The following is a 427864-nucleotide window of genomic DNA, read 5'->3' as shown; positions in this document are numbered from 1 at the left end:
AGCCATTGTAACCAGTGGGCACTCAGCGAGTGTGAGTTGCATGCTTATACTGAAAGGTTCTAGGAAATCAGGTTTGGAGGCTCTTTCTGCAGAAAGGCAGTGCTGCTTGCCCAGCATTGAGACTTGATATTTCTCCCAAGTAACTCGGATTCCCACAGCTTGGGGAGAACCAAGCCAGTTGAGAGTGGTGGGCTGGAGGAGCAGCTGAGGTGGGAGGGGGTGGGGGAGGAGAAGCTTGTTCACATGCTTGTTAACATTTGAGGGTCTTTGACAAAGGAAGTCTAATGCCTTGCCCCGGTCAGCCGGCGATTGCCCCCCGGGAGGCCCCGTTGTGCACAGGAAGTCAGACACTAATGATGTTAGCAAGGGGACAAAGGCGCCTGGCCCGGGAAGGGTCTAATTGCTGTGTCCGGCTCCCAGGCGGCCGGCCTCAAGCTGGAGGGGGCTGGGCAGGATGCGCTAAGTGTTAACACCTGGAGCCGGCACTGCTGACTTCCTGGTGCTTTTTTGTTGTTGTTGTTGGCTGTGTGGCTGGGCACAAATACTGACAACACACACACTCAAAGGCACTCAGAAACCCTGGCTGCATCTCAGCGGGATGTTTCAGGACCTGCTGTCTAAGAGACTAGATGGAAATGGTTTGATCAGGAGGACACACCGTGAGTGTCACCCCTGGGCTGGGCAGGGCCGTGAAACAGGAGGCCTTACCCTCTCCTCCCATCTGCCTGTCAAAGCTTGGTGACTGTGGCTTCACCTCTGGGCTGATTTCTTCCCTCTCCCCTGGAAAGCTTCTGGGAAAGGCCAGACCTTGCAGAGAGAGGCAGATACTCATTAGAAGAGTCATTCTGGCTTTAGCTTGGAATATTCTAGTCAGAATGAATGAGAGAATATTCACTCCTGGGGGACAGAACCAGCTGGGGTCACCCAAGGGTGGTTATGGTATATGTGTGGATATTTCATATGTTGCTATCTGAATCCACACCTGGAGAGGTAAGTTGGAGGGTCTGCATCCCAGGGAACTGGCAAAGCCAAGATGCACTCTCTGATTTCTAAGTGGGGTCTCGGGATTTTTTGCATCTAAATGTGGCTTTGGACCTGGGGGCCTGTGAACCTCTCAGAGGCCCTTGGGTGGCCTTCCTGAGCTCTGGGAGCCTCCCAAAATTGTGTATGAAAAGTCTCTGGGGGAAATTGGGGAAGGATTATTTTTCACAGGATTCTCCAAAGGTTCTAGTAACCTTTTCCTCTTAACAAAAACAGGGTCATCAGTAATTAAAAGCAAATACATGCTGCATTGGCCAGTAGCCCTGCAGGGTGGCATGAGAGGTTCAGTTCAGCAAGGGCAAGGCTACTTGGAGCCTGAGATGGGCTACCAATGGCTGGCAGTTTTGAGCATAGGTTGACTCACTTGGATTTTTGCAGCTAGAGAACAGGAGAGTTTAAAAGGATGCTTGAAGCCTGTCTCCTTCCTAGAGAAAGTCGGGGAAAGCCACAAATTTTGAAAAAGGGCCTAATGCTGACTTACTGCTTCCCACTGTTATTTTAAGGAGGTTTTTCTGTCTGAGACCACCATGTGGACAGACTTAATCGACTGACAGAAGGGGTTGCCTTGCTTTCTAGCATGTCCTATAATGTTTCCATTAACACTGAAACCTAAAAGGACGGCCTTCCATAATTTCCAAATACGCAAAATCCACCTTGAAGGAAGCATGTGTGTGGGGCTTGCCGGGGACCTGTTGGGGTGGAGGAGGCTGGGTCCCCATGGCAACGTCACAATCCCCCATTTCTACAGGCATTTGTGCTGTAAAAGCAGAATTCCAGATGTGACATAGTATTTGGAGACTCAGTCCCCGGGCCTCGGAAACAGTGGTATTTGAAGTCGGCACAATTCGGTGCACCTCTCTGTGTGGTCCTAAGGCTTTTCATTAGTAGTTGTGTTTTGATCTGAACATTTCCTCTCAGCTTAGGCATAACAATCATGTTTATAGCTTTAAGTTTTCCTCTATTGTCTAATCACTATTTTGCCCTCATAGGAAGAGACTTTTTGGGCTTCTGGAGTGAAGCCTTTGTAACTGTTCTTTCACAGCTAAGTGAGAGTGAGTCAGTAGCCAATTTGCTGGGTGGGTATTTGGGTGGTTGGTTGTTTGCTTCTTCTTTGTACCCAGTATTTATGGAAAAAGCATACACAGACACAGTTAATCTGAGTCTGTGTATGCTTTTTAAACTACAGATGGGTTGACTGTTACCTTAAAGATGCCAGTTCTCTAACATGCGGTTCTCATTTGAGTGGATGGGAGTGGTGCACGAAGCAGAGGGAAAGGTCTGGCTCTCCGTCCAGAGGCATGTTTTATAGCTTGTCTCTAACGTTTTCGGAATTGGAAAAATGGAACAATCCTGTCTATTTGTGAGTATCAGCCATGGGAGAACACACGGCCCAGATCCTTAACAGACTAATTGGAAAAAGTACTTGAGTTTTTGCTTTGTGAAAACTAAGGAGACTGCACAACTTTGTTTTGCCTTGTTTTTAAACCCAGGGAGAAAGTTTGCTTGTGTGCATTGCGTGTGTATGCGTCTGTGTTGATATCTCTGGGCTTTAGCTGCATGGCTGGTTCCAGTGGCAAAGCAATAAGAAAATCATAAAGTCAGGCGTGGGGAAGGACATTTAAAAATATATGCAGTTCCAGGCTGGGCGCGGTGGCTCAAGCCTGTAATCCCAGCACTTTGGGAGGCCGAGACAGGTGGATCACGAAGTCAGGAGATCGAGACCATCCTGGCTAACACGGTGAAACCCCGTCTCTACTAAAAAATACAAAAAACTAGCCGGGCGTGGTGGCAGGCGCCTGTAGTCCCAGCTACTCGGGAGGCTGAGGCAGGAGAATGGTGTGAACCCCGGAGGCGGAGCTTGCAGTGAGCTGAGATCGCGCCACTGCACTCCAGCCTGGGCGACAGAGCGAGACTCCGTCTCAAAAAAAAAAAAAAAAAAAAAAAAAAAAAAATATATATATATATATATATATATATATGCAGTTCCATTCGGGCCACCGTCATTTAGAGAAGTTGCTGTCAGAGAAACAACTCACGCCACTGTCCTAACAAATCTTCATCTTTAGTGAATGGATTTCGGGGGGCAGAGTGAGTGGAGGGGTGGGACAGTGAAAAGAAATTCGGATGAAAACTAGAGCTCTCAGTTTGATAAGCAGGACACATGGTCACTTGGCATGGGTCGGCTTCATGTTAAAGCTCAGAAACAATTGTCCCTTCAGCTTTCCTTTGGAGAGCGTGAAATTAGGAACATGTGTGTGCTGATTAGCAACATGTCAGAGATGAATCATGATTACGGCTTTGGTCTGGTGCACAGGCCATGCTCTGGAGTAGTGATTTCCTACTCCCCCAAGCAAATCTCTTTAATTAGCTTAAGATCTCCGGGTCTTTTTGGGCCAATGTGGTAATTGCTGGTGGGAACCCAGCAGCACTCCCCCAGAGCTTGTGTGTTCCTTGCTATGCATCCAAGACCTCACCTCCAAATCAGACTGCTGGCATCCTTCATTTCTGAAGTTGGTTGCATCTCAATTTGAGAGAGAGAGAGAGAGAACAGCTCCTGGGAATGTGGAGGGAATATCTTGAATAGATCCAGGCCGGCTTTTGATTTATTTTCCCTGTGTTTAGGGTTCACCAGCATTCTCTTCAGCTTACATCACCTGGGGCTTCTCTGCCTTTGCCGACTTTTTGTTGTTGTTGTTAAAGGTTTGAACTGAAGTAAGTGGGGTCTGTCTTTGTTTATGAAACCATCTGAACTGGCATGGAGTCAAATGGCCCCATATTCTGCTTCGTCTCACCCTTCTCATATCCATTGGTCAGAGACAAAGATGTTAGTCCCGTTGTACATTTTAAGCCTCACAGCACTGTCTGCTATGTTACACACTGGAAGCCCAAGATAGAGAATATGTTATAGAAAAACAGAAAGTATGGCCGGGCCTGGTGGCTCACGCCTGTAATCCCAGCACTTTGGGAGGTCAAGGTGGGCGGATCTCTTGAGATCAGGAGTTCGAGACCAGGCTGACCAACATGGGGAAACACCCCTCTCTACTAAAAATACAAAAATTAGCCAGACATGGTGGTGGGCACCTGTAATCCCAGCCTCGGGAAGCTGAGGCAAAAGAATCTCTTGAACCCAGGAGGTGGAGACTGCAGTGAGCCAAGATCACACTATTGCATTCCAGCCTGGGCGACAAAGCAAGACTATCTCAAAAAACAACAACAACAACAACAACAAATATATATATATATATATGAGTTGGCCTTAGTTTTAAGTAGTTACTAGGTGTACCTTTAAAAAACCATCTTCTGGCCGGGCACAGTGAGTGGCTCATGCCTGTAATATCAGCACTTTGGGAGGCCAAGGCAAGTGGATCACCTTAGGTCAGGAGTTTGAGACCAGCCTGGCCAACATGGCAAAACCCGTCTCTACTACAGATACAAAAATTAGCCGGGCATGGTGGTGGGCACCTGTAATCCCAGCTACTCGGGAGGCTGAGGGGATGGGATCACTTGAACCTGGGAGGCGGAGGTTGCAGTGAGCCAAGATCGCACCACTGCACTCCAGCCTAGGCAACAAAGCAAGACTCTGTCTCAAAAAAAAAAAAAAAAAAAAAGTCTCAGTTCTTTGTGCGAATGCTCTTATTTAAATTTTTACTCTGACTCTGTTCACTAAAACATTACTGGCTTTCTGAACGTTCCTTACTTGATTCGAAAGTTTGGCCTGCCTTCCACTGGAAGAGGGGTGCTATATTTAGCACAGTTCTTCTTGAAATGCATTTTTCCAAAATGGCAGTTAAGCTGTGCTGGAGGTGAATTGGAAATGTTGCTCTGGGAAGTTAGTGTCTTCAAATGGCTTAGAATGCCCGAAGGCCCGTCAGGAAGTTGGCTGTCTGATCACCTTCATGGCTGCCCCTGGCTGCTGCCTGTGGATCCTGCTCCGCTGCTGGCCTCTCTGTATCCAGGCCTTTGCTTCTTTGCCATATGGCTGGAGCGTGGTGTGGGATTTTAGCTTTTGAATTTTATTCTTTTAGAGCCCTTAAGGGTTATCCTCCCCTCCCTTCCTGAGTTAAAGATGTTTTCTCCATTATGTTCTGATTTGCTGCTTCCGTCCCTACTGACCATAGAGCACCAACCAAAGGAATTTCTTTCTTTCTTTTTTTTTTTTTTTTTTTGAGACAGATTCTCCCTCTGTTGCCCAGGCTGGAATGCAATGGCGTGATCTCGGCTCACTGCCACCTCCGCCTCCCAGGTTCAAGTGATTCTCCTGCCTCAGCCTCATGAGTAGCTGGGATTACAGGCATGTGCCACCACACCCGGCTAATTTTTTGTATTTTTAGTAGAGACGGGGTTTCTCCATGTTGGTCAGGCTGGTCTCGAACTCCCAACCTTAGGTGATCCTCCTGCCTCGGCCTCCCAAAGTGCTGGGATTGCAGGCGTGTGCCACTGCGCCTGGCCTAACCAAAGGAATTTCATAGCAGCGCTCCAGGCAGCCAGGGCTTGCTGCTTAGCTCCCTTTGGAACAAATTAAAAGCTACCCGTTAGTGCAGCAAATGGGGGTGCTTAATTAACTAAGAATGTGGCACCCCGAGGCCACTGCATTGGCATTTATAGTTTTTAAGTAACAGGCAACAGACAAGTATTTTTAATCATCAGCTCATTAAATATCAAAAACGGTATAGTAGCTATAAGCTTGGAATTGTTTCCTGAAGAACAGTTTGCAAAGCTGGTCAGCAGCCTTGTAAGTTGCCTTATCTGTTTTCTCTTAGTGTGGGCCCTCATTCTAAGCCCATAAATCAGTGTAACACCAAGCTAGGTTCTTAGGGTATATTACTTGGCTTAATAATGCATTCATTTATTCAGGCAGAAAACTTATACTTATCAAGGACTATGTGTCAGGTCCAGGACTATAGGCAGGGGTTTTGAGGGCTGTCCTCCTGGGCTCTGTCTTCAGCCTCTCCTCTTCCAATCCAACCTATGCCCTTAATAGAACTGGACTTACTGGGCCTCCATGACCATCTGTTGAATGCATTTTAGTCTGGTGATCAGTGCCTACCAGTACCTTGCCCTGACCTGTCTGTCTTATCTTCCACAATCCTCCAAGGTTCTGGATGCAGAAGGCAGTTCATACCTAGGAAATACACCACCTGTGACCTTTCTCCAGTCTTCCTCATGTATCTCTTTGTAACTTGTCCTGCAGTACAACTCTCACCTGCTTATTAAGGCCGTGACCTTCTTGGGAAGGATAATGTAAAACATTTCTGAGTTTATTGTGTGTCAGATGCTATGCTGAGCACTTGATATATGTCATGTCACACAGTGCTTTCCACAAAGTTTTATTCAAACACTTTTTTTTTTCTTTTGAGATGGAGCCTCACTCTTTTTGCCCAGGCTGGAGTGAAATGGTACGTGCGATCTTGGCTCACTGCAACCTCCACCTCCCGGATTCAAGCAATTCTCCTGCCTCAGCCTCCCAAGTAGCTGGAATTACAGACACCCACCACCACGCCTGGCTAATCTTTGTATTTTTAGTAGAGACGGGGTTTTATCATGTTGGCCAGGCTAGTCTGGAACTCCTGACCTAAGGTGATGCGCCCACCTTGGCCTCCCAAAGTGCTGGGATTACAAGTGTAAGCCACTGCACCCAGCCTATTCAAACACTTTATAGCTCAGGGAGGTTCAGAAATTTACCCAGAGTAACACAGCTGGAAATGTGGTGGTTTAAACACACATCTGCGTAACTCCAAAACCTATTGTCTTAACCACTTCTCTGCTTCTGGGGTCAGCCCCAGGTCAGCCCACAGAAGCCCGCATCTAGGACAGCAGAATCTCAAGCAGCAGCTCTGATGGGTCCATGTTGTATGCCTGCCTGAAGCTTGGGTTGGGGAGAACACAAGTACAGGGATCAGCTCCAGGTGCTGGGGGGCAGGGTGGAGGAATGACAGCACGTGCCATGTGTGTGTGACATAGAGATCTATTTTATCCATATTGCAGCTGAAATTATATGAGTGTATATTAGCTTTCAGTTGCTGCTATAATAAATAACCAAAACCTTAGTGGCTTAAAATGACCTACCTTATTGTCTTATAGTTCTGGAGGTCAGAATTCTAAAATGGATCTTAATGTGGCCAAAATCAAAGTGTTGGCTGCGCTGGCTCCTTCTGGAGGCTGTAGGGGAGGATCCATTCCTTGCCTTTTTCAGTCTCCAGAGGTGGCCTGCATTCTGTGGCTCCTTAGCCCCTCCTTCCTCTGACCTCAGAACCAGTACTTCAAATTGATCTCTCTTTCTATCTCTCCTCATTCCATTGTCACATGTCTTTCTCTGATTCTGAGCCTTCTGTCTCCCTCTTATAAAGACCTTGTGGTTATTGGGCCCACTTGGAGAACCCGGAATACTCTTCCCATCTCAGGATACTTGAACTTTACATCTCCATAGTCTCTTTTGCTCTGTAAAATAGCATAGTCACAGGTTCTGGGGACTAGAATATGGACATGTTTAAGGGGCTATCATTCTATCTATCATGAGGTGTAAAGAAAATAGAAGTGCACCATGGGCTAGCCTGGGATACCATTGCTAAGGTGGTTTCTGAGGGCTCTAGAGCAGCTGAAGCATTATTTGGGTGTTGAGCTAAGGACAGCCTGATAGAGCATCTGTGATGCATGTGCTGAGAAGCTGTGCACTTGAGGAATTCCAGGAGTGAAAGGTTTTTTGTTGTTGTTGTTTTGTGTGTTTTTTTGAGATGGAGTTTTGCTCTTGTCATCCAGGATAGAGTGCAATGGCGCGATCTTGGCTTGCTGCAACCTCTGCCTCCCAGGTTCAAACAATTCTCCTGCCTCAGCCTCTCAAGCTGGGATTACAGGCACCTGCCACCACACCTAGTTAATTTTTTGTATTTTTAGTAGAGACGGGGTTTCACTATGTTGGCCAGGCTGGTCTCGGACTCCTGACTTCAGGTGATCCACCTGCCTCGGCCTCCCAAAGTGCTGGGATTACAGGTGTGAGCCACTGCGCTCTGCCAAAAGGTCTTTAAAATGCATGTAAGAACTGATACCTGGGATGTTTTCTCCTGCTTCTGAGCTCCATGACCAGGCTTAGATGGCCACGGGGTCTTATGATCTCTGATTTTCTGTGGAATTGGAACTACCATTTTGCATCTACATCCCTAAAAGTGCCATGCTACTCCAATTGTGGGAATGAATTACCATGTTCCCCTCAAGTGAGTAGCGGGCAGACTGATGTGTCAGGAACACAGTGTGATGTGGCAAGCAGCTGACCTGGGTGATAGGAAGAGAAGAGGAGGGGATTCTGAGAATGCAGGCATGCCTGAGGACATTTTCCAAGCAGAACTGTAGTGTCCAAAGGGTTTATAAGGTGTAAGAGGGAGTGACTGGGAAGGCAGGCAGGTGTCACGTCAGGAATGATCTGGAGGGGCAGGGAGCCAGTGAAGGGCTCAAAGCAGGGGAGCGAGGGCAGTTATGCACGTGGCCAGAGCCCCTTGAGGTCAAGACCTGGGTCTCGTTCATAGCTGAGTGCCCAGCCTTGTGAGTCTTAGGCCAAGGTGGAATGCTCAGCAGAGAGTGAATGGATGCCACAGGTAAGCTTCACCTTCCTTCCAGGCCAGCCTCACTGGGCCCCCCTCTGAACAGCTCCACACATATCACAGAGACTTTATTTGGAGGGATTTAGGTTCTTGAATGCATGGCATAGCACACCTCACTGTCTTGGGCTCCTTTCCACAATGCATTGGCCATTGCCCAGTAAATACCTGTGAATAGTGTGTTGCAATAGGAATATAGAGGAAACAAACAAAAGACATATAAGGAAACTGGAACAACAAAAAAAGCTACGTCTGACAAGTAAGGTGATTGGTCGCTAGGATCCCTATGCACCAGGAAGCATGGTGTTAGATGGAATGTGTTTCCTTTTAGAAGTCCCTCCTGTACCTGGCTTCATTTGATCTTCCTCAAAACCACCTCCTAGAGGAAAGCCATGTAAATTCTTAAAAAAAAAAAAAAAAAAGACCGTTGAGGAGACCCAGACCCAGTGGTGTAGAGCAGCGGTCCCCACCTTTTTTTTAGCACCAGGGACTAGTTTTGTGGAAGACAATTTTTCCATGCACTGGGGGGTCAGTAGGGAATGGTTTCGGGATCAAACTGTTCCACCTCAGATCATCAGGCATTAGATTCTCATAAGGAGCCTAGATCCCTCGCATGCACAATTCACAGTAGGGTTTGTGCTCCTATGAGAATCCAATGCCACTGCTAATGTGACAGGAGTCAGAGCTCAGGTGGTAATGCTCGCCCGCTGACTGCCTCCTGCTGTGTGGCCTGGTTCCTAACAGGCCATGGACCAGGACCAGTCCAGGGCCCGGGGGTTGGGAACCCCTAGAGTAGAGTGGTTTGCCATCGGGCATCCAGTGGAGGATAGGAGGATTGAGGTACTAATCTTGGCTTCTAGATTACAGTTTTCTTTTCCTCCCATGATGCTACCCTGCTTTCCTCTTCATTCTAGCCCAGTTATCCTTCCCCCTGTTAAGCTTCTGGAACCTGTTGTCTTACCCATCCTTCATTCATCCTTACTCAAGGGCTGTCTTGTGGTATTTCATACACTGTACTTCCCTAACACCGGGCTCTTTCACCCTTGCTATATATACCTTGTTTTGCCATCTAAACGGCATTCTTGGAGGGCCACGGTGTGATGTGAAATTTATCTGCATGCCTAGGATATAATCTACCTACCCAGTTACTCTTCTTTGAAATAATGAACCCCATGTTAATTCATTTCACGAGGTGGGGGACAGTGGCTGTTTTGTTTGCCAGCGTAGCTGGCATAACGTCTGGCTCCTAATAGATGGGGATTGAGTTTATGTCTTGGGGGCTTATAAGAGCACAGAAGAGTGTGATTTGGGGATCTTGGGCTTTGGTCTTGGGGGATTGGATTGTCTCGTTCCTGGTCTCCTACCTGGTTGTGTTACTCTGGAGTCTGCCATCTGCAGGTTGAGCAGCCTTTAGTTGTACAAACTGTGGTCTTGTCCCTAAGCAGTTATAGACACTCTTAGGATTTTAATAAGTTCACAACACTTTCCAAAGTGTTTTAGTTCAGGTGAGGAATTCTGGAATCTTGTATATGTGGGGAGAGAGGCAGAAGGAGGAAAGCTGGAGAAGGAAGGTGAGCTATGAAGAAGGGGAGCTTCAGTAGATTGTGAGCTGGTGTGCCATGTGGATTTAGGTTTTCTGTTACTTATTCCTCACCTTAGAGTAGGGATTGGGTGGGTGTGTCCATGTGCCCCTCTCTGCCCAGTTGTGCTTTCCTAAGGCCCATGTATATCTGAATTCAGGGATACACTTTCAGTGGGTGTGCCTGGCTTCAGGATAAGCAGCGTGAACATGCCTGTGGCTTATGGATGTCATGTGGTTGTGGCCAGAAACCCTGGGCTCCATCAGAAGTGTTCTCCACATTTTGTTTTGGTGTAACAATTGCCCATTAAATGCCAGGCTGCCAGCATATGGTTCCCTCCAACATCCTTCTTGTTCAGTGGAAACTTTAGCTGTGTGGCTGGAATATTTTCCCATCATTTAGCATTTCAGAATTAACATATTTTGGAGAATTCTGTGATTAATGCTGAATGGCACATTTGCAGAGTATTACAGAAACAGGTAAATTGGAGTTGGTAGATCTGTAGCTGCTCTTTCTCATGATGGGTAAGTGGTGGAAAAGGTGGAGTCAACAGGAGGATTCCGGGGCTCACTCTGTGGATGCTATAATTAAAGTGGGAAGTCTGGCACAGTTGTTAGCCCTGGTATTAAGAGTGCAGATGGCTAATGACCACATCACCAAGAATAAGAGGCCTTTTAAAGTCTTTTTTTCTTTTCTTTTCTTTTCTTTTTTTTTTTATGACCCACACTATGTATTCCAAGCATAGGTATGGATGCAGTGAAGAATTTTCTCATTAAAAGTAACAACTTATTCCCACACTCATTCCCAGTCTTGAAATGAGAAACCAGTTTCCTTAGACTTGAGGAATTGCCTATCTGTTGTGGCTTAATAGAGCTTGCGGATGAGGGCGTCTGGAGTAGGCGAATTTTATGACCAATCAGTGCTCAAAGTGGATCTAACTGGAAGGGCTCCAGCTGGCAGCTCTTGGTCTCTCTCCCAATTTTACTGTTAATGAATTATTATTTAACCCCTAAACGTAGAACAGCTTGCCCCTATTGTTTTACAGAAGTGAGTGCTCATGATCCCTATGGCCTGGCACTTAGGAATCTCCTGGGCTGGCCGGAGTTTGACAGCTATGGGGGGCCATGAAGTGGGCAGAAAGAGTGGTGGACGATGTCCGGGGACTGGCATGACCCTGGGTCTCAGCAGTGCTGCCTGCATTTGGACTCCATGGGGATTTGTGTTGGAAGAGCAAATTGGCTTCACTCTGCATCGTGTTCTCTTGTTTTCCCACAGGGAGTGGGGCCGGCCAGCAGAAACAGTGGGCTGTACAACATCACCTTCAAATATGACAGTAAGTAACTGCCTTTATTGCCAAAGAATAGAGCCCTTTGAGTCATCTAAAGATTACATAGCCATGCTTAATCAAGGACGCTGCAGTCTTGGGGTTGAGGAATTTTCTGAACCTGTTCAGGTTTGTCAACAGCTAAAGCAGCTCAGTCTCAATTAAGCCACTCAAGTATTTGGGAGCTTGACCAGGTCAAGTGTCTTCCATAGTGTTCAGAAAAGTTGGGTAAGGAGACTTTCCCTGTGTTCCTTGGGGTTTATCTGTATGTGTTGTTAAGGACATAACTGCCAGTATGGCCCAGCAAGGAACACATAAACAAAGTTGCCCCAGTGCAGGGTGCTAGGGAATGGTGGAGAGTATGGCAAACTGAATAGCTCATGTCTAGTCTGAGGGGAGTCTTGACTCCTTAATTCCAAATATTGTGGCCATGAGAAATTCCCACTGAATGTAGCAAATTGATTTCTAAGAATAGTGGGAAATTCGTGCTTTTTGTATAAACATTTTTTAATAATGGCAGTTATTTTTAAAATTTCACACAGAATGAATCTGTGTGAATCTGGGTCCCAGATTGGCCAGAGGTCTACAGTCTGCAGTTGGTTGGCCATCGCTGACCAGGCCTGGGCTCCAACCCCAGTTCCCCATCTATCAGTTATTTTATCTTTTCTTCTTCTTTTTCTTTTTTTTTGTGATAGAGTCTCACTCTGTCACCCAGGCTGGAGTGTAGTGGCGTGATCTCTGCTCACTGCAACCTCCACCTCCCAGGTTCAAGTGATTCTCATGCCTCAGCCTCCTGAGCAGCTGGGATTATAAGTGCCTGCCACCACACCCAGTTAATTTTTTTTTTTTTTGAGACAGAGTCTCGCTCTGTCACCCAGGCTGGAGTGCAGTGGCATGATCTCCGCTCACTGCAAGCTCCGCCTCCCAGGTTCACGCCATTCTCCTGCCTCAGCCTCCCGAATAGCTGGGACTACAGGTGCCCGCTACCACGCCCGGCTAATTTTTTGTATTTTTAGTAGAGATGGGGTTTCACCATGTTAGCCAGGATGGTCTCGATCTCCTGACCTTGTGATCTGCCTGCCTCGGCCTCCCAAAGTGCTGGGATTACAGGCGTGAGCCACCGCGCCCAGCCACACACCCAGTTAGTTTTTGTATTTTTAGTAGAGACTGGGTTTTGCCATGTTAGCCAGGCTGGTCTTGAACTCCTGGCCTCAAGTGATCTGCCCACCTCTGCCTCCCAAAGTGCTGGGATTACAGGTGTGAGCCACTGTGCCTTGCCCTACCTACCAGTTTTATGAGCTGTGGCTGGTGATTTGACTTCTCCAGGCTTCAGTTTTCTTTTTTAAAATAAAACTTAGTTTCCTTCTTCTAGCATCATTTTGAGTTTTAAATGAGGTGATGCTTATAACTGCTCAAGTTGGGATCTGACTGCAATGCATATTCATTAATTAATATCTATTAATATAGAAATCAGTCCAACTGGAGTTGGAATGCAACACCATTTTTTGCCCTTTCTCTCAAGAAAGGGTGACTCTGGCTGAATTGTTTTCTTTTCCTTTTTTTTTTTTTTTGAGACGGAGTCTTGCTAGGCCGGAGTGCAGTGGCGCAATCTCGGCTCACTGCAACCTCCGCCTCGTGGATTCAAGCAATTCTCCTGCCTCAGCCTCCCGAGTAGCTGGGACTACAGGTGTGTGCCACCACGCCTGGCTAATTTTTGTATTTTCAGTAGAGACAAGGTTTCACCATGTTGGCCAGGATGGTCTTGATCTCTTGACCTCGTGATCTGCCCGCCTCAGCCTCCCAAAGTGCTGGAATTACAGGGGTGAGCCACCGCGCCCGGCCTCTGGCTGAATTGTTTTCTGAGGGCATGGGGGGTGCTTTTTCTAAGCAGCTCCTTTCATTCATAAGAAGATAGTTGTATAGAATTGTGATCCTTTTAGCTTTATGAGCCATAATTTAAGTAAAAATGACAAGAAGGAACTTGACTCATATTTAGTAACTTCTGGCATCTGATTCATCTCTTGGACAGGGTTATGAATCAATGTAAGTAAAGGGCTTAGGTTGCATTGAGGCCTCTAGAATAATCACTGCTAAAGCAGGATTGTAAAAGTTGTGGTTACAATCTAACAATTTTAAGATACAAATATGTGTGTCAGATTCACACCCACAGTTGCTGGAATGGCTATTTTAGGCTAACCAGTGAGGACTTACATGTGCAACTCAGGCAGCTCACATTGGTGGTGTATATATGTTCTGGGTAAATGTTGGGTAGATGCTAATGAAAGATTTGCACATCCATGATACTTGATTCAGCTAAGTAAAGAGGTGTAAGGGATCTTTCTTTGAGTTACAAAGTGAATTTCTAATATGTGCTCTTGGTCCTAGCAGATCTTGTATTACATTCAAGCGTTCAGAATTTTCCTGTCAGCTGCAAACAAGCATTTGTATCTCTAATTTAATATGACATTTGTGAAGGAGGATCTCTCCGTGTAAAACTTTAAAGTATGTTGCTGTTTTCTTCATAATACCAAATATTTGGCCCACATACCTATGCCTGTCTCTTAGTCATTACTTTCTTTTTAATTCTTCAACATTTAATTAAAATTTAATTCACAGCTTGTATTGACTCCTGAGACATATGAAGCTCAGTTGCATTTTGGGAAAATGTCATTTGAGCATGAAGTTTTTGTAATCAGAATCCAAAATTTTGGACTTGCTAATAATTGGATCCAGGCTGTGTAGAAAAACCTATTCCATATTTTCCATTGAAAAAGATACTTCTGTCTTCCACAAGGAAGTTCCTGTTACTGCTCAGTTGACTGGTTACTGAAATAACTTGTTTGAAATAACTAAGAACCAATTACTGGGTTTTCAACAAAACTACTAAAAACCATATTTTTCTATTCGTTTGTCATTTAATGTTATACAGGAAGAAAATGTCTTGCCGTTAAGTCAAAATTAAATTTTACAAGTCTCTCTGCCTCTTTTGGCCTTGAATTCCATGTTTTTTCCTTTACATTCTTGGTATGCCCAAGTAGGTTATATTAAAATTTCTTATTCTTAGACTTTATATTGGCTGGGCGCAGTGGCTCATGCCTGTAATCCCAGCACTTTGGGAGGCCAAAGCGGGTGGATCACCTGAGGTCAGGAGTTCAAAACCAACCTAACCAATAAGGTGAAACTCTGTCTCTACTAAAAATACAAAAATTAGCTGGGCATGGTGGCATGTACCTGTAGCCCCAGCTACTTAGGAGGCTGAGACAGGAGAATTGCTCAAACCCAGGAGGCGGAGGTTGCAGTGAGCTGAGATTGTGCCACTGTACTCCCGCCTGGGTGACAGAGTGAGACCGTGTCTCAAAAAAAAAAAAAAAATTCTTAGACTTCATATTGCATAACTACATTTACAGAAACCCAAACAGTATTAATTTTGGCATTAGGAATGAACAAAGAAAACAATGACAACTACTATTATTTGCTCTTGTTCATGCATCTTTTCAGAGCCATTTGATTCTCTTTCATTATGGACCACAATAAATCAAAATATTTGAACTTTACAAGTATGACAGGAACTTGCTTTTTTTTTTTTTTTTTTTTAATATTTTGGGAACCTGGTCTCAGCCAGGGTTTTTGCAGGCTGAACACCTCTGATTCGAACTCATATTGGTGGCAATAAGCTGTGTGCTGTGATAGAAGTGGTAAGAGCTGATCTCTCATAGCTCCTCATTTGTGTAGTGAGGGTGTTAAACCAGATGTTATAAATTTTTTCCTATTCTAAAATCTCTTCTTTACCCAGAGAACATAGGTTGATTGCTTTGAGAGTGAATTTTCACTAGAAGTAGAATTTGGCATTATTAACATCCTTTGAAAGAAGTAATACTGAAATGTAAATATAGGCCAGGCATGGTGGCTCACGCCTGTAATCTCAGCATTTTGGGAGGCTGAGGTGGGCGGATCACCTGAGGTTGGCAGTTCGAGACCAACCTGACCAACATGGAGAAACCCCGTCTCTACTAAAAATACAAAAATTAGCCGGGTGTAGTGGCGCATACCTGTAATCCCAGCTACTCGGGAGGCTGAGGCAGGAGAATCGCTTGAACCCAGGAGGCAGAGGTTGCCATGAGCCGAGATTGCGCCGTTGCACTCTAGCCTGGGCAACAAGAGTGAAACTCCATCTCAAAAAAGAAAAAAGGAAATATAAATATGACTGTTTTTGAAACTGATGGAGTTGAGTGGAGGAAGGAGTGTGCCTAATGTAGTCAGGCAATAACACAGAATACAGGCAGCATGAAGGATGGAGTTTTACAAGTGTGGGGGTGCGTTTTTGTGTATGATGCTGTGCTTTAATACATTTAAAAGGAGGAATATTATGTGCATGTTAAAACAAGGCTTGGAAGGGTATTCATTAGAATGTTCATTGCACCTCTGTGGTAAGAGGTTATGAATGCCTTTTATATTTTTCTTACAGTCTTTTGTGGTTTGAAAATGTCTGCAATGAACATTTTTAGTCATCAAAATGAGAAATGTGCAGTAACATCTACAGGGAGAAAAAGGGAGACTCACAGAGCTTCTTACAAAGTCCCCTGGAATGCTTTACCCCAAAGAGAAACACCCTGGCTTCAGAGGGGTAATGGACAGGTTTGGATGTTTGATGGAACTGATGATCTTTTGCAGGAGATATAAGAGAGGGTGTTCAAGTTTGATCATTGAGAAAGAAATGGGGATGAAGCAGCATAAGAATTATGAGTGGTGTCTGCTGGGGATGGTGAACGGTTCTCCCTGCAAGAGTGGTCAGAACAGCTCATGGCTCTTCTCTGAAGTTACAGCCTGATTCTGGCCGGAAGCTTTTGGCAGCTTTTTAGGAAACTTGCAGATTTTGAAGGTGTATTTAGTAAGACCAGGTGGTACAGCTGCTATGGCTACATTGACAGGTGGCAGTGAGTAAACTCCTCAGGCAAAATCAAAGATGGGTGTGGTTTCTGTTTTTTGAGCAATGTGAGGCTCCTTGGATTTTCTGGGGGTTGCTGGTGTCTTTGATGACACATGGTGTCTAAGAACAAAAATTTTACCTTTGACCAATGCTGGTTAACATCCTTATCACTTCGTCACTGAGTTAGTACCCTGTGCTAACTGAGTTAACAGTCTTGTTGAGAATCACTCCCATATGAATTCACATCTGAGTGTTAGTTCCTTTCCCCCAATCATCTGGCCCTCTAGGTTTTTTCTAAAAACAAACAATGCCCAAGTTATTTAGCGATTGTTTTGTTTCATATCACTCCTTAATGCTGAAAATTGGTTGAATTGATGTAAATAATTACTGATTTAGGTTTAAAAAAAGTTAATGCCAGATACACACACAGACTCCATACTGTATAAGATCCTCCCAACACCGCCCTGGAATTTAACATGGCATGAGTGGGTGGTGGTGGTGGTGCTACAAATCATCCCTCTGTAGCATCTTACAGTTCTCCAAGCAGTAGTCAACCTCTGATGTCTTATTTGGGCTTTTGAGGCACACATCTTTAACAGAATGGATTTGGCCACCTTCAGACATGCCCTGTTTATTTTGATAAGATGAACCTGAAAATAAAAATGAAATTTTAAATGTAACTGTTCTCATTCTCCCCACTCTCTAGATTGTACCACCTACTTGAATCCAGTGGGGAAGCATGTGATTGCTGACGCCCAGAATATCACCATCAGCCAATATGCTTGCCATGACCAAGTGGCAGTCACCATTCTTTGGTCCCCAGGGGCCCTTGGTGAGTGGTCAAAACTCGAGTGTATGGTGGTAACCTGGGTGCATACGGCCCAGTGCAAAGGTCCCACGTGATGGTCTCCAGGAACCAGGCAGGTCTGGATGTGAGTGAGGCTTACGTTGGATTGGGCACAGATACACTTTGTACTTTGTTGCATGTATTTGCTGGGCATACACATGGCTTGAGACTGTGCCCTATGGTCTTTTGTTTCTTCTACTGTTATTGTTATTCACACGCGCTTGAAAAGTAATATTGTGTGAGTAATAAATGGCACTGACGTCTTGGCCTCTGTCTCAGTCCTAGTCAGGGGTGGGAGGGCAGCAGTGCCAAGAAAACCCATGGCCCATCCAGGGGCATAATGGCCATCCAGCATTAGCAGTTTCTGTGAACACAGAGACATGCCAGCTCAGCATTGGCACATATTGTGATTTTTCAGGAAAATCCCAGTGTTCATGAAAAACAATGAAATCAATGAATTTTTAAATGTTGGCAACAAATTTAATTTCTTTTTTTTTTCAGAGACGGAGTTTCGCTCTTTCACCTAGGCTGGAGTTCAACGGCGCGATCTCGGTTCACTGCAACTTCCGTTTCCCGGTTTCAAGCAATTCTCCTGCCTCAGCCACCCAAGTAGCTGGGATTATAGGTGCCCGCCACCACACCCAGCTAATTTTTGTATTTTTAGTAGAGATGGGGTTTTACCATGTTGGCCAGGCTGGTCTCAAACTCCTGACCTCATGATCCGCCCACCCCGGCCTCCCAAAGTGCTGGGATTACAGGCGTAAGCCACCGTGCCCAGCTTGAATTTTTATTTAAACTGTGTGAGACAAAAAAACAAAATGGAAAAGAACAACAAAAAACAGACCAAGCATGGTGACTCACACCTGTAATCTCATCACTTTGGGAGGCCGAGACGGTAGCATCATTTGAGGCCAGGAGTTCGAGACTAGCCTGGGCAACAAAGTGAAACCCCCATTTCTACTGGAAGATTAAAAATTTATCCGGGCATGGTGGCACAAGTGTGTAGTCTTAGCTACTTGGAAGGCTGAGGCAAGAAGACCACTTGAGCCCAGGGTTTGATGCTACAGTTAGCTATCATTGTCGTGCCACTGCGCTCCAGCCTGAGCTACAGAAAGAGACCTGGTCTCTTTATAAAACAAAACAGGTTGGGTGTGGTGTCTCATGCCTGTAATTCCAGCACTTAGGGAGGCGGAGGCAGATGGATCACCTGAGGTCAGGAGTTTGAGACCAGCCTGACCAACATGGTGAAACCCCGTCTCCTCTAAAAATACAAAATCAGCTGGGCGTAGTGTCACATGCCTGTAATCCCAGCTACTTGGGGGGCTGAGGCAGGAGAATTGCTTGAACCCACAAGGCAGAGGTTGCAGTGAGCCGAGATTGCACCATTGCGCTCCAGCCTGGGCAACAAGAGTGAAACTCTGTCTCAAAAATAAATAAATAAATAAAAAACAAAAGAAAAAACTAAAAGAAAAAAGCAAACCGGTATTATATGGCTAGATTCGGGTTGGGGCTAAATCTGCTTGTCCTCTTGAATGAATTGAAGATACATAGGAAAGAAGGGGTTAGCCAAGTGTGAGATGTAGGAAGGGGACCATTTGTTCAGATGGGCCTGGGTTTGAACCTCCAGAATTGATCTTTCACATGAGGCATTGAACCTCACTGAGCCCCAGCTTCCCCATCTGTAGAAGGGAGATGAGAACTGCCTCATGGTTAGAGACACACATGGTACATTTTCAGAGAGTTCTCAAAGAATAGTGGCTGCTATTACCATGATCAGAACCTGGTTCTTGGGACTGCCGCTTTGACACTGCTACCTGATCTTACAAGTTTGTGAAAACCTGGCCAAGGGAGAAGTAAAATAAAGTCTGAATTTCTTAATCTGAACAGGAAAAATCTCAGAAGAACCAGATTGCAGGAGAGGGAGGATTAAGCAGACCCATGGGCCGAACCACTTCTCCACATCAGTACTTCTGGGATTTAACCCACTGGGGTTTCCAAAAATAATATTATCTTAACATTTAAAGATTAAAAACATTTTCTGTAGATAAAAAGGAAGTAGTCATTCCATGTAAGGCTTAAATGGTTAAGGAGTTAGACTGATGAATTGCAGGCCCCCTCGTTAGAATGAAAGTAAGAGATGTGAGCTGGTGGCAGGAAAACTGACATGGACCAGTGGGGGCAGAAGTCTGTGCTTTTCCTGGATGCTGATTTATGGGTGGGGGTGGCTGGAGAGTTTCTGTTAGGTTCTATCAAAGACACTTCTTGGAAGGTAGAAAAGCATGTGAGTTAAGAGCACTAGCTGAGAGCCAGACACTTCCTGGGTTCAAATCTCACCTCTGCCATTTTATTCCTATGTGACCCTGGGCAAGCCAGTTAGCTACTATAAACCTGTTTCCTCATCTGTAAAATGGGGATAATAACACCTTCCTCCTATGGTTGTTGGGAGGATTTGATGAGTTTAAATGATGGAAGAGAGAGCAAATAAGTTCTTTCTTGGGAAGCTCCTCTATAAAATTGCTAATCATTACATAACTACAAGGTGTTAATAGTACGGTAATGTGTCACAGTGATAAAGGAATTACGTTCACTGCCTCTTCCCTCAGCCTTGGAACCTTGGCATAGTGGTTTTTAGGCCAATATTTTAAAAATAAGAACAAGAACCACCCCTTGCCACCCTAACTGATGAATTTTTTTTTTTTTTTCTTCGAGATGGAGTCTTGCTCTGTCACCCAGGTTGGAGTGCTGTGGCGCGATCTTGGCTCACTGCAAGCTCTGGGTTCATGCCATTCTCCTGCCTCAGCCTCCTGAGTAGCTGGGACTACAGGTGCCCACCACTGTGCCTGGCTAATTTTTTTTTTGTATTTTTAGTAGAGACAGGGTTTCACTGTGGTCTCGATCTCCTGACCTCGTGATCCGCCCGCCTTGGCCTCCCAAAGTACTGGGATTACAGGCGTGAGCCACTGCGCCTGGCCCCAGCTGATGAATTTTTATGTAATTGTGAGATGTATGGCTGTTAATAGTATTAATCACCTGGATTTTGCTAAATAGTCATTCTGGTAATGTTGTGTAAATTAAATCTTAGTATTAATACTGAAGATTTGTTTTACAAAGTTTTTTTGGATCTCAAAAGGCAAGTCCTGTGAGATCTAAAATAGTCGTTGATCTAATGACCTTGTCGTCACCTTATCTGAATCTCTGGTGGTTGCTCAGCTGGCTTTCACCCCCACAGGAAGCTTTGTAATTGAGATACAACATGGCAGAGTCCATACCTGTGCACAGTAATGCTCTGAAACCCTAAAGTGTGAAGCTCTAATTGTTGCTCCTGCTCCTCTGCCCTACTCACCAAGAAATATGTATTCTTCATCAAATAATTATAGGATTGGAGAACCTATTTGAAAAAGATTTTCCTGACCTTTGTCATCAATAAATTTCCCACTTGGTTAATTGCATCCTGTGTAATTACTTTTGTCCTGGGAGGGGAAGGGTTGAAAATGTTCAGAAAGAATGTGAAATCGATATCTCGCCATTGCGGCAGGCTTTGGGGCTCTCCAGCTGCAGTTGGACCACTTCAGTCTCCGTGGGATACACAGCCCTGGTGCTGGCGCTTGTGGCCATCAGAGCTTAATCCTTTTGAAAGCATCTAGTCGGACGTGCAGTGGGGGGAGCTCAGGTGGCAGGAGGCTGGGCTGGTGCCTTTCAGCGGCGCTGTGGGTGTCTCGGGGCCTCAGAGGCTGTATGAAGAGCACACACTGGGCAACCCTTGGGTGTCTGCCTTTCAGGCATGATTAGAGCAAGAACCGCTTTGTAAATCACACAGGCATTCCCCTAAGCTATTTAATCTCAAGCCTCAGAACCCCTTGGGTGCAGACACAATTTGTTGGGAATTTTGTATGTTGCTCAGTGAGATGTGCCAAAAAATATAGAGCTAAAACTTAAAGTGGAAACATGATTTGGAGGGATTCCCTAGTCAACACTGGGAATTATCATCAGTCGAATGTATTCTGTGTAATGACCTAGAAATCATATATTCCACTTCAGACTTTTTATGACCAATTGTAACTGGAGTCTAAATATTTGAACCCTAATGCCATAGAGGCAATGAGTATTTATGAAATAGCTGGCTGGATTAGGGATTAATTAGTAATGGTGGGATGGAGAAAATCACCTGGTCTTTACCAGAGGAATGCAGGGGGTATGTTTTTTCCATTCTATAGACTCAGATACCCTGGCCAGAGTTAGGATTCCTTTAACTCTGGTGTGTAGGTAGAGAAGATGGTAATCTTGGAGGAAGAAGAGTGTATTCAGAAGTAATTAGGTTTACTATTAATACAAGCATTCTGCTTTGCTTAGGCATCGAATTCCTGAAAGGATTTCGGGTAATACTGGAGGAGCTGAAGTCAGAGGGAAGACAGTGCCAACAACTGATTCTAAAGGATCCGAAGCAGCTCAACAGTAGCTTCAAAAGAACTGTAAGTCATGCTGGGGAATGTGCTCCTGAAGACATGCCATTGTTCCAGGGTCCTGAATAGCGTATTCAAAGTCTGAAATTGGAGAAGGAGGGGCTATGGGGTCCACCCCACCCGCCAAGGTGGGCAAGAATGGTACAGCAGCACCTTGAGCCTGCTCCACGCTCCCAGGGAAACTTCAGCACCTCCCTGTGTAAACACGTCTCTCGGGTTACTGCTGGAGCAGCGATCCTGGAAGGTGTCTTTGTGCCCCAAAGAGTGTATGTGGGCTCACCCTGCCCCCCAACTCTGAGGTTCAGTATTAACAAGCCATGGGTTCTTTGCCAAAAAACAGACTGCATTGTCCATCTTCATGGTTAAGTGATCCAAACCTCAAGTTGGTCCAGAAACTAGACCTGACTTCCTGCCTCCCTGGAACATGTCCTGCAGATCTGGAGTTGTGTCTGGGTGGCAGTTGGGGTAGGAGCGAAGACCTTGTGTAGGTGGAGGGGTGGGTAATTTCTCCATGATGTCACTGTGTTTTTGTTCCCTTTTAGGGAATGGAATCTCAACCTTTCCTGAATATGAAATTTGAAACGGATTATTTCGTAAAGGTTGTCCCTTTTCCTTCCATTAAAAACGAAAGCAATTACCACCCTTTCTTCTTCAGAACCCGAGGTGAGTATGGCCTTTCCTGCCTGGTTCCCATGAGAAGACTTTTCTCCTGCTTTTGATGATTTGTCTATAGAAATGTGTTCAAGAACATGCCAAGGGCCAGGCGCGGTGGCTCACACCTGTAATCCCAGCACTTTGGGAGGCCGAGGCAGGCGGATCACAAGGTCAGGAGTTCGAGACCAGCCTGGCCAACATGGTGAAACCCTGTCTCTACTAAAAATACAAAAATTAGCCAGGTATGGTGGCGGGCACCTGTAATCCTAGCTACTCGGGAGGCTGAGGCAGGAGCATTGCTTGAACCCGGGAGGCAGAGGTTTCAGTGGGCCAAGATTGGGCCACTGCACTCCAGCCTGAGTGACAGAGTGAGATTCTGTCTTGGGGGGAAACAAACAAACAAACAAAAAACATGCCAAATACTAGTATGAAGCAAGCATGGCAGGGAGAAAAGCATCCAGAAAAGTACTTTTTAGAATTAAGGTTAGGTACAGACACTGTTCATCTAACCAGATATACCCACTCCTGGCTTGTTGTAGAACAGACCTGACAGTTGATATTTTTGAGGATGTTGTGACCATCACTAAGACAGTCTGCATTACCTATGCTCTCAGCTATTTGGGAGGCTGAGGCAGGAGGACTGCTTGAGCCCATGAGTTTGAGGCCAGCCTAGGCAACATAGCAAGACCCCATTTCTAATTAAAAAAGACAGCCGGCCAGGCGCAGTGGCTCATGCCTGTAATCCCAACACTTTAGGAGGCCGAGGTGGGTGAATCACCTGAGGTCAGTAGTTCCAGACTAGCCTGAAAAATATGGTGAAACCCCGTCTTTACTAAAAATACAAAAATTAGCTGGGTGTCATGGTGTGCACCTGTAGTCCCGGCTACTCGAGAGGCTGAGACAGGAGAATTGCTTGAACCCGGGAAGTGGAGGTTGCATTGAGCTGAGATCAAGCCACTGCACTCCAGCCTGAGCGAAAGAGCAAAACTCCGTCTTAAAAAAAAAAAAAAAAAAAAAAAGCCAGACATGTATCAAAACGATTGGATTAAAGAAGAAAAATAGGCCTGGCTCAGTGGTTCATGCCTATAATCCTGAGGCAGGAGGATTGCTTGAGCCTAGGAGTTTGAGGCCAGCCTGGGCAACATAGCAAGACCCCATTTCTAGTTAAAAAAGACAGCTGGCCTGGCACAGTGACTCACACCTGTAATCCCTGCACTTTGGGAGGCCGAGGCAGGCACATCACAAAGTCAGGAGTTCGAGACCAACCTGGTCAACGTGGTCCCCATCTCTCCTAAAAATACCAAAATTAGCCGGGTATGGTGGCATGTGCCTGTAATCCCAGCTACTCAGGAGGCTGAGGCAGGAGAATCGCTTGAACCGGGGAGGCAGAGGTTGCAGTGAGCTGAGATCATGCTACTGCACTCCAGCCTGGGCCACAGAGCAAGACTCCATCTCAAAAAAAAAAAAAAAAAAAAAAAACCAGAAATAAAAAGCGTAAGTTGATTTTGTGGTAAAGGGTAGGAGCATGAAATGATTCCATTTTTTACCTGTTATCAGGAGGGAGGCCTGTCATTTTCAGGACTAGATTAAGAAAATTATTTTCTAGAAAGTTCTGTTTATTTAATATCTATGTGCCAGGCCCTGTTCTAAATGCATTCCAAATGTAAACTCCAAATACCCTCTGTGACAACCCTACAAAGAATTTAATCGTACCATCTCCACTTATTAGATGTCGAATCCCACACAGAGAAGGTGAAGGGCTTGCCGGGAGTTGGATTTGAACCCCAGAAGTCTGACTCTGGAATCCATGCTCTGAACTCAACCACCCACTGTGCTGGGTCTGCTCACCTTTTGTTCTGTACAGGTTATCTCTTTAATCTTCCTGAGTTGCTGCTTTCAAACTTTGGTGACTGGTCACCCTGCAACAGGCAGCAGCTCCTTCTTGCCTTCCTGATCAGTCTTTGTCATTCAAGCCTTGGATGGTCAGTCCTGTCCAACATCCCCTCCTGTGAGGTCTGGTTGCAGCCCTCATCCATTGTGATGTTTCTGTTCACAACTCCAGCCTACATCAGTGTTTCCCTCTGCAGAATTCTTATTATGGTTGTTTTCTATGCAGCAAAATTATTTTAACAATTGGTCTCATAATTCTTAAAATGAAATTCCATAGGGCAAAGACCATGTGTATGTCACATAATCTCTGGATGACTTGCACATAATAACCAGATAGAAGATTCAAAGAATGTGTTTATGAAAGCCTCACCTAAATCAAAATTAGTATAATTTAAGATGAATTTTTCCCATTGGCATAGAATCAATATGTCTATTTGGGGGTAAGGTGGGTGCAGGGGGTATGTTCCTGGAATGCAAACATTTGTCACCATTTCAGTGCACTGTGGTCTTTGATGCTGCCTTTGGTTTTATTGGCATTATACGGAGACTCTCCCTGCGTTAGCAAGCAGCATGGCATAGTGGACTAGCTGTTTGGCCCCTCTCCTTGTGTTTTGATTGCGTTTAGATTCTGTTTCAAAGCTATTGGCTTTGGTACCTGGTTTTCAGTGCTGACACTACTACTTATATGCCTGCATGTCATTTCAGGAAACCATCAAGAGCATCTTAAATAGAATACTAGTGAAGGTTAAAATAATCCTGCAGCAGTTACCAAGACCACTCCAAAGTTCTCTTGTGTCTAAACATCTCCACAGTGGGGTAGGGGCCGGCATCATTTCTGTTTACAGCTGAAACAGAGCCTCCATGTGACTGTGGCATGAACATAGCTCTGCTGCCCTTGGCCACCATCCTTGAAATTATGTAATGCCCAACAAGCTTTTAAAATCTGGGTGACTTTACACTGTTAACATTTATGTGGCATAAAGTGAACTGCATTAATATGTTTATATTGTACCATTTAAATGTTTGTAAGATACAACTGCACAGTAGTGAAAATCCTCATTGAATTGATATATTTTATACCTTTTCTAGCATTACCTGGCACAGTATCTTTATATTTCACTGGGTTGTTGGGAGAGGAAAATGTCAAACTGTCCTAAAACTAAAAACATGTATCTTTATTCTCTTAATAGCCTGTGACCTGTTGTTACAGCCGGACAACTTGGCTTGTAAACCCTGTAAGTAACAGTGTTCTTATCTATCAAGTCTCAAAGTGTTGCCACTATGATGGTGTTGGGGTAGCCTCTGGTTGCTCACTCTGGGTCCTACCTCCTCCCAGTCTGGAAGCCTCGGAACCTGAACATCAGCCAGCATGGCTCGGACATGCAGGTGTCCTTCGACCACGCACCGCACAACTTCGGCTTCCGTTTCTTCTATCTTCACTACAAGCTCAAGCATGAAGGACCTTTCAAGCGAAAGACCTGTAAGCAGGTGAGCTGCTGGGTGTACATAAAGTAACACTGCGAGTTTCAAAGCGACTCCTGGGCCACTGGAATTTGGGTTGCTCAATGTGAGCATTAGGCTTTGTTGGCTCTCAGTGGTTGGTAGATACTTGGGAATGTAATCACTGGGCATGTCTCAGGGCCATCTTGCCACTGTCCTTCACTCCCTAGTTATCTGTAACCCAGCTGTCCTGGTTGTGATACAGCAGCCTGGTAACAGTATTGCCAAGGAATAAACAAGAAGTATTTCTCATTTGTCCATATATATATGTGTGTGTGTGTGTGTGTGTATATATATACATATATATATATTTATATATATAAAAATATATATATAAAAATAAAAATAAAAAAAAATATATATATATATATATTTTTTTTTTTTGAGATGAAGTCTTGCTCTGTCACCCAGGCTGGAGTGCAGTGGTGTGATCTCGGTTCACTGCAACCTCTGCCTCCTGGGTTCAAATGATTCTCCTGCCTCATCCTCTGGAGTAGCTGGGATTATAGGCACATGCTACCATGCCCAGCTAATTTTTTTATTTTTAGTAGAGACAGGGTTTCACCATGTTGCCCAGGCTGGTCTTAGACTCCTGACCTCAAGTGATCTACCCACCTTGGCCTCAAAAGTGCTGAGATTGCGGGCCCGAGCCACCACGCCTGGCCTGTCCTTTTATGTTTTAAACATTCATCATGTGCTCTCTGTGTGGCAGGCCCTGAGCTTTATGCTCCTTGAATCCATACCGCTCTATGAAACAGAGGCTACTGTCATCCCCATTTTACAGATGGGAAAGCTGAGGCTCAGGGAAGTCACCTGGCTTGCTCAAGGCCGCATAGCTAGTAAATGGAAAAACCAGATCTAGGAGCCAAGCCACTGATAACTCAGTGGGTACTGATTTTACAAACAGGCCAAGGTTAAATAGAAACTGAGTAACCCAGCCCTTAAACTGGGAGTGGTCAGAAGAGTGGAAACCGTTTCGGATGTTCACAGGACTGTCTGATCGCCCACTGTGGATACCAAGAAAGTTTTTGGTTGTGGTGGCAAAGCCCAGTACCTCCTTAGACATGCTCCTGTATATGTCAGGTTCTGTCATAGTTTGCTCTCCTTGCTGGCTCTCATCTCTATCAAGGTCTTTGACCTCCTGCCCATGTTAAAATTATGGCAAATAAAATATGTATAAACACAAACTGGTAATTTATTTCCTCACCCTTTTGTTAAGTAAAGGTTGTTCAAACTAGTTTCTTTGTCTTCAAATCAAATATTCCTGCTCAGGGTGCCACCAGCTAAGCATAGACTATGGCAAGGGTCCTGGGCTGTCCTGGGCCTTTTATCAAAGGGAAGTTCAGATAACATGTGGCAGATAAACACAGTTACTTTTTGATCTAATCACATTTTCTGAAAACTGTGGTTGAGACTGATGGACTGATGGCAAGTCTTCTTCAACTCTGGGCTAGAAGAGGTGTCCTGATGACCTTTGTCCAAAAAGTGAGTTTTTAAAGTGTTCTTTGGTCTGTTGCAGGAGCAAAATACAGAGACGACCAGCTGCCTCCTTCAAAATGTTTCTCCAGGGGATTATATAATTGAGGTATGCATAACACAAGATAGCCCTATTAATGCTATAGAATGAACCCAGTTCATATAGAATTCCAACTGTTTACAACACTAAAATTTCAAGCCATTGAAGGTGTGCACAGTTATATTTTTATATGGTTCTTAACATGCTTTTAGAAAAAGTTTATATATAATTGATCTTTGATCTCTTCATTAAATATTTCAAATAAATATTTTTATGTAATCATATGGTCCATATATAACCATGGTTTAAAATCTCTAGTATTCCTTAATACTACAAAGATATATTTTCAAGATTTTAGCTTAAAGTTTTTTTTAGTATGAAAATAGCAAAATAAGTTATGCCCATTACTTTTGCCTACACTTCTCTTAAGTTTCTGTTGCTATTCTTCTATGTAAGTATAAATGAATTCTAAACACCACTTCAAAGAACATGTAAATGTAATGTTTCGGGGAAACCCCATCTCTTGTAAAAATATAAAAATTAGCTGGGCGTGGTGGCGGGCGCCTGTAATCCCAGCTACTCGGGAGGCTGAGGCAGGAGAATCACTTGAAACTAGAAGGTGGAGGTTGCAGTGAGCTCAGATCGCGCCACTGCACTCCAGCCTGGGTGAAAGAGCGAAACTCCGTCTCAAAAAAAAAAAAAAGTAATGTTTCATTTCCTTTTTAAGATTACCTTTCCTGTATCAAATTGGTACTACAAATAATAAGAGTATGAGGAAAATAGAAAAGGAAATTAACAATTTGTCCATAGTGCCACCATTCAAAGACAACCAACATGTCTTAACATTTTGGTAGAAACACCTAGTTCTTGCATTCCTTGGAATCAGTGTGTGGTTTTAGACTGACACACCTTCTTAAAGCATTAATGGAGGCCCAGTAAAATCAGTGGAAGGATGCCAGCTTAACTGAACATTATTAGAATGTGGGACTCACCAGCTGACTTCTTCAATTAATACACAGCCTTTTGATTAATAAAAGAAAACATGATGAAGCTTAGAGTTTCGAGTTGGTAAAGCAGAGATGAACCTGAGTACCATGATGCCTAGTCTCAGCCTGGCAGATGATTACAGGCTCCAGAAGCTCTCTTTTCCAAAACTCAGCCATTCTCCACTACTTGCTTCCCACCCCTTCCCGCACTGCCCACTGATGGAAAAAATGAATGAAATTACCATTTTTTTCCACTTACCTGGTATATATCACTTAAAAAAAAATAATGCAGCATCCCCTGTTTTGCAGCTGATGGATGACACTAACACAACAAGAAAAGTGATGCATTATGCCTTAAAGCCAGGTAGGTGTTTTTTCGTTTGAAATTTCCGCCCTAGACTAATATAGACCAAGGTATTTGATATTCTCTCTACTTCATGATTTACAGAAACAAAACAAAATTCGGCTCCTCTCTCTTAAATGATGTTCCATCAAATCTGACTTTCCTTCCACTCTAATGTGGGTACCTGGGAGATTAAAGCCAATTTGGTGTGTATAGCTGGGACTAGATAAATAGTCAATTGTCCTCTGAAGAAAAGTGGTAGGAGGGGAGGTTTCCTTAGGCAAAATTCTCACTCAAAGGTATTTTATGTCCCAGCCTGACTCTTAACTGTTGAATTGTTCTTTGCAACTCTTTAAAAATGAACCTTTGAATCCTTTTATAATCACCAAACCACACTAGAGAAAGGTGGTTGCATGGTCCTAGAACCTGTTATGTGGCTTATGTTTAAAAAGAAAGAATGTTGTTTCTCTTTGAACCTTTACACTGCTTAAGTTTAAAAACTTTCCCTTTGAAATTTCCCAGTGCACTCCCCGTGGGCTGGGCCCATCAGAGCTGTGGCTATCACAGTGCCACTGGTGGTCATATCAGCATTCGCGACGCTCTTCACTGTGATGTGCCGCAAGAAGCAACAAGGTATCTCTTCGTGTTCTGTGTCTCCCCACAACAAGGGGCAGACCAGGGGTTGCTGCCAACAGAAAGGGAGACTGGGAGTACCTGGGTCCTCCAGGATGGCTCCTGGGAAGCCTCATAGCTCCTATTCAGTTCCCAGAATTAAAATATTTGGCTTTTAACCTCAGGAGCCACTAAAAAAACAGGTGTCATTATATATCTATTTCTTGAGACAGGGTCTCGCTCTGTTGCCCAGGCTAGAGTGCAGTGACACAGTCATAGCTCACTGCAGGCTCGACTTCCCAGGCTTAAGCCATCCTCCCACTTCAGCCCCCTGAGGTAGCTGGGGACTACAGGCATGCACCACCATGCCTGGCTAATTAAAAAAACATTTTTTTTTTTTGTAGTCATGGGGTCTCACTATGTTGCCTAGGTTGGTCTAACTCCTAAGCTCAAGCATTCCTCCTGCCTCAGCCTCCCAAAGTGCTGGGATTACAGGCATGAGCCACGGCCTCTGGCCCATAATTCTATTTTCAACCATAGGATAGTAAATTCAGGGACATAAAGGAAGCTTGAAGTATAAGTAAGGATATAGGTAGGGCTTGCTCATTTACAAAAGTCACCATGAGACAACCTTCTGAGGTGTTGTAAATGATCCATAGCTTGGTCTAGGTGAGGGTTACACAGTTGTATACTTCCATAAAAATTCACTGAGATGTACACTTAAGATTTAGGTACTTTACTTTTGTAAATTATACCTCAATAAAAACTCTTTTAAGAAAATATAAGCTCTGCCCGTGCTTAATTGGTCTAATAGGTGCACTTGGCTGTAAGAGCCAGTTCTGGGCACTCTGCTAACTAGGGTGGCGCTCTGCTAACCAGGATGACCCCTGCAACATTTCTTAGTTTATCCAAGGTCAGTTTCAGGTGAAGAACAATTTTTGACCATTCGCTGCTCCACTGCGGAAATCAACTGTCCCATTCCAAGTGATGACCTGAGGGGGCTGATGGAGTTGGGGACTGGGACTACTCTAGGTAGACGTGTCAATTGTTCTTTCTTGAAGATAGCACTGGGTTTCAATTCTTAGGGAATAGAACAAAGCATTGCTTGCAGGTATCAACCCTATCTTCTTTTCCAATTTAGAAAACATATATTCACATTTAGATGAAGAGAGCTCTGAGTCTTCCACATACACTGCAGCACTCCCGAGAGAGAGGCTCCGGCCGCGGCCAAAGGTCTTTCTCTGCTATTCCAGTAAAGATGGCCAGAATCACATGAATGTCGTCCAGTGTTTCGCCTACTTCCTCCAGGACTTCTGTGGCTGTGAGGTGTGGAATCTAAAGTTCCTTCTCCTACCCTGGCCAGGACACTTGCCCCGTACTCTCTCCCCACTGCCTTCTCCTCTCCTCTGGGCCTCCTGTGGTGACACTTGCCCTTGAGTAGTGCCACAGCTTTCAAACTGGGGATAGTCTTGCATTCTTTCTTCAGTCTGTCTTACCCATCACCAGCACTAAATATTTCATAATACTTAGTTCTAATTCTGACAAACTTATGCTCTAGAGCTTTGAGTGGCACTCACCTGGCAGGAAGTTTTGTAAGCATTAAGAAGACCAGTAGCTTCCATGGAAACATGCAATTGGAGTTGAAGGGTGTCACTCATCCTAGTGAGCATGTTCAGGACAGCAGCCCCACTCGGAGGATCAAAGAGAGAGTGGCAAGTAAAGCAGTGAGTTCGCACAGTTGTTTGGAGTTCTGCTGAGAAGGGGAATGAGGGATGAGGCTGCCATTAGAGGGGATCTTGAGGTCCAGGGAGAAGTGATAAACAAATGGCTCTGTGAAGCTGTTTGACCATTGACTGGTGGAATCATAGACGGGGAGAAACTGGTGATGCAGGAGAGGGCACTGGCCAGAGAGAACAGGGAGGTAGGAAGGGAGCACTCCCAGAAAGCAATATTGTGTCAAGTACTGAAATGATCTGCTCTGGTTTCTTAGCTGTTCTCTTGAGTTATTAATATGTTATTAATATCCTTTTCTATAATGTCAGAATGTACATTTTTAGAGTGAAGTCTGAAACTCTCATGGAAGGCATACCCTGTTTCTTGCAAATGCAAGAACTGTACAATAATTGTGTGATTGGAAGTTGTTTTTGCTTTGAAACTGCCCATTGGCATGTTTTTCAGAATCTCTCCATGTGGTGAGGCTGCCCCCTAGTGTCAGCATAACATACTACGCTAGCCTAGTTTCCCTCTGCATGGAAGCGGTGAGGTTGGTGGATCAGCACGTGCTGAAAATAACTGCACTCTAGCCAATGGCACAGTTTTCAGATACCACAGGCAACCAAGTTTGCTCTACTTCACAAGTATTTAGCCTCTGGGGAAAACGCTCTTCCAGTTATTAGTGTAATAGTTACTGTAGAAAATTTGGAACAAGAAAAGGATGATAAATAAAACATTGTCTGGTATCCCAACCTGATTAAAGAAAATCTGAGAAAGAGAAACTCACATTTCATGTGTGGTTTATTTCCTTCCAGTCTTTTTCCATATAGGTGAACTCACGCATAGTTTTGCCTTTGGGGCTGATTAAAATGATTTTTTTGCAGTCTCTTAATAATTTTTTACACTATTAGTAGTTATATATAAACTGCAATTTTAAATAGCTACATGACCCTCCATACTGATGTGCCGTAACTGAATTAGTACAAATATTAAACATCTCAATGGTTCAATATTGTCCCATTTGTGATGATTTCCCAAGAAAGATGCCTGGAAATGGAATTGCTGGGTCAAAGATAGGAACATTTAAAAAATGCTTGGTGTATACTCCCACTGAGCTTTTAGCATGTGTAATGTTATCAAGAATTAAGGAAAGTAGAAGATAATTCAGGGTTATTTTCAGCAAGTGGATGGATGTTGGAGTTTTTTCCCCATTGGTAACATCTTAGAGCAGAAGAGGAGAACAAAGTCATTTCAGAATGCCCTTCCCTGTAAGATAGTGTGGCTGCTGTATTTGGTCATAGCCATTGGGAATTAATATCTGAACTACAGAAGGAAAGACATCAACACAATCGCCAAGAGATGTTTTCAGCAGAATTAGGTGAAAGTGGTCTGAGAAGGTGAAGTCCTCTGAGGGGCCACACATGTCTGATTTTCTCTGTTTTGTCAGCCACCCCCACAATCTCCCTACTAGACCCCCTTGGGGGTAAAGCCTTGCCAATTACCAGCCTTGTAGAGATGTAGCTTTGTAGACCTGTGTGAAGTCATGGAGGAAGGTGCTAGTCAGTCCTGAGTGAGTTATTCAGAATGACCATGTTAATGCAGTTCACTAACCTCCTCTCCAGCCATGGACAAACTAGTAAACAGCATGCGTACGCCTGAGGCTATGAGAGTGTCGAGATAGGTCCCTTTGTCAGTCACTGTCTGGATGTGAGTCACCTATAATTGGGGGTGACTGGCATCCAGGCCTGAGCCCCATCTCCCAGTTCACTTTGGAGCCACTCATCCACATCTTCCTCTCAGAGCCTGCCAGCCTTCTCTCCAGGATCTGCCCCTCCAATCCAGGTACCTCACTCACCAGATAACCAACCTCAGTTTCTCTGTCCTGTGCTCTTTACCACCTGTTTCTTCCTTGAGGATGCCCTATGTAGGGTGTGACTTCAGCAAGGTGCCAAAAGCGCTGTGCTTCTGTCCCCTCACTTGTAGGGCAGGAGTGGTAATGACGCCGTGTGATACGAAAATGGATGGATGGCAAGTTTTTGCAGAGGGACTAGCATATGACCATCACCCATGGAACTTTAGCTATTCCTTGGTATGGTGTAACCTGGAGCCTGCACATAGCTGTGCTCATAAGGGTTAAGGGGCAGATGAGATGGCCTCCTTCTGACGTTTCCCTTCCTGTAACTCACTTCCCGAGCCTCTTCCAGAGCCTTCTGTATGGGTGACACGGTGCCTTGTTCTCTTTCCAGGTGTCTCTGGACCTGTGGGAAGACTTCAGCCTCTGTAGAGAAGGGCAGAGAGAATGGGTCATCCAGAAGATCCACGAATCCCAGTTCATCATTGTAGTTTGTTCCAAAGGTATGAAGTACTTTGTGGACAAGAAGAACTACAAACACAAAGGAGGTGGCCGAGGCTCGGGGAAAGGAGAACTCTTCCTGGTGGCGGTGTCAGCCATTGCCGAAAAGCTCCGCCAGGCCAAGCAGAGTTCGTCCGCGGCGCTCAGCAAGTTCATCGCCGTCTACTTTGATTATTCCTGCGAGGGAGACGTCCCCGGTGTCCTAGACCTGAGTACCAAGTATAAACTCATGGACAATCTTCCCCAGCTCTGTTCCCACCTGCACTCCCGAGACCACGGCCTCCAGGAGCCGGGGCAGCACGCGCGACAGGGCAGCAGAAGGAACTACTTCCGGAGCAAGTCAGGCAGGTCCCTGTACGTCGCCATTTGCAACATGCACCAGTTTATCGACGAGGAGCCCGACTGGTTCGAAAAGCAGTGCGTTCCCTTCCATGCTCCTCCACTGCGCTACCGGGAGCCAGTCTTGGAGAAATTTGATTCGGGCTTGGTTTTAAATGATGTCATGTGCAAACCAGGGCCTGAGAGCGATTTCTGCCTAAAGGTAGAGGCGGCCGTTCTTGGGGCAACTGGACCAGCCGACTCCCAGCACGAGAGTCAGCACGGGGGCCTGGACCAAGACGCGGAGGCCCGGCCTGCCCTTGATGGTAGTGCCGCTCTGCAGCCCCTGCTGCACACGGTGAAAGCCGGCAGCCCCTCGGACATGCCGCGGGACTCAGGCATCTATGACTCGTCTGTGCCCTCATCTGAGCTGTCTCTGCCACTGATGGAAGGACTCTCGACAGACCAGACAGAAACATCTTCCCTGACGGAGAGCGTGTCCTCCTCTTCAGGCCTGGGTAAGGTGACTTTGGGGCCGGGTTCTAACAGCACACAGCCTTTGGCCATGCTTCTGAAATAGTCAAAGCGTTTTTCCAACTTTGGTGCCAACTTATTGGGCAGTGAAACCTGATGAGAACACAGCTCGTTTGGTAGTCTTGATTTATACCAGGTGATGGGAATACTCACATGTTTGAGTTGCAGAAATACTAATGCTAAATTATGGTGAGTTGCCCAGACCCTGCAAGGGGTGTTGTGCCACATATAGTATATGCACCGTATCACTTTTCTAAACTTCAAAAACATCAGACATGAAAACACATTGGGCCCCGAGGGTCTTGGATAACAGTTTGTGGACGCGTGTCTTTTTTAGACCTATAGTGTTCACCGCCCCCCATTGTCTTTAAAGCTACATTCATTGAGTCTGGGATTCATGGGTACAGTATTATTTCTATCTTAGCTCAGCACAGGGTCCCAGGTATGAGGGCTGTCTAGGAAGGCCTACTTCCCCAGGGAGCATCAGCTAGATGCCATCTCAGGCTGTGCCTTACTATGTCTGTAACTAGTTGGGGTCATGCATACAAACCCTTGACTTTTTTTTTTTTGAGATGGGGTCTCACCCTGTTGCCCAGTCTGCAATGGCACGATCTCAGCTCACTGCAACGTCTGCCTCCCGGGTTCAAGCAATTCTTCTGCCCAGCCTCCCAAGTAGCTGGGATTTCAGGTACACCACCATGCCCAGCTAATTTTTTGTATCTTTAGTAGAGATGGGGTTTCACCATGTTGGCCAGGCTGGTCTCGAACTCCTGACCTCAAGTGATCCCTCAACCTCGGCCTTCCAAAGTGCTGGGATTACAGGCGTGAGCCACTGCGCTCAGCCCAAACCCTTTACTTTTACGAAATATCTCTTCCTTCCTCAGCTAAGGGAACTAGAACCTGTTAGGAGGACTAGCCCCATCTTGAGCTGGTTGGGATTCTTACCTCATTAATACAGAGCCATAGTCCAAACCCAGATCCAGCCATATTCTGGCATGAGCACCCGCCCAGCCCAGTGAAATGTGATGATAGTGTGACTCTGTACTCTCTTCTCTACTTAGGTGAAGAGGAACCTCCTGCCCTTCCTTCCAAGCTCCTCTCTTCTGGAGCGTGCAAAGCAGATCTTGGTTGCCGCAGCTACATTGATGAACTCCACGCAGTCGCCCCTTTGTAACAAAATGAAAGAGTCTAAGCATTGCCACTTTAGCTGCTGCCTCCCTCTGATTCCCCCGCTTATCTCCCTGGTTGCATGGCCCACTTGGAGCTGAGGTCTCATACAAGGATATTTGGAGTGAAATGCTGGCCAGTTCTCCCTTGCTCCAACCCTTCACCAGATATCTTGGCAAACTCTCCAATTTTCTAAAATGATATGGAGCTCTGAAAGGCATGTCCATAAGGTCTGACAACAGCTTGCCATATTTGGTTAGTCCTTGGATCAGAGCCTGTTGTGGGAGGTAGGGAAGAAATATGTAAAGAAAAAAAAGGAAGATACCTTCACTGGTCATTTAGACTTCACTGAGCTCTGCAAACTTTGCCTGTTTGCTATTGGCTACCTTGATTTGAAATGTTTTGTGAAAAAAGGCACTTTTAGCATCATAGCCACAGAAATCAAGTGCCAGTCTATCTGGAATCCATGTTGTATTGCAGATAATGTTCTCATTTATTTTTGATGTAGAATTTACATTGCCATGGGTGTTAAATATAAGCTTTGAGTCAAAAGTCAAGAAAGTGACTGAATATACGGTCACCTTTTATGAAATGAGTCTCTGTGTTACTGGGAAGCATGACTGATTGAGGTGAAGCTCACAGGGCCAGGCTGACCTTCTTGACCATTCCATCTGAGATAGGTTGGTCAATGTGCAGAAGGCCCCAGGACCTCAGCACACACAGCCTCCTCTTGGTCTGAGTAGACATCATGTGGAGGCCAGATCTGCCTGCTGTTTCCATGGGTTACATTTACTGTGCTGTATCTCAGATGTTGGTATCTGGAAGTTTATTCTTAAGAGACTGCTACCCAGCTGGTCTGTATTATTGGAAGTTGCAGTTCGTGCTTTGGTTGGCCTTCTGGTCTAAAGCTGTGTCCTGAATATTAGGGATCAGAATTCACTGAAATACAGCAGTGTGTGGAGGTGATGGCCAGTTAATCTGCTGAACTGGTTTTGACTAATGACAAACCTCTTTTTAAGAAGGTAGAATGGAGGGGATAGTCACAAAAGTAAATGTTCCATTTTTATGAATGACTTTGTTCTACAGAGTTCTGTTTCTAAAGAAAAAACAATTGTTCACATTCCATCTGATGATTAGCACGTGTGTAATGAATGCTGTCTTGGTCTTCCCTGTGGAAACCCTTCTCCCCGTGCCTTTGAGCAGGTGTGGACATCTCTCACTGCCTTTCACACGGGTGCTGTTAGATTTTGGCACCCCGTTTTCTCAGCATTCAGCCCAGGGACTGTGGTTTTAAGTCCGTCATCAGATAAGACCAGCATGAAGGGGTATGTTGAGAAATATCCTGAGGCAGAGTGGGAGGTGGGATGGGGCAGGACTTTCCCTTCTAAGCACATGCATGGCAGGTGGGGAAAGGGGGACTTGCACCCCTGCTGGAAAGAAAACGTTTGTGTATATTTCTGATGCAAATGTCATACTCACTGCTCTGTAAAGGCAGCTGGCAGCTTTTTGGGAGAAGAACGTGCTAGTCTGTTCTCTGGCATCAAGTTTCCTGCAGCTGCTCCAAGGGAGAGACAGGGAGCTGCAAGACTGTCTCCCCATAAAAACAGGCAACTCAGAGAAGAGTCATTTCATGTTGTTCCTATGGAATCTGGAATGAGTGCAGAGCTCCTACCACACATGACTGCCCCGCCATTTCATCCTAGGCATACATTCTGTGAAGGAGATTGGTTAGTCCAAACTTGCTAACATATGAAAATTCACTTGGAACATTATGAGAGATTTCTTATTGAGGTCAAGAGATGTTTCCTGTCCCAGAGGAACCATTAGGAGTCGCTTTTAGGATATTCAGCTTTGCTCATGAAATAAGGCATCTCTGGGAAAGTGGCCCCAGGGAGAGAATGGAGGATTGGGAGGAGAAGCATTAACTGGGCTCCAAGGGTGTGTGGGCAGAGAGCTAGCCACGTGAACTCACTCCTTACGGAAATGGAAGGGAAAAAGAGAGTGCTAGTCGAAAAATCAGGGGATGTTTTAGTTTGGATTTAGGGTTTTGATACTTATGTTGAAATACTAATGTTTCTGATCAACAAAATCAAACTCTTAATATACCAAGTAATGAAACGACAGTGTGATTGCCTCAGAATAAATTGAGAAGTCCAACTTCCTAGTTTTGTTTCATTAGTTTCACTTTTTCTACTCTCCCCATTGTGCTAGAAATGGGAATCCTTGCCCTGCAGATTAAGGCAAAACATCTGTTTTAAGCAAAGCTGCATTTTTTGACTCAGAAATTGTCCCAGATGGTGGATATAAGATGAAATTCAGAAAAACGTTCTGCCAAGTCACAGGCTTTTAGATATTGTGGAAACAAGAAATGGAAAAAGGGATGATCTCCATGAGAGGCCTTGATCCTGAGAGTAAAAGGCTTTTGTGGGTAGGTTAGGCAGTGTCCTTTAGAAAAGAGATCAGGGGTAAGTCCAGGGTTCCAGGAAAACCAAGAAGCCTGCAGGTAGCTGAAGGTAGAGTGCTAGTTGTTCATCTTAACTTACCAATGCACTATAGAAAGGACTTAGCATCTGATGTCGTCAGCTTTGCCAGGAGAGTGATCAAGGAGGTTAAAGCTCAGGTAAAGGTGTGCCTTCTCAGAGACTGGTTACAAGCAGCAGAGACCACCTCAGCAGAGACCACCTCAACAGACTCAGCCCAGCCATACAGGGTGCAGAAGCTCCTCCAGAGGGCTGTCTTGGGCCTTTGAGGCAATCGATCTCCAGAAAGAATCAGAAGTCATTCCATTCCAGGCCCAGGTATTCAAATGGTGACCCAGCCAGATAATAGTATCTTGAGCCAAAAATGAGATCAGGCCATAAAGTTAGAAGACAGAGTTTTTGATTGACATGTTAGGAATAACTGAAGACAGTCTCAGATCAGAAGTTCAATAAAATGTCTTTAGCAGTGGTGACATCATTGGAATCAGTGTGTAGTAAGTCATGGATATTTAAGTTCGTATTTGTTTGTCAGCGTTCAGTCTTATAACTTCATAGCCACGAGTATCTTTTTTAAAATACCAACTGTTAGTCTCAGGTCTCCTGACTTAAGTGCAAATAAACAGGAGACTATCCTTCAAAAAATGTGGGGTTACATGATTTTCAGAGCCTTTTTTTCAGAGTTGAGCATCTTTTCTTTTAAAAGAAATAAAGGGCGAGAGGACCAATTTTATTCCTGGAGGAAAAATGACACACCCTCCTCCCAAAAGAAAACTCTCTGGCCCCCCAACTTCAACACTAATTTGGCTCCCTGAAGAATAGAGAAAAAATTCTTTCTGTCTTTATTGAAGAGAAGTGGACAATGCCAATGTGAAGGTTACTAGTCTTTTATTTTCTGTTGGTGAAGACTACTACTGCTCTTATTTAGCAGATCTTATACCTTCAGTGGTCACCAGTATAGCATGTGAGGTATAAGGAAAACAGCGGTGTGATGATAAATGGTAATTAATATACTTTGTCTGTGTCAGAGAGCAATAGGGAATGGTGGGGACTGAGGCAAAACTGAAGCGCCCCTGTTCCACCCACAGGGGGCAATTTTCCAGTCGACTGTGGCCATGAAGTATTTCCTGATCTTCCCATTTTTCAAGAAAAGCTGACAGTCTGGATTTTTATATGAAAAATTCTGATTTTAAAAAATATTGACAACTAAGTTAAAATTCAAGTGAATTTAGACCCAGCAGAAGACATGGATGGACCTGATTTGGTCCACTGAATACCAGTTTGTTAACCTCTGCTTTATAAGATTTGAAGGAAAGGCATTCATGGTAATTACAGATGGTGTCACCAGAAAATGCTCTTGCTAAATGCAGCCAGTAGTTAGATTGCTTCTTTCTCCAGCCTCTCCCACAAAGAAATTTGATGTGATTCTGAATGCACTGGACATGTCTTGATTGCATCTTTGCATTTCATGGTGTCTTAAAAGAAAGGCAAGCCAGTTGTTAATTTCAAAATCAGATTTATGCTCTCTCAATTTAAAAAATGCTGGGAACAATTTCATTTAAACTTCACAACCTAAAGGGCTTTGTTTATAGTTTTAGCTCTTGGCATAATAATTTTTTTTAGATGGTGTGCAGTTCTGAGCATAGGCCAAGACATGATTAGGAAAGCAGGCAATTTTAGAAAGTAAGGCAAGGAACCTCCTAGCATCCATTAGAGCCAGGTATTTGGATTATCTTCCATTTTGAGTGATCTGTGAATTGACTCTGTTTTGGAGGTGTGAAACAGTATACAGAGAAAAGCTTTTCCTGATATTGAGATACCAGTTAGGAGTCCAAATGGAGTGTTGGGTCATCCTTGCCATATCACCTCCTTTCCAGGATCAGGGTGAAAATAGACAAAAGGAAATCTGACTGCAAGCCAGTGGCTTTGATTCTAGTTTCAGGGTTTAGGGACTAGGAGAAAGTTTGGATTATCTAGCATGTTCTTCCCCTGGTGTCAGACAGGGCTGTGCCTGAATTATTCCAGACATACGGCTGTAGATGGTATTCTTTATTTTACAAGAAGGAGATTCTGTAACCTACCCTGCTGATCAGATAGTTCTTTGTATGTCTTATAGAAATTCAAGCCGGCTTCCTTTTGTTCGGCATGTAGTGGAGAAAGAACAGCTGGTCACCTTCCATGTATTCGAAAACCACAGTGAAGTCATCCCCCTGGTGTTTTTATTTCAGTGATAAATAATTCCACCCACTTAAACCATTCTTCATGGCTCTTGTTTTCCAGGGGCCTAATAATTTTCACTGCTATAATGTTTCTCAGCTTCACACTTAGTTTAGTTGCCCAAACAGAATGTTGGTGCCTTATTCACATTGGTGCCTTGTGAAGACCAGGCTCAGGGTGGGGATTATAGGGGAAATTCTTGCACACCCAGCTCCTCTTACCACTTAAAAATATAATGGCACTTTTACAAAATGATATATTGCCTATATTCATGGAGAATTATTTGACTACCACATTTTTTCCCTTGATGATAGTCATCTATCATAACTTGTGTTTGTTTTCCTCCTGAGATCAAACACTTGGTGCTTATTTCTGATGTATACTATGTTGAGACCAGCTCTTACCTTCTGAGTGGCAGCTACCCCTCCCTCCCAATTTTAGATCCTATTTTTACACATCTCTGTAGACATCACCTTTATTTCATGACTCACAATATTAAATAGTGCAGACTTCCGTTTAACCACTGGTGAGGTAACAGCAGTAGTTGCTAAGCACCACCTTCCCATTGCTGTTTGAGGGCTAATTTGCAAAGACATTTGAGTCCCCCAGTGAAGATGTCTGGGGAAGTTTGGCCAGTTGTCTTCCCTCTTGCCCTTTCGTTCTTCTTTAAAATTCAGCTCAGACCACAGACACCTCCAGAATCTTGTTTATGTTCTGCTCTCAACTGACCAAGCACTGCGTTTTGCACAATCAGAAGTCTCACGAAAGCAAACAGTTATGACTGCGTATCTGATATTTATATCCTATAAAATTTCAGGAAGATTCAGGGGCAATCTTCTATTTGTACATGATGTAGACAAAATTAGCTGTTCCAATTGTTAGACAAAAACTTGCCATTGGATTACACTAATGTGCTCATCTGTTGTTTTAAAAGTTTCGTATCAGGCGGGGCACGGTGGCTCACGCCTGTAATCCCAGCACTTTGGGAGACCAAAGTGGGCTGATCACCTGAGGGCCAGAGTTCAAGACCAGCCTGACCAACATGGTGAAACCCCGTCTCTACCAAAAATACAAAATTAGTCAGGCGTGGTTGTGGGCGCCTGTAATCCCAGCTACTCGGGAGGCTGAGGCAGGAGAATCGCTTGCATCTGGGAGGCAGAGGTTGCGGTGAGCTGAGATCGCGCCATTGCACTCCAGCCTGGGCAGCAAGAGCAAAACTCTATCTCAACAACAACAACAAAAAGTTTGGTATGTTTCTCTCAACAAAAAAGCATGGTGAATCCAGACCGCAGCAAAAGCTTTTGTGAAAACCAAATGTGTTCATCTAGATAGTAAGTAACTCCTATTTTTACTGTTAGTTTTTTAAAAGATAATTTTTCCCTGTGGAAACTCCCTGTTACTACATCCTAGGGGAGAAAGCCTGTGGAATATGGTGGTTATTGATGACGTTGCCTTTGTTTCATCTTTGAGTTTGTCGTTTGTGGGATCTAGTGGGATAATGAGCACTGACAGAACTCTTAACAGCGTGCTGTATTTTTTACATTGAAAATGTTAATGACTTATTTGATTTGTACATAACTCTGTAAATAGGTGATAGTAGATCACAGCTGACATTTACAAAATGTTTTTGTACCTTAGAATTTCTGCATTAAATAAAATGTTTTGTTTTAAGGTTGTAGTGGTTCATTTTTCATCTTTCTTGTTTCCTGACTGGCTGGGGTTCCCAGCCCAGTTTTCGGAGGGCTCTGCCTCACGACGAGGAGGCCAGGGGTGGCCGGTCTTCCTTGCCCTTTAGAGAACAGGACCGTGCTGCCCTAGACCTTCAGCTCGGCTCCCCAGGCAATCAGTCGCCCATTACCCCATGTGGCAACAGGCCTCCCTGCTGCAACAGGGTTACTTATATCAGAAAGAAATTTGACTTCTCAGAACAAATGGACTTTCTTTTCAGAAATTTGAAAAAAGGCACTGAGATTTGGGGGCTGCACACAAACGTTTCTTGTCACTCAGAAAAAAAGATGCCTGCTCAGTCTTCCATGGACATTCTCCCCTCCTGTGACCCCCATGCTCTGTGAGTTAACCTCTTGGTATCCATCACCTTCAGGGTCAGGTCCCAGCTCTGCTGACTGTTTTTTCTTTCTTTCTTTCTTTCTTTTTAAGAGGTAGGGTCTCCCCACGTTGCCCAGGCTGCTCTCGAACTGCTGAGCTCAGGCAATCCTTCTGCCTCTGCCTCCAAAAGTGCTGGGATTACAGGTGTGAGCCACCGCGCCTGGCCTCTGCTACTGTTGCTGTGCCCCAGTGACTGTCAGACTCTGCCCCTCAGCCTCTCGTCCATAGAGAGGCCCTACTTTACAGGGCGATGAATTAAACTGCACGGCGAATGTAAAGTGCCACCTGTGCATTCCTGGCTCGTAGTACATGTTCAGTAAATGACAGCATCCACAGGAGGACAGTGAGGGTTAACAAATAGCAAGGACATAGAATACAAGCTTTTGGCCATTGCCCGAGCGGGATGTAGTCTAAATTTGGGGTCTTGGGACCATAATAGATTTTAAACATTGGATCTTCCTTATTTACTTATTCCTTCTCATACTTCACTGGGATGTTAATGTGCTCAGGGCCTACAACCTACCCTGTTTGAGGAGCTCAAGGAAAACAGAAGGAGTGGTAAAAAACAAAACCCCCCCAAAGAAAACAGCTCTGAGGGAAGCATTGTTGTTTCTGAGAGGAGGAAATTCTCACACATTCTTGCCTCCTGACCTTCGCATATCCTTCATTTCTCCTGGTTAGAGTCACCCAGGAGGCTCCTTATCATTTCTCCCATTGATTTCCTTTTCCCCCACACTCTGTCCATTCTTTTTATTTCCAGGAGTGCTAAGTGCTTTACACACATCATCTCATTCATCTTCACAGCTGCTCTGTGAGGTGGCCAATTCTACTGTTTCCATTTTACACATGAGGAAACTGAGGCTCAGAGAGTCTATAGCTGACTTGTGATCCCACAGTTGGCTAGTGGCAAAGCCAGGATATGAGCTGAGGCAAACCCTACCTAGACGGCTCAGGTATGCCCTTGGTAAAGGTCAAGCCAGCCAGGTAGGGATGGACTGAAAAATGTGTGGTCAAAGGCAATAGAGAGCTTTCCCATAAAGTAAATGTCAGAGAGGAAGTGATGATTGCCATCCTCTGAGTGTCGACAGGGCTGGTTCCTGCTCTTAGTGCTCTTCATGTTTTTTCTTACCATGACCCCCTGTGGAGGGTACTATCAGCAGCCTCAATTTTGAGATTCTGAGGTCTAGAAATTGTATAGCTTTGCCAAGGGCACAAACAAGGAATTGGCAGCACTGGAGTTGAAGTCTCTGAAGCATCACCACTCCTGATCAATAGGCTGCTCTGTCCCTCAGTAATAGTTTAAGCAGAAGGAAGAATCTTGAGTGACTTGGTTCCTTTCTCATTGAAAATACTGAGTGTAAATCTGGTTCAGAGTTGAAGCAAATGGATCTCGTGAGGCAGATACTGCAATACATGAATTTCTCTTTCCTTTTCTTTCATTAAAACAAAAGTTGCAGCTGGGCTTGGCAGTGCGCACCTATAGACTCACCTACTCGGCAGGCTGAGGCTTCAAAAAATACAAATAGTTCAGGCATGGTAACTTACACCTGTAATCTCAGCGCTTTGGGAGGTCAAGACAGGAGAATCACTTCAGGCCAGAAGTCTAAGACCAGCCTGGGCAACATAACAAGACTCCGTTTTTACAAAAAAATTTTAAAATTAGCTGGGCATGGTGGTGTGTGCTAGTAGTCCTAGCTCCTCAGGAGGCTGAGGTGAAAGGATTACTTGAGCCCAGGAGTTTAAGGCTGCAGTGAATTATATGATCACACCACTTCACTGCAGCCTGGGTGACAGAGCAAGATCCTGTCTCAAAAAATTTTAAGTTAAAATTAAAAAGTTAAAAAAAAAAAGAAAAAGAAATGTTGCAGCTAGTACTTTCTATTAGTGTTCTCTTGGGACAGCATGAGAAGCTCTCATTTTTACCATGATATTAGAAAGCTGTCTGGTTTTACAGCAGCCTAGGGTTCTTGCAGTCCCCAACATATGTGGGGCCCTGCCACTGGCTTTGCTTTGTTTTAGAAATACCAGCATTAGAGGAGCAAAGACTAGTTTCCTCTTGGAGGCTCTAATTGGAAAAAAAATGTCGTTGCTTTAGTTGAATAAGAACTACAGATGATAAGCTAAGCAGGTAGAGGAGAGAGGAGACATAAAATCTTTCTTTGCAGTCCTGGGCACAGTGGGTCCCCAAAAAAAGTGTTTCCCACTCCTCCCTCAGCATATCCTGTCCTTGCTGTCCACAAGGAATGAAATCGTAAGAGGCCCAAGAATAAGATAAGTTAGAGGATGCAATGAAGGGGAGAGATGGACACAAACATGGCATAAGAACTTTTGCAATGAGAAAATTCAAATGGGGTCTTTGGGATTAAGGAAAAGAAATGCAAGATCAGTGAGCTTGGCTTCCTGGGCTCTTTCGGGAAGGGACCTTGCACCATCTTTTGCATTTATAGATGATACAACTGCCTTAACAGGGTTAATTCCAAAGTGTGTGCTGGGACATAGACATAGTGATGGACATGGTACACACAGGACCCCTGCCCTCCTGACTTCCTATATATATAGAGTTGAGGGCAAGTCATCTAAATGTTCTGAAACTCAGTTTCTTCATCTGTAAGATGGGACTAATAGCCACCACAAAGGGTTATTGTGAGGATTAAATGAGATGGAGTATATAAAGTACCCAAGGCTGTGCTCAGCAAGTGCTAGGTACTTGGTGAATAGTAGCTATTAATTATTCCACGGAAGAGCAGGTCTTGGGCTCTTTGGGGGCCATATCGGGATGGGTGGGAGACAGTTCCATGCCCACAAGGAGCTTTAGGCCAAGTATTTTGTCAGGTGATAAGTTATATCATTTCTATCCCCTGAAAGAAAATGGTGGGTCCATGCCTGGCTGTTGCAGAGGTGAGGGCTGAAGAGGAACTTAATTTGGCAAAATTAAGACGTTAGCTCTGGGGTTCCCAATAGCTGACCACACATAGCCTGTGACAGTTGACTGTGCACCTTGAAATCTGCCAATGTTCCATTCCCCAGACTCCTTTTTTCCTGGTTGCCATTTAATCCTGATAGAGATACATTTTTCTGGACTTGCTGCTGTAAGGTCTCTGTGCTAGGCAGATGACCACTCTCCATTCTGAATGTGAACAAAGGCAGGGGTTGTTTCTCAAACCATCAGTGCAAGGTCAGGGCAATTTCCCAAGTTTTAGAAGTTAGTGGAGGGAGATGGGAAGAGATCAAATAACAGTCTTCCAGAATGAGATGGCTCTGCCTGGTCTTTTCCACTCTTGCTGGTCAGAGACATCCTGGGGAGTGGGCAGACATCAGCCTCAAAACAAACCATAGACTTTTCCTACCAGGTTGGGCAAGGCCAGGCCATAGGGAACTTGTAGAAAAGAAAGGCAAGAGCATGCCTGGCAGCTGAATGCAAATACAGTCAGGTCCTACCTTTGGTTCTGTATCTCTGGAGGTAGATGTGCTTCAGTATCCTGCACACCTGTGTATAATTGTGTATTATTATTCATGAGATGACGATAATTAGCATTGTGATTAAAGCTGAGGCAGGCTTTGGTCTGAGGCATCTTGAACTTAGATCTCAGTTTGCCATCTTCCGTGTTTCCCTGGGCAGGCGGCTTGCCCTGTTTAGGACTTATTTTCTAAATCTAGAAAACAGTTAATAATAGGGCCAGGCACAGTGGCTCACACCTGTAACCCTAGCACTTTGGGAGGCAGAGGTGGGCGAATCACCTGAGGTCAGAAGTTCGAGACCAGCCTGGCTAACATGTTGAAACCCCGTCTCTACTAAAAATACAAAAATCAGCTGGGCATGGTGGCATGCGCCTGTAGTCTCAGCTACTCAGGAGGCTGAGGTGGGAGGATCACTTGAGCCTGGGAAGTGGAGGTTGCAGTGAGCAGAGATCATACCACTGCACTCCAACCTGGGCGACAGAGCAAAACTCTGTCTCAAAACAGCAAAACAAAACAAAAAAAAGCAGTTAATAATTCAGTACCTAATGGGGCTGCTGTGAGGCTTGAATGTGAGGCTGGGTGAAATTCTAGGCACAAAGCATGGCACATGGAAAGCCCCTGTTCCTATAGGGATGAGTCATGGGGGCAGGTTAGGAGGTATAAGTTATGAAATGGGATTTCCCCTGAATGTCTTCTTTGGCCCTCGCCTGGGTAGCTGATGGCATAGCTAACTGAAATGGAATTCCTGCTTCCTGGAGGTCTCAGTTCCGCAGGGCAGCTAGGAATAGCCTTCAAGGGAGATGGGTACTTGATCAGATGTCACTTTCTGCTTAAACCACCAGTGGCCCTGGAAGTGAATACCGAAGCTCTTATGTGATGCCTTGCTGACTTCTTCTCTCTGTGTCCCTTCTTTTCTGACCATACCAGACTGTTGAAATTCCTCACTCCTATGTTCCTGCCCCGGGTTCTTTGCATGTGCCGTTTCTTCTACCTGAATCACCCTCTCTCAGTCTCCATCCCTCCTTTGCAATGAGACCTTCCCTGACCACTGTCCACCTCCAGTCTAGGTCCTGACATGTGTCTTCAGGAGCCTCTTGCCCACTAGAGTGCTGCTTCATGAAGCGAGACCGTATCCCTTGCAGAGGCCTTCCATCTGGACTGGACTCAGGTTCTACTGCTTTAACCAGCTTGTACCCACCCTATCATTAAGCAGTCACTGGGGCAAGTCACCTCATCTCCCTGGTTCTCAGTTTCCTCATCAGTCAGATGGGGGTGAAAAAATGTACCTGCCGCATGGGGTTGTTGTGAGGATAAAGCAGGGGAGGGGAGGGGATAGCCCACTCAGTGCCTGGCACATGACAAGTGCTCAAAAACATTATTATCTGTTTTAGCTGTCATCAAGATAGGCAATAATAGTGTTTTTCCTTTTCTTTTCTTTTGTATTATTTATTTAACAGGGTCTCACTGTGTCACCCAGGCTGCAAATCCACTCACTACAGCCTCAACCTCCCAGGCTGAAGCGATCCTCCCACTTTAGCCTCCCGAGTAACTGGGACTACAGGCGTGTGCCACCATCCTCAGCTGATTTTTGTATTTTTTGTAGAGATGGGATTTCACCATGTTGCCCAGGCTGGTCTTGAACTCCTAGGCTTAAGCAATCTACCCGCCTTGGCCTCTCAAAGCGCTAGGATTACAGGCATGAGCCACTGTGCCTGGCTAAGAAATAACAGTTATTAGTAAATTTAAAAGATTTAAATTTAATTTAAATTAGTAAATTTAAAAAACACTATTATTGCCTATCTTGATGACAGTTAAAATGTTCCCTAGAAGAGAAAACTGCATCTGTGCCTCACTTTGCAAATTAGAACATGGCTCCCATCCATTTACTGTGATCCCAGAGTGGAGAACGACTGAGCTGTTTTACGTATTTCCCCCACAAGGCTGTTATCTTAAGGTTTTACACCCTGTGGTTCCTGTCTCCAGACTGGATAACAGCTTGCTATAGACGCGGGTTTGGTTAGCAGAACGAGCTGTATCAGAATCACCAATGTGTATTGGATGTCTGCTACTATGCCATGCATTGCGTAGTGCCTGAGCTCCCCTCACCCTCCCAAAAGGACTTAGGAGTTTAGTTCATATCCTGCCTCAGGACAGGGCTCAAGCTGTATTTGAACTCAGGTATTTCCTACTCCACAGCCTCTCTCTGCCTTTGCACTCCCCAGCTCAGCCTTGCTCCTCAGGTTTTCTAACCCAGATTATGAAAGCAGAAAGGACTTGCTTCGAAAGAAGCCTTTTAGTAGCACTTGAAGAGCATTGCTTAGGCCTGAACAATAAGACTGACGCCCACGCCTGTAATCCCAGCACTTTGGCAGGCTGAGGTGGGCGGATCACGATGTCAAGAGTTCGAGATGAGCCTGACCAACATGGTGAAACCCTGTCTGTAGTGAAAATACAAAAATCAGCCGGCTGTGGTGGCAGGCGCCTGTAATCCCAGCTACTCAGTAGGCTGAGGCAGGAGAATCACTTGAGCCCAGGAGGCAGAGGTTGCAGTGAGCTGAGATCGTACCATTGCACTCCAGCCTGGGTGACACAGTGAGACTCCGTCCCAAAAAAAAAAAAAAAAAAAAGACTGATGCCCAGACATCACCATTCCCTGGGTGAAGACGACAACCAGACACTCCACACCTTTCAAATGCCAAAAAATGGTGGAGGGGGAGCATCTGTACAGTGCGTTGCTATAGGCAGAGAGTTAAATGTCTCTTCCAGTAATTCCACTTCTGGGGTTTTATCTTTAGTAAGTAACTAAAAATGCATATTTACATTTGTTGTGTAAAGATTTTCGAGGCTGGATATGGTGGCTCATGCCTATAATCCCAGCACTTTGGGAGGCTGAGGCGGGTGGATTGCTTGAGTTTAGGAGTTCACAACCAGCTTGGGCAACATAGCAAGAACCTGTCTCTACAAAAAAAAAGACAGAAAAATTAGCCAGATATGGTGGCACATGCCTGTAGTCCCAGCTACTTGGGAGGCTGAGGTAAGAGGATCACTTGAGCCTGGGAGGTCGAGGTTATACTGAGCTGAGACTGTGCCACTGCACTGCAGCCTGGGCAACCCTGCCTTGAAAAAAAAAAAAAAAAAAAAAAGATTTTCAGGCCAGAACTGGTGGCTCACGTCTGTAATCCCCGCTTTGGGACGCCAGGGTGGGTGGATTACTTGAGGTCAGGCGTTTGAGACCAGCCTGGCCAACATGGCAAAACCCCATTTCTAATAAAAAAAAAAAAAAAAAAAATACAAAAATTAGCTGAGCATGGTGGCGGGTGCCTGTGATCCCAGCTACTCAGGATGCTGAGGCACGAGAATCACTTGAAACTGGGAGGTGAAGGTTGCAGTGCAACTGCATTGCAGCCTGCGTGAGAGTGAAGTTCTCTCTCAAAAAACAAACAAAAAATTCATTAGTAAGCATTATCCTGATAACGAGAAATGAGGAATAAACCAAGTACCAGTCGGGATTGATTATAAGAGGGCACATGCATACAATGGACCAAATGACCTTTAGCAATCATGTTGTGGAAGAATATTTCATGACAAAGGAAAGGGTTCACAATATGTTAAATGAAAAATGAAGGACACAGATTAACAGTGGTTACCACTGGATGGTGTGATTGTGGGTGGGTTTTCTTATTCTTTGTATCTCTGGTATTTTCTATATTGCTTTACAATGAGTAGTGTTACATAAGCAGAGGGTTTTAAATGTAAGGTTACACACAACAGACACTCAGCAAGTGTTCAAGGTACCCAGTGGTTACTAGGTGGCTGGGGCCACTGGTCTCAGAATCCCACCTTTGACCCTGGTTGTGCCTTCTCCTGTGGCTGCTTTCCCTGAAGGTGCTACCCAACCCCTTGTCCCAGCCCCTCTCCATTGCTTTTCTGCCTGGTGTCAGACATAGCTCATCCTCTGCCCATCCAGGTGGGGGTCTCTTGCAGAAACCCTGGCTTCCCCAGTTGATGATTCTGTGAAATAACTGCCCTGATCCCACACTAGCCTGTTCTTTTTGTTGTTGTTGTTGTTGTTTGAGATACGTTTCTCTCTGTTAGCCCAGATTGGAGTGCAGTGGTGTGAACATGGCTTACTGCAACCCCAAACTGGGTTCAAGCAATCCTCCTGCCTTAGCCTCCCGAGTAGCTGGGACTACAGGAACATACCACCATGCTGAGCTAATTTTTAAATTTTTGGTAAAGACAGGGATCTCACTTTGTTGCCCAGGCTGGTCTTAAACTCCTGGCTTCAAGTGGTCCTCCCACCTTGGCCTCCCAAAGTGCTGGGATTACAGGTGTGAGCCACCGCACATGGCCTTCTCATCCTGTCTTGTAGTTCGGGGAGAGGCAACTGAACTTAAGAATGGGCCCTTATGAATAAACTGACTATTTCAAGGAGAAAAGATGACTGACCATCAGAGGCTTCTGGAGTCTTCACCAGTTTCCAAACTCTGTGGATAGACACCCACATTTCCTGCCTATCCTCTCACTCCATAAAGGACTGTCTTTGGGTGTATCATCTCTCCTCCCGACAGACTCTCAGTCTGAGTCTAGGAACAAAGTCCTCCCCAACCCTAAGCCCACGTTAGGGCCAAGCACAGCATGGATGGGAGAGGGTGGGAGAGCTGCACATAGAAACCTTGTGGGTTAAATTGCTGTGTTGCTAATCTAAATATCCTACTTGCAGATGTGTCCTGCTTTCCAGAAACCCTGAATTATAAAACAGAGGAAGTCAAGGCAGTTGCCTTTAGTAATAATAAAAAGGCACATTGCCTTTAGCTGTGTACAGGAGACTCACTTGCCGCATCATCTCTCACTCAGCAGCCAGTGTGATGTCTTCAAACTGTGGCTCACATCCCATCATGCCTCTGTCTGAACCTTTAGGTGGACAAGGTCTAATGTCTCACTTTGGCCATCAAGGTTCCTCCAGCCTCTTTCTCCCCTTACCTCCCCTGTCCATGGTCCATGGACTTCCAGCAGTGTGACCTGTGTTCTGCCTGGGCCAGTGCTTCTTCCAGGTGTCTGTCACCACATCCTGCTCTCTTGCTGCCCGGTGAGGGGTCAGTTGACTGTCTCCTTCATCAGCTCATAAGCTCCATGAGGTCAGGGACTGTCTGTCTCGGTATCTGGGGACAGTCACTACTGTCCCCAGAGCCTAGCACAGTGTGTGGCATGTAGTAGATGCTCAAATAATTGTTAAATTGAATCTAATGCAAAGAAAACTTTTCTCTGACAAACCTGCCTGAGTAGAACACCAGGTGTTGGCTGGTGGATCTGAAGCCACTGCTGAGCTCAGATGAGGGAGCAGGCACTTCAGAGACAGGAGAAGCCCTTTGCTTAATAAATGTAATTACTTGATAAACACGGCTGGTTGTCGTAGGGATCTTCTGCATTAGGGAGTAAGGAGAATGACAAAAGGTTCTTGGGGAAAAGACTGAGGACTAGGGGTCTGGACACAGGAGTTGTCCTTGGAAATGGAGTACTGGGGAGAGTGTGTTCCCTGAACAGGAAACTGGTGGGTCACAATGCATTGGGTCTGGGGTCAAGCTGTAGTGGAATGAAGTTGCAGCTGTTGGAATAGAAGTTGGTTTGCTCAAGATGCCCAGTTTCTGGCCCAAAAGGTGGGCTGTAGGCCAGGAAGAGGCCACCCAGCACTGCGGGGCTGAGCACTGGCAACAGAAGGCAGAGGTTGCTATGAAGTAAATCTGGAAGATCTGCATCCCAGCTGCTGCTGTCACGACAGGTGGCCTCCCAGGGAGCTCTCAACCCTCACCCCCTTCCTGCACCTGGGCAAGAGCCTTAGTACCTTGGGCTGATGCTCTTTCCTCTGTAAACAGGGGGCCAGACTGTGATCCTCTGGCTCTGGGGGCTGGCTTCACCTCGCTAAGCTTCGATTTCTTCATTTGAGAAGCGGGCCCGCACAGGCTGTCGTGAATGTTAATTTCGATCAAGCACCTAAAATGCACTGCCGGCACATGGGGGCAACTGATGAATTTTTCATTTTTAGCATCGGGGTTTACATTTTCTTAAGAGCCCAGTAACGACAGTCTAGGGCATTCTTTATTTCTGATTTTAAGAGGTGATGAGGACCGTAGGCGTTCATCTGTTGAATGAATGAATGCCTGCAGAAACTCGTTTTATTTAGAGTCCCATGTTGATTTCCGCATGCACGACCCAGGCTCCTCACTTTCAGGCTCGGCGTCCACCTACAAGCCGGCGATTCCTGAGAGCCTACAGTGCGCCCGGATTCACGCAGCTCGTTCTCATTCTCACCTCCACCATCGAGGAAAGTGAGGCTTGGGCAAGATCTGACACGCCCAAGATCTGCCCAGCGGTGGGGGTGGGAGCTCCGCGTGCAGGCTCTGGCCCTGGACCGCTAGGGCAGCCCCTACCACCCCCGCACGAGAGTCCCCTCCCACTAGGGTACCCGGCCCTCGACCCACCCTCGGGGTTTCCGCGGCGCGTTCTCTGGCGGGACAGCTGGAGCCAGAGGCAGGGCTGTTTACTCCTCCGACTCGGTTAATTCTCTCAGCCTCAGTCTGATTTAGGTGGCGGCGGGGGAGGGATGTCCTGGGGTCTCCGCTCTCCTCTTTCTAGCCTTCCCGTAGACCTAGGCCGTGCATGGGGAGCTGGAGTGTCGAGCGGTGGCCGGGCGTGGCCACGTCCTAGTCCTGCGTCGCCCGGCTTCGGCGCCCGCGGGGGTCCCCGGCCCGCCTCCCGCCCACGTGGCCGGCCCGGCCTCCCCGCCCCCGGCCCCGCCCCGCCCAGGGGATCCGCCGCCGCCTCCGCGGTGAGTTCTCCAGCCTGGAGAGGCCGAACTAGCGCGGGGGCCGAGGTGAGTGCGGGCAGCAGCCGGGAACCCCGCTCCCCGGCTAGACCCTTCCCGGCTGGACACCCCCTTGGTGGGACACCCCCGCTAGATCTCCCGGAGTGAGACCCTCTTCCGGGCTGGTTCCTCCTTTGCCCCGGTCCCGGAGCTGGACCCCCGCCACTCCCACCTCCGAGTTACCCCGCCAGGTCTCGGCGCCCCCGGCGGGACCTGAGCGCTCCCTGGTCTAGGGTACGTCCAGCGCACGGGGGCGCACTGGGCGCAGTGCAAGTGGGCAGTGCCACCGCCAACCTCGACCAGTCGTCGCTCCTGCTGGGGACCCTGACTCTGGTCCCCGGGTAGCCCCTTGAGCGAAAATTCCCGGAGCCACTTCCTGGGAGGGAGGCGCCACCTGTCCTGGGACGCGCCCCTTTCGCCCAACTTTCTTCTCCAGCCTGGCGGGGCACTCGCAGGTCAGCGTCGCGTTGCGCGCTGCTGGTGGCGGCTCACAGGGCTGCGGGTCACTTCGCGGCGGGCGAGCCGGACTCAGGGCGCTCCGGGCGGCGGGCACCGTCCCAGCCTGCCTGAGGCCCTTGTCCCGGCGGCTGCATCTTTTAAACCGAGCGGCCAGAAGATCCAGAGATAGGACGCCAGGGTGGCGGACGCCAAGGGGTTAAGGTCAGCGTGGGTGCCTCGCAGCCAGAGACGGGTGAGCGTTTTCTGAGGCCGACTGAGCCGAGTGGAAACGGGTTCCCATGGGCTTTGCGGTGGTGGAGAGCTGCTTTTGCACTATCAGCGGCCCCATCACGCGCTTGAATGTTGCGGAAACAGAGCGCCTTGTTCCTAGAGGACTCGGGTTGCTGGATTTACTGCCTGTCCCAGGCTTGCTTCCCGCACTGGGCGAGGACGTGGGAATTGCCAGACGGTAGTTGACCTGAATGTACCGGTAGAAACTTATTTTTAAGCGTTTCATGCACTACCCAGGTATAACCACTTTCTTCCCTGGGGTGTGGAGGAGGAGAGCTTCGCTGGATCTTTGTCTTAGCTGTGTAGTCCTGGGCAAGTTACTTCACTTACCTATGCCTCAGTTTTCTCATCTGTAAGGTGGGGATGAAAATAGTACAAACCTTAAAGACTTGTATAGGGATAAAGTGCTTAAAATACTGACTGGGGCAGGATAAATCCTCTGTGTTAGCTGCTCTTGTGATTATTATCACTGACATCTAACAGCGCGTACACAGCCCTAGCTTCTCAATGAGGTGGGTCTGCAGGCTGTTGCTCCTTCCCCTTCTTCTGGTAAGGAGCTGGTGGTGTTTACACAGGAGCCATGGTGTTCTCTTCCGCCCTGGGAAATTTGAGCTTTGCTGTAATACTTCCTGTGGCTAACCAGCCTTGTGCAAAGTATATCTCAGAATGTGGAATTAGAGATGAACTTTGTCAAGGACTCTGTTGGGAAGTGGGGTCTTGGATCTTCTTTGGAAGCTCTGGGGTGCGATTGGATGTTTGCCTCTTGTTGGCGGGGGGAGGGTGGGTAGATTTCACTTGATTCTTTTAGGCCTTGGGTCCCCTGACAGGCTGATATTGTCTAGTCTCTGTGAGTGCGGGAGTCTCTTTCAGGGTCCGGGGACCTGATCTTGTCTTCTTCTCCCGCATTCATTCATCTCTAGCAGATTGCTCCCTCCATCTGTAGAGTTCTCCTGGGCTGCACCCGTTTAGTATCTTCTTGGAAATTTAGTTTCTGTCTTCTGAACTCCACAGATAAGAGCTCTGTACCTGGAGCCCCAGGGAATGTCCTGAAATATACATGAGGCACAGTTATTTTTCCAGAAGTTTCCCCTTACATTGTATTCTCCATGAGGCCTGTAAGTGGACTCTGAACTTCTGGTAGGAAAGTGAAGGTTCTTGCCCCCGTTACATCTCAATTCCCTGCAAATTGGGGGCTGCCCTTGTTCACCCTCCCAGAACGCACTTTTCAGTAGGCAATACAGGTCAGCCTTGACTTGGTCAATTAGGGGAAAGAGACGCAGGCTGTGAGATTAGGCACTGTTGGCCTGTGGTGAGACCTTTAGGCTGGGATGCAATTCATGAACGTTTGAGTTCAAGTTTTCAGAAGACTTCTGAGGGCCTTTGCACTTGCTGTTCCCTCAACCTAGCATGCTTTTCCATCACTTCTTCCATGCTGGGCTCTTTCTTGCCCTTTTGCCCAGATGTCTCCCCTGTACAGATGGTTCTTCTGACTACTCTATCCAAAGCAGCCCCTCCCCCATTAGTTTCTATCACATTCTTTCTTGTATTTTATTCATAGAGCTTGCCTGGGATGATCTTATTCATGCATTGATTTATGGGTTTATTGTGTGCATCCACCCAGGAGAACATAGGATTCAAGAGGGCAGAGGTGTGTTGTCCTGTTCACTACTGACTCCTGGCCCATGGCATATAGCTGGTGCACAATAACTGTCCTGAGTGAATGAACACCCATTGACTGAAGTGAGGCGAGTTTGGAGAGTAGTGAAATGCAAAGGAACTAGTTGCTGGTCGGGAGCTCAGGGTTGAAAGTGACCATGAATGTGGCATACTTTCACCTCCAGATTAAATCACCTCTGCAACATCTCTTCCTAGTTACTGTTTAACCTAAGCTTGAATCCTCTAGGCACAGGGAACTTGTCGCCTCCTGCAATAGCCTGTTCCATTGGAGGAGAGGGAACAGAGAACTATTGAAGGAGAGGGAACAGAGAACCAGATGCAGTCCCTGTACCACTGTGATGAGGACGAGCTGTGGCCTCCTGCATGCTACCGTTCTAGTCCCTCTGGTCTGCTTCGTGTCCTGACCATCCTGCATCCATCAATATCCATCTCTAAAGTTCTCTGCCATAACTAAGGTCCCTGAGCTCCTGACCAGAACTTAGTATGCTGCCCAGTCATGTGTCACCAGAGGGGGTCTGAGGCAAAGAAGCATGAAGCAGAAAGGCCATTGCCATAGTTTAGTAACCCTTCAAGGCCAAGTTCTGTATTGTTCAGGCTCCTGAACTGCACTGGGTTGGAGGTAGGGGTGGGTAGGGGCTTTCTCTCTCTTTTGTTCTTTTCCTGGATTTTTCTGTATCATTCCTTAATTTATTAATGTGACCCTAGCTATATTTAAAAGAAAATTAATCCTTGGACCCATTTTCTTAATGGTTTGTACAAATATTCTTTAATTCATATCACTTCACTTTCACAAGTTGAAACTCAAGTTAAAATGAGATTTTTAATATATAATTCTAATTTATTGAGTCAGTTTCTTCATGGGATATTACTAGCATAATGGGTGGAGTGAGGTCTGCTGTGAAGAGGTTTGGTGACAAGCTTTGCTTTCTTTTTTACTTTGATGAAAATTGTTTATTCAGTTATGAAAATGGGTACACATTTCTTTTTCTTTTTTCTTTTTTAGAGATAGGGTCTTGCTTTCTTAAGAGCCCAGGCTGGCATGCAGTGGCGTGATCTTGACTCACTGCAACATCTGCCTCTCAGGCTCAAGCGATCCTTCCACCTCAGCCTCCCGAGTAACTGGGACTATGGGCATGCACCACCACGCCTAGCTAATTTTTGTAGTTTTTGTAGAGATGGGATTTCACCATGTTGCCCAGGTTGGTCTCGAACACCTGGGCTCAAGTGATCACCTGCCTTGGCCTCCCAAAGTGCTGGGATTACAGGCATGAGTCACTGTGCTGGGCCCATTTTTTTTTTCTTAAAAAAAGAAAAAGAGGACTGGCAAGACTGTTCCTAATTGAGGTCATATTTACACCTATCTTAGCCACTTAGCTCATTTTTTTCATTTATTCAAAAACATTTAGGGAGAGAGGGCTACTCTGTGCCAGGCATTGCCCTGGTACTGACCACACAGCAGTCAAGGAAACTGACAGCATTCCTCCCTTGTGGAGTTTACATCCCAGTGGTGGAGATGGACAGCAGACAACTAGATCAGCAATAAGATGTGAGGGAGAGTGGCCAGTGTAATGGAGATGAAGCCGGGGAAGGAGATCCAGAGTGATGGGATGGAGGCAGAGCTGGCTTTGGTCAGAGAAGGTCTCTGAGGAGATAGCACTGGAGCATAAACCCAGACAAATGAGGGAGCAGCCTCATGGACAATTGCAGGCAACCTCATTCCATGCATATGGAGCCCAAGGTTGTGGTCAAACTCCCCAGTGTGGCCAGTCAACTCTTGAGCACTGGACATGGTCTATCTCACTGCAGAAGGGGAGGGAAAATGAGACAATGTAGGGAGAACTCTCCTCCTGCCCCCCAGGTCCTGGCAGGTGGCTGGAGTAAGATCTTGGCATTGTGTGTTCTGATGGCTTACTAGAAGGTTGGTACCTACCTTTACAGGGTGAGACCTGAGCAATGTGTTCTGAAACTGCCACCTGGGGAATGAGCATGAGCCTAGGGGTCATTGCTGGAGTTATAATCCTGCACATTGTAAGACTTGCTCCACTGCACCTACCCTGGTGGTGGACTCCTTCCTCTTTTGTGTCATTTGATTACCTCACCTCATCACCTAGTGGCACTCACCTAGAGGAAAAGTAGTTACTTAGCAGGCTTTGATAGAAACAACAAAGAGATGAAAATGTATAGGATCGGGGATCAGGAGATGCATGCGTCCCACTCTTTCCATTAATTGATCAATTGATGTCATTTAATACAGTGTAAGGTTCCTAGGGGGCTAAGAGTATGAGATCTGGATTGTGTGACCTTGTGCCAGTAACTTAACCTTTCTGAGTCTTTTTTCCTTCATCTGTGATATTGGGGAAATGGTGCGACAGGGAGGCTTCTTGGAAAAAGTGATATCTGACGAGATGCAGAAAGGGATGGCTATGAGTCACCCCCGGTGGGGGATGGAAGGGAGGGCATAGCATGTGCAAAGGCCCAGACAAAAGCTGCCAGACTCTCAGATGTTGCAGGATTCTCACTGATTACAGCTGTGTGTGTTTGTGTGTGTTGGAGTATACTGTAGAGAGGGACCTGACAAAGCAGCCCTCAATAAATGTCAGTTGGTTTGAACGGCTGTACCCTGTGCCACTGGGCTCAGCACCTATATCCTCATACAGTCTCCACAACCATCCTGTGGCACAGGTCCTCTCATTATCCCCATCTTCCATACCAGGAAATTGAGGTATAGAGTTATAAATAACTTGTTCACAACTGTCTTGCTGTATCAGGAGAGCTGGAGGTGAAGAGGGTCTTCCCAGAAGATTTATTTGGGGTGCAGCGATGTCAAGAGAGATGGCTGTTTGTAAATATCTCTGACAGGTCTCGCTTTGGCGCACATCTCCCTGAAATGTCAGCTCTGGGAGGGCAGAGGCTGCTCCTGGCAGAACATCTGGCCCCTGGCATGAGGCCAGTGCACAGTTGGGTTTTTTGGGATGTTGGGTAGATGACCCAAGGCCTCTGGGTGGCCATGGAACGAGTCTGGAAGAGTCTAGTGCCTTCATTTCCCAGGTGTCTCCTGACTTTTCCAAGGTGGACCCACAAGTCAGGGCAGAACTGGACATGGGGCCCAAGTCAAAACCAAAATGCTCCAGGAAAGGAGGCCAGGGCACTTGGCCGGAGCCAATTCCTAAGGGGCATGCAGCACTCTTGCAGCCTGGTTGCTGAATGCACTGTTCCCATTCACCTTCAGCCACACACCACCAGCAGTCATCCCCGGGTGCTCAAACAGAGCCAAACTCCACAGTCACCCAGATACTGTGGAGGTTTTCCCATGTTCATATCTTTGCTCCTGCTGTTTCTACTCCTTGGAAGCTCTTTATGCTTGTCCACTTTCACAGCTTCCCACGCTACCCAACTCCAGTGGCTTTCTCTCTCTTTCCTTCCCTTTTGGCTAGAAACATAAATAAGAAATCCTGATTATATTCTTATTGAACACAAATGTAAACATATCAGAAGTTGTAGAGTTAAAAGTAATTATAGGTATAATATGCTGAGATTAAAAAAAGAAGTAAAAAATCAAATTCTGCCTTCCCCATCCCAGGCTTGCTTCCAGAGAGTATATTTGTGATCAACTGGGCATAGATTTCTCTTGCTTTTGTTTACTCACACAAGCATGGGTGCCTGTGAGTATCTTTGAAAACCAACACAATGGGCTCATTTTGTATGTATTACTTACCAATGGATTTTGTTTCTTTGTATTTATTTACTTATTTATTTATTTATTTATTTAGAGACGGAGTCTCACTCTGTCACCCTGGCTGGAGTGCACTGGCATGACCTTGGCTCACTGCAACCTCTGCTACCCAGGTTCAAATGATTCTTCTGCTTCAGCCTCCTGAGTAGCTGGGATTATAGGCACCTGTCACTGTGCCTGGCTAATTCTTGTACTTTTTAGTAGAGATGGGGTTTCACCATCTTGGCCAGGCTGGTCTTGAACTCCTGACCTCGTGGTCCACCCACTTTGGCCTCCCAAAGTGCTGGGATTACAGGAGTGAGCCACCATGCCTGGCCTGTTTTTATTTATTTTTATTATTACTATTATTTTTAAGACAGAGTTTTGCTCTGTTGCCCAGGGTGGCATCTCAGCTCACTGCATCCTCTGCCTCCCGGGTTCAAGTGATTCTCGTGCCTCAGCCTCCCTAGTAGCTGGGACTACAGGCATGTGCCATCACACCTGGCGAATTTTTTGTATTTTTAGTAGAGACAGGGTTTTGCCATGTTGCCCAGGCTGGTCTTGAATCCCTGAGCTCAAGCAATTCTCCCGCCTTGGCCTCTTGAAGTGCTGGGATTAGAGACATGAGCCACTGTACCTGGCCTATTTTTTTTTTTTTTAATTCTTTATTTGGCCGGGACAGTGCTAACAACTAATGTTTTCCCATTTAATTATGTCCAAGAGTGTTTTCTTTGTCCATTTGCATTTCTCTTCTCTTTTACCTGCCCTGGCTCTTCCCTTCCCTAGGGAAGAATATACAAACTTCTATGGACATATGGTTTTATTTTTCTTGAATATATATCTAGCAGTGGAATTGCTGGGTATATGGTAACTGTAACATTTTGAGGAACTGCCAAACTGTTTCCAAAGTGGCTGCACCGTTTTACAATCCCATCAGCAGTGCATGAGGTTTCCAGTTTCTCCACATCCTCATCAACACTTGTTATTATCCATCTTTTGATTATTGCCATCCTAAGTGGGTATGAAGTGGCATCTCATTGTGACTTTGATTTGCATTTCCCTGATGGCTAATGATGTTGTGCATTCTTTCATGTGCTTATTGGCCATTTGTGTATCTTCTTTGGAGAAATGTATATTTGGTCTTTTATCCATTTTAAAATTGGATTATATGTCTCTTTATTATTGAGTTGTAAGTGTTCTTTGTGTATTCTGAATTCGGTTCCTTATCAGCTATGATTTTAAAATACTTTTTGACCATTCTGTGGGTTATTTTTTCACTTTCTTGATGGTGTTCTTTGAAGTGCCAGGTTTTAATTTTGGTGAAGTTCAATTTATCTATTTTTCTTGGGTTGCCTATGCTTTTGGTATCATACCTAAGAAACCTTTGCCTAATGCAAGGTCATGAAGACTTATGCCTATATATTCTTTTTTTTTTTTTTTTTTTTTTTTTTGAGATGGAGTTTTGCTCTTTCACCCAGGCTGGAGTACAGTGGCATGATCTCAGCTCACTGCAACCTCCACCTTCCAGTTTCAAATGATTCTCCTGCCTCAGCCTCTTGAGTCGCTGGGACTACAGGTGTGTACCATCACACCCGGCAGATTTTTGTATTTTTAGTAGAGGCAGGGTTTCACCATGTTGGTCAGGTTGGTCTCAAATGCTTGACCTCGTGATCTGCCTGCCTTGACCTCCCAAAGTGCTGGGATTACAAGCATGAGCCACTGCAACTGGCCATATGCCTATATATTCTTATAAGAGTTTTATAGTTTTAGCTCTTAGATTTAGAACTTTGATCGGTTTTGAATTGATGTTTGTATATGGTGTGAGGTAGGGGCCTAGCTTCATTTTTTGCATATGGAAATCCTGTTGTCCCAGAACCATGTGTTGAAAAGACTCTTCTTCCCCATTAAATTGTTTTTTTTTTTTTTTTTTTTTTTTTTTTTGAGACGGAGTCTCGCTCTGTCGCCCAGGCTGGAGTGCAGTGGCGCGATCTCGGCTCACTGCAAGCTCTGCCTCCTGGGTTTACGCCATTCTCCTGCCTCAGCCTCCTGAGTAGCTGGGACTACAGGCGCCCGCCACCGCGCCCGGCTAATTTTTTGTATTTTTAGTAGAGACGGGGTTTCACCGTGGTCTCGATCTCCTGACCTTGTGATCCGCCCACCTCGGCCTCCCGAAGTGCTGGGATTACAGGCGTGAGCCACCACGCCCGGCCCCCATTAAATTGTTTTGATACTCTTGTCAAAAATCAGTTTATTATAAATGTAAGCATTTATTTCTGCATTCTCAATTATAGTCCATTCATCTATATGTCTATCCTTATGCCAGTATGGCTGTCTATACTGTCTTGGCTACTATAGCTTTGTAGTAAGTTTTGAAATCAGGAATTATGAGTCCTCCAACTTTGTCCTTCTTTTTCTTTTTTCTTTTTTTCTTTTTTTGTGAGACAGAGTCTTGCTCTGTCACCCAGGCTGAAGTGCAGTGGTACAATCACTGCTCACTGTGGCCTTGACCTCCTGGGCTCAAGCAATCCTCCCACCTCAACCTCCCAAGTAGCTGAGACTACAGATGTGTGCAACCACACCCAGCTAATTCTTAATTTTTATTTATTTATTTTTTGTAGAGACTGGGTCTGGCTATGTTACCCAGGCTGGTCTCAAACTCCTGGGCTCAAGTAATCCTCCCACCTTGGCCTGCCAAAGTGCTGGGATTGTAGGTGTGAGCCACTGTGCCCAGCCTGTCCTGCTTTTTCTAGATTATTTTGGCCATTCTGGATCTCCCTATGAATTTTAGGATCAGCTTGTTAGTTTCTGCAAAAAGGGACCTGAGATTTTGATAGGGGTTGCATTGACTCTGTAGATCACTTGGGGAGTTTTGCCATCTTAACAATATTAAGTGTGGAACCTGAATTCCTTTTTGCTGGTGGCACTGCTCACTCAGCTTCCCTAGTCATTGAGTCTGCTGAGTAGGCAAATTGCACAGACATCAAACTGCACTGACAAAACTCCAGGGACATAATGTCTCTTTTCCTTTTTGAAGAAAGTAACACAGTATACTATAGTGTCTAATTTAAGGTTTGGATAAGACACTTAACTCCTGAATTTGTGAAATGGGAGTGCATCTGGCACCTGGTCACAGATATGACAGATCTGGCTTTCCTTCATGCTAAGGATGGGATGGAGATCTCTAAGATACTCCCATGACCCCTTGCTTCATGCCTTGAGAAGTGTGGTGAGAACTGGGAGACCCCACAGCCCTGGAGGCACCAGGTGGTGGTAGAAGAATTGAAGCCAGGCTCCATTTTATATTGTTTTATCTGTTGGGCAAAGGGGTATGATTTCATTTGAGGAAAGAGTTCTGCTACTAAAACAATCTTGGCCCCTTCCCACCAATTCACTCCCATCATAGATTGAAGAATGGAATAAAAATAAAAAGGGAGTAATATCACATATTAAAAGTTTAGTTTAGGCTAGATGCAGTGGCTCATGCCTGTAATCCCAGAACATTGGGAGGTTGAAGTGGGAGCATTGCCTCAGGCCAGGAGTTTGAGACCAGCCTGGGCCCCAAAGCGAGACTCTATTTCTATAAAAAAATTTAAAAATTAGTTGGGTGTTGCGGCACACGTCTGTAGTCCCACATACTTGGGAGGCTAAGGTGGGAGGATAGCTTGAGCCCAGTCGTTTGAGGCTGCAATGAGCCGTGCTCACACTAATGCACTCCAGCTTGGCGACAGAGCAAGACTGTCTCAAAAGAAAAAAACAAGCTTAGTTTATACCCCAGCATGTACTTATGTGTTCCAGATGTAATGCTTTGGCACAGCACAAATACATGATTTTATTTTCAAGAAAGAAGAAATAAAGAATGCAGCATTTACATTTGTATCACTTGGAATCTTGTTTTCCCATTTGGAATCTTGTTTTCCAAACTTAAAGAACACGTGGGAAACTACATTTGAAACTTCAAATCCATTCATACCTCAACTCAGCTGGGGGGAGGAGCTCTCATTTTAAAAAACAATACTTGTGTGTGTGTGTGTGTGTGTGTGTTTGAGAGACAGAGATTAGAGTTATTTATTACAGTTGTTTCAAAGAGGCAATTTTTAAAAAAGCATTAATTTGGACTGAGTTTTTAGTTTGTTTCTGGGAGGAGAGAAAGTTATATGCAATAGAAAATGTTTTGAGGTCTTCAAAATCTCAGATCTAGGCTGGGCATGGTGGCTGATGCCTGTAATCCCAGCACTTTGGGAGGCTGAGGCGAGTGGATCACAAGGTCAGGAGTTCAAGACCAACCTGGCCAAGACGGTGAAACCCCGTCTCAACTAAAAATACAAAAATTAGCTGGGCGTGGTGGCGGGTGCCTGTAATCTCAGCTACTAGAGAGGCTGAGGCAGAGAATTGCCTGAACCCGGGAGGCAGAGGTTACAGTCAGCCAAGATCGTGTCACAGCACTCCAGCCTGGGTGATAGAGCGAGACTCGGTCTCAGGAAAAAAAAAAAAAAAAAAAAAAAAAAAAAATCAGATCTTTTGCCTTAGCAGATTCCCTTTACTTACGTTGTTGGAACCGGCAGTTCATAGGGATTTTGTTTCCATCCTTTAGTGATGGGGGTGTGTGCGTGTGTGTGCACATGGAAAGTTAGGGGAAAAACACAATGATATAACCTAACCCCAAAACAAGGAAGCACGTTACACACTTGAGGTTTGGCGCTTCAGTTCCTGCCCAGTCTCAGAAGGTGCATGCAGCTTGGCTGACCTTGTGTGACCTTTCTGTATGACACATCTCCCAAGGGGGTGGGGAGGACTGTTTCTCTCCAGCATGGCTTTAGTTTTATAAAAGCCCTGTGCAGTCTTGCAAACTCAAATGGTTTTCTTAACAAATCACTCACATTTCATGTGTTCTGGGCTGGGCAGGGCCTCGCTAATCCTTGGCCAGCATTGTGAGTCAGAAATTATTTAAATGACCGCCTGAGTCCTTTTGAGGAGAGAGAGTTGGCAAGTTTATTTAGGGAGGTGCAGTGATTCTTAAACAGCACTGCAGTAAGTGAGTGGCAGCACTGATAAATGTGTTAGAAGCTCTATTTTATTGTGATAATAAATGCTAATGAAGAACATGAAAGTATTACCTTTTAGAGTGAGCTAAGAATGATGATGCTACCAAATTTTATTAAGTATTTATTATGTGGTGGAGTATGGTGGCTTCTCCCTTGTTTTTGACTGTGACCTATTGTAAAAAGTAGACTGCAACCTGGTGACCCGGTTGTGTGTGTGTGTGTGTGTGTGTGCGCGCGCGTGCACGCACGCGCACACACACACATATCTGAATTATTTGGTGAAACAATAGTTGCCCTATGCATGTCTAGTGTCCTCTGGGCTCAAGTGATCCTCTTGCCTTGGCCTCCAGAGTAACTGGGACTACAGGTGCATGCCACCACACCTGCTAATTTTGTTTGTTTGTTTGCTTTTTTTTTTTTTTTGAGACGGAGTCTTGCTCTGCTGCCCAGGCTTGAGTGCAATGGCCGGATCTCAGCTCACTGCAAGCTCTGCCTCCCAGGTTCACGCCATTCTCCTGCCTCAGCCTCCCGAGTAACTGGGACCACAGGAGCCTGCCACTGTGCCCGACTAATTTTTTTGTGTTTTTTTAAAGTAGAGATGGGGTTTTGCCATGTTAACCAGGATGGTCTTGATCTCCTGACCTCGTGATCCACCCACCTTGGCCTCCCAAAGTGCTGGGATTACAGGCATGAGCCACCGCACCTGGCTTTACACTGGCTAATTTTTAAAATTTTTTGTAGAGACTGGGTCTCACTGTATTACCCAGGCTGGTCTCAAACTCCTGGGCTCAAGTAATTCTCTGGCCTCAGCCTTCCAGTGTGCTGGGATTACAGGTGTAAGCCACCACACCCACACTAAAGTTGCATTTGGAAACAAATATATCTCCTATGATGGCTTTGATCAATATATAAACAAATATTATTATTATTATTATTATTTTGAGATGGAGTCTCGCTGTCGCCCAGGCTGGAGTGCAGTGGCACGATCTTGGCTCACTGTAAGCTCTGCCTCCCTGGTTCACGCCATTCTCCCGCCTCAGCCTCCCGAGTAGTTGGGACTACAGGCACCCGCCACCACGCCCGGCTAATTTTGTATCTGTATTTTTAGTAGAGATGGGATTTCACTGTGTTAGCCAGGATGGTCTCCATCTCCTGACCTCGTGATCCTCCTGCCTTGGCTTCTCAAAGTGCTGGGATTACAGGCATGAGCCACTGTGCCTGGCCAACAAATGTTATTCTGTCTGGGTTGCCATATTTTGTGGTTTTTTTAAAAAATATTTTTATTCAGGCCGGGCGCGGTGGCTCAAGCCTGTAATCCCAGCACTTTGGGAGGCCGAGGCGGGCGGATCACAAGGTCAGGAGATCGAGACCACAGTGAAACCCCGTCTCTACTAAAAATACAAAAAATTAGACGGGCGCGGTGGCGGGCGCCGGTAGTCCCAGCTACTCAGGAGGCTGAGGCAGGAGAATGGCGAGAACCCGGGAGGCGGAGCTTGCAGTGAGCCGAGATGGCGCCACTGCACTCCAGCCTGGGCAACAGCGTGAGACTCCGTCTCAAAAAAAAAAAAAAAAAAAAAAAAAAAAAAAAAATTTATTCATCTCTCTGGTGACTTGAAATTTCATGCAAGTACAGGTCCTTACAGACCATTTCTATTGGAAAATCACTTATTTTGGGTGTGTATTAGGGTTTGGAGAGAAACAGAACCAACAGGATATATGTCAATCAATCGCTCATCTATCTATTGAGAGGCTGATTTTTAGGAATTGACTCATATGATTGTGGAGGCCGAGTGAGTCCAAAATCGGTAAGGTAGGCTGGCAGGCCGGAGACCCAGGGAAGAGTTGCAGTGAGCCCAAAGGCAGTCTGGGCAGAATTCTTCCTGCTCTGGGAGGTCAGTCTTTTTCTACTAAGGCTCATAGCTGATTGGCTAAAGCCCACCACATCATGGAGAATAATCTGCTTTACTCTAAGTCCACTGATTTAAATGTTAATCTCATCTAAAAAATACCTTCACAGAAATGTCTAGAATGTTTGACCAAATAGCTGGTTACCATGGTCTAGCCAAGTTGACACGTAAAATTAATTATCACAGTGGGTAAGATACTGTTTGAGGTTGTTCAGAAGAAAGGAAAAAGGCAAAAGGCTGGGCGTGGTGGCTCATGCCTGTAGTCCCAGCACTTTGGGAGGCCGAGGTGGGCGGATCACTTGAGGTCAGGAGTTCGAGACCAGCCTGGCCAACATGGTGAAACCCTGTCTCTACTAAAAATACAAAAAATTAGCCAGGCATGGTGGCGGGTGCCTGCAATCCCAGCTACTGGGAGGCTGAGGCAGGCGAATCGCTTGAACCTGGGAGGCGGAGGTCGTGGTGAGCCAAGATCGTGCCACTGTACCTGGGTGACAGAGTGAGACTCCGTTTCAGGAAAAAAAGAAAGGAAAAAGGCAATGGTTGGAAGTGGAAGTGTGCTGTTGGTACAGATAGGAGAACATTTCGGAAAGAACTCCGTCCCCTTTGATTGACTGCAAAATAAGTCCCTCCCTTGTTGTCTTGCAATTACAGGTGGACCAGATGGGTTGGCAGATTGGCAGTGGAAGTGCAGAGTTTCTTGTTCTGATTGAAATGATTTTTTTCTTACATTTTAGGGTTTTTGCTTTTTTTTTTGAGACAGAGTCTCAGTATGTTGCCCTCCTGGTCTTAAGTGATCCTCCTGCCTCAGCCTCCTGAGTAGCTGGGATTACAGGTGTGAGCTACCGTGCCCAGTTCTTAGATTTCCTTTTAAGACTGAAGATCTGAGAGTTCATGGGCCTAACTAAGTAAAAGGTGCCATCTATCTGCAGCAAATTGGTACATGCTCCGTAGACCTAGCTGTAGGGGGTTGTGTGTGCTAATGCAGCATTTGTGACTCAGCCATAATGAGGCTGACCTTGCCTCACCTGTTCCGCAGGCTACCACGTAGCTGTAGTGGGTCACTGGCCACAGAAACTATTGGTGTCTGGGGCTGCCTGGGTGGGAACTCAGCCTGTATGAGAACATGGTATTCAGAAGACATTAAATATTTATTATCGCTTTTGTTTTATTTTATTTTTATTGAGGTATAATTAACATACCACAAAATTGACCCTTTTGAAGTACCCAATCTGTTTTTTAGCACATGCATAAGGTAGTGCAAATATTGCCACTAGTTCCAGAATATTCATCATCCTAAAATACAGTTTTTCTTTTGCAAGTAATTTTTTTTTTGTTTTGAAATGGAGTCTCACTCTGTTACCCAGGCTGGAGTGCGGTGGCACAATCTCGACTCACTGCAACCTCTGCCTCCCAGGCTCAAGTGATTCTCCTGCCTCATCCTCCCTAGTAGCTGGGACTACAGGTGTGCACCATCACACCCGGCTAATTTTTGTATTTTTCATAGAAATGGGGCTTCACCATGTTGGCCAGGCTGGTCTCGAACTCCTGACTTCGAGTGATCTGCCCATCTCAGCCTCCCGAAGTGCTGGGATTACAGGCGTGAGCCACTGCGCCTGGCCTTTTGCAAGTAATTTCAACATTTAAGAGCATGGCCTACTGGATCAGTCCCATCAGCAAATAAACACGCAGTTATTTCTCCCAACTTAAAAACAATAGAACCCTCTCTCCACCCTACTTCTCCCTACAGTTGTACACCCATTTCTCTTCAGTTTAGAGCAAAACTTTTTGAAAGAATTGTCTGGACTTGCTGACTAATTTTTGGCCTTCCATTGTCTTAAAAAAATTGTGATAAAACACACGTAACGTAAAATTTACTGTGTTGACTATTTTTAAGTGTTCAGGTCAGTAGTGTTGTGTATAGTGATATTGTTGTGCAACCAATCTGCAGAGTTTTTCATCTTGTGACACTGAAACGCTGTATCCATTAAACAGTAACCCCCATTCCCTCCTGCCCCCAGCCCCTGGCGACCAGCATTCTACTTTCTGTCTCTGAATTTGACTGCTCTAGATACCTCATATAAGTGGAATCATGCCATATTTGTCCTTTTGTGATTGGCTTATCTCACTCGGCAAAATGTGCTCAAGGTTCACCCATGTTGTAACATGTGTCAGAATTTCCTTCCTTTGGGCTGGGCATGGTGGCTCATGCCTGTAATCCCAGCACCGAGGAGGCGGGCGGTGAGCCCAGGGGTTCAAAACCAGCCTTGGCAACATGGTGATACCCTGTCTACAAAAAAATACAACAATTTGCTGGGTGTGGTGGCATGCACCTGTAATCTCAGCTACTTGGGGGCTGAGGTGAGAGGATCGCTTGAGCCAGGGAAGTTGAGGCTGCAGTGAGCCGTGATCTTGCCGCTGCACCCCAGCCTGGATAACAGAAGGAAACCCTGTCTCCAAAAAAAGAAAAAAAAAAAAAAGAAAAAAGAAATAATTTCCATCTTGGCTTTTGGTTTTCTGTTTTGTTTTTTGAGATGGGGCTTCACTGTCACTGATTGCTGCAGTGGCACAATCTCAGCTCACTGCAACCTCTACCCCCCAGGCTCAAGCAATCCTCTGACCTCAGCTTCCCGGGTAGCTGGGACCACAGGCATGCACCACTGTGCCCGATTAATTTTTTATATTTTTGGTAGAGACAGGGTTTTGCCACATCGCCCAGGATGGTCTCGAGCCCCTGAGCTCAGGCAATCCCCCTGCCTGGGCCTCCCAAAGTGCTGGGATTACAGGCGTGAGCCAGCACAGCTGGCATGGACTTTCCCTCCTTTTTAAGGCAGAATATTATTCAATTCTATGCATTTGCCACATTTTGTTCAACCATTCGTCTGTCGTGAATACAGAGTTGCTTCCACCTTTTGGCTATTGTGAATAATGCTGCTATCCCATTCTCTTTTGAGCCCCTCATTTCAGGCAGGCTTGGCTTCCACTCCCCTCTCCCCAGACATCTCTTCCGAGGTCTCCGATGAGTGCCTGGTTGCTCATCCCAATGGCCTGTTCTCTGTTGCCATCCTTCCTGGCTACCAGCAGTGTTTCATGGAGTTGGTCACCTTCTCTTCCTCGAAGCCTTGCCTCACCTGGCTTCCAGGATGCCCCACTCTCCTGATCCTCTTCCCACATCTCTGTTAAGGAGCACCCCAACCTCCTGGTTGCTCAGGTCCGAAGGCTGGGGCATCGTTTTTGACTTTTTTTTTTTTGAGACGGAGTCTTGCTCTGTCACCCGGGCTGGAGTGCAGTGGCCGGATCTCAGCTCACTGCAAGCTCCGCCTCCGGGGTTTACGCCATTCTGGGCAGCCTGGGCAGCCTTACGCTCAGCCTGGGCAGCATGGCGAAACCCTATCTCTACAAAAAATACAAAAAAAAAAAAAAAAAAAAGTCACGCATGGTGGTGCATGCCTGTGGTCCCAGCGACTCGGGAGGCTGAGGTGGGAGGATTGCTTGAGCCCAGCACGGTGGGGTGGAGGTTGAAGTGAGGCAAGATCACACCACTGCACTCCAGCCTGGGTGCCAGAGTAAGACTCCATCTCAACATTTTTTTTTTTTTTTTTTTTGAGACGGAGTCTCACTCTGTCACCAGGCTGGAGTGCAGTAGTGCCGTGGTGCGATCTCAGCTCACTGCAAACCCTGACTCCCTGGTTCAAGGATTCTCCTGCCTCAGCCTCCCGAGTCGCTGGGATTACAGGCACACGCCACCATGCCTGGCTAATTTTTGTATTTTTAGTAGAGACGGGCTTTCACCATGTTGGCCAGGCTGGTCTTGAACTCCTGGGCTCAAGCGATCTGCCCACCTTGGCCTCCCAGAATGCTGGGATTACAGGTGTGAGCCACTGTACACACCTGACAACCCAAGTTTAAAAGGATAAAAGACTTGAGCAAGCATATCATCAAAATGAATATCCAAATTACCACAGAAACATTTGGAAAGATGCTTAACCTCAGGAGTCACCAGAGAAATGAAAATTTAAGTACAAGAAGATACTACTATATATCCACCAGAATGACTAAAATTAGAAAGACTCAAAGTGTTGGTGAAGATATGGTGCAACTGGAACTCACAGACACTGCTAGTGGGAGTATGAATTGGCACGACCATTTTGGAAAATCGTTTTGATAACATCTACCCAAACTTAACAGATGCCTACCTATGCTGCAGCAATTCCACTCTTAGATATATACCCAAGAGAAGTGAATGCATCTGAGCACCAAAAGACTTGTGCACAAATGTTCATAGCCGCTTTATCCATAATTACCAAAAAGTGGAAACAATTCAAATGCCCATCAGTAGCCATATGGATAAGTAGATTTGGTATATCCGTACAATGAGAACCACTGCTGCATGCCACAATGTGGATAAAACTCCTAACACCGTGATGAGTGGAAGAAGCCAGGGACAGTCCATACTGTGTGATTCCATTTATGTACATTTCAGATGCAGAAGTCAAGATAGTAGTTACCTTTGGGTAGGCAATTACCTGGGAAGGAACATAAGGAAGCCTTCTTTCTGGGAGACAGGAACTGTTTTACATGTTTTGATTTGGTTGCTGATCACATTGGGGTATACCTATCTAAAAATGTTATTGAGTTGTACACTTAAGATTGATGCGCTTTATGGATGTTGCAAACTACTTTGTTAGTGTGTATATTGGGGAAAAAAAGAACACATGGAAACTTTCTAGAGCCTTTGGAAGAAGGGTGGGGACATGAAAGAAAGCCAGAGGCAGGGCAGGCTGGAGGGGAAGGCGAGGTGGAGGGCTGGGAAGAGGTGGGTGATTTTCCTGCCATGGAGCTCCTCCCTGCCCCAGGTGTGGGCCGCGGTGATTGCTCCTGTGTGTTCCTCCCTGCCCTCTCCTACCCATGTATCCTTTGGCAGTGAGCACTCGCTAACCATCAGCCGTCCCTGGCACGATCCTTATCCTGAAGAGAGGAGGTGCTTGAGAGGGAGGGTGGCCTTTCTTAATTCTGGTGCTATTTAAGGAAGGGGTGCATTTACCTGGTGCTTCCAGAATTTGCACTCCTTGGATTTTCCCATATGGGAACCTGCCTGGCAGGCAGCTTTGCATGAAGCCAGGGATTAAATGGTGGTGGTGGATAGGGTGGAGGGGACCCAATGAGGAGGGCAAATCTGCTTCTGTTTGCCCGGGCACATCACCTGCACCCACACCCTGGGCTGCTCCTCATTCATTTAAAGCCCATTTCTCTCGATGGCCTGGGGCGGCCCTGTCAGTCTGCTGGGGCAGATCTCCAAGCAGGATGGGCCATGGTGCCCTGGGGGGTGGTTTGTGCTCTAGATGGTCTCTGGCTTTCTGCTTGGGTACTCCTGCTGGGTGTCCTTCTGACAGGAGAAGGACGCACTTCAATTCCAGGCCTGTGTTCTGGCTGCCTTGGGACAGCCCGAGGGCTGTGGCTTTGGATCTAAATGCAAGCATATTGTGAATTTTATTATTTATGTCTTTATGTCCTGCTGTGTTCCCTAAAAGCTTTAAGCCACTTTATCTAGAGAAGACGAGGAAAGTGTAGGGGTTAAGAGTGTAGGCTCTGGCTGAGTGGGGTGGCTCACGCCTGTAATCCCAGCACTTTGGGAGGCTGAAGTGGGCTGAGCTTTTGAGGTCAGGAGTTCAAGACCACCCTGGCCAACTTGGTGAAACGCCGTCTCTACTAAAAATACAAAAATTAGCCGGGCGTGGTGATGGCTGCCTGTAATCCCAGCTATTCAGGAGGCTGAGGCAGGAGAATCGCTTGAACCGGGGAGGTGGAGGTTGCAGTGAGCCAAGATCGCACCACTGTACTCCAGTCTGGGTGACAGAATGAGACTCTGTCTTAAGAAGAAAAGAATGTAGACTCTGGAGCCAGAATGCGTGAGTTTTCAGGCATGACATTGGACCAGCTAATATACAGGCACTGCAGGATGTGAGGGTGAGAGGCACAAGAACAACGAGCAGCACACTGGCTGGCGGCCTTGGGCAAGGTGTGCCTCTGTTTCTTTATTGGATGATCAAGAATAAATTAGGGATCAATCTGGACAACACGAGAATAGTAACTTTGGGTTGTTGTGTGGCTTTAGTGTGGTAATTACCATAAAGCACTTAGAAGAGTGCCTGGCATACAGTTGATACTCAGTAGATGGTGGTAGTGGTGATGGTGAAGGGTATTTTTTTTTTTTTTTTTTTTTTTTGCAGACTCTTACTCTGTCACCCAGGCTGGAGTGCAGTCCCGCGATCTTGGCTTACTGCAACCTCACCTCCCCGGTTCAAGCAATTCTCCTGTCCCAGCCTCCCAAGTAGCTGGGATTACAGGCTCCTGCCACCACACCTGGCTAATTTTTGTATTTTTAGTAGAGATGGGGTTTCACCATGTCGGCCAGGCTGGTCTTGAACTCCTGACCTCAGGTGATCCACCTGCCTCGGCCTCCCAAAATGCTGGGATTACAGGCGTGAGCCACCGTGCCTGGTCTGGTGAAGGGTGTTTAGATGTACTAGAAAAATGAAATGTATCAGTGCCTGTGGTGGGCCAGTGAGCCAGTTTGTAGAAAGCACCAAGAGCAGTACCTGCACATGTGAGGGCTCAGTAAATGTTCACTGTTATTATTTTTATTATTCCATCATCCAACCCTTATCTGTAATTACAAAATCAAGAAAACCACTCTTTTTTTTTTTTGAGATGGAGTTTCACTCTTGTTGCCCAGGCTGGAGTACAGTGGTGCAATTTTGGCTCACCGCAAATTCCACCTCGCGGGTTCAAGCCATTCTCCTGCTTCAGCCTTGCAAGTAGCTTACAGGGGTGCGCCACCACATCCAGCTAATTTTGTGTTTTTAGTAGAGACGGGGTTTCTCCATGTTGGTCAGGCTGGTCTCGAACTCCCAACCTCAGGTGATCTGCCTGCCTCAGAAAATCACACTTTTTTAAATAAAAAAAGTTTGATGCAAACTCATTTAATGACCAAACCTGGCTTGAGTTAATGGGAGATTACTCATAGTATGTAACAGAAGTAGTTACACATTCAGCTGTAGAAATATTTATGTACTGGCTTTTGGGGTGCTGTGCCTGGCCCTGCTGGGGTTTGGCATAGCATCCTGTACATACTCCATACTACCTTTCTCAAATGCAAACAGATTATGAATTCCAAAATATGTCCGGCACCAAGGGTTGGAAAAGGGACTGTGGACTTGTCTGCCATAATTCATTCTCTGGATGGGCATTGAGGCCGCTTCTTGCTTTTGCTACTAGGGAAGGATGCTGCAGTGAGTATCCTTGGTAGACTTGGAATTGCTGGGTTTACAGACATGCAAATTTAAAATTTTGGTGGTTATCGATAGATCGCCTTTCAAACAGATGAGCACAGCTCCATAAATACTGTATGGATGTGAAGTTGATCGTGTTACTCCCCAGCTTTCGAGAGTCTCCACAGCTGACTACAGTTGTCCATAATTGTCCACAGCTATTCATGGCCTGGGGGCTTATATCCTTGCTCCCTTCTGTGGTGTTCACAGCCTTTCCTTCCCAGTCTGGCCCCAGCGTGTCTGCCCAGCCTCTAACCATGGTGGCTTTCCCCCCACCATTATACTTGGACCTCAGACCACCTGTAGTGTCCCTCAGTCGGTCAACAACCGACCCCCCAATTCCTCCCCCCAGTACTCTCTCTTTCTCTCTTTCTCTCTCTCCCCACTACCCCCGTACTGTGTGCCCTGGGACTCAGCCATAGGCAGCATAGAGCTGTCCCTGCTCTGTGTCCTTGGCCTTCCAGGGTGGAAGCAGGAAACCCAACTTAGTTTTGATCGTCCTGAGAATAGAGAGTGAGAGGGAACAGCATTTAGGGGAGGGAACAATGTGTGGGAAGGCCTTGAGGCAAACTTGGGAGGAAGATTTATATTTTTAGGGTTGTGGGAAACCCTTGCAGAGGTTTAAGCCAGGGAATGACTTGGCCGATTGGGCTTGTATTTTCAATACTGCAGGTGGTAATGGTGAAGGTGTTAACAGCAGGGGCTGAGAGAAGGGAGTGGAGGGAGAAGGGTCAGGCCTTAGTTGCTGACTGAACCTACAGGGTAAGATGAGAGAAGGGTGGAGGACACCTTGCAGGTCTCTAGATTCAAAATCTGGGTGATAAGGGTGTTCTGAGCCTGGGCCTCAGAGGAGAGGGGCTGAGAGTGGAAAGAGCAAGTCCTCTGGCTGCCAGGGTTCACATCCCAGCCCCTGCAGTTGTTGCTGTCAATCCCTGACCCTCACTGTCCTCATCTGTAAGATGGGGATTAATGCAGCGCCCTTGCAGGGTCCTGTGAATGTGGACGATGCTGACAGCAGTCAGGGGGCTGCACATAGTGGGTGCTGGGCAGGGACACATCTTCCCCTTCTTGTGCCAAGAAGCCACCCCCAGAACTGGCTTCTCTGTTAGAACTGCCTTCCCAGCCACCATAGTTTCTGATTTCTCCTCTTTTCAGGCTTTGCTTTTGTTTCCCTACTGGATTCTGAGCCCCTTGGAACTCCAATCCTAGGTAGTAGAGCTTAGACATCTGCATTTCTGAGCAATTCCCCAGGTGAACTCAGCTGCTTAGAACATTCTGCATCCCTGTAGGGCCGGAGCTGTGTCTTCTTAGAGCCAGACACATACGCAACCCTGGAATGAAGGAACCACTAACAACCGTATGGCCTCGCATCTCCCACAGATAAACCCAGCAGGCTGGACTGCTCCAGTTTCGAGAGCAGCCCAGTCACCTGAGAGGGATTTTTGTTTTATTATATTTTATTCTTATTTATTTATTTATTGGAGTGAGGGTCTCACTCTGTCGCCCAGGCTGGAGTGCAGTGGCACAATCATAGCCTACTGCAACCTCGGACTCCTGGGTTCAAGCAGTCCTCCCACCTTAGCCTCCTGAGTAGCTGAGACTACAGGGATGCATCACCATACCTGGCTAATTTTTTAGTTTTTGTGGAGATGGGGTCGCTCTGTGTTGCCCAGGCTGGTCTTGAACTTCTGTCCTGAAGTGATCCTCCTGCCTCAGCTTCCCAAAGTGCTGGGATTACAGACATGAGCCACCATGCTCAGCTCCTGGGAGGGATCTTTAAAGTTCAGATTCCCAGACCCAGCCTTGGCAAGTCTGTTTCAGAAGGTCTGAGCTGAGCAGAGCGTGATTCTCTGCTTGGATGATTCTACCCAGCCATGTCAGGACACCTGTAGGCTCTTAACGCTGGGTGTCCTCCTGGCTCTGACATCCTCGTCCTCAGCCACAGGCCCTGACATGTCCTGCTATGCTGGGTGAAGTTGGTTTTCTTGGTGCCAGGTCACCAGGTGGGGTTTCTGGGTAGTGGCAATGGCTGCTCCCCTCCTGCAATTAGCAGGAGTTAAAATGTCTGGGTTCTGAACTTGTGTGTCTTTGTGTGTGCCACCAGTAATTACACAAGGTCAAGTATGTTTATCATAGCTGAAATTCTAACAGTTTGGGGGCCTGTGTCCCCAATTTGTTTAGTTTGTGGTCTCATTCTCCCAGCCAGCCTTAAGGATAGGGGGCCATGGGGCACAGCTGCTCCTACCCCGAGAGCACGCAGAGCTGAAGTGCCAGACTATGCCTCCGGACACATCTGCCCATTTCCATTGTCTGCCTCTCCTCGGACACAGAGGAATGATTATAACCAAATGAAGGGGTCCTCCTTCACCAGATCTCCCTGCATATTTCCGGCTGGCTTTTGCAGAAGGTGTGGTCTTGCTCTTGATGTACAAATCTATTGGGTGATAGAGGTCTCATTGTGCTGGAAGATGTGCCTCCCCAGTTAATTCTCCTCCACCCAACCAGTCAGTGAAGGTTCGCAGAATGGAAATTGATGGTGGACATGTGACTTGACTGGCTGAGCTCCATAATGCTCATTCCTCATTGTCATTTCTCATGTGTACTGTGGGCATGTGTCTCTTGGGCAAGAGGATTGGGGTCTGGAATCCTGGAGGGATCTTGCAAAGCAGATCCAGATCTTGGTGTCTGGAGTTAGGGCGGGGTGGTGGTGGTGCTGGATGGAGTGGGAGGGAAGACCTGGATCCTCTGAAGGCCTGCGCATGTCTGGACCAGCAGGACGGGGCTAAAGTGCACGAAGGCTCATCCAAGGGTTACTATCAGTCAGGTCACTTTCTTTGTGACTGTGGCTGAGCTTTACTGCCTCTGGAGATCCACATGCCTGTACCGTCTTGCCTTCTGGGTGGGTCTGTAATTGTTCCTCATGGGTATTTTAGTAATCTCTGGATGTATCTTTCCCCTACTTCTCACCCTTCTGTTTGCTCAGTATCCCAACTCCAGAAGGCTTCAGATTTCTATCTCCTGTTCCTTTAACGCAGCTGCCTTGGATTCACTTCATTCCAACAGAGGTCTCCTCTCTTACATCCAGCTCCCCAAATCGACAGCATTGAATACAACACTGACTCTGAAACTTGCTCATTGGGGGATCTCCAACAGGCTTTTTAACTTCTCCAAGAGACCCTCTGCTTTCCCATCTTTTTTGGTTTGTTTTTATAAAGGGGGAAAGGACACTGACCTTTGCATGGCACTGTGCTGGGCTCTTTGCTTACACTGCTTCATTGGGTCTCCATAGTAGTTCCATGAGGTAGACACCATTACGACCCCTGCTTTCTAGTTGGGGAAACTGAGGCATAGAGAAGTCCTTTCCAAGATTTTATCGCTGCTAAGTAGCAAGGGTCAAATGAATTTAAGTCCCAATAGTTTCACTATGTTGTTGTTGTTGTTGTTGTTTTTTTTTTTTTGAGACGGAGTCTTGCTCTGTCGCCCGGGTTGGAGTGCAGTGGCCGGATCTCAGCTCACTGCAAGCTCCGCCTCCGGGGTTTACGCCATTCTCCTACCTCAGCCTCCCAAGTAGCTGGGACTACAGGCGCCCGCCACCTCGCCCGGCTAATTTTTTGTATTTTTTAGTAGAGACGGGGTTTCACCGTGTTAGCCAGGATGGTCTCGATCTCCTGACCTCGTGATCCGCCCGTCTCGGCCTCCCAAAGTGCTGGGATTACAGGCTTGAGCCACGCACCCGGCCTGTCTTTGACTTTTGTATCTCTCTTCTCCACACTTGTCAAAAGACCCCACTGTATTTTTTCAAAATATACTTGGAGAGTGGCCACTGCTCCCCTCCTTCTCCTACCACCCTCCAGGTCATTCTCCCCTCTCACCTGAATGACTGTGTCCTCCAAGCCTCTGCCCTTACCTCCTTTCAGCTTGTTCTCAACTCAGAGTCAGAGGGAACCTTCTAAAGGGTTGGCTACTTCTCTGCTCAAAGCCCTCAAATAGCTCTCATTTCACTGCAACAAAAGCCAAAGCCCTTAGGGTGGCTGCAAGGCCCCATGTGATCTGGCCACATTTCTTCTCTGACTCCTCTCTTAGTTTGCCCTTCCCCCTCATAACCCCACCTCAGCCACATCACCTCCATGCTGTTCCCTGCGTGGGCACCTCAGGGCCTTTGCACCTGCTATTCCCACTGCCCAAAATGCACCTCTTCCAATGTCTGCAGAGCTTGGTCCCTCATTTCCTCCAGCCTTTCCTGGTCATCGTATCTAAACTGTTACCACTACATCCCAACTTCCCCTCTGCCTTCATTGCTTTTTCTCCTAACACTATTGTTATCCAATATAAGGTATATTTTGCTTATTTATCTTGTCATCTGCCTCCCCCACTAGAACGTCAGTTCCATGAGAGCAGGAATTTTTCTTCTATTGTGTTCCCTGTCATGTCCCCAGCACCTTGCCTGGTACAGACAATAATTTGTTGAACCTGTAAAGAAAAGTTTGGTAAATAGATTAAAAACCATTTGATTCTTCTATTATGATATAATTCTTGCCTATATTTTTCTTACCTGTGAATTATTACATATGTGTATGTATGCGTGTGTGTATGTTTGTTGTGTGTGTGTGCATGTGTGTGGACAGAGAAAGAGCGAGTCCTGTTGTTCACACCCAGATATTCCTGCTTGTTAAACAGCTACATAGTGTTTTGCTGAGTGGCTAGAGCAACTTTATTTAACCTTGTTTTGTTCAGTACTACTGGGCAGCTTCCAATCTTTTGCTATTGTAGATTACGCATCATCTGTGCTGGGCACTTGCCCTGCTTCCTTCCCTCTTCTCTGAAAGGCTCCCCCGTGCTCCTGAGCCCCCCCATGCTCCTGAGCCCAGCCGGAGCCGGAGTGGGGGCTGTGGTCCTGGCTGGGCCTATCATGGTTCCTCTCCCCCTGGCTATGGTAGCCGGTTCGGAGCTAGACACAAGCCAGCCATGCCAGGCCGTGGGCTTCCTCGCCGTCATCCTAACCCACTCAGAAGTGGCAGGGAAGGTGCTTGAAGGCACTCACCCAGCGTTAGAGCAGTTAGGACAGGCCCATAGTGTGGAGTGGTGACAGCGCGTGGGGAGGGTTGGGCACATTGTCTTTGGATCTAGTCACATGACTGTTCGAGCTGCTCCAGGGACCTTCCTACAATCCCCTTTCTCACCCATCTAGATGGAGTTGGATTTCTCACTGCTAGCAGTGAGTCTGGACAGATCCAATCCAGTGGAGCATCCCTGCCTCACTCTCTTTTTTTAGTTGATCCTTAGTCTAGAGCAAGGAAAGATGTGGAAACCCTCCCAAAGGCATTATTCAGGGCAGAAAATGCTGGTAGGCAGAGCAGCACCTTGTTTTTGTCACAACCAGAGAAACAATTTAAATCTGAACTGTGAGGGCTCAGATGCTGACGCTGCCATCTGAGAAGGAGGACCTCTCTCACCTCAGGTTCTTTGTCTATAAAATGGGGATGCAAATAATTATACCACACCTCAGGGAGTTGTTTTCAGGACTGAATGAGTTAATAAAAATTCTTAGAGTGGTGAGTAACGTAAGATGAGAGTGCTCATTGAGTTAGCTATGGTGACTGCCAGAATCCTAAAAGTGTAACAGGGGTTAAACATAGAGGTACCATATAGTCCAGCAATTCCACATCCGGGTATATACCCAAAGAAATGAAAGCAGAGACCCAAACAGATACTTGCATTCCCATGTTCACAGCGGTGTTATTCACAATAGCCAAAAGGTAGAAATAACCCAAATGTCTATTGACAGATTAGTGGCTAAACAAAATGTGGTATGTACATACAATGGAATATTATTTAGTCTTAAAAAGGAAGGAATTTCTGGTTGAGTGAGGTGGCTCACACCTGTAATCCTGGCACTTTGGGAGGCCAAGATGGGAGGACCTCTTGAGCCCAGGAGTTCGAGGCTGCAGTGAGTTATGGTTGTGCCACTGTACTCCAGCCTGGATGACAGAGCCAGACCACATTACAAAAAAAAAAAAAAAAATTTTGACACATGCTACAACATGACTGAACCATGAAAGTATTATGCTACCTGAGAAAAGCCAGTCACAGAAGGACACTTACAGGGGGTACCTGGAATAGCAAGTTTAGAGAGAGAAGTATTAATACAGCAGGGGCTGGGAGAGGGGCAGGTGCAGGAGGAGTTACCGCTGAATGGATACACAGTTTCTGTTTAGAATGACAACAAAGTTCTGGAAATGGATAATGGTGAGAGTTGTACAACAAGGTGAATGTGCTAGATGCCACTGAACTGTACACTTAAAAATAGTTAAAGTGGTATGTTTGATATTATATTTTACCACAATAAGAAAAAAGTGTAAGAGGAGTTGGAGTGTACTACAGTGGCTCTTCTGGACTTTTTCTTTATAGATTGAAGTTACGTCAAAATGTAGCACAGTGAAAAAACAGGCACAGGCCAAAAAAGTGGTGGTGTGTCCGTGTGTGTGTGTGTGTGTGTGTGTGTGTGTGTGTGTGGTGGGGGCTGGTAAACTACCCACAAGACACCAGAGGCTCCCTGTGAGGTCTGATACTGCAGGCTGGGATCTGATGCTGCAGGAGCAGGAAGAGCAGGGGAGATGAGGGAAAGGTGAGCCTGCACAAAGAATTTTCTCAGTGACTGTGGGCAGGGAGTCAGGACCCTGGGTCACATGTGCCCAGCCCAGGACCAGAGCTCATGTGAGTCATAGCTCAACTCCCAGCAAACAAAGGGATATGCCAGGGAGGGGCTGAGCTGTGACTCAGAGGCTGCTGGTGCTGTGAGCTTCCTCCAGGAACCCCATCCTGTCCAGTCCCTGATTCTGACTCCTACTGTGGGGGTGGGGACAGGTGTACCCACTTCCTGGGCAGGTTCTTGAGAGGGCTTTTCTGCAGGACCTAGAGTTTTTTGCAGCTCTTTTTTGAAAACCCGAGTGGCAGCAGCTATACCGTTTAAGTGCTTGCTGCATACAGGCCCTGGGCTAAGTTCTTTTTTTTTTTGAGACAGAATCTCAGCTCTGTTGCCCAGGCTGGAGTGCTGTGGCATAATCACGGCTCACTGCAGCCTTGACCTCCCAGGCTCAAGAGATCCTCCCACAGGGACTGTAGGTGCATGTCACACACCCAGCTAATTTTTAAATTTTTTGTAGAGATGGGGTCTCGCTCTGTTGCCCAGTCAGGTCTTGAACTCCTAGGCTCAATTGATTCTCCTGCCTCAGCCTCCTGAAGTGCTGGGATTACAGGCATGAGCCACCATGCCTGGTCCCTCACTTCATCTTTTTATTTTTATTTTTATTTTTGAAATAGAGTTTTGCTGTTGTTGCCCAGACTGGAGTTCCATGGCACGATCTTGGCTCATGGCAACCTCTACTTCCCAGGTTCAAGCGATTCTCCTGCCTCAGCCTCCCAAGTAGCTGGGATTACAGGCATGTGCCACCACGGGCATGGCTACTTTTGTATTTTTGGTAGAGATGGGGTTTCTCCATGTTGGTCAGACTGGTCTCAAACTCCCGACCTCAGGTAATCTCCCCGCCTCGGCCTCCCAAAGTGCTGTGATTACAGGCGTGAGCCACTGTGCCCGGCCCCACTTCATGTTTTTAAAGCCTTGCTGTCACCCCATCAGGCAGTCATTTCAGTCCCGCTTTACAGAAGAGGAAATGGGCTTATGGAGGGAAGCATCTTGCCTGAGGCTATGTGGGTGGCAGATAGCAGAGCCAGATTGGAATCTATCACTGATTCAGGAGCCTGAACTTGTAATCATGCTGCTCACCACCCTCCCTCCCCCCACCCCCAACTCATACACACATGGGGAAGAATAGACTCCAAAATGTGACTTATCTTTAGGCCAAGCTTGTCTAACATGTGGCCCAACACAAATTCATAAACTTTTTTTTTTTCTTGAGACATAGTCTTGCTCTTTCGTCCAGGCTGGAGTACAGTGGTGCAATCTCGGCTCACTGCAAGCTCCACCTCCTGGGTTCATGCCATTCTCCTGCCTCAGCCTCCCGTGTAGCTGGGACTACAGGCATCCGCCACCACATCCGGCTAATTTTTTGTATTGTTGGTAGAGATGGGGTTTCACCGTGTTAGCCAGGATAGTCTCGATCTCCTGACCTCGTGATCTGCCCGTCTCGGCCTCCCAAAGTGCTGGGATTACAGGTGTGAGCCACCGCGCCTAGCCTTCATAAACTTTTAAAAAACATTATTATGAGTTTTTTTGCATTTTGTTTTTAGTTGGTCAGCTATCGTTAGTGTTAGTGTATTTTATGTGTGGCCCAAGACAATTCTTCCAATGCGTCCCAGAGAAGCCAAAAAATTGGACACCCTTGTACTAGGCTTAAAGACAAGGCTTAAAACTTTTTCCTTGTGCTTATAAAAAATTTAGAAAATGTAAGTAATGAATATATTTTACAGTAAAAAAGACATAGTTAAGTATGATTGCATGTCAGCATTTCAAATTGTTATTTTTATGCACACTTTTGGGACCTTGAAGGCAGGTGACATCAAACAAACCCATTGGGTACGAGTATCACTCCTTGTGCTGGACGCCAAGAGCATCACAGTCTATGACAGTTTTGTCCAATGTATGTACAACTGTAATGGCATTTCAAAAAGACCAGACTGATTTGGAACAAGTTCTCATAAATGTGAAAATAGAGAAAATAGGTGTAATGTAGATTGGCCCTTGAGGGAGCACGTGGTAATACTAATTTCCAAGGCATTCCTTATTTTTCTGTGTAAAAGGCCACATGTCTTATTTTATGGAAAGAAACTTGTTCTTTCAAGATTTTTATTTGAAAGAGATTGTGGGAAATATGTAACCCTCCCTTCCTTTATAGTCAGCTCTTGGTGAATGTGGCCATGGCAAGGACAGGACTGAAGGGTTAAAGCCCAATCAATATGAGGAAAAGGAAATTCACTTTAGACAATAGTTTTAGTTTCATCTGAAATTTTATCGGAGTTGCTAACTTGGTGGCAAAACTGACTGACTCATTTAGGTGGCCCCTCCTCAACTCTCCCTGTCTGTGTAGTATGGACAGTAAAATCAGTGAGAGCAAGAATTAAGCCCCTAGTTTGTCTGTTATAGTAGGAGGCAGTCATTCATTCACTTACTCTGTATCACTCGAGTATGTATCAAGTGATAGGATGGCTGGAGTTTGCTTCACTGGGTTGAGTGTAGAAGAAATAATATTAGGAATGAGTTGACCACTCAAATTGTATGATGTGTGGCACAGAGAGTACATTATATTCTTTCTACGTTTGTATGTATTTAAACTTTTACATTTAAATAGCTTGTGTGGGGGTGTGGGTATGGGTGTGACTTACCCTGGGCCAGGCCCTGTGCTCAGTGCTGGGGAAGACTTGGTGGCTAAGACTGGCTCAGACTCTACCCTACCAGAGTCAGCAGACAAGACACATTCAGGAAACAGATACTAATCAAATAGTCACATGAATGCTAGTAAAATTATAGTTGGGATAAGTGCTGAGAAATCATAAACAGAAATGCAGAAACCTGGACGGGTGCAGTGGCCCACACCTATAATCCCAGCATTTTGGGAGGCCAAGGTGGGTGGATCACTTGAGGTCAGGAGTTCAAGACCAGCCTGGCTAACATGGTGAAACCCCTCTCTACTAAAAATATAAAAATTAGCCAAGTGAGGTGGCACGCATCTGTAATCCCAGCTACTCGGGGGGCTGAGGCAAGAGAATCACTTGAACTCAGGAGGCAGAGGTTGCAGTGAGCTGATATCATGCCACTGCACTCCAGCCTGGGCGACAGAGTGAAACTCCATCTCAAAAAATAATAATAATAAAAATTTAAAAATGCAGAAACCTGCAGTGTAGACCCCATTTTACCCAGGATCATAACGGGACTAAGAGTCCTCAGCTGGAGGTACTACCAAGGGGGCAGGTGGAGTGACAGCCTGCTTGTGTTGAGACCTAAAGGAAAAGATGGAAGGGGGCAGGGGTGTGAGGTGTGTGTGTGTGTGTGTGTGTGTATATAGGCCTGCATGGTCAAGGCCAACAGGAGCCTTTGTGTTTTGTTGCCTGCTTGAACCATGGTGGGATAGAAGGATTTCAAGGTGCACCAGTTGACTGAGTGCCCTTCAATCCCATAGTCTTTTGTGGTGCATCAACCTCATATAGGACCTTGTGGTATATGTTCAAGATAATGGAGACTGGGAGTTTGAGACCATGCCCAACATGAGGCAACATAGCTACAAAAAACTTAAAAAAAAGAAAAAGAAATGATAACTGATTCTACTTAGAAAAAAATCCACATCTCTTTTTGCCTTAACTAACATGCCCTTTCCACTCCTTGTCATGCCTTCTGGTCTCATGGATGTTCCAGCTATGTCCCAATCCCTTTGCTTGCTCAGCCTCTGAGTCTGCTGGTCCTCCTGTCAAGAACACTTTTGCCCCTTCACTTAGGGCCAGCTCTCTCTCATATCTAGGTTTTGGCTCAAATATTGCAGGGAAGCTCCCCATAATCACTTTTCCCTGCATACTTTCTCTGCTTTTTTTTTTTTTTTTAAAGATGGAGTCTCACTCTGTTGCCCAGGCTAGAGTGAGGTGGCACAATCTTGGCTCACTGCAACCTCCACCTCCCAGGTTCAAGAGATTCTCCTGCTTCAGCCTTCCAAGTAGCTGGGATTACAGGTGCGCACCACCATGCCCGGCTAATTTTTTGTATTTTTAATAGACTGGGTTTTCATCATGTTAGCCAGGATGGTCTCCATCTCCTGATCTTGTGATCCGCCCACCTTAGCCTCCCAAAGTTCTGGGATTACAGGTGTGAGCTACTGCACCCAGCCTCTGCTGCCATTTTTTATTGGTCTCTTCTCCAGACTGTGAGCATGGTGACAGTAGGGGCTATGTCTGCTCATATTCTGTGGCCTCCTTAATTCCCAGCCCATAGAGGCGCACAGTGCCCAGCAGATCTGACAGCCAGATGCTGTCTTACCTTGTCCCTATTCACATTCCTACTTAATCATTTTGCATTTTAGAAGTATTTTGACTCATGTACAGTTGTCAAAATGGACCTATAGAAAGTTGTGGAAGCTTTATATAAGGTGGGAGTTTGTGTCCTAAAATTCTCTCAAACAGTAGGGGTGTGGTTTGGAATTCTGTTGGACTTCAGGGGCGAGGTGGAATCAGAGGCTTCTGGAGGATATAGATAAAGGATTGGGTGTCAGGGAAGCTGCACCTTCCTCTAGAGGTAACAGAGATTGTAATTTTTGTGTGCCTGGTTTATGGTCACAGCTGACAGGACTTTACCCTAAAAGTACATCCTACCTCACTCCTACCTCACACCGTACACAAAAATAATTCAAGATGGATTGAGAATCTAAATGTGCAGGGAAAATCAATGGAGTTTTCAGGAGATAATAAAGAAGAATATCTACATGAGATGAGGCTAGGCACAGGTTTCTTAAATAAGTCACGAAAAGCATCATAAAGGGGCCAGGCGGGGTGGCTCAGGCCTGTAATCTTAGCACTCTGGGAGGCCAAGGCGGGTGGGTCACCTGAGGTCAGGAGTTTGAGACCAGTCTGGCCAACATAGTGAAACCCTGTCTCTTCTAAAAATACAAAAATTAGCCAGGCTTGGTGGCGTGCGCCTGTAGTCCCAGCTACTCAGGAGGCTGAGAGAGGAGAATTGCTTGAACCTGGGAGGCTGAGGTTGCTGTGAGCTGAGATCACGCCACTGCTCTGCAGTCTGGGCAACAGAGTGAAACTTCGTCTCAAAAAAAAAAAAAAAAAAAAAAAAAGAAAAGAAAAGAAAAGAAAAGCATAAAGAGAAAAGCTTATAAATCAGATTTCATTAAAATTAAGAACTCTTCATCAAAAGACACCATTAAGAGAGGGAAAAGGCAAGCTGCAGTCTGGGAAAATATGTTTAAAATACTTATGTTCAACAAAGGATTTATATCCAGAATATATAAAGAACTTCTACAAACCAATAGGAAATAGACAACACAATTTTATTTACAAAAAAAAATTTTTGGCTGGGCGCGGAGGCTCACGCCTGTAATCCCAGCACTTTGGGAGGCCAAAGTGGGTGGACCACGAGGTCAGGAGTTCAAGACCAGCCTGGCCAAGATGGTGAAACCCCATTCTCCTGCCTCAGCCTCCCGAATAGCTGGGACTACAGGCGCCCGCCACCTCGCCCGGCTAGTTTTTTGTATTTTTTTTAGTAGAGACGGGGTTTCACCGTGTTAGCCAGGATGGTCTCGATCTCCTGACCTCGTGATCCGCCCGCCTCGGCCTCCCAGAGTGCTGGGAGGCTTGAGCCACCGCGCCCGGCCTGTTGTTGTTGTTTTTGAGACGAAGTTTTGTTTTTTTTCTTTTTGAGACGGAGTCTTACTCTGTCACCCAGGCTGAAGTGCAGTGGCAAAATCTCGGCTCACTGCAACCTTCACCTCCCGGTTCAAATGATTGCCCTGCCTCAGCCTCCTGAGTAGCTGGGATTCCAGGCTCATGCCACCATGCCCAGCTAATTTTTGTAGTTTTAGTGGAGATGGGGTTTCACCATGTTGGCCAGCCTGGTGTCGAACTTCTGACCTCAGGTGATCTGCCCACCTTGGCTTCCCAAAGTGCTGTGATAACAGGCGTGAGCCACCACGCCCGGCCCCAATCGTCTAATTTTGGAACCCCAGGCCTCCATTGGCTTTCTCTGTTGTAAATGTTTTTGCAATATAGATGTTTTAATAGCTTATGTAAAATCTTGTCATTGTGTAATTATGGTATTATGGAATCACATTTCTCTTGCATTTAGTTTATGCAAACAAAACTAGAATTTCTTAGAAAAAAAAAAGAGAAAAACAGCAGTTTAATCTCACTGTTCCACTTAATGAGTGTACATTCTGAAGGATACAGGAGATCAGGGGTGGTGAATCTGCTGGTCTCCCTATACAGGCCCCACAGTCTGAGCGCTTCAACCAGGGCAGCTCTGTGTGTGAGTCTGGGGGTTAGAGGTCTGTGTTTTCCTTTGGTTCTGACCACCGACTTTACCTGTAGTGCAGCTGAACACACAGTCAGCTGCTCTAGCACTGTGGGAGAACCAAGTTGGGTTCCTCCAGAGAGGGTGAGCAGCTCACTAAGATGCATCTTCCTGAGGGGTTTTCCAGGGGAACTTTGAATTCTGCAGGATTTTCCTACTGAATTTAGAATTTGCCCTCCAGTGTCAGAAGGCTGAGTTTGGTCCTCCCTTTTGCAGGGTCTTTCTCAGCTGACATTTGGGTCAGAGCACAGAGATGGAGCTAAGATTGAGCCAGAGAGTTTTGTTTTGTAGGGGAGTTGGGCTGCATATTTACTCAGGTGCCAGAACCTATGAGATATTGGCAGTTTGGGAGGTCTGGACCTGGGAGTCAGTCAGACAGACCCAGCTGTTCAACCCCTATTGTCCAGTTCCAGCTGCCGGACCTTGGCCAGGTTGCCTAAAGCTGTAGTTTATTTCGTTCTCGAAAATGTGGATAACAATGTGCACATCTCAGGGATCTTGTGTGAATTTGCAGTTAGAGAACAGGTCCTTGATATATCTTGGTCATCTGTGCCCCTTAACTACAGCCCCATAGATTTCAGTGAATTGTAAATTGTCTGTAAGTGGCTAGCCAGGTATAATTTCATAAAGCATTATTTAGAATTGGGCTTCTAAGAGAGCTCACCTTATTTTTTCTGCACTTTGAAGCACTCTGGGCATGAGGTATGCTGTACTTAAGCATTTGTCCTTGCAAGTAATGAATGATAACGAGACAAACCAGACTTTGAGCTGAGTTAGTGAGTGTGATGTGTGTTGATTCTATGAAGCTCATTTAAACAAATGCTGGTTGGTGAAGGATCAGGTCAGAAAATCTTTCCCTGCCCAAAAGATCCAGTTTTAACCTCAACTAGAAAAACTGGCACAAGACCATTTCTAGGGCCATTTTGCGTGTCTGCCACTTCCCTTTGGGACCTCTGTTTGGGGGAGAATGTTCTTGGTTTTTGTGCTTCTGCCCTGGTTCTTCCAGTCACTAGCTCTGTGGGCAAATCTGTGCTCTCTGTGCCTAGGTTTCCTCTGCTGTGAGGAGATAAGAGTTCCTGACAACACTGCTGAGTGGGTTGAGCATTTGAAGCCCTCAGCAGGGTGTCTGGCATATGAAAAGGCCTCCATTGCCGTTGCTTGTGGTGAGGAGGAGGAGGACAATGATGACAGGGTGACATAGATGACCCGTTGCTAGGTCCATGTCTGTCATACAGCAGGCAGCACAGAATGGGGGACCCCAGTCCTGCTCTGACCACTGTGTCTTTTTCCCTTCTACCTTTGGGTCCTCCGTGAATCCGTAAGCATGCTGTCTGTCCATCAACAAAAACATACTGAGTGTCCATGAAAGGCATTCCTGAAGGGACCCAGAGAGACACAGGCTGACGGTAGTAGTGGTTTTTTTTTTTTTTTTTTTTTTTCTGAGCCAGGGTTTTGTTCTTATCGCCCAGGCTGGAGTGCAATGGCGCGATCTCGGCTCACCGCAACCTCCGCCTCCTAGGTTCAAGCGATTCTCCTGCCTCAGCCTCCCAAGTAGCTGGGATTATAGGCGCCTGCCACCACACCCAGCTCATTTTTGTATTTTTAGTAGAAATGAGGTTTCACCATGTTGGCCAGGCTGGTCTCGAACTCCGGACTTCAGGTGATCCACCTGCCTCAGCTTCCCAAAGTGCTGGGATTACAGGTGTGAACCACCACACCCGTCCAATAGTTTTATATAAAGCAAGGTTTTAAAAGTTTTTTGTTCTGTTGGAACCATTTGACCGTATGAGAACTCCTCCAAGAACCATAGCATGTAAATCATATAAAAGATGAGATGCCCTGGTTGAAATTGGAACACCTTTTGGCCTAAGGACAGGCATCCTGGAACCAGGCAGGGGTTGACTGCTCGTGGTATCTCCACCAAGCCTCCTATCCTGGGATCTGGGATCTGATTTTCCACTGGGAAGACTGGGGACTTGTGATATGACCTTGAGGACTGACTAACCTTCTCCCCAAACCTCCCCAGATGAACATGTGATGGAGTACCAGCCTGAACATAAGCAGTGAAAATTGGAACTGGTACTCCATCTATCCATGTAATTAAGCTACAGGGGCAGCCAAGCACCAAACCTGTAGGTTGCCTGGTGGGAGTGGAGTTCAAAATACTTGTTGGAGCAAGTACGATACCATCATTAGCCTGTTGCATCTATTTCATCATTGGGGTATCTTGACACTGTGTTTAGAAATACAAGTCCTTGTGTCCCCAGCATGCATCTTCCTTTGAGGGATAGTGACTTACGGACTTGGTTGGGTACTGTGCAGCTTTGCCTCTTGATGCCTTCTTTTTCTATGATTCTCGAATGGCCAACACCCCCATGTAGACCACTTTATTGCTTCAGCTGGTGGTGATGCCTCCATGGTGTGGGTGTCCTGATTCCACAGCAGGTTTGTATCATCTTTCATTAGAGTGGAAGAGTACACAGTTCACTGAATGTGTTCATTCGTTCAACAAGTATACATTTGTCTGTGTGCTCAGGGTGTCACACAGCCTGGTGCAGTTGGGGAGACACGTGTGCACACATTGGTGGGATTGGGTGAAGGAGGAGTGTGGCAGGAGCACTAAGGAGGCACGAGAGCGCATCTTCAGAGCACTCTGGGAAAATCCAAGGGGGTGATGTGAGTGGTGGAGCTGGCAAAATGTCTCTCAGAGGATGGTCATGGGACTTCACTTCCAAATTCTTGCCCCGACAATCTCCCATAACCTCCACAGTGTTTGGCGTCCAGGGATGATAGAGTAGACATGCAAATAGAAATAGGTAACACTAACCATTGAGACATCTTCTAGGCTAAACACTGGACATGGATGATCTCATTTCATGCAAGGGTGCACAACCTGCTGTGATGACACACTGCACTACCCTAGCCCTCCTTATACTTTCTGTCACCCTCCTCCTCACTCTTGTAATATCTTTTCCCTCGTTGTTAATTACTTACACTGTGTTCTTCATCCAGAGCAGCCCTGGCTTGTTGACCTGGTAGTCTCTTATTCACCCTTCAAAACTCAGCCCAGTCATCATCTCCTCTGAGAAGCCTTCCATGATATGCTCAGGCTGACTTGGTGCTCTTCCTGTTACAACTGTATATCCCATCATTACAGCTTTATTACATTGTACCATAATGTTGAGAGTTTTTGTTTTTTTTTTTAAACTTTGAAACAATTTTAGTAATCCTAACAATATAAACATTTTTGTTGGCGTTGGTGTTGTAAAATGCTAATGGTGGCCAGGGACTGTGGCTCATGCCTGTAATCCCAGCATTTTGGGAGGCCAAGGTGGGAGGATCACGAGGTCAGGAGTTCAAGACCAGCCTGATCATTGTGGTGAAATCCCATCTCTACTTAAAATACAAAAATTAGCCGGGCGTGGTGGCACATGCCTGTAATCCCAGCTACTCAGAAGGCTGAGGCAGGAGAATCGCTTGAACCCAGGAGGTGGAGGTTGTAGTGAGCCGAGATTGTGCCACTGCACTCCAGCCTGGGTGACAGAGTGAGACATGGTCTCCAAAAAAAAAAAAAAAAAAAAAAAGTGCTAGTGGTACAGATATAACTGAAGCCTGTCTTAACCTCCAGCCAGTCCCATATCCCACTTCAGAGACAGCCACTTAAAAATAACTTTGAGGTTGTGTTTTCTAAACTTTAAAAAATATATTTATGGGCCAGGCGTGGTGGCTTATGCCTGTAATCCCAGCACTTTGGGAGGCCGAGGTGGGCGGATCACGAGGCCAGGAGATCGAAACCATCCTGCCTAACACGGTGAAACCCCGTCTCTACTAAAAATACAAAAAAACTAGCTGGGCGTGGTGGCGGGCGCCTGTAGTCCCAGCTACTCGGGAGGCTGAGGCAGGAGAATGGCGTGAACCCGGGAGGCAGAGCTTGCAGTGATCTGAGATCATGCCACTGCACTCCAGCCTGGGCGACAGAGCGAGACTCCATCTCAAAAAACAAAACAAAACTATATATATGTCTGTACATACAGTGTTATGCTGGGACATGTTTAACAGTCAGCTCTTGGGGATGGTTTGGAGAGTGGGGAGGCATGATTTACAGCATTTTCTGATTTCCATGGGATAAAACTCCCACCATGGCCAACAAACCCCAACATGACTGAATAGAGTTGGAAAGAGATGTGCACCATTGGCTTTCTCAAGCTGGTATGTGCTGGCTCTCATCCACCACTGCTTCATATAGCTCGAGTCTTGAAGTATGTGGGGTTTTTCTTTTGCTAGAAACATCATTATACTTTGGGTTCTGTTCTTGCTTTTCTTCCCCTCTAATGTTGAGTTGAGCTGTGTTTCCCATGCTAGTGCATCTAGATCTGCTTTGTTGTTTTAGCTGTTGCATATTCTACACCAAAGAGTCATTATTTCCCCAGGGCCTTATTGATGGGCAGTTTGGTTGTTTTTCACAGGGTATGTCTCCTCATAGTAGTCCCCGTCCTCCTGGGGCATAGGAACTTTTCATTTGTATCCATGTAGATGCTTCAAGACCATGCGCAGGAGGACTCAAGGTGATAGTGGATGCTTGGAAACAATGCCAAGCTGGCCCAGATGCGCTGCTGTGTCCACACTGACCAGAGCACTGTTTGGTAACTGACCTAATGTCTCGGCTACTCGTGCCGTTATCTCTGGTTCAGTTTAGTGGCCACATCAGCCCTCGGGGGTGGTGGCCTTGTTTTTAGCCAAGGGCTCTGGGCCATGTTTCTTGGCCACTGGGGAGGTGAGGTCATCTGGGGCGGGTGGCTTGGGACCTTGTAGTCCCAGCCTAAGCCATCCAACCATACTTTAGTTCTGATGTTGGCTCTGGCCCTGAGATTGGCAGACAGCAAGAAAAAATGTATCCAGCTCTCTCCCTATTCAGATAAAGGCCTGGAGGACAACTCTGACTGTTGTTTGCTGATAAAAGTTTATAAAGCTGTGAGTGCCAAGCATGAAGCATAGCAAGGAGTACGCGGAGTTTTGTAAATTTCCCTGGAGGGCATGTCCTCTTTTGAGATCTGAAAATGAAAAGATCTCATTTGGTGGAGTCTTGATTTTGTTGTTTGTGTACTTATGAAGACTTTTTTTCTTAGTGTATATATTTTTTGGTAATTAAGTATGTGAAAGTGTTTGTTAAGCACCAACTGTATGCCTAACACCCCATTAGGTTGGGGTTGTTATGGAAGCAGAATGGGGTCTGGCTTAAGAGCATGGGCTCTGAAATCAGATGGTGTGGGTTCAAGTCCCTCCCCTACCATGATACACGTTGGAATCTTGAACAAGTTAATTCACCATTCTGTGCCTCAGTTTCCTACTATTCAATAGTGGGATTGTGATAGCGCCTGCTTCATAGGGTAGGAGAAGAGGAAGTGAGATAATGCATGAGGAGCGCTGAGTCTGGTGCATATGAGGTGCTCAGTAAAGGCTGTTGTTATTAGTAGGAGTTATTATTAATTAGCACTAGAAGTTCACATGCAATCAGAACTAGGAACAGAATGGAATGTGCAAGACCTTGAGACATTCTGCTCTTGAGACATTTGCATTTGTCTGGGGAGACAAGAGTAGGTGCTTGGTCCTATTAGCAATCAGTATGTGACAGTCATAATGAAGTCCAAATGATGTGGTTTTTATTTCAAGTTCTGTAGAAGTTGGTGGGGAGTGGGGAGCACCTTGGTGGAGATGGGGCTCATAGATGGGGTCACTGTATGTGAGAGGCAGGTAAAGGAGTGAAGGAGAGACAGAGGAGGGCACTGTGCAGCAGCTGTCAGTTGATGATCAGTTCCGGGTCAGTCTGGTGGGCAGCAGTTGGCAGGGTGGTGGGTGTTGAGGAGGTCACCTGGGGTCTGCTCCATTCAGAGGTGAAAGGACACAGGCCTGTGGAGTGGAAATGAAATGAAGCAGGCAGAGCCATTTATTAAAGCGTCTTATTGAAGCACAGCATATCCACAGAGAAGGGCACAGGTCATACCGTATTGCTTGATGGATTTTCACAAATGGATCATACCTGGATTAAGAAACAGAACTTTGCCAGCACCCCAGAAGCCCCATCATCCCTCTTCCAGCCACCATTCCCCTACTAGAACCGCTATCCTAGTTCCTAACAGCCTGGGATAGTTTTACCTGTTTTGGTCCTTTTGTTTGTTTGTTTTTTGTGTTTTTTGAGATAGAGTCTCGCTCTGTTGCCCAGGCTGGAGTGCAGTGGCGTGATCTTGGCTGACTTTAAGCTCCGCCTCCCAGGTTCAAGTGATTCTCCTGCCTCAGCCTCCCGAGTAGCTGGGACTACGGGTGCCCACCATCACGCCCGGCTAATTGTTTGTATTTTTAGTAGAGTTGGGGTTTCACCGTGTTAGCCAGGATGGTCTTGATCTCCTGACCTCGTGATCCGCTGTCCTCGGCCTCCCAAAGTGCTGGGATTACAGGCGCGGGCCACCGCGCCCGGCCCTGTTTTGGTACTTTCTGTAGACAGACTTGGACCACACACTCTTGTGTTTGGCGTCTTTAGCTCAGCGTTGTTTTCTGAGTGTCTTTCTTGTTGCTGCATGTAGTTGTCGGTCATCCATTCTCATCACTGGGTATCACCGCCATTGACTTCATTCATTCTATGTTGATGAGCATTTGGGTAGCTTCCAGTTTGGGGTTTGTGCTAGGTCACATAATGGCCCTCCCAAAAGATGTTTCTGACCTAATCCCTGGTCACAGGCACCGCTCACCAGTAATACCTGGGACTGTGTTATCTTAGATGGCAAAAGGGACTGTGCAGATGTGATGACTTTAAGGATCTTGACATGGGGAGATTATCCTGGAAGGACCAATGTAGTCACAAGGAGTCTTATAGGAGGGAGGCAGGAGGGTCTGGTTCAGAGATTGAGATGTGGTGATTAAGGCAGAGGAAAGAGAAGACAGAGATTTGAAGATACCATTGCTGGCTCTGAAAACAAGAGGAGGAGCCACAAGCCGAGGAATGCAAAGTGGCCTCTAGAAGCTGGAAAAGGCAAGAGAACAGCGTCTCCTCTAGAGCCTCCAGGAGGAATGCTGCCCTGCAAGGCCGTGTTGACCCATTTCTGACCTACATTGCTATGAGAGGAGATACATTTGTGCTGTTTTAAGTCACTAAGCATGTGGTAATTGGTTACAGCAGCAATAAAAGACAAATGTAGGGGAATTGTGCATGGGGCTACTGAGGACATTCTAGAATATGTCTCTTGGTGCACGTGTGCACCTAGGAGCAAATGCAGGTTGATTTGACATTGTCACGGTCTTCCAAGATGGTGGGACCAATTTATGTTCCCAGCAGCAGCAGTATATGAGAGTTCTGGTTGCTTCACATTCTCACCGACACTTGGTGCTTCCTGGGAAGAGGTATTTTTAAATGAAGAATTAACAGGACCTGCTGTCCAGTGGATGCAGTTGTGCTTTGCAGAAGGTTGATGCAGGCGGTATCAGCAAATACCAATGGGTGCTGATCCAGCCAGCTGAGGAGAGGAATCAGGGAGTGGTGGTGACAGTTTTTAGCTGGGGAGAACTGGAATTCCTCTTCCATGCAGGTGACTGGGATGGGAAATACTGATGAACTTTAGATTAACATGAAACTTTCCACCTAAAGAGTTAGAATAGCGCTTATCTCATCTGTGGAACTTTGTGACTAACCAAGGAATGTGGTGGGTATTGTGTGGTAGGGAAAAAGCCCATGCTGTTCATCAGCCCTCATTTAAGTGCTGCGACTATAAGCAAGTCACACCCTCTCAGATCTCTGGTTTTGCCATCCGTAAAATGGGTATGATCCTGGCTTTTCTGCAGGGCCTTGGCAGATGAGAGGAGCCTCTGTGTGAGAACCCTGAACTTACCATGTATAAATAGGAGGCACTGAGTCAGCAGTGGCTGTGGTCGTTACCAACAATGGTATAGGTCTGAGGCGGTGGCTGACGCCTATAATCCCACCACATTGGTAGGCTGAGGTGCAAGAATTGCTTGAGGCCAGGAGTTGGAGACCAGCCTGGGCAACATAGGGAGACCCCGTCTCTACAAAAAATAAAAAATTGAGCCATGTGTGGTAATGTGCACCTGTAGTTCCAGCTAACATGGGAGGCTAAGGCAGGAGGATCACTTGAGCCCAGGAGTTTGAGGCTGTAGTGAACCATAAGTACATCACTGTACTCCAGTCTGGGCAACAGCAAGACTCTGCCTTAGAAACAAACAAAACAATGGTATGAAACCCCTGGGTTTAGAGTGTTCTGGGGCTGAACACTCAACCTTGAGAGGGGTCTGAGAGTATCACCTTTTGGTTGACATTCAGGGCAGGTAAGGTTAGGCTCATGATCAACCCTGCAACCCCCAGGGCCTCATTGAGACACTCTTCCCTACCCCATTCCTGACACTGCTTTTGAAATTTTTTGTTGATTCATTCATTTGTTCATTCATTCAGCTACCACCGAGCTTTCCTGTGCATGTCATGCCACAGTCAGGAGGAACTCCCAGGCCAAATGCCTGGGGTTCCAGTCTCAGCTTTATTATTTGCTACCTGTGTGGCCTTTGCCAAGTCTCAACTTCTTTGTGCCCAGTTTTCTGATTCTTCAAGTGAGGTGGTAACAGTCCCTGCCTCCTAGGGCTGGCGTGAGAATGTAATGCAACAATCCATGTCAGTGTCAGGGTCAGGCCCTCGGGCATCCCTCAGTGCCGGGGCACAGAGATCAATGCCTCCAGTCCTTGCCCCTAGCCACAGGCTGAAGGGTGATGGCTTATTGGTGCCTGTCTACAGAATATTTTTGCCAGTATGGGAAAGGAAAAACCTAAAGCTCTGACCTAGAACTAGCCAGTGGCCCCTCAAAGGCAGGCTGTGATCCCTCATGGCTCCTTGGGAAATGTGACTTTGAGGAGAGTCCTGCAGTTGGCATCATTTTGGAATGTGGGTGTAAAGTCCCCTGCAGCAGTTATATGCTGCAGAGGAGCTTGGGACACTGAACAAATGTGGTTTCCAGGCCTAAATGAGGTAGGTTGAGGTGTTCACAGCTGCAGAAGTGACCCAGGTATGGGCTGCTCAATTTCTCTTCATACCCTTTGTGGATGCAGTGGCAACTCTGGGATTCTGAACTCAAGTCCCACTACCCTTCCATCTTTCCTTCTTCCGGGATCCACATTTTCACTCTTGCCCTAGCCTGGGCCCCTCCATAATGCACATGTCTCAGCTGATGAAGTTAGCTCTGATGGAAGCCAGAGCAGTGGCTCCTGACAGGTATCCAGATGCTAAAAATATGTCATGGTGTGCTCTTTGCAAGTTAAAGGCCAGCATTGGAGGCAGTGGCTGGGAACTCTCCCCCACACCGACTGTCTAACGCCTTAGGGTACAAGGGTCCCAGGTATCCTGTAGGTCCTACTCACCTAGATTGGAGAATTTATCTCAATGGTGCTTTAATCTGGCCAGGTCTGTGGTAGGGCAGATGAAGGAGGCTGTGCTGGAGATGTGGCCAAGCAGGCCTGTGATTCTCAGCAATCAAAGTAGTAGATGCAGTGGTGTTGGACCATTCAGCCAGCACCAGCTTAGAACATGGGTGGTCCAAATTACCCTGACCCCCATGCCTGGAAGATGACAGGCTGGAGACCAACACACTCTCCGTCAGTATGATCTGCACAGCCAGTTCTATAGTTGAAACTGGTGGCTGTTTCTTTGGTTGACACTAAATGAAGTAGCAAGTTTGTGTTTGGGGCCATGTGGTACAAAGAAAATCTATCTTTTGATGCTCAAACCACACCCAGAGTGGTGAGGAATGCAGTGCCTGAGACTGAAGAAAGATCCCAGAGTTATGGCTCAGACTCATCCTGGGGCAAATGTTCAGGAAGCGGAATGGTGGGAGGAATACTCCACGTCACTGGAATATTCTCCTGTGCACACTGTCTCTGTCTCTCTCCCTTGTCTCTCTCTTTGCCTCTGTTGCTCCTAAGCACACCTCCTGGAGTCCTTACCTAAACTTGGGTGTCATGCAACTGAAAGGTATTTTACCAGTCCAGGTGGTCACTTTGTGACATGAAACTCACAGCTCATACTTGGAAATGCCCTCTGTTCTGTGCGCAGTGCTCTGCTCTTGAGAGTCTTCACTCTGGAAGATATTACCTGCTTATTAACATCCCTCATTCATTAAGTGCTGATTAAGTACTTACTATGCACCAGGCCCTCATGAAGTTGCATGTGGTTTCACTGAAATTGTGGCCAAAAAGAGTTTGGCCTCACCTGTCTCTACGTACATAGCATGTGCGAAGCTCCAAATAACCAAACCCACCTGCAGAAGGGCCCCAGTGAGGATATTTAATCATATTCCCAGCTGGGATGACAGTTCACAACCCATAAAACCAGGCCCATAAAACAATGACTTAAAGAACAAAGAAATTTCTCTGTAAGGTAGTAGTTCTAAGGTGACAGCAGTGGCTGTGCTAGACGCAGTCACAGGCCCAGGTGGTTTCTACCTTGTTGCTTTGTCATTCCAAGTGCATTGTCATCATCTGCATGGGCAGAGCTGGGTTCCATCCAGCCCGTGGGAAGGGTGCTCATATCTAACACCTAGACCGAGAAGTGGCACACATCACTTCTTCTCACGTTCCATTGGGAACCCAGACATCTGGCTATATCTGCCTGCAAGGATGCTTGGAAAATGTGGTACCTAGCTGGGCACGGTGGCTCATGCCTGTAATCCCAGCACTTTGGGAGGCCAAGGCGGGTAGCTCACCTGAGGTCAGGAGTTCAAGACCAGCCTAGCCAACATGGTCTAACCCTGTCTCTACTAAACATACAAAATTTAGCCAGGTGTGGTGGCGTGCGCCTGTAATCTCAGCTACTTGGGAGGCTGAAGCAAAGGAATCGTGTGACCTTGGGAGGTAGAAGTTGCAGTGAGCTGAGATCGTGCCACTGCACTCCAGCATGGGTGACAGAGCGAGACTCTATCTCAAAGAACGAAAAGAAAAGAAAATGTTGTACCTGATAAAACTTGAATAATTATGGAACAAGGAAAGACTGGATTTTGGTGGACACTGGGTAACCATTGATATATTCCTCTTGTATCTAATGCAGCTCTTTGTGTGTTTATATTATAAATGTACCCAGATGATAAATGTTGGTTGTTTTGCTTTTTAAAAAAGGAGACCTGAACCTGCCATACTGAGTCTATGGACAGTTCCACAGCAATGAATCAATGCGTCTGTAGAGGAATGGAAGAAAACAAGGAAAGGTAAAAATAATTAAATAACCTAAATAATTAAAAATTTTAAAATTCCTGCATGTGACAATTAAATGCCACGGAGGGCTTCCTTTAAGCCTGCATAAGTCAGTAGAGGCTATCAAGAATTTGGAGATTGTGCTAGGCACAGTTTCTCATGCCTGTAATACTAGCACTTTGGGAGGCTGAGGTGAGAGAGGATCACTTGAGCCCAGGAGTTCGAGACCAGCCTGGGTGATAGAGTGAGACCTCATCTCTACTAAAAATAAAAAAAAATTAGCCAGGCATGGTAATGTGCGCCTGTGATCCCAGCTACTTGGGAGGCTGAGGTGGGAGGATTGTTTCAGTCCAGTAGGTTGAGGTTGCAGTGAGCCATGATCATACCATTATACTCAAGCCTGGGTGACAGAGTGAGACCCTGTCCAAAAACAAAAACAAAAACAAAAACACAAAAACAGAAAAAGAATTTGGAGATAGCAAAATTTCACATATTTTCTTCCACATCTCTAATTTCTTACTAAAGATGTTTCTTTCACGTCTCCGCCAGAGGAGGAATGCCATTCAGTATGAAGGGATTTTTCGAAGACTTAGAAGGAAGAGTTGGTATAATTAGAACCAATGTGATATAGAATTAAATATTTTATTCCAAACTACGGACGTTCATTCCAAAACACTGTGCCCCATGCTCGGATGTGTCGTGCTCACATTTGTGAGTGGCCAGTCCCCCAAGAGGAGGCAAAGGCAGACCCTGAGCTCTTGGCAGCTCTGTCTTCTCTTCAACTCACCATTTCTTTCTCTTTCTTCTGCCTTTTTTTTTTTTTTTTTTTTTTAAGCCAGTTGTGGTAGTGTGTGCCTGTAGTCCCAGGTACTTAGGAGGCTGAGTAACCACTGCATTCCAGCCTGGACAACACAGCAAGACTCCATCTCTAAAATAAATAATTACATATAAATAATTAAAAACTTTTAATGTAATGTCAATAATTAATCAAATTAAATTTATTTATTTACTTTTCTTTGAGACAGAGTTTTTGCTCTGTTGCCCAGGCTAGAGTGCAATGGGTACAATCTTAGCTCACTGCAACCTCCACCTCCTGGGTTCAAACGATTCTCCTGCCTCAGCCTCCCGAGTAGCTGGGATTACAGGCATCTGCCACCATGCATGGCTAATTTTTGTATTTTTAGTAGAGATGAGGTTTCACTATGTTGGCCAGGCTGGTTTCGAACTCTTGACCTCAGGTGATCTACCTACCTCAGCCTCCCAAAGTGCTGGGATTGCAGGCATGAGCCACCATGCCCAGCCTAAAATTAATTTTATTTAGAAATAAATAAATACATTTTCCTTGCTAAAAATACAAATGAAATCCCCATTGACCCCCATTTTCATTCCCAGCTCCTACCTCATCCCTGCCCTTCCCAGAACTAACCACTGGGATCTACCTTGTACGTTTTCTTCCATAACTTTGTTAGTTATCTCGATACATAGAACAAAAGTCCCTCTTTCCTTTCTTCCTTTTTTTCCTTTCTGTTTTTAAATATATACTGTCATATTGTACTTGTTGGCGTATTTTGTAGCCCTTTTATAAATTCAATAATATGTCCTAAAATGTTTTCAAGACATATGTGAATGTACCTTTTTTTTTTTTTTTTAATGCAGCCAAGTGAATAGTATTTCCATAGTACGAGGATCCAACTGTTTATTGGGCTAGTTCCCCGACGATAGTGGTTAGCTTGGTTCTGTTTGTTGCCCTTATGGTTGTGCTATGATGTGCTTTCTGGTACGTTTCTCCTGAGCACATGGGCAAGAGTCTTCTAGGGAGGTTGCCAGGGATTAGAGTTGCTGGGCCATCCTGTGTATACCTGTAAGGTCTGAAACATCACCAGTTCCTTCTCCAAAGGGCACTGCTTGTCACCTGGGCACCAGATCTCCCATTTGCCCACTGTCCTGCCATGCCTCAGATCTTCGGCTTTTTAATTTTGCTATTTTTTTGGGTGAATGATGGTGTCTTTCTGTGGCTGTAGTTTCCTCCGCCTCCTCTGAACTCTGAGGATGTTCATGTTCTCAGGACTCTGTTGCCTAGCTTCATCTCTTGAGGGTGCCATAAGCCTCTGTCCCCATAGGGACCCATCCACCTATCCAGAGTCCCAGGGCATCTGGGGAGCCTGGCCCTTCCCAGGAGTGGTTGCTGCATTCTCTTCTGAGAAGCATCCAAGGAGTACACTTACACTCCCCCGGGAGAGTCCAGCCCAGGATCGTCTGCTTCTCCTTCTAAACCTAAGGGGCTTCAAAGAGCCCTCAGATGGATTTCCCTACTTTTATATCCACCACTACCATCACTGATGCCATCAGCATTGGCAACAGTTTGAGTGTTTACTATGTTAGCCTCTGCGTGGATCACTTGGCCTGTTTATCTCCTTTAATTCTCACAGTGGTCCTCTAGAGTAGGGAGTTGTGTTGTTTCTCCCCATTTTGTGGCCATTAGGTAACAGACAGAAACATATTCAAAACCAACCCAAATAGTAAAAGGAAACCAGCAAAACTTTTCTCACCATGGAGCCCTGGTTTCTACCCAGTGCTCTCACTTGGAGTATCAAGCAGACCCACAGTTGTTGAGTTCTGTTTAATGAGCATGGCTTTGGAGCCATCACACCCATATTTGCAGTTGCTTTGACCACACTCCGTTGTGATTCAGAATCTGTGGTATTTCCAGGGGAGAGCAGAGTTGAAAGTGATGGCTTTGTCCCTGTCCAGCATATGAACAGGGGCTCCTGCATATCACCAGTACCGCTGTTCTTGGGTACAGTTAGGGATGGCAGCCTCACCCATGCCCATCCGAAATGTTTCTCTGCAAAGGGGTTTCACAGGTTGAGCATATTTGTCATGGGGAGTACATATAGCTTATGGGGAGTACATAAACTGAGCTGTGCAGGGAGAGGAAGTACTTCACTTGCCCTCCCTAGACCTAATCAGTCAACCTACCCTAAAATGTTTAACTTTAGGTCTTATTCTAAGATCAAGAAATTGCAGACAGAGTGCAATTTCAAATGCCTTTCTCAGCCCCCAACCTCTTATTATATATTTCAGAGACATAAAAATTTAGAGCTGGAAGAAATCCTAGATTCATTGTGTTTAACTCTGCATTACAGTTTTAAGCAGACAGACCTTGAGTGATGAAATGATTGCCAAGATCATGCTCCCAGGGTCTGGCTCTGGCTCTTTCCACAACATCACAGCTACCTCTTGTGCAATTATTAGGAGACTGATCCTCTCGTCTTCCAAAACTACAGCTGATTAGTGGGTATATCTTGCAGAAAACTAGCCCATTGAACGATTAATTGATTGTTCATTTGGTGGGCATTGATTGAATACTATTGTATGTACCAGTGACAAAAAAATATGGGTAAGATATGAATTCTTAGTGAATTCAGAGTCTGGCATCTGTGGGGGAGAGGTAGTTGCACACATATGAGCAGTGGTTAAGTGGAAATCCATGAATCTACGTTAGTCAGTGGGGATAATAATAGTATCTCCCACAGTGGGTCGTTGGGGATGTTCTGAGTTAATCATTGGAAAGCTCCTGGCATATAGTCAGTGCCCAGTAAAGGCAGCAGTTTTTGTTTTGTTTCTGTTTGCTTATTTTTAGTCACACATAGAGTGAAGAACCTAGAAAGACTTTTCTATCAGGAGAATGATAGACTTATGTTTCAGAAATGGTAATCGGTAAACCCAATTTCTCATCTTACATGTGTTTATCTTTTTAGTGTCTCTCTCACCTATTGGACTGCAAACCTCATGGGGTCAGGTCTCACCTCTCATGTTCACCATTATTTACCAAGTGCTTGGCACACAGTAGGTACTTACTAATATTCCTAGACCAATGAGTAAAAGGGGTGGAGTAACAAGATACGGTGGGCTCAGGATCCTTGAGATGAGGTGCTGAGATAAAGCCGACCAGCTGGAGGGACCACAGATCGGTCTGGGCCAACCCCACTTCAAGGACTGGGGCTCCCTGGAATCCCTACCCACAGGCCATGCTTCCCTTTGTGAGATGCAGTTTTGTTCCTGTGATTTATGGGCAGTTTGTCTTTTAACCAAGTGACTTTATTGTGAGGAGAACTCTTTGCATAGCATTTATTGAGTGAACAATAATTTCTTGCTGCTTCTACTTCTGGATGCTAACTTACATTTTAGGGGCCCAAGAATACAGGATTTCTAGAAGATAAATACCCTGGAGAGTGCAGTTTTCTGTGGTCATCAGTGACTGCAGGCAGATAGTGCATTTCTATGCCTCAGTTTCCTTAGCTGTGTAGCAACAGAAGCAGAATTTCTGAACAGTTTCCTCAGGTGCAAAGGAGAGAATTTTGAGGGGGAGAAGTCCTTGTCCTTCTTGTAAATTCTTCCTGTGAATGGACCTATGGTGAAATGATTGGATAGTAAGGACTTCACTTATGCTGGAGAAATGGAAATATTTAATTTAGGTCATTTATTCATTCATTCATTTGGTCAGTCGGTCAACAGACATTGCATTACTCAGTGGCCCTCAGCACTTTAGGAAAATGCTCAAATAAGGGATTAGGCATTCCCTGCAGAGTCTTCCAGGCACAGATTATACACATATATGTCTCTTTTTCCAAAATAAAAATCTCCCCTGGCTTGCTCACCTGTTCAGTATTGAGCACCTCCTTCTTGCCGGTTCTGCTAGGCTTTACTATCCTGGAGGGAAGGGCCTTGTCTGGTGCAGTGACACCTGCGTGTGGCTCTGGTGGACTGAACTGGCTAGAAAACAGAGTGATCTGTAGATGGCAACATGAAGGACTTGACCCAGAATTGCGATTTGCCCCGGCGCCACAGGCAGTTTTCATGCTGCAGGATTAGACTGGTTTGTATAGTGCTCGAAGCCCTCCCCATTAGACATGGTGGTTTCGATGCTTGCTCTTAGCTGCTGTCTTCTCCTTGATCCACTTATCAGCTCCCATCTTGGCATTAGGCCAGGGCTGTTTTGGTCACTGATTTTTAGTTGCTCTTTGTTCACTGTCCAAAAGGCTGTTTGGGATCTGCTCTGCTTCCCCCACCCTCCGGAGGTTTAGCTGCTGACCTTGAGAAGCCAGAAACCCAACAGAAGAGAGAGCAAGAGCTGAGGTTTGCAAACTCCCCTGACCTTGGGCTCTGTGACCCTGGGCAAGGTACTTCATCTCTCTAAGGTGTTTTCTTGGAGATCCCATCAGCATTCCCAGAGTCTGCTCCTTAGAATATGGTTTCCTCCTTACGTGATTAGGTATGGCAGGGAAAAAATGGGGTCTGTTGTCAAATTTGTTTGGCCAGTGCTGGCTTAACCTCAGTTAAATGGGGCCCTTTTTGCAGACCTCATCAGAGCCTATAAGGTGCCACTGTGCATGCAGAGGTCTCTTAAGGGAGGGCAGCTCCCTACATCTGCTACTGTAGAGATCACCCCAGGGATGTGCTGGATTGGGTCTTTGAGCCTTCACCCAGTCCTTCAGTTATGTGATCAAGACAATGAGGTAAGTAGTTTTTTTTTTTTTTTTTTTTTTGAGACGGAGTTTCGCTTTTGTGCCACCACGCCCAGCCCAAGTAGATGTTATTTACAGATGAGGAACCAAGGCTTACGGAGGTGAAGGGCTGGGCTGTGGTCCTGTGGCCAAGGAGTGGAAGAGTTAAGCCCCAGATCTGGTCTCCTAAACCTCACGTCCTATCTTGGGAGGTGTATGTGAATGTGTGTGTGTTTTTACCATTAGCTGCCCTTGTAATGGTCAAAGGCATGGATTGGTACACGTCTTGGAAGATTTGCTGCAAAGTCACTGAAAGAGTTCCTTGGTCCTCCAGTGAGCATGGCTAATCTTCCACATAGCAAATTATAATGCCTGCTGATTTGGGGCACCTCCTGAGAGGCTTTTTATGTACATTGGCTCCAAACATCATCGCAACCCGGTGAACAACACATATTGTTCACCTCCATTTTACAGATGAGGAAAAGAGTTCTAAAGTACCTGCTCCAATGTCACAGGTAATTCTAGGGCTTAGGCTTAAACCTGTACCTTTGGCAGGGCGCAGTGGCTCACGCCTGTAATCCCAGCACTTTGGGAGGCCGAGGCGGGCGGATCACGAGGTCAGGAGATCAAGACCATTCTGGCTAACACGGTGAAATCTCGTCTCTACTAAAAATACAAAAAATTAGCCGGGCGAGGTGGTGGGCGCCTGTAGTCCCAGCTACTCGGGAGCGTGAGGCAGGAGAATGGCGTGAACCCGGGAAACAGAGCTTGCAGTAAGCCGAGATCGTACCACTGCACTCCAGCCTGGGCAACAGAGTGAGACTCCATCTCAAAAAACAAAAACGAAAACAAAAAAAAGCGTACCTTTGATTTTTTTTTTTTTTTCTTGAGATGAAGTCTCTCTCTGTCGCCCAGGCTGAAGTGCAGTGGTGCGATCTCAGCGAACTGCAACCTCCGCCTCCCGGGTTCAAGTGATTCTCCTGCCTCAGCCTCCTGAGTAGCTGGGATTACAGGTGCGCGTCACCATACCTGGCTAATTTTTTTGTATTTTTAGTAGAGAAAGAGTTTCACTATGTTGGCCAGGCTGGTCTTGAACTCCTGGCCTCACGTGATCCACCCACCTCAGCCTCCCAAAGTGCTGGAATTACAGGTATGAGCCACCGTGCCCAACCTAAACCTGCACCTTTGACACTCCCAGAGAAAGCCCTCAGCCTTCTCACCACCCCACCTGCTTCTTGTCTGGCTGGGTCCTCCTTCTACTTGCTCCCTGCAGATCGGAGCACAGAGCCCCTCTGCAGAATGGGAGCAGTTTCTGTGGCTGCTCCAAGGGTAGGAGTGGGCTTCATCCCAGGCAGTCCATTGAGGTGTGGAAGGGTGGGCACTGGGAGCCAATCAGCATGTTCCTAATGCCAGGCAGTCACCTTCTTATAGGGTGGCCCCAGTGACAAGGGGGAACTGCCAGGAGGGTGTTAGGGGAGGAGGTGAGTATCCTGGCCCAGTTGTTGAAGTTTCCCAAGTCTCAGTTTGCCCATCTGTGAAAGGTGGATAACAGTGGTACTTAGTTCATAGAGTTATGCAAGGATTCAGTGTGGTAAGAAATGCTTAGCTCCATCACCGGGCATCTGGCCAATGTCTAGCACATGGCATTAGTCTGTTATCAGTTTGTAAATCATTCTCCCACCAACTGCAGAGTCAAGGAGGAGCTCTCAAAATGAATGCCCTCTACTTTTCTGTGACAATTTCTAACATAGGGTGATCACATTAGAAAATGCATTCTGCAGTTATTTGAGTACATACTATGTGGTAAGCACTCTTTCGGGCATGCTGGGGGCTACAGTCAGACATGGACTTGCCTTCGAGCAGCTTACAGTCTAGAAGGGGAGATGAATGTAGTAATAGGAGACAAGAAAGGTTTAAGGGCCTGGCAGTGTCTGGCACCTAGTGCACAATCGAGAAGTGTTTAAAGACACACACACCAGGTGGCCTCTGATGGGCACAGCACTCTCAGGTGGCACCATGTAGCACAACAGGCAGGAAAAGAATGTCTCTGAGGGGTTTTGCCTCTGGCCCAGACTCGTCTGGTAAAGAGGAAGCTCCCCCAGCCCTGTCTAGGTGGGGTGGATGGTGGCACCTAAAACAGCAGCTGTCCTCATGCCGTGCTCTCACTGGGTGGAGACCATGTCAGTCTCCTTCCTGGGAAATCTGATAGAAAATTCCTGCCAGGTGAGAGCGTGACACTTTCTCTGGAGGTGAATCAACTTTTTCAACCCTAGGAGTTAAGCATTGGGCTTAGAGAGCTGTGCAAGTGTGGGGTGGGAGGCATCCAAACCTCTTTTTTTTTTTTAAGAGACAGAGTCTCACTCTGTCACCCAGGCTGGAGTGCAGTGGTGCGATCATGAATCACTGCAGCCTCAACCTCTTGGGGTCAGTGATCCTTCTACCTCAGCCTTCTGAGTAGCTGGGACTACAGGCTTGCACCACCACACCTGGCTAATTTAAATTTTTTTTGTATAGATGGAATCTCACTATGTTCTCCAGGCTGTTCTGAAACTCCTGAGCTCAAGTGATCCTTCTGCCTTGGCCTGCCAAAGAGCTGGGATTACAGGTGTGAACCACTGCGCCCTGCCTCCATCATTGATAAAGTATCTTATGGGCTCACTAGGCTCATAAGGTACAGGTTGTTGAGATACCCTAAGTGTTGGTTTTGTCTGGGGTATTCTGCTAGGGTGTGAATGGGGATGGATAGTCTTGAGAATTTTGTTCCCTAGGTGAGAGAAGAGCATGGGAACTTGAGTTAAGCCTTTTCCCAGGAGTGCTTCTGGGTCTTGAGCTGAAGGTGGCTTTTGTCCCACCTGTTGCAGAACCCAAGTAGGAGGAATCGTCTTCTCTAATGATGAGTATCTATCGAGGCTGTGTGCCAGGCACTGTGCTGGGCTCAGGGATACATTGGTGAGTAGGACAGGCAGGGGCCCTGATTACAATCAAATAAAGTCTGCCCTGGAAGACTTTGTGGTCTGGCATAGGTTTTTCAGGGGCAGAGGACTCAAGAGGAAGCAAAAACAAGGGTGATGGAAAGGAGCCCTGAATGGCTAGAGGGAGGCCTAGGTTCATGTCTAGCTTCAGGACAGGGTTAGGGTGAGGGTTAGGGCAAATGAGCTTTCTGAGAGGAAAAAGCTCAGACCTGTAGGATTTGCCTACTTCTGTAAATACTCCCACCATGGCCAACTTCAACATGCTAACACAGTCACTGAGATGTGTGCAGTTACTCTTCCCAGTGTGTGCCAACTTCAGCAACCCACTGCATTAGGGCTAGAGTCTAGCCACTCCTCTGAGTGCAGTTTCCTCATCTCTGAAGTGAGTGGGTGGGACTAGGTCACGTGAAATTCCTTGGTAAATCATGGAACATTGTGTCAATGTAAAGATGGTGATGGTTTTTCACAGCTCTGAAGTTTGATGACTAATACTGTCTCCTAACTCTTCTACTCAGGATCCAGATTCCCTCCATTGCTCCGAAACCCCTTTGACAGCTCTTTTCCTTTCCCCAGCCATCTCGGCCCAGTCCTGGCTAACACACTGTATTTGATAATTTCATCTCTTTAGTCTCCTTCAGTCCAGAACAGATCCCTCCTTTATTTTTGCCCTCCATGGCACTAGTGTTTTGAAGAGTCAGATCCACGTTCTGTGTTTGTCTGGGTGTATCTTTGCAGTGCCATTTACCTAGTCCTCTAGTTCCATGAACTTCAAGTGAAGCCTCAAGGCTGGAGTCCAAATGCAGGGTTTGCAGTGAGAGGCCCTCGTGGGTGACATCACTCCAACATCAGGATGACCCATGCTGGTGATGCTGAGTTGACACCCTGGTGAAGGCATTAGCCTGCATTGGTTTTGGTTTAGATCAGATTGAGATATTATACTGACCATAATTCTAACAACTACTAAGAAGGAGAAGGATTTGTAATAAAAAACTGCTCTTACCCTACACAAGGTGGGTATTTTTTTATTACAGAAATAAGCCATATGCAGGTATAGCTCTGATTTTTTTTTCAAGACTGTCAAGTAAAATTGAATCTGTTTACTATTGGCCTTCCAGGTATGGTGGCTAAGGGAGATATTTCAGAGCCAGCCCCCTACTTTTTTTTTTTTTTAATATCTCCTTTTTGATAGATCCAGGTCAAATTGGAGTAGAGTGTTCTTGATGTAGGAAGCTTCAATATTCTGTTTATAACATTTAGGCAGGAAACAAGATTTCTGCAAGGTTAGAATGTCATGATGGAATGGGCACTTTGGAGAGTGGTGGGTTCCCAAGTGCTGTGTGCATGCAAGTGTAAGCATGTACCTATGTGTTGCTGTTTTCTCAAGGGAGTATGAAGGGTGCATTGGGGTGCCCAAAGCAGTATCAGATGTGACACAAAGAAACCAACCCCAGGCCAATTTGGAGAAGGCACGATTTAAATTAAAGTCAAAGAAGTCTATCTCTAGTGTCTACTCAGTGCTGGGGGCTTTGTTCTGGGTGCTGGGTTCTGGGCACAGGCTGACTCTTGTGAATCTTATAGTACAGGAGCACACAGACCTAAACAAGCCATTTCCAGGGCAGTGAGCGTGTGACAGGGAAGTGTGAGGATCTGTGGTCCCTTTGGGGTGGACCTAACAGTGCCCATGGGAAGTAACAGACAGAAAATGGAATCATCTGTGAGGGATAGCCAGGTAAAGAGCAAACCATGTGGAAGGGGCAGTGTGTGCCAGGGCCCAGAGTCCACAGAGATGTGATGTGCCGGAAGCAAAGACAGCATCTCAGTGAGACTGGATCATGTCATATGACAGGGGCCTGGGAGGCCTCTGGACTGGGAGTGCTGGGTCCTCTTGGCCTTGGTAGTAAAGAGCTTAGACTCTGTCCTAAGGGTCCCAAGAGGCCACTGAAGTGATTCAAGTGGCCTCTTAAATCTGATTAAATCTGCATTTTGAGAAAAGATCTCTGGCTAGAGTGGGAAAAGCATTTGGAGGGAAGCAAAACTCAGGGCTGAGTAACCAGGTGGGGGTATTGTAGCCATCCAAGAGAGAGATGATGGAGGTCATCAATACCAGTTGAGAATAAGTGAGTGGATAGCTTGGATAACCAATGAAGAAAGGTGAAATCATGAAAAATATTCAGGTGGTAGAATTGAGAGTGGATCTGGGGACTGAACAAATCCATCCATCCACCTGTAAAACCAGTATCTATTGAGCCCCTTCTGTGTGTCTGGGACTGTGTTTGGGGTAGGGATACTGCAGTGAATAAAGCAGATGTGGTGGTCCCTGCCCTGATGGCGCTTACCTTCTGGTGGGAGAGACAGACCATAAACAGATGTATGAAGTGGCATTAGCTGGTGGTGCATGCTATGAGGAAAGACAGGGTATGTGATAGGGTGAGCATAAGAGGGTGGAGTTTTCCATAGAGACACAGGGAGAGCTTTTTTCAACACAGACCTGAATGTCGAGAGAGCAAGCCCTGCAGCCTTCTTGAGGAAAATCATAGCAGGCATCAGGGACAGCGTGTGCGAAGGCCCAGGGGCTTAGCTTGCATGAAGAATGGCATTCAGGTCAGTACAGATGTGGGTGATGAGAGGGTCACATGTGTGGATGAGTCTGAGCAGCCCTGCTACTGCGAGTCATGTCTTGAAAGATGGGTCCTCTCTTCCTTTGTTGGCAAAGACAGGGACCTCCTGGGCTTCCCCAGGTGACTGGACAGAGCATCTCTGTTACCCAGGCTGGAGTGCAATGGGGTGATCGTAGCTCATTGCAGCCTCAAAACTCCTGAGCTCAAGCAATCCTCCTGACTCAGCCTCTTTAGTAGCTAGGACTGTATACAGGCACATGCCACCATGCCTGGCTAAATTTTTAAATTTTTTTTTGTAGAGACAAGATCTCACTGTGTTACCCAGGCTGGTCTTGAACTCCTGGACTCAAGCAATCCTCCTGCCTGCCTCAGCCTCTCAAAGTGCTGGGGCTGCAGGCTTGCACCACCATGTCTGACCAACTTCTTTTATTCATATTGATTAATATTATCTAGTTTTCCTATTTGCTCTAATAGTTTTGCAGGTCTTATTTTATTATTACTATATTTTTGTAGAGAAGGATTTTTCCAGACATACAATTATATCATCTGCAAATTAATACAATTTTGTTTTCCCTTCCTTTCTAATCAGCATGACTTTTTTTTAAAAAAAAATTCTAATTGGATTGGTAAATGCTTCCTGAATAATGTTAACTACTGGTGGTATGTAGGGTCCTTCTTGCTTTGTACCCCCTTCAGTGGGAGTGCGCTAATGTTTCCCTAGGAAATGTGATGCAGGCTTTCAGTTTGAGATATATATCTCTTAAGGAAGTTTCATTCCATTCTTGTTTTGTTGAGGTTTTTTTTGTTTTGTTTTGTTTTTGTTTTTGCTTTTCAATCAGGAATATATGTGGGAATTTAACAAGATTGGAATCTAAGGAGACATCTGTTTTTGTTTTTTCTTTTGACTCTGTAATGAGATGAATTATATTGATAGATTTCCTAATGTTGACCCATCCTTTCATTCCTGGGATGAACCACAGGTGTCTGTGTTTGGTTACAGCTGTGCTTTTCAAGCATGGAGCTACTTTCTGTCAATTAAATTAGTACTCTGTGAAGATGCACTTGGTTTGTCCTGTGGCTTAGAGTAATACTGACAGGATAGCTTTCCTTCTGTTTGAGGCATTGAAGCTAGAGGGAATGAACAAATCATTCATCCATTAGACCAACTTAATTTATTGAATGCTTAGTATCTGCAAAATGCTGCTGGTTGGACAGCCTCCAGTATCCCTTGTAACTAAGAGACTTAGGATTCTCTGCAGTGGTTCTGCTAGGAAATGCCATTGTTGCAAGTGACAGAAACGCCGTTCAGTCGGGATCAAGCTGCACAGGGAATGTAATGGTTCACAGGAATGGAAGGTCCAAGAGTGGATAGCCTCAGGCATGGCAGGATCCAGGGGCTCAGTGTGATTAGGCCTTGCTGTCACTCTGCCCTTCTCTTGGCTCTGCTTTCTTCTGTGTTGAAATCATTCTCAGAAAGGTTTCCTCCCTGTGATACTGGCAACTCCAGGCTGGCATTTGACTCCAGCTGTGGAGTGAAAGCTTATCATTCCCGCTTGTTCCAGCAGAGCTTCCCGAGTGAACTCAGATTTGTTCACAACGTGGGCCTCGTGCTCTCTCCTGGAACTCTGGAACTCAGGGGTGGAGGATGGAGTCAGCCTCATCTGAACCCATGGATGGAGAGTAGGGGAGGGGTGGTCCCCCAGTGGGAAGGCCAGGTGCTGTTACCCACACACAGGGAATTGGATGCTGGGTGGCAGACACCCTAGATGTTCATGCCATCTGGGTCAGCGGTCCCCTTTCCTTTGTGGTCTTCACTGTCCTTTTTCACAGGTGAGAGGGGAGATAGCAGGGAGCCGTGATTCCTGACTCAGCCCCAGGGCCCTGCAAATCAGTGACAGAATCAGGATTTTAAGTCCCTACCTGAAGTTCCAGGTTTTATTTGCTCCACTAAATTAGGCATGGAAACCTGAAATCCCAGCCCTTCGGGAAGTCAAGGCAGGTGGATCACTTGAGGTCAGGAGTTTGAGACCAGCCTGACCAACATGGTGAAACCCCATCTCTACTAAAAATACAAAATTAGCTGGGCGAGGTGGCTCTTGCCTGTAGTCCCAGCTACTTGGGAGGTTGAGGCAGGAGAATCACTTGAACCTGGGAGGCAGAGGTTGCAGTGAGCCAAGATTGCACCATTGCACTCCAGCCTGGGCAACAAGAGTGAAACTCTGACTCATAAATAAATAAATAAATAAATAAATAAATAAATAAATAAAGGAAATAGAGAGTTAAAGCATCATCTGTGCACCTTGAGGGCTGGCTATTAAAGAAGAGATTTCCCCAGGCTCACCCTTACCCCCACCCTCTCAGCCACATATAATAATCCTTCTTGTCAATTCCTTATTGTTCCCTTTTCATAATGAACTTAGAAGGTAGACACCTTTAAAAAGGTGTCTTGGATGGGATGTTACATACTTAATATAGAGCCTTAATAGTAGCAAAGTTTTAAATTGACAAAATCTTGCCTGATCTGATGTGGCGTCTCTTCAAATGGTATTTTTTCTTTTAATTTGATTGAGGTGTAATATATCCGACACACTTAAGGGACAAGCTTTTCTGCGTATGTTTACACCTCCTGGGCTCAGATGTAGCACTTGTTCAAGCACTCTGCCCCCATTCCAGCTCCTTTCAAGCCCCCTTTCTTTCCCTCCCCTTCATCTCCTCCCTAGGAACACACGGAGGCTGAGAAGGACTGTGACTTTCTTGCCATTGCCTACCTGGGTGCACACACTTGGGTCCAAGGACAAAATGAGAAACCTGATCCCGAAGAATTGTGCCGGGAAGGGAGATGGGAAGCGTTCATCCATGGAGGAGAAACGGCCACCTACAGAGCCCTCTGGGAGTGCCCCTGGTCTACCTAAGACTCAGGAAGACCCTCTTGCTCTCTTGTTCCTCTTTGATAAAGAAACCAAGGTCTGTAGGCTGGAAGCTGGGAGGATGGTCCTGGTCTATGGGCCAGCTACCCACTGTGGTCCCTGCTACCCGGTGAATCCAGGTGGCTTAATCATTGGACTCAGTCATTCTCATCCCTCATTTCATGATACTGTTAATTTTTTTTTTCTGGAAAATCTTGAAATTCTGCAAGAGATGGCATATATAATGGAAAGAATATAGATGCTGGAATCTGACATTCTTGGATTCAAATTCCTTCTTTATGACCTTGGGCAAGGATGTTAATTTCCCTGAAGCTCGATGTCTTCATCTGTAAAAGGAATAATATTAGCACCAACCTCCTATTATTGGTTGTGAGGATTAATGAGATGATACATGTCACATGCTCAGCACACTACCTGGCAGATGCTGTCTTTAAATGGGAAAAGCCAGGTTGTGGCTTTTTTGGCATGGGGAAGGTGAGACATGACATAAACGTAAAGCATCCCAACCTCCCCCAAATGTGAACACTTTAGCATAACTTTAATTTAATCATTATAAATTAAGTTTATTAATTAACGATAGCATGGTGTATGTAAGAACACAGCTATGGAGCCAGACTGCTCTGGTTCAAATCCTGACTCTTTACCACTGGCCAGATGTGTGACCTTTTGTAGGTTGCTTAAGCTCTCTTTGCTGTGCTTTCCTTGCATGTAAAATGAGGCTAATTATAGGACCTACCTTATAGGGTAGTTCTGAGGATGAAATGAGATAATGCAAACAATACCCTTCCTTAGCCCAGTGGCTTAGTTGATGTGCAGTAAATGTGACATTATTATTACTAACAAATTGATCTATATTCCTCTTTGGCCTTTAAAACTTTTTTTTTTTTTTTTTTTTTTTTTTGAGACAGAGCCTTGCTGTGTCACCCAGGCTGGAGTGCAGTGGTGCCATCTCAGCTCACTGCAGCCTCGACCTCCCAGGTTCAAGTGATTCTCTTGCCTCAGCCTCCCAAGTAGCTGGGACTACAGGCATGTGCCACCACGCCCAGGTACTTTTTGTATTTTTAGTAGAAATGGGTTTCACTATGTTGGTCAGGCTGGTCTCGAACTCCTGACCTCAAGTGATCCACCTGCCTTGGGCTCCCAAAGTGTTGGGATTACAGCATGAGCCACTGCACCTGGCCTTTAAGCATCTTGAATGAAGTTTTGCCTTGGTTTTCACAGAGTAACTACTGTATGTGCTCTTTGTACTTCACTGAAAGTTTTTTTCCAAACTCGTTTCTCTTCCTGTTCATGTTAGCACTGGGAGCTGGGAGAGAAGACTAACCATTCCCCAGCATCAGGCAGCATCCTTTGGATGTTGTAGAAAGAGGCCGGTTAGCTCTTGGAGAAGCGTGAATGGGCCACTCTCCTGGGTCCAGCCTTTTGTCCACTGGGGACAATGTGTGGCTTTCACAGTGACTCATCCTTGGGCAGCCGTGACAACATCATGGGAAAGGAGGAACAGAGTTCAATGCAACGTGTGCCAAGGGGGCATCTCTGTCCTTGCAGACGTGGAGCTGGTGGGGGCAGGGAAGGATTTGTTTCTTCAAGGACCAAGGAGTCAACCCAACTAGCAGAGGGTCAAGTTGAGCAACTGAAAGGATGTGAGAAAACAAAAAGCGCTGGTTTGGCGGGCTCAGCCTTTTCATTTTGAAAAACGCTCCTTTCAGCTCTCAATTGGCCCCTTGAGCTGCAGGGAGCAGTGCCAGTTAACCCACATTTAATTAGAAACTGGGTTAGTGGACATTCACTTTCTTCCCAGAGCATGTCCTGGGTGTTGGAACCTTTCCAGGGACTGGTACAGTAACAGCCATTTACATGGCCCTGGCTTTCAGGGAGCTGGAATCAGCCTTGGGTGAATATACATCCCTCCTCTTCCCCCAACCTCTCCTGACTCTCTCCTGATGGAATTTGCCAACTCCACGCATAGAATGCAGACTTTCCCTGGATTTGTCTAAGCATCAGTCTCCTTGGTTTACCTCTGCTGTTTAGGAAACACTTCAACACATCCTCACCTTTGAGTTTTTATTTTGCTCTTTAGTGGTGATATTATGTGCATTTCCTTTTGTTCGGTGGCTCGTGTGTGTGTGTGTGTGTGTGTGTGTGTGTGTGTGTGTGTTGAGAGAGAGAAAGAGAAAGCTTTCCTCTCTCTCTCCCTCACCAGTCCTCACTGTGTCTTGTTTCGGGGACTGAGACCCGGCAGACAGTGACACAGTGACTTCCTTGTCTTCTTGGTTCCCACCAGCTGATGGGCAAGGTCATTTTCAAAGTCCTGACACCTGCTTATCATAACCGCCAGCTGCATTCCACAAAGAAGGCCCCCTCCCCCACACCAGGGAAAAGGGGAGATAAGAATAGACCTGGGGGCGACCAAGAGCAAGAGAGTGAAGGACACTGTGCACCCGACTCAGAGGTGTGGGTGGGCATTTGGATTGACAACTGTGCTCAGCACCAGCTGATGTAAACTTTCCATCCTAACGGTAGCTATTTTGAAAAACTCTCCACACATTCGAGAGGTCTTTAAAATAATAAAACAGGCCGGGCGCGGTGGCTCAAGCCTGTAATCCCAGCACTTTGGGAGGCCGAGACGGGCGGATCACAAGGTCAGGAGATCGAGACCATCCTGGCTAACATGGTGAAACGCCGTCTCTACTAAAAATACAAAAATAAATAAATAAATGAATAAAAATAAAATAATAAAACATTTGCACGGACATTATGTGAGTTGATCTCCTTTCTGTCTTTTTTTTTTTTTTTTTTTTTTTTTTGAGATGGAGTTTCGCTCTGTCGCCCAGGCTGGAGTGCAATGGCGCGATCTCAGCTCACTGCATCCTCTGCCTCCCGGGTTTAAGCAGTTCTCTGCCTCAGCCTCCCGAGTAGCTGGGATTATAGGCGCCGACCACCATGCCTGGCTAATTTTTTTGTAGTTTTAGTAGAGATGGGGTTTCACCATCTTGGCCAGGCTGATCTTGAATTCCTGACCTCGTGATCCAACTGCCTCGGCCTCCCAAAGTGCTGGGATTATAGGCCTGAGCCACTGCGCCTGGCCTTTTTGTCATTCTTGCAAGCAGCATTACCTTTTAGAAAGTAGTTTCAGACCACCCGCCTGCATCTTACCACTTGGATGTGCTGTGATGTCTGAGGCTCTGTATCATGAAATACATAAATTGGATTGGAGGGTGGATTTCAGCAGAGGTCACAAATGGCAGAAAGATAGTTGTGTGATAGTTGTGCATGTTCCTCTTTTCCTTGTGTGGGTGTGAGTGCCACTAGGGTCCTCTAGGGGCATGGTCTGCTCTGAACTTTCTGGTGGATATGAGGACCCACCCAGGTGGACCCCCTGCCCCTGTGGTCTCTGTCTGCAAGATCTGGCCATCTGGGGATTGGAAATCCAAGAGTTCATCATTGCCAGTGCTGCTTGGGAATTGGTGGGAACAAGACTTTTCTCACCACTGAACATGTTGTGGTCTTGAAAATGTAGCAGGGGCGGTGAAGTGTCTAGGGATTTAGATACAGGCAGATCTATTTTGAAGAGTCTGAAACTTATATAATTTGGGGGGCCTTTTCAAGAAAAAGAATTTTAAGGCCAGGTGTGGTGGCTCACGCCTATAATCCCAGCACTTTAGGAGGCAGGGGCAAGAGGATCACTTGAGCCCACGCGTTTGAGACCAGCCTGGGCAACATAACTAGACTTCGTCTTTGTTAAAAAAAAAAAAAAAAACAATTAGCCGGGCGTGGTGGCGTTCGCCTGTAGTCCCACCTACTCAGGAGGCTGAGGCGGGAGGATAGCTTGAGCCCAGGATGTTGAAGTTACAGTGAGCTGTGATCATGCAACTGCACTCCAGCTTGGGCAACAGAAAAAGTAAAAGAAAAAGAATTTTAAAATATCCCTTTCTGAATTTTACAAAATCACAAGGGCATATACACCTGTCTAAGGAGGGTCCTGTGAAGTGAGGGGCCCCTAAGCTTCAGTTTCATTAGCTTCCTAGAATATCCATTTTGGGCTGTAGCAAAACAAGTGGAGACATGCTGTGAGGAAAGGTTTAGAGGTAGGAGAGTAAGAAGTTTATCTCTAGGTCAGATTAGAAACGGGGTATAGTGTTACCGTGTGTCTGCAGGTGGCTTCTCAACTCAGTTGTAGCCAAAAGCAGTCCTAGTCATTTATGTAAGTGAACGAGCGTAGCTGTATACCAGTAAAACCTTATGTAAACTGGCAGACGGCTGGATTTGGCCCTCAGGCCCTAGTTTGCCAACCTCTGGTTTAGGCAATTAATAATTTCAGGTTGTTTGGCAGACTTTTGCTTAAAAAAAAAAGTGCAGTAAAAAAGTTAACAAGCTTTATAAATATTTACTTTTGTAATTTTACTTTTTATTATATTAACTATTAATTTGTGTTTATTGTAAAAAACTGAAAAGTTTAGAAAACTATAAAGAAGAAATAAAAAAGTTTTCTAATTCTGCTGCTCATCATTAAACACTGTTAATCAGTGAGTATTGTGGGAAATTTCCTTCTTGCATTGGTATACATATGCACATTAATTATTTTAATAGAATTATACTGTGTATTTGGCTTGATTTTCTGCTTTCTTCTAGAATATGGGAGTCCAGGTTGTGATGAAGAGGGGTAGCGATGGAAGGGGTATGGTTTGGAAGGAGGGTGCTATAGTGGTTAAGGCTATGCACTATGGCGTCAGAATCCTGGGTGCAAAACCTAGTTCTGGCTGAACTGGGAGACCTTGAGTAAGTGACTTTAGTTCGCTTGTCAGATGGAGATAATCATTCTACCCACCTTCTGTGTCAGTTGTGAGGATTAAATTGATAAGCTACAAAGAGTGGCCAGGCGCGGTGGCTCACGCTTGTAATCCCAGCACTTTGGGAGGCTGAGGTGGGCAGATCACTTGAGGTCAGGAGTTCGAGACCAACTTGACCAACATTGTGAAACCCCGTCACTACTAAAAATACAAAAATTAGCTGGGTGTCATGGCGGGCACCGGTAATCCAGCTGCTCCAGAGGCTGAGGCAGGAGAATCACTTGAACCCGGGAGGTGGAGCTTGCAGTGAGCTGAGAGCATGCCACTGCACTCCAGCCTGGGCAACAGAGAGAGACCCTGTCTCAAAACAACAACAACAACAACAACAACAGCAACAGCAATAGCAACAACAATAACAAAAGAGGGCTTAGTTCACGACCAGGTACAGATTTCAGTGCTGAATGAATGCTGGCCATTCTCACTGTTGTCACTGTGATGGCATTGTTGTAATAATGGTAGTGGCTCTTAGGTTTTGAGGCAGGTCACGAGGCCATCTCCTGTAGACCCCATCTCATACTCAGTCTCAGTCTTCTTGGCACAGCTCGTTGGGGAGTAGCTCCTCAGGTTCCCTCAGAAGGCACGTGTCCCTCTTGAGTATCCTATGAGGGAGTCTGAATCCTCAGCAGGGACCACCTAGGACCCAGAGCTGGTCCGTGCTGACCACTCTTCCACCTAACCACAACCCACAGCTTCTCCTCACCACCTCCTTCTTCCTTTCCCACAGTGCACATCAGAGACCCTGCAAAGAACTGGGAGGCAGTGAAGATGGAGTGAGGCCTGCAGTGATAAAATACTTTCAAAAACCAGGTCTCATGAATCCTCAGCATAGCTGTAAGGGATTGGGAGTGATTATCTCCTTGTACAGATGAGGAGACCAAAGTTTCAGGTCACACAGCAGGTAAATAAGTGACAGTATTAGGACACCTTTCTTTCTGGTGTCAAATCCACACCTGCTACCTTTGCTCTGGTTTAGATGAGGATTTCTCAACCTCAATACTATTTGATTCCTTGGGTTGGAGAATTCTTCGCTGTGGGCTGGGGAGAGTGGGAGAGCTGTTCTGTGCATTGGAGGATGTTCAGCAGCATCCCTGGCCTCTCCCCACTAGATTCCAGTAGCACCCACCTCACCCCACTCCCTTGTAACAAACGAAAATATCTCCAGACATTGCCATATGTCCTGTGGAAAGGCAAAAGAGGAGGCATATGTATTTGCATGTGGGCAGTGGGGGTTGAGAGCAACTCTGTCCAACTTGGATTGCTGTCATCAGTGTGCCCCATGGGAAATCTTTAGGGAGTTCACCAATAGGGCAGAAAAAAGGTGAAATCTTTGTTTTCAGATCATATGCTCAGCACCATCATGTTCCTGTAAGTTCCAGGCGGTTTAACTTTGCCTCCTTGTGCCAAAAACGTCTTTGTTTTCATCAGCCGTGCTTCTGTTTCTTCATTAGGCTGCATTCCGGTCCCAGTTTCACCTTCTCCGGTTTTCCCTTTGCTGACTGCCTGTTCATCATAGCTCCTACACGCAGGGGTGCTCCCACTAACTGTGGAAGCGGGTGGGAACATTTCCCCTGATACTAAAGCCTACTTTGGGTCTGCTTTGCAATTTCCTTTTGGTCTCCCTCCTGGAGATTCCTGTGCCACCTGTTAACACCCTTTTGTCTTTGGCTCATTTCTTTCTTCAAATTTTGCTGCTTTTAATCTGTTCTTTCTAAGCTTAGTGGAGTGTGTGTAAATTAGGAGTGAGCAGACGATGAACAAGGGTCCAAATGTCTCTTCCTTGGGGTAAAGTGTATTTTGTAAAACAGCCCATGTCTATTTCTCAAGATTAGTCTCCCCATGATTCAGGCCTTTCCACGAACACTGGGGTCCTTTGTTCTCCATGGTGGGCTCCTTGGGAGTCAGGGCTCTGAGGAGGCAGACACTTTGACTGTGAACAGGGGAGTTTTACACACCTAAAGTTGGCATGTCAGGTACAGGCTGTGGATAGTCAAAAGTCATCTTCAAAATGCATAAATCCTCCAAACCATGCGTAGTTTTATATGTACAACCCTGTAAAATAACCTGTGTATATAGATGTCAATGTACATAGTTGTCATATATAGAGGAGAGCACATGTAAATAAATTCCACTGTAGTTTTTAATAGTGGAAGAGGGTATAGAAGACAAGGTGTGTCCCTGAATTCTGAACATCTAAGGTATGTGTGCTGTGGCGTCTGCATGTTAAAAAGAGATAGGAGAAAGCCCTGAGGTCAGAAGCCCGGGTTCAGAAGGCAGCTGCCTGCAGTCCAGTTCCTGCCCCACCACTTGCTGCGGTGTGACCTTGTTTGAGTTTGTAGCCTTGCTGTGCCTCCGTTTCATCATCTTTAAAATGGGGATGATGAGAATACCGATGCTTTGCACAGAGTGAGAGCTTACTAAATGTTAGCTGTAATGCTGTGTTGCTGCTCACTCTCTATTATTATTATTAATTAATCATAATATGATTATTATTACCACCTCCAATGAGATGGGCTGGTTTGAGAACTGAGTTTCCATCCTGTGCCTCTTGACTTGTGTGGTTCCTTTAAAGAGATGTGCAACAAGGTCCCATCTTCCTACCCTGGCGTTCCGTCACACAGACACACACCGGGTGTGCTGGGAGTCTTCTCCACGCACTCTCTCATTTGTTTCCCACAGCAGCGTGGCTCACTTTTTGTTTAATCTCCTCCAGCAACTTGGCAGGCCTGCAGCCACCCTTCATATCCTGGCCTGTCCAGCAGGCTGACAAAACGCAGATGTAGCTACCACCCCTCTCAGAGATCCGCCCGCCTCTGGCCTCACTGTCATGGCTCCCAAACGTGGATTCTTAGCTGAGGGACTGAGGGACTGGGATGAGGGGTGGGGGGTTGTGTGAGGCGGCCCACAGAGGTCAGAGGGTCCGGGGAACTTTAGAAGTAGCTCTAGGTTCCTGGCATGGACAGTGTTAGAATTACAGTCAGGCTGGGGCATAGGCCCCAAGTTGGTGGATCTCCACTTAACAGATTTTTTGGTACTATTTTTTTTTAAATAAAATATGTTGACTTCATAGTTCATTCTTGAGTGTTCCAGCTGAAATGAAAAGTGAAAAAGTTTAAGCAATATGTTAAAGGGCAGGGGTGGGGAGGAGCCAGATCTAGGAAAGGGAGCCTCAAACTTGAGGCTCACAGGACCAGTCGATCGTGAAAATAAGAGCAATAGCTTGGGCCATGCCTTCTGTTTCCCAGGAACTCATGGCCCATCCTGGTTCCTGCCTCCTGTTGAGAATGCTAGCCTACGGGGCCAGATCTGCCAATTTCCCAAGATCATCTAGAAATTGGGATCTTAATGTAAAACCTCCCAATTCTCATAAGAGCCGTCTGGATTTTGAAATGTTGGCAATTCATTGAAAAAAATTCTTTTAAATATATTTTTGAGCTGGAATTGAAAATCTACCAGCTTGCAAGAGACTTGAGAGATGCTGTGCTTTTGCCCCTGGGATTTACAGATGTGGAAACAGAGGTCCAGAGAAAAATGACAGGGCCCGGTACAGTGACTCATGCCTGTAATCCCAGCACTTTGGGAGGCCGAGGTGGGCGGATCAGTTGAGGCCAGGAGTTCAAGACCAACCTGGCCAACATGGAAAACCCCGTCTCTACTAAAAATACAAAAATTATCTGGGCGTGGTGGTGCTTGCCTGTAATCCCAGCTACTTGGGAGGCTGAGGCAGGAGAATTGCTTGAACCTGGGAGGCAGAAGTTGCAGTGAGCCGAGATCATGCTACTGTGCTCCAGCCTGGGTGTCAGAGTGAGCCTCTGTCTCAAAAAAAAAAAAAAAAAAAAAAAAAGAAAAAAAAAAAAGACTTATCCATGGAATCCAGCTCTCTGGAGCTCCCATTGCAGATCTGTTTCTTCCAATTCCATCCAGACAGTGTGTTTCTGTTCGGCAAGCGGCTGTTAAGTGGAGTTTTATTGCAGGTTTTGGGGTCATCCAAACTGCTCTGTGGAGCTAGCAGAGTGACCACAGGAGCCTCAGGAAGCGTGAGCGTGGTCTTCGTTCTCGGTTGAGCCAAAAAGGCTCACACGTTCCCAGACGAGGCTATTCTTGGCAGGGCCACCTCCTAGGGATTAATCATACTGGAAAGCTCACAGATTTAATTTTGCTGAAGTTTGATCTGTTCTAGGAAAGTACATCCAGCGTGGCTCAACAGAGAATTTTCTGCCCAAGGATCTACACAGTTAATATATTTTGGAGATCTCGGCAGAGCACAAAGCAGGCTAGAAAAATTCCCTTGGTGTTAGGCCAATCAGCTTTGTCCTTTGGCCAGGAAAGTCCAGGCTGCCCCTGGACCATGGCACAAACCCCAGGTGCCCAGCTAAGCTGCCCTGCTGGGAAAAGGTGATGAGAAACTTGCCTTTGCTAAAATAGTTGAGCCGCCAAATGATGGCGTGACCTAGGGGCTCAGAAATGAATGTTTCCTGTTATGCAGGAGGAGAGGGGCGGGGTTTGATTCTTGTGTTCTCGTGTGCTTGCTCACTCTGCTCGTAAAAAGGAGAGAAGTTTTATTTTTGCAAGCTATTGCAGCGTGAGCCCTAAACACCAAAGCCAGTCTCTTGAAGAAAACCGAACAGGATCCAGGAGCAGTTGTCAGGCCCCTGGAGGGTGAGTCATGTGCAGCAGAGTTCCCGGAACTCACCCATCCCTGGTCAGCTAGGAAGAGGCTGAGTGCTGTGGTAAATGTGGAGGGGCGGGCGCAACACTGCAGGCACGGCCTCTGCTTTTGAAAAACATCGTGTGTTCGGGTCAAAGCATCCATCCCCTGTGAGCAACCCAGTTTTAAAAATAGGAGGTTCTGCAGAAAACCAAGCTGCCTGCCGGTTTTCACCGGGAAGACCAAATCCTCACTTTCCAAGTCTGATTTTGGAATAAACAAAATCGATTCTATCTCAGCCTCAGCAGAAGGCACGTGCAGTGGTGGCTGTTTCATGACTGTCTTTCCTTCAGGGCTGTTGGAGGTGTTTCTGGAACCGGTGCAATCGATGGCAGGAACAACTGGTTTTTCAGGCTGTTGAGAAAGTCTGATTTATGTGGCTGAAGTATGGTGTTATTGACCCCCCACCTCCAACTCCTAACATTCCAGAACAAACTGAGAATTCATGTGAATCAGCACCTTATTTATTAACTCTTCCTGGATGAATAACGTAAACACAGAAAAGTGCACGGGTAACTGTACACCGTGCTGGGTTTCACACACTGAGCACACCTTTACAGTCAGCACCCAGAGTGAGGAGCAGTGTGACCATCACCCCAGGAGCGCCCCCTGTGGCCCCTCCACGGGCAGAACCATCAGCCCAACTTCTCACCACGTGTCAATGGAATATCACCTGGATGCTGGGTCCGGGGTTTTGGGCTTAAAGAGCCCTAAGCAGGGTTGTGCCATCCAGCTTTGAGAAAACTCAACCAGGGAGGGTTGTTCTCTGAATGTCAGGAGGGCGATTCCTGTGGCGCCCAGAGCCTGAGGGAGATGCCGGTTCATTGACTCTGATGGAGATGGATTTCTAGGCGGGCATGAGAAAGTGTGACCATGTTTGGGGGGGTGTTAAGAGCAGGCAGCACATTGAACGAAGAGCACATTGAACGAAGAGCAGGCAGCACACTGTTGGTGATGTTGTGTGTGTCACTGATACACGAGCATTTTCTTAAAGGCCAGATTATTTAGAACCTATGAAAAGCTGAGATCCGCCTCTTGGGGGTGGGTGGAGTGAGATTCTGAACTGGAGCCAGAGAGAAATGCCATGTGTCCTTACTGATAGAAATCTGATCACCCCGGATGCCGCCTGTCAGCATGTGGGCTGCGGGGAGCTGTTTTCCTGACGGCTTGGACGAAGCCTGTGGACAATGGAGATCAGAGGGGGCAGCTCCGCCTAATGAGTTCCTTGTCTGTTGGCTGAAGGTGTGGGGTTTCTTTGAGGGAAGCCATTAGCTACTTTGATGGCTTGTTTGAAAACAACTGAAATCTGTCTTGTCGGTGTAGTGGTTCCGCAGATACCTCACGCTGGTCATTGGCATTGACAGCTGGGAGCTCCCCTGGCAGGTGTGGGCAGAACTTGGCTTCTCAGTGATTTGCTCTCACGTTACTTTAATGCATGACTGGGATGGTTTCTATATATACGCTTGCTTTGTCTGGCTCCAGGGAACGGGGAACGTGGCAGATCCTATTAAAAGTGGTTCCTGGTTATCCAATATTCATTCAACATTGATTCAGCCACCAACTGTAGGCCAGGTGCTAGGAATAGTTTTATTTACACTTATGGGGTCATCAGGCTTTATGTGGGTGCAGCGTTACAGGTAAGTTAATTATAAGCTTGAAGGCTGTATGTTGTTGTATGTATTTGTCACTTCTAATATGTGCTTATCATATCCTAACAAGAAATAGTATTGATTTATCCCAGAGGAGATTGCGTATGTAAAAAACTTTGAACACTAGAAAGTGTTTGGCAAATCTGAGGGGTATTTTTGTTCCAGGGTGTGTAACCTTCTGTTTCTATGCTGAGTTATGGTACAGAAAGGAGGCCCTCTACTGGGTGTCCAGCAAACATTATTCTCTGCCTTTCACATATTAGAGAACGGAGCTTTATGGAGGTGATGTCGTCACTCCTTTAAGGACCCCGTTTACAGCTCCAGATCCTGACCCTCAGCTGCCAGACATGGACGAGTGAGATCTGTAGACAGAGATGGCAGGAATCCTTCCCAACAGGGAGCAGGATGGGCAGGCTGTCCCAGCAACTGAAATGCTAGGCTTGTTTAGAGGACTTCCTGTGAGTCTATGATTCATGTTGAGATTGCCCCGTTGCACAAAAAATCCAGTTCTCATTGGCAATACTACTTTCTCCCTTGTTTTATTTGACTATGTGGCAGTGGGGACAGGTGGCACTGAGATGGGTTGCCACAGACATTTCTACTGTTGAGTTTGCCTCCCTGGGCTCTGATTCTGCTCCACTGCTTACTGACTGTGGTTGTGGGCAAGCTAGTTTATGCTCTGTTCCTCAATTTCCTCATCTATAAAATGGGATGAATGTTAGTACCTAGGATATAGTATTATGATAAGTATTATGATAATCAACATTAAGTACTCAATAAATGCTGTCATTTCTCTTAGTTATTCCTAGATGTTCCCATTCCCATCTTTCAAATTCTGAAGCTGTTTGTGGTTCACGTAGGAGGTGCCTAGTAGAATCATTGTAGCTTATAATTTTGGCCTTATAGTCTACATTATAGCAAGGGCTGAGATCCCTTGTGGATTCTAAGAAAACATCTATAAAGAGGAAGACTTTCCTTTTTGTACCCCCATTTGTTTCAGGGATTGCACAGCTGTATTTTTTTTTTTTTTTTAAATGGAGTCTTGCTCTGTCATTCAAGCTGGACTGCAGTGGCACAATCTCGGCTCACTGCAGCCTCAAACCCTTAGGCTCAAGTGACCACCCCCCTGCTCCCCCCTGCCCCGTCTCAGCCTCCTGAGTAGCTGGGACTACAGGTGTGTAGCACCATGCCTGGCTAATTTTTAAAATAGAGACAGGGTCACTATGTTGCCTAGGCTGGTCTTGAACTCCTTGCCTCAAGCAATCCTGCCGCCTCAGCCTTCCAAAGTGCTGGATTACAGGCATGAGCCACTGTGCTGGCTGCGTAAACTATTATTACCTAGGCATGTAATGAAATCTCAGTTTGCTTGGACGAGCTGGGATAAGAGTTGGTGACATGTTGTTTAAAATCACTGCATGCTGGGGCCAGTTTACTTGAAAGGGGATCTGTAGATTGAAGATGCTGCTGCCTCTCTTACATTAGAATAATCCGCTTATGTGCCTGGCCTTGGCCAGACAGAAAGGAAATGTTGGGCATCAGCTGTCTGAAGGTGCGGTGAGGAACTGAAGAGAACAGAAGGAAAACCTGGCTGGTAAATCCAGACCAGCCACTGAAGGATTCCAGGAAGGAAGCCCTGAGGGTGTGTTGCTGTCTCCCTTGCCAGCTTTTTGTCTCTTGCAAATGTGGACACGTTATCAGGGCGGATCTAGTAGAAAACGAATCCACTGAAACATCTGCTAATAAGTGGCTCCAGACTGTCGTTATCTCCCTGGGTTTTGTATTCAGGTGTGGCTGACAAGGACATTCTGCTGGGAAGGTCAGGGGCCTGTGTGTGTGGACCGAACACCTTCCCTCAGGTTTGCACAGCACCTCACTGGGCATGTCTGGGGCCCATATTCCATCCAGTCTTTAGGAGCAGGTGGTGGCTTCTCTGCCTCCCTCTGGGCGAATGAGCTCCTTGAGGGCAAGGACTAGGGTCAGGGTCACTGACTGTAGTAGTTTCCTATGGCCGCTGTAACAAATTACCACAAATCTAGCAATTTCAAACAACACACACTGATCATTTTACAGTTCTGGAGATCAGAAGTCTCCACGCAGTCTCACTGGGCTGGAGTCCAGATGCCAGCAGGCTTGGCTCCTTCTGGAGGCCACAGGGAAGGATTGATTTCCTGGCTTTTCCAACTTCTAGAGGCAGCCTGCATTCCTTGACTCCTGGCCCCTTCCTGGCATGACTCTGACCTCTGCTTCCATGATCACATCTACTACTACTGCTCGGACCTTCTTGCTTCCCTGTCAGAGAGTCCCTTTTGATCACATTGGGCCCACCTGGAGAATCCAGGATACTCACCCCATCTCAAGATCCTTAACATAATCAGATCTGCAAAATGCCTTTTGCCATGTAAGGTAAAAAAGTCTTAGGTTTTGGGAATTAGGATGGGGACATCTTTTGGGGGCCATTATTCAGCCCACCACATGGACTCATGCCCTGTAGTGCTAAGCTCACACCTTGGGCGCCAGCCTGCCTGGGGTCAGGTCCTAGCTCAGTCATTCATGAACTTGGTGATAGTGGCAAGTTATTTAACTTCTTCTTCTTCTTCTTTTTTTTTTTTTTTGAGATGGCATCTTCCTTCGTTGCCTGGCTGGAGTGCAGCGGCGCGATCTCAGCTCACTGCAACCTCCACCTCCCGGGTTCAAGCGATTCTCCTGCCTCAGGCTCCCGAGTAGCTGGAACTACAGGAGTGCCCAGTTAAATTTTTGTGTTTTTATCAGAGACAGGGTTTCACCATGTTGGCCAGGATGGTCTCAATCTCTTGACCTGGTGATCCGCCCGCCTCTGCCTCCCAAAGAGCTGGGATTATAGGCGTGAGCCACCATGCCCAGCCTTTAATTTCTTTTTAAGGAACTTCCTTATCTATTATGGGAATAGAAATAGAACTTCCTGGGCGCGGTGGCTCATGCCTGTAATCCCAGCACTTTGGGAGGTGGAGATGGGTAGGATTACCTGAGGTCAGGAGATGGAGACCATCCTGGTGGTGAAACCCCATCTCTACTAAAATACAAAAAATTAGCCAGGTGTGGTGGCGCGTGCCTGTAGTCCCAGGTACTCTGGGAGGCTGAGGCAGGAGAATAGCTTGAACCCGGGAGGTGGAGGTTGCAGTGAGTCAAGATCGCGCCACTGCACTCCAGCCTGGGTGACAGAGCAAGACTCTGTCTCAAAAAAAGAAAAAAAGAAAAAAGAAAAAAGAAAAAAAAGAAAAGAAATAGAACTTCCTCTTCTTCTGAGGCATAATTGAAATAATATATGAAGTGCTAAATAACAATAGGTACTAGGCTTAATTCCTGGGTGATGAAATAATGTGTGCAACAAACCCCCATGACACACACGTTTGCCTATGTAACAAACCCCCACATGTAAAAACCCCTGAACTCAATAAAAGTATATATATTACATATATATGTATGAAGTGCTTAGAACAGTGCCTGGCATATAGTAAGTGCATTTTGAGTACTATATTTTATTATCACCATTATTCTATCCTTAATAAGCACTCAGAAATTGTGTGAATGCATATTCCGTCTTCCAGTTTGGTTCTTCTGACTGCTGATACTTAGGAAGTGATACTACTGACTAATGGTACTTCATCCTTATAGTGAAAGTTTTTTTTGTGAAAAACATCTCACTTTGGGTTCTAGGATTTAAGACGAGACTACAAAACTGACTCATCTTTTGTGAGGGAATATCTTCTATTCCTTTGTGGAATGATACACAAATGGTGCTGAAGGTAGGAGGAGGTAAATTTGGTACCTAAATAATTCAGTTGGCTACTGTTCAAGTCTTCCTTTCACTCCGCCATCCTCTTGGTGAGGCTTTGCCTTATGTTTGCACTATGGCTGCTTATCTCCTGCCCTCATGTCCACGCTCCAGCAGAAGGAGGAGGGATGAGGGAAGGCCTGCACTCACTCAGGAAAACAAAGTCTTTGAGGAGTCCCAGCAGATTTCTGTTTACATATTTGGCCAGAACTGAAGGGTGTGTCCTCCTGTAGCTACAGGGGGTCTGGGAAGGTAAGAATGTTGAATTGCAACTTGGGAACATGTTGAGTTCTGTTAAAAAGAACAAAAGGATGCATCAGCATCTGTCCCGATTCCCTAGAACAAGAATGGCTGCATGCTTATTGAAGCGTTGCTTGTACAAATGACAAAAAACTCTGAACACCTAAATGTTCATCCACAGGAGAATGCATAAATTAATTGATCTTATATCCGTATAATCAAGTACTATAGAGCAGTTATCACCTGCATGCGTCAACATGGATAAGCTAAAATGTATAACATTTCAAATATAAATTTGCAGAAGGGCCTGGCACAGTGGCTCATGCCCATAATCCCAACCCTTTGAAAGGCTGAAGCAGGTGGATTGCTTGAGGCCAGGGGTTCAAGACCAGCTGGGGCAACATAGCAAAACTCTATCTCTACAAAAAAGTTAATATTTAGCCAGGCATTGTGGTGCATGCTTGTAGTTCCAGCTACTTGGGAGGCTCAGGTGGGAGGATTGCTTGAGCCCAGGAATTTGAGGCTGCAGTGAGCTATTGTAGCGCCATAGCACTCTAGCCTGTGCAACAAAGCAAGACCCTGTCTCTAAAAAAAATTAAAAAATAAAATTGCAGAAGGTTATATAGGTATAATATACTATGATTCCATTTATATAAACTTTACATGTAGAAACACTTCTATTACTTATAGTTAAATGGTAAGGTAGTAGTGGCCGGGCATGGTGGCTCATGCCTATAATCCCAGCAATTTGGGAACCTGAGGCGGGTGGATCACTTGAGGTCAGGAGTTCAAGACCAGCCTAGTCAACATGGTGAAACCCCATCTCTACTAAAAATACAAAAATTTGCCAGGCATGGAGGCATGTGCCTGTAGTCCCAGCTACTCGGGAGCCTGAGGCAGGAGAATCACTTGAACCCGGGAGGCAGAGGTTTCAGTGAGCCGAGATTGTGCCACTGCACTTAAGCCTGGGCAACAGAGTGAAACTCCGTCTCACACACATGCACACAAATAATAATAATAATAATAATAATAATGTAGTAAAGGTAAAAAATACAAATGGGGGTGATTGACATCACATCAAAAGGGAGGACGTGGAGAGGAATTTGACTGGGAGGGATGTACAGTGAGCATCAGTTATTACCTATGATCAGGGAAGGATCCAGGTTTTGTGGGGCCTGATGCATAAGGGGTGTGTGTGTGTGTGTGTGTGTGTGTGTGTGTGTGTGTGTGTGAGATATCCTCTTTAAGAAAAAAGGACTTTACAATAAATCTGCTTCTCACTGGTCATTGTAAGAGTGTCTGTGATGCGCTGAGAAGTCATTTCTGAAGATATGTGGGGTGCACTTTGTAGAGAAGTAACAATAACATTCACAATGACAATAGCTAACATTTATCGACCCCTTACCATATGCCAGGCACTCGGGCAAGCATTTGCAGGCTTTTCTCATTGACTCCTCAAAATCAGCATAGGATACAGATGCTGCCTATTAGTCTCATTTTATGGCTGAGGAAGCAGAGGCTCAGAGGGGTTAAGCATTTGCCCAAGGCCACACAGCTAGTATATGACAGAGTCAGGGTTCAAGCTCATGGAGCAAAACAGGACTTGTTTCCTATGGTTTAAACATTCCCTACACAGTGATTTCTCACTGTCATAATTACATGCCTACTATGTTCTCTTCAGTAAAGATCTCTTATTTTTAGTTGACTAGAGGAAGGGCAGTATGACTAGAACATTTTTCTTGTTTGGGGGATGAGGTCTCACTCTTTTTCCCAGGCTGGAGTGTAGTTGGCAATCATAGCTCAGTGTAGCCTGGAATTCTTGGACTCAAGCAATCCTGCTGCTTCAGCCTCCCAAATAGCTGGGACCACAGGTGTGCACCATCACATCTAACTATTTGTAGAGATGGGGTCTCGCTATGTTGCCCAAGCTGATCTCAAACGCCTGACTTCAAGCAATCCTCCTGCCTTGGCCTCCCAAAGTGTTGGGATTACAGTGTGAGCCTGGAAAATATTTGTTAAAATATTAAAAAATACAGTTTTATTTCTTCCCATTCACAAAGGTTATATTTGGAATTAAGACAGTGTGTTCTTTAATAGTATTTTTCATAGTAGTTGATTTGATGAGTAGGCAAGAATGATTTGTGATAAGTTAAATGTCTTAGATAACTGTTTGATTAAAAAGTAGCTCATCTGGGTGTGGTGGCTCATGCTTATAATCTCAGCACTTTGGGAGGCCAAGGTGGGCGGATCACTTGAGGTAAGGAGTTCGAGACCAGTCTGGCCAACATGGTGAAACCCATCTCTACTAAAAATACAAAAATTAGCTGGGCGTGACACCTGTAGTCCCAGCTACTTGGGATGCTGAGGCAGGAGAGGCAGGAGAATCACTTGAACCCGGGAGGCAGAGGTTGCAGTGAGCCAAGATCACACCACTGCACTCCAGCCTGGGCGACAGAGCGAGACTCTATCTCAAAACAACAACAACAACAACAAAAGCCTCTTGAAAATACTTACTACTTTATCTGTTGGCTGAACTAATGCCAAGCTCCCATCATAAATAATCAAGAATTTCAACCTGACTTCTTGGTAATAATAAAGTTCAATGGGCTTCTCCTCATATGGAGTGTACATAAAACATTGTGAGGGCCCAGAACAGCAAAACGTGCTTAAAGGTGGACATGGGATCTGCTTCAGGGTATCTGCTGAGGTTAGGACTCTGTGTGCCTGTGGTCATAAACATGTGGACATACCTTCCTCTGGATCCTGAAATGGCCAATTCCACGGTAGAGGGAAAGGAGGAAGGAGAGCTGTGTTTGAATCGATCATTTCTTGAGACAGCTTGCGTTAAAAGTCAAATCAAGAAAACCCAAATGGCCGCTTGGCTTTCTGTGGTGTTTGGGAAGGCAGTTTGAGGAGTGGTCTGTGAAATCCCTGGGCAGGAGGGCTCGGGCTGAGGGCTCAGCTGTGGTATCCCCAGATGACTGCTGAGGTCATGGAGGAGCTCATGGCACCATTCATGTTTCTGGACTCAGTCATTACGCCTGGAGTCCCCACAGCAAGGAAAGTAGGGAAGTGAACCAAGGTCCAGCCAGTGTTGCTCTTGGCTGCAGGGAAGGAAAAAAAAAAAAAAAAAAAAAAAAGGCAGGATGACCGGGAAGAGAAGGAGCCAAGCCACCTTCCTGGTCCTATTTAACGAGTGTTAATCTTTGTAAATATTCAACAGTATCTGATACCAAGTAATAGCTTTGCCAAATGAGCGAGTGGAGGGCTTCTTTCTGTTTGATTTCCCTGGTTAGTTTTTTTGTATGTGTGCAGAGAGTGTTTGGACCATTTTCTTTTGTGTGTTTGTATGAGTTGAATAAAAGAGTGGTTGTTTTTCAATTGTCTCTATGCAGGAAGCCTTGGCTGACTGTAAAAATTTGGCACTGGGAAGCGAGCAGCAGTTTGCGATGTTACTGATTCAGTGTTTGCATAAATAACTTTGAGAACCTTAAAAACCCAACTGTACATTATACCTTGCAGATGCAGGACATCAAAGTTAATTAAGTCTTGTCCGCCTCATTTTGCAAATGAGGAAACAGGCCAGAAGAGCCTGTATGTGACGTTGCATTCAACTGTACACACGTTCATGAGAGTGTGACTTTGGAACTGTGAAAGTTTTATGAGTTCTTGCTGAAACATATTCCAGGAATTCTAGAATTGGAACGTGGAGGCCCTGGAGGAGTGCAAATAGAAAATCCTTCGGTTTTCCTGATAATACAGGGGAATGACAGGGCAGTGAAGTAAGGGGTGCAGAGCAGGTGTTTGGATCATTTACTGTTCGTCATCTGCTGGGGGCCTCTCATTGTACTCCCAGGCTGTCTCTCTGTTGATCAGGGCAAAGGCATACATGGATGTGAAAAAGCCGCCCCCACAAACAGCTCCTCTGAGTTCCTGTGACAACCTGCCCAGGGTAGATCTGTGTGGAGTCAGCTCTGTTTAGGGAGAGGCTGCCAGACCCCACTCTTGCCCAGTCCTTCTTGCTCAGGCAGGCCTGCTGCTAAGCTGTCAGGGGGCAGAATTTGCTTTTAATGTCTCTTTCTGTCCACCCTTAGCCATCTTCCTCTTGATACTAGCCCCTTCCAAGAACCAAGAGCCCTCCGCCTGATCCCAGGGCCCGACTGTCTTCTAGGCCATGGACTGGGCAGAAGTGACCAAATGTGGACCCTGCTCTGCAGGACCTCCCCACAGGGCATGTGGGTGGACAGGCTAGAAGTCTGAACTGAGAGTTGGGGGCTCTGGGAAACTGGTCCATCCTGAGGGAGTCATGAGGGTCAGAAAGACTTGTCAGAGAAGGTGGCCCTGGGGCTAGGTCATCAGAGGCTGAGCTGCTCAGTGGAAACCAGGCATCGCAGGCCTCGGCGCTGTTTGGTGGCAAGTGCTTCTGTGGGGCTGGAGGCCCTGTGTGGGGATGCTGGGGTAGGGATCCCAGGAAATGAGTTGAGGGGTAGGTGAGGTGGGAGGGTGAGCAGGGGTGTTCAATCTTTTGGCTTCCCTGAGCCACACTGGAAGAAGAAGAATTGTCTTGGGCCACACATAACACTGATGACAGCTGATGAGCAAATAAGCAAATTGCAAAAAAAAAAAAAAAAAAAAAAAAAAAAAATCTCATGATGTTTTAAGAAAGTTTCCGAATTTGTGTTGGGCCACATTCAAAGCCATACTGGGCCCGCCTGCAGGCCACGGGTTGGACAAGCTTGGGCTAGAGGGTCTGCATAGCTGTGCTTTTTTATCTTGGATTTTATTCTGTGAGAGATACGGGACCTTGCCGTCTTAGTCCATTTGAGCTGCTGTAACAATATATCATAAAGAGAGTGGCTTATAAACAACAGAAATTGATTGATTTCTCACAGTTCTGGAGGCTGAGAAGTCCAAGGTCAAGGTGCCAGCAGATTCAGCGTCTTGTAAGGGCCCATTTCCTCACTCATAGATGGTGCCTTCTCACTGTGTCCTCATGAGATGGAAAGGAAGGCGGCTCTCTGGGGCCTTTTATAAATGCACTAATCCCATTCACTTAATCACCTTCCAGAGGCCCTACCTCCTCATACCATCACATTGCAGATTAGGTTTCAACATATGAATTTTGGTGAGACACAAACATTCAGACCATAGCAATTTCAGGGGTTTGAAATAGGATGAGGAAGGAATAACTATATTTGAGATCTAGAAGCTTCTTGTTTGCAGTATGCAGGGGAAGCTAAGATAGGGAATAGACAGGAGAGGAGGGGGTTTGAAGCAGAGTGGATGCAGAAATGAGGGAGGGGGTCTCAGCAGACCCCCTGGGTTCCACAGTGGGAGTGGGGGCAGATGGTGATGCCAGTCATTAAGACTCTGTTTTTCAGTCGGTGAGTCCCAGTTTCTAGGTCCACAAAATGGGTATAAGAGATGATGATGGGGATTAAAGGCAATCTCCTGGGGGCTGTGCTTGGAGGGCACTGTCATCTATGTTTCTTTCCTTCTTCTCTCAATCGAAAGCTCCCAACCTTGTATTCGAATCCCCCAGGGCCTTGCTCTTTGATAACTCAGCTGATGAATTACTTCTCATCACATGTGGGAGTTAATGGTTGATGGGAATTAATATGTTATCCGGTCCTGGTAGCCTATTTCCATTTTAAAGAGCTTCTCAGTAAGTAGACAAAAGGAGTCCTCAGACTGTTAGGCCAGCCTTGAATTTGTCATCAAAACTTTGCCAGAAAATCTTCAAATGCCCAATTTTAGCTTCAACTTATATTTTTTCAACTTATATCTCTATTGGGGTCTCAAATTGAGACCAGGTTTAAAAAAATACACACACCGCCCCCCCCCAGAAAATTTACTCTCTTTTGCCCCCTAGTGTCAGACTTTTGAATAGCTCTTTGAGTGCAATCGCTTTGGGGTTGATTGAAAAAATGATGACTGGTCTCCTGTTTGCAGGGTCCCACAAAGATCCTCACTGCCTGATCTTATCATGGCTATTCAGTTCGTTCCTAAAGAAGTAGCAAGGCATATAAACAAAGTTAAAATGAATTCTGTCTGGAAGATTTTATATCTTTTTTTTAGCATTTCACATTACCCTTTGATACAACAAATCAGAGTCATCAGAGGACGAGCTTGGTAAAGGACAGTTGTCAAAGTCCTAATACCTGAGAAGGACAAGATGCCTCTTCACAGGACTCCACCCCCCAGACACCAGCCTCAGCTCATAGCACAAAGGAAAATTATGATCCTTGAACATCAGTTGCTCTACAAAGAGTTGAGAATTGGTGCTCTGTGCCCCAGCCATTGTGTTAGTCCATTTTCACACTGCTATTAATTTGAAGAACTACCTGAGACTGGGTAATTTATAAAGAAAAGAGATTTAATTGACGAACAGTTCCCCATGGCTGGGGAGGCCTGAGAAACTTACAGTCATGGCAGAAGGCAAAGAGGAAGCATGGCATATCTTACATGGGGGCAGGAGAGAACGAGAGCAAGGGGGGAAGTGCCACACTTTTAAACCATCAGATCCTGAGAGAACTCGTTCACTGTCACCAGAACAGCAAGGGGGAAATCCACCCCCATGGTCCAATCACCTCTCACCAGGCCCTTCCCCTGACACGTGGGGATCACAATTTCACATGAGATTCAGAGGCACAGATCCAAACCATATCAGCCATCATTCCTGCTGCATTTTGTATTTTCTTCTGTTGTCCTGGATTTGGGGGAGTGTGGGAAGTATTTAAGCTATACTGTGTTTTGTTACAGGTTTAATGAGAAAAATATGAAAAGATTACCCATCCATACCAGTGCTAGTATCTTAAGACAATTAAGGCATATGGTAATGGAAAAATATGAACTCTTTAGCGAGGGCGGCAGAAACTGCTTTTCCAAGAGGGAAAAGGGAAATCCCTTTTCCAAGAGGGCTGTTGAAACTCTTTTCCCTTTCTGGCAAATAATTTTAGAGAAATAGTCATGTTATCCACAAAGTAGTCTCTTTTGAAAAATCCAAACAGATTGAAAAAAGAGACCTAAGTTCTCTGTATGTTGTATTTGAATGCTCAGGATGATTCAGGTAAGTGCCCAACACAGTGCCTGATGCACATGAGCCCTCCAGAAATGACACCTGGCAGACTTTTGGTGCTAGAGCTTCTGTAGTTACACCTTGCTTCCTTGCCATGCTTTTTGCTTGTTTGTTATTTTGGGCTTTACATTTTTGTCAGGAAATTTTGCCCAAGTTTCATGTAGAGTTGTATCGTTTACTTAACAAAGTCTTGTGAGATTTTTAAAAATACGTCTGATAATCATAACAACTATGAAAATAACATGTCTAGATTGTGTGTTGTAATCTACAGTGTGCTTTTTTTTTTGAGACGAAGTTTCACTCTTGTCGCCCAGGCGGGAGTGCAGTGGCGCGATCTCGGCTCACTGCAACTTCTGCCTCCTGGGTTCAAGCGATTCTCCTGCCTCAACCTCCCGAGTAGCTGGGATTACAGGCACCTGCCACCACACCCGGCTAATTTTTTGTATATTTAGTAGAGACAGGGTTTCACCATGTTGACCAGGCTGGTCTTGAACTTCTGACCTCATCCGCCCGCCTTGGCCTCCCAAAGTGCTGGGGTTATAGGCGTGAGCCACCACGCCTGGCCTACAGTGTGCTTTTATCCGTGATCACTGAGACTTTTAATGAGATATAAATATTTCTCCTTCCACATAAGGAAACTGAACCTCAGGAAGGTTAAGCAATGTATCCAAAGCTAGGCTGGGTGCGGTGGCTCATGCCTGTAACCCCAGCACTTTGGGAGGCTGTGACAGGAGGATTGCTTGAGCCCAGGAGTGTGAGATCAGCCTGGGCAACATAGGGAGACACCGTCTCTACAAAAAATTTAAAAATTAGCTGGCCATCGTGGAACGCACCTATAGTCCCAGCTACTTGAGAGGCTGAGGTAGGAGGATTGCTTGAGCCCAGGATGTCGAGGCTGCGGTAAGCCAAGATCACACTACTGTACTCCAGCCTGGGCAACAGAGACTGCGTCTCAGAAACAAAAACAAAAACACAACAAAAAAACCCCATAAAGTTACATAGTTAGGGATTAGCCTCTGGTTGTGGTCTTCTTCCTGCTCCCATTGCTAATGTCCTTTATACCAGGAGAGAGAGCAAAAACCCCTGTTCAAATCTTGAACTAGGAGTTGATTTAGACAGAATCAAGAGGATGAAGTAAGGCTTGAGTGTAGCATGATTTCAGTGGAAATTATCATCCTATTGTAGAATTTAAAAAGCTTCCTTGAGGCCAGGTGTGGTAGCTCACGCCTGTAATTCCAGCACTTTGGGAGGCCAAGGCAAGCAGATCACTTGAGGTCAGGAGTTCGAGACCAGACTGGCCAATATGGTGGAACTCTCATATCTACTAAAAATACAAAAATCAGCTGGGCATGGTGGCATGCAGCTGTAATCCCAGCTACTTGGGAGGCTGAGGCAGGAGAATAGCTTGAACCCAGGAGGCAGAGGTTGCAGTGAACCAAGATAGCACCACTGCCTCCAGCCTAGGCAACAGAGTGAGTCTCCATCTCCAAAAAATAAATAAATAAATAAATAAAATGAAAAGCTTCCTTGAGCAGGTATTGACTTGGTGCAGGTATTAACTATGTTGACTTGGTGAACAAGCAGACAGGGAAGCTGCAGCAAGCCACAGACGGCGTTGGGATTGACAGAGTACCTGGTACTGAGCAGCTGATGCTCATGGAAGGTAATTATCCTCTGTGCTATGTGCTGAGGCTGGTGCCTGGGGTGGAGTCCAGTGAATTTAGGACTTCGCCAACTGTCCTTTACCTGGCTCATCCCCTGATGACTGAAGAAGGATGACATGATCCAGGGAACATAGTTCTCCCATGCTGTATTCTTAGCCACTGCATGTGGCTGGGGCGGACAGAAGGGACTCGACAGTCAGCTCACGATGTTGGTACAGCTGGGCTGATACGGATGCTGGAGGCCACATGACCTTCTTTCTGTTTTTTTTTTTTTTTTAAAGCCATACTCCATACCACAGGACCTTTGTACATGGTGTCACCTCTGCCTGAAATGCTTTCCTCACCTTCATTCTTCAGATTTCACAGGTCTCATACAGAGGTTCATTTTTCTCTGACTCTTGTACAAATATATACTTAGCCTGGGCAAAATATTTATTTAACTCATTAATGAGAGAACTAGCAGGATGAGGATGAGAAAGCTGGTTCTAAGGACTATCCAGGAAGATACACACACACACACACACACACACACACACACACACACACACAGAAAGAGAGAGAGAGAGAGAGAGTATGTGTATGTGTGTTATGGAAAAATATTATGGAAAAAAGAATACTGGAATAAGATTGCAAACTTAGATATAAACTGGTTAATGGGCTGGGCGCGGTGGCTCACGCCTGTAATTCCAGCACTTTGGGAGGCTGAGGCAGGTGGATCACCTGAGGTCAGGAGTTTGAGGCCAGCCTGGCCAACATGGTGAAACCCTATCTCTACTAAAAATACAAAAATTAGCCGCTCGTAGTGGCACGCCCCTATAATCCCAGCTATTTGGGAGGCAGAGGTGGGAGAATTACTTGCACCCCGGAGGCAGAGGCTTTAGTGAGCTGCGATCATGCCACTGTACTCCAGCCTGGGCGACAGAGTGAGACCCTGTCTCAAAAAACAAAATGAAACAAAACTGGTTAATATCCTATAGGAAAATAACACTGTAACCTTTGAGACTGTACCTGACAGAATTGCTTTTGCATTTATCAAATTTATCAATCTTTAACAAGTTAACAACTTTACAAAGTCTGGGCCCTAATCAAAAGCAAATAGTGAATCAAACAAAAATAACCTCCCTGTAAGTAGACTCGGGGTGTAGATAGATGACTTCGAAAAGTTATACTTTATTTCCTAGTTTGGGATAGTTGTTTTTAACAGCATTATATCTTGAGTGGCTAGCATAGTAACTGATACAAAGGAGGAGCTAGTGACTGTTTCTTGAATGAATGAACAAATGGGGAAAGGTTGGATCCTCAGGCACGCGAGTGGCCAGGGTGTTGATGCAGGAAAAGCCTACCACTAGGAAGCTGAACCTCAGCCGTCATGGTGGAGGAGTTTGGGGTCGGAAGACCAGCTGTGAGCAGCCTGAGAGGGACTAGGGTAATGGGGCAGTTACCCAAACAGGGCTTGGGTGATAAAAGACGTGGCAGGAATCTAGCAGTGAGAACTAGATTATCAAGCAGGAACTGGGTCTGAAGAACAAGGGAGAATTCAGTGATTAGGACAAAGGGAGGGGAAGGAAAGGAACTGTTATTTCTGGCTTCACCCACAATGTGCAATTCATTGTGCAAAGCTGAGTGTGCACGGCCCATCTCACGCTCACCCCTCACCTGACCCCTTAGGCAGATTATTATTCCTCTCATTCAGAGGCAGAGAGCCTCACAGATGGAGCTGGGGTTGTGCAGATGTTGAATTTAGGCTCTGCCATTCATGAGCTGCATGACCCTTAGCAAGTTACTGGCTGTCTCAGCTTGTTTTATTTTTTTAACCTATAAAATTGTAATGTAATCTAAGCAAATAGCAAAGTCCGCAATCCTCCAGACTTAGGCTTTGGTTACATTCAGAGATTTGAGATCCATTGACTAACAATAAAGACAGTTCTACATTTTACTTGTGTCTCTCAAATAATAGTCAAGGGGGATCCATTTTATACCCAATAGCAACTCTTTTAGGAAACTACTCTCAGGTAGTGGCATGATCTCAGCTCACTGCAACCTTTGCCTCCCGGGTTCAAGTGATTCTCCTGCCTCAGCCTCCTGAGTATCTGGGATTACAAGTGCACGTCACCACACCCAAGTAATTTTTGTATTTTTAGTGGAGACGGAGTTTCACCATGTTGGCCAGGCTGATCTCGAACTCCTGACCTCAAGTGATCCACCTGCCTTGGCCTCCCAAAGTCCTGGGCTTACAGGCATGAGCCACGGCCCAGCCATGTTGCAGGTGTTCTAAAACCTCTCTTGCCCTTCCCTAGACTCCACTAAAGTTCTCCTTCCATTCGCTTTGCCCCAGAAGACTTTCTTCTTCTGCCCCACCTCTGGTATACTCTTTTCGCTCTCTGTCCTTCTTCTCTCTCCTCTGATTAATGCACTTTGCATATGGAAACTGATGAACTCAGACTGCATAATGGAGGGAAGAAGATGGTAGATGGGGGCAAAGTTGTTCCTTAGCCAGTGGACAAGAAGCTGGGTAGTGTCATTGTTTTAAATAATTCTTGCCCTTGATTCAGGGAGATCAGCTCCCTCACATTCCCATAGTGTGGTCATGAGGATTACTTTGAAGTTTCTGGCAGTTAGTGGACCTTTGGTAAATAGCAGCTCCCATTATTGTTCCAGAGGAGGAAAGTCAAGTTCACAATGGGGACATCTTGCAGCTGTGAAGTGATGAAGGGGTTTGAAGCTCAGCCAGGTTGGCTCCGGTGCGTAAAGTCTGAGTGAGCAGAGAGCTGGGAGAGTTAGAACTCACTGATGAAGTCAGGGTTGTTACTAGGGAGTGGGGCAGGGGTGGTGCTGGGGCTGGAATCCACGAGGGCCCCAGCTGTGGGGAGGCAGCAGCCTTACAAGAGACCAGATGAGCGCTGTCCTGGGCTTGGGTCTGGGTGTGTGTCACAGGCTGGATGATTCCAGAGCAATGCATCCAGTGCCAGCTCTCAGCCACTGTGATTGCTCAGCCACCAGGAGCCCCCTACCCCCTGGGCACAGACCTACTGGGGTTTTCTGCAAGGAAGCAGCAGTTTTGGCTTGAAGTGTCTCTCTGTACACTTTGGAGTCTAGTCAAGAGGACGCCTCTTAAAATGGAAATGGGGCACTGCTGTGAGCCACCTGTGGACACTTGGTTGATCTCCCCAAGTTACTTGTATTCTCTGAGGCAGATCTCACGCTACAGCATCCACAGGGCCATTTCTAGTGCACCAGCAAAAAAACACAAGCGAGGAGTGGAATAAAATGCTCCTTGACCTTGTTTCTTTCAGCTCTTATCCTCTTAGGAAAGGAAGACTTTTTGTTTTCAGTTCAGATTTTAAAAAAGAGCTAAAGAGGGTACTTGAGACTTGCTGCCAGGCAGCAGAACCGGAGCCCTCCGGGAGACATGGACGAGGTAACCCACTGAAGTTTTCTAATACCGGCCAGCAGAGGGCAGTCTTCATCCATAATCGGTGCTGTCTTTCTCCTTGGAAACGTTCAGTGGCTGCAGGAGCCCTGCTGGCTCCTGCCCTCAACCCTGGAAAAAAATTGACTTCCAGCTATTTGTAATTTAACTTTGAGTCCTCAAGAGGGGACCTTCCCCTTTTAGAGTTGCAATGTCGGTGCTATTATTTTAACACCCGCATCTGCTGTTGTCTGGCATCAAAGCCTAGAAAAGTCATGAGGGAGATGCATTCTCTAAGGTTCTCAGAGCACAAAGTTCAGATAGAAACGCGGCCAGATGGGCACATACTGTTGCATAAACACCAATTAATTAATACTGGGCTCCAGATGAGCCGGGCCTGCCAAACTCGTGAGCTTCACACCTCCATGGTCTGGAGCCTGCCTCCCTTTGGTACAAAAATTAAAGAGACAGTTGCAAAAACCAGAGCATTCACTGACCAGTCCTAGTAGGGAACAACATTGGGACATGCGGGGCACCGTGCTTCCCATGGGGACACTTTAATTCCTTCCTCTCCCTGCCAACATGCTTTTAATCCTGTTGATGCTATTAATAGTAATGACAGGTAACATTTATTGTGCTCTGATCATATGCTGGGCACTTTTATGACTGTTAGCTTATTTAACTCTCTCAGGCTAGGTGCGGTGGCTCACGCCTATAATCTCAGCACTTTGGGAGGCTGAGGTGAGCTGATCACGGACCAGCCAGACCAACATGGTGAAACCTCGTCTCTACTGAAAATACAAAAAAAAGTAGCTGGGCGTGGTGGTGTGTGTCTGTAGTCCCAGCTACTTGGGAGGCTGAGGCAGGAGAATCACTTGAACCCAGGAGGCAAAGGTTGCAGTGAGCCAAGATTGCGCCACTGCACTCCACTGCCTAGGCGACAGAGCGAGACTCCATCTCAAAGCAAACAAACAAACAAAACAAAACACAAAACAAAACAAAACACAAAACAAAACAAAACAAAAAACTCTCTTAAAGTCCCAAGAGGTGGGGAACTGCTGGAACTTCTGAGGTTTTGTGAGGGTCAGGCACTTGCTAAGGGTCACTTAGCAGGTGAAGGAGGAGCCAGGTTGACCCCTCAGAGCTGTTGCCCGTACCTATCTGTCACCCATTTGTGGAGTCCCATTTATGCTCTGGATCCCAGGTGGTAAGACAGTGGTGCGCACACAAGACACAGTGCATCTCTGGCTAATTTTAATTATTTTAATTTTGGGTGTGTTAATCAAATACTTGAAAATTGAAAAGGAAGAGAAAGCCAGCCAGCCCTCAGAGAGCATACACTGAGAGTGGAGGCCCTGAGGTGTCCATGTTCCTCAGGTGGTCTCTTGCTTAGTGGCTGCAGGATGGGCTGTGCAGGGTAGGGGGAGTGAGGTTGGTGGGGCTGGTTCCTTCCTTTCCTTCCTACTAGATCAACTCTGCTTCTGCCAGGTTTATGTAGGATTGGGCTTGACCCAAGGTTTTCTGCTGCTGAGAAGCTCTCAGCGAAACCCCCAGTGTAGTGGCTCTTAGCTAAGGGCACGCCCAGGAGTGTTCTCCACCGCATGTCCCCTTTCATCTTCTGTTTCTCTTTCCAGCGGCTCCTTCCCTCTTGCTTGTGGATTGGGCCTGGGGCCTCCTGTGCCAAACATTTCCCTCCTACTCCTGCTCAGCCTTTGCGTTGCCCAGAGCTCAGCCCAGTGCTGGCAACAGTTGAGAGACAAAGAGGGGGAGCCCTGAAGTCAGAGCTCAGCTCTCCCCACGGCCAGCACATGATCATGCCCCAGATTCCTCATCTCCAAGATGGTGATGTTAACAGAATCTGTCCAGAAAGTGTGGACTATATGAGGCGTTGGCAACCCAGAGTTATTTGTTTGTTTTTTGAGTCAGGGTCTCACTCCATCATCCAGGCTAGAGTGTAGTGGGACGATCACAGCTCACTGCAGCCTCCACCTCTTGGGCTCAAAGGATCCTCCCATCTTAGCCTTCCTAGTAGCTGGGAATACAGGCATGCATCACCATGCCCAGCTAATTTTTTCTTTTTTTTGTAGAGATGGGGTTTTGCCATCTTACCCAGGCTGGTCTTGAACTCCTGGCCTGATGTGATCCTCCCATCGTGGCCTCCCAAGGTGCTGGGATTACAGGCATGAGCCACCACACCCGGCCTCCAAAGCGTTTTAAACATCACCTCACCCACAGTAAGGATTCAATATCCATGGACCATCATTACTATTATGACCATCACTCCAGTCCTATTTTCTCTTTCTCTTTTTTTTCCCAAAATTTGCATGAGTTTATCCTCTTTTCTGTCCCCACTTTTTTCCTACCTCCTCTCTCCTCCCCAGTGACCACCACCCCCACTACTACCCTGAAACTGCCTCCAAGGTGACCAGCCATCTGGAGAGCCAAAGCTCTCGGTGGGTTTTGCGCAGGCTTTATCACGGACTCCCCTTTCACAGCACTGGGTCCTGGCTCTGCCTCCTCCTGGAACGCTTGATTTGCTGGCTTCCCCCACCTCCTTACTCCCAGTTGCACTCTTCCCAGGGCTGTGCTTCCAGCCTCTTCTATCACTGCAGGTCCTTACCTTTGGTCACCCCAGCCATGCCAGGACATTGGCTTTGACCTCAGCTGCAAATCCCAGTTCCCCACTGTTGCTGAACCTTTCTGTCTACACCTCCCAGGGGCCCCAGACTTTGTATGTGTCAAACTCAGATTTCTGGAGGCTGGAGCTGCCTTCAGTCTTGGGGACTGGAGGCAGAGATTAGGGACAACAGGCCTTTTTAAGCAACTGAGAATTCAATCTGAGGGCACTGGGAAGCCTTTGCAGGTGGAGGGAGGATAAACCCCAAATTCATCCACCCTCAAAGACCCTACACTTCCTGATTCTTTGTTGGACTCTTTAGGTTGCTGCTAGTTTGTGGGTGTGTGGTTTCTTTTACATTTAATTTCCCCCTGCTGGTGATTCATGCATCCCTCCTAGACTCCAGAGCCCCAAATACAATGTTAATAAGTTGCATCTGGCAGAGCGCAGAGTGCTGGGGTGTTTGTAACTGCACTGTACTTGATGTCTGGTAAGTTTCTGAGGCCTGGCTCTTTGAGAGTCTTTGAACAGGGCCTTCTCTGGGAGCCCAGCAGCAGCAGCCTGTTGTAGAGGGACCGCCCCCTGAATGTCCCTGGTGACCTCCCAGCCAGGCAGCATCACACTGTTGCTGCTAATTCCCCTTGCCCACCCCCAGCCCCACCTGTGGGTATCTTGTCCATTTACACCCAATTTGTTAGGGTCCATGCCTTCCTGTCACCTGCTCATAAGACCCAGGTGTGCATGTTTGTTCTGGCCAGGACCCAGTGCCCAGGTGAATGTGCGTGAGGGGATCGAGGGGGCGATGCTGCAGTCTGCTCTCAGCTTTGCTGTTTCCAGGGACCGTGCACTGCTGTCCCTCTCAGAACCTCAGTTTCCCTATCTGTCTTTACAAAGTAGCTGGCCCTGAGCCCTGCTGCCCACCTGTCTGTGGAACACTTGTGGAGACCAGCGAAGGTGGCAGAGCCCAGGTTCAGGGGTGGAGGCGGTGAATGAATATGTCACATTGTCGCCTCGTAGCGAGTGCAGTGCTGTTCTGGCTGCCCCAGTGCCAGGACAGTCTAAGCAGCGGTGGTTTTTAAAGAGAATGTCTATTCTAATTTAAAATTCTGTGTTTTAAAGGCCAGGCATGGTGACTCATGCCTGTAATCCCAGCACTTTGGGAGGCCGAGGTGGGCAGATCGCCTGAGGCCAGGAGTTTGAGATTAGCCTGGCCAACATGGTGAAACCCTCTCTCTACTAAAAATACAAAAATTAGTCGGGCATGGTGGCGGGCACCTGTAGTCCCAGCTACCTTGGAGGCTGAAGCAGGAGAATCACTTGAACCCAAGAGGCAGAGGTTGCAGTGAGCTGGGATTGCACCACTGCACTCCCTGCCGGGCGACAGAGTGAGACTGTGTCTCAAAAAAATCAAATCAAATCAAATCATGTGTTTGTATTAGAAGATGTCCTGGTGTTTCTTTGCGTTTCTTCAGAAGCATTCATAGGCCAGGGGTGAAAAAACTACCATCTTTTACTCCAAAAGAAACACAACTTCCCATAATATTTTGGATTTCCAGTATCTGGAAGGGTAACTGATGTTGCTTTTGCTGATAGCAGGTAGCAGAGGTGTTGGTCATTACGGGGCCACCAAGGAGCCTGGAAGGATCCTTTTCTACTGTTCAAGGCCGGGCTCCCCTCCCCTGTTTTCTTTTCCTCCCCTCTCTAGTCCACTCTAAGAGCCAAACTAATCCAAATATTTTCCTTTCCTCTGTAGGCCCTTGGTGTTTCAAAATCTAGAAAACTCTAGGGAGTAATGTTCACTTGATGTAGTTTCATGTTGGCAGTTAAAAATGAACTTTATAAAACAGACTTGTAGTCCATTTGGGAAATGCACAAAGTGATTTTTTTAAAAGTTACACCACAATCAATATTATAGTGTTTTCCTTATCTTTTTTTCAAACCTGTGAGTTTATTTATGTAACTTTATATCCTAGTTTTTCATCCAGTATTTTAATATAATCATTGCCTCATGACAAGGGCAAATTAGACATCACAGTTTGCAGGGCTTGTCCACCTCCCTCCCTGCCCTGTAACAGACTCGCCCACCCACCTACCCATCATGTGCTTGTCTCCTTACCAACCATCCATCCATCACAGGTTGAGGTCTCTTCTCTGAGGAACAGGGCTGGGTTCTAAGAAACAATTATCAATGCGACAGGCAGGATCCCTGTCCTTGGGGAGTTACTGCTATATAGGAACCAGCATGTAAGTAAACACAGGGGAAAATAGCAGATTGTGGGGGTCTCTGGGTGGTGGGTGTGGGGCTGTAGCCCATGGTGTGGTTTTGACTTCCACGCATGGGTGGCAGCGCAGTGGTGGTGCAGGTTCTTGTGGCTGCCGTGTGTCTATGAGACTATCCACACTGGGAGGCTGGATTTAAACACTAGATCTGGAATTTCCCTACAAAAAGGTGGCCCCATGGGTGCTCAGGACTGTGGGGTCCTTCTATGTGGGGTGAACTGAAGGACTGTACGTTACAGTGTGGCAGGGTCAGTTTTTGAGCTGGGATAGCCAGTCTTTTTTTTTTTTTTTTTTTTTTTCTTGAGTCGCTCTATCCCCAGGCTGGAGTGCAGTGGCACAATCTCAGCTCACTGCAAACTCCGCCTCCTGGGTTTAAGCAACTCTCTTGCCTCAGCCTCCTGAGTAGCTGGGACTACAGGCGTGCGCCACCATGCCTGGCTAATTTTTGTATTTTTAGTAGAGACAGGGTTTCACCATGTTGGCCAGGATGGCCTTGATCGCCTGACCTCGTGATCCGCCCACCTCAGGCTCCCAAAGTGCTGGCATTACAGGCGTCAGCCACTGTTCCTGGCCGATGGTCAGTCTTAGAAGGAGACGTGAACCTGACCCAGCATGCTGACCCTGAAGAAGGGGGCCATGCTGTAAATGCAGTGTTCTCTGGTGTTAGAAATTGTGTAGTTATTTGTAGCATCACAGGTACTGCTGAAGGCAGAGGGGAATTTTTAGAGGGATTTCTTAGAAAGCTTTATGTCTGCAGCAAAGTCTGAAAGGATATACACCTGGCCAGGGATCACCAACTCTGAGTGTGACAGAGACCAGGCAGGACCTTACATGAGTGGCCAGGGAAGGGCAGGGGTCACAGTGGGGAGGGGTGGAGACCCCAAGAGCCCATGAAGTGGGCAGCTACCAGTCAACCCTAGCAGACCATGGTCACATATGGAAATATGGGCCCTTAGTGATGAGATTTTTTAAGATATTGAGCTGAAGCTAGAGACTGTACCTGATTTCTAAATGAAATCTAGATTTTTAAATGTTGCATGCTACCTCAAAAATAAATACATATATACATACATACACCCTATGGGTCATATAAAATATACCAGCAGTCTTCCCATTTCTGACTTGTACCTCAAATTTAACTTAGAAGTTAAATTTATTATGATTTTTTTATTGCTTGTTTACATTTTAATTTTGTTTGTTTGCCTTTGAAATGAGCATATATGTATTTGTAAGCAGGAAAAAAGAAGGAAGACATCTTTATAACCCAGAGGGCTCCTTACCCTTTCCTTTTTGTTGACGCTCCCTGGGCAGGTGGGTGACAGTCAGGTTGCCTGGACTGCGGGGCTGGCTGCTGGAGTATTTGCTCAGTGGGAAGAGGACCCATATCCAGAAAGAGGAGGGGGGACAGCCAGCGGTTCTGCAGGCCAGGTCCCAGGGCTGCTGACCAAGGCAGCAGACAGGTGGGGACCTGGGAGCACGCTAGGCACTCACTCATTCCATCATCCATTTCCTCATTCATTCATTCATTCACTGGGTGTATACTGGGTACTTATGGTTCAGAGAACTGATCTCGGCCTTAGGGTTATAGCAGTGAACAAAGTAGACAACAATCTCCACCCCTATGAGATTCAAGAAACAGTAAGACATAGGGTAGGTCCGATGGTGCTAAACACTGGAAAACAGGCAAAAGTGGTGGATAGAAAGGCTGGGGAGGGCCACGGTTTCCAACAGGATGGTCTGAGAGAGTCCCACTGAGAAGAGACCTGAAGGAGGGGTGTCACTCCATTACATGTGAATTAAGTGCTTACTGTGTGCTAGGCACTCTGGACGGTCCCCTGGGAACATTCCTATATTGATGCTTTCTTTAATGAACTTTTGCAAAGATACAAAGCATAGTTCTTTGGTTACATGTGACAGAAATACAGTGTACACTTGCTTAAATTTTTTTTAAAAAAGAGAACTCACTTTTTATCACTGGCAAATCTAGTGAGGGGCTACCTTCAGGCATGGCTCGATCCAGGTGGTTAATCTATGTCATTAGGAACCTTCTCTCTCTTGGTCTCTTGCTCTGCTTTCTCCAGGTGAGCTTCCTTCTCAGGTAGGCTTTCTACACAAGATGCCCTGCACAGCTCCAAGTTTGCATCTCATCAGCTCAGCGCCTGTGCCAGAAGGACTGTATATCTGTTCTTTAATGTCGGCCAAAGTCTTGGGGTCACTCTCACTGAAGAGGCCAGGTCACATGCCCATCTCTGGAGCCTGGGGTTGGCCCTTCCTGAATCACAGGGTCCCAAAGGGGAGAGGGCATCCCCCAACAGAAAATCTGGGTGCTATTAGCAGAAGAATGGGGACTAAACGCTGGGTAGTGAGGAACAGCAGATGTCCACTCTGACAACACTTGGATCAAGGAAGCAGGAAGGGCTGAAAACAGCCTGAAAACAGGGAGACCTTCAAGGGTCCCAGCCTGTGACCAACAGACCATGTGAGCTTGGCCAGGTCTTAGTGCTCCAGTCTCTAAATGAGGGTGATCAGCTGGTTCTCTGAGGATCCTTCCAGCTTGTGATCTGTGTGAGTTTTAGATACATTATCTGAAAACAGATATGATTGAATTGAATTACCAGGTTTGAAATAATACAGGGTTATGGATCCTGGGTAGAAGATTTTTTGTTTTGTTTTTATTCAACAACTAGCTCTGTTAGTGAATTGCTGAGGAAGCCGTGAAGGACATGAGACCCACCTCTGCTTAAGCTATGCTACTCCTTGCTGGTGGCACCTAACTACACCTCTGTCTTTATGGTGTGCAGCAAAGCTTTGCCAACTTTTCAGTCTGGTAATGGAAAGTGAGCTTCACTGTCATAGATGTCATGCTTCAAAGGCTAGAATGATGCATTAAGGAAGATTTACCCTGGCCTCATCTTCCAGTGCAAACTTACGAGTAGACCATAGTTGAAACAGCACGTGACTACCAACAGCTGTAGGAAAACCAGCTGTGTGGACATTGGCATGTGTTTCCAAGACACTAAGCAGATATCTCAGTCCAGAATTTTGTTTTAATGGTTATGTCTCATCTTGACAGACACATACCAATGTATTTCCCCAGGAAGATGGGGAGGGAAGTCAGGGATTGCTCCTTGGTGACGCTGCTGATGTGACTTTCTGACCCTTTCTCTTAGTCAGACGTCTGCAGGGGCCAGCATTTGTGTTGCATGGTGGAAGGCTTGGGAGTGAGTCATCTCAAAGCCAGAAAACCATGCATCACCCTCTGCAGAATGTACTAGCAGTCATACAGTTGCACAAGTAGGCAGCCACAGGCCATGTGGATATTGAGGTGGGTAGTGCAGTCAGGCAAGAGCCTTAGAGGCCAATGAAGTTGACTTGAAGCCTGGCAGCATTGCTGCTTTTTGGCTGTGTGTCCCAAGTCAGGTTACTTGAGCTCTCTGCATCTGAGTTTCCCATCTGTAAATCTGAACAATAATGGTACCCACTCATAGGAGAACATACGTGAGGTTCTTGTCAGCCAGAATAATGACGACTGTTGGTAGTGGTGCCATTCCTAATGGGCTAATAGGAGACAGAGTGGCATAATATTCATAGCAGCTAACATACACTTTGCATGTTAGGACCATTGTATTCATTATTATTAGCTACTGTTCTTAGTTCTTCTAAGCACATTAACTCAGGTAGATAACGTGATTATTCCCACTAACCTACATAGGTCCTACAGATGGTCCTGACCCACAGTGAGTCGCCTGACAAGTTTTAGCCTTTCTGATGGTGTGAGAGTGACACGCATCCAGGAGAAACTGTACTTTGAGTCCCCATACAACCATTCTTCTTTTTTTCACTTTCAGTACAGTATTCAGTAAATTACATGAAATATTCAACACTGTATTACAAAACAGGCTTTGCGTTAAATGATTTCGCCCAATTGTGGGCTAATATGAGTGTTCTGAGCATGTTTAAGTGGGCTAGGCTTTAAAAGCATGCATTAAGATGCCAAATCCGGATAATTCCGTATTTTCATAATGTGGAATAAGCAAGTCTTCTTGCTACTACCTTACTTATTGGATTTGTAGGGTAAGCTGAGCTGTGATGTTTGGTAGGTTAGGGGTATTAAGTGCATTTACGACTTACCATTGTAAGTTGAGGTTCATGTGAGTTATCATCATCATTGTCAATTCACAAATGAGGAATCTGAGGCACAAAGAGTTAGGTAACCTGCCTGGAGTCACAGGGCAAGCGAGTGGTAGATGTGTGATCAGAACCCACGCGGCTGGTTCTAGAGCCCTTGCTCCTAACCACCACCCTCGGTAGTCTCACTGCAGAAATAAAAGCTGCACAAGACGCTTCCTGTAGGTCAGGAAATGTTCTAAGCACCTTCTAAGGATTGAGTCCTTTAACTCTCGTAACAACCAAACCCTTGTAGGTAGGTACAATTATTCTCCCCATTTTCTAGATGAGGAAACTGAGTTACCCAGAAAGGGCTAAGAATACGAAAGGAGTTCACATCCTCGTTGGCTGGGTGATTTAAGACAGGGAAGCTGACCTCTCTGAGCCCCTGGGTTGCCACAGGGTGAGAGGCGATCTAGGATAAGCACCACCTACAGTCCTGATGTGGACCAGACCTTCTTTGGAGGGGGCCTACTTTATTCCTAGTGAGGGCCTTGCTCACAGATCCCGGCTTTATTCCTGGGCCTGTGCCTTGTCTCTGGCTGTCCCTGGCAGCTGGACAGGGCTGAGAGCCCTTGGGAAGGTGTGGCATCATGGGGGAAGAGGATTTTGAAGAGATGCCTCTGCCCCTGGCTTGGGCCTTCTGTGGCACCAGGAACCAGCTTGGCCCTACTATGGATGCAACAGCAAATAACACTGTGAACCTGTCCAACCACTGCAGGACAAATGGTCGAATAGATCTGGGTCTCAGTTTACTCAGTTGCAGAATGGGATGAGTGTGGAATGAAAGCATGCAATTAAAGGTGCCAAATCCAGATAATTCTGTATTTTCACAAGTGGAATAAGTAAGTCTTTTTGCTGCTACCTTACTTATTGGATATGTAGAAATTTTCAAGGAGATTTCTTTCTTTTAGAGGTAGGGTCTCACTGCGTTGCCCAGGCTGGAGTACAACGGTGCAATCATAGTTCACTGCAGCCTGGGCTCTGGGCTCAAGTCATCCTTCTACCTCAGTCTCCCAAGTAGCTGCGACTACAGGTGCATGCCACTACGGCCGGCTAATTTTTTTATTTTTTGTATGGATGAGGGCTCACTTTCTTGTCCAATCTGGTCTTGAACTCCTGGCCAGAGATGATCCTCCAGCCTTGGTCTACCAAAGTGCTGGGATTCTAGGTGTGAGCCACTGTACCTGGCCTCAAGGGGCTTTCTTAATAGCTGGTTCCTATTGTTGGCTGTGTGAGTTGTGTCTAGCTTCTCCCTCTATAGCAACATTAGGAGCTGTATCCTTATTGCTAAGCCCATGTTTGTGGTTATTTTGTCCAATTAATTATCGTGAGGATGAACTTTTGGATCATTTTAATGCTCTTGGAAAATGGTGTCAAATTACCGTATGGAAATTCATGTCAATGTATACAGTCATAGTTGTGAAGCAAAGTGCCTGTTTCTCCACATTCTTTCTTGCATTTGATATGCCCATATAGAAGTTGCTAATTTGAAATATAAACATACTAACTTATTTAAATTTCCATTTGGCTAGTTACTAGGGAGGATGAGTACTTTTTGTTTGCTTATTGATTGGGTTTTTTATTTTGTGAACTATGTTATGGCAAAGCATTTCAGTTTTCTTTTTCAAATAAATAATATTTTCTTATTACAAAAATGTACAGTCATACAATTTTAGACAGTGTAGGAATGTGTAACATGGCAAGTGCAAGTTCCCCGGATCAATCCTAACCTTGAGAAATCACCACTGCTGACAGTATGGGAATGATAATTCCAGAATCTTCTAGAAATTTTTCAGTGCCATCCATTTGACTTTAAAGACTTCTGAAGGTTCATTCATGGTTTTCGTGTGTTAGAAAGTGTTTTGTCCAGCGACGTCTTTGTCAAATAAAGGTAGTAGGCTTATTTTGATAAATTTATCTTTTCAGAGAAGCCAAGTAGCCTAGTAGGGGTGGGGGTAACCGCACCTGCGGTCCCCACTGAACGCTGGCATGTCTCCCTGCGCTCAGCAGGGTGTATGTGGACTCTGATCTGTTGGCCTTGTCTGGTCTGTTGACAGGATTGCTTTTTGTCTCTACTGTCAGGCTGCTGAGCTGGAAGGGCAGTGGTTGGAGGCTGAGGGGCTCCTGCTGTTTTGAGGGTCCCGGCACCATTGCCTTAGTGATAGTCACAGCCAGTTTCTACTCTCTATGTACTTTATGTGCTTGAGTTTACTTAAACCTCACAACAGCTCTGTGAGGTATAAAACCTAATATTATTCCTATTTTTCATAGCGTAAGACTTGGATTCCTAGAGGCTGAACCCATTTGCTTAGGGCCATGAGATAGCCAGCTGGAACTCAATTCCAGCTCTGCCAGGTGCTGAGGCCCCTGGAGATGTTAGCTGTTCACTTTGCAAATCTGCATCTCTTTGCACCATCTCTCCATGAGCCCCATCTCCCTGTCAGTCTTTGTACATATTGGCCTGGTCCAGATGTGTCCAGGAAACTGGGGAACCCCCTGTTGGTTACCAGTGTTATAGACTTTGAGCAAGTTGGGGTGGGTAAAAGCACATGTCTCTCCAAGGGCTGCATCCCAAAATCAGGGCTCCCGAGTGAGTGGGAAGAGCATCTTTGCTTGGGTCATAAAGGGTGGTTGCCATGGTGGCAGCTATGGCAGCACTGACGCAATTGCTGGTCCTCTTCCCACTGGAGCCCAGCTGGTGAGCTGGGAGTTAGTGAAGGACCCAAGAGAATGGGGCTTGCTCTGCCCTGTGCTTTAGATAGACAATGTTTGATAGAAATATTTGGTAAATAGCACGTAGCTGATAACCACAGTCATTTTTCTCGCCCTAGTTTGTGGCTCTTGTGGAGTAGGTGGCCAGAAAAATCCTGATGCAACTTGGTGGAGCTCTGGGGCAGGATCCGGGAATCGGGCTGTCTGGCCCTACCCTTTAGTAGCTGTGAGGCATTTCCAAGTCTAAGATGTTAGTGCCACAGCTTCCTCATCTGTTACAGCCCTTATTCCACAGGGCCCCCGTGAGGATTCAGTGAGTTAATCCTCATAAAAAGCACAGTACGAATAGTAATATTATTATGAAAATAGTACTAATATTACCCTCTTTTACTCAGAATTACCTCATACCCGGCACTCCCTTTTTTTTTAGCCGTCATTGAGGTCTGCCAGGATTCAGCGTGGTAGCTTGCTGTTTGGGGCAGTGCTGAAATCATCTCAGCTTGACGGTGGCCTTGACATTACCTTCCTTTCTACCACATAAGCTCTAACAAGCCTGACGCAGTTCCACTCCCACATTTCACTGACAGTTTGGGAATAAACATGTTTTTATGTGTGGCCCCAGTCACTGCCAAAAACAGCATTTATGGAGCATCTAATTACCTTGGAGACTGTGGTGGGTCCTGTATTGGAGTCAATAAACTGCTTTAAGCAATGCTGGCTAATTTAAGAATTTTTGGCATTTTAAACTGTTAAGATCAACAGAACATTTATTATAAATGCCCATATCTGAGGACCCACTTTCAGGATTGCAATGTTCATTTTGGAGGGGTTGGGCCACCTACATATGGATTTATTAGTTCCTGATCAATATCGTATTGAATAAAATATAAAGACTTTCTTCTGCTCCTCACAGGGCAAGAAACCCTTATGGAGTACCTGTTTGATAGAAACTAGTAAAGTATGGTATCTAGAGATATAATTTTTGAGTAAAGAGTTTTCTAGGATTTGAAAAACGTGAATTGACTGGGCATGGTGGCTCACACCTGTAATCCCAGCACTTTGGGAGGCCGAGGTGGGCAGATCACTTGAGGTCAGGAGTTCAAGACCAGCTTGGCCAACATGGCAAAACCCCGTCTCTACTAAAAAATACAAAAATTGGCCAGGCGTGGTGGTGAGCGCCTGTAATTCCAGCTACTTGGGAGGCTCAGACAGAAGAATTGCTTGAACCCAGGAGGTGGAGGTTGCATTGAGTCGAGATTGCACCAGCGCACTCCAGCCTGGGCAACAGAGTAAGACTCTGTCTCAAAACAAAAAACAACAACAACAACAAAAAACCCCCCAAAAAAACCACCTTCTAAGCCTTGATTATTTGATCAAAATCTCTTAATATTAAGAAAACTGAGCCATTAAATTTTTTAAATTAAAATTACCCTTCTATTAAAAGTACAATATGCACACAGAAAAGTTTACCATTAATTTCCATGGATATTTTTATTTGCAGATGTAGAAAAACCAGTGAATAAGACTTAATCTCTGATCTTTATTGTTTTTATTACTTTTTTAAAGTCCTGTTACACTTCATATAAAGAGAACCAACTCAGTGTTGGCTCTGGGCCTGATACATAGTAAGCATTTGAGTTTCCATCTCCTTTCCTCTGTTGTCGCTGCTTCTGCAATGGTTTTAACATCTGTTTCTCTGTTCGTCCACTCTAGAGCCAGACTGCCTGGGTTTGAATCCCACTCTGATGCCTACTAGCTGTGTGATTTTGGGCAAGTCATTTAACCTGTCTGAGCCTCAGTTTTTTCACCTGTAAAGTGGGAATAACAAATATGCCTACTCAGAAAAGTTTTTTGAGGACAAAATGAGTTAATATTTATTTAGCATTCAGAACAGTGTCTGGCTGTGACACAGTGAGCCCTCTATAAGCATTGGTTCTTTATTTTTTATTTTTTATAATTATTATTTTTTGAGACAGAGTCTCGCTCTGTTGCTGAGGCTGGAGTGCAGTGTTGCAATCTCGGCTCACTGCAACCTCCACCTCCCGGGTTCAAGCGATTCCCCTGCCTCAGCCTCCCGAGTAGCTGGGACTACAGGTGAGCACCACCATGCTCAGCTAATTTTTGTATTTTTAGTAGAGATGGAGTTTCACCACGTTGACCAGGCTGGTCTCAAACTCCTGACCTCAAATGATCCACCTGCCTCAGCCTCCCAAAGTGATGGCATTACAGGTGTGAGCCACTGCGCTCAGCCAGAACTGATTCTTTTTAAACAGCGAACCCTTGACAACATTCTCTATGATAGAGAGATTGAGGATACCCCCAGTCCATATGATAACGGGCAGTGGTGCTCATGAGTTAGGGAGCCCATGACCAGATCCCACATCCGTCTCATCAGTGGAGAGCTTTGGTCTCATTTCAAACAAGAAGGAGGGGCCCTCAGAGTCGGTGCGTGGGAAGGTAGAGCACAAACAAGGAGTGCTGGGTAGAAAAATATACTCTCGGGAAAGAACAGGCTCTCCCCAGGCAAAACTTTAGAAAAATAACAATCTGCTGCTCCTTGATTAAAGGGTAGAAAACTAATTATCCTTTCCGGAGGGACATGAGGCTGCTCTCTGCCAGGCTGTGACCTGGAGGTGCAGGATGTGGATTTCCTTAGGATGTAATGAAGCCTTTCCCATTGAAAACGTGCGATGATTCAGATGGATGTTGGGGGGCAGCGGGAGGGGAGAGGGAGAACGATCCCTTTGCTTTTAAAAGCAACTCCTGGACACTTCAGAAACATTTGCGGGTCAGCATTTTGAAAATGGAAAACTGATTTTCTTAAATTAGATTTCCAAAAGACCTCTGTTACAAGACATCCCTTCAAAAATGTTCTGTAATTTTTGCTAATTAGACCAGCTGACAGTGAGCTTAGATGTTTGAAGTTTGGTGCTGCCATCTATCCGCTGATGATGCAGATCAGAATGCCAATGAGGTGGTAACTGGGAAACACTTTTTTTGTGTGTGTATGCTGAAGAAATACCAAGTAGTGTTAATTTTAGTTTCTTTAGTTAAGGGAAGAGCATGAAAAATTTGATATTTGTATAACTAGTATAGTATATTCCTCATTGTCTTCCACACCATACTGTTAGGGATGGAAATTTCCCATTGGCCTGTACCATTTGGCTGCAGATGTCAAGAAAGTTCAAAAAAGTCTTACAAATAGTTATTGAGCATCTACCATATGTCTATAGAGTGGGGATAAAATGTTGAAAAGATAATGAAGTGCCTGTCCTCTTGTACATATATCATACACTATCTTTATTGTTGAAAAGAAGTGTCAATATGTACATATATTGGAGACAGAGTCTCGCTCTGTCACCCAGGCTTGAGTGCAGTGGTGTGATCATAGCTCACTGCAACCTCCACCTCCTGGGCACAAGCAGTCCTCCCACCTCAGCCTCCCAAGTAGCTGGGACTACAGGTATGCACCGCCACAACTGTCTACTTTTTGTATTTTTTGTAGAGACAGGCTTTCGCTGTGTTGCCTAGTCTGGTTGGAGCTCATATTTTAATTACTCCAGTGGACTGACCAATACCTAAGCTCTCTGTCAATGTATATTTTATACAAATAATGCTTCCTAGGTATCTTTGGACAAGAATCTCTAAGCTCTCTTTCTCCATTTCACTAATGTTTTCTTGTCAAGTCACCAGGGATCTCTGCTTTGCCAAATTCGGTGGGCACCTCTCCATCCTCCTGCTTGGTGAAATAGTAGAGTCTCCCTCTTTGAAGCACTCTCTTTACTTGGCCTCCGTGTTGTCCCTCTTACGGTTTTCCTCCTACCATGGGGCTCCTCTCATATCTGTAAGCTGATGATTTCTGAAAACACGCTCCTTATATTTAGCAGCTAATTCCACATCTCCATTTGGAGGTCCATACTATTCCAATGTTATATGCCTGCTCTTGATTTTTGTCCCCAAACCTGCTCTTCCCATAGCCCCTCGCTATCTTCTCATTGTTCAGGCTAAACTTCTTTAGAGCATCCTTTACTGCTCTTATTTCACCTTCTGTACTTAATCCACAGTAGATCGTGTTATTCCTGCCTTCAAATATGTTCATCATGCCAGGCGCGGTGGCTCATGCCTGTAATCCCAGCACTTTGGGAGGCCGAGGCGGGCGGATCACAAGGTCAGGAGATCGAGGCCAGTCTGGCTAACAGTGTGAAATCCTGTCTCTACTAAAAATACAAAAAAATTAGCCAGGCGTGGTGGCACGCACCTGTAGTCCCAGGTACTTGGGAGGCTGAGGCAGGAGAATGGTGTGAACCTGGGAGGCAGAGCTTGCAGTGAGCCGAGATTGTGCCACTGCACTCCAGCCTGGGCAACAAAGCGAGACTCTGTCTCAAAAAAAAAAAGAAAAAATGTGTTCATCATTCCACTTACTCCTCACCACTCCCACTGCCACCATCTTGATCCAAGTCCCTGCCGTCCCTCACCTGGGCCACCGTAGGAACGTCCTCACCTCCTTCCTGCCCCTGTCTCGCCACCTAGAGCTGCTGTCTCCATACAACATTGAGAGCAATCCTTTTAAAACTTAGGTCAGGTTTGTTTTCTGCTCAGAATCCACCAGTGGCCTCCTGTCTCCCCTGGACTAAAATCCAGAGACCTTGAAGTAATCTGTGAGACCCTTGTCATCTGGTTTCAGCTCCTTCTGTGACTCTCCACTCTTGCTCACTGCTTAGCCCACTCCAGCCATATTGGTCTTGCTGCCCCTCAGCCGTGCCCCAGGAACTTTGCATGTGCTGTCCTGTCCACCTAAGACAGGCTCCCAGCTCTTGCAGGGAGAAGCCTGCCCTGGCCACTCCATATTAAATATCAGCCACTCCCACCACCCCCTGATCCCCCACCCTGCTTTGTCCTCCTCCATAGAATTTATCACCTTCTAATGTAAGCTCTGAGAGAAGAGGAAGTATATTTTGTCCTCTGCTGTATCCCTATGCCTAAAACAATGCCTGGCACATGGTAGACACTCAGCAAATGTTTAAAGTTAACATTTGTTATGGGCTCGGTATGAACCAGGTAGTCGGCACAGTGCTTTATAGGAATTACGTATTTACTTCTCAAAGCAACCGTAGGAGGTCTAAGTCTTATCATATCCATTTTCAAGTTGGAAGCTGAAGACTGGGAAAGTTGTATAAGCTGTCCAAAGTAATTTGATGGACTTGGGCTTGAACCCACCAGGTCTTGGAGACTGCAGAGCCCATGCTTTTGACCACCCTAGGTTACTGTTCTCTCTCTCTCTGGTGGCCTGAATTTGCTCTAGAAGTGTTTATGGTAGCTGACTAACACACAGAAATGTGAATGAGCAATCCATGGACTTGAAATGAGGAACTAGGCAGGAATCTTGGTGCGTTTGTTAGGATGAGATAGGGTCTCTCAGGAGTGTCTGGGGTATGAATGTGCTGTAGGCCAGATACTCTCTCCTGGATGAGGAGAAAAGGGAACCACACCAGCTGGGGTTAGTAAGGTGAAAATCATACATAACCCAAAGTGCTTTTTTTTTTTTTTTTGAGATGGAGTCTCGCTGTGTCACCCAGGCTGGAGTGCAGTGGGCGATCTTGGCTCACTGCAAGCTCCACCTCCCGGGTTCATGCCATTCTCCTGCTTCAGCCTCCCGAGTAGCTGGGACTACAGGCGCCTGCCACCATGCCTGCTAATTTTTTTTTTTTTTTTTTTGTATTTTAGAGACAGGGTTTTACTGTGTTAGCCAGGATGGTCTCAATCTCCTGACCTCATGATCCACCTGCCTCGGCCTCCCAAAGTGCTGGGATTACAGGCATGAGCCACTGTACCCGGCCTTAACCCAAAGTGCTCTTAAAAGCCCTGGGGAAGGGGTCATGTTGGCGCCTGACTGTCCATCTCTCATTAAATCTCTCATGGCTGGTATCCTCTTCAATGCTGTTCATTTGGATAGCTCCAGACCAGACTGAGAAGTTGGTTGGCATTTGAGGGCCTTTTTGTTCCAAAAATGCTTATTTAGGATCCAGTTTGGCCTGAGAGAGGCCTGGGGAAAAGGAGATGACTGGGGTGAATACAGATCCACAGCCTCATGTCAGGCTTGCTTTGGGTCCCTGCCGGCTACTTAGAAGACTCCATGAGATGGCTTCCACTATGGATGTTCTTCTCTGTCTCTCTCTGAAGTGCGTATGTTGTATTCATGTTCTTTCATCGTGTATAGAAGGCTTCCCTGTGTATTGGTGACCACAGACTTACTGAGAGGCCGCACCATGAATTCATTCTCATTATTTATTAAGCTCCTATTTGCTGCAAGGAGTGCAGTGACAGCAGCGAGTCTAAACCAGATAATCCATGGCTTTCCAGAGCTCGTCCCCTGGAAGAGGGCTCTCTTACAGGGTCCCTTCTGTGCTCCAGTCACTAAGAGCTTTACGTATATTAACTCCTCTACTCCTCACAACAGCCCTGTGAGAGGGGGTCTTGTTAGTACCTTCATTTTACAGATGGAGGAACTAGGGATCAGAGATGTTAAGTCACTTGTCCAGCGCTACACAGCTGGTGAGTTGCAGAGCCAGCTCCAGCTTCTGTGCTCTTAATTGCTGGGCCAAGCCGCCCCTGTATGGCAGGACTCAGGAGGCACTGACAGTCACCATTGCAGTTCTCCTTCTGGGAGATTGCACGCATGAAAAGTTGTTCTAAAGATACAAGCTTTGCAGGAAACTAAAATACAAAAGGGGAACACAGCAAAATGGCTCTTAAGTGGGAGCAGAAGACAGACCAGCTGTTGCTGCTGAATCTCTGAGCACAGAGACAGTGTGGGGGTGGGTGTGGGAGGACGTGGAGAACGCCAGAAGGTGTGGGAATTCTTATCATCGTTGAGTGACTCAAGTAAATATATGTCTCAGAAACAGACGTGTAGGACTGATTTCTCACAAGTACTGATGAAACTCCACCACTAAGCCGCTTCTGTCAAATCCCAGGCTGCATTAAAATGCTTGCTTTCTCAGCTTATTTACTGAATTTTCTCTTCTGGAGTAGTTAATAGGATTTTATTTCACATCATTTTTCCATGAGGATTTTTTTCCATTAAATATGTGTCTTTTATTTTGCCTGAAAATATTTTTATTTCACCCTCACTTTTCAAAAATTGTGGTAGGATACACATAAAATATTACCAGTGTAACCATTTAAACCATTACCGTATTTACCATTTTAACCATTTAAAAATGTATAATTCGGTGGCATTAAGTACATTCACAAGGTTGTGCCCATCACCACTATTGAATTCCAGAACCTTTTCATCATCCCAAAAGGAGTCTGCATACTCATTAAGCAGTCACCTCATTCTTCCTCTTCCCCCAGCTTCTGGAGCTAATCTACCTTCCGACTCTATGGATTTGTCTATTCTGGACATTTCACATAAATGGAATCATATAATATGTATTCCTTGTGTCTAGTTTCTTTCACTTTGCATGTTTTCAAGATTCTTCCACGGGGTGGCATGTATCAGTACTTCATTCTTTTTTTATGGTTGAATAATATTCTGTTGTGTGGATATATCACATTTTGTTTATTCATTAGTTGATGAACGTTTCATACGTACCTTTTCTTTTTTCTTTTTCTTTTTTTGAGATGGAGTCTCGCTCTGTCACCAGACTGGAGTGCAGTGGCGCGATCTCGGTCCCTGGTTCAAGCAATTCTCCTGCCTCAGCCTCCTGAGTAGCTGGAATTACAGGCACGCACCACCATGCCCAGCTAATTTTTGTATTTTTAGTAGAGATGAGATTTCACCATGTTGGCCAGGATGGTCTCGATCTCCTGACCTTGTGATCCGCCCGCCTCCACCTCCCAAAGTGCTGGGATTACAGGCATGAGCCACTGCGCCCGGCCCTCATATGTACCTTTTCAATAGGGTTATTATAGTACCAGCCATGTGCCAGACACATTGCTACTTGCTATATCCTGAATATATGAAAAATTCTTATTGATCAATCAATAAGAAAAAAAACACCTCTTTATATAAATGAGCAAATGACCTGAACAAGCATTTTACAGAAGAGGAACTACAAATACAATATAATTTCATGGATTTAAAAAATCATTTCAATCTTTTCTCTAGTTAATTCTGGAATTGGTTTGAATAGAGTAGTTCTATATTATTTGGAAACTATGCACATGTATGTGTTTGAGATATTCCCTATTTGGGGGAAGAATTTCATTTGTTGCTTTGTTCAAATAGATCTTTATACATTTGTGACCTAAAGATGATTTGGTATTTACAGATATAGTACTACCTCTCTAAAGCCTTTGTAAAATATTTTGTCCTTTTGATGTTTCTGAATTCAGATGGACACTAAGATCCTTTTAGAGGATGCCTCGTTTTTAGCAGGGATTCTCAATTTATGCATTTTGGTTGTCACCAACTGCTAAGACATGGAGCAGTGGACTTTCACAGTCAGAGGTTCTTGGAAAAGGAGTGCCTTATTTTTCTTTTTCTTTTTTTTTTTTTTTTTGAGACAGAGTCTCGCTCTGTCGCCCGGGCTGGAGTGCAGTAGCCGGATCTCAGCTCACTGCAAGCTCCGCCTCCCGGGTTTAGGCCATTCTCCTGCCTTAGCCTCCTGAGTAGCTGGGACTACAGGCGCCTGCCAACTCACCCGGCTAGTTTTTTGTATTTTTTTTAGTAGAGACGGGGTTTCACCGTGTTAGCCAGGATGGTCTCGATCTCCTGACCTCGTGATCCACCCGTCTCGGCCTCCCAAAGTGCTGGGATTACAGGCTTGAGCCACCGCGCCCAGCCAGAGTGCCTTATTTTTCTATAACTGTGCTGTTCAATATGATGGCCACATGCCACATGTGGCAACTGAGCACTTAAAACATGGCTGGTGCCAATGAAGATGTGTCATAAGTGTAAAATACACATTGCATTTTGAAGACTTGGTATGAAAAAAAAATAAAGTATCTCTAATGCCTTTTTCCTATTGATTATGTGTTTAATAGTATCTGGATACACTGGGTTAAATAAACTATACTATTAAAACTAAACTTATCTATTCCTTTTTATTTTTAAAATGTGACTAATAGGCTGGGTGTGGTGGCTCATACCTGTAATCCCAGCACTTTGGGAGGCTGAGGCTGGAAGATTGCTTGAGCCCAAGAGTTCAAGACCATCCTGGGTAACATAGGGAGACCCCATCTCTACAGAAAAAAAAAAAAAAAAAGCTAGGTATGCTGGTGTGTGCCTGTAGTCTCAGGAGACTGAGGCGGTAGTATCACTTGAGCTGGGGAGTTCAAGGCTGCAGTGAGCCATGATCATGCCACTATATTCCAGCCTGGGCAACAGAGCAAGACCATGTCTCAAAATATAAATATATGTACATATATATATATACACACACACACACACACACACATATATATAATAGAAAAATTACATATGTGGCTTACATGATATTTCAATTGAATAATGCTGTACTTAAAAAAAAAAAAAAGGGCCCTGTGTGGTGGCTCACGCCCGTAATCCCAGCACTTTGGGAGGCCGAGGCAGGCAGACCACCTGAGGTCAGGAGTTTGAGACCAGCCTAACCAACATGGAGAAATCCCGTCTCTACTAAAAATACAAAATTAGCTGGGCATGGTGGTGCATGCCTGTAATCCTAGCTAGTTGGGAGGCTGAGGCAGGAGAATCGCTTGAACCCAGGAGATGGAGGTTGCAGTGAGCCGAGATTGCGCCATTGCACTCCAGCCTGGGCAACAAGAGCGAGACTCTGTCTCAAAAATAAAAAAAGATGGTAGTTTCATTTAATCTACTTCCTTGTCAACAAACATTAAAGTTGTCATACTTCTTCCAGTTCTTCACATGTGCCATATTCTCCTTTATTTACCACTTAACTCTTGATGATTTTTATCTTCTATAAAACAGTTTGTATAAGATTGGAATGATCTGGTTTTTGTTTTTTCTTTGGAAAGTTTGATGGAATCCATTATTTAAACTGTCTGGGCCTGATGTTTTCTCTCATTTCTTTATTAATTATAAGGCTGTTCAGGCTTTCTATTTCTTCTTGGGACAGTTTTTATAAGTCATATTTTCCTAGGGATTTCTGCATTTTCTTTAAGTTTTCAAATTTAATACCATAAAAGTATTGATAACATTCTTCTTGTAGTTTTTATTTATTTGTTAAAATGGGGACTTATGATGGTTGCCCAGATTAGAGTGCAGTGACATTATCATGCCTGACTGCAGTCTTGAACTCCTAGGCTCAAGCAGTCCTCCCACCTCAGCCTGCTGAGTAGCTGGGATTACAGGCTCATGCTACCATGCCTGGTTAATTAAAAAAAAAAAATTTTTTTTGTAGATTTGGTTTTGCTATGCTGCCCAAGTTGGTCTAGAACTCCTGGCCTCAAGTGATCCTCCTTCCTTGACCACCCAAAGCACTGGGAAGCTTTAAATTTTAATTGCTATTGAATCTGTAGTTATATGACCTTATTCATAACAGTATTTATTAGAGTCCTTTCCACCCGTTTTTGAACTTGGCCAGTTCTGTCTATTTAATGTCTATTTTGTTCGTCTTTTCACCTTCTGCCTTTTTAGTATGGTTTTCCTTTGGCTTGGCCTACTTTTCCCTTTTCTCATTACCTGTTGAGTCCTTCTTCCCTGTTAGGTCTCAGAGAGGCCTCATTTTCTCTGGGAGGTCTTTCTGGCTCTTCAAATTTTGGTTGAGTCACTGCGGCACTCCTCACTACCACTTAAAAAAAAGCGATTTGCCATGTTGTAATTTTTTGGAGGGGAAGAGGGTGGATCTGAATATCCTGTGAGGACATGAAAGCAGGAACTGAATTTCTTGTCCACTGCTGATCTCTAATGTCTAGCACCATGCCTGACGTATAGTAGCTGCTCAATAATATTGGTGAATAAATTAGTGGGTGAGCTCCCATGAGTAGAGTACAGACCCATTCTTCAAAGGTGAGGGCTGTCTTTAAGGGGCCATTCTCAGCAGGACTGCTGCAAAGAGGATTCAACTAGTGACTGAGAAATTGTACCAGCTGACCATTTCTGAGGTTCTGTGATTCTTTTTTTTTAATTTTTCTTGAGACAGTCTCGCTGACACCCAGGCTGGAGTGCAGTGGCATGATCTCAGCTCCCTGCCTCCCAGGTTCAAGTGATTCTCATGCCTCAGCCTCCTGAGTAGCTGGGACTACAGGTGCGCACCGCCATGCACAGCTAATTTCTGCATTTTTATTTATTTATTTATTTATTTATTTATTTATTTATTTATTTATTTATGGAGATGGGTTTTACCATGTTTTCCAGGCTTGTCTCCAACTCCTGACCTCAGGTGATCTGCCTGCCTCAGCCTTCCAAAGTGCTGGGATTACAGTCGTGAGCCACCACGTGCAGCCTCTGTGATTTTTTTTTTTTTTTCCCATAATTTGTGAGGAAATAAAGAGTTGGAGTTGCAGCCATGGGATGAGTAGAATGAAGCTGAGTGTGACTCAGTGAGCCACAGAAACATTATTTGGAGGTCCCTTTGTTCAAGAGACAGGCCAAAGTGATGAGCTTTCTATTCTGCAAACTACCACTTCACCGTGAGTTTCTCCACAAATAATTGGGTCTTCACCTGGCTAAACACCTGCCAGTCTCTCATCAACTATGTCCTAAAAACAGAAACTAAAAAGATGTTTAAGTGAAAGAAGCCATTATCTTCTTAAGTGGTTCAATCAGAACAAAAATACCTGGCACAGGTGGTACCACATTCAGCACAGATTTCTCTTAAAAAGTATAGCTGTTTGATTTTTCTAGTAATGCTACAATTGTTCTGATGGATAGAGAGAGGTAAAACAAGAGAAAAGAAGAAGAAGTTTCCTTAGCAAGATGTTCTGAATTAAGAATTCAAACAGTAAAATATTTAAAACATACAACTTGCTGACAAAGGTGGTAGTCTTTGAGAAGGGAAAGTGGAGTTAGAAAATTAGAGTAGAAAAGAGAAGTCTCTTTTCATGGTTACCTCATGTCCAGATTTGTGGCCATGTTGTTATCTAAAACAAATATTCGTAACACATTGAAGCCTTTGTTTTATTTTGTGTATATTTTATCCAGTCCTTAAGAGTGAGATGTAAATTTCATTGGCCCTCTAATACGAGCCTCACCAATGATAATGGTAACTAACATTTACCCTTACTGGGTTAAAGAAGGAGTCTTCTCATAATGATAATAGCTAATTTGAGTACCTACTGAGCGCCAGACTCCCTGCTAACCATTTTTTTTTTTAAGTACATGAATTTAATCCTTCAATTTTGTGAAAAGGGATTATTAGCTCCACTTTACAGATAAGAAAATGGAGGCTCAGGGGGAGTAGAGAGTAGGTAACTTGCTTGAAGTCCCCCACCAAGAAAGGGAGGGAGCCACTATTAGAAACCCAAGCTGGCTCTTCCCTAAACACCACGTTCTGAGCCCCACTCAGTGCCCAGACAGCAGGATCAGTCTAAATACATGTTCAATTCTGAACCCATACTAAGGAGCTGTTCTATAAGTGGTCGCTAAACCTCTTCTCAAGGTGACGAGAAAGTCACATTTGTTTCTGCATGGTGGGAAAATAAATTCTGCACTAACCCTAAGGCCTCTTGCTACTGACCTTATTCTGTTTGATTCCAGACACATACACTTGAATTTGAGATCATTCCCTAACTGAACCTTGAATCCTGATTTTTCTCTACTGCTGTGGGCATTTCTCCATTTCTATTATGAGCTTTCCCAAGGGTGGGGGGCTTGTGGCTTTTTTTCCCACCTTTCGTAGGGTTGCAACCTCTCTCCACGATAGCAGCCCTCCAACTCCAACTCCTCCAACAATCTTGTAAGTTTCTTGCTGCTCACCCATCCCTGGCTTTCCCATGAATCCCTCTATGGAGGTGGTCATACTTATCCTTGTGACATCTGTGAGACACTGGGAAATGCTGCCCAGACAGAAGGCTGTGCTTTGTAACCATGTGTTTACACCATGCACAGCCTGCTCACATGAGGAGCCTGAGGGTTGGACAGAGACGATAGACAAGCCCTCCAAGCCTTGTTCAGAAGCTCAGCTGAATGTCTTTGTGTCTGGGACACCTGCAGCACCAAGTGCTATTTTCTCACTTGGACTTTTGCTGATTGTGCAAAATACACTTCTACAACAGAAGAAATATACCCAGGACTGAGAGGCCCCTCCTTTGGTGAGGACCTGGCATTGGTGCTTCCGTGATGGTGCACTTTATGCCGCTAGGGTCCCTCACCAACTTCATCAAGAAGCCTTCTCAGTATGGTTCTCCTTCCCTGACTCTGTCCATTAAAGCCACCTGGGTGCTAGTGTTTGGGGAGGAGAGGAAACTATCAGGAGGCTGTTATGATATCAGGATATAATTTTTAAAAATTTAATTTTAGAGACAGGGTCTCACTCTGTCACCCAGGCTGGAGGGCAGTAATATGATCATAGCTCATTGCAACCTCAAACTTCTGGGCTTAAGCAATCTTCCTACTTCAGCCTCCCAAGTAGTTGGGACTACAGCCGGGCACCACGATGCCCAGCGAATTTTTTTTTTTTTTTCAGTAGAGATGGTGTCTTCCTATGTTGCCCAGGCTGGTCTTGAACTCTTGGCTTCAAGTGATCCTCCCACCTTGGCCTCCCAAAGTGCTGGGATTACAGGCATGAGTCTTGTGCCTGATCTAGAATTGTTAAAAGGGACTGTAGCTAATGTGAATGACTGGAAGTCTGAATGGTGGTGGGATGAGAGGAAGGTGGGAGCTAACAATCAGGGACAGCCCTTCTCTCAGTAGGTCTCCTGGCCGCTTCTCCAGCTGACACAGGGACACCTAAGTTGCCCAACAGTGTCCTGAATGGACAGATTTGCTCTGATGCTTTTTCTCTGGCTGTGAGGCCTGATGGTGGGAAGCCCTGCTAAGCTGCTGCCCTCCCACAAGGAACCCCCAGGCAGCTTTCTTTCAGAGGTATGCTTTGCCCTGTTTGGTGGGGCTTCTTTTCACGTGAGAGGGATTGCATCCTCGGGATCTGGAATCAGACACGTCTGGGTTTGAATCCCAACTTGGCTACCCAGCTAATAGCTGTGTGACTTCTGGCATGTGGTTTAACCTCAGTTTATCTCATCTATAAAATGCAGTAGTGATAATGTTCCCATTATATCATATTACATAATGTTATATAAAATTATAAGGTTATTTATTTAAATGTATGTAATGCATTATAATATATTGTGTATAAAATGTTATATAACACCATTATAATGCTGTCTGTATGTCATATATTTACATTATAACATAATAAGCTACCTTATAAGGTTATTTTGAGACTTATTAGAGTACCTAAAGTGCTTAGTCCTGGGCACATCAGTAACTGAATCTGTGTTAATTATTGTGACAATTAACATTATGTATGATCTGTGGATTGCAACGTATAAGACAAGGACACATTTACTCAGAATGTTCTAGTATATATTGTTACTTTAGAAGCAATGAATTCCATCAAATAATTAGGAAAGCAAAGCCCAGTTATGACTGAGAGGGAAGGGAATGGTATCCAGGGAGAAGTATTGTTGAAATCCAAAAATTTTGTTTTAAAACAGACATTTATTTTCAGAAGGACTTAGGCCAACATGTAATTTAATGGAGAAGGGTATGAAACATAAATAACCACCCACATGTTCTCTGTCTTGTGGTGTTATTAGCCTGGGTTTTTATTGCTTATGTGTGGGTGAAGAGAAGGGTGAGGCAGGAGGGGGCCTGATTTAAAGGCACATCAGGTGGGAGTTCCCATAGTTTTGGTGAGTTGCCCTGGCCCTTCTGTGTCAGCCCTGCACCCTGGGTTGAATGCTGTTCTTGGAGGCAGGTGTTGAGAGAGAAAGGGGGATGGGGGCACCATGCTGACAGCTGGTGAAAACTTATTAATGACAGAACCAGAGTTAGAGTCCTCATCTCATCCTGATTCAACACAGAGGGTAATATTTCCCCTGTTTTGCACATAAGGAAACCAAAGTTCAAGAAATTAAGCCTCGTGTTCAGAGTCACAAAGCTAATAAACACCATGGGATTTGAGGTCAGACAACTACGAACAGAATGCTGATTTCATCTGTGTGATCAGAATCAAAGCACTTAATATCCCTAGGCTTGCCTCAGTGTTCTTATCTGTAAAATGGGTATAATAATGTATACTAACTCACAGGGTGAGAGTCATGAGATTAACTATGTAAAATATTAGTATATGCTTTTTAAAGTGCTCAATATCAGTTAGTTGCTCCTCTTATTGTAATTACCTTGTATTTTGTCTCTTTTGTATGGTAGAGCCAATCAAGATTTTTACTCAGGTCTGACATACTACAAAGCCTGTACACTGGTCACTACATGCTTTCTGCCTTGCATTATTGCTGATTACAGCAGACAGGTCAAGGTAAAAGTGACTATTGTGTAACCAACATTTTGGGGTTTTGTTTGTTTGTTTCTGAGATGGAGTCTCGCTCTGTCACCCAGGCTGGAATGCAGTGGTGCAATCTCGGCTCACCGCAACCTCTGCCTCCCAAGTAGCTGGGATTACAGGTGCCCGTCACCACGCCTGGCTAATTTCTGTATTTTTAGTAGAGATGGGGTTTCACCATGTTGGCCAAGCTAGTCTTGAATTCCTGACCTCAAGTGATCTGCCTGCCTCGGCCTCCCAAAGTGCTGGGATTACAGATGCGAGCCACTGAGCCTGGCCAACCTTTTGGTACATCAGTGACTAAAGTCTCAGGAAAAGTCCAAGGTGGATGCTTTTCAGAGATGCTTTTTAGCAAACATGAAATCTGAATATCCATATTGACAGACATTACATGTTTTAGGGGAGTAATTTATCTGTAAAAATATTGAAAAAGGTATTCCTGTAGTTATATTGTCAGCTACAAAATTTGATTCAATTTGGGAGACCGAAATAAGGTGCTTCTGGTGTGCCTGGAGTCTCCGTGCTGGTCTGTCTTGAAGCTGTGTCCATTGCCTCTAAGGAAATTGATGCATGTTGAGAGGTTAACAGGTAAGGAAACCAGTTTCAGCACCTGTTAGGCAGGGGCTAAATGTCCCGTTAATGGTTCCTTTAAAAACCTGGAGCTCAAATGTACCCCTTGTTGGAACTCCCCAGCATGTCTGTGTGACAAGGGAGAGTTCCAGGCTGAGCTGAAGCTATACATCTCCTGATAGTGTCCATGTGGGAATTGTGTCCGTGTGAAAATTCAAGACAAAGATTGGGAGTCTGGTCTGACTTTTTGATTGCATCCAGGTTGCGTGTTAGATTTTATTTTATTTCGTACAGATGAAGGGCTATTTTAAGGCACGCTGGGGCTTTCCTGCTGGGGAACTGAGAAGGAGTTTGGGGTGAATTTGGCTGCTGAAGATTGCAGAGCTGTTGAAAACTCCAGCCACCTTGTTTGGGCCATTTCTTGAGGCATCTCTCTTTTTGATAAACCTGCATTTGAAACCAGTGACTTCCTCTGAATATCCAACCACTGAATAATGAATACATTGTCTTTTCTCTTCTAGGCCTAAACGGCAGTGGCAAAACAATTTTCCCATGTTTCCCTCTCCTAAAGCCTGGAATTTCAGAGGGGTAAGTGTTGCCCTGGGTAGCCCCTGCTGTTAAATGTCCTATTATGGATACATGCTCTGGCTTCCAGAACAGACACTGTCAGGGTTGGTTTTACTAATCAAAGTTTCCATCAAGAGAGCGTCTGTGCTTTACCACTTGGGGAAGTCACATTTCAATCAGTGGTTGTGGGTTAAGTAAAAACTCCACGTGGCGACCAGGTGTGGTAACTCACGCCTGTAATCCCAGCACTTTGGGAGGCCAAGGTGGGAGGATCGCTTGAGCCTAGGAGTTTGAGACCAGCCTAGGCAACATGGCGAAGCCCCTACTCTACAAAAAAATATGAAAATTAGCTGGGCATGGTGGCGTGTGCCTGTAGTCCTAGCTACTCAGGAGGCTGAGGCAGGAGGATCACTTGAGCCCAGGAGGCGGAGGTTGTGGTGAGCTGAAATCATGCCACTGCACTCCAGCCTGTGCAACAGAGCGAGACTCTAGCTAAAATTAAAGAAAAAAAAAATTTAGGTGGCCCAATAAGCTTCTGCTGACATTCACCTGCCCTGAAGGTCTTGGACTGTAGGAAGCATCTTGCAAAGAAGTCAAGAAGTGTCAAGGTTGCTGAGGCAGGCATGGGGGCTGTTTTCTTTGGACCCTGGAGGGAACCAGTGTACAATGAAGGAAAAAAGAAATCAGAAATGTACAGTTTATTAATCTGTAGATTTATGCCTTCACAGGGAGCTTTGTTTTCCAGAAGGAGAAGTCTATAATCTTTAAACAGATTTTAGGAATCATAAAATTCGATGAAGCACAAAGCAATCAACCTTGCTTGAGAGATACAGAGGTATAGGAAGGGTCAGATTGAACTTCCTGATGCAAGGTTGTCTTCCTCAGGAGAATAGTGATAGTAATAATAATAATAGCCACAGTGTATGGAGGTCCTGCTGTGTGCTAAAGTGAGTTCTAGCGCTAACCTCAGGAGCAAAACTTGCATCTGTAGAGAATGCTCTGAGCTCTTTTTCACCTCCAGGCCTTTGCACATGTTCCTTCTGCCTAGAGCACTCTCTTTGCCCAGCACCACGCTCCTACACACACTGCTCTTGGCCCACCCCCTTCACCTACTGGGTCTCAGCCTTGACATCACCTCCTCTGGGAAGAAGCCCTCATGACCACCTCCTGAATTTGAGTTCCCGAATCTCCTATGTACCCTTGCAGTTTCTTACTATTGTGCTTAGTTAGTCCTTACTGAAATTTAAGATTGGAAGACTCAGGCATGAAGAATGTAGCAGCCTTTCTCTCTCTTGTTCACTACTGTATCTCTGGGCCTAGCACAGTGCCTAGAACATGTATGCTTAATTAATTTGTTAGATGAATGAATGGAATGAATGAATACCTTTCTTATATCCATCTGACACCAAATATCTTTCTTGCATCCATCCACATGTTATCTTTAGATTGGATTTCAAGTTCAGGTCTTTAGTCTTTTTAATACTGTTCTGACTGGTTCTAGTCACACTTTAAAATCCTGTATAGATCTCAGTCATTTTCTCCAAGTGTCTTATTAAAAATAAATATAGATCATGGAACTATTTTAGCTCAGGTTACAGTAAGCTTTTTATTGAATACAAAGAGACATGTGTTGACTTCTGAAATAGATGTGCGTGTCTTACTGAATGCAAGTTGTGCACTTCCTAAGTCATTTATGGTTTTGGGGATAGGATCTCCATTTCTCAAAGTGTATCCAGTTGTGTGATCATAACCATTAAGTGAAAAAAAAGGCTTGTGTGGTCATATCTATTTGGGACATACTGAGTGTATTAAACTAAATATGCTCACTACTGCAGGGCTTCTCAGAGCCTTTGATGTGTTGATGTACGTGGAGACTCCATAAGGAGAATTGGTGGAGTTTGTAGCATTTCCCAAAGTCATTGATCATGAAACCCCTTGTTGACCAAGTAGATTGTATGCACTTTGGAATAGTTGACATTAACAGCCAATTTTGAGCTATAGAGAAGTTAGATCTCTTGTGAGCGAGTTAGCCTTTTTGAAGGTCTTTGTTTTCAGTGCTTGCCCTATCCATCCTCCCTTCAGTATTGCTCCCCTTCTGCTCCGACAGTGGTCATTAGCCAAGGCTTGTGGGTACATGTAGAGTGACCAACCATCCAGGTTTGCCCAGGGACTGTCCTGGGTTGAGCACTGAAAGTCCTGCACATCAGGAAACTCCCTGGAACCAGGCTAACTGGGACAATTGATTACCCCACCTATGGCCACGAGACCTCTTCAACTGTTTTCCCTTGAAAAATGTTCTGTGAATTTTTTAGCACAACTCTGGTTTATAGACCTTGTTACTCAAAAGGACCTGTTAGAGACATACTTGGTTTAAGTGACCCTCTGTTTGCCCCACCCTTGCCAAATCTCTCTAACACAACAGTCACATTAATGTGCTGGGCACCGTGGTACACACCTGTAATCTTAGGGACTCAGGAAGATTAGGCAGGAGGATTGCTTGAGCCTAGGAGTCTGAGTCTAATCTGGGCAACATAGCAAGACTCTGTCGCAATAAAAAATAAAATTAAATTAAATTAAAATAAAATAAAATAAAATAAATAAAATAAAATAAAATAAAATAAAATAAAATAGTAGTAATTCACTGCAGAAAAAACCAACCAACCAACCAAACAAAAAAAACACCAACCCTGTCCCTGGCTAATTGCAACCAAGTAGGTTTCAGAATTCAATGCAATGTTGACTTCAGGTTCAGCCCTCAAATTCTTAGCTAGCTCACAAGATTTTCCCAAACAGCAAAAGTTGTCAGTTAGGTGGTTAGGCCATTTGTGACATTTATCTTGATCTCCTGTCCTTGCCTTGATTTCTTCTGGGCCCTGAGGCCTATTGATAAAACTAGACAAACTGACATCAAGATATACCAGAGGGAGACAGTTCAGGGCCTGGCCAAAGGCCAGATTCCTCCTTGGCCAAAACTGATCTCTCTTTGCCTCAGAGTGTAATCCACAGTGACATGGTCGGGGATTGGGGAAGGGAACCCAACCAAGTGGAAACACCCTTACTCCCAGCCAGGACGCACTTTGTAATTGTCATTATGGTAAATAAAATTGAAGAACGAGAAGGATGCAGCATGTCAGGATGAAGACGTGTGAGGCATCATCTAGCTGACACATCTTCTGTAATGAAATCTGACTCCCAGGTCTGTTAGGCCAGGATGTACATGCTGTTCTAGGGCAGGGTACACTTTCTGTGAACACTCTGCTTTCTTCTTTATTTAGAAAGGAAGGTTTCAGAATCTCCATGCTAGCAAATTTTCCATGCTAGCAAATTTTCCACATTTATATATGTGTTGGAGAAAACCATTGTATTATAAGCATTTGCAATTTTATTCCTCTTTAGCTCGCAAAGAAAAGGGATCCAGGCTGGGCGCAGTGGCTCATGCCTGTAATCCCAGCACTTTGGGAGGCTGAGGCAGGAGAATCACTTGAGCCCAGGAGTTCAAGACCAGCCTGGGCAACAAAGCACGACCCTGTCTCTGCAAAACAAATACAAAAACAAACCCCCAAATTAGCTGGGCGTGGTGACCTGTGCCTGTAGTCCAAGCTACCAGGGAAGCTGAGGTGGGAGGACCACTTGAGCCTAGGAGCTTAAGCCTGCAGGGAGCGATGGTTGCACCTCCACACTCTAGCTTGGGCTACAAAGAGAGACCTTGTCTCAAGAAAACAAAAAGAAAAGAAAAAAAAAAAAGAAAGGATCCAGTGTTTGTTCACCGAGGTCCTAGGCAGTTGTGAATTTAAGGGAATGGGGCGGGGGAAGAGGTGATAGTGAGCAATGGTTTGGAAAAGGCAAGAGAAGAAGGAACCACATTGCTCTCGAGGAGAGGTACAGTGGGAGAAGCTGGTAGGCAAGATCTGGGTGGCTGAGGAGCAGACTTTTTGGGAGAAGAAGAGAGAGAGATTTCAAAAAACTTTAAAGAAAGTCTTGCTGAGTGAGTTGTATTGCACCCCGTCTTTGTCTTCCCTGCAGACCTCCATTAGTCCTCAGACATTAGGAGTTGCATTTGTGTTTTTCTTTTTTTGCTGGAGTGTTTGGCTGTAGAGAGGCTCAGAAAAGGCTGTTGACACTCATATTACACATCCCCTCTCCTTACCAAGTGGTTTAGCCCTTTCCCGGATTGTCATCTTCATTAATTGCAGGGTGCATTCTGCCCTTCAGTTCCCATGCTTGTCTAAGGAGACAGAGGCCCTGGGTGTTACCAACCCTCCAGGATTTCCCCACCCTCCTGAGCAAGGTGTGGCACTGTGCCCACCACTCAACCAGACCCATAGATGCTGCAGATGCATTCACCAAGAGAAGCAGAGAGGATGGTTTGGGCTGCAGTGGACGTGGAAGGAACAGTAAGAGAAGACCATCACAGAATGGGAGGAATGAGAAGGCTGAGGGAGGAGGGACTGGGGGGTGTCTTGCTGTGAGGCAGCTTCTCCATCAGGTACTCACTGCACATCTGCTCCCATCTGGTTGGGGCAGTGCTGAGCTCAGAATTCAGAATTTCCACCCTTCCTTGTGAAAATATTTGCTGCAGCTCCTCCTGTTGGGCTGGGGTGGAGACACTGAGGCTCAGGGAAGACACACACCCTAGAGCTGTGAAAGTCTCTGGAGCACAGCTCCTGCCATTGCCTGTAAGTTAACTAGGAAATGCTTAACCAGGACCTGCTATGAACAAGGCATTACTTTAGGTGCCAGAACTGAGGTTTTAATTAAATATGGACCAAATTTCAGAGCCCTTTTTGTCTTGTCTCCTTCTCCAGTGCCTGATCTTTACTTTTGTCTAGTCCGTTTGAGAAGATTTTCTAGACTCTGGGGCTTAGAAGCAACTTTGGACATTGTAGCCCCAACCTTTTAATATTTACATGAAGAAAACGAGACCTTGTATATTAGTCAGGACTCTGGGTTATAAGTGATAGAAACTCAGTTAAAACTAGCTCAAGTATAAAGGGAATTGGTTGCTCATGTGACTTAGGGAAACTGAGGCGGGTAAGCTTCAGGCACAGCTGTTTCCAGGTGTACTCCTTTTCTTAGCTTTGCCACTCTCTTGGTTTGTCTTCTCCTACCGCAGATGGATGTTTTTGAAGGAACAGAATGACCATAAATAGTCACACATTTCCAGAGGAAAGAGATTTGCTTCCAGGATCCACATATGAAATCCCAGTTAGGACTCTGATTGTCTGGGCTTGGGTCACATAGCTATGCCTTGGCCAATCACTATGGTCAAGAAGATGGGGTACTATGATTGGACAGGCCTTGGTCATGTGCTTCCATCCATAGTCAGGGGGCCAGGTGGACAGGGCTCTGTAACTGGTAGCCTCACTAGAGCCACTTAAGGTGGAGAAGGGGCAGCTGCTCAAAGAAAGAGTTTGGTATTGCTACCAAAAGGGAGAGTCTAGTTCCCAGACAGCCAGAAAATAGTGGAGCCCACTCCTAAGGGTCACTCACAATGGTGAGATCAGGACTAGAACCTTGTCTTTTGACAAGAGGTCCTGAACCTTCTCCACAGTTCCTTGACCCATTCTATTCTGCATGTAAAGAAGTCAGTTGCCAAAACCTCATTGTAGCCGAATGTTTCTTGAAGGTCAGATGGAGAGTTGCTCTGAAATTCACAACTCAGTAAAGTGACAGAGTCTCTAATGCTCACAACACACCAGGCCAGGTCAGCATGTATTGTGGCTTTACCATCTCTACACTGCAAAAGAAGCCAGCAAGCCTTTCATTTCTCTTGCAGTCTCAGTTTGTGCATTTACTTTTGTTGAGTGAACGTCAGCCCCAGGCCAGGCTGTGGCAGTCCTGCATGGTAGATAGTATCTATTCCCACTCCAAAGATGGGGAAACTGAGCCCCACCCATGCTATTTGCCTAAAGTACAGGTGTAGTAATTGGCAGAGTCAGCCTTTGAATGCAGGCCGTTAGAGTATATTACCTCTTTAAAACAAGGCCGATCACACATACCTTGTCCCCAAAGGAGGTTAGACGTGAAGAACTTTTTAAAAGATCTTTTTAAACTTTTCATTACCCAGAATCCCTTTTGATTTCCTTTACCCTCTTGGACTTTATTTTAAACCTTTTAATCTTCCCTACTAGATGTATGAAAAAATGATTTGTTACCCCAATTTTGTAATGGTAATTACTAAAACAATAGCAATAACTTCGTTTATCCCAGGTGTCTAAGCCCTAGAGTTCACTTACATTTTACCAAGCACTGTGTTGAGCACTTTGTGCATATATTACTTCTCAGAAAAGTCTTAAGAGGTGAGTGTAGTTTCAGCCTCATCCTCATTTTATAAATGAGAAAATACGCTACCTTAATATTCTGTTGCTGAGTAACAAATTATTATAAATTTATCAGCTTAAACAGCAGCTGTTCATTAGCTTGGAGTTCTGTGGATTAGAAGTTAGGGCATGGTGTGAGTTCTCTGCCCAAGATCTCGTGAGACTGAAATCAAGCTGTCAGTCAGGGCTAGAGTTTCATCTGAGGCCTGGGGTCTTCTTCCAAGTTCATTTGGGCTGTTGGAAGAATTCAGTTCCTTGTGGTTGTCAGGAGGTTCTTATTTCCTTGCTGGCTGTCAGCTTGGGGTGGCTCTCAGAGAGCTTGCCATGTCATCTTCAAAATCAGCAATGGAGAATCTCCCTCACATCACATCCATTCATGCTTCAGATCTCTCTGACTTGAGGAAGAGCCAAATTCCTTTTAAGGGCTCATCGGACTAGATTAGGCCCACTCAGATAATCTCTACCTTGATGATCTAAAAGCCAATGATTAGTTACCCAATCATGGGGGTGGTATCCCATGACATTTCTAGATTCTGTTTGCACCCAAGGGCAGAGGATTATACAAGGTGTACACACTAGAGGATGGGAATCTTGGAGACCATCTTAAAATTTTGCCTACCACACAGAGGTTTAGAGAAGGGAATAACTTGCCCAGAGTCACACAACAGGTAAGCTAGGATTTGAACCTGAATTGATGTTGAGTTAGCAGGCATGAAAATAGCATTAATCTCCTTGTGCAGCTCTATCGAAGCTCTTGGGTGACCAGGAGACCAGCCTCAGGAGGCTGAGGCAGGAGAATTGCTTTTACCCGGAGGCAGAGGTTGTAGTGCGCTGAGATAGCATCACTGCATTCCAGCCTGAGCAATAAAATGAGACTTTATCTCAAAAAAAAAAAAAAAAAAAAAAAAGAAACCACTTTCTTTGCTCATCCTTAAAAAGCGACTCATCTGTTCAAGCTTTATCATGAGATTGCAGCAATTCAGTCACATTTTCAGGCTCTACTTCTAATTCTAGTTCTCTTGCTATTTTCACATCTGCAGTGACTTCCTCCACGGAAGTCTTAAACCCCTCAGTGTCATCCATGAGTGTTGGAATCAGCTTCTTCCCAAGTCCTGTTAATGTTGGCATTTTGACCTCTGCCTGTGAATCATGAGTGTTCTTAATGGCATTTAGAATGGTGAATCCTTTACAGAAGATTTTCAAGTTACTTTGCCCACAGCCACCAGAGGAAACACTGTCTATGGCAGCTATAGCCTTAAGAGATGTTTTTGGTTTGTTTTGTTTTTGTTTTTGCATTTTGTTTTGAGATGGAATCTTGCTCTGTCATCCAAGCTGGAGTGCAGTGGAGTGATCTCGGCTCCCTGCAACCTCCACCTTTTGGGTTCAAGCAATTCTCCTGCCTCAGCCGCCTGAGTAGCTGGGATTATAGGCATCTGCCATCATGCCTGGCTAATGTTAGTGTTTTTAGTAGAGATGGGGTTTCACCATGTGGCCAGGCTGGTCTCGAACTCCTGACCTCAAGTGATCCACCCGCCTCAGCCTCCCAAAGAGATTTTTTTTTTTTTTTTGAGTCGGAATCTCTTTCTGTTGCCCAGGCTGGAGTGCAGTGGCGCGATCTTGGCTCACTGCACCTCTGCCTCCCTGGTTCAAGCAATTCTCCTGCCTCAGCCTCCCGAGTAGCTGGGATTGTAGATGAGCGCTACCACACCTGGCTAATTTTTGTATTTTTAGTAGAGATGGGGTTTTACCGTGTTGGTCAGACTAGTCTTGAATTCCTGACTTCAAGTGATTTGCCTGCCTCGGTCTCCCAAAGAACTGGGATTACAGTCGTGAACCACCATGCCTGACCTAAAGAGATGTATTTTTTAAATAACAAACTTGAAAGTCAAAATGACTCCTCTATCCATGGGCTGCAGAATTGATGTTGAGTAAGCAGGCATGAAAACAGCATTAATCTCCTTGTGCAGCTCTATCGAAGCTCTTGGGTGACCAGGTGCATTGTCAGTGAGCAGTAATATTTTAAAAGGAATCTTTCTTTCTGAGCAGTAAGTCTCAAGAGTGGGCTTAAAATATTCAGTAAATCATCCTGCAAACAGATGTGCTGTCATCCAGGCTTTGTTGTTCCCTTTATAGAGCACAGGCAAAGTAGATTTAGCATCATTCTTAAGGGCCCTGGGATTTTCAGAATGGTCAATGAGCATTGGTTTCAACTTAAAGTCACCAACTGCCTTAGCTCCTAATAAGAAAGTCATCCTGTCCTTTGAAGCTTTGAAGCCAAACATTGACTTCTCTCTAGCTGGGAAAACTCTAGCTGGCATCTTTTTCCAAGATAAGGCTTTTTCATCTACGTTGAAAATCTGTTGTTTAGTGTCACCACCTTTATCGATTATCATAGCCAGATCTTCTGGATAGCTTGCTGCAGCTTCTGCATCAGGACTTGCTGCTTCATCTTGCACTTTTAAGTTATGAAGACAGCTTCTTAAACCTCATGAACTAACCAACCCCTGTTAGCTTCAAACTTTTCTTCTGCAGCTTCCTCACACCTTCATAGAATTGAAGAGAGTTAGGGCCTTGCTCTGGATCAGGCTTTGGCTTAAAGGAATGTTATGGCTGGTTTGATCTTTTATCCACACCACTCAAACTTTCTCCCTACTAGCGATAAGGCTGTTTTGCTTTCTTATCTTTTTATGTGTTCACTGGAGTAGCACTTTCAATTTCCTTCAAGAACTTTTCCTTTGCGTTTACAACTTGGCTGTTGGGTACAATAGGCCTAACTTTCAGCCTGCGTCAACTTTGGACCTGCCTTCCTCACTAAGCTTAATCATTTCTAGCTTTTGACTTAAAGTGAGAGACAGGCAACTCTTCCTTTCACTCTAGCACTTAGAGACCATTCTAGGGTTATTAAATGGCCTAATTTCAATATTAGTGTGTCTCAGGGAATAGGGAGGCCTGAGGAGAGGGAGAGAGATGGGATGGTTGGTTGATAGAGCAGTCAGAACACACACATTTATTGATTAAGCTCACCATCTTATATGAGGATGGTTCGTGGCACCCCAAAACAATTACAATAGTAACATCAAAGATGACTGATCAGAGATCACCATAACAGATATGTAATAATGAAAAAGTTTGAACTATTGAATTTTGAATGAACAAAGTGTGATGCAGAGATGTGAACTGAGCACACACTGTTAGAAAAAATGGCACTGATAGACTTGCTCAGTGCAGGTTTACCACAAACCTTCAGTTTGTAAAAAACACAATACCTGCAAAGTGCAATAAAGCAAAGTGCAATAAAATGAGATATTCCTATCATAAAAACAATAGCAATAATAATGTATTTCATTTATTATCCTTTGGAATGTGCTAGCTACTGCTCCTAGTACTTTGCAAGTAATCACATTCCCCCACACCACTATTTAGTCAACATTATTATTATCCTCAGTTTTCAAACAGGAAAACTTCTACCAGAATCATCCCCAAACACCCACAGCAATTAAGTCGTGGATGTAGCTTTTGAACCCAGTCAGTCTGGTTTCAGAGCCTGTGTTCTCAATAATGTGATGATTGTAACAAGTGCAATTGATGCAGAGGCATATAATGTAAAGCATATGTTTATAGGATTTAAACCATCACTAAAGAAAAGCAAATTAAAACCATAAAAACTAAAGTGATCCCTTCTTATAGGGAGAAAATATATTAATATATACATAGAAAAAAGTATTGTCACTGTTGAACAACAATATGGAGTAGACGAAGTCCCAGGGAACTGTTGTGTTACATACTTTAAGTCTGAATTTTTTTTAAAGAGAGTGTGTATTGCCTTTATAATTAGCAAAACAATAAATTTAGAATAATTGAAAAAGAACTCCTTCCACAATCACAATGTTCCACAAGCAAGAGGAGGCTTATATTAAAAGTTTCAGGTCTTAGAACACATCGGGGTGTTTCACTGAATATGTGCTGTGGGCCGGGCGTCGTGGCTCACGTCTGTAATCCCAGCACTTTGGGAGGCCCAGGCGGGTGGATCACTTGAGGTCAGGAGTTTGAGACCAGCCTGGCCAACATGACAAAACCCTGTCTCTACTAAAAGTACAAAAATTAGCCAGATGTGTTGGCACACTCCTGGGACCCCAGCTACTTGAGAGGCTGAGGCAGGAGAATTGCTTGAACCCAGGAAGCAGAGGTTACAGTGAGCCAAGATCGTGCCACTGCACTCCACCCTGTGTGATAGAGCGAGACTCTGCCTCAAAAACAGAACATGTGCCGTGGAATGGCCTCTGGGGACTGATGAAATCTGGGTGCACAGAAGAGGCTGGCACATGCTGTGCTATACTCTGCTGTGCTTCAAGATGTTTGCTCCCACCTCCTCTCCCGGTCCTCCCCACCTCCCTGACAGTCAATCTAGAGGCTAATTCCATGTGCCCTTGGGTTAGCAGTTTTATTGGTCAGCCCAGAGTCTGAGTTTGGTGAACTGTGCTTGGCAGCCATAATAACAGCTTAGATGGTGAAAAGGTATATGCTTTGGGGTCAGAATGCCAGATTGGGGTCTTCAGACACATTTCAGAGCGTCAGGTCTCTTAGCTGCAAAATGAGTATGGATAAATAATACCATTTCCTGAAAACCAGAGACTTAGTAATTATGTGTGTAAAGTGACCTGAAGAATGCCTCTCATGTAGGTAAGTGTACAGAAAATGTTAGCTCCATATAACTAGGGTTCCTTTATTCCTGAGATGACTGTTTTCTAAAGATAAGTATTTAACAGATGCTTTTTTTTTTTTTTTTTTTTTTTTTTTTAATGTGAGCTGCACCCTTATAAAGACAAAACCGACCATACCTGGGTTTCCACTTAGTTCTGCGTGTCTCATTTCCCTTCAGGCAGTAGAGAAGCCAGGCTGTGTAGATCCTGACACCTGTGAGGGAAAGCTCGTGTCATCTTCAACCTGCTGACACCAAAAATATGCCAGGAACATTGGAACTCAGTAAATTTAAAGCCGTTTCTTTTTCTGGCCATATGTGAGGTCTGTGGGAGTTAACAGTAGGCTTGTGTGCCAGCTGAACAGATTTGCATTTTTGAGTTTATAGATGCCTGTTTATTTTATATAGTTATCATTTTGATTAGTCCGTGCTTAGTCCCTTTTTAGTTCCAGAGTTATGTAGGGTAAAATATGCTTTTACTTTGGCCTTCTGGGTTAATTAGGACATCTTAGTTCTAAGTGACAGGAACTCAACTCAAATTAGCTTAATCAAGGAGAGTTTTTAAAGATACAGGGGTATGGGAAGTATTTCATGGAATGCAGTGGAGCCTCAAAAGTACCTGGAACCAGGCACTGGAAGCCCACTAGAATTCCTGACTCCTCTCTGCTGTTAGCACATTTGCTTGGCCAACTGACTTTTTCCGTTTCTCCATACAGTGGAAATGCAGCCATCTACAGAGAGACAGCCTTCTCTCTCTCAGAGCCAGAATTACTAGGGAGGGATTCTGATTGGTCCAACTTGGGTCACGTGGATACTCTTTTACCAATCAGTAGTGGCCAGGGAGTGGGATCGTGCTGTACCACCATGGTGACTCCTATGGTAACCATAGTAACAGTGGGGGAGAAGGGGCAGTTTCTAGAAGGAGAAGGAGGCACTGGGGCAGATACAAATAATTCTTGCCTACAAAATTCTTCTCCATCTCTCCTCCTATCATAAAAGGTAATCATCCTGATTCCGTTTTTTCCTGTTTTGACTCCATGTGGGCAAAACTCCTAACTCCTTTCATCTTTGGTTAGAAGCAGTCCATTTGGTTATTGATTTTTTTCAACCCAGACAATCTGTTCTGGGAGCAAGAATAGCCTGTTTGGCAAGCTATTCAGCAAGACATAAAACATAATAGTCCTCGGGATGAATCAAAATAATAGCCGGTCCTAGAAAATTGTGTTCTGAAATGGCTTAAGGCCATTTCTAGACTGTTGGGAAGTATTGGAGTTCAGTCAGGGGTTTTAAACAGAAGGTGGTCCAAGAATCGGTCTCAGTATTGTTTTGTGGTTAGTGACATTGATGACTGTTCATGGAAATTTTTATTTTTAATTTTAATCAAATGTAGCCTTTATTACATATAAAAAAATGTCATGGTAGTGATCTTGCTACCTCCAAAAGACCGTCATGTATTTGAAAGCATGAGAGGAGGTGGTGATGTTGAGAACTGAGAGAACATACCTATTTAGAAAATCCCCCTTTTCTGAAGCCGAAACTTCCCTTTCTTTCTTCCATGTTAGGTTTATTTTCTCTTTCTGTCAGTGTCTGAATCTGGGAATGGGGATTTGTGTGGGGGTTGGTAAAAGTCCTGTCACTGGATTTTCTTCTCTGTCATCAACTTCTTCCTCTTCACAGTGAACGTGGCCTACTGAATAGATTGGACTGGATAGGATTGTGGCTCTAATACTACCCCCCTTTAAATGCCCAAATCATACTGCCCATTAAATCAATTGAAAGACACAGCTAGAAGCAAGGGGGAAAAGATGGGATCCATTAACACACTTCATAGAGAGTGCAGGCAGGGTGGAAGGACCACACTACCTGAGTCCTGGGCTTTGCAACATCCGTATGTCCTGTCTCTCTGTACAGTGTCAGCTTTCACCACTAATGATGCAGCTACAGGGACTGGAGTTGAACTTCAAGCAAGAGACTCACAGACAAAGGCGCCCCGGGCCAGTGGCACACACTAGCTTTATCAAAGAGACTCAGGGACAAGTACACCTGGTCTGTACCGCAGTTTGCCAATTAGCTGGATGAACAGCTGGCTAATTTCTGTTTTATCTCTTGGGCAGAAGACACGTGAGGCTAGAATAGGTATCTTCAATGGGGAGCCGAGTTAAGGCTTCATGTATGTTAGGTGCTCAAGCATTATTAGTGCCTCTGTATATTTAGTGCCTTGTAAGTCTCATGCATGTTTAGTGTAACCAGATGCCTCATGAATATTAGGTATGTTTTGCTCCTTCCATCCCTTTTTGTCTATGTTAGGTGCACACATTTGACTTATTAACCACTTAATTATAAGTAACATCACTTAAAATATATTCTATTATTGAAGATGAATAAGTCTTACAAACTTATTCTTCCTCTGTAATTGAAATTAGTAGTCTCTAAAAACAAATAGTCATTAATCTTGATTGCATGGGGCCCATTTGAAAATGGGCTGCCCTATCTAAGTGTGATGATGAAAATTCTTCTCTTCCTTGATTTTTGGGCCTCCTGCATTTGTCATTCTCCACTCAGGAGAATGACATCTCTGCCATCCAACCCTGGAAATCTCAATGAACACAACTTCAGGACCAGCTTTTTTGTGCATGGCTGTTACTGACAACCCCTATGTGGTGCTGGAAATAAAACCAGTGGGATTAGATGCTGTAGCAGCACCAAGGACCACCAAGCACCTGACCCCTTGGTTAACACACATTCAGGGAAGAGGAGACATTCTGCACAGCAGAATACTGCTAACACATGATGTGTTTTTGTATCTCAGGGCTGATATGACCTAACATTTCATTTAGAGAAAAGGGGGAATGAGACTGATTAATTTTTATGGACAGATGAAAATTTATGTTAAGTGTAAAGCTCTGACTTCAGGGAAGTGCATTTAATTTATGCAGGTTTAACTAAACCACTTCATTAAAAAGAGGATGGGGAGAAAACTTATGACTCAGCACAAGTTAGGTGGGTGACTCTGTCATTTCCTCTGTCTATCCTATTGGAGTGATGGTGATTCTAGATGTTAACATGGGCTTTTTGTGCAGGCTACCCCCTAAAAACAAGCAACAGCTTCCTCTGAGGCTAAACTGAAGGTGTATATACAATACTTGTTCTAGCAGGGAGGAGGCATTAATGAGTGTGGTCTATTGGGAGAAGGGATGTCTGCCTTCACGTGGTGTCTTCCTACGTGGTTTCCATGATCCTTATTTACTGTGTGCTATTTTTCAACTTTTTATTATGAAAAATTTCAAACATATGGAAAAGTTAAAAGATAAGTGCAACAAACACTCACCATCTAGAATTAACAGTTCCTAACTTTTGCTTTACTTATTTGTCTCTAGTTGTTGATAGAGTTTGGCTTTATTTTGCTATACCATTCCAAAGTAACACAATTACAGACACTATGATTCTTCATGTCTAAATATTTCAGTATATATGTTCTAATTATAAGTACGTTTTCCCACATTATCATAGCATCATCATCAAACCTAAGTTATCAGTAATTCTCCAACATTTCCTAATATTCCATCTATATTCATATTTTCTCAGTTGTCTTTTATAACTGGTTTTCCCCCAAATCATTCAAGGATCAGGTACTACATCTAGCTGGATTTCTTGTTTGTTTGTTTTTATCCAATCAAGGACCATGATTTCGTTTTGTTATGTTTCTTAAGCCTTTTTGATTCTCAGACGCTCCCCTCATCCCTCCAATTTTTGAAAAGACCAGTTTGTCTTTTGAGACTTTGGAGGCCGGGCACAGTGGCTCATGCCTGTAATCCCAGCACTTTGGGAGGTTAAGGCAGGTGGATTGCTAGAGCTTAGGAGTTCAAGACCAGCCTGGACAACATGAGGAAACCTATCTCTACAAAAAATACAAAAATTAGGCAGGTGTGGTGGCACGTGCCTATAGTCTCAGCTACTTGGGCAGGATCACTTGAGCTCTGGAGTTGGAGGCTGCAGTGAGCTGTGATTGTGCCACTGCAGTCCAGCTTGGGCAATGGAATGAGACCCTGTCTCAAAAAAAACCACGGAACTTTGGAATGTGTCTCACATTTGGGTTTATCTGACTGCTTCCCTATGATGTCATTTAACTTGTTCCTTAGCTCTCTATATTTCTTATAATCTGGTAATGATTATAAGATCTAAAGACTTAGTTTGCTTTAGGCTGAACACTTTTAGACAGGAAAACATCCTAAGGGATGCTGGTTACTTGCATCTTATTAAGAGGCATACAGTTGGGTTGTTACTAGTGATGCTAACTTGCTACCAGGGTAGACACTCATGAGAGCTCAGACCCTGAGTGGGGAGTGACTCTACTGTCATTTCTTGGTGGATATTTTAGACAGAGTTTTTGGCAAAGAATAGGCACTTGCTCCGTTACCTCAAGAAAATGGCTTTTTAATAAGAGAATATATAGTTGCAGGAACCTAGGACTTCTCTTTGTGGGTCAGTTTTATTCCCCTTCTCTCTCTGCCTTCACTTGTTACTGACCTATAGGTTCTGCTCCTGGTGTCTCCTCCTTGTGTGTGGCACTGTTGGGCTTGTCATGATGCCAGCTCTGGACCAACTCAGCATGATCTTTCAGCAGCTCGCTCTCCTGCAGCTTATGGCATAGTCTCAGTTTCTCCATCCCCAAATCCCTAAGAAAACTTCAATTGCATCAGTTTATCTTTCTTGCACTAGGCTCCACAAGGTGGGCACTAGGTGGGCAGTCAGCTGGCTTGCTCTTAAAAGGGCTTCTCTACCTCTTGGTTCAGTCATCTGTGGCCAGAGAGTCAAGGTCAAATGGATCTGTCACTCACCAGCTTGGGCAAGTAATCAGCCTCCCTGAGATTCAGATTCCCCATCTGAAATCATATGTAGCTCATAGGGTTATTATGAGGATTGACTTAAATAATCATATCAAGTATTTAGCACTGGGTGTGTGACATAGTAACTGCTCAGTAAATATTCCCTCCATCCCTGCTACTACTATTATGCCATACTCACTCAGCAGGAGCTGTGGGCAACATTGGTGAAGTGGGACAAATATCCTGGGAAGGGAACGTGAGGACTATATCCCTGTATTAGTCCGTTTTCACACTGCTGTAAAGAAATACCCGAAACTGGGTAATTTATAAAGAAAGAGGTTTAATGGACTCACAGTTTTGCATGGCTGGGGAGGCCTCAGGAAACTTACAATCATATGTGGAAGGGAAAGCAGGCATATCTTACATGGTGGCAGGCAAGAGAGCAAGCATGTGAAGGAAAAACTGTCAAACACTAATAAAACCATCAGAGCTTGCGAGAACTCACTCACTATCATGAGAACAGCATTGGGGAAACTGCCCCCATGATCCAATCACCTCCCACCAGACCCTCTCTGTACATGTGGGGATTATGGAGATTACAATTTGAGATGAGATTTGGGTGGGGACACAGAGTCAGACCATATCAATCCCCAAACATTTCTAGCATACTAGAAAAACTTTCCTTTTTAAAAATAATTTTTCCAGGGGGCACGGTGGCTCATGCCTGTAATCCAGCAATTTAGGAGGCTAAGGCAGGTGAACCCTTTGAGCCCAGGAGTTCAAGACCAGACTGGGTAACATGGCAAAATCCTGTCTCTACAAAAAATGCAAAAATTAGCCAGGTGTGGTGGTGTGTGCCTGTGGTCCCAGCTACACAGCAGGCTGAAATGGGAAGATCACGTGAGCCCAGGAGGTCAAGGCTGCAGTGGTCTGTGATCGTGTCACTGCACTCTAGCCTGAGTGACAGAGTGAGACACTGTCTCAAAAAAAATTAAAAACTAAAAAAAGTTTAAAAATATAAACATTTTTCCATTTTGTAGAGTGATCAATTCAGACTCTAGGTTATGGAAGACTGAGTCTGGACCATTTGCTGTTTGTGTAGATGTGCCCTTAAATAAAAAAGACATACTTGCTGCATATGGAGATATGTACCAATTTAGAGGGAAGAAAGAAAATTTGTTGTGCAAAAAGCTATTGAATGAATTTTAAATGTAGTCTGGATATATTCTTGAACATTCTATGTATTCCTTCTGATAGGTGTTGACTGATGGTAATTCAGATCGTGTGTATCTTGTGACGCTTGGCAGTAGATTTGGGTTTTACTTTATTTTGCATGCAACTCTCTGTGTACTGCCGCAGACTGGTACTGAACTAACTGTTCTTGGCTTCTTAATCACGGCACCTTAGTTGCCCAATGAAAATATGCAACAAATGACTACATTCTTCTCATGTTTGCAATTTTGATGTGGTACAAATTAACATCTTGTTTGGAAGGATAAAAGAAGATTATTTTGATAATGAGGTAACAGTTGAAATAATTGACCTCAGCAGGTCATTCTGAGGATTGGAAATTTTTTAAAGCTTCAGAATTAGCATTTTAAAAAGTGATAACTCAAAATGCTGGTGAGGGTACTGTAGGATGGACTCTATCATAGGTGTTCAGTGGTAGTGTTACTTGGTCATCTTTCTGGAAAGCAGTTTGGTTATTTATGTCACAAACCATAAACATATGTAATTATTGGCCCAATAATTCCATGACTGGAATCTATCCCATGGAAGTCACCAGAGATATGACTTATGCACGAAAATGTTTAGTGCTGCAGCAGTTATAATGACAGAAAAAAAGTGGAAAAAGTCTGAATGTCCACTAATGTGAGGCAATTGGTGTAAAGTGTGGTTTTGTTCTTATGAGTTGTAAGTGACAAGAGGAGGTTGAGGAAGAGTTTTAATTCAGGAAAAATGTTTATTGGTATGTTTTAAGAAGCAGGAAACAAAATTGTATATACAGTACAATTTGGGCTATGAAAAAAAAGCACTTGAGGATTAAAAGAAAATACGCTGAAATATTAATGATGGTTTCCTTTTGGGAAGTGAGGTTATACATGATTTTTGTTTTGTTTTGACTTTGCTACGTTTCTATGGGGTGCATATATTAATTTTTATATTTAAGGGGGCAAAAAGCTGAAGTAATAAGACAAATATTTGAATGGCAATTTTGAGTGGAGTCTTAGGTTTTAAGGTTTAAGAATAAAAATCCTCCCCAACAGGCAACAGAAATGAATCTAAGTCAGAAATGCAATGAATTGGACTAAATCCCATGCTTACTTAAGATGGAATTTTTAAATATGGCATCACATATGTTTGTGGAGGAATTTCAAATGTGAGAACTCGGTAAAGGTGAACTTGGAGGAATTTTGTCTTCTTCTAACAGCAGCAACAGCAACAACAACAACAACAAAAAACCCCATAAATCTTACTTGGATATTTGAGAGGGGAGGAAAGCACCTTGGTAAGAATGGATACTGTGTGCTCAGCCAAGAGAAAAATTATGGCTCTAAAGCAATCATCCTGGACCAAAAGATTCATATTCCAAAGAATTAATAGGTAGCTCAATGATGCCTCTCTGTGTTGGGCACATTATTTTTATGAGTTTGGAGCGCTTGCTTGGACCAGTACTTTGGAATATCACTTTGGAAAAATCAGAGAAAAATACCTAATATGGCAGCCTGTGTATTCCCTTTAGGTTTAATTATGAAACTCAGATAACTACAGATTGCAAATTTGTTTTAGGAGTTTGGGGATCAAAAAGATATTCGGCTTTTTTTTTTTTTTCTGAGAAGGATCTCACTGTCACCCAGGCTGGAGTGCAGTGGCACGATCACGGCTCACTGCAGCCTTGACCCCCTGGGCTCAGGTGATCCTCCCACCTCAGCCTCCCGAGTAGCTAGGACTGCAGGCACATGCCACCATGCCTGGCTAATCTTTGTATTTTCTGTAGAGAGAGGGTTTTGCCATGTTGCCCAGAATGGTCTTGAACTCTTGGGCTTAAGTGACCTGCCTGCCTCGGTCTCCCAAAGTGCTGGGATTACAGCCGTGAGTCACTGCACCTGGCCAAAAAGACATGTGGCTTTTAAAAAATACCTTCCACCCAACAGTATGTTTCCCATCATGGAACTTGTGTAATTGTAATCTAAAGTGTTTTTTCTTAAGAAGAACCTCTGCCAGGCATTAGAAAGTTCATCAGCAATTTCTCAAACTTCTCGAGGAGGGAAAAGCCTTGAGGTTTAGACTGGAATAGGCTTTTCAAGTCTACAGAATTGGTACAAATGGATCAGATTTGCTGTTCTTGAAACATAATAAAGGCTCCCGCTGCCTTATTCTTCCAGTCTTGATGTCATGTCATTTTTTTCTTCTTTTAAAAATATACTCATCTCATTATCCAGAGTGACTAAGAGGCCCAGCATATGTGCCACTAAAATACTTGTCCTCGTTTCGCTCTTTCTTTTCTCCTGATACCTGTTGCTCAGGAAATGACTTCCTCATCTGGTTTCATTAGTCATTCTGATGTGCTTTGTCAAATGCCCTTCATTGAGCGCAGTATTGAACATCATCTCCCTACTTCAATAAATGCCCATTTCCCTTCACTTACCACATGCATTTAAAAATATATATTTTAGGGTTTTGGTTTAAGCTTTATGGTATCTCTTACATGTAATTTTATGTTATTTAGTGGCACTGAACTTCTTTAATATATTAAGAAATATTTTCGCTACCGAACTCGAAGAGCAAAAGTCAAAAAAATGCAGTGAACAAGATTAGGAAAGAGTCCTTACTTTGAGGCAAAGACAATGCAAGTATCTCAATTAATTCAGATTCAGTAGTTCTCATCAAAAATCTATCCAAAAATCCGTGCCTCTGTGTGTGTTGCTGGAAGAAACACAAAGTTCACTTTCTGGGTGGTTTCCCTTCAGCTGCCTTTCGTTCCTTACACTTGACGCTGGTTTTATTTCTAGAAGAAACCAACCTTAAAAGTCTCTGGTTTAGCAATAGGAGGAGTTCAAAACATTTTTACCTGTTGTGAGTTGTGTGTGTTTAAACAAACTCATGCAACTATTGTTGCTTACAGCCACCGGGTTCATTTCTGCTGGCCTGGCAGGGTTTGTGTTGGCAATGGTAGAGAGATGCTATCAGCATCTCATTGTGTACTGTTTGCATAACGGGACAGGGCAGCCAACTCCAGCATTAAAAAAAATGCTTTGGATTGGATGAATGATTTTATTAAGGTATCTGTCAGATTGGGAAGGTGCAACTGTGACTGACGAGGACCTCCTGAAGAGGATCCCAGTCACAGCTGGTGGGAGGGGGGCTGGCAGGTGACCCAGCCTCAGGAATATGGCTGCACTGCAATGGGCTGGCCACCCAAGAGTGGGAGAGGGTCATCAGTGAGGGAGAGCACTGGCAAAAGCATTGCTCAGTTGCATTGTCCTTTGGGGCTTCAGGTTTTTTGTACCTCAGAGGATCTAGGGCTATTCCGGAAACATCAGCCAAGGGAAGTTCTACTGGATTTTCCTCAGTTAATAGCATCTACACAAGGCTTTCCTTCAAGAACAGTTATCATGTTAGCTACTAATAAAATAACGTAGAAGTGCTGAAGTTTTGAGCCTGGAAACAATAATTTTAAAGATACATAGTGCTTGAGTTTACTTATTTGCTTTTAGAATGAAGTCACCACTTGTCACCGTGACTATGGAAACATAGGAAATACATTTTGGGGGGTTCTGCTTAAGTCACTACATGTCCTCTAGTAAGGTTCTCAAAATGTGGTCCATAGTACATTAGTGACAACAGAACTCAGGAGCATGTTAGGTATGCAGAATCTCAGGTCCCGCCCCAGACCTGAAGCAGTAGCTGCATTTCATTGAGATCCCCAGGTGATGTGTGGGCACATTAAAGTTTGAGAAACATTCTGATTTTGAGGGTGGTCTAGATTTAGGTTGCAGGTACTGTCGGCTCAGTAGAGATTTCATGTGAAGCTCTTTAGTCTGGATTTGGGGTGATGGAAATTGGCATGTAAACCGTCCCTTCTTTCTGTAGCAAAAGAAAGTTGGGCTGTGGTAAATTTCAGTTAACCAGGACCCATGTCTCTAGCCACTTGGGACTGAAATAATTAGTGCAAATCCTTCTGTGGTTCAGACTGAGTAGAAGAGGCCACAGTCAGGGTTAAAAACTCTGGTATCCCCAACTCTCACTGTCCTTTCTAGACCCTCCTTCCCCAACCCAGAGGACCCAAATCGCAGCCTTTTTGTCCTGGATAGGCCTGCCTGGAGCTCTTTCTCTAATGCAGAGGATGCCCCTTTTCTCACAGTGTGCACATAGTAGGCCTTTTGCTGACCTTGTGCGTGTCCTTTATTGTCCTGTGCAGTAAGGTCACCATATCCTGACATGTGACTCATAGGCAAGACAGTCATTTCTGATAAAGGAGGGAAGGGTGGCCATTCCACCTCCTCACTGAGACCCGTGTGTTATGTAATGCATTTCCTGCCTTTGATTCTTTACCCATGTGGCTCTGCCTGTCCACTGTCCTGGCTGCTGTTTTCTTTGTTCTGCAGCAGAGGAATTCGACCTCTCTGGGGCTTAAATCCCACTCAACCCTGGCCATTTCTTGGCATGGTTTTTCCTCAGGTGGCAGTTCACTGCGGGGCAGAGGCAAGTTTCCAAATCCTGCTGTGTCTCAGTTCATCTCATATGTCTTCATTTCAAGAGAGATTTGGGCAAAGGCTAAGCTGATTACAGGGCTCAAGTGGAGCCCTGAGCACATTTCAGATCTGGAATGCAAATTGTTGTCTGCAGTAATCATAGTTTGCACCATGGCCCTACTCAGCCCCCATGGTCATTTTCCTGCTGCAAAATAAGCAGCTTTGTGCTTTCAAAGTGGGAGGTAATGAGGGGGAGAGGAGCACCTAAGGGACATTAAGGAGTGTTTTCAGAACCTGTCTCCAAGCCTGAGTGGGAGCAGAACGGACCCAGATGTGTGTAGGGATGCTGCCACTGAAAAGCTCTGTGACCGTGGGCCAGGAACTCAACCTCACTGAGCCTCAATGTCTTCTAGTCCTTGCTTCAGAGGGTTTCTATGGTGATAAGGTGGCAAGATGTGGCAGGACACTCAACATGGTGCCTGGTATATAGTAGGTGCTCAGCAAGGGGGAGTTTCTTTTCACTGCCTATAGGTGCCATAAGCTTTGGGGCCTGCAGTGGGGAAACACATGCCCTTCTTAAAGGGTGATTCCAGCACATGTGTTGGTTAGTACTCTCCTGCTCTGAAGAGCTTTGGTGCATCCTTCTCATGCTGCATGTGTCTGCAGAATTGAGGGCTGGCTTAAAGTGCTGGCTTGGGGTAGATTTCCTGCATGTCATTCTAGCTGTGTGCTCTTTGGCAATTATTTAACGTCTTTGAGCCTCAGGTATTCTCATTTATAAAATAGACATCATAATCATTTTTGATTCACAGGGTTGTTAGAAAGATTTATGTAAAAACACATGTAAAATTGAGCACCAGTGCTTGACACAAACTGTGAAGGCAGTACTATTGTTATCCCCTTTGCAGAGATGAGGAAATCAAGGTTTTTGTTTGTTTGTTTTTTATGGGTCGAATGACTTCCCAACTCTGCAGCTCATATGTGGTACCACCTGGACTCTGGCCTAGCAGATTGGCTCTGTGGTCCATGGTAGGTAACCCTGACATTGAACCTCCAGGTGGTTGGAAATACCGCACAAAACACTTTAGGTGCCTGATCCTGGGGCTCCCCTCCTCAGACCCCTCATTTTTGTTGAAAAACTCTTTGTTAAATTGGGTTAAAGCAGATCATAATAAAATCACTTTAACCATATTCTATAATGTTACATATAGTATATTTAAAATATGTTTATGTTATATATTATACTTTTATATAAGATTATTGTATGTAATATCAGCAACAGCTATTTACACAGATTTGCATTCCTATTGGAAATGTCCTAGCCATTGTCAGCACTTATAATTGCTTTTTGTTGTGCCACATGGGGGCTTATTATCTGTTACGTTGCTGCAAAATTGTTTATCTTACAGTCTCTAGGAAACTGCAGTTGTTACTTACTATGTGCCAGGCACTATGCTCAATGATACATATTTGACTTATTTGATTCTCACAAGAACTTTTTGCGGTGGGTCCTCTTATTATTCACATTTACCAGAGGAGGAAACAGAGGCACAGGGAAGTTAAGTAAATGATCAGGGGTCACACATTAAGTGACAGCACTGGGATTTGAACCTGGGTTATCTGGCTCAGAACTCCTATTCCTCACCTCTGTGCTAAACTGCCTTCCTTTATTTCTGGTCTGTGTTCTGGTTGCTATGCCCTCACCACCTCGGCTGGCTTGGCATTTCCAGACCTCTGGGGCTGCACACTTAACACAGCATTCCCTGAGGCCTGTTACTAAACATGAGTCTCTCTCAGCCTCAGAGGGTCATTCTGGGGACTCCTCCCAGCACTCCCGGGGTATTCATTCAACCCAGGAGGCTCTTTGTGGCTCAACCACACACATTCTTTTAAAAAATAAAAATCAGCTTTTCATTTTAATGATGACACAACCCAGAGGTGAGGTTCTTGTTATCACACTGGGGGAATCTGGGTGACTGGAGTTGTAAAATCAAGTAGCTGGGGAATTCCTTGTTTTCTCCATAAATTATCCATGTGAGAGCTCTGTGTAATTTCACATTACAGGAGGGAGTGGCTGTGTTTAACTCCTTCTGTTGGAAGGGCAGACTTATTTCACTTCTTACTCAGCCAGGAGAGGGAGTTGGAAAGCATGGAAATGGAACTTCTTGTTATTACAATTCCTGGCTTTTAGCAAATATATTTATGTATGTGTACTTTAAAAATACATAGGAAAAACATCTGACTAGTACTGTATTCTATGGCCATGGCCACTGTTCTTGACAAAAAGAATTTCTATCTGGTCGTGCAGCTGTTCTGGCTGAGAGATTTGCCCTGGTTCCCCATTTCCTGCAGGGTACAGTTGGAACTCCTTCCTTGGCTCCGAGCACCTCATCTCTGACCTTTGCATCCCATCCCTTCCACAGACCCCTTGACCGTCTCCTCGCCTCCCGAATGAACTTTGCTGTTCCCACTTCTCACCTTTGCACTGGCCCCCCTCTCCTCAGCCTGGCAACTCCTCTACATCATTAACAACCAGCTGGAATGGCACTCTCACTGGGGAGACCCTGAGAATGGTCCCTGGCTTCTTCCTTTGCAGCCCAGTGCTTCGAGGCTGTGGGAACCAGCAGGTTGAGCAGTGAGCACTGTGTACAGGTCTGCGTCTTCTCTGGCCTGTGAGCTTCTGAGGTATTTTTGCATGCCTGATGCTTTGAACACAGAGCTGGGCACATTCCTGTTGAACAAAGGAAGCTGGTCTCATCTTTGCACATGTCAGTCTGCATTTCTTCCCCAAGAAGGGTTTTCGGTGACAGGTAGAATACCAGGTGGGAGATTGGACCACCAACCTCCGGGCTCCACAAGAGCCAGGCTATCCTGTGGCCTTGGTGCCTGCACTGTGGCCAGTGTGTATTCAGTCACTGCCTGAATGAGTACTGTGGTAAGAGCCTGTGCTGCAGGCCTAGGCTGCAGTCCCTATTCCATTACTGCCAAGCTTGGCACATTGGACAACTTTTTTAACCATTCTGAGCCTCTTTCCTCATCTATAAACTAGGGCTAATAAATGTACTTATCTCATAGGGTGTTCACAGAATTAAATTAGCTCAGCCTACCATCTGACACATAGCAAGCCCCCAATCAATGGTAGTTTGTATTGTTAATCATGAAATGGATTGGTTATAGGATGTGATAAGTACTGGGAAGGAAATCAATAGGGTATTGTGATAGAGAATAAGATGGTGGGGTATAGGGCATAGTCCTATAGACAGCTTGGTCAGGGAAGCCTCCTGTGAGCTGAACTTGAGTGATGACACAGCTGAGTTAAGCAGAAAATGAATTTATTACAATGTCTAGGGTAGCTCAGAGAATTTTGGAAGGACCAGGGAAACAGAGACAACCCCAAATTATACCACCAAACAGTTATTGTAAAGACACTATTGCTACCACTGCTGGGTAGGTGTAGATGCCATGGCTTGCACCACCAACACTGGTTATAGGCCATGGCTACCCAGTCTACCCTCACTCTACCTCTGCAAGCTGCCACCACCCTCGCAGAATGGGGTCTGCAGTGGCCCTGCTGCTTTGCATCCCAGCACATGATTGGCTGAGCCTGCTCGTGTTCTCATGCTGTGACTGCAAGGGAGGCTGGGAAACAAGTGTGTGGCACTCTCATCTCCTTTGGTAGAATGTGGGCTCTGGTTCCTGAGTTGGAGGATTCCCCAAAGCTTGCCAGGTCGGGGGTTCCGCTGCAGGAGACTCAAAGGGTGACCCTTATGTCAGAGGCATATGCACGAGAGCAACTCCATCTTGAATAGGAGCTGGGTAGCATGAGGCTGAGACCTACTGGGCTTCATTCCCAGACAGTCAAGGCACTGTAAGTCACAGGATGAGATAGGAGGTCAGCACAAGATACAAGTCATAAAGACCTTGCTGAAAAACAGGTTGCAGTAAAGATTTTGGCTAAATCCCACCAAAACCAAGATGGCAATGAGAGTGACCTCTGGTCATTCTCACTGCTACACTGCCACCAGCGCCATGACAGTTTACAAATGCCATGGCAACATCAGGAAGTTACCCTATATGGTCTAAAAAGAAGAGGCATGAATCATCCACCCCTTGTTTCACATATAATCAAGAAATAACTGTAAAAATGGGCAACCATCTATGGAGTAGCCATTCTCTTATTCCTTTACTTTCCTAATAAACTTGCTTTCACTTTACTCTCTGGACTTGCCCTGAATTCTTTCTTGCACGAGATCCCAGAACCCTCTCTTGGGGTCTGGATCAGGACCCCTTTCCTGTAACACAGAGACCCATGGAGTAAGGAACACGTAGTGTCACTGGGCCTTAGCAGCTTACATCTAATAGGTAGTGGTGCTTTAAGAAAGGCCTGACTGCTTTCCTCTTAGACAATGATTTTTTTTTAAAAAGTGCTGAATTTGGAAGCAACTAGTTCTCAATGTGATGAGAGGCTAGGAACTATTTTTTACACATCATTTAGTTTGTGCAGGTGTGGGGTAGCATGTTTCTCCCCTGTTTATCACGGACTTGCATTCCTGTTGGAAATGCCCTAGCCATTGTCAATGCTTATAATTGCTTCTTGTTACAGCCACGTGGGGCTTATTGTCCATGATCTTGTTGCAAAGTTTATTGTTTATCTTATACAGTCTCCAGGAAGCTGCATGCGGAAATCTCTCAGCATTACCAGGAAGTCTGACTTAAAGGGACAGCCTCCAGGGCAGAGCCCTAACTGGGAGGAGGTGCTGAGCTTCCAACCAGGACCAGTTGCCTTGGTGGGAATTGGAAGCCCTTTCTGCCTATCTCATTTGGTTTGGTATTTTCCAGCGTTTTGGTGATTACTTTCTGATTCTGAATTAAGGGAGAAAAAGTGGCAATACCAATTCTTCAAGTACACATGACACACCCAAAACAAAACAAAACAAAACAAAAAACCACTTTCACTGGTGTTTAGGCAGAATGAACGCTCTGAGTCATGGGACATACATGCTTTTAAATCTCTTGGTTTCTTGGGGATATTTTCGTAGAAGTCTCAAACTTTTTAGATGGATACAGGGATTTCAGGGAAGTCAGCATTGTAAGATTTAAAAAATAAATATGACTTAAGTTTTAACTATGCTCTCATTTTTTTTCTCTATTGGAAGGAAGAAGGGAAATGGGAAACTGCAAGTTTCTGTTTTCTTCTTAGATGCCCAGTTGACAGTCAAATCAGGATAGAAAAATCAAACTATGGATTTCAAATTTGGTACGGCTTTTCAATTTGCTAGGAAGAAAATTTGAACCAGTTTCCAATATCACACCAAAAAATTGCCTCTTCTGTTTGAAAAAAGAAAAAAATGTTACTATGCCTTTGTTTTTTAAAAAACATTTTATTATGGAAAAATTAAAACCTATACAAAAATAGAAACAATGGTATGATGGCCCAAAGTCCCCGTCATCCTTCGTTCTGCCTTTTCTTTGAGACGGAGTCTTGCTCTGTTGCCCAGGCTGAAGTGGCATGATCTTGGCTCACTGCAACCTCTGCCTTCTGGGTTCAAGTGATTCTCCTGTCGCAGCCTCCGGAGTATCTGGGATTATAGGCACACACCACCGTGCCCAGCTAATATATACATATATATTTAGTAGAGATGGGGTTTTGCCATGTTGGCCAAGCTTGTCTTGAACTCGTGACCTCAGCTGATCCTTCCGCCAAAGTGTTGGGATTACAAGCGTGAGCCACGGTGCCCAGCCTGTTCCGCTTTTAAATACTTTGTGTCAGTTAGTATCCTACCATCCTCCCTGCAACCCTGCTAGGGATAAAGGAGTCATTCCTGTTTTACAGATAAGGAAACTAAAGATCAAGGAAATTAAGAAGTGACTTACCAGGTCATTCAACTTGTAAATAAATGGCAGAGCCAAAAATCACAGAGCCCAAATATTAATTTACTGTTAACTATTCCAGCCAGGTGGTTGTTCCCAGAAATTATCCCTAAAGAGTTATCTGAAGTCAAAATAATGGTGAGAAACTTTTTAATAAGAATGATTCTTGCTTTTGTTATATATTTTTAACTTGGAAATTCAGTGTGTCAAGTGCTGTTTTTTGATATAGGCAGGTTTCTTTTAAAAATCCTCCTGAGTATTCATGTAAGTGTCAGAAATACCACCCCCACCCCCATATTCAAATTTTCCACTTCTAACCAACTTTGACAGTACAATGCCAAATAGTAAGTCTCATTTCCAAGTAAGGAAGCCCTTTAGCGGATAGATATCAGCTAATCAGTTTTTAAACTTTTTTTTCTTCCTAAAAATTGGGCAGAAGTCAGTAACCCACAGACGGGAGTTTCACTTTTAACTGACAGTGTAAGGAAGGGGACTTGACAGTTTCTTGAAAAAGCTGCACCCAGGGTGTTCATATTTCTAAGAAATAACTGTATGAGCTTATTTGCAAGCGGTCCCTGTCTGCTTCATGCAGAAATTCTTCAGGTGGGTCTTGCTTCTTGTGTTAGTCAAGGAGGCAGAACTGCAGCGACCAGGCCAGTAGCTGCTTTACACCATTCATCAGAAGACGGCTTTATTTTATTTTATTTTTTTGCATTCACTTTTAAAAATAGCTGCTCATGTGTCAGTTGCCAAAATAATGTGAGGAATCTGGTTATACAAGTTCAGATTTGTTTAGAGAGAATAAAGACCAAGCTCAGGCGATTGCCCGTAACAAAACCAGTAAGATAAGCACTCAAGATTAGCCATGACTGGCAATCGTTGAGACTTCCATGTTCCAGCATCATTTATTTTTAGTTCCTGTGTTGAAACCATAGATGAAGACTTTTCTATTTATTCATTCTTGACCTTGGGCAGCCAGGTCTGCTCCCACATTCTTCTCATCATTTTATAATCTTGTTGAGCTGGGATACTAAGCAGGGCTCTCCAAGAGCATCAACATTTTCAAATGTTCAGAGTCTCTTGAGTTGAACCACCTTGAGTCCAATAGGCCTTGGCCTGGGAAAGTGTCTGGACGCCCCTGCTCCATTTGTCTAGGGTTCATGGTGAAGCGGGCAGAGGAGTTGCTCAAGTTTTACTTGGATTAACCACCCTTCCAGCTCTGAGGAGTAGATAAAGACTTTCAATAAAAGTGCATGACTGTGAGCAGCTCCCAGGCTCTAATTTGATGTTCTTTTTATTTCTCACTGACTTGCTGTGCTTTTTGCCTCCCTGACAGCGTAGTAACACCCAAATTTTGTTTCTCCTTAGTCTTACCTAAATTTGCTTTTGAATTTTTGTTTTTCCTTAGTCTTACCTTAGAAACCTAACATCTGAGAAATAATAATCTTATGATATTGGAACCTTGGCTAAGCCAGTGTGCAATATACTATTTTAATTTGGTCACTGCTACCATCCCATTTGAGATTTTTGTAGAGAACAGGGTCTCACATTGTCCAGGCAGGTCTTGAACTCCTGGGCTCAAGCCATCCTTGTGTCTCTGCCTCCATAACCACCGGGATTACAGGTGTGAGGCACCGCACTGGGCCATGAGATTTTTTTACTACCTGTTTTTAAATTCAGTTTGTGGAATTTTAAAATTTGAAGTATCAAATGAGATATGTTTAAAGACCTTGAAATTCCCTTTCCAACTGTAAGGTTTTGTGAAATTTCTGACTTGCTGAGTACAAATAAGAAAGACATTAAGAAGCCAGGATAAAGCTCAAATGGAAAGAATCATCGTTGCTTGCCAACTTTTAATGAAGAAGTAATTCTGCTAAAATCTAAATATTTTATTTTATGTAAATGAAATTCTCACAACCCTGATGAGTATGTTCCTTATAATATCTTTGTTAAGGAAATTGCTTGGAACTTCTCAACAGAAAATACCCTCAGATATATCGAACAAGAACACAGGAAGCATGGTTCTGGTTCTAGTGATGCCATGACACTTTTGGTGGCATCTTAGTTAGATCCCAGTTTTGGTGCTAATCTCTTTAGAGCCCAACAAGAGGGACTGTTACCAGTTTGGTTGTGTAACCAGCTGTGGGAAAACAGAGTTCATCTTTGCATCGTAGGCACCTTGTAGGTAGTTTCCTGTGTATAAATATATGATTCAGCTCTATACACCAAAAGAAAAATACCATACCCTGAGAACCTACGCCCCCAGAATTTTGTATTTTTTTCCCCCTTTTAACATTTCTCTCCAATCTATGTAGAATTTATGTTGGATAAGTATGAAGAAGGGCTTTAAAATGAGACTTTTCTTTCCAAGAGGCAAGTGAATTGTCCCATTGTTAGCAATCCTTCTCTAGTGGTTTGTGCTCTGATATGTCAGATTCTTGAATATCCCAGAGGAGGTTTCTGGCTGTCTCTTCTGAGGGCTGTATGCTTGTAGCAGGATCTCTGAAGTAAGCTTGCTGGGCCCCACTCCTAACCAACTTTACCACCTCTAGGCCACGTGCCATGGGGAGGTGTACACCACCTTTTTGAGTCTCAGTTTTTTTTAATCTGCAAAAAGAGAGATGATAATAAGGCCTCCTTTAGGACCATTGTGAGGATCACATGGGAAAATACATGGTAAGTGCTCATATTAAAACATAAAAAATCCGTGGTCACTCTGGTTTCAATAATTGTGGTGTTTGATATATTAATATCTGCACACAGGTGTACTTTCATCATGAGTTATCAACATTGGCAGAGGTAAGAGGAATGGACAACGAGAAGTGACATTTCAAGCATATCTTTCGTATTTGCTAAATGTCCACAGGGCAGGTGGCTAAATGAGTTAATTTCCTTCCATACCATAGCATGCTCTGCAGTAAGAGGTCGAAAACAGCGTGACAGGGAAAGATGCCCTGGATGTTAAATGAAAAAAGCAAGTGGTAGAACAATGTTATCATTCTGTTTTTGAAAAAAATAAGATGTTACACCCAGCAACTCGTGTTTTTAGACAGAAGGAAATGTCTGGAAGGATTACCACCAGAGGGTGCAAACCGGTGGCCCCCCGGGGCCAAATGTAGCCAGCAACTGTGTTATGTGGCCCGTACAATACTTCTTATGGTGATGAATAGTTGCCAGCATTTACAATTGACAGATTTTACATAAGACCCTGAATTTCAGGGTCTTATGTAAAATTAGAATGTCTGGTCACCCTGGGCCATTAACCCCTTAGGAACCCGAAAAGCTGGAACTGACCTAAGACAAAAACTCTCAGGGGTGCCCCAGTGCCCACCTGGCCTTTTCTTTCAAGTACCTGACCCCTGGTCCTAAATCCATTTGGGTTAATAAGCCTCTGTCTACATCTGGCTTTTTAACCCCAGTGCGTCCAGCAAATGGGATCGGGATAGAAAAAAAAGTAGGGCCTTTGGGAAGACTCACTTTTTACTTTATATACTTCTGTGTGGTTTGAATGTGTGACAGTGTGCTATGTTACTTTTAAAATGTAAAAACCAATACATAAACATGTTTGAATACTTGGTAGTATCCTAGATACCATAGAGAAAACTGTTCCTTTTGATATCCCATTATAAAGCTCAAAATGAATGTGGACCTTGAGGATCAGAGCCTCTTACTATTGAAATTCTCCTCTTGAAGTGCCTTCTTCATGGACCCATTTCAATCCGGGAGTTATTGCTTCTGGTCAGAGCAAGGGCATCAGAGGAGACGGCCGTGCCCTGTTCTTGCCTTGCTTTTTGCAGGCTGCATCCCTTTCCCCTGCCAGGACATCTGTTGGCCCTCTCTCTGTCCCTCCCTACTCCACTGCTACCTGCCCTGGAGCCCCTCAAGTTTCACCTCTTCCACAAAGTGCTGCAGCCCACAGGTTTCAGTTCTTCTTTCCCATTCAGTCAGCAGCCGGAAGTTAGGCTGAATCATTCTAGGATTTGTTCATGTGAATTTTCCCTTCCTCCCCGCAAAAGAAAGAAAACATAGTATGCCCTGGTCATCTCACATTTCCAATGAATCCTCACTGGGGTGAGGCTGGCCTTGGCTGCTAGGACTCCTCGAAGTGACTTGTCAGAAAATCCTCCAAGAGAGGAGTGGCTGGGTGATGCAGCCTCCCTCGTTTCCCAGGGCACTGTCTTTCTTCATCGGCTGAGTTGTCCCCGAAGCTGGCTAATCTCAAGTTGTTTACAGGCTTGTTCAAATTCAGGACCCTTCCTGTGTAGGAGGCTGGAACAAGAGGCCTTAGGAATACCTGCCCTTACCCCTCCCCCAGCCACCACTTAACTAGCTTGCTTTGTGGGGAGTCAGGCTTTAGGAAGTAGGGAATCCCAAGGACAATCTGAAACCCACTTCTCGGTGGACACTGCCATTTGATCTGCCACTCATTACTGAGTGCTTCCAGGTGCTAGCTCCTTGGTGACCCAGATGCTTGCCTGAAAGGCAGTGATTTCACTTCCTCCTTTCTCTAAGCAGGTGTGATTCCCTCACACTTTTTGAAGCAAGACCCAAGCCTGTCAGAGCAGCCTCCAGACCTATTAACGTACTTGGTTTCTTCCAAAATACCCCGTAGTTCTGCACTGCCTTGCTGTTGAGTTTGCCAGTTCTTCTGCCTAGAACACCCGTCAGAAGACTGCCCATGTGTCTCTTGCTCTGAGAATCCTTCTCAGACTTTGTCCCCATGAAAAATGCATTTGCCAAGCTCGCTTATTTCCTGGACCCCTCAACACTTTTTGCAAATTCCTGGCAACGTGGATGGAGAGAGCCTGCTTTCTAATGAAAGTCTTGGATTTAATCTCCTTCTGTTAGACCAGAAGCTTATTGTTCAAATGAACCTGCTGTCTTTGCTGGGTCCCCTGACTTTACTCAGGCCTGAGACAGAGGAAGGCTCTTAAAAATCCATGCATTTGTAAGAAGGCCTCAGGAAACCCTGGGCTAAATCTTAGCCACTAAAATTTGTAATTAGGAAGATTTTTGTAAGTCAAATACTACCCCATTAGATAACTAAAAGAAATAAATCAATAATTGAGAACTACACTAGAGTTATGTCTCCTTGAGTTTGAGACCCTCTGCCAATGTGCAAGGAGGGTGAGAGTGCTGGTTTGTTTGTGGGGAAGGAGTGAGCCAGGCATAGTTTTCAATCTGAAACCTTATAGTTTCCTATGAGACAGTCTCCCTTACCCAAGAGGTCTGGGTTTTTTATAAGGCAAGGAACTGGAGCAAGACGTTCATTCTGGTGAGATCCCCACTTCATAAAACAAGAAATGTCAGCCATGAGTTATTTCCATAATAGCTCTGAGCAGGAAGACCTCTTACCCATGACAAAAGTTGAAAGGGAGGTTTCCAGAAGCAGCTACTTTGAAAGGGCTCTGAAGGGAAGATGCCAGGTTTGCATAAGACAAAAAGAAACGGATGGGTGTGTAGTTGCTTTTGAACTGCGACTCAGTATGGGCTCTGTATCCCGGACACTGATTCTTGGTTAAAGTTCAAGTAGATCATTGATTCCTCTTTGAAGACCCAACGCTCTCCTCCCAATGTCCCTTCTCCTAGTGATGCTTTCTTTTCTACTTCACCCTGATGTTTGGGTCTGCAAAGCTGCAGGCAGCACACCCGCTGCAGCCGACGGGATGCTTCACATTGCTTTTGGTGGGGACCCAGTGAGCACTGTTTGTCTCTCACAGGCTGGGGATTGTCAGTCAGAAACTGAACTTCTGGTTTACCTTTGAATGCTCAAAGAGTGCTTTGCAAAAACAGCAATAGTAGGAGAGGTGGGGAGCTCTTGACTGGTGCGGCTCTCAGCCTCTGACACTTGTAACTGATGGCCCCTGTCACTTCCTGTCATGCAGCCCAAGTGGCGGGGAGGAGTTCCTTCAGGGAAACTATGCTCAGCCCTGTTCAGAGAATCCTATGCACAGGGCTCCACTGCAGTTAGGAGCCGGCGAGTCCGGGTGGATGAGGTCAGAGCGCCCCATGGTGTGGTGCTGCCTCTTTGTCCCTGCGCAGGTAAGCCCCCTGCTGCTGAACCTGGGATGGGCCAGCTCTCAACTCCCACCCGAGCCAGCCGGGTTGGGGGGCGGTGCCAGGATCTGAGGTGTGGGAGGACGCAGTGTTCTTTTTACCTTCCAAGACACTGATCAGAGAACTGCTGTTAAAAGCACCTGGGATGATGGAGCCAGATTCCCGCCTCACTTTAGTATGAATCAGAAGAGCACTGTGTGGCTGTGTTTAAGACCGCAGATGGCTTTGCTTGGTTGCGAGGGTGAGCTGAGTGGCGTGCATAGCTGTCAGGGCCTCCTTTAGCATATGTGATTGGAGGGGAACAAAGGGAAGGGCTTTTCACGCTGTGCTCTGCAATGCTACTATTTTAATTTTTGTAAGAGGATAATTTTGATTAATGGGAAGGAAAAGAGAGAAAAGAAGATGCATCCGCCTTCTGTTTTATTGTTGCTATTTAATCACAAAGTGGATTTCCAAGATCTTCTCTTTTTCTTTGGATTGGAATATGGCTAAACTAGGTTTTAGAAGTTCATGCTGCTTGAAGCAACTGTTTTGTAGGTTTCCCTAAAGTGATCCTGGTGTTTTTGAGTCTGTTTGTTATTGGGAGAATGAAGTCAGATATTATCAGTGGAGACTCAGACTTGATACCATTCTCATTAAGAACATCGTTGTTTGGTTTGGGTTATTTTGGAAAGAGTGTCTGGAAATGTTATGTTTCCATGGGTTGAAGAATGGTTAGGAGCTCTGAAGGTTACTTTCCCTATCCTTTTATTTGTTTTTTTGTGGAGGTAGTTGTTAAAGTTTTGGATAAGCCAAAACTGTTCTTTGTTTGTTTATTTTTGTTTTTTGAGACAGAATCTTACTCTGTCATCCAGGCTGGAATACAGTGGTGCAATCACAGCTCACTGCAATCTTGACCGCCTGGGCTCCAGCAGTCCTCTTGCCTCAGCCTCCTGAGTAGCTGGGACTACAGGCATACACCACCATGCCCTGCTAATTATTTCATTTTTTTGTGGAGATGTGGGTCTCACTATGTTGCTCAGGCTCGTCTTAAACTCTGAGCTCAAGCAATCCTCCTTGAGCTCAAGCTTCAGCCTCCCAAAGTGCTGGGGTCAGAGGCATGAGCCACTGCACCTGGCTTGCCAAAACTGTTTTTTAAAGGCAATGTCCATTGCTTTTTCTATTCTTCTCATCACAACTATGTTCCTGGGACTGATTTCTGTAACCCTGATTCCAGCTTTTGTGTATGACCATTGTGTATGACCATTCTAGACATACATTTTTTTCAAATTTTTTATTGTGGTAAAAATACATGTAACACATAATTTACCATCTTGACTATTTTAAGTAAATAGCTTAGTGGTATTAAGTACATTCATAATGTTGTACAACCATCACTACCATCCATCTCCAGAACTCTTTTCACCTTGCAAAACTGAAACTCTATACCCGTTAAACAATAACTCTCCATTCTTCCCTCCCCCATCCCCTGGCAACCACCATTCTACTTTCTGTCTCTATGATTTTGATTACTCTAAGTATCTTATATAAGTAGAGTCAAACAGTATTTGTCTTTTTTTGACTGGCTTATTTCCCTTAGCATAATGTCTTCTGGGTGCATTCATGTTGTAATATGTGTCAGAATTCCCTTCCTTTAAGAATATTCTGGTTTAAAAAAAAATTAAAGCAAAATTCAAAATTAAAAAAAAAAAGAATATTCCATTATTGCGTATGGTGGTAATATTGTATGGAGCTCTGAAGGTAACAGAGAAACAAATACTCAATTTCTCTGTGAATATATGACACTGTTGCATAATTATATATAGTACATATTTTGCATTTCATTATTACCTCTAATAGTGATTGAAAACTACCCTCTGTATTACAAGGCTGAAAGATTTGAGAGCTGTTTACTGTATGCCCCACATTAAACAGGTGTTTTTTTGTCAATTAATATTGTTAAACGGTGACATACCACATTTTGCTTATCCATTCATCCTTGGATGGACCTCGGGTTGCTTTCATGTTTTAGCTGTTGTGAATAATGCTGCTATGAACATGAGTGTACAAATAATCTCTTAAGACCCTGCTTTCAGTTTTTTTCCTGTAAGTTATTGGGGTACAGCTAGTATTTGGTTACACGAATAAGTTCTTTAGTAGTGATTTGTGAAATTTTGTTGCACCCATGATCCAAGCAGTATACACTGCAACCTATTTGTAGTCTTTTATCTCTCACTGCCCTCTCACCCTTCCCCTCAAGTCCCCAAAGTCCATTGTATCATTCTTACACCTTTGCGTCCTCATAGCTTAACTCCAACATATCAGTGAGATCATAACGATGTTTGGTTTTCCATTCCTTAGTTACTTCACTTAGAATAATAGTCTCCAATCTCATCGAGGTTGCTGTAATGCCGTTAATTCATTCTTTCTTATGGCTGAGTAGTAGTCCATTCTGTAAATATACCACAGTTTATTTATCCACTCCTTGATTGATGAGTGTTTGGGTTTGTTCCATGATTTTGCAGTTGTGAATTGTGCTGCTATAAACATGCATGTGCAAGTATCTTTTTCGTATAATGACTTCTTTTCCTCTGGGTAGATAGCCAGTAGTGGGATTGTTGAATCAAATGGTAGTTCTACTTTTAGTTCTTTAAGGAATCTCGACACTGTTTTCCATAGTAGTTGTATTAGTTTACATTCCCACTACCTGCTTTCTGTTTTTTTGAGTATATACCCAGAAGTAGTATTGCTAGAACATACAGTAATTCTATTTTTAATGTTTTGAGGAACCACCATACTGTTTTCCACAGTGGCTATTCCATTTTATATTCCCACCTACAGTGCACAAGGGTTCCAGTTTCTCGACATCCTCCCCAACACTTCTAATTTTGATTTTTTTTTCCAATAGTAGCCATTCTAATAGGTGTGAAGTGGTATCACCTTATAGTTTTGATTTGAATTTCTCTGATGATTAGTGATGTTGAGCATCTTTTCATGTGCATTATTGACCATTTGTATGTCTTTTTTGCAGAAATGTCTGTTCAAGTCCTTTGCTCACTTTTGAATTGGGTTGCTTATTTTTTTGTTACTGAGTTTTAAGAGTTCTTTACATATTCTGAATATTAATCCCTTTTCAGTATATTATATGCAAATATATTATCCCATTCTTTGTGTTGCCTTTTTGTTTTGTTACACTGTTTAGACATACTTTTGTTTGTTTGTTTGTTGTTTTTTGTTTTTAAGGAGACAGGGTCTTTCTCTGTTGCCCAGGCTCGAGTGCAGTGGCACAATCATAGCTCATTGCAGCCTTGAACTCCTGGGCTCAAGGGATCCTCCCACCTCAGCCTCCCGAGTAGCTGGGACTACAAGTGTACACCACCATACCCGGCTAATTTTTTAACTTTTTTGTCAAGACCAGGTATTGCAGTGTTGCCCAGACTCATCTTGAACTCCTGGCCGTAAGTGATCCTCCCACGTTGGCCTTCCAAAGTGCTAGGATTATAGACATGAGCCACTGCATGCCCCTCAGATGTATATTTTTAATACTTTGATGTGACTGGGGTAATTTCAGCCTTTCCCCATCTCACTCACCTCACTATTTGCTCTCTTGATGAATAATTTTTGAGCCTTTCAAGTATGAAAGTTGACAACATTCAAATGATTGATTACATGTCAGTGATAGTTAATGTAATGTTAATAACGATATAATACGATAATAACTTACATTTGTTAGATGCTTAGCTAAATACTTTACTCATATTTGGTCATAAAAGTCTTACAACACTGTAGGGATTGGCTATTATCATTATTCTTATTTTGCAGATGGCAAAAAACTGAGATTTACAGAAGATAAATAATTTGTCTAGGTCACCTGAATGGTTAAGTAGTGGATCAGGTTTCAAATCCAGGAAGAATGGATTCAGAAATGATGTTTTTAGCCATTAGGTGCTATGTGATGACTTTAATGTGGGGTCCTTCCCAGATCTCCTATTATATGCAACATCTGCAGTAACACTTTCCTTTCCAACGATTTGGTAAGTTGTCCCATTTTGGTGAATGTTTGCTGTGGTCCAGTCAGTGCCTAAGTAAGAGGCATCTATGACAAGTCACTACTTTCTCTGGACTCAGTTTCCCCACTTGTCAAATCAGAGATGTCTCTAAACTCAATTTAGCTCAGATATGAGTCTAAAGTATGCAAATATTTTGCACAAAAAGTCAAAAATAGTTTTCACATCTGCCCTATTTCAAAGTCAAATGATTTAATGAATGATTTAATGCATGTGTTTAAGCACCCATTTCCCAAGGATATCAACTAGAACTCAAAATATAATTGGCTTACTAACTACTTTAGTCTGCTTATGAACATATATATATATATATATATATATTTTTTTTTTTTTTTTTTTTTTTCTTTTAGAGACAGTTTTGCTCTGTCATCCATGCTGGAGTGCAGTGGCATGATCATAGCTCACTGTAGCCTTGACTTCCTGGGCTCAAGTGATCCTCCCCCATCAGCCTCTGGAATAGCTCAGACCTTAGTGTGTAAGGGCTTAGCAACAACAGGGCTCTGAGGCACCTATGTCCTGAGGTAAACATGGACATAGTTTGATTTTGTGGAGGGAAGGAAGCAGCATATTCGATGGAAGGTTGAGAATGCATTTTAAAGCCGCTATTCTAGCCATGTTTTTACAGCTTGCCCAGGACGCCAAGTAGGAGCCATGGCAGGGGAAGTTGATTCAAACCAGATCCTAAAAAGGCCTCTCTTGATGGAATACTCAGACGTGTGACTCGGAGCGGGCAAGGTTAGAGTGGTGACCCCAGCTGTTCACTGGGACAGAAACAATGGGTGGCTTTAGGACCTAAATATAGACAAAGTGAATGTCACTTAGGGAAACTCGGGAAACTCGCTCCTTATACTGGCCGGGGTGGGCAGTTCTCTTGGGAAGCAGCTCCTGTGTGCCAACCCTTGCTCTGCTAGCCCTCTTTTGCTGAATATCTCTGTCCGTATTCTAGCTTCCCTGCATTCTTTGGGCACCTGCCTCAGCTTGGCAGCCTTGAAATAACTCATGACAGATCCTTATTTCCCCGTCTCTCCCTTCCAAGTCTTCCTTGCAGTGCTTACCACCTCTCTCCCTTTCCTCTCACAGACCTCACACAGCCCAGGTGTCCTCATAAACCCCAGGTGTCCTCTCCAGCATATTCCTTGTGGAGCAGGGACAAGAGCACTGGGCTGGGAGTTAGGAGTCTGAGGATCAAGTTCTGGATTAACCCCAGGTGTCCTCTCCAGCATATTCCTTGTGGAGCAGGGACAAGAGCACTGGGCTGGGAGTTAGGAGTCTGAGGATCAAGTTCTGGATTTTGCAGTTAACTCTGGGCAATGCTGAACTTCCCCAGTACCAGGTTCTCCAAGCAGAACCAGTAGAGACATAGCTGTCAAGGACTGAGATCCTGGAAGTTGCAGCCTGAAGTCAAATCCTCACTGTCACTTACTCTGTGACCTTATGCAAGTTCCTTACCTCTCTGGGCCTCAGTTTCTTCACCTGCAGGATGAAGATGCTGATAGTACCTGCCTCATAGGGAATCAGGAATTTATAAAATAGTATCTGTGAAGCGCTTCAAACAGCGTATCTTGTTAGTGCTCAAAAATGCTCACTATGATTATGATTGTGATTTTTAGGAAAAAGAGACTTGTAATAGATCAGTGTTTCCCAAATTTCACTTACATTTTTCATATTCACATACCATCGGTACTATTATTTTTCAGTTACTGTATTTATTTAAATTATCTCTTTTTCGTTTTTGGTTTTTTAGGTTTGGGTTTTTTGGTTTGTTTTTGGTTTTTTTTTAGACTTAGGTGCATCCTAAGCAGTAATAGTCCTGAAATCACAGGTTGGAAATGTGTTTCCTAAAACATATTATAATAAATATATGCAGGTCTATTGCATATGGTCTGAGATGATATTATATCACCAGTGGGATCCACTTTCCGTGCTTTGAGGACTGCAGAACCAGTGGCTCTGAGCATCTGAGGTCCAGGTTGATGCCTCTAGTGATTTTGACTGTACTCATCCCATCTTTCCATCAATCAGGCACTGCCTGAGAACCATCTTTGTGCTGGATTCTGCACCGGGTGCCAAGGTGGCCAAAATATGGGTCTTCATAGTCCCTGCTGTCTTCTTTGAATGGGACATTACCAGCCCAGAGAAAATTGGGGAAAGAGGGATGTACACAAAATGACCCAATTTCTGAAACTGCATCTTAAAAGTAAGAAAAGCCAGGGCCACTCTCCCTGCCTGAAACTTCTGGAGTTGGGTAAAGGAGACTGTTTCAGTCAGCGTTTGCTGAGTCACAGCTACCCCAAAACTCAGTGGCAAACAATAACAAACATTTATTCTTATGCTTATAAGTGTGCAGGTTGGCTGGGGTGGTCTGTCCTACGTGGGTTCATTCTGGACAGTGCTACCCACATATATATTCTTCTCTTGTGGAGCAAGCAGAAACACATGATGTCTCTTAAGATGTAGGCTCAGAGTTGGTACACCATCTCTTGCACCTCACAGGATCAAGCCATGGAGGTCAGGAAAAGGCATAAATATTTGCTGAAGAATAAATATATCTACCATCAAGCTCATCACTGAACCACATTTACTGAGTGCATATTGTGTGAAGCATTCTGCATGTTGCTGGGAGTGGGGGATGTTAAACATAGTAACAGTAAGTGATGAAGGTGATGAGAACGCCTATCCCAAGGCCTGGCATGTATTAGGTCCTAAATGAATATATGATGAATGATGATCTACTGGTACCTCTTAAGTGCTGACTAGTGATGAGTATTTCACTGGGATTATTTCATCTTATCTTCCTAGCCCTCTTGGGCAGATACAGCAAGCTCGGGTCAGACAAGTGCAAGGCTGTTAAATGCTTATGATCTTCTGATATGAGAAAGGGAGAGTTGATGGAGGCACAGCAGCAGGGAGAGGCCACATGCCATGAGACCATCCCTGATGCTGGGGAGAGAGGCAGGCTCTGCACCAGTCAAGCACAGGTTCAAATCCCTTAGGTGTATATTTCCATGAACACTTTGTGGACTGTTTTGGGCACCAACCCTTCAAGCACCCGCACATACTAAGAATTTAGCATGGTGCTTGGTCTGTCATAGTTTCACTAAATCACCAGCCCTCTGCCTTCCTGAGTTCACGTGTGTCTTTGAGTGTTCTCTTTAGAAACCTGCACATAGTTGTGAAAATGTCTGTACAGCCCCCTGGCTCCTGGTGAAGAACTCTGCTCTAATTTTTCACTCCATCCATTCTCCCTTGTCCTTCTTTCTCTCTTAAGAAACTACTCCAGAAGCGAAGCGGTGTTTTTCTTTGTTTGTATGCCTGTGTCAGGTGCAGGGTATGACTCGTATTAGCTGTCCAATGAGTGTTTTCTAGATGAGTGAGAGAATAAAGATGACAGTGTTGATGATACCTTGTTTGCATGTGCATAGCATCAGGGAATTTTTGAACTGAATGAGATAGAACATGCATGTGCATGTGTCATTATGATAGAATGATTTCTGTTCCTTTGGGTATATATCTAGTAATGGGATTGCTGGGTCGAATGATATTTCTGTTTTAAGGTCTTTCAGGAATCACCACACATTGCATCCAACCCCTTTATTTTCTGGATTATAAAACTGAGACCGAATTATAAACCTTACCCAAAGGCATACAGCTAATAATAATAATAATAATATCATTATCATTATTATAATTAACATTCCCCCCCAAGCAGATACAATTAGATCTCATTCCCTCAGTACCTTTTCAGAATACAGGATCCATTCTGATTTGTCAGTTTTATGGATCACATTGCACAACTGAGTTTTCTTGTCCCTCATATCTGAAGCCAAAGACATGGATGACAGAAACATATTCCACATCTCAACTGCAGAACCATTATGGTGTGAGCCCCTTAAGGCAAAGTGCTTGTCACCTCACCTCTTTCTCTGGATCTCCCCTTTCCACTCTGTCCTTCAGTTCTCGCCCAGATCTGTGTATATGGACTGCGGAGGTGGGGACATTTGTGCTGAGGCTGGTCAAGCTGTGGGTGGATGGTGGATTACGGACAGAGCAAGGGAGGAATTTGTTCCTGCAGAGTCCTGGAAATCTTATTTGGAGCTGTTCTTCTATTCTTAGTTTTGAAGGCACTTTGTTCTCTGGTGCATTGTTTTAACAGCCACCAGGAAATCAGTCCCCGCTCGGGGTCACTGGTGTCTGCCTGTGGCCGCCCAGGTGGGAAGTGTACTGGTTTGTTGCAGGGTTGATCCTTTGTCATCAGGATCATTGTAGCCCTTTCTCCTCTTGTTGCCCAGCCTGTCTGCATGGGGCAGGGAAAGGTAAGAAGGAAAAAGAGATTCCAGTGAGTCTCTTTTGCTTTATAGCAATGATTAACTGTACACTTCTTTTGTTCCTTTAAGTGCAGGGGTACATGTGCAGGTTTGTTTTATAGGTAAACTTGTGTCATGGGGGTTTGTTCTATCAATTATTTCATCACTAAGGATTAAGCCCAATACCCATTAGTTATTCTTCCTGATCCTCCCTGTCCTCCCACCCTCCACCCTCTATGTGTCCCCAGTGTGCGTTGTTCGCCTCTATGTGTCCATGTGTTCTCATCATTTAGCTCCCACTTATAGGTGAGAACATACAGTATTTGGTTTTCTGTTCCTGCATTAGTTTGCTAAGGATAATGGCCTCCAGCTTCATCCATGTTCCTGCAAAACACATGATCTCATTCTTTTTATGGCTGCATAGTATTCCATGGTGTATATGTACAACGTTTTCTTTATTTAGTCTACTGTTGATGGGCATCTAGGTTGATTCCATGTCTTTGCTATTGTGAATAGTGCTACAACGAACATACATGTGCATGTGTCATTATGATAGAATAATTTATATTCCTTTGGGTGTATACCCAGTAATGGGATTGTTGGATCGAATGGTATTTCTGTTTTTAGGTCTTTCAGGAATCGCCACACTGATTTCCATAGTGGTTGAACTAGTTTACATTCCCACCAAAAGTGTATAAGCAAATAACTACATTTATTTCTATGTAAAAAGAAAGATGCTAAAATCCAGACCTCCATAGCACTGTGCTTTCTGGAGCAGTGTTGTCCAGTAGAAGTAGAATGTTAGCCAGGTGCCGTGGCTCACGCCTGTAATCTGAGCACTTTGGGAGGCTGAGACAGGTGGATCACCTGAGGTCAGGAGTTCGAGACCAGCCTGACCAACATGGTGAAACCCCATCTCTACTAAAAATACAAAAAATAACCGTGGTGGTGTGTGCCTGTAATCCCAGCTACTCAGGAGGCTGAGGCAGGAGAAATGCTTGAACCCACAAGGTTGAGGTTGCAGTGAGCAAGATCGTACCACTTCACTCCAGCCTGGCGACAGAGCGAGACTCTGTCTCCAAAAAAAAAAAGTGAATTTAAACAGTCACATGTACCTAGTGGCTCCCACATTGGACAGCACAACTCTAGAGATTTGATCTTATTAGAAAAATATCAATTTAAACTTGACCAGGGTATCATTTCTCACCTACCACACTGGCAGAAATTAGAAAGTTGGATAATGCTGTTCGAGGAGGGGAACAGAACCTTTTATACATGGCCAGTAGGAGTATAAATTAGAGCAGGCTTTATGGAGGCCAGTTGGCAATGTTTAGCAAACTTACAAATACACATTCCCTTGACCCCAACCGTTCTGTTTCTGGATATTAATGCTACAGAGTCTCTTATGCATGTAGGCTGGTTTATGTAGAAGGATATTTGCTGCAGCAGAAGATTGGAAACTACATACATACTCAGTCAATAGGGACTTAAATAAATACGTTATTGCACATTTTAAAACTGTAATTTGTATTTTATTTTATTTATTTATTTATTTTTTTGAGATGGAGTCTCGCTCTGTCGTCCAGGCTGGAGTGCAGTGGCCGGATCTCGGCTCACTGCAAGCTCCGCCTCCCAGGTTTACGCTATTCTCCTGCCTCAGCCTCCCGAGTAGCTGGGACTACAGGCGCCCGCCACCTTGCCCGGCTAGTTTTTTTTTTTTTTTTTTTTTTTTTTTTTTTTTTTTTTGTGGATTTTTTAGTAGAGACAGGGTTTCACCATGTTAGCCAGGATGGTCTCGATCTCCTGACCTCGTGATCCGCCCATCTCGGACTCCCAAAGTGCTGGGATTACAGGCTTGAGCCACCGCGCCCGGCCTTAAAACTGTAATTTGCAACTACTGAAAAAAATTGATTATTTGATAGCGTGGAAAGCTTTCCCAAATACAATGTTAAGCAAGCGTAGAGCAGTACTTATAGTGTGTTAGCATTGGATAAAATAGATGATTTGCTTATTTATGTCTAGAGCAGGTGTGGAAGAATGCAATGTCTGGGATGTGAGAGAGGTAGACATCATCATATGGTGCCTATACCCTTTTGGAATTTAATCCTGTGCATTTGTATATTACCTATTCAAAAAATGAACACCTAAAAAACAAAAAGAGAAAACTGTAAGGGAAGGGTGAATCAGAGAAGGCTTCCTAGAGAAAGTGACCTTTGGACTGGATTGTAAAAGATGCATAGGAGTCCTTCAGGCAGGAGGAAGGCTGAAGCTCAGCGGCGTGAATGAGTGGAATGGGTTTAATCATCTACATGTACCCAGCAGTGGCAGAGTATTCGGTGTATAAAAGAGCATAGTAATGGAGTTTGGACATATATGACTAGCGAGATGGGAGAGGTTTTGTGAGTAGAGTTTGGATTTAACTCTGAACCAGAGGAGCCAGAGATGGTTTGAAGGAAATGGGAAGTAACATGCTTGTATTGATATGAATGACAGCTTTGGTGGAGTGGTGAAGTGGCCTGAAAGAGTGGTTCTCAAAGTGTGATCTGAGGAGCCCTAGGAGTCCCCAAGGCCTAGAGGGTACTGACAACATAAATACAAAACAGACGTTCTTTGTATGTGTCGACCAAAATAACAAATCATAGCAGCTTTATTGCAGGAGCAGATATGTGAATCCAGCTGTCTTCTGTGCAGCCAAACATTAGAGTAGTCAAAACATAAAACAATATGACTATTTTTCTGAAAATATAGTTAATTTTTATTAAAATGTGGTAATTAGATTAGCAAGTAATATGTTTATTTTTAAAAGAATAAATATTTTTAAAATTTCTCAGTTTTGGCTGGGCACGGTGGCTCATGCCTGTAATCTCAGCACTTTGGGAGGCCAAGGTGGAAGATCGCTTGAGCCCAGGAGTTTGAGACCATCCTGTCAACATAGCGAGACTCCATCTCTACAAATAATTTTTTAAAAGGCTGGGTGCAGTGGCTTATGCCTGTAATCCCAACACTTTGGGGGCCAAAGTGGGAGGACTGCCTGAGCCCAGGAGTTTGAGACCAACCTGGGCCACCTATCAAAACCTCATTCATCTCTACCGAAAAAAATACAAAAGTTAGCTGGGCGTGGTGGCACATGCCTGTATTCCCAGCTACTTGGGAGGCTGAGGTGGGAGGATAGCTTAAGCTGGGGAAGCAGAGGTTACAGTGAGCTGAGATTGCAACACTGCACCCCAGCCTGGGTAACAGAGCTAGACTCTGTTTCAAAAAATACATATATAGATAGATAGATAGATAGATAGATAGATAGATAGATAGATATGGGCATGGTAGCAGGTACCTGGTTCCAGCTACTTGGGAGGCTGAGGCAGGAGGATTGCCTGAGCCAAGGAAGTTGAGGCTGCAGTGATCCGTGATCATGCCACTGCACTCCAGCCTGGGTGAGAAAGTGAGACCTTGTCTCAAAAAAAATCTCAGTTTTATTTTCTAATATGGTACACTGTATCTATCAATACAAATTTATTTATCAATACAAACTAACCTAAACAAAAGCTCACTGGGGCCCTCACTAATTTTTGAAAGTATAAAAGCATCTTGAAATTAAAAAAAAAAAAAAATCAGGAACCACTGACCTAGAAGCAGGCAGGCCCTGTGTGTTTATAATTCTGGTTGGATTGAAATAAACTGCAGGGAAACAAATGCAGCTATCCAAACAAGGGTCAGGCAGGAGATGAGCTAGCAGGGCTGCAGCTGATGTGCACTTTACATATCCAAGTGCAGCAGTAGGGTATGGGTGGTGTCTGTTAAAGAAGGAGCTTAGCTGATGGATTGGTTTTGACTGATGAGAATGTTGGTGCATGTCCTATATTTCATTTTCCCACTGGTGGATGCTTCTATTATTTCCAGTCCTTTGCTGTGGTAAACATCCTGGACATGTCTGCAAGTGCCCTTGGGCAAGACATACTCTAGAGTATCTCCCTAAAAGTGGAACACTGAGCAGTAAGATGTTCACATTTTCAGCATGCCTGGAAGTTGTCAAGTTGCTCTCCAATCTGTGACTCTCCCTCCAGCCTTGTATGAGAGCCCTGATGTCTCCAAACCTTCATATTATCAGACTTTTCAATTTTGCCAATCCCAGAGTGTGAAATAGCATCTTGTTTTAATCCCTCTCCCACCATCACTCCTACCTCCATTCTGTACCTTGGAGCATAACTGAATTGTAGGCAATTCAGCAGAAATCTTTGTCACCAGGAAACTTGGGTTCATTCTCTCTCTCTCTCTCTCTCTCTCTCTCTCTCTGTGTGTGTGTGTGTGTGTGTGTGTGTATGTTTAGAGAGGGGACACACAAAAGCAAATTCTGTATTCTGGTTGCCTGGGTGAGGAAGGAGGAAAAAACTGGGACACTGTTCTTTATTTTAGACAGAAATTGCCCAGTCAGTTGTTATTGTTCTTGTGGTGTTTGCTGTCATTTGGGGCTACTTGGGTCCTCAGTGAAGGAGGAGAAATCAGGCCTCTCTCCGATGCCTGACCTGGGTTGGTGTTTGGGGTAAGGCCCATTCTGAGGCATTAAGCTGAGACCTAAGGCTTTGGGCACACAAGTGTAGTGTGAGAGTATAAGACTCCTTCTCTGGTCTGCTCACATGTCCTCACCTGGGTCAGGCCTTCTTGCAGGCCTGAAGCCAGGGCCAGCTTCACCGGCCTGCAACCTGGGCAGGCACACGAGGTCCTCATTCAGAAGGGCCATGTGCCTGGTTCAGTGCTCTACTATAGTCATCTCGAAACTCAGTACTTTTTGGACAAAGGGCCCCACATTTTTACTTTATGTCAGGTCCTGCAAATTATATAGCTAGTCCTGCCTTAAGTATCTTTGTGTCTCTCAGACTAAAAAGGATATAGGGAGAGGGGTGCAGTCCTGTGGGTGGCCCTGTTGTCTCCGCTCTGTGGAGGACCTGCATCCCACTGTGAGCTGCAAAGCTCTCTTTTTTTTCTTTTTCTTTTGAGATGGAGTCTCGCTCTGCTGCCCGGGCTGGAGTGCAGTGGCATGATCCCAGCTCACTGCAAGCTCCGCTTCCTGGGTTCATGCCATTCTCCTGCCTCAGCCTCCCGAGTAGCTGGGACTACAGGTGCCCGCCATCACGCCCGGCTAATTTTTTGTGTTTTTAGTAGAGACGGGGTTTCACTGTGTTAGCCAGGGTGGTCTCGATCTCCTGACCTCGTGATCCGCCCGCCTCGGCCTCCCAATGCAAAGCTCTTTTGAATGAAACACTCGTTTCCTCATTTCATGCATTTCTTTTCTTTTTTTTTTTTTAAATCAGTCAATCAATCTATCTATCTCCATCCATCTCTACACACACACACACACACACACACACACACACATACACACACACACACACAAGATCCTCATTACTCATGATTTCATATTTGTAAGTTTGCCTACTCTCTAAAATCTATTTCTAATCCCAGAATTAATACTCATGGCACTTGTGCAGTCACTCCCAGACACATGCAGAGCAGCAAAATGTTTGAGTCCCCATAGCACATTGCCAGCAGAAGATGAACAAGGTGATACACTGCCTAGCTCCCATACTGTAAATAAGTATCCTCTTTGTGGTCTGTTTAGTGCCATGTTGTTCACATTGTATTTTTTGCTGGTGATTTCAGTGTGTAAGAAGGTTCTCAAGTACAGTGCTGAAATGCTGTCTAGTATTTCTAAGCACAAGAGGGCTATGATGTGCCTTTGGAGAAAATACATGTATTAGATAAGATTCATTCAAGCTTGAGTTATGGTGTCGTTAGCCATGAGTTCATTGCCAATGAATCAACAATATGCATTAAATAAGGTGTCGTTAAGCAGAAATACACATAAAACAAGGTTATATATTGACAAAAATATTGCAACCATGCCTGGGCAACATAGCAAGACCTCATCTCTACTAGAAATAAAAATAAAAAAATTAGTGGGACATGGTGGTGCGTGCCTATAGTCCCAGCTACTTGGGAAGCTGAGGAGGGAGGATCACTTGAGCCCAGGAGATTGAGGCTACAGTGAGCAGTGAGTGTGCCACTGCACTCCAGCCTGGGCAACAGAGTGAGACCCTGTCTCAAAAAAAGAAAAAAAAATTACAACCAGAGGCTCACAGAAACTTAGCCCTGTATTCCCCGGAGCAATGGTTTAGTATTTATTAACTCAGTGTTCACGATGACTTAATAGAACATACTACTATGAATAATGAGAATCAGCTGAATAATGAGAGTCACACACAGTATGTATGTGTGTCTTTGCCACTCTCTTGTTCACTCTCCATTTTGCCCTCTCTTTCTTCTAATCTCTTGCATTTTTGGTTCACTCTCATTTGTCAGTGGTCCTTCTGACATTAGCCTTGGGCCCTCAAGGGCACCAACCTTTATTCATTTATCCATGTATTTAATACACATTTGTGGATCACCTTTTGCCATGCACTGGTCTATGTTGGAACCTGAACACAGACCTTATGTTTCAAAAACATTGCTTATGCATAGGATTATTATAATTGGTGATGATTTTGAGACAGATTGAGAGTCTCATGCTGATTTCTGGAAAGTGTTTCCCAATCTCTGCCATTCTCATTACCCACTTTCCTCCCCCACCCAAAAACCTCTTTGGCCACATACTGTCATAAATGTATAAAATGTTAGGAGAAAACTTTAGAGGTCACCTGGTCCAACTCCCTCAGTTTACAGATAATGAAACTGAGATCCAGAGAGGGAAAGTGAAATGCCTGAAGTCACAAAGCTAGTCCAATGGCCTTAAAAAAGCAGGTGACAACCAGGTAATAATAGTTCCCAGTTGCTCTACTTTATTACTTATACATTGGGTAAGAAAAAGATAACATCGATTGTGATCTGGTCACTTCTGATTAAAAGCATAAAACAGATTTCTAGAAATCGTGTACATTGTAATAAAGCTGGAGAAAGTGTATAAATGGAAGTAGAAAAATATCTAGATATAACCGTTGTTGTTTCAAGACAAGATCTTGCTCTGTCGCCAAGGCTGGAGTGCAGTGGTGTGATCACGGCTCACTGCAGCCTTGACTTCCTAGGCTCAGTCAGTCCTCCTGCCTCAGCCTCTGGAGTAGCTGGGACTATGGTGCGGGCAACCATGCCTGGCTAATTTATATATTTATATATACATATTTTTTTGTAGAGGTGGGGCTCCACCATGTTGCCCAGGCTGGTTTTAAACTCTGGCTGGTTTCAAGGGATCCTTCTGCCTTGGCCTCCCAAAGTGATGGGATTACAGGTGTGACCCACCACCTGTAATGTTTTTGTTTGTTTGTTTGTTTGTTTTTTGTTTTACAAAAATATTTCTTATCTGCAATCAAGGTATCTAGATGTTTCCAATATAGAGGGTGTTTAGGTTTCTCACTTGGGTGATATTCATGATCCAAATACCTGTTGTTATAACACATCCAAAAGTGGGTATCACTTGGTCCTAACAATATGTAACATACATTTGCAAGCCAGGACTGTGACAACAAAGGGAGTTGGGAGTGGGGGCCTCTGCTACAAAGCCAGCCAGGAAACAGATCCATCAGCCTTTACTTCCTGTTCACTCCCCAAACCTAGCCTCCACTCTCTCCCCTCCCAAAAAGGGGAAGGAAGAAGGTTAGGTAAAGATAACGTGCCCATCCTCAAACAAAGGATGGCGAACGCTTTTGGGTCACCCAAGCACTCCCATTTCCTGTGGCTAAAGTTAGACCTATTAGATATGAATTTCATTTTTAATCCATGACTGGGCAGACAGAGGGTTACAGTGCCAGGAGTGGTTCACATCTTCTCCAAAAAGGATGGGGAAAAGGAGGAGTCCCTTTTCAGTCATCTCAGGGCACAGGGTAACAGAGAGTTGCTTTTTCTGTACTTGTCACAGCAGCAAAATGCATGGGACAGTTACTCTGTGTGACAATTAAGAGAGGGAGCTCATGTGTGAATCACCTTTGACTATAACCCTTAATGCTGAAAAAGTCTTCATAATTTTCTGTAAAACAACGTATTTTTTCTTTCATATTTATATTTAATGGAAAGTTTATATTACTATGATGAACAGAAAACCAGTATGCTTGCCATAAATAGATGATAAGTATCCAAATAAATAAATATGCACAAACCAATGTAAAAAAATTCTAGCTAGGTGCTATTGTCTGAGCCTCTTTGTACATAGAAGAGAAAGATTGGGCATGGTAAACGTTAGGGGAGTATTCAAGGTGAAGTATCCTCAATTTGAGCATTTCTCTTTGAGGGATTTAGGACGGACAATGAATTGATAAAGTAATAACTTTCTTGTTATGTGATCTGATGCTGGGTAAAGAACACTGTAACTGATTCTCCCGGTGCCCCACCCATATGGCCGAGGCCACTTCAGATGCCATCTGCAGGGCCTCTTGTCCACACCTTTGACTTTCTATTCCTTCTATCTGGCAGGGTTTCTAGCCAGGGAAGCTAACATCCTGAGGAGCCCCGCTCCAGCAATGAGGGGAGGAGTTGGTAGATTGAAAGTCCCACCTCCTCACCCCTTGTTGGAGAATTATAAGGGGTGTTTTTTTTTTGTTGTTGTTGTTTGTTTTTGAGACAGAGTCTCGCTCTGTCTCCAGGCTGGAGTGCAGTGGCAAAATCTTGGATCACTGCAACCTCCACCTCCCGGGTTCAAGCCATTCTCCTGCCTCAGCCTCCTGAGTAGCTGGGACTACAGGCATGCACCACCACGCCCAGCTAATTTTTGTACTTTTAGTAGAGACGGGGTTTCACCATGTTAGCCAGGATGGTCTTGATCTCTTGACCTCATGATCCACCCACCTCAGCCTCCCAAAGTGCTGGGATTACAGGCGTGAGCCACCGCACCTGGCCATGAGGTGTGTTTTGTATGCTCTCTCAGGGGGTCCCCAGTGGGTTGAACGCCGGCTGCCCACGGCTGTAACCTGATGTCTCCATACTCTTTACTGGCTTCCCTCCTTTTCCCTGTCTCATTTTCCCACTCCCCATCAGTTCTTCCAGGGATCACCCCAGAAGAAAACAGCTGATAGCTACATCTTTGCCCCAGGATCTGCTTTAGGGGAACTCCAAACTAACAGCAGGTAAACATAAAAGAAAGAAAGAAGGCTTATTAAAGAAAGAAGACTGGCTGGGCGTGGTGCCTCACGCCTGTAATCTCAGCACTTTAGGAGGCTGAGGCGGGTGGATCACCTGAGGTCAGGAGTTTGAGACCAGCCTGGCCAACATGGTGAAACCCCCTCTCCACTAAAAATACAAAAATCAACCAATGTGGTGGCACATGCTTGTAATCCCAGTTACTCAGGAGGCTGAGGCAGGCTAATTGCTTGAACCTGGGCAGTGGAGGTTTCAGTGAGCTGAGATTGTGCTGCTGCACTCCAATCTGGGTGACAGAGTGGGACTCGATCTCATAAATAAATAAATAAAACATACCTAAAAATGTTTTTTAAAATAGATACAGGCCAGGCATGGTGGTTCATGCCTATAATTCCAACACTTTGGGAGGCTGAGGCAGGAGGATTGCTTGAGCCCAGGAGTTCAAGACCAACCTGGGCAACAAAATGAGACCCAGTCTCTACAAAAAATACAAAACTTAGCAGGGTGTGGTGGTGTGCACCTATAGTCCCAGCTACTTGGGAGGCCAAGGTGGGAGGATCAGTTGGACCCAGAGGTCAAGGCTTCAGTGATCTATGATGGCACCACTGCACTCCAGCATGAGTGACAGAACTGAGACCCTGTCCCAAAAATGAAAAATACATAAATAAATAAAAATAGGGCTGGCCATGGTGGCTCATGCCTGTAATCCCAGCACTTTGGGAGGTCAAGGTGGGCAGATCACGAGGTCAAGAGATCGAGACCATCCTGGCTAACACGGTGAAACCCCATCTCTACTAAAAATACAAAAATTAGCTGGGCATGGTGGCACACGCCTGTAGTCCCAGCTACTCAGGAGGCTGAGGCAGGAGAATCACTTGAACCCAGGAGGTGGAGGTTGCGGTGAGCCAAGATCGCACTACTGCACTCCAGCCCCGGGTGACGGAGCGAGACTCTGTCTCAAAAAAAAAAAAAAAAAAAAAAAAAAAAAGATACATATAAATAGATTGGAAATGAAAGCATCAGAATGAGTTCATGGTATATATATATATATGCATGTTTTTTCCCTGTATCTACTGAGAGAGCCTAGAAGCAGTGGCACTCCCGTAGCAAAAACGTACCTAGTGCCCAGATCTATGCTTCTAAATACTCCTCCACTAAAGGGAACCAGAGTTCCTTGGAGAAAAGGCTGGTTCCAGGGCTGGGGCAGGGAGAATATAGGAAGATCTTGGAACATCTTTTTGTATCAAAAAGTAATGAAGTGCCCTAAGAATGATGGGTATGTGAACAAGCTGGACACAGGCACTAGGTTGTAGGGCTCTCCCTAGCCAAGTCTGGGACAATCTGAGCATCAAAATGAAAAATGATAGTAACGGATCATAACCCACTAAATAAAACAGGAATCCATGAGCCCACATGGATGTAAATAATAAATAAATGGTGGAGAATGGAAAGCTGTTCCCTCCAGTAGAAGAATAACTTATAAACACTGAAGAGATGATAGAGTTGAAAAATCATCAGTGGACACTAAAACTAGTGTGTTAACATTTCATGAGGAAGAAGACACTTCCATATTTTCAATTTGCTGGTTACTTAAAAACAGAAAAATAGTAACTTTCCAGTGGAGAAATTTAGAAGATGCCACCTCAACTAAATAGCATAAGCCAATGTCACCAGTATTGGGTCAAATCAATGCCACATGTCTTCTGAGGTGATGTGCTCAGGAAGATACTACATCGTCCCTTCTGTCATATTCCTGTGACAAATACACCACATGAGAAAAAAATCTCTTACTACTCTAGACATGTTTTAAATGTATAACCTGAATCTAATCATGAAAAAACATCTAGTAAACCTTCAGGTAGGGAAATTATACAACATAACTGGCCTGTCCTTTTCAAAATCATTAAAATCAAGAAATACAAAGAAAGCCTGGGGAACTGTTCCAGATTCAAGGAGACTCAAGAACATGTGACAGTAAATGCAATGCAGGGCCTTGAATTGGATTCTGGACCAGGAAAACCAATAGCTATGAAATATTTTATTGGGATAGTTGGCACCTTTTTAAAAAAGTGGTGAATGAGTTGATATATTTTGTCAATGTTGTTTCCTGCTTTTGATAATAATTATCCTGTGTAAGAGGATGCCCTTGTTCATAGGACATACACACTGAAGTATTTAGGGTCTAAAGGAACATAATGTCTGCAACTCATTCTCAAATAATTAGGAAGAAAAATATTTTATATTCATATGTATAGGAAGAGAGAGAGGGGGGGAGCAATGAGGTCAGCTGTAGGCAGCCATGACTCTGAGTAAAGGATTTTCAGGAGTATCTTATTCTGGACTTGCAAACTTTTCTGTAAGTTTGAAACTATATTAAAATAAACTTGCCAAAAATAAAATAAATAAATAAACTGCACACTATGCCCTCCCCAAGAAAAAGGCCTGTGTTCCTTTGTTCCTCTTCAGGGAATCTAATATCCTCTCACCACACAACTCCAGGGGTATCAGGCCATTCGTGCTGCCGGCAGCTCTGCAGGAACTGCCAACGCCCCGTGCCTACAGGCCCTCATGCTGAGGCACAATTCCTGAGGCCCAAGAAGATAATTGCAGAATTATTTAATCAAAAGTAGGTCTCTTCCACACAAAACTGGAAACTCTCCCAAGAGGCTGGCCGTTTATCCTTAAAGATGCTGCTTTCTCTCAGTAGGAAAGAAACAACTGTAAGGAAAGGGACTGCATAATAATGAATACTCTTTCCCTCAGAACAATGGACCTGAATGGCCTGTAAACCCAGCACTTTGGGAGGCAGAGGCAGGCAGATCATGAGATCAGGAGATCAAGACCATCCTGGCTAACACGGTGAAACCCCATCTCTACTAAAAGTACAAAAAATTAGCCGGGCGTGGTGGTGGGCACCTGTAGTTCCAGCTACTCGGGAGGCTGAGGCAGGAGAATGGCATGAACCCGGGAGGCGGAGCTTGCAGTGAGCCGAGATTGCGCCACTGCACTCCAGCCTGGGTGACAGAGTGAGACTCCGTCTCAAAAAAAAAAAAAAAAAAAATGGACCTGAATATGAATATGCCAACACAGCCTCTTTCTGTATCTCCTCACTGGAGGCAACTGGAGCCTCGCAAACTGCCATGGACCATTCCTGTGACAAAGGCCCCTCTCTCTGCCCAGCTAGAGCTCATTCAGCACAGGGGAGGCCACCAGTCATTCCGAGTAATCATGACTAACTCGGGAATAATGCTCTTGGCGATGGTCTGTAGAGAATCCGTCAGAACAATAACGTGAAAGCCAGTTCCCATTTCTGATGCAGCGTCTGGAAAGAAGTCAGCTGTGATTAGAGGGACATTTTCCTCCCACAGCTGTCTTTGAAAGTGGAGGAGGGGTTCACCACAACCCCAAATTACAGGGAGGGAGGTAGGGGGCCCCTAAACACTAGGGACATGCAGGTATTCAGGGCTTGCCTTCTTTAGTGACACTGTCATGTTCTGTCAAGTTCTGAGTAAAAAGCAAAAGTTGTGGTGAGCCACAAATGGGCTGCAGGAATGGGGGAAAGTACTTTGGGCTAAATTTTCTAATCCAGAATCTTTGCTTCAAAGTTCATCCCAATCACTTTTATCCTGAAGTCTGAAATGCAGACCTGGCTTTTGCAGAATCAAAGCATGTTTATCCAGCATTTAATCCATTTCCCAGGAAATCAGTGTTTTACCAAGAGTAGAATTCTTTTTTAGGACTTTCCTGGACATTTCTAAGGCTTAACCCAGCACACAGAGAATGTTCAACACCTGCTATATGTGAACAAATGAACCCATTTGCCCATAAAATAGCAAATCCATAGAATTTCTTTTTTTTTTTCCTTTTTATAATTAAAAAAGAGGGAGAGAGAGTCTTGCCATGTCACCCAAACTGGTCTCAAACTCCTGGGTTCAAGCAGTCCTCCCAGCCTGGCCTCCCAAAGTGCTGAGATTACAGGCTTGAGCCACAACGCCTGGCCTAAAATTTCTTTTCAGGAGAACTAAAATGCCAAGAAATACTGTATAAAATATCATTTTTTATTCTGGGGCCCACAATATTTCTGAATTTTGACAATAGAAACACAGGAACAGTAGAATACTCAGATAAATTAATTTCACTATTTAGTTTCATTCATTCAACAATATTTTATTAAGCACTTGCCATGTGTCAGACACTGTGCAAATGCTGTAGATAGATTGGTTAACAAAAGAGACGCAGTGTCTGTTCTCAGGAAGAACACAGTTGAGTGGACCCAGGTGATTCCAATGTGCAAGACTGAGATCATACCTCAGAGTTGTCCCACCAAACTGTCAGAAGCTGGGTTATTTATCTGCCAGCCCCAGTCCCTCACAGATTGAAAGCTGATCCCAGTGGCATTAACTCTCCGGCATTTCTGACCTGTGGAAAGCTGATTTGTGTGCTTTCCACACGGTGTGCAGGGAAATGGTGATTGCCCAGGGGTTGTCAGCCTGCTGTGTCTGCTATACGAGTGACCAGTTCTGATACTCCTAGAGCAGCCTTAGTCAAGTCATTTAAACTCTTTAAGTCTCAGTTTCTTTGTGTGTAATAATTTCTTTGTACTGTAAGGATTGGTTATAATACATGTAAAGCACCCAGCAAGGCAGTGGATTCTTTTTTTTTTTTTTTTTTTTTTGAGACAGAATATTGCTCTGTCACCCAGGCTGGAGTGCAGTGGCGTAATCTTGGCTCACTGCAACCCCTGCCTCTCAGGTTCAAGTGATTCTCCTGCCTCAGCCTCCTGAGTAGCTGGGACTACAGGGGCACGCCACCATGCCTGGCTAATTTTTGTATTTTTAGTAGACATGGGGTTTCACCATGTTGGCCAGGCTGGTCTTGAACTCCTGACCTCAGGTGATCCGCCCATCTCAAACTCCCAAAGTGCGGAGATTACAGGCATGAGCCACTGTGCCCTGCTGGCAGTGGATTCTTAATAGACAGTTGTTACAAATCCCAGCAAAGGGGCTGGGCATGGTGGCTCATGCCTGTAATCCCAGCACTTTGGCAGGCCAAGGGAGGAGGATCACTTGAGCCCAGGAGTTCAAGACCAGCCTGGGCAACAAAGACAGACCCCATCTCTACAAAACAATAAAATAATTAGCTGGGCATAGTGCACATGCCTGTAATCCTAGCTACTTGGAAGGCTAAGGTGGGAGGATCCCTTGAGCTCAGGAGTTAAAGGCTGCAGTGAGCTGTGATCATGTCACTGCACTCCAGCCTGGGTGACAGAGTGAGACCCTGTCTCTAAATAAAATAAAATGAAATAAAATAAAATAAAATAAAAAATCCTAGCAAAGGGAAAGGACTACCTTAAGCAGCCAGAATATACAATAAAGAAATGGAATTTTGGCAACTGAAGTTGTGAGTTCTCATATGGTAGACAACACCAAATGGTTGTACAAGGGAACCTTCTGTTTATTTAAAGGAATGTCCTTTAGAGGACAGCTTGACAAGAGCAGCCCATTTCTCTAGCATTTTTTGTCTCTGCTTTGTGTGGCAAATTGCCCCAAGGGGTAGATGTTCGAGACACCAGTGATTGAAAGGGAGCCTTGCGCCCTGCTCTCCGTAGGGTTAAAGTCCTGCCTGTTGGCATTGGGGAACTGCTCATGAACCCATGGGGTGTTGTGGCTGATAAGACATTACCAGCACTAGGAGCATTTCTAGGTAGAAGAAAGCAGGAACACAAGCCAAGTGAGTGAAAAACTGGCAATTCTCTTTGTAAATTCAGGTTCCCAGTATTATTGTGGATGATGAGCACTTTGAATTTGAATTATGCAGTTAGACAATCTAAGCTGATTGTTTACATGGACTAATTTTCTAGAAATTAAACAATGATTTGGACACTCCCTAAACTGCATATATATGGATAATAATTTTTGTTGATAATGGCTTCAAATCATTCCATCAGTGAAGAATTTTAATAAGTAGGGTTTTGTTATAGTGTTTAAAAAATAAGTGAATAAACATATAAAGGAGGGCCCAGGAAGCACCATAGCATATTATGAACCAAGAATTGCAGTGAATCCAATTCAGCATACCTGAGAACCAGTAGAAAATAGTAATTACAGTAATTTAGAAGGCCTAGTAAAAAGTGCTCTGGTTAATGCAATTTTGTGATTTGTGTCACATCCCACTGTTGAAAATCCTTGTGAATATGGACCCCTTCTCCCACCTTAGATTGATGCCCGTATTTTTTTTTTCTGGGACAATTTTTCTGGAAAATATATTTGGCAGCCCTCTGTCCTGGATAGATGAGTTTTATGTCTTTTCTCCTACTCCCCTGGCCTTGAGTGTTTTGGAGGGAAAAGCAGTTTGTAAATGTTTGTTGAATGACAGAGTGAATCCTGCTGCTTGTTAGCTATCAAGGTTGGCGGTGGCACTGGCAGGCTGGCTAGGTCTCCTCCCTCCTCCCACTTGTTTGGTTGGACATGTCTTCCTTCCTGTGGGAGAAGAGGACCTTTCCTTGGCTAAGACTGTCTCATCTGTACCTCTAAACAAGTTAAGGGCCAGGTGTTCCATGGCTAAACTCATAATAGGGACTTTTCCTAGTTTGCCAACATCAAGTTAATGAGTAGACTTTTAGACATTTTAAGTATTTTCCCCATGATTTTCGCCCCCAGTGCCTGTACATATTTGCTGTTACTGCTGCTGTTGCTACTATTACCATTAATAGTTAATACTTGAGGCTGGGTGCAGTGGCTCACACCTGTAATCCCAGCACTTTGGGAGGCCAAGGTGGGCAGATCATGAGGTCAGGAGATCAAGACCATCCTGGCGAACACTGTGAAACCCCGTCTCTACTAAAAATACAAAAAAATTACCCAGGCGTGGTGGCAGGTGCCTGTAGTCCCAGCTACTGGGGAGGCTGAGGCAGGAGAATGGCATGAACCTGGGGGGCAGAGCTTGCAGTGAGCCGAGATCTCGCCACTGCACTCCAGCCTGGGCAACAGAGCGAGACTCTGTCTTAAAAGAAAGAAAAAAAAAGTTAATACTTGAGTAGTTGCTGAGGGCCAGGCATTGTGCTAAGCTCTTTACCCACATTGATCTATTTAACTCTCACAGCAACCTTAGAAGGGAGGTATTTTAGTGTTCCCATTTTATAGATGAGGAAACTAAGGTGCAGAGAGGTAAAGTGATGCGCTTAAGGTTCCACAACAAATAAATGGCTTAACTAAGATGTAAACTCACAAACACTGACTTTAGAGCCTACCTAACATCTTCAACCTATAGTTAGTGGCATCTGAGCACATAATTGCATATTATATTTGTTAACATTTAGTTCCCAATAGCTCAGAAAACATCATGATTTCCCATTTCTCCACCCTGTGAGCACACTGAAGAGAGCCTAGAAAAAAGGTCTGGGGTTACTGGATGCTGGAAAAAAGAAGATGTTTTAAAAACAAGGAAAAGAAAAAAAAAAAGCAGTGTATTAAAAATGGGGTAGGGGCCAGGCATGGTGGCTCACACCTATAATCCCAGCACTTTGGTAGGCGGAGGTGAGAGGATTGCTTGAGCTCAGAAGTTTGAGACCAGCCTGCGAAACATAGGGAGATCTCGTCTCTATTTTTTTTTTTTTTTAATTTTTAAAAATGGAGTTGGGGCTCCTCTCTCAATTCTCTCATTCACTTCTGGAGCTTCAGACTGGAGAAAAACAAAATGTGGATCCTCTCCCTGCTAAAACGTGAATTTAGCAAGTCAAGTTCCAGCTAAGGGCAAGTACAAGAACACAAAATCCTTTTGCTAATCTTTCCCCAAAGAAAGAGCAGATGAAAGGCAAGGCATCAAAGCCTCTGAAACCACCAAAGCTGTTTGCCAGCAAAGAAATAAATCAAAAAGGTTCAAGATCTGGTTTGAATTTAATAATTACAAATGACTAATCAGGGACTATTTGCTGCCAAGTCAGGAGCTGCACTCTCTCAATCAGTACGTTTTTGCTGCTCTGGTCACCTGGTTATTAAATAGAAAAGCCCAGTGATTAAATAACAGGGTTGTTCCGACACTAATCAATTCAATCTTGGCCATTTAAAATTAAGTCAGGCTTGCAGTAGCCCTTGTCTCTGTGAAAGAAGTGGGAACGACACAGTGCAAATGTGACTGAAGGTATCCAGAGGGTGTTTGTGGATAGTCCTCTGGGACCTGGATAGTTGGAGAGAGTCAGGCAGCATACCAGGTCTCCTGCCCATCATTCTGCAGTATCCCCCCATCTCTAATACCCTCCCTGCCTGACTCTCAACATCAAATAACAACAAAATAATTATGCCAGCAGGGACAGTAGTAGCAATAATAATTATGATAATAACCACAGTAGCAATAATACATTTTTTAAATCTCTTGCCATATGTCTGGCTCTGTTTGAAATATTTTATTTCCTTTAATATTTGAAATAACCCCATGATGGAGAAAACCAAAGCTTATAGAACTGCTTTATATAGACACTGACGTATCCCATACACCTAGAACCTGCCTGGCACATAGTAAATGCTCAGTAAATATTTGTTGAGTGAATGAAGGAATATAGAAGTAATTGCCCAAGGTCACACCAAGTAGCAAAGGTGGAGCTGGATTTTGAACGGTCTCATTTATGCTCTTAGTTTCTTTGAGGTATGTAGGTAAATGCCTTGTGGGTCTTTTTATATTGTTTTAAAACACATATGGTTTTAAACAATTATTTATTTATTTATTTAGAGAAGGAGTCTTGCTCTGTCACCCAGGCTGGAGTGCAGTGGTTCAATCTCGGCTCGCTGCAGCCTCTGCCTCCCGGGTTCCAGTGATTCTCCTGCCTCAGCCTCCTGGGTAGCTGGGATTACAAGTGCGCGCCACCACACTCGGCTAATTTGTGTATTTTTAGTAGCAATGGGGTTTCACCATGTTGGCCAGGCTGATCTCAAACTCCTGACCTCAGGTGATCTGCCCGCCTCGGCCTCCCAAAGTGCTGGGATTACAAGCGTGAGCCACCACACCCGGCCATTAAACAAATATTTAAATGTATTTTACATTATTTTCATGTATTAATTTAAAGGAAACGCAGATTGTTTTAAACAATGTACAAAGAGAAATAGCATCACATGCAGAGACGTCAGTGGTTTGGCAGTCAGGGTGGCCTCGAGAAAATCCTCTCTCCAGCACTTACTTACTTTGTGACCTTGAGCACGTTACTGAAGCCTTCCTGAGCTTCAGTGTCCTTCTCTGTTAAAATGAACACCGTAAGGCTTACTTACACCGGGCTGAGGAGAAGCTTAAATGGCACCGTCCACTAAACTGAGAGCGTAGTCCTTGGCTCATAGTAGGTGCCCAATTCCAATGTCTGTTTCCCTCCAGTTTTGTATTGGAAAGTACCTGGTGATTCTCTCAAAACCTCAAAGGAGGTCTTGAGAGGGTGGAAGCTAAGCCAGGTAAGGATACACTATTCAGGCTTGGACCACGGCCAGTTCTTCTGAGAATCTGTTGTCTCGAACTCCTGACCGCAGGTGATCCACCTGCCTCGGCCTCCCAGTGTGCTGGGATTACAGGCGTGAGCTACCATGCCTGGCCCCCTGGTCGCTTTTTAAAGAAGCATGGGAGGGTTTTTTCAGCACCTGAGCACTTCTAGAAAGTGTCTATAGCAAATATATAACCTGCAGGGCTAAGGACTTAGAGACTACATGCAGTCTATTGTTCCCACAGATTCTCTGTAACTGCCTTTCTCCCCGCCCCCATATAGGCACGTGGCATTGAGACTAAGGGGTCAGGTGCCCATTAAGTTCGTTTAGGGTTTGGTTCATCTGGCTGTTTCCTTTCCATCTGAGGTGTTATCAATCTTGGATTACTTGCCCTTAAAGCACAGAGACCGAGTCCCTAGGCTGTTGCCTAGGGCAGTACACAGATAGATTCACTGGTCAGGGATGTGCCTCACCCTTGAACAGATCTGACATTCCTTTTCATAGGAGTGGAAATGGCCAATGTCCCACTTGGACCAATGTCTAAACCACTGTAATTTCTTTTAACATGTCTATGCATTTTAAGGAAAATAAATGCCCCCACTGGTAAGAAAAAAAAAAGGCTCTTATTTGAAAAACAAGAATCTTAGCTTGAATGGGCAGGTTTTGTCTCCAAGGAGATTTGAGGTTGAAGAATTTCAGCCTTCAATGACCTTCACTTTTGAGGTTTTTTATTTAATTTTGGCTGCCCTATTGCCACCAGGTGGTTAATGAAAGGAAAAGGTGCCACCTCAAAAACACTGGCCTCGTTTATTCTTTCTTTTAGTCACCCATTCAGAAATTATTCACTGACCTACTGCTCAGCACAGGGCACTGAGGGGTTAAAGTTATGTGCTGAAATCAGAGAGCAGAGACTACAGCACAATTATTGGACTCACCCAAGGTGCTTTGTTTTCATAGTTGAAAGGGAAGTGGACTGTGCATTTGCTTCAGTAAATTTGACAAGAATAACAGGGTGGGTCCTTGGCTCCTCAAATTGACTGGGAACCTGTCAGACCAAGTGTGCAAATGCACAGTTCACACACAGTGCCCTTCCTGCCTTAGAATGCCCCCAGGTAACTGATCAGTGGTTTTTGATGCAGAGGAAGTAAAATGGCATTTTTTACTTCCTGTGGGTAATTCATAACAGGAGCTGCCACTTACTGTACACCTACCATGTGCCAGGTTTTGTCACCCAACATCTATGATCCTCACAACAGCCTAACCTGGAAGGCATTATTTCTACTCTACAGATAACATCCCAGAGTCTCAACCTCCTCCTGATACCTCCCAAGATCCCAGGTATAATACGGTAGCCTCCCAAGGCAGGAGAAGCAGAACTCAGGAAGAGCATGGGGTTATTCTAGGCAGCAGGACGCCCTTGCTGCTGTGCCCCAATTCGTTCCCCAGCACATGTTGCTGATTGTGATCACAACATTCTCTGGCTTGCTATGCTGTGCAGTCCTTCTCAATACAGTGCTCCAAACAGACACTACCAGACATTCTGGATGGCAAGTGAGACATAACCTATTTGCCACCAGTGCTTGCCACCAGTGCCTGCTACCTGATAGCAGACACTGATAGCTCTTAAAACTAGAAAGGATCACAAAATTGATTTGGTTTAGACAATGTGTGCTGTGATCTTGAAGGCCAGTCTCTCTAGTAGAATAAAAATTATTTTCTTGCCATATTCCTCATGCTCAACACCTTCTGTGCAGGTCTGATGTGCCATCCCAGACTCTGGGACGGGACAGCATGGTGGGGAAGCACATAGTTTGAAGTAGGATAGACCCAGATTTGAATCCAGGCTCTGCTACTTGCTAATCATGAAACCCTGGACAAATTCCTGCCCCTTTTTGAGCCTTCATCTCCTACTCTGTAGAATGGAGATAATACCATTATCTACCTACCTCATGGGGTAGTTATGGGGATCGAATGAGATCATGCATGTAAGGATTTAGCTCTGTGCCTGACATGTAGTGAGCGTTCAATAGGCTAAAGTTTCCATTATTATTAGTCTGAATTATTATTATTAATAGCTCCAGTGAAGTTCAAAGTGAGTGCCATGTCCTGTTGCACTCTCTGCTTTCTGAGATGCTCATTTGTTTATGTCTCCATGACTTATTTCCAACTGGTAATTTCTTCCATGAGCTACTCTGTAGATCACTGGCATGAGGTCAACATCCCAATATTCTGGAAATCCCAGTTCCTGGGTAGTACGTGAAATGTCTGTATGTGGCTTTTCCTTCTGTATGCCCTTCTTCACCAGGTCCTTTCTGTTCTCTCTTCCTGTGACCGTCTGGAGTTGGGCAGTTGGTGAAGAGGACAAGCAAAGGGAGGAGGACCAAGAGCATCAACAAAATCCAGAAATGCTCTTTTAAGGGAAGCTGGCTATGTAGCAGGGATTGTCCCAGGCTCTGGGACTGTGAGCATGACTGACCAAGTCCTGCCTTCATGGGCTTATGTCTCATGAAGAGGTCAACCAAAACCCAGAAAACAGTTAAATAAAATTATCTTTCTAAAATGGGTCTGCCCTGCTAGCCTCTGTCTTAGCATCTTATCTGACTCATTCATAACAGAGATCACAATCTGTAATGACTTTGTTTTATTTTTACTCCAAATTAGTGGGCAGGGAACATGCCTGGCTCATCCACTGCTATATCCAAGGACCCAGAATGGGGCTTTGCCTGTCCAAAGTGCTCAGTGAACACAGAGCAAATGAACAAGTGACTAAGTGATGGTTTGTGAAATTTTTGTTCTGAGCCCAGAGTTTAAACTTCAGGCTACTTTTTTGTTGCTAGCACTGCTCAGTCATCTCCCTATGTAAGACAATTGAAAAGAAAATTCATTTTCATAATTCATGGAGTTTTTATTTTATAAAATGTGTGGGTTCCTTAAGGAGATCATTCTATCCCAGATTAACTGTCTATGGCTGAATTAAAAAGACCATTGGAGGCCATTTGTCTTCTGGATTTGACACTTGGAGCAGGTGGCACTATCTGGCAGGAACTGGGTCGGGGGAGCTCATGAGGCTTGACTCCAAAGCTGGGTAGTGTGTTGAATTGGTCTGGAGAGGGCTGCATGCCTGTGATGCCTGTGAGGAGAGGAGCTTCTCTTATTATTCCCTCTCCTGCATCAGTTTGCATCTAGGCTACTGTCAACATGTCAGGTTGACAAAATCATTGAGCTCAAGGAATGGAACTGTAGCACCATAAACCTCAATAATCTGGTAATACCAGGTTGCAGTGTGTATCAGTGTAGCCTATGGTCTGGGCAATTCATAACAAGAGCTGCCACTTACTGTGCACCTACTATGTGCCAGGTCTTGTTGTTGCCCAACATCTATGATCCTCACAACAGCCTAACCTGGAAGGCATTATTTCTACTCTACAGATAACATCCCAGAGTCTCAACCTCCTCCTGATACCTCCTAAGATCCCAGGTATAATACGGTAGCCTCCCAAGGCAGGAGAAGTAGAGCTCAGGAAGGGCATGGGGTTACTCTAGGCAGCAGGATACCCATGCTGCCATGCCCCAATTCATTGCCCAACACATGTTGCTGATTGTGATCACAGCATTCTCTGGCTTGCTATGCTGTGCAGTCCTCAATACAGTGCTCGAAGCAGACACTATCAGGCATTCTGGATGGCAAGTGAGATGTAACCTATTTGCCACCAACCCTTTGAATAGTGTATGTAAAAGGCTTTGCCCTAGGAATTAGAATCCTGGATTCAGAGTGTTACGCTGTAACCATGTAACTTTGAGCAAATTGCTTCTCTCTCCTGACCTCAGTTTATTAACCTGTAGGATGGAAATTATCCCATACCATATCTGGCTCAAAAAGTCACCATATAAATATAAGCTGGTGAATTGGTTTCACTGGCACTGAAGTCCTGTTTTTAATTGTACCTGGATGGTGAATCAATAAGGATCAGGCCCCTGTACAAACATGAAGCATCCTCAAAAATGGCAGCTGTGCCTGGAGTTGTGATCAGCATCTTCTCGAGGCTTTCCTTAAGGACCCTGAGTGGACTATTTGACTTCCTAAAAGTCACTGGGTGAGCTTGTTAATGCAAATTGCTGGGCACCCTCCCAAATGACTGATTAAGCTTTCCTGGGGATGGCTCCTGGCATCAGCATCTCTGAATCATTCCTCAGGTGATTCTGCTGCACGCTGCACCACTGTTTCAGTGGAAAAATGTATAGATTTAGAACGCCTCTGCTCTGGATAGGACCATGTTGAACTTTGGGATTTTAAATATCTAGGTAGCTGCTTAGCAAAAAGAGGCCCCTATCTCTTCCCCACCTTTGTCTGACAAATTCTTATTCATCTTTTAGGCCTATTCAAATGCCTCATCCTCTGGAAAGACCTCCCTCACTGTCCTCCCAGAGCCCTCCAAGCCATGTTTTCAGCACCCACTGTGTACTAGGCACTCTACTAAGCTCTAAAATGCATTACTATATTTACTCCTCTTCCTTTGAGAATAGAAGCTAATGCCATCATCACCACCTCTGCTCACACCTTAGAGTTGAGAAAAGGTGACTCAGAGAATCAAAGTGACTTTCTCTAGGATGTTTGGCTCTTATTGCATTATAGTTCATCATAATAGGCCTGTCTCTCCTACATGAGTGTAAGGTCCTTAACCTTGGGGATTGCTGACATTTGCATTCCTGGGAGCAAACACGGGGCCTGGCACATAGTAGATGCTCAACAAACCTTTGTTAAATTGAAGTGAAAAAAATAACAGAACAATTATAGTAATATAGAAAAGAGTATTTCTGTTTGCTTTCCAGCCTCTGCCTTTGTTCAAGTTCAGGGTTCCACTAGAGGAGGAGGAGGCTGACTTCTTTTGGGATTGAAGACTACAGATGTCTTCAAACTCTCCTGTAACCCTATGCTGTTGATTCTGGTCTTCTGGTAGCTTTCTTCTAAGTAACATCAGAAGACCTAGCAAGTCACAGGTTAGGGACTGAAGAAACACTTGACTGGTTGGTTGAGCTGGGGGTGCAGAAGAGAGGTGAATGTATCTTTGATGAGCTTTTTTTGTGGCTTGTAGATTAAATTTATTTTCTTCTTATGAAAGGAAAAAGGCCAGGCTCAGTGGTTCACTCCTATAATCTCAGCATTTTGGGAGGCCAAGGTAGGAGGATCACTTGAACCCAGGTGTTTGAGACCAGCCTGGGCAACATGGTAAGACCCCCTCTCTACAAAAACTAAAATTAGCCCGGTGTTGGAGTGTGCTCGTGAGGTCCCAGCTACTTGGGAGACTGAGGCAAGATAATTGATTGAGCCCAAGAGGTCAAGACTGCAGTGTGCTGTGTTCACACCACTGCACTCCAGCCTCTGCAGTGCGCTGTGTTCACACCACTGCACTCCAGCCTCGGCAACAGAAGGAGACCCTGTCTCAAAAGAAAAAAGAGAAAAGAAAGAAAAGCATACTTTTTCACACCTAACTTGGCAGACTGCCGTGGTCATAAATTTACAAATTCATTTCAAATACAGTTATCTTCAGTCCCAGTAATGACTTTTTAAAAATCATATGGCTGTAAAGCAGGAAAGTTGGAGAAGATGTCTGAGTTTCTTTCCAACATTAGGGTTCTGTGATTACATTAGGACCCTGGATATGGTTTAGAGCAAGTTTAAATTACTTAAGTACAAAGCAGCTCTAAAAATGGAATGTCTTCAAGTGAATTAGATTTTCTTTCCAATCTAATCTCCTCTTCCCAGTTAGTCATAATCTGAACTTTGTATCTAAATTTCTGCGCCTTGATATATGGAGACATTTAGAAAAAAATGAAACTCAAAGAGAAACAAACTATAACAGCACACATAAAAATAGTAACACAAACCAGTTATCCTAGAGCTTAATAGTTTCTCATAACTTCTTAGGCTGTCTTAGAAGCGTTCATTTATAGGCTGGGCGCGGTGGCTCACGCCTGTAATCCTAGCACTTTGTGAGGCCAATGCGGGTGGATCACGAGGTCAGGAGTTCAAGACCAGCCTGACCAACATGGTGAAACCCTGTCTCTACTAAAAATACAAAAATTAGCCAGGCGTGGTGGCATGTGCCTGTAATCCCAGCTACTCAGGAGGCTGAGGCAGGAGAATCACTTGAACCCAGGAGGCAGAGGTTGCAGTGAGCCAAGATCACACCACTGCACTCCAGCCTATGCGACAGAGTGAGACTCTATCTCCAAAAAAGAAAAAAGAAGGGTTCATTTACATAGTTTGGTTACAAGTCTTGGGTAACATGGTGGAAATGATAAGGATTGCATGTGCTATTTGATTGCTTTTTTCTTGCCTTAATCAAAGCCATAACCCCTACTTACCTTTGAACTTTGTTTTTTCATTTGTTTTGCAGCGAAAACGGAAACAGAGCACCCAAGATGAAGATGCTGTTAGCCTTTGCAGTCTCGACATAAGTGTAAGTATAGTCCTTTCTACCTCCACTGGCGCTGAGAGCATCTCTCTTCTCTGAAGATTATTTGTTAATAATATGCTGTGTGCTTGAAGTGGACTTCCAGGATCTGACTATGGAAGTTGTGACCTGGGGGAAAATTTTTTTTAACTGAAAAACATTTTATTTCACTGGAGAAAACTGTGTGGCCAACTTAAACTTCCAGGCTAAGTTGTTTATTGCCTATGTCTTTTCTCTCATAAAATGAATTATGAACTCAGTACATCTGGGTAGAATCTAGATAAATACGAGTGTGCTCTTTTAAAGGCTGGTTCCAGAAGATGGAAGAGATGTTTGTCCCCCTTTGAGGGACAGTTAGTGGCTTGGCCCAGCTCAGGCAGCCGGATGGGCCAAAGGCCAGAAGAAGACTCCAGCAGCATAGTGGAGTGAGTGGCTTTGGATCAGCAGATCTTAGTTTGAGTCCAGATTCTGTACTTACCATCTGTGTGACACCTTTCCTTACCTGTTTCCTCATCTGGAAAATAGGGATGAAAAGACTTAACCTGACAAAATTTGGGAGGGGATCAAATAAAACAATAAAAGAGAGAATACTAAACACATTACTTGTGCATACTGGGCACCCACTAAATATTTGCCTCATTGTGTTTTTTTTTAATCAGAAGTTTGTAGAAGATGCTCAAGTGTCTTGGTAGTTGACTGTTGGTGATGATCAAGGTGGAAAAGCTTTCTTGGCTTTGTTTCAGAACATGTCCTTGGATACTTAATTTCATCACTTTCTTTGTGTGGCCACCTTGTCTCCCCACTGATGCAACTGGGAAGCCTACCTTAGCCTCTGATGCCCTCATTATCCAGGGCCTGGGAGGTGGAGTAGGAATTCAGGCCCTCCCTGGGCTCCCCTTGTCAACTCATCATCTGCACGTCCCTGGGGTTTAACCACTGTGCTCTGTGGATCCATCTAACATTAGGCCCTGCTCGCTCTCCTCTATGGAGACCATGAAAGCTACTCTTATGAGATGAGGAGCCTTCCAAGCTGGGAATAAAGAACTGAGTCATGGTTCTGGCTCTACCTATAATTAACAGTGTACCTTGGATGAGTCATTTCCTTTCTCTGAACCTCTGTTTCTTCATTTGTTAAAAAATAAAAAGAAAAAAGGTTTGGGATCAGGCCTTCTAAAACCGTTGTGAAAAGGAAACTCATTAGATATGGATTGTCAGGTACTCAACTGATAACATTATTTACCAGTGTGAACAATGTTTTTTAAGCTATTTTTAATTACTGCAGAGTTTTCTGTGGTGCAAGCAGCCATGATGGAGTGAGCTTGAACTGGCACTAATTAATGTACTTCAGCATCTATTTTACCATATGGTGTTTGTTTGTTCCAATCTTTAGACCCTCAGATTGATGGAGTTGGGCCAGTTTACTAGGTTGCCATGGTGAACAGAACAAAAAGATGATGTTCCTCTGGGTTTTACTTTACTCATTGAATATTTTGTTATTGACAAGTGAAGTCTATGGAATTTCTCTTAGCAGCAGCAAGATTTTTTTGTGTGTTTGAATCTTTTTAATTTTGTGGAAGTTTACTTTTAGAATTTAAAGATTTTCAGAATTTAAAGACTGTCAGAATTTACAGAGCCCTTAGCCACCATGTATGTATTCCAGTCCCTTCACTTTGCAAATAAAGAAGTGGAAGCCCTGGAGGTGTAATGACTCAGGCAAGACTTCAATCCAGGTCACTTCTAAGATTATGCCTTGTCTTACATTTTTCCCCAAGTATATTATTGATATCCATTTTTCAGGAAAGCATGTCTCTAGATGCTTTCTATCAAAGAACCACTAACATTGTATTAAAGGACTGTTTACAACTATGAATTATGATTTGATTTTTGTCTTGATTGTCATCAGTGGCCTTGACTTCCCATCAAGGTCACAAGCCTGTGGATAATTTGGCTTCTTTTCTCCTTGTGCAGCTACGGATGATGTTTTCTTTTTTCTTAACTATCTCATATATTATGTTTTGTCAGAGTAAAGAGACTTGTATAGAAGATGAATCTACCCCATTACCACCACCATGGCCGATCCCTACGCTTAGGGTCTCAACTCTGGACAGACTCATTTCTGATTTACCTGGCATTTTTCCTGAATCTTGGCAAACAGGGCTGAGTTTCCTCCATTTATTGCCACATAGTATAATAATTGCAGAAGTTGGAAGAATTCTAGAAACTGTTGTAGGAACATGAAAACTGCTGTTTTGCAGATTCCACTGACCATTAGAGTCATATGGAGATGATAGAGGGTGTGACAGATCCAGATGTGGCCATGGAGGGAGTGTGACTAAATTTAAGTAACTTTCTCGCAGTAGGCACTCTGGAGAGATGAGTTGAATGGAATTAAATGGTAGATAGAGCCACACAGGAGAAGATGTTTTGCCATTAAGGCAACAATGGTGAAATGAATATCTGAATCCAATAAATTAATTGCTCTAATAAGTAAATGGCCTCTGCAGGCTACTCAAAAGAGCTTTATCTTTGTGCATTTAAATGATGATATCCAATAGAGTCACTATCCCTGAGCTAACTGGCAGTATTACTGAAGAGTTTTTTTCAGACTGTTTCTATGTGTAGTGGAAAGTATCTTTGGAAAAAAAAAAAAAAAAGGTGGGTCCCATTGGATGACTCATACCAGAGGATGCGAGGGTTTGAGAAAGTAATGTGAGTAACTTTCAATTTTTATTCCATTTAATAAGTCGTAAGACATTTGCCAGATATGTGCTTTGAACAAGAAATTGCTAGATGAGGGGACAGGTCTTTGGGGATCATAGTCAAGTTTTCATTGAGTCCCAGCTCAATGCTAGATACACAGTAGATTCTTGATAAATACTGTTGATGGGTTAAAAAACAAAACAAAACAGTGAACTCGCCTAATGTATACCTCTTCTGAAGAAATATCTCTGGGACTTAAAGTTGAGAAATATTAACACAGACTAAATCCCCCTTTGATTAAAAAGTAAGTGCCCCATAGCAGCAGTCCCCAAACTTTTTGACACCAGGGACCAGTTTCATGGAAGACAGTTTTCCACTGACCAGGTGGGGTAGGGGATGGTTTCAGGATGATTCAAGCACTTTACATTTATTGTGTACTTTATTTCTATTATTTTTACATTGTAATACATAATGAAATAGTTACATAACTCATCATAATGTAGAATCAGTGGGAGCCCTGAGCTTGCTTTCCTGCAACTACACAGTCCCATCTGGGAGTAACGAGAGGTAGTGACAGATCATCAGGCATTAGAATCTCATAAGGGGCCAAAACCTAGATCCCTTGCATGCGTAGTTCACAATAGGGTGTGTGCTCCTATGAGAATCTAAAGTCTCCACCACTGATCTGACAGGAGGCGGAACTTGGGCGATAATGAGAAAGATGGAGCATGACCATAAATACAGATAAAACTGTGCTTGCTTGCCCGCCGGCCACTCACCTTTTACTATGCAGCCTAGTTCCGTGGCCCTATAGAATGTTTGATGTTATCATCACTCAGACACCCTTCAGGATGACTGACGTTATTCTTACAGAACAGGGATCCTCGCTTGTTTAGGGGGATGCATCACTTACTCTTTTGGGAATCTGGTGATAGCATAGGAAATTTTACAAGATTGATGTGTGATTTCAGGGGATTCATGGATCCCAGCCAAGACCCCATGTTAAGGGTTTCTCTTACAGAGGAAACTGGAAGGGTCTTAAAGCTCGGTGATGGGTGACGTATCTCCAAATAATTGTTTTCTGACTCTCTACTCCCAGCACTTGGTGAAAAATGAATTCTGACTGGAGAGTCAATGTTAGTTGATGATATAATCGGTCACTATTTTTTCCCACCGCCTCACCGCCTCACCCAATCCCCTGACTGGGCCCCCAACTTCCTGGTGGGTTAGAACACAAATTATTTCTGAGGGAAAATAAAAAGCAACGTACACTTTTGAGAGCAATCTGCCGAGTGGAGAAGGCTCCCAGCAGCCACCTACGAATCTCCTCTCACGTCAGAGGATATGAGTAGGATGGTTTCAGGGAGCTTGCCTCCCCCACAGCACTTTTCTAGTTTAAATTCTTATGGGCAAGAGACGATGTAGCTCATGTCACCACAGGAAAGGCCCTTGGTGCCAGAGCTCCTGCTGCAGAGCACAGCTCAGCACCACACATTCTTTCTCATAAAACAAATGAGCTCTGGGTGGAAATAAAAATAGCCTCCAATGATAAAGTAATATAAAAATAAAAAGGAATATATGTTCTCTAGAAAAATTGGAAAATGTGAACAATAGTTTGACAATCCCACCTCAAAGCCATAGCTACATTTTGATGAATTTCCTTCCTGTCATTATATACAAACCTTTATTTTTTTCATTATGAAATATTTCAGACATACAAATGGCATAAAGATAATAGAAAACCCCACGTAGCTACCAATGCAACTGAAGAAATACGCCTTTAACAGTGATGCCAAAGACCCTTGCAAAACCTTTGCTTTGTGGAGTTTGATGTTTGTTTCTGCTTTGCATGTCCATAAGTTTGCTATGGACATGTATCCCTAAATAACATATATATATTTAACCAGCTTTTAAAATTTATATAAGCATACATAGTTTTTAAAAATTGAGATCGGGCAGGCACACACAGTAGGCCTATAATCCCAGCAATTTGGGAGACTGAGGTGAGAGGATCACTTGAGCCCAGAAGTTCAAGACCAGTCTGGGCAACACAGGGAGACCCTGTTTCTACAAAAAAATTAAAAATTAGCCAGGTATGGTGATGCATGCCTGTAGTCCCCACTACTTGGGAAGCTGAAGTGGGAGGATCGATTGAGACTGGGAGGTTGCTGCAGTGAGCTGTGACTGTGCTGCTGCACTCCAGGCTGGGTGACAGAGTAAGACCCTATCTCAAAAAAAAAAAAAAAAAGAAAAAGAAAAGAAAGGGGTTATAGTACAAATTAATTTATTCATGAATTTTTCACATACTATATTAAGAACATGTCATCATATTATGAAATATTCTGTAAGAATATTATTTTTAATAACAATAGAGTACTTTATCAAATGGGTTCATTTAAATCTATTCCACCGACCCTTTACTGGGTATTTAGATAAGTTCCAACTTTTCGGCCGGGCGCGGTGGCTCACGCCTGTAATCCCAGCACTTTGGGAGGCCGAGGCGGGCGGATCACAAGGTCAGGAGATCGAGACCACAGTGAAACCCCGTCTCTACTAAAAATACAAAAAATTAGCCGGGCGCGGTTGTGGGCGCCTGTAGTCCCAGCTACTCGGGAGGCTGAGGCAGGAGAATGGCGTGAACCCGGGAGGCGGAGCTTGCAGTGAGCCGAGATCGCGCCACTGCACTCCAGCCTGGGCGACAGAGCGAGACTCCGTTTCAAAAAAAAAAAAAAAAAGTTCCAACTTTTCACTATTATAAGTAATGCTGATGGGCATCCAGGAACATGTTTGTGTAATCTCTTTTATCAGTAGGATAAAGTTTGAGATATGAAATTCCTGGCTAAAAGAGTATGAATATTTTTACAATCTGTGAACAGGTTTATCCTCTGCTTCTGGCAGTGAAGTGCAAATGAAATTTAAAGCTGTTGAGTATCTTGTGTGGAATCTCACAGGCGTGGGAGATTGTTTTCAGCTTTCCCTGGCCCTTCTCTCTTCCCACTACATGGCCAGTCCCTTGCTAAGACTGTAACTTGAGGTGGGACATTTGCTTCCCCCCTCCACCTATCCTGCCTTTAGGAGAGCCCCTGACAGGGCCCACACTCCTCTCTTGATTGGTGGGGATGGAGCTGGTGGTGGGGCATCTTTTCTATGCTGGTGGAGCTTTCCCATGGGAGCATGTGGCTGGACCATCACTTGGGGTGAGATAGGATTGGAGTTCACATTCTTCCTGCATTTTTATTTTGCTGATTTGCAACCATCAAGATGGCCCTGTTTAAGCTCCTGGCAAGGAATACTTGGGAAGAATGTGCTCACAGCTCTCAGTGCTTTTGAGATCCATGTATTGGGATTCTTCTGCCCCTTTTGAGAAATCTACACAGAAATCCACATGGCAAATGTTTGAATCTCACCCCTTCCCTCTCTTCCTAAGGGTAGTAGTTGAGGAAGAGCTGAGCTATGGTCTGCCAACAGTGGAGGAGGCTCTTCTGGAGCTCACTAACATGACTGCAAGACCCTCACTGAGGTCAAGCAGTATTCAGCATCTCTGTGGCCTCCTCACTGGCCTCCCGGCCTCTTTGTAGTCTGCTCTCTAAGCATCAGCCAGGGCCATCTTTCCAAGATGTCATGCTGCCTCCAGGTTCCCAGACTGTGCTTCCAAAGGCTTGCACCATCTGGCGCCTGCCTACCTCCTGAACCACTCCCACCTTTTACACATGCAGGCCAACCATGCTGGGTTTCTTTCAGTTTCTCAAAGTCGTCATGCTCCATCTTGTCCCTGGGCCTCTGCACATGCTATTCTCCCGTGTGTGGAATGCCTGCTGTTCCTTCTTCTCCCCGCATTTCACCTGGCTCGTGCTCCCTTACCCTTCTTATCTAGCTCTCCTCTAAGAGGCTCCCAGACTTTCCAGGATTCCTTTGTACCTCTCCCTGCAGCCATTCCCTACCACCACTACCCCACGCTCACAAGCTTGTGTCCCCGTCCTAGTCTTTATCACCCAGCATTGTGATGCCTGCTTCCATTTCACCTTCAGAGGCAGGCTGTGAGCCCTTCACAGGGAGGGCTGTGTTCTATTCTTGTTACATCCCCAACACCTGGCACAGGGCCTTGCCCATAGCAGGTGCTGAATAAACACTGAATGAAGGTATGCTTGAAATTTCTTCTGTTGTATGAATAATTGAAAGAAAGGGACAGATAAATGTTAAAAAGTCAGTAGCATTTCCAAAAAAAGGAGGGTTGGGATAGAATTTTTAAAATTTAAGGCAGAAGATGAGATGAACATATTTTTCTCAGATGTGTGACGCCAGGAAGTCTTTTGGACTTCGTTCACTCGGGTGTACAAAAGGCTATTCCTGATTTTTTTTGTAGTACATGGTATAGAAGTGATCTGTTTATAAGTTCACCAATAACCTGTGAATTCCCTCAAAGCAAATACATAGTGTCCATCATAGATGCTCCATAAATATGTCTGGGATGGGTGAATGAATGAATGAATGAGTCTCAGATTGAGTTACTTATATGGGTATTCTGAGATGCTCAGTATTACTCTTACTAGCATGGTTTTCCTGGGATTAATATTAATCAGAATTTCAGGGAAGAAGGGACCAAATGGCTAGAGTCCTTTCTTACGTAGCATGGCTGTGAGAGACTCATTAGATACACAGTGACAAGAGCAGCTACTGTTGATTTAGTGCTTACTATGTGATGGGCACTGTGCTATTATACATTTTATTATTTAATCCTCATGTTATCCCTTTAGAGATGAGGCAAACGGAGTGGATAGAAGTTATAAACTTGCCTGAGGCCTTACAGCTAGCAAATACCATAGCTTTTGGATCTGAGTGTCAGGCCTGTCCTCCCAATCACAGTGCTAATTATAGTTATTATATTAGTAAATAGCATACTATAGCATGCTAATATGAATTAAGTATTCATATGCTCTGTGCTTTCCAAATACCTCATTAAATTCTCACAGTGGTATGGTCCTGTGACAATGGAATGTATCATACCCTTTTTGCAGATGAGATAACTGAGAGTCAGAGAGATAAACAATTGGTTCAAAGTCACAGTAACATGAGGATTAAATAATAAAATGTATAATAGCACAGTGCCCATCACATAGTAAGCACTAAATCAACAGTAGCTGCTCTTGTCACTATGTATCTAATGAGTCTCTCACAGCCATGCTACTCTAGCCATTTGTAAATTTAAGCCCAGGATGGTTTGATTCCATAGCCTCCCCACACCACCTCCAGGACAGGAGAGGAGAAGAAAGCTTTTGGCTCCCTGGCTTTCAGTGCTGGATGATGTTTAGTGCTTTTAGCTGGTCTTATTGACAAAGTTGCTTTGAGGTTTATGACAGGCATCCCCAAATTTCCATTAACTGTGCACTCCAGTTATTTATGCTATCGTGTGCATGCCCAAAGCACAAGCATTGATATAGAAGAGGGGAAAAAAAGCTTTCCTGTCTCAGTTAAGCTAAAAGGTGTTTCATTGCCAGGATATGTTAAACCAGGCATGGAATAGCTGTGAGATTTATTTTATCTCTGCTCAGCAGAGTCCAGATAATTAAAAAAGATACCATTTCTGTGGTTTTGTTTCTCTTGGTCTGTTCTGGAACTTGCTAACTGGGGAGATTAGCCTTGCCCTGGCCAGCATGGGGCCTTGATGAATTATGTGGGAGAGGTTAATAATGCTCTTATGACCGAGGAGACCAGGCATCTAGCTGAGATTGGGTCTTCATTAGCACATGCTTATATTTAACTTGTTGGCATTTTTCTTTGTTTGTTTGAATTTATGGTCTATTCTTGCTGTCTGTGAAACTGTTTGGGCTAAGGTAGCAGACACCGTATGTTTGGTCCAATGGTTGTTCTTGATGCTGCCACCTCTGATGGCAAATTTACTTGTGCTTTGAGTGTTCACACAGACACATTGCATCTTGCCTTTGGCCTAATAGATTAGGTGGTAGATGATAGTTGCTGTAATCTTTTATCTTTGACTCACTTCTTGAAAAGCACAGTGACAAAGAAATTCCAAGGAGCTTCAGGACACACTCTCGGATGTGGATGATATAACAAAGTGTAAGTCAGTGTATTCACCTTTTCTCATTCCCCCTCAAAGTGACCTTGATGCGGCCCTTGTTAAATGAGGGTGCTTGTGCCCCAGAACACCTGTTTGTTGGAATTTATCACCAGAATTACAAACTTCAGGAGGTTAGAGAGTGAACATCATTCTGTACCTCAGTTTCCTCACCTGTAAAACTGAAATTGTAACAATGCCCTGCCTTAAAGTTGTAAGGATAAAAATGAGTTAATTCGTGCCAGGTGAGGTGGCTCACACCTATAATCCCAACACTTTGGAAGGCTGAGGCTGGAGGATTGCTTGAGCCCAGGAGTTCGAGAACAGCCTGGGCAATATAGTGAGACCTCTTCTCTACAAAAAAATTTATATAGCCATTAAAAAAGAATGAGATCATGTCCTTTGCAGGGACATGGATGGAGCCATTATCTTTGGCAAACTAACGCAGGAACAGAAAACCAAATACCATATGTTCTCACTTGTAAGTGGGAGCTAAATGATGAGAACACATGGACACATAGAGGGGAACAACATACACTTGGGCTATCAGAAAGTGGAGGGTGGGAGAAGGGAGGAGGGAGAGGATCAGGAAAAACAACTAATGGGTACTAGGCTTAATATTTGGGTGATGAAATAATCTGTATAACAAACCTGCATGACACATATTTACCTATGTAACAAACCAGCACATGTACTCCTGAACTTAAAAGTTAAAAAACAAAAAAAACAGAAAAACACGTAGCACAAAAGTAAAACTTGTTTGATGTTTTAAAAAAATAATAAATTTAAAACTTAGCTGAGTGTGGTGGCATGCACCTATAGTCCTAGCTACTTGAGAGGCTGAGGTGGGAGGATCACCTGAGCCCAGGAGGCAGAGATTGCAGTGAGCTAAGATCATGCCACTGCACTGCAGCCTAGGTATCGGAGCAAGATCCTGTCTTTATTTAAAAACAAACAAATAAAATAAAATAAAAGGTTAATTTATGTAAAGTACTTAGTACCTGGCCTATCATGAGCACACACACACACACACACACAAAAAACAAACAAAAAACAAACAAACAAAAAAACTATTGTTGCTATTGATTTTATTATACAAAATCAACTTTATTGTTAAGTTCGGAGGTCTTTGTTATTAGTACAAGTATTCCATAAATAGAATTGATCATATAATTTTAAAAAGCAGTATATGAGGTCAGGCACAGTGGCTTACGCCTGTAATCCCAGCACTTTGGGAGGCTGAGTCGGGTGGACTACAAGGTCAGGAGTTCGAGACCAGCCTGGCCAACGTGGTAAAACCTCGTCTGTACTAAAAATACAAAAATTAGCTGGGTGTGGGGGTGCATGCCTACAATCCCAGATACTCGGGAGGCTGAGGCAGGAGAATCGCTTAAACCAGGGAGTGGGAGATTGCAGTGAGCTGAGACCATGCCACTGCACTCCAGCCTGGCGACAGCGAGACTGCATCTAAAAAAAAAAAAAAAAAAAAAAAAAAAAAAAGTATATGAAAAGAGGTATATAAGGATTTTTATTACGGCATTGTTTATGATAGCCAAAACTGGAAACAGCATGAATATCCAAATTATATAGACTTGTAAATGCATTGACAATATAAGTGTGAAATGCAGTTACAGAACACATGCTATATATGTTATGCTCCTATATGTTTATATGCATTTATCTATATAAAGGAAGAAGTATGGAAGAGCATACACTGTATTGTGGATAGTCCTTAGATTGGGAGAATGGAATTGTGGGGATGAGGAGATTAAGTTCTAGGGATTCCTGAGCTTTGGTATTTTGCAAAACCTGTGAACACCCCTTTCCCCACAAAGACTGTTTATATGTGCCCAAAGCAAAATTCACAAGGTTACAGCAAACAAGTTATGTTGAAATATAGTTATAAAAATGTTTAAAAACAAATTTGTGGTTAGAGCATGTGCTTCTTAATGCATTAAGTAACATCTGGCAACAAGTCTAATAACTAATACACCTTCAGTGATATGATAAGAATAAGAATAAATGATATTTTGAAATACCTACACCAACTACACTGTCATTTGAAAATATAGTGATTTCTATGTTGACAGTCACAGGTCTGAGAATGCTTCTGTGATGTGTAGTCGCCATTCATACTGGAAAGAAATACTAAATTTCAATCATTGGTGAAAATAAAGATGTATCTCATTTTTCCATCCAAGCTTGAAGATGCCCTGAATTTTATTCAGTGAACTCTTGAGGGTGTGAGAATTCTAGATTATGAATCTCTGCTTAAGACAATCTGTTATGATAAGCTTTTCTATTACATTACATTTGTAATACAAATGACTGCAAAAAATACAAGTATAATAGATTTTGACCTGTTGGTATATGAGATTGTTAGTGTTAGTAAAGATAAGAATGTAAAACATTATGTAAGTTGTTTTTAGGAAGACCATGTAATAGTCATGAAATCAGTTCTCAGCACTTGGTGTTTAGATTTTTCCTTGAGAACAGTTTAGTTTACTGGTCCTTCACATTGCTTTTTAAAATCTTTTGTTTGTTTGTTTTTGTTTTTAGTTTTTAGTTTTTTATGCTTCATCTGCCCATCTACACATTGCTTTTTGAAATAGATAACTTGAGCCACCTCAGTATTTTAGTAGAAAATCTTTTCTGCTTCTTCTACTGTTGAAAAAAATAATTTGGGGATAGAAAGATGTTTTAATTTTTAGAGATAAATATGGAAGTGTTTAGGGGTAAAATGTCTTGATATCTTTGATTTACTGTCAAATTCTTTAGCATAAAATATAAAGTGAATATTTTAAAGAGAAAAACGATTTTATTTTTAATTATACAAGTAACACTGTATACAGTCTTATCATTTAAAAATCAAACAGCAGATGGAGAGCTAACAGTGGCTCCACCATGCCCCAGTCCCACTTACCTCCTCAGGTATAATAATCAGTTTACTGTCTCCTTCCTGATATTTAGATAGAGTTAGATAGATAGATAAATAGATATGTAAAAATTAGTTTGTGATGGCTTTTTGAGGACATGTTGTCATTGTTTCTATTTTAATTTTCAACTTGCTTTTTTTTCCCTTTAAATAGATTATTCATTTATTTATGGCTGTGAGAAGAGATAGTATATTGAAAGCTATTCAGTTACAGAAAAGGGCATCCTCAGAAAGCAAAAGGAAGAATGCCTTATCTTTAAATTTTTCTTCTATATAGGGTAGACTTCACTTTTTCTTCAGAGCAGTTTTAGGTTCACAGCAAAATTAGGCAGAAAGTACAGAGCATTCCCATATGCCCCCAAGTCGATATATACAGTCTTCCCGTTTCAACAATTTCCATCAGAGTTGCACATTTTTCACAATTGATGAACTTCCATTGAGACATCATCTTTCAACCAAAGTTCATAGTTTCCATTAGAGTTCACTCGTGGTTTTGTACATTCCATGGGCTTGTGCAAAATTGTAATGATACGTATCCGCCATTATGGTTTCATACAGAATACTTTCACGACCCTGAAAATCCTCTGTTCCACCTATTCATCTCCGCTTCCTCACTAACCTCTGGCACTGATCTCTTTACTCTCTCCATAGTTTTGCCTTTTTCAGAATTCCATATAGTTGGAAGCATACAGTATATAGCCTTTTCAGATTGGCTTCTTTCACTTAGTAATATGCATTTATGGTTTTTCCATGTCTTTTCACGACTTGGTAATTCACTACTTTTTTATCAATGAAAAATATTTTATTGTATAGATGTACCACAGTTTGTTTATCCATTAATTTAGTGTAAGCTCTATCTTATTCTTTGAAACTGCTGCTTATTATTGCATAAAACAGATGGGTATAGTTTATTTTTAATGCAGTTCTCCATTGAGAAACATTTTTGTTGTGTCCAATACTTCCCAATAACAAACAATGACTGTCTTTACACCCCAGAGCAAGTAGTAAGGTACACTTCATTTAAATAACAGTGTTTGCAACTCTTAAACTTACATATCCAGAAGTATATTCCTTCTATGTCATCCATAATTAAATATATATATATATATATATATAAATTGTAGTTGTGAATTTAAAGAATGTTATATTGACAAGGTTTACTTTTCAACTGTCTTAAAATGTTTTCAGTTTATCATTAATACTATTTTGATGAGATTTTTGCAGTAAGAAGTTACTAGAAAATAATACTTTTGTTTCTGATTTTTTTTCTAGGCTGTAGCCTGGGTCTGTCCATCTGAAAATTATGTAAATAATATTGGTTAGGAAGTTTCATCTGGACTTCCATGCCCAGCTAATTGAGTTTACCCCTAAATGACTTAAGTAATTATATGAAGCCTCATCTTTGATCTGGTTATATATTCCTGGTTTCAATTGCAGAAGCTGTTTTTCTGTTTTTCTTACTTTTCTCAATTGTGTCTGATACCTGTTCTCTGTGAAGAGAAAGAGATATGTTGACTTTTGCCCTTGACCTTACCATGCATAGAATTTTACATTACTTGACAGACACTGAAATTTTTGGGTAACTTCAGAGAAATGTTAGAATGAAGTAACCAGGAGAATTCTCGTGGTTTGTGTGTCTTCCTCTACCCTGCTGTTTAACCTACCCTGCTATGTGCTGATCATTTTATGGAGACAACTGACTCAGTATGAGCAGGTGGTTTCTCTATAAGCATAACATTCATGACTGGTATTGAAGGTGAAACATTTGAAAACAAATCATGGGCTTATCTTCAGTGGTCACAATGCCAGGTTTGGATTAACTCCTTAGCAATCCTGCAGGGAAACCTGAATGGGTTTGTTCCCAACAGACTGACCTTTTCCCCTTATAATACTGTAAATGGAACTTTTTTTTTTTTAACTCCTCGCGTACCTCAAAATATCAATTTCCAAAACTGGAATTCTCTACTCAGCACTAAAATCAATAAATCTAAAGAGCTTCTTTGTCTTTATTTGGCAGAGGAAAGGGATGGTTTTGCTGGCCAGCTCTATGTAAATTCCATTGAAGAAAATATGTATTATTTTAGAATTAATGAGTTAATTTGTTCATTCTTTAGTGCATTCACTCAGTGCATCCATTAATTCAATCAACTGGCATTTACCAAGCTCTACCATACGTCATACACGGGCCACTGAAAGAAGCTAAACTTAAGACTCATTCATCTGCAGACAAGCGGGGGTTGCACTCTTGCTTCTGAAACAAGTTAACCAAGCACAGAGAAGGCACATCTAAGCTGTACCCATGGTTGTTTTTCTCCTTTCTCTGAGGGATCAATTTTGACTCTTGGTTAGTTTTGAAAGAAATTTTACTATAGATTCTTTTCTGGTAATATTTTTCTCTCTTAGAATATGCTTGAAATTGGCCGGGCGCAGTGTAATCCCAGCACTTTGGGAGGCTGAGGCAGGCAGATCACCTGAGGCCAGGAGTTTGAGACCAGCCTGGCCAACATGGTGAAACCCCATTGCTACTAAAAATACAAAAATTAGCCAGGTATGGTGGCAGGTGCCTGTAATCCCAGCTACTTGGGAGACTGAGGCAGGAGACTTGCTTGAACCCGGCGGGTGGAGGCTGCAGTGAGCCGAGATCGCACCACACTGCACTCCAGCCTGGGCAACAGAGCGAGACTCTGTCTCGAAAAAAAAAAAAAGAGAAAAAAAGAATATCCTTGAAATTAACATATTTGCTTTTAGCTGGTTAACTCAAAGGTTCAGTCAGGAAGGTGCTTCACTTTATTTTATGTAAAAGCCAACCTTGAGAAATTATACTTTGTGGTGGGCTTTGCATCTGTGCTCTCCTTACAGTTAGGCATTAAGCTCTAGAAGCATTGAGTTTCAAAGAAACATCGCTAGGATTTTTTACATCTAGAGAGGACCTTTCATTTTGTTCACGTGGAGTGGTTGTGGGGTACTGTTCCAATTTAGGGAGAACGAGGATGAGCCACTTCTGTAAATTGTTATTAGTAGTATTTAAGAAAATGCCTCTGCTATTGATTTTGTTCTGTAAAGTTTCATTCATATCCAAGCAGATGTGATCAACGGGGTGATGGTTTGATAAATAGAGCCAGATTCACGCCATTATCACCTCCTCCAGATGGTCATGCCCTCTTCATCTCCACAGTGGCTGGATGTCTAGGGCCTTCCAACCTGGTCTTCCTCATTTTCCTTCAGTTCTCTGCTCAAATGTTCTTAGAATTCCTCCGTCCCGCTATGTGAAATAGCATTTCCAGACCGGGCGTGGTAGCTTACACTTGTAATCCCAGCACTTTGGGAGGCTGAGGCAGGAGGATTGCTTGAGCCCAGGAACTCAAGACCAACCTGGGCAACACAGCAAAACCCTGTCTCTATGAAAAATATGAAAATTATCCGGGCATGGTGGTATGCCTGTGGTCCTAGCTACTTGGGAGGCTGAAGCCCGAGGACCGCTTGAGCCCAGGAGGTTAAGGCTGCAGTGAGCCATGAGTTCTCCACTGCACTCCAGCCTGGGTGACAGGGCAAGACCTTGTCTCAAAAAAAAAAAAAAATAGCATTTGAATTCCTCATGGCACTCCCCTCTCTTCTTATCAGACTTTATTTTTTCTTCATAGCCTTTATCATCACCTGCCATATTATGTATTTTAAAAATGTATTATATTTGTCTCTTCAAAGTAGAATATAATGTTTATTTTGTTGTTTTTGCCATATTATCAACATCTGGGACAGTATCTGGCATTGTGTGTCCAATAAACATTTGTTGGATAAATGATTGAGTGGCCACTTGGTTGTTCATATGTTACATGCTGTCTTTGGAAGGTTACTGTAAACATGAACTGGATTTATCTTGGCAACATTTTAAGAACATGTCTTCCTCTATATACATATTTGCCTTCCCTCATTTTTAAAGAAAACAAGTAAAACAAAAGGCAAAATCAAGGTCTACCTGAAGAGACCTTGTGATATACAAAGTAAGATAAGGTGAAAATAATGCCAGGCTTGTATGAGCTAATAAATAAGTCAGGCTTAAGACCCCAAGAGGATAGAAGGAATGTGAAATGTACACATGATCTCATATGGATGTGGAATTGTTAACACCCGTGCTTTCACATTTAACTCAGTTGGTACGGAAAGATCTCTCAGGATCATGATAGGAATGGAAATTTTCTGTTAAAATGAAAAACATCCCACTTTTAAGTCTCAATTCCTTTCCACTTAACGCGTGCTTATTGAGTGCACAACACTATGCCTGGTGCCCACCATGTGGTTACAGAATGAAAGATGCTTGTAAGGAGTTATCAGTCAGCATACATTGCTTGTTTATCCAAGCTTGTGGAAAGGAGTATATTCTGGATGATACAGAAATGGCAGAGTACCAGTACATCTTTTATATCTCACCCAGAATATGTTCTGTCTGTTACATTGAAATATGAGTAAGCCTTGCCGCTTCAGCATTCTCAATATTGTGAAAAAATACAGGAACCACTTCGAGGAGACCCAGCATTGTTGGAGCTAGGAATGTGCCAGGTTCTCCCTGCTGGACAAGGTGGAATGCTTCCCTGCTTTCCCTCCAGGGTGAGTGGAGCAGCCTCCCCTAGGAATGTGACGCAGGGCACTGGTCATACTAACCCACCATCTTTAGTCTCCCTTTTGCCCTGTGTGTTTAACTTATTTGACTTGGAAAAGGTAAATAAGGTTTTGGTTGAAAATACCTTTTATTGATTATAAGCTTCTAAGACAGGGAAAAACTAAACAGGAGGTGCTGAATGGACCTAAAAATGGACCTGACGATCTACTCAACTTAATCATGCTAATAAAGAAAGGTGGGGTTTGTTTTGTTTTGTGTTTTGAGACAGGATCTCACTCTGCCACCCAGGCTGGAGTACAATGGCATGATCACAGCTCACTGCAGCCTTGACCTTCTGGGCTCAAGAGATCGTCCTGCCTTTCAGCCTTCTGAGTAGCTGGGACCACAGGTGCAGGCCACCACACTTGGCTAATTTCTTTCTTTCTTTCTTTTTCTTTTTTTAATTTGCAGATAACCCAAAAGGCAAATGATTCACCTACGGCTAACAGAGGTGACTGCACTTTGAACAGGATCTGTCTTACAAAATACTATAGCCTGGGTGGCTTATAAACAACAGAAATTGACTTCTCACAGTTTTGAAGGCTGGAAGTGTGAGATCAGGGTTCCAGCTCTGGTGAGGGACCTCTTCTGGGTTGTAGAGTGTGCCGCTCTCATGACCTACACACTTCCCAAGAGCCCCACCTCCTAATACCATCACATTAACGGAAGATTTTCAACATAGGAATTTCAGGGGGTCACAAATAATCTGTTCATAACAATATCCAAGCTCACAGATCATACCTCACTAACCACCTGCCTAAATGTCATTAAAGCCATAGTAATTTACTAACTTCCATAGAGGAGAGAAAAACCTTTTAAAAACATCTTTTTAAATATGGTTTGGATACAGTGAGTTTTCACAAATTTGAATATTATGTGTAACTGAAAAGACATGGCTTTAAAAAATTATAAATTATCTTCCTTTACATTTGATATTTCATGTGGTTTTGCCTTCACATAGAAAAGGAGGTTTCATTATAAGCACGTTTCTGATGTGCAGTTCTCATAGCTGTTGACAATCTGCTATATTTTGCTCTGCTGTGTCTGCTGTAATGGAATCATTCTCCTTTCTAACCAATCCATGCACTGAGGTAGCGTGTTCTCTTCTAGGTTGCTGTTTAAGTTTTGCTATGTGCCTTGATAATGTTCCCTCTCTAATACAACCAGAAGTTGAGGCTGTGATTTTATTTAAATTATTGTCAGGTTGTGGAAATAGGCCTGCCATGTGCTCGCCATCCCCACAGGGAAGTGGAGGAGTGCCTGAAATGAGGAGTGAACCAGCTTCTGGCAACTCATGAAGAATGTGTCTGAAAATAGGGATGGTATGAAGGGAGGGTTATTGCTGTGTTTTATATAATAAAGGGAATGATTAATGGGCTCCCAAGAAACCACAGTAAAGAACAAAATTGCCTTTGGGACCTTGGAGGCTTTGTTTAGTTTGGGGGCTTATGTTTGACTGAAGGTCTCATGTTCTTGACAAAAGGGTGACATTTTGTTGAGTAAACTTTGAAATTTTATTATATGCAATATAATGACTGAAGAGAGGGATATCAAGACACTCTCTCTGAGGAAGGTCTATGTTAAGTGGCATTGATCATTGAATAGCTTCCTGATTTACAGGTGACTTGGAAGACATTTCTAGACTATAAGGTCCTCAAGGACCTTACATGTATTCTTTTATTCTTTCCTCATTCTTTCATTGATATTCACATTAACTGACCATCTCCTATAGTCACACTGTGTTAATTGGTGGTAAGAGAATAACATGGTGAGCAAACCAGGCAAGGTTCTGGTGACTTACAGTACAATTATGGAGGCAGATGTTAATAATCACAGTAACAAGAATATAATAACAAATGAAAACAAAAGCTTTGAAGGCAAGAGAGACACGTTGCTGTTAGGGCATTTAACCAGGGACCTTGACCTAGTCATGAAAGGCCAAGGAAGCCTTTTCTGGGGAAGTGAAAGCTGAAAGAAGGAAAGGTGTTAACTAGGTTAAAGAGCTGAGTGAAAGAGCTGTGACCATGGGATCAGCATGTGCAAGGGCCCTGTGGCAGGGTGGAGCATGCTGCTTTGAAGGCAAATGCAGCTGGTAGGTGGGAGATGGTGAGACTGGAGTAGTTGACAGGAACCAGACCATGCATAGCCTCAAAGGCTATGCTCAAGATTTGCAGCTTTATACTAAGAACAGTATGGAGTCACTAGGGAGGGGGTGTGTTAGGCAAGGGTGTCATTTGTGCTTTCATTCCTCTGGTTGATTATGAAACCAAGGGTAGATGTGGATGATGAGTAGAAGGCTGCCTTAGTCTCTGATGAGAGATGGTGGTGTCCTGGCTTAGCTGTCTGTAGGACAGACAAGTTTGAGAGATGTATATAGTTTTATATCTTTACTGTCTGGTCTTGAGTGGGCACTTAGTAAATGTTTCCTTTCTTGGCATGGGTTAGAGGATGTAGGTTTTATTTTACCTTCTGTCTTTGTGTAGCTATCAGACCTTGTATGTGTTGCTTCACCTATCTGGGCCTCAGTTTCTACAAATATAAAATAATATAGATGAATTGTGTCCTTTCCGGTGCCAAATTCCCTGGGTTCATGATGTTTTGGGTACTATCGGTTTTTCAGGCAGATGACTAAAAGGTAAAAGTGGACCAGGCACAGTGGTTCACACCTGTAATCCCAGGACTTTGGGAGGCTGAGGCAGGTGGATCACTTGAGGCCAGGAGTTCAAGACCAGCCTGGCCAACATGAAGAAACCCTGTCTCTACTAAGTAATACAAATACGGCCACGTGTGGTGGCTCACACCTGTAATCCCAGTGCTTTGGGAGGCCAAGGCGGGTGGATTGCTTGAGGTCTGGAATTCAAGACCAGCCTGGCCAACATGGTGAAACGCTGTCTATACTAAAAATATGAAAATTAGCCAGGCATGGTGGCACACACCTGTAATCCCAGCTCCTCGCGAGGCTGAGGTGAACCTGGGAGCTTGAACCTGGGAGACAGAGGTTGCAGTGAGCCAAGATTGTGCCACTGCACTCCAGCCTGGGTGACACAATAAGACAATGTCTCAAAAAAAAAAAAAAATTAGCTGGGTGTTGGCACACACCTGTAATCCCAGCTACTTGGAAGGCTGAGGCATGAGAACTGCTTGAACATGGGAGACAGAGGTTACAGTGAGCTGAGATCACTCCACTGCACTCCAGCCTGGGCAACAGAGTGAGACTCTGTCTCAAAAAAAAAAAAAAGGTAAATGTGTTGGTTTAATAATAGGAGATCGGTATCTGGATTTACTCACACGACCATCTTTCTTCAAGTCCTTCTCTCTAACTCCTTGGATATTAGAAGACATGGTTAGGGGGTACCACTGTATACACTTAGATTTCATTTATGGCAAACAAGACTGTTCTTTAATTAGGTTGCCTTTTTAAAGCACACCAGATGTGAGTCACTTGAGAAAAACAAAACCAAACTCTTCAAATGAGTAGGAGTGAATGTAAGAATTCTAATGAATCAGCGCGGGGTACACAGCCTAAATGAAGTGGAAAAAGCTAGGGGAGGTTTTGCTAAGGGGGTGCATTTGACTTTTGTGTCCTGTGAGTTGGGAATCCTTTGTCAGCAGTTGTAACAGGCATGCTCAGCTGCAACCACAAACATTTTCCAATGGAGGAGTGTTGATAGCATTTTCATTGACCTTAAAAAAATAAAAAATCTAATGGCAGGGTAAAGGGGAAGGCAAGAGGTGTAATTTGCTGGTCAGTCTCAGTCAGCTGCCTGCAGCAGCCTCGTCCTATGTGAGACTTTAAGGGAATGCACATTGGCATGGCGGCTCCCAGGGGGAGGGGGACCCAGATTCAGCCTTGGCCTCATAGAGAAGCAACACACTGAAACAAGAGCGGCCCTGTTGACCTTCAGACTGCAAATGGACTGCTTTCTTTGTGCCATGTTGCCCAGTGAAATAATCCTGATAAAAGCTTTTTGTTTAGCCATTGGAACAAGAGCAGGGATTCAGGGAAAGAGTATTTCCCCATCCTCTTCAAGTGTTTTGGTGTTGGCTGTTCAGCAGACCTGGGTTCTGCTGAACCAGTAGGCTTTGGAGTGGGGGAATTTGTGGAGTAGAGAGGTTCTTGGGTGGTTCTGAGGTCATCTGCAAGGTTTTTGTTGCATCTCTCACACTTACAGAAGGGCAGTCCGCTCCTGCTCGCCACCCCCACTCCCCTCACCATGCCTTTGCCTCCGTACCATTCCTTTTAAAATCCCAAAAGGTGGGTGGGTGGGGAGGGTCAGAGGCTTACTCTTTCATTTGCTCCTTCATTTTAAGCTGTGGATTAGAATATGTGTTTTTGCCTTTGTATCAGATTGGCCAGAGATAACCCCATTTTTTTAGCGCACTCTGTTGCTGTGTATAAGTTTTGGGGAACATTTGGGAACTATTATAGGTATAGACCAGTGAAAGCAGAGCTGCTGCTTATTAGATTGAAGACATTTGGAAGAGAGAGAGTTAAAAAAAAAAAAAAACCGAACAGGTTAGAGGGCTTCATTCACTTTTAGAAGAGAGAAAGGAGGAAGAGTCTGAGGTACATTCTATAGCTTTGTGGGGAGAGGGGATGCTTCCAGCAGGAGCTTTGGGATTTGGCAGTGGCAGACTCTACTCTTTGCTCCCTGCAAGGCTCTGAGCAGCCTCCTGAGGGCCTAGCAGATCCAGGCCTTTCTGACCCCAGCCCTCAGTCCCCAGACCCTTGTACATTTTATACTCAGATTCCGTTTAAGAAGTGGGAGATCCATAGCCCCTTCTATAAATGTATCAAGAGAGAAAATCCGGGGCTCAGGGAACTTTGAAGCCTCTGCTTTAGCCACTGCCCCCAAACCTCCACTGGGCTCAAATTTCCTTGCTTTTTCTGCTAGGAAGACTGTTTCTTTTGCATGCTTTCACCTGGGCAATCTAGGTTTTAAATGTTGAGCATTTGAGGAGCTTGTGTTGGTTTTCTACCAAACCTAGATGACAGATTGGGTTCCAGTTCCTTCCAGCCCCAAGCTTTCTAGACAATCGAAGGCTGTCCCTTGACTTCTTCAAAGTGAGATGGCCCCTAAGACTCCTCCATGTCCCACCCCACTCTGAAGTTAATGGCCAAAGTCCCAGGCAGAAGGCACCAAAAGGGAAGGTACCACCCTGGCACTGACCACCACTTACTGGTGACAGGTGCTTCATACTGCAGCAGCCCCTCTGCCTGCATAACAAGCCTGAGAGGTGCTTATCATCACACTTGTCTTATAGGAAGCTAAGGCTGACATGGTTTCTTTTCTCCAAGCCTTTGCAGATTTGCACAGGGGCCTCTCCTGGCCATGAATCTCCTCTCCTTTCCCTGCAGCAGGGGACTGGAGGTGCTTTATTTCTGCTGCATTGCCTTTTCATTGTGGGCCCAGAGACCACTCATAAAGGCAGATCTTCTCTGTTCTTTAATAGGCATGATTCAAAAGAAACCCTGTTGTTGCTCTTCCTTCCAGCTGACCATTGCCAGCTTCTGAGCAGGAAATGAACTTGGCACGTTTTAATCACCTCATCCCCCACCATCCATGAGGCAGATCTTCTTAGAAACATAAATCAGATTACATTACACTCCTTAGTCAAACTCTTCACTGACTTCCAGGAGCTTCCATGGGGTCCATAAATTTGGATTGGAAAAAAAATTACATCTGTATTTTCACTAACCTCCAACTGAGATTTACATTTCCTTTCTATAAATGGGGACAAAAAACCCACAGCAATATCAGCAGTTACTTGTGACTTTGTCACCAAAAGAACCCACTGTGATTTTCTCTTCATATTATACTGGTTGCATATATCTCAGAATATTTTGTATGCCCATTTGATTATTCAAAATGACAGTAGTGGTTAGATCTGCTACCATATCTGTTATTTAGAGTATAAACAGGCCAGACACAGTGGCTCACACTTTGGGAGGCTGAGGTGGAAGGACTGCTTGAGGCCAGGAGCTAGAGACCAGCCTGGGCAACATAGTGAGACCCCATCTCTACAAAAAAATTATAAAATCAGCTGGGCATGATTGTGCATGCCTGTAGTCTCAGCACACCCCTCAGGAGGCTAAGGCAAAGGATCACGTGAGCCCAGGAATTTGAGGCTGCAGTGAGCCATGATCGTACCACTATACTCCATCCTGGGTGACAGAGTAGGACTCTGTCTCTAAAAACATAAAATAAAATGAAATAAATATGAACAAAGAAGTCATTTGATAAATTATTTTTTTATGTTGTAAACTATATTTTATTTTAAATTAAATTATTTATTTTAATTTCTGTCTGTCTGTCTATCTATCTATCTTGAGACCAGGTTATGAGACTGGCTAATTTTTATATTTTTAATAGAGACAGGGTTTCGCCATGTTACCCAGGCTGGTCTGGAACTCCTGAGCTCAGGCAATCTACCCACCTCAGCCTCCCAAAATGCTGGGATTACAGGTGTGTGAACCATCATGCCCAGCTCAATGTAATGAATTTTCTTAATCAGAAGTATACCAAGGGGGTTGGGCGTGGTAGCTCATGCCTGTAACCCCAGCACTTTGGGAGACTGAGGTGGGTGGATCCCTTGAGGTCAGGTGTTCGAGACCAGCCTGACCAACACGGCAAAACCCTGTCTCTACTTAAACAAAAATTAGCCTGGTGTGATGGTTTGTGCTTGTAGTCCCAGCTACTCGGAGGCTGAGATGGGAGAGTCACTTCAGCCTGGGAGGTGGAAGTTGCAGGGAGCCGAAATCGCACCACTGCACTCCAGCCTGGGTGACAGAGTGAGACCCTGTCTTCAAAAAAAAAAAAAAGGTGTACCAAGGGGGTGGCAAGAGGGATGTGGGCGCAGTCTTCCCTGGATTTAGGCAACAAGGTGGTGTGGTTTTATTATTTAAAAACAATAATACAGGCCGGGCACAGTGGCTCATGCCTGTAATCCCAGCACTTTGGGAGGCTGAGGCGGGCGGATCACGAGGTCAGGAGATCGAGACCATCCTGGCTAACACGATGAAACCCTGTCTCTACTAAAAAAATACAAAAAATTAGCCAGGCGCGGTGGTGGGCACCTGTAGTCCCAGCTACTCTGGAGGCTGAGGCAGGAGAATGGTGTGAACCTGGGAGGTGGAGCTTGCAGTGCGCTGAGATTGCCTACTGCACTCCAGCCTGGGCGACAGAGCGAGGCTCTGTCTCAAAAAACAAAACAAAACAATAATACAGTCAACTTAAAGTCTATTCTTCTATGATCACTATAAGCTGGTAACTCTAAACAATGCCCATGATAAAAATACTCCTCCCTGACAGGATAAACCACTCCCATAATCTCCCTGCCCCCACAGCCCCACCCTTGGTCTTTCATAATCCTACATTTTTTTGTTTGTTTGTTTTTGTCTTCGCCATTTAAAAACATTTTGCAAGCAGAGGTCCACAGGGTTCAGCAGGCTGCCCGGGAAGTACATGACACAGAAACAAGTAAGAATCCCTGACTTAAAATAAAATGTAGATCCACTTTCCTTGGCCTATAGGGCCCACATGTCTAGGCTACTGCCCACCTGCCAACCCCATTTCCCTCCACCCTCTCCATCTCTTGGCACCTTCTTATAAACCAGAATTTATTGAGGTACTGAAACATGCGAGGTTTATTCTTTCCTTTCTTCTTCCCCCAGATTTGACTCCCACCTTGTTCTGATCTCAGCTTTCAATGTCACCTTGTTGCAAAGGCCATTCCTGGTAACTCAATTTAAAGCAAGCCCTGCCCTCCTCGCAAGTGCTTTCTGGGCAGTTGTTACTACCTAAACCGTCTGTTGTTCCTGTTGACTGTCTTCCTCCCCTCACCAGAAGGTAAATCCACAAGCACACACAGGGACTACCATTGTCAATTGTTATAATCTCTAGCATCTTGACAGGCACTGGCAGGGGCTCAGTATCCTCAGAGCTGAGTTTGCTTCTCTTCAACTTTGTGTGGTAGCAGCCAGTTAATAATATATATTTAATCACTAGGCTTAAACCCATTAAAATTCCTACAAAACCTGGAAAAATGTACTCAGTTATAAAAATGCATGTAGATACAGTGAATGGACAGTGCAACCATTATAGTGAAGGAAAGAAGAAACCTTTTTTTTTTTTTTTTGGAGACAGGGTCTTGCTCTGTTGCCCAGGCTGGAGTGCAGTGGTGCAAACATGACTCACTGCAGTCTCCACCTCCCAGGCTCAAGCGATCCTGCTGCTTCAGCCTCCTGAGTAGCTGGGACTACAGACATGAACCACCATGCCTGGCTAATATTTGTATTTTTTATAGAGATGGGTTCCACCATGTTGCCTAGGCTGGTCTCAAACTCCTGGGCTCAAGCGATCTGCCACCTCAGCCTCCCAAAGTGCTGCGATTACAGGCATGAGCCACTAAACCAAGAAACCTTGGCCGGGCGCGGTGGCTCAAGCCTGTAATCCCAGCACTTTGGGAGGCCGAGGCGGGCGGATCACAAGGTCAGGAGATCGAGACCACAGTGAAACCCCGTCTCTACTAAAAATACAAAAAAAAATTAGCCGGGCGCGGTGGCGGGCGCCTGTAGTCCTAGCTACTCAGGAGGCTGAGGCAGGAGAATGGCGTGAACCCAGGAGGCGGAGCTTGCAGTGAGCCGAGATCGCGCCACTGCACTCCAGCCTGGGCAACAGCGTGAGACTCCGTCTCAAAAAAAAAAAAAAAAAGAAACCTTTTAAAATGTAATTTGTAGGTCAGAAAAATTGTGCCAGGGCTGGACACAGTGGCTTGCACCTGTAGTCCCAGCTATGCAAAGGCTAAAGCATAACAGGGCCTAGCTTGAACCCAGGAGTTTGAGGCTGTAGTGTGCTACAATTGTGCCTGTGAATAGCTACTGCACTCCAGCGTGGGCAACATAGTAAGAGGCTGTTTCCTAAAAAACAACAAAAGAACAAATAAACTTTTTAAAGAAAAGAAAAAGGAAATGGCACCAGATTCCCCCACCACCCCCCCTTCTTTGGTGTTATAGCCATTTGGAGAAAGCAACAGGAATCCTGACTCACAGAGCCTTAGATAGAGATGCTTTGTATGTCACAGAATAAAAAGTACAGAGTTAGGTTGATCCCTGATTGACTGACTCAGTTACTAAACTATCACCAAACACACAGGTCCTTTCCATCTCCCTAAACTCTTTATGCTCTTCAGGCTGGTATCCCTCATGGTTGCAAGATGGCTGCCAATAGCCACCGGGGTGATATGTTTCCCTTTCCCAGAAAATAAGTTCTTCCCTTTAGTGTGATTGGGTACATTAGGTCACATGCTCATCCCTGGGTCAATAATAGTCCCGGGAGAAATGCCATGAAGATTGACTCAAACTCTGCCTTGGGGATGAACGGGGTGAATAGTTTCGGACAATAGAAGTTCCTTAAAGAGGGAGAAAGGGAAATCAACGTTAGGAAGCAACCCACAGTGGCCACTGTAGGTGTGGCTTGTTTTAAAATCAAATTTATTTTTGTTTCAATTTTGAGGAATGACCACTTAGAATAGCTTCTGATGGGAATGACCCTAATCTTTTTATTTTTTTCAAATATGCAGGACTTTTTTCTTCTAGAAAAAAATTTTTAAAAAATTATTGCCTTTATCTTGGCTGTGTTATCAGTCATGTGATCTGGCAGCTGAAGAAATATGGCCCATGGCTACAGACTTGGATGCTTATATAACAGGCTTTGGTCTCCACAGTTAGTTTTAAATGGAGAGTGTGTGCCAGGGATTTGGAAAAGCTCTAATATAAATTTTCAAAGAAATAACATAGCTCAGACCTTGCTTAGATTATGAAGAGCAAGTCGGTTGATCTTGGGAGGCAGAGCGAAGCCTCTAAGTGAGTTCTGGAAAGCCTCTAGATTTTTTTTTTTTTTTAATTCCAGTTTTATTACAGCAGAAGCGTCAGCCACTATCCAGATGGATGCTGTGAAGTTAAAAAAAAAAAAAAAAACACCTCTCAAGATGGAAAATAATTTGGTTCACTTTAGGAAAATTATAAAACAAGAGGTATAAGCAAATGAAGGGCGTGAAAAGAGAGCTACCTGTACCTCTGCAGCAGAGGAGGGAGGACCCCGATGGCAGAGGTCAGGGATGGGGGTTGGGACATGGTGGGTGGTGGGGAAAGGGGAGGGGTACCCAAGGAGAATCAAGCCATATCTGTAAAGAGGATCTGTATTCATTCATTCGGTGTAATAAAACATCAATGAAAGGCAGTGTCAGTTTATTAGCAATAAATAGACAAAGTAGAATTGCAGTATTAGACTTGATGACATAAGAATCCTTCCATCCCATGTCAGCCCTTGAAGGCTCTGGAGTGAAAGGCTAGAGAAAGAGCCTGGATTTCCAAAAATGTTGAGTCACTCTCCTTCCAGACAGTACTAGACATAGATCATTTTCTTATTTTCTTTCTCTTTATCCTCTTCCTCTTATTATCCCTCTGCTTCCTTTTTATCTCTGAGTTACGTGTATTTTATGTGGCTTGGTATCTTCTGATGGTGATGCCCCCCAGGATTGACTGGTTATGGACTCAGATTGTCCAGACCCCTACCAGACATCTCATCCGCCACTGGCCAGGCCCCCGACCCCACATCTTCCTCCTCTGAGGCAGGGCCCCATGCTGGTCTGCAGGCTTTCTGCTCCTTTGAGAGTAAAACAGTGAAATGTCACAACCAGGAAAAGAAAAGAAGCCCTTTGAGCCAAGTAGTGGAATTGAAAAATGACACTTGTCTTTTCTGGGATATTGTTTTAGAAGTTAAATTTCCTTTCATTTTAGGGTTAAGGGTAAGTATTTGGAATGCCTTTTCCGATGGTAACTATGTCATCATCATCTGTACATCTATGTCACAAATTTGGGAGAGCTGTGGTTCAGCATGACAGTTTTTCCTTCCACCTTAGTGTCGTAGTTGTATGTAGCAGTCATGGGAGAGTGGAGAAGGAGGGAAGACAGGCAGTCCAGAGTACTTTTTTTTTTTTTTTTTTTGAAACAGAGTCTCACTATTGCCCAGGCTGGAGTGCAGTGGTGTGATCTCGGTTCATGCAACCTCTGCCTCCCAGGTTCAAGTGATTCTTCTGCCTCAGTCTCCTGAATAGCTGGGATTACAGGCACATGCCACCATGCCCAGCTAATTTTTGTATTTTTAGTAGAGAGGGGTTTTACTGTGTTGGTCAGGCTGGTCTTGAACTCCTGACCTCAAGTGATCTGCCTACTTCAACCTTCCAAAGTGCTGAGATTATAGGCGGGAGCCACCACACCCAGCCCAGAGTACTTGTTTTTGCATTAGTAAAGGTCCATTTATTGCTGCCAAAATTAGATGTTTTGAAAAGAGTTAGCAGCCATGTATTTGAATTCCTGCTCCTCCACTTTTCAGATATGTGGTCTTGAGAAAAGATCTCCGGATAAAAATGGGAACAACAATAAATAGTGCTTGACAACCTTCAGTCTTTCCCATCTCAGGAAAGGATTGCAGGCACCCCTCCATCCTGCCCCTCATCTCTCTCCCTCCTCTCTACCCACCTCAGCCTGGATTCCTCCTTTTCACCTCCTCTGATCTTGTTATTGTACTCAATACGATTGTGTTGAATAAGTGACTCAACTGCCTTGGCCACCAGGTCTTGCCATGGCCATATCTAGTGGCTTTTTCCACTCTGACCTCTGCCACATGCTACATAAGGTTGACTGTTTCTCTGTGACTGCACACTGTCCTGTTTACTGCTCACATTTCTGACCACTCCACCTTGAATTCCTTTGCAGGTACCCCTTGTGTCCATCCCTTAATTGGGAGTATCCCTCGGGGTCCTGATAGATGCCTCTGGGACAGCTGCTTCTCCCCTAGACTTCATACCTTCCCTACCTGGCCCCCAGCCCCACCACCCCTCTAGGTATTTGCATCCCCCCAAATAGTACCTATCTGTTGCCAAAGCCAGAAGCTGGGGTGGCATCATGGCCTCTTTCCTTTCTCTTGTTTCCCACCAAATCTCAACCTGCCTGCCTTCTAAATATCTCCAGACTCCTCCAGTTTTCTTCAGCCCCGTGACTCTCCCTTTCAGAGACTGCTTAGTCTTTTGGCCTGCGTTCCTGCTGCTAACTTGGAGATCTGCCTGCCTCCTTTCTGTCTCTCAAATCCATTCCCCACACTAAACCCGAGGGATCTTCCTAAAACACAAGTTGGGTTCCCGCTCCACCACTTTACATCCTTCACTGCTTCTCGCAGAGGAAGCCTGAGAATAAAGCCTCCTCCTTAACATGGCTTCGAGACCCAGCCCCTGCGTGCTTATGTCTTTCTACATTGCACTGCTCCCTTTCCATATGCCAACTAAACAGATCTGGACTTCCTTGACATAGTCCTTTCTACCTGCTGGTCCTTCTGCCTGGAATCTTTCTTTTCCTTCCTTTGTCCTCACTCTTTTTGTGCCTAATTGTCTTTTTTTTTTTGAGACAGAGTCTCGCTCTGTCGCCCAGGCTGGAGTGCCATCTCGGCTTACTGCAAGCTCTGCCTCCCGGGTTCACGCCATTCTCCTGCCTCAGCCTCCTCAGTAGCTGGGACTACAGGCGCCTGCCACCAGGCCTGGCTAGTTTTTTCTATTTTTAGTAGAGATGGGGTTTCACTGTGTTAGCCAGGACAGTCTCGATCTCCTGACCTCGTGATCCGCCCACCTTGGCCTCCCAAAATGCTGGGATTACAGGCGTGAGCCACCATGCTCTGACAATTGTCTTTCTATGTAACTTCTACTGAGAGCCCTCCCCCGACCCTCAAACAGAGGTGACCCCTCCGAAGGCTTCCATAGGAGCCCATGTTCTTACTTGCTGTGCAAGTGCCTGCAAAGCCTGGCATAACTCTTGGCATGTAGTATGTGCGTCACAAATACTCAGCAAAGGAAGGGAAGGAATGAGCATCCATGGCGTGTGGAAGCGGTCTTGTAAATTTTAAAGCATATGTTAATTTTGGTTTTTAACATTGAAAAACATAGTCTACAATAAAAATTAAACCAGGCATGGTGACTCATGCTTGTAATCCCAGCACTTTGGGAGACTGAGGCAGGCAGATCACGAGGTCAGGAGTTGGAGACCAGCCTGGCCAACACAGTGAAACCCCGTCTCTACTAAAAATACAAAAATTAGCCAGGCATGGTGGCACATGCCTGTAATCCCAGCTACTTGGGAGGCTGAGGCAGGAGAATCACTTGAACCCGGGAGACAGGTTGCAGTGAGCCGAGATTGTGCCATTGCACTCCAGGCTGGGGGACAAGAAGTAAACTCCATCTCAAAAAAAATAATAATAATAAGTAAAAACTGAGCAAGAAGTGTTGAGCAGCAAAGTAGCTCAGTTATATTTTTGAGTGTGGAAGATGTGAGCTTCCTTCTACACAATCTCCCGACCTTTTGGCTGGTAGACTTTTGGCTTGTCACCACCCCAGATTTTTCTTTAACAATGCGTGTCCTCTGTTCTGTTACCTCTGTACCCCATGCTCAGGTACTACAGGAGAGTGCTGAATTGAAAGAAATAAGAAACACAGTTCATCATATGTATAGATTTCCATCTTTGGATCAAATTCAAAGTTTAAAAATCTGCTGTTTTTGGGAGGTCTTGTTTTCTTGAACACACATGCCCCTGAACTTCAACTAGAGATTCTCAACTAAAGTACTTTCTGGCTATTCTTAGCCCTTGCTTTCACTGTTTCTAAAATGCAATGCATGATCTATACATCCATTGAGCAGACAAGGTTCCTCTTTTGGAAGTAATAATTCTAGTGAGTCAAGGGAATGGTTGAGAGGATAGAGGGGACATGTCAGATCAGGGTTTGATGAATCAGCCAGCCCGGCCCGAAGCTGGAAAGATTATCAGCTGCATATTTCACATTTTCTTCTCCAAGTTGACCATTAAGAATGGCATATTATACAAGTAGGTTTTTTACAGCATGTGAATCAACTTGTGACAATGCCGTAGGTTTTTTTTCCTTTAATCCCATGAAACAAAAGAGAACTAGCTATGATTTTGGTCTGTAGAGATAAGGAGAAAGGATCTCAGCTCTGTAGTCTTCTGCTGATGCATTAGAGAATTTGAAAAAACAACAGTTTTGGTCTTTGGATGTGTGTGTGTGTGTGTGTGTGTGTGTGTGCATGCTCACATGTGTGTGTGTATGTGTGTCAGGCTGTACCTTCTGGGGACTGGTACTGCAATAGGGTCAGCATGGTAGGTCCAGCAGTCCCCTTTTGTCTGGTCTCTGACATCTCTGGGCTCTGATTCAATTCAAAGAGTCTACAAAACAACACTTACTCAGATTCTGCCTCCTGTGAGATGAAATCACCTAAGAAATCAAGAAAACAAAGGAAAATGAAAATACTTTAGAACATGCAGGGCACCATGGGGCCCTGTAGACCTCATCACAGAGGGTGCTCAGGAGAAAGATTCTCACTTCTACTCTAGGGAATTTTTTCCAGAATGACCCATAGCTCTGCTGTCTAGTAGGTTTTCCCTGCCCAAGGGAAGGTCCAGGTTTGGGAAATACTAGGGTGGAAGCACAGTGAGTCATGTATGAGGGAGACTCACAGGTCCTCAGGGGTGACCACCCCTTCCAGGGTAAGGGTCAGATAACAGAGGCCCCAAGGGCGAAATCAAGGCTGGATGCCACCTATAACCACTGACGTTTTCTTACCCAGACATGATATGACCCAATTAGCATAACATTAATACTGAATCTTTGTTAAAAGTAAAGTTCATAAGGCCAGGCATGGTAGCTCGCACCTGTAATCGCAGCCCTTTGGGAGGCTGAGGTGGGTGGATCACTTGAGCCTGGGAGTTCAAGACCTGCCTGGGCAACATGGTAAAAGCCCTGAGTAACTTAATTTTTTCTTTTTGCTTTGTCTATATTTTCTAATTTTTCTTCAAAGATCATATATTACTTACAAGCTTAAAAAATTTGTTTTTAAAGAAAAGAGGGCCAGGCATGGTGGCTCATGCCTATAATATTAGCACTTTGGGAGGCTGAGGTGGATGGATCACTTGAGCCCAGGTGATCAAGACCAACCTTGGCAACATGGTGAAACCCCTTCTCTACATAAAATACAAAAATTAGCTGGGCATGGTGGTGTGCACCTGTAGTCCCAGCTACTTGGGAGGCTGAGGTGGGTGAATCGCTTGAACTCAGGAGGCAGAGGTTGCAGTGAACCAAGATCACGCTACTGCACTCCAGCCTGGGTAACAGTGAGACTCTTTCAAAAAAAAGAAAAAAGAAAAGAAAACATAGTTACTGTGGTTTGAACATCTCCCAAACTCATGTTGAAGTTTAATTTAACTGCCGTTGTGACAGTATTAAGAGACGGAACCATTAAGAGGTCATTAGACCATGAGGGCCCTGCCCTCATGAGCTGATTGATGTTGTTGCGGGATTGGGTTTGTTATCTTGAGAGGGGGTTTTTGTAAAAGTGACTTTGGCCCTCTCTGTTTCTTGCTGTTTGCCTCTCTTGTCTTTCACCTTCTGCCATGGGGTGACATAGCACAGAGGCCCTTACCAGATGCCAGCATCATGCTTTTGAACTTCTCAGCCTACGAAACTGTAAGAAATAAATTTCTTTTCTTTACAAACCACCCAGCCTGTGGTATTCTGTTACAGCAACACAAAATAGACTAAGACAATAGTATTGAAGGAAAGACTGGAGAGACGAAAGCCCATTAGGAGGTGATAGAGATAGTCCAGGTGAGGATGATTTGGGTGTTGAAGGGAGAGTAGGAGAGAGGTAGGCCGGGCGCGGTGGCTCAAGCCTGTAATCCCAGCACTTTGGGAGGCCGAGACGGGTGGATCACGAGGTCAGGAGATCGAGACCATCCTGGCGAACACCGTGAAACCCCGTCTCTACTAAAAAATACAAAAAACTAGCCGGGCGAGGTGGCGGCGCCTGTAGTCCCAGCTACTCGGGAGGCTGAGGCAGGAGAATGGCGTAAACCTGGGAGGCGGAGCTTGCAGTGAGCTGAGATCCGGCCACTGCACTCCAGCCCGGGCTACAGAGCGAGACTCTGTCTCAAAAAAAAAAAAAAAAAAAAAAAAAAAAAGAGAGAGAGTAGGAGAGAGGTGAGGTTCAGGCTGAATCCACAGTGCCAGGAGGGAGGTGGGATGGTGATCGTGAGGACTCAATAGCCTTTTGTCCTTAACTAAAGCTAAGATGGATGGAGGAGTAATGGCGTAGGGAGAAGGAGGGTGTCCCTGCAGGCACAGAGGAAGTGAGGATATGGGGGACACGTGTACCCACCCTTAGTATACAACCAGGGCCTTCAGGTAGAATCTGAGGGAATTTCTCCACCAAAAGGCAAGATGGTAAACTGGTGAAGAGATAAAACTAGGAGCCTGACTGCCTGGGATTCAGTCTTCACTCTACCACTTACTAGCTACACGACCTTCACCAAGTGACTTGACCTCTTCTGTGCCTCAGTTTCCTTATCCATATATTGGAGATAATAATAGTGCCTACCTCATAATGTTGTTATGAGGATAGGATTAGATTAGTTAATATTTTTAAAGTATTTAGCCTGGCTCCTGGCATGTAGTAAGCTCCATATAATGATTGAGGATAAAACTGAAACCAGAGTGTGAGCTCCTTGAAGGCCTGGAATGGGTGTTTAATTGGCCTCTCTCCAAGAGCCTCACATAGTGCCAGGCAGGTATATTATAGGTACTACATAAATAGTTGTCAAAGGAATACACAATTCAATTTTTAAAATTATTTTTTTGACTATACCATGAGTTAAACAGAACTCAGAGGGCCTTGTTTCCTACTCATGGAAAATGACCCCACTTCATTTCAGGTTCCAAATAACCAAGTTTTGTTTTGTTTTGTTTTGTTTAGACAAGAGTTTTACTCTGTCACCCAGGCTACAGTACAACCTCTGCACCCCAGGTTCAAGTGACTCTCCTTCCTCAGCCTCCCTAGTAGCTGGGACTACAGGCATGTGCCTCCATGCCCAGCTAATTTTTGTATTTTTCGTAGAGACAAGGTTTCACCATGTTGGCCAGGCTGGTCTCAAAACCCTGACCTCAAGTGATCCCCCTGCCTCAGCCTCTCAAAGTGCTGGGATTATAGGTATAAGCCACTATGTCCAGCCCCAAATAACCAAGTTTATAAAGAAATTCTGGTATGTAACTAATTCATCAGATGGGGACTGCTGATATTTTCAAAAATTTCAGGAACTGCAGTGCCTTGTACCTACATGTGATGGGTGATGTGGGAAAGCATCAGTTAAGAAACAAATAGGGCTTAGGAACAGTGTTGATAAGGCTTGGGCTGTGTGTTACTGGTAAGGGGGGGTGGATGGGTACAGTGGGGGTAATACTTAAAACCCAGAAAATGCATAAAGCAACTTAGTTTTGGATCTTGAACAAAAATTGATAAGATCTAATGCCCGAGGACTCCATTTGGTAAGGCGTGTTTTCCAAAAAGTTCTTTCAGCTGTCATATCCCAGCTGGAGTATAAAGTGGCCCTCGGAGTGGGGAAACAAGGGAAGATGAATGCAGGCACAGTATTTTTAGAATGCATTGTTCTCTAAATTCTAGAAACAGCCAACCTAGATGAAAATGTGTTTTCAGAGACACTTTTCCACTCTTTGTGCTACTTTAAGATTGATATCTAGAAATAGAAAACAAAGTGTGTTTTCTTTGTCTGGTAATTAAATTTCTTGGTTTTTTTTACTCAGAGGTAAGGAGGGACCATCTATTTTGGGCTACTAGGGTTGGTATAACAGCATCTTTAAGGCAACAGGACATGGGCATTGTGGGAGGGAAGTGTGATATCAAAGTGAGAGCTTTTTAGTTGAAATCAGGGTACATGAATAATAAAAGCAGCTAACATTTAGCTTTTACTCTGTGGACTTAATGTGTATTTTCTCCTTTAATCCTTTCCACAACCCTGGGAAGTTGCTACTATCCATGTTCTCATTTTTACTGATGAAAAATATGAGGCTGAAAGAGGTGAAGAAACTGGATCAAGGCTGTATCTTTACATTGCTAAAATGAATCCAGAGACGATCACTAAGCTGTATGTAAATATACATACAGATTGTATGTATATTTGCCTGGAAAAAACCTCATCAAACATGTGTAATTTTTATTTTAAATCAGAGTTTTAGCTTCTCATGCACACTTGTCGAGAAGAATTATGTAAGTTCCTGGTAAAATACCTTCTGATTCTGTAGGTACAGGACACTTAGGTGCTAGTTTATAACCCCCAGGAATATACAGAATGAAGTAGCCTCACAAAAGGCTGCTCTCACGTCAGCAGGAGCTGAGTGAGGCTCGATTCACTGAAATTAAGATAAAAATAAAGCTCTTTTAGTGGTTTTACTAAATAAGGAGCTGGATACCTGCTGATAATAATTAGTGTTCAGTTCAGCCTCTGCCGCTGGTACATCAAGTGTATTAACATGTCTTAGTGGGGCCAGGTGCGGTGGCTCATGCCTATAATCTCAGCAATTTGGGAGGCCAAGTGGGGCGGCTCACCTGAGGCCAGGAGTTGGAGACCAGCCTGGCCAGCATGATGAAACCCCATCTCTACTAAAAATACAAAAAATTAGCCGGGAGTGATGGTGGGCACCTGTAATCCCAGCTACTCAGGAAGCTGAGGCAGGAGAATTGCTTGAAATCAGGAAGGAGAGGCTGCAGTGAGCCAAGATCACACCATTGCACTCTAGCCTGGGCAACAAGAGCAAGACTGCATCTCAAAAAAAAAAAAAAAAAAGTCTTAGTGGGAGAGTTGTGTAGCCGTTGTTCAACAGTGTATATGTAAGACTGTGTTCTCTGCAGCCCTGCCCCCAACCAAATGACTTTTATTATGTGATAACAACAATAAACTACCTTTTGTTGAGCTCCTACATTTTCAGGAATAGTACCAGGCCCTTTGCATATATTTTTATTATTTTATTACCATTTACATATCCAAAAAAGCCCTCTAAGGGAGAGGGTATTATAGCCATTGTATAGTTGGGGAGACTGAGGGTCTGAGGAGTTAAGTGAATTGCCCAAAGCTGCAGAGCTAGCATGTGGCACAGCCTAGAATTGATTCCCCATATATTTTATTTTTGTTTATTATAGACATTTTCAAGCAAGCACAAAATTCAAGAGATGAGTATAATGAAGTCCCTTTATCATTCACCCAGCCGTAATAGCTACCATACTTTACCATTATTCTTTTACCTATTCCCTCATCCACACACTTTTTTAAAAAGCAAATTCCAGACACCCTATCATTTAATCCACAAGTAAAACCCAAAGGTAGCTTAAATGTCACACTAACATTTATGTCTTTAAAGCTACTTCCTACTCAGCCCAAGCCTTTCTTTGCTCTCCAGTGCACATTTCCCGAGTCCGTGGTGCTTATTGTAGTTGTGATGTCTCCATCTGTGTGTGTCGGCTTCTGGAGGGCAGGAGCTGTGCCTTCCTTCCCCCACATCCTAACCACAGTGCATAGCACTGCACTCTACACTTGAGTCAGCAGGGCCTGACTACTGTTTACAAAATCAAGGGTAGGCCAGGCGTGGTGGCTCACGCCTGTAATCCCAGCACTTTGGGAGGCCAAGGCGGGCAGACCGCCTGAGGTCAGGAGTTTGAGAACAGCCTGGCCAACATGGTAAAACCCTGTCTCTACTAAAAACACAAAAATTAGCTGGGCATGGTGGTGGATACCTGCGTTCCAAGTTACTCGAGAGACTGAGGCAGGAGAATCTCTTGAACCCGGGAGATGGAGGTTGCAGTGAACCAAGACCACGCCACTGCACTCTAGCCTGGGCTACAAGATTGAGGCTCTGTCTCAAAACAAAAATAAGATAAAAAATGAAATCAAGGGTAAATGCTCTTAAAGACTTATCAACTTTTACAAGGTGGGGATTCACTATTTTCAAATAATGCCAGAAAAACAAGAGAACCTTTGAAGAAAGAGGTGATAAAATGCTCCCTCTTCACCTCCAGCTTTCTGCTTCCACCTTGAAAGCATCTTACTAAATGTCCAGCACAGTTGGCCAAAAACGTGCTTGGGAAACCCAATTGAAGGTATAAGATGAGGCTGAATGTGGTATGAATTTGCAAATTTGAGTCTTAGAATTATGCCTCAATTTGGTTGAATTGGCTCTAAGACAGAAGAAACTGCTTTCATGGAGTGAATTATTAGGAGCTGGGAAGACCACATTACCCCTGAGTTACAATTTTTCTTGTGAATCTTTCTGTCTGTAGTTTATGATTTGGTGGAAATGTAGGGAGCTTGGGAGGTAGAGTCAGAAAACTCGTGTTCTAACCCCTCCACCCCCTATTCTGACTCTAATTCACTGTGACCTTAGGCAGGTCACTTAACCTCTCTGAGCCTCTTTTTCTTCATCCATCCATTCAGTAAATACTACTGAGTGCCTACTCAGTGCTGGGCACTGGGCATCAAATAAGATGGTTTGTGTCAAAGTAATTTGTAAATAAATCCTGTAAGAATTATTGATGTTTTCCTGGTTAAAATGCAGCCTTTGGAGGAGAGCACTTTGAATAGTAATCTATCCTTGTGAGTGATTCTTAGCATTTTAGAGCTTTGACAGGGAAAGAAGGGGAAAGGAACAGGACACAAGACCCTGGGATCACTAGAGACAAATTTGGTCCATGACTGGATCTGAGGAGGGGTAATTATATGGGGAAAAAGTTGTGAAGTTAGTCCACACAAGTCCTGTTCTAAAATACTAGCAAATAATTTTGGGTGTACAAGAACCCATTCAAAGCAGCAAATACAGTGAATCAAACAGCTTATACATACTTTGAGTCCATTCCCAGCAATTTATACAAATGTGCCCCTTTTGCCCAGACTTCACTATGCAATATATCCATGTAACGAAACAGTGCTTGTACCCACTAAATCTATAAAAAAAAAATTTTTTATCACCTAGGCCTGGAAGTTTTCCAGTCATTTTCACCTTCTCTAATGATTAATTTCTGTTAATTGTTGTTGCACTTGAAGCCCACTTTCAGGATCTACACCTCTCCCTGAGCTATAAGACCATGATCTGGTGTTCTAATTCAGCACCTATTTCCTCCTGCCCCATTTTCTTTTTTTTTTTTTCTTTCTTTTCTTTTTTTTTTTTTTTTTGAGACAGAGTCTCGCTCTATCGCCCGGGCTGGAGTGCAGTGGCGCAGTCTCGGCTCACTGCAAGCTCTGCCTCCCGTATTCACACCATTCTCCTGCCTCAGCCTCTGGAGTAGCTGGGACTACAGGCGCCCGCCACCACAACCGGCTAATTTTTTGAATTTTTAGTAGAGACGGAGTTTCACTGTGTTAGCCAGAATGGTCTCGATCTCCTGACCTCGTGATCCACCCACCTCGGCCTCCCAAAGTGCTAGGATTACAGGTGTGAACCACCATGCCCGGCCCTGCCCCATTTTCTAATTTCTACATTTCTGGCCAACCATGTTTGTGTTCTTGTGCTCCTTTGAGGCATGAAGTAGAATAAGACATATTAAAGACATATATAAAGCTCCCTTAGGTTGGAGTGAAGAAGGAATTGTTATGAACCCAAATGGGAATTTTAGAACTGTTAAACAGATTACATGTTAAACATTATGCTATAACAAACAGATTAATGATCTTGGAAAGTCTGGGTTCATTTTCAATAGTATGGGTTACCAGGCTCAGGGACACAAGGGTAACACAGAGATCCTTAAAGCAGCGAGAGAGCGAGTGATGCTGCATTTTTGTTTCAGTACCACAATGGAAGTATAGGGACAGCTGCTACACAGTAAACACTATGCTGGGCACTGGGTAAATAAAGGTGAATGAGATGCAGTCTTTGCCACGTGTAAGCAAAACTTCAGTGTGGTCTGTTTGTGTTCTACCAGACACCTTTATTCATTTCTTTATTCATTCAACAAACCTGACTGTGGGACCTTCCTACAGGGTTTGGCTTTGAGTCTCCAGGCAGTGAAGGTTTTGGAAGAAGGATATGATCTGATTGGAATGGTGTTTTAATAAGGTCAAGGACTGAAGGAATGGCTTAGTGAAGTTAGGGCCTGCTGACTAGTAAATCAATTAGGAAGTCAGGGAAATCTCCCTGGGAGATAATTTGCTCATGAAGGAACATCATATATTAAAATGTATACTGTTCTGTCTCACTGTGAAAGGAAAGGAAAAATCAACAAAGAAACACAAAATATAGCACTGGTTTTTAGAATAATGCTATAGGACTCATTTCAATTCAGGTATCACCAAATAGACCATGTGGCTCAATTCTAGTATGGATGTTTAGTCCCTCATTGCTGGTGAGACCAAGCTGTATATGATTTTTCCCCTGTGTTCAGATGGAGACATGGAGGAAAATGTGATGTATTAGTTATCTATAACAATATTACTACAAACTTAGTCTTAAAACAACACACATTTATTATGGTGCAATTTTTGTGGGTCAGGAGTTCAACATTGCTTAGCTAGGCCTTCTACTACTTCAGGGTCTCACAAAGCTGCAGTCAAGGCATTGGCCAGGGCTATGGTCTCATCTGAAGTTTGACTAGGGAAGGGTCTGTTTCCAAACTTACGTTGGCAGCATTCATCTTCTTGTGGTTGCAGGACTGAGGGCTTCAGTTTCTTGTTATTGTTGGCTGGAGGCCACCTTCAGCTCCAGGAAGCCACTTTCAGGCCTTTGCCACATGGGCCTTTCAACATGGCCTCTTGCTTCTTTGATTCCAGCAATGGAAAGAGTTGCCTCAGAATATAAGTACATAACCCAATCTTATGTAATGTAATCATAACACATAATTATGTACATCCTGTCATCTTGCCATGTTCTATATGGCTAGAAGAAAATCAGTACGCCAGCCTGTTCTGGCCCTACAGGGATGTGAACACCAGGAGGCAAGGATCATGGGGGACACCTTGAGAGGCCGTCTACTATGTGTAATGTTTAGTGACTTGGTGAAGGCTCCCAGAAAATATTGGGGTTGTCACAAAACCACCCTGTGTTTTTGTACACACATGTAATCTTTGTTCCATGTAATCCTGGGAAATTGATCCAGCGTCTTCCCACTCCCCTAATGCTTCAGGCTGATTGTTTTTAGCCCTGCTGGAAGGTTGAAGCAAAACCTGTTTAATTACCTGTTGGCTGGAATCCTGGTGGTAGCAGCAGTTGGTATTGGTGTTATTTTCCTTTTCCTTTTTATTTTGTTTTGTTTTATTAAATATTATCTTCTTTACCTGAAAGATTTTGTATCTTTTGTTTCTAAATAGTCATTTGAGGAAAATTAACAGAGGCAGGCAAGATTCCAGACAACATGCTTAGTTTTCAGGTAGCAATTTCAAGCATTCTGTTTATTCGTTTAATGATAAGTCATAAGAAAAGAAGCTTAACTGTTCTTAGAAAAGCTAATCCTGGCACCACGATGGATTTACCTTGAGCATATCTTTCTGTCTCAATTTCCCTACCTATAAATCCACAGGGTGCAATATCCATACTAACAAGATATTCCAAAGGGAAATAATAATTTTTGAACATAAACTGAAAATCCTGCATAATAGAAACATATTTGTATTCTGCACTGTTGAGCAGAACTTTGCCACACAGCTTTAAATAATTTGTCATGCACTAAAGTACCAGGTACTCTGCTTGTTCTTAATTTCCTTTTCTTACAGAATCTTGCCAGTGACCTTGAAAGGTAGATATTATTCTCTTCATTTTGCAAATGATGAGTCTGAGATTCATAGATGTTTAATGAATCCAAGGCCATACAGTTGTGAGTCACAATTCTGCCTGATTTTATGTCCTGTTAACCTGCTGTTGCACCGGGAATTATAGAACTAATAATGCCAGTCCCTCACTCAGATTGCCATTAGTGGCAGTTTTCTAGAAACAAGAAGGGGCAGAAAGTAAAGGGAATCTTCTTATATATCATTGCTCTCTGAGAAAAAGTGTTATAGAAAAGCCGAAGGTCAAATTGCATGATATTTTCACCTTACAATATAAAAACATATCTACACTATAGAATACTTGGAATACAATGCAGCATTAAGAAAAAGAAAAGGAAAGAAAGATGGTGAAAGATGAAAAGATTGCCAAGACATACTGTTAGATTTCTTTTTTCAAGTTACGGAAATTTGGGCTGGGCATGATGGCTCACACATGTGATCCTGGCACTTTGGGAGGCCAAGGCAGGTAGATCACTTGAGTCCAGGAGTTTGATGTCAGCCTGGGCCACATGGTGAAACCCTGTCTCTGTTTTTAGAAAGTACAAAAGTCATCCAGGCATGGTGGCACATGCCTGTAGTCCCAGCTACTTGGGAGCTGAGGCAGGGGGATCGTTTGAGCCCAGGATGCAGAGGTTGCAGTGAGCCAAGATCATGTCCTTGTATTCTAGCCTGGGACACAGAGTGAGACTCTGTCTTAGAAAAATAAAAAATAAAAATAGAGTTACAGAAATTTAAGTATGATATCATTTGTGTGCTAAGCTAAGCCACCACAGAACAATTCTGCTTATTTTTCAAAGATACATCCATGCATAGAAAGCAGTCTGAAAGGATAACACCCTAAATTCATTGAATTGATTCTGAGTTAAAACCCTAAATTGGTTCTCGCTGAGGAGGGGGCCTGGTGGCTCCAATGGCAGTCTAACATTTAATATTTAAAGTTTTTACAAGGAGAAATAATTCATGTGTTACTTGTATAACTAGAAGTTCGAGGGTTTTTTTAAGTAAAATATTGAACACAAAGTCAGCCCACCAGTGTCTTGACTAGCCACGGTCAAAAGTTGGAGCTATTTGTAAGTCATTTCGACAATAAAGAAAAGGATGAACTAAAAATACTATGTCACCAAGATAGCTTTTTCCTCCAGAGATTTCTATATCAGCTGGTGCTTTGATGTCTGGCCATTATCTGAACAGGGCGTCTGCTCAGGGATCAGCTATGACCACCCTAGGGAGAGTTCCGTGATGAGCCATGTTGGGGACAGAAGGATGAGTGAGCAGCTCTGCTTCCTTTGAGACATCTCTGCTCTTCACCGCTTTGTTTAGCTTAGGTAATCTTCCAGGGCTAGATGATTGTAGGGGGTAGGGGAAAAGATGAAGGGGTTAAATGATGGAGAAGAGAAGGGTACCAGAAGAAACTCTTCTTTGAAGTTAAAAGCATTGAATTCTAGACATCTGCTAGGGATCATTTAATATCCAGGCTGATTAATTCAGCTGGGAAGCAGTCTATAGAAGCTGGTATGGACTCCATTCCTTGGTGAGTCAAATCACTTATTTCTTAGAAGAAATGGCATTAGAGCTTAACTGTTTTTCTAGCTCTTGCAAAGCATGTAATTGATGCAAAATTAGCTAGGTCCCAAGCAATATAACATCAAAGAAATATCTGCTAGCTGGACAATTTTTTCTAATCCACATTAAAATAAATACATATATAACTGTTAAAATAAAAATGTATTTATACATATGCATCTTAAAATCTCACATTTGACTAGTAATGCATGGGCCATGCTTGGGGAAACGCTGCAAGAAATGTGATCAGCTTGGACTTTGGAGAGGAACTGAGTTCAAATTTTGCCTCCACAACTAACTTGGTAACCTGAGAACTTAACCTTCTTAGCTTTCATTCCCTCATCTCAGGGTGGACTTACTAGTAGTTCCTACCTCATATGGCATTTTTCAGAATTACTTAAGCTAGTATCTATAAAGGATAATGTGTAGTGCCTACAAAATGTTAGTAAAAAAGATCTTTTGCAAATAATAAAACAAATGCCAAGACCTTGATTAAATATAACTTCTGCAAAAGATGCCATCTTTTGAGGATGGTTCAATGCTCAACTTATTTTGGGAATTTGTATGTGTATGTGGGTTTTGGCGCCCTCCCACACACACTTTTTGGTCCTCTTTTTATTAATACTTTGACTGTAATTCATGGAATTACCTATTTCAAATCAATCTGATGGCTGAAGAAGGTAAAGCATGGAATCACAGTGATTACATAGCTACTCTGAAATGCATAGAATCACACCCAAGAATTTTTCTAATTAAATGCTCTTTGTGGGGGTGAGGTCTCTGAGTATGAAACTATGTAACTAAAGACTTAGAAACATCAGATTGTGGGCGCTTATGTTTAAACTTAAATTTTTAAAATTTCTGGTTAACTGTGTGCATAGAAAAGTGAAGTTGATTCAGCTACTCAGCTTGTAAGTGACTGCCATGATGGAGAAAGTGGGAGTGTGAGCTGTGCAGAGCTGATGGCAACTAATTGGGTAAGTTATGTCTAAATGGAGGACATGGAAGATCTCATGTAAGACCAACAAGCAGGAGCATGCTACAGCCGAAAGGGGGATTTGGTTGAGGAAGCCCATCCAGTAAGTAGCCAGCAAGTTCTTCTTCTCGCCACCTCTTTGAAATTTCTGCCTGACTAGCTGGTGGTTGACTCAAGCTTTTCCTACCATTGCTACTTTAGGGAAAGATCCCAGCCAAGGTTAATTGTTCACCTCACTCTTGCACTGAGATGTCACAGTGGGCATATCTAGGGATCTTAATAATTCATCATTCTGTTTTGACCTGAACTTGATCAGTATAGATGAGGAGCCAGGAATATTTATGTATTGGGGGCAAAGAGAAGGGGTTTTCCATGTTTTTGCATCCCAAAGTGCTAATTTAAATATTCTTAGGATCAGGTGACATATTCTGGTACAAACAGCTTTCTTTGGCACTGCTTAACTGTGTGTATGTTAATAACAGGAACTTTGCTGTTTTAATCTTACAGTTTTTTAAAAAACCTTTTCTATCTCAGTAAATCTGTCTAACCATGAAATTTAATAAAGCAGCATTCTAGAAATTCTTTTTTTTTTTTTTTTTTTTTTTTTTTTTGAGACGGAGTCTTGCTCTATAGCCCGGGCTGGAGTGCAGTGGCCGGATCTCAGCTCACTGCAAGCTCCGCCTCCCGGGTTTAGGCCATTCTCCTGCCTCAGCCTCCGGAGTAGCTGGGACTACAGGCGCCCGCCACCTCGCCCGGCTAGTTTTTTGTATTTTTAGTAGAGACGGGGTTTCACGGTGTTAGCCAGGATGGTCTCGATCTCCTGACCTCGTGATCCGCCCGTCTCGGCCTCCCAAAGTGCTGGGATTACAGGCTTGAGCCACCGCGCCCGGCCTTAGAAATTCTTACCAAAGAAAATGAAAAATTTTAATCTTTATCTCATGAAGGAAATGAAATTTTTTTAAAATTTTTGAACAAATAATATTAATGTTATAATATGTCAGCAGGTGAATTTCCAAATGCACTCCTGGTTGCTCTTTCAGCCATTCAGGAATAAGATTTGTCTTCTCAGTTTTAAAACTAGGTTCAGAGAAGAGGTCCCTAGAAACATGAGTCAGGGCAGAGATGAGCTTCCATCTTGGTGTCTCAAACAAGCTTTTATTGATTGCTTATGATGCTTACTCACAGTACTGCACTGAGTCCCTTGGCAAACATCCACTTCTCCTGTGAGAGATGGTCTGTAAACAATGAACTGGGGCTCAGGGAATGCATGTTGTAATAGAGATATTTTTAAAAGCAGACATTTTATGGGAGCATACTTGGAGCCTCAACCTTCTTACCTGTAAAGTGTGGGAACTGGACGCATCTCTGTTCCCTTTCCAGCTTTGAAACTCTGGGATCCTACAGAAACGCTGACCACTTCTTGTCCTAGAACATTTGTTTTGCGTGATCATTGAATAGTAAATACACCATTGGATGCTGTAAATATTTATGATCCCCTAAATGGGGGTGTTTTTTCCTGTTGTTGACTGTTGTTGGCTGGCTCTCCTACACACTGCATGCATTTTTCAGTGAGTCTAGCAGAGAAAGCCTGTACCTCTCATTTGAAGAATGTCCAGGATGGTCTTAAAAAGCAAGTTATTTGTCTCAAAGTGCTAAAAATATCCACCTAAGAAGAAGGTGGGCTTCCAGAGCTCCGTCTGATCCTCCATTTCCTCTTAGCAACTTGAAGGAAAATGCAGAGGATGACACACAGCCAAGATGAGATAATGCCTGGGATCTGGGGGTTGAAGTCATTCCCGGGAGGATTCCTGTCAGATGAAACGTTTCCGGGCCTAAGAGCACCAGGATCCTTCGGAATTGTACCACTTTCTTTCCCAGATTTTGCAGACCTAGGGACCAGACCCTCCCTTCCTCAGGTGGGTAGAAGGTGGTAACATGATCCTGTGTTGTGAGCTGTCAGGTTCTAAAGGAGGGTAGCTTTCTATGGTCAACATCCTTGCAATGATGATTTGATGCAACCAGACCACATCAGTGAAAGCTCAGCTGCCAGACCCCTTGAGATCTGGGGATAGGGTGCAGAGTGCAGACAATTTGATTAGACAACCAAGACATCCATTCTTCTTTGTTTTGTTGTTTTATATTTTTAATAAGCTTTCATTTTGGAATAATTTTAGGTTTACAGAAAAGTTGCAAAGGTAACACAGAGAGTTCTTATTTGCCTTTCCCAGCTTCCCCTGATGTTAACGTCTTACATAACGCAGTATATTTGTCAAAATCAGGAAAGTAACATTGGTTTAGTACTGCTAAGGAAACGACAGACTTTATTTGGATTTCACTACACAGTCTTGCCTAGGCTGGTCTTGAACTCCTGGGCTCAAATGATCCTCCTACCTTGTTCTCCTAAAGTGCTGGGATTAGAGGCATGAGCCACTGCACCCGGCCAGGTCATACAAATTATCATTTGCCTTTTTTAGATGACACACAATGACCATCTATCATTATACTTTGCTATAGTGTGTTGATCTCTTGGTATTTTAGGGCTGTTTAGTCCCAGGAATTTGTGCTTTTTGAATTCTCAGGTCGGCTCATCATAGTATTTCTAGCTCCCCTCTCATTACTAAGCTGTCAGCTGTTGTTTCTCTCCACTATCAGCATTTTTGTCTGTGCAGACCTCGTTCCCACATCTAAACTGCAGCTGCTAACTGTTAAGATAATGTAACTCTGTATATATGGAAAGAAAAGTACCTGTAAATGAGGCACATGGACAACATTAATGTGTGGATTTTATGACTTTTTTTTTTTTTTTTGAGACGGAGTCTGGCTCTGTTGCCCAGGCTGGAGTGCAGTGGCCGGATCTCAGCTCACTGCAAGCCCCGCCTCCCGGGTTCACGCCATTCTCCTGCCTCAGCCTCCCGAGTAGCTGGGAGTACAGGCGCTCACCACCTCGCCCGGCTAATTTTTTTTGTATTTTTAGTAGAGACGGGGTTTCACTGTGTTAGCCAGGATGGTCTCGATCTCCTGACCTCGTGATCCGCCCGTCTCAGCCTCCCAAAGTGCTGGGATTACAGGCTTGAGCCACCGCGCCCGGCCTGGATTTTATGACTTTTTAAAAAGCCCTTTTATTATCTTATTTCCCAGTTTTGGACCAGATTTTGAGGTAAAAACAATGAAAAGTGAAATAACAATTTAAGTAATAGATAATTAAGTAATATCATATTTTAATAGCTAAATATATGGGAGTGAATATCTGTCTTATGTAGAGATTTGTACAAAAAACATTCACCCCAGTATTATGTTCTTCCATGCACTTAAGTTATCCTTTAACTTGGTAAACATTGATCTATGTAAAATTTTTAATTATTTCCCCCCACAGTGTTTTCTACATACTTTACAAAACTGTTTATTGTGAAAAAGTTGGGAAATATAGATAAGTTGTTTTTTATACCATTATTGTTAAAGGGCTACATAATATTACATGTTATGGCTGTATTTAGCCCATGGAGTATGATATTTATGTTGTTTTTATTTTTAAAAAATAGGCATTTTCCTGTGATGAACATTCTTACTTTTGCACACAGTCTTCTTTTACACATATCCAAGAGGCTATATTCCCATCAGTGGAATTATTGAGCCAAAAATGCACACTTTGATGGTTCTTAATGGCCACTTCCACATTTAGCAGTGTGTTAGAAATATGTAAGTTTCTGGCTGCTGGAGGAAGCTTGTAATCCTGCTGTTCTAGCATGTTGTTCAGGTGGCTGTGTGCACATCATGGCAAAGGAAACAGCCCTGACCTGACCAGAATCGCTGGTCATGTATTCATGGTGGGGTGAACTCAAACAGTCAGAACTAAGCATTTTCAGGTAACTTATTGACTCCTGGGGGGAAACCGTTTGTCAGGACCTGCTGCAGTTTATTGTGACCTCATCTACTGAAGGCGATGGCCTTGGAGTAGAGGGTTTACAAGGGGGCAGGTTTCCACAGGCCCTGCTCCATACAACATTTTTTACCCTCCAGCTTTTAGTAGCTTCATGAAATAGTCTATTTCTTGAATAATCGTCCTCTTCAATTCTCGTTGGTAATTATTGGACCATCTTTTATCCTCATGTTTTCTGCCTGATGGACTGTCAGGCAGAGCTTCTTGGCAAGTTTTCTAGCCAATTAAAGATGGAAGACTAATTCCATTGAGCAGTCAATTCCAGTTAGCTCAGCTGGTGGGATTGTGGCATTAATGCAGGACCACAAGACAAGGGTTTGATCCTACATGAACTCGGTCAGCCGTGCTCTTTTCAGAGTATGGTAGCAGAGTAGAAAAATGTCTGGTCTCTTTGCTTGCTCCCTCCCCTTCCTTTTAAGTAAAGTCTCTTTTATTTAGACTCTTCTGGGCTATAGGAGTCACGATTTTTTAATTAGCACCAATCTTTGCAAAAGCTAAAAATACATTTTCTGAACCTCCTGACTCTGATCCTGACTCTTCACTTTCTTTAGGAAACCATTTGCTTATCAAATAAAGTGTGCTTTCTGCAGGTTCTTGAAAGCATGAATTCATGCCACATATTTGGAGAATGGGTCTTCTGAAAGAGGGTGAAATAAAGACTACGTAATGCAGACTGATTCTTTCACATCATCCTTGGCCTTTTATACAGTGACTTTTTGTTTTGTTTTGAGACAGGGTCTCACTCTGTCACCCAGGCTGGAGTGCAGTGGTGCAGTCACGGCTCACTGCAACCTCGACCTCTCAGGCTCAGGTGATCCTCCCACCTCAGACTCCTAGGTAGCTGAGACTACAGGCGTGCACTGTCACACCCAGCTAATTTTTGTATTCTTTTGTAGAGATGGGGTTTTGCCATATTGCCCAAGCTAGTGTCAAATTCCTGGGCTCAAATGACCCTTCTACCTCAGCCTCCCAAAGTGCTGGAACTACAGGCGTAAGTTACTGTGACTGGCCCACAGTGACTTTTTGTATCTTGTCTGATTGTTGTATAAAATCTTTAGAACTGGTTTGTATCATTCAGAATAAGGCAAAACAAGAACAAAATCCAGGTGGGTAGGGAATGGGTTGAAAACACTTTGGCATCCCAAATACGATTGTAGGGACTCTGTGGGTGAGTGAGTGAATGAGTCACGGAATAAATACATTCTGAATGAATGGATGAGGCAACTAATTAATCTCATGGTGAGATTTATACTGTTTCAGAACTAATTTTTAATTTAAATTGTTTCCCCAACCATATCCCATTTCCCAAAGAAGAATAATAGATTGAAGTTAGTGGAGCATTTCTGTGCACAAAGAAAGTATGAAGAAATCCTGAAACACTTACACTAATGCTGACTTTCTTCCCTAAAGGAAAGAGATGAACTTTATTCATTAGGAGTTTTTCATCAACTATTGATCAAAAATACACATCTGTTTTTCAGTCTGTTTTTTCCAAATATTGGTAACTCAGCCTCATTCAGAGCTATCTGAAGAATAAGGAAAGACCAAGAGTGATAAGGCAGCTTGCATTAATCAGATGTGAACGGGATACCTTGGCCTGCTAAATTGTGTCAGGAAGGTCATTTTTACCACAGAAATACTCACACTAAACACCAACAGTTTTTCTAAGAGACATGATTTTTCTCCCTTTTGGGAAACTGAGGAAACAAAGACTTAAGTCATTTCTTGACTCTCTGAGAAATCCTTTTTCCACAGGAAGTCTGTGTGGAAGTGCATGATTCAATTTTTGTATTCTTTTTTCCCCAGAGGTCAGGGATGAACCATGGGTGACTCAGCCACAGGTCCCTTTATTTATCAGGCCTATTTTAGCTATCCGGCCTGGGGTGTGTTGGACTTTATGGGTCATGTTCTGTGCTGCATGAAAAGGGGAAGAGAGGTAGTGCATTCTGCTTTTTTTTTTTTTTTTTTTTTTTAGACAGAGTCTTGCTCTGTCGCCCAGGCTGGAGTTCACTGACGCGATCTCAGCTCACTGCAAGCTCCACCTCCCGGTTTCACGCCATTCTCCTGCCTCAGCCTCCCAAGTAGCTGTGACTACAGGCGCCCGCCACCACGCCCGGCTAATTTTTTTGTATTTTTAGTAGAGACGGGGTTTCACTGTGTTAGCCAGGATGGTCTCGATCTCCTGACCTCGTGATCCACCCGCCTCGGCCTCCCAAAGGGCTGGGATTACAGGCTTGAGCCACCGCGCCTGGCCAGAGGTGGTGCATTTTAAGTCTTTCTGCTAAAGCTAAATAGTTATTCTGGGGAGGCAATACAGTCCTTACACATGGCTTAGACCTTTGAAAGTGGAAATAGCAATTAATTAAACAATTAAGTCATACTCTGAATTAATGCTGTTATTTATCATTAATTTAGCATATTATTTAGCATGTCTTATAATTATTTAATTTTAATGCATGAAATAGGGGTGAACATGTGCTTTTAAAAAGGCTAACGTTAGGCCGGGCATGGTAGCTCACACCTGCAATCCCAGCACTTTGGGAGGCCGAGGCGGGTGGATCACCTGAGGTCAGAAGTTCGAGACCAGCTTGGCCAACATGGTGAAACCCCATCTCTACTGAAAATACAAAAATTAGCTGGGCACGGTAGTACGTGCCTGTAATCACAGCTACTCAGGAGGCTGAGGTAGGAAAATCGCTTGAACCTGGGAGGCGGAGGTTGCAGTGAGCCGAGATCGCGCCATTGCACTCCAGCCTAGGGGACAAGAGCAAGACTTTGTCTCAAAAAACAAACAAACAAACAAAAAACAAAAAAGCCTACTGTTAAAATTATGAACACATAAAACAAGATAATTTAGAGAATTTATATTTAGAATACTTTTAGGTAATAATTCACCACAATTCATCTTTAAGTAAAAAGTACCAGAATGCATTTATTTTGACATGTTTCAAACTTTTACTTCTTTATTATACTAGCACTATGGGGATGTTGTAGAAAATTATAAAATAAAGGTAAATTAAAGAAAGACTATTAAAATCATCTTTTTGGTACTCTTTATATTTTGGAGTATAGCCCTGCTAAATGTATGTTTACATGGACACACAAATAGGATCACATGATGCACAGATACTGCTTTGTGTCTTGCTTGTCTTATTTTGGTACACATCAACATTGTTCCTGTTCATATTTATACCTGGATATTGTTATTCTTTCTTTCTTTTTTTTTTTAGATAGAGTCTCACTCTGTCACCCAGGCTGGAGTACAATGGCACCGTCTCAGCTCACAGCTTCCCGGGTTCAAGCAATTCTCCTGCCTCAGGAGAAGCTGGGATTACAGGCATGTGCCACCACACCTGGCTAATTTTCGTATTTTTAGTAGAGACAGGGTTTCACAAAGTTTGATGGTCTCAAACTCCCGACCTCAGGTGATCCACCCACCTCGGCCTTCCAAAGTGCTGGGATTATAGGCATGAGCCATCACGCCCGGCCAAGACCTTATTATTCTGAATACCTACATAGTATCAGATTGTTCAACTGGGACATAACTTTATTTAATTAACCCACCATTGTTAGATATATAGTATGCTTCTAGATTTTCTTACTATGAACTTCATCTTTTACAATAATGATACCTGCTTTCTACTTCATAGCTAGTGCCAATGTGAAGCATTTCCCATGTAATAGCTCTCTTTTTATTTAATTAAGGTAAAATTCACATAACATTAACATGTACAGCTCTGGGGCATTTAATACATTCACAGGCCAGGCGCGGTGGCGCACGCTTATAATCCCAGCACTTTGGGAGGCCAAGGCGGGCAGAACTCAAGGTCAGGAGTTCGAAACCAGCCTGGCCAATATGGTGAAACCCCATCTCTACTAAAAAATACAAAAATTAGCCGGGCGTGGTGGCGCGCGCCTGTAGTCTCAGCTACTCAGGAGACTGAGGCAGGAGAATCACTTAAACCCAGGAGGTGGAGGCTCAGTGAGCCGAGATCACACCATTGCACTCCAGCCTGGGTGACAAGAGCAAAACTCCGTCTCAGGGGGGAAAAAAAAAAAGAATATTGAAAATCCAGAAAAATTGAACAGTTATCCAGCTTGGTAAATGTGTGAGTGTGATATACGCTGAGGGCTGAGAAGTCTCCTTAAGTGTGATCCAAATTTGCATTTGCTTTTCCAAACATATGTTAAAAAAGAAAGTGAACATGTGGCAAGATTGTAAATGTGCATATTCTGTGATCCTGCCTTATAAATACAAGTTTGAGCCTTAGAGAACCAATCTCAGGAATGCAGAAGGAGGCGTGTATAGGGAAGTGCGACACATTTTGTAACAGTAAAGAAAGGAAACGCTGTAAATATCCATAAATAAGAGAACAGATAAATAAAATGTGGTATAGAGAAGGCTGGATACATTCAGCTTTGAACTAGATCTATATACAACAACATGGAGGGAGCTCAAAAACAATGCTAAGTGGGGAAAATATTTAGATTTACACTTAGAAAACAATACTGCACACTATTTGTAGATGTCTGGAATAAATATAGAGGTAAAAAGTGATAGTCTCCAAACAATGTTTACAAATGGCCAATAAAAACATGAAAAGATGCTCAGTAGCAGCTGGCTTTAGGGAAATACAAATCAAAACCACAATTATCCCTCACACCCACTAGGATGGCTATTTTTAAAAAGAGGAGGGAAATAGAAAAGAAGAAGTGTTGGTGAGGATGTGGAGAAACTGAAACCCTTATACATTGCTGGTGGGAATTTAAATGGTGCAGCTGCTGTGAAGAAGAGTTTGGCAGTACCTCAAAAAGTTAAATATAGTGTTACCATATGACACGATTCCACTTATAGGTATATACCCAGAAGAACTGAAAACAGGTACTCAAACAGGTACTGCACATGGATGTTCATAGCAGCACTATTCCATCAATTGAGGAATGGATAAAACAAAATGTGGTATATCCAAACAAGGGAATATTATTCAACCATAAAAAGGAAAGAATACTGATGCATGCTACAACATGGATGAACCTTAGACACGCTATGCCAAGCAAAATAAGTGAGAAACAAAAGGTCATATGTTATTTGATTCCATTTATATGAAATGTCCAGCAAAAGCAAGTCCATAGAGACAGAAAGATTCATGGTTGTCAGGAACAGAGGAGAGGGGAGATTCGGGAGATATAGGGTTTCTTTTTGGATAACCGAGATGTTCTGGAATTAAATAGTAGTGATGGCTTTACGGCATTGTGAGTATAATAATCACCAGTAAATTGTGTGCTTTAAAATGGTAAATTTTATGATATATAAATTTCATCTCAATAGAAAATTTTCTCTAATGATAAATGAACTGGTAGGATATATATCTATTCCATGATAATAGTTGTCACTAGGGGTGGCCAAAGGTGGAATGTGGGACTGAGGTGATGGGAAGAGGAGATGTTAGCTATGCGGGTAATGTTTTATTTATTTTATCTATTAAAAAAGCACTGGGAGAGTGTATATTCCGGGCAACTTGAATCTGTGTTTCCCGGTTACAATCCTCACACTTGCCCTAAGTAAACCCTCTACTTACGTATATTCTTTAAAGCCCTGGAAGCAAATTTAACAAAATATTGAGTTTTTAAATCTGAATGGTGAGAATGTCAGTATTTATTATATTACCCATAGCGTTTGCTATGACTTTTCACGTTTTTTGAAAAATAAATCGGCCGGGCGCGGTGGCTCAAGCCTGTAATCCCAGCACTTTGGGAGGCCGAGACGGGCGGATCACAAGGTCAGGAGATCGAGACCATCCTGGCTAACACGGTGAAACCCCGTCTCTACTGAAAAATACAAAAAACTAGCCGGGCGAGGTGGCGGGCGCCTGTAGTCCCAGCTACTCGGGAGGCTGAGGCCGGAGAATGGCGTGAACCCGGGAGGCGGAGCTTGCAGTGAGCTGAGATCCGGCCACAGCACTCCAGCCTGGGTGACAGAGCAAGACTCCGTCTCAAAAAAAAAAAAAAAAAAAAAAAAAAACGAAAAATAAATCACAGCAGATACAAAAGGCCTGGGTACAACTGAAATGGGCCCAAGGGGCATGGGCTCAGGTTGAAAAGAGCTGCCTTCTTGTCCAGCTCAGACCCCTGCTTTGCCTCCTAAGATCCCACTGGATCCTAAACCCTCTAGTTTGTGCAGTCTTTCTGTATAGCCTCCACTGGCCCCTCTTGATCAAAGTCATCATTATACTCCTGATTTAGCAAGAATGTCAAAGTTCTCAAGTCCACAGTAACTCCTGATCATACCTTTGCCCTTCTGACTCCTCCTTGAGTCTAGACACAAATCCTCTTGCCTGTTGTTAGAGAACCTTCTGCCACCAAGTTCACCCAAAGATTGCTCAAATTTAGGTCCAGAAAAAAATGAAAGAGAGCCATTTCTGTTTCTGTCAACATGGTAACTGGTTAATGTGGAACTGGACAGAAGACCTTGACCTTTCTTAAAATGTTTATTATTTTTTCTGAACATACACACCAGGGTGCTGGGAAGAGATCATCTCTGATTACCAGGCCTCATAATAACTGAATGACAGATGGAAACCAAAGATTGCTTCTCCAGTGGTCTAGTGTAGATGCCAGCAAACTATAGCCAAGAATGGCCCACTCTCTGCTTTGGTAAATAAGGTTTTATTGTAACACAACCACACTGTTATTTATTTATTGTCTGTGGCTGCTTTTATATTGCATTGGCAGAGGTGAACAGTTGCAACAGAGACTGAATAGTCCACAAAACCTAAAACAATTAGAATTTTTCCCTTTACAGGAAAAGTTTGCCAACCCTGGTAGTGGTTAAGAATAAGGGCTCTGAACTCCAAATACCTTTGGAAGGTAAATAAGCATGGAAGATCTTCTTATCTTCTTCTTTTAGAGTAAAAATGACACTGAGAAGCAGAGAAATGAAATAGAAAGTCAAGATGACAAAGCCAGTTACAGAATTGGTATTAAGGGTGTAGACTCTGGAGTTAAATGCCATTTACCCACCATACGTCCTTGGGTCTGTTATTAAAACATAGCTGTTGCCTCAATTCTAAAAGTGTTCTTGAGAAGAGTAAATGAGATAACCCAGTTACTTCATCGGTAAATATTTAGTGGACTCCATTCTGGGCTGTGCACTGTTTGAGGTGTTGGTGGTGAAACAGCAAACATGAGGGACAAGATCTCTGTCTTCACAGAGCTTGTAGCCTAGGTGGGGAGATGGTAAATAACAGCAAATCAACCAAGGACACAGTCCAGTCTTGAGGTGGCTGTGGCTGTGGCTGGGAATAGGAGGTGGTGGCAGGGGAGGTGAGACCGGGAGAAAGATGGAAGTTGAGAATTTCCTATAGCTGGGAGGTCAGGAAAGGCTCTGAGGAGAGGTTATTTGAGCTGATGCCTCCATGACAAAAAGGAGCCAATCCTGCAGAGATTTGGTGGCAGAGGAAACAGCCAGCACAAATGTCCTGGCCTGGCAACAAGGTGCCATGGTCGGGAGGGAAAGGACACTGTGCTGGAGCATCATGGGTGAGGAGGAGAGAAGCAGGAAAGGGGGGCGGAGAGGCGAACAGCACCAGATCCCATGGGGCCTCATCCAGTGGTGGCAAGGAATTGGGATTTGTGCAGTGGAAGCCAGTGGAGGTTTCAGGCAAGAGAGTCAGTGCTAAGATCTAGGATAACCATTCAGAAGATCCTTCTGGCTGCTGTAATGCAGTGAGATTGTATTGTGTAGGTACTGGTTGCAGCAGGGAGACCAGTTAGCAGTTTTATTGCACTACTCCAGGTGAGAGATGATGACAGCTTAGGCTGGGACAGTGGCAGACAGGCAAGGTGAAGAGAAGTAGACGGATAAGATAACACTGTTGGAAGATTGGATGAAATGTGGTAATACGTGGGAAATATTTAGCACAGGGGCAGGGTTATAGTATCATCAGCCTCCCTATCATCATTATCACCACCAGCATCACCTCCACTATCACTCCAGCCATCATCGTCACTGTTATCACCACCATCACCACTGTCATTACCACCATCGCACCATTATCATCTTGGGAGAGACAGTGTAGCATTATGGATAAGAGTATATACTCAAGCTATGCTACTTGTATTCAAACCCCAGCTGTACTACTTACAAGTTCTATGACCCTGAGCAAATTACACCTCCTCTCTGTATCTCAGTTACCTCTGCTGTAAAATGGGGTGATCGTAGTATTTTCCTTATAGGACATTGTGAAGTGCCATAATGTGATCATCGGATAGTAAACCCTAAACTGTTGCTATTATTTGGGAACTGGTATAAGGTACCATGCTTGGTAGAGAGTTGGTGAACTTTGCTAAAGTTCTGACATTCTGTGGATATCCTCCTTAGAGACTGGAAACAAATCCCTGCTTATGTAACCCATTGACTGATGAGGCTGATGGTGAGGGCTCTCTCCCTGACCTCTGAAATACCACTGTTTCAGAGAGACAAGACAGCCCGCTGTTTGTCAGAACATTTTAGCTTCAGGCTTTTAAATCAGCATTCCAAAGATTTAAAGGCAAAGAAAGTATGTATTGGAATTTCCACAGAAAAGAGTGTTGAGGTTCTGTGCTTGCTTCAAATAGCTCTGTCTGTGGGGGTTGGCAGATGTTCTTCAGGAGGCATTACCTCTTAAAGGGAGGCTTGGCAAGGGCATTTTATTTATCCGCTGTAGGCAGATTCTCATTTCAGGTATAGGGCTGCAGGGTTAGCTAGAGCTTCCTGAGTGTTTCAACTACGGGCTTTGAACAACCTGGGCCAAATGTGGGAGCATCACTGTCTCTGTCATGCCCTCTACAGGCAGGCTGCTAGAGCCACGAGACTAGCTTCCAGGAGGTGAGAAAAGCCCTCCAGTTATGCCCTCACCCTCAGATAGCTCAGATAGCTTGCATGAGAGTCCACGTTCACTGCCAAAGACATGTCTTCCACAGGCCCTGGACGGAGGGCAATTGTACCACACAAAAGTCTGTCCCAGGCTGGGTGTGGTGGCTCATGCCTATAATCCCAGCACTTTGGGAGGCCGAGGTGGGAAGATCACTTGAGGTCAGGAGTTTGAGACCAGCCTGGCCAACATGACGGAACCCCATCTTTACTGAAACTACAAAACTTAGCCAGGCATGGCTGCACGCACCTGTAATCCCAGCTACTCAGGAGGCTAAGCAGGAGAATCGCTTGAACCCGGGAGACAAAGGTTGCAGTGAGCCAAGATCATACCACTGCACTCCAGCCTGGGTGACAGAGTGAGACTCCGTCTCAAAATAATAAATAAATAAATAAATAAATAAATGTCCCAGAGAAACAGCGGTGTATGTACCACTCTACCCACAACCATACAAGGGATCTCTTTAACCTTTCTGTATAACAAAAAGGAAGACCAGTAGCAACATGTGGTAAAGATGTGCCATAACCCAGAATGGATCTTCTCCTTCCACTAAGAAATAGGCTCCCACAGATGGCAGGTTTTACTGCTGGACCACAGTCAGTTCTTATGCCTGAGGGCTGGGACTTTTAGAACTGTGGCAACTCTGGGTATTTTTTCTTACTACTTAGCTGGACAAATTGTTTCCTAGCTTTTAAATTAGGGAGAGACAGGTTGATGTAGTATAATGAACACCCAACTTGGTTTTTGTGTTTTGTTTTGTTTTGTTTTGTTTTTGAGATGGAGTCTCACTCTGTCACCCAGGCTAGAGTCCAGTAGCGTGATCTCGGATCACTGCAAACTCTGCCTCCCAGGTTCAAGTGATTAACCTGTCTCAGCCACCCCAGTAGCTGGGATTACAGTCTCCTGCCACCGCACCTGGCTAATTTTTGTATTTTTAGTAGAGACGGGGTTTCACCATGTTGGCCAGGCTGGCCTTGAATCCTGACCTCGTGATCCACCCATTTTGACCTCCCAAAGTGCTGGGATTATAGGCGTGAGCCACCGTGCCTGGTCATGAACACTCAACTTTTAAAGCCAGTCATAGATGGAGTAAAATCTAAATTTTACCTTTTAGTAGCTGCCACAATAAGCAAGTCACTTAACCCTTCTGAGTCTCAGTGTCCTCATCAGTAAAATAGGAATAGCAACACTTATATTCATGGTTGTAAATATAACAATGTACATAAAATGAAAAATCTTACTGGTACAGCAATGTTGTTGTTGTTTTTTCTGTTGTACTTCACATACATCTTCGCTTCTGAGTAGTAGCTGCAAGATCTTGAGGTTAAGGTATGCCTTTTTTTTTTTTTTTTTTTTTTTTTTTTGAGACAGAGTCTCACTTTGTTGCCCAGGCTGGAGTGCAGTGGCATGATCATGGCTCAGTGCAGCCTTGACCTCCCCAGGCTCAGGTGATATTCCTGTCTCAGCCTCAGCCTCCCAAGTTGCTGGGACTACGGGAGTGTGCCACTATGCTCGGCTTTTTTTTTCTTTTCTTTTCTTTTTCTTTTTCTGTAGAGACAGGGTTTTGCCACGTTGCCCAGGCTGGTCTCGAACTCATGGGCTCAAGCAATTTGCCCACCTTGGCCTCCCAAAGTGCTAGGATTATGGGCGTGAGCCACCATACCTGGCCAGGGTATGCTCTTAATTTTCAAATCTCTGCTTTACTAGCAACAGCAGACATTTACTGAGCACTTGGTAAGTGACAGACTGTCACTGAGTGCATTCATGTGTGTTTAATCCTCACAACAGCCATGCAAGGTGAAGATTATAATCCCCCATTACACGTGAGGTTTAAGCAGGTGAGGCAGCTTGCCCAGGTCACAAGCAAGAAAGTGGCAGAGCTGAGTTTTTAAACCTGGCCAAGCTCGGTTCATGCCCTTAACTCATAAACACCCTGCTGTCTCTTAAAATGTTCATGCCCAGTAATTGACATTGCTCCTTGTGATGTTGTAGCATAAATCAGTCATACAGAGATGTGGTTGTCCTTTGCTTCTTGATTTCTAGGAAGTCTATATATATTCCAGAGATTGGTGTTGAAATGGATACGAGTTGTAAATATATTTTCCCAGTGTGTCGTTTGTCTTTGCTTATATTTTCCTTGTTGTTCTTGTTTGCCATGTAAACATGTTTAAACTGATTTTATCTTTTTATATTTTAGGATACAAATTTTATCAATCTTTTCTGGCTTCTGGACTTTGAGTCATAGTTAGCAAGGTCTTTCCTACACTAGGGAATGATCCATCTTCTTCTTGTACTTTTACGTTTTCATATTTACATTTACATCTTTGATGTATTTGATGCTTATCCTGGTATACAATGTGAAAAAAATTAAAAAATTTAAAAAACACTTTTTAAAGCACTCAAATAAAATTACCCTATCCAAATGTGGTTAGAGTTGGCATATGAAGAATATTTGGGGTAGTGAATTTTCATTTAAGAAAAAAAGCAGATTTATTGGTACCATTGGGTGACAAGCAGTGAGTTCTTCACAGTTCTAGTTAGAAGACCTTTAGTGTGAAACTTTGGTAGGGGTTTTCCTATGTGCTGAGCTGGTAAAGTGTAAAATGGAGGTTCAGGAGTGGGCAGCTAAACAAATGAAGCTTTTGGAGGTAGCTTTGGATACTTATGAGATCCCTGACTCCCCATGCCAACAGCCTCCAAAAACTCACCTGTGAAACATTCTTGACATTTTCCCACTTTCTTCTCTTTGTCATTGTTATGAAATAATGCCTTAGCCCTCTTGGGTTTGTTTTTGGCCAAAGTGTATGACTGTATCAATATGTTACTATGCTTGTCTCCTAGTCTCAAAGACCTTATGATCTTGTTGAGAGAAGCAAGACTTAGATATATAACATAAATCCTGAACAGTGCAAAAAAGTAAGAAGGCAGCTATTCATTTTTGTGGTAGAGGCTCTTTTGTATGTATATGAATCAAAATGCTTCCAGTTGTGACAGAAACATAGCTCAGATTTCTTTAAGCAAATAGAGAATTTATGCTTATGTAACAGAAAAGACCAGGTGTCATGCTTATGTAACAGTCAAGAGCAACCTTCAGGCATGGCTGGATCCAGGTGCTTATTTTTGCTTAGGAATCTATTTCTCTCCTCACTTCTCAGCTTTCATTTTTCCTTGTTGCTTTCATTCTCAGATATGCTCTCCCCTTCTTGTGGAAAGATGATCACAAACAATGAGTTCCAAGCTTACCCCCTTCTAACTTAGGGGTACTTTCTTGTCTAGTTCCTCTTGCAAAAATCCCAAGCCTGGTTCTCATGCCTCTTCCTGAACCAGTTACTAGAAGGAAGAACCAATTACTAGAAGGAACTGAACCAGTTACTAGAAGGAAGGGTTGCTGATTGGTCAGTCCTGAGTCACATGTACTCCCAAAGAAACTGATAGCAGGCTCAGTTCCATTTTAACCATAAGCTCCGAGAATTGGGGAGAGGCCGTTTCCCTAAAGAAAGTTGTAGAGACATGATCAGAAAAGGGAGGAACTAAAGCTGAGTGAGCCAAAGCCCCAGAATGCACCGCAGTATGAGCTGCTTGTTCTCCAAGCTCTTAAATAATTGGCTCCAGGTGGCCAGCATCACAAACAATGAAAATCTTGAATAGAGTAGATAGACTCTGTTAAGCCTATAAAAATGAAGCTGCACTGAGTTGCTGTCATGTGATAAGAGCAATAACTTTAGTAGATTCTCAACTGCATTACAAAATAAAACTAAACAAACAGAAAATGTTGCTGCCTATTACTGATGATGGGTTTCTGAGATCCTAAATGGAATTTGTCAGAAAAGCTATCATCATGTAATTGGCATTTGTCAAATACCAAATCCCAGCAGAAAAGAACATAGAGAGGGATTGTTTCCCTCTTCCCAACCACTGACTATGGTTTGGAAAAAGAATGAGGTCTCAAATTGGGCTGGATTCTTAAAATTGGTGCTTTTGTGAATGTCATTTTAGAACTGATTCCACACCTAAATATTCTATAGCTTGTGAAGAATGTGGCGTGGAGTGCAGGGATCTCTGTAAATGGAGTGGCATGGCTACTTTGTTGGCTGTGCCAGGGATATTAGCTGACATTTACCATGCCTGGCACTGTGCCCTATGCCATCCATGCATCATCTCACGCAGTTATCACAATAGCCCTATGAGGGAGGTACTCTTTTCATCCCCATTTTATAGGCGAGGAAACTGAGGCTCAGAAAAATTACTCACTCACCCGGGGTCTCAGAGCAAATTACTGGTAGAATCAGAATCCAGACTGGGACTGCTAGACTCCAGTATATGGGTTCCTAGCAGTGCTCCATAATTAACTGGCTTGTGTCACCCTGACCTTGTCACCTCACAGAGTTTCTTCACTCTTTTTTACAGTGTACATTGTTCAACAAAATCTTTAAACAGTGATGCCACTGAAGTGTTTTACTCTGAGAATCCTGTTGTATCATTAGCTCTTAATGATGGGCTATAAATGAACTCCCTAGATTTTTCTAATCCATTCCTTCCCACCATTTCCAGAAAACAATTACTAAAATGGACTGGATAGTAGTTCATTCCTTTCATTTTATCTTTAGGAAAGAAGGTAAGGAGGTGGAAAGCTGACCAAGCTGGCTATTAGCTCTGAACTTAATAATTGCCAATAATCTTCAAAAATAGTATTGAGCTGTGTGAGCCCTGGTAATTACATAGTAGTGTGTAAATGGTTCAAAGGCTAGGCTTTTAAGCAAATTTGGATTTACATCATAATCCTGGCACTCTGACCTCAAAGAAGTAAAGGTAAAGCCTGACTGAATCTCAGTTTCCTCATCTATAAAGGGAGTCATTAGAAGGATTGAGCTCTAAAGGTTGTCCTGGGGATTAAAGGAGATGATACTTACAAAGTGCTCAGCACAATGCTGCCCCTAATTGTGATTTAAAAAAACCTGGCTGCTAGTAATGCAACCATTTATTATTACTATTACTATTATTATGTCCTGTTCTTACTCCTTCCCCCTCCAAAATAAATACCACCACAACAAAATCTCCATTTCTATCACTGACATTTTGTAAACTGACAAATGTAAAGACATTCTGTCACTGACATCTTTTTCTTTGCAGTGGTTTGCAAAGCACCTTGCAATTTCCTCTCTTCTTAATTCCTGGAATTCTGTTTGAACTTGAATTGCTTAAAGCTCTCTGTTCAGCAAACTATCTCTTGTGTTTTTTCCTCTGATGTCCACAGGCTTTGAAACAGTAGCTTTTCCATAATCTTTGACAAAAGTTTGCAGTAACTCCCTGAAGGATTGGTGGTTTCAGTACGGCCTTCTCAGCCTTCTTGTCCATCTGGCTCTCTGGCTCATTCTGTTTTTGTTTGTTTGTTTTTCCTTTCCTCAAGATCTTTTCTCTTTGCTTAGTTTTTTTAAAGGGGAATCCCTTGAAAGTCTCCTCTAAAATATTCTTACTCCCCTTTTCAAGATTAAGCTGTTATCTTGGTGACAGGTACTGACAAATACCACATAGACTCACAAATGGTCATGTGGTTTGGCTCACAGATTAGTGCCTTTTTCAGGTGATAATTATCCCCTGGGCAGTTACAAAAGCTTTGTCATAAAAAGTTGATTATTTATGGCAACCCTGGTTCTGGCAGTTAAAATAACCTGGGGTCTAGTTATTTGGGGTTTTCTTTCTCTCCCCAAGGAACATCTCTGGAATTCATTTATGGCAAAAGAAACACACAAGGGCACGTATCAGCTTTTTAATCAAGATAACCTCTCATCTGTAGAGCATTTCATAGATTCCAAAGCCCTTCCAAGTCCACAATCTCCCAGTGAACTTGATTCTGGGAGCCAGTCAGATGTGTCTTTCCAGGCAAGGTGAAAAGGGAGGAAGAGAAAAGTGAGAGCAGGAGGCTGGGCTGTGGGGTTGGATTTTGAGGTGATTAGCAGTCTGGCAGATGCAGTTAGGATATGCCTGGCTGGACCATGAAAAGATGGAGAATTGGGACTCCTGCTTTCTGGTGCCTTTTTCAGTCATGCTAATAACAAATGACCTGTGATAGGATTTCACAAGACTCAGAGAGAACCTCAATCATTAAACAAGCCTTTATACATTCATTTGAGCTGTTGTCTTTTTTCCCTCTTATGTTTAAGAAATCCATTTATATTGTAACATTTTACTCTGCATCTGCTGCAAGAGGAAACTATAGGATAATAATGATTGCTTCCTGAGCAAAAGTAAGTGAATTCCTAGCAGAGGTCATTGGAAAGATATATGGGGAGGAAAAGTGGAATATTTCTTCTTTTAGTTTTGATAGTGTTCCAAAGAAGAAGAAACAAATTTGAAGAAACTGATGGTTTACAATATTTACAGAAACACCACTACCAAAATGCCTTGGTTCTATCAGCAGCTGTGTGCACCTCAGTTCCATTACCTCTCCCCTTTTTATAAAAATGACATAACCACGTGGCCCATGATTGGGAGACCTTCCTTCTGATACACCGTGATTTTTTTTTTTTTTTTTTTTTTTTTTTGAGACAGAGTCTCGCTCTGTCACCCTGGTTGGAGTGCAGTGGCATGTTCTCGGCTCACTGCAACCTCCACCTCGCAGGTTCAAGCGATTCTCATTGCTGTCTCCCAAGTAGCTAGGATTACAGGTGCCTGCCACCACACGTAGTTAATTTTTGTACTTTTAGTACAGACGGGGTTTCACAATGTTGCCCAGGCTGGTCTTGAGCTCAGGCAATCCACCTGCCTTGGCCTCCCAAAGTGCTAGGATTACAGATGTGAACCATTGCACCTGGCCACAACCGTGATTTTTATTTTGTGTATTTTCCCTGCCAAGCTTTTCCACATATATATTTCACATATATATATACATATATATATATAGAGAGAGAGAGAGAGAGAGAGTATATTTTTATATATATATATACACACACACACATACATATATCATAGGTGCCCTCATAAACAGTTTTCATCCTGCTTTTTATTAGCTTAGCATGTTCCCATATTGCTTGGCTTCATGAGTACACTTGTTTATGCAGTGTTCGTGCAGTGGATGGCCTATAATCTAATTAAACATCCCCTATTGCCTGACATTTGGATTTCAGGGCAATTAGTGCAGGCCCTGGAGCCAGCCTGACCCAGATTTCCTGCTGTGCCACTTCCTAGCTGTGCGATCTTGAGGGCTTGCTTTCTTCATCTGTGCCATGGGAATGATAATACTTTCCTGAAAGGGTTGTTTAGAGGAGGGTAATGTATATAAAACATTTAGTTCCTGGTACATAGTGTATTCTTCATACTTAGTAGCTAGTCTATTATTATTTCTAATTTTCACTATTTAGATGACAGTACACTGAAAATCTTTTCTTCTTTTAGATTCTTTTCTTTTCTTCTGAGACAGAGTCTTGCTCTGTCGCCCAGGCTGGAGTGCAGTGGTGTGATCTCGGCTCACTGCAACCTCCACCTCCCAGGTTCCAGTGATTCTCCTGCGTCAGCCTCCCAAGTACCTAGTACTACAGGCTTGCCCCATGATGCCCGGCTAATTTTTGTATTTTCAGTACAGACAAGGTTTCACAATGTTGGCCAGGCTGGTCTCAAACTTCTGACCTCAGGTGATCCACCCACCTCAGCCTCCCAAAGTGCTGGGATTACAGGCGTGAGTCCAGCCATTGGATTATTTTCTTTTGGTAAAGTCACACATGTAGGGATATCGGGCTAAGATATTTGCATATTTGTATTGCTGTTGGTAGATACTGACATCTCTTGATATCACCGTGGTTTTTACGTCATCAGTGGTTCTACACATGCCATTTTCACTTACAACCTCACTGGCATTGGCCAGAAATGATAATTTTTAAGTTGCATAATTTAGTGTTAAATATGATACTTGGAGAAACTGTACCAGCAAGAAATTACCCTCACCAGCAAGAAATTGTAACTTTCTAAGTTGAATAATGTGGTTTGTTATCATGATACCTTGTGATCTGCTCATATTGGAAAAGTAGAGAGGATAGTATAATTAGCACCTGGTCACCATCATCCTGCTCCAACAATTACTGACTTCTTCCCAGTCTCACTACACTGTGTTTTTAGGAGTATTTTAAGCAAACCTTGGCCATATATCACTTTACTCATCAGTACTCTGCTATACCTCTCTACCTGATAAGGACCCTTCCTTTTTTTTGTTTGTTTGTTTGTTTGAGACAGGGTCTCTCACTCTGTTGCCCAGACTGGAGTGCAATGGCCCGATCACTGCTCACTGCCCTCACTGCAGCCTCTGTCTCCCAGGCTCAGGTGATCCTCCCACCTGAGCCTCCCGGGTAGCTGGGATTACAGGCATGTACCTACTAAACCTGGCTAATGTTTTGTATTTTTTTTGTAGAGGTGGAGTTTCACCATGCTGCCCAGGCTAGTCTCAAACTCTTGGGCTCAAGTGATTCACCCACCTTGGTCTCACAAAGTGCTGGGATTACGGGCATGAACCACCACGTTTTTTTCATAAGTCACCATCCCTTATCCCATCTGACAAGATTAATAATAGTTCCTCAGTGTTATCTAATATTCAGTCCAAAGTTGAATGTCCTCATATGCAAATTTTACTTCAGACTGCACATGAGGTGATATTGAAGAATTCTTGTTAATTTGTCTCAGAGACATCCTTGTACAGTTAACTTGTTTGAATCAGTATCCCAACATGATCCACTCATTCCTTTCTTTCCTTTTTTTTTTTTGAGACAGAGTCTCGCTCTGTCGCCCAGGCTGGAGTGCAGTGGCGTGATCTCGGCTCACTGCACGCTCCGCCCCGCCGGTTCACATCATTCTCCTGCCTCAGCTTCCCAAGTAGCTGGAACTACAGGTGCCTGCCACCACGCCTGGCTAATTTTTTGTATTTTTAGTAGAGATGGGGTTTCACTGTGTTAGCCAGGAGGGTCTCGATCTCCTGACCTCGTGATCCTCCCACCTCAGCCTCCCAAAGTGCTGGGATTACAGGCGTGAGCCACTGTGCCCCGCCTCTTGCCTTCTTTTTTAAGAGACAAGGTCTTTACTATGTTACCCAGGCTGGTCTCAAACTCCTGTGCTCAAGTGATCTCTTGCCTCAGCTTTCCAAGTAGCTGGGACTACGGGCATACACCACTGTGCCTGACTGGTCCACCCATTTCTTATCATTGTTATCGTGAAAAACCTCGCTTTTCCCCCCCTTTTTTACCCTCTTGCTGAGGAAACCAGGTCATTTTTCTGGCAGAATATTTTCTAGCCAGGATTCAGGTATGCTTTCTCATGATGTGTTTTATGTTTTCCTCCATCCCCATTTTCTGTAAAGTGGTGAGTAGATCTGGAGGTTTGATAAGCATCTTCCTTAATTTTAGCAGGAAGTTATTTTGAGGGCACAACACATCCTCACAGTCCCTCCCTGGGTAGAGTCTTATACAGCTGACCAGATACCAGTTGTTACTGGCCTCCCCTGGTAGTAGTAGAACAGCACAAAAATTCAATTGACCATTAAACTGGTTGGTCAATAGAAGCTGAATGTAGGAATAAGTGATGATATTAGCTTAGGCTGAGTGCAGTGACTCACCCCTGTAATCCCAACATTTTGGGAGGTCAAGGGGAGAGGATCGCTTGAACCCAGGAGTTTGAGACCAAACTGGGCAACATAGTGAAACCCCATCTCTACAAAAACTAAAAAAATTAGCCAGGTATGGTGGTGCATGCCTGTCGTCCCAGCTACTTGGGAAGATGAGGTGGAAGGAATGCTTGAGCCCAGGAGGTCAAGGCTGTAGTAGTGAGCCACAACTGCGCCACTGACCTCCAGCCTGGATGACAAAATGAGATCCTGACTGAAAAAAAAAACAAAAAAAACAAAAAAAAACAAGAAAGAAAAGAAAAAAACAGTTGCACCAGGTGCAGTGGCTCATGCCTATAATCCCAGCATTTGGGGAGGCTAAGGCAGGAGGATTGTTTGAGCCCAGGAGTTCAAGACCAGCCTAGGCAATGTAGTGAGACCCCCCCATTTCTACAAAAAAATAAAAATTAGCCAGGCATGGTGGTGCATCTGTAGTCCCAGCTACTCAGGAGGCTGAGATGGGAGGATCACTTGAGCCCAGGAGGTCAAAGCTGCAGTGAGCCACAATTGCACCACTGCACTCCAGCTGGGAGACAAAGCTAGACTCTGTCTTAAAAAAAAAAAAAAAAAAAAAAAAAAAAACTGCCAACTGGTAGAACATGGTTAATTAAGTGTTAGTAATAAGAATTGTTAGAACTCAAAAGAATAAACTAGCTCCACAGGGCTGGGTTCACCTAGGAAAGCTTCTCAGAAGAAAAACTTGGTTTGAGATTTGAATAAATAATGAGTAGTATTTTAAAACATGGAGAAGGATGAGGGAGGGACTATTCTGGACCTGAGTTCAAAGATACACAAAGCTTTTTAAATGTCAACCAATTGGTCCTCTTATGTTGACAGCCCTTGATACATACCTTCTGTGCCTTTTCCTTTCTTTTGTTCTTTAATTCATTCAACAAATATTTATTGAGTGCCTATTATGAGCCAACCTTTTTGTGGCCTGAGGAATGTGTTCATGAGGCAGCCTAGTTTTATGGTAAAAACATCAGCTGGGAATCAGAAGACTTTAGTCTTCTCTTAAGGCCTGTTTTTAGAATAGAAGTACAAAAAAATTCTTTAAGGTTATTGTTGCTGTCAGTATCTCTAGATAGAGACTTTGGCAGCTCAGACAGAGGATGTAGCATACTGTCACCTTTCCTGGGAAGAAAGGACTTCTGCTGTTTGAATGAAATAGTTTTTTTCCTTACCTTCTTTCCTCTCTCTTTATTCTTTCTTGTGGGAGCACTTTATCCTTTGAGCTCCAAAAACAAAGCTGGAAACCCATGAAACGATATTTGCCACGACCCTGGGCAAAGATACAATTGAAAACAAGCAGAATTCTTTAGCATCCAGACAGTTCGCCTTTGTTCATATTCCAAGCGTGTGGGATGGCAGCAGGGGGTGCAGGGGGAGGTTTACCTGTGGTTATCCTGCTGAAAGAGGTGTGCTCATTCTCATGAAAAAGAATTGATCTTGAGACTGAAAATGGCTTATGGCAGGGTGGGTGGCTGAGAACAGAAGACATTGTTAGCATTTTTGACATATTCATACATCTTGAGCAGCAGCTCAACTTCTATCAGTTTGATCCAGGTCTTTTTTCCTTTGAATTCAATTCTATCAGCATCTATTGAGTGCTTGCTATGTGCAATACTAGTCATTTCAAGAGGAGGAATTTAGCTTCCTTTCCCGTTATCTCCACCAGCCCCCTCACTCCAGAAGCACTTCAAATAAGCTTACAAGCTAAGTATGTACACTGTAGTTGCTGTGCAAACGTAGCTTTGAGATGGCCACCCTGCCACCCTGAAGTCCCTCTCTTCTTCTCTGTCCTTTCCTATTGCATAAAATTCAGAATTTTCAGGAGAATTTCAGAATTTTCAGTAGAGTTTCAGAATTTTCAAGATAGAAGGAAACTGAGGGTCACCCAGTTCTGTTTGGTAACAAATGTGTTCCACTTCTTCCCCTAGCCAGAGTCCCAGGACAGAGGGTTAGCTCATAATGTCTTTGGCTCCTCTTTTATCCGTAACCTCCCGGGTATAAAATGTAAGTGATTAGTGTTCCACAAGACTTGGATTGAAAAACTTTAATCCAGTGCATTCTGTTTGAACAAAACAGGGTCCAGGAAAGTTAAATAACTTGTCCATAGCTGCCACAGTCTGTGGGTAAACGGGGACCAAAACCCAAGGCCACTTGATCCCCCATGCATAGCCTTCCTATAAAGCCACTTGCCCATGGTGTGGACATGATTGCCCTGTGGGTATGGGGCACGCTGGGGCCAATGACATGCTATCTTTGGGAAAGGGTGTAGCTTTGTGGTTAAGACCATCAACATTCTGGCAGACTAAGTAAGTTCTGGCATGGCTATTTAGTAGCTGTGTGACCTTGAGCAAGTTACTTATCTTCTCTGAGCCTCCATGCCCTCATTTATAAAACAGGGCAATACCCTCTTCAGCAGGTTGGGAGGATTCAGTAAGGTAATACATGTCACATACTTGTCACAGGTCTGGCATAAGGCAAATGGCACCTAACATTATTTTCTAAATTTTCAGCACTCAGATGTGAACTTCCCAAGTCATAATGGTTCTTTCTGTTCCATCTGGAGTTAACTCAAACCTGTCTTTATTACTCCATTTGTTGAAATAGAATCTGATATGGAACTTTTTGCTTGGAAGATGTGCCACACATGTAGTCTACTGTTAGAAATTGTTTAAAAATAAGAGTTTCAGAGCTGTCTTTCCGACTGGTTGGTTGGTTCCTGGGTTTTGAAGAGACTTATCTCCTTGCTCTGTTTGGGACCATAATAAACCTAGCTACTGTTTATGAAATTATTACTATGTGGTAGCCCCTGAACCAGGCTTCTCTCTAATCTTCACCTCCACCCTTTGAAGTAGGTGCTATTCGGTCCTAATTGCAGATGAGGAAACTGAGGTTCTGAGAGACTGAGTAACTTGCTTGATGGTTGAAGGTATTTTGGTGGTTCTCCCTCGTGGAAGGTAGAGGAGCACACTGTGCTCTGCAGTTGTCTAGATGTGAGATTATGTCTAGGGTGACTCTAGCACTTGGGGTTGACACCTGACAGGGACTTGAGTGAACATCCAACCCCCTGGTTGATCAACAGGAGAAGCTGGTGAGCAAAGAGGTCACGGGACTGGACCCAAGTCAGTGCTGCTTCTCATTCAGTGTTCTTTCAGTCACATCATATGGGCTCAAATCCTTGACCCTTGCATCATAGGCTCTGGCCTCAGGACTCCCTGGTTTGTGACTAGCCTGTGAATTAATGTTCCACTTGAGAATTGGAACTTCAGGTTCTAGAAGCAAAGTGCTTGTATTTGAACCCCAGCTCTGCTACTTACTAGCTGTGTGACTTTGGGCAAGTTGCTTGAACTCTCTGTGCCTCAGTTTCTCCTACTATAGAAGTACTCATTTCATAGGATTGTTCTAAGGATTACTTGAGATACTTCATTAAAGTCAAAGAACAGTGCCTGGCAGAGAGCAAACACCTCATCAGCTCTCAGCATCATTTATTGAGCTCTCATCACTTGCCCGGCATCTTTTGGCAATGGGGATGTAGCCTTGTACAAGAGATTCATGATTCTTGTGGAGCATATAGTCTAGTAGGGGAAACAGATGCTAGAGAATGATGAAGATTATGATTTATTAAGTAATTCTAGTGCTATTTGTTATTTATGGGGCACTATTTAGAAGTTGCTGCAAGGTATCTTTGTTTTTAGTTCTAATTCTTATAAATGGACAACATTAATGTAAATATTTTGGGTAAGAAGTCTGGCCAGGGTTGCACAGAACCCTCAGCTTTGAGAAGCCTGTGGTTTAGCATCTCATGCCAGCAACCATCTATGTGTGTATTTTTGTTTTGTTTTTTAGGGACGGAGTCTTGCTCTGTCACTCAGGCTGGAGTCTAGTGGTACAGTCATAGCTCACTGTAACCTCCAACTCCTGGGCTCAAGCCATCCTCTTGCCTCAGCTTCTAAAGGAGTTAGGACTACAGGAATGCACCATCATGCCCTCCTAAATTTTTACATTTTGTATACAGACAGGATCTCACTATGTTGGTCAGCCTGGTCTTGAGCTTCTGGCCTCAAGTGATCCTCTTGCCTCAGCTTCCCAAAGTACTGGGATTACAGACATCAGCCACCATGCCCAGCCAGTCATCTGTGTTATATCCAGAACAGAATTAGCTATGGCCCCACTACTTAGATGCAAGCAGCCCACCCTCGAAGGGCAGAAGAGAAGCTATGACTGGGCAGAATCCACAAGGCAGCAAGACTTGGTCCACTGAAGGAACAGATAGCTCTCATAGTCATAAGAGGCCTGTAGGAAGAAGACAGGGTAGGAACCAAATGCTGCTGTAAAGATAACACAGGCACTATGTAACCAAGTACCTATTTTTAAGTGACAGTGGTGTATTTTAGGCCAGTTCTGTCCTATTTGTAGTCTATCTCCATTTTCCCTCAGTAATTCTTTTCTCATAGTTGATCTTTCCCCTGTTTCAACCTCTTGTTTGTTTTGCCATTTGATATTAAAAGAATCTATATGCATATGCATTTCTTGACAAATGAGTACATTGAGCTTAATTTTCTGATGAGCCCTTATAAAATATTACCATGCTGAAGTAACCCAAAATGTGGGCTGCCTATACCAAACGTGCTAATTTTAGACAGGGTGCTTTCATCAGTACCTAAGATAAGAATTTTTATTTGAAAGCTTTCTTGAAATTAAATGCATAAAATCAAGATAATACTCCATATACACTTCAGTCTTTGCTGTTTAATAGAATCACAGAAGCATACACATTTATGTTTAAATCACCTTGTTATATGGTTCAAGAATCTATGTCTCAGAGAGATTAATTGACTTGCCCAAGACCACAGACTTAATGGCAGGGCCAGATTGTATACCATGTCTTCTTTTTTTTTGTTTTTTAAATTTTTTTAGAGATAGGGTCTCACTCTGTTGCCCAAGCTGGAATGCAGTGGCATGATCATAACTTGCTGCAGCCTCAAACTCTTAGGTTCAAGCAATCACCCTGCCTCAGCCTCCTGAGTAGCTTGTGCCATAGGCATATGCCACTGTGCCTGGCTAATTGTTATTATTATTATTATTATTATTATTATTATTATAGTAGAGATGGGGTCTTACTTTGTGGCCCAGGCTAGTCTCAAACTTCTGGGCTCTAGTGACCCTCCCACCTTGACCTCCCAAAGTGTTGGGATTACAGGTGTGAACCACTACACCTGGCCCATGTCTTCTAATTTAGGTCACTTCACTCTTCACTGTGCTGCTTCTTTTTTTTTTTTTTTTGAGACGGAGTCTCGCTCTGTCGCCCAGGCTGGAGTGCAGTGGCGCGATCTTGGCTCACTGCAAGCTCCGCCTCCCGGGTTCACGCCATTCTCCTGCCTCAGCCTCCCGAGTAGCTGGGACTACAGGCGTCTGCCATCTCGCCTGGCTAGTTTTTTGTATTTTTTAGTAGAGATGGGGTTTCACCGTGTTAGCCAAGATGGTCTTGATCTCCTGACCTCATGATCCACCCACCTCAGCCTCCCAAAGTGCTGGGATTACAGGCGTGAGCCACCACACCCGGCCACTGCTTCTTTTATATATGTGCGACAGTCAAATCCATTTTTGAAATTATAGGGTTAAATCAAAGAATTAATCTCTTTGGAAGCAAGGAGTGTTGAAAAAGTTCTCCAAATTCCATCTTTTCTCCTTAATTCATTTCAAAAAAAAAAAAAAAAAAAAGGAGAAGGATGATTTATTTACCAGAAGGGTTAATAATAGCATGGATTACGTGCTAACCATATGCCTAGAAATCTGACATACATATTATCTCATTGGATTATTCATGTGTCTTTAATTCATTAAAGCCTTGAAACTCTCATATCCCCATTTTATAGATGCTTAAACTGATGTTTGTCATCATTAAGTAAATTGTCCAAAGTCGTATAGTTGGCAAGTGAAAACTTGGTATTTGGACCCACGCTTCTCATTCTAAAACAGGGGTGTCCAGTCTCTGGAAGAAGAAGAATTGTCTTGGGCCACACATAAAGTACACTAACACTAACAATAGCTGATGAGCTTTAAAAAAATCGCAAAAAAAAATCTCATAATGTTTTAAGAAAGTTTACAAATGTATGTTGGGCCACATTAAAAGCCATCCTGGGACGCATGCAGCCTGTGGGCCATGGGTTGGAAAAGCTTGTTCTAGAGCTTGTATTCTACGTTCTTCCAGGAAGAAGGACAGAGTGTTGAGTATTCCACAAAGAAAAGTTTGCTGTAAAGCCAGATTGGGAGGGAAATATCTTATTCTTTTTCAGTTTACTAGCTCTTTACTTTGTAATTTAACCTTCCATATTAAAAGCTTCTCTAGGAAGTGAGAATTAATTTGGGGGAAGGAAGCCTCAATTATTCCTGCTTCCAGCTGGTACAGATGCTTGGCCTCTTCAGGACAGGTAGGAGGGAGAATGTTGGCATCTCTCTACTGAGCTCATAAACTGGAGAAGCATCTAAATTCAGGAATTATGCCAGGTGGGGTGGGGGTGTGGGAGGGAGGAAAAGGATGTGGTGTTTGGGGCCCATAACTCAGGAAATGTGATGGCACCTAATTTCAGAGTGGCATGAGGCAAGCATTTAGGAAAAGAATAGTGAACTATTGTTATGGGTTTTTTTTTTAAATGGGTGGGTTGTTTTTATAAAGTTTTATGAACAGGAAACTGAAGCAAAATGCTGATCCTTTTAGTTTTTGAACTCTGCCAGCATCATTTTTATATTTATTTTTGAATTTTGATGACAGGCACTTCCTTTAACACTTCTGGGGGTAAAGTGTAACAAGATACCCAAAACTGCATTTCATAACAGCAGAATCCAAATGAAGAGTTGTAGTTTCAGATCTTTTCGATAACACAGTGAGACAGAATTGGATCCTTCCCCAACCAGGGGAGAAAGAGAACTCTTTCAGTAACTGAGGCAGTCTGCAGAATTTTTTCCCTTTCAAAACATTCTAGAAAATTTTCCTAACATGTGGAAAACCTCTAACATGTATTAAAATGGGATAGGCTGTGGCAAAGAAAATACAGATCAAATTCTCCTCCTCCCATGAATCATAAAAACCCAGCCTTCCCAGCTATTGTTTCTCCTGGAAGATGACTTCATCTTAAAGAAAGTGGTTCTATCTGTTGTGTGTTTTGAATGCACTAAGCCAACGTTTCAGGCATCTGGCTGCCAACTTTGGAGATGTTAAAAGCCTGTTTTGTTCCTGCAGGGCACTCTTTCATTGCCTACCTTGTAAAAGTTATGTCTTACTGCATTTTCCTGGCACCAGAGCAATCCTTGTACCTACCCATTGCATTTGGTTGTTCTGAGCCTGCAGGCAGCACTGGGTTATTAAAGTTCAAGGAGGAATCCACGTGATGTTGGCTTTACAATTTTAATTCTCTCTTGCCTTCTTGCCTCCCTTCCTCCCACTCAATGACAGATGAGCTTTGTTCACCATGTATTGTCTCTAAACCAGAATGATCTCTCAAAATATCTCTTGTAAGACTCTAGGAGGGGAGAACATGACCCCCCTTTGGTGGAGCAGCTAGCAGAGAAGTTTCCTTCTTCCTTTGGCTTCTTTGAATAAAAAGTTCTTGAGTCTATAATTTATCATCAGCCTGGAACTTCAGATAAGCACCATGTTTAATCTTGCAGAAACATCAGGCAAAATCTCCCCCCTCCCTTAAAAGTCAGCCCCTTAGGGCCCACCTCAAGAAAACAAAGTTTTGATACAGATGACACTAGGTGTGAGCATGGCAAGTAAAGAAGGAGAAAACATTTTTGTAGAGTTTAACCTGGAATCAAAAACCTAGAGAAGGGAATGAAAGAAATAACCTTTAAAGGGAAGGAAAAGGGCAGGTGAGCATGTTGCACAGCGTCTATTTGACGTCCTTTTGTCACTAGTTTCAGCCTTCCTGGCAAGTCCACCTTGTTCAGGAATTAGTGTGTAAACAGCTGGAAGGAACTGAAAGCTCTATCATATCTGAGAGGCCCCCACAGTCTAACACTGTAGGAGCCGTTTCTCAAAGTGGTTTGGACTCTTCAAGAACCTACACATTAAAATTAGGGGCCTATTTGAATTACCTTTCAAAATTTCAAACAGCCCACTATAGTATTCTGCATATTATTTTTTGGTCCCATCTCAGAAGTTTTAAATATGGTGTGTTCCTCCTTGCAAAAATCTTCTCTGGGTTTGCTTCCTTCATGACATGTTCTTTGATTAGCCCCATTTCAATTTAATTTTCATTTCAACAAATATGAGCCAAGAGTCTGCTATGTGCCAGCATCATAGGAGGAGCTGGGGCTACTGTGATGAGCAAGATAGATATGGTCCCTGTTCCCTTGTAGCTTGCAGCCGGGCAGCAGAGACAGACATAAAATCAGTCAATATGAGCAGGCTGACTACTGGGGAAGAAGAGGTACTTGGCACCTTGGGGGTACAAAGTAAGGATTACCCTAGCCTGGGGGTCACAGACAACCTTGAGTAAGAGGAATTAGCTAGGCACAGCTATCAGGTGGTTGTACTTATTAATGCTAGAGTTGAAGAACCAAATGATAGTACCATGATAAAATCTGGGGAACTAGTGACTAAGTGCTTCTGTTCAGTCCTCTATTGCCAAGGCTTTTGATTTAATCAGAATTGTGGGCACGAGAACTGTTTGCTGAGCTTGGTTTTGGCTGTGAGATGGAAAAAAATTCAAGTAAAGCAGAAACTGTCTTAATTCAGCTCCCACTTAACCAAAGCATTCAGTTAACCCACACCCACTAACCCCTCTGTGAAACGTGTCTGATACCCACAGCACACAGAACACTTTCAGCTAATATGCTGCTTCTAGCATACACCAGCCAGTTTCCACTCCCACCAGATGATACACATATTTGCCAGGAGTACCCGAACCTGTTTCTACTAGTTGAACTTGTTCTGTAATTAAAGTCTTCTGCCCATGCCCCCACCCCCACCACCTGCCCCAGCCCCAGCCCCAGCCCCAGCCCCAGGTCTTTTTTCAAGTAAACATCTCAAGCCAAGTGCCCTCCGCCCATTCTCTGCTCTACAGCTAATTTTTTAAAAAACGTAAATGCTGTCATGCCCTCTGGCTATGAAGATAAACATGTTTTAAATTGGAACCTTGGATACCAGATTGTAAATCAAGTCCCAAGAGCCAGAACACATCTCCTAGTGGGTGGCTTACTTGGTAGTTTACTCGGAGTATAGATTTGTCGATTTTTCATCATATCCTTGAGGTACCCATCTGTATATAGCATGGTGTGGCACACAGTAGTTCCTCAGTGCATGTTTGTTTGGATGAACAAGTTAAGAGGCTCCCTATGCCCATTCTGGGTGTTGATGCTACAGCCATTGGGCTAATTACCCCCTGTGCACCTCAGGACTGAAGATTTGTGGTCAGAGCATTTCTAGCCTGTGGCTGGGGGGTTCATTATTGGGCTTGCTGATCATTCTGATTCATAACACAATGTATGTTACTCAAACAGTGCTTTTTGAGGGTGTTTTACAGATTTCTGGGTCTGCTGCCAAAGGTTCCAATTCACTGGACCCAAAGTGGGGCTCAGGGATATATATGGATTTGATAAGCTTCTTAGTCAATTTCATAGCAGGTGGCCTCTGGAAGTGTCCCTGACTCCTCAGAAGTCATTTTTCTATAAATGTATGGGTTTTCAAATTCAGGCCAGATGATATGAATACTGCCATATTTTGCTGTTTTATACATTTTCCTCCACATGTTAACTTCTCTGGAATTGCCAAGGGTCTTACAATTGATCATATAATTTAATTGGCAATATTTGTCTTTTCTTTTCTTTTCTTTTCTTTTCTTTTTGAGACTGAGTCTCTCTCTGTCGCCCAGCCTGGAGTGCAATGGTACAGTCTTAAGCTCACTGCAACCTCTGCTTCCTGGGCTCAAGCCCCCCGAGTAGCTGGGAGTACAGATGTGTGCCACCATGCCATCTACTTTTTCTATTTTTTGTAGTGACAGGGTTTCAGCATGTTGCCCAGGCTGGTCTCCAACTCCTGGGCTCAACTGATCTGCCTGCCTCAGCTTCCCAAAGTGCTGGGATTACAGGGGTAAGCCACCACACCCAGCCTATTTTTCTTTCTAGAGAGTACATAAAATAATAGCACATATTACAGTCTTAGGTTTGACGAAATATGGTACTTTGATTACTGAGTTTGTAGTTGATAGAAGAGAAAACACCTCTAATATCCAAAGCTAGAATTTGCACATTTTAGGTTCTAATTTCTCTGAATAATGGTTAGTATATGAAACCCACATAAATGAATACGAATACCTTAGTTGTAGCCTGAAGGGAATAAATAACTAAATAAATATATGGCCAGGCATGGTGGCTGACATCTGTAATCCCTTTGGGAGGTCGAGGCAGGTAGATCACATGAGGCCAGGAGTTCGAGACCAGCCTGGCCCACATGGTGAAACCCAATCTTTCCTAAAAACACAAAAATTAGCCAGGCATGGTGGTACACATCTGTAATCCCACCTTCTTGGGAGTCTGAGGCAGGAGAATTGCTTGAACCTGGGAAGTGGAGGTTGCATTGAACAGAGATTGCGACCACTGCACTCCAGCCTGGGCGACAGAGTGAGACTCTGTCACAAAGGAAAAAAAAAAAGTTAAAAAATTTTAAAAATTAAATATAACATATTTATTGAATCCTTAACCCCCAAATATGAAATACTCTCAAACAAAGGCAGACTCTCCATAAAGTTCAAAGATACTCTAGTAGTACACAGAAAATGTTTTATTAATTCTGTGGGCAGAACAAGCCTGCTGATAGGTATAAGTTCAAATTGGAGAAGGTCAGGATTCTTACTGCAAAATCTTGAGTGAGACAGGTTTTTGTTTATACAAGCCGTGCATCCAGAAACACCATATATCAAGAAAATAGTAAATGGGGTTTTTATTTAATCACTGAGTTTGCATTTCTGCCCCCTAAAACAAATATAGTGGCAAAGGTTGTCCTGGGAAAGAATAAGACTTGAAAAAAATTCCCTCTTCCCTGTTTTCTTCTTTGTTATACTTCATTGAAACTTTAATTTTCACTGCTGTTTTAAAGTATATTTGTGTACCTGAAGCAGTTTAAGACAATTTTCTGTCCCCTCACTCTCTTACTCCTATATTCCTCTTTATTCTTTTGTCTGTCTTGTGTTTTATGGAATTTGTTATTCAGCCAAGGGTCCGGTCTGGGCATCAGGGAAGACTTGATTCATTGCCCTATTCTGGTGTTTCTTGGCACTCAAGCATTTCTTCTTTGCCCCACCAAGCCTAAGCTGATATTTGATACCAATCAATGATCAAAAACTAAAGTGAAAATACCTTGAGGTCAATACCCACAGATTCCCTTGGCTCTAATGCCATATTTCAGTGCCACTCTCTGTTTACCACAGCGTTTCTCAGTAGTGGCACTATTGACATTTTGGACCTGCTACTTCTTTGTTATGGGAAGCTATTCTGTGTATTGTAAGTGTTAACAGCATCCCTAGCCTTTACCTATTAGATGCCAGTGGCACCCTGGCCTTGTCCACTGACAATCAATCAAAAATATATCCAGACATTGCCAAATATCTGCTGGGAGGTAAAATCACCATTGGTTGAGAAGCATTGCTCTTATGAACCAGAGGCTAGCAAATGTTTATGATGTTTCAGGACAAAACACTTCAGTATTATTTTTTTGAAAAATAAAATTTTGCTAATTTCATAGCTAATTTTTTATTTTTATTTTAATTAATTATTTTGAGACAGATTCTCACTCTGTTGCCTAGTCTGGAGTACACTGGCATGATTATGGCTCACTGCAACCTCGACCTCCTGAGCTCTAGGGATCCTCCCACCTCAGCCTCCTAAGTAGCTGGGACCATAGGCATATGCTACTACATCCAGCTAATTTTTTGATTTTTTTTTTTTTTTGTAGAGATGGGGGTCTCATGTTGTTCAGGCTGGTCTCAAACTCCTGTGGTCAAGCAATCCTCCTGCCTCGGCCTCCCAAAGTGCTGGGATTACAGGCGTGAGCCACTGTGACTGGCTAATTTATTATTACTACTTTTTGCTTTATAGCTGATAATCCACAGGATTAGCGCAGTTGGGAGAAAGAGAGAGATTCTCTCCTTTAACCAGTTTTTCAGAAAATGAGACCTTAAAGAAAATGCAAGAATTAAGACTTCCAGCTTTAGAATATCCAGGGATACTTTTTTTTTTTTTTTTTTTTTTGAGACAGAGTCTAACTTTGTCACCCAGGCTAGAGTGCAGTGGCACGATCTCGGCTCACTGCAACCTCTGCCTCCCAGGTTCAAGTGATTCTCCTGCCTCAGCCTCCCAAGTATCTGGGACTACAGGCACCTGCCACCATGCCTGGATAGTTTTTGTATTTTTAGTAGAGACGGGGTTTCACCATGTTGGTCAGGCTGGTCTTGAACTCCTGACCTCAGGTGATCTGCCCTCCTTGGCCTCCCAAAGTGCTGGGATTACAGGCATGAGCCACTGCGCCCGGCCCAGGGATACATTTTTGTAAATCTAGACTGGAGTCAGTGGACAGCTCCTCAGGCAAAGGGAGAATAGTAATACTGGTATGAGTTTAGAGATAATCAGTGCTTCATTCATGCCATTTTTACCTGTCTAGCAGTAAATCACAGTCCTGATCTGTCAGAATTCACTGCCAGAACTTCTTCAGGTTCCCTCCCCATCAAAACTGAAATTAGAGGAGGAGAGGGGGGCTTGCATTAACTGGGAATGTCACCCAAATGGAAGGGGAGGGAAAAGGCGTTGCAACACTCATGTGCCCAACATATACCTACACCATCCATGCCACATTTGCAGGTAGAAAGAGATGACTTCAGATACCAGGGAAAGCAGATGGAGATACACATATTGGAGGCCCAGGCTTTGGGGGATCAGCTACTGTTCCTTGAGCTCCTTCAAATGTAAACACATAGTTTACAATTGAAAGACCACATTTTAAAATCGGCCATATTCTTTGAGCAACTATGTATTAAACGCCTGCCTGGCATAGAAGTTCAGGAACTGGTGGAGAAGAGGAGGGGAGAAATGTATCTAATTGAACACCTGACTGTAATAAGCATTCACTAATTATTTGATAAATGAATGAATGGATGGATGAACAAGCCTTTAAAGAAAAAGGAACTCAGGCCTGGCATGGTGGCTCACACCTGTAATCCCAACACTTTGGGAGGCCAATGCAGGCAGATCACTTGAGGTCAGGAGTTCGAGACCAGCCTGGCCAACATGGTGAAACCCCGTCTCTACTAAAAATACAAAAATTAGCAGGGTGTGGTGTTGTGTACCTGTAATCCCAGCTACTCAGGAGGCTGAGGCGGGAGAATTGCTTGAGCCCAGGAAGCGGAGGTTGCAGTGAGCAAGATCACACCACTGTACTTCAGCCTGGGCGACAGAGCAAGACTCTATCTCAAAAATATAAAATAAAATAAAATAAAATAATAAAATATAAAATAAAATAAAATATAAAATAAAATAAAATAAAATAGAACTCGCTATTCCTCATGTTAAAATATAACGCTAACAGGACAAAGCATTGTCCTGTTGGCTGAGAAGGTCGTCACAGCCACGTTAGTTTCTGGTTTTATCCTCAGGCTGAGCCTGCTCTGCTCCCAGTCATGGGACTGGGATTTAAGGAGTTGACAGTCTCCAAGCCTTGCCTGGTTGTCTGCAAGTCTAAAAGGGGCCAATAACCAGTGGTGGGCTTCTGTATTCAGGCCCACCATTCCACCAGCAGCCCAAATGACCCCCGCTCCACACAGGCAAGACCACAGGCCCTGGGCTTGGCACAGTTCCTGCAAATGCAGAACAGCCCTCTTTATTTCAGTCTCCAGGCTTCTGGCCGGCAGGGAACGCTGCCCAACTGTGAAGCATTTTATAGGATTATAACGGGCTGTGCCGAAGGCAAGTTCTGAAAGACACTTTGTGCCGTTTCTTTGAGTGAAGCTGCCTGTTAGAGCAGTGTTGTTCCTAAACCCATAAACACACACACGGGCAGAATGGGGAGCGCCGGGCTCCTGGGGCCACTTAGCTTGGCGGCATTGCAGGGCTGGACCAGCTTCCCTCAACTGTGACACTAACCTTAGGGATATGCTTGGAAGCCCTCCTGCAGCGCTGCCTGTTTTCTGACAGTCTTTGATCATGGACACCCCCAGATAGAGTCCCAGGCAGATTGCACAAAACCGAAATCTGTCAATGGTGGAGCAGTGCATTACATATGGGGAAGGTGCTGAAGTCAGGGACCAAGGTGGAAATTGCATGAGGTCAAAAATACTCCTGAAAATTCATTAAATGCCTCAAGGACCATATACACGGCTTCTATACACCCAAAATTGCTGGCTAGAGTTCATAGGCTTTGTTGTACCAAAAATATATGTTTATAAACACCAGACTCCTATTCTGGGTGGTGAGAAATTCATGCTATAAGAAGCTTGGAAGAATCAGACCACCCAAGGGAATTCCAGATTCCCATCTTTCCTTTTGTAGCTTATGCTTTTTTGCAGCACTATTTAAATTGTTACAGGCCATTAGCAATCTCTCTGCCTCTGTCTCTCTCTCTTTGCCTAGCATGTATAGTGGAAAAGAGATATGTTTGCCATACATATGTTGTGTGGCCCTGTGTATTTATTGATTTTTATGGCTCCAGTATCTTTTAAGGAGAGCAAAGAAATGTTTTAAGAGAAGATGGATACAGCAGCCTTCTCATCAATCAGTATGACTGTTCATTGCTCTGCAATAGTTGGGCTTCAACCTAAGTTGCACTTTAACATTTCTTTGGAGGCCAGGCACAGTGGCTCATGCCTGTAATCCTAGCACTTTGGGAGGCCGAGGTGTGCGGATCACTTGAGCTCAGGAATTCAAGACCAGCCTGGGCAACATGGTGAAACCCCATCTCTACAAAAAATACAAAAATTAGCTGGGCGTGGTAGCATGTGCCTGTAGTCCCAGCTACTTGAGGGGCTGAGGTGGGAGGATTGCTTGAGCCCAGGAGGTTGAGGCTGCAGTGAGCCAAGATCGTGTCACTGCACTCCAGCCTGGGCAACAAAGCGAGACCCTGTCTCAAAACAATAAAATAAAATAAACATATTTCTTAGGGTTTGTTTACTGTTACACTGGACTTATGGTATGTCAGACTCCCTGCTTGGCCCTAAGGATACTGTGATGAGCAACCCAGTCCCAGGGCTATCAGACTTCACCAGGGTGACTATTTTCTTCACCAGGTGCTGTAAGTACATTTTCCAACTGGAGAACAAGGTCCAGCAAGCTCTTTTGGGGGTTAAAGCCAGTGGCTTTGATGGCCAGCGTCTTCTAGTTGAGATAGTGGACTGTGAGGGCCAGAAGAGCAGGAAGAGGAAGGAGAGTAAGAAGTGGCTCAGGTACTTGGGCACAGGTTCTTGGTGACCAGGCAAGCCCTGAGTGAAGCATGTCTCTGCCTCTGGCCCTGACTTTGGCTGCATAGTTAATCAGGGGCTACTTGGAGATGAGGTTACTCTCACACCCCCACCAAGCTTGGCTAAGCTTTTGGGGCACTTGTGTGAGCTCCCCATCAGCACAGCTCAGGCTAAAATGATAAAGTTGTGTTCAGGAATACAAATAGGAAAAATCAGTGGTTCTGAGGTGCTCTTTCCTGCCCCATACCTCTTCTTAGGCAGTTTTCTTCCCATTGCTTCAGGTTGTCTATAGAGGGAAAAAAACTCAGGTGCTCTCTTCAATTTCAGTTGGAACCTCTACTCATTCAGGAGCTTCATTTACATGTGTGGTAATAACAGGCTGGCTACACTGGTCCCAATTCTTTCTGCCTCCAAAGGCAGTCTGTCTGCACTAGCTGGGTAGGAAAGTAAGTGGATTTAGTGCCAGGGTGTGGATTTGATACCTGGGATGAAGAGCTGTGTATTATCAGGTGTCCTGCCTGAGAAGTAGGAACTGCTGGGTTCTGACCTCAGCTAGAAGCAAAGAACATGCAAACAAGGACTAGATATCACCATTCCCACTATCCCCTGTATCCTCAGGAAGTAAAAACAAAAGACAATGTCTCAGTAGATTACCACCTGATGTAGTCATGACTTTCCACATGAAGAGGAAAAAGATTCATCAGTGCAGTCTACAAAATAACTTTTGAGAGATGATCATTTTAGGGCTGGGCATGGTGGCTCACACCTGTAATCCCAGCACTTTGGGTGGTCGAGGCAGGTGGATTGCCTGAGCTCAGGAGTTGCAGACCAGCCTGGGCAACATGGTGAAACCCTGTCTCTACAAAAATACAAAACTTAGCCGGGCACACTGGTCCAGGCCTGTAGTCCCAGCTACTTGGGAGGCTGAGGTGGAAAGAGCACTTGAGCCCAGGAGGAGGAGGTTGCAGTGAGCTGAGATCATGCCACTACACTCCAGCCTGAGCGACAAAGACCCTATCTCAAAAAAAAAAAAAAAAAAAGAAAGAAAAGAAAAAGATATAATTTTAATATTAAAAAAGCTATAATTTCCCAAGTAGTGCCATGAATGAAGATATTTTTCTTTTTTTCTCTTGAGACGGGGTCTCGTTCTGTCACCAGGCTAGAGTGCTGTGGTGCAATCATAGCTCACTGCAGCCTTGAACTCCTGGGCTCAGGCAGTCCTCCCACCTCAACCTCGGGATTAGCTGAGACTACAGGCATGCACTACCATACCCGGCTAATTTTTAAATTTTTTGTAGAGGCAGGGTCTTCCTATGTTGCTTAGGATGGTCTTGAACTGTTGGCCTCAAGCTACACTGCTGCCTTGGCCTTCCAAATCATTGGGATTATAGGTGTGAGCCACTGTACCTAGCCAATTTTTTTTTCTCTTTTCTTTTTTCTTTTCTTTTCTTTTTTCTCCTTCCTTCCTTCCTCTCTCTATTTCTCTTTCTTTTTTTCTTTTTCTTTTCTATTTTTTCTTTTTTTTTTTCAGCATCTCTGTCACCCAGGCTGGAGTGCAGTGGTGTGATCTTGGCACACTGCAACTTCTGCCTCCCAGCTCAAGTGATCCTCCCACCTCAGCCTCTGGAGTAGCTGGGATTACAGGTGTGCACCACCATGCCTGGCTAATTTTTTTTTTTTTTTTTTTTTTTTTTTTTTTGTAGACACAGAGTTTCACTGCTGCCCCGGCTGTATTTTTCTTACAAAAAATTTTACAACATGAGCTATAAGCTTAAGTCCCTTTTGTTCACTATCTTTAATTCTTTAAACCCAGGTGCCTCCCTTCAGCCATAGGGGAACTGGTAAAAGCTTGCTATGGATTCTTCTAGACAGCGTTCAATGCTATTTACCCACAAATATGTCTCTATAGAAAATATATGATATTCTGTGGTAAACTTGTATTTTTTTTTAACATAAATGGTATTGTATTGTGCTTAGTCTGCAATTATTTTTAAACTGAGTCTAATACATTGGAGATCTTTCCATGCCACATCCATAGACCCATCTCCTTTTTCACTGCTGCTAAGTAGTATTACACAGTGAGTAAACTTTATTTAAGCACTCCGTATTGATGGATATATTACCATTGTTTCCAGCTACTTTTTATTTTTTACTGCCCCAGACAGGGCTGGTGCAAACAACCTTATAATCAATCGCCTTCTTGGGTATTTCCAGTGTCATTGTTTCTCAAAAAAGGATCCAGAAAGGTGTGGTAGTGCCGGGTCATCCATGCAGAGCTTTATACTTGAAGGACACCCTGTCAGATTGCCCTTGAGTGTCAGACAGCCTTTGAACATCCTAGTCAAATTTAAAAGTGGGTGCAAAGGGAAAGGTCTCCAGGGAACTTTCCGGGGTGGTGGAAATGTTTTGTATACCGACTGTGGAGGTGGTTATACGGGTGTTTATATTTGTCAGAACTCAACAAACAGTACTCTTAAAATGGGTTCATTTTGCCATTTGTAGATTATACTCCAGTGACATTCATTAAAAAAAAAAAAAAAAAAAAAAAAAAGCCTGGGCGACAGAGCGAGTACGAGACTCCGTCTCAAAAACAAAAAAAAGCGTGCAGTGGCCTGGGAAGAGGCAAGAGAGAACACCACCCCTTTCTAATGTGGGCTTTTACAACGCTCGCTTTTCCCCCAGGCTCCTTCCTGCCCCCGGGTGTCACTAGAGCCTGCTTTCTCCCCGTCGCCCGGTTTCGCCCCAGCCTCCTTTCTACCCGCAGCCTCTCTCACCGGAGAGTGCCAAAGAACCCGAAAGGACCTATCACGGGGTCCGCCAGCCCCGCAATCGCGGCCCACGCTCCGCGGGGGCGCTCGGAGTCGAAGGCCCGCTTGGAGAGAGAGGTCCCTCTCCACCCTCGGGACCGCCCCACGCCCCTCGCAGCTCCAGTAGGAGTCCGTGCGGCGGCACGTGGGCGTGGGGCGGTGCGAGCCGGCGGCCCGCCCATCTCCACCCATCAAGGCGTGGCTGGCACAGCCCCGCCCACTCGGCTCCGGAGCCCAGTCGAGTCCCGCCCGGCTGGAAGCCGGCTGTCGGTGTCCGTGTCGCCGCCGCCGCCCGGCATCGTGGAGCTGGGGCCCCCTTTCGCCTGGGAGTTTTGTAGTCGCCTAGGGTCAGCGGTGACATCCCAAAGGGCAGGCCCGGCAGCCGCCATGGTGGCCAAGGATTACCCCTTCTACCTCACGGTCAAGCGGGCGAACTGCAGCCTGGAGCTACCCCCGGCCAGCGGTCCGGCCAAGGACGCCGAGGTAGGGCCGCGCCCTGCACCTGGACCTCTAGGGGCCATCTGCCTGTCCGTCTCCCTCCATCTCCCACTCTCTCGGCGCCCGCCCGGTGTCACTGTCTCTGTTTCCATCTCTCACTTTCCGTGTGTGTCACTTTCTCTACATATCTCACACCGTCTTCTTTGTGTCTCCCCGTCGCCATCTCTCACCCTGTCTCCTTTTCTCTAGCTCTTTCTCTGTGGACCAAACACTAGCTGCCCCCTCTCTCCCTGTCCCTCTACCTGCCGGTCTGGAAGCAGCCGCCTCCTTGCTTTTGCAGGGCTCTCAGACTGTTCATCTTCTGTCTGGACCCGCAGAGAGACTTTCTCCTACTTGTGAGCAAGCCCCAGTGTCAGGGAAGGGCTACCCTTTAAGCGAGTTTCTTTTTGCCTGGGATGGGAGAGCAGAGGGAAGTTCCAGCCCTCTCACCTGTCAGACTTGGCCTTGCAGCCTTTTGGCAGCAAAGACAGGACACAGCACCTCTGCCTATCACCTGTGGCCAGTGAGGGTCAGTCAGCCGAGGGGCTGGGGCTAAATGAGTAAATTGGAGTGTCTCCCACATGGATCTTGAAAATGAATTAAAGTCCTCAGGGCAATGGAAAGCTGCCTTGGAACATTGGAAACATTTCTCTTTCTGGGAACTTTACTGTGCCTTGCGGGCGATGTGAAGGAGTGCTCCCAGGTAATGTTTAGTCTGCCTTTTCCTCTTGCGTGTTATTTTCTCTGGCACATGGCTCAGTGGTCTTAAAGGTTGGGTTCAGCTGGAGGAGAAAGCATCCCTCTCTTTGAGGGTCTTAGGGAATACAGTCGCTTTCACTAGATTACAGCTTTGCTGTGGTCAAGCTGCAGTGGAACCCACAGGACCCAGGTGGTCATTGCCACTCATGCGTGTATCTGGGAGCTTTCCACTCTCCCACACCTCACTCTGCAAACATCACCACGGCCACCAGGGAAAGGCTGAAAGCAGGTGTGCATCCGGCATTGTCACAGCATTCTTGAGGTTCCACCCACTCACCTTCCTTAGGTCTGCTCAGCTGTATGCACTTGGCTCACTGAATCATGTATATTCAGGAGCACACCATCAAAGATTCATTTCCTCTAGCAAGAGCTGCTCCAGGCTGACATGACTCCAAACAGTCTCTGGTTGTATTCAGCTTTCTATAAGCTGAGCACAAACTAACTTCTCCCTCACCTAAACCCAACCCCACAGCCCAGCTCAGTTTAATATTATCACAAAGAGTTTTTGTTGCCAGCAGCTGTGAAAATGTGATGGCCCTAGTGGCATCTGGAGTCTTATTTAAGGTTTGATATGGCAGCACCTGCATAGAATTCAGGTTGGTCAGGCCTGGAATGAATATAATATTTTTTCAGTGGGAACTTCCTAATTTCATGAGCATAGGAGCAGCACAATTGGTGCCCGCTCTAACTCCTTTTGTAAGGAAGAAAGGCATAGCCAATGTAATTAATAAATTGAAGTGGGCCAAAGAGTGAGGATAGCTGAGGACTCTAACCAGTCCCTTCCTACTATCACTTAGTCCTGTGTTTTTGAGTAGTTTAGCTAAAGGCTTAGGCAAAACTTGCCTGCTTAATTTTATTCTTATACATAGAATATTGATATGTCTATATATCATAAATATGATGAAACTTATCACATGTCAAATATTAATTTTCTTCATTGGTAGCTGGATCTAGACTATACAATATGACTTATTTTCCTTGTATGGGGATATCCTGGTGTGAGAAGTAAGGAAGGGGTTGGAATAGTTTTGGAGATAGTTGGTAAATATTTTTCAGCTATCACCATTGGGGTTTTTGTTTGTTTTTTAGTGTTTGATTTAAACACTAAATCAAGTATGCTTTATACACTTTGAGGCAGAGATATCTTTTGACTTCATTGATGAGCATATCATTTTCTGATAATGGAAACTGGCAAAGTTGGAAAAAGAGACCTAAGTGAGTTTAGGGGGTAGTGTTCTGGTTTCACTATCAGTGCAAAAGGCGGCTAACCCTTGTAGGCCTAGCTTCTCCATAAGCAGTTAACTAAAATATATTTTCCACCAGTAGGTGTCATCAGTATTCGTAAATGTTTAAAAAATAGCATTCACTTGTCAGCCTTTTGAAAAACATGATTATATAATTGTTTATAAACTAGGCATTGACTGTTAATTCCTCTGAAAGTATTTTTTTAAGAGTGATTGTTTTCTTTGTAGAAAGAATGTGGTTATAATAAAAAGAAAAATGGATCTATCCAGAGGCCTTTCTAGGAAAACAGGACTTGTTGACCTTCAAAGTCCCTTGCAACAGGGCACCTGCGCCCTTTAAACATTTAATGGCCGTGTGTAATGGCTGTTCCTTCCGAATTTGCCATGGGTAGGACAGTGCACACAGCATGGCACTGGCAAGTGCCTTCTAGCATTCACTCCTATCCTTGCAGCAAGTGAACTGGGGAAAGCCACTTAGGAAAAGGCTCCTGGAGAACAGGCAAGCGGCGTTGATGTACATTTGATACCACGCACTGAGTAAAAAAATATGCAAAAATAAGCATTCTCTTAAAAGTAAATAAAAATTCTACTCAAGATTTAAGTGATTTGTAATTTTTTATTTGTGGTAGTTTCCAGTGAAAGCAAAAAAAAATGATATTTTAAAAATGCATTTTTATTTTTTTAAATGATCTATTTTAAGCTTTTGAAAATATTCCACAGGGATTATAATATTGCTGTCTGTTAGTATAATACTGCCTTTTAATGCTATTTCTTATGACATGGGGATTTGAGTTGGGTGGCATATGTTTAATTTTAATATCCGTAATCCGTGAGATCCTGCTGGCTATAATCATTAATTGTGAAATATAAGGAACTTAGTTCACATGGCTGTAGACTTTGTGGATGAAAAATGTGGTATGATATGAGCATTAAGCTTATTTCTTCTAATCTTCGATGCAGCTTTGTTCAGTTTATCTGTTTTTGTATTTATTGGTCATCTACTTCCCATGCCAGGAGGGACTGGTCTATATAGGTGCCCTAAACTCCTGATCCAGTCACTAGAAGAAAATGTGTTACCTCTAATGAATTATCCTGAATGTAAGTTAAAAATCAGTATTTCCCTGTAGTGAGGTTTGCTTTTTAAAAAGAAGGCTTAAAAAAAAATGTGAAGAAAAGGAAGCAAGCTCAGGTAAGGTGGACACATTGGCTAAGGAAGCTAGAGCCTTGTGAGAAACTTTTAAGAGTTTTAGGTCCAGTTCATTTTTAATGAAAATACAAAGAGATGTTTCTGTTATTTTTGAGAATATATCTGACAGCTTGGTGGACAACTTACTTTCGGTTTTAAAATTTACCATCTTAGATATTGGTCAGATTAGGCCTGATTTAGTTAATGATATTTGTAGCCATTGCTTTTGACTCTCAGCAGTTTTTCAAAATTTGTAGCGCCATAGACCATAGGCCTATCTCATGAATAGCTGAATACTGCCCTGGGTCTCCAAAGTATAGGTTCTGATTTTGACTTAGCCAGTAGCCTTGCATGACCCTAAGAATAATGACATGCACCTAGAAATGACAGAGCTCTGTTCCTTTTCTAAGTCTACTATGTCTAGTGTCTCACTTGAGACCCCAAACATGTTGTAAGGTTAACATAAAGTTTGTACTGTTCTCTCCACTTTATGAATAAGGACACTGAGGGGAGGTGATTTACAGAAAGCTGCAAAGAAAATCAGAAGCTAAGCCAAGATCCAATGCCAAATTTCCTGATGGATTCAGTCCAGCATTTAATATCAGCGTCCCTTGTAGCATCTAAGGGTGTTTACCTCTGTGGGATAAAAGGTGGGGTGGTAATACAAAACTTAATAGACATGCAAAATACTTTAAAATATTATCTTCTAAGTATAACCTTGAGCACCTTACATAACTGAGAAGGTATCCTTTAAGGCTCACTTCTAAAGGGCAAGGTGAACCCTATGCTCCTGCCACGATTTATGCCTCTATCAGTCAACATGTGCATTTTAAAATTGTGTGCACCTCGGGCTGTACTCCTTGAATGTCAGCTGAAAAGCTAAAGGGTTACTGGTTTCTAGTAATCTGTACATTTCTTGGAATCTGTATCATATTGTATTGAACTGATAGTATACCTGAACAGCCACATGAAACTAGTCGTAAGGAGTTATTACAGTTAGAATCCTGTAATTTCTTCAGATGATTAAATAGACTCCAGGAATCATATGACCTCAGAGATCTTGCTGGGTGGAAAGCCACACGGAGCTACCCAGAAAAAGGCCATCACTTGCTGTAGGATCTGGTTATGGTCATTGAGCCATCATTCTGAGGCTGTTCAGTTGGAAAATTATTTTGGGAATCTTGGTCCTTAAAAATGCACATGAACTAGCAATAGAAGAGGAAAATGTGTTGACTTTACATGTGTACATTTAATGCTGTTCAAGGGCATTGACTAGAATAAGACTGCCTGAGTCTCAATGCTGTCTCCACCACCTGCTAGTGATGTGGCCTTGAACAAGCTACTGTGCCTCTCCAAACCTGTTTCCTCAACGGTAAAAATGGAAATGATGAGAGCTCTAACTCCTAGGACCATAGTGAGGGTCAAATGAGATGTTTCATATGCACTGCTAACCATAGTGCCTAGCATGTAGTAAGTGCTCAGAAAATGTCATTATAATTACGACCTTTACATCTCAAAACAGATTCTTAAAATGGTTTTAAGAAACATGATGATCACCAGTCTAATTGCCTGAATGCTGTTTTACACACAGCAATTCATTAGGGACTTTACTGTAAGTCCCTTAATCGTCACAGTAATCCTATGAGGTTGGTATTCATACCCCCTTTTGTAGAAGAAGAAACTGAGGCTCAGAACAGGTAGTGGCTTTCCCAGGATGGCTTTAATACTGGGTCAAGAAGATGAGACTAAAAACCCAGTTGACCCTGAAGTCTGTACTTTTCCAACCACATCACATTGCCTCTAAGTGACTAAATCATTGGTTGTCTCACCACATAACATGGGAAGGATGAACCCACCTGCCCCAAAAAATTGCCTGATGCTCGAAGGCCCATTTTTTCCTGTCTGGTTAGGAAACCTGTCTGGTTAGGAAACCCCACCGTTAGTCAATGCTTCTGGCAGCCCACTTCATAGAACGGCTGCAACTCACGGGAGTGGGGTTTGCAAGCCCCCATTTGGGAGGGTTTGAGCAATCTTCATTTTGTGTTTCTCAAGACCAAGGAGGTGGTCTTTGGCAGAATTCTGCATGCTTACCTCTGGAGGTGACACCGTTAGTTCTGTTAGTCATTTTGCTTATCTATATTAACCACAGGCCTTCTGTGTAAACCAATCACTGGAAGGCCCAACTACCATCTGGATATTTGCAAATTGTGTCATTTTCTCAAGACACCCTGTGATTGCCCATAAAAATCCTGGACAGATGCCACTGTTTTCATAACTACTGAAAGAAAATAAATTACTGATCACATCCTAATTGTGCAAAGCCCTGTGTAAATGTAATTGTTATTGATGATGTGTGTATCTGGAAGGGCTACTTTGTGATGTATGTGTGCAGTTGCCTTCCATAATTTGTCAGCCTTGATAGTGGGTAGAGGTCACACACAAAATGAGGAAATTGCCATGACCGCATTGCCATTTCTTCTTATATTGGCTCATGGACTGTCAGGAGTGAAGGCCAGAGGTTTCTATTGCCTTCCTTTTTTTTTTTTTTTTAAACAAGTTGACACCAGTAACTAGTTTAGAAGAGGCTGTGTCACGTCCAGTGTAGTGGCTCACAGCTGTAGTCCTAGCACTTGGAGGCTGAGGTGGACGGATCATGAGGTCAGGAGTTCAAGACCAGCCTGACCAATGGTGAAACCCCGTCTCTACTAAAAATTCAAAAATTAGCCAGGCGTGGTGGCACACACCTGTAATCCCAGCTACTCAGGAGGTTGAGGCAGGAGAATCACTTGAACCTGGGAGGTGGCGGTTGCAGTGAGCCGAGCACCACCCCAGTCTGAGAAACAGAGCAAGATTCCATCTTCAAAAAAAAAAAAAAAAAGAGAGAGAGACTGTGTCACAAGTTAATCAGGAAAGGTTTCCGAACATTCTACTGGCTGGGAAAGGAGTGATTCTTTTTAAGTCTGGAAACACTTGTGCCCGGACTTTCTGTTTGGATCATTGTGTCCTTTTGAGAGAAGGTAGCCCTGATTATTAGTAAATTTCAGTTAATTGGAGCTGAACCAGAAACCTTAATGGTAAGTTCACTAGACTTTTTTCTTCTTTCTGGCTCTTAAGATGAGGAGGAAAGGAGTAGCAAAACAGGCTTTTTTTTTCCTGAGGATTTATGAAACAAACAAATCCAGCCTCCAGGAAATGACCCAGGGTCATTGCATCAGAGGACTTCAGAGTGGGAAAGGCCTGTTGAGAACATGTAGCCCAATCTTATCTGCTGCCAGATCCATTCAATCTCTGCTTAAACACCTCCAGGGACAACATTTTAGATTGTATACAGTTGGCCCTCTATATCCACTTGTTCCATGTCCACGGATTCAACCAACCATTGATCAGAAGTATTTGGATCCCAGGACTTTGGGAGGCAGAGGCAGTAGGATTGCTTGAGTCCATGAGTTTGAGATCAGCCTGGGCAACACTGCGAGACCCCATCTCTTAAAAAAAAAAAAAAAATCAAAGAATTCACCAAGTGTGGTAGCACACACCTGTAGACCCAGTTACTTGGGAGGCTGAGGTGGGAGAATTGCTTGGGCCAGGGAGTTTGAGGCTGCAATGAGCTGAGATGGTGCCTCTGCAACCCTAGCCTGGGTGAAAGAGGGAGACCTTGTCTCAAAAAAAAAAAAAAAAAAAAGGAAAAGAAAATATTAGGGAATAAAACAATAAAAAATAACAATTTTAAATAATACAAATAAAAAACAATACAGGATAACAACAATTATCACTTACATTCTATTGGGTATTTTAAGTAATCTAGAAATGATTTAAAGTGTAAGAGGATATGGGTAGGATGCAGGCAAACAGTATGCCATTTTATATGATGGACCTGAGCATCCTTAGATTTTAGTATCTGAGAGGGTTCTAGAACCAATCACCCCTGGATACTGAAGGATGAGTGTACTCCATCTGTGTTCAGTATAGATGACAAGAAAATCCTTTCTTAATTGTAACATTGCTTCCTGGAGCTGTATGTTATTCAGTAATACTTTACTTTTTGTTTGTTTGGTGGTTTTTGTTTTTTTTTTTTTTTTTGAAACAGAGTCTCACTCTTGTTGCTCAGGCTGGAGTGCAGTGGTGCGATCTCAGCTCATTGCAACTTCCGCCTCCTGGGTTCAAGTTATTCTTCTGTCTCAGCCTCCTGAGTAGCTGGGATTACAGGCACACGCCACCACGCCCTGCTAATTTTTGTATTTTTAGTAGAGATAGGGTTTCACCATGTTGGCCAGGCTGGTCTCGAACTCCTGACCTCAGATAATCCACCCCCCTCGGCCTCCCAAAGTGATGGGATTACAGGCATGAGCCATCGTGCCTGATCCAGTAATACTTTCTTATGTGTTACGCCCTTAAGTATTTGAAAACTACTCTCTCTCCACACCTCTCCCACTCCACCCACGCATATGTGCATTCTCTCCTCTCCCTCTCTCCCCTCAGATGCTTTCCTTCTCCTGGCCCAGTGCTCCTGGTTCCCCTAACTTTTCCAAATGTGACATACTGTCCTATCTCTTTCCTGTCCTTGCTTATTTCTTATGGACATCTTTAGTGTGCCTGAAAATCTTGAGTATTGATAAGTGCAAAGACACTCTATGATGCTGTGTCAACAAACAGGATTTCTTTTAGGCTTAATATGCTTCTTTAGAGAAGAGAAGTACACTAATACATTGGAAAAGATTTTTGAAGTAAAGATGACAGACTAAAGATTAACATTGTTGTCATATAAATAATTTATACAGATATTTAAAAAGCACCCTAAGATATTCATTGACAAATAAGCCAAAGATACTAGAAGGCAGTTCACACACAAGGAATGGTAAAGATTATTTAAAATGTTCACTCTAGTAGGAATTATAGAAATGAAAAAGGCAATAATAAGGTGCTATTTTATACCTAATTGATGTTGCAACTATTTTTAAGACATAATAAAACCAAGCTGGGCGTGGTGACTCACACCTGTAATCCCAGCACTTTGGGAAGCCAAGGTGGGCGAATCACCTGAGGTCAGGAGTTCAAGACCAGCCTGGCCAATATGGTGAAACCCAGTCTCTACTAAAAATACAAAAATTATCTGGGCGTGGTGGCGGGAACCTGTAACCCCAGCTACTCGGGAGGCTGAGGCAGGAGAATTGCTTGAACTCGGGAGGCAGAGGTTGCAGTGAGCTGAGATTGTGCTACCGCACTGCAGTCTGGGCAACAGAGTGTGACTCTGTCTTAAAAAATAAAAAGAAAAGAAAAAAACCCAATGCTGTGAATGTTGCTGGAAAATAATACACTTATTGGTGGGGCACGGTGTCTCATGCCTGTAATCGTAGCACTTTGGGAGGCTGGCTGAGGCAGGCAGACTGCTTGAGCCCAGGAGTTCGGGACCAGCCTGCACAACATAGCAAGACCTTGTGTCTATTAAAAAGAAGAAAAAAGAAAAGAAGATAACACACTTTCTGTGCATATTAAAAGACAAAAATGGTTCAGATATTGGACGTAGTATTCTAGCTCTTGTGGGGAAAAGGCTGTGTTTCCAAAGTTGTTCATAATGACATTATTTGCAATAATAGTCATGCTTTGTATTTGTGCATTTTACAGTTTCAAGGCACTTCTATATTCTTTGGCTCTCCTGAGTGTATAATTGTCCTCATTTTAAAGATGAAGATACCAAGGGTCAGAGAGGTCCAATGATTTGCTCAAGACCACACAGCTGGGAATGGCCTAGCTGGAGCCTGAAGTCTGATGGTTTGGTTCCAGTCTAGCATCCTTTCCTATTTAACTGGACAGAAAAGCCAACAACCTCTCTGTCCTACAATAGAGCAATAGCTCCATGACCATGGCCTCTGGCACAGGGGTCAGTGACATCATTTGCAGCCATTACTCACTAGCAAACAGAAATACCCTAGTGTTCCTGGAAAAAATAAAGAGAAAAAAAGTTGAGCATGATTATATACTCATTGTAACCAGTTTAAACCTATATGTGTGCATATGGGATGTAGAGAAGTGGGGACAGGTATGTTGCAATGAGGACACCTTCCTTTTTCATTGTGCTCAATAAATCCAGAGCAATGCCACCCTTTGTTCAGATAGTAGTCAGGCTCACTGCAAGCTCCGCCTCCCGGGTTCACGCCATTCTCCTGCCTCAGCCTCCCGAGTAGCTGGGACTACAGGCGCCCGCCACCTCGCCCGGCTAGTTTTTTGTATTTTTTAGTAGAGACGGGGTTTCACCGGGTTAGCCAGGATGGTCTCGATCTCCTGACCTTGTGATCCACCCGTCTCGGCCTCCCAAAGTGCTGGGATTACAGGCTTGAGCCACCGTGCCTGGCCTTCTTTTCTTTTTTTTTATTTTTTTTGAGACAAAGTCTTACTCTTTTGCCCAGTCTGGAGTGCAGCAGCAAGATCTCGGCTCACTGCAACCTCTGCCTCCTGGGTCCAAGTGATTCTCCTGCCTCAGCCTCCCAAGTAGCTGGAATTACAGGCATGAGCCACCACACCCAGCCAGCAGTCACTTATTTTCACATGCATTTTCTCCTTTGAGCCTTGCAGTAGCTGAGGGAGCTGGGCAAGGCAAGGACTGTCCTTTTTTATTTTTTAATTTTGCTATTTTGTTTGTTTTTAGGTTTTCATTTTTTAGTTTTTCATTTTTTCTTTGTTTTTCTTTTTTTCTGGAGCTGTCCTTTTTGTTGGTCAACTGAGGAAAAAGATTCAGAGAAATTAGGAGGCAGGGCCCAATGTTGGTCCCTCCAAATTAGGAGGCAGGGCCCAATGTTGGTCCCTCCAAATTAGGAGGCAGGGCCCAATGTTGGTCCCTCCTTGCCCAGTCTTGACCTCTTGGTATGTCACAATGTTGGCTTAAGCCAGTCATGGTTCTGGGTAGGTGATAAGCAGCACTGTCTCTCTGGGGGATGTTCTAAGTGAACCCCATTAAAGTTAGCCAAAACACTGTACAGAGTAATCTCCAAGTGCAAGGTCCTACTTTAAATTTGATGTGAGATCACTGTTAAAAAGCCCACAAGGAATGGATAGATACAAACTTCAATACACATAGGTGATGTATTTTGTTTGTTGGTTTGTTTTAGAAATAGGGGCTTGTTCTGTCGCCTAGGCTGGAGTGCAGTGGCACAATCATGGCTCTCTGCAGCCTTGACCTCTCAGGCTCAAGCGATCCTCCCACCCACCTCAGCCTCCAGAGTAGCTACTGCTGTAGTCCTAGGACTACAGCTAGGACTACAGGCGTGTGCCACCATACCTGGCTAATTTTCTTTCAGTTGTTTTATTTTTGTAGAGTCAGGGTCTCATTGTGTTGCCCAGACTGGTCTCAAACTCCTGGGCTCAAGGAATCCTCCCGCCTCGAGCTCTCAAGGTGCTGGGATTACAGGCATGAGCCACTACTTCTGGCCACAACATATCTTAAAATGATGTCTTTCTGAACTCTGCACACCTAATGCTTGCAGCACAGGTGATAAATAGTAAGAAGAAATACAGCATTTCCCGAGGGCACTCTTTCTGTAAATACCGTTAGCATTAGAAGTTGGCAAACTGATTGAATTAAATAAAGCTGAGAGCCTGTGTCTGAACCCTGAAATAAAATGTAAAAAGGAAAAAAGAAAGGTAAATGTTTTGGACTTGCCATGGGCTGTCAGATTTGGAAATGTGGAGTCTTCCTAGAGGAAGACGCTACAGAAGGAAAAGGAACAAGCTAGTGGCGGAAAGAGATGGAGTCCGGCCAGATGGCCGAGGGGGGCAAAATAGTGAGTCTTCCCTGTGGGTGCTTTCTGAACCCAAGGCCAGGGCAAGCTCCCATTTCAAGTGTGCTATCTTATGTTGGCATACTAACATTTCATAATCGCGAATGATGCAGGCATGTCAAGAACAACCCCAGGCAAATACAGAGAAGATAACTAAAGGTCACTGGGGAAGACTATTTTTAATTTTTGACTTCACATGGGTTCGGGGGCCAGGGGGGCGTGGTGAAAGTGGCTTATCAATATCGTGTTAGGTTTTGGCAGTCTTAGTTCATTTTCTCATCCCTGGTCAGCCATCCTGGTGATTGCGTTGGGGATGTCTGGGTGTGATCTTGCAGAAGGAGTCAGAAACCACCGTCGAGAAGGAAATAAAGAAGAGGGAGAACTGATGGTTTCTTGTGTGTAAGCCACAGACGCATGATGAACTGTCACCTCCACCTCCTTCCTCCTCAGATGTTTGATGGTGACTTATCTGAGAGCTTTGAAGGAGAGACCATCAGAAAAGACACGTTGCATTCATTCGTCTCTGAATACTTTATGCCCAGGTTCCAAGGGCCTAGAAGAGTGAGCTTGATTCTGACACCAACGTCAAGGAACAGGAGCTTGCTTCGGAAGTCTCTTAAATGCAGCATTTATTTCTAAGCTGGTTCGTACAAGAGCTTCCCAAGTAGCAGGGGACAGGGCAAAGGTAGGCTTAGGGTCTTGGCATTTCAGAGCCTGTTTCTGGAATGAGAGGACTGGATTAGATCGTTATTTTCCAGAAGGTGGGTTTCATACCACTTGGGCAGCTCAAATCTTACAAAGACAAATCACAAAATAATTTAATCACTTTCCCTTTTAAATTCTCTGATTATGTCAAGTTTCCACTTGGAATTAGTGTGTCTTTAACACCTCCCCATCACTTGATAATTTCCCTGTGTAACTAAGTGTAGGCCTCAGGGTTCATTTTTTGAAGTTAGCATCTGTTTATGACAGGTGATAGTGATTTTCCATTTAAGGCAGTGATAGAGTTTATTTTTACAATAAGTTTTTAAGTAAAAAATGACTAATTAAGGAAATAGTACATAATGGCTCAGGTGACATGTACATATGGCAAAAAATTATCATGGCAATACAGAGAGTTTGGAAACAGCGAACAAGGCATGTTCTGAGGGGTTTTCTAGGATTAGAAGTCTACAATAAGTTCCCAAGTTTGACACAGTCACTTGCAAACTAAACTTGAAATTTGGACATTTAGCATAGGACCCAAATTTCAGATATTAAGACTAAGTAGATAAAAATTGGCTTTAATGTGTTATAGGAAGTGAATCTGTGCTACATGGTAGCCAACTTAAAAAATAAAACTAGATTTCTGTCCTCAGAACATACATCTTTTTCTTTTCGAAGCTTCAAAGAACATTCCAAAGTTCCAGCTAAAATGATTCAACCCATCCTGTTCCTTTTCCCCTTCACTCTGGCGGGAAGGATTGGATGAGATTACACTTTAATTGGGGTCAGCCCTAGAATGTAATGGTTAAGAACTTGGATTTGGAAGTCAGCCTGAACTGAGTTTGAATCCCCACTTGGCCACCTGTGAGCCGAGAGATCTTGGACTTGTGTCTCATCCTCTAAGCCTTAGTTTCCTCATCTGAAAAATGGGAATTTGAAATGAGCATATAAAGGGCTTCCACCAAAGCAAGTACTTAATAGGTCATTAGCAGCAGCAGCAGCAGCATCTATCTTAAACATAGATCAGTTGCGTAGAAGCTACAGGTGGTTATACCTACCAAGGCATCTGCTAGGAGGTAGCTCCTTCCTTTGTAGGAAATAAAGTGATCAGAGTTAGCATTGGGCATTATTATTTTTTAAAAAAACAAAAGATGTTCCAAGCATACTGCCAAGCTTCACATTCATTTCTGCCAGGTAGAGCAACAAAATAATCTAGTGCGGCCTTCTGATTGTTCCCAGATTGACTTTCAAACAGGGGTTGGTGTGTGAGCTCTGGGTAGAGAGGCACCCTGGCCAGGGGAGTAGGAAGCAAGTTGTCCCGAGGCCAGCTCCCACCTGACATGCATCATCTGAGAATCCTAGCCAAATGCCAACCATGGACACAGACCCAAGGCAAGCAGATGAGGGTGAATTAGGTTGCTTTGAGCTCTTCATGCCCTATTCATTTACAGGGTGCTTTAATTATAAATAGATCCTTTGTTGGAAATGTAGGGAGACTCCATAGTGTGATGGATATGAGCTGGTAAAGAGCTAGACAACTAAAAAATGACCCCTAATGCTCTTTAATTGTCCGTAAATATTTATTTGAGACCTGGCTCTGTGTATCATTTTCCCCCTGGTTTAGAAAAGGCATGCTTTCTGTCCTCAAGGAACTTCTACTTCAGTTTGACCAAGTCATTAACAACGCAATCATACGGGTAGTGACTGTCAACCAGGGGGAGGGGGAGAAGCAGGCTATTTCATTGGGTAGCTTGGCAGACTATGGAGGGGGAATACTGAGAAGTGGTCATCCAATGAGCCCCCTGATGCTGGATGCCTGCCATCCCCCAGTCCTCGAGTGTGCCCTTATCAGAGGGCAGCATCTTCTGGGGACACGCAAGCAGGACACCTTTGAACCTGGGCTCACTAAGATTCTCAGGGAGGTGTCAGGAGGAGCTGCTGATTCCAGAGCGATAGGGCTTGAATGCCGAAAGAACATTCTCTCCTCCGCCACTCCTTCGTCAGTGTCTACTTCCCTTTTGCCTCTACAGCCTATTCACTTCGGGGTTCCCCCCTGGTTTAGGAAACTAACAATGCTGTGGTTAATTAAGAACCCAGGCCTTGCTGCGTTAGTAGCTTTGGGCTCAATTTGGGCTGTGTGACTTCAGGCAAGGCCCTTAACCCCTCTGAGTCTCAGTTGCCTGCACTGTGAAATCGGTATATTAATAGCACTAACTTAAGTCAAGGAAATAATGCACAGAAAGCACTTTGGCACAGCCTAGCACAAAGTCGTCCTGTATATTGTGATTATATTATTATTTATTATCAGAGGAAGTTGTATATCCTGGGAAGCCAGTGTAGGGTGGCGGGGGAGGTTTTCAAGGCAGGTAGATTTGAATTCAGATTTCACCACTGCCAGTTAACTACTGGATATGACTTGGAGGAAGTCATCTCACTTCTCTGAACACCTGCTTCCTCTTCTATGAAACAGGATAACAGGGTTGCTGTATGGCAAAGATGAGAGCGTGTGTGACTCCATGGCTCTTGGTGCCTCCTCCTTCCCTTTCCTAAGCTTCCCTCATTGTTTACATAGTGCTTCAGAGTCACAAGAGTCACACCTGCATCAGGTGTAGGGTGACTGCTGTTTCTAGAAAATTGCTAGAGTCTATGAGTAGGCAAGTGCCTTGGCAGGGTATGATTTATTTAATCGCAATTGATTGAAGCTTTGCAGGGCAAGTGGCCCACTGCACAGTCCTGCTTTGCAAACTCAGGGGCACCCCTCACTTGACTCTCAAATGTTGGGGCAGAGGGAAGGAGGGCCTGGCATGTAGAAGAAGAACCTTCCACTCCATCCTTGTGCCCTTCCCAACCTGGCAGTGCTTGGGAAACGTTTACCAAGGAAATTTTTTTCCAGTTTAGACTTCCAGCAGTCTTCAAAGGAATCTTCTCCTCTGTAGATGTCCCATATTAGAAAACACTTGAGAACCTTGCTGCTCTCTGCTGCAGGCATCCTTTACCTTAGGAATAAATGCCAGTTTTATTTTACCACCAAAATAATGTCCTTGACTCTACAATGGCTAGCCAACTTTTTTTTTTTTTTTTTTTTAACAAAACCCAACAACCAAATCACAGGTTTGTATTTATTCTTTCATTTTAAGTCAGTTGCCACTGTCTACCCATTTTCACCATTATCTCTTTGGAATTGAAACTAGCTGAGAGTGATTCTGGGAGCAAAGCTGAGTCTCTGAGCTCCTTGCCTTCTTTGTTGTGTGCTACATCGTTTTTTTTTTTTTTAAATATTCACAGGCTTCTGCATTTTAATAAACTGTAGATAATGATACATCTGGTTGCATATTAATTGCTGACAGTTTAAAATAACATGTAATCACTATGTTTCAAGGTTGCAAATGTACAGCACTGAGAGTCAGTGTTTGTTATGAACCTTTGGAAAAATCCATTGTTACTGGGTATTTTTTAATTCTTGCCATTAAAAATGCACTACAGAATGGAAAGTGTCTCAACAAATGAAATCAGTTTTGTGTTCTGCACACATGCACATGCACATACACCCCTCCCAAAGAATAACATTTTGAAGCTATTCATCTGCTCATTTGGGGTGTGTGGGGGCAACAGAAATGCCAAATGAATCCATTATAGATTACTTACCTCACAATTTCCTGAACAGCATGCTTTGTATCTTATTTTTCTGCATACCATTGCTCAGTGGGTGGTAAGATGTCAGCTGAAAGCCAAAAACAGGAAAGTTTAAGATTTTTAAAAATTTATTTCCTATTTAATCAATCCCATGTGGTTGTTTGGCTAGTAGCTTTTTCCATTCTGAATAATCAGATTTGAATGTATTCTGTTCTCGGCTGGGAGCAGAGTGTTCTAAAACACCCGGGTGCTGTGTCCCCTGGTTCTAAGTGTGGGCATGTGCTCCTGAAGACACACATGGACCAAACATTTGAAAGGATAATTTGTGCTAGAAGGGACAGCTGGGAGTTACCAGGGAGTACCTCAGACGTATTTTGTGTTTCTCTCTGGAGGTCACATCTCTGCAAGGCCTGTCTGCTCAAAATCGTTGTTCTTGTCAAAAACAGAAACCAACTACACATCAAGAGAAGGGGATCCATTTTCTTCTGCAGACCCAGTGCCCTTGGTCAGATGTCCCTGTAGTTTTTACCCAGCAACCAATTGGGATCCCTGGTCCCTGTCTAGTTTTCAGTCAGATGACAGACCTGACTGTCAGCTTTGCTTGCCTGAGATGTGTTTGATCATCCCAGATTCAGCTGGAACAATCTGTCCTTCCTTTGAGACACTGAGATTAAGATCTGCGCATCCTTTTTCATCTCTGTACTTCTTTTTCCTCTTCTGGGAAGCTAAGATAATGCTGAGCTTCAAAGAATGACAGATGGATGAGAAAGACAGAGGACTTTTCTGTGGTTCTGTGTGGTCCTTTCTTGGTTACACATTATTTTTGTGAAGTTTCACCTTGCACATCCAACATGGGTTGAATGCCCAGAGTTCCTCTCATTGCCTAATCCCAGACAGTACTGGGATCTGGCAAGACTGGAGACCAGCTCTTCTAGCCCATAATTCAGCAGTGTTGGTGGCAGTGGGCAGGTGGGAGGATAATGCAAACCTCCCAGATTAGGGAGGTTAGGACTTGGGTCCTTATCTTGAGATTTTACTGCTTTCCTCTCTTCCAATATAGCCTTGAATCCTGCCAAAGCACCACTGTTTTGCTGTATCCAGCTGGAGCTTGACTAAACAGGTGATAAAACCACGGGAAGAAAAGGAAGGCAGGAATGTGGAATCAAAATACATGATCTTGTAGCAGCCTCAGTGGCCAGAGCAGTTATTGGTACGATTCTGGCAGGTGACATGGAACTCCAGCTTTGTCCCTGGAAGGATCAAGGCAAAATCCAGTGCTGCAGGGAATAGAAGAGGGCAGGGGCGCAGGCTGGCAGAGAGACCACGCCTCTCCCAGGACATCAGAAATAAGGGCAGTACTCTGATATTTACTGAGGACTTTCTAACAGGCGGGTGACTGCCAAGCATATTATACACCTAGTCTCTGTGATCCTCCCAACAACTCTGTGAGGAGGTAGGAGAGTCATCATCACTTCACAGCAGAGGAAACTAAGCTTATAGAGGTTACATTTTGGGCCCAAGGTCATAGGGTATTGCTTTCTAACCAGACAGGTTGACTCATATTTTATCCTTAGATCCTTTGCAAAGAATCAATGCACTCTTTGGGCCAGAGTGATAAGAACTTTGTCACTTGCTGCAGAGGCATTCAGATTATTCCTAAGCTCTGAGGGAGCCCAGAAAATGTCCTTAAAGAAGGAGGAATGGAACTCCCAGTGGCATCCTTTTCCCCCTTCCCCTTCAACCCCACCCAAGGGGAAGCCAGGGAATCCCTTTTACAGAGATGAACAAATGCAGAACATATATTCCACCCAAAGGTTTCCAAGAAGTCAGTAGGAAATGACTGACTCCAGAACCCCAAAGCCACAGAGACCTTCCTCTGGACCCCGTGGCTATGACCAGGAGACCTTTTCTACCTCTGGGTGCCTTGTTGGCATCATCCAACCAGGGATGTCCAGCCCCATTTTCCAGACTGGGGGATGGGTGTGCATTATAGGCACATTATTTCTGTGGCATTCTTGCCAAAAATGCATAACCTGATGTGAGAAAACATCCTCTGGGCCTATGGCTGGCCTTCCCGTAAGGCCACAGAGACTTGATGCTGCTGGCAACTCCTAATTTTTAAGGAGGTTGAACTCTTTAAAGTTCTCCAGCTCTGAGCATCTGGCCCTTTCTGCCTCAGAAGGCAGATGTGGAGCCAGGGACCACAGACAGAGCTAAATATTTGGCTTCCTCTTTCTCTGAAAGTCTGTAGCATCATGTCTGGGCATGACCAAGATGAGTTTCAGGCAATGGGGGCTGGTGTTTGCTAAAAGGAACTTAACCGGGGTGTGGGTGTGCATTTCTCCCTCTGCCCAAGGTTAAGTAATAGTAACATCCTGTGTAAAGAGAACTTGAATGTGGTTTTCTGCTAAACTTCAATATTTTAAGGCTATTTATTAGATGTGTTTAATCTTGGGCCAATTTAACCAGTAGCAGACTAATAAAATAACAAATTTGGGCTTGCTGCCAGGACAAATGTTGACTTACCCTTATAATGTTAACTAAAACGAGTAACTTTGAAAGTTATTGCAGAGTGAAACCTTAGCCAAAAATACAGTGTCTGAAACAGTGGTTTTGTTTCATTTTACTGGCTCTGCTTAGAGATTATGTTTGTAACCTAGGCTGCTGCTTGCTTCACCTCTCAGAGTACTGTATTTTACTGAATTATTTCCCAAGGTTCTTTTTTTCAGCCCGTAAACCTTCGCTCAGCAAAAATGAACTTCCCCATGGCAGGCAAGTAGGACAGGTTACTTTTCCAGTGTGGGGGCAAAAACTCAGTGGTACCAAGAAGAATAAAGGTAATAACTTGCTTGAGTCTTCTCTCAGAAACAAAATGGTGTGCCATGAACATTCACCCTCTCCAAGTTTGTAGTAAAATCAATTGCTTCTCCCGGGTGTACTGGAAGAAATCCATCTCGCTTGCCCCCTACCCCCACCTTTCCTTCATTTTGCCATTCAGTTTATACAAACAGTAGAGAGCTGTAGTATTTTGCTACCATGTGTTTTGGACTTGAAGGCAGCAGGGGAGGCCAGGAGGAAATGAAGCTAGGAGGACTACAGAAATTGTCATAAAGTGTGATTTCTTTCTACCCCGGTTTTTAAAATTTGTGTTTTATAGGAAGCTGGTTTGGGCAGGGCCTCTGAGCATGGTTTCAGAGGCTCCTGCCAGCATTGTGTGAGTTCTTTCAACTGCCAACTGTCCTCCTTATGCCTCTGCCTTATTCAAGGCTCCCCCTGAAAGCAACCATCTCACAGGGAGGCTTTGGCCAAGAAGCCATAGCTGCCGAATCTGCTTTTGGTGCTGCCTGGCTCAGGCAGACAGAGCTTGATATACAGAGAATAAACGTCATCCCTCTAACATTAGTATGTTCAGTTCTGTGCCTGAACATACTGAGAGTTGATGGTTTAATTTGTGGATTTGCCCAGAGTCTCTTGTGACTTCTGCCGTCATCTGCTCTTAGCACTTCCATGAGAGGGGACAAGAGATTGTGGGAGTCTCAATCCAGCAGCCCGAAAACCTGTCTGCAGCTTGGGTTTGAGACTGAACCAACTCAGGGTGTTTTGTGGATTTTAGTTATCCAGGCTGTCCCTGTTCCCTCATTAACAAAAACAAAACAAAACAAAACAAACCCCAGCTTTTTTTTTTTTTTTTTTTTAAGAAGGAAATTGGGATCTTTTCCTCATAGCACGTTACCTTAATATAGAGGAAAGAGTTGAGCCATTTTATCAAAAGGAAATCGAATCCCCCTTAGATGCCTAATGTGAGACAACTGGCAACCAAACTCATGGCTGGAGAAAACAAACACAAGAATGTGGCTTCCATGTTTGAGATTAGCCAAGACAAAGATAGCAGGGATGCCTCCCAGAACATTTCCTGGTAACTTGTCAAAGTCCACAAAGCCTGTAGTCCCTTTGTTGAAATCACTGATAAGCATACAAGAGGAAAATTATAGTTCTGAGTTTGAAGACCTTTTCTCACCTTGGGGGTTAAAAACCAGTAATTCTGAAACACATTTGGCCTAATCAATGGAGCCAGGTTTCTGTTGGGATTTGGGCCTCATTATTTGTCTTTCATCTTCTGGGAACAGATGACACCAAGTCAGTTAGCTCTGTGCCGGGGGGAAAAAAAACAGAAAAAAATATGTCAATGGAAATTTTAGAATTAGGAACAATTATTTCATTATTATTTTCTTTTTCTATTTCCAAGAAAAAGATAGACAGTCATTTGCAAGCTCCAAGGCAGCTCTCCTTTCTGTACCCACAGTCTTATTCCTCCTTTGCTCAAGTAGCTCTATGAAGGGCTCCTCAGTGCTGCCTATGTGTCGTGCGTTCCTGTATTGTCCACTACACCATGCCCTGCCTTCCAGCCATCTCACCTGCTCCTTCCTTGCCAGCTCCACCTGACACTGACTCTCTTGACTCTGTGGATCAACCTTCTGATTCTCCCTATTCAGCTGGGAGACATTCCCCGCAACAGTGACATCTGTATACTTCAATTAAGGCCACTTTGTCCATACTGGGTAAACACTCCCTAAATTGGACTAAGAAGGATGCACAAAGTCAAAAAGTCCTCCAAAATATGTATTAGTTACAAAGAGAATAATATTAACTTTACAGTGGAGAAATCCAGCAGACACCACCTGTGTTAGTTTCTTATGACTGCTATAACAAAGCACAAGCTAGGTGGTTTAAAACAACAAAAAATTTATTGTCATATTCTGGAGGCTAAGTCTGAAATGAAAGGTCAGCAGAGGCCGGGTGTGGTGGCTCACACCTGTAATCCCAGCACTTTGGCAGGCCAAGGCGGATCACCTGAGGTCAGGAGTTGAGACCAGCCTGGCCAACATGGTGAAACCCTGTCTTTACTAAAAATACAAAAATTAGCCGGGCATGGTGGTGCACTCCCTGTAGTCCCAGCTACTCAGGAGGCTGAGGCAGGAGAATCACTTGAACCCAGAGGTGGAGGTTGCGGTGAGCTAAGATTGTGCCGCTGCACTCCAGCCCGAGCGACAGAACAAGACTATGTCTCAAAAAAAAAAAAGAAAAAGAAAAAAGAAAAGAAAATGTCAGCAGAGCCATGCTCCCTCTGAAACCTGCAGAAGAATCCTTGCTTCTTCCAAGTTCCTGGTGTTTGTTGGCAATCCTTCGTGTTCTTTGGCTTGTAGATACATCACTCCAATCTCCACCTCTCTGTTGTCACATGGCCATCTTCTCCATGTATGTCTCTAAATTTCCCTCTTCTTATAAGGACACCAGTGATTAGATTTAGGGCCTACTCTAAACTAGTAAGACTCTTCTTAACTTGATTTTATCTACAAAGATCCTATTTCCAAATAAGGTCACATTCACAGGTATCTGGAGTAAGAACTTACACTTATCTTTCAGTAGGGGCATAATTCAATCCATAAGACCATCTTAACCACATAGTCAAAGTTAACATCACCAGTAATAAGACTTAGCAACATGGTGTACCACCTATGTGATATACCAGGAAGGGCACATCTTTGTGTTGTATTCTTGCCAAAAATGCATAACCTGAACCTAATCATGAGAGAACATAAGATTAATCTAAAGTGAGAGACATTCTATAAAATAACCAGTACTCTTCACAAGTGTCAATCAGAGAGCTCTGGTATTTTGCTGTAAGATCACGAAAAACAACAAGACAGAGGAACTATGTCGCAGATTGGACAGAAATATAACTTTGGATTCTAGATTAGATCCTGGAACAGAAAAAGGACACTAGTGGGAAAACAGAAACCGGTTGAATCTCAGTAACTCTATTAATAGTATTGCCCTAATGTTAATTTCTTAGTTTTGATAAATGTACTGTGGTTATGTAAAATGTTAACATTAGAGGTAGTGGTGTAAAGGAGTTATGGGAGCACTCTACTAATTTTGCAACTGTTCGGTAAATCTAAGATTATTTCAAAATCAATTTTTTGAAAAAGAGTATGCACATATTAAGGGAATAGATAAGCTCACCTGTTCTTAGAGGCAAAGGTGGCGGGGGGAATAATCTTTAGCAAAAACATAACAATTTGTAAGCCCTATTCTAGGCTCTGATAATTATCTTGCTATTCACAAAGTACTGTGCTATGTGCTCATCGTCATTATCTGTCTGTCATTGGGCAGAATAACGAAGCAGAGGCGTATAGTCCAGTACATGGTCCACATTCTGCCTCTACCTGAAATACGTGATCTTGTGTATTTGTGCTCCTTGAACCTTGACTTGCTCACTTATAAAATGGGGATAATGATATTAGCTTTCTCATAAGATGTTCTGAAGATGAGAAGAGCAAATCCATGTACAGCTCTTCGCCCAGCACCTGCACAGATTGTAAATTCCCCGTAAAGCATAGCTCCTACCCACAGAATTCTCACTGCTGTATTACAAGGTTATTTCCCCATTTTCAGTTGAAGAAACTGAGTAAGTAACTTGCTTAAGACAAGATTAGTGAATGTGAGAGCCAGGCTAAATTAGATAAATCTAGAAAAATAATATGGCTCATTCTCAACCATTTTGTTAGAAAAACATTAACACAAGAGGAAAAATCTGTAGGGATTCATTGAAAGAAAAGATACAAAGCAAGCTGTCAAGTGCCCCCATGCTGGGTGGAGTGGGGCCATTTGAAGTAAAGCTTATAGCTGGGAAGAGGCAGAAGCAGGAATTAAAGAATTGTCCACTGGGTAAACAAACAGAGACCCTGAAAGGGTGGGGAAGGCCTTCGCAATAGGAGGTATCAGAGAAAATTAGAACACAAGAATATTTGTAGTAGCCTAGAAGTCTTGAAGGGTGAGAATCTTGGGAATGAACTGTAAAATGATGTGAACCACCCTTTGGCCCTGAGGAATCGGGGTGGTAAAGTCAAGGCAATTGTAGGGTAATGAGCTTTACATTTGTTTGATCGGTAAGAGGCAGAAGGGGAGTGAGGATCTGGCAAAAATGGGAGGTTTTAGCCTCGTTAGTAGATGATGTTATTGTATCAATTGCGAGAAAAACATGAATTTGCCAGGCATTCACAGGAAAACAAAACACGCTCACAAGTTAAAATATATACAGCAGGAACATGAAGGACTCCTGTCCATGGACAAACTGATCTTGAAGGGACCTTATTTTTCTGTGTGTTTCTAAAATAAATTAGAGTTGACCTCCCCTGGATTGTTTTATGTCATGGAGTTCAGTGATTGGGAACCCATTAATGGGTTTCCTTTTTTTTTTGAGATGGAGCCTTGCTGTGTCACACAGGCTAGAGTGCAATGGCACGATCTCAGCTCACTGCAACCTCTGACTCCTGGGTTCAAGTGATTCTCCTGCCTCAGCCTCCTGAGTAGCTGGGATTACAGGCGCCCGCCACCTTTTGTAATTTTAGTAGAGACGGGGTTTCACCATGTTGGTCAGGCTGGTCTCGAACTCCTGACCTCATGATTCGCCCCTCTTGGCCTCCCAAAGTGCTGGGATTACAGGTATGAGTCACCTCGCCTGGCCAGGGTTTCTTAATGAGAGTGAATTAAGCCAGTCAATACAATAAAAGACTTCAGGGGGTGTGGCGACTTGGCCCATGGCTCTCCTTGGGGTTGCTGTCTTTAAATGCTGTGAAGTAGCTTTCCCAGTGTTCTCTTTCCCAACACATGGAGCTTTCCCTATTCCAGTGTGTGTTATTTAGAAGTTATTGAAATTCAGTAGTGGGAACTTTTTTACAACACACAAAAATAGGTTTCTTCTATTCTGGATGATGTCTGTCTCTTTAGTATCCTTTCTCACTAGGCCCTCCCTAATAACTGAGGTAAAAAAAAAATCACAGACAGCACCTGTCTACTCCGGTTCAGCATTCGTTGGCACACTTGCAAAACAATTTTATGTCCATTAAAAAAAAAATTTAAAAAAACTTTTAATTTTGACATGTACCGTAGACAGGCATGTACCAAATACATGTACCGTTTGACATTTATTTTGTCACGTACTTGTGCCCGACATCTAGCTTTGACAGCTACCAACCTGTGACCAGTCCTGTTTTCCTCTTTCTCCATCCTCTTTCTCCACTGTTGTTATTTTGAAGTAGATCCCAGGCATCATATCACTTTTTATGTACTTTGTTCATATATATTTTTAAATGGTCAAGGAAAGTTGGCATTGTGTTTAGAAAGTTAAGAGAATAAAATGCAATAAAATAGGGTTTACTCACATAAAAAGTAAGTCAAATGTTTCCCCTGTTTCTCAGGGGAGGACCCTGCATGTCCAGCTGCAGGGAGAATATGCAAATCAAGCTTTGCTATCTACTGGAGCCTGACGATGTCTAGGCGTGCCTGTGGGAGGTGCAGTGCCTGGCAGTGTTGTCTTTGGGTATGTTACAGTAGAAAAGCTGAGGCTGAGGGCCTCTGACCAGGACTGGTCAGCAAACTATGGCCTGAAGATCGAATACAGCTGACTTCCTATGGGCCTTAAGCTAAGAATAGTGTCTACATGTTACAATGATTGAAAAATATCAAAAGGATAATATTTTGTAAGCAGGGCATAGTGGCTCACCCCTGTAATCCCCAGCACTTTGGGAAGCTGAGGCGGAAGAATTACTTGACCCCAAGAGTTTGAGACCAGTCTGAGAAACATGGCAAGACCCCTTCTCTAAAAAATTTTTTAAAATTTAGCCAGGCATGGTAGTGAGCACCTGTAGTCCCAGTTTCTTCAGAGGCTGAGGTGGGAAGATCTGCTTGAGCCCGGGAGGTTGAGGCTGCTGTGAGTCGTGATCGTGCCACTACACACTAGCCTGAGTGACAGAGCAAGACCGTGTCTCAAAGAATATTTTGTGACATGAAAACTATGAAATTTGAATTTTAGTGTTCATAAATAAATGTTTAATATTATATAGCCACACTTATTTATTTACAGATTGTTTGTGTCTGAAAGCAGAGATGAGCTGTCATGACAGAGGCTGGGTAGCCCCTTACAGAAAAAGTTAGCCAGGCCCTGGTGTAGGGCATGGGCTCTGGAGTCAGCCTGCCTGGGTTTACATCCTGGTCACCTTGTTTTAGCGGAATGGTTTTAAGAAAATTGCTCTACTACATGCCTTAGTTTCTCCATCTTTAAAATAGGGATCGTAATAGTAGTTGTAAGGTTGTTAATAGGATTAAATTTGCAACTATATGTAAAGCACTGAGCTGAGTTCCTGCTACCAGTATTAGTTCATTATTATTATTTGTTTATGCTAGAGTTTATCAGTCACTGTAAGATTGTAACTTCCTATTTAACACGAGGACGATGAAAGCCACCTAGAAGGTTCCTGGGTAGATTAAACGTGACCCTTGGGAGTACAGTTTTCACACACACCCGGCATACAGATAGAACCCTGAAAAGGCATTCCTGGCATTTCCAAACATTTGAAAGATTTTTTTATTTGGCTCCATCAACTCATGGGCAAGAGTATCTGCTAGCACAATCGATTCTCACCTCTTCGTTGCTCCTGACCAGATGTAAAGCAGCTGAGAGCCACACTGCCCTGCAGTACAGCAGCCTGAGTCCTTATGCCAGTGACTGCATTTCCAGACTCTGCTGGATGGTGTTTGAGGCTCATTAGGGGTAGAGTCTCAGGGCAGCTGCAGACATGAGATGGATGATATTCCTCCTATTCCCCACCCCACTCTGGCTGCAAAAAGAAAGCGCAGGGAAAATGAGTGGGGAGTTCCTGTATGCCATGTCTGTTTCAATGGAACTATTTTTGGAGGAATAAAAAAGTATGCTAGATTATATTGATGCCATAGGCATTTTCTTACATTGCAGACAGTCTGCTTTGGCTTTTACCTGTTGAGGGGAAGAATGAGGAGAGGATAAAAATCATTGTATCCCCTAGAGAAGGAATATCAAAATTCATTTAATAAAAATATCATACTAAGAATAAAATTGCATAGAGTGTTTTATTCTCCTTTGTTCGTAATTAAACACAAGATATTTTAAATTGTCAAATCAGTTTATTTATGAAAAAATATAACCTGTATGCCTTTCTTTATTCTCTCCTTTCCTTATTATCTCCTTTCCTTCTTCCCACCCCTCCCTTCTTTTCTTCCCTTCCTTTTTTTTTCTTTCCTTGTCCTCTGACTAAATGAAGAACAAACATTTGATAAAAGCCACTGCCAATTCATGATAAACATTTACAGCAAAGTTGGTACAGAAAGGAACTTTCTCTGTGTGATAAAGGGTGCCTCTCCCATGCTCTCAGCAAATATTTAATGATGAAATCTCATTAATAATTACTTTAGAACCAAGAATTAAACTAGTATACCCACTGTCTTGGCTTGTAATCAACAATATACCCGTGATTCTAGCCAGTGCAATAAGACAAGAGAAACAAAAGAGTTGTAAGTCCTGGAACAGATGAAACAAAACTGTTATTCACAAAATACTGTCCATACAGAATGCTCAATGTCTTTTCTTCTTTTCTTTTTTTTTTAAACTTTAGTGAGATACCCTCCTGCCCTGTCTTAAAATCACGTGGTGGGGGGTGGTGTCTGCACTTGAAACAGGACACTTGGTTCCTGGGTTTAGCACTGACCTTGCCCCGCTTGGTCTGGCAGCTGAGTTGTTGGACTAGGAAGCGTCCCTGCAGGTTATGTTCTGTTATCTCTCTATAAAGCCTGAAAGCATCCCTGCAATTGCATTTGCTAGTTCTCAGTAGAGCTATTTAACAAGAATCTGGAAATATTTTCCCTGAGGGCTCTCTTTAGACAGCAGTAAAATGTAGCTGGAGACATATTGAGTAAATGGAAAAGAAAAATCAAATGAGGCCAGGAATTTTTTAAATCTTCTATTCTCACAGAAGCCCTCAAGGAGAACACCATAATTCATACTTTACTCATATGGGTTAGGCATAAAGCCTCCCCCATAGATCCAATAACCTGTAAGTGTTCTGGTTTTGAAATTGCACCTGCTTACATTGCTGGATCGTAGCACTAAATCACACAGCAACGGCTTCTGGTTCAATTGTTCATTACTTGGGAATGTCAGATTGCCAAAGAGCAGCCTGATGTTTACATCCAAATCGGCAATGCCTTAGGAAATCAGTTTTAATTACAATCTCACGTAGCAGCACTGCACTCAACCTGCAGAGAGGCTTGCATTTGTGTTGAACCTACATCTTATAGTTGTGCAGAAAACGCCTGTCTGACTGGGTCATGCAAAACGGACAGCAAAGTCAGCAGAACCTTAGAAAAGATGATACAGCAAGTGGAACACAGCTGGATCATCCCCCATCCTGCCTAGCGTGCAGTGCTTTCTGGCCCCTTTTTAAAACAAGAGAACCCAGTTGGCGTTTGCCTTTCAACCTCCCCATTCTAATATAAAAATCTGACCCAGCAGCTTTAACCATAAAAAAGAGAGAGAGAGAGACAGAAAGACTCAGAGTCAGTGGGCAGGATTCTCTGAGACCAGGTCCTGCTCCCTCAGGGAATCCTTGTCACCTCACTTGCTGTAATGCAGTTTGTGCTACCAACCTGGCATTTTCAGCCCACAGCAGGAGCCATTTCGACAAATTCAGGGGATGCTTAAGAGGCGGTGTGTGTGTGTGTGTGTGTGTGTGTGTGTGTGTATACGTGCGCATGCGTGTGTGTGTATGTGTGTATTCAGTACGCCAGTGGTGCAGCTCTGACGTAAAAAAATGTTTTAAACCCTCCTCTGGGCACAAATGCTCAAGAGCCTGGCACTGCCCAGGGAGCATCCTGAAGGGCATTGTCACCTGAAGCAGAAGAGCTGTCAGATCTTTCCCTTCAGCTCTTAAATCATTGTCACGCAATGGCTCTCATCTTGGGAGATTCGTCCTCTGCATTTTGGAACTGAGCCTTCCTAGTGTTCTGAGAGTTTTCTGCTGTCTGTTCAGCTTAGCACGCTAAGAAGCCGGAGAGGTACCCAGCAGCCTGGTTGCATGCTCTGTCTTGGAAAAGTATTTGACTGCTTTGAGAAATCGTGAAATCATTCTGGGCCACACTGTGGGATTATATTGAATATTTTTTTTAAGTTTTTAAATTTTTATATGTAAATGCCGGAAAGCTTGGAGATAGTCTATTTCAAAGAAGGCTTTTGGTTTCTGAGACTGGCAGGGACATAAAATGACATGAGAGTGTCTCAGCAGGATTCCAAATTCACGAAAGGTTTTTCCAGGCACCTACTCTGTTCAGAACGGGGATGCAGAGATGTCCTGGAGAATCTGAAGTTCTGCCTTAACCCTCGAAACTTTGAAAGCAATGGCTGAAAAGGAAAGATGAATACCTAGAGGCTCCCTCTGGAAATGACTGAGGTTTGCCACCACAATTGGCTACTTTGGCTTTGTTCGTCAAAATTTGGTATCTTCACGTGCTGTCTAGCATCTACTACAGGTCAGATGGAGCTTAGGAGGACAAGGGTAACTCTTCTCTTTGTCTTTGTAAAAATGTTGTGTCCAGCATCATTCTCTTCCTCATAGCTTGTTTTGTTGTTGTTGTTGTTTGTTTGTTTTTTGTTTTTTTTGACACAGAGTCTCTCTCTGTCAACCAGGCTGGAGTGCAATGGCACAATCTCGGCTCACTGCAACCTCTGCCTCCCAGGTTCAAGCAATTCTCTGCCTCAGTCTTCCGAGTAGCTGGGATTACAGGCACCCGCCACTACGCCCAGCTAATTTTTGTATTTTTAGTAGAGACGGAGTTTCACCATCTTGGCCAGGCTGGTTTTGAACTCCTGACCTTGTGATCCACCCGCCTCGCCCTCGCAAAGTGCTAGGATTACAGGCATGAGCCACTGCGCCCGGCCAGCCTGTTGTTTTTATTTATGTAATTCTTGTCTGCAAAGTCCTTGGAATGGGTAGGCTCCCTCCCACCTATCAGCCTGGTTTGAAGTAACTTGCAGATTTGCAAATAATGTTTTATGTGGAGGTGATTTTCAACACTTGTGGCTGTATGTAGTATAGAAACTGATGTCCATAGTAGGGCTTTTTCTCTATACATTTTCTTTTGCTGTCTGGTTATAATTTATAAATATTAACATGTGCATTTCAAATATACTGTAGATACAAAGATGCTTTCTTAAGAGCCCATAGAACTTCTTTTTAAAAAAATTTTTTTAAATTTAATGAACTAAGAAAACCATCTTGGTGCTTTAGGAAAGCCATTGCATAAGAGTGGCTTTAGGCAAGGTGAAGAAAAGGTTTTTAAAAAGATGAAACCAGAAGCAACAAAAGACAAGGTAATTGGGTGAGAAATCAGAGGCTGCTTTTCTCTACAGAAGGGGTGGGGAGACTGGTTCTACTAAGCGGAAGCTTCTGAATTAAAAGCTGGCAGATACTGGGGGGTGAGGGATAAGGAGCAGATCCCTGCCCCTTTTCTGTCTTCCCAGATGATGCCTCTGTTGACATCCCCTGCCTGCCATTTGTCCTTCCCTGCCTCTTAAGCCAGGTCATCTCCATACAGCCGGAGTGAGACGTGACACTTTGTATTCCATAGATCAGTGTACAGCCAGCACCTTGTGGAGCGGAACACAGTTGTATGGTGGTTATGTTGTCTTTGCAATTGACCTTGACATTTTACTTTTTTTTTTTTTTTTTTTTAACTCTATAGGAGCCTAGTAATAAACGGGTCAAACCCCTTTCCAGAGTTACGTCACTAGCAAACCTCATCCCGCCTGTGAAGGCCACGCCATTAAAGCGCTTCAGTCAAACCCTGCAGGTAAGAAGGGCACACGGGGCCTATGGTTGCAGAAAATCATGGTGAATGGGAGGAAACATCCCCATTCTACCTAGAATTTCCCCTGGTTTCAGAGTGACCTGAATCAATGCTTATTTCAATAGAAGAGTGCAAGTGAGGGGACTTGGAGGAAGAAAGATGTTTTCAAGTTGCAGACAAGGGTCATGCAGAGCCAGAGCTATTGCAGTTGGGCCTTTCCCCACAATTGTATTTCAGAGTTATGTGCCCCATCCAGACATACTCTCACGCGATTTTTTCCTAAAATATCTATGGGCCTTCTGAGGAAACCAGCACATGATGTTAACTGGAGGGCAACAGAGCCTAGTGGCTTCGACCAGGGTCGGCAAACTGCATTGGGTGGAGAAAATCCAGTTCACCACCTGTTTTTTTATGACTCACAAGCTAAGCCTGATTTTTACTTTTTAAAATTCTTGGGGGAAAATCAAAAGAATGGTGCTGTTTCGTGACACGTGAAAACTACATGAAATTCAAATTTCAGTATCCATAAATAAAGTTTTGTTGGAACATAGCCATGCCCATCTGTTTATTGTCCATGGCTGCTTTGTACTATGGCATAATTGAGTAGTTGTGACAGAGACCATATTGCCCACAAAGCCAAAAATATCTACCATCTGGCCCTTCACATAAAATGTTTGCTGACCCTTGGCTTAGAACGAGGACCTAAGGACCTCTGAGTGGAAGTACCTTGGGTTCTAACCTTGGCTCACCTTGGGCAGGTGACTTAACATCTCTAGGTCTTGCTTTTATTTTTTGTTAAAAAATTTTTTTTCCATACTTTGTCCTACAGATAGGTCTTCTATTCCTTATGGGTAAATTTGCCATGATGCCACCAAACCATCATGGAATCCTTGTAAAGATTTACAAGACAGTGCATTTAAAGGGCCTAGCATAACGCCTTGGTCCTTAGTTAGCAATCATTAATCTTTGAATTAGTTGACTAAGTAGTAAATATTAGCTACTATAATAGTTTTTTGGTTAACAAGTAGTTATAGTTATTCTTAAACTGTTGATGAAGTGTATCTTTTAAAGTGAACGTTGAGATTTATCCAAGGCCTTAGACCCAATTTGATAATTATACAAATTTTCCTTTAGATTGAAGCCCACAAAAAATATGCCATGAAAAGGCTCACCTGGTTTAGCTGAGCAGCTGTCTTGAGTCTGCCATGTATTTGTCGTTGAATACTTTTGCTTGGCAATATTTTTTTTATCTCTGCTCTCAGTCTTTAAGAAAACTGGGGACCAGAACCCAAGGCATGCCTCATGCTGTGAAAATCCATGACTTGAGAACTGTTTGAGGTTCTCCCTCAGCCCTTTCAGTCCTTGCCTGCCTACCATACTGCCAATATGTCATGACTCCACATATAGCCCAAGTGGTTCTTTCTACTTTCCCATAGATGCCCTTCCTCTCCATTGCTTTTCCCCTGCCCTGCCCGTTCCTCTGTTAACTCCGTTGCAGTTTCGCCTGAATGAATACCTCATCACCTAATTAGCTATAGGTTTGGGTCTGTTTCTCTCAGCACTTGGGCCTCTGGATCCCTGGTTAATCCCCTGATCCCTTTTGTGGGAGAACGGAGGAAAGAGAAAATAAGGTCGTCTGGGAGAGCAAGATGAAGGGCTTTGAAACTAGTGAAGAATGTGTTTACCTTTTCTCCCTTGTGACCAGTCCTTCAGCCCTCTAGACAAGTTCATCGCAGGCATCCCCTGGAAGATTCATCACCACCCTAGTCCTGCACATCTGGTCTTTCGCTGAGCACTGCTTTTTGAAAATTCTTTAGAATGTCTACTGCATTTCACCCTTTCCTCTCCATCTCATGGCTGTGGCTCAAGTTCACTCTGCAATTATTTCCTCTCTTGATTGTGAGACCTCCAGATTACCAGCCATCTCTTCCCGTTATTGCTCCCAGGACAGTCCACCCTCTGTGCATGAAGGCCCTCATTCATTCAATAAGTGTTGAGTGAGCCCTCATCAGGCATTAGGCTCTTCTTCCTGCCCTCATATTGCTGTGTTCCAGATATAATAGAATTGCCTTTTGGTAGGTTTGCAGCAGTGCTGTGTTCCCACATGGCAGTAATGAGCTAGACCTAGGCAGCCTGCCAACCATCACCTACAAATGTCCCCACCTCTCTCAATTGCCCTTCTAACAGCTGGCCCTTTACTCTCTGTCATTGCCTTGTTGGTAGGCTTTTTGTGTTTGTGCTCCTGGGCCTAGGAAGAGCACAATCTGTGCCTCCCACTACAGCCCGGCCCTGGCTGCTGTAAGATCTGTTATCCTACCTTCAAAATCTTTCTTTTGGCTTCTCAGGCAAAATTTCTTTCTTCTGTTTCTGGGCTTCCTTCACAGAGAACAGTGCAGGAAACATTTGCTCACCTCAGAAATTTGCATTGACCTAGAGAACTAGAACAGAAAGAAATCAAGCCATGTCTGAAATCCAGCAGACTGAGGCCAAGCAAGGATGAGAAAGCCAAACCCAAGGGAGGATCTGACATGTGGAAATTGGTTTTTAAAACCTCAAAGATTTTTTTGGCAAAATATTTTTTTTCTTTTTTTTGAGATGGACTTTCACCCTTGTTGCCCGGGCTAGAGTGCAATGGTACGATCTCAGCTCACTGCAACCTCCACCTCCCAGGTTCAAGCAATTCTCCTGCCTCAGCCTCTCAAGTAGCTGGGATTACAGTCACCTGCCACCAAGTCTGGCTAATTTTTTGTATTTTTAGTAGAGATGGGGTTTCTCCATGTTGACCAGGCTGGTCTCAAACTCTGGACCTAAAGTGATCCACCTGCCTCAGCCTCCCAAAGTGCAAAATATTTTTTTTAATTTAATTTTTTCAAATATCATGATAAATAGCTCACTCTAAGCTTTATATCTTGGCCATATACAACCCAGCAGAAACAGAAGAGTTATTCATAATGGTAATGTACATAGATACGGAGAGAATTGAGCAATGTGCTTATGTTTGAGTGTGTCCTTGGGTGGGGAGGGGGGCAGTCAGTGAATGGAAATACACCCCTCAAGTTGTATGCAGAGTTAGCAGCCATGTTTGCAGAATGATCTGGAAAGCATGGAGAATGCCACCTTGTCCCCACATGTCTTCTTGTAACTCACCTTGGTGCACACAGTGCAACTTCTGTGGCATTATTTCCAGCTGTAGCATCTCAATAATAGTTTCCCTCACCAGTGAGACTGAGAGAGGGTGCTAATTTATGTTTTATTTTATTTCATTTTATTTATTTTATTTTATTTTATATTATATTTTATTTTTTTCAAGACAGAGTCTTGCTCTGTCACCCAGGCTGGAGTGCAGTGGCGTGCTCTCGGCTCACCTCCACCTGCACCTCCTGGGTTCAAGTGATTCTCCTGCCTCAGCCTCCCGAGTAGCTGGGATTACAGGTGCCCACCATCACACCTGGCTAATTTTTGTATTTTTAGTAGAGACGGTTTCACCATGTTCGACAGGCTGGTCTCAAACTCCTGACCTCAGGTGATCCGCCCGCCTCGGTCTCCCAAAGTGCTGGGATTACAGACGTGAGCCACTGCACCTGGCTGGATGCTAATTTAATGTGGTCTGGGAGTAGTAAGGATGAGGGGAAGAGCTGGCCCCATAGCGCTGCTCAGTGGGCTTACTTCACATCCTCTCTGATTTTGTCTAAGTCTTGGTTCCCTTTCCAATAAGGGAGAAACAGAGAACAAAGAGTGTATCAGCTGCCCCAAACCTCTCAGCAGCTATCCATTACCCATATGTGTGTATTATTTATGCCTTTTCTATTCCAAAAATGATTCAAAGCTGTAATTGAGCAGCTTGGTTCTCTGTTGCAGTATTCCTTTTCCCTAGCTTCTGACACCTTAGAGACATATATATCCCTTTGGATATTCAATTATGTCTCTCAGGTTGGATTCTTTTAATTATAGAAGAGATGACTTAAGCCCAAACACGGTGCTTTAATCAATGCTGCAACACTTAGCAGTCCTTCCTCTGGTTCCTCAGGAGACCACAAGTTAGCCCGGGAGGATATCAGGAGAGCTCTGGGCTGGCAGCCACTTCCAAAAATGTTAAAAGCCCAGTCACACATGTGACTGGTCCTTGCAGCCACAGTTCAGCAAGACACTGCAGGATTTGTTCTCTCTTGTGTCCTCTGCCCATATGGGCTGGGGGCTTGCGCCCCAACACAAAGGCAGCATTTGTGGACATTGGGGAGGGACAGCCTGACTGCATGGCGCTCTGTCTGCTTCTCACCAGGAAGGTTAGTGCTGCCGGTAGACTCAAGCACAGATGTCTGGATCCCTCTGAGCCTATAAATCCCCCCACCCTGGCCTGCCCGAGAGGAAGATCTGGCCCAGCTCTGAAAGGGGCCCTCATGCGCTCCTCTGGTGTGGAGTGAGGAAGGCGAGCTCGCCTTTGGCCAGTCGCTCCCTGAGCCCTGCCTCTCCCTATCCACAGCTGTGCACGGCTGCTGGACTCATTTGAGCTGAGTTCAGCACATGCTATGGAATGCTGTGTTCATGATGTTGTGATGTAGGCCCTCATTCTCTTTGGACTTGTACTTTTTCCTTTTCCATTATAAAAGTGAATGTTCATTATGGAAAAATGCAGAAAAGGAGAAAGAGAAAAAGAACACGTATTGTCTTCCAACACCAAAACAATCCATTAATAGTTTACCAGTTTCCCTCTAGCACTATTCTAGGCATAGGTACAGAGCTCACACACTCTGAGCCTAGTTTTGGGTTCCTTGCAGTCTATTCAGCCTTATCTCTGTCTGGGTGATCTGCTCACTTTTAGGTTAAAGCCTCCCACAGTGACTGTGGATGATCAGTTTCTCTTGCATCTCTGTCAGTCTCAGCCTCACACATTTCCAAGCTATGCAGTTAAGTGCACAAATGTTCATATTTGTCACCATTACAGCCTCCTGGGGGAGTTGCACCTTTTATTAGGATTAAATATTCCTGTTTATTTCCTTTAACGCTTTTTGCCTGGATTTTGTCATCTTTTTTTTTTTTTTTTTTTGCTTAGTGTGTTTTGTTCCATCTGTTTTCCTCCTCCCTTTGTTATTTGGCTGGGCAAGGAGTTTTTGTCTAGCTTAGGGGGAGTATTATGTCACAGTTATTTTTGGAAAATATTATGGACTGAGTATATATTATTCCAATGTATTATTTTACATAACCAGTGTCATATTAACACATATTTAGGCTGTGAATATTTTTATATTAAATAACTCTATGTTGAATGTTTTTTTAATGCATTTGTCCTTTTTTTTATTTTTTTTATTTTTTTATTTTATTTTTTTAAATTTATTTATTATTATTATACTTTAAGTTGTAGGGTACATGTGCATAACGTGCAGGTTTGTTACATATGTATACTTGTGCCATGTTGGTGTGCTGCACCCATCAACTCGTCATTTACATCAGGTATAACTCCCAATGCAATCCCTCCCCCCTCCCCCCTCCCCATGATAGGCCCCTGTGTGTGATGTTCCCCTTCCTGAGTCCAAGTGATCTCATTGTTCAGTTCCCACCTATGAGTGAGAACATGCGGTGTTTGGTTTTCTGTTCTTGTGATAGTTTGCTAAGAATGATGGTTTCCAGCTGCATCCACGTCCCTACAAAGGACACAAACTCATCCTTTTTGATGGCTGCATAGTATTCCATGGTGTATATGTGCCACATTTTCTTAATCCAATCTGTCACTGATGGACATTTGGGTTGATTCCAAGTCTTTGCTATTGTGAATAGTGCTGCAATAAACATACGTGTTCATGTGTCTTTATAGCAGCATAATTTATAATCCTTTGGGTATATACCCAGTAATGGGATGGCTGGGTCATATGGTACATCTAGTTCTAGATCCTTGAGGAATCGCCATACTGTTTTCCATAATGGTTGAACTAGTTTACAATCCCACCAACAGTGTAAAAGTGTTCCTATTTCTCCACATCCTCTCCAGCACCTGTTGTTTCCTGACTTTTTAATGATCGCCATTCTAACTGGTGTGAGATGGTATCTCATTGTGGTTTTGATTTGCATTTCTCTGATGGCCAGTGATGATGAGCATTTTTTCATGTGTCTGTTGGCTGTATGAATGTCTTCTTTTGAGAAATGTCTGTTCATATCCTTTGCCCACTTTTTGATGGGGTTGTTTTTTTCTTGTAAATTTGTTTGAGTTCTTTGTAGGTTCTGGATATTAGCCCTTTGTCAGATGAGTAGATTGCAAAAATTTTCTCCCATTCTGTAGGTTGCCTGTTCACTCTGATGGTAGTTTCTTTTGCTGTGCAGAAGCTCTTTAGTTTAATGAGATCCCATTTGTCAATTTTGGCTTTTGCTGCCATTGCTTTTGGTGTTTTAGACATGAAGTCTTTGCCCATGCCTATGTTCTGAATGGTACTACCTATGTTTTCCTCTAGGATTTTTATGGTATTAGGTCTAACATTTAAGTCTCTAATCCATCTTGAATTAATTTTCGTATAAGGAGTAAGGAAAGGATCCAGTTTCAGCTTTCTACTTATGGCTAGCCAATTTTCCCAGCACCATTTATTAAATAGGGAATCCTTTCCCCATTTCTTGTTTCTCTCAGGTTTGTCAAAGATCAGATGGCTGTAGATGTGTGGTATTATTTCTGAGGACTCTGTTCTGTTCCATTGGTCTCTATCTCTGTTTTGGTACCAGTACCATGCTGTTTTGGTTACTGTAGCCTTGTAGTATAGTTTGAAGTCAGGTAGCGTGATGCCTCCAGCTTTGTTCTTTTGACTTAGGATTGTCTTGGAGATGCGGGCTCTTTTTTGGTTCCATATGAACTTTAAAGCAGTTTTTTCCAATTCTGTGAAGAAACTCATTGGTAGCTTGATGGGGATGGCATTGAATCTATAAATTACCTTGGGCAGTATGGCCATTTTCACGATATTGATTCTTCCTATCCATGAGCATGGTATGTTCTTCCATTTGTTTGTGTCCTCTTTTATTTCACTGAGCAGTGGTTTGTAGTTCTCCTTGAAGAGATCCTTTACATCCCTTGTAAGTTGGATTCCTAGGTATTTTATTCTCTTTGAAGCAATTGTGAATGGAAGTTCATTCCTGATTTGGCTCTCTGTTTGTCTGTTACTGGTGTATAAGAATGCTTGTGATTTTTGCACATTAATTTTGTATCCTGAGACTTTGCTGAAGTTGCTTATCAGCTTAAGGAGATTTTGGGCTGAGACAATGGGGTTTTCTAAATATACAATCATGTCATCTGCAAACAGGGACAGTTTGACTTCTTCTTTTCCTAACTGAATACCCTTGATTTCTTTCTCTTGCCTAATTGCCCTAGCCAGAACTTCCAACACTATGTTGAATAGGAGTGGTGAGAGAGGGCATCCCTGTCTTGTGCCAGTTTTCAAAGGGAATTTTTCCAGTTTTTGCCCATTCAGTATGATATTGGCTGTGGGTTTGTCATAAATAGCTCTTATTATTTTGAGGTACGTTCCATCAATACCGAATTTATTGAGCGTTTTTAGCATGAAGGGCTGTTGAATTTTGTCAAAAGCCTTTTCTGCATCTATTGAGATAATCATGTGGTTCTTGTCTTTGGTTCTGTTTATATGCTGGATTATATTTATTGATTTCCGAATGTTGAACCAGCCTTGCATCCCAGGGATGAAGCCCACTTGATCACGGTGGATAAGCTTTTTGATGTGTTGCTGAATCCGGTTTGCCAGTATTTTATTGAGGATTTTTGCATCGATGTTCATCAGGGATATTGGTCTAAAATTCTCTTTTTTTGTTGTGTCTCTGCCAGGCTTTGGTATCAGGATGATGTTGGCCTCATAAAATGAGTTAGGGAGGATTCCCTCTTTTTCTATTGATTGGAATAGTTTCAGAAGGAATGGTACCAACTCTTCCTTGTATCTCTGGTAGAATTCAGCTGTGAATCCATCTGGTCGTGGACTTTTTTTGGTTGGTAGGCTATTAATTATTGCCTCAATTTCAGAGCCTGCTATTGGTCTATTCAGGGATTCAACTTCTTCCTGGTTTAGTCTTGGAAGAGTGTAAGTGTCCAGGAAATTATCCATTTCTTCTAGATTTTCCAGTTTATTTGTGTAGAGGTGTTTATAGTATTCTCTGATGGTAGTTTGTATTTCTGTGGGGTCGGTGGTGATATCCCCTTTATCATTTTTAATTGCGTCGATTTGATTCTTCTCTCTTTTCTTCTTTATTAGTCTTGCTAGTGGTCTGTCAATTTTGTTGATCTTTTCAAAAAACCAACTCCTGGATTCATTGATTTTTTGGAGAGTTTTTTGTGTCTCTATCTCCTTCAGTTCTGCTCTGATCTTAGTTATTTCTAGCCTTCTGCTAGCTTTCGAATGTGTTTGCTCTTGCTTCTCTAGTTCTTTTAATTGCGATGTTAGAGTGTCAATTTTAGATCTTTCATGCTTTCTCTTGTGGGCATTTAGTGCTATAAATTTCCCTCTACACACTGCTTTAAATGTGTCCCAGAGATTCTGGTATGTTGTATCTTTGTTCTCATTGGTTTCAAAGAACATCTTTATTTCTGCCTTCATTTCGTTATGTACCCAGTAGTCATTCAGGAGCAGGTTGTTCAGTTTCCATGTAGTTGAGCGGTTTTGATTGAGTTTCTTAGTCCTGAGTTCTAGTTTGATTGCACCGTGGTCTGAGAGACAGTTTGTTATAATTTCTGTTCTTGTACATTTGCTGAGGAGTGCTTTACTTCCAATTACGTGGTCGATTTTGGAGTAAGTACGATGTAGTGCTGAGAAGAATGTATATTCTGTTGATTTGGGGTGGAGAGTTCTATAGATGTCTATTAGGTCTGCTTGCTGCAGAGATGAGTTCAATTCCTGGATATCCTTGTTAACTTTCTGTCTCGTTGATCTGTCTAATGTTGACAGTGGAGTGTTGAAGTCTCCCATTATTATTGTATGGGAGTCTAAGTCTCTTTGTAAGTCTCTAAGGACTTGCTTTATGAATCTGGGTGCTCCTGTATTGGGTGCATATATATTTAGGATAGTTAGCTCTTCCTGTTGAATTGATCCCTTAACCATTATGTAATGGCCTTCTTTGTCTCTTTTGATCTTTGATGGTTTAAAGTCTGTTATATCAGAGACTAGTATTGCAACCCCTGCTTTTTTTTGTTCTCCATTTGCTTGGTAAATCTTCCTCCATCCCTTTATTTTGAGCTTATGTATGTCTCTGCATGTGAGATGGGTCTCCTGAATACGGCAGACTGATGGGTCTTGACTCTTTATCCAGTTTGCCAGTCTGTGTCTTTTAATTGGAGCATTTAGTCCATTTACATTTAAGGTTAAGATTGTTATGTGTGAACTTGATCTTGCCATTATGATATTAACTGGTTATTTTGCTCGTTAGTTGATGCAGTTTCTTCCTAGCCTCGATGGTCTTTACATTTTGGCATGTTTTTGCAATGGCTGGTACCGGTTGTTCCTTTCCATGTTTAGTGCTTCCTTCAGGGTCTCTTGTAAGGCAGGTCTAGTGGTGACAAAATCTCTAAGCATTTGCTTATCTGTAAAGGATTTTATTTCTCCTTCACTTATGAAACTTAGTTTGGCTGGATATGAAATTCTGGGTTTAAAATTCTTTTCCTTAAGAATGTTGAATATTGGCCCCCACTCTCTTCTGGCTTGGAGAGTTTCTGCCGAGAGATCTGCTGTTAGTCTGATGGGCTTCCCTTTGTGGGTAACCCGACCTTTCTCTCTGGCTGCCCTTAAGATTTTTTCCTTCGTTTCAACTTTGGTGAATCTGGCAATTATGTGTCTTGCAGTTGCTCTTCTCGAGGAGTATCTTTGTGGCGTTCTCTGTATTTCCTGGATTTGAATGTTGGCCTGCCGTACTAGGTTGGGGAAGTTCTCCTGGATGATATCCTGAAGAGTGTTTTCCAACTTGGTTCCATTTTCCCCCTCACTTTCGGGCACCCCAATCAGACGTAGATTTGGTCTTTTTACATAATCCCATACTTCTTGCAGGCTTTGTTCATTTCTTTTTCTTCTTTTTTCTTTTGGTTTCTCTTCTCGCTTCATTTCATTCATTTGATCCTCAATCGCTGATACTCTTTCTTCCAGTTGATCGAGTCGGTTACTGAAGCTTGTGCATTTGTCACGTATTTCTCGTGTCATGGTTTTCATCTCTTTCGTTTATGACCTTCTCTGCATTAATTACTCTAGCCATCAATTCTTCCACTTTTTTTTCAAGATTTTTAGTTTCTTTGCGCTGGGTACGTAATTCCTCCTTTAGCTCTGAGAAATTTGATGGACTGAAGCCTTCTTCTCTCATCTCGTCAAAGTCATTCTCCGTCCAGCTTTGATCCGTTGCTGGCGATGAGCTGCGCTCCTTTGCCGGGGGAGATGCGCTCTTATTTTTTGAATTTCCAGCTTTTCTGCCCTGCTTTTTCCCCATCTTTGTGGTTTTATCTGCCTCTGGTCTTTGATGATGGTGATGTACTGATGGGGTTTTGGTGTAGGTGTCCTTCCTGTTTGATAGTTTTCCTTCTAACAGTCAGGACCCTCAGCTGTAGGTCTGTTGGAGATTGCTTGAGGTCCACTCCAGATCCTGTTTGCCTGGGTATCAGCAGCAGAGGCTGCAGAAGATAGAATATTTCTGAACAGCGAGTGTACCTGTCTGATTCTTGCTTTGGAAGCTTCCTCTCAGGGGTGTACTCCACCCTGTGAGGTGTGGGGTGTCAGACTGCCCCTAGTGGGGGATGTCTCCCAGTTAAGCTACTCAGGGGTCAGGGACCCACTTGAGCAGGGAGTCTGTCCCTTCTCAGATCTCAACCTCCGTGTTGGGAGATCCACTGCTCTCTTCAAAGCTGTCAGACAGAGTCGTTTGCGTCTGCAGAGGTTTCGGCTGTGTTTGTTATTGCCCTGTCCCCAGAGGTGGAGTCTACAGAGACAGGCAGGTTTCCTTGAGCTGCTGTGAGCTCCACCCAGCTCGAGCTTCCCAGCAGCTTTGTTTACCTACTTAAGCCTCAGCAATGGCGGGCGCCCCTCCCCCAGCCTCGCTGCTGCCTTGCCGGTAGATCACAGACTGCTGTGCTAGCAATGAGGGAGGCTCCATGGGTGTGGGACCCTCCCGGCCAGGTGTGGGATATGATCTCCTGGTGTGCCTGTTTGCTTAAAGCGCAGTATTGGGGTGGGAGTTACCCAATTTTCCAGGTGTTGTGTGTCTCAGTTCCCCTGGCTAGGAAAAGGGATTCCCTTCCCCCTTGCGCTTCCCAGGTGAGGCAATGCCTCGCCCTGCTTCAGCTCTCGCTGGTCGGGCTGCGGCAGCTGACCAGCACCGATCGTCCGGCACTCCCCAGTGAGATGAACCCAGTACCTCAGTTGAAAATGCAGAAATCACTGGTCTTCTGTGTCACCCGCGCTGGGAGTTGGAGACTGGAGCTGTTCCTATTCGGCCATCTTGCTCCGCCCCCCTCCTTTTTTTTTTTTTAAATTACCTTCTATTGTGCTTTCTTTTCTGATTATATAACATCATTTAAATATTGAGGCCGGGTGCAGTGGTTCACACCTGTAATCCCAGCACTTTGGGAGGCCGAGGCGGGTGGATCACCAGAGGTCAGGAGTTCCAGACCAGCCTGGCCAACATGGCGAAACCCCATCTCTACTAAAAATACAAAAAATTAGCCAGGCGTGGTGGCACGCACCTGTAATCCCGGCTACTTTGGAGGCTGAGGCAGATAGAATTGCTTGAACCCGGGAGGCAGAGGTCACAGTGAGCAGAGATTGTGCCACTGTACTCCAGCCTGGGTGACAGAGTGAGACTCTGTCTCAAAAAAATATATATATATTGAGGCTGGGGCTGGGCGTGGTGGCTCACGCCTGTAATCCCAGCACTTTGAGAAGCAGAGGCAGGCGGATCACTCGAGGTCAGGAGTTTGAGACCAGCCTGGCCAACATGGTGAAACCCTGTCTCTACCAAAAAATGCAAAAATTAGCTGGGCGTAGTGGCGCATACCTGTTGTCCCAGCTACTTGGGAGGCTGAGGCATGAGGATCACTTGAACCCAGGAGGTGGAGGTTGCAGTGAGCCGAGATCATGCCACTGCACTCCAGCCTGGGCAGCAGAGTGAGACCCTATTTCAAAATAAGTAAATAAATAAATATTGAAAAATATAGTGAAGCACATAAAAGAGAGTAAAAGTCACTTGTAATCCTACTTCCCATCACCAAAAAACTTCCATTAATATTTTGGTACATACTCAGGCAATTTTACCTTTTACTATACTTGCATGTGCATTTTTTAAAACAAAATCACTATCACACTGTATATGCTATTTTTTTACTCCCTTTGGTCTTAACGGTATAAAATAACTCTACAATGGAAGAGTATTTTTCATGTCATTTGTAGTTTTCAAAGACTTGATTTTTTTTTTTTTAATAGAGACAAAAATCTCACTATGTTGCCCAGGCTCATCTCAAACTCCTGGCCTCAAGCAGTCCTACCACCGTGGCCTCCCAAAGTGCTGGGATTATAGGCATGAGCTACCACACCTGGATACAGACCTGATTCTTAATGGACTCATATAGCATTTCATCAAAAGAATGTACAGTTATTTAATCACTCTCCTGTTGTTGAACATTTGTTTCTGTTTTTTGATCATTATAGATAACAGTGCTTTCAACATCTTGATCATGTGCATGTCTGTTCTTCTTTCTTTCCTTTGATTATACTCCTAGAAATGGAATTCTGGTCAAAGGGTGTGAATACTAAAGGCCATTGATACAGCAAGGCTTCTGTTATTGATGTGTGTCAGTTTTGGACAGACCTGCTTCTCTGTTTTCACATCTAAATCTAGACTTCTTAACATTTCTCCATCTCTTTTGCCACAGTTTTTCTCTTTGCTGTGATATCCTTCAAAATAGCTCTTCCCAGGGGCCCCTTGGGTTTTCCATGCAAGCCAAGGTGGTGTCTTATCTCCGTATCCACGGTGCCTAATACTACACATTACTTAGGATGTGCTCAAAAATTAGTACTTGCTATTATTATCACTGTTATGACTAGAAAAGGCAGCCATTGCTGCTCCTAAGCTCTCTCCAGGGCCTGGCAGTGGCTGCCAGCCTAGTGATGGGGCCCTGCCCATCTCCTGCAGCTGGGCTACTTCATAATAGAATATGTGTCCCCTCCCCCAGTTGTAGCTCCTCCAGGAAGTATTGCTATGGCAAAGAAGGGTTTCTGGCAACCACAGCCTCTCATTGCTCCATCCTCTGGCCCTTAGATCAGGGAATTATTTTATTCAACCCAGATGCAGCATGAATATATGATAAATTAGTGGTCTCCATTAATGTTCTTTGGATCCACTGTGTTATTTATTCTTACTTGACTTAATGGGGAGACAGTCAATAGAGAAAGGTAGTCCTGCTCTAGAGAATTGTAAAAGTTCTACTTGGTAAAAGTTGTCTAAGGTATATTAGCAAGTAGGGGAAGAAAATTGGGGGAAAGTTCAAAACCACTGTCCCAATTAATAATATACACCCATATTAGTATATGGATAGGAAAAAAAACAGGAACGTCAAATTCTTTTTTTTTTTTTTTTTCTGTTGTCTCTTGGGAATACAATTATAAGATACTTTTGCAGTTCTTTTGTTTATTTTGTGTTCTCCTTTTTTCCCCAATATGTAAGAATTACAAGTGAATAGAAAATAAATAAATGAGATAGAACTATTGATTTTTTTCATTATATATTTCTGTTGTACTTGAATTTTTTAATAATTATGTATTACCTTTGCAACCAGATAAAAATGAATAAGATTAGAAAATCTTCTATGATAAAATACACTACAGAGAGTTTAGCAATGGCCTGAGGGGTTGTCAAGGAAGGCTGCCTAGCAAGGGTGGAGGGATTTGGGTTGGACCTGGAATGGCTCACAGATGATAAGGATGAAAGGGAGATAGCATTTCAGGCTTGAGAAGGGAATATGGGATGACTGATGCCATCTAGATAGAAGTAGTAATAAATAAGTAAGAAATTACCCAAGCATATGTGCTGATTTCCATGTCTGACAACCATGATTTCCTTCTCCGAGCACCTCAAACTTTGTCCCTTGGTCCAAGGCCACATATTTTCTATAACTAGCTTATTTGGCTGACATGGAGATGAGCTTGGGGGTGGATGGCACATGTGTGTTAGGGAAAGCAACCAGAAACCAGACAGTCTTGTGTTGGGTATCCAAGGGAGAGAATACAGTCATGGGTTCTTAGTTTCTCTTTCTGGTTGGGCCAGTAAAGCCCCTTCCTTATCCCTCTTTTCCGCTTATCACTAGAAACAGAAACTAAAAACCATGGCTTCAGGCTGCTAAAAGCCTAAAATAAAACAAACAGAACAACAAAATAAGGCGAGTTGGACAAGCTTGGAGAGTATAGCTGACAAGTTAATCTGTAGTCTATCTCAAAAGGAACTCCTGATTCTCTGCTGTTCTTTACTATTCCTGGAGTAGTAGAATATTACTGTTCTTTATTGTTCCTGGAAGCCACTGCAAATAGTTGATATTGGGCCAGGTGCGGTGGCTCATGCCTGTAATCCTAGCACTTTGGGAGGCCGAGACAGGTGGATTGTCTGAGCTCAGGAGTTCAAGACCAGCCTGGGCAAGATGGTGAAACCCTGTCTCTACTAAAATACAAAAAATCGGCCAGGCTTGGTGGCAGGCGCCTGTAATCCCAGCTACTCAGGAGGCTGAGATCACGAGAATTGCTCAAACCCGGGAGGCGGAGGCTGCAGTGAGCTGAGATCATACCACTTCATTCCAGCCTGGGCAACAAAACAAAACTCTGTCTCCAAAAAAAAAAAGTTGTTGACTGTTGTAATTTAAAGCTTGTCATTTTTTATTTAGTAATAACACTCATTAGTGTAGTATCTATGATGAACCAGGTTCTGCACAAAGTACCTTATGTTCATGGCCTCATATCATCTCTAAAACTCTGCAAGATAGGATTCATCATCACTTACAGGGAGAGATCTGAAGGTTTAAAATTGTGCCCAAGGTCACACAGCTGGTAAGGGCCAGAACTGGGATTCTGAGTGCCTCTCCTGCCGTAGGCTTACCACAAAAAGTCAAAGTTTCATCATTATAAAGCCTGAAGTTTGCCAGGATTTAAAAATAGTCATCAGACTTTTGAGTTGGAGCATCCCACCTCACTGCTGTTCACCTTCTATGGCAGGGAGAGTCATCATTTCCGTTTCAGCTTGTGGAATATTTTGTCATTAACATTCTCATGCAAAAGCCATTTTATGGTGCCCAATGAAGATGATTGGGCTACTGCCCCAAGCCTCTGGAAGCCTTCCTAATTTTGGACTTGTGCTATGCAAATTGCATAGCACACCTAAGCCAAATATTTTCTTCAGCTTTTCATTCATTCTACTCAGAATATCTCCAAGCTACAGAAGGTTTTCTTGTTGTACTGTGTTTTTGAGGTTTGACATTTATTGATTATGAATTAATTGGGTGCCCTTTTACCATGGTTTTAATGGGCATCAATCTGAATCAGATTCTAAATATGTGGTTTTATGTTTATTGTGCCATTTCTAACTCAGTGTTCATTGTCTTTCACATTCGTCAGCTGACTGTGTTTCTTCTTAGTTAATATTTCTTCATTAAAGAAAGTCTGGAAAATAAATCTAGAGAATTAAAAGATGAAAATAAAAATCAGCCAGGTGCAGTGGCTCACACCTGTAATTCCATCACTTTGAGAAGCTGAAACAAGAGGATTGCTTGAGGCCAGGGGTTCAAGACTAGCCCGGGCAATATAGTAAGACCCTGTCTCTACCAAAAAAAAAAAATCAAAAAATTAAAAATAAATAAAATTTTAAAAAGAAAACAAAAATTATCCATAGTCCCATCATCCAGGGGTGTAACCCCTGTTAACGTTTTGTTGTATTTCAAATTGGATCTTCTCTCACTTAACTCTACATGTGAGGTTCTCTCCTTATCATTAAGCTTTTCTCAAAAAGAATGTTTCTTAACAACTGTTTAAGGTTTCCTTTTATTGTTGCAGTGTAATTTGTTTAATCCCTATTGTAGAACATTTTAGGCTGTTTCCAGATCTTTTATAAACAACAGTGTCCTGCTGAGGGCTTTTCTTTCCCTAGGAGTTATCCTAATGGAAGTCCCCCTAGGAGCCATTTGGTCCAGGTAGTTCAGAGAGATGTGTTTGCTGTTTGCTAATGAATGAATGCATGTATAAACAAGCACTAATAGTGGCAGTGCGGTCTGTGGTATGACAATGATAGGTAACTACCATTCCTGCTGACCGAGTGCCAGGGACTTGCCCAAGCCTCTCGTGTACTTTATCTTATCCAATCCTCACTAAAACTTTGTGAGGTACTTATTATTATGCACCTTTTAGAGATGAGGAAACTGAGACCCAGAAAGATGAAAGGTCTCTCAGCCATTGAGTGAACTTGAAGCCATGCCTGTTTTACTCCAAAGCCTATGTTCTTCACCCAAATCCATGTTTTGGAGTCAAACAGTTGCACTCAGTTCCTATTCCAATACTTGTGCCAATCACTTACCACTCTGCTACTCAAATTTCTCATCTGTTAAAAGGGGAAAAATACAAGAACCTGCCCAATGCCTCTCCTAGGATTAGCATGAGGGTCAAATGTGACAGAGACCACACAGCTGGGAAGTGTTACTTCTCACTTATCATTAATTTCTGTAATGAAGCCTCATAGGAGACTCCTCCAGGATGCTGTTGGATAACATTTTCCTGTCCTGGCCATTATTGCTGTACACTTTGGTTTAACCCACCGCAGTGGCAACATAGGAAAGTGTTTTCCTCTTACAGTCCCACCCCAACCTCCAATCCTTGGTAATAAAACATCTGCTACAAAATAGCAATATGGTTAGGATGGTAAGTGTGGAGAATTTCCTTGGCTTGAATACTTTATTGGAGCATGTTATCTGTGGCTGTGGAAAACGGTTTTTGGAACAGGGCGAGGGAGGACCCCGCTGAACAGGCGGCATTAACAAATCAGATCTGTCCCATCATGCCTACCTGCTGGGTTTACATTTCCTCTGACACGTGTAAAGTGCACCTGCCACCCCCCTCCCCCAGCCCCTGACAGTCTCTTTTGCATTTACAGCATCTTTTCCACATATCCAGCTCAGGCATAAACATGAGCACCATTTCCTCAATCTGCATTATCTCTGTTATGGTCATTGTTGTTTTAGCTGCCAGCAATTATGAGATTTCAGTTTTTGACTCATTTGCTAGGCCAGATTCCCTCATGGAAACTCTTGCTTGTCCTGGAATATTTTTCACTCCATTCCCAGCATCCCCACACCCAGGGAGATATATGTATGTGCTTCTGTTTTTATGTGGTCCTGCCCAAGGCCAGGTCCCTCACTTTCAGGTGGGCCTCTCCTAGTTAACCGTGGACCAGTGTTTCTAACCCCAGGAACATTTGGCAGTGTCTGGAGATGTTTTGGTTGTCATAACTGGGCTGGCTGTGCTGCTGGCATCTGGTGGTTAGAGGCCAAAGATGATGCTAAATATCCTACAATGCACAGGAGAGCCTCCCACAATAAAGAATCTGTAGTCCAAAATGTGGTGGCCAGGTTAAGAACTTTCAAACTTTCTACAGGCCAAGAAGTAACCTACAATTCATTTATTTGGGCATGTGTACCCCACCACACTATGAATCTTATCCTAGGGCAATTAGGGTAGGATATTGGTTAAGTATTGGGGCAGAGGGGTTGGCCTGAAATAGACTAGACTTGAATTGTCATTCTGACAGTCACCTTACCGCTGGGTTTTAACTAATAAAGCACCATTCATTGCTGTGCGACCTTCAGCAAAGTTTCACCTTCTTGAGCCTCAAGTTTCCTCATCTGTAAAGGGGGCAGAATCCTTCCCTCTAGAGCTCTCCTCACAGTGCCCAGCACATAGCAAGCATAACATTTAATAATTAAGCAAAAGTTGTTGAGGTCTTACTATGTCAGTTGCTGATGAATCCATCAGCAGGTAGATATGCCTGCCTTCAAGGAGTTTACCTTCTATTGGAAGGAAATAGACATGAAATAAACAAACCTATAAATATAGCACATATTGAATATAGAGAAAAATAGAGAAGGGCAAAGGTGTGTAGATGGACAGTGGCAGGAATGCTGGTAGGGATATGGCTGTTCTTCTCTCTAAAGAGGCATCCTCTTTAGAGATTTTTTTTTTTTCTAGTAGTAGTTGCCTGTTCCTCCCTCAACTCAAGTTCTCTCAATATAGTTTCTCCCAGTGGTACTGATGATGGATTCGGGGTAGCTCATGGTATGTAGTCAGTGCTGTTGTGAACACCCACCCATCACCCAGGTGCTGTCCCCAGCCCAGCCCAGCTGCTGCCCACACACTGGTTTGGTATTATTGTATGATTATCCTTTTTTGTAGACAGGGTCTTGCTACATTGCCCAGGCTGGTATCAAACTCCTAGCCTCAGGTAATCCTCCCATCTAGCCTGCCAAAGTGCTAGACTTATAGGTGTGAGTAACCTCACCTGGAAAAATGGTTGGCATTCTTTATTCCTCCCTTGGGATTCTTCTTTCAACATCCAGTCCCCTTCTGAGTGGTGTAAGAAAAAATGTTTCTTTTAATCCAGCCTAATTAAAGGTGTAAATTTGAAGTTTGATTAGTCAGAGATCAGCCGTTATTCCTAAAGCTGAGCAAATGCATCCTCTCTCACTCCTTAACTAGATTTATATTCCTAGAAGGCAGGAGCTGGATCCCATCTCACTGAAACCTCCCCAAAATGCATGTCTTGCATGCAAACAGTAGATGCAGTCCCCATAGTAGAAAGAGCTCAGGCTCTGTTGGAACCAAACAGATCTGGTTTTGAATCTTAGCCTCCCTCAACCTCAGTTTCCTCCTCAGTAGAATGGGAATAAACCCCCAACTTGCAGGGTGGTTATGAGAATCAGAGAGAATATATCAGAAGTGCTAAGTGTAGGCAAAGCATATAAAAGACCCTCTGTGATATCCCCCATAGTACCCCGAGTCCAGCAATCACTAGGGAAACGCAAAGCAAGAATTCCGTAATGGTAGAGCTCACCTAGTACAGCTTACTGCTCTCCTTTTTCCCATGCCGCAGCAGAAGACAATCTCTAACTCTCTGGGAAATTTTTAAATAAATTAATTAAAATATGCTCAATCTTACCTTCGAAACACAAAACTGAAATTAAGGTGTAGTTGTTTTAACCTATCAGATTGATAATAATACCTTGTTATGAGAATGTGACCAATCTATGAGAGATACGTACCTATCTGAGGAATATAAAGTTGAATAGCCTATTTGGAGGTCAACTTAGTGGTACATCTCAAACATTAAAATGTTCATACTTCTTAGACCAAGGAATTCCACTTAAGGAATTCCTGCCTTTTAGAAGTATCAGCACAAATACACAAAGCATGTTCACTGAGGCACTTTTTGTAATAGCCAGACACTGGAAACAATTTTAATGTCCATCAGTTGTGGATTAATTAAATCAATAGGCCTGTCCAGACTATGGGAGGGATACTAACTGCAGCCATTTTAAAAAATAAGTGAATTTGAGGTAATGGAAATGTTTAAGAACTAGATAGAGTGGTAGTTGTACAACCTCATGAATATACTAAATAGCATTGAATTGTTCACTAAAAAATGGTTAATTGTAGGCTGGGCACAGTGGCTCATGCCTGTAATCCCAGCAGTTTGGGAGGCTGAGGCAGGAGGATCTCTTGAGACCCGAAGTTCAAGACCAACCTGGGAAACACAGCAAGACTCCATGTCTACTAAATTAAAAATAAAAAAATTAGCCAGGCACTTGCTTAGTGGTGGCACTCATCTATAATCTTAGCTACTCAAGAGGCTGAGGTGGGAGCATCACTTGAGCCCAGGAGTTTGAGGTTACAGTGAGCTATGGTTGCACCACTGCACTCCAGCATGGGCAACAGAGCAAGACCCATCTCCAAGAAACAACAACAAAAAAAGTAATTGAGTTATGTAAATTTCACCTAAAGATACTGTAAAGTAGAAAGAGAAAACATTCTCGGCCTGGCGCAGTGGCTCAGGCCTGTAATCCCAGCATGTTGGGAGGCCGAGGCGGGCGGATCACAAGGTAGGAGATCGAGACCAACCTGGCTAACACGATGAAACCCTGTCTCTACTAAAAATACAAAAATATTAGCTGGGCATGGTGGCGGGCGCCTATAGTCTCAGCTACTTGGGAGGCTGAGGCAGGAGAATGGCGTGAACCCAGGAGGCAGAGCTTGCAGTGAGCCGAGATCATGCCACTGCACTCCAGCCTTGGCAACTGTGAGACTCCATCTCAAAAAAAAAAAAAAAAGAAAGAGAAAACATTCAGTTTTCTATGGGTGTTAACGAATGCATGGAAAAACTTTGGAAAGAGCTAGAACAAATTTAACAGTTATTACTTCTAGACTTGGGGAAATGAGGGCATTTGTACTTAATTTTATATACTTTTGTAATGTACGAAAATTTAAAGTTAGCATACATGATTTTCAAATTGGTAGGGGGAGTTTAAAGTTAGCCAAGGACTGAAAATATAACAGGGTAGGAGGTTGATTCTCTCAAGTGAAAGTGGAAACGTTCATTTTGAATTTTTTGTGTGTGTTTTCCTTTCTTTCTACTCTTTAATTCTCAACTCAGCTGCCATCAGAACTGCAAATTGGGTTGAGCAAGTTAATGACTCACTGCACTTGTTTTGACCTTTTAATGCTTGATTCTGAGTGCTGGAGATCTGCGTGCATTTAGTTACTGGTTACTGTTTACAAGGGACTGTTTTTAAGAGATCACAAGGATTTGTAAGATACCATTAGTGAACTGTGTATTTGGTGCAAGTACTTTCTTGACCTGCATAGGGCTGGTCCAGCCATCATGAGCTCGTTAGTGAGCCCAGGAGCTCTCCGCTATTTGTGCCAGCCTAAGGGGCTTGTGTTGCTACTTGCAAACAGAGTGAGCGTCTTGCTTCCAGAAGGCTGTGGTAATACTCTGAAGCTCTTTGGAAGTTTCTTTTTACATTTTTCATTTATTTATTTATATATATATATATTTTTAGAACTGAAACGAGGCCTTGCTATGTTGCCCAGGGTGGTCTCGAACTCCTCAGCTCAAGCGATTCGCCTGCCTTAGCTTCCCAAAGAGCTGGGATTACAGGCATGAGTCACCAAGCCCTGCCTCATTTTTTTCTTTTTTCTTTTTCTTTTTTTTTTTTTTTTAGAGGGAGTCTTGCTCTGTCACCCAGGCTGGAGTACAGTGGTGCAATCTCAGCTTACTGCAATCCCCACCTCACTGGTTCAGGCAATTCTGCCTCAGCCTCCCAAGGAGCTGGGATTACAGGCACCTACCATCACGCCCAGCTACTTTTTTTGTATTTTTAGTAGAGACGGTTTCACCATGTTGTTCAGGCTGGTCTTGAACTCCTGACCTCAGGTGATCTGCCTGCCTTAGCCTCCCAAAGCGCTGGGATTACAGGTGTGAGCCACCATGCCTGGCCATTTTAGACACTTTGGGAGGCCGAGGCGGGGAGATCACGACATCAGGAGATCGAGACCATCCAGGCCGACACAGTGAAATCCCGTCTCTACTAAAAATACAAAAAATCAGCCAGGCGTGGTGGCGGGTGCCTGTAGTCCCAGCTACTCTGTAGGCTGAGGCAGAAGAATGGTGTGAGTGAGCTGAGATCACGCCACTGCACTCCAGCCTGGGCGAGACGCCATCTCAAAAAAAAAAAAAAACAAAAGACATAAAAATTTATAAAGGAGGACAGAAATCACCCATAATGTCAACATGAAAAAACAATAGAATTTTGTGATGTTCCCTTTATATCTTTGCTCATGTGCATTTTTTGCATAACTATAAAATGTTCACATATAGATTTTTAATCCTGATTTTATTTTAGGCTACATAGAAGGGATGTTTACATTTTAAATTATCTCTGAATTGTCTAGATAATATTCCATCCAGCAGGGAATTATAATTTTTTTTTTCCTGAGATAGAGTCTCACTGTTGTCACCCAGACTGGAGTGCAGTGGCACGATCTCGGCTCACTGCAACCTCCACCTCCCGGGTTCAAGCGATTCTCCTGCCTCAGCCTCCTGAGTAGCTGAGATTACAGGCACATGCCACCACGCCCCGGCTAATTTTTGTACTTTTAGTAGAGACAGGGTTTCACCATGTTGGCCAGGCTGGTGTCAAACTGCTGACCTCAGGTGATCCACCCGCCTCGGCTTCCCAAAGTGCTAGGATTGCAGGCGTGAGCCACCGTGCCCAGCCAATTATAACTTATTTAACAATGCCCTTATGTTGAATAGTTCTTTTTAAAATTTTTCTTTACTTTCTGGAATTTTGTTGAATCTCAAAATAATTGGGAACTACCTTAGAATGCCTTTGTGATGAAGGCTCATATGTCATATGCAAATTCAGTTCCTGACCTCAGGAAGTTTTTAGTTAAGAGCAGGTGACCAATAATTATAAATCAAGTGTGATCATTGCTATATAAGAGGTATGTCTAAATTGCTCTGGGGTAGGAGGATGGGAGAATATTGGTAAAGACTTCTTAGAGGAGGTGCTGTTTGAGTTACATCCTTATATCCTGAGGGCAGTTAGGAGTTAGCCAGCCATGGCCAGGCGCGGTGGCTCACACCTGTAATCCCAGCATTTTGGGAGGCCGAGGCGGGTAGATCACGAGGTCAGGAGATCGAGACCATCCTGGCTAACACGGTGAAACCCTGTGTCTACTAAAAATACAAAAAATTAGCTGGGCATGGTGGCGGGCGCCTGTAGTCCCAGCTATTCAGAAGGCTGAGGCAAGAGAATGGCGTGAACCCAGGAGGTGGAGCTTGCAGTGAGCCGAGATCGCACCACTGCACTCCAGCCTGGGCGACAAAGCGAGACTCTGTCTCAGAAAAAAAAAAAAAAAAAAAAGAGCCAGTTTGAAGTGATGGAAACACATTCCAGGAAGAGAAGATTGCTTGAAGGGAGTACAGAGGGATGGCAAAGCATGACGTATTTAGGGAATGACAGATAGCCTAGTATGGTTGGAGAAATGGAGGCTCATGGATGAGTGGCAGGATGGGATCCTAAATATGGAGACTGTGGTCAGATTACAAGAGACTTTCTGTGCCAAGCTGAGGAGTTGAAACTTCACGCGGAAGGCCACAGAGAGCCATGGGGGGGGGAACACTTCCTAAATAAGAATGTGGTTTTGGAGCACAGCAACCTCATTGCTTTGGCAGTCTCCAATAAGTGTAATGAAATCTTCTAGTATGAAGACTGAAAATGATGCACTCAGCTTTCTTCCGGATCATTTGTATTTGTCATGAAAAGCATTTTGGTAGCATGTTTAAGTCACAAAGGTGGACTTCAGATGGTTAGACGGCCCCGGAGTCTACCGGGGCCTCTTTGGGAAATAGGAAAATACCTCAGGGACAGGAATCATGTGCTGCGAAGATGGTATTTAGTATGTATATTAGTCAGGACTTTTCAAGTTGATGGAACCCCAACTGAGATAATAGAAAGGGAAATGTCTTTCTATATGTAACGAAAATGTCTAAGGGTGGTTCTTCTTCTTTCCGGTTTCAGGCACAGTGGGATCCAGAGGCTCAAGCAGTATTGGTAAAGCTTGCTCCCTTCCTGCCTCCACTGGTCACTCCATCCTTCATTCTAGGTCCCTTTATTCTCTCCTGTAGCAGACAGATGCTTCTGCTTAACCAGGGAGAGTTGCTGCTGGAAGCCCCTACTTGTGTTATCTCTTGAACTCACAATCTCAAAGGAATACTCTTTCCTCCTTTCTCCCATAAATCATGTGAGAAATTTCAGGGAATCACATGCCCATCCCTGAACCAGGATGGTGGAATACTCTGTTGGTCAGGTCTGGGGGAGCCCACCAAAACTATATGTAATAGGATACCCAAAGTTAGTGGGATTCTATTTATAGAAGGAGGAGAGTAGGAGTACTAGCCAAATGTTTAAATAAATAAAGGTCATCCACTATTGTTATCTCTTGTTCTTCTAAAGAGGGGAGATGTTCACTGGAAAAAAGTAGAGCTCATCACGTATCCAAGAACTGCCTTCATGCGTGAGTTTGGCCTGATATGTGCTTGCACTGTAGTCCACTTGGTATCCAGGTCGCACAGAACGGATACTCCCAGCGCATGTTCCAAAGCAGCCCCCTGTCCAATTTTCCTTAGCACGTAGGCTCAAGACAATGCCCCACTTCCCAAAGGCCTTGTGGCAATGTCCTCTTTTTCTTTCACATGTATGATTTATGTTCTGTCAACGACAGGAAACTGCTCAAAGATCCACCCAGTCCTGCCGCTGCCCCCGTGATGGTTTGTTTTTCTCATTGTTTAGCGCTCCATTAGCTTCCGCAGTGAGAGCCGCCCTGACATCCTCGCCCCCCGACCCTGGTCCAGAAATGCCGCCCCCTCAAGCACGAAACGGAGAGATAGCAAGCTGTGGAGTGAGACCTTCGATGTGTGCGTCAATCAGATGCTTACATCCAAGGAAATCAAACGTCAGGAGGTAGGCTCCGGGCCCAAACTCCATGTTGGCTGTGTGTCTGCAACAAAGGTGCATTGCAGGCGTCAGCCGTGCTGGAGTTTGCGCCTTAGTCTCCAAATCAATTCTTCATTGCATTTGTAGAAGGACAAACGGGAGTGTCTGACCTTGGGGAAGGAACTGAGAAACCAGAAACCAGCTGGGAGGGTGTGGCCCCCACTTTAAAAAGAAACTGATGTGAAAATGTGAATTTACAAGAAGATGAAACCAAATGTCTATTTAGGATTCTGAAGTTCACAGAAATAATCATTTTAGTTATATTTTGATAGCAACTTCTAGACTATTTTAAAATATTCAGTTTCCATAACTTTGATTCAGCTTTGTGGAAAACTTCCTTTCTATAGAATCCAGTTAATTTCATTCCCTGTAAGTTTTCTGTATCAATTGCCCTAAATGGCTCTGATAATATTACCCTGTATAGAAGAGCTTGTCTAAGTGCTTGTGCCAGGCTGTGCTGAGAACTTCATGTGTGCATCATCGGATGAGATCCTTGGAGTATCCAGCCCAGGGTTGTGCCTCCACCTGCTTTGTCCTCAGTTTACCAAGCAGCCCCAGGTGGAGGGAGCTTTCAAAGCCTGACCACTTTTTCCCTATATCCTGAAACACAGTAGACCCTGAAATATAATTACAAACTTGTAGTCCTTTAATAATGTAATGTTTGCTGACAGTTTGACTTCCCAGATGGAAGTGAAAGAGTGTTCTGCGCGTCATAGCTCTTTAGTATGATGGCTTAATGGAGCCAAATTAGAAACGGTCCATTTACATTACATACTCTTCCACACAGCCAGCTCCTATAATTTTATTTTTTGTACCTGTGGGACTGAGAGGTAATTTAGAATGAATTAACTTTACCAGATTGTATTTGGAGTGATAAAATGTTGGATTCTTCCTACAGTATCAGCCTAAAGGCATTGGATAATACAAATAAAACTTTCTGCTGAGATTCGCCTTCTGTCGAGTGGAAGAAAAAGTGAGGATGGCCCAGTTAATAATACTGCCACATCCATTATCTAGAACAGCCTCTGAATCACTTCTTATGATTGCCTCTCACAACAAGGGTACCAAATCCATGCTCACGCTAATTATTTTACCTAAAATAGTTCCCTCTTGTTTGACTGCATCAAAGTTCTCTAACATGAAGATGACTTTTTGAATTAGAAATGTGTGGAAACTTTCTCCCACAAACAGAGAAGCACAATATGCAGTAGTTTTGCAGTATCTTTTCATTGCAGGGTTAAGCATAGATGCATTTGCTTCAGGTTAATGTAACTTAAAATACTTAAATATGTAAATTTGGGGTTTTGAGTGGTGGAGCCAGCACTCTTTGAATATGGTCTTGTAAATGAAGGGAGAATTCAGTAAATATGTTTATCTTTCCTTGCAGGCCATCTTTGAGCTTTCCCAAGGAGAAGAAGACTTGATAGAAGACTTGAAATTAGCAAAAAAGGTAAATTTAAATCCAGTCATTTGAGTCAAGTCACTTTTTTTTCTTGACTAATTTCACAACCCTAAAGTGGTGCTTCATGAGAACTCCTTTTATGACTAAGACTGGTCTGCTACCACACACCAAGCAGTGGGGAAGGTGCTTCAAAACCAGAGGGCAGAATAGCTCTCCAGACCTGGCACCTTTAGGCATTTACCTCTGCATGTCTCTAATGCATGTCAAAGAATACTTCAGCCCAAATCAGAAAGTGTCCATGGAGGCCTCGCTTTATGTATGTTTCGTTGTCCTAGAAGTCTCATATGTACGAGTCTTTGCCCATGGGAGAGAATGTGTGCTTGTCTGAAACTTGAACTGAGTCTTAGAAATAAAGCCATTTGAATCTTAAAAGCAAATAAAGTGAAATGAGGCAATTGCATACTATCATATAAGCCGGGGTCTTTTATATAGGAATTTGTTTTCTAATCAACATTTTGTGTGGGGAGGAGGAGGACAACAAACCTTCCTCAAAAATGTTTTCATTCCAGTGGCACAGCCCCCCTACTCCATGGCTTGGAGGCTAAAACCAGACTCCTTCATCTGATATTCACAACCTCCTCAAAGAATCACAGGGTTGGAAGGATACCTTCCTTCTTTTAAGGGTTTTTAGTCTTTCTGCTAAGATGAAATTCCATCTCTAGCATTCCTGAGAGACGGCCACCCAAGCTTTGCTTGGACACAGCTAAGAAACTGAGTTTTAGGCAGGGCTGGAGGAGGAGATCAGAGAGGACAAAGAAGTTATTTCACTGTGAGAGTTATCATGCTGGTCATACGTGTAATTTCCCTTTCCTGCATGAAGATTTGCCAAACTCAAGCACCTTCAGATGTTTCCCGGCCATCCTTTTCCTCATGGTGGCCCTACCGTCCTACAAACTTTTCTCGTTCCTTTCAACCGTTCATATCCACCCATCCTTCAGGAACCAGCTCAAATCTCAGTTTATTCTTACATAACATTTATTGCCTCCTTCTCTGTACCAAGCAGCTCATCTTCAAAACTTTCCTTGGCCACTCCAGTTTTAATTCTCTGACCCTCTAGAGCAGTTTTGATTTGATGGCTTTTTGCTGTCATGTGACATCAGTCTTGATGTGAATCTTTAAATTTTAAACATAAGCCGGGTCCGGTGGCTCACACCTATAATCCCAACACTTTGGGAAGCTGAGGCGGGTGGATCACTTAAGGTCAGGAGTTCAAGACCAGCCTGGCCAGCGTGGTGAAACCCCATCTCTACTAAAAAATACAAAACTTAGGCCGGGCATGGTGGCTCACGCCTGTAATCCCAGCACTTTGGCAGGCCGAGGTCGGCAGATCACGAAGTCAGGAGATCGAGACCATCCTGGCCAACATGGTGAAACCCTGTCTCTACTAAAAGTACAAAAATTAGCTGGGTGTGGTGGCGTGCACCTGTAGTCCCAGCTACTCAGGAGGCTGAAGCAGGGAATTGCTTGAACCCGGGAGGCAGAGGTTGCAGTGAGCCAAGATCCACTGCACTCTAGCCTGGCGACAGAGCAAGACTCCGTCTCAAAAGAAAAAAAAAAAAATTAGCCAGGCGTGGTGGCAGGCACCCATAATCCCAGCTACTCAGGAGGTTGAGGCAGGAGAATCACTTGAACTCAGGAGACAGAGGTTGCAGTGAGCTGAGATCATGCCACTACACTCCAGCCTGGGTGACAGAGCAAGACTCCATCTCAAAAAAAAAAAAAAAAGAAAAAAATTCTTTTTTAAACATAGATTTAGTTTTCCATGAGATTGGAAACTAAAATATAAAACTAGAAAATATTTTAGTTTTTCTTATCTTCCCCATTAGCTTTATAAAATTCCTTGAAGGTAGGAGACTTCTAAGTCTTTGTATTCTACTTCAGTGCCCTGTGTATAACTGTGTATTCTTGTTGTTTAATTTTCTCTAATAAGAGGTGATAGGATTAGCAGAGGTTTTGCTCTCTTCATTCAAATCAGTAGTAAAGGATACCAATCACTGTTTCTTTCCTCTTTTTATTTATTTTAAATATGTACTAATTTAAAAAAAGAATCTGCTGGTAGCTAGTTTTGAATAAAGTGGGATTTTTTTTTAAAAGGCAGGATCTTGATTTTGAAAACATATTAACAGTCAAATCTGTTCTATACCTAGGATTTGTGCTCTTTCCTAGATACATGATATACTGGAATAAAAAAGCTTTTGAAAAATCTGCTTTGGTTTCTCAACCACAAAGGCTCAAGGCAGTGCTGGTTTCTCCTCTCCTCCAGCCACACCTGTCTGCTGTTCCTGCAGCTTTATGGGAGAAGTTGTTGTTAGAGAGCCAGAAGTTTTGTTATTGGATAGGACCTATCAGGAGTTACTTACATGAACAATGTACTTCCTCTGATTTTAAACATTTGCTTCCATCTCTTGCCATTTTTGTGCAGGCCTATCATGACCCCATGCTGAAACTCTCCATAATGACAGAACAAGAGTTGAATCAAATTTTTGGAACACTGGACTCTCTAATCCCTCTACATGAAGGTATAATTTTGTTCCCAGGATGAGTTGTGACTTGTAGCCTTAATTGAGTTGTCTTATTAATGAGTGAGTGATTATGAAATGCCTGCAATGTGAATAACCTACTTCCAGCCCTGTTCATATTTGATTGCCTAACAAATAAGCATCTGTTTGTTTTTTGCCAGAGCTCCTTAGTCAGCTTCGAGATGTTCGGAAGCCTGATGGCTCGACTGAACATGTTGGTCCCATCCTCGTGGGCTGGGTAAGAAAGTTCTCTGGTCTTTATTGAAGATAAATTTCAAAAATATAGATGGGAGTTTCATTTTAGCTAGACTTTTTTTTTTTTTTTAATACAAATACTGGTTTCGCATCAGAAAAAAAAAGCAAGTTCCTAGTAAAATTGTAATTATATTTAAACTTTGTATCTTTAAAGCATGAAAACAGTTTTTTTCTTGTTACAAATTTACTGCATTTAAAAGTAACAGGGCCTTTTGCAACAAAATAAGTAAAGGTACACATGAAACTATTACTAGTCTCGTATCAAATGAAGTAAAACTAGTTAATATTCTATCAGGCCAATTGCTAGTATAATATAGTCCAATAAAAATTTAGTGACTTATCCACTACCAAAAAAAAAAAAAAAAAAAACTTTTCAGGCCATAAAAAAAATCTCGCCGGGCGCGGTGGCTCAAGCCTGTAATCCCAGCACTTTGGGAGGCCGAGACGGGTGGATCACAAGGTCAGGAGATCGAGACCATCCTGGCTAACACAGTGAAACCCCGTCTCTACTAAAAAATACAAAAAACTAGCCGGGTGAGTTGGCGGGCGCCTGTAGTCCCAGCTACTCGGGAGGCTGAGGCAGGAGAATGGCGTAAACCCGGGAGGCGGAGCTTGTAGTGAGCTGAGATCCGGCCACTGCACTCCAGCCCGGGTGACAGAGCGAGACTCCGTCTCAAAAAAAAAAAAAAAAAAAAAAAAAAAAAAAAAAAAATCTCATCGTCAAAATGTAGTTTTATAAACAAGATAATAAGTAAAGGTTGCTAATGTTTAGATATAAAAAAAAACTTTTCAGGCCATAAAAAAATCTCATGGTCAAAACGTAGTTTTATAAACAAGATAATAAGTAAAGGTTGCTAATGTTTAGGATATATACCATGCTAAGTAATTTATAGGAGAGCTGGGTATTATGGTGACCTTCATCCCAACACAATCCATTCCTTTTCGTAATTAAATAAAAAGAAAGAAGCTGTGATCTTAGATTAGGAGTCATAAATTTATGATCCTAGGGCTGGATTTGTATTGTGTACATAAAGTTGTTTGTTTGGTTAACTTATGCTAGACAAGGCGTGTGCTCTATTTTGCCTCAGTCCCCACCACTCCCTGTTCTATACATTTACGTTTCCTTCTGTGAGTACTTAAATGTTCCACCCCAGTTCCAGGTGTTTTTCATCTGTTATGAAGCAGATAATGAGAGGAGATTACTTTGCTGACTTCTTCCAGGCAAGATTAGGTCTCTCATCACTCTGTTGCACACAGTATTCTAGAAAAATAGGCAGGAAGTACCACAACAGCTAATATTAGAGATCATTTCACTGTTTGGAGAGTGTTGTGAAGGTTATAAATCCTACTGTTGCTATGTGAGTTCTCTTTATTCAGTTACATCTGCATTTTAATCTTCCTAAAACCTTTCGGTTCACATGCCTTGATAATACATAGATGTGCAGAAAGTTTTAACATTGATCTTTTAACTTTATGTTTCTCAGTGACTGCCTTGATCAAGATACTTGATGAGAGTTTCATGACTTAGGTAGCTTTAGTTCAGGAGTCAATTTTAGCACCAAGGCTGAAATATCCCAAGGGATCTGAAAGGCAAGTAATGGTCTAAGATGAATAATTTAGAAAATATGCCTTAATATTTCAAGAGAGATCATTCATCTTATATTTTTGACTTTCATTTTATTATGAGCCATGGTAGATGTCTTAACTTCTTTAGCCCACAAAGAAATTTCTCCAAAGAGAGCCAGCCAACTGGAGACAGAGACAGAGAAGGTATAATGAGCAGAGAGTCTGCCTCAATATCTCTTAAACTTCCTGAGTCTGTGGAGTGTTTTGATACGGGGGTAAAAGGAGCAGTTAGGTCGCACTCCAGAATTTGTAGGATAACTCCTCTGCTTTTGATGAGACAGCAGTACAGGACTACATGGTTTCCTTAAGCATCATATGCAAATTGTCAATTTATGCCAGAAGCAAAATTGTAGGACTTTGCCTTGTTATTAACTTTTTGCTGAAATAAACATTTGTCATGTTTATTAGAAAATTGGTGTGATCTGGGAACAGCTTTGCAGTCCTTTTCTGTACATACCCAAAGGAAGTGTGACCATGCTGGCCCATTGCTATCTGGACGCTTCAGGCATCAAATGAGGACTTGGATCTTGAAGAGCAGCCTAAAATTAAACAACTGGCCCGTTGTTGCCAGACTTCATGAGAAATGGCCCTTATTTATCAGGCCCGACGAGCTGTTAAATGTTTTCCTCTTTTAACTGCAGATGTGTCCGTGTGAGTGGGAACAGTAAACCTAGGGGTACATATGTTTGAGTTCTTGTATTTTTAACAGAACAAAATAAACATCTTAGTGGACTTTGGATGAGAAAAGTCAGAGCCCATTCGACCCATGAAAAATTGATTTATTTTCCTCGCAAAGGAAAAAAGTGAGGGGGGAAAAATCCTTTTAAACAAGTGAGCCTTCCAAGTGGGACAGCCCTGGCAAGTCCTTTTGACCTTAGAATGAATCAATTACTTTTACTTTGAAGACCTTAAACAGAGTGGTTGCTTTTTTTCAGGGAACTACCCCGGTTACTGAGAATCAGTGTCCCCCCCTCCCTAGTGGGTCAGCCTGTTTGAGTAAGCCTTCTCTAGCATAAAGAAACAACCTCCAAGTGACTTATCTCCATGCCAACGTTTTTTCAATGATAAAATACTTTATCAGCTCTCCAAGGCAGAAAGTTCTCATGTTAATTTGATGTCTCATTAAATTTTAATTCCTAAGAAACAGCCAGGGTACATGGAAGCAAAAAAAAAAAAAAAAAAAAAGATTTGTTCACAATATTAGGGGGATAATAGAACTTCTTTAAAAAGTGAGTTTCCCTTATAAATTATTGATAGTCTATTTAATAAAGAGATGGCAAATAGTTCAGAACTCTAAGGTAAAGGGGAAGCAAGAAGAAGTGTCAGACTCTAGTTTTGTCTCCAGCTGAGCAAGTAGCTTCGGTTCTCTAAACGACAGTTTCTTCAATAAGAATATTCTAGGGCCCAAGCACGGTGGCTCATGTCTGTAATCCCAGCACTTTGGGAGCCTGAAGTGGGTGGATTGCTTGAGCCCAGGAGTAGGAGACCAGCCTGGGCAAAATGGCGAAACCCTGTCTCTACAAAAAAAATATTAGCTGGCATGGTGGTGTGTGCCTGTAGCCCTAGTTACTTGAGAGGCTGAGGAGGGAGAACTGCTTGAGCCTGGGAAGAAGAGGCTGCAGTGAGTCGTGATCATGCCACTGCTCTCCAGCCTGACTGACAAAGCGAGACCTTGTCTCAAAAACAAAGAACTTCTTGGAACAAGTAATAATAGCTAGTACTTACTGATTCTTAATCAGAAGCCAAGCTCCATGCTACACTTTTTGTATGCTTTACCTCATTAAGGAGAGAGGGACATTAATATATACGTTTTGTAGGTGGAGACACTGAGGCTTGGAAGAGTCACTAACAGCTGTGTGAGTTAGGCTTTGAATCTGATTCTCCCTATTTCTGAGTCTGTCCTTTTTTCCAAGACAGAGTCTCGCTCTGTCGCCAAGGCTGGAGTGCAGTGACGCAATCTCAGCTCATTGCAACCTTTGCCTCCTGGGTTCAAGTGATTCTTGTGACTCAGCCTCCCAAGTAGCTGGGATTACAGGCATGCACCACTATGCCCAGCTAATTTTTATATATTTTAATAAAGACAGGATTTTGCCATGTTGCCCAGGCTGGCCTCAAACTCCTGACCTCGAGTGATCCACCCGCCTCAGCCTCCCAAAGTAATGTGATTACAGGCGTGAGCCACCACACCCTGCCTAGTCTCTAACTGCATTTTCACCTCTCACATTCTGAATGATTGTCTGTATTTTGAGAACCAGATCTGGTACATTCTTCACCCTGTGTAGTTAAAGATCACTTGGGGCCTTTCCTAGCTGGTGACTGAACCAGATAGCCTTTCAGGTCATGCCCAGGAAATGAGCACCCTGTCAGGTGAGAGCACAGGACCAGAGCCCCATTTGGTTGCCATGGTAGCAGGGCAGCAGGATCACAGGGAGCAGTGACCCATTGGACAGCGAGCAGCAGTGTGGTCAAGGTTCCTCACTAGTTTACATCCGATGGTTACTGCTGATTTGTTTCTTCTAATGAAAACATTGGGCATTTCCAGATCTTTTTAAAAGGTGAGGAAGTGGAAATTAAATGAAGAGGGCCTGAGGCCCTTTTTAATTAACTCTGAAAATCTAAGTTACAAGCCACAGTACCACGTCTGGGTTCAGTGTGTGTGTGTGTGTGTGTGTGTGTGTGTGTGTGCGCGCGCGCGCGCATGTATAAGTACCAATTATCATTACTTTAAAATAATAGCTAGTATTTACACAAATATAAGGTTGAGGGAAAAAATTTCTGCAACTCTTTAACGTAAGTAGAGAATTTTAATAACAGGTAAGGAAGGTAGACATTTCCAAGGAATGTTAAGCTCAATAGTGAGCTTGTAAAATATTACTTTCCTGGTATCCTTTTTTTGCTTTCAGTCACTGAGGAAATAATTTCAATAAGAGGTGTAAAAGCAGCAGCAGAGTATTTGAAGTTTCAGATGCTGCCATACTTTATTTATTTATTTATTTATTTTTGAGACAGAGTCTCGCTCTGTTGCCCAGGCTAGAGTGCAGTAGCGCGATATTGGCTCACTGCAACCTCTGCCTCCTGGGTTCAAGTGATTCTCCTGCCTCAGCCTCCTGAGTAGCTGGGATTACAGGTGTGTGCCACCATGCCTGGCTAATTTTTGTATTTTTAGTAGAGACAGGGTTTCACTATGCTGGCCAGCCTGGTCTCAAACTCCTGACCTCGTGATCCACCCACCCCAGCCTCCCAGTGTGCTGGGATTACAGGCATGAACCACTGAGCCTGGCCGCCATACTTTATTTTTAAGCAATATTCCCAAACCATCAAATATTACCTAATCTTGTAATCCATTAAACATACATTTATTTGTTCATTCAGAACAGAGTGTCTGCCATATAGTAGGCCCAATGCAAAGTAGTGAGGATACAGAAATGAAAGACACTCTTTTGCCAGTGTCTTGCACTGAATCCCTCTAAAGAGCAGGTGTTACAGGGAATAGGGCTTCTTAGTACAAGAGAGAGAAACAAAAGCAGTTAGGCCATTGGCTGCATTTGATTGCTTCTGGCAACTCTCTGGAGGCTGATAGCTCCTAGATTAGAATGCCAAGGCAGAAAAAGTGGATGAGAAGCCTTTTCCGTTGAGTCTCTGACATGGTGTTTGCACAGTGTGAATGATGGAATATGTCAGAGAAATGAGCATTTTGCTGGAATGAAGGCAGTGAAGGTTAAATGTTCCAAAGTCTTTAAGTTTAAATTGTTCATGACATAGTATTGTGATGTTAACTGTTAGTGATAGCCAAAACTTGTTTCTGACCTGTTAGAACTAGTTTAAAAGATTTTTATGAATGCTTTCTGCATCTGATTTTTTAGTAATCATACTTTTGCTTTAACTTCTTGAGGCTCTTTATAATTGGGTGCCTTGGAATCAGGTAATCATAAACTAATGTTGACTAATATAGGTATTTGAGCCATGCAAAGGGCTGGGCTATGGAGTATGACCCTTTGCCTCCTTTTTGTGCCACTAAGTCTTCTAGATGAGTTTCTTATTAATAATTTCAAATGAAATCCTATGTTTTTTAAAATAAATTAGGAGGCTTTTACGTGACTGGATATCTTTGGAAGGTTAGGAAAATTCTGAACTGTATGTACATGCGGTAATTTCACTTCTTTTGTTTCTAGTTTAGTGTATTAATCTGTTCTCGCACTACTATAAAGAAATACCTGAAACTGGGTAATTTATAAAGAAAAGAGGTTTAACTGGCTCATGTTTTTGCAAGCTGTACAGGAAGCATGGCTTGCGGGGACCTCGGGAAACTTTCAGTCATGTCAGAAGCAGAAGCAGGCATGTCTTACATGGCCAGAACAGGAGGAGGAGAGCAGCGGGGCGGGGGGTGCTACACACTTTTAAACAACCATATCTCCTGAGAACTCACTCACTATCACAAAAACAGCAAGAGGAAATCTGTCCCCATGATTCAATCACCTCCCTGCAGTTCCCTCCTCCAACACTGGGGATTACAATTCGACATGAGATTTGGGCAGGGACACAAATCCAAACCATATCACTTAAATTGGCAGAATGCAAACAAACTATGGTAAGAGTCTTAAGAAAGTAAACAGGCAATTAAGAAAATTACTTTGTGAAAGCAAGCCAGAGCCTAAGAAAACTGTCCACAGCCTGCCATGTTGAAGATTCCACTAGTTTCCTCCAGCCATGCAGATAAAGGAATGTCAGCCAGACCCAGAGACAAGTTAGGTATTTGTTCAGTCCCAATAAATGATGCCACTTGTAGCCTCAGAGCTCAATTATTTTGACATTCCAACCTTCTCTTTCTGTTTCCTTCTTAGCTCCCTTGCCTCAGCTCGTATGACAGCTACTGCAGCAATCAAGTAGCCGCCAAAGCTCTGCTAGACCACAAAAAGCAAGATCACCGAGTCCAGGATTTCCTACAGCGATGTTTAGAATCCCCCTTTAGCCGCAAACTAGATCTCTGGAATTTCCTCGATATTCCAAGAAGCCGTCTGGTAAAATACCCTCTGCTTCTCCGAGAAATCTTGAGGCACACACCAAATGATAATCCAGATCAGCAGCACTTGGAAGAAGCTGTAAGTTTGTCTGTTTCCTTCTTTCTCTTCTTATTTCCACCATAATGGCTGGTGGATTGGGTCAGCGGGTGAATGGAAGAGTCCTTGGGTACTTAGTACTCAGGAATCTTGGGTTCCAGGCCTGGCACTGCCATCGTCCATGTTTTGATTTTACAAGTCACTTCTCCTCTCTCTGCCTCAGTTTCCTAAACTGTAAAATGCAGTGTTTACATGAAACACACTGTAAGGTCCCTTAGGCAGTAGAATTCTTGGTTTTACATAGGTGACTCTAATCTGGTGTTACAGTTGCTGACTGAGGGACAAGACCGTTGTGTAGATTTTAAATTTTGTTTGGTTATAAAGTAATAAGTTGCCTTTTAGCCTAGCCCCAAAGCTCATTTATGAAGTGGACATCCATTTAAGATCTGGCTCCCTTTGGCCCCCGATTACAGTGGGTTGCCTTGTCAAACCTCCTGCTCATTAGTGGGATCCTCACTCAGCAAATGGTTATTGAGTACGGGCTGGACATGATGGCTCATGCCTGTAATCCCAGCACTTTGGGAGGCTGAGGTGGGCAGATCACTTGAGGCCAGGAGTTCAAGACCAGCCTGGCCAAAAAAGCAAAACCCTGTCTCTACTAAAAGTACAAAAAAAATTACTGGGCGAGGTGGCATACGCCTGTAATCCCAGCTACTCAGGAGGGTGAGGCACAAGAATCGCTTGAGCCTGGGAGGTAGAGGTTGCAGTGAGCTGAGATCATGCCACTGCAACTCCAGCCTAGGCAACAGAGTGAGACTGTTTAAAAAAAAAAAAAAAAAAAAAAAAAAAAGATTATTGAGTGTGGGCTGAGTAATCTGGGAAATACATATTTTTCCCTAGCAGCAATAGGAGACGAGGAACAATGGGGTGCCTATCACGAGAATATTGTAAACTGTGAGCATTCCACCCAGAAAGCGCCATTCTGGTTGAAGTACTCTGCATGGTAGAGATGGCAGATGGCAGGCCATGGGGAGCGGGTGGCCTGAGCAAAGATATAAAGAAATGACAGGACAGGTCGTGCCTGGGGAATATCATAGATCAGTTGGCCTGGGGTTAGGGGTCCTCTGAGAAAACAGCAGGAGAGAAGACAGAGGATATGGGTTCAGATCTGGTTATAGAGGTTTTTAAATATTTAAGAGATTTTTCCTTTGTCATGCAATTAATCGAAGTTTGTTTTTGTTTGTTGGTTGGTTTCTAAGTAGCTAGGATTCAGGATTCAAATCCCAGCTCCATCATTTACAAGCTATGTAACCTTGGACACATACTCTTGGTAGAATGGGGAACTGAGGAGGAAGAGACTGGTGATAAGGATGCAAGTTCGGAGGATGCTGTCCGGGTGTGAAAACCTGATCAAGGAGGTGGCAGTGGGGGATAGAGGCTAACAGATCATTCAAAGGGCTCATTTTCTGATGTAATCTGGGACAATAATAGAAGGAGGATATGCATAAGTAATTTGAAAATCAGAAGCCTTGAACCTGCTGAGCAAACAGCCTATTTCCTCCCAGATAGGAGTTTCATAATAAGTAGTAGTAACAACAATCATGGTAATAATTGCTGGCATTGAATACCTAGTAAATCAACTTTATGTAATTTGCCTCATAGGTTATGTATCTCATTTAACCCTCACAACAGCCTAGGAGATAGCTGTTCTTATTAGGGCCATTTTCCAGATGAGGCTTGGAGGGGTTAAATAGCTCCCCCGGGTCCACAGCCAGCAATTGATGCAGTTGATGTTCAAACCCTGTCAGTGTAGACTCCAAATCCTGTGCCCTTCTACTTCTTTATGATTCTATACCTTGATGCGGGAAGCCTGCCCACCACTTTCTGTTGCCTTTATAATTGCAGAGAGCTGTCTGGTCACCAGCCTCACCGGTGCAGAACTGGGCTGGGTGCCTCCAGGTAGAATAGAAAAGAATAATAAAGGACCCTCTTCTGATTCATGAGGTATTCAGTGTATCTGGTAGGCCCAACACACAGAGATCAGGCCTGCAGTCCAGCACAGATCAGGGACGCAGGCACTGGGTTGAGGCCCATCTTACTTCATCATGTCTGTTTTTTTATTACTGGGAAGAGTGCGATAGAGTTGCCTCCTCTCCATATTTCATCCCAGCAAGTGTGTGGTCTGCAGGAATAAAAACAACAGGGAGCATGAGCTACTCAAAATCATGACTTTTTTGAAGCATGGGAGCCTGTTCTGAGTTACTGTAAAGATTTTTTTTTTAATATGGAGCATGAAAGAATACTGTTCTGTTTTTTAAAAAAAAAATACCCAGTGAGCTAAAGTTTGAATTTAAAAACAGATAAGAATGTGATTGTGTGTAATATAAAATGATGTGCTAGTAACCAGTTTCCCTAGTGCATAAAGTATGAAGCCATTTTCAAAAGTTGACTCTGCACCTGGTTATTCAGGCAGATCTGTGCATGAAACATGGTATACCTGCATTTGAAAATGTCTGCAGAGCAAGTCTTCCAAATGCCTACTCACACAGTATACGCACAGGATTTTTTTCCCCCTCTTTACAAAATCCTCGTAGCATTACCCCAGATGAACAGAATTATTTAGCCCTGTACTCTTGGGTGCATTATGAATGTCTGATAAACATAAAACCCATAGCAGCAATATAGCTTGACAAATATCCCCTGAATAAATTTCCCATCAATGAAAGGGGAAAAATCAGAGAGTGCTAAGTAAATTGCTTCCGTTCCAAGGGAGTTGATTGCATTCAGACCTATGATTAGATCTAAAAAGAGGTCTTGCCTTTAATGTAGTGCCTAAACTACCACATCTTTATTAGAATTTCTTAATAATGCTTTGAGGGTTGATAAAAAATTTTTCCCAAAAGAGAACTTCTTAAAATAGGAGTTTGGATATTCAGATATTCCAGAGAACTTGGTCATTTAATGTTTTAAATTCTAAGGATTTTTCTGCCAGAAAATGATCCTGCAGAGCATCCCTTCCCCCCACCCACCACTATTTCTCAACTCCTAAAAAAAAAAAAATCGCTGAAATAAGTGGGAAAACAGTCCTGCTTTTGATGCAACAGCCATGAAGACTGCTATTCTTGGTTCATGGCAGGAGCCAATGAGTATCATGGCACAAGGAACCAGACAGTCAGGGCTTTCAGAGTCCACTTTGAGGATGATGAGTCCAGCACGTGTGCACTTAATCTCTGTACTGTTACCAGGTATCTCTCATCATCTCCCTTTACCAGTCCCTTCCTTCAGTTTGAACCCAGTGAGAGATGCAACAATAAATTTAATTTAAATGCACAACTACTGTGACTGTTGTCTGGCTAATGGCAGCCTGCTGTATGTAACTTTATGCCTCCCTGAAATTCTGCAAAATAAATCTCTCTCAAGAACCAATGCAGAGGCCAGGAGCAGTGGCTCACGCTTGTAATTCCAGCACTTTGGGAGGCCAAGGCGGGCGGATCACCTGAGGTCAGGAGTTCAAGACCAGCCTGACCAACATGGAGAAGCCCCGTCTCTACTAAAAATACAAAATTAGCCTGGCATGGTGGTGCATGCCTGTAATCCCAGCTATTCAGGAGGCTGAGACAGGCGAATTACTTGAACCCAGGAGGCGGAGGTTGCAGTGAGCAAGATTGTGCCATTGCACTCCAGCCTGGGCAACAAGAGCAAAACTCAGTCTCCAGAAAAAAAGAACCAATGCAGAGAAATAAAACCCTCATGATATTCAGGTAGACAGAAATACAAAACATTATTTTTAATAAATGAAAGCAGACCCACAGTTACTATTATAAATGTATACATAGAACATGGAATGAGAACACTGATTGTTTCCATTGTTTTGTCTCTGTTTTTGAAACACCAGCAAAAGAAGCAGTATTTGAAACTAATCATAGCTGCATAAGGAACCGCCATGGCATTTGAGTTTATTAATCTTCATGTGATATGCCAGCTGTTCAGTTCCTGAGTTAAATTAGGAAATGAACACATATTTATGACTATAGTGCATCTTCTTTCTGGTTTCCTGGATACTTGCAGGCAACTCAGAAAATTGACTCAAGTGCTGATTAATTCCAGCTGTCCAGGTACACCTGGTAACAATTAACTGATAAGTCACAGCGACTAATGCTGAGGTCTTTAATAGTAAGGAAAAAGCATGGATTTCACTACATATTGTAAAATATGGAAAGGTAAAAGGATAAAGTAGACATAACACAGTTGCTCAGATACCTCCCATTTGTTTTAAGCTTCTTGAAGGCAGGAATCCTCTCATTTCTGTGAATGGTACCACTTAGTCTAACATGGAACAGGTTCTCAGTAAACATTAAATTAATTTGAAGGATGAGTCATGGCTTTAGTATAGTTTGTGAAATTATTTTGTCTTGAAAGTAACAGTGAAAATCAGTCATTTTTGAAAACCAAGAAAGGAAAAAAGAAAGTAAGAAAGTATACCAAAGTGTTCTGCTATTTATTGTTTTATGTTAATAAAGCTCAAATTACTTTTACAGAATTTATATTTAATATTAGATTGACGTCAAAGGCCAAAAAGCTTCTTCTGTAACACTAAAGAGCCTATATTTTTTAAAATAAGGATTTTTTTTTTTTTTAAATCAAAGTAGTGAGTGCTACCACCACAATTTGAGAAATAGAGAAAACAATAAAGAAATCTTTGAAACTTTTGGCCAGGCGCGGTGGCTCATGCCTGTAATCCCAGCACTTTGGGAGGCCAAGGCAGGCGGATCATGTGGTCAGGAGTTTGAGACCAGCCTGGCCACATGGCGAAAGCCTGTCTCTACTAAAAATACAAAATTTAGCTAGGTGTGGTGGCAGGTGCTTGTAGTCCCAGCTACTCAGGAGGCTGAGGCAGGAGTATCGCTTGAATCCAGGAAGCAAAGGTTGCAGTGAGTCAAGATCGTGCCATTGCACTCCAGCCTGGGTGAAAAGAGCAAGACTCTGTCTCAAAAGAAAAAAAAAAGAAAGAAAAGATATTTGAAACTCTTAATAGCTACAGAGAATGTACAGATTATGGTCTCTCCATACATTCACCAAACTTCAGCTGAAAGCTGTAAGATCTTCTGTCAAACTTGTGTAGAAGTACAAAAGTTATAACTGAGTAACAGTTTTTACCCAGTTGCTTTTGGCAGACAATATCATTTTACTGGCATATGAAAAAATAATCACTTGGCCAGACGCAGTGGCTCATGCCTGTAATCCTAGCACTTTGGGAGGCCAAGGCAGGCAGATCACTTGAGTCCAGGAGTCAGAGACCAGCCTAGGCAACATAGCAAAACCCCATCTCCATGAAACATGCAAAACTTAGCCAGGCATGGTGGCATACACCTGTGGTCCCAGCTATCAGGAGGCTGAGGTGGGAGGATCACTTGGGCCCAAGAGGCAGGGGTTGCAGTGAGCTGAGATGGCGCCACTGCACTCCAGCCTGGGCGACAGAATGAGACCCTGTCTCAATGAAAGAAAAAAAGAAAAATAATTACTTAACAATCCTAGATAGAATTTATTACTATTTTAAGACATGATAACTTCTGACTGAGCAAAGGCCTCTTTTGGAACCTTGCTTTTCAGAGATTGACTTTTCTTTTAAGTAAATGTGATGAAGAAGAAACCTTATCAACATTTTCCATCTGTTAAGTACTTTTCAGTTACCACCACAAGAACGATGGGACTGTAGGTCTTTTCACTTTTAGGGGACAGAGAATCCTGCTAAGGAAATCATTGTTCTGCCTCTGATTGGTGTCATGGAGTTTTTTATTTTTTTGAGACAGGGAGTCTTGCTCTGTCGCCCAGGCTCTAGTGCGGTGGCGTGATATCAGCTCACTGCAACGTCTGCCTCCCAGGTTCAAGCGATTTTCACACCTCAGCCTCCCAAGTAGCTGGAATTACAGGTGGGCACCACCTCGCCTGGCTAATTGTTTTTTGTATTTTTAGTAGAGACAGCATTCACTATGTTGGCCAGGCTGGTGTGGAACTCCTGACCTCAAGTGATCTGCCTGCCCTGGCTTCCCAAAGTGCTGGGATCACAGGCATGAGCCACCGCGCCTGGCCTGGTGTCATTAGGTTTTGCTCAACTAATTTCTCATCCCTTTTCTAGCGTTTTATAACATTTAGATATATTCATATGACAGAATGGCCAACACATCAGAATAAATATCCACTGACCACATCTCAGGCGGTACTTTTGTTTTTGTATTGACAACATTGCATCCACCATCACTTTGGAATCTTCTGCCCAAACTTACTCACTCACATGTGCTCTAGACCCTGGGTGTGAGTGTATTTATACAGACTATCCCCATCATTATACTGGTGTCTTTTTTCCCATTATTTTTTCTCTGTTCTTTATAAATGTTTATATTATATCATTGAAAAAGATATCCAGGCCAGGCGCGGTGGCTCACACTTGTAATCCCAGCACCTTGGAAGGCAGAGGTGGGTGGATCACTTGAATTCAGGAGTTCGAGACCAGCCTGGGCAACATGGTGAAACCCATCTCTACTAAAAATACAAAAATTGGCCAGGCGCGGTGGCTCGTGCTTGTAATCCCAGCACTTTGGGAGGCCAAGGCGGGCGGATCACAAGGTCAAGAGATCGAGACCACCCTGGTCAACATGGTGAAACCCTGTCTCTACAAAAAATACAAAAAATTAGCTGGGCGTGATGGTGCTTGTAGTCCCAGCTACTTCAGGAGGTTGAGTCAGGAGAATCACTTGAACCCAGGAAGCGGAGGTTGCAGTGACCTGAGATCGCGCCACTGCACTCCAGCCTGGCGACAGAGTGAGACTCTGTCTCAAAACGAACAAAAAATACAAAAATTAGTTGGACGTTGTGGCAGACACCTGTAATCCTAGCTACTTGGGAGGCTGAGGCAGAAGAATCGCTTGAACCTGGGAGGCTGAGGTTGCAGTGAGCCAAGATTGTGCTATCTCACTCCAGCCTGGGCAACAAGAGGGAAACTCCATATCAGAAGAAAAAAAAAAAAAAAAAAAAAGATATTCAAACCATTTGTTCAAACCCAGTTTGCAAATATTGTTCGTACATTGGATTGAGTACATATAGAGAGACATTGAAGCTATTAATTGTGTCACATCCTCAAAGACAGTCCCTCTTTTGGACTCTTACATTCTGCTTTATTTTCTCTCCTTAGCCAATTTTTTTATATGGCTACATTTTCAACATTGTGAGCACGTTTTAAGAAATGTGCAGCCTGGAGCTCAATAGGTATCCCTTCCTCCCAGATAAAATTATTCATCAATATTAGTTTTATGTATAATATAAATATCTTTATATGTGTACAAATAAATGTGTGTGTATGTGTACAGATGGATGGATAGATGCAGTATACTAAAAGTATTTATGTTTTTTTTTTCTCTTTTTCCCAAAGTAGCAACTTAGATAACAGAATTAGATCCAGGTGTGTCCTGGTGTCCTTCTAGGCTGAACCCCTAAGACTTGGTGGGAATGATTTGCTGCTTTCCTCCATACTTAATTTTCCTCTTTGTTTCCATAGATAAATATCATTCAGGGAATTGTGGCAGAAATCAACACCAAGACTGGCGAATCTGAATGCCGCTATTATAAAGAGCGGCTTCTTTACTTGGAAGAAGGCCAGAAAGACTCCCTGATCGACAGCTCTCGAGTCTTGTGTTGTCATGGTGAACTGAAGAACAATCGGGGCGTGGTAAGTAGTTACTCCCTTTAAGCAGTCTCATCCTCCTCCCCATCCCTAATTCATTTGATGTGGAGCCTCCTCTTACAATTTCTTCCCTATCTAGGGTCATGTTCTTTTTTTTTAAGATGGAGTCTTGCTTTGTCACCCAGGCTGGCTCACTGCAACCTATGCCTTCCCAGGTTCAAGCATTTCTCGTGCCTTGGCCTCCCAAGTAGCTGGAACTGCAGGCGCGCACCACCACGCCCGGCTAATTTTTGTACTTTTTTAGTAGAGACAGGGTTTCACCATATTGGGCCAGGGTGGTCTCAAACTCCTGAGCTCAAGTGATCCGCCCGCCTTGGCCTCTCAAAGTGCTGGAATTACAGGCTTGAGCCACCATACCTGTCATTCATTCTTTCAAACAAATATTGCTTTTCCAGTGTCATTTATGTCACAGGACCATATGTGTATATGTATATATATATATTCATTCATATTTTGTAATTCATATTTTGTAATTCCAATATTCAGAAAGAATTTTGGAAACCAACATAGGGTTGCCAGCTATTTATTTTGTCTGATCATGACTTTGAAAAACAAATGCAGAATAGTTAACATCTCTCACTTTGATTTAAGAAAATAAAGGATGATCTTAATAAGATGTTAGAAAGATTTAATCTCAGAAAAACAGTCTTCAGTTGAATGCATTTAACTTCTTTATTGTGGATTGGGGCCCATCCACAGACTGGCATTTTGAAACCAGTTTTTTAAAAATAACCTATCTTCTATTGGTTGCATATTTAGCTTTGACCTATAGATACCCATTTCCTGGCTTTTATTCCCAAATGGATACCAATGGTTCCTCTTCTGCTATCATAGCAACTGTGCATATGTCCCTTAGAGCACTTAATATAGTGAGTTGCAATTCTCCATTTGTCTGTCAGTATATTCCATTATACCATGTTATTTTGGTGGGGGGACTGTGTTTTGTCAACCTTAGAATCTATTATGGGGACCTGGCACATACTGGGCACTCAATGAATGAATGCTTATTTAAAGAGAAAGATGAATTTGAATTATATGAGAGTTCAAAATTCATTTAGCTCACCAAGCTATGTGTATGTATAGCCAGTAGAAATTGTGTGTGTGAGTGTGTTTAAATTTCTGTGTTGAGATAACCATTGGGAGAGAGACTCTGCATTTTGATTGTATTTCGTCTTCAGTATCTAGCCAACCCTTAGAATGAAAGCCAAAACTAGATTGAAGGGTTCTTAATAAAGTTTTGATAATTCAAGGGACATCCGTTTAGCCTAGACTGAGCAGACATGGAAATATTACTTGAAATCAGTAAATACATGTTATAACCCATTATCAGGGATGCTGTGGATCCAGCTAGTACATGGTACAGTGCGGGTAATGAGGCCTATTAAGTCTGTTGCTTGAAGACGTGTGTCTGTGGGACTAGGGAGTTACTGATTGCTAGAAAGCTGCATTGTTTCTTGCTTATTTTCAGAAAGCACCTGTGGACTTCTAGTATCTGACACCAAGCTCCTTGAACGTTCTTTCTAGGAAGCCCAGTGAGAAATAGGAAAATGTACTGCTCCACAGGGTGTAAGCCTATTATCTTTCTATACATCAGTCAAGGACTGAGAACTCTCTGGTTAGATGTGCGTAGGGCATAAAGATAAACTCTAGTTTTTATTGCAGGCAGATAGATGTTTGAGAACAAAGATAGTTGGGGTGGGAGGCTTGTGGGTTTTTTTTCCCCCAGTAGAGTTGTAAAAGTCATTGTGAATGGCTGGGCTCACGCCTGTAATCCCAGCACTTTTGGGAGGCTGAGGCAGGCAGATCATGAGGTCAGGAGATCGAGACACCATCCTGGCTAACACAGTGAAACCCTGTCTCTACTAAAAAATACAAAAAAAAATTAGCCGGACGCGGTGGCGGGCGCCTGTAGTCCCAGCTACTCGGGAGGCTAAGGCAGGAGAATGGCATGAACCCAGGAGGCGGAGTTTGCAGTGAGCCGAGTTCGTGCCACTGCACTCTAGCCTGGGCGACAGAGCAAGACCCCATCTCAAAAAAAAAAAAAAAAAAAGTCACTGTGAATAAAGTCTTGGGTCAGAAAAAAAGCACAGTAGTTTGAGGGCAGGAAGGAGTTGAGACCAATAAGAGAAATTATCAGTGAACATTCATAAATGACTTTTTTGCTTGTTTGCTTGTTTATTTGTTTTTTGAGACAGAGTCTTGCTCTGTTGCCCAGGATAGAGTGCAGTGGCACGATCCTGGCTCACTGCAACCTCCACCTCCCGGGTTCAAGCAGTTCTCGTGCCTCAGCCTCCCAAGTAGCTGGGATTACAGGCACCCACCACCATGCTTGGCTAATTTTTGCATTTTTAGTAGAGATGGGGTTTCACCATGTTGGCCAGGCTGTTCTTGAATTCCTGACCTCAAGTGATCCATCCACCTCGGCCTCCCAAAGTGCTGGGATTACAGGAGTGAGCCACCGTGCCCACCTGAGTTGTATTTTTAAAAGGTTGCCCAGACAGTCTCAGCCCACCTTGGCTAGCAAATTGATAGAAGTAGAAACAGTGTAAAAATCTGATTATTCCAAATACTGTACATTAAAACAATCCCCAAAAGAAAATTCTTAACACATTATTTCCACAACTACCACACCAAAAAGCCTTTAACTTGGTTTTGTGCTTTATCCTGTTTTTCAGTCTTCTTAAATATACATTTTATTCCCTCTAGCCAAGATTTGGTTGGGTTTTGTTTCTGTGTTTGTGTGTGTTTGGGAGGTAGTAGGGATAGGGGTGGGAGACGTATGGGTTTCTTTTTTCCCAAATTTAAAATGATCTAATAATATTGAGTGTGCTTCCACTATCCCAAGTCAAAATTCTAATCCAAAGTTTTTAATTCAGTTCCCATTTTTGTTTTAGATCCAGGGGGTATATGTGCAGGTTTGTTACAAGAATATACTGCATGGTGCTGAGAATGGGCTTCTATTGATCCCATCACCCAGATAGTGAACATAGTACTCGATAGGAAGTTTCAGCCCTTGCCCCTCTCACTCCCTCTTGCCTTTTAGAGTCCCCAGTGTCTGTTGTTCCTATCTTTATGTCCATGCGAACCCAAGTGAGAACCTCTCCTCTTCTGGTCTCTCCCCTTTAAGACCGCTGGATTGACATTCCCAAGTATTTCCACCAGAAAGCTAGAACCTAGTTGCAAAGTTGTGGATATTTTCACTTCAGTTCCTAAGCATTTCCAAACTGTGAGAAGAGTCTGGCACTTAGCATTGAATGGAGCAAATTTACCCCAACTCCACCAAGCACACCTGCTTTCATAATGGGGCCTAAAACAAGCCTTCATTTTTGCAGTTTCCTTTTTGCCCACATCACACACATCAGTTGTCAACTTTTTTCTTCAGAGAACCAAGGTTCTGATGAACTTAACTGAGAAGGAAAATGTGGATCTTTTTTTTTTTTTGAGACAGAATTTGCTCTTGTCTCTCAGGCTGGAATACAATGGCCCGATCTCAGCTCACTGCAACCTCTACCTCCTGGGTTCAAGCAATTCTCCTGCCTTAGCCTCCTGAGTAGCTGGGATTATAGGCACCCGCCACTGCACCCGGCTAATTTTTGTATTTTTAGTAGAGATGGGGTTTCACCATGTTGGCCAGGCTGGTCTTGAACTCCTGACCTCAGGTGATCCACCCACCTCGGCCTCCCAAAGTGCTGGGATTAGAGGCGTGAGCCACCCCACCCGGCCTGATGATCTTTCTTTGTGGCTGTGTCAGCATACTCTGGTTCCCTCAGGAATGAGCAGTCTTCTGATTTGGAGTTCCTGGATAAAGCTGATAATGACTCTGTGGTTGAAGGAACAAGTGTTTTTTATGGGTTTGGAAAGCAAAGATTAATATTAGCTTTGATATACCAGTCTCATTTTTTATAGACTATTTGTAATTTTGATGTTTTAGAATTTTTTTTTTTTTTTCGGAGACAGTCTCGCTCTGTCACCCGGGCTGAAGTGCAGTGGTGTGATCTCGGCTCACTGCAACCTCTGCCTCCTGGGCTCCAACGATTCTTCTGCCTCAGCCTCCTGAGTAGCTGGAATTACAGGCGCCCCCACCCCCCCAACCTCGCCTGGCTAGTTTTTGTATTTTTTGTATTTTTTTAATTTTTTTAGATGGAGTCTTGCACTGTCGCCCAGGCTGGAGTGCAGGCATGAGCCACGGCGCCCGGCCTAGTTTTTGTATTTTTAATAGAGATGGGGTTTCACCATATTGGCCAGGCTGGTCTCGAACTCCTAACCTCAAGTGATCCGCCCACCTCAGCCTCCCAAAGTGCTAGAATTACAGGTGTGAGCCACCACATCCGGCCTGCTTACTTAGAATTATATTGAGTAATAAAACCAAAGCCAAGAGAGTGCTAACTTTTTTTCCCTTCATTACCCTCTTGATTCTATTTCCCTTTCTCGTTTTTTTCTTATAGGAGCTGGGGCAGATATGTCTGTACAAGTTGTGAATTGCAATATGAATAGGGCCCCCAAAGTTGGCAACCCTGGCTGCAGGTATCTGTAGGCAGAAGGGCTTTCTCCACTGAGTCCCTAGGGAGGTGCTTCTACAGGAAGGGCAGTGGACATATCTGGAAGTGCCTGCATCATGCCCAACTTTGGTTCTCCTGAAGGTAGATTTGAACCTAGGAGTTCAAAATCCAGTGTGAACCTGGTACCTGGGGACCTCTCTATCCACAGAGGTCCACATATCAACCACTCATTACATTATTGCTTAGTGAAAGCCTGTGGATTTTTTTCTTCTAGAAACTGCATGTTTTCCTGTTCCAAGAAGTGCTTGTGATCACTCGAGCCGTCACCCACAATGAGCAGCTTTGCTACCAGCTGTACCGTCAGCCAATCCCCGTGAAGGACCTCCTGCTGGAAGACCTCCAGGACGGAGAAGTGAGGCTGGGTGGCTCCCTGCGAGGGGCATTCAGCAACAACGAGAGAAGTATGGATAGCAGTCGGGGTTAACATGTTGAACGTTTTTGGCTGTGGTAGTTTGGAGGGAGTGGGCAGCTGGTGGAAAGAGAAAAGCCAGTCTTGAAGTCAAACTGCATTTGAATGCTGTCTCATCACTTCCTGATTATGTACTTTGTTTGGCCCCTGTGATTCTCAGTTTCTCATCTCCAAAATGGAAATGCATACTTACCTCCTTCATAAGATTGTTATAAGGATTTAGTAAGATACTCCAAGTGAACCTATCTGCACATCGTTAGTGCTCCTTAAGTTCTCTTTCTCTGTCTTTTTCCATTGGATAAAAACATGCTTAAAACCAGATAGTCCCTACGTGGATACCATTTGCATTATGGTGGGTTTTGCAGTTGAACTGGTAGACTTGTCCCTAAAGAGACATAAGAATGGTCAACTGGAATGTGGGTTCATCTGTAACATTACTCAGTGGGCCTAATTTAAGACTTCATAAACGAATTAATTAAAAGAAGCCAAGATAGCAATATCTATCGAGTATCTAACATGATACTCAGTGAAACAAGCAGGTAACTTCCTTCCCCTATGGAGCTTGCATTGTGATGGAGGAGAAAGATGATAAGCAAATGAATACTTTAAGTGTTGTTAAGAAAACTTAAAACCCAGTAAGGGAATAGGAAGGGATAGCAATAGGAGGTCTGTTTTATTTTTATTTATGTATTTTTTTGAGACAGAGTCTTACTCTGTTACCCAGGCTGGTGTGTGGTGGCGTGATCTCAGCTCACTGCACCCTCTTCCTCCTGGGTTCAAGCAATTCTTGGGGCTCACCCTCCCAAGTAACTGGGAATACAGGCGCGGGCCACCACACCTGGCTATTTTTTGTATTTTCAGTAGAGACAAGGTTTTGCCATGTTGGCGAGGCTGGTCTCGAACTCCTGGCCCCAAGTGATCCACCCACCTCAGCCTCCCAAAGTGCTGGGATTACAGGCCCCCAGGCCCCGCCTGGAGGTCTGTTTTAAATGAAATAAGGAGTACTTCTTTGAGAAAGTAACCTTTGAGCTTCCTGGGTTAACACAGGCATCATACTGTCAAAGTAATTAGTATGTACTGCCTTCTACCTACTGATCAATCCCTCTACCCTAGGAGTAGGAGTAGTAGAAATAAGACCTTATGTTTCTTGAGTATTGACTATGTGCCAGGCATTTTATAAGCATTTACATGTATTACATTTATTCCTCATAACAACCATATAAAGTAGGTTCTTGTTTTCTTCATTTTACAAGTTAGGAACTAAGATACAGAGGATTTAAGGTACTTGCCCAAGATCAAAGGGTGGAGCCTAAATTTGAAGGACAGAGATTAGCTTCTAGCCGAAGATGGCTAGCAGTAAAACATTTTGGCCTCCTCTCCCTCTGTTCCTTAGCCTCTAAGCCATTGGAAGTGGTGGTGGTTCCCAGTCTACTGGCTGCGGGGTTAGTGCAAAGGGACAGACTGCAGATGTTTCTGTGAACCAAGCATTGCATGTGGCACACAAGGCCCATTAAATGTCCATTATATTGTTGTTATTAAATAGGCCAGGCATGGTGGTTTACACCTGTAACCCCATCTTTTTGGGAGGCTGAGGTGGGTGGATCACCTGAGGTCAGGAGTTCGAGACCAGCCTGACCAACATTGCAAAACCCTGTCTCTACTAAAAAAATACAAAAATTAGCCAGGCGTGGTGGTGCGTGCCTGTAATCCCAGCTACTTGGGAGGCTGAGACCGGAGAATCACTTGAACCCAGGAAGCAGAGGTTGCAGTGAGCGAAGATTGTGCCACTGTACTCCAGAGCAAGACTCCGTCTCAAAAAAAAAAAAAAAAAAAAAAAGATTAAATAAAATGTCTTCCATATTGTGGACTACCATTTCTTTTAAATGCAGATAGCTCCTGTTGAAGTAATTAAAATGTAATTTCATTTGACAATGAAACCAAGTTTGTCTACATATATCTTCTCCATCATTGAATACTAAGTGTATAGATACTCTCGTGGAGAAACATGGGCATGTTTTAATATTAAAAAGAGCCTCTTAAACTGAAAAAAAGCTCTAGCTTGGTCTACTTGTTGAAATTACAGATTATGAAACCCACTTTTAGATCTACTGAATCAGAATCTCTCAAAAAGGGCCTGGGGATTTATTTTTATTTTTACTTTTTGAGAAAAGGTGTCACTATATTGCTCAGGCTGATCTCAAACTCCTGGACTCAAGCAGCGCTCCCACTTCAGTCTCCTGAGGGCATCTGTCTTTTTCACAAGCTCTCACCCCAAGGGATTTTGTTATGCAGCCAGATTTGGTCACCAGTACTCTGGGCTCCCCTAAATCACTTAACTTTGTTGTTCCAAGATGATCTCCACCTGCTGGTTTCTGAGAGCAATGAGGGCAGCTGAACGCTAGACCTGTGTCAACCCCAACTCCCTGATGGTGGCTGCAGGGTGGAGCTGAGCCATGTCCCGGTTCAGTGGGAAACGTTTTGTTATCAGCAATACCTGCCATGGATTCTGGGGTTTAGTGTCACTATGTGTGTTCTCTTTGGCCTGAGGAAGGATCTGTCCATTGACTTTGTTTTTCATGTGTTTTTCCCTTCTAGTTAAAAACTTCTTCAGAGTCAGTTTCAAAAATGGATCCCAAAGTCAGACCCACTCGCTACAAGCCAATGACACCTTCAACAAACAGCAGTGGCTTAATTGTATTCGTCAAGCCAAAGAAACAGTTTTATGTGCTGCCGGGCAAGCTGGGGTGCTTGACTCCGAGGGATCATTCCTAAATCCCACCACTGGGAGCAGAGAGCTACAGGGAGAAACAAAACTTGAACAGATGGACCAATCGGACAGTGAGTCAGACTGTAGTATGGACACAAGTGAGGTCAGCCTCGACTGTGAGCACATGGAACAGACAGACTCTTCCTGTGGGAACAGCAGGCATGGTGAAAGCAACGTCTGACAGAAGCATGCGCATTTCGGAAAGCAGGCCTGCGTCTTACCTGTACAGTATTTGCATTCCGCAGATGGAACGGTTTGGAGAAGCACTTTTTCATACTTTTGTGAAAATATACATGTTGACCCAGTCTCTTGTATCTGTACCTTTGTCCCTAGTACTGTAACTGCCAATCTGTCTGTGTAAGCTGGAATCTGTGGCAACTATTACCCTGTGTTGTATTTCACAAGTGTCTGGATGGATGGAGAGGTACTCAAACAAGTTACTTTCAATTGTCCTGCTGGATTTAAAAAAAAATAGAAAAAGAATCTCGAAACTACTGTTTTACATAGATTGCTTGAAGAGTCCTTCCTCTTGTGCTTCTGTAGCACTTTCCCAGCTCTTAGATGTGGTAGCTGAAGGCACAGAATTTAGAGGGCCTTGTAAATAGGGCATGAGGAAGTCACCTGTGTATCGGGATGGTATTAGAGAGAGAATCAGGAAAGACCAACTCATGAAGTGAACTTGGTTTGATTTTATTCAACTAGAAAGCTTGAAAACATCCCTGGAGATTCTGAAGGCTTAATTTTGCAAAGGAGGACGCACTGTCTGAACCTTGCAACTTCATCCATTGCAAGTTTGATGCAAGAATGTATTAGGACATAAAATAGAGGCTGACCTTAAAAAGGGCCAGGACAAAAGCAGCTGCCAGCTCTGAATCTTTAACTGAAATGCACATGGCACCAGGAGGTGTCTCTCATAGTTGGTTGCTAGCCTAAAACATCAGAATAGAACCCAAGTGGCCTAGGAAAGCCTTCCAGGATAACAAGAAGGCCCTGTCTTCATTGTGTTTCATCTGCCTAGGCCTACTCATATTTTAGAGAATGAATGAAGCAACAAGGAAGAGAGACCATGACTCTATCGATGACACTGTTTATAGAAACACAGGAGAGGAAGAAGTTGGAATGAAAAGCACTTCGTCAGAACCTTGTGTGGGAGCCACTGAGAGAAAAGCAAGGCTGAGAAAGGCCAGAGCCTTGGGCTTTCCTGCTCTGCTTTTGGGTTATCAGTTTGCCATCTCTGGTTCTGTGCTATAATCAGAATTGTAATTATGTTCTCCAGAGGCCAATTTCATTAACTCTGATGAATTAGGATCAGCTAGCCAGATTAGTAACCTCTTTGTCCAGCCTTGATTTACAGTGCAGGGTAAAGTGCAGACCTTAAAAAAAGCGAAGTACCTAGAAGAGCTCCCTGCAAGTGTAAATATTAAGGATGACCTGTGCAAAATTATACCCACACCAGCACTAGTGGTAATTATTCTAAATTATTGCCAAAAAGTTTTTCTTTAATCTTCTGTCTTTCAAGTTTACAGAAAAGAAAGTAAGTGCATTGATGTCATTTTATTATGTACATATATCATGTGCATTCAAAGAAGCTGTGTGACAGGATATATCAATATAAAAACAAGGTATATACTTTATTTTTTAAAAACAAGGATATTGTGGTCAATTTTACCCTATAAAACATATTTCTGTATTTATAGATCTTAAACATGGTGAATTTTTTCTATTACAAGTTTATTTAAAACTGCTTTGTTTCTCAAGTTGTTATTGATACAGCAAGTGAACCTGCTGCAGACAGAAGCAGAGGAAAGCCAAGAACAGCCTTTTAATGGTGAGGAAAAGAATGAATGATTCTTTGTAGGAGCCATCAGCCACTTTTAGGAGCCATCAGCCAGTGTGTTGGGAAAAGAGGTTTGTCAAGTGTTGGCCTATGGGAAGAAAGTCAATGAATGTTTTGATGAAATGAATGTTTTTGTATAATGGCCTTAAACTTTTCTGGAAATATTTCAAATAAATTACATTATTAAGTCATCCTCCATGTGTACAGTGTTTGTCCTACAAACAAAATACAGGTTTCAGCTGTGTTCTGGGGAGGTTCTTTCTGAAATTTTTGTTTGTGGTTCCTGAATACAAACTTTAAAATAGGGTGCAGATTGATATAAATGCTTGTCTTTGATCTATCAAAACTTTCACAGAACTCGTTTTTTTTTCTTTCTTTCTTTTGAAACAGGGTCTCACTCTGTTACCCAGGCTGGAGTGTGGTGGTATGATCATAGCTCACTGCAACCTCAAATTCCTGGGCTTACGCAATCCTACCTCAGCCTCCCAAGTAACTGGGATTACAGGTGCACATCACCACATCTGGCTAATTTTTAAATTTTTTGTAAAGATTGAAGTCTTACTACGTTGCCCAGGCTGGTCCTGAACCCCCTGGCCTCAAGTGATCCTTCTGCCACAACCTCCTAAAGTGTTGGGATTACAGGCATAATCCACTGAATCTGTACAATAACTCATAATTCTAAAATCTATTTTCTCAAGCATTCTCTTTTCATTCACTTATGTGTTCACTTTTAATAACTCTATCTGGAATCCATACTATGTATAAAGTGAAGTGATAAGTCATAGGTGTTACAGAAAAGAAATGTTGAATCTCACTGCTAATATAGGTAACTGTTGAGGAACTTGAGGCTAAATAAAAGGCCAATTTCACTTTGAAATTCTTACTGGAATTTCAGTCTACTTTAATTAAAATGATTAGTACTCTTTCTAGACTGAACGCAGTGGCTACACCTCTAATCCTAGCAGTTTGGGAGGCCAAGCCAGGTGAATTGCTTGAGTCCAGGAGTTCAAGACCAGCCTAGGCAACATGGCAAGACCTCATCTCTACAAAAACACAAAAATTAGCCAGGCGTGGTGGCATGTGCCTATAGTCCCAGCTACTCAGGAGACTTGAGTCGGGAGGATCCCTTAAGCCCAGGAGGCAGAGGTTGCAGTGAGCTGTGATCACACTGTTGCACTCCAGCCTGGGTGACAGAGTGAGAACCTGTCTCAAAAAAAAAAAAAAAAAAAGATTAGTACTCTTTCCCACAATTAGTGGGGTTTTTTTTTAGATGAAAAGGCTAAACATTTTTAAGCTGTTAGTAGCCAATTCTCAATAGCACATGGGCCCAATAAGGCTGGTAGGTAGTCTTATCTTTACAATAAGCTCTCACCATTTTCTTTAACATACTGTTACTTCCCAAATTTGGCAAGATATTCACATAAATAAATGTAAGTCCAAATTTTTTCCCAAATGCAAACTCGCTTCTCCTAATTTTTTTCTTCCTCCTCCTCTTTTGTCTGTCCTCTTTTCTCACTGCTGCTTTGGCTATTCCCTCCGTTTTTTACTCCTATAATTGTACTGACTGTCAATGCTAAAGGATGTATCTTATATTAGAAAATGTTTGTACTGACGTTTTGTGGGTTAGTACAAATGAGTGAGGGCTAAATGTTTTTTCTTCAGTCAATTTTCAAGATGTTATTTCACACACAACTAGATGTAATCCTTGCAATCTACTAGATGTAATCTTTGCAGTCTAAATGAAAACCCATAAGCAATGAACAGAGCCAGAACTAGCAATTTTCTGTAAAATTAGAGCATGGTTTCAGCTTCTGGGTTGTGGTCACCGCCACTGCTTTAGTTTCCATTCCCAGCACAATCTGCAGCAGCTAAGAACGCATAGCTCTTCATAACCACAGCCCTGTTTCAACGAAGACTGTGTGGCTGCAGGAAACTGCAACCCACCATCTTGGTGAAGAGGCTGTTTGACTTTCCATTTACATTCTGTGCATGTCCATTTTTTACTAATTCTCCTAAAGCCTGAGGACTCTTAAAGATTTGGTGAAGAGACTGGCCAGTTTCACTCAAGTCAGTTTCCCTCACCTGGCTCCCCTTGGCATTGAGGAGACAGACACTAAATACCGCCCCCCCCCCACCTTATTGACGCAGTTGATTCAATTAATTCACACTAACTTGTTTATTAACAGAATTCTAGAACTACACTATTGGAAGGGAAGAGGGTTCCCCAAGCCCAAACCTACCAATAGAAATCTGACGATCATCAAAATGTAAAACCTTGTCCACATGAGCACACAGTGAGAAAAGGTGACCGTATTCACTGTACCTCAAAGGTGCTGAGGGAAACAAGTTGGAGAGAAAAAAAATGCTCATGCCATCATATCTCCTTTCTCCAGATTTGGTTCATGTATCAGTCAGCTGCACAAACCTACCTAGTCAAAGCAGTTTTCAGTTGACCTGAGGGAATAACAAGGAATTAGAAGTCATGCACTGTATCTTTAAGAGCCAATCACTTAGCCTAGGAAACTGGACATGCATTTCAAAGCTTGTCCACATGCAAACATACCTAGGTATTAATGAACTGTGCTCTCATCTGTGAAAGGTTTGAAAATGACATTCTGCAAGTGTTTTATTCTCTGTTGCCAGGGACACTGGACCCCTTGAGCCCATTTAAAAGTGAGACTGTATGTGAAATCACTGTTTTAAAAAATACTAAGAGCTAGTAGTTTTCACTGTTATTTAATAATCACTTTTAAATTTGTACATGTTGCCCAGGCGTGGTGCCTTATGCCTGTAATCCCAGCACTTTGGGAGGCCGAGGAGGGCAGATCACTTGAGACCAGGAGTTGAATACCAGTTTGGCCAAAATGGTAAAACCACATCTCTACTAAAAATATGGAAATTAGCCTATCCTGGTGGCACGTGCCTGTAATCCCAGCTACTCAGGAGACTGAGACACGAGAATCACTTGAACCTGGGAGGTGGAGGTTGCAGTGAGCACAGATTGTGCCACTGCATTCCAGCCTGGGTAACACAATGAGTCTCAAAAAAAATTAAAAATAAATAAATAAAAATGGTACATATGAAATTTCTCAAAAGTGTGGCCTTGGCCTGAGTATTTTTCATTCATTGTACTGTATACCTGGGGATACTTTTCAATCCAGATAATTTGGAATTTTTTCTTGTATTTTTTTTTTCTTATATATTTTCATTCCCACAATTTTCTATTTTCTCTTTCAGGAATTCCAGAAAGAGAGATGAACCTTCTGGATTTGATGCCTTAACTTCTGGATTGATTTTCAAATATTCTTAATCTCTTTATTCTTACTTTTTATTTATTTATTTATTTTATTTTATTTTATTTTTTTTTTTTTTGAGATGGAGTCTCGCGCTGTCACCCAGGCTGGAGTGCAGTGGCCGGATCTCAGCTCACTGCAAGCTCCGCCTCCCGGGTTCACGCCATTCTCCTGCCTCAGCCTCCCGAGTAGCTGGGACTACAGGCATCCGCCACCTCGCCCGGCTAATTTTTTGTATTTTTTGTTTTAGTAGAGACGGGGTTTCACCATGTTAACCAGGATGGTCTCGATCTCCTGACCTCGTGATCCGCCCATCTCGGCCTCCCAAAGTGCTGGGATTACAGGCTTGAGCCACCGCGCCCGGCCTACTTTTTATTTATTTATATTTTGTTCAGCTCTCAAGGAGATTTCCTCACCTTTATCTTCAGATCCTTCTATTAATTTGAGGAGAGGGTTGCCATCACAGTTTTTTTTTTTTACTAAAAGTTTTTTCTTCTATCACTCTTTTTTTTTTTTTTTGAGACGGAGTCTCGCTCTGTCGCCCAGGCTGGAGTGCAGTGGCCGGATCTCAGCTCACTGCAAGCTCCGCCTCCTGGGTTCACGCCATTCTCCTGCCTCAGCCTCCCGAGTAGCTGGGACTACAGGCACCCGCCACCTCGCCCGGCTAGTTTTTTGTATTTTTTTTTAGTAGAGACAGAGTTTCACCGGGTTAGCCAGGATGGTCTCGATCTCCTGACCTCGTGATCCGGCCGTCTCGGCCTCCCAAAGTGCTGGGATTACAGGCTTGAGCCACCGCGCCCGGCCTCTTCTATCACTCTTTCTATACTTAAAGCACCCCTATTTTTATGTAACGAAGGCAGTGTCTTCTCTGAACTCTCAGAAGATGTCACAGTTCAGTTGAATTTTCCTTCATCTTTCATTGTTTATCTGGGGGTAATAATGGTAAGTAATACGATTTGGGGGAGGATTCAATGTGCCAATACATCCAAAGTACTTAGAATGGGCCAGGCGCAGTGGCTCACGCCTCTAATCCCAGCACTTTGGGAGGCCGAGGCGGGCAGATCAAGAGGTCAAGAGATTGAGACCATCCTGGCTGATGTGGTGAAACTCCGTTTCTACTTAAAATACAAAAAATTAGCTGGGCGCACGTAGTCCCAGCTACTTAGGAGGCTGAGGCAGGAGAATCGCTTGAACCTGGGAGGTGGAGGTTGCGGTGAGCCGAGATCGCGCCACTGCACTCCAGCCTGGCAACACAAGACTCCGTCTCAACAAAAAAAAGTACTTAGAATGGTGCTATGCCAGATAGTTTTGTTTACTTCTCCAAATCCACTATGCACCCTGATTCACTCTTCTGTGTGTACTTCATCATGGGCTCTCCTGCCTGACATTTCTGGTTTGGTTTGGCCCAGTGAAAATCCTCTCATGGTATCAGTGAGAGGGAGAAGAGTGAGTTTAGTGTATTCATTCCCCCAGCTCCCACCCGAAGGATTGCCTTGGGCTGGTTGCATCTCTTATCATCAGGTCACAGCTTCTCTCAAGGAGTCCTTTCTGAATTCCTGTAACCCTTCTAGCCTAGTATAGTAACAACCCCACTGTCACTAGCCCCAGGATATTGTATTGTCCCTACACACTGCCCAAACTTTGTGTATTGTCCCTTTATTAAAACCTCCTAATTTGAACATTATATTTGAATATGCTGCTGAGCCTCTAATAGATACTGCTTCCTGATATAGTAAACATTATATATGTCTACTATTGTCATTTATGTTATTCCACCATTTGCTTTCCATTTTCATATGTTGTGGTCCAAGGATAAACAGATCTTTGGAATCATCAAAGATCGGTTTTGTGTTTCTATTTTTGGCTATCATGATGGATTGTTTTCTGGGAAGATAAATGAAAGCGTATTTCAAAAACAAAGGCAAAACACTTTTTCAGGCATATGAAAGCTGAAAGAATTCCAGCAGACCTCCAATACAAGAAATGTTCAATGGACTTTCTTTGAACAGAAACAGAATGATACTCTATGGACATGTGGATCCAAACAACAGAATGAAGAGCACTAAACATGCAACTATGTCGGAAAATAGGACAGGCTTTTTTATTTTTATTTTTTGAGACAGAGTCTCGCTCTGTTGCCCAGGCTGGAGTGCAGTGGCACGATCTCAGCTCACTGCAAGCTCTGCCTCCCGGGTTCATGCCATTCTCCTGCCTCAGCCTCCCGAGTAGCTGGGACTACAGGCCCGCCACCACACCAGGCTAATTTTTTGTATTTTTAGTAGAGACGGGGTTTCACTGTGTTAGCCAGGATGGTCTCGATCTCCTGACCTCGTGATCCACCTGCCTTGTCCTCTGAAAGTGCTGGGATTACAAGCGTGAGCCACCGCGCCCGGGTGAGGCTTTTCTTATTATTTATTTATTTTATTTACTCTTTTTTTTTTCTTTTGAGACAGAGTCTCGTTCTTTCGCCCAGGCTGGAGTGCAGTGGCGCGATCTCGGCTCACTGTAAGCTCTGCCTCCCGAGTTCATGCCATTCTCCTGCCTCAGCCTCCCGAGTAGCTGGGACTACAGGCGCCCGCCACCACGCCAGACTAATTTTTTGTATTAGAGACGGGGTTTCACCGTGTGAGGCAGGATGGTCTTGATCTCCTGACCTCGTGATCCGCCCGCCTCGGCCTCCCAAAGTGCTGAGATTACAGGCGTGAGCCACGCCCGGCCCTTATTATTTAAACCTCTTTAAAAGTAATTAGTTCTAGGTCGGGCATGGTGGCTCATGCCTGTAATCCCAGCACTGTGGGAGGATCACTTGAGCCCAAGAGGCAGAGCTTGCAGTTAGCCAAAATCGAGCCACTTTACTTGCAGCCTGGGTGACAGAGCAAGACACTGTCTTTAAAAAAAAAAAAAAAAAAAAAAAAAAGGCCAGCCACAGTGACTCATGCCTGTAATCTCAGCACTTCAGGAGGCCAAGGCGGGCGGATCACCTGAGGTCAGGAGTTTTAAGACCAGCCTGGCCAATATAGTGAAACCCCGTCTCTACTAAAAATACAAAAATTAGCTGGGCATGATGGTGCATGCCTATAGTCCCAGCTACTTGGGAGGCTGAAGCATGAGGATCTCTTGAACCTGGGAGGCGAAGGTTGCATAGAGCCAAGACTGCACCTCCACACTCCAGCCTGGGCAACACAGCAAGACTCCATCTCAAAAAAAAAAAAAAAAGTAATTAGTTATAGCCATGACGTAGTAACGGGGACCAGATTTGCCCTTGCAACTGAAATAAAAACAAAAAGATGAAAAAACCTATAAAGCTATAGCTTTGAAGACACTGGACATCAGGCAATGAAGGACAGTGACCCTAAGAGAAGAGAGATTTAAATGAGGTGAGCCCTGCAATTGCTCCAACTTACAGTCTTGAAAGGGATTTCAGGACACAGCACAGGGAGGGTGTCCATTTGCATTGCTATAAAGGAATACCTAGCCTGGTTAATTTATGAAGAAAAGTTTATTTGACTCATGGTTCTGCAGGCTGTACATGAAGCATAGTGCTGGCCTCTGCTTCTGGTAAGGGCCTCAAGAAGCTTCCAATCATGACAGAAGGTGAAGGGCAGCCAGCGTGTCAGATGTCGAGAGAGAGTGAGAGAGCAAGAAGGAAGTTCCAGACTCTTAAACAACCAGATCTTGTGTGAACTCAGATAACTCATCACTGTCAGGAGGACACTAAGACATTCATGAGGAATCTGCTCTCATGGTTCAAACACCTCCCACTAGGCCCCACCTCCAACATTGGGGATTATAGTTCAACATGAGATTTGGAAGGGACAAACATCCAAAGTATATCAGAGGGGGATCCCAGGTAGAGTCCAGTGAACTTTCTGAGTGGAAGTGTTGGAACTGAGAGCTTAGGGAGACCAAGGCAGCTACAGTTTACAGAACAAAGAGGAGAGCACTCCATGGAGAGACAACCTCAGAGATCTGTAGAGAGTCCCCCTCACGTATTAAGCAGAGCATTGAAAAGTGCATACATGTGAAGAAAATACCCAAGGCTGAGGGGAAATACCCTAAAAAAATTAGAACACACATAGTGCTTGGAATAGTGCCTATTCTCACAAACCAGACTAGAAGAATATCATAATTCACAGGACATTGGGTAAAGTACTCAGAAGGGTCTAGTTTCAGTAGTGGAGAATAATTAGTCCTAGAGTAAACACTGCTCTGGTCCAACCTAATAAATCTTAAAGACCAAATAGTATCAAATTGTTTCCAAGTAACCTAACTGCATCCTGGAGCAAAGCTCAACAACATTTATGGGAATACAAAATTATCCAGCACTGAATAGGGTAAAACTCACAGTGCCTGCCATCTAATCAAAGACTACAAGACATGCAAAGCAGGAAAATACAACCCATAGGAGAAAAACATAAAAACCAATCCAAACTGACTTATACCTGACAGAAATGTTAGAATTAGCAAACAAGGATGTTAAAACAGTTGTTACAGCTGTATTCCATATTTTTAATGTTAAGCAGAAACATGAAAGAGATGAAAAAAGACCAAAATATGATTTCTACAGATGAAAATTACCATCAATGAGATGAAAAACATGGCCAGGCGCGGTGACTCAAGCCTGTAATTCCAAGACTTTGGGAGGCCGAGGCAGGCAGATTACCTGAGGTCAGGAGTTTGAGACAAGCCTGGCCAACATGGTGAAACCCTGTCTCTACTAAAAATACAAAACTTAGCCGGGCATGGTAGCACACGCCTATAATCCCAGCTACTCGGAAGGCTGAGGCAGGAGAATTGCTTGAGCCTGGGAGACGGAGGTTGCAGTGAGCCAAGATCGTGCTACTGCACTCCAGCCTGGCCAACAGAGTGAGACACTGTCTCAAAAAAAAAAAAAAAAAAAAAAAAAAAACTGGAGGGGATTAAGAGGACATTGCAGAAGAAAATACTAGTGAAAAAGACAGCAATATAAATTATTGAACGTGAAACATAGAGAAAAGAGAATTTTAAAATGAAAAGAGCATCAGAGAGCCATGAGATAACTTTCAGTGCCCTAATATGTATGTAGTTGGAATCTCTGAAGAGATGGAGAGAGGTAGGAAACAAAAATTGAAATAAAGCCAAAATTTCTCCAAACTTGATGAAAACTATAAACTCACAGATCCAAGAAGCTTAATGAACCCTCAAGCACAAGAGGCAGAAGAAAAATACAAGACATTTATAGTCAAGTTTCTCAATACCAGTGATAAAGAGAAAAATCTTACAAAGCAGCCAGAGGAGGAAAACATGTTACATACAGAGGAACAAAGATAAGGATTACAGAAGAATTCTCATTGGAAACAAGGCAAGCAAGAAGACAGTGAGCAGTATCTTTAAATACTGAGAGATGGCCGGGTGCGGTGGTTCATGCCTGTAATCCTGAGAAGTGACAATGTGCTAGCAGCCCTCGCTCTCAGCACCTCCTCGGCCTCCGTGTCCACTCTGGCGGCACGTGAGGAGCCCTTCAGCCCGCCACTGCACTGTGGGAGCCCCTCTCTGGACTGGCCGAGGCCAGAGCCAGCTCCCTCTGCTTGTGGGGTGGTGTGGAGGGAGAGGCGTGAGCCGGAACCGGGGCTGCCGGCAGCGGCTCCCAGTCCAGCACGAGTTCTGGGGGGTGCGGGCGCCGGCTCCGCACTCGGGATGGCCAGCCGGCACCACCGGCCAAAGGCAGTGAGGGGCGTAGCACCTGGGCCAGTAACTGCAGATGTTGCGCTGGGTCCCCCAGCACTGCCGGCCCACATGCACCTCCCTGGAATTCTCATGGGGCCTAAGCCGCCTCCCCACAGGGCAGGGCTTGGAACCTGCAGCCCGCCATGCCCGAGGCCTCCTGTCCCCACCTTGGGCTCCTGCGCAGCCTGAGTCTCCCTGATGAGCGTTACCCCCTGCTTCCTGATGCCCAGTCGCATCAACCCTCCAAGGGCTGAGGAGTGCAGGCACATGGCTCAGGACTGGGGGCAGCTCCGCCTGCAGCCCCAGTGCGGGATCCACTAGGTGAAGCCAGCTGGGCTCCTGAGTCTAGTGGGGACTTGGAGAACCTTTATATCTAGCTAAGGGATCCTAAACACACCAATCAGCACTGTGTGTCTAGCTCAGGGTTTGTAGACAAGGTTTGTAAATACACCAATCAGTACCCTGTGTCTAGCTCAAGGTTTGTAAATACACCAATCAGTACTCTGTATCTAGCTAACCTAGTGGCGACTTGGAGAACTTTTCTGTCTAACACTCTGTGTCTAGCTCAGGGCTTGTAAATACACCAATCAGCAGTCTGTCAAAATGGACCAATCAGCAGGATGTGGGTGGGGTCCGATAAGGGAATAAAAGCAGGCTGACTAGCCAGCCAGCAGCCACGACCTTGGTTCACCTTCACTATCGTGGAAGCTTTATTCTTTTGCTTTTTACAATAAATCTTGCTGCTGCTCACTCTTAGGGTCCATGCTGCCTTTAAGAGCTGTAACACTCAACGGCAAAGGTCTGCAGCTTCACTCCTGTCAGCAAGACCATGAACCCACCAGAAGGAAGAAGCTCCAGACACATCTCAAACCTCTGAAGGAACAAACTCCGGACACACCATCTTTAAGAACTGTTAACACTCACTGTGAGGGTCCGCGGCTTCATTCTTGAGGTTAGACCAAGAACCCACCAATTCCGGACACAATCCCAGCACTTTGGGAGGTCGAGGCGGGCGGATCACAAGGTCAGGAGATCGAGACCAGCCTGGCTAACCCCGTCTCTACTAAAAATACAAAAAAATTAGCCGGACGTGGTGGCAGGCGCCTGTATTCTCAGCTACTTGGGAGGCTGAGGCCAGGAGAATGTCATGAACCAGAAGGTGGAGCTTGCACTGAGCAGAGATCACGCCACTGCACTCCAGCCTGGGTGACAGAGTGAGACGCCGTCTTAAAAAAACAAAAAGAAAAAAAAAACTGAAAGAACAATAAATAGCTCAACCTAGAATTCTGTACACAATGAAAATATATTTCCAAAATGAAGACAAAGACTTTCAAACATAAAAAAGCTGAATTTATTACCAAAATACCAGCATTACAAGAATACTAAAGGGTGCAGGGGCTCACACCTGTAATCCCAACACTTTGGGAAGCCAAGGCGGGTGGATCACGAGGTCAGGAGTTTCAGACCAGCCTGACCAAAGAGATCAGCCTGGACAACATGGTAAAACCCCGTCTCTACTAAAAATACAAAAATTAGCCAGGTGTGGGGGCGGGCACCTGTAATCCCAGCTACTCTGGAGGCTAAGGCAGGAGAATTACTTGAACCCGGGAGGTGGACGTTGCAGTGAGCCCAGATTGCACCATTGCACTCCAACCTGGGTGACAGAGTGAGACACCGACTCAAAAAAAAAAAAAAAAAAAAAATCCTTGAAGCAAAGAAAATGATGGCAAATAGTTGCTTTAACATTCGAAAATTAGTCAATGCAAATTACCAAAGTAAAAAAAAAAAAGATGCAGAAAAATGCATTTAACAAAATTCAGCATACTGATTTAAAAAATAATCTTCAGCAAACTAGGAATACAGGGAAATGTTTTGACGCTGATAAAGGATATCTATAACAAACTATGACTAACCCCACATTACAGAAAAACTGCTTTCCCCCTAAGATTGGAAACAAAAAAAGGATGTTCATTCTTACCACTTTTATTCAACATTGTACTGGAGATCCTAAATAGGGTATTACATAAAAATAAATAAATAAAAGGCATCCCAATTGTAAAAGGAAAGGTAAAACTGTCTTAATTTACAGGTAACATGATTAGGTAGAAAATTTTATGGATATACCAAAAAGCAACCAAAACTAGTGAATAAGTTTAGCAAGTTTGCAGGATACACGATAAACATACAAAAAGCCGTTATGTTTCTATATGATAGCAATGACCAGTGACACATTTGAATTTGAAACAATACCATTTAGCATCAAAAATATGAAAAACTTAGAGATACATTTGAGAAAAATATGCAAAATGTACACTGAAAATTATAAAACATTGAAGAAAAAAGTATTAACACTTAAAAGACCTAAGAGAATGGAAAGATACACCATGTTCATAGATGGAAGACTCAATATTGTTAAGATGTCAGCTCTCCCTCAAATTAATTCATAGATTTAACACAATACAAACCTAAATCTAAGTGGGCTGTTTTGTAAAGATTGACAATCTGATTCTAAAAGTGGAATGAAAATCTAAGAGAACTAGAATAGCCAAAACAATTCTGAAAAAGAACAACAAAGTTGAAAGACTTACCCAAAGCTCACTATAATGCCACAATAGCCAAGACCGTGTAATTCTGGTATAAAAATGGACAGTTGGGGCTGCGAGCAGTGACTCGTGCCTGAAATCCTAGCGCTTTGGGAGGCTGAGGCAGGCAGATCACCTGAGGTCGGGAGTTCGAGACCAGCCTGACCAACATGGAGAAAACTTGTCTGTACGAAAAATACAAAATTAGCCGGGTGTGGTGGCACAGGCCTGTAATCCCAGTTACTCGGGAGGCTGAGACAGGAGAATTGCTTGAACCCAGGACACGGAGGTTGTGGTGAGCCGAGATTGTGCCATTGCACTCCAGCCTGGGCAACCAGGGCGAAACTCCGTCTCAAAAAAATAAAATAAAATAAAAGATGGACAGTTGGCCAGGCGCGGTGGTTCATGCCTGTAATCCCAGCACTTTGGGAGGCCGAGGAGGATGGATCACCTGAGGTCAGGAATTCAAGACCAGCCTGGCCAACATGGTGAAACCCTGTCTTTACTAAAACCACAAAAATTAGTTGGGTATGATCTGATGCGCACCTGTAATCCCAGCGGCTTGGGAGGCCGAGGCAGGAGATTCACTTGAACCTGGGAGATGGAGGTTTCAGTAAGCCGAAATCACACCACTGCACTCCAGCCTGGGCAACAGAGGAAGACTCAGTCTCAAAAAAAAAAAAAAAAAAAAAAAAGGTGGACTGTCAATAGATACAAATAAGAGTCCAGAAATATAACCAAACATGTATGGTCAATTGATTTTCAACAGGATTACAAAGTGAATTCAGTGATAAAGGATAATCGTTTCAATACATATTGTTAGAACAACTGGATATTTATATGCAACAAAACCTAATAATTTAGGCCTTTACATTACATCTTATACAAAAATAAATGGATCATAAACATAAATGTAAAACCGAAAACTATATAACCTCTAGAGGAAATCAGGAGAAAATATTTGTGACCTTGGGTTAGGCAAAGATTTCTTAAATGGGACCCCCAAATCATAATCCACAAAAGAAAAGAATTGATAACTGAGACATCATTAAAATTAAGAACTTCTGTTCTTCAAGATATGGATTAAAACACTGAAAACAAAGCCACAGAGTGGTAGAAAATATTTGCAAATCACATCTCTGACAGAGAATCTGAATCCAGAATAAAGAAATTTCAAAATTCGGCCAGGTGTGGTGACTCACACCTGTAATCCCAGCACTTTGGGAGGCTGAGGAAAGTGGATCATTTGAGATCAGGAGTTTGAGACCAGCCTGGCCAACATGGTGAAACCCGGTCTCTACTAATAATACAAAAATTAGCGGTGCATGGTGGCAAGTGCCTATAATCCCAGCTATTCGGGAGGCTGAGACAGGAGAATCACTTGAGCCCAGGAGGCAGAGGTTGCAGTGAGTGGAAATCGCACCACTGCACTCCAGGCTGGGTGACAGAGTGAGACTCAATCTAAAAAAAAAAAAAAAAAAATTAAAATTCAACAATAAGAAAACAACCCAATTTTAAAAGGGGCAGAAGATTTAGACACTGACCAAAGAAGATATATGAATGGCAAATAAGCATATGAAAAGACATTCAACATTACTCGTCATTAGGTTAATGCAAATTAATGTCACAATGAGATACCACTACTCACCTACTCAGCTATTATAAATCTAAAGTTAAAAAGACCAACCATGGCAAATAGCATAAGAAAAATTGTTCAACATCACTAATCATCAGGGAAATGCAAATAAAAACCACATTGATATTATCTCACACCCATTAGTGGCTACTGTAAAAAAAAAAAAAACAGAAAATAAGTTAGCAAGGATGTAGAAAAATTGTACCTCAGTGGGGATGTAGAACGGTGCCACTGCTATGGCAAGCAGTATGGCAGTTCCTCAAAAAACTAAAAACAGAATTACCATGTGATTCAGCAAGCCCAATGCTGGGTATACACCCAAAATAATTGAAAGCAGGATCTTGAAAAGATATTTGCACACCCATGTTTGTTTCAACATTATTCACAATGGCCAAGAGGTGGAAGCAACCCAAGTATCAATGGATTAATGGATAAACAAACTATGGTAAATACATAAAATGGAATATTAGTCAGCTTTAAAAACAAAGGAAATTATGATACATGCTACAGCATGGTTGAGCCTTGAGGACATTATGCTAGGTGAGATAAGCCAGTCATAAAAAGACAAACTCTGGATGATTCCACTTATATGATGTATCTAAAGTAGTAAAATTCATAAAAACAAAATAGAATAGTGGTTGCCAGGGGCTGGGTAGAGGAGAACATAAGGAGTTTTTGTTTAATGGAGATAAGAGTTTTAGTTTTGCAAAATAAGAAAGTTCTGGAACTTCATTGTACAATAATGTTAATATATTTAACACTACTGTATACTTGGAGCCAATTAAGATGGTAAATATTATGTTGGGATTTTTACTTATTTATTTTGAGATGCAGTCTCACTATCACCCAGGCTGGAATGCAGTGGTGTGATCTCAACTCACTGCAACCTCCGCCTCCTGGGTTCAAGCGATTCTCCTGCCTCAGCCTCCCGAGTAGCTGGGACTACAGGCGCGTGCCACTATGCCCGGCTAATTTTTATGTTTTTTTTTTTTTTTTTTTTAACTACAATTAAAACTAAGTAAAAGTAGGCTGGGCTCGGTGGCTCACGCCTGTAACCCCAGCACTTTGGGAGGCCAAGGAGAGTGAATTGCCTGACCTCAGGAGTTCATGATCAGCCTGGGCAACATGGTGAAACCCCATCTCTACTAAAATACAAAAAATTAGCTGGCGTGTTGGTGGGCGCCTGTAAGTCCCAGTTTCTCGGGAGGCTGAGGCAGGAGAATTGCTTGAACCTGAGATGCGGGAGTTGCAGTGAGCCAAGATCATGCCATTGCACTCCAGCCTAGGCAACAAAGCGAGACTCCGTCTCAGAAAATAAAATAAAAATAAATAAATAAATAAATAAATAATATAAACCAGGGCTGCGCATGGTGACTCATGGCTATAATCCCAGTGCTTTGGGAGGCTGAGGTGGGAGGATCACTTGAAGCTAGGAGTTCTAGACCAGCCTGGGCAAAGTTATGAGATCTTATCTCTACTTAAAATAAAATTATACATTAGCCACACATGGTAGTGCATGCCTATTAGTTTCAGCTATTCAGGATGCTGAGGTGGTAGAATCACTTGAGGTTAGGAGTTTGAGGCTTCGATGAGCTAGGATCATGCCACTGCACTCCAGCCTGGGTGACACAGCGAGGCCGTGTCTCTAAAAAAAATTAAAAACTAAAAATAAATCAAACTTCTGGTCCAGATAAGATGATGTAGACTCTTTCCTCCCTGTTCCTCTCCGCTAAGCACAACTATAAACCCTAGAAATAATTCAAGAGGCAACCAAAGAAGAACTCTGAAGGCTAAGAATAGGAAGGTAAACTGGTTTGGGACCCTGGAAGCAGAGAAACAACACAGTGGCAGGGTATCTTACTCCCCACTCAACAGAAGACACTGACCCAGACCCAGCATTTCTTGAAGCAGCAATAGAAGACAGCCCAGGTAGGCTCATTTTCACAGATCCAACAGGAGCCTTCCAACACCACCAGGTGAGGCCAGCCCCACCAGAGATGGGGATCGGTTGGGAGCCCTGCTAACAATAAGTGCCATGGGAAATAGTTTCCTTCCCCACTGAGAGATACCAAGATAACCAGTGGGTACGTGCAAGAGGGACCCTGCCACAAGTGGCTCAGCCCAGGAAGCCTCTTTGTTCCCGTTGGCCTGAGACTCCTCTTCCCGACCCAGAGATGGCAAGGTCCCATCACAGCAAGAACCTGGCCCAGGAAGCAGTCGTTGGCCCCCACAAGCAAAGGGGATCCTGCTAAGCATCCAACCGGAGAGACATCTTCATCCTCAAGGTTCTGAGTCTCATCTCCCCAACTGAGAGACACCTGGTGGTCCAGCCTGGGGAACCTCTGTTCCCTCCAGCAGCACCAACAAGGACCAGTGGGAGCCTCAGCAGCCCCAGATAAACCAAGCAGACCAAAATTACACTGAAAAGGCTCTGAAAACCTGTCATTGGAACCACAGCCCATAAAATTAGGCCAGGACCTGCACAGTAACCTAAACAAGGTAACTGCCTGTTAAAAGATTTAAGTAGGCTGGGCGCGGTGGCTCAAGCCTGTAATCCCAGCACTTTGGGAGGCCAAGACGGGCGGATCACGAGGTCAGGAGATCGAGACCATCCTGGCTAACACGGTGAAACCCCGTCTCTACTAAAAAAATACAAAAAAACTAGCCGGGTGTGGTGGCAGGCACCTGTAGTCCCAGCTACTCAGGAGGCTGAGGCAGGAGAATGATGTAAACCCGGGAGGCGGAGCTTGCAGTGAGCTGAGATCCGGCCACTGCACTCCAGCCTGGGTGACAGAGCGAGACTCCGTCTCAAAAAAAAAAAAATAAAAATAAAAAAAAATAAAAAAATTTAAGTAATATTCTCCTATTGTAATAGAAAAATGTCTAGAATATAATAAAAAATCACCCATCATGCCAAAAACCAGGAAAATTACTTCTCCAACTCCTTTCTCAGCCTCCCAAAAAGCTGGGATTACAGGTGTGAGCCACCACACGTGGCCTTGATTTTCTGTCTACTTTTTGTATTAATTAAAGAAGTACTAAAATTTCCAACTGTAAGTTTGGATGTGTCTATTACTCCTTTAAATTCTATCAGTTTTGGGATATGTATTTTGAAGGTTATTGGATACCAACACATTCAGGATTGTTTTATCTTCTTGATGAAATTACCCCTTCATGGTTACGAAATGTTTCTCCCTTAGCTCTAGTAATATTCCTCATTATAAAGTCTCTTTATATTACCATAACCACTCTAGCTTTCTTTTGACTTGTAGCATACATGGTATATATTTTGTCATCTTATATATTTTAATCTATGTGTACATATGTATGTATGTGTGTGTATATATATATTTTGAGACAGAGTCTCAGTCTATCACCCAGGCTGGAGTGCAATGGCCCAATCTCAGCTCACTGCAACTTTCATCTCCTGGGTTCAAGCAATTCTCCTGCCTCAGTCTCCCAAGTAGCTGGGATTACAGGCACCTGCCACCACGCCCAGCTAATTTTTTGTATTTTTAGTGGAGATGGGGTTTTACCATGTTGGCCAGGCTGATCTCGAACTCCCGACCTCAAGTGATCCGTCTGCCTTGGCCTCCCAAAGTGCTGGGATTACAGGCTTGAGCCACCACGCCCAGCCTAATATATATTTAAATAGATTTATTGCAGACAGCATATAGACAGTATGTATATGAGTCTTGCCTTTTTTTTTTTTTTTTTTTTTTTTTTTGAGACGGAGTCTTGCTCTGTCACCAGGCTGGAGTGTAGTGGCATGATCTCGGCTCACCGCAACCTCTGGCTCCCTGGCTCAAGCGATTCTCCTGACTCAGCCTCCCGAGTTGCTGGGATTACAGGCACATGCCACCAGGCCCACCTAATTTTTGTATTTTTAGTAGAGACAGGGTTTCACCATGTTGGCCAGGATGGTCTCCATCTCCTGATCTTGTGATCTGCCCACTTTAGCCTCCCAAAGTGCTGGGATTACAAGCATGAACCACCGCGCCTGGCCTCTTGCTTTTTTTTTCCTAATGTAGCCTGACAGTCTCTTTCATTTGGAAACTTTATACCCTTTATGTTTAATGTAATTAATAATATAATTCATTTTAAGTCTGCCATCTTGTTAGTTGTTTTCTGTATGTTCCATTTGTTTTAGATTCCACTTTCTCTCTTTCCCAACTTTTTTGGGATTAATTACTTTTTTTTTGTTTTTTGAGACAAAGTCTCGTTCTGTCACCCAGCCTGGAGTACAGTGGCAAGGGAACCTCAGCCTCCCGGGTTCAAGTCATTCTCATGCCTCTGCCTCCCAAGTAGCTGGGATTACAGGCACATGCCACCGCGCCCGGCTATTTTTTATATTTTTAGTAGAGACAGCATTTCGCCATGTTGGCCAGCTGGTCTCCAACACCTGACCTCAAGTGATCTGCCTGCCTTGGCCTCCCAAAGTGCTGGGATTACAGGCGTGAGCCACTGCACCTGACCAGATTAAGTATTTTCTAATACTTAATCTGCCCTTTAGTAGTTATTCTCTTTGGGCTTTTTTGTTTTTTTGTTTGTTTGTTTAGTGTTTGTTCTTTAAATTATCACCATCTACCTTCAAATAATATCATACCGGCTGGGCGCGGTGGCTCATGCCAGTAATCCCAGCACTTTGGGAGGCCGAGGCAGGTGGATCATGAGGTCCAGAGTTCAAGAGCAACCTGGACAATATGGTGAAACCCCATCTCTACTGAAAATACAAACATTAGCCGGAAGTGGTGGCAGGCGCCTGTAATCCCAGCTACTTGGGAGGCTGAGGCAGGGAACTGCTTGAACCCAGGAGGTGGAGATTGCAGTGAGCTGAGATGGCACCACTGCACTCCAGCCTGGGTGACAGAGTGAGACTCCATCTCAATAATAATAATAATAATATCATACCGTTTCATGTATAACGTAGAATCTTACACCAATATACTTCCATTTCCTTCACCCCTTTCTCTGTGGTAGTGTTGTTACACATGTGTCTTCTCAAGTTTTAAGCTCCAAAATTTATTATTATTTTCACATAATAGAGATAGAGATATTTCTTTTAAAGAAATAAAGCAATTAGAAAAAATTGTTATATCTGTGAAAATATTTACCTTTTCTTTTTTTTTTTTTTTTTTTTTGAGATGGAGTTTCACTCTTGTTGCTGAAGCCGAAGTACAATGGCACCATCTCGGCTCACTGCAACCTCCACCTCCCAGGTTCAAGCAATTCTCCTGCCTCAGCCTCTGGAGTGGCTGGGATTACAGGCATGCACCACCATGCCTGGCTAATTTTGTATTTTCAGTAGAGACACGGTTTCTCCATGTTGGTCAGGCTGGTCTCAAACTCCTGACCTCAGGTGATCTGCCCGCCTTGGCCTCCCAAAGTGCTGGGATTACAGGCGTGAGCCACCGCACCCAGCCGTATTTACCTTTTCTAGTACTCTTATTTCGTTTGTCCAGAAAAAAGTTTCCATTTGGTATCATTTTATTTCAGTCTGAAGAACTTTCTTTGAACATTTTTTATATTGGAGATATATACTAACAATAAACCTCTCAGCTTTTATTTGAAAAATCTTTAATTTTGTTTTAATTTTTAAACAGTATTTTCACTGAAAATAGAGTTTTAATCTATAATTTTTTTCTCTCAGCACTTTAGAGATATTACTTCATTGTCTTATGTTTTGCAGTTTCTAACCAGAAGCCTGAGAATAATTATTATCTTTGTTCTTCTGTATGTAATGTGTATTTGGGGTTGAGAGGGGCCTGCATGTAAGATTGTATCTTAATCATTGGTTTTTAGTGATTTTAATTATGACACGCCTTGGTGAGGTTTGTATGTGTGAGAATGTTTATCCTACTTGGCATTCAATGAATTTCTTGGGTTTCTGAGTTTGTGATTTCCATAAAATTTGCAAAACTATAAGCCAATATTTATTAAAATAGTTTTTTTGTACTATCCTTCCTTAAGAGACTCCAATTATGAATATGTTAGACCACTCCATATTTTTCCAGAAGTCAGTGAGGCTCTGTTCATTTGGTTAAAAAATATTTTTAACATTTGTGCTTCATTTTTAAAAACAGATTATATTGCTAGGTTCTTAAGTTTACTGATTTATGTTTTAGCAGTGTCTAATCTCAATACCTCCAGAGAAACTTCCATTTTCATTTGATAATATATTTTAATCTTTGGATATTCCATGTGTTGCTCTTTTGTAGTTTCATTTCTTTGCTCATGATATTCATATTTTCACTTAACTGTGTTTACACTCTTATAATAGTTATTTTAATATTTGTATCTGCTAGTTCCAGCATCCCTATCATTTCTATCTGTTTTCATTGATTGATTTTCTCTTGGTTATAAGCTAGCACTTTCTGGCTTCTTGGCGTGTTTAGTAATATTTTATTAGATGCTGGACATTGTGAGCATCTGAATTTTGTTGCTGTTGTTATCTTAAGGATATTAGGCCTTTTTACTTTTGTTGAGCACCTTGATAAAAAAGAAGAATATTAGTCCGGCCATGGTGGTTTATGCCTATAATCCCAGCACTTTGGGAGGCCAGGAGGATCAGTTGAGCACAGGAGGTCAAGGCTGCAGTGGGCCATGAGTGCACCATCATACTGCAGTGGTGCAATCACAGCTGGAAACAAGAAGAGAAGAGAAAGAAGAGAAGAGAAAGAAGAGAAGAGAAGATCAGACTTTGTTATGGCAGGCAGGTAAGCTAATTATAGATTAGTTTGATACTTTCAAGGCCTATTTTAATTTTTGCTGTGGCAAATATAGATTAGCCTTTACTCAAGGATTATTTCATCTAAGCATGATCCCCCTGAATATTTGTCACATGGCTCAGTTAATTATTGAAGACTTTCCATTGGTTATTCAGGACCTTGGCTAATTGAAGTTCTCACTTCTCCTCACCCAGTTTGAACACTGAGTATTATTCAGTTTACAATTCCCAGTCTTTATTTTCTCAGCCCTGTGAAGGTTTTACCTCACACATGCATGGTCAAGGGGACTTGCTATACAGTCTTCTGAAACTTTTTCTACAAAGCTTCCAATTCTCTAGAATTTTGCCTGGCAACTTTCAGTTACCTTCTGCTCCCCAAATCTTAGAGAGATTGCTCAGCTTCACTTGCATTCCCCTCCCTGCATCCACAACCTCGAAATTGCCTTCAGACAAAATTCTGGTGTGGTTTTAGGGTTTACCTTCTTGTTGCCTTTCTTTTAGGGATTACGATCTACACTGCCTATTGTCTGATTTCTGAATATAGTTGTTTAGAGTATTTTGGCCAGTTTTCTAGTTGTTTATGGGGGATCAGTAAGACTGGAAGCAGGAGTCTCAAAGTCATTTTTTAAATTTCTGTTTTAAAATGTAACAGCTCTGTATACAAACAATGGAATATTATTCAGCCTTAAAAAGAAATCCTGACATATGATACAACATAGATGAACCTTGAGGACGTTATGCTAAGTGAAATAAGCCAATCACAAAAAGGCAAATACTATATGATTCCATTTCTATGAGCTACTTAGAGTAGTCAAATTTATAAAGACAGGAAGTAGAGTGATGGTTACTAAGTACTGCGGGGAGAGGGGAATGGGGAGCTGTTCTTTAATTGGTATAGAGTTTCAGTTTTGCAATATGAAAAGAGGATAGATTATTTGTACAACAGTGTGAATATGCTTAACACTATTGGACTGTATGCTTGTTTTCTCCCATATATATTCTGCTTATGTAGACTGTACACTTAAAATGGTTGAGGCCAGGTGCAGTGGCTCACGCCTGTAATTCCAGCACTTTGGGAGGCCAAGGTGGGCATATCACCTGAGCTCAGGAGTTTGAGACCAGCCTGGCCAACATGGTGAACGTGCCTCTATGAAAAATACAAAAATTAGCCAGCCAGAGAATCACTTGAACCCGGGAGGCAGAGGTTGCAGTGAGCCTAGATTGCACCACTGCACTCCAGCCTAGGCGACAGAGTGAGACTCCGTCTGAAAAAAAAAAGGTCGAGATGGCAAATTTTCTGTTATGTATTTTACAATTTTTTTTTAAAAAACAGCTAACAGTGTTCCAGTGATTTTACATTACACTTAATCTGTGCAACAACCTCTTAAGATGTAGGTGCAATCATTTTATTTTGTTTGTTTTGAGACATGGTCTTGCCCTATTATACAGTGTGTGGTGCAGTGACATGATCATAGCTCACTCTAGCCTTGAACTCCTGGGCTCAAGGAATCCTCCTGCCTCAGCCTCCCGAGTAGCTAGAATTGCAGGCATGCACCTCCATGCCCAGCTAATTTTTAATTTTTTTGTAGAGATAGGGTCTTGTTTTGTTGCCCAGGTTGGTCTTGAACTCCTGACCTCAAAGGATTCTCCCCCTTTGGCCTCCCAAAGCACTAAGATTGCAGGTGTGAACCACTGCAGGTGCTGGCCTAGGTGCCATTTTCTTTTTTTATTTCCGAGATGGAGTCTCGCTCTGTCGCCCAGGCTGGAGTGCAGTGCTGTGATCTCTGTTCACTGCAACTTCTGCCTCACAGGTTCCAGCAATTCTCCCGCCTCAGCCTCCCGAGTAGCTGGGACTACAGGTGCCCACCACCATGCCCAGCTATTTTTTTTTTTTATTTTTTAGTAGAGATGGGGTTTCACCATATTGGCCAGGCTGGTCTCGAACTCCTGACCTTGTGATCCACCCACCTCAGCCTCCCAAAGTGCCAGGATTACAGGTGGGAGTCACCACACCCTGCTGGTGCAATTATTATCTCAATTTTACAGATGAGAAGACTCAAGACACATAGTTACAACATATATATGTTGTAACTGTTATTATAAATATATATACACATGCTTAAACAACTATAAAATATGTGTGTATTTTATATATATATACACACATATTTTATATGTGTGTATATACACATAAATACACACATATATATATACACATATGTGTGTATATATATATATACACACACACACACATACATATATATGCATGCTTTTATAAATGCGGTCTCACTATGTTGCCCAGGCAGGACTCTTAACTCCTGGGCTTAGGTGATCCTCCCACCTCAGCCTCCCCAGTGGCTGGGACTACAGGCATGGGCCACCACACCTGCAGTGACAACATATTTTTTAAAAGAATCCCATTGTACCTTAAATCATGACTCTTTGTAAAAGAGTTGGAAAACCACCAGGCAGATGACCCCACTAAGACATTGTGGCTCATCTTTATTCCCTCTTGTCATTGCCCCGGGTCCTATCCATCTAAGAGCCTTCCACAGTCTTTGAACTCTGGGAAGAATTCTGTCCTGCCTAAATATAAGTATGATAATACTGTAATTCCACAACTACTATGAGATTGTAGTTGTGGAACTACAGAACTCTTCTGGGGAATATTTTTTAACTGCTGTTAGGTAATACAGAAAAGCTGCTAGGGTTTTGAAAACTGCTTAGTGAAGTTTTGCTGCCCTCTGCTGGAATTAAGCTGTATGCTCTTGAATGTCTGGTTTTCAACAGAAAGATTATAAAGCATTTAGTATGCAGTGTTAGAATTTCATGGAGGTGTCTCAGGCATTCTGCAAGGGTCTGGCACAATTTTTTTTTTTTTTTTGAGACAGACTATCATGTTGTTGCCCAGTGTGGAGTGCAGTGGCAAGATCTCAGTTGACTACAACCTCCGCCTCCTGGGTTCAAGGGATTACAGGCATGCGCCATGATGCCTGGCTATATTTTGTATTTTTAGTAGAGACAAGGTTTCACCATGTTGGCCAGGCTGGTCTCGAACTCCTCACCTCAGGTGATCCGCCCGCCTTGGCCTCCCAAGTCCTGGAATTACTGGTGTGAGCCACTATGCCCAGCCCAAATTTTATATTCTAAACATATTTAAACTATTTTCACAATAAAAACAACATTGTGTCTTTAAATGTTACATATCTTAGTTTGACATACCAGATATTGCCAGCATCTAGTCTTGGAATGGAAAGGGAAAACCTTCCTAAGCCAACCATTCACTCTTCTTATCTGTTCTTATATGTTTGTGTTCCATCACTCCATTTCAAGCCCTGTGGCCTTCCACTAAACCATTTCAATAAGGAAAACACTCATAATGTTTTATAGGTGATGTGATTTTTAGCTTGAAAATTGTTAACTAGGCCGGGCGCGGTGGCTCAAGCCTGTAATCCCAGCACTTTGGGAGGCCGAGACGGGCGGATCACGAGGTCGGGAGATCGAGACCATCCTGGTTAACACGGTGAAACCCCGTCTCTACTAAAAAATACAAAAAACTAGCCGGGCGAGGTGGCGGGCGCCTGTAGTCCCAGCTACTCGGGAGGCTGAGGCAGGAGAATGGCGTGAACCCGGGAGGCAGAGCTTGCAGTGAGCTGAGATCCGGCCACTGCACTCCAGCCTGGGTGACAGCGCGAGACTCCGTCTCAAAAAAAAATAAAATAAAATAAAATAAAATTTTAAAAAAATAAAAAAATAAAAAAAAGAAAATTGTTAACTATTTTAAGGTCCTCCGCATCTGAATTATGAATTGGAAGTGTTTATATCCCTTATTTGGCTTTTTTAAAATACCTGTAATTCTAGCACTTTGGGAGGCCAAGCTGGGTGAATCGCTTGAGCTCAGGAGTTCAAGATTAACCTGGGCAACATAGTGAAACCCCATCTCTACAGAAAATACAAAAATTAGCTGGGTGCGGTGGTATGCACCTGTAGTTCCAGCTACCTGGGAGGCTGAAGTGGGAGGGTTGCTTAAGCCCAGGGGCCAAAGGTTTCAGTGAGCCTAGATCTTGCCACTGCACTCCAGCCTGAGAGACAGTGTCTCAAAAACAAAACAAAACAAAAACAAAAACAATTAAACACCTTGGTGCGGTGGCTCACGCCTGTAATCCCAGCACTTGAGAGGTGAGGTGGGCAGATCACGAGGTCAGGAGATTGAGGCCATCCTCGCCAACATGGTGAAATCCCATCTCTACTAAAAATACGAAAAAATTAGCTGGGCATGGTGGCGCATGCCTGTAATCCCAGCTACTTGGGAGGTTGAGGCAGGAGAATCACTTGAACCTGGGAGGCAGAGGTTCAGTGAGCCAAGATCGAGCCACTGCACTCCAGCCTGGGCAACAGAGTGAGACTCCATCTCAAAACAACAACAACAACAACAAAAACACATAACAAAACACCTGGCATCATCATTTTATGGTTTATTATTTGGTCCTTTCAGAAAATTATAAATTACTAACATGTTTAAAAAAGGAATGTGGTGGGGCGTGGGGGAAAAATGGCAGCGTCCTTTAGTAACTGTGATTACTAATACTTTAGTAAAACCCATCTCTTTACTTCTTTCCTTCTTCTATGAAATTCTCTCACACTGTAGTGCAACCTCAGTTTGTATCTAGGCTGACAACTACCAAGGATGGAGAAGTTCTAAGCCATCCTTTCCTAGATTTTTGCAACAATGTCCTCACTAGTTTTGTTGACTCCAATCCACCTAAAATTCACCTTCTATAACAAGAACCACAATGCTCACACCTATAATAAAGCACTTTAGAATACCAAATTGGGAGGACTGCTTGAGCCCAGGGGTTCGAGACCAGCCTGACAACACAGGTAGGCCCCTGTCTCTGCAAAAAATAAGAAAATTAGCTGGGTGTGGTGGCACACACCTGTGGTCCCAGCTACTTGGGGCTGAGGTAGGAGGATAGCTTGGGCCCTGGAAATTTAGGCTGCAGTGAGCTGTGATTGTGCCACTGCACTCCAGCCTGGGTGACAGAGTGAGACCCTAAGAAAGAAAGGAAGAAAGAAAGAAGGAAGGAAAGAAGGAAGGAAAGGAAGGAAGGAAAGAAAGAAAAAGAAAGGAAAGGAAGAGAAAGAAAAAAGGAAAGAGAGAAAGAAATGAAAAGTTAAAAACAACAAAGAAACTCAGAATGATCTGTCTAAAATGCATGACTGATTGGGTCAGCTTCTACCTAAAATCCTTAACTTCTTATATTTTGCATCAGGATTAAATCCAAATCCCTTAACATGGCATATGTTCTCTGATTCAGCTAGAGCCTTCAGAGGAGCCTGCCTCTCCACTTGCTGCCTCATCCTGTATACCACAACAGCCAACTGTGCTTCCCTGCTGCAGAAACCTTTTTGTTTCTCACATTGGTATCTGTTCTTTTTTCCCCTCACTGTTTCTCTACCTGGAATTCCACTCATGCCACTTCCCTTCCTCCTCATCTCTGACATTCACTGACTCAGCTAGTCTCTACAAGATAGTCTTCATCTCTTCTGCTAGTGTATTTATAAGCAAGAACTGTGTCTTATGTTTTATTACCTGGGTCAGATATAGTTCTTTTTTTTTTTTTTTTTTTTTTGAGACGGAGTCTCACTCTGTTGCCCAGGCTGGAGTGCAGTGGCGCGATCTCCACTCACTGCAAGCTCTGCCTCCTGGGTTTACGCCATTCTCCTGCCAGCCTCCTCTGTACTGGGACTATAGGCGCCCGCCACCACGCCCGGCTGATTTTTTTGTATTTTTAGTAGAGACGGGCTTTCACCGTGTTAGCCAGGATGGTCTCGATCTCCTGACCTCGTGATCCGCCCATCTTGGCCTCCCAAAGTGCTGGGATTATAGGCGTGAACCACTGCGCCCGGCCCCAGATACAGTTCTTAGCAAACACAAATTGTTCAAGAACTGATTGCTAAGTAATTGCAGGTGTTTACTAAGTGGGTGCCAGTGATGTCAATGTAGTACACTCCAAATTATCAGTGTCTCAGCATGAGGGTATGAGGCATTCTCCTGTCTTTTGAATGTCCTAGGTTATTGTAGACAGACTGTGGTTAAAGGTGCTTGAGGCATTGAGGCAGAACTGTATGCTATTATGTCTTTTGGGGTTTTTTTTGTTTTTTTGAGACAGAGTCTCACTCTGTTGCCCAGGCTGGAGTGCAGTGGCGTGATCTTGGCTCACTGCAACCTCTGCCTCCCAGGTTCAACCAATTCTTCTGCCTCAGCCTCCTAGGTAGCTGGGATTACAGGCACACACCACCACTTCCAGCTAATTTTTGTATTTTTAGTAGTGACAGGGATTTCACCACGTTGGTCAGGCTTCTCGAACTCCTGACCTTGTGATCTGCCTGCCTTGGCCTCCCAAAGTGCTGGGATTACAGGCATAAGCCTCTGCGCCTGGCCTCTTACATTTAAAAGAAAGTAAAACTTGCATTTGACCCCACTTCAAACACCTTTAGGTAAGAAATAGATGTCTTAGTCTGTTTGGGATGCTATAACAGAGTACCATATGCTGGTGGCTTATAAACAACAAACACTTATTTCTCACAGTTCTAGAGGGTGGGAAGTTTGACATCAAGTCACCGGCAGATGCAGTGTCTGGTGAGGACCCACTCCCTCATTCATGGACAGCCATCTTTCCACTGTGTCCTCACATGGCTGAAGGGGTAAAGGGGCTCTCTGAGGTCTGTTTTATAAAGACGCTAATCCCATGCATGAGGGCTCCACCCTCATGACCTAGTTACCTCCCAAAGGTCCTACTTCTTTATCTGACAATTATCAAGGATGGTGAAGTCCTAAGAGTTTCAACATATGAATTTGGGTGGGACATAAACATTTAGTCTGTAGCACTAGGGAAGTGGAATTTTGCTTATTATCAGGCTGGGCATGGTGGCTCACACCTGGAATCCCAGCACTTTGGGAGGCCAAGGTAGGCAGATCACTTGAACCCAGGAGTTCCAGACCAGCCTAGGCAACATGGCAAAATCCCATCTCTACAAAAAATACAAATTAGCCCTGGTGGTGGTGCATGCCTGTGGTCCCAGCTACTCGGGAGGCTGAGGTGGGAGGATCACCTCAGCCTGAGACGTCAAGGCTGTAGTGAGCTGTGATCTCACCACTGCTCTCTAGCCTGGGCAAAAAAAAAAAAAAAAATGTATATATACACACACACACACACTCACATATATATACACACACACTCACATGTGTCACATATATAGTGTCTTTATACTTATTTAGTATAAGAGATCTGGAACAACTTTGACAAAATTAAATATCTTACATTGCTTATTCTATTTCTAGTAAACAGAAATTCAACAAAGCGCTATAGGACCTATAATAACAGATTGATTAAGAGAGTGAAGAGTTCTTGAGCACTGAAAGAAAGAAGAGCATTGGCCGGGTGCAGTGGCTCACGCCTGTAATCCCAGCACTTTGGGAGGCCGAGGCAGGTGGATCACCTGAGGTCAGGAGTTCGAGACCAGCCTGGCCAACACAGTGAAACCCCATCTATACTAAAAATACAAAAATCAGCTGGGCGTGGTGGCGCACACCTGTAGTCTCAGCCTTGGGAGGCTGAGGCAGGAGAATCACTTGAACCCAAGAGGCGGAGGTTGCAGTGAGCCGAGATTGCGCCATAGAACTCCAGCCTGGGTGACAAGAGGGAAACTCGGTCAAAAAAAAGAAAAGAAGGAAGGAAGGAAGGAAGGAAGGAAGGAAGGAAGGAAGGAAGGAAGGAAGGAAGGAAGGAGGGAGGGAAGGAAAGAAGGAGAGCATTATCTGGTGAGTGTTAACTACTCAACATCTCTAACAGGAATGTGGATAAGCATCTTCTAAAGGAATTACGGATTTATACTATTTCAATACTATTTTTATCAAGAAAATGTGTATGAATAGTATTTTATTTTTAATATGTATTTTGAGTTGTTGCTAAGTAAAGCAAAACTGATTTTTTGAACCATTATTATCATATATTCTGTCTCTAGAGCAACTCAGATTCTCAAGAGAATGGACTAATCACCAAATGGCACAAACGGCTAGTAGAATTCCTCTAGATAAGTAACTGAACACCACATTTTCTTCAATTAGATAAATGTCTGGTGTTACGTTTCTATAATTTATGTAAATTGCAACCATAGACCTACCAATTACCCTATTTAAACTTGGTTGGTTCCCCAAAGATTTCTTAGGAAAAAACTTATAACAATTAATTGCCTATCTTTTCAGAGCCACTGGGCCAGGGGGTAGGGGGAGGGAAGGGTACTGAAACTTGAACTCATATTTTTTGTAAAGCTCTATTTTTGAGAATCTCTTTTAACTAGGAATGTTTTACATTAAATGAAAAAATAATTAGGAAAAAATATTGTTTTCACTTGGGAGTATTATGGGGAAGGCATTTAAGGCCAAACCATTATCTAATTTTTTGTTTCAAAGAGTTGAAATGGAATTTTTTGGG

General features: G+C 43.8%; 3 protein-coding genes and 1 long non-coding RNA gene across 30 annotated transcripts in view; 2 read left to right on the top strand and 2 right to left on the bottom strand.

Moving 5' to 3' along the window:
- IL17RD (interleukin 17 receptor D) overlaps positions 1-41716 on the top strand; it is a 76033-nt gene extending 34317 nt beyond the window's left edge. For 3 of the 4 annotated variants that reach the window (XM_005547443.5, XM_074032551.1, XM_074032552.1), the window contains exons 2-13: positions 11486-11543; positions 17168-17293; positions 21659-21777; positions 22311-22431; positions 25503-25547; positions 25649-25800; positions 27332-27397; positions 28624-28678; positions 29180-29290; positions 30411-30595; positions 33229-34171; positions 35249-41716. In XM_005547443.5, coding sequence (XP_005547500.3) covers positions 11486-11543; positions 17168-17293; positions 21659-21777; positions 22311-22431; positions 25503-25547; positions 25649-25800; positions 27332-27397; positions 28624-28678; positions 29180-29290; positions 30411-30595; positions 33229-34171; positions 35249-35361 — 2094 coding nt within the window. In that variant the 3' untranslated portion in view covers positions 35362-41716. Of the gene's footprint in view, positions 1-11485; positions 11544-17167; positions 17294-21658; positions 21778-22310; positions 22432-25502; positions 25548-25648; positions 25801-27331; positions 27398-28623; positions 28679-29179; positions 29291-30410; positions 30596-33228; positions 34876-35248 lie in introns of those variants that run through there. The other variant, XR_012431287.1, reaches the window with a different exon arrangement.
- Positions 41717-52450: 10734 nt separating this feature from the next.
- ARHGEF3 (Rho guanine nucleotide exchange factor 3) lies at positions 52451-399613 on the top strand. Of its 22 annotated transcripts, none has more exons than XM_045386025.3 (14): positions 52451-52484; positions 97043-97131; positions 166864-166930; positions 233699-233761; positions 346503-346610; positions 370219-370251; positions 370990-371160; positions 372581-372643; positions 375078-375174; positions 375336-375412; positions 381897-382154; positions 389665-389835; positions 394624-394810; positions 397414-399613. In XM_045386025.3, exons 2-14 carry the CDS (start codon positions 97070-97072, stop codon positions 397764-397766), a joined length of 1710 nt encoding a protein of 569 aa, XP_045241960.1. In that variant the 5' UTR covers positions 52451-52484; positions 97043-97069; the 3' UTR covers positions 397767-399613. The 22 variants fall into 22 exon arrangements, with proteins under 22 accessions (XP_045241960.1, XP_065396875.1, XP_045241964.1 ...); XM_065540803.2 differs by having other exon boundaries at positions 52451-53166; XM_045386029.3 differs by lacking the exon at positions 97043-97131.
- Positions 56255-58311, bottom strand: SPATA12 (spermatogenesis associated 12). The gene has a single exon (XM_015446084.4). The coding sequence runs from the start codon at positions 57980-57982 to the stop codon at positions 57404-57406; it is 579 nt and encodes a 192-aa protein (XP_015301570.1). The 5' UTR covers positions 57983-58311; the 3' UTR covers positions 56255-57403.
- On the bottom strand, positions 328714-358071 carry LOC123571817 (uncharacterized). Of its 3 annotated transcripts, XR_010585150.2 has the most exons (7): positions 357972-358071; positions 348925-349045; positions 336910-337039; positions 332904-332979; positions 332133-332254; positions 330317-330345; positions 328714-329273 (listed from the first exon to the last, which is right to left on the bottom strand). It is a non-coding gene; the product is annotated as an uncharacterized lncRNA (long non-coding RNA). The 3 variants fall into 3 exon arrangements; XR_006696062.3 differs by lacking the exon at positions 330317-330345; XR_012431285.1 differs by lacking the exons at positions 330317-330345; positions 332133-332254.
- Positions 399614-427864: the final 28251 nt, after the last annotated feature.

The sequence above is a fragment of the Macaca fascicularis genome, chromosome 2 (assembly GCF_037993035.2).
Source record: "Macaca fascicularis isolate 582-1 chromosome 2, T2T-MFA8v1.1".
Taxonomy (NCBI): Eukaryota; Metazoa; Chordata; class Mammalia; order Primates; family Cercopithecidae; genus Macaca; species Macaca fascicularis.
This window is presented reverse-complemented; position numbering and strand designations above follow the sequence as displayed.

Excerpts from the sequence above, each read along its gene's own strand:
- SPATA12 (XM_015446084.4), bottom strand. The coding sequence starts at position 57,982 with ATGTCCAGTTCTGCCCTGACTTGTGGGTCCACCTTGGAAAAGTCAGGA.
- ARHGEF3 (XM_045386025.3), top strand. The coding sequence starts at position 97,070 with ATGGACAGTTCCACAGCAATGAATCAATGCGTCTGTAGAGGAATGGAA. Across the intron at positions 371,161-372,580 it reads AGGAAATCAAACGTCAGGAG|GCCATCTTTGAGCTTTCCCA; the intron begins GTAGGCTCCGGG and ends CTTTCCTTGCAG. Across the intron at positions 375,175-375,335 it reads TCTAATCCCTCTACATGAAG|AGCTCCTTAGTCAGCTTCGA; the intron begins GTATAATTTTGT and ends GTTTTTTGCCAG.